Source organism: Grus americana, chromosome 4 (assembly GCF_028858705.1).
Source record: "Grus americana isolate bGruAme1 chromosome 4, bGruAme1.mat, whole genome shotgun sequence".
In the NCBI taxonomy this organism is placed as follows: Eukaryota; Metazoa; Chordata; class Aves; order Gruiformes; family Gruidae; genus Grus; species Grus americana.
In genome coordinates this window covers 78,973,288-79,482,332 of record NC_072855.1, presented here as the reverse complement: position 1 = coordinate 79,482,332, position 509,045 = coordinate 78,973,288, and the positions used below count along the sequence as shown (strand labels likewise).

The following is a 509,045-nucleotide window of genomic DNA, read 5'->3' as shown; positions in this document are numbered from 1 at the left end:
ACCGACTCAAAACCCCACACTACAAGCAAACACCCCCACCTAAAAACCCTCACCCCTCCACTGGGGAAATAATTGCAGAATCCAGCATTTGCAAAACATGGAAACGAGCTTTGTTGTTGTTTTCCCCACGTGGATCTATTAACTGTACTCACAGACCGGCTCAAAGTGCCTTTATTTCTTCCAGCCTACGCGCAGCAGAACGTGGGGCGGTCGTAGGGCGACAGCAGCGGCTGTCGTACCAACACGGCAGTTGTGTACTCCCTCACTCCGATTCACTTAACGAACTTCGGAAGGTTCAGGCCACGTAAAGCGTTGGCCGTAGAGAGGCGGGAGCCGCGTTCACGTGCGGGTGTCAGCGTGGGACGCGATTGCCCGCGGCCGCACTTCACCCGGGTGAACCGCGCTGCGTCGTGTTTGTGCTGTGGCACCCTGTTATCCGGACAGACGGGCTGCGGCACCCACAGCCTGCTTACGAAACTGAAGCTTTGCCAAAAACGTTCCTCCTACCCAGCGTTTTTGAGTCTGTAAGCCAGCTCAAAACCACGGGCGTTATTAGCGGAGCCTCTGTTACCTTCCGCCTCTATTCCCCCACAAACCCCAAAAGATGATAGTTGGGATCTATTTAGCACATTTTAACATCTCTAACGACCCTGGTACTAATTGGAGCCGCGTGCGGAACAGGCGGAGGCACATGGCAGGCGGCTCCTTGCATGGATCAGGTGGTTCCCCTTCAGCAAAAGGGGGGGGAAACCCACCCACGTATCGCCGGAGGCATCTGCCCGCTCAGATTTTTCTTTAGTTGACATACTCCGTAAACCTGAAGTAACAAAGCGGAGCCTCCCGGCAGGACCTGTGGGTGCTTTCCACATCGTGCTACCTAGATCACATTTATTAATGACTCAGAGAATTAAATGAGCCAGCAAAATTCAGACAGGCTGAATTTACAGCTAACAACTCATCGCGCACGCACATAAGCAATGTATTTTGTAGGTACAAGATGCGTGTGCTCCACGTTGATTTCTACTCCATCAAATCAACGTCCTTCTTGCTCAGACTTAAGGTGGGGTTCTTTTGATGACCGGAACCTTATAGCGAACGCTTGCTTGTGTTCGGGGGATGCTGGATCTGTCCTGGTCCCGAGAGAGGACCAGGAATTTGACAGAAAGCGGGTTGGGGCAACAGAGCGCGCTCCGGGCTGTGCGATATCTGCCATCGGGTCCGGAGCGATGCTTCACGCCACCGAATGAGGGTCCATAGCAGCATGCCCCTCCTTCTCAGCACAGAACGGGCTCCCGGTGTGTTTTCATCTCCAGTTGCTCCTTTCACACCACTGAGATGTCACCTGGCCGGTAAAGCTCCATCGATCTGAGGGTGCAACTGGCTGGACGGCCAAGGGACCGTTTGGTCCCGGCTCCAGACAAGGCAGCGAGCGCAAGGAGAAGTTCTTTGTCCCCTCCCAGTTTTTAGAAAAGCCAAAATGGAAACATTAGAATTTTATCCCTGGAGGGAACTGGAAACACGTTTTCAGAGGCGCAATACGGTGCTGTAGGCTTAAGAACAGACGTGCTTGGGGTCGACTTTTAAAATAACCCGTCTGCTATGCAAGCGCCACAGAATTCCGCATTCACACAGGTGCCAGCTCTCAGCGCATCTCTCCTCTGAGCGTTTTACCACGGGGCTTTACCCAGGGTGATTTTTGGAGGCTGAGGACGGACGCTTTTCCTTCCGGACCCGCTCCAGGTTCCACCAGCTCAGAGCAGCCCGTCGGAGCCGTGCAGGGGCTCACCTGGGGTGCTGGTTTAAACATCTCCTGGCCGGGATATTACAGTACCCTCTTCTCCCTACACAGAAGTCGTTACCGATTAATAATGTTAATTGTTTTAGCATCCCTGGTTCTGTCAGGCCCAGCAGTCCTCTCACGGGACCAGGAGAGTTTTAGCATCCCCGTTTCCTCCAGAGCCAGCCCAACGCCCGGGACGCTTACAGCGCCTGGAGATGACCACGCTTTCAGCAGACTTTGGCTGGCCTCGCACCGAGCCAACGTCAAAGCTGGCCGCGCGGGCGGACAGAGGGGTCCCTGGGTGCCACAAACCCGCTTAGCATGGGGAACGAGTCGTTAGCGGGGAGGGGCTGGAAGCAAAGCCAGTGGAAGTACCCTCCCCACGAGGGACACACAGGCAGCTGGCCCAGACCCCTGCGCTCCAATGCGAACGGGAAACTTGCGCTCACCTCAAATAAAACGCACCCAGGAGAGGCCAAAAGCTTCTTTACAGGAAGGAGCCTCAGCCTTTGCTTTTTACGTGCTGGGGGAAAAAATAGAAACATGTAGAGCTACATCTGTCTCTCCGTCTCCTCCTGCGACCTTCCTCCAACGGCGAGCACCGGAAGGTTCCTCCGGAAGGTGAGTCTGACGCCGCTGCCAGGGCTGGTCTTGGTGTGGGGGGACCAGGAAGGACGCAGAGCCGTGAACACGGGTCCGTTCAGGAGCCTGGATACAGCACGAGGGTGAAGACTGGTTTCCTGCCTCCTCACGCCCCCTCTGCCCCTTGAGACGAGATCCTAGCTGCGGGTTTTCCGGGACACCGGGATTAGAGACGGAGTGGTGCCCCGGGGTGCACAGCAAAGATGACAGCACCATGGGAAACAGATCTCACCCACCGCTGCAGCTCTCCCTCTTCTTCATGGGGGAGAGGGATGGCACCTGCAGGAGCAAATAAGTAGTGAGCAAATCAGCATGGAATTGGACCAGGCTGTGCTGCTGGAAGAACTCTCCCTTTCCTATTACACAGCAAAATGCAATCCCTCGGCAGTAGGTGCGCAGTGCCTCGCTCGCACCTTGCCTTCCACAAAAATACTGATAGATCTTGCTGTAAACTACCCAATAATATTTACTTTTCTAAAGCACTCAAAACACGCTTAAGAGAACCTGGCCTGAGAGCATTCCTGATGCTGTGAAGACACTGAGTAAAGCACCTCAGTTTGTCTTTTTTTTGGATAAATGGTTTAAAGAGGAACCAGCATCGTCCTTGCTGAGTGTGATCACTCCTCAGCGTGTAAAATGACTGTGTTGGGTTTGCATGGCAAGGTTTTGGTAGCCGGGGGGGTTCAGGGGTGGCTTCTGTGAGAAGGTGCCAGGAGCTCCCCCTGTGTCTGACAGAGCCAATGCCAGCCGGCTCCAAGAGGGACCCACCGCTGGCCAAGGCCAAGGCAATCAGCGCCTCTGTGATAACATATTGAAGAAGGAAAAACCAGAGAGAGCTTTTTGCAGCCAGAGAGAGGAGTGAGAAGATGTGAGAAACTCTGCAGACACCCAGGTCAGTGCAGAAGGAGGGGCAGGAGGTGCTCCAGGCGCCGGAGCAGAGATCCCCCTGCAGCCCGTGGTGAAGAACATGGTGAAGCAGGCTGTCCCCCTGCAGCCCAGGGAGGGAGGATGATGATGGAGCAGGCTGTCCCCCTGCAGCCCAGGGAGGGAGGATGATGATGGAGCAGGCTGTCCCCCTGCAGCCCATGGAGGAAGGATGAGGGGGTGTAGAGATTCCCCCTGCAGCCCATGGAGGACCCCACGCCGGAGCAGGTGGAGGCACCTGAAGGAGGCTGTGGCCTGTGGGAAGCCCACGCTGGAGCAAGCTCCTGGCAGGACCGGTGGCCCCGTGGAGAGAGGAGCCCACGCCAGGGCAGGTTTGCTGGCAGGACTTGTGACCCCGTGGGGGACCCACGCTGGAGCAGCTGGTGAAGAACTGCAGCCCGTGGGAAGGCCTCACGTTGGAGAAGTTGGTGGAGGACTGTCTCCTGTGAGAGGGCCCCAGGCTGGAGCAGGGAGGAGTGTGAGGAGTCCTCCCCCTGAGGAGGAAGAAGCGGCAGAAACAACGTGTGCTGAACTGACCCCAACCCCCATTCCCCGTCCCCCTGTGCCGCTGGGGGGGGGAGGAGGGAGAGAAATGGGGAGTGAAGTTGGGTCTGGGGGGAAGGGAGGGGTGGGGGGACGGGGTCTGAGATTTGGGTTTATTTCTCATTACTCGACTCTGATTTGATTGGTAATAAATTAGATGAATTTCTAAGTTCAGTCTGTTTTGCCTGTGACAATAATCAGTGAGTGATCTCTCCCTGCCCTTCTCTCGACCTACCACGTTTCGTTACACCTTTCCTCCCCCGTCTAGCGCAGGATGGGCACCGACAGAGCAGCTCTGGGGGGCACCTGGCCCCCAGCCTGGGTCACCCCACCACAATGACGTAAGCAGCCCGCCTGAAAGCGGCGTCGGTGTTCAACGGCCGTTCAACTAACCCAGTAGATACGCTTTCAGTCCTTCAAGGCGATACAGTCTGTGGGAGTTCACTTGGGAAAAAATAACGAGGATTCAAGGTGGGATATTCAAGTCTAGCTTTGCAAATTCATTTTGGCGTCATCGCCCCCATGATGAGCCCCGTCTTGGTCTGCTGGGAGCGGCCCAATGCCTGGGCGCTTGTCTTTTTGGCTGGAAGTTTGCAAGGGCAGCTGAGAACACGACGGGGCAGGAGCAGCGGGAGCTGTTTGCAGCTGAAAACCTGGGGAGCGGAGTTCCCCAATCCCGGCGGTGTTTGTGAGCTCCCTGCCCGCCTCCAGCCCCGTCTGCCCCGTCACAGGGCATGTGCCGTGCCCGCTATTGTTAATGCTCCGGAGTTGGAATCCCATTGCACGAGGGTGCTGGTGCTCATCCGCCAGCCCACGTCCCTCCCTCGCCAGCCCTGGGCCCCGGCACGTGGCTGCCTGCCCCCCCAGGAGAGGGTCCCCCGACAGCCGGGGCGGTGCGGGAGGAAGGGTGCGGGACGGCGGGGTGGGAGCTGCTGCGGGCACGCAGAGGGGGACGGGCAGAGCCGGGGAGCCGGGAGTGGGCTGCAGGGTTTGGGACGGCCGAGCCCCAGCGCCCTGGCCCAGATTCGGTGCCTTGGGGAGAAACAGGGGGGAGGTTTGTCCCCCACCCCACTGTCGGTGGGAGAACTGCGCTGGGGTGGGTTATTGGGGCAAAGCCCCTTGTTCTTCTCCTGTAGCGATGGGTGGGTGGATGGGTGGGTGGGTGGATGGATGGATGGATAGCTGCCCACCCCCTTGCATCACTACCCAACACTGTGATGTCATCACACATCACAACCATCCGCCTTCTATATCTGGGGGAACCGCAGTGGGGCCCCCACAAAGCCAAGGACCAGCAGCAGCAGCAGGCATGGCCAGGTACCAGCGTGGCCGCAGCAGCCACCGCCGGAGCAGCCGCCGGAGGGGACTCCGCACCAGGCAGCGGCGGCAGCTGACCTACAGCCGGAGGAGGCGAGGCCGAGGTGGGATGAAAGCGGGGGGCCATCCCCAGATGCCACGGGGATGTCCCGGGGAGGCGGCGGTGGGCGATGGAGGGGTGGTGAGGCAGGAGGAGCGGGGTGGGGAGACTCATGGGCAGCTCCATTCTCCCCCAGGTCGCCGATCTCCAATGAGGAGGATGAGGAGAAGGAGGAGGGCACCATAATTAGGGCACCTGCATCCCACCACGCAGGGGTGTCCCGGCCATCCACTGCCGCCTGCCCGGGAGGTGACACGCCGTCCCTGGAAGCTGGAGCCGCCTGCCCGAGGACCCCTCCGCCGTCAGCAGCCCAGCCTGCTAATAAACTGCTGAGCCCACGTCCCTGCCTCGCCTGGTCGTTAGCCAGGGGCTCGTCGCCACGGCCTGAGCCCTGGGGTGCTCCTCACCCCCGCCGAGCCCATCTCTATGGGGAACAGCAGCCCCCAAAGTCCTCCCCAAAAGTATCCCAAAGGCCCTTTTGTCCCGGACAGACCCCCCACCCCATGCTCAGCACCGCCGGAGGAATCCAGCATCACCAGTGCCTTTCCCCACGGCGTGCCCTGGGGTTCGGGGGGACACTGCCGCACCCGGAGGTGCCTTTTGGAGAAACCCCTTCAACAAATCTTTAGCGCGGAGGACAGGAGAGGGAGGGGAAAAGAGCCGACCCCCCCCCACCAGTGCACCGCCGGGGCTTGTTCTCCGCTCCCAGGGATGAGCGGGAAGCCTGGGAAGGGCTGCGTGCCCACGAGCGGGGTGCTGAGGGACGGGGCAGAAGCCAAAACCTGCCCCCCTGCAGCTGGGTCCGTCCCGTCACCCCCCAGGCAGCTCTGGCTGAGGCCCAGCTCCGGTTTGCAGCCGCCCCGAGTCTGGGCCCAGACGCTGCCCCGGCCCCGGGGTGAGGAGCTGCGGGGTGGGGGTACACCCCCCCACAGGGCATCACGGCATGGGCACCCCTGACAGCCACAGGGGCCATATAGAGACATATAGAGACATATAGAGACATATAGAGACATATAGATACGGATATGCCCCCACCTCTGCCTTGCTGGCTCCCCGTGCCATGAAGGAACTAAAAGCCGCCCGAGCGGGGCGGCAGCCCGAGGCCCCAGAACCTGCCCCCTCCCCAAAGCAGCCCCGTCCCAGCACCCACAGGGCCGGCGGGGGGGGCCCTGCCGCCTCCCCCAGCACCCGGCCCCCAGAGCCCCGAGGGCCCCGGCTCTGCTGGGGGGTCCCTCAGCACCCCCTGCTCCGGGACGGGGGGCTGCCCAGGGCTGGGGGGGGGGGCAAGTTCTGCCGTGCTGCTGCTGCTCTGCACCTCTGGGAGCTTGGTGCTGCTGGGCTTCCTTTTGTTGGTATTTATTTATTTATTTATTTGGGCAGGGTTGGTTCGGGGGCTGTTTGGTTGTGGGGTTTTGGGGTGGGTTTTTTTTTGTTTGTGGGTTTGTTTTTTTTTTTTTTTCCCCAGGCAGGTGCTTTGCGGGGTCAGTTTTGCTGCTTCAGCAGCTTTTTCCCCACCAGCAGCTGCCCGTGGGGTGGGGTGAGGGGGCTGCTGCTCAGTTTGCTGCTTTTGCACCTCTGCCGCTTATTTTTGTGCTTTTGTTGGTTCATTCTGGTTTTTCTTTTTTCTCTTTGAAGTTTTTTTTCCTGTTTTGTCTTCTTTCCTTTTTGTCTTTTTTCTCCTTTTTCTTTTTATGTTTTCTGTTTGTTCTTTTCCCTCTTTTTAATTTCTCTTTTTTCTCCTTATTTAATGTTTTTTCTCTTTTTATTTAAGGTTTTTCTCTTTATTTAATTTTTTTCCTTTTCCCCTGTCTTTTTTCCTTTTCTTTTTTTCCTTCTTCCCCCTTTTTCCCCTTCTGGTTCCCGGTTCCCCCCGCCCCCCCAGGTGTGGGCTCTCCCCGGGCCATGGGCCAGGACCCGCCCCTGGGGGAGGGGGGGTGGCCGGGGGCGGAGCGGGGGAAGGGGAGGTCACGGCGGCCGTGGGGGCTTTTGGGCCGTGGGGGTGCGGGGAGGGGGTCGGTGCCGGTGCCGGTGCCGGTGCCGCCGCCGCCTTCCCTCGGCCCGGGGCCGCCGGTTCGGCGCAGGGCGCTGCCGGTTTTGCTCCGGGACCCCCCGGCATCGCGCCGAGGAGCCGCGGGACCGGGGGCCTCCGGGGCCGGTTTTGGGGGAGAAGAGCTGGGCGGGATCGCTCCCCGCCCGGGGACGCCTTCGCGCTTTGCCGGTGGCACCGGGAGCCCGCGCGGGGGGGCGGAGCTGTTGGGTCCGGGGGTGCCGGGGGGGGGCTCTCCCCGTGCGGGGGGGCAGCGCTGCAGAACGCGGGCACCTCCCGGGCCTGCCCCGAGCTCTGCGGTCCCTGCAGCAGCCGCCGCCGCCGCCGCCGCCTCTCGGGGCTGGTTTTTAGGCTCTCCCCGCGGGTGGGGGCTGTTCTGAGCCTGCTCGGGGCTCAGCCGGGGCGGGGGGCCGGGGGGGTGCCGGTGCCCGGGACCCGGTGGCTGCGTGGGCCGGGTTTGTCCGTGGCGCTGCTGCCGTGGGCTCTCGGTAACGGCGTCGGAGCGAGTGCAGCTCGTGTCTTTCCAGCCGGGGGGCTTTGCCCGGGGAGCGGCTTTAGGCTCGGCCTAGGGAACGTCCCGGGGCCGTGCGGCGCCGGCAGCAGCCGCTCCGAGGCCGCTCCTAAGCGCTAAAGCCGAGGTTGCTGTTGGGGCTCGGCATCCCCCCGGCCCCGCTGCTCCGTGTGCTCAGCCGCAGGAGCCGGGAGCGGGCGGGAGCAGGGGGGTGCGGGTCAGGGGGCGGGGACGGGACCCAGCGGCTGGGGGGGCCTCTCTGCTCCGGCCGGGCGGAGGGAAAGGCTGGCCACGGGGAGGGCAGGCTTTCTTAGCGCTGCCAGGGACAACGGCCGCTTTCCCGCCCGGCCGGGCCCGACGGAGCGTGCCGAGGCGCTCGGGAACCCCGTGTTGTGCCCCGGGGGGCGCTCGGGTTCCCGGGAGGGAGCGGGCGGGCGGGCGGCGGGACCCGGGGCGGCCCCGTGGGGCGGGGCGCTGGCCATAAAAGGCGCGGGCGGGGCGCGGGGGCGGGGCCTAGCGGCGCAGGCGCAGGGCGGAGCGGTGGCGGCTCTGCCGGAGCGGTGAGTGCGGGTGGCGCGGGGGGCCCGGCCCGGGGCGGCTCTGCCGGGGCTGCCGGCGCCTGCGGGGGCTGCGGGCGGGCGCGGGGCGCCGGGGAATAAAGCCTGGAGGGCCGGAGCCTGGCGCCCCAGCCCCAGCCCCTGCCCCTGGCCTGTTCCCCAGCAGCGCCGGGGCTCCCGGGACCGGCCCCGGCCCCAGCCGCGGGGGGCTCGGCACCCGGGTTTGGGGGCTCCGGGCTCGGGGCGCCGAGCGAAGCCGGGGCCGGGGCTCAGCACGGAGCCCGGGGCGGCGCTTGGCAGGCTCGGCCCGGGCGCAGCGGCCGGTTCCGGGGCTCCGCAGCAGAGACGGGCTGCGGGGGTCGGGGCTCAGGCACACGGAGTCGGGGCACCGGGCCGGGGCCCAGAGACCGGGCCTGCGTTTGGGGGGCGGGGGGGCTCCACCCCAGGGTCGCTGGGGCAGGCTCAGGGCTCAGTCGGTGCTTCCAGGTCCTGCGCACGGGGGCTGGGCACCCGGCTCACGGGGCCGGTGCTGGGGCTCACAGCCAGAGAGCGGGTCAGTCCTGCAGTGGGGGGCTGTGCGTGTCACAGCCAGGGTCCCCCCAGCAGAGTTTGGGCACACCGACAGAGACTGAGCCCTGTGTTTGGGGGGCCTCAAACCAGAGTCCCTAAACCAGTTTTAGTCTCTGTTTGTGTGCACAAAGTCCCGCATTTTGGGGGCCAGAAACCAGGTTCATTGCTCAGAAACAGAGACTAAGTCAGGCCTGCACTGGGGGGGGGCTCAAAACCAGGGTCCCTAAACCAGTTTTTGGGCACACAAATAAAGACCAAGTCCTGTGTTTGGGGGGCCTGAAATGGAGACTCAGTCCTGCGTTTGTGGGGGGGCCTCAAAAACCACGGTCACTAGAACAGTTTTTGCACACACACACACAAATAGAGACCAAGTCCTGTGTTTTGGGGACTTGAAACCAGGCTCATTGCTCAGAAACTAAGTCCTGCATTTGGGGGGGGGGGGGAGGGGCTCAAAACCAGGCTCATTGAGCCAGTGTTAGGGCACACAATGAGAGACTGAGTCCTGTGTATTGGGGGCTTGAATGCACGAAGCCAGGTTTTGGACTCACAGACCCAGTGCTGCGTTTGGAGGGCTTGAAACAGTTGGTCAGTGTTAGAGCTGAGAAAGAGAGCCCAAGCCCTGCCTTTTGCAGCTCAAACCCAGACACTAAAAGTGCTGCATTGAAACAAAACTCCTCTTGCCAGATAGAGGGCTCGGAAATACAGACTAAGTCCTGTGTTCCAATGGCTTGAAACTAGGGCCCCCAAACCAGTTTTTGCACATACAAATAGAGACTAAGTCCTGTGTTTTTTGGGGGGGGGGGCTGAAACCAGGTTTGTTGCTCTGAAACAGAGACTAAGTCAGGCCTGCATTGGGGCTCAAAACCAGGGTCACTAAAAGAGACTAAGTCCTGCATTTGGAGGGGGCTCAGAACCAGAAACCAGTTTTTGGGCACACAAATAGAGACTAAGTAAGTCGTGTGTTTTGGGAGCTCAAAACAAGGCTCATTCAGCCAGTGTTAGGGCACACCAAGAGAGAGACTAAGTGCTGCGTTTTGGGGGACTGAAACCAGGCTCATTTGGCCAGGGTTAGAGCTCAGACAGCCCAAGTGCTGTGTGTTGTGGTACAAAACCAGAGACTAAAAGTGCTGCTTTTTTGGGGGCTGGAAGCAGAAACCAAGCCCTGTGTGTTTGGGCTCACAGAGAGAGAGAGAGAGCAACTGCTGCATTTTGGGGGCCTGAAGCCAGGCTCCCTTGGCCAGGTTTAGTGCTTAGGAACAGAGACCAAGTCCTGCATGTTGGGAGCTGTGGATCCAGAGTCACTGAGGCACTTCTTGGGCTCACACAGAGAGACTGAGTGCTGGATGTGGGGGGCTTGAAACAGAGCCCAAGCCCTGTGCTTGGGAGCTGGTGTTAGAGCTGAGAACCAGAGCCAAGTGCTGCACTGCAGTGCTCAGAAACACAGCCCGGGGGCTGCAGTGTGGGGGCTGGAAACCAGCTCGTGTGGGCAGGGGGAGAGCTGAGACAGAGCCCCGGGGCTGTGTGTGGGGGGCTGGAACCAGAGCCCCCGGGGCCGCCTATGCCCAGAACCAGAGCCCCCGGGCCTGTGCAGCCCCGCCGATATCCCCGTGCCGCCGCCGACCCCTTCCAGCCTTTATTCCTTTATTCGGTCCACCGAGCCGCCGCCTTTACTCCACGACCCAGCACCAGCAGAGCCCCGGCTCCTCCGCGGGGCACCCCCCGGAGCGGACAGCGCGGCACTTGGGCCCCGGCCGCCGGTCCCCGCTCCCCGCCCGAGGCCCGGCCCCGGAGCGCGGCTCCTCCTGCCCGTGGCGCCGGGACGGGGGCGGCGAGGCCGGGCTCGGGCGGTCCCAGCCCCGGCGCTGCCCCAGGCCCCGCACCCCGCCCGCCCGGGGAGAGGCGGACACCGCCCGGGGAGAGGCGGACACCGCCCGGGACTCCCCGCCGGTACCGGCAGGGCCGCTAGCCCAGACCGCGCGCCCGCGAGGCCCGGCCTCGCCCCGCCCCACCTCCCCGCCCCGCCTCACCGCCCCCGAGCTCCGCACACGCCGCAGGAGAAGCCCCGGGGCCGCAGCCCCGCGAACCGAACGGCGCGTCCCGCCCAGCGCCCCCGCTCCAGTACCAGCGTCCGCTGCGATCGGGGCCGGCGCGGTTCTGGCGGCGGAAGAGGCGGCGCGTGCGCGGGGCGGGGCGCGGGGGCGGGAGGGGCGGGGCCGCAGTGCGCGTGCGCGGGGCGGGGCCTGTCCCAGGTGCGAGCGGGCGGGGCCGCAGGGCGCGTGCGCGGGGCGGGGCCTGCCCCAGGTGCGAGCGGGCGGGGCCGCAGGGCGCCTGCGCGGGGCGGGGCCTGTGCCAGGTGCGAGCTGGTGGGGCCGCAGGGCGCCTGCGCGGCGTCCGGCCCAGGTGCGCGGGGCGAGTGGGCGGGTGCCGGGGCGCGTGCGCGGGGCGGGACCGAGCAGATTTGAGCCCCCGCGGCCGCCGTCCCCCTCCCTTTGCTCGTTCTCTGCCGGGGGCGCCGCCCGCCGTCCCGGGGCGGCAGCGGCCGGGCCGGGCTCCCCCGGCGGGGCCCAGGTGAGGCTTGGGGGGGCTCGGCCCGGAGCGGCCGGTGGGGACCAGGCTGCGGCGGGGAAGGGGCCGCGGTACCGCTCGGGGCCGTGGCCCCGGCGCAGGGGGGGGGCTATCGGGGCGGCGGCGGGTGGGGAAGCGGCGGTGGGCGGGCGGCCGCGCTGTGCCGGTGGCCCCGCGGAGGAGCCGTCGGGGCGCCGGGGAATAAAGCCCGGAGGGCCGGAGCCCGGCGCCCCCCTCGTCCCCCGTGCTCGGCCGCGCTCCCCCGGGGCCGGGCCCGCTCGGCGGGTCCCCCCGGCCAGTTCCCAAGCACCGCCCGACACCACCGGGGCTCCCGGGCCTGTCCCGACATCACACGCGGGGCCAGGGGGTGGGTTGGGGGCCTGGAGCCCAGCTCCCGGGGCCGGGGCTCGGCCGTTCCGTTTGGCAGCCCTGAGAAGGGAGCCCGGGCCCCGTGTCCCTGGGGCCGGGGCCGAGAGCAAGTCCTGTGCCTTCGGGCCCAGAAACAGAGCCCCCGTCGGCTGTTTCTGGGCTCGGGGCCCGGGGCTGGAGGGGGGCTGGGGTGGCCGTGGCTGCGGGTGGGGGGAGGCGGGAGGGCGCTGGGCTGTGGGGCTGGGAGGGGGTGGGCAGGGTGCGTGGGCCCCCGCCGGAGGTGGGGGTCCGGTCGCGTTGGTCCCCAAAGTGAGGGAGGTTGGCATGCACCAGGCCGAATTAAACGTCTGAGATAGTCTCTGGGCGAAAAGGCACTTGTCACACCCTCTGCCTTCGTCCAACTCTTTATTCAAGGTACACACGTAATAAACACTGAACACAAACCACTGACTCAACGCGCGCGCAGTTATGACAGGTCATATTCATATCCAAGAGGTGACAGTGATTGATTTACGGCCTGGCCAAAAGCCAGGATCACTGGAACAAGCACGAGCTCTACTGGGCTGGAGCTGGAGGCACAGACACCCCGGAACTGGGAATCAGTTGGAGTGAAGCTGAGGCACCAAATGGAGCTGGAGACCAACTGCACTGGAGAGGAGACGAGCTGGAACCGAAACTGAACTGAAGCTGGACCTGAAACAAACAGAGGTAGAAACAATTAGGTTAAGCTGCAAAAGAGCTGGAGCCATAAACAACCTGGAAGAGAAAGAAAAATGGGCAAAACCAACCTACCTGAAGCTGCAAACGAGCTGGAACCACAACCAACTGGAGCTGAAATGATCAAGAGTCATCCATGGGCTGGAGCTGCAAACGAGCTGGGCCTGAGATGGGAACCACAAATGAGCTGGGGCCAGAACTGAACTGGAGCCGTCCAGGAGCTGGACCTGAAAAAAATGGGTGCAGAAACAATGAGCTGGAGCCATAAATGAGCTGGACCACAAACAGAACAGGGGCAGAAGCAACCTACCTGGAGCTGCAAAAGAGCCAGAGCCATCCATGGGCTGGAGCTGCAAACGAGCTGGTCCTGGGACAGAACCTCAGATGAGCTGGGGCCAAAACTGCACTGGAGCCGTCCAGGAGCTGGACCTGAAAAAAACAGGGGCAGAAACAATGAGCTGGAACTGCAAACAAGCTGGGCCAGAAACAATCAAGGTGGAGTTGCAAATGAGCTAGAGGTGTCCAAGAGCTGGAGCCATCCACAAGCTGGACCTGAAAAAAACTGGGGCAGAAACAACCAACCTGAAGCTACAAACGAGCTGGAGCCAAAACTGACCTGGAGCTGTCCAGGAAACCAACAGGAGCCCGAACCAACACTAAAACAACCACCCACACCCAAGCAGGGGCCCAAACAACCGACCTGTGGCTGTGCAGTCCGGGCAGGCAGAGCTGGGCAGGCGCAGGCAGGGCTGAAAAATGAGCTGGGCCAGGAACAATGAAGGTGAAGCTGCAAATGAGCTGGAGCCAGAACCAGCTGGAGCCGTCCACAAACAGGAGCTGAAACTGTCCAGAGCCGTCCAGGACCTGGACCTGAAAAAAACAGGGGCAGAAACCATGAGCTGAAGCTGCAAACAAGGTGGAACAGAAACAAAAGAGGGACAGAGACAAACAACCTGAAGCTGCAAACAAGGTGGAGCTGAAACGAGCCAGAGTCATCCGTGGGCTGGAGCTGCAAACACGCTGGAGCTCTCCATGAGCTGGACCTGAAACAGGAGCCACAAATGAGCTGGAGCCAAAACTGAACCGGAGCCGTCCAGGAGCTGGACCTGAAACAAATGGGAGGCCAAACCAACAAACCAACCAAATAAACAAAACCAAATGGGGCCCAAACAACCTGCCTGAAACCGCAGCCGAGCTGGAGCTGTGAGGTTCCCCGCAGCGTCCCCGGGCGGGCGCAGGCGGGGCTGTCCCCAGCCAGGACGGGCCATGTGCAGGGCAGGCAGCAGCATCGGCCTCGGCGCAGGCAGCCCGGCTTCTTCCTGGGGCTCCGCACCACACACACGGCTCCCGGCGTGGCTGGGGCTCCTCTGTCCGTCCATCTGCCCATCCCTGTGCAGACAGACATCACACAGTCAGAGACCAAGGGCACAGACCCAGCACCGCACACCTGTGGTGGGAGGGGAGGGACAGATGGGGATGGGACACCAGAAACGTCTCGCTTCTCCCCAGGAGAGCGGGCGAGAGCCAGGATCTGGCTGAAAACCCACTCGCCCTGTGCAGCAGCAGCGGCACAGACCGAGTCCAGCAGCCCCGGGCTGGGGACGGGGCTGGCACCACCCCAGTGCCAGTGGGGTCTGGGCTGGACCCCGACAGCACCCGCTCCCACCTCCCCAAACGCCCCTCGCAGCCATGGCCCCCCGGTCCCACCACCCAGCTCCCCTCGGCCACCGCCTCGGGGCTCTCACCTCACCGGGCACGTCCTCCCCGCTGGTGTCCCCCAGCGCTCGCTGCCTCGGGGCCGTGCTCCTCACCCAGGCACAGGGATGAGCCTTCCCCCCGCGTCGGCACAGCCATGCGGCATCGCCAGTGCCACCAACGCCTCCCAGGGACCGGCATCACCGGGACGGCCATCGCTGCTCCTCCCTGGCCAGGCCGGCTTCACCAACGGGGCTGCAGGAGCTGGTGCGGGTCCCTGAAGCGGCCTCTGCTCCAACTGCAGCGCATTTTGAGCTGAAAAAGAAGTTTTTGGGTAAAACCACAGCTTCAAACAGAGCTCAAAGCCACCCCAAGACCCTGCCATGGGAGCACCCTAACGCTGCCAGCTCCAGTGCTTGGGCATCTGCCTGCGAGGATGACTCTGGGCAGGGCTGAAGGGCTGAACCCCAGTGGAAACCAGTTCCCCCTGGTGCGAGCCCTCCCCGGCTCCGGCAGAGCCAGCGCCATCCCAGAGGTGTTTGTCCCGCCGGCAGCCCGTGCCGACCGAGGGGAGAGGCTGTGACACAAAGTACAGAATTACAGGAGTCAGTAGTTATTCACATGCATGGGGCGTCCCAGCCAAATTGGGGCACCCCAAACGGGGTTCTTGCACCCTTCAAACGTTCAGGTCCAACACGTTGACTAAGCACTGGCACCCACACTACCCATCACTGACCACAGAAAAACTCGGCAAAGCAACTCCGTTTCTGCAGCGTTCTTGCTGCTGCTCTGTTGATCCAGACGCCGTGGGAGTCCGTCTTGCCGGAGTCGCTTCTCTGTGCTGCCAGCCGACGCCGGGAGGGTTTCAAAGGCGTGTCAGAGGGGCTGGGTCCAGCCTTACCTCGGATGCTCAGGGACGTTCTTTGTCCTTCAGGGACAGCTCTGGGCTTCCACGAAGCAAAGTCCTTTGTGCGGGGTCAGGCACATGGGCAGGAAGGGCTCGGAGAGGCACAGGGGACAATAAAACACTCCGTTATCTGGGGGAGGGGGGAAGAAAAGCGTGGTAAAAATCAAGGCACAAATACAAATAACTGCTGTGTAAAATGGAAACTTTAACCTTGACTCCTGATTTTAAACTTTCCACCTTAACCGTAACCCATGGCTAGCAAGCACACACAGGGCACTGGTAAAGAGCGGCTTAAACATAGCAGCTAATAAACTGCCTTAAGCAAAAGGAAACCAAAATGCATTTGATGAGACCCCTCAGAAACTCCCATGGAAAGGCTGTTCCTGTCAGGGTGACCTGAAGAACCGCTGCAGCAGTTCTGGGCCCAGCCCTGCTGCCCCCAGCAGCCCAGGGGACCTGACCCCCCCCTGCCCCCCCCAGCTGCAGCTCTTGGGGTTTTGAAGGAAGAACACAAGCCGTTCTCCAAAGTAACTGCCGACTCCCAGAGCTGAGAACCAGAAGACATTGTGGACAAACCCAGGCAAGAGAAGACAGGTGGAGCCCATCCCAGTGCCTCCAGCTGGGGGGGGGCTCTCCTCCTGCCTCCTGTTACCCTGGTCAGGGCAGTGACCAGCATCTCTGCTTCCCCTCCTTGGGGCACCCCAGGGAATCCCGACAGTCCATCGGCCTCCAGTCCGGAGGTCAGATGCCGAGACCGTGCCCTGGTGTCCAGGGAACGCCCCGCGTGTGCAGCCCAAAGCACCCTGGCCTGGCCGGGGCTGGAAACGGGCGCAGCCCAGAGCAGTCAAGAGAAAACGTCCCACTTGGGGATCTCGGCAAATCCAGCAGCACTTGTGTTACACGGGGACCATAAAACTGCACCACAAGTACATTACCTCTACCAAAAGAGACCTCAGACACGGCTCCCTGCATTGCTGCACAGCCTGCACCCACCCGCCAGCCCTCACGGCAAGGCAGCACCTGCCGTTATGGCCCAAAGCCCCCCGTCCCCTCAGCCCGCACAGGGGGGGATGCCCATCTCCCGGCCGCTTTGGTCCCTGTGGGGACAACCAAAGGCAGCAGCTTTGGGAACAACAAAAGCAGCAGCGGTGCCCAACAGCCTGCCCCGAGAGCCGGGGGTGTGGGTGAAGGTTGGTGTCACAAACCTGGGTCACAGCCTGAAAAGCAGAGGTGCGGCAAACGGGTTTGTCTTGCTGATACGCAGCGTGGAGGGCCCCGTGCCCCAAAGGGGGGCAGGACCTGCCGCCCGCCCCACGGACGAGTTGCTACCAACCCCCAAAACTGCAGTACCGTCCTGGGACGGATGTCACGTCCCCCTGTGCGGCTCGGGGAGCCCAGCAGAACACAGACCGGTGCCAACGGGCAGGCGTAGCGTCTCTCGTGCCGACGTAGGACGGGCGAAGGGCGAGCAGTGCCCCCACACGCGTCACGCCTCGCCCATGGGAGCACCCCGGCTGTACAACCTGTAACACAAGAGGCCCGGAGGAGCAGAGCATCAGCAGAGGGAACTCCTGGGTCACCCCAGCAGGCACAGCCGGCACCAGGAGCAGGGCCAGGCACCCTGCAGCCCGGGAAGCTCCCCGCTACCCAGAGCGGCAGCCGGGACGAGAAGCGGGGCGCAAGCCCCCCTCCACCCCCACGGGGGTGTTGGCAGGGGACGGTCCCCCCCAGCCCCCCCCGGCCTCGCACCCAGGTCGCTCCCGCCGCACCCTCCCCCAAGGCGGCAGCTGTGCAGGGGGACCCCGCACCCCGGCTGAGCCCCACGGGGCTGCTCCGGGACAGAGCCGCCCCCTCCTGCCGCCCCCACAGCCCAGCCGGGCCCCGACACCCCCCACGCCCCAACCCGGGGGGGGGGGCACAACCACCCCCAACCCCGGGCACCCCCTCACAGCCCGCCCGGCCCGGACACCCCCTCCCCGAGCCACGACCGGGCCCCACCCCCCCCCCCCAGCCCCGGCCTGGGGTTCGCCCGGGTACGGCGGGGCCCGCAGGTCACCCGGAGACGGGCCCCGAGGGCCCGGGCACGGCAGGGACCCCCGCCCCGCCCGCCGGGAGCCCCCTCGGCACTCCGGGCCTCCTCCATGGCACTCCGGGAACCCCTCGCCGGTCAGGGACCCCCCACGGCCCTCAGGGACCCCTCACGGCCCTCAGGGACCCCCCACCGCTCTCAGGGACCCCTCACACCACTCAGGGACCCTCCACGCTCGCCAGGACTCCCCCTACGCCACTCGAAACCTCCCCACAGCACTCAGGGACCCCCCCCGGCCCTCAGGGACCCCCCAACCCCACTCGGGGACCCCCCACTCCCCTCAGCCCCCCCGGTACCTGCAGCCGCCGCCCCGTGCCGCGCGCAGCTCCCGCGCCAGGCGGAGGCGCCCCCTGGCGGCGGCGAGCGGTACTGCGCCCCGGGGCCTCTTGAAGCCTCGGGGTTCGCACGCACCTGCCCCGGCGGGGGCGGCCCCGTCCGCGACGACCAATCGGCGGTGCCGTCGCCTCCGGGCAACAGCCAATGGCGAGGCGGGGCGGGAGCAGTGCCCGCCGGCGGTGGCGCCGCCTAGCGGACGAGCAGCGCCCCCACGAGCAGCGCGCGCCCCGGCCCTGCGCACGTGTGTGCGCGAGCAACGCACATGCACACTCAGACACGTGCACACGCACACTCACGCGCAGACACACACACACTCATGCACACACACATGCACACACATGCACAGAGGCACACACACACACACACACACGTACACAGACGCGCACCAATGCATCAATGCACACATGCACACACACGCGCGGCAATGCACCAATGCACACGCGCACCAATGCACCAATGCACACGCGCACACCCCCAGCACGTCCAGCCAAGCAGGGACAGCCAATTTTTTTCGCGGCAGGAATCCCCACGTCAGAGGGTTTCTCCCTCGCACGGCCCAGGCGGGGCTGTGACACGCCCCACGCCGCAGCCCGGGTGTGCGACGACCTCCACAACCCTCGTCCGAGCGTGGGACTGGGGCTGCCGTCCCTCTGCAGCACCCGCAGGGCTGGGGACGGGGCGGGCCTCTGGCACAGCCGGGCACGTTCCCGCCCTGTCCGTCCGTCCGTCCCCACGGGCGGCGTTTCGGATGAGCCCTTTGAACGCCAAGCGCCGCCGGTCGCGTCGAGGGACGGGAGGCGACTCGAGCGGCAAACGGCTCGCGGGCCGAGCCCGTCCCTCGTTCTCCTGCTACCGCGAGGGGACAAACCCGAGACGGACCTCGCCGCGCGCTCGGACCTGGAGACCCGGCTCGCCGAGAGCGCCGTGCGCGGGGACCCCGCGCGCGCGAGAGCACCCGTACCGCACGCGCGAGAGCACCCGTACCACGCGCGCGCCGCTCGCCGCCGTCCCCGCCGCGCGTCCCCACCGAGAAGCCCCCGGGCGTGTCCCCGCGGGAGAGGCCGCTCCCGCCCGGCCCTTGGCTCCCGAGGATGCCGACGGCCTCGCCGTCCCGAGTGCCCCAGCAGGTCCCCGTCGCCCCGACGGCCTCAGCTGGGGCCCCGGCGCCCGCCCCCCCCGCCCCATTGGCCCCAGCTCTGTATTTCAGCTCCGGCCGGGGGGGCTGCTGTTTCCTTGGGGCTGGGGCTGTGCTGGGAGCTCTCTCGTGCCTCGCGAGCTGGGACGGGCTCGTTGCCGTCTGCGTTTGCTGCTGCTGGCGTGGTGTTACGGGGCTGCCTTTGCCTCCTGCCTCGGTACTGGGGGGCTCTGCCTGGCTCTGGGCGGGCTCTGGTTCCCTGCTGCCCCGAGGTGCGAGTTTGTTTGTCCTCCAGATTCACGGAGCTCTGTCTGCGGTACCTGAGGTGGTGGCAGCGTGGGGGTGAACGTTCTGGTGGTGTCACTTCTGCTGCTGGTTTGAGCAAGGCTGGGGCACGTTCTGGTTCCAGCACGCCTGTAACGCTGCCTTAGCGCTTACCCCCCGAGACCCTCGGGCTGGTGCCAGCATTGTGGCAGAGCTCCTGGCCCTCCTGATCTCTGGCCTAGGGCCTAGGCTCTGGTCTAGGCTCTATTTAAGCCTAGCCCAGGTCCAAGGGCAGGTTTGGTGCCGCGTACCCCTGGAGCGGGACCGTGGGGAGCCCCTGCGCGCAGGGATGCTTTTTCCAGGTAAAAAGCACAGGGGCTTCTGGTGATGCCACACATCTGCAAGCCCCCCTTGCACGCTGATTAAATTAGTGCCAGGGCGTGCAAGGCTGCAGTACTGACCCGTTCTTGGATTGGGGGGGTGGCAGTGGCTGCCTCAGACCTAAATGGCTCCGTGGTTCAAAGGCTGGGGGGACACACACGCACCCCCCCCACACCCCCAGCAAGGACCCTGGCTGTGACGGGGGAAGCAGCCGTGTTGCTGCTGGCCGTGCCGATGGAAACGGGCTCCGGGCTCTCACCAAGAGCAGGCTGGGGCTGCGCCGAGCACCCCCGTGGGAGAGGGGCGAGAGGAGAGGGTTGGGGAACTTGCTCTTACCTGGGTGGCCCCAGGAACGGCTGTCCCCTTACAAGGGCTGCAATCCTGTTTGAAGGGTTGCTTGTCAAGAGGTGCTAATTAACGCAGTTGCCCTGCTGAGCGTGGGTAATTTGCATGCCGGGAGTGGGAGCTGTGGCTGTTGGTGTGGCCAAGTGGAGAGGCTTGGAGAGGTGAGGGGGAAGCCAACCCCCTGGGGGCTGGCAGAGGTCCCTCGAGGAGCAACGAGGAGATGGGGAGAAGCTGCAAGTTAATTGAGCTGGGCAAGGGGCTTCCACAGCATTGCTCTACTCATCCTAGGAGCTGTGGTGTGACCTCATCAAGCTGACGCTATGACAACTGACCCTGACCTTGCAGTCCCTCGCTAGGTGAGGGTGTCTGTCCTGCCCTTGCCCCTGAAGAAAGAGGGGGACTGTCTGCAGGGGCTGAGGGACCTCAGGGGTCAAGGTGGGATGAGTCTCAAGGTCATGGCCAACAGGACACCGGTGCCTTGAGCCAGTGACCTGCGGAACACCCTCACCGCCTGCAGACTGGAGGGACTTCAAGTGCAGGGGGTGAGAGTTGCATTAGTTAGGTGGACGTTGAACAGTTGGTAGGGGCTGTTGCCAGCGTTTGATACGCTAATAGACACCTCTCCTGGTTTCAAGGCATTTAATTCCATAATGATAGGTGGCTTTAGACTAAAATCACTTGCCACATGGCATTAAAATCTGAGGACAAGGGTTTTTTGAGAACTTTGGCCTCACCCCGTCCTTGTAGCATGACTGGATCTCAAACCTGTTGACTAATTCTAGCTTTCTGACATGGTACATGAAAGGCGCCAGGAGCACTGCATTGCCGGGAAAGCCCTGTTCTGCCTTGGAAGGAAAACATCAACCCTGCCTTTGGAAGGGAAGAGTTGCTGTACTCTTTGTTTTCAACTGTCACTGAAACTGAAGCCTAAAATCCTCAGGTTTGTGGTGATGGAGACCTTGGAGTGCAGGTGCAAACCAGAATAAACCTTTTCGGAGCTGGAACAGGCACGCATGGATAACTTGCGGTAGGTGCATGCAATGGTAGCTCCTGGTAGCTGCCCTCACAGAGGTCTTGGAGTGGTGGTGACCTGCTGACATGATGCTTCATGCCAACCAGGGCCAAAAGGGATCCTCGGGACAGAGGAGATGACAGCTTACCATGCCACCAGAACTGCTGGGTCCCTCCACGTCGCTGGTGCTGCCTGCCGCTCTCCCCTTCACCCCCGACGGGACGCAGCGTGCCTGGAAAACCGCGGGAAAAGGGGGCGCGGGTGAGTATGTGGGGAACAGCTGGTCTTGGGACAGAACAGCACCTCAAACTCGACAGCTTCAACCCCCCAGGCTATTGAGAGGTAACGTCTCAGTACGACAGGAGTCTGTAAAACTCTGATAGAGGCACCTATCGACGTTTTCCAGGTGAGTGGTGTTAATTGCTCAGTGCTTAATGAAAATCGAGTCGCTGAGGCAGTAAATGGGAATTCCAAAGTCCTAAATGGATTCAAACGATCAGAGCAACTCATGGAACCATTCGTCTTGTTGCACGTCCTCTTTCCCGCCTGACCCCGGGGGCGCTCCGACAGGCCGAGCCAACGGTGCCCGTGTGGGAGCCGGGCTTCTCGCGCTGCTCCGGCTCTGCCCCGGGGTTTGCCGGTCAGGCAGCGCCGGCTCTGCGGCCACCTGGAGCAGCAGGGCGAGGATGGGTGGGAAAGGGGGCTAACCTGCCTCATCCTTTACTTAGGATGCTGGTTCCCCCCCCGCCCCCCCAGCGTTATCCCATCCCAAAGAATGGGACGCTGCCCTGCTTCCTCGCAGGACACGGAGCGGGTCGGTTTGCTGCATCCCTTGGCACCTCGCAGGGGACAAAGCTAACGCGTCTGTGCTCCTGGGCTGAGTTCGGCTCACGGACTCCGCAGCGGTTACAGGATCCTCTGTGCCCCCTGTTTTGGGGGTGTCGGGGGTACAAGCTCCCCGCTGACAGCGCCTGCTTCTCTCTTCCTGGGGACCGAGCTTGCGACGATGGGCTCCTAAAGGTCTGGTGGGGTTTTTTTGGCCAATTTTCTTCTCCACTGTCACTATCTCATGGCTGCCCCACCTTCCAGCTTCTACCTAAGCTATGATTACACTTGCTTCCTCCTCCTACCTGCTCCCCTAATTGCTCTGTTCACTTCCAATACTCCAAATGACGCGGCTGTCATCGCCGCGCGAGTGCTCCGACAGGGAGGGACTCCTCTGCAGAGCGATATCCTGCACGTACCGCCAGCGCCTTCACCTTCGTGCCTGCCACCCAGCCGGTACCGAGGGGCCGGGGATGGTAAAACATCAGCTGCCGTGCTGGGGGGGGGGGGCAGTTTAGGAGGCTCGTCACCCGTTAGTGGGGATTTTAGTGGTGCAGCAAGCCTGGCCGTGGTCACTTTGCCGTTCCTCTAGCTTGGGCTGGTCTGAGCTTTTTCACTGGAGAGCTTCTCCAGCTCCGATGATGTTCAGTGGGGTCCCTGGCCGCTTTCCCACGGTGGGTGGGAAGCTGCTGCTTACACAGGGCTTCTCAGGAGAACTTGTTAAGTAGTTTAACCCTAATGAAAGCTTCTCAAGGGGGGGCCTTGTTTTCCCTCCTGAATTCAAGTCCTGTGTTAAACTGGACAAATCCCAAGGCAAGGTTCGAGGGGGAAGCAGAGGGCACCACGAACGTCGTGCTCAGTGCCCGGCTCACCGGAGCGGTGGACACATTGGATCAGCCAACGTCAGCGAAGGAGAGAAGCTGACAGGTTTGCTGGCTTCCTTTCAAAACCCTGCTCATGCTGCTCTTGCTGTATTAGCTTTTTTTTTTTTTGTTTCTCTACAGTGCTTGCTTTGAGGTTTTACCGCTCAGCCGCCCAGACCCACCTCGTTTAATGAGAAACTCCTCGCTTCTCTGCTGGGCGCGCGTCTGAAGAGCAAAAGGCAGGATGGAGCGAGCACGCTCGGCGTTCTGCACGGCTCTGCCGCGTTCAGCGCTCATCCCTTTCCTGCAGCGAGCCCAGTGCTCTCCTGGCAGCGCTAGACGATGCAGCGGGGTGAACCCTCCGGAGGGAAGATACCCCAAGCATTAACGTCTTCGAACGCGTCCCAGGCGCCAGGTAAATTGCACAGACACAAAAGGGCGTTTCGCCAAGCCCCCTTGTGTTTTCGGTATAACACTACGGCAAGAGGGGGGCGCGTTCGGAAACCTTGGCACGGGGCACGGAGCTTGGGATGAGCTCCGGCTTAGCCTCGGTAGGAGTTACAATAGCTTCCTGTTGGGTATTGTGCAGCCTCTAAAGAGAAGATGGTGTTATAACTTTATTTCAGGCAACAGCTGGCTGAGGTTTTTAGCTAAAATTCGAACCAGCCTGCGACACATCGAACAGAGAGGTTTTAGATTTGGAAGCATAAAGGTGGACTCGGCGTTGAGCTAAAGGAGCGTAGCGACAAGCACGAAGGAAGCAGCCTAAACTCGTGGAGAATTACAGCTTACGTCTGTTGTGTTACAGCTATCACCTATAAAACCGATGCAGAAAACATTTTGTCTGTGTTTCTTTGCTACCACGGCGCTGGGTAACTTCCTTTTTGCCGTGTGACCACGGGCTGGCGCAGCTCCGGCTCAAAGCACCGTTGCCGTACCCGTTCCTGCTGTCGGTCCCCGTTCTCCTGGCGCCCTGCGGCTTCACGGCCGATAAAAAGGCAAAACGAGCACCTGATGGGGTTCCACCCTGCACTCAGCTATTTGCCAAATGGGATAATCTGGATTTTTGAATGTTTCTGGGCCACTTCTAGGAGTCAAGCATGTGCTTCAAAGGATAAAATTCACATGGTGGCAGCTGAAGGTCAGCTCATGGCCGAGGGCAGAAAACACTTAGCTACGGCAGGGTTTTGCGCTGGTAAAAACCCTCCTGGTTTTCGTGCGGCTTTCCCTTCACCGCTCCTTTCTCCTAGCTGAAAGCCTACCCTTTCCATGTGACACTCAGTGCTTATTCCGAGATGAGACGCTCTGGGGCGCTTCGTATAAAATGTCATAGAAATTCTGAAGGATGAAAAAGTAGATAAAATACTCGAAGAGTAACTTCTACTCCTTCGCTTCATAAATACCCTCAGGGTTTGTACTTTGCGGTTTGAGTCTTGTAGTAGCCGTACCGAACGCTTCTCCCGATTGAGGAAAGGGACAGTAAGTGCCAAACGAAGTTAAACCGTACCTTAACCCGGCTCCCAAGCAGCCGATGACGCCGCCGTGCGATCCCGCCGTGCGGGGGGGGGAAAACAGACTGTCCTACCCAGGGCACGGCTCCGGGCGAGCTCCGCGTTGCGAGCGGCGGCTTCTGCGCGTCTGCCTGGCGCGTGTTGGAACCCGGGACGGGGCGTTGGGCTCCGGCCGGAGCCTCGCGGCTCCTCTGGAAGGGAAAGCCAAGGTGAGCCCCGCTTGCCGTGAACTGCGGACGTGCGTCCTTCCCGTCTGACCCCTTGGTGCGTATGATGCTATGATCAAGTATTTCTGATGCTTACAGCGAAACGGGCGAGTGCATTGCTGCATTTCACCTTTTTTTTTTTTTTTTTTTTTTTAGATTGACTGAGCCCTTATTTTACAATATTTCCCCACAGGTCGTACGGTTGAGCCCTCCCATCTTTCCTGTGACTTCCTACAGACTTCCTGCGCTTGCTCCAAACCCGCGCTGAATTAAATCAACCGGAACTTGACGCAACAAGTGACACGAGCCCCGCGTACCGGCCAGCGCGGAGGTACGTCGTGCCTTCCGTGAGCTACCCGTCCTGCTCAGGTGCCCCTCGGTGCCCACTCCACATCTTTGGCCGTGGTGCTGCCACGCAGTCGGCGGTTCCCCGACTCTTTCCCGCCTCGCTGCGCGGTGCACCCTTCTTGACAAGCATTTTGGCTTTAAGCTGGTTTCCAGAGGCAATGGTCTCTTGCCACCCGCGTGCCTGGCTGGCACGGGGACCGCTTTCCCCGCCGCTGCTTCCTCCAGAACCGTCCCTTCTCCTCAAGGAAGGACCTCGCAACCACCTCCCCCTTCTCATGCCGCTTTACAGAGCCTGCTTAATCCTTAAAAACAGCCGCCAATAGCGCTTCCTCGGTCGGGGCTGTTCACCGTTCATCTTTTAACTTTTTTTTTTTTTTTTTTTTAGGCAACAAAAATTTGTTTGCCTTGGTCAATAGCTTTTTCTGCTCCCCTGAGGCGTAGGGTAACCCACGCATTTGTCTCTCCCGTATTTCCAAGACGCTTCCGGAACGAGGTGCCGCTATTTTTGCCAGCCCTCAGTGCTGAGTTTTGCAAGCGGGATTTTCTAACTTTCCAGCAGACCAGCGATGGTGTCATTGTCCGAGGTCTCCAGGAAATCTCTATACTTGCCCCGTTACTGAATACAGAGCTCAGGGCAAGGGAAGAACAAGGTTTTTTAGCACTGACCACGTTAAATCTTCTTTTTCCACAACACCATGCTTCTGTTCTTCACGTCTCTGAAGGTTCCTTATCTCTGTTTCAGCTTCCCAAGCCTCAGAGGATTCTGTGAGGAGATTTGCACCCACATGAAAATCCAGATAACAAAACCGGACGGTTGTGCACAGCTAAGGTGAAGCAGCGTTCGTTGGCTCCAGTGGCTACTAGATTTCCTCCGTGTGGCCACCATAAAAATCGTTGCATTCACTTCATGGTTACCTCGAACTGCTGTTGTAAAAATGAAAAACTGATTTTCCCATCTGCAGTAGCACGAGAATGTCCTGGTTCCGCTGAGAGCCTTTATCGTGTGCATGGGTGCTCTCGCGGGGATTTCAACAGTGCCTGAGCCGCGCGTGATTAAAAAAACCAGGCCGTGGGACGGGGCAGTTTTGCACGGCTAGAAAACTTCTCCCGTTGCTGCTTTGCAGCTTTTCCTCTGGTATATTAACTAAAGGAGGGAGGCTGTGCCCTTATCAGATTACCATGTGGAAGCAAATCACTGTTATTTATCATCTTGGAATAATTTATGCACTGCCTTATTTTTTTTCCCCTTTTCTTAGGTGACTTATGTTTCTGCCTTCTGTACCCCTCTCGATTCTTTAGCACTGGTTTAGCTGAAAACACAAGGCATAGCCTTCATTTTGCTTTCCGGCCGATCCTTTTCCGCTTCAGTATAATAAAAATCCGTGTACCTTTTCCATTGCCTGTAAGCCACGGTGTTTGTAGGGTAAAGCCACTGTGTTTGCTACAGCCGCAAGGTTGCTTTGTCAGAAAAAGGGAGGAAAAGCCAAAGATATGTATAAAAAAAAAAAATAAAATTACAAAGTTATTTCTCCTGCTTTTAGCGTGGTATCACTTGAGTTGTGTTAACGAACAGAGTTGTAAGTGGTGAATTCACTGGAATGCTGCCCTTGCACGGGAACCACTCACCAGGGTTTGTAGCCCTGGAGCCTCCTCTCAGTTCTACCCCGTCCTTGTGAAAAGCCCGTGAATGGCTGCGATGAAATCCGAACCACCGATAGTTCCTTCTCTGCTCTTGCACGCAGGAGCCAAAGAACTTCTCCCGCGGCCCAGCAGGGACCCCCTCAAACCCCCAAACCGCGGAAGGCGAGGAAGGGAAGCCACCTCCATCTCGTGGGCAGGGATGCTTCGTCCCAGCGCCGGTCCTCTCGGTCCTGGGAACGCGGCCTGAGGGCAAAGACGTCTTCCCCGAGCTGGAGCGTCCCGCTTAAAGCATCACCTCTGGGAAGCAAAGGGGTTTGCAAGAGAGTTAGTGTTGGTTTACAATAACGATTTAAAAAAAAAGAATAAGTTTGTGGCTGTCCTATTCGCAGAGAAACGTTGGCGAACGCGAGTTCAGGTGGAACCTTGGAGAAGCCAAACCCAAGGAGCCAAACACAACTTGGGTTCTGTTAGAGGCTGAGAAGGGGCAGAGGGCCTGACTGTTTCCAAACTCCTGGGGCCGGCCGGGTGTAGCGCTCCTCTTCGCAAAAATCTTCAAAGCCGGATGGGGGAGCTACCAGGAGCAGGAGTCTCGCGCTTGCCCTGCGCGGCGCAGAGCCGCCTTTATGCAGGGATTACTCTGGGATCACCCCGTCCCTCGCTTCGCTTGCTCCCAAGGCAGATTAGCGGCACCGTCTTATCCGTTTCTTGCTCTTTCCCTTCCCCTGCGCTAAACCAAGGACGTAATACATTGGCATAAAAATATTTTCAATCATTTTGAAAACAAATAATTGAATAAACCAAAGAAAGATCAAGAAACAGCCTTTCTCCATAAGGACAGCCAAAGAGAACGTACGACTGTTACAGCTAGCTCGTATGTACCGCCTTGGTGCAACACGCACGCAGGCAAGGGAGGACGTTTGCAGCGTGCAAAGGCTGCCTGGTACCTGTGCGAGCGTCCGGGTCGCAGCCCCGACCCCTTTGTGAAGCGCCCGTAGCATCTGGGGCTCTGCCCAAGGGATGCCATGCCGGCCGAACGGGAGGCGGCTGCTCTCCTCTCCTGCGCCTGCAAATGTTGTCTGAGCCGAGGAGAGGATTTCAGGACCGCGCCAGACACTAAAACCAAACCAACCCCCCCACCTAACCCATCTCACTTGAATTCAGGTGCATATAAAGAGAGTTCTGGCCTTCTGGTCCATCTACCTGTAACGAGTTTTGAGCCCAGCCGCGCTAAAGTGCGCCCTTGGATAGGATCGCTGTCTCTCTCATTTGGCACGCACGGGCTCGCATCCACAGCTGGCCTTTACCTAAAGCCACCACTGCCCCGTGATGGCGAGATGCCGCGACGCGCGGCAAGCCAGCTCGTGCCATAGCGTCCCACGCTCCCATTTCACTGCCTGGGGTAGGTTTGATGGCGTTCCAAAAAAAAAAAAAAAACCCACCGGCGATTTTTATGTGGTTCTGGTTGCCTGCTTTTAAGAACGGTGGAGCTGGGCTGGAACTCGCGGGGAAAAGCTCATCCGGTAGGAGAACGGGGAGGTCTTCATCCCAGGGCAGATGATCCCCCCGCTGTGGCCAAGAGGTACCCCATCTCCGTCCCGCCTGCGGCCGCGGACGTACCCAGCGCCCCCCAACCTGCAAACGCGGCGCAGCTTTGGGAGGGCGACGGCCTTCGCCTCGGCTGCGGCTGCGCGCGGTGCGGCGTTGCCTTCCGGTGGGGTGCACCGGGACGTGCCACGGGCACCCTGGTACGTGCTCTGTGAGGACGGGGTGGACGGCGACAGGATGTCGTGAGAAACGCTAAATGATGTGGGATTAGGAGCAACAAAAAAAGAAAAGAAACAGAAGAGCAACCAAAAAAAGCAACCAAAAGGCGGCAAACCAGAGAATTAGCAGCAAGAGGCCAAGTTTCCAACGCAGCGCGTTGAGGAGAGAGGTTCGGAAGGGCAGGAGGCCAACGCGTGCCTGGGGGACGCCCTCCCGCCGAGGGTCGGAAAGGGCCCCCCGCTCGCTCAGCTCCTCCTCGGAGAGGAGCCTGGGGCCGTCAGCTCCCGTCTCAGGCCCGGACTCGGCCAACGGTTTGCGTCCAAAGGCCGACGCGCGTGGCCGCCGATCAGAGCCCCCAAGGGACCCTCGTTGGGACGGTTCCGCCGAGCGGCAAAGCCAGGTGATTTGTTAAGGCGAGGGATACGGAAGGATGGGAAGCGCCGCGGATCAATCCGCTTACGGCGGCACCGCTGACGCACAACTGTCTCGGCAGCACAGCGCTATCCCTGGCATCGCCACCAAAAGGCGTGGTGCTTACCACGAAGGTCTGCAATCTCTTCTCTCTCCCCGGGGGTGTTTCGAGGTTCCGTGTTGAAACTGTTGATCCGTTCAGTCCGCGTTCCTCAGCCAAAGCGGCACCGTCGGACCCCCTCCTTCGGCTGCTTCTCCTGCCAACCTCGCGGGGCTCCGTCCACGCGCTTGCGCGAGAGACAAGCGGGCGCCGGCGGTTTTAACCTCTTACGTTCAATCTTCACGTCTCAGTGAAACCTTGATTTTATTACGTTCCGCCAAGAATTGCGTTCTCTGCGTACGCTCTCGACAGTTCGAAGCCGGGCAAGTAAACCTAAAGTAAGCGTCTAGTTGAATTCCAATTCTTGCAGAGAGCGCTAACACTAACATTTGATAAGCAGGAGCCTAAAAAATTTCTAAGACCCATTTAAGCGCCGCTTGGGACTGCTAAAAAGCTCTGTTAATGCACGGGCAATAGGCGAGCTGCGCGGGTTCAGCGGCTCGCCGCTGGCAACGGGGACGGTTGTGAACTGCGCTGCGTTTCCACTGCTGGCAATACCTGGGGGGGCAGCTTGGCCGGCGGCCCGCGTTTCAGACCGACGAGGAAACGTGGCTGGACAGCCAAGGGACCGTTTGGTCCCGGCTCCAGACAAGGCAGCGAGCGCAAGGAGAAGTTCTTTGTCCCCTCCCGGTTTTTAGAAAAGCCAACATGGAAACATCAGAATTTTATCCCTGGCTTCAACAGTAGGAGAAGTTTTGGAGAGGACACGGGGGAAGCGTTACCTTGGAGGCAAACGACGGGCACGGGAAGGGAGGAGAAAGCGTGGAAGCCACAACCCGAGTAACCAGGGGACAGGAGCTGACTTCTGCCTCAGTTTCCCCTCTGCACAAGGTGGAGATCGTTCACAAGGCTGCTCGTATACTGTTAAAAATCCGCAGAGCCTCGAGTGGAAACTTCCGCAGAAATGATTATTGTTTAGGACTGGGAAGGCAGCCTAGGCAGAAGGAGAGAAGTGAGTTTAAAATGCTTTATACTGGCCTGCTGGAAAGCACTAAGTTATCCCTATCGACCTCCACGCGTCTCTTCCCCGTCGTTCCGCGGCCAGCAGCGGGACAACGCGCAGGGACCGCACCTTCACGCGCCTCCCCTCCTGCCTGATCTCAACGCTTAGGACGCTCGGACCGCGCCGCGGTCTTTGGGGGAGGAACGTCCCGCCGCAGCACCCGCGGTGGCGAGTCCTCTTCTCGTCTGTCGCGTCCAAGGAGCGCGTTGCCCCCGTGGCCAGATGAGAGACAGCTCGTTCCTTCCCAGGGCATCTTTTACACCGCTCTAGAAACAAAGGCTCTGACTGTAGAGCCGCTCCGGCTTTACTCACCCCGGTTATTTGCGGAGAAAGCAGTAAAATAATTTGTCCATCGTTCATACCAGGCACAGACAGAGGCTGTGCCCCGTCCCGCCCCCCGCTACGGGATGCTGCCTTACCTCTCCCAGTCGGAGAATACCAAGGGGAAGGAAAAGAGATAGAAATGTATGCATCCGAGACGCTTAAAGAACTATTCCTTGTCGCTCCCAGCCTTTTTCTCGTTCACCAACGGTCCGTGTTTTGCAATAAAAATAAAGAAACCCGTGCTAATCAGCAGGTCTGAGCAATTAATAATAACAAAAATAAACACAACCCCCTTGCTGGCATCGCAGAACACTTTTGTTGCATAGCCACTAGAGCGCAGCAAATCATCAGTGTTTAAGGGAAAACCCACAGCGAAACGCCCATGAATTGCTGAAGTCAGATACTCCAGTATTGGCAAGACACGTCCCACCCCTTCTTCCCGATTTTAGAACTGGAAGTTCGTTGGTATTCTATCTGCATACACGCGCAGAGGCCTCCCCTGCGACGGCGAAAGCCCGCCAAACCCAAGGTTTCCGTAAGGCTATCGGAATACTTTGGGAATATGTAAATGGATTTGGTGGAACAGCAGGTACCTCCCCTCGCCGGTGCCGTTCCGCAGGTACGGAAGCAGGCGGCTCGTCGCCAGCACCCAGCGCACACACGCCGCGCCGGGGAGCGTGAAAGCGAGTTTTGCACGTGCGCGTGCAACTCTTCCCATCGCTCGCCGACTCCAGGAGTAACAGCCGCAGGATGTAAACACGGCGTGCGGCCAGCGCTCCCACGGACCGGAGCAAAACATCCGCGGTTTTGTTATTTATTTTTTTTTTAATCCACACATGGGTGCCAGCTCTCAGCGCATCTCTCCTCTGCGCCTTTTACCACGGGGCTTTACCCAGGGTGATTTTTGGAGGCTGAGGACGGACGCTTTTCCTTCCGGACCCGCTCCAGGTTCCAGCAGCTCAGAGCAGCCCGTCAGAGCCGTGCAGGGGCTCACCTGGGGTGCTGGTTTAAACATCTCCTGGCCGGGATATTACAGTACCCTCTTCTCCCTACACAGAAGTCGTTACCAATTAATAACGTTGCTGAGGACCGCCGAGGCATTCGGGGTACAACGTGGTCGGTACTCAATAAACCATGATTCTTTTCAGCCTTGTTTCCTTAGGAAACTCGGTAGCGAGGACGTAATTCCACAATCCTCCTTTCAACCAGGCGTTTAGAGCAAGACTCGAGCTCTGCAAAGACGCTTTCTGCTGGCGCTTGCCCTACGGCTTTCCACGACAATGACCGAGTGCTTCACAAAGTCACCAGAACGAGAAGGATGCAGAAAGAAAGCTGGTGGTTAAATTTTGGGAGCCCAGGCTGTGATTCTGCAGGTTTGCTGTTCTTTCATACAGCAATCAACAGGGGAATTCTCAGCGGGGACAGAGGGTACAGCTCGGAATGTCATTTTCCCCAGTTCCATCTTTGGTGGAAATAAATAAATTAATAAAAATCAAGAGTTACCTGACCGCATCCTTTGCTGATAGAAATTCAACCGATGGACCGGACTGCCTCCCAGCAGCCGCTCAACCTGTACGCCGGGACGCGCAGAGCGCTCTTACCAAGCTCACTCGCTGCCACGTTTCGTGCTTCACCTCACCCAGAAATTCTCCTTTTTTTTTTTTCTCTTCTGCTGTACATAGATACATCAGCTCTAAAGTACCACGAGATTATGGGATCACTTTAATAAGTATTTTTAGGTTTTTTGAGCTTGGTTTGCTAGAACAAGAGAGTTTAGTAACCGAGAAGACTGCAAGGAAGGTACCGTGTTTTGTTCAGCGAGGATTTAAGAACTCTCCGGCACAAACTGTTTGAAAATGCAGCTGGGAAAGGGCAGGGATACCAAACAATTTCCTCCTCCTCCTCCCCTGTTCCTTCTCGCAGGTGAAAAGCGTGTGCCCGCCCTTGATGGCCATGGGGGTAGAAAAGCCCAATTAAAATTCCAGCAAAGCTGAGCTACACCTGGGGTGTTTTTCTCTGAGCCTACAGTTAAGGTGAAACTACTGCAAAAACACTCATTAAACTCGGAAAGCGTTTTGCATTGCCCTCCTGAGTTCTTAAACCTATCTGTAAGATGAGAAAAATACTTGTCCGGAAGCAATTTTCATGGGGAAAAGCAAATTAAAGCGCAAATCCAACATCTCTCCTCCGACACCCCCGCACAGAGAGCGAGGCTTTCCCCACCCCTACCCCCCAAACTCCAAACCTAGAGCTTAGCACCCAGTTTTAACAAATACTGTTTATCATCTTCTTCCTTTGCCTTGCGATCTGTGACCCATTGAACACAGTCGGATTCTCCTCAGCTCCGACGCTGGAATTAGACAGACATAATTCAAGCTGTGACACACTTTTTTTTTGCTTACTTACCGTGCGCAGGCAGACGTATTTAGAGCCTTTACATGGTGGAAATCTCAACGAACGAAATCTGGAAGAGTACATCTCAATCACATCCGAGCAAGGTGGTTAAAGACATCAAGAAATTTATTTATTTTTTTTTTAACTAATGAAGCTCAACCGTGATTCCATCTCTCCACGGCGGTACCAGAAGAACCGTGACCGACATCCCACGGCACGGTATCCGTTGCCAGCAGGGAAGGGCGTCAAGCGAACGTCGCGTAACTGGCGCGCGATCGGAAATTCCTTCCCGTACGTTAAGTAAACGATTTCAGCATTTATCGATCCATGAAAAGTCTGGGGGTAGTTCACCTAGCAAGGTCTTTTTCCATAAAGAGTCTGCCAAGGTTTATCCCAGAGTCCGATGACGTACGGAAAGAGATTTTTTCACTCTCTTTTTCCCTCCCCCGCGTAGTCTGAGCGGTATGAAGAAAAGCACATGCGACGTATGGGAACGATCAAGAGCAGACGGGCCACTTACCTAATTTCTTTGAGCTGTGCGAACACTTTCTCCACTCAGCACCTCGTAAGAATGACAGAGCTGAACTGCCCGGTTTATTTGGTGTAGTTAAGGCTCGAGCAATCCTGAAGATCCTGAAAACCTCAGGCGTTACGGTCCTCGCACGTATCCAGTAGAAAGCTCAATAATAATAACAATAATGGTGCTTATAAACAACATTTTCATTAAAAAAGGCATATGAGCAGCGGCGTGTTTGCCATGAAAGGGCACCTCACGCTAAACCTTTGCAAAATAAAGCAGTACCTTGAAATAAGCTGCTCCCGTACTGTGGCTCGAATGTACTCGAAGGCTTCCAAAAACCAAAGCGCATCATTTAGACAAAGTTTTGTGCACGCCACTTGAATGTCAAGTGCAGATGTCGGCTAGGGCAGGAGGCAGCTGCATTTTCCACCTTTAAAAGACTCTTTTTAAACGAAGCGAGCCTCTTCGCCCGCAGCAGAAGAGGTAGAACAAACCGAACCGCGCTCGCTGGTGTGCTACTTCCAGCTCGATTCCCTTGCCGCGTGAGGTTTAAGATTACTGCCCCGTAAGGGCACGCGCAGCCTTTTATCTAAGCTTGTCCAACAAATTAACCTCTGCAGCGAGCCCAGACCACCGCTTTCCCAGCGAGAGTCCAGCTCAGCGGAGTTAACACCTCCCAACGACGCATCCACGGACCTTCCCCCACCCCTGCCAGCATCCCCCCCGGCTCCCACGCCACGCGCTGCCGACAGAAAACACGCCGTCTTCCCTCCCCGCTCCGTCCGGCCCGTACTCCCCACCCGCAAGCAGCTCACGGGAAAACCTGCCCCAGGCTGAAACACATCAGCTCCCACGGCGAATTCCCGAAGGTTTCCTCTCCGCCGCGCTTCCCTCTAGTACTGGCAGCTAAGAAGATCTCAAACTTCTCGGCGAAGAGCCCAGCTTCAACCAGCGCTTGAGGCAGCGGTCACCGGGGCAGGGAAGGAGGAGCAGCCAGCGTCACACCCCGCCTCGCTCCTCCGGATGCAGGCAATCACCAAAAGCAGGGCCAGGCTGGCCGGGGCTCTGAGCAAAGCCAGCGAGTTGAAGGTATCCCCGCTCACCGCAGGAGGGTTGAACTCAATCACTTTTAAAGGTCCCTTCCAACCCAAACCCATTCCGTGGTTCTATGGGAACTTAAGCACAAGTTACGCCGGCTTTTTGAAACGGTAAAGAATAATAATTAAACCCCCCCACCAAATGCACGTATCTATGAAGATATTTCAGCTAACGAAGCCGGAAAACATGGCTGAGCACGTGCTGGGGACAGACTTAGAAACTGCCAATGTCTCGTCTTGCTCAGCAGCGCTGTGTTCTTTGCGCGCCATTTCCAACCGGTGCCACACGACACGTTTACTCTGGCTTTGTGTTTTGCCTTCAAGAGCTTCGGGTGATTCACTCCGACCTTTAGCAAGTTCACCCTTAACTACACCCCCAACTGCTACGGTTTCAGGCGAATCACTAAGCCGTTGACTCGGTCGTGCCATGAGATCACGTCAACCGAACAGCGTCTGGAAAACCAGCGGGCGCAAGAAATTGCTGGGCGAGGCAGAGGAGCGAGCGAGGAGCTGCTAAAAGCCAGGGGCAGTGCCGTGGGGGGGGGGGTGCCTGCCCTTCTCAGGGGTGTAAAGGGGAATTAGGACCTCACAGGTGACCATGGGGAGAACCGGGGACCTCACGGAGAGCAGACGCTTGTGAGGTCATCCTATGCGTGATGCCCTCTAAGGGAATAACAATAACAGTAATCACAACAGCGATAACGATGGTGATGATGCTAATAACAATAGCGCTGGCTCTCGGCCCCGCGCAGCGATGCTGCTGGTGGGGGCGTCAACAGAGAGGCACCGCGTTATCCAAACCTGCTCGGTCATCCAAAGCAGGGTTAGAAAACCGTCAAGTAGGTGAAAAGACAAAGCCCGGCTTCCTGCGGCTCGGCTTTGTCTTCTCAGGAACTTGACAGTTTCCTAAACCCGTTTCCGATGAGCAAGAAGGGTTTGAGAGCCCCCTCCGCTGCGGAGCAGGGGCCGTACGGGACGGTGCTTCCAAGGGCAGCCGGCGGCAGGCGGGCGGGATTTTCCCTGCTGCCATCTCCCCCAAAGCCAGACGGTCTAGAAATACGAGTCCGAACAAATGAGCCATTAGCGCCAGCCGGCCTCTTCCAATTGAGTTATAGCTTTTCTGTATTAGATTGCGGCGTTGCTTAGAGGGCTTTACTGCTGCTCTTAATGTCCCTGGCCCGCTTATTTTATTATCGAAGGGTCACGGCTGAATAGCATACAGCAGTAGGTTCGGGGCATTTACTCCAAATGTGCTGCGGGGCGGGGGAGGGGGGGGGAAGAAAAAAGGAAAAAAAAGACTTTGAACATCTCGGAGCCATTTCTCTGAGGTCTTTGCAGCAGAGAGTTTGAAAGATGTGTTTTACTGGGGCGGCGGCTACGGGCTTGCTTGGCGATTCAAGGCACCAGAGAAGCTGTGTGCGGATTCCGCGCGTTACGTCCTTTCAATATTGAGCAGTGCCCAGGTTCCCTGGCGGAGAGGTGGTATTTCGGTGGGGAACAGCAAGCCCTCTGCGAGGCCAACACTTACAAATACACGTGTCACAGAAGCAGGAAAACGAGCGATCCCGTGGGATGCGGGAATACTTGCGTAGGAGGAGATAGGTAAAACTGCCTGTGGGAATGCGCAGCCGGTTTGAGAGCGACGCCTCTTACTGCACCGAGCCTTTACGCCACTCCTTCTCAGCACCTCTCTAACCCCCCCCTTGCTGGTACAGCACGCGTTTTACCTGTTTGTTACGATTTCTGATACCGCCTCGACTTTTAAATCCATCATTCAGAGAATTTTTCACCTGTAGGTTGCCAGTTGCCGGTACGCGAGGTATTTGCGTGCATACCTTGAGGCGTTAACCTAGCATCATAAAAAAAATAAAATAAAATACAATCCTCTTTGCAGAAGCTACCGAGATCGCAAACATGCTACACTCAAGACGTTAAAGACGGGTGTTACCTTAGGCAGTTTTGGATGGGCTCCAGAAGAAAGCTGCTCTCTCTCTTCATCGGAGGTAACCCATTTCTGGCCCTTGGCTGGTCGTTAAGCTGAGCGGAGGAAGGTCACTGAAAGGAGCCGCTGCAACCCTGCTGCCTGCAGAGAGGTACGGAGTCTTGCACGGACCCTCGAATTAGGAATAGAAACGACCGGCAATGAGAAATCTTTTACCCATCAGCTGACGTTTTTAGGGTATGCGAGCAAGAAGAATGGTCATGCTCGCGAGCCCACTTACAGAGCGAGTCCTACGCTTTCGCCAGCAGCGCCTCTAGGTTCGTTGTACATTCCTGAAATTTGTCTCCTTTGTCTAAATAAAAGCTGGGGGATTTTTATATCCCATGCCCATAAATTGGTTGTGTTATTCGGGAGCTTTCCTCTGCTCGTCGGTCTCTTATGATACCTCAAACGGTGAAGGACAGTCCAAAGAAGATACGTGTTGTAGAAGAGGGTGAGAAAGCCTACACATGGCTGTACTCCCTCTGCGCCGTCACCCGCCGCCAAAGTCACCCTTTATTATTGGACTGCAAAGGAGAAAGAAGGGGAAAACTACAGTCAAAAGAGGAAACGGGAGATGTGAACGCAATATTTTTCTCCCTCGCGCTCCCACCTTATCTCTCCGTAACCACCGTTCCGTTCCCTGGATCCCAACTCGTGCAGCTCAGCCGTAAAAAGCGTTGCCGCCGAGAAACTTCTCACGTGCCGTCCCGGGTTATGAACCATCCCCGTCTCATTCCTTGCTCCTCTGACCTAGGCTGACTCCTGCCAGGAGACGGACTGGCTGGCAGCAGCGAAGCAGAATGAATACTCCCCACAGATACAAATATGCATTTACGGACCTTGTCCTCAGATTCTTCATCGTCGTCGTCGTCACCGCTGACAACGATAAAATGCAATAAATTTGTCGCAGCATTGATGAACGCCCCCCCCCCCCCAAAGGTTTTTTGCATGTGGTGGGACGGCTGATCACGCCAGACTCCTGTCGCAGAGCCTAACGTAAAGTATGCGTTATTTTATGAAAATCAGCAGTTTTGGTCAAATCCATTTGCATATAGCTCAGATGACTGCAGCCATAGAAGCTACCGAGCTTCTACTTGGAAACTGTGAATTATCTACTGAAACTGTGAATTATCTCAAAGAGACTTAGACCCTAACAAGCTCTGGATTGTAAATCCAAACTTGGTTTAGTTTACTTTTCATTTGTATCTTTTAATTTTCTTTGAGGAGCAACAGGAATAGGGTAGGCTTTGATTTTTTTTCATAGCTCCCACAAAGACACACACTCCCCCGAATTAGATGGAAGCGGCGAAGACTTTATTTCACGTCGTGCACGTAAATTCTGCCTCCTGGAAGAAGCACGAAAGCGTAGCAAGAATATATCTAAACTGTGTTATCCAGCCCGCTTTTCCCGAAAGGTAATAAAAGAAAAATCAGCGTTGAGCTCTGCAAGCAGTCACTAACGAAAGGATGAAGGAGAGGAGCTGCCCCTCTCGATCACATTTAATTACAGACCGAGGACACCAGTTACGTGGCTGGTCTCCTCTCTTGCCTTAGCCCCTGGATTGCATCAAGCATTTCCAGGCAGTAAAAAAGAGCTGGTTTTGGAACAGCGGCCAAATAACAGCAATGACCTGGGTAGAAATACGCATTTTTTTTGTGCTCAGGGACCTGGAGCAGGACCCAGAAAATTTGGTGTAATGTCCCAGTACAGGTAGTGGAGCTATCCTGGGCTGGTCATTAAACTTCTGCCTGTGTCAGCCCTTACCTGCAAACAGAATGCTGCCATTATCTGGGTTCCTTTGTCTTGCCTTACCGCAGAGGAATGGTTTTTCACGTCGTGGGAACCGATGACGAGGATGATCCTTCACTGCAGGAGCTCGCTGAATATCTTCAAATCGAAGTGGGTTTTTTTTCTTTTAATTGAAAATTATCAATGTTTTCATTTCAGTGGGAGCCAAGAAGGCTCCTTGAAATGGAAAGCTTGAAAAACTTGATTTACATTATCAAAGAACTTAAAAAAAAGCCACTTCTGCAAAAATAGGTAATGGGCAACCTTTTGTTCTGCTTCAGGCTCTGCGTGCGTGAGTGTGCATTGCACAAGACACTGTGATCCTGGAACCTCGTAACTGCACCTTCCCCATCGATCACCACCATCCCCATCGATCACCACCATCCCCAATCTCCTCCATCTGTCTGACTGCCAGCTCAGAAAGATTCACCCGGCGTCTGCACATCGGGGCGGGTTCTTGTCACTGCCAGCGACAAGAAAATGTAGTCCCTTTGGGGTTGGGGTTTTCTGCTAGGGATTTTTGGTGGGTTGTTTTTCCTTCTCCTTTTTTTAGGATGTACCCAGAAAACACACAGCGAACGTTTTACGGATGTACTGGCTTTGGACTGCCGACGGATGCGGGAAGTTGGTTTTGGCATCCGCCAGCATCGTGGCCTTGGGCAAACTCTACACTGCCAGGGTTTTAGCCCTAAAGCAGGTAGGTGATGCTCGCCTTACCATCGGCGACATAGTAAGGATTAATCAGTAATCTTTTTAAACGGCTCCCCGTCACACGCCAGAGCACGGCACGACTACACCTGGCAGTACTGCCTGTTGTTCCGGCTGCGCCCCAGGAACGGGTCTGACCTCAGGGACACACGCAACAGGTAAGCGGGAAAAACCAAGGAGAATGCAGGGAGTAGGAAAGTTTCGGACATCGACGTAAATGATTCATTGCCAGGAGTGGCGTGCGTTGTCACTGGTTTTAACACGATAAATGCCAGGCGGCGATAGCCTCAGGATTTTTCGCCTTGCACAAACAGATTGCCTGTCACTATTCTGCTTTCCAAACAATTTCCGAATTAATTTAATAAATCTTCTCCCTAATTTACTGAAATGTATTACTTTACGATATTTACTTTTGATGAAAGCTGAAAGAATATCCGTATGTCACTCCAAAAGAATGCGAAGCTCCCTAAGCCTGCCTCCCTTGGCGCAGTATTGATTTGACCTACCAGAAAAAGAAATAAGCCCTTTTAGAACTTGAGCCTGGTTTGGTGAGACAATGGTTTCTTGATTTAAGAGTTTGAAAATAGAGCGGGATGTCAACCAGGATTTTTGTGCATACATACTGGTTTGGGTTGTTTTTTCCCTTTGTAAAGACTCTCTTGGAGCTCGAGTACCCACATGAGAAACGGAACCCATCCACGAAGGTCCACCTTCTCCATAACTGTATTTGCCACGGTGAACAAGGCAGGCAAGTTTTGGCCAAGCCCAGCCTCTGTGCTTTACTCTCTACTAACTTTTCTTCAGGAAAACCCCAGAAAGCACCATTATTAGTTTCAGAGCTGCCGAAGTGTCCGTCTTTACTTCCTCTCTTGTGGGCGTGCAGGAACAGGGAAGAGAAATCTAGAGACTGATGTCTGAAAAAGTGTTTCTCCTTGGTTTTAGATAAGGTATCTGGAGAAAAACATTTACTGGATCTAAGGAGCCCTCCTGAGGGGCCAGGCTGTCGCCCTCTCCACTTGAACGCGGTTCGGCTGAGCTCCTTAGATATTTCTGTTTTCCCCGCGAGAACTGTGACCCAATGGCATTGGCTGTGAACGAACTGAGCGATGGAGAAAAGAGCTGCTGATTTTGGGACTTCTCTTAATTTGAGTTGGTGACTTTCCGTTCCTCCCGGTGGGTAAGAGCTTAATTCAGGCTTGTAGCAGAATTTGGTTGCCTGGGGCTAACCCGTATCTCAAATTAAGAATGTCCAGCTCCTCTTTTTTGAGGCTGGTTTTTTGAAGCCAGTCCAAGAACTCATGTTCCTAGATTAGAAAGTATTGGTGTCCAGTTCCTCCCAAAGAAAAAGCTGTTTTGCTTTTTTTAAATTATTATTATTAAGGGCGCTTTGTAATTATCCAAGTTGCCACAGCTTTACACTGTAATACAGTCTGAGTTTGAAGAAACCTGCTTTAGGCTATTGATCCTTCTCCGCTGCCAGCCAAAACCCGAGGACCTGAGAAAGGGCATGATGGCACAGCACGAGCCATCGGCACGGAACGGCCGATGACGAGGGGCAGGCCAGTTAACGTGTGCTGTGGGGATGACTAGAAAAAACCAGGTGCGGGAAGCAACATCGAGCTTTGCGTGCCAAATTCTTAATCCGCAACTAGAATTAACGTTCTGGTAGGAAACACTAATTGGGATTTTATGGCAGTGAGTAACTGAGGGAGGAATCACTGTTTTCATCAATGTTACGTGAAGACGTGGAAGTGCGCACAGTGAAGTTTCTAAGTTGCTCACTTGCTCTGGACCCTTGGCCACAAACTGGTCTGCTGGTAGACAGGCTGCATTCACAGTTTCTTAAGAAATAATTGCGTATACATCTTCTCCAGTGGTAAAACTGGTTTAAGAATCCTATCCTTTCCCACCCAAAGCTTACTCTGTATAACTCCTTTGTTATGCTGACGCAACCTCATCAGATAACCTTGCAAAACCAGACCAGTAGAATGATACGAGTTAAAACCCATCTTTCTAAAAAAAACCCAAAACCCGAACAACCCAGCTTTTAGCTGTGATCAAAAGTGGGAATAAGTATCTGGGGTGGGGAGAGGAGGCACATTTTGAAATAGCATCATCCTAAAGAAAAGGGAGAAGAATGTAGGACCGCAGTGTGAGCATCGATTTTTGAGTACGCCAGAGACTCTGGAGACCAGACCTCTGAAACAAATGGGGATTCAGCGTTGAGGCGCTTCCAGCCAAGTGAAACGGCAGCCCACTAACCGCATCCCAAGGAAAACCGGCTCCGCTCCAGACGGGCTGTCAGGCAGCCCCTCTAACAGGAATTCCTACGCAAGGAAAAATAGAGGTAAAAGCTACAGCCCTTAGCAACGCCTCTAGAACCTGAGGCAGGAACAGGAGCTACACCCAAGCTCGTCGTCGTAAAACTGCTGCATGACTCTTACAGTGCCTACATTTTGTGAGGTTTGACGTGTCCCAGGCACTTAGGATTTAATTTCAGTGACCAGCAGAGTAGCCGAGCCCTCAGCTCACGCTAAGCCTCTAGCTCAGGCCAGGGAGGAGGCGTTCAGATGCCCATTTTGCCTGGGGAACTTTACCAAATAAACATGTCGAGAGCACTCCAAGCTCCCGACGTTCACGAATCCCCGCTTCAGGGCACTGAGGCATCACCTACGAGCCTCAGAAAACAAACACGGGGTGGGACAAGTAACATCAGCACAGATCATCAGCTGCTTCCTACACCAGCCTCCGGGGCTCCTACCGATTTCGCTTATATCCCATCTCCTAGCCCAGCATGCCGGGATTTCTTTGGGAACCCTGTGGTACAGGGTGTTTGAAGTAGTGGCTGCCCGATTCAGAAAATCACCATGGGAAGCGCACGCGTACATCAACACGTGCTAACAACGGGGCAGTAGGCACTACCACCAGCATTTGAGGTAACGCCGCCAAGTCTACACGGTGTTGACATCTCATCTTGGCAGCTGCTTCGTTCTAGGATAGTCCCCCCTCAGGTGACCTGTGCAAGGGAGGCAACAGCTCCACAGTCCATGAACACGTTCCTTCATCGATGTGTTGGTACACCTACTTCTTCTTCACTGAAACTGGAGGCTCCCGTAATCTTACTATCAGTCCTGGAGCCGAACATTCCTGCTTCTTGCTCTGGTACTTACCCTCTCCTTGGGAGTACTCTCTTCTCCATCCTTACTAAGGGTTCTTCGTTTAGGTACCAAGGTTCGGCAATAACTTTGCTCGTAAAACGAGCCGTGAGGCACACAACCACGGGGCTCTTACCTCCACGAGCAGGCTGGTTGCTTGCTAGTCCCCTAACTACGTGTGCTACTTGGCGATCCGTGACTGCCAGCGCCCTAATCCTGGGCAGCTGTCTTCTCAGAGAGCCAGCACCGAATGCCCGAGAAGGGTGGGGAAAAGAGCAGCGTGGTCTCTCCCTTCCCAGCTCAGGGTTATTTTGTTCACCACGACCTCCCTCTCGATGCGGCGGGCTGTTTATTAATAAACTTTGCTCCTCTCTCCTCCCGGACCGGCTTGCTAGGACACGGGGAAATACCCGACGGCGAGTGGGGAACTCGGCGGAACACGCTGCCGTTTGTTCTGCGCTGACGCGAGGCAGCACCTTTCCGCTACGGGCTGAGCTCAGGGAATGGCAGAAGTGAGTAATTACAAGACCTGGGCCCTCAGCTGGCACGAGGCGTGTCGGATTCCTGATAAATTCGACACCGCAATTTAATGCAGCTTTTCAGAGGATGTTCTGTGGCTACGCAGACTCAGCCCTTGCTATTTTAAGGGAAGCAACCTTGTCCCAACCACTTGCCCCATTGAACTATCTAGCTTTGCCAACTCATTAGAGGCCTTTAGGATGACAAAGGTTACGTGGGCAAAATTCCCAGTTAGTTCGGGAGACGGTCCAGCCCCATAGCTGGGTTCTGGCAACAACTTTAAAGAAAGAATGTGATGTTTGTGAAAATACAGAAATACGGCTTTCCTACGTCTTCACCTTGTAAACCCCGTTTTCTATCAGCTCGCGCTGCTGTTCTACGGCATACGGGCACGCGTGATTGCTGCGGTCTCCTCGTTGGACGCGCACGCCAGCTCGGGAGCAGATCCTGCGACTCGTTCTGCTTAGCCACGGACATCTGTGCAAGAGAGGGAGGAGAAGAGAGGGAAGGCTTCCGCTCTGCTATACGACGGACTGCTGCTGCGCGCGGCATAGGTAGTCCTCAGGACAGCAAGTCTCCCTTCTCGTGGGGATCAAAACCTTCCTCTGCAGATGCGTCAGGTCTCTGCTGTCCCCGCAGGACCCAGACGTGGAGCAGTTGGACCTCGCAGCGCCGAACTTTTAACCCATTCACCCACAGCTCTCTGTATTTTACCAATAATTTGTTAGGAAGAAAGAAGCTGAATCTCCTGAAGCAATTTGCATCAATTCTCCAACTAATACAGTTAATTTTCTGACTAATGGTCTGTTCTGAAGATGAGTTATGTATAAAGTATTACTGTCCAAACTTAAGGAGAAAGAAAAGCCCTGAGAGAACAAAGTAATTCTGTTTTCTGCGAGCGCGCAGTCCTAGGAGATGGACAAAGGATTAATAGCGCACTGAAGAAACCGTGAAGTTAATCTTTGACACAATGAATTCTGGATTTAATATACAGCTCTAGGAGATGGATGTTTATTTTCTTAACTGTGTCCTGGGAGCCCATGTTTAGAAAACGGAATCAATCCGCTTCCTCCAGGTACGTGTCCAACATATAATCAAGACCCAGCACATGGACGTTTTCAGCCTCTGAAATATTCTGTGTTCCCTACATTAAAAAAAAAGCGAGCGCATGAAAGCATCGGGTTCCTCTCTGCTCCGAACAAACGGCATCCTCTCGTGCGGTCCTGCACAGCAAACACCCGTGCAAGGAGCCATGAGGAGGCAGCACATTCAAACATCCGCGCTACGAAAGAACATCCACAACAAGAAAAAAAAGCCACCCCAAAGCCACAAAAACCTCCGCCCCTCTCCCAAATCTTCAACCCGCAAACGTGTTCTCCTCACCCCCCTCCTCGTCGTTAGGCTTCATCCGCTGATCGCTCTCCTGCTCCGCATACCTGACAGCAGCAGCGATGCCACCGCTGTCGAAGAGCTCGCTGCGGGCGCACAGTTAAATGGAAGTCAAACTGATTTCTGGAATAGCGTTTGGTGGATAAAACCCCGAGTAAACAAAGTAGGTAGAAGCGATGTGACAAAATATAAAACCTCCCAACGGACTAAATCGCTTTTGCTTCCTCTGGGGTTTACCGAAACATTCCAAACTTCTGAGCAATACCTTTTTTTTTTTCTTTTTTTGGTGTGTGTTTCCAAATACATAGCAAACCACCACCCCAAAAGGAAGCGCTGAAACTTTCCCCACCCCAGGAACACGCTCTCGCTAATTATTTATGGACTTTAATGCATTTTATGGTCTGCAACGCTAATCATACGATAACGGCTCTCGCAGCATCTTGCGTTACAGGCCGAGCATATGCAACGCAGTGAGGCAGCTACAGAAATGGGCAAACTACCTAAAACGTTTTTAAATATGAACCTATAAATACAAAGCGTGTGCAAAATCTATCCACAAAGTACAGCGTACACGGTGTACAACCGGGGCCTCAGGAAAGGCAGCGAAGAACGAACCCGAAGACAAACCACGAAAGCAAACCCTCGTATTTCCAAGGTCCCTTCCAACCCAAACCGTTCCAGGATTCTGTGATTTTCAGACCGCAAATTCAGCTCGTGAGAAACCGCGTCTGCGTCTCCGGCTTCTTAACTCCAACAGACACCACCCACTTTCCAATGCGAAAATCACAACGGATCGGGAAATTAAAACGCGAGCACAATGTCAGCAGAAATCACAAATTTATTAATCCTTAAATATATCAATCATTTACCATTATGGCAAGAAATATGTACACTGTGTCCCATGGTAAACTGCAGTGTTCCAAAATGACAGGAGTGTATAATTCAATTGTGGTGGAGAGAACAAATCACAATTTCCTCACGTCTTGGCGTGGAAGACAAACTTGGTCTACAGTAATACGTCAACACCACATGCTATGTTAGAAGTATAAAAAAAAAAAAACAAAACCAAACACCCTACACCTAATTTGTTAATTTTAAATACAGTTATGCCACTTATAGCCGCTTCACAAAAAAAAAAAAAGTAAAGAAATTAATGAGAAAAAAACCGAGGCCATTACTTTTTTCACAGATCCCATTGGCAGGTTAATATGGCTCAACACATTTATTGTAGATGCTTATTTTAAATATATATTGTTTAAAATCATGTAGTAATTATCAGAGAAGCTTAAATCCATCTACCATACATCCACTAGTAACAACATCAAAATGTTTAAGAACTGCTTTTGATTAGTAATCAACACAGAAAGGTGAAACGATACAAATTAGGAAGCTTTCCCATTTTAAAAACTTCAGGCTGCCGAGTTGGAAATTTTTCACCGCTAAAAAGGACGTCGACTGAGATACCGTGCACTATACAGCGCTGCAGAAAACAGTTAGCCCTGTTGGTAACAGAACAATTACAAACGAAAAAAAGAAAAGGGGAAAAAAAGGAGAGGGGAAAAAAAGGAGAGGGGAAAAAAAGGAGAGGGGAAAAAAAGGAGAGGGGAAAAAAAGAGAGGGAAAAAAAAGAGAGGGAAAAAAAAGAGAGGGAAAAAAAGAGAGGGAAAAAAAGAGAGGGAAAAAAAGAGAGGGAAAAAAAGAGAGGGAAAAAAAGAGAGGGAAAAAAAGAGAGGGAAAAAAAGAGAGGGAAAAAAAGAGAAAAAAAAGAGAAAAAAACCGATCTCTGTATTTTTTCTATTCAAAATGGAAGGGAATAAACCTAAATGCTCGCAAGGATGCATTTTCACAGCAACGTAAGGGAAGCCAAACCAGTCCCTGTTACAAAGCGTTCCCCGCACAGCGTACAGGCGTTTGCGGCAAGGGACCAGGGGCCACACCAAGTCGGTAACGCTGCAGGACCTGTCGTCCCCGATACCGTACGCTGCGCGGGGATTTTTAGAAACCAAGAGCAGATTGAGGGGGAAGAGGGGGGAGAAACAAATCTGTGGCGAAGCGTTAGAGTCTCACGAGAACACTGGTGTATATCCGCAATATCTTTCCAGAGAAGCAAGAGCAGCAGCGTACAGTAGGTAAGCTCTTCGTACGAAGCTTTTAAGGCCTAGTATTTCTCGAGTGTATTAACCACGCAACTGGTCTATGGCCGAACCAAAATTTTATATTTTTTCAAGCCTCCATATAAAATTTACAGTACACCCTAAAAGTGATAAAAATCTATGTTTCTCTATTCTTCCGTGTTATATCCTCAAAAACTGCCCCCTCAATCATCACTTAGTTCCTTACAGTTTTCAATTTTGCTTCATCATCCAATAGAAATTTTCAGTTAGCACAGTAAGAAAGCAAAGGTAAAGACTCAAAAGCAAAAAAAGAAGCCGCTGGCTCCCCAGAACGCCGACAGTTAATTCTGAAGAGACCAAGCCAGCAAACGATGAGATTTTTCCAGTTTACACAGACTAATAAACTAAGAAGGCTTCAGCTGGTACAAAGCCAAGATATTATCACTTCCACATTTATCAGTGATTTCGTCCATCTACATGCTGTATTAAAAATCTGTTTTTACAGTAACGGAGCTGCCAGCGGAAATCCTAACCATTCCTACCAGAACCAAAGCAAAATCCCGGAACTCAGGGGAAAAGGAGGAGTCAAAAAACAGTTCTTAAAAAAAGAGGGTAAAATGTACTTTTTCTTTTTTTTTCTTTTTTTTTTTTAATAAACACGATAGTTTTTAAAGTTGTCTGTCAAAACTTGGCATAAATGGAGAAAGTGACAAATGTATTCTGTATCTACTGCTGTCCATCAAATCTTTTTTTTTTTTTTTTTTTTTTTGTCTTTTATGCCTTGTTATTCTCTATTTGCATGGAACATCACCTTCATTGAAATGTTAACAGTGTACGGATGGAATATACAGCAACATGGTGCATCACAAACGTGTTACATGAAGAACCTTCACAACTTCATGCACTCAGAAACATGCATGAAGAGAACGGGATGGCCAAGATGGTGCTCAACCAGGTGCGTTGGGTACAGAAAATGCAAGAGCGGCACCGCTGATATTTTTAGCTAGGAGGAAGGAGAGAAAAAAGAAAGATTGCCATTACTGAAGGAACATCACCACCAGATAACAATACATGCTCAAGTGTTAGCCAATACTATTAAAAAAAAATAATCTTCTCAAGATCGTTTAACACAATATTGTGAAGAAAGCCAAGGGGAAAAAAAAAACCCCAAGCCCAACCCCAAATGCTGAGGCAAAGCATCCTTTTATTTTTCAAACCACTTTACAGACATTTTCCATCTGTACGACATGCCAGAGAGGCTGTTAAAATAAAAAAGGAAACTGAGGCGGGAAGCCAAAGCGCCTTAACGGATTTCTTAAAGGAGGGAGGGCAGAATTCAGATGCAAATCTCCGAGTTTAAGTAACTTCCCCAGCACGTACGTTACAGACACTGCCACGGGCTGAGACTCTCATCCAAAAACTGAGCCCACTAACGCGGAAGAACCAGACACCATTTACATGCAAGGCATGCTAGAGCCGTATGCAAAGAGAAAACGAAAGAAAAGGAACGTATAAGCAAGTAGTTAACTAACTCAGCTTATAACATCACGTGTATTACCGTAGCATCTAGGGGCCGAAGTCGCGACTGGGATCCCGCTGTGCTAGGCACTGTACAAACACAGAACAAACTCTTTACTAAAGTCTTCCTGCTGCGTGGTATTTCACTTAGGAAAGTGAAAGGCGGCGTAAGGTGTGATAAGCGAGGGAATCGAAGCCTGGGAGCCTCAGGTCTGACTTTGGGAGCCAGTTTTAGGTCCCACAGCCCTTTGAGTGCCCGTACCACGCAGGCCAACTCTCTGTGCAAATGCAGACAGAGTTCTGCACAAAGACTTTCGCACAAGTTCTTAAGAACAAGGAATACAGAAAACATTGCCTACCGCCAGTCATACCGCTCAGAGAGAAACAACGGACAAGATCGAAACCAAAGCTTCTCTTGTCTGCCTTGCAGCAAAAACTACAAATAAAATTTATTTATAAACTAAATATACATTTGTGCTCGGATTCTTTTCCAAATAAATTACCTGCCGTAAGGAAACATTTCCATATACCTGCAGCTACCCAAGAGCTCAGTTCTGTCCTTAGATTTATGCACACTCCTTACCGGAGCCCTGAAAACAAATAAGCTACTGTGCTCGCAGCAACTGACTCCAATGATCTAGGATATTACGTTCGCAAAAGCAGAGCACAGCTATAATTGCTTTTGCAAGTCTATTAGATTTGAAATTCTTCTTCAGACGTGGTGTGTAAGATACTTTTTTTTATTATGGAAGCGCCATTATTAGCTACTGCGTATTGGTAATGATCAAATAAATAGCTGTCGACTCTGCACATTTCAAATATGAGAAAAGAAAGGAAGTATAATCTAGAACAATATTTTAATGAAATTCCTTCTGTAGTTTTCCAAAATGGAGTTAATTGGTACACTGCTGCCCTGACTGGGACAAGTGAAGGTGAAGTTCAAGGCAGACCAAGAGACGGTCAGGACGGGTTCTAGAAGGTGAGTCCTGGCATGGCGCTACATGGGAATCTACCAGTTAAACTGGAGACGATGGGGATTAAAGAATGAATATGTAAAATAACTAGAAGAAAAATGACAATGCTGGGGCTGAAAGGGGAACTATGAGCCTGGAGGAGACTCACTAGTCTTTGCCAATGACCTGAGCACAAGGAGTAGGACTATCTCATGCAGCATTCTTACACTTAGGTGGAAGGCACTATAAATACAAAGGAAAACAGGGGCGTTGTGCAAGAAGAGCCAAATAACCTTGAGGGCTGGGTAATCCAGCAGTGTTACGTGTAATAACAGCCAGTACAAAGCTGCACGCTCAGCAGAAGTTTCTGTGTACTCCCGGGTTGGAAATGACAGTTGAGGATAAATACACGGCTGTCTTGGATGATCTGCTAATGTGATGTAGATGAGAAGAGCGCAAAAGTCGTGCCAGAACAGAGCAGGTGTGGAGCTCTCAACAGGGAGAAGAATGACACTGTCAAGTTAAACACAGCCCCGACCACAACTGTACGCGGTACTTCAGAAGAACCCAAGCTAATGAAAAGACAAACCTCAAACCAAAAAAGATGGTGAGGAGCTATTAACGTAGCTGGGAAAACGGAGATCCTATCAAGAGAAGCCAACCAAGTTAGCACTGGTTTTGTACCCTACGAAAACAAAAGGTGGGAAGCGATCCAATCAGCCTTCAAATGAGACAGCTCTTCTCTGCATATCTATCCCCAGTATAGGAGAAGTAAGAATAATCAAGGATACGTTGAATACGACTAAAATTTAGACTGGAAAGTATGGTTTCTAGCCGTCAGACCAATGATATTTTAGAACGGTGACATGAGCAAGTCCAAAGAAACCTCTGAATGCAAGATGAGGGTTAGGTAAGGGATTTATGTGCTATTGCTGCCAGTGCCACGCAGGGACTACGTATCTAGGGCCATGCTGCAATCTCAGAGCATCTCTCCTTAAGCCTTAGCCATGCTCTAAGGCTTTGAGCTGCTGCTCCTCCTCTGTCACCTTTTCAGCTTGGACACGCTCTCGCAATCCTGAACTGCCTTCTGTCTGACCCCACAGGCTCAGAACACCCACTGACATAGACACAACCCTGCAGGCTCAAAAAAAAAAAAAAATCACCTCTCGGCTTCTTCTCCTTCCACCCTTAGCAGTCCCATTATCCAGAGTGAGTGTCAAAAATTACCTTTTTTTCTTTAGGATTGCTTCCTCTAAATACGGTTAAGTTAAAAAACCCCACAAAACTGACAGCCCTGCTCCTCCCAACGCGTTCTCAAAAAACAGAGGGGGAAAAAAACCCCAAAGGAAAAGATGAAATAATTCTCTAGTGCAATCCATGTCATTCTGCTATAAACAGTTACTGTCCAGGGCGCACTGGGACAGGTGAACCCCTTTCACTTATGCTTTCTGGCTCTACACATACCCAGGTCACATCCCTTGACAAAACACTCCTCTATGAAAAGATCAAAAATCTACTTAACACTGCATTTCAAGAAAACGTAACTACTCTTTCGATATTACCTGTTTCAACACCGGCAGTGGAGCTGGAATGTGAAAAACAAAGGACGACATGGTTCCTGCTCCCATTGTTTTCACATTTGAAAATAAAGTACAATAGTTATCATTAGCTAACTGAATTATTTTCCTAAATTTAAAAACAAAATAATCCCCGCTGAAGTTTAACACTTCATTCTATCATGTTCCTTTACCAAGTATTATTTCTAATGGGAGAGTGGTGTTTCAAGAAGTAAAATAGGGACACGATGAAGTTCGAAGGATGAAATCTAAGCTCCTATTGTCCATGCCAGGAAATCCAGCTGCTATCCACACAAAGACACCTCGCACAAATGTAATCGTACCCTGTACAGAGGGCTTGCACCTGAGCTAACCTACGCTAAGCCAGAAGTCAGCGAGGCTGGGCTCTGAGGGATGCAGCACCATCGGCTGCAAGCGGGAGAGAAGCAAAGGACCCGAGCAGAACCTCCCGAAGAAGCCGCGACTCTTCATCTTGCTGTTGCCACCCTGAGCGCGCTGTAATTTACACTGCTCCAGATCTGGCTCGAGGAATTCGGGTCTGTGCACGCTGAGCCATGGCGTGACGCCGAGGGTAGGAGGGGGCGAGCAGGGATGCTCGAATGGACAAAAGAGAAACAGGATGACGGGCGAGACCCGAGGCTTACCCCCAGAGACGTCGGAACTATCGGACAGGGACTATGCAGCAGTTAAGCAAAGAGCGTGTGGGCAAAGGAGCTCAGAACGTGAGAGGGACTTGTACGGCTTAATTTACAAAGTAAATATGTAAACTGGCTCAAAATCAACTTGCAGTGAACATAAACTAGGCCTGAGTAAGTAGAGGTGGCTGGAAATCACAACAAATATTACTCAAACTTCTGTTTGTCAGAACAGTGATACTTTTCTTCCTGAAACTTTCTGGTCAGCTCTAACAGCTCCATGTATGCTATTGCTTTTTATTTTTTTCAGGTTTTCCTGAAGCAGGGGGGTTGGAACTAGATGATCTTTAAGGTCCCTTCCAACCCAAACCATTCCATGATTCTATTTCAGGTTTTCGAACCCTATTTTGTGTGACTTGTATCAAGCCTTATCGACATTCCAATATTTTTCTGCTCTTCAGGCTGTCAGTTCAGGGCCTGAACTGGATCAGTTGGGCGTCACAGTTGAAAACAACAACAACAAAAAGCATTACTGAAAAAATACTTGCACCAATACCACGTGCACACTACTGAATATCACACACACTGCATAAATGACCACAAGAAATTACACCATCGAGAGGACGGTTTCGTAGTTTTTAAGGCCAAAAGCAGCTATGAGACTATCTGGTCTGACCCGCGTCATTTAAGCTGGTGGGTCTGAATTGTTCCTTACTTGATAGGTACTGTTGGTGACCCTGAACGGTGAAAATGAACGTTCTGCCATTTCCCATCGCGACGGTGCCAGACCCGCGTTTCCTCTGACTGCATAGTCTTTGGCATCCCGCTTCCATCCATGTACTGCGTGAGCCGGATATACGCAATGCAAGCGGCGTCGTCGCCCACCAGGTGGACATGAGGATTGAGGATAATGGTGTGGATCGGCTTATTACTTTTGGATAAAGCTAGGAAACAAACACACACACACAGAGGATAAATTAGATTTTCTCTACGTAAGCCAAGGTAACTACAAAACAAAAAAATCTCAAGCTTGGTAGATACCAAGTAATAATTATTGTTTACTGATAATCACAACTGACAACTAGCTCAGGTACGTTGTAGAAACGAGCACAGTCACAGCATAAAGTATGTTTTCCCCTTCCCTATAAGGAAGCCAATCAAATGTTTAATAGTACATATCATTTAATCCATGTACGTACATGGATTAAATAAAGTGGGGGCCATCATCTTGAGTTTCCCAAATGAGTTTTCCCAATACTTCAGTTTCACTCTGTGTCTAATGTCTAATGACATTGGTATTTAGTATTTTCCGTTAAAATAATTCAGCGTTTAACTTGCTCTTGTGACATTTTCAGTGCTGATATCTATGAAAACTAAAAAGCAGTGGTAATGAAAGGAAATATGTTAAGGAAAAATATGGAAACTGCTGTTTTGGAGATGGAAGAGATTTTAGGAATACAATAATCCCATTTTATGCTCAGACATTCCTCAGTACTTACTGGATAAACTGGTATCTTCATTTACAATATTTTATTTCCTTTTGAGTCAAGTCTGCTCTAAAACAGTTACCTGCATGATCCTCCAAAACTTTATTAAATCCACTCTATGGGTAATTTTTCTTTCTTACAGCTGAGATGATGCTAACATATCCCTATATATAAGAGAGTGTATTTACACTGATGTTTTCATATGTGCACACACACAGAGGAGTACAAAACAGACAGCTGATCTCAGGAGTACAGATTGAGTACAACATCTTCCCCAACACATCACATACTCACTGTAAGTGCTGCCTGTTGCCTGCAATCACTGTAATCACTCGATTCAGTGATTTTTAAGTATACTCACAGCATGCTTTTCTCTTTTCCCCAATGGAGAAAAAAAAGAAAAAGGATGAGAATTACTATGATTTGTTTGTTTTTTTCTTTTATACATCCTGACTTGCTCTTTCCTGAAACTTCGCTCCGCTATCCAAGGTGCCCTATGTTGGGTGAACGAGTGTCACAAAGAGAGACGGAAAAAACACAGATAGCAGCACTCTGAATGAAAAAAAGAATACTCCCTTCCCCTGCCCAAATCAATTAACTCCCAAATCAAAATGCTAATTAGACCGGAGAAACACAATCCCAAGGAACAGATGAAGATTCGCGTAGATGAATGCGAATATTTACCATTTTCAAAGTAAAACCGGTGAAAGTCCATCCCTTCTACCAGATTACCCAAAGCTTCGGGTTCAAAAGATGTAAGGCCTGGGTCACAGATTTTTCTGCGGAAAAGAGGAAATTTGGTAATAAACACATGCAGTCCTACAACACAACTCTGGAGATATTACTTTTTAAATGTTTCCTTTATCCCCATCTGACAAGTTACCTGTGCCATCACACTGGGAAAGAACGTGAAACCAGAGCTCCATTACTTCTCCCTATTTAACTAAATCAGTAAATTTGGCAGCTTGCTTTAGGTGGACTAGATTTCATATAAATCGTCTTTTGACCGAAAAAACCAGACTGCCAAAGAGGACCCCACAAGTCAATGCTATTAAAAGTAGGAATGTCTACTTCTGACTCCAAAAACTGCCTCTGTGCAATCCAAAGGATAATTTTTATGTCTCACGTCATTACTTAAGCAAGAGTTATTTTTTTTTTTAACCCCAATTTGGAATAAGTTCCCACTTGCCATTTGTACAACAAAGGTTTTAATGTGATCATACCAAACTAAAGCGTGGTGCTGGCAAGCCTTCAAACAGCACGAGCAGTGTCGCTGTTGAACTGCGAGGCTCGTGCTGCAACAGGATAAAATCCACCCGGAGAAACAAAGCAGACCAAAAGAAATGCTGAGAAGGGCTTTCCTCTACTTTTTACATGGTTTTTTTTTGTTTTTTTTTGAGGTAGGAAGAGAAGCAGTGATGGAGTCGTGTCTTTACAGAGAAAAGCTGAGAGAGAAATCGGTTCACGTTCCCCCAGGAAATTCTTGCCTGGTGCTCAGTGGAGGCTGGTGGAACCTTAACTCCACGTGGTCTTCCACGCTAATATCAATCTCTGTGCACGACAAAAATTTTCTGCTAAAAGAGGCTTCTACTGCGTTTTCTGGATTTTAAATCACAAACACGACTTGACTTTGGTAGGCTGCACGTTTTGCATCGGGATTACGATCCTGTCTCGGCAGAGTAGCGCCTTGGATTTACGCTAGCAGCTCCTCTGACGGAGGCTCGGGTGAAGCTGGGGCAAGCAGCAATGAACATGCCTTGTGTTTCTTGGGGACATCTGAGAACAAACTTCAAGAATAGGTGAACCCAAACACACGCTCATATATGAATATGCATATTTACACAGACAGGGTCAAATACATCAACTCTCCTCACTCCCTCCTAAACGAGAAAACTTACGTGTAAGCTTCAAAGTCCCCATTGTTGATAGCTTCAATCAACTGCTCGGTAACCTTGATAATCTCCTGCTTACGAGCTAGAGAGAGATACAAATACAACTCTTAAAACGGAAGGCAAAGCGGAAGGCGAGAGCTGAAAGGCTGTCCGAAGAACAGCCCCAGCAAAGGCATTCTGTCAGTCCTCAGCTGGCGCGAGGGCCGTTTCTCTTCCTCGTCTACGGCCAAAGGACATGATGTTGTATTGCTGCTTTACGCTCTTTGGCCTTCAGTGTACTCCTGTGGTCAGGAGGAAATTAAATATACGTCAAGATCAATTTGCTTTCCTATCGTGCTTCTAATCATCTTTCCTTCACTGAAGGATCTGCCGTTTAAAAACCGAAACAAACCCCAACTCTTAACTTCAAATTAAAGGAAACTGGTTATTGTTTTACGAGCGATGCTCCAATGTTTCATATACACACGGGGCCTTTACCTTTTAAGCATCTAATGCTGATTTTCAGGCATCTCTGTAACACTTGGTGTTCGCTTTGGCCAAATGGGTCCGTTAAAGTAAGGAGGAATTTAGGACTTAAGCCTATGATCGAGATCCTCTGGTGCAAAGCTCGTGGATTCCATACAACGCACATGCATCCACACAGGCCTAATTACAACGCAGCGCCTTTCAGCTCTGACTTCTGTGATCGCACCCGCCCTTCGCTTGTAAAATGCCTAATGCATCTCTAGTACAATAAATCTCAATGAGATCATTCGGCGATATGACACTACCTCTACTACTACTACTAAACGCTAAAGAGTAATGGAAACAACAATCAGAATATGGATTTCTAGTAAAGAATATTCAAACTCGAGCAGTGTTTGCGTATGCTTCAAAGGCGAAACTATGTGAAACAGTTTCTCCTTCGTCTATCAGGCAAGAAATAAGCTCACACTTCAGCATTTGTTAATGCTGATAGGAGTTACACTATAACAGGGAGGAGTAAACAAATTCCTGCACAGTGGTATGGCTGTTACTAATATCCGTTACTCTAGGAGGGCAAAGTTTAAGAGACCTTCCATGAAGATGGAAAATGTTGCTGACTTCACTTTGAAAACTGACTTCTACTTTTAAAAACCTTTTTTTTTTTTTTTTTTTTGAGGAACAGACGTTTATATTTTTGCACTGTACATTTCTCATTTGGTAAAGTTCAACCTCACACTGATGAAGTTCAACCAGAGTGGTTCTGCTCTCAAATACAGAATTTTGTGAGTTTAATGCTAAACAGGCAAGGGACACAGATTTTACGGGTACATTTGCAAGGATTTAACTTACATTCGACTCCTTACCAAACCTCAGAAAAAAATCTATCTGGACGACCAAGCTTGAAATACAAAGCAACACAAGCAACCAGGCTGTAGTCGCTCTCTTGCGTAAGCAACAGTTGTAATTCTCCCGCACACTCCTACACGTTGACTAGGCTATTAGCACACACACACGCAAATATGCTTGGAACGTTAAAACCAAAGTACTCAGCGAGCTCCCATTCTTCTCCAAAAAAGAAAACGTTGGGGAGCATGGGCAGCATGTTAAGTCTCCAATGCTGTACTGCAAGAATCGGCATCGTGGTGTTAAAGAACCTTTTCATTTCTTTTATGCTCCACCATCTCTTTCAGTAAGCGCACACCTAATATATTCAGATAAAAAGCACCAAAAAAACCCCAACAAGGAAAGCAGTGATGGAGAAAAAAGTGGATATAAAGGTCTAGCGAGGCTTTTTGTGAGTAGCTCTTGACTGCTAGACAGCACGATGGGTAAGAATATTTCAAGTATGAATTGCCTTTATTTTTTACTGTGGAAAGTACAAAGAATTTTAATGAAGAGATGTTTTGGCTGCAGATCAGCAATGGCTCCATTGTCAAGTGTTTCAACAGCACAGACCAAACTGTGGACATTGTATGGCATTGTCAGCACGAGCCAAGTGGTAGGATGGTTGAGCGAGAAATAACGGTGCAGTGTTAGAAAAGGCTGCAAAAAGAAATCCAGAATATGCAGACTTCACGCAGAGAGGAAGTCACAAGGTTTGCGTGCAACATCTCACATACATATAACTCAACTGAAGGATTTGATTAAATAACGTGGTAACGCATCCCAATCAGAGTCTAGGAAATTACAGACTATTAAATCAGACAGTGGAAAATGAGGTAAAAAACTCCGATGAGCTGCTACATAATCATCAGATCATGTTATTGGATAACAGTGTAAGCAATGAAAACGTATACAAAGGTACTGCCGTTTCCACGTCCAAGAGACACAAAACCACACGGACACCTAATTTTACTTTCGCTTAGCTAGAGACAATTGGCAACAGTCCCTTTTTCACTAACATCAGTCATTTCTTTCCCAAGTTCTACCCTGAGAAGCCCACGGTTAACTTACACATTCTATATACTCTGACCGGGAACCGCAAACAACAGTGAATATCGGAATATATCCTATTACACGACATTCTGCGACCCAAGCCCAGAGGCTTATTAAGGTGTCTTGTTTTGTTTGAAATGAACGGTGCGTTACCATCAATTTAGTTGGACTGGCATCTGTTCGTGCCTTCAATAGCACGAGTTGAAGGAGTGTGAAGGGCAGAAGTTTCTCTCTGCGACTCTTTGAGATTTTGAGACTTGATTTCAATCTGAATGAGAATGGAAATTTTTGCTAACATATGTTTAAAAAAAATAATGGTTTGGGTCAATCAAAATGTTGCACTTCATTCGTACCTTTGAGGTTGTACTACATTACAAGATATAATCTGACATCGACCCCAGGAGGGAGAAATTAAACCGATTGCCAAATTGCTCTTTTTCCTGTTTTTTCTTCCAAAATAAAATTGCAGTGGGACATTTGTTTACATGAAGTTTTCTGACAGGAGCCACCTAGTATTGCAGAATATGGTTCCGGCAAAGATTCTCCAGACAGTACTAACATCTAGTAGAGCTGTGTCTGCTGACCTGTCCATGGAACATAAAACCCATCCATCAGGAAGCTCTACGGGCCAGCAAAGTAAGTAAATGAGATTAAGGCAGTATCACTGGCTCAAATCAATCACCGTCCAACTCCAGCCCTAGCGTCAGTTCTTCCAGTACTTGTGGAAAGACTTTGCAGCTCACGACGTGCACCGTCAGGAACAGAAAGATGTCAAATCATCTGCCTCCCAACTCATTTCTCCATTTTTCTACAAAATTACAAGCACCGCGTGAAACTGTATATGAAAGCAACTATGCTGCTCTTCCCTTTCAGTAACACACAGATAATTACGCACATATTAGAAAATTAGATTTCTTCCTATTTAGTGATCTGATATGCAATCCCACTGGCAGAAAGTGAATAGTTGCCAAAGACGGAGGTGAAGCATAATTTAGAAGCTGGAGTTCCAGAAACGATTTATTCTGTGTGCAACCTCCTCCCTCGTTCTCAGCCCTTACTCACTTGAGAGCAAGAGTGAACGTTACAAGAAAAAGATGGTCAAGAACACAGCAGTATGAAATATTCTGTAGCATCGGATATCAAAGAATAATTAAAATAATGATTCTTTTGGGGGGATCTTTTTTATCTTAGCAGGGAGACATACAGACCAAAAGTATTCCAGCTGATAAATACATTGTCTAGGAAGCAGGGGGTTAGCCTGGGAGGAAGGAAGAGAATGGAATGGGGAAGAACTGGAATACATCAAGCAGAAAAGCGGAAGGCGACTGGAAGGCGGCGAGAAGGAAAAGGCAGCCGTGACTCGGTGGCCACGTCAGTCAAGTCAAACACTTGGGCTTTTCCTTGGCACCAAGGAAGAACTAGGGAGGGCGCGGAAGATAAACTAAGGTGAAATGGATATGGGTAGGAAGGAGGTCTGGCTATCGCAGACTGCATCTGACAGAAATAACTGGCACTTATTAAAGTGGTAAGAAAATTACCCAATTTTCATTATAAATTTGATGGAGTACACGTAACGTGCTCTTCCAAACCTCCAATTTCTTTTTCCATCTAAACGCACATTACAAACTAGACAGGGACAAGCAGCAAACACACGAGGCATTAGGGAAGAGGCATCTGGCCAGTTCCCATCTGCCAGATAACTGTCATTTACAATCACCATTTTAATTTGATTTTTTTTTTTTAAATCCAATAGTAAACTTTGCTTATATTGAATTCTAGGAGAATTATGCTGTTTGACTTACAGCGGCAATTTTATGCTATTATACTTTTTATTTGGTGTCCTAAATAAGGTACTTCAGCTTTGGTTAAAGCTGGCCAGAGATCCGTACGCTCTCTCCCAGCGCGATGAGACGACCGGACTGAACCAAACCTCGCCGTTTCTTTGGCATTATGAGCTGTCTTAGTGTCTCCCTTTAAAATATCATCACGTGTTCGGAGCGCAATGACTGTACTTAGTCTTCTGGCATGTAAGAGTGTCTGATAAATGACAAAAATACTCTAAGATACAGGAGGAAAACTCAAAAATTGCAATGGGATTCTGATGAAACTGGTTGAGCTACTTTTTATAAGGGGTGCGCTAAAAGCCGATGGAAAAATCAAAGCCTGACCCATCTAGACTGTGCTGAAGTACGACAATTGCTTTCTATGGCAAAAAACTACGTAATCTCTGTAAGCAAAGGATTACTTAGCACAAATGCATTTGGTGTTTTTAAAACAACGGAGGTCTGAGGGAAGAATATTGTTAAAAGAAGTCAAAGAGGCTGAGCAATTTTCTTGAAAAACTAAGAATGAAAAAGGCTGCGGATGGTATTGCAGAGAGCTACCATAAAATGGCAAACTTCCCTGGAAAAAACGGTAGCTTTTCCATTCTTTGCTCAGAATACAGGTGACGTAAATCCATGAAAGAACAGACCACGGACCTACTCTCTAAATATAACCGTTACCCCTGTAGGGACAGTGAGTTAAGGTAATAAGATAGTAGCAGTTCAAAAAAAACACGACCCCTGCTTTGGCAAGCGAGTAGCTCTATGACTAATACAAAGGCAGTTCAAGCAAAAATATTATGAAGAGCAGCTATAAAAAGACCAAATAAGAAGAAAAGAACAAACCAGGACATTTTCTAACACTGGCTGAATTTTTTTCTGCAGCACTGCCGTAGTACATACGTTAACTTTAAATGAGGTATTAGCCTCTAGCTGTATTTCTCTACCTTTTTTCCCCACTCAGCTACAGGGTGCGGATAATCTTACATAACTAAAGAACACCATCAACGCTAACATCTAAAGAACACTAAGTAAGAACACCATTTACTCAAAAAGCAGCTAACACTATAAATACCTTAAACCTACAGGGTGCAGTTGACATCAAGTACCACAGGGGGAACAAAAAAAAAAGTACAAAACAACAGCAAAATCTGGTTTTCTAGGAGGGAACTATGGGCTTTTCTTCCCTTCCTGTAGCCCCAGGCAACATTTGGAAACTCATCTACAAGAATCACACAGAACAACGGATATTTTGGTATTTTAATTGCAGACAGAAGGTGTAGAATAAAAACGAGCTGCAGATATGTGAAAACGCAGCTTTCAGAAATACACGTAACAGAAACGGCATGTTTTGCGAAACACAGAGAAGAACTCTTGGTAACTGACTGACCACCGTATTATCCATGAAGTTCGTCATAATCGACACCAGTATTTTTATTCTGAAAACAGTAATTTAAAACACCTTACACTTCATTCGGATATTGGAGTCTCTTTCTACCGTTATCAATCCTCTAGATGATTGACTATGTAATTACTATACTGGAATGGTTATTAATTACCCCCACTGATCTTACAGAAGTAGGAATACATTTTTTTGATTGTTCTTTGACGTATTTCTTTTAACACAAAATAACCCTAGGAACAGCCTTCATGCTAGCAAAGTTATATAAACCCAATATTTTTGGTCTTTCAGAAAATAGCTTTTCAAATGAGCACGGTGCAGACAGCAACAGGGCCGGTGAAATCCACGGCAAAGCCAAATCGTCTTTCAAGTAACACCCGAATCAGGGAACTGCACGCCCCTTACTACGGCGTGCTCCGAAACAGAGCGCGGTGAAATCCCTGCCAAGCAGGCCAGCACCTCTCCGGAAGAACGAGCTGGCCTGTTTACAGATTAACACATCAACTCAGAGATGATGAAAATTCTGCTTCTTACTTGCTCACGTGTTGTTTCTCATGGAAAAAAACCAAAACCCTTAACAGTCTTCCACTCGGTACTCTTAACTACCTATCTTGGTACACATCAGGCCGGATTAATCTCACAATATTTTGGACATGTATAAGCACAGACAAGTGAGTTAGTTCTCTCAATTCCCCTCCCTTACAGTCAAGCACTTTCAGAGCAGGATTCATCATACCCCAAAATAGATACCCGAGACAAGCGTGACTCATCTGACCTATTTGCGTTGACTAAAGGCAGTCTAGACAACTAGCTCAAATATAGATAACTACATCCTGGGGACTTCTCCTTCAACAAGTTTACCAAAATTTAGTGTACCTAAGACCAGAGCTCACCTCTCACCCCACCGCTTAACCTTAACCTTTGGCGTGAACTGAGACATCCGAGCGTCATTTCGCAGGTAACGTCTGGTTCCTAGCGCCTGCCGATTCCAGAGATTCGCTCTGATTCATCGAATTATGATACGGGTGGGCGGTTTGCAGAATTTCTTTTAGCCTATCGACTGTCTTTCACCGTTCTGAAAGCCTGTAAGCCTACCGCTTGCCTAACGAAAAAGAATTTAATTCGTTAGATATGTAGGCAAATATCTGAAAAATTAACCCAGCACTTTTCCACTGACAAAAAAGATCAAGCAAAATGAATGTATTTCCCATTTAAACCTTCATCATAACGTGATGCTAAGCAGCTCGTGAAATGCCCTACAGAGTTTCTTTTTATTTATAGGAAATTAATTATTTCTAAAGATGCTCTCCCCGTGGAGCTACCGTACAATTATACTAATACTTATACTGTGTGGGAAATGTTTATTTTTTAATGACAAATCACCTACAGACTCAGAGCAAAGCTCTATCATGGTCACTGCACTTACGAGATACTGCACTATGGCTTCTCAACATGATACGGTAATCACGGAATCTGGCTGCTGTCTCAAGAAACGATATTTAAAGTCTCGATAACCGAGGCATTAACAAGCTTTGCCCCTGTGCACATTTTTATTTCAACTGTGCTCCTACCTGATGACTCTACCGCTAGTGTTTTGCAATGGAAAATCAATAACAACCCTCAATTCTACACCTTTTTCCTTTTAAAAAAGCTTTAAAAAGCAATGAGATGTGTTGAGATAACAACAACAACGATCCCCAAACAATAATTCTAAGAAATGTGGTGTTTGCCTATTTTACTTATAGGAAAACTGTGTTACCTTTAAAAATACATTCCTCAATACCTCGAGCACCTAGGGCCGGAATGGAGATGTTTTCTTCTCCAGGACTTTGTGTGATAATCCTCCCTCAACTTGCCTTCTCTCAACACACCACATTGACACCCTCTTTTTCCCATGTGTGTTACAGAGCAGATTAAAACCTACCAAGTTTACCAGCCAAGAAATCGATATTTTTCTTGTTTAGAATTATAATGTATGCCAGTAATTATAATAATTGCTACTTAACAACAGAGAGTGATTCCTATTAAATGTACGTTTCTAAACTCATACTACACCAGAATCGCACACTTTTAAAATTAAGTTGAGGATAGGTGAGGTTACAGGGACTTTACAGTTTCTTTGGTCACTTGACTTGGTTGTTTAACAAAATTAAATATTCCTGTTATTGAAATGAAGTTATTTTGAAACATCAGAATAATTAAAAAAAAAATTTCCTATTAATTCCTCTCTTCTTTAAGGCTCTGTGCAGTTTGTGCTGTCGGTATTTGTAGCTCTAGTTTGATTTCCAGTCGTCTATATATTGGTATATACTATCCTGCTCCTCCCTCGGAATGAAGCTATTCTTCCAACATTACCTGTCAACAGTCGTGACCGGAGACAGCCCATCGTCTCGGGGACCGATTCCCCTCTCACCTGCATCACCTACCAAAAATTCCACTCCAATCTGAAATAAGGTTCAGGCCAGTTACACAGAGCCCGTGCTTCCAGGGCACACCTGGATCTCACCTTTACCGGTGCAAATGCCCACTCTTACTAGCAGGGCAACTACCCCAACGCACCCAGGACGCAGGACGAGAATCCGGCAAGCAGCACCTGCATTCCTAGAAGTCATTCCCCGTTTCACCTCACCAGGTCCCTCCACTCTAAAGAATTTCTGAGTTAATTTATAAACAAGAAATGCATCTACCCAAGCCTTTTATGCTCTACCAGTATACACGCTACTAACACAATGCCTTTTACCTCTCCTGTTTAAACTGCTCAAACAGTGTCCTCACTCTAGAGATTTCCTTTAGAGTTAACTGGTCGCTACTTATCACAGATCTCCTCCTAAGCAAAGCAGGAAACGTTGCAGTCGTCACCAATCAATGCTGCAAGCTAACAGCTGGCACAGCAGCTCTAAGGTTGGTTTATCCATGGTGATGCTGAAGAAAGTAACTCGATGACGTACATAAACGTAACAGGTAATTAATCTGGAGACCATATCCAGGAGCCAAAGCCAGAGGCGAGAGTGAAATCTAAGTTGAAAACTACTGCAAAGATTACCTCTGCAAGACACAACTTTCTGACATACATACCGGCTTATACTGCTGTCACAGCCGATGATAATATCTTCACAATTAATAAAACTTGGCCAAGAAATAAATATCTAAAAAACCATACTCCATAGTTTTGTAAACCCTGAGAAAAGGTCATTCCTAGATCAGACAGATCGCAGTATTGACCTTTTTTTGTGCTACCGTCAGATGATGGGGAGGGAAGAGAAGGAGAGACAAAAGAGATCATCCGAACGGATGAGTCTCTCAACTTACACAGCACAGAGGAAGGAGTGGAGTGGGAGAGCTCAGACTCAAGCGCATGACTCTCTGAGTTTGCATTTTTCGTGGACTTGCCCGCTGAATTGATGGAAAGAAACACAACATATGAACAGACAAAGATGAAGAGGTAGAGGGTGATCAGAATCCTCAACAGGCACCGACAGCAGGAGCGGCCGCTGGGGCACGGCAAGCGTGGTGACCACTGAGATGAAGAAGCAATGGAAGAGGAGGAGTGGTGGGTGGAACGTAACCTCTCCACGTCACCCTCCGTTGTGAGGGCTGTCGGAAGGTCAAGTAGATGTGAAGGAGGAAAAAGAGAAGGCCAAAAGAAAAATAACCATAATTTAATTACAAGCGACAAGAACTTACAAAATCTTTTGAGCAGACAAACAATGTTAACGATGTGCTTTTGGGAGGCAGTGTGGGTGCCAAAGAGCAGCTGTAAAGGTCGTAGCCATAATTGACTCTGTTCAGATGCCAGCGCGGATTTATCCCTCTATCCAGTCCTGAGATACACAGGGTTTTAAGAGAGCTTTTTAAAAAAAAAAAAAAAAAAAAGTCCTTAGAAATTTGAAGGTTTTTCTTCAGGAAAGTATGTTCCAAACAGATTAAATTGGTTTCTTTCTACTGTTAAATCAAATAAAAACAACAGGTCTGAAATGAAATAAATTAGCAAAATATGAGAAAATAAATGCCTCCTGAATGATTAATGTTTTGAAGCGATGTACCTTACAGAAGTATTAAGCAGCACAGATTAGCCAGAATTTACCTAATTTCTAAGTGCCATTTTTTCCATCGGAAATCATCATTCTTACTAGAGCTTTCATTAATTCGTTTCCAGGAACAAAAAAACCCAAAACCAAACCAAACCAAAAAACCATGAGAAATCTAGATTTCCTGACCCAAATTTAACAACTCTGCTTTCTAAAAATCTGTGTGCATTGCTGGCAAAAATAACGATGGTATTCTACAGCATTACTGAGAAAACCAATGTATCAACCTCCTGTCCAAGAGGTGCTGCCACAGAGTCCCAGTCTCATTGCTACGGGAAGGAGAAACCCCACCAGCAACCCCAGAAGGCGGCATTGCCCACGGTCCAGTTTTCAGTATGTTCTTTCTGATCGCTCCCGTCCTTGTACTCGGGAGGGACCACCGTCACGCAGATCAGCCCAGGATCAACGGTTTATGTCAGAACTTTATGTTAGCGAGGAACCTGAACTACAGCTTCATGTCATTTCAGACTCAAATTCTAGATTTTGCTTATTCCTTGAATTGTAAAAGCTCGCTATTGTTTGCCGAGCACTGTTTCTAGTAGAAGTATCTTCCAGCCCTAAAAGATGTAAATCCATACGTAAGCAAGACAAAAAGTTACAGACACTAAAATTTTTCAATAAATAACAATTAAAAGTAAGCCTGATTTTACTGTCTTCAAGTTAAAATACCTGCCTTCAAAAGTGACAAGAGGGTGAGATCCTGACATGAGAGGAGAATGCTGTATGCATTCCCCGACAGATACGAGGTAAGAATCTGTTCCTAAGGACGTGTTTGTGACAGCTGATTTCAGACCTTTTTTTTTTTGTTTTTAATTGCTACCTTTCTTAATGAATCGTAACGTTCGTTATACTTTGCACAGACGTGCATACGCACACACACTCCCACAGGGCTCACAAAAACGCAGCCGTGCTGGAGATGCTATATCCCACACAGACTCACACGATCTGCAGAACTTCAGAGAGTCAAATCAGTAAGAAATAAGAAACCCACTTGATGCAGAGCTGAATGTTTTAAATAGCTGCGGGCGGGCGGTCTGCACAAAGGAAGGAGCCTTGTACCCGTTTGTGCAGTCTCTGCACGGTGCCGGAGGAGCAGGAAGGAGGAATGAAGCGCACAGATCGCACGCCTTTGCAAACAAGAGTCGCTGTCTGCGAGGCGGGGGTCACGCCGCAATACTAGAAAACATACGTTATATGACTTTATGTTACAGAGCGGCATCCCCATTTCCCTTCTCCTTCCCAGGTCGTACTCCGTGCTGCGAAGAAAAGCACAAAGACTTTTAAGGTCCTTTAGCACTTCAGGTGAGAAACATTCCTTCTAGAACGCAAATTTGGTGCGAAGCATCATCCTGAGCATATGCGTAAGGACCCAGACAGTCCGTAATCCCAGAGAATTCTCTCTGCTACCTCTGAAATCCGCTTGTCCTTATCAGCAGCTTATCGCCAGCTGCAGGCAGTAGCTGTTCCTGACAAGAGAAACAGCTTTCTCACTGTTGTCCTACAAAATCTACGGCCAGAAATCAAGTCTGGCGTAGGGGGAAAATTCTCTTTCCTAAGTGCCCTGCCAAAGCATGAAGCTGGAGCTTGTAATAGCTGTCACGGTTGCAGGACTGCTATTCCCTGAATCATTCTAGAAATTAGACCCTAGGGGAACCGTTAAATTTATAATAAAACAATCTGAAAAGCAGCCTCCGGTGGAAGGACTGGAAGTGTGAGAGGAATACTAAGAAGTGAAAAACCAAGCAACCTTGCAAGCAATTAATAACAGGGAGATTACAGTTGATTTTTAAATAAACAGAAAACAAAATCCCTATACGCTGGAATAAAACGCGCACCGGTGTCTGGTGAGCAGGGCGGTGGTACCAGCAAAGAGAAGGACACAACCAGCATCTTGTCTCTCAGACCGCTGCCAGACCCTCTCTTCTGTTTTGGGAATGAAGTCCGGCGCGGCCATCCGATCTGCTCCGAACTGTGATGCTAAGCAATCATTTGAAAGAATGAGGCAAAACGTTTTCATGGCGTTTTTTCTTACAATTGTATTCCTGTGATATAATTCGGTGCGCTAAGCTTCAGATAGAATTTTGTAAAAATCCTACTGCTGTAACATCATGTTGTATCATCACGCAGAGGCCCTGTAATTAAATTATTCATTTAATGAGGTTAGTTGCTAAACCACACATAATGGTTTGAAGGAAGAAATACAAAGTGTTATGAATAAAGGTAAATTACACTGTATTTTCCTCTGCATCAGCTGCAGATACCTGTAACTGTTCTCCAAGCCGTTACTTCGCATTAACTCAATCCGCTCTCGCTGGGTCGTTACTTAAAGCGAGCGGGGACCGGCTGTTAACGCACCCGAGACTTTGTTCAAGTGGAGGCGAAACGATTCCCTGAAACTTTGCGAACGAAGCGCCAACATCAGCGACTTAATTAGAGCGAAGCGCAGCTCACGCAGCACTCCCAGGCACAACGTGCACAACGTACAGCTGCGCGGCAGCACAACCGAGACGCTGGGCTCTGCCACAGCTCCGCTCTCCTGCGCAAGCCGGAGCTAAGCCGCCACGACGTAAACGCCCGACGACCGCGATACGCGGTGCAATGTAAAATCTGCGCTTTCAATGGCGGGCTTGGCGGACAGCCGCTTTCATGCTTACACACTCACCCCGTCGATTCATCGCCCCGGCAGCACCGATCCTGCCATCGAACACGCACGGCACCCGTTCCACCGGTCAGAACGTAGGCGCTAGGTATTTTTGACAGAGTTCTAACCACTCTATGTTTGAATCTCCTCTAAATTCTAAAACTCTCCCATGCTCTTCAGAGGCCAACGAAGCTCTTTAGCACCCTCAAGTCTGTATTTTAGGGCACGGCTTTGCTAATACGTGTTTTTGGCACGACACTGCTTCCAACATAAAGCAAACCTCAGCAAGCAAAACCTTCACTGAGAATTCTCCACATTTCATCTTTACTATCATCTCTGGCTTGTGTTTCGCCTGTGCGTCTAACATCGTTCTTTGAGGCTGAAAAACGATCTTGTCCGTGAACCAGAGATGCACAAACCTAATACTCTTTTTCTTTTAAATCCCTTTGCTTTAAAACACAGTGTTATTAAAGTAAGTATGAGCGACATCACAGTATAATATTTAGAGGGGAAAAAATGGAAGCAAAACCAGTGTCTGTGAAGTTACAGAACTCATTTATAAAAAAAAATTATTGATTTTAGTTTTTTTAAAGAATAAAAGGAGATTAAAATAAGTGCATGGACAGAACAGAAGAGAAACACAAAAAACCACTGGCATCTGAACAGAATGAAAATTAAAACGGTGACATAAAATAAAAAAAAGCAAACCCAAAACACAAATGCATGCTAAAAGTACATAAACTAAGTAATGGTTACAAAGCACTGACTTACACATTTTTAATCTACTACTATTATTACTGGAACTAGTATCTTAGTTAACAAGCAGTAACTTTACATTCTGCATTTTAAAACATCGAGGCAAATGGTGTTTTGGGAAATGAAAACTCAAAGGTAAAGTGGGAAACACAGCAAAAGTAACACAGAAGAGCTTAGAAGTTATTTCTTTCAAATGAGGAAAAGTAGTATTCTCTGTAAGGTTCATTAGGAGTTTCCGTGTTTAATGACCTAAGGAAACCCATTCAGGTAACTCATGGTACTGCTCCTCCAAGCGCCTGAAGCTTAGAATCGTACCTTTCACATCCTCGTCCTCGATGGTTGTGTTGGAGCTCTCGGTCGATTCCTGTTGGGAAGCAAACAGAAGCAGAATGTGGAAAACCAGGCAAGCCTTACCCGCGCGCCTTTGAAGATGACGGTTAGTTACAGGTATCATGCAAAGCCTTGAAGCAGGGTGGGATGTAATTCACAAACAAACGGTCACACACCGATTAAGACATTTCCACCTGGAACGGATGTCAAACATCGCCATTCTCTACGGTAGGGAACACAAATACATTTCCTGCTGCCTAATGCTTTTACTTCACAGGAATGTAAAGGACGCGCTTGTTTTTTTTTTTTTCCTTTAACATCCAACTGTACAAAGTCCATCTGAAATGTTATGTGAACTACCTCAGCCAAGCAGGAGAGCTTGCCATTTTAAGCTCAGTGATTAAACCGACTGCGCGAGGTAAGTCATTCCATTCCAACTTTGAAACGCGCAGAAATCCGCGTGCCACAACGTACAACTGCTTTTCCGCTCGTGTGGCTTACGCAACATATATTACAACAGTCTCCCAGTGATTTTAAGATTATTGGATCAGATTCTGTCATTTTATACTGTTTTTGTCATTTAAAAAAAAAATGTTGTGAAGGAGCTGGAGACTTGATAAATATATGATAACGACTGGGAGAAACGAAGGTATCTTTGGAGGAGCATTCCTCAACCAACCAGTCACGGCGAGGAATGACTCATCTGTCAGACAGTTTATACTGAAGCCACCACACTGTTAAAAAGGCAAGGATACTCTATCTCAGGCTTTCATCGATTACCAGAAACATGAACTATTACGGGCAAATTCAACAGGGCACTGTCAAATCTAACAGGGGTGCAATTTTAGAAAGTCAGAAAGTTTTAAAACTTGATTTATTTTATCCGTATACTTTCTTGAAAAGTAGAATCAATATATATCTATATATATTTAAATTCACAGCTCAATAGCAAAAAGGATTTACTGGCCTATTTTTATCTGAGAGAGAGAAGGTAGGACTGGTATTGTATTTAACTCTTAAAAGAATTTTACAATTAAATAATCAAAGGTAAATTTGACGGTGCCCTTTATTTACTGTGTCCTCACAAGGCTGAGCCGAAGGAACGTTCAAAACGGTTAATGCATTACTCAGACCTCAAAAAAAAACCCAACCCAAAACGTATGTGCATCCATAAATAAAACTACACGAATTAATTCACACACAAACAAAAACCGAACAAGTCACCATGCTTTTCCTGAACTGGCTGGTGTTAGACGTTTCACTCTACACAGATGTATCATGCTCTATCACTTAAAAGATTAGATAAAGCACTTATCAGTAAACAACCCCCCCAACACAAATACGCGTTGTAAACACCATGCACGAGCTCACACGGCAGATGTAGCCTGGAATATTGAAGCACCCGCTCCAGTTGCCATACTACAAGGATCGGTCTTTCAGACAAATTTAGGGGTAAGTCTCTGCATTGAGTGGTTTTTGGGTGGCTGCTGTGACCTCTCGGGACATTGAGTGTCTTAATTGCTATGATTACTTAATAATAATAGGCAAGTAGATGTAGTCACGCCAATATTTTATCTGCATTTTCTGGTCTTTAGTGGACTTCAGCGATAAGGGTTAGACTAGCATTCGAAGACAGGCTGTTTGTTGCTTATGAGTTTCAACTCGGGGAGCCGAACAAGTAGTAACGTGATAAGAAAAGCTCTGCGTTCGACAGCTGCAAGGTACGTGAAGGAACGGGAGGTACAAGCACAGCACACACCATCTGCACTTCCATGCTCGGGGAATGTCTGCATGCGTTATTTTTTCACTCAGATTCAACCCCTCTCATGTGAAATAACCGCCAGTAGTTAAGACTAGGTAAATGAAAAGTCAGTTCTTTAAGTCAAGACTGTAAACAGTGAAATTTCTGCTGAAGAGTAAATTCTTTCCAGGAAACCTAGAAACATGTGTTATATGTAAATGATGGTGTTTCCTGGCCCTTTTCAAGTCCATGCATGAAAAAAACAAAACAAAACAAAACACGTTTTAGGAATCGGCTGCCAAACGCAAACATCACAATACACAAGAAAAAGAAAAGAGCACGAAGAAAACATATAAAAATCAAAAGACCTCTTTGTCACTTGAAATGTTAACTTTTTTTTTTTTTTTGAAACCGCTCAGTGATGTTATGGAAGAAAACCAAAGTCCTGTGCAAAAGACACGTCACAACATGGTGTATAAGCATGCTGAGAAACAGCAGATGGATAAACTGAAACGATGTCTTTATCTACGGCAACAACTGCACGTGAAACTCGTCAGTAGAATCTCACCGTGCTCTGAGAACAGCGGTCTTTGGTTTTACTCGGACTACAGCGTTTTTGGCTGAAACGAGAGAGACGCCGGGCTCCACCAGCCTGGCTGCACAGCGTACCGAACCCTGCTAATTGCTAACGACTCCCCCAAGAGCTTCGGAAGCTCAGCAATCAGCGGGACGCACGGAGCGGATCAACACAGATGAAAACAGGCTCAAGAGACACGGGGTGTAACAAACGCAGGAATGAGATTCTCCTTGATAAACTCCTGGCACGGCCCTATTCGGCTGTGGAACAGTGGATGAAATGTGTGGTGTGGAAAAGCAAGATGGAGTTGATTCTTTCTGAATACCTTATTTCCATCAGGGTTGTGGATTACTGTAGTTTGGGGCTCCTGAGCGAGAACAAAATAAAGAGAAAAAGAGTTCCCATTGGTAAATACATTCTCATTAGCGTGAGGGAGCGCAAGAAGAGCCAGCTCACAAATGCCGAACACTGACAAGAGCTAAAACAAACGTTAACTGTTGCCAGAGGGTGAAACTGGGTGTCTCTCATACAGATTTCCTCACGAGCAAGCCAGCAAAGACGACCGTTTCACCTAATGCAGCAGCATGCACAGACCTTATTCACGACCAGCGCAGGCAGGGCTTTGAAGCTCTGGAGACCGTCAGAGGCTCTCTGCTGCCCACGGGCATAGAAACGCTCTGTGCGCTTTCCTGTCCGAGCCAAGCCAGACAAGGAAATCACCTTTTTTTTTTTTTTTTTAAAGCATGTTTGCTTGTATTAGTATTAAGTGATCAAACAAAAATACAGGTGAGTTAACTACCTCTAAGCGCTACCGTGTTTTGGAAGATGTACATTACTACCAATTGCTGCCCTGGTGGAGCAGCATAAAAGTAAGCGAGAGAGATCTTTGTGTCATTTTGAAGTCTAATTTCCCTCAAATCCTTTTCCCTTAAAAAAAGGATTAAATCATCTTTGAAACGGCAGTCAGCCAGCATACTTTCAGCGCGGACTGTTGTGCACGGCTATATCTGGGAACAGACTGCCATATATACTCATGCGTGAAACCGGTTAACTGGTCCTTAGAAACGACTTAGTAAATGTATGCTTCGGTGCCGGCCGCGCAAAAAAAATCCAAGAGGAAAAATCCCTCCTGATGCATACGGCATCAGCAAACAATACTCACAAAATTAGGTACGTACGCACTGGCATTGATTTCTGTGAGCTCTGTGAGAGATGGAAGTCTAAGAAACAGGAGCTACTAATAAAAGCAAGACTGCAATAGAAACCTCCATGAACAACACTCTGATTAGTAATACGCTCCTAACAGAGCTTACTTAGGAGTAATGGCTCCTGCAGATGTAAATGTAAAAGAAACAAGCAAAAATGCTTAGCACTAGATGCCTCTTGATCCCAGTGAAGACTTGCAAAGTCCTGCGGAGTTTTAGGAAATATGGAATGAAAATCTGAATAAGGTCTATTTTATGGTAGCCTAGCAATAATCCTGTTAGCTCTCCTTGATATCAATAGTGATACTGAGACAAAGCAGAGAAAATAACAGAGCTTTTGGAGGGGTTTTTGGTGTGGTGTGGCTTGGGTTTGGTTTTTTTTTTTTTTTTTTTTTTCTCAACAGGTTAGCGTTAAAAAGACGGAAACAGTCATCAGGCAAAGAGCTAAGAGCAACATAAAGCGCATTCTACTCACTTTCTGGCACAGCATGCAAAAAATTCAACTACAGTTACAAACGCTATGACTCTACCGCATCCAGCTTCCATGTAACATTTTCTATTAATAAACACGCTCTAATGGACTTCCTCACAAAAAAAAAAAGCATAATTCAAACAAAAAGTTTTTCCAAAACCTGTTTTTAGAAAGCAAACAGAGTAAATGCATGAAAAAGGGAAAAAAAAAAAAAAAAGGTAAGAACAAACAGAAGACAGTTAAAAACTTGAAGATAGCATGAGAAGGAAGATTCCAGGTATACCAGCGCCGGGGTAGGAATATTTTCCTTGGGGCTGGTTACCACGTTCGTTTTGTTGTTTATCTGTAGGTATGCAGAAAATAGAAACAGACAGGCCTTAGAACTCGCGGTAGGCACCGTATCTATATCTCTCTGTATAGAACATCTATATACAGATATAGATATCTCTATATAGATATAGATATGGAAATAAAGAATCACAGAAAGATGAACTTGTGAACTTGAAAGAACACTAACAATAGATCCGATAGCTAGCTGCAACTCCTCCAAATGCGCTAGCTACGGGTTTTCAGATGCACTACACGAAGGTCTATATAAGGGAGAGATGACTTCAGCTGTGACACTTAAAAGAACAGAGAGCCTTTAAGTAGCAGCTAATCACATACGAGAAGAATAAAGAATTAACATGGGTTTGAAGAAAGTCCTAAATAGCCATGGCGATTTCTTGACATGCAACAGTATTAAATAATTGCACCCAGTTGTTCTTTATTTCTAATTACCTATCACTACCGTAAATAATATTTGATTATTCATAGCTCTCCAGAAATCCAGGAATTTGTTCTACTGGCTTCTGGGAACAGATTTGAATAAATCTATCTGATTCCAGGTCTGAACAAAGACAACTGATGCTAGAAAGAGCCTGGTGCCCCTTTAGCTTTTTTGGGGTTATTTTAGACACCAATAATTGGCAGCTGTGATTTTTTGCAGTCTCTAGAATCCTGCAGTGACTGTGTAACAGCCTTTCAATTTTGGTACCATAACCTGGAAGTGTAAGGTTTCACACTATAGCATCCGTAGCCTTACTCCACGAATCAGTACGTAGCTGCTTAAGTTTACACGCAGGTCATCATTTAATTCGTAAGCTTAGCACACTACTATACCTTTAAAGACTTTTGGCTTTGACTTATACTAAAGTTTAATTCAAATAAAACTGTTTAGCAATAACTTCAAAGGCATCTGATTCTTTAAATCCATTTTTAAGATTCAGCTTTCATAAATACCGTGGTATGAAAAGAACAGAAATACTAAAAATAATGTACCGAGCCACTTTTTTACATGCACTAAGAAGCACGATAAAAGTATAGTAAAACTAGTTTGAAAGATGTAATTTTTTTTCTTTAACAATAATTAGGAAAAAAATCTTACGTACATTTTGGTCATGTCTAATTTTAACAAGAGCAGTCCAAAGCGGCATGCAGAACTGGGTGTATAGATATGTATTGTCTGGAAAGACTTTGATCCAAAAAAAGAAAAAAAATAAATGTCTACTGAACCTTCTAGTCACAGTACTTAATACTAAATGTGCAAAACGAAGGAAAAAAGTCCAAAATTGTTTCGTTAATGGATTTTTGTAAAAAGGAAACTAACTAGCAATTTGGGGGTCAAAATTTGGTATTTTTTCTTCTAAAAGAAAACCCTTTCTGATCCAGTTAGAAAATGGCGATATGCTAAGTAACATACATGGAAAGGCATGGAAGAAAGAGGACGTCCTGGAATAGTGGACCAAACTGAACCGTGTACGAAACATCTGACTTCTGATTTAAACTTCCCGATGCCTCCATAGTCTCAGACGAAGAATTCAGCTTCTCGGCACGCAGGTGACAGCTCAGTTTTGTCTGCGCCAAGGGCTTTGCTAAATTCGAGCCCTCCAACGTTAGCACCGCTGGGGAAACGCACTGAACTTCACGTCCTCGACAGTTTTTGATGAATATTTTCTTTTGGTACAGGAGGGGCAGCTTGACTTGCTGACTGCAGGAATTAAGCCTGAATCTTACTTAGGATATGTCTAGATTCTGGAAATGTCAACAGGATTTGCATTAATTAATTACAGACTGAAAATTTCCTTATCTTAACCAGCATTTAACTGGCTTGGAAGAATATAAAGCAGTCTCATTAGTTAATGTCAGGGAACATTATTTTGACGCTAAATGTTATTTAGTAATATCTGTGATAGGACCCGTTCTCCCATATAGAATAAAAATAATTTTCTTTGCTTTAAAATCAAAGTTCACAGTGCTCTGCAGCAGGAGGATGAGATGCAGGTGGTTGTTTAACAATGGTCTTTCTACAGGAATTGTCTTTAAGAGAAAATACGAGTCATTATTGAGCCCCGAGTGTTCAGTTTATGCCCCAACTTGGCCTAGTTATTGTCAAATGAATTTCATTTACCTATTCACAATTACAGCCAGAAGTTGCAGGGGTGCCTGAACTCAAGACAGGGGAGAGAATAAATACCTTTGCGCATAAAGACATTCATGGGGAGACATAACCATTAGCAACTATATTTATATATTGACCAACTTGCTCTGATATTTCTGGGACTGCGAGATGGGCAAAACCTGAACTCCTTACTCAGGAAAAAACTTTCTTAAAAAAAAACCCCAACCGCTTAAGTAAATGGAAGTGCTAAGGGAGAACGGTGGAATGGGGAGAACACATACAACGCTGCTTGACGGCATACTAAATCTTCCAAAACGAGAGAAAAATCACATGGCAAGTTGTATAACTACAAGTTCATGTTTTTACGACAGCGTAGTCATCAAGAGACTACGAATAAAAAAAGGCCCCGAGAAAAGGCAGATAAAGCAAAAACATGAGGAAGGAAAGGAAGATTTCGCCAGATTTCATACAGTCCTATTCAGTAGTAGCTTAATACAAAAAGCAAAGCGACACGCCAAACGAATGCTGCTTGTTGCGTACATAACGAAATCAGGTTAATCAAATTTCAAGTCCAATTTTGCCTGAGTAAGGAGAGCAGGCTTGGGTCCATACTCCCTTGGTGACAGTCCTACCAAAATAAACACTATCCATTACAGCTACTGCTGAAAACTGCAGGAAATATATTCAAAACTTCTTGGTAAGAGACCAAGAACACAGCATTCGTAATGTAGAGGGAGAATGTAATTCAAAATACGGTTATTTCTTCTGCGTAAACAGAACTCGGTAAAACCCTTTGGAACGCAGTGAGAAAAGAGCAATAAGCCTGTACGCTTTCTCTCTCTCATGGAACATACACATGTGCTTTTATTAATATGGCCTGGTTTGCATCTATTTTTAACAGCAAAGGGAAATGATTCCAAAGAGAGTAAAATATTTTCACGCGAAACAGTTACTCTGAAGTTGAATTGTGCTTAAGTGGTGAGCTTCTATTTGTTGTGAAGAAGGAAAACTCTTACGCTAATGCATCGCGTGTCAAAAGCCACTCTCTCAGGTCTGACAGCAGCGCGGGACAGACACACACAAACGCTCCAAACAGCCGGGCACGACTGTAGAATCATTATCGGTCTTTTTTTTCTTTTTCCCCAATATATTATAAAAAAATATTTTAAGAAACAAAACCTGTATCTTGGGACTTAATCTCTCACATGGTCCTTCTGTAACAAAAAGTTAAAGCACACTTCACGTTGGGGACACTAGAAATCTCCCCACTGGCGGTACCTGTCCGGTGACCAGCATTTGGATGCTGCTACCACTGATCCTCCGTCACCGAAATTCTACGTTCACCCAAAGAACAGATTATTTACCTGTATAACTACAGGTCTGCTCAGAGCTGACCAGCAATTTTTGCTTTTCAAGGAGAGCTGTGCTTCCCAGTGAAAGGTGTGGATGAGGGATATCGATATATGAGACCTTACCGCTCTCTACAACTACCTCAAAGGAGGTTGTAGTGAGGTGGGTGTCGGTCTCTTCTCCCAAGTAACAAGCGAAAGGACGAGAGGAAATGGCCTCGAGTTGCGTCAGGGGAGGTTTAGACTGGATATCAGGAAGACTTGCTTCACCGTAAGAGTGGTCGGGCATTGGAACAGGCTGCCCAGAGAGGTGGTGGAGTCACCATCCCTGGTGGCGTTCAAAAAACGTGTAGACGTGGCACTTCGGGACATGGTTTAGTAGGCATAGTGGTGGTGGGTTGACGGTTGGAGCTGATGATCTTAGAGGTCTTTTCCAACCTTAAAGATTCTATGATTCTGTATTTGCCTTTGCTCTACCAGCAGCAGCAACAGAAGCTGGCCGGGACATCGCCAACATCTCCAAAGTCAGATTCAAACCCGTAATAAACAGGAATAGAGTAAGTTGCTGTGTGGGATCACAGAGGCTGAAGACTGTAGAGCAGGTTGAGGAGGAGAAGTTATTGAGACTGACTGTTGGTTGGGACATCTTGTGACCGAGCCCTGAGCTGTGAAGAAAGCTGGCTGGGAAATCGTAGTACGGAAAGGCTGCAAAATTGGATTTTTCACTCCTGAGCATTTTGCACGACATCTTGGTCTACAGTGGCTCAACTAAAGCGATACTATGTCACTGCGCAGTGTGGTTTGTGTTACGTTTTGTGATATTAATACTATTAGCTTTTAATATAAGGAGGCTTTAAAAATTAATAGAAGGCTGTTATAAGATTACTATTTTGTTACTATTTTTATTCACTAAGGACAGCTGCATTGGCCAATGTTACATCTACTTTTTTTGTTTTTGTATGTCCCCAGGTTAAAAAAAAAATAAAATAAAAAAAACTTGCTTGAATGAACTGCAGAACAATTCACTGTGGACGGCATATAGCAACTGCAGGCTTAAAATTCACAAGGTGGTACTTTAAAGTCTTGCAGCTTCTCACAGGATGTTAACAAAACTAAACGCAACTGTTTGATTTTCTGAGTGTGAACGTTTCACAGGAGGAAAAAAAAATGAAAATCTGTCGATAAAGATCCTCACCATCATCTGAACACTCGAACTGGACTTCCTTTTCTGAATTGACCAGTCAGAGAGAAAGGAAAAGAAGAAAATGTGACTGGTTGGATTTGAAGTATCAATGCATGGAGTACAGTATATTTCTCTTTGGCTTTTCTTAAGAAAAAGACAGCTTAAGCTGTAGGAAGGGGTGGAAAAATGCTATGGAGTATATAGTATCTCAATAACAGAAATGGCAAAAATAGCCTTCCCCAGATGTAAATTTACTCCCTTTGCTCCACATGACCATGCAGACAAACAGCAGACACATCAAATGTGCTGAAAACCAAAGTATCAAATCCCAACAAGTGTAATTTAGGCAAAATTTTGGCAACAATTGTTTCCAACATTATAATCAAAATTGAGCTATAATACCATCGTGGACCTGTAGGAGGAATGATATTTAAAAAGGAAAAGCTGGTCAGAGTACATGAAATTTATCTATTTCACAATGAAACACGTTAAGGGCTTTCACAGGAGTGACAGAATAGTACTGAACGTGCGCTTCTCCGTATAACTAGGATATCTACTACTTGGCAGTGAGAAGCATGGAAATCGTAGTGTACTCACTTCGTTTTAAGTCAGTCTCATGATTTTTTTTGACAGGCAAAGCGTGCATAGGCGGGAGAACAGGAACAAATATACTATGAATCTGGTATTGAAGTATACAATGTTTTGTTAAAGTAAAAAGTTAAGATTAAATAGGAAATTAAAATTCAGGTCAAAGACACACTTCTGAGTAAACACACAGAGCACAGAAGAATATCTTTTGAATCATATAATGAAAGCTTGAGGCACTTATTTTAGTCTTCAGGAGTCCTCCGAGAAAAGAAATAAAATATTTTTCATTGCCGAGTGATTTATTTTTTTTTTTTCTGGCTGTTTTTCAAAGTATTTATCCAGAACGTTCATTTGTGAAGCATCTCTCCTCCTGCAGGATCTGGTGACATGAGAATAGGAGCTCTAAATCACGTACGAAAGCTGCCAAAATGTTCCCTTCTTAGCAAGGTCTATTAGTCAGGATGAGCTGATTTGTTGAGATAGTCAAACCCCTCAAGTTCTGCCAAATATAGCGAGTACATCTGGCAGAATACACCTCATGTGGAGCCAAGCCTACCAGTAAACGTTTGGTCTTCCATGAATTCTAATGAAAAGTCAAGGGGAAACAGAGAGGCAACAGAGCTGCAGATAAACATCGACACCTAAAAAGCTAACATGCCCACCACCAAACCATTATTTATAAGCTAATTAATAACGTTGAATCATTAATTACACAGTCACCCGCCATTAAAATAGCAAGAAAAGCATTTCCTCCAGTAGTTTTCTATCTTCCACTTATTAAAACGCTTGGTTTTCAAATATTTATTTTGCTTTTTAAGCTTCACTTACTAACTTCACAATCACTGCCAATATACGGTAAGAAGCACTTATTACCAAATTCTACAAAGGAAAGAAATAACATTAATCAATTCTAAAAACTGGCAGAAGTTACAGACAGGTGGTGACTAAGAAAACATATTTTAAAGCACGTATTTAACCTACCTTAACTCCATCCGGCTTTTTCAGTAAACTCTTGGCTGCTGTAAAACGAGACAAATAATTTCAGCATCAGATGGTTACCACTGAGGTCAACCAGCTGCACAGCAAAACCCCATCGCCTCCCAGCTGCAGATACATTTTCAGCTTTTATTTCCTCCTTTTATTGCTCCAAGTATAAGAAATGAAATATTTCAGAAACTAGAGATACACTGGAGATTATCATACATCTCTTTTTCCGTTGATTAAAGCTGTAGGTTAACTGTACTTGTACAAGGAGAGCCCTCCTTGGGTGGCACAGAGGAAATGGAAGCAGGTTGAGTGTAACGGCAGCAGCTTTGGATACTTTCATTTTTTTTCCAACCGCACTATGTTTAGGATTGTTGAAAATTTGATACGACTATGAAAAAAATACTGTTCTGATGGCATGGACTTTGCTCAGGTGTTTGTAGAGCCCACTGGCGTCTTAACGACGTTATTAACATGACCGTGACATATAAGAAACCAGTCTCAGACCCAAAAGGTACCTGCAGAGCGTAGGGGGGTACAATCCTGTCTGTCCCACCTAATGAAAAGTAAACTGGGATTTGAAAAAGCACCTCTGAGCAATGGTTCTTTGGGGATTTCCCACCACGACAGCATCGGGCACCTCATGTGAAAGGTCAGGGGAGTTGCAAGTCAGACGGAGGTACAATCTGGTGGTGAAGGGGGGTTTGGAGGAGTGCTTCCTAGGCGCTAGGAATAACAAACGCTGGACTTTGCCTCCACTCTAATGCAGAAAACCCGGTATTTTCTCAATCACATTGCATACTGATCACGTCTCCTCAAAGCAGCGGAGACTGCCGGGCAAAATTTCAACTTGCCATAACGTTATCTATGTGTCAGGCTTTCAATTCCACCCCTAAAAAGTGGCACCAAGAATGGGGCCAAATCATTCCAAACGACTAAACGTGGAGGGCTGACGTGCAAACGAGCACACCGCAGCTCTGAACCTGAAAGCGTCTGCAGCAGAAACGCAGGCCGGGTGACCTACCAAAATCAAATAAACTATTCACTAAAGCGTAAATGCTGCATGACTCACTGCCAAAGACTTGACGGATAATAAATTACAAAACAAGCCTGGCTTTTTTTGGGGTTTTATTGCTCTTTATGACCCAATCTTCCTAGCAGAAGGTGTATGACGGCTTAGGTTGTAAAAGTGCTGTTCTAAATTCGCTGTTTTGCTTAGAAGTAGGAAACCTTTTTGAAAGGGGAATGCTGCAGCTAAAAAATCTGGCATAATTAAAGGGGGACAGCCCTGACATGGAGCTCCCATCATTACTGACATCCTTCTCTTTCAAACAAACCAAAAAACTCCCCAGTTAGACCCTGCAAGCCTAAGGCTGCTCAAACTAGCTGAGGATATCGGAGTTATTGAGTGTGTGGTTTAAACTTGAAGTTAATTTTTGTATTTGGGGCTTATTCTCTGGCTACAGCTGCGTTAAGTGCTCATTTAGCTCTGGTTCAGGGTACAGAAAATCTAAGATCACATTATTGTGGTGCTTACATTAAAAAACCTGGAAAGTGAAGCCCGGGTGATGTTTATAATTTCATTACTACATCAGCCCTCCAAATGCAGTTTATTAATTATGGACATCAGCCATAAAACTCTCACAAGGCCCATGATTTACAACTAAAATGAACAAAAATAAATTTGCCTGTACTATGCAACAGGACCATCACGTGGTTTTATTTACAGAAACAGGGAAATTAATATTGGAAAGAAATTGTTTTGCATATATTTTTGAGACTGCATCCTCTTGCTGCGTGTGCTTACAGGAGCTGATGCAACATGACCTTAGATCTTGCATTACCGCAAATATTGTGGGCACTCCATTAACTTCAGAAACTCATTTAGGGAAAGCGAAGGGGAGGAGGAGCTATTTCTAAAACCCAAGGCCAAAACCCCTGGAAGTTCATTGCTTCCGAAGCCTGTTTTACACCATTAGCCGTTACAAAAATATGGGAAAACCCATAAATTAGTTCTTACAGGCTGCTGTTCATAACAAACGAGGTCCTTTTGCTAGAGCCGAGCATAAAACTTCCGAGTTCTTTTAATGTTTAATGAACGTTACATGTTAGATGTAAACAATTAAATGAAAGCCGGTAAAATGAGGGCACCAAAAGCAGTAACTGCAAGGATTGTGTTCACGGCATCGCCAGCGTGTCCTTCGAAATGTGCCTACTATGGATTATTATGCAGTATTTTGTGTGATAGGACGTATTCCATACTCAACTGCCTTTGTTGGTTTTGGCTTGGAAATGTATTTTTAATAATATTTTGAGGCATCTTTCCGTACGCACGGATACTGCATACAAATCAACTATTTAAAGAATTTGCAGTAGCAAAGCAATTAGCGTATTTCTAAATTAAGCCCACAACGAGCGATTTCTTGCAACTACAAGCGATAGCTATAAATAAAACCTAAGGCAGCGCGAATAGGCCAGAAAGCAGACTGAAAAGAAGTGGTGTTGTGACAACATGTAGAAATTAAAGTGATTTAGGACAAACAGCAATTTTGATTTAGAAGAGAAAAAAAGATGTTCCTTTCACGTGCTGAGGGTCTTACCTCACAAGAAATATATATTCCACATAAAAGGAAGAAAGAAAAAGGAAAATAAAACACTTTTATAACCACATCGTTATGGACAAATGACCTTCAAAAGCATGCTTTGCAGTGAAATACAATGAATAAACAACTTGAAAAAATAAAATGTCATCAAGGAAAAAACATGGGTCGTTATGGTGTAAAACCAGAGATGATCGGTGAAAAAAAATCCAAAACAAAGCCAAAAAAACCCTGTTTGCTTTTCATGCCGAAGTACTATTTTAAAATTACTTCAGCTTTTTTTGCTTCATGGAACTTGAAAATTGCCCCTTACACAACAGACGGTGACATTATGAGACGTGATGAGAAATGATCTGTTTGTTTGATATTTAATAATAATCCGTTTTTATGAGATACGCGGCCTACAGCATTCCCACCTTTAAAATGAATTGGCTGATACCAGCAATTCGTTAAGCATTAACTCAATGTAATTTACGTAAACGTAGTCTGCTGTGTTATGTGTGTGCATTAAATAGAGGAACTGAGCTAAGAAAGAAACGGTATTGCAAGTATTATGCAAATTGAACAAGTTGTTCTTGCGTTCATGATTATGTCACTTATTTTGGATGATTCAGTGCTTATTAGCATTCAAAACACGCCCAAAGCACTATCATGCTTTTGTCCGTAAATTAATTCACGTTCCACTCCAACAGTTACATCACAGAGTAGGAGGATATGTAAAATTACTGATTTTTAAAGTTGGTGTTCTTTTTCACTATTCAATTGACATCTCGCATGGCAAAACGCAAAATTCCACATCGCATCAAAGTTTTTGCGATACTACTATTGAGGACAATTCTAACTCTACTAACAGCAAACTTTTTTCAGCTTTTGCTATTAAAATTTCTTTCAGGCAAAGAACTAAATTTCACAGCGATATCCCTGGAGATAATTTCATAAAGACGAAACATTTCATGTTGTATCAAGCTAGACGTTAGAAGAGAAGGAAAAGACGGACCCATTTTACTACGTTTCTTGCTCCTTAGGGCAAAGCAATAAAGAATGAATGTGTGGGTTTTATTTTTTTTTTAATACAAGACGCAACAGAATCCTAGAATGAGATTTCAGGTACATAAAAATAAGTTTTTAAATGTTGTTTAGTGATACTTATGGATGTGGAGCTATAGGCATTATTTTCAATTTTCCTCCCCCAAAACAGACAGAGACTGTCTGTCTTTTGACAGATAATGCTAAAAAAGTAAAGAGAAGGAACTCGCATCCTACTGAGAAATGAGACTGTCACCTACAGGAAATGCTATTTGGCCCAAATAATTTAAATTCCCTTGTTTGCTTCTGCAAAGGAAACAGCTTGAGATATATCGTATTTAGATGCTCCTGAATCACAAAGATCTTTCTGTACTAATAAATCCTAATTAGATCTTAGTCATCACAGGCATCAAAACGTAAAGACCATTATTAATCTGGAGCTCAATGAACGTACCTGAGAAATTTCTGGTAGCCAGCATAGTTGTCAAAATGGCCCCCTGCGTACACACACATTTTCTCAAATTAGCATCACACTTGTGTAAAATTCTGAATGCGAACACGACACGACAAAAAGGAAAACGCGGGCGTAAATGACATCAATCACTAAATTAATCCTGCAAGAATGGACTGTCTGTGCATTACCTATCATACGTGATGCCACGAGTGCACAGATTGTAATTTAATCTTAATTGCACACCTATCAGCAATCCTGACAATCCCCAATATTTACCAATTGCGAGTACGTAATGCACAAACCATGAGTATTCACAGGCACGGTAAGCGTCGGCAAAATACGCTACTGAATACGAAACAGACTTTGCTAACGTGCTTAATGCTTTTTCGGGTAGGAAGAGGAGTTTATCAGTAATGTGCTAATTAGAAAAGTTCACATTTGCAATCTCCTGTCTGGTCAGGAGAAAACAAAGGACCATCTAAAGGAATAATCGTAAGGATTTTCCTTCAACGAAATATTTTAATGTGTATAAATGAAGATGATAGTGATCATTTTTCATCCAACCAAATTATGCTAATTTCTAGTCACTTTTGTGAAAAGTTTAAGATCCTCATGCTCAAAGCTGATCATCTATCTAATCGTTGATCTAAGCATAATAGTCAAGAAAAAAATTTGCCTAGCGACCATTTGTTTTACACATGGAATACAAGGCAACGTACTTCCATCTCTCCAAACTTAGCTACTCATCCTTGCGCAAGTTTTCCCTCTTACCTTTAGTTTTCTTCTTGCATTGAACTTCTTCAAGCAATCCACAGTCTCTTGTCTGTGCATCATAGAGGCAACAGTAGAACGTTGCTGGGAGAAGAAAAGAATCATTTTAAGGCACCCAGCCAGCCATCTAGCATTTGATTTACTCTACAACATACAGATTACAACCCACGTGGTCCAAAACTTAGGACTTTAATTTCTACCCTGCCTGCCTATCCCTTTGCGCAGGTTTCTACACATTCGGGAAATTTCCAAATCGACAAACGCAAGGTCTCGTTTTACTCAGCCTTTCCTATGTGTAAAGTCCTCCGGAAAGAAACAGGGACTAAGAAAACCAGAAAATCTTAGAACTTGGGTGACCCAGTATAATAATCAAAGTAATATCCTGAATTATGATTTTGGAAAATATGTTTTAAAACAAGAAAGAAACTTTTCTTTGCCATTAGTGGTATTAGGTGAGGTAGAGCAGCAGGAAATATTTCAGAGTAAAGTCAGTGGTACCTGCATTTCCCCTGTAACTCAATTTGCATCACAATTTTAAAGGCAAGAAAACGCAGCCTGCTGGCATGAATAAAGAGTTGGGAACCAGCTGTATTTCTCACTGTGACTTTCAAAGCATCAGCCCAGACTACCTGCAAAGTCACAGCGTAGAACATACCGAGACTGGAAAGTACTCCTGGATCCAGTAGCAGAGAGGCAGCCTCTGCCGCTTGCAAACTGACTTTCTTAATTTCCTGCCTTTACATTTCATGCTTCTCACAAAGGTTATAGGGAAATGAAGACGTAAAGCATTATCTAATGGAAAAGTACTTTCTTGTACATTTTTTCTTCTCTGATAATTTAAAATAACGTTCTAATTTTGGCGTTGCTGCACCAGAGAGTCAGGCAAAGGAGATCGTTTCTGCAAACAATCTTATCCCAGGCTGAGACCTCACTCTACAATGCTATTGCTTGTATCTGTCCAATGACATTTTTACACTCCCCTAGTTACACGGCTGCAAGAGTCAGGACAAAAATTATCCCCTAAACACCTTCAGTCTATGCTGAAGTAAGCTGCTTTGTCTGCCAAATGGTTCTGTTACATGTGTGGAAATGACTTACGCAGATCCACGGATGCTTTAGTGCTTCTGATGCTGTGATACGTTTTGCTGGGTTGATGGTAAGCATCTTATTGATAAGGTCTTTTGCTTCAGGAGTCACTGTATCCCATTCTGGTGAGGGAAACTTGGAAAAAAAAAAAAACAAACCCAAAACATACATGTACATTATCTAGTACAATCTCTACACAATTTTACCTATGGATTTTTATTGTTATTACTTCTGTCACATTAATTGCTAGCCCAACTGACCAGTTCTAAGGGGAAAAATGCACTTTGCCACAATTAGAAAAGTTTGAATTAGCCGGTTTTATAAATGATGTTTTTCTCTACTATTTTGACTTTTTATTTGCTTCAAATGCACAGCATTCATATATTTACAGTGACATGATGCCAACTGAAATTCCTAGCATAAAAATCTTAACGCTAACTGTATAGTTACAGTATAGAAATCTAACTGGTTATGAATTAACACCTCCCTGCTCAGCAAGATATTTATACATGCACCCAAAGCGTCTGCTCAAATGCAAATGGAATGAAGAAAAAAAATAATTAAATTTGCATAGGATGCTCCCCTGCCAATAAGGTTCATGTTACTAAAGTGACATTTATTATACTGAGTGGCTCAAAGATAACCAATACAAAAACAATTTAGGAATAATTCTCATTTCATTTTTCACTCTAAACCCCTCCTATTTAGAGGTACAATTATAAATAATTGAATAGACAGAGTACGGTACGTACATCATAAGCACCAGCCTTGATCTGCTGGTAAAGCCTGTGCTGGTCTTCATCCCAGAAAGGAGGATATCCCACCAGGAGGATATACAGAATGACACCTGCAGAAAATTCACCGTAGTAAGTGATTTTAAGAAACAAACCCCAGAACTTCATTTTGCACCTGACAACCTTGTAGAACCAATGGTTCCATAGTATGAGGCTTTGGGCAATGTGGTCTAGTGGAGGGTGTCCCTGCCTGCAGTAGGGGGGTTGGAACTAGATGATCTTTCAGGTCCCTTCCAACCCAAACCATTCTATGATTCTATGATTATCCCAGTTACTGAAAAACTCTGCCTATTCATACTGGCGAACATACTCAATTCACAAGATAATCTCCTATGCAGAGTGTGGGCAATAATGAACATCTGATACAACATCAGATCAGCAACACTGAAAATGTCTAGCTAGCTGGAGAAACAACCTTCCATGAGCGTGGACGTTCTAGGAAAATGCATTTTGTTTTACCCCTGGTTTTGTCATGGCTCGCACTGGTGTCTGTAAGATTGTGTTTCTCATGCAAAGAAAAATTGGGCAACTCAATTTATCTGTATAGATATATGGTCAATAGGAAATTAAAAAGTCCATCTGCTAGTCTTACAGAGATGATTCACTATCATTAAAGACCAGTGCTTCCATAAATACAAGCAAATAAGCGTGGGTAGAAGTCAAGTAAGGAAACCATCGGTTGTTCTCAGCTAGGTAGCCGCCACTTGCCAGTCCCTTAAACTACATCGCTTCAAGAACTGGATGATAAAGTGATTGCTCTGTACTCCAGTTCACAAAACATTTAGTTTCACAGTTTAAAACTGCAGCTCTAATATATTGGTCAGATCAGATTTTAGGCTGCTTGTGACCCAAAAGACACAGCTCACAGTATGAACTGTTATGTTTTCGAATGAATTAGGCATCATATGCCTGCAGCTACTTTTTTAATACTTTGTGAAAGTGTGTTGTGCAGACACGGCCAAGGAATGTCGTGGTAACACATCTTCACAAATAATAATAATTAAAAACAAAATCAAGCTGGCAGAATAACACAAGATCTGATGACCTCTTCTAAAAATTAATATTGAATTTTACCAAATACGTATTATCTGATGCAGAATATCATGTATTCTGCATATCATCACTCTCCCTCAAAATACTTTACAGTGGATTGAACATAGTCTTCCAGAATAATTTCTTACCACACGCCCACATATCCACAGGTTTTCCATAAGGATCTTTTCGTAACACTTCTGGAGAAAGGTATCCTGGAGTACCAGCAAAGCCTGTCAAAAAGCAAGGTAAATGTTCTCAGAAGCTGTATGCAAAAATCAAGCGATTCTCACCTCAGCCCACAAGACACAGGACATTATTTCCCAATCCATCAACCACTTAGCGCTTCATTTTGAATTTTTCTTTTTATGGCGAATCACCTAGAAGTAACAACAATGGGAACGCTTACGCGGACTCGACACATCCCTTTCTGCCATGACGCCTGGTGAAGTCAAGAGGAGAGCAAAAAACTGGCTCGTTACCCATCTAGCACTCCGCATTCCGCAGCGGTGTCAAGGATCCGGTGACAGGGGAGCAGGGGAAGACTTCCAGAAAGATTACAAGCTAGCTGATGAAACTTCTTTCGTGACTTCGGCATTACCGTAAGCTGTAGCGAGACGCCCAGTAGTGAGGCGCAAATACATTTGGCCCAGGGTCAAGGTCAAAAAAGTTAGCGGAGTAGTGGGAGCGTGGGAAATATTATCTGAGTGATCCCCTTGGAGATACTAATTGAAAGAGAAAATTCACAGCATGCATGGCAAAGACTGTTACTGCGGTTTTTTTAATCATTAGCCTAACTTAGGCTATTCTAAAATAGCCCCAAACTATAAAAGTTATGGCTGTACACATGACTGGCATGGAATTTCTGGGAGCCCATCAGCTGTGAAGCCTTAACACACACAGAGTATGGGGCAGTAATTAACAGAACCATAGGGCAGCTACGCTACAGTCTTGTAACTACTTAGGGGAGGGCAGATTTCTGAGCTAACACCACGTAGGGCTAGATTTAAGAAAATCTTATGTATAGAGCGATCTCTCATTTAGAGGAAAAAAAAAGAACAAAGTAAGAACACTGTTCAAATTTCTTCACACAGAAGTGGCAACTCAATTCAGCCGGTGCCAGATGGTGGCAAAGTGAATGTTCAGAGATGTTCAGGATGAGCTTTCACAAGAGCACCACTGGCCATTAGTTAGTACGAAGGCCACCAACTTGGGGCTCAGCCTTCGTGCAGCCTTTGCAGTTCGTATTGCACACTGCTACTTCTAACACTATCTTTCCACTGTAGAACTCGCTCCTGGTTTCGGCAGGGACAGAGTTAATTTTCTTCCTAGCAGCTGGTACAATGTTTTGGATTTAGGACGAGAATAATGCTGATAACACGCTGATGGTTTCCGTTGTTGCCAAGCAGTCAAAGACTTTTCAGCTTCTCATACCGGTCTGCCAAGGAGAAGGGTGGGGGTGCCCAAGAAGCTGGGAGGGCACACGGCCAGGACAGCTGAGCAAACTGGCCCAAGGGATATTCCATACCATAGGATGTCATGCTCCGTATATAACCGGGGGGTGGGCCGGGAGGCAGGGGAGCTCGAGATCTTGCTGAGCATTGACTTTGGGTGGTGAGAAATTGTGCTGTGCATCACTCGTTTTGTATATTCTTTCACCATTCTTCTTCTTCTCTTCCTTTTCTGTCCTATTAAAGTGTCTTTATCTCGACCCCCGAGTCTTACCTTTTTCTTTTCAATTCTCTGCCCCATCCCACTGGGTGTGTGCGTGTGAGCCGAGCAGTTGTGGTAGCTGCCTGCTGGGTTAAACCACAACAACTCATTTCTGTGAGGTCATCCTGCTTCTGGAAACCTCCTTGCAGAAGTTCACAAAAAGCATCTCCGAAGTAATCTAGCCTTTAAAATTTCTGTTCTTCATTCTTTATTCATTACCAGTGGTGATGCTTTCTCTTAGGAGAAATGCAAAATGTAGGTATACACGTAGACTGTAATTGATAAAAACTTAATGACCAAAACCATCCTGTACCATATCAGCTAGCACGTCTGTTCTCTCAAGCATCTTTGCCTAAAATTAACGCTTGAGAATTCCGGAAAGGTGAGAATTTGGTGGCTTTCATGAAGGACTACGTGTCATTTCTGAAATACCACACTGGGTTCCCCAAACCTTATGAGAGATGGTGATAATGTATAAAGTGCACAGCCACAGAAAAAGGAAGCCTTTGCGCTGCAGCTGGCAATCATTTTAGAGTGGGAGGAGGAAATGAAGGAACGCATTCTGTATTTTCTACTGAGAACATAGCTAAAACATTTTCATGAAAAATAAGCTTGGTTTTTTGCAGTCTCCTGATAGGAGAGCTATGAATTGTTAAAGAGTACTATCATACAGGAAACACATCTTAAGCTCGTTTGAGAAGCTGAAAAAAAAATATATGTTCTAAGTAGCTTTAAATAGAGTGATGCTTTGTATCTCTTCTTGGCTGTAGTCCTCTACATTAATATGTTTCTTTATTTTAAAGGGGAAGTAAAGTTGCCTTGGCTTTCAAACTTACCGTAGCTCCATAAGCATCGCTACGCATCACTCGAAAATAAACTTTAAAGCACAAATAAATACTAAAATAAAAGCTAACTTTATCTCTTGATGAAGATACAGAATGGGTCTAAACAGAAATAATTGGTACGGTTTTAGTACAGATTCTGAAGCAGTTTAAAGCAGCAAACACAGAAGAGTACACAGTCATGATTTCAGTGAAAAAAAAAAAAACGTACTGAAATTGTTAACTGTTGTTTATGAGGTAATTCTATAACTGGTCAGAGGGATCGCAATATGAGCGTGTCCCTTTCAGAAAACTATTGCTAATAGTAGTAATTACTTTAGCTAAACCAACTTGCAAAGCTGGAAACTGTTTGTGACTGTACAGTGTCCAGAAAAGACTGCATCACCTCGTCCTCCCATCGTTGTACGGTTTCAGTAAGTACCCAGAGGCCCAAGACAAACGCCGTGCTTTGTTGAGTTCAGTGGTGCGTGGGTACGCGAGATGGCATGTTACTCAGCCTAAAGAATTTACCATCTCAAAACCCTCTTATGCAAAGATTATGTATTTTAACTTCCTAAACGGCGAGCGCATCTCTTGAGTCAAACCTGCACTGAAGGCTGACTGTAAGTCCACAACGTAAACTTAAATTAACATAGAGAGATCTACCTTAAACGCTGCTCTAAGATCTGCCCTATGCTATCATCACCTCCCTGCTAGCCTTACGGCCTCTCAGCACCACTCCTACAAGGATTCCAAAATAAAACGGCAGAATAAACCATGTTGGCTTAAACAGAGTAAGTTGTACATCTTTGCTAACATACCTCCCTTGGACTCAAGGATAAAAACTCAAATGAGCAGTCTGGTAAGCAGATACGGAGAAGGTGGCAGCAAGGGGCAAGAGCAAGCTGAGAGTAAGTATAGAGCAGCAGCCTTCTCTCCCTGCACAGCTGGATCCAAAAGGCTACGTGTATACAACCTAAATTTAACGCAACTACCAAGCTAATTCAGCCAAGCTACTCAAATGACTGAAGTGGTGCATATTTTAGTCCTAGTTGCAAAGCTGGGCTTTAAAATGAGATGCACCTAGGACTAAATCTAGCTACCAGGGAGTTAACTGCTGTCCTGCCACTGACTTCAGCAGGGGGCAATGGCTCACCTGCCTGGGTAAGTTGGTGGAGCTCGCTGGACGGTCTCCCAGTACATTAAACACCTGCTAGCAGGGTGGGGAGTTGCAACTAAACCCCGAAACATTTTCTACAGACAGGCGAGGAACAGGTTTGTTTTACCAACACGCAAACCAGGAAAACATCCTGTTGTACCCAAACACACAGAGCTCTACCCAGTTTCCTGCTGAGGCATAGCCACGGTTTAAGCAGAAAAGCGACGATCACACCAGAAGGCTACACCCAAAAAAGAAAAAAAAAAACCCCAAAGACCAAAACCACACACTGTTGCAGAGCTATAATTAGAATCAGAGCACACCATGAGTCACTAAGTGCTGCAGAATCCAGTGGAAAGCAGAAAAAATTTTCTGGAAGGAAGCAAGAAAAAATTCGAAACGTCAAGCACATCGGAGTTCACGGTTTGCCTTGTTAAAGCAGTCCTAAGATGAAGGCAGGCACTCAGACCATTACTGAAAGGTGTTGCAGAAAAAGTTCCAGAAAAGCTACAGAACCCACTAGTCTTAGCGAATACCACAAATTAAAAAAGACAGTCATATTCCACTACTTTCTTTTTAGCACCTTGCTGCCCATTTACCTCTTCCTTCCCTACATGTTTCGAACACGTTCTGTTCAATCTCCTTTCTACCAAGTCCAGGGTGGCAGTCCTCATGACGCTACGTGTCTAACCCAAGCACTTCACAAGAACCAAACGACCAAAAAACAAAGGGCAAGATTTGACAGGGAATTGCAACCTCCTGTGCATCACCTGCATCCATACAGACGTATCATCCAGAGAAATACCCCTGAAGTCAAGGTCATTCTGCTGATTTTTTTCTTGAGATGCTTCCTGTTTACCTGATGTTTTTGTCACCATAACAAATGACTCGTGTGTTGTCTTTTTTTTCTATTCCGCTCCTTTTGTACCGGTCTATTTGTTAATGTGCAAAAGCAATCTCCTCTGTCTTTTGTGGATTATTGAAATCCATTTATATAAAGGCTGGGATTTAAAACAACGGGCTAGCTTATACAGCTGCCAACATATGTCCAACGGTACTGCCTGGGCATCCACATGTAGTTATATCCTAGATTTCAAACACACAATCTCTCAACCTGCACAAAATCCTTTGTGCTTTTATTCTAAGCTTTGACAGCAAGCTCACCATCACTTTGTTCAATTTTAAATTGCACTTGCTAGCTGCTGCAAGTGAGAATAGGTAGCTGCTATAAATATTTTATTCTGTATTTTTTTCCTTCTGGGATTTACAATAAATTTTGTCTTGTACTTCACATCTGTTCCAAGAGGGTGGTATGCGAGACAGACGCATCACGTCTGTACATGTCCTGTTATTTAAAGTGATCGGTATTAAATCTTTGTCACCATTTTCCCTTGAGCATCTGTCAACTGTAGCAAACAATCTGCAATTAGCATTATTTTTTAAAGTAACAAAACCCCAGAAATACTGTAGTGGAACCGGAGAGAAGTGCATCATATTTAACTCCCTCTTCTCACACCCTGAGGTGGAGCACTGTACAGCACACTGAGATACATTCCAGGTACCGATTTTGGAGACTTGTTTTTCCAACATTTCATGAGCAGGTCTGATGCACAGAATATGCTCCCCATGGCTTCCACATTCCCATCCATCTTTGTCACCTTCACCATCAAGCAAGCAATACTCTCGATCGCTTCCAGATGAAGATAATGTTTTCAAAAATCACTGAAGTGGCTGAGAAACTCCAGTCCCGACTTCAGAAGATGTTTGTAAGCAGTGGACAGACAACCCTTTCCAGACTAGTGTGCAAGGGTCCAGATACCTTTAACCACCCTTCACCTTCCTGGGTTTATGCTCTCTGTGATCTACTGCATGAGTTGCTTATATATTAATGATTATACATTTTTAATAAGCCAGCTTATTTTGACCCCAGTGGGTCAAAGAACAGTTTTATCAACACTTTTACTTGCAGGTGTGAAAGGGCCTCTACAGTCTTACTCCTCAGTCACCCAAGAACCTACCTGGAGACCACCCATCTTCCTCCCAGGGTCTACACCCACATTTCCTTCCCCTAGATACACAGGGGAAAGCGGGGGACAACAGGCTTGTGCGCACCTAAGTCAAACTTAGGGGCTGACAAAAGCTAGGGCAAGCCAGGAGTCAGGAAACCCGAGTTTCAAGGTCAAGAAATGTCAATGGCACTTAGACTACCTGCAAAAGGGACATCTGTAAAGCTATATTTACTAAAAGCATGGATTTAAAACCCCTCTTCCTCCATCCTACCCTGTAGCAGTCCTGGCAAAATCCCCGGTATTTACACAGTTGTGCCAACAGAAGAGACTTTTGCCGGTTTATTTTATGTCGTTTGGTAAGGTGATTTACCTTTGTTAGTGACGAGGGGGCTACGAGGCACAGCCGCTTCTTGACTAAGTGAGCTCTGAGATTTGGAAACGTAGCCACAGGTCACTTCTGAAGCATTGGGGGATTTTTGTTTGTTTGTTTGGGGTTTTTGTTGGTTTTGTTTTTTTTTTTAAACAAATAAGGTCTGCTGCCAAGCTCTGTTTAATTTGGTGAGAATTGCAAATAACGTTCTTCCTGGAGAAAAAGGTCTACAGCGTAGTCAGCTGTAGAGACCGAACTATAAAGAAAATACCCCTTAAAGCCACGTATCAAGTAGTCACACAGCTGCATGTTTTACACTCGGGTGAGAGTTGGGCAGTTTGAGAGGCTTAATGGCTACGCTGAATAAATGGTGAGAAAAAAAAATATTTACTTACCAAACCAAGCCTGTTGTTCTCCTTGGACTTCTATAGCCAATCCAAAGTCCGCCAGTTTTACTGCTGCTCCCTTGGATTTGCTAGCTAAAAGTAAGTTCTCAGGCTTTATTCAGAGAGAGAAAAAAATCGAGATGAAAAGATAAGTAAATATATTTTAGAGAGATTTTCGCTTTTTTTTAAGTTAAGGTAGTCTGGAAGAGAATAAATACTTGGAGGAGTGAAAAAGAGAAAAAACCCCATGCATTTTCTCCATGAAATTGCAAAAATTGCCCTTTCCGTTCCTACTTGGAAAGAACCACCAGGCCTGTAAACAGCCTTCATGATCCCCTGAGAGCGAGACTACGGACGGCGTGCAGATCTACGAGAGGAGGAGGAGGTCGGCCAGGACGCTCGTATGGAACTGCGACACCTCTCTGGACAATTCAGAGGCTCCGAAGAGCTCACAACCAGAAAAACGCTGCAGAAAACCCCCAAAAGACACGTATTCTTTGATTATTAGTCTAACCTAGGCAGTTTGCAGGATTAGGCATCTGGAACTGTCAAACATAAATATGTTTTGCATGACAGCTTAACAATAACAGACGTATTATTATATTTGTATTTAGAGGGCAGGTGTATTTACATTGCAAATCTTTCAGCAAAAACCAACATGCCCACGTTTGTGCTTGCAGAGAACCTATTACAAATAACAATATAACTTTGCACAAGTTCCCACTTTGCCTTTTTTTTTTTTTTTTTTTTTAGGGTATGTTGGTCACATCCGAAATCAAATGCTACAGTACATTTGCACAATTAAAAGTAAAGGATTTGAATGTAATCGTGGTGTTCGTTTTACTGTTCGTAATCTATCCTTTTAACTTCATTTAGTAAATACATCAAATTAAAATTGTGCAAAGATAACTTTCTTCTATGAACCTTAACTTTTTTTTTTTTAGAAAAAGCAACTTACAAAATACTGTAGAATTTAATAGATTATTTCAGAGAACTGTGACCTCTATAGTATTTTCTTGCCATTTCTTTCTTTTCTATCTCCGTTATTTTTAAAAAAGGTTTTGTTCTGTGTTTACATAATAACAAAACCCGACTTTCAAGGGTATTGCTGTGACTCTTCCAGAAGCAATTTTTCTAGTGATCCATCCCAAGGGAATTCACTACGTCCAGTCTGGCGCTGGGGACCCAATCCTGCAAACTCTTCAACGCATATTTCATTTTAAACCCAGCGGCAATCATATAAGTTTCCGAGAGACTACTTATGTGATTACACTTAATCCCAGGCAGGTACCGAGCTTGGAAGCAATTAAGATCATAAGCCTCTTGCAGCAAAGGCTATCTTTAATGCATCTCTCAAGTATCCAGCAGAATATGCTTGAGCCTAATTAAGACCTCAACCACACTGATACTTCTATTAATTAACAACACAACTGGCCCTGACAAACTCTTTTCCCTCTCACCAAACTGTAAGGGAACATTTTTTCAGCGATTCACAAACATCGTTGTCTCACTCATCCCTTTGTTGCTACGTCACGGAAAAGACAGTATTAAAAACCCTTCATCAATAGTTACTTGATGAATCTTCTATTTCCACATGTTTTAAAAACTGAGATTAAGGTCTCAGAGTATAACATAATCTCTATATTCACTAAAATTATCAGTCACCACTTCAACGAGATTCTATCAAACACTGACTGAAGAGCTGAGGACCCTTCTCTACGTTCATCAACACTGATGTAAGCAACGTCACGCTGCTTGTCAGAATTTAACTACACTAATTTCAACATATAGTCACATAGTTCTCAAAGGTTTCCTATCGGAGCGAGAGACGTTTACAGTAATTACTTCCTGGAATGCACTTCTTAAATAAACCTCTTAAAGCAATGGATGATCCTATCTGGTTGTGACCTTCAGCAAGCCAAAAGCGGCAAAAGGCCTCACCATCTTGGTTGGGACACAAGTGCTAACCTACCAAGCGTACCACTTCACAATGCGTGAGATTCCATTCAAAGTAGTAGCTTTGTAGTAGTTTTCTGACTGGGTTTTTTTTTTTTTTTTTTAATTCCATGCCGTATCTTTACTCTGCCGATCAAAGTGCTCTGCAGAAATACCGCTGTCAGAGGCGAACGTTTCAACAGAAGCTGAAGCCGACTTCCCGATTTACTCCTATGCCGAAGACAACAGCCTTTTGGGCGACGGTGTGTGGGACTACGCGCTTAAACAAGGCGCAGCTGTCACTTCAGGATGACGAGAGGCGTACGAGATAATTAGCGTGCATTAACTTAGAATGACTGCAATTACTTGGAAAACATTAACAGCCCAGCGTGCGCCACCCAGGACTCGTACTGCGGATTCAATAGTGTCACCTTGTGTTACCGGTAGACCGGCTGCAGTCAAGCATGTAGAATGGCAGGGTTAACTACTAAAATTACTTACAAATAAATTAAGGCGATTTATGCCTTAAGTTTTCCAATGGTCTTTAATTCTTAGAGATCAAGTACTCATGCCTCTGTGTATTTTTCCTTGAACATAACTAGAGTGTCCGCTTTTTGGGGGGAGATGCAAGACCGTCGTAGAGTTTCACAAAAGCAGCACAGCTGCTGACGGCCAAGAACTGGAGTTCCTACGTGAAAGTGCACTTTTACCATCTGTTAAAGACAGACTGCCACTAACAGGTTAATTTTTTTTTCTGGATTGAGAATCCACCACCATTCTGACTTATACCAAGGATTACAAACTGAGCAGCAACAAGCACTTCTGCAGGTCGTAAGAGGCTTCAAAAGCTCCTCTCTGTTTGCTGCTAAATTATGCTAAAAGGAAAATTAAATACAAGATTGTCCAAAATCTCCTCCTCTCGTTGCCCTTCCCACCCCCAAACATGCCATCAAATCCTGGTCTGAGTTATTGGAAAAAAAATCCAGCGAGTTTTGCAGTTTAAGGATCCATGCCAGGCCATAGCCATCTTCTCTACACGTCTTGTAGTTCTGGTCTTGGCATCTTCTTTTCAGTACAGATTGTTCTGCTGGGGTTTCACCACAGTCTGCTGTTTCACTCTTTGGGTTTTTTTTTCCTTTTGCCAAAATAGTAACTGAGGAAGGATGGCTTTCTGCTTCCTCAAGTTTTCACTTTCAGAAATGAAATTGGGTACTACAGCTTGGCAGGAACATTTTTTCTCACACTGTTTTTCCAATTCATCCTGGATTTGCCAGAGTAAGAAATCCACACATGGTTCGGAGCAGGGAACAGCTGGATGTAATTCATTTCCAAAGAAAAAGTTATTTTGTGCGAATGTCTGAAAAGTACTAGAATGCACTCCTTATTCTGTCAGCTTGCATGGCTACAATCCCTTTTTTTCAATTCCTTTTCACGCTAGAAGCACAGTACTGCACGTACGGTGAGGACAGAAATCGCTGGAGCAGCTGGACAAATCTGACATTCTTTCATTTAAACTTGTTCCATGTTATCCGGCTGCCATGCAAGATTTATGGATCGGATAGAGACTTGTCAGTCTCCCGTTGTACAACCGTGACACAGGAAAATCCAGAAGCGCAAAACAGGTGAAGAATTTTGTGTACGTGTCTTTGAAATCCATCCCGCTCCCTGAGCTTTCAGAGCGTAACCCTTTGTGTTCCTACAGGACAACAATAGAGACTTCATAAATTCAGATAATTACTGCAACAGCTGTTTATTTGGGAGTGAAGGATGGCAAGAAAGATGACGGCATTCCGGTTCCAAGGGTATTACTAATGATAACCACTAGAAAACTCCTACCCTGGGAGGAAACTCCTGCTCCCCATAACTCAATCAGAAAGGAAAATAAGAGACAAAGAGGCTGTGGCAGAAGGAACCGATGTGTTTCACCGCCGCAGCCCACACGCTGGCTTTTCTCTCCTGTGTGAAGGACCTGGTATTTCTGACAGCACACTTCCATTTGATTTCAAAATAAAGAATCTTCTTTACTTGAGGACCTTGAAGCCCAAGTGCCCAAATTAAGTCCTCTCCCTCATCCTCAGCTAGTTTACTACCAGTTTTGAGACAAACATGTCTCTCTCAGCTTCCCAGTAAGAGAAAACGATCTTTACTTGTTTCTTTCCATGCTGACAGGCTTTAAAAGCAGCGAGCATTTCTGCTGCAGACATCTCCGGCCATTTGGATATGGACATGGTTAAGAAAGAGGTAACGCTCTTCTCAACACCAGAGTTTTCTTTCTGAAGCTTCTATCCCACCGCTACCATTCATCCGGAAGGAACACGACTCCTCAGGTGATCGTGGTGAGAACACCGTAGAAATTCCCGCTTTCTAAAGACGTTCTGTAGCCCAGTCATCATCTGGAGGAGAGAGAGGTCTTTGTGCCAGCCGGCCTTTCGTCACTACAATGCGTGACATGCAAACGCCAGCGTGCTTCCCAGAAGCGCTCCAAGTTACGCTGATGAGAGGTGCAAAGTTGCCCCCACACCCTGCCCCAAAAGCTCTGGATGACAGAGAGGAAGATCGTGTATTCCTCGAATACACCAAATGCTTGAAAAGCAACTCCTGTCCTCCCCGGCGCTGCCAGCGGACTCTGACGGCCGTCTTCACAGCCCAGATCTGGACAGCTAGGTGTTGGCAAGCCTTTAGCAGATTTTCTCCAGCGAATGCTAGCGGTTCGTTCTTGTGCACGGGTATAAAAAAATAAAGGGAAGGAAAAAAAAATAATAATAAAGAAGAAAACCCTTTACATCTCCCCTGACCAAGGCTCTGTTTCGCTTAGGGTTTGCTGCTCTCCGGAGCGGCTCCAGCTAGGGACGACGGCTCGGCGGGGCAGCAGCAGCACTCACCTTGAGGTCGCGATGGACTACGCCCATCTGATGGCAGTGTAGCACAGCCTCCAGGATCTGCTGAATGCAATGACTGCATGCAAACACCAGGGGCGGGTGTTAGTTCCAAGCGCTCGCTCGCCGCCCGCACGCCCGCAGCCAGGCGCCGGGGCCGGTGGCGGTGGCGGGACCGGGCGGGCGCCGCGTTCCCCGCTCCGCCCCGCTCCGCTCCGAGCACGACGGCCTCAGGCAGGGACCCCGCACGGTGGCGGCGGCGGCAACGGCAAGGGGCCAGCCGCGGAGAGGTGCTTTGGGTCGGCTGCTATTTTTTTTTTTTTTGGTTAATTTTGTATTTTTTTTAATTTTTTTTTTTTTTTAGCGACAATTTTTAAAAGGAAAATTGTCGGGAAATTTTGCCAATAATTCGCTGATGAGGTCGTATTAAATATTTGGCATCCTCTGTACTTTCTTCTCCTTTCCTTACTGAGAGCTCTCGCAGAGGCGTTAGAAATTGCAGCCGCCATTGAGGCAACAAAAAGAAAAAGAACCAAACCAAACCCCACTCCAAGCGAGGCGTTTTAAGTAAATTATTAACTTCTGGCGGTCCAATTGAGCCGGCAGTTAGCATCACTTGCCTGAGGGTTCGTCATACTCTAACGCAGCAGTGTGCGACCGGTTGTTCTGCTACTGCAACCCAGGGTCTCAGAACAGAAGTGGCGTTTAAATCTGCAAGCTGACATACATCACAGCCAAAGTTCACCTCCATGTGCGTACACAGCGATACATGGACAGCCTTAATAGAACACCAGACACGTTGGACAGCATGGGATAAATCCAGCACCTTGGAAGGAGATTGTTTGGGGTTTTTGGGGTTTTTTTGGGCAACCATTCCCCCTTTTGCCATGATGTATATTAGGCCTGTAGACTTGCAAACTGGAAAGAGGCGTCATGCATTATTTGTTCGTCTAGTTGTTTTTGAAGGTGAGTAGGATAGGCAAGGGAACATCGCAGACAACCCACCCTCTGCCCCTACCCAGCGGAAAAAAAAATAAAAAAATACCCCAAAACTCTTATATCCAATTGATGGGCACCAGATACTGACCTTCAGGTCTCTGTGAACTATGCCATTTAGATGACAATGATTAACACTTTCTAGAATCTGCTGTATACAATGACTGCAAAGATACAAGGGCAGAATGGAAGGGAGAACATTTTAAAGGCACATAATCACATTAAATACAAAAGAAAATAAAACTTCAAAAAAAATATAAAGAACAAAAACAATTTTACACCTCCTGACAAACCTTGATTGCACATTGAACTGGAACAATGTTGACTATAGAGATATTTCCAGCTCTAACAGATCCAAAAAAGCAAAGTAAACCAAACCAAAAACCAAACCAAAAAAGACATTTAACACGGAACATATGACACCTATGAGACAGAATCATCAGATTGTATTTTCTTTCAGCAGTATGGAAGATTTTTTCCAGTTTCCAAAAACTGCTATAGGAAAAATCAAGTGGAGGCATTAAAACAATTAGTGATATGTTTTGGGTTTTTTAAAAATTTTTTACAGTGAAGTTAACATTACAACAAGTGCTGAAACAAGAAAATGCTCAAAAATGAAATGATATACAGAAAACAAATGAGACAAAAAAGTCAAAAGCTAAGGAAAAGCAAAACATTTATCATTGTGAATCTAAAGGTTTCTTAGAAGCTCTTAGCAGAATAAAGCCAAGTCATTCAAAAAGGTGGCATGCATTTTCATTTAAAATATCGTCAAGTACTAGTTGAGTTAGGAGTCACTCATGAAATGGAAATCCACATTAAAAATGTAGACCAATGTTTTATTTTGGTGCTTTAAATAATTTAATTAGCACCTAATTTTTCCATGCCCAGGTTTGCAAGTTTTGGCCAGCCTATGATGCCAAAAAGCACAACTATTCATCTTTTAGAGCACTGGAACTTTTTCAGAGGTTTTTCGGCACCACAAGAGCTTGTAATTTATTTTTTTTTTAAAGATATCCTTGTGGCAGAAGTCAGTGACTGTTAAGTAATACACAGTAATCAAGGGCCAAGGATTTGATACTGCTTATCCAAAAGGTTTTGACCATGGAATTCAGAAGGAATGGTCAGAAATCAGTAACTGGAGCCCAAGCCTGAAAACCCTTTCTTATGCCAGTAGTTCACAACTCATGGAACAGGATGGACTGCTTGTATGAGTAAAGACTACTTGCATGAGTAAGGGCTTGGAGGAGCAGACCAGTATTAACAGTCCTAGGATATGCATCTATACAGTCCATTAACTATTTCTACAGGGATACACACACACACACACACGCACTATAGATATAAGTATATACACATACACATGAATATATATATAAATAAATATATAAAAATACAGAGATGCATGATAACTAGGTATTTCACTTATTTGGTCAAGTTTTTACTGAATATATAAAATGCATATATATATATACACATCCTATATATATATGCACAGCCCCTTCTAATATGTCAATTCTAGAACAGAAAAAAATAATTTCAATTTTTTCCTTTAAATCACGAGTATCTTAAAAACACACAATGACACCATATGCTGGCCTTTGGCATCAATGGTAGAAATTTTGCTTGAATCACAGCAGGCAAAAATTAATTCAAAAATTTTTTTGAACATTTATCTCTTCTCCTTCCATCCCACCGAAATCACTAATTTTGTCTTCTCTTCTACAGTGTGTTTTGCTATGTGTTGTTCCACACATAAGTGCTTAAAGTAATGATGTTTCTACCATTCCTACAGAAATTAGTAAGAGCGATAAACAGTGGAAGCTTCCTAATACTCAGAGTAACTTCTTGTTTGTTCGTTATTATCGTACCACTGTTGTTAGGGACACTTAATGCTTTCCGGTCATCTGCCAATTCATTCAAAATGTAAAGTAATAACTGAAAATTATGTGTACTAAATACGTATCAATGGTGGTGGAGCATAGAAAGATGAGGATTCTTTAAATTTACTTTGCGATAAATTTTCTGTGAAGAGCGTAGTGGTAGAACGTATTTTCTTTAAAATAAGTGACCACAATGTTTAAGATTGATAATTATATGAGAATATGTAAGATTTATGATTATAAAATAATATAATAGGGCAAACAGATTCTGAGATGGAAAAATGGCCCTGATATTTTACGTCAGCACGCAAATTATGATAATTGTCAACTTATTCTTCGAGTTTTTCAACAAGCACTTGCAGAAAATTGCTAGAGTTTTCATGTTTGAGCTCAGACTATGAGATGCACAGTATAATTACTTATTGATGAAAGACAACAAAAATGTTTAAATAGAAAAAGGAAATTAGTACTTCTGGACTGAGAACAAAAACAATATTTAATGTAAAATTCTTGCAAGACCAACATACATTCCAAACTTTGATCGGCAAATGCAAGAATCCCTAGATGAGATAGCTGAAACATTACGTCCAGTTTGCAGAGGAGAAAACTGGCTAAGATTGTAACAACTTCACAAGTTTACAAAGATTTTAACAAACTGAGATCCAATTTCAGCTTTTTCTGATCAGCAGCCATCAAGACTTCATACCAGTTGTCCACCACACAGTCACGAGCTCAAAATGCCAAACCGTGCCCATCCAAGTCCAAGAGAACTCCAGGAGAAATCCCAGAGTCTCGCAGACTGTGCTAGTGAAAGTGATGCCAAACACCGTGAGATATTGAAGTAACTATCCTACGATTATTAAAGGCAACGTGAGAAAAACAAATGACTTACCTGGCATCTGCTTCACTATAATATTCTCTTGCAACTATATCTTCAAACAATTCACCTCCAGTGACTCTGTTACAAAAGGCAAGACGGGAAAGGACATTTCAGAAGTGAAAACGTGCATCTTAAATTAATTTGGGAGAAGTCAGAGAGGAATGACTGAAATATTTGTACAGAAATACGTGAGAGGTCTGGACCAGCAAGGTGAAGGAACTGAAGGAGAAGGTTTGTCCATCCAAATCATTACATGAATAAAAACGATGTGGTGGAAGACCAATCGTAACTAGAAAAATCAAAGCAGAGAGCAGCAGCTTCTTGGGCAAGATGCCGTACGTCAGTTAAGGATGTCAAGAGTCAGTAGTAAAACTGCAAGAATAAAGGGAACTGACCAGCAAGGAAAATTGTGGCTGAAGTTCAGGACAGTTCAGGATAAATTGAGAACTGCAAGCTAAGAGAGATGTAAGAAAGGAGACCACAGTAATGCTAAAAAGGGAAAAGGGTCTTTAAAGGTAGGTTCAAACCACAACCGAGGTGCACCCATGTGCCCGAGTGGCTTGCTTTTTGTGCTTTTGCTAGAAAGAGGATTACTGAGCTGGAAGGACATGATCAGTAGAAGCAGAGTACCTTAAACAGTATAATGGCAGGCTTTTTCCCTAGAAAATTTTCAGTTATCTTTGTCGAGAAAGTAGGAATAGTTCAGTGAAAGTGCCACTTAAAATAAGGGACATTAATAGTACAAGGGAAGAACTGTGTGATCCAGAGGACTAGTAACAGAAGCAACCGTGCATGGTCGCATACTTAAGATTTCATTGTACAACCAGTAGTTTCATAGTAGGAAGTGGTTAAAAAGAAATAAAAATGTGTTGTTATAACCCAAAGATGACAGTCCAGAATGAGTCACCAGGAGGATGCTGCCACAAGCTTGGAACGCACTTGGAATAGGGGGACGGCAATGTCCTTACGTACAGCAGTAGAATCCCTCCTCGTATCGCACAGTTCTGGTCTCTCACGTTCAGAAAAGGGAATTGAAACAGCAATATGAGCAGAAAATTGCTACTAGGCTGTCCACTCACTCATCATAGCTACTCAGAGAAGCAAAGTCAGTTTAGCTTGGCAAATCAAATTTTAAGAGGGATGAAAATAAATACTGAAAACAAAGAGCACAGAGGAGAGTTGTAAGGGACAATATTGGTACACTAATAAATAAGTAGACAATACCTGTGAATAAATATAAGGTTAAAATCAGGAGAAGTTTTCTAACAATCATAAAACTGGTGTAATTACACAGTTTTTGGTTAAGTTACTGAGGCAGGTGCTTTATTTTTAAGATGAAGATTGATGAGCTTTTAAATAAAACCATAAAACTTGGCTGCCTGTGTCAACAAGAGAGTGGACGCAAAGAAACAGGAAGACCTCTTTCCTGTACTATACTCTAACATTTCTCCTTTATGGAACAGGCTGGCATGCTTTCACAGCTAAATGCAAATTTTCATAGATTCAGGTGCTGCACTGAACAGCTGAAAACAGCTGGAAACCTTCAAAACGCACACAACGTGGAGTACCCAAGTGCACAGCACCTAAACGCAGCCACGACAGACAGGATGCACGCGTTAGTGCGATTCCTGCTTTCCAAAACTTTGATCCTACTGATATGCCAAGATAAACAATTCCAAATGGGAGATCAATGGTCCTATTTCATTACTGTTTATGAGCGTAGTGAATGTTCATGTAGCACATTATGTTCTCAATAAATTCCCTAATGTAAAAGCTAGAGTGGGCTATGAGATGCTTAAAGATTAAGATGTTTGAAAATCTAGCCTACAATGAATACAATCATTACTGAATACAATTAAGTTTAACAGGATTAAAAAATTAAAAATGAGGATAGTTGGAATCTTCAGAACCATAACATTTATTTGCAAATTGCTGTGCTAAGTTTGTTGTAGATCCCAGTTATTCAGTCACGTGAGACGACAACAGAAATGAGCTGCTCAACCGGCAGCACAGCTCCTTTCTTCAAGAAGGCCAGTTGAAGAACTTCATTTTCATGTTTCCATTTGCATTTGGGCTACATCATCCTTTTTCTGAGGTTACACCTTACTGACTTGGAAAGTAATCACTTTCAGGTAGCAGAATCCTATTCTGTACAAAAGTCTGCAATAAAATCTGGAGGAGGTGAAACAGCTGACTGCCTAATTTGTACTCTCTTTTTGTCTTCTACCTTTCTGCAACTGGCTTTGGTTGCTGTAACACAAAATGTTTGATTGACACATATTTTGACAGTCTTTGATACCTCCTTTTGCATATATATTTGTCTACCACAGTTCTGGTAAAGAGGAGTAATTCTCACTTTCTGATGAATGAAAAAACAAAACATCCTTTGATCTTATTCTTCCCTAAAACACTTATTTTTGATCCAAGCCAAAAAAGAAAAGAAAAAGCTTTTGTCATCAAAGTGCGTTTCAGGGGAGAGAACACCAAGCTGATGCTTGTTCTTCTCACGCACGGAGAAAAGAAGGGGATATGCGTTCTTATTTGCTGACACTAAACATTTGCTTGGCATTCATAACCGCTGTTAAATGACGAAAAAATAAAGGCAAGAACAGAGCAGGTGAATTTCACTGACAACCGAACGAGTAGTCAACAATTCCCACGCTCTGCCACTCTGAAGGATCCATAAGGAATAACTCTCAGAAGACAGCTAAATGGCCATAATGAAGGAAGGTAGCGCAAGGGACTAAGGCCAGAACTCGCCTGCATCTTCTGAGCCTCTGGCTCCGAGGAAATCGTTACAGCCATGACAGTCACCTTTGCTCATTGACTGTGCAGGAGCAACGTGTCCTGGCCACAAAAATGTCAACTGCATCATGGTACAGGACAACCAGCAGGTTGAAGGAAGCAGTTCTTCCCTTGCACTTGGCACTCGTGAGATCCTATCTGGAATACTATGTCCCCTTTTAGGCTTCCCCATACACAAACACCATTGACGTAATGAACTGTGTCTAACAGGGGGCCACCAAGACGGTTAGAGTTGGAGGCGCGTGGAGAGGCTGAAATAATTTGGTTTGGTCACCGTTAAGACGGGAAGGCTCGAGGGACATCTCCTTGCTGTCTACAGCTCTCTAATGGGTGGATACGCAGAGACAGCATGAAGGGCAACAGACAAGCTGAAACACCAGAAATACCAAATAGATATAAGGAGTTGTCTTCCTTTTTCACTATGCACTTGTTGCTCAAAGAAGTTGTGGAATTTCCATCCTTGGAGATGTTCCAACCTTGACAAATCCCTGAGCAACCTGATTCCATTGGACCTTGTTTGAGAAGGGGGTCAGACCAGATAACCTCTAGGGATCCTTACCAACCTACGTTAGTCACCGATTTTATAAATAAAGAACAGAGCAGTTACCAATAAACTTCTTTTTATACTCCATACAGTTTAATACCAAAGTGGCTACAAACCATTCTACTCATTAGATGTCACTTTGCTAGGTGGATTCCCCCGCCCCGTGTCTTCAATTACGAAAACATGATGGCTAGGGAAGGACTTGCGGTATGTATCATAAATACAAACTACACACATAGAAGAGGTCCTCCGTTATGAGGTTCTCCTTGCCTAGCGAAGGCCATGACCTGAAAGAGAAGCGTGATGTGCTCTGGGGAGGATGCATGGCTCTGTGCTACTGCTCCCTCACCAGTGAGAGCACCGAATTGCCTTACACGGAGGAGTGGGCTGAAATCAGAACTCCTGGAGGTTTTGCTGATCAACAGAGACACTTAGGCTGATCTCTGAAATCAAATTACAGAAGGAAATTAAAATAGAGGACTTACCTATACTTTGACTGCTCATGAGCTCTAGTAACTTTCAGGGTACAAATTAAAAGCCACTTGTTCTCACAAATTATTATCGTTCTTTCATAATTTTCTGACAAGCTTACTAAAATGGCAACAAACGGGTTCGTTTAAACAAAAGAAGTACAAGCAGCATGTAGAAACACCAAGGCCCTCTGCACCAGGTATATCTTTCCAAAAAACTGCCGGGAGAGACAAGCAGAAGGATTCCACGTACAAAGGATGCTGTTTCTGTTTACCTCTCGGCAGAGGTACATTAAGAAGCAGTTTTCAGCTGCTTCATTCGACTGACTTTCTACAGTCACTGAAACAAATCACTGCATTTACCGTGTTAGATGCCACATTTTTTTGTTGCAAACATTCGTAACAATACATACAAAAATACTCAACTTCATGTACCATATTTGATTGATTAGGAAAATTTACAAGTATAGGAAGGTATTAAAAGGAACTCCTGAATTTGTGAAGCTAGCTAAAATAGCCTCTGCTGATGATCACACTGGCATTGTTTCCTCCTAGCTTACATTTCTTATTTCTTAAATTGCTTTCATGACGAAGGTGCAAAGAAGCAGCCTTACAAAATTACAGTGGCCATATATTTTTTTTACACTTATCTGTGACCTTTGTCACCTTCCAAAAAAGAAAGGTTCGGGCACTTACCCTAGGTAAACATCATTCTGCAATGAGGCTTTTTTTGGGGGGGTGGTATTTTTGTTTCTTCTACACAGTACAGTCCCTCCACTTGGAATTCAACAGCAATGCCAGAATTCTAAATGTACCAATTGTTGCATCTCATCAAGTGCGTTAGAACGGGAGACATTGAAAAAAAAGAATCTCATTGACTTGCACAAGAGTCTTTGAGTGCTACAGCTGTTTCCATTCAGATACAGCAATTAATACTGACAGAATTGATGGGATTTGAGCTCATCTAACATCATTAATGGTGAAGACAATCTCACATTTGTGCTCAGCAACAGTTTAACATCTTTGTCAGCAACATGGACGGTGGGATAACGTGCACACCAAGCTGTGTCATGCGATCGACACACTGGAGGGAAGGGATGCCATCCAGGGGGACCTTGACAGGCTGGAGAGGTGGGCCCCTGTGAACCGCATGAAGTTCATCAAGGCCAAGTGCAAGGTCCTGCCCATGGGTCAGGGCAATCCCAAGCACAACTGCAGGCTGGGCAGAGAATGGATTGAGAGCAGCCCTGAGGAGAAGGACTTGGGGGTGTTGGTTGGCAAGAAGCTCAACGTGAGCTGGCAATGTGTGCTTGCAGCCCAGAAAGCCAACCGTGTCCTGGTCCTGGCCTGCATCACCAACAGCGTGACCAGCAGGTTGAGGGAGGAGATTTTCCCCCTCTGCTCCGCTCTCATGAGACCCCACCTGGAGCGCTGCATCCAGCTCTGGGGTCCCAAACATAAGAAGGACATGGAGCTGTTGAAGCAAGTCCAGAGGAGGCCACAAAGATGATCAGAGGGCTGGAGCACCTCTCCTAAAGACAGGCTGAGAGAGTTGGGGTTGTTCAGCCTGGAGAAGAGAAGGCTCCGGGGAGACCTTAGAGCACCTTCCAGTACCTAAAGGGGCTACAGGAAAGCTGGAGAGGGACTGTTGACAAGGGCGTGTAGTTACAGGACACAGGGGAACGGATTTTGGCTGAAAGAGGGGAGATTTAGATTAGATCTGAGGAAAAAATTCTTCCCTGTGAGGGTGCTGAGGCCCTGGCACAGGTTGCCCAGAGAAGCCGTGGCTGCCCCTGGCTCCCTGGCAGCGTTCAAGGCCAGGCTGGACGGGGCTTTGGGCAACCTGGGCTAGTGGAGGGTGTCCCTGACCATGGCAGGGGGGTTGGGACTAGGTGGTCTTTAAGGTCCCTTCCAACCCAAACCAGTCTAGGATTCTAGGAAATGGGCTGATGGAGAGACACAAATCCTAACTACAGTTGCCTTAACCAGTAAGGGAAGAGGAGTAAGAAACTTCGTGAAGTCCATTACTAACCTTACTAAGCACATTCATCACTTCGCTGTATCCATTGAGAGAAACATAACAGGAGCAAGTCCTTTGCTTGGGAGAAGTATGACAGAAGGCTATCTTAGTTCATTCTCTAAAAGATGTAGAAGCCACATTGGTGGACCAGTAAGATGCCCCTCTTCCTTGGCAGCGACACCAACGAGACCTTGAAAGTCACTACTTTGTGTAGTCAAGTGCAAAACAATTACCATACTCCAGGACGACACTGCCATGTATATATTTCAGAGATGGGGAGTCAGCAACCAAAGATAAATTAGACGTATATATATGTCAATACTTCAGTGCCTCTGTTTCTCTATATGCAGGGCTTCTTACAGGAACAGCCCAATACCACATTGTATCAGAACGCACATCTTTCATTGTTCGATGTCCAATTTCCACATGGATTTTCAAAGACTTCCACCTTCCCATTTTGACACTAGAACTCTTCACCCAAATGCACACCTGTAACGGAGTACATTAATCAGGGTTTTTTTCTCCAGATAAAAGCGCAGCTATCACTGAGGTATACAAGTGAAGCAACAGGCTTCTCCTTCAGATTGCAGACATCTCAATGACATTAATTCAAAAGAGATTATTAGAAATTCAAAATAGAAAGTGACAATGATTGGTTTTTTCTATTCACAGAAAAAGCACTCTTCCTCTTCACTTTCTTATGTGGGATGCAGTCTAAAAGAAATTTCTAAAGAAACAGTCATACTGAATCCCACACAGTCTGAAAGAAATCATTAAGATAATGACATGATGGTATGTGTGGGTGGAGTGACAGTGTTACACCACAGTCAAGCTCCTGTTGAATAAAAATTAAATAAATAAATGAAAGCATGTACTTGGCCTTCATATTAGAGAAGTCCATATGGTACCTTTTTTTGTGGCAGCTCTTTTAAGTATATTTAAACAAGCCATTAACCCACATGTTTGGAACTGCAGTAAAAGATGAAGTTTCACTAATAAATAGTATTAGTAAGCATTAAAACACTAATTTCTTTGTCTGAATGAAAAATTAACTGTGAACAGCCATCCTTATTAATTAGGCAAAAGTTCTTCAAGAATGCAAGACGTTGCTTTTCCAAAGACAACTACCAGTCAGTGCAGTTGCTACCTCTACCATGTAAACGTTTTCTTTTTTGCAAAATAATTCGTTTTGACAAAACCCCCAAACCACATGATCAAAACCTAAAAAGCTGTGTGTGTAGGTATGGTGAAGCCCTCTTCCTTTGAAGAGGATGAAAACCCAAAGCTTGCGGACCGTTCCAGATGAACGGGCATACGTTTGAGTCCGTTCCTACGTTTGAGTCCGTTCCTACGTTTGTCCTGAATGGGACTGACAGGCAAACAGAGAAGTTCCAGCCAGTGCAGAATGCCTCCTGCAGAATCTAGTTTTCTGCCAAGACAGTATCTTTGGGTTAGGTATTAATTTTTATTGCACAATACAGGCTTCTATTTGTTCTGTTACTATCGAGATACAGATATTGGTATCTACGACTTGGAAGTTGTTCAAATGCCTTCTAGTTCACATTGCAGTCATAAGCTCCTGAGATATGTCTGGCATTATATACTCAGTTTAAGGCAGAAGTGGACTAACTGCAATTACAGTAGGCCATAGTTTCTAAGAGTATAGTAGCACAACAGAAAAAAAAATGCCACCAGTTTATAAAAGGGATATTGTCCCTAGAACTAAGAATTCTGCATGCACTTCTTGGAAATGTTCAGGATTAAGAAGATCTTTCCAAATCCACATAGAAAGATTTCCTTTGTAGCCCTTAAAAAAAAAAAAACTGCGAAACAAACCCCAGTGCATGTCAGAGAACAAGTATGCGTGTTGTGCCCTAGAGCCATTCCCAAGCCAACAGCCAGAGCACTTCTGATTTGTATATATCCCAGGTAAGTTCCTGTTGAGCTCAGTCAGGATTTGAGTACTGAACCCTGAATGCCTTCGCTGCAGACAAGACTATTTAAGATTTCTGTATTGCTAGTCTGAAATCTAGCCTAGAAGAAGCCTTCACAGATTTCTTTAAAGAAATCAGAAAATGAACCAGAATGTAACATGAAGATGAAAGCACATGATTGTGGAAAATCCAGGTTCTAACTTACCTACACTGAATGCAACTATTTCAGTTTGTATGCTTAGAAATGAGCTATTTCACCTTTCTAGAGGAAATAATGCATCCTCTTTCTAAGCAGCAAAATCACATTGGGCCTAAGAAAGCTCTTGAGGGTGGGGGGTGTTGTTTGTCAAATACATAAACTGCCCTGGAAAAATTTGCAGTTGAAATAGCTAATTTTACCGTAATAAGTCAATTGTGCAAGACAGTTCCTAACCATTCACGTTTGCCCATACCCAGAACCAAAAGCAGTAACTTTTCAAGTGAGCGGAAAAGTTTGCCTGTCCCAGGGAAGAATGAAGAACATCAGTGCCTCTTTACGTTAAGGTTCTGAGACACGTAGTTCACGTTGTCACCATCGCTTCTTCCACTGAACAACCTTAGCTAGAAGAAACAAGCTCCACGTACGCACAGTCGCTACTCGGACAACTCACAGCACTGAAATTCCTGAAGCAAAACAGGAAATAAATGGGAAACTTCCTTTCTATACATTGGGCATTTTACATTCTGAACAGTGTCAAAATGAAACATTCTATATATCAGTTAAGACAGGAATTGGGAATAAAATACTAAAGGAGTCCTTCCCTCTAGGAATCTCAGGCTTACCTTTCAATCCAGCAATGGAGATTTTCTGTAGGAAACTAGTTTTCCACTTTTTTTTTTTTTTTAATGTGTCCTTTATGGACAACTGGCTTGCAGCAAATTATTTTTGGAGTCATGTTTGCTTAGGCTTGGCAGGTATCATGCAACTTTTACTTACATACCTACATTTTAAATTAAAATCCACTTCAACAGTGGCCCTACTTATTCAAAGGTTTTACGTGGAATTCTTACAGTGACACTCACAGATCAGTTCCTACACATGCAAATGACCAAATACGTTACTGTTCTTCCAGCTCTGTTTATGTCTATTTGCCCAACTCCTTGCACCACACCACGCATTTATCTCGTGAGCTTGTTTTTACATCCAGAAGTTTGAATGCCGCATCCCCAACATGCTAAACATATGCAAAACACATACTTACAAGTCAAAGACTAAGTAATGGAATCCTTCTTCTGATATGCTGTCATGAAGCCGCACTATTGAAAAGGAGGGAAAAAAAAAAGATAAACACCAGTCATCTTTTTAATGTCTTTAATGTCTGTCTTTGATTTTGGGGGGAGAAGGGAGGACTTGAATTCTACTGTAGGGCTCGTATTGCATCTGCGTGTGTTCTCATTTGTGGTTTTTTAAAAATTCTCTACCCTCAGATCGTCTTTTTCATGAAGTGAGATTAACAATGAAACCAAAAGACCGTACGTGCAGCTCGCCATACGGTTATTTTGAAATGAGCTCTGCTTTTGCTATGCCACAAAAGAACGTTGCGCTCATTTCCTACCACCTCCTGCACGTATGGGCACGTACGCGCACGCTGCACCTTGCCTTTGCCCTTCGCGCCGAATCGTGACTAAACAAGTACTAAAAGCACAGTCAGATTTCATCTTAATAGACTGTATTAATATGATTCAACTCCCTTTTTCCCAGGCAGAACCTCCAATCAATCTTTTAAATACCACACGCAGGAGTCTCCAGTCACTGGACTTTTATTACCTTAAACAGTATTCTTAATGTCATACAACTATTTTCTCAGCAGCAATACATCCCAAAAGTTGTAACCAAAACAAGATGGGGGGGCAAAAAGCCACAATTAACCATAGATTTCAGCAGAATAACAAACTTTAAAGGCTATGTTAACCAATTCCATAATCAGACAATAGATGCTGATTTTGAAAGAGAAGGCATCGTTGCTAACTAAAAGCATTTGAACATACTAAGATAAATGGAAAGCAGAAGTGCACATTCAATTAATAATTCAAGATTCTTTCTTAACTAATAATTGAAAAGGAACTTAAATTAAAAATAAAATGACTGTCTGCAGTCCCTAGAGTAATTTGCCTTTTTTTAGTCTCACCTTCTCCTTATTCTAACTTTTGATTAAATGCCTTCAATTTTAGTTGAGATAAAAGAGTCAAATATTTAAAGTAGTTAACAACTGAGACAGTGCCTAATTTCACTGTAACACGGTCAGCTGCAACAGTATAAAAATACAGTACTTCTTCCTTTGTAAGCCAGCTTTCTGTTCACTGGAAACATAACAACAACAACAACAAAAAATGCTTGTAGGTGAAAAAATATAACCACTTGTATGTGATTTATTTATATTCCCTTAAAAAAACAAACCAAATCAAACTGCTCATTTCCCCCCTATCGAATAAGGACAACTAGATAATAAGCAAATCCGTCCCACACCATTAAGAACAGTCTTCCAGAAGACCAATTCAAGCCCACATCTCTTAGTAAGACTCCATAAGCAAAATAAGAACATAACCACGAAAAAAAGAAAGGATATTATGGGAATACTTGTATCTCTGCAAGACAGAATCCGTAAGATACTTGCACTCATTCGGACCTTGTACCAATCTGCAGGGTATTTTCTTGGTGGGATGTCTGCGCATGGGAGGCCAAAAAAAGATCAGTGTAGGAAGAGAAGAAATTTTGAGAATGGCAAGCTTATTCGTATACCTTTAATTAGCTCAATATAAAGCACAGTATTAAACACTGGCCTTAATCTGAAAGAGTTTTATATTCATTTATGAAAGCTGATAGCTAAAATAAATAAACCTCTCCAACTCCAACACTTGACATGTGCAAAGCTGCTCAGAGAAACGAATTAGATGAAGGAGGAATTCTCTCGCTACGCGTCTGATGCGTGCTGCAATGGCGAAGAGTATGCTGGTTGGAAACCTGCTAAGAGGAATACGGATGAGAAACCACGAGGGAGCTAAAGCCTCTAGAATTGCAAACCGCATCGGTATGAGAAAAAAAGAAAGCTCTGACTGAAAGGCTGGCAGATGTCGGGTAAGGAAGGCATTTCTTTCTCAAAAAAGAAGAAAAAAGAAAATTGGCTGCATCAAACAGCTACCAGCTCCATTTCTGGAAAGATGCAAAAGGATGTGATGTCTAGAAAATACTCATTAGCCTTTCCAGCGCTTGTCAAAGCTGGCAAATTTACAGCATCCTAGCGATTAAAACCCCCGTGTCTTGCTTACGTACACCTATGTATCCGTATCTACAGTTTTCACCAAGAACGCACTAGTCAGCTGCAGAACTTCATTTTGCATTTGAAGAATTCAAATCACATCATGGTAGAGCTATGAATTAAGTCCTGCGGTTTTTCTTAATTACTTTAAGTGAAACGGCAATTTCCAAGGCTAATTTTCCCACAATACATAAAGCTTTGTCAGTAGTTCAATCCAAATCATTATCACTTATAGAAGCAAATAAACAAATCAGGGTACCCTAAAACTGCTTCGTGCTCAATGGTGAGCTGATGAACAAAGTGTAAAAGAAAAGGATTTTCAGATTTCTCCAGATGGTTGCTTTATGTATTAATCATTTTTCATACAATACGTGACATTTAAAAAAAAATATCAAATAAACATGACTTTTTTTACTTAATAATATTTAGCCCGGGGAAACATCTTGTGTTTACACAATACTGAAGAGAAAACCAGCTCTTGGCTGAGTCACTGCCCAGAGCTCGTGATGATTCAGAAAAGCCAAGTAGGTCTAAATCAGAATTTATGGTTTTGGCTGGTTCTATATTCTAGATTTGTCGAAGTTTTTACCAAGTGCAAGCCTTGAGCATAACAGACCAAGGTAGTACACTGCTGCTATAGGAAAACATGCCCTATCTGTAGACATTAGAGGGACACAGAGTTTAGGATATTGGAATAAAATAGTGCAAATATCAAATAGTATGAAATGTAATTGATTAAAAAACTAGAGTACACTGAAAGTGTAGGAACAATTAAGTAAGTAACGACAGCGTAGCAACGGCAAGAAATAGGAATCTTGCAGATCTTTGAACTAGGGCATTTTCAGTGTCTCCTTAGGGAATTCCAGATGCATTATTTATTCGTGTCTTCAGTTACTCATGTCTTTAAGAAAACAATAATAAAAAAAACAACCCACAAAACAAAACACCCCACCCCAACAAACCAAAATCAACTTTCTTTCTGGCTGCATTCTTTGAGTTGAGATTCCAACACCCCCAAATGGCTGGTCTTTAAAGCCAACCAAACGTGAGACGCTCTGCTAGCCTACAACGGTATCCTCACATTTCCAGCTCAGAGACCCCTACGACGTCTGGATTTGAGCACACTACTTTGTACAGTAGGAGCCAAGACGCTACTCACGAATGAACGCTCAGAAATTAGCAATGGCATTTGGTACAGACCCTTGTGTATGTCACAGAGATGCAACATTACAAATTTTGGAGTGCAGCTAGTGCATTTTGCATATGGCTCTCCAAAGTAGTTTTAAAACTTTTAAAGATTTAATACATAGCAAATTATACCTTTTGACAGAAACTGCCTGTTCCTGAAATAGATACCTAACTGAACTGAAAGCATAACACTTCTTTTGGATTCAAAGCAACATTCCTCTCCTTGCTGCTCGCTAACAGCATTATAGTCAGACAGGCAGAAGCCTTCATATTTGATTTCCTGTATCATGTACAGATATCAAGGCCTACCAAATACTTCTGGTGAGGCAGAATATCTGCTGCCAACTGCTTTCAAAGAGCTCAACACGTAAACCAGTCCAGATTTCTGAAACGTCTTTAGAGAATTGAAATAAAGTATTAAATCTCAAAATTTAGAAATGAAATCCGCCTTTAAAATATTACTTTGGTATTAAAACCAGACTGTCTTGGCTTGAGCTTGCGGCTACAAAACAGTCAACAGCCTATATTCATACTCATGCTAACGGCCTATATTCATACACATACTCACTCCGTTTTCATGGTTCACTCCTACTGCTCCAGCGTGGATTTGCAGGCAGCCAGCTGAAGCGAAGGACTGTATTCCTTAATTACCACTGTATTTTTTAAACACAGAATGATATTCTTAGGTGCGTTTATGAGAAAGTCATCTCCTAGGTAAGAATGAAGTCAACATGAACCTACAGTCATTAAGGCACAGTTTAAAACTGTGACCCTGAAGCGACAAAGTCGTAGGAGAATAAGCTGCATTTCATCGCCTTTGGTTCACGGCACTACAAAACCTCATTCTCGCGCTCTTTTTTTTTTTTTTAAATAATCACGTCTACCACTTGTTCTGCTAGGAACATCCGTACTTAAGCCTGCAATAAATACTTCATATTTATACAGACGGAAATGGACACACTATTACAACTATTGCATATATATATATATATATATATGCAATATATATTCTCCCTCTGTCAGAGAAAATACCTTGCCTGCCACGACACAGGACATCAAAACTAGAGCCGAGGGCACAAGTTTTGTCCTGGAGAGAGTCATCTGCCCTAGCCGTTACTAAGCAGACCACCACGGCACGGCGTGAAGGGCCTTCCAGAGCTTCAGTGACTGCGTGAAGCGGGAGGTGCTCTCACTTTGCCACATCCTATTCTAGAAGAGGGCTGCTTTGTTCAGTGGCACCGCAGAACCATAGCTCCCTTCTGAGTAGAAAAGGATTGCGATTTGAGATGATGGATGATGTTTTTTCTCAGCCTGGTGAAGCTATTTCCTTCCTAGCCAAACTCTAGTCTGACCTGTCCATGGGGAAATCTTCAAGGATCGCATTCTTTCTTTTTCTTTCCTCTCAAATGTCTGAATCACAGAAGTGAGACAGGATAAATCTTTCTCTGAATCAGGATCACATGCCCCTGATTGTCTCTGCAAAGGAAAACAGGCTGAGGCAGCCAGGGAAGATCAAAACTGCTTTTTGGCAAGTGCTCATGTTGGCTTCTTCAGTCAGTTCAGATACAGTTTTATTACAGTAAATCTGCTAGGTGAAAATCCCGAATAAGCACGGGCAAAGGAGAAGAATCTGTGGAGAAGACAAGACAGCCCGACAACCCGGAGTAAAGGCTCCATGACAGCACCAGGGCAAGTCCAGCACAGCTCAGGCTTTGCCGCTGCACTCTGCCTGATGCTCAGCTTTTCACCGGGGAAAGACAAGGGATGTCGTGATGACAATTTGAGAAGCTATTCACAAAGTTTAAGAGGTGATTCACTACAAAAAGTATTTGTGTATTCATCGCCAGCATATATAGTTCTTTATGCACACGTATCAGGCAGGATTCAGGCACGCCAACCCAAAAGGCAGCAATTACAAAGATTATTCATCCAATGTAAGAAACCCCATCAGCAACCCACACTGAAATTCCCATTTCTCCAGAGACAAAAAAGCATTCATCACTACAAACAGTTGCATTTATCTTTTTTGAAGAGATTACAGTTAGACCTAACCATTATTAACTGGAGTTGTTCCGTGAGCGCTGTCATGAACAAACACGTCTATGGCGGAAAGGGCCCAGATTCATTATTTTCTCCCTCCTGCCTGCTGTAGCATCGTGGTCATTCTCCTCGGAGGTGGTGTTTAACAACCTTTGACAACAAACTTGTTGCTCTTCAGCAAACCACTTGAAACGCCTGATAGGAATCCACAGAGCGCACAGCTCGCTCTTTTGGAAAAACGGTAGAGTCATAAAAGAGCAGGAATATCCCTTTGGCTTCAGCACTGATTTTCTTCTTTCTTCTGTCCAATCACCACTCTGTGTTAATCATTGCAATAATTGAAGGGAGAACTCCTATTAGCTTTATTAGCTTTATATTTAGCCATTAGCATGGGCAAGCTCCCATCAGACTAAAAAGTAAAATGATCTTTATTTGACTTTTTGTGCTGAACTATAGTATTTTGTGTCTATTCAACAGAAAACAGCTTGATATAATGGCCAAGCAACCTTATTATCTCCCTTCTGAATTTCTGCCTTTAAAGGAAAAAAAGAAAAGAAAATAATAGTATTCCACATACTTTCAATGAAAATCAAATTCTTCCAGGTAAGGAGACAGGTCAAACAGCTGATAAAGTCAGATAAAAATTCTTGAGGATAAAGATATCTAATCGTATCTAAAACTATTGCCTAAAACATTTTTTTTTTTGTGAAACTGCTGAAGTGATAAATTTGGTATCTGAACGAGTTCACATTACAAAGACAAAAGATTCGAAAAGACAGAACTTCAAACAGAAGTTACGGTTCATGGTCGGTACAGCAGCTGCACAAATGTGCGTGGAGGTGTCTCATTAGAAAAGAGTCATTCCATGCAATCCCATTCTTCGTGTTCGTTAATAAAGCATGGAAAGGGCTAACGTAGTTAGCGGTAATGTACTTGAAGACACTCATTTTCCCTTTGGCGCTAAAGAGTAAGATCCATGGACTCCCAGAAGCATCAATCCTGTAACTCTATGAAGCTAGATGTCTCCAATTAGTGCACTGTTAGAAAGTTATAGGGCTCCTTCGTCAATAATACAGGTTTAAAAAGGGTTCGAAAGTCACAAAAGCGATGTTGTATTTGCTGAAATATGTAAATTATCTCTTCAAGTTCTGGCCTTCCTGCAAGAAGAGTGAAATAAAGGGACAGATGTGCTCTCCCTCCATGTTGACTTCCAAAAATGTATTACAGTATTTATGCAGAGCTTATGCAGATCACTCTTATTAGAAAAAAAAAAAAAAACCAACACAAAATCACCACACTTTTAAAAAATTAACTTGATTACTTAATGAAAGGAACTTAATGGAATGACTTAATTTAATCTTGGGTTTTCTATGAATCCGTATCTGCCTGCCACTAGGTAGGGGATAAGCTGTTGCATTTGAAAATAAGGAGGTAAAACAAAATCTGAAAAAACCTCAGTCACTGAAAAGGTATAACCAGATACGGGTTTTGGTAATACCTGAACCACTGATTTTCTGTTTCACAACACTTGTTTATAAGCATTTGCTGCTATCTTGTCTCTGACCAAGAATGCCTTGCGCTCAGCAAAACCGCTCGGCTGGGAGGCAGAAGATCTGCAGTGGCGTAGCACCGCTAGGACTCAGACCTTCCTCCAAAGTCACCCCTTGCCATCCTTCCTGTTCTGCTAAATAAACAAAGGTGGTGAGGGAAGGAAAATAAAGCTACTGTTACAACTCCATCAGAAACTCAGGTGGATGCCAGTGCAGAAGTCATTACAGCAGTGCCAAGAATGGAGACCAAAGTCCAAATTCATCCTATAGCTTTTAGTCTAGATCGCAAGCTAAACAGGATAACACAAAACTGCACATGGGAGCAGAGCTGTGGATGCAAAAGCTTGCAAACCACTGCTCAGGAGGGCTGGTGTTTGCACTGATCGACATCTGCTTCCTTCAAAAAAACCCCATCTTCACTGCAACCTCGTTCTCTGTACCTCAACGCTCCACGTTTTCCCATCACCGTCACTGCTTCCTCTCTTTTGATCCGTGATATAAATAATCTCTGCTGAGCAACTGAACTCCTTAAACCAGTGGTGCATAATAACACAGTCATGACTACAGCCTCCAGACATTAAACTCAATACAAAACAACCCTGCTTAAGCCTGCGCCGTAGTTACTGCTGTGGCTACAGCTCCTGGTTTGCGCAGCTTAGATACTTCTTTGAAAACAACCGGTTCTACGCATCAGTCAAACCCAGTAAGAACACTGGATAAATACTCAGGCACTCAGCACTGAATCTCTCCTACCATTAACAGACCAACGTCCAGCGTCTAAGCGAGGTAGCCGAAAGCTGATCTATGACCACAGAAGAGACGATGCATGGAGTGAAACTCCCTGCGTGGAGCGAAACAGAGTTGGCAGCTGTATGGAGCACAGGTCCCCTGTCATCTGCTGAGCCAGAAGATGAGGGACGCCCAAGTCCCGGAGCAGCGCTTGGCTCTCGCCGTGGGTGATGGGCAATGCTCCTCCGTGTGCAGGGAAGCGTCCTTTTCCCCTTGCTCACCGTTCAGGAGCTCAGAGTCAGAAACTTAGGCAGCGGTGTTAAAGCCGAGATCTCTCCTTACACTTAATACTTCCTCATACACAATACTATTCTTCTGAGACCATGACAGCCTGGGGCTCTCTACAATAAAGCTGCTCAGTTACAGTAGAAAGAACTTTGCAAATATTAGTAAAAGCCATTACCTAACAATCTGAAATATTTAGAGGTTAATCTCGTAAGATTAGTACAGTAGCACTGCTCAAGGGCAGCTGATTTCTGAAAGACATTAAACGTAGAGCATTGCTTTGTGTGTCTAAGAACATAATCCTCCCCCATGCTGTTAAATACACAAGCGCTATACTGCAATACTTACTATCATTAAATGACTTCATGCAAGTCAGCAGCGCTGCGTACGCTATTAACAGGTGTATATTCAGCAACAGTGAAGGAAAACTATATAGCTTCCAAATTCATTCAAAAGATAAACAACTTTTCCTTACAGTGCAAATTCACAGTTATTTAGGGTCAACAACTTGAGAAAAAAATCCTATTAATCTGCATCTGTACTGGTATAAGGAAAAATGACAGGAAAGATAATTAGGCAATTTAATATTTGGAAAGACTACATTTGTCCCCAAGGCACTCTAACAGTAAGTGTAACAGTAAGTATGAACAAAATGCCATATATTTTAAAAATACTCATTTGTGACCAAAACCCTCCCCCATCAAGGCACTCACACAATAAACTTCTATATTCTGATTAAACGCCAGGAATCTTTACATTCCCAGCTTTCAGTAAAACCCCTCAAGTCTAATTGCGCGCTTAGAAGCCAGTTTGCCAAACCATTAACTTTGGTAAAAGATTCTCGCTACACAGAAAATACAAAGTTATTTGCCAAAGCAGATAAAAGACCAAATTTGGAAGTGAGACCAAGTCAGTGCAGATACCGATTGCAAAGCAGACGGCCTGGCATTACCACCTCTTTTGGCATGAGGAGACTCTTGCTCCATTCCTGCCGGATGAAGACCCGACAGTTTAAACAGGTCATGGATACGCTGCAAGATACACCTTGTGGGAAACGTCAGGGAGAGAGAAAACAAGAAAGAATGCTTTAGAAAAAGTATGTTTTGTGATCAGAGGAGGCTCACTGAGCTACTAAATGCCCTAAAAAACCCCAAGCAGCTTCTTCTCAAGTCTTAACCAGGGATGTACAAACGCAGGGAGACCCTCGGGCTGAGGTTCTGCTCTCGCTTCAGGCACTAAATGCTAAAAAACGGAACTTAAAATACAGAATAACAACAGCTCTGACACTTTTTTCTTTAACCAACAGGTTTTTGTTGCACTGTAACACAGAGGTGTGTGTGTGCATTTACACGTGCATGCACGCACAGAAGAGTACTGTGCAATCATATCCTAAATCCTTGAAGTTAGAAGGAACACCTAGAGTTATACACCTTTAATTATTCGTACATGAAAATAGCAAAATCGTATACAGTTTAAAAAAAGAAGAGAGCACGACAATGTACACCTGTATCTTTATGCCTTCATTTAATATATTATCATGTCATTTACTAGAAATCCTGTATTTCAGGTTGAGCTAATTCCTCTTTGCAGTTAAAGCCCTGATTTTGTAAGTTTAACGAGATTTTTTACAACACAACAAAAAGCCTTACGAATGTCATCAGATTAAGCCTTGCGAGGATAGCTGCATGGATTACAAGAAAGTCTGACACAATTTTTTGCTCAGAGCCAAATGATGTCTCAGCTGCCAGTGTTGATGCTTTAAGCATTAACATTTTTTAACCATTTTAGCACTCCTCAGAACGTGTAAGAAGAGGAATAGTGACAATCTGCACAAGAATTTCACAGCGTGTTAACTAATAAAAGGACAAGCTGTAACGTAGAGATGTTATATTAATGTTATATTAATGAAAATCAACAGGTTCGGAAAACCACACAGCATACTTTAATGGCGGGAATGTAATTTGCTTAATTTTTCTAAAAGAAAGGCCTAGTTCTCATGTTAAAATAAGTCACCTTTATAGACCAGCGATGATGAAATCACCACAGTGGCTGGGCAGCTCATCATCGATTGTCAAGATTCGTTATGAAGCGACACGCAGAATTTTAGCAATTCAAGATACTGAAGTGATGGAAAAGATCAAATGAAAACTGGAACGAAATCCGCTCAACGCACAGAATCGAACACCCTAATTAGACAAGCAAAAGAGTCTGTTAATCCCTGCTGGATGGATAACTTTTGGATAGATACTTTTGCCAAATACTTTTTGCTTTCAGCTCGACTCTGGATGCATCACAAGAAAATAAAACCTCCGGCAGAATTGCCCAACTGTCAAAATCAGCCTGTGTCCCTTTTAATATTTCCAGTGCTGGCCAAGGCTGTAACCAGATCTATAGAAATAATACGTAGGACCTACACGTCGACAAAATTGGATCTTGGGGGGTTGTAATCAATGAGCAGGACACAGCCTCCCTTCTTGGCTTTCCTCTCTTAAAACACATTAAACACAGAAATATAAACAATTTGTATAATGACCACTCAGAGAAGTATGTTTGGGTATTTTTTAAATGCTCCCCTTTCATGAGGATGAGGCCCCAAGGTATTTAAAGGCATCAGCTTATGAAAACAAAGTCACTCTACTTCAAATATTTTAAACAAAAAGGAAAGCAGAGAATTGCAATCCTGTACCACAGAAAAGAAATGTCTCCTACTCCGCCAGAACCTCTCATAAAGGAGCAAGGCATGCACCATGCAGCTTTAGACAATGTTTTCAAAGCCATGAGCATTGGATTTAAGGCACCTTTAGTGACAATCCCTTTCAGAAAACCTAGACCAAATTCTTTCAGTCCGTAGCAGCAATTGCTATAGCTAAATTCCAAACCCCAAAGTCAATACCCATTTAAAATACAAACATTAATTTTGTTGAAGGAATTCTTTTCAGATTTTTGACAAAACAGGCATTTTCTGTCTAAAGCAGATATATTATGGAGGAAAAAAAATGAAACTGAAAATTTTTCTGGAACCCATTTAGAAGAGCGTCCCAGTCACTTTGGTGGAACACAATCAATAAACTTTGGTGAAGAAGATGCTTGTAAACGAACTACATTCACGAGGAATTTAATAAATGATCCTGTAACGTGACAAGGAGCAAGCTTTGCTTGCTACGTAATGGAATGCAAATCTTAATTATTAAGGACAGCATTCCCCCCGCTGCGATAAAACTGGCCACAGAAAGTATTCCACTTCATTGTACCAAGGCACCTAACCACTTGAAGAACCTGACTGGAACAAAAATCTGTAACAAATATGCTCAGAGAAATAAAGAAGCACATGTAAACATTTGCAGAAATCCTTTCCATATGGAATGCATCTGTTGGGAGGGAGGGGAGGGAATTTTGCATGCAAACTCATTTTTCCTGTTGTACTTTTATATTCCGCTGGGTTGCCCAGCTAACAGAGCCTTTGCGCTGCTGGCAGCGTCCCTCCCTCTATCACCCCCATCCCGTTTACACAGTTACATGAGGCTGCAGCTCCGCAGTGAGCCAAAGGAGACGACAACTCAGATGTTCGCATCTTTGAAAACTCCCTACAGTCACTCAAAAGAACATATATACAACTGCCCTTTGCCTCGTTATCTTCATCAAAATGGTCTCTTCTCTGATTTCGGTATAAATCAGCTCACAACGACCTGTACGTAGGTTAATAAGTCTATTAAATACACTTCCACAGTAGCTTCTAATTTAAGTGATAATCGTGCACACAAACATGTGGTTTTTATATCATGTTATTCATCCTAGACATAAAAACCTGCTCCACAAATTGGCTTTTTAAAGTAAATAAGGAAGACTAATTATCGCTGTGGAAACAAATCCCTGACACTCGTGATCAAGGAATCCCGGCAGATTTCATTGCCAGCTATAACAAAGAATCAAAACCATATTTCCATGAGGCTAAACTGTGGAAACTTTCCATTACCTACAACACTTCCCAAACCAGAAGAGGCTTTTGGAGAGAAAAACAAAACAAATTTTACTGCTAAAACACGACTTCGAGATGAGGAACCAATGGACAAGCCGTGCACCCCTTGGAATAGGAAGGCCGAGTGCCTAATCCTCGCAAAGAAATGACTTATGAGATTTAGTAAGTTAAGCAGGTAATGGCACAATGTGCGAGGAACGCTCCTCTTGGTCTTGACGTTGTGGGGACGAGGGTACAAAATGCCTCCTAAGCTCTGGCCTTAAATATATATCAATATATTACACACTGTGCATAAAATAGGTTGAATGTAGTTCTTCCAATATATATGTCAAAATTATCGTTGCTGTCATGGCGATCTCCTGAAAATACACAAGTTCAGAAAAAGCTGCTACTGTGCTTTGCTTTTTCACAAAAATTACACTTAAGACCTTGTAAACAATAACAAGCCACAAAGTTCATTTTACCCCAAGCTGGAATAAATAACCTTTAAAATGGAAACTTTAATACTGCTCTTATTACAAAACACAAATGGATTAGAGAGCCAAAAGAGACCTCAGCATTATTTGAGCTTCCCCAGTTTTCCCAGGAGGAGAACAGAGAGAGAAGCAAGGATTTAGTTGGTTTACTGTATTTTCTCTTTTGCCTCTAAAGCTTTACCTTATTTTCAGATGAAGTTGTCTTGGGGAATTCCTGCCATCTCTCTCAGTGGGAAGACGACAACAGAATATACAAAGAAACTTTATTTTTCCCTTATTACTTACTAGAGACCGTAGAGTGAGTATTAGAAATACTGCTTGTTAAGAACTTTGTCTACAAGAGAAAAAAGCTCTAGTTTATGTTATTATGTTGGCATAAACCCAAAGTTTATAGTCTTTTAATTCAGCTTAAAACAAAATATCAGCTAATGTAAACTGAAACAATTTCCCAGTTTACAGAACAGGAGATGGCCACAAAAAAATAGCCACATCAGTTCAAAAATAAATCAGCTTTTGGTTAAGTTGGGACAGCTTTTATATGCAAATAGACCTAAACTTCTGCTCCCTACGTGTTAAGTTTAACAGTAAGCGCCGTTGTGCTGGAAGTGTTACATTAAACGTCCGATCCAGGGCAGCCGTCCCGACACGTCTCACATGAGCGAAGGACCGAACGCAAACAGAACACTCCTGCTTTGTCAGGTTTTGCAATTCTGAGTGTATCTTGCTACATACATTTTCTTGCAGTTTACGCCTGCTTGGCTAAATCTTTCAGTTCTGTGACTGCTTCATCATGTACTTACACATGGCTATACTTCTTCTTTGTAGATGATGAAGCCTGGCTAAATGTTTCTCTAAGACGACCTTTTAATTCACAAAATGTGAATTAAAATAAGGTCTTCCAAGTGAACCAAAGCAAAAGGAAACATCTTTTTGCCCTATTATCATGTCACGTTCTATATTTTGGGGAATGAAGCTATTATTTTCATTATGTTACCCAGTACCACGGCAAATTTAGCCTCTCTGTGCTTTTGTCTGATGGCTTTTTCCAGTATCTGTGCATGAAAGTAAGGCTAAAACCACTTTCGTAGGATCGAGTCCCAAAATTTTGTGTTATCAGCTTTGAGGAAAAAGACCTAAACCATCATCATTCTAATCACATCTCTGTCCTTGGGGTCCCCTCCCACAAACATCAGTCCTGAATGTGAGCAATACACTCAACCCAGAGATCAGCTCCGTGCGTACCGCTGCAGCAACGCACACCATTGTGGTTTGTGGTATATAAAACTCGCGTGTCCCCTTGACTTGAGACTACCCGTTCCTCATGCAAGAACTTCTTTATGGTAGCAACAGGGGAAACGTAGGGACTACGTATTTTCTTCCATCAGCTTCCTGAGGAAGCTGTAACTATTGTGAAAAGAGCGGTTACGTAGGTTTTATTAGGACCCGATTAGTTTCTCACGGCAATACATGGGTTACTATGCGGTGAAAACTCCCTGAACACATGCAGTCAGGGAGCAAAGAGGCTCACGCTGCTTTCCTAAATGTTAAAATAAAACTATACCATTAATTTATCCGGTTTTAACTGAGCATTGTGCTGTGCCAGTACACAAAACGGCGATGGGCTACGGTAGGCGGAGAGCTTGCCTCCTCCGAGCAAGAGTTTCCCACAGAGCCAGTCGCAGAGGAAGGGAGGCTTCTAGCTAACGCTGACTAGTTCAAGATGTTTCCAAAGATTATTGACTTTGCAGAAGGATTTCTGCTGCTAATTCCCCCCTCTCATAGCAGGGCATGATTTAGCACACAACAGTTATCGACAAATATATTTTCATTTGTAATTGTTATAGTTACATGTCTCCCAGGGCATGTCTTTACTGCAAATGGGAACATAGTGTAGAGATATCGAAAACGACTTTAAACAAACTGGTGTGTGCACCTCTATCAGTTTAATTGTATCAGCATGACTGACTTAACCTGCTCTTTGGCAACAGCAAGACCAAGAAGCAAGCCCAGGCGTCTTTACCCTGTGCCACAGGTTACAGTGAAGACGCACTGAAGTCTGTTTCTTGTACTCACTGCAAATCCAAAAAAGCAGACTGTCTGAAAAGTCCTGAGGAAAAAAAATAAAGGTTACTTAACTGGTGTCTTATTTCTTGCTATCTGTATGACGCTGCCGACATGCATATCAAACGTGGTGAACAAAAATTTGCTGTAACCTAGATAACCAAATACTTCTACAATCAATCAGGACAACATATGAGCCGTAGAAGCTTTCAGTAGCTTACCAGAGCGTAAGACTGAGAGATTCAAAGTACTATACCAAGGCAGGGTGTTTCCATAATGATCCCACTCCATCTCTATCCACTGGGCTGGGCTCAGAACCATCTGTATTATTTCCTGAGAGAATGTGGCTTCCCCCTCTATCAATTAACTATCACAGTAAGTCATGCTACCAGAACTGAAGACAACTATAAATTACTATCATTTTCCTAATGTGCAAGTTTACAAGTGAACGATAATCCTAAATGATTGAAAGGGTTTGTTTTACAAAGGGCAGGGAATGCATATTAACTTAATAGATGACAAACTTGAGGCTTATGATGAGAAGCTGCCATTGTCTTTTAATCACAGTCTCACAATAAATGGAAATTAGAGAGTTTGTCCTGTCCCACGGGACCATTTGTAAGATTGTAATTAGCTCAGTGAAAACCCACATAAACTTGGATGGAAGAGAAGCTGCAAGAGAGAGCTGGAAGCCAGTCTGTATTCACAAAACCAGACTGCTCGCCGGAGTTGGAGCATCTCTCTAAATATTCCTCTTACGTAACGCATCCAGTAACGCCCAAAATACATCGAATCCTAGTATCATAGTACGGTTTGGGTTGGAAGGGACCTTAAAGCCCACCTAGTTCCAGCCCCCCTGCCATGGGCAGGGACACCCTCCACCAGCCCAGGCTGCCCAAAGCCCCATCCAACCTGGCCTTGAAATGCAGAGATGAATGCCCCAGGGAGCCAGGGGCAGCCACAGCTTCTCTGGGCAACCTGTGCCAGGGCCTCGCCACCCTCACAGGGAAGAATTTCTGCCTCAGATCTGATCTAAATCTCCCCTCCTTCAGCCTAAAGCCATTCCCCCTTGTCCTACCTCTCCCTGCCAGAAGGTGCTCTAAGGTTGCTGCAGCCTACAGAAGACAGCTGCAAGCCACTCAGCTGCAATGAGGACTTTAAATCATCAACCCCTTCTTTCCCAACAAGACTGCATAGCCAAATTCAACATAATCCTAGCAAGAACACCATCAATATTAGACCAAGTATAAATTGATGGGATACAATTAAGTCTGTCTCAAGGTCACTTGATAAATAAACACATAACAAATAAATTAATTAAAAAGCACTACTTGGATGATACAAATGCTGATAACACGAGTGCTACTCAGCTCTGTGCAGCACAAGAGCAGAAGCTGTGGATTCCATTACAATACGAAACCAGAACATCTTCAATATATAAGTATCAGGAGCAGAATGCCATCCTCGGCCCGGTGTGGCTGTAATGAGAAGTTGGATGTATGTAAAGGAGACAGACATCTAAAGGACAAACTAAAATTAGAAGCACATTCCCCTGGGCAGTCCATGAGAATACTAACACTCTGGTGAAGCCACTAAAAAAAGAACTTCCAGATTTGGAAGGTGACTGGGAGGAGAGAGGTATCGTTAAACCCCTATCAACTGGAAAAAATCCCGGCTCAGCAGTTTTGTAGGAGTAAGAAAGTCTTCAGTGCAGAAATCCGCAAAAACCAGACCAAACTGAGCAATTACAAGATATTTACTCATTGCCAATGACAGGGGTTATTGGTATTTGCAGGGGAAAAGCATTTACTCTGTGCCAGGTTGCAGCATGTGAAAAGCTGTGAGACCAGTCCAGCCAGCATCCTTTGGTACGCCATGCCTCTGACACGCTTCCAGGAACGGAGTAACGCAACAGCCTCCCACTGTGATGAAAAATTAATTTGTGACTTTTAAAAGGCAAACGTTTGAAGGAGCGAGGAAAATCCTAAAAGACACCTGAAATGCTACAAGACAGGGGATGGTTCGGGGGACGGCTGGAACCCGGAACCGATGGGTTCTGTCCCCTCACCCTCGAGCACAAGGGGAGGATTAGCCCGACTGGCACCAGCCACCGGCACACGGCTGCCACGCAGGGGGACGGTACGGGTAACGTCCCAGCAGAACTACCCGCCTGCCAGGCTGAGTCCTGATGAGGACAGACCTGCAGCTATTTTAAAAATAATAATAATTAAAAAAAAATTAAAAAAAAAAAAAACCACTTTGCTGTGCTAAGTAGTTTACGGAACTCCTCTTAGGAACACACAGATGTAGACAAGAAAATCTTCAAAATCTAGAAGTTTTCTGTGACTTTTGTGAGATGTACCGACCAGCAGTTTCTAGCAGGCAGCTGCAGTCATCGCTAAACTCACCACAGATACTACAATCTGAGCACAGAAAGAAACCGTACTGTGGTTTTCCCTCTCTCGTAACTTCTCCAGAACATGACACAGGGCTAATTTGTCCTGCCACTGCTCATAAGGTGCATTTGCATAGAGAGAGAACACACCCTAGGTCTATGTTGCTAAATCAAGAGCCACGGGCTGATGTTCAGCCAGCGTCACAGCAGTACACAGTTTCCCTGTGCTCATTATCTTCCTTGTGAAATTGTACATTTTTAGTAAGAAACCAGATTTTCCTTGGGCTGTTCTCAATATATAATATCCAAGACATTATAAAATCTTTTACTGAACGGGCATTCCATTAGTAGAGATGCAGAAGCTGGAGATGAAATGCAAAAAGCAAGAGGAAAAGGAATGTCTGCACGTGCCATGACATAGACTAGTTCAGTCTATAAAATGTACTTCCAAACGCACGTCTTGCAACCAATTAAAAACTGCATTCCAAAAAGTCAGGCCCTGTTTACAGTTTTTAGTCAAATTACACTTCCATTAAGAATTTCTGTCACAATGTTTAAACACAAAAGCGGATGGTTTTTTTTAAAAAAGAACAAAAACATAACAGGAATGCAGCTGTATTAAAAAAACATCCACTTTTCCTCCCAGCACTCTGTTTGCTGATCAGCAGGGAAGATTTTAGAGAACGAAACACTGCAAACGCCTTCCTCCTTGCTCTAAACTATTTTCTTCTGCAGCATCTTGCCTAGGAAAGCATCCTAAGAGCAGACTAATGCAATGCTCAGATCTAAAACTGTGAGCTTGAAAAGAGACCATACCCTGAATTACCTCCTATCTTGTGCCTTTGATGCAATCCGTGACATTAACTTTTTATGTCAGCACAGTCCAAGTACTTACTAGGACAGCTTAATTTCGTGCTAGCTATTCTTTCTCTCAGGAGCTCTCCAGCAGGCGACGGCCACCGTGGCTGGGTCGGCCGTTGGAAGGGAAAGCTTGACTGCATCTTGCCCCTGCTAAGAGCTACCAGTGGGGAGCCCATCCAGATGGCAGAGACAGTCTTCTCCAGGGTGCAAATGGCAAGACAAGAGGCAACAGACACGCTGGAGAATGGAAAATCCCAGCTAGGCACAAAGACGCTTTTATTTATTTCCTGATGTTGACGGGAAGGTGGTCAAACACTGGAGCAGGGCCCAGAACGGCTGTGCAACCTCCTTCCCTGGAGATTCTCCAAACTCGGCTGGACAAGCCCTGAGTAACCTAATTTTACTGGACATGGCTTGAGCAGGGGGTTGGGACTGGATGACCTCCAGAGATCCCTTCCAACCCGCATGATTCCATCATTTACGATGCTTTTTTTCCAGGGGGCAGGGTATGTAAGTAAAGCAGGACGGCCGGGCAGATGGGAGCAGCCCCAAGGATCGCCTTTCCTAAGGAGCCTCCTGGGCTTGTATCGTCTTTGGAGGAGAAGCAGAGACATTCCTAAACTCCACAGCGAGCTCCCATCCCAAAGCAGCACTCCTCAGTTACGATCGCTTCAGTCAAAACGCAATCCATGGTCCAAAGGCAGGAGCCCTTCCTTTCTCCTCTCGCCGCTCCCAGCTCAGATCCCTAGCTTTCCCCCGTTCCCTCACTCACGTGCTTCCTCCTCGCCGCCGGTCGTGCCACCCTTCCCCCTCTCTCCCCCATCTCTCAATTTATCCTCCTCTGCATCTCCCAGTTTATAATGGAAACGACCATTTTACCACCCATGCAGGAGTTGCACCAATGGCATCCAAACAGTGACACCCATCCACACTACCGAATAAACTGCATCCTTTCCTCAGTTTGGATTTATTTTGTTTTCTTTTCCCCCAGCTCAAGCAAGAGGTTCACTCTATTTTCTTCCAGCATTTAGGTATTGATCCAAGAACCAGTGCAGAATCGATCTATTAAACAGTCAACAACGTTGTCTGCACAAAGCCAGGGGAACAGAACTTACAATATCCCCTAAAAATGCTCTAAAAATGTCTGTGCTAGCTTTACTGAAAGAAAAAGCTTACTTTAGCTTAAGCAGTAGAGATCTATGTTTTTGGAGGAAAGGGTCCAGAGGAAAATTACATATTTGTGGTTTAGCTGGGAGTCATGATGTCTATCCGTATGCATAACACGTGGTTGCAGATTCATAATAAACAAAGCTTTCAAACAAACAAAAAAAAAAGTTCTCAAAGATTCATCTTGTGTGTGTAAAAAGAGAGCAATTCATTTTAATCTAGCTTATTTATATGGTTCTGGAAGCTGGCAATGCAATTATGAAGCTCTCCCTTCCAGAAAGCATATATAGAAAGTAAAACAGAACAAGAGATCAAAATACAAACGGGAAGCGTAGCAGCCATCCTGGTGCTCATCCCCTGCAGCAGCTTCCTCGAGAGAGATGTTTAAATTCCACTTCCCCTTTCTGTGGATCACTTTATTTTACATGTAAAATGACTGGCTACGCAAGCGTAACTGACTTTATGGAAAGAAAAGAGACGTTTAGAAGAATCTGGACACAGTATGAAAAGAGTTTTCATGCATTTAAGAAAACGTTCAAAACGAGCTATAAGCAGGCAAGGAAAATCCTTCAAGGTCTGGTTCACACTTGATTTATACTTTATCATTACCTACTTTGGTGCAAATCATGCATATACTTTCTGAAGCACAAAAATGACAAAAATTGTGTCAAATCTTAGTGAAACCTCATTTCCTCGGTATATTGTGGATGTTGCTACAGTTATCAGGGATATTACAACCAGCAATGCTTCACTTGAGCTAGAATAATCTTGTCCTCCATTAAGAGGAAAGAGAATTAACCTAGCATGGCCAAGACTAGTGTCATTGTCTATACTAAAAGACATTTTTATGCCCAGAAGAGTAAAACCTAAAGATTCAATGCCACTTGTAGCAGAAAAAAGGATTATGCTCTAAACGAAACAGAGACAAAAGCTTTAACACCTAAAAAAGCTGCCTTCACACTCCTTTGCTTTCGCACTCAGACAGACCACGTTATCTGACACTTTATGTTACACGTTGAGAATTACTGACACATTGATTAGCACTGAACAACTTACAGTATTTCAACTGTGCTATTTTTTTTTTTTCTATTTCAGTCACTGTTAGGGCTGCCAGCAGCTCTACAGAAAGCCCTTTCCCCACCAAATTCTTACAACAGCAGAAGTGAAAACTTGCGGTCTCTTCATCTTAAACATCGACCGTGTATGCACAAAACCATCACCAATTAAAAGGAATGGAATGCATAGTAGTAAGAAAAACTGCAGAAAACCCAGTTGCAACAAACCCCACAATGTTCTTGCCCGGTTGAGTCTCGTTACAGTACATTTAATTTTACAACTAGCTCCTGCAAAACCAGCTTCTGTATTCAGCTGTTGCACTTTACTGTTCAGCTACGCGCTGTAGCCACAGCTGAGTTTAAACACCGAATCTGATATTTTTATAAGACTCATTAAATTGGCTTTTACATTAGGTATGAAGTCATGTTATATCACTGGTTTACTTGGTTTCTTGATGGTTTATTTTAATTCTCTCAAGGACTATGGTTTACCTTATTCATCATGGAAATTACAAATTTAATTAATTCAATAGAATGGATGAGATTTAAAATTGTTGAAATGATCAGCTCATCTAAGCAACAAAAATAATTAAAGGAAGCAAGATCTTCTACATGCATGAATCCCACAGATTTATGGTTTCTCTACGAGGTAAACAAAAGCTTGTATATATAAAAACTATATTGTATTTATGTATATAAACAATATGTATTTATATACATATATATTCTCGAGGACCATGTTTATTGAGCATAAATTTATAGAGTTGAGGATTTGTTTGATTTTCACTGCATCAGGCAAGAACTGTGTTATTACCTTTTAAGCCTGTATTAATATATTTTTGATGTAAAGAATGAAACCTGAAATTAAGCTCAGAAGAAATATTGTGCTAAAGAACTAAATCCACCAAACCTGAACAGGCCTGATTTTTATTCCATATTTAGTTTATACAGGAACATAACTAATGGCAGCTGAGCTACTCCCAACTTCGCCACAGAAAGTCAAATAAATTCAGCAAGGATTTACTAAATCCACATTTGCTGTATATTAATAGCGTTTCTCTTCAGATTCTGGTGAATTTATGTGGAGTCCCATGCAAAAACTTGGTGAATATAAACCAAAGGACACAAAACCCCCACATACCTGTAATTACCCTCTGTCCAAAAAGGAGAAGACAATATGAAGTCTTTTATTTTTCCCCCACATGAAGGATTTAACAACTTCTCTGCTCGTGTTTTGCATTGTTTTGGGGAGAGACGAGAAACCCCCAAATGCCGGCTTTTCCTCCTTTCCTCGAGGAGTGAGGGTATGCTCCTGAGTAAGCAAGCTGAACACCACCAGCATGAGGAGTCTGACGAGAAGCCAAAGTTTGGGTGCTACCAATTTCCTCAGCAATTAACGAGAATTGGGTGCTATCCATTTCCTCAGCAATTAACAAGAAGCTCCCAGCTCCCAGTGTGGAAACCAGAGCAGATTGCAAATAGATGCCAACACGTTTATGAAACCAGTTTAGCCATTTGTCTTTTTTTCCTGGCATCCCAGACCGTCCTGCCTCTAGACCTGCTGCAAAGCCACCCTCCCTTGCAAAGATGCTGCTCCACACTCCCACGTGCCGGTTCTTCGCAGAAGAAGGACTTTTCTGCCCTCCAAAGCACGGCGACCCATGGTAGTCGGCGTGACCGAGGCTACGCGAGCAGGTCTGCACACAACTGGCTCAGGCCCATTAGAGCTGTCACGGCACCGTTTCTGCTTGGCAGTCCTACGTACCTCTAAATATCCTGACTTACAAAGCCGTTCAGGGACAAGCTGTCCCGTTGCCAAAAGGACTTCATTTATCACCGGAAGGGGTGCCACATGTCAGTAAAATCTGCTGTGGCCTTTCGGGAAGGGATGAAGATTCATCAGAGTCAGACTTGAGCCTGATGGAGCTGGCTAATGGATCCTGTCTGCTTGCCCTATCTTCTATGTCTATAAAGCTAAGGGAGGCGATGGCAGCAGGCAGGGACCGATGTGCTGTAACGAAACCAGACACGTTAGCATTGCCACGTGAAAACCAGGAGATTCTAGTTATCTACGTGACCCTACTACACGGTACATCCCGTTTTGCTGTGTACGGCTTTTGACAAGTGGGAATGTAAAGATAGCAGAAGCCCTTCCAGTACCTACAGAGAGGGACAGTGTAAGTCTGATTTAGAAAACCACTACCCAAACTCAGCACAAACCCTGCAAGAGCAAACTCAACCTGGAAAAAACACCCCACATTTTTACCAGGTTTGAATCAGCAAGTTTCCAGACTGGGTGAGGACTTGCATCATCAGGCTAATGCAATTTTTATCATCTGTTGGGATCTCATAAACCAAATTACCAAAATCAACATCAAAAGTAATAAGACGGCGCAACAGTGTTACACCATCAAAAATACGCGGATTGCTAGACTAGAAATCGGAGTGCTAAAATACAACTTTAGGCCAAGTATAAGAGAGGACCGAGAAGCCAAAGTTTACCAAAAGAAGATAAAGGCCAGAAAGCAGGGCAATGACAGTGGATTTCTTGGTAAAGAGATGATTATTCTGCTTACAAATTTTCTTTCCAAATTTCTAAATTAAAAAATTGGGAGCATTAGTACACGTGACAGCTGTAAAAGTAATAGTTACACAAGATAACAAATCCTTCACGGGTAGCTGTTCAGTAGAGGAGCTAAGCTTTTAATACAACTTGATATGCAATCTCACAAAGAAAACGGCATGATGTTAGCAAGCTGTACTAAGTAAAAAAGACAACCGATACACACTGAAATACAGCAACATTGAAAATCAGACTAATGTACAAACTACCGCAGCCCCACACGAACTCTTGGAGCTCTGTTACTAAAGGAACTTGAGCTATGTTTGCCTAGAAATTTCCTACCACAACGTAATGGAGGAAGCAGGCCAGATTACTCAAGAAATGCTGGAAAAGCATTTTATTTCTTTTTTTTTTTTTTGCTTGTTTATTAGGATCTTAAGAGGAGAAAAAAAATACTCAGGCTGTGAAGGAACAGAATTTTAGTATCAGTGCAGACAAGGATGTTTACATACTTCTAAAGTACTCCTGAGTAAATAATTTTCTACAAATGAAGAAGAGATGAAACTCCTCCCTCCCATAAACAACAAGTTACATGCTGAAATAGCCTTTGTTTGTAATTTTATGCTTATCCGAAGAATAAACCTACAAGCTGAAATGAACATGTATTTTCTTTTAAACACAAAATTCTTGCTTTCTACTACAGTTGCTTTGATACAAAGAACTGAGGTGAGAAGAGGCAGAAATCCCAACATAAGCAATGAGTATTAAGGAATAATTGTAGGTGAAAAGGATGAGGAAATCCTGTATTTTTTAAACAAACCTTCACATATACACTACTTAAGTGGGAAACGGAGATTTGAAAAAGGAGAACAGGAAATACTAGTTTTAATCCACTTTCCTTTTAGGCATTTTTTCCTATACCATTCCTTAGGCATCACGACTGCATAGCTGGATAGAGAGGAAGAAATCACAGATTTCTTCAAATTAAATAAATGATGCTGAAAAACTGAATTAGTTTTATGCAAAGTGGTGACTGGACAGAGATACTCAGCTTTCAGAGATAATACTTGTGTGTGAAGTGAAAACAACTTCTTCAAGGAAGATTTCCATGACACTTCTGTGCTGGATGTAAACATAACTGGGAAGGACCGTCCAGCTTCCTAAGCACCACAGAAACAGAATCGTTACCTTTCAGTCTTTCTTCAACGACATTCAGCTTTCCAAAAATAATGGCCTGTACATAGTTCTGAATACCAGGAGTATATACATCTTTAGTAATAGATGGTTCTTAGTATAAAGCTTAAAAAAAAAATAAAAATCCACACTTCAAGTGAGAAAACTTCACGCCTCTAAGCAATTCACATGCTTTCACTGCCAAAAACCTAACTCCTGTGTTTAATTTCATCACTATAGTCAAGTTTCTTTTTGCCTTTTTCTTGATAAATAACATTTTCTGGTTATCCTGACAGACCTCCTCAAATCACCCCCTTTACCTAGACCATACTTATTGACATGTGGATGCCAGAGCTCAGCACAGTACTCTAGAAGTGACTTCTGTTGGCAGATGCAAAATAAATACTATTTCCCTCTTTCTGCTCCTTCCATGCATCTGGGAACGGTATTTCCCCTGGGTGTTACAGCATCCCAGTGAGGTTTGTGTTCAAGTAGTTATTTCCTGTCATCACAGGCTTTTCAGCCACTCTTTTCCAAGATGCAGATATTTGAAGACTGACATACTGTTCTCAGATATGTGAGCTCACATCTATCGGCTGTAAGGCTCCACCACATCAAACTGAGAGCACTTCAATTCTTTTCTTTAAATCTGTTGACAAAAATACCAGACGAGACTTTTTCAGAACTCCTCTGCAGATAATCCCATCATATGAGAACTACCATCTTGCGTTTTTATTGTGGTTATCTGTTTTTCTAATATCCCTAGTAAAGAATATGCTTATTTTCCAGAGTAAAAAAAAATTGCACATAATACGGCAGTAGAACAAATGCCTTACAGCAGGCAGCTGACGCTAGTAGCTAGATTCACGACTTCATTAAAAGGATATCAAGTGCACTTGGCAAGATCTATGCCTAAAAACCAGTAATTTGTTGCATCTAAAAAGCATTTTTCAAATGACCGTACACTTCTACAGGCTTACCTATGCATCAATACACGTATCCACATCAAGCAACACACCATCTGTGTATCAAAATGAATTATCAGGGATTTCTTCAATTTGTAAGGATTTGGAAGTGCCAGATAGCTGGATTTTGATTTAGTTAGCTTCCCTTCCTGACACTTGTCCAGTGAGAATAACCATCAGCAATTTAAATTTTTATACATAAATTCACAACTTGATATCCTACCCAAGTTCAGAATCATTCTTTCAGTAGAAATGTCTAATAGGTAATTTAGATGAATAATTAAGCTCCCTCAAGACACACTTAAATCCTTTCTTTCCGAACATTTGGTAGATACGTTGATTCCTGAAATAATAATCTGATGTCATAAATACTTATGAAAAAAAAGGCAGCAGAAAATATATTTATGAGGGGGTTTTTTGTTTAACATTTTGCAGTGACTACTTGGGGAGATTCAAATCAAGAACCGAAATGAAAATATTTTCATGTATGTCTCCTTAATTTCCAAATTTCAGAGGTTTATCCTTTTGAAAGAAAGCATTCTGATTTATTCTTCTCCTGTTTTCCCCCATACGCTGTGCTTTTGCAAATCTATTGTTCAAATTCTACATTTTAAAAAAAATTTAAAACGCTCAAGTCCAATTTTAAGACTCCTCTGCCAATATCAGAGGAATTTCTGAAGTTCAGTGCATATGAATACAGACTAAAATTGAAAGCTTTGTTTAAATGTCATCCTAAGATTTCCTAACTGCATAATGGCACTCATTAAAGAAAACCATCATCAAATCAGATATGAAATGATATAAAAATGGTATTGTTGGGAAGCTAAAAATGGGTATGTCAATTGTTAGGAAGTTTAGTCCCAAATTCTTCCTTATCCTGATGAAATAAATAAATACTAAATATTTTTCTAGTTAGGTACTAACTGGACACCTATCCTAGAAATACAATCCCAGTGATCTGTAAAAGTTTTTGATAATTCTCCATTTTCCTTGGAAAGATCATTGGAAAATAGTTCCAGTGGTTTAGAGTTGTCTTAAACTCCATTTCTCTACAGGAAAAAAAAAAAAATCTTGCTCGTATACACACTATAATGTGTTTACTCACAGGCTGAATTCTAAAAATGTGATTCACCACAGCTGTAGCTGCTTTACTCTGACTGGAGGGCAAGTATTAAAAAGGTAACTAAAAAGAGGTTTTCGCCCCGAAATATCTGATGACAATCTTAAGACCTGAAAGATAAATCACCAAAGAGACCCTACAACACTCTAAAAAGGAGTCCTATTATATATGTATTATTTTAGAAATGAAGTTAACCTCGAACTGACCCCTTTACACTGAGTCACTTTGAGAAGGGAGATTTAATCAAGCTAACCAGGAAGAATAAAGAATAAGCCTGAAAGAAAAGAGAAAGGATTACTGAATTCTAAGCTCAGAAATCTGCCGCCCTGCAATGAACATGTAATTCAAAAAGAGAAGTAATTAAAAAAACTACATTGGAGGAAAATAAAGAAAACCACTGTGATCATCATTGAGAAACTGCCCAATCGATTAAACTAGATCTCTGCTTTCCTGTAAAGATTGCATTTGAACAATTATTTGTTATAACTTTTTCTCAGTTTTCTTAAATTATATATATTTATTGTTAACATAACAAGTTCCTTTTTAAAAAAGTATTTTATTTCCTGGGCTATTAGAAATTAATCAGTGGCAGTAAATTCAGGAAAAAATAGAGAGAGAAAAGCACGAATTTTATATTCATGGACTTGCTAAAATTTTTAAACAGGCATACTCTTTATCATACACATAGCACAAGTAAGACTTGTTTACAAGGGTTAATCTTTACCATTTTGAGACACACACACCACACTATACTCCCTGCTGTTACAGCTCCGTCACCACACTCTGGTATACTTCTCTTTTCGCTAGTAGTGCTTTCTAGCGTGATGGAGTATTATTACCCATTAGAAATGACTCTTTGGAAAAAAAGGATGGTGACAGTGACGCAGTAAGAGGAGATTCAGGAATACTCCGAAACAGGAGAAGAAGAATTTGTCTATAATCCTTTGACTGAACCGTGCACCTTGGCGCAGGTAGCGGTGCACGGAATTTGTGCTTACAGAACCCTACCTGCCCGTCATCGCCTGTTTGCGTTTCAAGTCGTACATTCACAAATACAAACACCGTACGTGGAATAGCTGGCCTGCCGCAGAGGATCTGGACTACATCCTCATACTGCTCCAAGCTACTCAACAAACCGAAGACATGCCATCGCATGAAATCAATTTAGACATTTGTTTCAACCAAGTTGTTCTGCGCACTTCAGCTCTTCTACTCCAGCGGTTTATCACGGGTTTTTAGTCATCTTCCCTGGCTTGTTCAAACTCACAAATACACTCTAGTTACGATGAGGCGCAGGTAGATGACTCTACAGTCAGGACCGTATGTGTAACCACTGCTTTCCATACCCGCAGCAGAGCTGCGCCTCCTCCTCGCAATGAGCTGTGCATTCCCTTGTCTTCATCACTCTACAATGCAAACATTTTGGCCGGGATAAAATAAGGCAGGTAACACTACTCTTCCTCTTTAACCAAATTTGCATACGAAACTTCTAAGCTTCTGAGACTGTGTAAGAGAGCTCTTTCAGACATTTGACATTTCCTTTTGAGCTGTGGTACGTTTTCAATTTATGATTATTATTAAAAGGAAGGAGCTGATTCTTTCCCAGGCATGAAACAATTATGTTAGTCTAAAACTGTCACGAATACCAACATCTGTTAGTTAAAAATGAAAAGGAGAAAAACTAACCAGAAGGAACAGCAAGCAGACTGCCAAGTGCTTTTGGAGTACCAAGCATACGTGCTTATTTAAAACATTCAGTGAGATTATTAGTTTTTCTGACGACAACTTTTAAGAAGGTACAGGGGGATAGAGGAACAAGATGGACAGGAAAATCCCACCCTTCCGCAGAAGTCTCAGGTACAGCAAATAATCTTGTGAGAGACACCCTTGGCATACAATCCAGTGTCTGAAAAACCCAGGTACAACTCCTTAAAGATGAAGGCACTTGTCTGTTTCTACTGTTTCTAAAGCAAGGAAACAGACCCACCTGACCCCCCCCAAAGACCTTTTTTTTTTTTCTTTCCATGAACACTTGAGTAGAAAATGTGCAGTTCTGGAAATAAAAGAAGCAGAGCTTTCTGCATCTACCTATCTTTTCTACAGGAGAACAGAGTCTCAAACACAAAATAATCCAGGATAAAATAAGCATCGCAGTAAAAACAACACTAACTATTGACATTGGTCTGTCTCATTTTGCAACATATGCTGTTAGATGAAATTCTTCTGCAGGTCTCAAAAAGTCATGAGCAGTACTGGAAATAACTCCTCCTACACACTGCTCAAAAAAACCCCAAACACCTGGCATAAATGGCTCCTTGATGGCAGAGCAATAGCTCAAAGAAGATGAGAACAGTACATGTTGCTCTAAGTGATCTATTGGGATACTGCACCCCATAGCAGAATTAGAAATGACCACCACATTATAAAGAAACAGTCTTGCCTAGAGATATTCCCACTTGATTTCTCTGAGCTGCTATTTGTATTTGTTATTTTGTATTTTCCCACAAATTTCTACGGTGGTATCTACTGTAAAAAGCAATTAAATGTTCCTACCAATATTGGGATGCTTCAAGAGGCGACAGATTCTAGCTTCTCTTTCCAGTTTCTGGTGATCTGCAACAAAGGAAAGCAATTGCTTTTAGTATGAAGATTAACGTAGTTCAGCATATTTGCTTTACAGAAGCAAAAAAAAAACCCCAAACCATCATCTGATGTGACCTTTAAAAAATACCTCCTTTATTTAGATACATTAAGATTTTACGTTCAAACTGTTTGCAATATTGAATTAGGTCACTGCATCCAACCACTTCTCTGATGGACTACCAGAGGCAGTTCCGTTAGCAAAACCAAGCTGCCGTTTCATTGGGGAGAACAGGAAATATTCATGCCATGACCTATAATTATCCACGTTACGACAATAAACCACGTTACGACATTCAAAATAAGGACAACCTGAACCTCTAGCGTTGCCTTAAATCCTACCCTGCTTTCATGATACCTAGCGCACCAGGTAGACAGTCCGACGCGTGGCAACCACCCGCTCCCACCGCCATACGATGCTACAAAACTTCCAATAGCTAATGACCAGCAGTTATTATTTTCCCAGCAGGGCTAATCTCTCTCTCAGGCTGATTGTTCATTAACCTGAAGATACCCTGAACATGCAGGTCCATCTGTTGGCTTCTCCTCTCCCGGCTGTTTGATTCTTTTTAACCTTTGGGTAGAGCAGCAGGCTGTAGGTCTGAACTTGTACACCACTGAGCCCTAATGACACTTCTGGAGATAAAATACCACTCCTTGCATCAAGCTCCATTTTACTTAAGCTCCAGTTTTGTTTTGTTGTTTGTTTGTGTCTTTTTTATGAAGAACACTTTTATAATACTTGCTCCAAACACCACCACTTATAGTACTACTTCTGCTGCATTTTGGTTAACATTAAGTAATATAGTACTGGTTTTATATAATACACACGAGACTGTTGAGGGGTGCATAAATTACTTATACTGGAAATACCAGATGGTCTTCAGGTATGTTAAAATGTCTAGTGTCAGGCAGAATAAAACACACACAGGTAATCAGAGCAATAAAATACATCATTTGGAGATAATAAGAATAGCCAGCTACTGCCTACTGTAATCCTGCGATTCCAACAGACTTCTAGTGCATTTATCCTCACTTTCTGCAGCATAAGCTTGATGGCTGCTAAGGACACTAAGCTTTTGTCGAGAGGCAGAAAAGCAGCACAGATTCGATTTTATAATATTAACTAAAAATAATTTTTCAAAATTCAAAGAGAAATAAACTGTAAAATGTTCTTGGAGATGAGGCTTTTCTGCTGTTATTTTAACTAGCTCCGATTCAATATCCAAGGAAATTATAATAACCAGTCCTTCATAGGGACTCAAACTTCAAATGTCACACGAGTAATTTGGGTTGTGCTATCTCTGCAATCCTAATTACCCACGTTATGTTTGAGAACACTCCCAACAACTGAAAGGGGAAATTCTTAACTGTCCTTCCACCCCAGAAAAACAGCAGTCCGCACAGTAAGAAAAATGATATTTGTGACACAAACGCTACGGTGCAGCCCTATCAGAAGGGATACAATGAGAGGGATGCCAAAGTCCTGTCCCAAAGCACCAGCTTTCACACACAAAACCGGCTGGCCTCTCACCAACACAGACCTGAAGTGTAAAGAAAAACACCAAAAAAAAAAAAAAAAAAAAAGGCGGCAGTAGCCATAATCAGATTGCTCAGAAACAATTTTTGCAGAAAAGGTAAGCAGCATTTGCATAGGGCCTTTTCAGGAATTGAGAGGGAATCTAAATCAGAAAACCATTGACTACAAGAATAAAAAGACAGTAGAAATTGTATTTGGTACAAATGTTAAGGAAACATCAAAATATCCTGGACGCAGCTGTCAGTAACACTTAAATGCTATAATAACAAAAAAAAGGAAATATGAGGACATTGATAGAGAAGTACATGATGTAAAACTAAATATAAAGGCACACTATTTACTTTCACATTCTCTGAAAGTAAAAGAGATTACCAAAGTGAAATGATGGTAAAGAAGTAGTAGAGATTAAGGCAAATGCACGGAGTTCTCCTGCTTTAGCAATTCTCTCTATAATAAAGGGAAAAACCAGTTGCAATGCAAGATCTCAGCCTCTACAGGCAGAATTATTGAAAAAATAAATACAGAAACATATAGCAAATACATTTGCTCAGAGAAATCCAAGTATTTGGTTTCTACACTGGAAATCTAACTCAATATGTTGACAAGAAAAAAGATATCAATTTATTAGAAAAATAAGCACTATCCTGCAATACGTTTGAAATAATTAAGCCAGAGTAACAACTTTTGAAGGCAAATAACACGCAGCTTAAGCATGTTTAAATATCAATTAATTAGAACGGAGCTCTTCCGTACATTTTCTCCTCTGTTAGGGATGCTAGTGTCATGTATTTTCATATTTAAAAAATATACAAATAAACACATAAACAGCTAGCAGTTTTCCTTCATACCACTGAAGACACATTTTTTTAATATATTCTTTGCTAAAAGTTTCCAAGACTTTCTGAAGCCCACAGAGATGTACAGCATAACTCGGTTTGTTCTCTCTACAGTAATTGTACTCTTCTAAATAAAGTACATGAACATTAAATTACATGATTTACTATGATGCAACTACAATAAGCATCACAAATTCCCCAAAATACTAACTTTGGAAAATACAACTGTTTGGAATGTAAAAATAATGCTACAACTGAAAAACGGTGCTTTAACCCTTAAATACAACTATCACGTGTCACAATAATTGCATTGTAAGGTTAGCTCTGAAAAGAAAAAGTTGCTGTGGGTGACAACTGTCAGAGTCAGTAATTTAGCATCAGATGTTAAAAGAAAATAAAAAAGCTCAATTCTTACTGCAAAATGTGCAGGTAGTTATATATGTTTATTTTAAATCTATTCTTATAGTTCTTTTAAAGTATAAAAAGCAAACTCCATCTTTAAAATGGTTAGCACTTCCAAGTTTGCAAAACACTATTTAAATCTGGAGGATAAAACAAGAAAGGAAACCTCATTGCTTTTTCTATAATTTGCACTTCCCAATATTTTCAGTCAACTTTAACAGTAAGAACAACTGAATCGGTTCTACCTAAGTTAACAGTTCAGGTGATGTCTATACTCTTTAAAGAAGTACGCAGTCTTCTGCCCAGAGCTATAGCTCTTGTACTAGTCACCACTTGCCAGCTTTGTCAGCTCAACCTTCCTCCCTGTTTACTTCGTTAATTTAAGGGGGGGAAGTACTTTTAAATTTCAGAAGTTCAAAATATTAAAAAAAAAAAAAATCTGCAAGATAAGCTCAAAGTTGTTTTAGAAACTTAAACTCTTCTGCTGAGGTGTTATGTTAAGATTTTTAAATTCAGCTGCAGCAAGTCTGAAACACAAGCAGAGACATCTCCAGTTACAGCATCTCAATGCCCATCAGCTTTGGCTGTAACTCAACCGTGGGTTGACCAATTGCCACATTACCCACAGCACACAGGGAGACGATCCGAAATGCAAACTAAGCCAAGCTTGTTTTAGAAGAAAGATGGAACTACGATCAGTGTCTCAGGGGAAAAAAAAGAATAATAAAAAAATCAAGGGACTACTGGTCGTTTGGCACAAGACGTCTGTCTCCGGTGTGCTACCAGCACTGCTTTCAAGGGCTGCTCTGTGCTACCTCAATCTATATTTACAGGATTAGGCAGCATAGCCAGAAACCTGGAAGGTGTCTGAGAGTCTTCTATGAAGTGCTAAATACATCCTATGCTGACTGTTTAGGAATAACACAGATACAACAATGCACTTCATCTCTGACTTTGAATGTAAACACTTGAAATTTCTTTGCTATTAATTGCTATACCACGGCTTCTGAACTGACACCGTGTATAATTAATTTCTCACATACACTAAACATTTTCATTGGTTGTTTACTATTATCTTACTACACCCACCGAGAGCAGGCGGGTACCACCGGGGTAAGGCAGTCTAGAGTACGAACTCATACCACGTGTGAGGAACACGATACAAGTGCTGCTCCTGCTCCGATGGACAGACAGTAAATTAAACAAGATGGAAAAACCAGACAAGTAAACATTACTTCACCATTTACTAGGTGGAATAAACTCACAAATGACAGAGCGTAAACTAGATGGAGCTCTTTCATTTAACTGAAAACAACTTATCGAGTCTAAACCTGCAAGATTCTGGCAGCGCTTGGCTCCCACTGATGTCACTGAGATTTTAGCATCAACTGTATAAAAAGATAAAGGGTATCTGCACACGTTCACGTACTGAAACACTTTGAAACGACAGCCACTGTAACTGAACAACGTACTTCATTTATTCAACTGCATAAATTCCTCTTGCGTACTGAACATCGTATTGCTAACTCTGATGCTTCAGCTATTATGCGTCTCTGAAAAAAAAATACATTTCCCTCAGAAATTAATATCATTTCTTGGAGACAAAGCTTTGCATCATAAAGCCTGCCAATTAAAAGCGCCCGGTGAACACAGTCGTTACTCACAGCTTACACGTCAAAGCAAGGACATGCCCCGCGTGTCATATGCCCGCAGTGTTCGGTCAGAGGTAGCTGCGCCTGTGGAGGCTGCTTCAGACTGTGCCATACAACAAGAGGGTAATTCACAAAACCATCACGTTCTAGTAAAAGGATAAGTAGCGCACCACGCTGGGATTGTGTTAATATCCAGCTCGCATTTACAGGCACAATAGTGTGCTCAAATAACCAACACTAGAGCATCTTCAGGTATGAAGACAGGCCTAAGAACAATAGCTGTACGGATTAAAAAAGCACGCCAGATATTTTTGTAAATAACAGTAAAACCACCTTACTCAGGTATGCTGCTGGATGCTCTGCAATAGATGAATCATTATTGACTGCATGATAATATCCCGAGATTTTCACCCCAAACTTAACTAGTATATCGACTGGTGCCAATTAGGCGGTATCTGGTATCATGTAAATTATAGTAACGAGCTCTCTGCATCTACCTCATTCAGTTGCTTGTGTCAGAGTAGTTGTTGTTATACCTGTTATAAAAGGAAATGCTAAGTGAATGGAGACACACCAGGCACATTGCAGAAAGAGCATTAAATACTCCTTCAGTCAGGGACTTAAGTGAACAGTAAGGTCCAGAAGATGACACTTGCAAAGAAATAAACTAATACTTAGCATGGTTAGAGGAGTGTCAGAAACCTTCTGAGTACGTCTGCAGTATGTAAGGTTTTTTTGGGGGAAGTGAAATGCAAATTTAACCTCGTGGGGTACCCAAAAAGATGACTCGCCTTTAAAGTCTGCATGCTGCTTCTACATGTTTCAGGAAATACTGCGTTCCTTCCTTCCTCCACTCAGCTTATTTACAGCACACCCAACTGCAACTGCTGTCCATAAATACCTATTTCTGTTACCCTGTTTTCAGCCAGGTTTCAGTTACTGGTGATCTGAAGGTAATGTCAAAGGGCAGGTCAAACCGAAATACTTTGAGCACTCAGCTCCCAGACATCTGAAGCGTAAGAAGGTGTGCCGCTGGACCGAGATTTGATTAGGAAAGAAGTACCCTGCCGTGACGAGCACGGCCAGAGAAATTACCTAGCAGGCAGCAACATCCCGCGAATCCTGGGAGAGTTTGTGACAGCATCTAGCATAAAATGTTTATGCTACAACACCACCAGAGGGAAAGCTCGAGAAAAAAGAAATGTAATAGTGGGTCACTTGCTAAAAACAAAAAGTTAATTCCTGTCATTTTTGATGGTATATAATCCATCAGCTAAAACTGTGATCACCTGTCAGCATGAAAAGGGAAAAATGATGATCAGTAAAAGAAAGGCAACCTATAGAGCCAAACCTATAATAAAAAGGGAACACACAAGTTCACTTATATACTTGCTTCCTTTGCTCTCATTTAATTACCTATACTCAATTATAAAAAGGTCTCCTACACTGTCTACATCAGAAACTGTAAGAAAATTAAATGAAAAATACAAATAAGGAATTCAAAAGCAGCAAAGCAAATGCAGAAGAAGGAATGCTCTATAAAGCCTAGATTATTTCATGAAGGCAAATCTCCGTTTGTGAACAATGACATCTATCGCAGCAACAGCTAGTTATCAAGATTGGAAAAAGATCACTGCCTGTGAAACACTGATGCAATCAGAAAGAAGGGAGCAATGAGAATAATGCAGTTTTATTAACAGAAATAACCTTGCTGCCAGCTACAAACACCTTTAATGTGACACATAGCCAAGAAAAAAAAAATGATCTAATTGATTGATCCATGAAAAACTCAGCCTTTACAGTAACTAATGAAATTCTGTTAAACCTGAAACAAAACAGAATACGGATGTGTAAAATCTGGGGCACCGACAGACTCTATGAATGTAAAGGCTTGAACCAATCCTAATTCATATGATGATATTCCAATAGACCAAAATCTCCTATTACAACTTAGGACATCTGCGTCAGGAAATCAGACTGACTGTATAGTTTATATTAGGTAGGCAAATAAAGTAACAAATTGTTTAAATGGTATCAAAATTTACTTTCTTACGAAAACTTACATACATAGACGATACCTATTTCTTGGATTAAGTCATAATATATTTTATAATTAAAAAGGAATATAATTAATGTCTTCAGCATAAATCTCTTCTACTACAATATCACAATTCTTAATCCAAAGCGCTGATCCTGCATGACCACCCAAACTGAGCTTATCACCATGGCAGAAACGTCTACCGCTCACCATAGGTGAGCTAAAATTCAAACTTCTCCAAAGCAAAGCCTCTTTCTAACAATAATCTGCAGTAACTTTTGCAGTTTTCCTGTTGTTATTTTATGATTAGAGCTTGCAGTCCACAGCAAACAATGCAAGTGCACCTCCTCACTGCTAACTTTTATACCTTTAGCCCCTTTCATTGTCTGTACTTTTTTTTTTCCCCCCAGTATTGTTATTATTCACTGGGAGGTGTGAGAAAATAAACATCATAACTTGCTTAGTCTTTCTAAGGATGGTCTCTACAAGCTGCTTCCTACTCTGTGCAATACAGTTCAACACTTGGCAGGGTTTTTTTGCATGTTTTTCTTTAGACAGCTAAACGAAGAGCAAACAAGAAGCTCTAAGTCCCAAGAGGCTCTTCAGGTTGCACCGCTGCGTACCTTAAAGCCTGCCCCAAACCACCTTGGCCCTGTTACGTTCTCCCAGGGAAATCAGAAGATGACTGCAGAAATCCAGGCAACGGGATGTGCTAGAACACAGCTGTACTTTCTTTCTAGTATCGGTATTATTTTGACTAAAGAAGATTTCCTTTTGCTCGCTCTCCTTCACAGAAAAGCAAAGCTCCTGTTAAAAGGAAACCTTGTGATGAATTGAAATCTCTCTCTTCTCTTCTTGCTTTTTTTGTTTCTATTAGAATTTAAAACTTTATCGCTGCAGAACGTAACCTTTGGGCACCTAAAATCTCACTAGAATAAGCTCCTCTGTCTTAACAAGAGAGATCAAGAGAGTGTTCCCCGAGACAAAAGGTGTTTAAGGTCCTCGAACTGATAGCGAGCCAAGTGTCAGAGCTTTGAGCCTGCTTAGGAGATAAACCCCTTTGCTAGAAGCTTAAGCCCCGCTCCACGAAATTTCTCGGCAGTTCAGTTGCCAGGTAGGACCAAACCACCCAACCCTTTAGCAGTTAGACATACCTAACGCCCGGTAATATTCAGGCAGCTGGCTGTTGAATGGGAATTGTCACGGGCACAGCACAGAGGCGATGCACACCGACACCAAGAAGCGCCAAGAAAAGGCAGACTTGCAGCAGAACTGCCCTCTTCCCGCAGCAATCGTACGTGGGAAGAGCAAGGCAGATCACGCTTCCCGATGGCAAGGCAGGGTCTCCGAACAAAGTTTCCCCTCTCGCTTTTGAGGAACAAAAAGGACTGGCTGGAATCAGGTCTATGGAGGGTGCCACTGCAATACAGTGGCACAGAGGAAGTTAATCGAGCCAAAAAAACCACAGAGCTGCAAAATTTTCTGTGGGGGGAAAAAAAGCATCAAAGAAAGCTTACTTTTCAGTACTACCAAAATGGCAAAGGTGAAGCCTGGGTGACCTGAATCAGCAGCTATACTCTTTCTATACATTGTTCTCTGGCAGTTACGCAAACCAATCCTTTGTAACTCAGTGGGGGAGATACACAGGTTAACAGAGCAATACAACTTCCCCACTACCACCATGATTACACAGAGCACAATGAAGTATTCTAGGTATCACGGAACGTAAATATTTGTGGTTTAAGGGTATATTGTCTAAGAGGAATGGTGTTGCAACAGTGACTTGCTTTAAGTGTAGGAATGCGGTTTATACACAATCTAACTGCATCAGATACGTTTTTCAAACTCTCTCTGAGGAAGTATTAAGGCTCTGGAAGCAGTCCAGTTCCATTTCTTAGAACTGATCATTTCTGCAAGTTGAAGTCTTTGGCGGGGACCAACATTACTACTAAGCCCCTGATCGAGCTGGTTCTTATGAAAAATAATTTACAGACCTTTAGCACTCTGCAACCTAGTCTTTTTCAGCCTGTAAGAGGAAACAAGAAGCACATCTATTCATGTAACAGTCCATCACGCAGCCCTTTGTATTTTCCATTACCGAGTTCACGCTACAGAAATGCTCACAGATAAACCTCACTTACCCCCTCCGCTATTCTTAGAGAAGGTAGATGCTAAGGAATATGGTCCTTCAATTCCAAAATTGCACTTTTTTTCAAAACGAATGCTGTAGCACTCACTGCCTGCTCCTGGGGAAACATTTGAAAACGCAGTCTTTACTTATTCCTCTCTTCCTAGTATTTATAGCTGAGAAAGTGGGACATTCTTATAATAAACACTGAAGACACTGAGAGCACTCATCTGACCCACCCCTCCTAATGTTTCCTGAACAGAAGCACGCGCCAGGTGTTCATTGTTATAAAGACATCTTTTCCATGGATACCCGGGTCCGTAATGGATAAGAGTATGCAACAACAATAGCAGAGCCAGTTCTTTTATTAGGCCTTTGGCGAAAAGCGTCAACAAACCAGAAATCAGGGCACAGAGTACGCCTCCAGTTATTTTTGTGGCTATGTTCGCAGGCACGCTTCTATTCCATCAGGCTTCTGAAGATCAAGGAAAAGCAAAATATATTAATCCAAGATGCTTTGTAAAATAATGAATAAAACCCCCACACCTGTTGGTTTCCAAATTCTGCCCCAGGGCACTAAGAAAACAAAAGGCACATTTGTGCTCAGCTGTGACGCAGTTTTCAGTCAGCTGATGTTCCTGTAGGGCTTTCCTCCACTTCCCCCCCACTTTCTACGTTAATATTTTACCGTTCGTAGTGTGCGCGAATGTGATAAATTGACGTAGAGACTTCATTCCTACCTACAAAGCACAGATTACTGAGTCAGAGATGGTACAAGTGTCTTCAGGCCACTTTATCAAGACATTTTAGCCCTGATTTCTATGACAACGATGACAAAAAAAAAGCGCAGGATATTCCTGCCTTTCTTCTGTTTCTAGCACTGCTGCTGAAATGGAGGAGCATGTGATTTACTTTAAAGTGAGGTGGCAAAAGGAGCACAGAGAACATGAGACATTAATAGCAAAGCACTGAGCCAAGCAGATTTTACTTTTTTATATGATTTGTGTTTAATGATGTCCAAAATGAACAGACCGAAGAGAAAGATTGTAAGAAGGTAGATTGGATTTTACTCAAATGTTGGGAACCTTTAAACAGTTCTTAAAAGCACACATTCACATGGTGCTGAGTTCAAGCTAATTTTTTTTCCCTTTTTATCCTCTAATTTGCTGTGGATTTAAACAGCCAGCTGGCGATTCACTCATTTCACTCTGCTCAGAGGGGTGACTTAGAAAAGCAAGAAGAGCGTTAGTTACAGTCTGAAACTGCTGCATTGTCCCAGCAAGCCACACTGGCACAAGTGAAAACACCTTTAAACAATGGCCCCTAGAGAACAAAAAGTAGTTATTGTTTATATGCATTTTGCCTACTTCTGGGTTAAATACCATCATCAGGTTAGAGGAGATAAATCTCCACCTTTTAAGATAATATATATATGATGGTTTAGATATTATATAAAAATACATGCTCAATTCTACATAGTAATTTTATAGATATATATACATTTTAGATATTATATAAACAGTACATCTACTGAAATTGAGTAACATGCTGTAAAACTTTCCAGTGCCAACATAAACAGAAAGGCCCTGAGAGCCAGTAAGTGCAACTTCCATCACGCAGACCCCTACAACTACTGCCAACAGCCTTCACTTGGCATTTCATTGTTTACTGTGTGTCCCATCACCTCTCCTCCGCATCACCTCTTTTATTCTGATCTCCTGTCCAGTGCTGCACCTTGTACCATCTCCCTAACCTATCTTCACGCAAGACCTACATTTGCCTTAACAGGAAAACCTGAACGCACTTTTCATCCTGAACCTTCTCCTTACCACCTCTTTCTGTCCCTACAGCAGTTTATTTCCCTTTGCGATTCAAACTTGCAAATTCTTGCAACGGGTAGTCAAATCTTCTTCAACCCTTTCTCTTTTTGGACTAGAATTTGCCTTTGGCAACAACTCTAGCTGCCAGACCCGAGTATATTTAAAAGCAGAACAACAAGGCTTCTTTTGAGACTGATTGCTTTAGTTCCCTATTGCCTCAGTTTCCCACACAGCACAGCCTCCCAGAACCCTTCTCTCCGCTCATCCGGCACCTCCAACCAGCAGCTCCCCCCCGCTTTCACCAGGGGACCCTCCTGGAGCCCCTTCATTGACTTGTCACTTTTTGCACGACGTTTATATACGAGGTTTTGAAAGCTCTTCACATTTTATCCCTGCAGCCCTTTGCTCTCCACATTTTCCCCTTCCATCTCTAAACAAACCTTGCATGTTGGGAATTCTTCCTTTACTTCACTGCCCTCCTTTCATTTTTGGTTTTCAATTTTAGACTGTATGCCCTCTACCTCTTTTTTTTTTTTTTAATTTCTGCTGATAAATATCTGAGTGCATACAGTATTTCTCATTTTGTCTTGTTCTGAGCTTCTGAAACTAATACTGAAATCATCTGTCATTGCAAAATGCTGCCAAATCGGCATGTTAGTTCTATCGAGCATCTCTCTGAAAGCCTTTCGACATATCCCCTTGTGCTAATAGGTGTGAAAGCTATATGATGTATTCACAAAAATCACAAATTTGGTTGCCTGACTCAGTCAGAAATGCCTGAAGTAAAAGGCGTTATATGCAGCACAAGGGTGTCAACGTGTACAGCTCACGGAAATGACAGCTTCATCCCACGCAGGGGACACTTCAAACTCAGTGAGCAGCTTAATGACTGGTTGCTTTTAAATGGAACTTGATAAATTTAATAGATTCGTATAACACAGCCATCTGATGTGTTATAGAGGTTTTATTTTCCAGTCCTATGTTCCAACGAGTCAAAACGAAGAGAAGTCGGTCTGCAAAACACCAAGTCCTTGAGTAGTTGCTCCCACGTATTTTTCACATGCCCTGTTTATAACACCAGCCCTGAAAACGAGTGTTATACAACTGCTCCTGAATGAATAGCTCTCAACCATAATTAGGGAATTTTTTTTTTTCCATTCCTTAACCCATTTCCTGCAGAAAGCTGCAGTAAGTCTGCAGGAAACAACAGTATTTGGAAAAAAAAAATTCTTCGGAATTGAAAGTAAGTTCAGAAAAACACATCCTATAAAAGAGACGCCTGGAATTTCAGGCGTGGATTCAGCAGTCTAACGAACACTAAAGCATCGGCTCGCCCTCAAATACTTCACCGGAGAGGGATGGGCTTAAGTACATACTTGAATGCCTTGCTGAGCTCCAGTCCCACAGACCCCAACTTAACCCCATTATATCCGTGAAGAGCATTATAAACTCCAAACAGACTTTTGTGTGACAACTACCATTTTGAAGGCACCTTCGAGTACCTAGGTTTCTAAAATAATGCTGTGAGATATATGAGACAGACTCATTTTCCCTTCAAATGTTGATAAAACAGTATTGCCTAATAGTAAAAAAAAAAAAAAAAAAAAAAAAAAAAAAGCAGCTTTCTACAAACCCAAACCCCACTGTCAGCTACAGCAATATGTAAACTATGGTAGCAAATGATTTTTTAACTTGAAATAAATCGTGACCTACTGACTGACGCTAGCTAATTTTAACATAAATGAGTAATTACTACATGTCAGACACCAAGTCATGATGACTGCCTAGGAGAGCCACTTGGCTTGGACAGACATGAGTAAGTTACTCATTTTGAAGCTGCTGCAAAGAACAACTTCTGAACTCTGACTTTAAGTTCTTCACTTTGGCAATGTTTATTTTTAGAAAGCATATCAATGATCACCATCTTTTGCCTTGATGTCATTTCTAGAACAAGATACTGCATTAATTGTTTGGGAGGGACAAACTTTTCTAATTTTTTTAAGCCGAAGATGACCAGGGAGGATTTCAGTTCACTGATAGCTTAGGGATGCTAGAGTATTCCATATTTAACAGACAAAGGCAGAAGTTCCATTGTGCAGAAAAGGTCAACAACTTATATTTCTAACATTTCCTGTAGTCACTTTACTTTAAAACTAAACAGTACACATGACTTCTTCTACCAGAGACTAAGGGCTTCTTTTTATGCAAATCCACTCGAAATCACTGACATTTATCTTAATAAAAGCTCATGGACTTGAACCCCCTAGGAGGAAACAACTGTAGAACTAGAATCGAGTCCAAAAAGAACAGAAACAATGACTTGGCAGCTATCGTGATGACTCAGAGGAAATTTACTAAGCACATCAAAGCCAAAGCTTCTCATAACAAAAAGAAATGCTAAGAATACATAAGCACATGCCTACATTTTTCTTCAAAAATAACAGTAGGCTGTACTACTACTATAGGGCTAAAGATACTATTGCATTAATAAAAATATCCTAATGACTGAACCTCAGTATTTACCAAATCGTAGGTCGTAAGCAGGTATTTTTTTCTATATGGCCCAGAAAAAGCTAAAACAGTAATAATAATAAACTCAAGGAGAAGTTCCACATTAAATAGTAATTTGATTATCTTCCTTCTATTAACTTATGTTAAAAGAAGTGGTTTATGACTAACCACATTAATTTTTTTCTGCTCTGCCAAGTTGCTAAGTCTTTGCTCATAAGAATAACAAATCTCCTCCTCAAATATCACGCGCAGGGATAGGTTTTAACCATCTGAAGCTTTCTATTGCAGCAATCTTTGGTACCAGGATTCTGATGCCATGACCTCCCAAGCTACATCAGTATGGTCTTATTTTGAAAGTGGATCATCTTGATGTTATTTTTAGAACCACTTTCTTGTAACTCAATTCACTGAGTTTGTAAAAGCAATTTTTTAAAAAACCTATTAATCTTGCAAAAACATTCTACTAAAAGATAGTACCCAAATGGACTTTCTTCCCATTAAAAAATTAATCTTAGAGGATTATTGTTGTTACCATTAAAGCACCACCACAGTAATTTCAGTCAATGCTAACTGGTGAATCCTTTATTGGAAGTTAGTGGTCCAATTTGTATTAATCTACAGTTTTGTCCCTGAGTTTGACTAGATCTCTTCTTCTTTCAGTTTGATTTTCTAAGAACAATGCAAACCCACCCGTAACTGACTGAACCGTGAAAACACAAAAGCCTCTAATATTTGAAACAAAGGACAAATGCCTAAATCCTCCAAGCGTTTTGCCTCCTAATTCCTAATTTCTTATTTCACTAAGACATTCACGCCTAAATAGCTTGCCTGATTCAATAGTTGCCATCATTTCACTCTTTCTACAGACAGTCAATGAAGATGCTCCCAGGCAAGTAAGTCTGAGGCTTTTTTTTTTTTTAATTAATGTGAAGACAGAATGAATAGGATTTTTAAAAACAGCCACAAATAAAAGCAAAAGCAAGCATCACCAGGTATTGAAACTTTTGCTTTTGACAAACTTCTGGGGTTTATTGCATAAACAAGCTCTCTTCCTTAAATGCATACTTTCATTAGCTTCTGCACTCCGTGCCATACATTATATCCAGAAGATAACCAAAGGAACTGTAAGCATATAGAAATGCTGCAGCAGATTAAGCCATCCAGAGCGGCAAGCAGGAGGTCCCATGAGGGAAGCTAACCTCTTTCATGGTCAGCGGCTGCACGGAACCTGCCTAAAGAGACTTCAGCTTTTTCCCTCTATTAGGGCAACTAACATGCGGGTATTTGTGTTAATTCCCAAGCTGCTAGTCTTTTCCCTCGCTACTGAGCTTCTTTATAGAACTGGGTTATCTCTCCATTGGCAAAACCAACAGGGTAAGTAAATCATTCTCTGTCTCAGGAAAATAAAAAGATCCCAGACTTCACGAAGCATGAGAGAGAAACAGAACTGCGAGGAAAGGCTGTCAAAAGGAGGAAAACCCAATAATCCTACCATGTAAAAAGACACTTGACCCATTTTGGTTTCTCACAGTGTCAGGTTCATCCCTGGTACAACTTCAGCATTAAAGATATGATCAATCTTTTAAAACCACAGGCAGCTTTCAGGGATAAACCAAACCCAGTCCACAGGCCATTCCAGATAATGAATGTTTATCCCTTGTTTCTGTAAATAAAGACCCCAGGGAAGATATTCTAATTTTCCAGAGAGTCCAAATGCTGGCACAGTGACTAACATTAGCTATCTGAAAGTGTAAAACCAGAGTATCATTGATATTAGCTGTCTGAAAGGGTAAAATTGAAATACTTTAAATGGTAATCATTGCACAGTATTTGGTATTAGAAAAGACAACAGGAAAGTAATCAACATAGTTGGAAAATTATTGAATTTAATTAGCCTGATGATTTACAGAAAATAAGTATATAAGAATATATTTAAAGCAATATGATTTGTTCGAACTATCCATACTGTCACTTTAAGTCAGGAATTTTATTACTCTGATTAAAGGTATATGTTTGAGGTAGTCTACTGCCAAACCCCCATCACTGATGCAAATGTCTCTGAAAAATCACTGCACAATGCTCCAACAAAAAAAGGCAAACACCCACAACCCCCGCAAAAATGCAGCCCAAACCACACCTAAACAACAACGATAAAAAGTAATTCAGAGTCAAATGGAAGAACTTCAATTCACTCGGCAGAAAAACCTCTCGACTAGATAGAGGTTATTTCCAACAAGAAAAACTGGTGGTTTGTTCAATTCCCGTTCCCTCTAAGTATCAGCCTCTGGTATTGCCGTTGTTTTTTCTAGGAGCTCCTGCATATCTGAAAAGTTATTCACTGGAAATACTTTTAAATTATGAATGTTATATACCGCTATTATTAAACAATCAAGTTTAATGTGGTTTCCATGGTACAGCTGAATATTCTACCTACCATATATGCTTTTCTGCTACTATAGAAAAAACCCTTTTCTTCTGAAACTGAGGTAAGAGAACTGGAGGAAGGAAATGACCCAGCCTCCAGTTGTGTTATTTAATTAAAACTGCCAGTTCTAATTAAATTGCTGGCAAAGTGCTAGGGAAATAGTACCACTGTTATACCAAATTTATAAAACAGAAATTCATGACTCATATACTGTATTTGCCCAGAGCCCTTTCAGCTAATTCCAAGAGCTCACAGCCAGTATGCGTACTGAACAGCTCGCGAGATGGAAAGGCTTTGTAGTTCAGCATAGAAAAAGAACCACAGCACTCTCGCTTTGCTTCTAAAACGTCCATGAGAACTGACACAGAAAGCATTGATAATGCACGACAGCAAATCTCAGCAACTTCTGCTTCTTCCCAATGCAGCTCATCGGTTTCAAAACTGAATCTGCATTTTAGTGCCTTCCACCACCTGTCTCACACCTGGACACATTCCAACTTCAAGGGCAGAAAAACCCATGGCAGTACTTTTTCAGCTGCCTACGGCCTTTGAGAGAACAAGTCCGTGACAGGAAGGTAGCTTTTAAAATAAACTCTTCAGAACAATTCATTAACAGACTCCTTCCACACTGGTGTGGCCACACGCGGAGTGCTGTGTGCAGTTGTGGGCTCCTCAGTGTAAGAGAGCTAAGGAGCTACTAGCAAGGGTCCAGTGAAGGGCCACCAAGATGGACTGGATCATCTCTTCTATGAGGAAAGTGATGCCCAGCTACCAGAATGGTCGAAGGAGGATCTGGGGAACTACAGGCCCGTCAGTCTGACCTCTGTGCCAGGCAAGGTTATGGAGCAGATCGTCTTGAGTGTCATCACGCAGCACTTAGAGGAACCCAGTCAGCATAGGTTTACAAAAGGCAGGTCTTGCTTGACCAACCTGATCTCCTCCTATGACAAGGTGACCCTTAGCGGATGAGGGAAGGGCTGTGGATGTTGTCCACCTGGACTTTAGTAAAGCCTTTGACACTGTTTCCCACAGCATTCTCCTGGACAAACTGGCTGTTTATGACTCAGATGGGTGTATCCTTCGCTGGGTAAAAAAACCTGGCTGGCTGGATGGCTGGTCCCAAAGAGTTGCGGTAAATGGAGTTAAATCCAGCTGGCAGCTGGTCACAAGCACTGCTCCCCTGGGCTCAGTACTGGGGCCAGTTCTGTTTAATATCTTTATCAATGATCTGGACGAGGGGATTGAGGGCACCCTCAGTAAGCTTGCAGGTGACACCAAGTTGGGCAGGAGTGCTGATCTGCTCAAGGGTAGGAAGTCTCTGCGGAGGGGTCCGGACAGGCTTGATCGATCGGCCGAGGCCAACTGTAGGAGGTTCACCAAGGCTCAGTGCTTGGTCCTGCACTTGGGTCACAACAGCCCCATACAATGGTACAGGCTTGGGGAAGAGTAGCTGGAAAGCTGCCCAGCAGAAAAGGATCTGGCCACCTCAATATGAGCCAGTAGTGTGCCCGGGTGGCCAAGAAGGCCCACGGCATCCTGGCTCCTATCAGGAATAGCGTGGCCAGCAGGACCAGGGCAGCGATCATCCCCCTGTACTCGGTTCTGGTGAGGCCACACCTCGAGTACTGCGTTCAGTTTTGGGCCGCTCACTACAAGAAGGACATTGAGGTGCTGGAGTGTGTCCAAAGAAGAGCAACAAAATGGTGAAGGGTCTGGAGCACAAGTCTGAGGAGGAGCAACTGAGGTTGTTTATCCTAGAAAAAAGGAGGCTGAGGGGAGACCTGATTGCTCTCTACAACTACCTGAAAGGAGGTTGTAGCCAGATGGGTGTTGGTCTCTTCTCCCAAGTAAGAAGTGACAGAATGAGAGGAAATGGCCTCAAGTTGTGCCAGCGGAGGCTTAGCTTGGATATTAGGGAAAATTTCTTCACCGAACGGGTTGTCAAGCACTGGAACAGGCTGCCCAGGGAAGTGGCTGAATCACCATCCCTGGAGGTATTTAAAAGACGTGTAGATGTGGTGCTTGGGGACATGGTGTAGTGGTAGACTTGGCAGTGCTAGGTTAATGGTTGGACTGGATGATCTTAAGGGTTTTTTCCAACCTAAATGATTCAATGATAGGCTGATATATCTAGGACTGTTTAGGCTAGAGAAGCAGCAGCAGCTCAGGAATGATTTCTCAATGTGTGAAATATCTGAAGGAAGGTGAAACGAAGAGGGAGCCAAGCTCTTTTCATTGGTGCCTAGTGACAGGCAATAGGCACAAACTGAAACACAGGATGTTCCCTCTGAACAACCGAAAACACTTTTTGACTGTGAGGGTGACTGAGCACAGTTTGTCCAGGGAGGCTGTGGAGTTTCTATCCTTGGAGCTATTCAAAACCCATCTGAATGTGGCCTCGGGCAGCCTGCGCTAGGTGGTCCTGCTTGGGAAAGGGCATTGGACCACATGAACTCCAGAGGTACCTTCCAACCTCAGCCACTCTGTGATTCTGTGAGTCCTCAGTGTGCAGAAAGCCTAAATGCTGGGTATCCCACATCAGCTGACTGTTAGGAACATTTAGCTTCAGTGTCTTCAAATGGAGATCATGACCCTCATCCCTTGAGTGAACAGTTGCAGATGTTTTTCAGAGAGGATTCCAAAGTCTGGATTAACATTAAACCGAGCTCTTCAATACTTGTTTCAAAAGACAACTACCCATTTAATGGCACCGCAGGAACTAATACAGCACATGCATTCCTAAAGCCCTCTCACCTCCTGGTACATCAAGATTCTACTTGTGCAACCTAGTAGATGTTTCCCATGTTAAGAATGCAAAGAAGTTTCCTGCTTCGGTAATTTTTATTTTATTAACACCACCCTGAGTCATCTGCCATGAACTTCCTGCTTTGAGATTTCCAAATTAATTGTGACCACTCCACACCTTTACACATCATACCATCTTCTGATTGCTTAGGTAACTACATGTGAAATAAAGCTACCTGTTAGCTAAACAGGATGCCCATAATGACAAGAATCTGGCTGTCAAGGAGACTAGGATTAGGCTGATAGCAGAAAAACCATTAATTCCTCAGAATTAATGCTGATTTCTGGCACTTACTGTTGCACCTACTGAATACAGCATGCAACAATATCTTCCACAAATACAGCTGACCAGATATTTTCCTCTGGAATCTGCCCCCTTTTTGCTCCTCAGGCAACATGAAGGAGAGAGAGAAAAATTTTCTTTTAAAAAGGGAGGTCTCCGTTTCCATCTTTCCAAATGCTCACTTAAATAAATGTATTGATGATGAGAAAGCATTATATGGAGGAAGCATTAGCATGCTGTGCAGCACCAGTCTAGCCCAGATACACTTTAAGTTAGCTGTCTGTCTCTAAAGCATGCTAGGGCTAAAGCAGCTTTCCCAATTAGCGAGTCCTAAATAGCTTCCTTGCACCACCCTTTCACTTCTGCGTAATGAGTACGACAAACTCCCTTATGCTACGCAGCAGAATTGAGTGATAGTGCCATGGAAAACATTACTCTGAATTGCCTAACTCTCACATTCTTGAAGTCTGATTCATACACTGTATTACTGCTGAACTGCGTGCAAGGTTATTATGCATTGTGTACGGACACAGTTGTCTCTGGTCTTCATCCACCCAGCTCCCATACGTACAATACTGCAAGTGAAATCTGTGCTATGCAAAGTAAATACTAAAAATCCAACTGTGGCTTGGAGGTACGATAAAGAGCCAAAATCCTGATTACCACTGGAAATATTAGTAGCCCAATTATCTCCTCCACAACAGTGTCCATGATATCGGCACATTCCTGAGTTTAGTCCTGAATGAAGACGAACACTCTTCCCAAAGTATTTTTTTTATTATTATTATTATTTTTAAATTAAGACTTTAGAGGAGCTCCTACTCAGAGAAGAGCTAATCGGCACCTCGGTAAACATACCAAGCCAGATACTCACACCCTTCCTTGGCAGAGGGCCGGTCACTGTAGTCATTATTCTGGGAGAACTCTCACTGATGGAACTGGTCCACGGCACGCAAATTATGAGTCATGCTACAAAAACTTGGCTCCTGTAGTTGTTTCCCATCTAATTAAAATTCACTCAAACATCCCACAATCTGGCTTTTACCATAACAATATCAATATCTGTGTCTGCTGCCAAAAGACTGTTCAGCACCACAAACTGGCTCGAGAGGTAGCACATACACATAATACTGAAAGAGATACCAAAACCCCATCTATTTTGTTGCCTCTCTCCTCAAGGGACCCTGTTACAGGCAGCCAGAAATCAAGCTGCTGCTTTTTGCCTTTTTTTTTTTTAAAAGAATCAATTGAAGCAGCAGTAGTACAGTGTAAGAGAAACACATATGTACAAAGTAAACTGTTTCCATATATTATAGGCTAGCCTCAAAGATTTATTGAATGTGGCTTGCCTTCACTTCTTCCTCCCACAGGGTTTGTAAAAACCCTTCTGTTGCCTTTTATTTTTAATTGGATGTTTTGAAGCAATGGTTAGTTCATTTATCTTTATTAGTTTTATTTCTGCTTTAATTCTCTTGAGAATTTCCTGAATTACTTCTTCTGTTCTTAAAATGTACTCCAAAGATACCAGCGAAGATCTGGTGACTCGTGCAACTATTGGGCAGACAGAAATAAGACAGCATACTACTGAGCCCAAACGAGTCACCATGAAGATTCTTCTCTTGCAGAAAAGATTCCTTGGGTTTGTCCCTTCATGCAACCTTGGGGATACAACCAAAGCAAGTGTCACGTAAGACTGTCAGATGGCTGCTAATATGAAGTTACACTTAAAAGTACAGTACTTTGAGGATTCAGACTTGTGCATGCAGTTTCTTCAGCATGCACTAACCACTAAGGAGAGAGATGAAAATACTTGATATTACTGTCTTGGCCTTTTAAGAGGAAAAAAATCCAGTCACCATCAGCGGAAATACAAAAAAGTAAAACCAACAATCCTATTGAGAATAAAAAACTAACCCAATCTTCTTATCTATAACATAATCAAAGTACCAAAGATTTAAAAGCAGAAAAAAACCCTCCTTTATATCACAAATTAATAGAGGTTTCTTTTACAAGCCCATGTGCTCACCGAGACAGTCTTGCCTTTAGTGTTCCGCTATTTCAAATTAATGTTCTGTGCCATCAGAGAATTAACTAAAAAGGTCATTAAAATCCCAATCCAAGAACTTTCCCTGTTCACATTAAAACCACAACCACCCAAAACCCAAAGGCACGGGAGGATGTGCATACCTAAACCGGGAAGGGACACGAGTAGGTGGTTACACCTTTTGCTCCATGCCCACGGTTATGCTCCCAGTCCTTACGCAGGCGAGCGGCAGCTGGAGGTTCAGCAAGCTGGCTGAAGCACCCACCTTCGGTCACTTTTTCAAGTAACTTAGAAATACTCTAGGCTGAGGAGAGAGGAATACTACCTGCTATGGCTTTTCTACCAAAATGTACAGCTTGAGAGAGCTAGCTAAATCACTTAAAGAGGGGGAAAGCTTTTTCTAGCACTAACATAACAAGTTCTGTGGACTGCAGGCACTCGGACACTGTTAATGAGTCTCACGTCTGAGATACAGGCTGAGAGTACACTGGTGTATATACTGCCAGTGCTGAAGGCTATCAAGAAGATACCAACTGGAGAGCACAAGTAGTGACTTTTCTGCTAAACGCCATTCTTTAGACCTTTAAAAACCCAGAGGCGGGACAGTCACTCTATTACTAGCAAGTGTCTCATTCTGGAGCATTAACACTTCTCATGGGCTGTGATGTCCGAATTACGCTATTAATTGAATTCCAAATATTAGCCGCTGCTGTATTTCATTCAAGGTTTTGGGCACAGTTGCCCTCAGTCCTACCCCAGTCTGTTCCCAGTCAAGCTAGCCTTGAAATGGTCAAGGCATGGTCACTTCAACAGAGCTGTGAGAGAAACTATGCCAGCACGCAAAAATATTTAGGTATTGTCACTGTATTAACAGAAACATTAAGACTTCGCCTTCGCAATGGCCACGTAAAAACAGCAGAAATACTTTTGCCAGGCTTTCAGAGATACTGTTCCATTTTCTGTAACTCTCCATTAATCATGACAGGTCAAGAAAATCACAGTCCATATAGAATAAGAGCACAAAGTCTAGTGAAAAGACCACTAAAATTTACTGTGCAGTTTCACAGCAATTCAGGTCTAAGTATGCAGAAGTTAAGCATCAGTCTGTGGGGCTTCAGTGCAAACCCAGTAAACTGCCCTGTATGTTCTACCACAAAGCACTTTGGTTGCAGATTGTACAACAAACTGACTTGCTTTCTGTACCTGTGTGAATAGTCTGATGTCCTATACCAGGAAGGAGTCACAATCAACTTCATGTGTAATTTCTCTAGAAAAAGTTCAGGAAAACATCTCTCTCAAAACGAGAAAGGTATTTCTCATTTGTATCTCGGTTTCTCAAGATAAAATGTGAAAATATTATCATATTACCAGCGACCAGTGAGCTACACAGATAGCAAAGCTCTTATGTGAAGTGACATATTTCAGATACAAGATTTGCATTTTCCTCTTAATTCTCAAGCTGGAACAGGTTTATGTAAAGCAAAGCACAATTCTGTATCCCATTCACAGAGCTTTGGGCCTACATCCACTTTTGAGCATTTAGAAATCTCTGTTCTACGTTTGCAAACAATCCTACACCCAGGGGAAAAAAAATTTAAAAAAAAAAATCACTGTTTCATGAGAGGTACTATATAATCTGCTGTGGATACAGAGGCAAAACAAACTCAGATCTGTCTGAACAAAGTGCTTCAAGGTTCATTAGGAAAGCTACATAAAGACAGTAACAGCAGCACTTGCTTCCTGCTAGTTAAAGGGCTTTTTCAGATTACAATAATAAAGAAGCATATTTTAGCAAAGTACTCTTCTAGACACTGATTTTTCAAAATCTAGTTTCTGTATATAGTCACTGAAAATACTGGTGATAGGAAGGAAAATAACAGATATGAAATTAAGCAGTTAAGACCTTATGCCTACTTTTGACAAAACTGCTCAAAGTATGTTCCATTTTGCAAAAGATATTAGCTCTTTATTCCTCCTCTACTGATAGCAAGGCAAGCTATTTCCTTTATTGTTAAAAAAACCCACCACCAAACAAAAAAAAAAAAAAAACCCCACAAACTACCCAAACCAAACCCATCCTTTTCTACAAGTGACAGCTATTATCTGCGTTTCAATGACAGGAAAAACAAGCTAGATATAAAACCCCAAAAACAAACCCAAAAAACTACCACAGAAGCCATTTTCCACCCAGGCACTAGGGAAAAAAAAAAAAAAAAAAAAAGGCTTTTGCTGCATAGAGGCAATTACTCTCAAGTGAAACAGAATAAGCTATTTGGCTGTAACATCCTTCCTCACCATAGTGGAATTTCCCTGGGAAAAAACCTTTGGTCTATAGTCTTATTTATTTTTTTAGTATGGAATGCCACGCTTTTGGAAAGTAACAGATACAGACATCTAGTAATGTGTACTTTAAAATGATTCATTACAGTAAAAAACCCCAAAATAAAAGCCCACCTTGAAAATGCTCTCCTGTTTAAGTGTGTTTTAAAACGTCACAGAGATACAGGCATGAAGCAGCTAGAGATGTGGAATTTGCAAAGACGAAGTGACTAAGCAAGGGCAAAGTGCAAATTCGAACGTCAGAAGCAGGCAAAAAAAAGCAAAAAGCAAGCCACAGATGTGTTAAGAGCACAGAGAATATGAACAAATCTAAAAAGTGCTTGTCTGAAGTGCTAAAGTAGTAACCACTGAATGGCTTCCACTTCACCTATGCACCTCAAGCTAGAGCAGGCTTAAAAAGAGAGTATTTTCAGGAATTACAGATTCCGCATCCACTGTGAAACTGATTTTTCACTGCGTGAGCTTAAACCCTCGCAACTGCCTGCAGCGACAGAGAGAACTCTGCAGTTACCCAGCACCAGGCTGACAACTTGTCACTAAACCCATTCCACAACTTCAAGTTCACTGATAGCAAATTCCACAAATCCACTTAAGTTGGGCTAAAAGAACAACGTAACTCTGTTTTGACCATCTGGTACAGCAAGTTTTCCAGCTTTAGTAAAATTAGTTTTCTTCTTGGGCCAGCTAATAGTGCTGAACAACCCTTTTGGAGTCAGGCTTCAGTGCTAAGATGATAGCTAAGTCTAACCAGGGAACGCACTTCCTCCCCAGGTATTGCCAAATTAATTATAGAGAATAAAATCCAGATTATTTCTTTAAACTTTAAAACCACTTCGGACAAACAGCTTTTGAGAAGCATTAAGAAGGAACTGCAGAAAGCAACACACACAGACCATTATCACACTCTCCTTCCATGTACAGTATGCAGTGAAATATCTCCACCTCTTCTAATTTTGAAAAGACCTACAACAGCTTCTGACTCAGATCATTGGCAAACGTGAAGACAATATCTAAATCATAATGAATTTGAAGGGAAAACCCTGAGATCATATATATTATGGGCATTTTAAAAAAACCCAAACGGACACGCACATAGACTAACACACAAACATTTCCCTCCACCCTCACAGCACTGGTTTTACAGCATAGTAGATGTACAGAGTAACATACAATCTTACATAAAGAAAAGCCTGGCCATTAAGAATTTAAATAAGCAAGACTCTTCTCTCAGGCAAGTTAATCTATAAAACTCAAGCAAAAACTTAAAATAGAACAACTGCAAAGCAAAATTATTTCAGTGACACAAATGACTGCCTATGGCACTAAGTGGTCCTTTAAAAAATACATTAATTCAAGGGCATTTTCAGCAAGCCTGGTGTAAATGCAGTTTTGGTAATGCTGTGACATTTCTTCCCTACTTTTTTCATTGTTTTGCAATAAAATAAATGCTTTTCCCTAAGCAGCAACTTTTGGTATATATTTTAAAGAAGGTTGTACCTCTCTTAACATTGGAGTTTCCACACTAAAAGCATCTGATTGCAGCATTCATGAATGCCTGAATTCTGCAATAAACCACAGAATTTCCCAACTCCAGTGATTTATAAGCCTGAATTCAGAAACAGTGCTCCGGAAAAGAGCTATTTTACAGCTTCAGGTGTAAGCTAAAAGTGTTTTAAGAAGCTGCCACCCACTACGTGCAGTTTTAGCAACTCATCTTTTAAGATTAAGAGACACATTTATTTTTATCCACTTAGTATCTTCGATAGATTATGAAAATTAGCAGCTTGGCTGTGAGTAGCACATTACTTAAATGTGCAACTGCTTTGTCAAAAAGCAAAACAAAAATGTGTTAATGAGGCTTGTGTTTTCAGTAGCTATATACCCGTAGGAACATTTTAATACACTAAAAAGCTGAAACAGAAGCACTGAAATACTTCAGTAGGACTCATAAGTACTCTCAGCTTGAAGCATCAAGCCAATGAAACGAAAAGAAAATCAAGGGAAACTGATGGTCACAGCCCTTGCTGAGCATGCTGATACAGAAAACACGTACGCTTTCGAGTTGCCAGGGCAGAGACCCAGTATCATTTACGGCAAGGGAAGCTCCAAAATATCTATGATGCTTGAGTCTTATTTCAAAAATAATTGAGTCTTCATGCATTTTACTCTAGAACACAGTATTTCAGGCAAGTTAGATAGTTTGCAAGCGATCTTTGAAACCCAACACCCACCATTTTTGAAGTCACAAGAGAGAGATTTAAGACAAAACTATCACCAACTGCACAAAAATCTTACCAGTTTCAGCATCCCTACATAGCATTGGTTGCCATTATCTCAGGTTACGCCACCCCTCTTGCTCCCTTTCTCCTGCTCCTTCCACCCTTCTGTACGACAACTTGCTCTTACAAGTTTCTCCTCTGCTCTTGCCAAATAAATCTCTAAGTAAGTCCCAAAATCTTCATTCACTAAATCAAGTTTTTTTCCAATCAAGTGTTTTATTACATGATGTCTACCCATCCAAAATTCAGGATGAAAAAGCAGAGGAGGAAGGGAGGCTGCTCTTTTTCCTACTGATTTGGGGGTTCCCCCATGTTCTTTACCATACTCAATGAAAAGAACCATTCAGTGGCAGCTTCCCTCCCCTGCCTCAGCATTTTCTCTCTCATTTGAACACCACGCAGAGTTTAGTCCAGGAGGTAGTTAAAAATACATTACGAAAAGCCTATGATGTACGTTACAGTCAGTGGAGGTTCACAGAACAAATGGAGGTTTGCGGCTTCATCTAGGCACCCTGACACACCATACCTTCACAGTAACTCCTGGCAACGTGCTGAGATGCTCATGTACACAGGGACTCAAAGACAATTCATATTTCTTTTATAAACATGAGAGTAAAAAGAACACATAGCTTCAAATCTCGCAAAGCTCAACTTTCAGTCGCAAGCATAAGCATTTAGAGACAGTTCTTCTCAAGGTAGAGATCTGCCAAGGACAGCGAGTAGTTACAAAAGCACTGTATCTCTACAGAAAGCTCGTACTTGTCAAGTGCCTACTCGTGCATTCCTGTACGCATCTCTTGACTCTCTCACAAATAACGCAAACACAACTTCGAGATTTTCAAACCTGACTATTGCTGACAAACACGTGGAATCTCAACACTGAAGAAAGTCACAGATTTATAAATCTGAATTTGGATTTTAGGGTCTAACCTCTTAATCAAAATTGAAAGCACCAATTAATAAATCCAAGATTTAATGCCAGAAATAAGGCATTCAAGCCAGTAATTATCTGTGTTAAGAATAACCAGGATAGCATTCCACCTAGTAGCATAACAAGGCAGATATTACGGTGCATTGTATTGCTTTGATCCTCCTTCGAGAAGAGCTTTATAAAAATAATGGAACAAAAGAACTTGCATTCCCTTGGCTTCTATATCCATTCAGTCTTTGGAGCAGAATTAACATTTTTCTGAAATGCAATCTCATCCCAGAATTCAAAAATCAAGTTGTATTATCACCAACAACAGAACTTCAGCAAACAAAACTGTGTCTTCATTTATATTTCTGCCTGCAAACAACATTCTCTGTGCAACTGACTCCTTACAATATACGGAATCAGGCCAGTATTTTTCCTGCTGATGTACATAAGCAAATCACAGACTGTAGGTTTTGAATATAGTTCCCTGCAGTAAAAACAGGAACGAAAAGCAGCAGAGAGATATTATCGCCCCTTGAAACAGAATTCTTGATTAACATGCCTTATTCAAAACTGACTAATATTAATCAAATTACTCTCCCCAACTTCAAATATGCTCAGAGTGCGCTACGAACCCCAAATTTCCCTTTGGACGACCTAACTGGTGAACTACTAAAAATAGTTCCTCTCTTTACTTTTTAAATACTAAAAGGTGAGATAAGCTCTAAACAGACACGGTTTTAAACTCAACCTCTTTCAAATTCCCATTTAGAGTACGCCATTTGAAAAATCACCAATCATAGCCGTCTACCCTTACGAAATAATGTTTCTCATCCTGCTGACCACATTAGGTCACCCAAGAGTGATCTGAAGCACTTCCAGGACAAATCACTGCATGGCTAGCTGACTCAACGTACAAAGCTTGGTCACGAGTGCTGATCAAGTGTTACCACGAAACTACATCATGTGCGTCTGCCTTATTCCACATGTTCACCGTGCAGCTGCCTGACCCGGCCGTTCTTCCCTTCCTGAGAATTAATGCTCCCAACCTGTACCGAGTAAACTCCCCGCACCGCACCACAACCGACAGACAACTTCTTATCCAGCCATACTGACAAGGAAAAAGCAGAGGACGCGCGGTCCCTCTCCTGAAGATGGTTTTACTCTCCTACTGCCAGCATCGCTGCTGATCTGTTAACTTAAAAGCTTCAACTGACAGCTGTTGCACTGGCACCTAAAAGTTCAGCCTCACTTTACGGAGCTTCAGGTAATACTTCTGGTAGTTAAGAATGTGTTTTTTAAAGAAAAGATGCACTCCCAATTTCAGGACTCCATCACATAGATAGTGTTATCCACAGATAGTAGCCAAAGGTACTGAGATCCCTATGGATTCTTGCTTCCGCTACTGAGCGTTCTGAAAAAGTGAATTTAATTATGGGGGAAAAGCATCCATATGGATAGTCAGGGATGTGTTTTGGTATTAGGGGAGAGGCAACTGGGATGATTTTGAGAAATCAGACCTAAAATGAAAACCTATTACATTTCAGATTCTATTTGAAGAAATAGAATATTTGAAAATGTTTTTTGTAATAAAAAAAAGCTAGTGACTAAAAACATTTCTAGTTTGGTAGGATTGGTGAGGTCAGAAGACAGGTGACAAAAAAAAGAATCATAGTGCTTATTGGAGATTAATGATCAGCTCTAAGCAATCAAATTCAACCAACAATTATTTATAGACTAATCCAAATGCACGACAGCATTCCTCCATCAGGATGTTGAATTACTTCAGTATGACGTGCCCGATTCCTTTCGGTAAATGTACAATAAACAAAATTTGTCATGCTGTGACATCGACAACAGCTGAATTCTCAAGTACATGCACTCCTGGAATATCTCCCTGTCCAAGGATGCCGCAAAGGCGTGTCACACTTCCAAGTTCTCACGTAGTGAGTAAAACAGCATTTCTCAAAGTTTTTTTATTCATGTCACAAGCTTCTAGGCACCATTGCCCTCGCACAGATCTTCCTCTTGGTTTCCATTCCCCATTCCCATTTCTTGTACTATGGAGGAGAAGGTAGTTTGCAGCAATCACAACTGGTTTCATTTTCAGAATTGAGAGGAACTCAGCTTTTTACCAGCAAGGAAAAGGAAGGGATCCGTTCTCCTCAGCTCCCCTTCTCCCAACCGCCTTTGAATGCGCCTCATGACTGACCCCCTAATCCCAACACACCAGGTGTCTTTAAACCAGAAACCTCCTGTGTCACACTTTCAACTAATAAGCATTTTCTCAAAAAAAACCCAAACTAACACCACCACCAGCAAATTTATGACCAGGTGTGCCCTGAAGGTCTCCAGTTCAAATATGAAATAAGCTTATTTAGCCTGTAAATTGCTGACCACACCTTGCATGCTGTCATTTCACTCAAGTAATAGCATCTCTTCTAGTAATTATTAGACTTCAGTTGCAGAGAGGGGAAAAAGCCCCTTCTGGATTGCCTCGGGGATGATACATCTTGAAAGTCAAGTAATTCAACTGCTAAATATTGGAAGTTCATAGGTTTTTTTAAAAAGTCCCCTTACAAGAAGCAGTTTGATCCAAGTTATCTATTCTGATGATCTTCCTAACTAAATTGCATGTATTTCAAGTGAGGTATATAAAAAACCCCCCAAACTATGCAGATTTATAGTTTCATCAACGAAACGAATGAAAAGTGTGTGTGGCTGTACACACATGTATGTGTATATTGTTTCTCCAGTCCCACTGGCAGGGATTTCCCCTTCACATCTTTGACTAACACTCATTTACAAAGCCACTGCAGAGAAATGACCTGTTTCCTAGGAAGCCTCGCGGCCTGGTACAGCACCTAGGGATAACACCAAGCACAGGAAACCGATGCTACCAAGGCCCACGTTTTTTAAAAGAGACTTTGGTTCAACATCGGCCTGTGTTCCAGAGGATGTCACACAAGAAAAGGACTTCCTCGACGTCAGAGAGGTGAGAGGTAAATTAAACAGCTAACTGGTTAACCATCAGCTATAAATTATGAACAGTTAACTCTTCCATTTATACCTAGAAGCATTAGTACGGAAGATGAGACTGCTTTATGTGATGCCATACTATATAATGTTATTACTAAAAAAGAAATCTCAAGTGCTACAAATTAATTTTAAAGCATTACACTGGAAAAAAAAAGTCATGTACAGCTGACCTCTAGTAAGTACTTTAATCCAAATCTAATTACCTAGGCAATTCCGATTGTAAAATAATACAATAACCTAGTGATGTCTGTTTTCATTTAAAAAGTAGTAAAGCCAACGTTCAACTGGAACTAACCATACTTCTTATTTATGTTAAAATAAGGTAATCAGACAGTAACAAAAGCCACAACAACAACAACAACCAAACCTAGCCAATTATAATTTGGAGTCAGAATTTCACTTAAGGTATGCAGCATTATGTCCTATCAACAAAGTAAAAGAAATACACTAGTAGAAAGGTACAGTCAGCTGATGGGACTGGTTTAAATTTGTTTTATAAATCTAACTAATCAAATTACTCAAATCACTTTACTCTGGCAGAAGATGAAAATGAACTACTAACTGGGGGGAGAGGGGGAACCACTATCCGGAGCTGAAAAGATAAACAACTAGAGCTTAAAAATGAACTTCTCTGCTAACAAAAGCACGATAGACTGAAATGTTGTGCAATGTTGGCAATGGACCACTCTGCAGACAAGGCCCATGGAAAGTAATACGTGGAAACAGGCAATTTTGACCAGAATCAGGCCAACAAGCTTCAACCTACTGAAATTTTCCAGTCAAAAGCTACGAGGAGTCATAAAAAGGTCTCTTTTCTCCCTGCATAAAAGATATGGCTGTTCTAACTGCACATTTCAATTCTTTGTCTGAAGCAGCCACTATCTGACTGACCCACATCCATTTCATTCCTTGGAAAAACCTGCAGAAAAGTTTTGTTTGGCATCTAGCAGTAACATCTCGGTAAGAGAGGCTGAATAGAACCTGACTGTTTATTGCCACCTGTACTAACTGCAAAGGGCCCAAGATCTGCTGTTCCTTTGGGAAGCCCTCTTAAATTCATTCAACTTGTAGGGAATCGACTACTGTATATAAATTTCAATTCTTGTGTAAGCTCTCAGCCACATTGGCTCTATACGTAAGTTTTTACAATTACCATCCTTCTTTTTCCTTTATTTAAATAAAATAAAGTCAAGGTTTTCCAGTTAATTGGGCAACCCTCATGCGAGAGAGTTGTCTGTAACGCACTAATCCCATTGCATTGACCAGTATTTTCCTTATTTACAGAATTAATACTTCTAATTCATCAAGCTAAATGATCCGTGGTTTGATTACACAATGCTGATTTACTCTAAATTATGTATGTAACTAGACATTATTAAACAACTCATTTTCTTCATCATTCTCAACCTACCAGGACACTTGTAAAAGCTGAGACATTTGGGCGCCTTTGGCATCGTGCCAGTGTTTTAACATCTGATGTTTGCTGTACACAAACAGCAGACTAGCACAAAGAAACACAAGTTGACCTTTTGGTCCCGGTGCGAGTGAAACAGCTATACAAAAGCCAAATTAATAGGTTTACACAATGTAACATCATCAAATGAAACAAATGAGTACTTAAAATGTCATTTAATTTAATTATCTAAGTAGTTGATCGGGACAGCATTTTATTCGTGTCCCCACTGGACGTGTTCACAGCTATTTTAAATACAAAACAAGCTTAGAGAAAACACATGGTAGTTATTGTTTGCTTTGACGTTGTTAAGCAACTGGAAGTTTATCAGGTTTCTACAGCCAATTAATTGTCCATCCTAACTTAGCAGAAAGCAAGATCAATGGGTCAGACCCTCAAATAGCTTTAAGCTCTGCACACAAGGCTTTGCTTGCTACTGCCAAAGACAGCTCCGATAGCCCTCACGGGGAAAACGAAACAACAACAACAAACCCCAAACCCACACCTTTATTGAGATTTCCCTCTGCATTTGTACTTTAGTTTTTTCAGGGGAGAAGAAACATGGCTCACCAGGACAATTTAAGCTCTTGGAGGAATCCATCGACAGATCCAGACGCAAAGAGCAACAGCCTGTCTGAATTCGCTATGTCATGCTGTACAAAACCCGGAGTGGAGCACGTGTAGAAGAAATCGCTTTGCCCAACGCCATCATAGCTGGGACTGCTTTATGTTAGCATGCGTAATGAATGCCAGCAATGAGTGATGGCTTTACGAGCTTTATTTTTACTTTGTTAAACTACAGGTGGAGCAGAGCCATCACTATATATAACACATTAGTATAGCTTAGGAAAGCAAAGCAGGAACTAAGGTTGATTTGTTTTAATGGGAACACATTGTACCAACTCCTCAGTCAACGCACACCAGTCCACAGAGCCCATCATTATGATTTGCATAAAAGATTACACTGAATTTGTGCAACGTTTTAAAAAACACATTAAGACTACTTTTTTTTTTTTAAAAATTTAATTAGGTATCCCACTGAGAAAAAAAAAACACCCCTAAATTCCACAGGCTTAACACAATTAAGCTTCTGCACCTAACGGGAACAAACAGCTTGCAAAGTTACACAGGGAACACGGTCTCATCCTGAATACTTCTCATTCCTCCAGATCCTACATAGCTCTTCAGGTAAACTAATATCCTCCAACCCTTTCCAACTTCCAAGCTGTGCTTCTGAACCACTACAGCACTACATGGGATACAACTATACCTCTGTCACTTAGCTAAGTTTCCCAATGTCATGAAACACCCTGAGAAGGCTACAGGATTCAGTGTAGAGAAGGATACCAAAGCTACAAATCAGGTGCAGCATCTAAGAGAGTAACATAAAGTCATTGCTCCGTGGTTAAACTGGTGCAAAATTCATACAAGTTTTCCCCCATCTTTAAGTATTTGTTCAGAGTATAATAATGGGACATAATATCAACTATCTCTCACAGAAGATTCTAAATTCAGCCTTCGCTTCAATAAACACGTGAAATTTAAACACGCTCACCTTTTTCAGATGCACATCTTCCATCCTCCTTATCCCCAATTTTATTTTCTTTGCTATCAAACTACTTCAAGAACTTCAACTTCCAATTTCCCCTCAGCAAAAAGAATTCCAAGCTATCGTCTGACAGTTTGCTTAATGGGCTGGGTACTGTATAGACAGCACTTCTATTTAAAGATACATTTCTAATTGCCCACTCGTATCTCAAGTTAACATATCTGCAGTTAGGGGTCATGTGCCGGTATTTCTGCTTGTAGATCGAATTAGACAGTTCAAAAAGTTTAATGGGATGCAGAAGAACAGATTCCAGACTGAACAAAATTGTCCATTCATCAGTAACAATGAGATTTTACTCCTTTATTTCTTCTATAATGGTTCTAAAAATATGAAACAAAAATCTCAAATTTTAACAGATAAAACTAAAATGTGTATTCTGATGGCAATTACACATTGCACATCCATGCATCTTAAAACTCTCCATCTACTATCTAATTATTTGTGAACTAAGGCTTCAGCACACCAGAGTGATGCTCCACAGGCTTTCAAAACTCTTCTGATATCCCATTAAAGTAGACAGGTCTCATCTGGGAGACCAGGAGAGAGAGAGAGGGAGACACAGTCATCTAAACCACAGAAAGGAGGAAGGGTGTCTTACTGTCATCTTCTATTGAATGATATACAGAAAAGTTTTATTGCAAAAGTCTTAAAAGGAAGTTGAAGTCAACAGCTGAAGAAAAACAAACACCGTGCAGCAGAAGAACCTGAAAGGACTGGCCATGCTACTACTACACAGTAGATAAAACCAACAGCGAAAGAAAGAAGTGATGATCCAAAGGATAAACACCAGGAGAAAAATACTGTCAAAAGCAGATATTTCAAATCTGGACTCAATGAAGACAACTCAAGTATCAAAAGGACTGGGATGCCACCCAAGAATTCAGACCAGGTTGAAACGTGGGGGACTTTTATGCTCAAAAATCCTTCCAGGAGCCGCCAAGAAAAAGTCACTTAAAGAGTGAGTTAACCTTTGCTCAGAAAAGCTTGTCTAACTCACGTTCACCCAGTGTTAAAATTCTTTGGCTCTTCAGATGACTCTAGAGATTAGCACAGCAGTAAACAGCCAGCAGAGCAAACAGGTTGAGAAGCATTTTCATCAAGGCTAGCAGACTCGTTAAGGTAGCTTTGTTGAAAATCACATTATGATCATAGCCAGAGGGGAAAAACACCCAACAAAAACCAACCCGCCTCTAGGCAATAATGATTGTTTTTTAAATTATGAACTCTCATGAATATGTGGATAATTTTGCCTGCATTTGACCAAGGTTTTGGGGAGCTGGAGGGACTTTTTATTCATTTACTTTTTAAATCATCGTATCATCCTGCCATTCAACCTGAACAGTTGCTAGTACTGAATGTGTGCAGTTGTAGTAGGATAAAAATACCTAAAAAATGTAAAGGTGTAAATTTCATTTATTCAAATTATGAAAAAAGGCCTCTGGTAGATAACCTGTAGAAAAAAGCCTACAAAGCTAAATCAATCATTCAGCTATAGCAAATATACTGGCAATTTTCAATCACTAGATATCAGAATGGCACAGTGCAATACTTATACTGAACATTTAAAAATATTTACATTCATTTCAACATAAATATTGAAGAATGCATCACTCCTCTGCTCCGCTTGGTAAGGTTGTTTTATATTTGGCTGGTGTTTCTTTATGACTATAAGCATAACCTGTCCAAGGGGAGGATGGCGAAAAAAATTACTTTAAAAAAATCACTTAGTTTTGGATAAAGAACAGACTAGGCAGAAGTCTTATTCAGTTCCTTCAGGTTAAGTAAAATTTCTTCTTTAATGTCCAAAAGAACATTAATCCAAAAATCAAAATATGTACCAGCTTCTCCTACAAGTTTAAAAGGAGTCAAGAACTCCTTCTGCCTGGACAGAAAAAATGACTGTTCCTCTTCAGAAATATATTCAGTTCCTCCACAATGCACGAGAATACATGAGAACCGTCCACTTTCCGTCATGTGCGGTTCAGCAAGATTTTGTTCACAATTTGGGCAAAAGATATCGAAGTTTCTTGAGGAAGTTTCTGAATTGTCCATTTTTCTCTAGAGGAACCATTATTTTTTTGTTGCGTTTTTGCTTTCCCCCCCTCGTCCAAATCAGAAGAGCTCACTCAGCATGTTTCTTTGCGCTTCCGAAATTTTCAAAACTTTACAAATCTCTTCCCCTCTGGACTGGTTTGGAAAGTGATTCTACTGCACTTAATTACCCCCAAACAAGCTTTTCTGTCTTACCCACATCAAAATTTGTGAGGTTAGCAAGGTACTCAGCCAGAGGTATCTAGCTTCATTTACAAGTATGACACACACAGAATTATTTTATCCAAACTCACTAGTCAGTCTTTGAAATTGTTCTATTTCCCAGTGATGTTCTCTCATTCTAAGAGAAATAACTGAGACCAAGGCTGCTTCTGCAACAGTGAAACGCTTCATCAAGAGACTGCACACTAGAAAGCCTAAAAGCTCCCGAAATTATTTAGGAGGTAGCACCTTTCTTACACTACTGCTTTTAAAACACGTTAAACAGCAATGATGTGTTTGCTTTTGGCAGAAAGACAAGATGTATTTCCTAGTTTTGCCTGAAAGGTAAGAGCAGCTAGGAGGGACTTCTTTAAAATAACCTAATATTAACAGCTTAGCAATTTCTTTAAGAACAGTTTATGCACAGAAATAATAGCTGAAGAACTTCCTCAGACGATTTGTACATCTGTGCAGTAACTAATGATAGCTCACAGGCACACTTAAGTAGGAAAGGAGCAGTAGCCTGAATACTTAATGTGAAAATGACTTTAAGCTACATGAGAGACTTCTCAATGAAAACTGAAGGGATAATTTCTGCTTTTCAGAGACTGTCCTTCTTTTACGCGTGCTTTTTACTGTCCGTCCAGAAAGCATAATTTGATTTTAATGCAAACAGTCACCTTTTCAAAGAGTTTCTCGTGAAGAGATGGTATATATTAACATATACTCAGTAACTATAGCAGAAAAACATCCTTTCCACATTACAATCTGCCTCCTAGAATGAATGTATTCTTGTGAGTAATTCTGTGCAGCACGAGGACACCTTCTATCCTTTGAAGGTTGATTCCATAGTGTCATAAGGAAAGTGAAACATCTAATACGCTTTCACAGCTTTCCAACATCATAAGTAAAAAACACACGCTCTTGTTCCATCCTCGCCCCCTCTATTTGCTCTTTTCTCCTGCTACATTTTCTTTATGTTCACGAGCCACCTCTGTCTCAGGTAGAACGTAGAACTGTAGGAAGAGGGCTGAAAAAAAACCTTAGCAGGGCCATTGCCCACAAGAAACAAACATTCCATAGGACTCTATACGAACATCTTGCAAAATTTAAAGACACCCAATAGCCTGTGAAAGCCTATATAAATATCCATTTCAGCCCTCTAAGGCGGCATATGTCGTTAATGCTGTACCTATAAATATCTTGAGGGAATAGTTGTGAAGGAAAAGGGCTGTGCAGAGCAACTAAGGAGCTTATCAGGCAGAGATAATCCCTTTCAGGAACACGCAAAGACACTGAGAAAGGTGAACAAGCATTACAAGATCTGTATTTCACGGAGAACGTGTGGCACCTCTGTAGCAGCAGATCTGAAAACCAGGAACCATGGCAAGAATCCTACTTCAGACTTTCATTAAGAGGAGCTCAGTTTGGTCATCTGCCCTGCATCACATACCTTCTTCACCCACAGTGATTGCGTCACTCACAAAACTCCCTGCAAACAGCAATGCATCATCCCAGGCAGCAGCACCGCTCACTTCTCGAACGAGTGTTTTGCAGCAGTTAAGCTGCACATTATTCCCCGACTCTCAAGAAAAATTCTGTCAGAAATAACATTGTTTAAAGAACGCTGTAGATGTTTTATGGTCAGATGATCAGTCATTTTAAATACAGTGTGCCAAATCTGAACAAAATTAGGAATAAAAGCAAAACAGCCTTTCACCTTTCATCACCATTGCCCTTCCCCCCCAGTAGAAAAGAAACCACCCTTAATATTTTCAACATTAATTACTCCTAATTTGTCAGAGTTTTTAATATTGATCAAAGCATTTCATCCTCTTAAAATGTTGAATATTGCTCTAGGCTATTTCTAGTCACCTAATGGCATAAAAATGGTTCAATTTAAAGCATGTTTTATTAGGGCATATGAAAATAAAGACTAAGAAGTATCACAGGTTAATGCAGTATTATATGGTCACCAGAAATAGTTCATTTCTGAAGATAAAAAGACGTCTTAATCACTTGGTTTTGAAACACCTTAGACTAAACCAGAAGCCTACATTTCCCTTCTGTGTGTCACTAAAACTCAGAGCTGCTAATCCAAAATGAGACAATCTGTACCACACCTCAGCCCTTTCAAATTTTTCATGGATTTTATGTAACAGTGTTTATAAGTGAAGCTTATGGGGACCATCATGTTTGTGCCATACCAGCAGCAAGAGAAAAAAATATAACTAACCTACGTTAAGATCCGAGGACAGAAATCTCATGTCTCGTCCTTCGTCTCAACTAAAAAGCTATGTGGCAGGTTTGCTCGTAAGGGCCACATTCGAATAAGGTTTTCAGTACTGTTATAAAAAAAGATAGTAGAGATGCTCAGTCCTGTCATTAATAAATATCGCACTAGCTTTCTTTGCCTCTTGATTTTTATAGTAAACATAAAAGAATATCCATCAAGTGTAAATTACCCTGGTTATTGTTCCATGTACTGTAGATGTATATGAAAATATATAAAATGTCACATTTCAAATTAATCAAATGACCAACTAGTATTATCTGCCAAATCTATCACATACTCTTAATTACCTGTGCTACTAACACACATTTGTTTTTATTAGAACTACGCAATCACTGAGCAAACCAAGATGACCACTATTCTGGGTTTCAAATTATGACTTAGCAGAGCATGTAAACACAAGCAGACTTCAGGTACATTTAGTACCATAGATTATTCACAGGCCTCAAGATATAGAATTAATTACCACGGTGAACAAGGATCTAAAGCTTCCTAAATACCACAGTTTCACCACCTTACCGTTTGATTTTTAATGTTATGTAATATGAAATTTCACTAATACTAAAAGCACTATCACCAAAGTCTTTGGTAAAATGACAGTGCATATCTTTTTCTTGAAGTAAGCCTTCTTTCCAAGCTACTACTGAGTATCCCATGCAATACAGAAGATTTCCATATTACTAGTATTCTAGAGGTGGGACAATATTAGCGCTGCTTCTTCACTTCAAAATTCAAACCCCTCATTGGAAAACTCTATGCAAATCATTAATCAAATAGCCCGGTAGCAGGTATCTCAAAAATCTAAACCCAAGTGCAGTTCAAGACTTTTTTAGTCTAAGAATGGCTGGATATAGACCAGATTTGGGTGGAAAAGTGTCACTCGGGACAATTACTTTTAATTTTATTACTACATAAAATAAATCCGATGTCTCATTTCAAATCTACCAACACGACCTCAACAATAAAAAACCCCAACAAAATACTAGTCCTCTGTCTAACAGAGCAGCACGATTTACACTAGAAAAATCTGAGACTGACTCAAAAAAAAAATCCCTGATAAAAAGAAAGCTTCTAGTGGTCACTTGCTGTGTAACGTCATTCCAAATCTGAAAAACGCATGAGTAGTTGTTTGTGTTACAGGGATGTTTTTCGAAAGGAACGGAAACGGCAATTTTACAGACTGTCACCTGTCAGCATTACAGTACGGATTTCACCCACGTGTCCTGACCAATTTCAACTGTCCCTGGATTCAGCCGAAGCTGGGGAAGGGATCGCCCTCAATCCTATGCTTGGTTTGACACAGGATGCAGTGTTACAAACATATAGGCAGAATTAATGACGTTATTTCAATCGTTTGCTCTTTTTTTCTAAAGACAATTCTGAAATCAACCCTCTATACTGCAAATTTTTATAGTCTTCCCAAGAGCAATTATCTGGTTCCTGATTTAATGAAAAAGAGTGAAAAATCTAATATGTTATTTCCTAAAAGAAACATCAGAAATCAAAAGTTAAAGGAAATACTTGGTCTTTTATTGTAATTTCTTTGGCAGAGGGTACAAGACAGCCATCTGCCATTTTAATAGCACTGCCTCCCCATCTGTCCTTGGCACTGTGCAATTCCATAAATCCAACAGTTTCACAAATTATTCTTTAAACTTAATTCTGCTGAGACAACGAATCAGAAAAATGCAGTTCTGCGGAGGAACCGTGCACCATTACCATTACATCAAGCCCAGCCCACCACAAGAGTACAACACAGGCACGGTACTAAGTGTTGGTCACGACACCGGTGATGTATTTATTATAACAAAAAGATCAGATAGAGCAGAGTTCATCATGGATTCCCCTCTGACCCCTCCTTGCTGTGCTCCCAAAGCTTTACAGGTTTTTGCCACGGATTATTATTACTAGGACATTAAAAGAAGTTCTTGCTATGCTGTTGTACACCTTAGCTTTCTAACTACCACCTCCGCGGCAGAGGAAGACCTAAGATTTCAAGAAAACTACAGTTTCTGAATTTTTTTTAATTTTCAACCTGTTGTCAAACTGCTACAATGATTGCCCTTTGCCATTTGTCAAAACACTAAAACTTTCCATTTTACACTTCCTTATTAGTGGGGTGGTTTGGTTTTTTTCCCCTTTGTTGTCAATAAGAAAACCAGTGGTATTCAGGTAATGACAACAGAACAAATGAATAGAGGATTTTTAATTTATTTTTTTTTTTAGTTCAACCTCCGAACACTCTGAAAGGCCTGCAGATTCTTTGACAAGTTATTTAGTCCTACCCAAAAAAAAAAGATAAAAACCCCAAGCTGACAAAGGTTTATGTTTCAACCAAATGCTATGAGCAGGCAATAAAACCCTAACTCATTATTTAGGCCTTTGCACGGTTAACCATGAAGCTAATTTTTTTTTTTTAAATTGCTTTTCCCCTTTTATAATCAACCTTTGCAAATTTCCAAGTCAATTAAAGGAAGAACATTACAAGCACTCAAACCAACTCTGAGAACTTGCTGACAGGTTTGACAACATCGCTCACTCCTGCGCAGCCTTTCATTTTTATATTAGGCAAGAAAGCTTAGTCATTAAGGAAAACTTCAAGTGCATTTGCAATGCTTGTCACTCAACAATCCACCACAGAATATCAATTTATTTAATGAGAATCAGGCTGAGGTAGTGACGGACCATTTTATTGAGCTGTTTCATACAAAGTCTCATGAAAATCTGAAGAAACTTCCCACACTAATAAGGTAAAGGTATCGCTGTCAATATACAATTAAAAGTTAACTACATTGCAAAGTCTTACTCTGCTTTATATTTTGCGATCATTCAAGATAAACCTTTAATAATTCATTACTGAATCCTCTATTAACAGCAGAATTTTTTTCTCAGTGCATTTTTCTTTAGCTCTTATGCTAGAATGACAGCATAACGGCATGCCAGGACAACATTTTCAATTCTTGAAGAGGAAAAACCACCAACAAAAACCAGGTTAAGCGAACATCGCACTTTCCAGATAAGATAACCAGCTTTTCTCCCCCTCCAGATTTTTAATCCTTGAAAATAACCATGACCTTTTCTTTGTTGGTGACTATTATCCAAGCCAACGCTTCCTTTTCTTCAGAACCTCTTCCCCTCTATCTGGCAGGCCTGGTACACCAGGAGATCGTGGCTGGCACCCCACATATTATTTTTACATGATTTTCCATTTTAAAATGGAAATTCAGAAAGCTGAACTAAAATTAAAGCAGCGTGGATTTCTGGTAGGAATGGGTAAGCGTTACCATGAAAGAAAAGCGACCTTCAGAAAACGTTACCACATGCTAAGGATATGTTTGCAGCATTGAAGCAGACTTGAGTTCAAAGAATAAGACTGTAAAGTAAAACCAGAGCAAATTAAGAAGGTTCTGGTATAAGTGTAGAGTTTGCAGTGGTACTAACTGCACATTTCAGGTGCTTAAATGCTGTACATGAAATTATTTTGGTCAAAATGTATGCCAGAATTGAAATACATCCAAAACCTTAAGCACATTCAGTTCAAATACGCATGCATTTTAAAAGAGGATTTTTCTCACATTATAGCTACAGGAACTTCTGTTCCGCTCTTTACGTAACACAGAACAGGGAAACAAGCACATTTCAGGCAAAAGGAACAGTATGAAAGAGACAGTGTTTAAAATAATCAGATTACTTTGTAACAAGGTTATCAGAGCCCCATCTCATACAGATGGGATGTAACAATTTCAATCCAAAAAAAAAAAAAAACACCCAACCACAAACCCCACCAAACCTACACGTGCCAAACCCAGAGGCCTATTTTATAAACCTTCTCAAGCACCAGTCTTGAGAACAACGGTTCTCAAACCACGAGCTATTTAGTACCTTCACAAAACTGGTGAATAAGCGTGCAGGAGAAGGATACACAAATAGCACAGACTGAAACTATCCATATCCTTCTATTATCTCACTCGAAGTTGCTAAGGACACGGGTACTAGACTAAACATCATCAGGTTACAGCAGTTGAAGAAAATTATTGCCCACGAGTGGAATTTCCTGACTCGTATGTAGTTAAGTCTGCCACAGTTGCAAAATACAGCACATTAGCTTAAACATCATCTGCTGAAGTTCTCGGACCAAGTTTCATCGATGGTTTCTTCATACACTCTTTTCTTGGCAAGAAATAATCAGTATGTTGAGAACACCGCGGAGCAGGGGGGAAAATCCTTCGAAGACTTAAGACATCAAATGCAAATGCTTGCATTCTGTGCAGCCCAGTGTGCAAGTCCAGAAGCAGATTTAGTCTGCAAATACCCAAAATTCCCACAGATAATTTTCTATAGCTGGATATCACAATGTCATAAAAGCATTCTGGGTAAAATTAGCAGTTCAACTCCCAAAGGAGCTGACAATCTCTGCTCAATAAGAGAATTGTTGGGGGTTTTACCTCTTATTTTGGACACTTTGAGTACTTCAGATAGTAATACAGATTCAGGTGGGGCAACTTTAGATATCTGAGCTTTCACCCGTTACTAAGATTTTTGAGAGGAACACAATTGTAGCATTAGGTATATACCTCTGTTCGCACTCCCATAATCCTATTTTCTTTATAGAATTTGCACAGTCTTCTGAAAATTTAAGAGATATAAAGAATATACATCTGATTCAATCAACTTCTGCTGCTGAAGTCTGATAATATTAGTATTAACTTGGTAGGATTATAGAATTATATTATTTACTCAAGGAGCCAGTGCTAATTCTAAATTAACATAAACTTGTCTGATACTGCTTGTTTGTAATTTAATACTGGAAACAAGCTATTATTTTTTCCCCCCTTTCTGTACAACTATGTCTTGCAGCTTGTAACACGTCCTACAAGGGAGCATTACTTACTCTCTTTGTAGAGATCTAATTCCATTCCTCCTTCTAAACGAGGAGGATCCAGGACAGAGAAAGAGGCAGGGAGAATCTCAACCAATTATCAAAACACTTGACTGAAAATAATGATTTTGTTGTTGTGCTTTTTAATAAATCTTAATAATGATTGATCAAGTAACAAACCCAGCATCAAGGGACACACTTTTACTTTAGAAAGTCCTATCAGTCAACCAACCTAAATACTTACAAGAGCAAGGAAGCTTAATGCTCCATTCATTTAAACACATACTTCCCATATTTATAAAAACACTACTCAAATTTAAAAAAAAAAAGTTATTCCAAACAGCACGTGGCTTTACGTGAAGTTTTTTGCTTTGCTACGGATAAATATTTTTGTTTGATAACCTGTTTCATATAGTTTTTAATAAAAATGACTATTTTCTGTGGAGGAAAGTAAACGTGACAGATGCAAACCTAAGTACTGATCTCATGAACGCTTACACTTGTTAGCCAATGTCAGTACGTTAGTTATATTTACCGCTAAATACACAACCACTGTTGATTTATGTAAAATCATCTCCTCTACAACATCAGATTGCAGAGACCTGATATAATTATAATGAACTTTTCTGTTCCAAAAGACACATTCACCAACTTCAAGATTTTAAACCTGCCTACTCAGCCGTTATTTCCAGAAGCTCTAGATGCACTTTACCGTGGCATTGGAACTGGCATCAAGCGCCCGGCTCCGATGGGAAGCCAAGGGCAGTGAGGTGCCTCACTCGCCACGTCTCTGCCCATCCCGCAGAGCACCAGCACGCATACCCGGGACAAGCAGCATCCCTGGCCCCCTACCAACAGATTTACTGGTAACTGCCGGAATTCCCTCAGAAATGCTGTAAATTCAAACCAGCCAAGAGAACCACGCACAGCGCAATTCATCTAACTGGAAGTTCACCACATTTTTCCCTGTTCAGGAAGTTTCTCCTGCCCCACTATCATAGCTTTATGAAACACCAGTTGTCTATAGCAGGAGAAACATTAAGGGAAGGGACCTCTAAGGAAAAAAAAAAACCAAACCCACAACAAAACAATAATGGCCATGCGATTCACTCAAAAAAACCCTCAAAATCCATTTCGAGCTAGTTAAGCATTTTCACACACTATATTTTGTTGACTGAACTAGTCAGCAACAATTAGCAACATTTTGGAAGTGTTTTGGTTTATTTAGTGTGTGAATCAATACAACCCTCCTTTAAACAAACAATGAACTAAGCTGCTCCAAGTACATTCGCAGAGTTTTCATGTTCTTCAGCCATTTTGCTCAACAAATGAGCATCTGTGGTTGCAGAAACAAAAGTCAACACTCCACAGAAACTATTCCTAATTCAGCTTCATTTCATGGAGCTATTTTCACAGCAGTTTCCACTCGACCTTGCACAGAGGTGAGAGTAATGGCAGGCTGTAGAAAGCTGCTGTGGCAGAAACCGAACAACACACCTGCGATGGAAAGAACTGGGTTTTGACTTGGGTCTCCAACATGCATGATCTTGAGAGACTGTACCAAAAAAAAAGACAAAGAAAAAGACACCTACCTAGATGCGTATTGATTACTGGTTGGGTACAGTAAATCCTCTAAAACATTACTCTGGGGAATTTTTCCAGGCAGGGATCAATGCCTCCTGCAAGGCCCCGTTGTTTAAGAAAAAAAAAAAAATCTGGAGATTAGTAAAAATGGAGATTACCAAACTAGCTTTGAAATTGGTAGGAAACTGATAAAAGGGGTGACAGGAAATGGAAGTGATGAAAGGGAAAGCTGAAGTGAAATTACTACAGAAGTTCCTTCTGTCTCAGTCTCAGTGTCAAACGAATCTGTAAATAAACACTGGAATTCACCAGACAAATCCTCCCACGCGGACAGAGGCGATTACCAAAGCCACCCATCAAACCTCACCTGACATTGTTTTCTTCTCTGGTCAATTCCAATGCCCCATTGCAAACATCCATAACCATATATATGAAATTAGCTGAAAGTACACATAAGGAAGAACAGCCATAAAAATGGCGAGTCTATCATACAAGAGGAAGCTAAAGGAAGATGGCTGTTAAAAAAAATAATGGAAACGAGAGTATCCTCGGTAAATACACTGATGAAAGATGAAGAACTCTCTGAAGGACAACAAACACTGTCCATGAATATACTTGGGCTGTAAATCAGAAAAATCTTCAAAGTAAAAGAGCGCAGTACTAAATTCTTTCTTTGGTTAAGCCAAAAGAAGTAAGCCCCTCACCTCCCCAGTTAATTTTAAGATACAGCTGGATTACTGCATGAGACTCTTTACTCTGTTGAAGGATTCAACTTCACCTTGGACACGTGATTTTATTTCCCATTCTTCACCTAAGGTCAAGCCCAGGTGATAGATGTTCAAATGGTGTCTTATCCTGTAGAAGTCTGACAGTGGATAAACGTGATTTGAAAGTGGAAGGTATCAGTTTTAGCTAGACTGAATCTGTTACATGAAACAAGAAAACCAAAACAGACCACTGAACACCAAAAAAAAACCCCACTGTAAATTTGACTTTCATTTCAGGTATTGGTAAATGATCAATCCCCACCATTCAAAACTATCTAAGCAAGAAGACTGTTGGGGACAGAGGGGAATCAATCCTATTTAAAGAGGATGGAGAAGAATCAATCCTATCTAAAGGATGAAGGAATTGGGTTTTTTCCAAATATTTTGGACTTTAAGGAATATGAACTTTATTTAGATGTACCAACTTTGTGAGATTTATAGGGCTACAAGAATGTCCTGTCACCAAACTAAAATTAATACAAAAAACACGGACAGAATATTAAACCTCATGATTTTGAGACTTAAAAAAAAAATCTCCACCTATTACAGCTTTGAAACACACCTGAGTCCTTGTCCCCTTACTTCAGCTTTCCTAAAAGCACCTCCAAGAGATGCTGAGCTTACCAGCGTTAGTATACAAGGTTAGCTGCATCATCGATCCGCTCCCCCAAACATCTGTAATAAATATTAACACACATCTCCTAGGAGGGGGGATGGACCGCACATAAGCAACTTCTACTCTTGGAAAATTAATCTTACTAGTAAACATGTTTTGATTAATATGGCATTGAAAGTAATTTATTACTTCATTTAGATAGATAAATCATGTTAACCACAAATAAAAATTTAAAGACACCAATTCTTGCCCTCATTACAAGTAAAATTACTTTAGTTAATAGGAATTTTATCATGGAACATTTTCCTACAGCAAACAAGCTGGCTGGATACAAACAAGTTCTGCTGGATCTTTTTCTGATTCTAACATGTGGCCTTTTTTTTTTTTCTTCCTTCCCCCCCAAAACGCAACAGATATGACAGACCATAAAGTGTCACAGGTATAAAAGAAATGTCAGTCGGTTTTGGAAGCTCTTCCATCCAGCACCAGCAGTACCCATCGTTGTACCCAAAATGTGGGCTTCTCCAGTATTAAAAGACTACTGGGAGGCTTTAATTGAAAGAGTGAGCAACTAGAAATGTCTTTAAAATTTACTATGTATTAAGTGATCAATATCAGCAAGAGCATCATGAAAAGATGCAGAAATTTCACAGAAAAACTCTTCCCCCCACACCCCCCTTTTGGGGTGGTGATAGTAAAAACCCCGAAAAAGTTTCGTTTTGGTTTTTTCCCCCCCATGATCATCAGGGCATTTAGTCCCATACGCATACATCAATGCAATCCTAACCACAATTTCAGAGCTGTCCATGCTGCATAAAGAAAGCAAATACTTAACAATCTACCTTACACCTGAGTTTCATTTTTTAATTCTAAAAGCATTATACATAATATGAAAAGCACCAAGGTGAGCTTTATATTTTTATAGACATAGTGTTTCATAAATAACCAAAAAGTGTAGCTTTAGAAGGTTGCTTTCTGTACTGAAATTTACTTGCATCTTGGAGACACTTAACATTTGTGACATCTTTCTATAAAAAAAGGTGGAATCTGCCCTTCAGTACAAAATCCTCCCTGCAAGGCAGTACCACAGCAACAGAACTCTGTCCATGTTACACGCTGTTTTAACTGAATAAAAAAATATATCTTCACTTACTGAAGGATACGAATAAAACCAGCCAGACAAAAAAAAGCTTTCAAGAGAAATCTTTGAATTTGGTGACTATTTATTCTAATGAGCAAGAGCCTACAAAAACCATTCCGACAAGAACTCTCCCAAACCAAAATCATACCTAAGCACCAGCTTGAACTCTGCTATGCAATACAAATAACTTCAAGATCTCCTTGGACTGATTACATTGCAAACCTATCTCTCCAAGAGGTTAAAATTTAAATAAAAGCTTAGGCTTGGCAAATCCCATCAGATTGTCAAATATGGATATTATGTAGGAACCCCATCTGTTCATGCAGCAACATGAATATGCAACGTGACTGTTGCTGCAACACTTGCATTCACATTGCGGAAAAATTACCAGTAAGCAGTTCCCGACTACAATTAACTTGGGAACAAAGTTCTGCGAACACATGCAATAGATGGCTTGCCACAAAGACGAGCTTCAACTCTGTAAGTTTATGTTTCTTTTCCTCTCACGTGCCGAGATGAGACTTTACAGTAGAGGTGTGTTATCCTTTCCACTTACGACGAGGTTTGCTAATCATCCTTGCTGGGCAAGGTACACTGTTCATCACAGCGCAGGGAAAGGCAAGCGTGCAGAAGATCGCTTTCTGCCCTGTGACCCAGTGCGTTGCCCATAACGCTGTACAAATCAATGAGCAGTTTCACAGGTAAGGACAGCTGCCAGCTGGAGCCCGCAGGGTTGGACAAACTGTTCAGAAGTACTCTGTACCTGCCTGCAGACTATACATGTAACAACTGTGAACTAACTTTACCATCAGGTTTTGATATATTCTTCAATATAGCTTACATCTGTCAAAATTCACGCACAGGCTCGCTCAATCCAGCAAACGTTCAGTTGATACCATCTTTTTTTTTTTTTCCCCTCGCTTCTAGATCAGATTCTAAAGTTTTTAATTCTGCACGTAATAACCTCTGACTAAAGATGGGTTTGGGTCAAGTTCTACATCCAGTGGCATGTAACCACAGCGATGCTTTGCACAGCACTGCCAGCTGTGGGTTGGCAGAGTAAAAGCTGATGCACAATGAAAAGAATCAGCTCCCTACACTTAGGATGGGGGCAGAGGCTGTCCAACTGACAACCCAATCGACTGATTTGAACAAAAGAAAACATGTGGCCAGTCACGGACTTTTTCAACAAGCATCCTCTACGTTCAAGGTGAAAGTGACTGCCAAAACATAAATTAATTCTGGTTTTATGAATGCCAGGCAGTTCTCTTAGAAAGCATCACCAGGATGTTCACTTGCTGTAGCAGTGTATAAATTCTTGGTCAGTTGCAAGAATAAAAAAATGCCTCCCATCACAAAATGAAATGTTCCACCTTGATCAGCAAATATCCATAACATCACATTTCCAATATTAAATAAAAACTACTTTGTTACTTTTGAGAGGTTTTGGGGTTTGCTTTTTGAATTAAGCTTGCGTGTTTTACTCTCCAAGTTTCCTGTGAAATATTTGCTACTTACGAAAGGTCAGGCAGGAATTCACGTAACAGAAGCTACCACAAATCATCAGGTAGGCAAATTTCCTTTCTACCAAATACAAGCAACTTAAATCAACAGTTGCACAGACTTATCTCTAATAGCTTGCTTGGCATATTAACTATCATTACCTAGACTTCAAAACCTAATTACAAAAAATAAATATATGCTGTAGCACAATTTATGCTTCTCAATTGCCACTAAAGAGGCCCTGGATTAGAATAAAAGCTGTATCAGGGCTAAGATATGTTTGCAAATTTGCCTAAGTTCCCCCTCCCTCCCTAGCTTTCCTGACTCTCAGCTATAGCCAGTGCTTCTATCCAGTGGCATCTATGGAAGCAACAGATTCAAGAGAAATTAAGTAAACTCTGAGTTCAGCAGACTATATCCCGCAGCTTCCAATCAGATGCAGCAGGAATTAACAGGGCTGCAAAGCTTTAAAACGAGTTTTCCAATTCAAACAACTGAAACTCAATGCCTTTCAGAACTAGCTGATGACAATCTAGAAAATGACACTGGGTAACAGCACAACTCTCTCCCCTGGAAGAAAATATTAAACCCAGGTCACACAAATTCTCCACTCTCTCTGATACTGTGCACAAGACATTTCTCATAATACTAGGATTAAACAGAGGAGGAGTTTGCACCAACATGCACACAAGCATGTAGACAGAGCTCAAGGCATACAAGGAATAAACAGACAGATTGGATTTCTGTGTCTCTCCAAAACGTAGCAGATGTTTCTTCAAATTCGAGGCATAATTATTTTTAATAAGGAATTAAACAAAAAGAACTATCATCTTTAAGTCAGGTTTTTGTTCCCTATTAACCTTTTCCAATGAACAGATGAAGTTATGTTTTTCACATAATCTTTTAAAAATCCCCACAATACCCTTACAAAGCATTTGACAAACGTGCACTAGATGTATACAAAGGAGGAAGCTGGATCCTGACATATGAAACACCCTGGCCTACATTTCTCGGGAGGTCAAATGAAGGACAGATACATGAAAAGCACTGTTTTGGCAGTATTTACATTTGTGAAGCAAAATATTTAGCTAACTTTTATTTCAATATCTCAGAGCAGGCACTTGCCAATTAAATGAAAAAAAAAAAAAAAAAAAAATAGAGCCTTTCCTATCTTCCAAGCAATAGCCAAAATGGTCACCATCCAAAACCAAAATGACCACCACAAAAACCCAAACCTCGGAATCATAAAAGTGTAAATAGAAGCAGCAGAGATGACTTCACATACCACTAATCATAACCAGAAAAAGTGCATAAATAATTCTTAGTATTTGGACAAACACCTGCCTACATATGGTAGGACTTTTACATTATAATACCATTTATATTTTAGATAAGTTTTAAGACTAAGAGAGGATTTGAAATTGGGTGCAGAATGAACCCTCAGCAATTCAGTCTCAGTTCTTCCGGAAACACGTGTATTTCTACCTTGCTGTCAACGAGGACGGATGCGAGGCACTGAAAAAACCCAGCTGACCTGTGGTTTCCGATTACAATAGCCATAAACCAATGTTTTCTATGTACAGTACTACGAGCAAACAGACAGAACCAATCTCCAATAAAGGTTAAGTGTTTACCATTGTGCTTATTTCCTTGTTTTCGTATTTGAGCAAAAGCTTTCATTTGGAAGTGCAATTTGGATGTAAGTAGTAAAGTGTTTCCAGGGAACACAACTTCTCTCAGACCAGCAGGAAAAGAAGACACCCAGATTTCAGTACATGGATGTGGAAGCCGAGTAAAGGTATTCAGTTCTCATTTTCCCCTGCGCCTAGTTGTCCTTTCTCTCCCAACAGAAGCAATTCTGACAGTGGAGCTGTTCAGATGTGTAGTTAAGTCTTTACTTTGCAGTAAGTGCACACACATCGGTGCCAGGATTTGCAACTTGTGACAGAAAATGGCAGGGAAGCGGTAGCCAAGCAAGTCCCCAAGAATGCCTTTGTTGTTAACATTTCAGTGGAGGAGATCTGAAAGCGGAGAGGGGGTCCAGGCCAAAGTCGTGATGAAACGCAGCGGGAGAAATTGGGAAGCTCCCAAGAGGGATGGATGCATTCAACTGATTGATAAGTTTCAGGCATGCTTATTAATCTTGGACTTTGGACAGAAAAATGTCTCATATACTTCCCCCCGCCCCTCCCCTTTGAGCTTGGTCAAACTCAGATGATGCAAACACCTTTTTAATTCTCCGAGCCTCCCTGAGTTATTTTACATATTGGCTTTTGGTCATGCATTCTTTGTAATCAACGGCTACACTTGCACAAACTTCAACTTCTAGGATAACGTCTAAGCACCGTTTTTAGAGCATTGCTTCAAACAATGAAGCCACACATCAAGGATGTTTCTCTGAAGTGCGTGACAAGAACAGCACCAGAGTATAGAATTCCTTTTCCCCCATCCTCCATGTTAAAATGTGCCACAGTTTTAACTTTTTCTAGCACGTACCTCCCAGTAAGAACATCAGCAACAAGCTTTACTGATGGTAACGAGCAATACATGCATCTTCAAATTCTGATGTAATTTAAGGCCCATCAGTATACGAGCTATAAAGAGAATCTCCCTTTGTAATTTCAGCAACAGTCACAACAGAGAGAGAAAATAAATCCTTCGCAAAAAAACCAGAGGTGGCATTATTGAAACCATGTAATATTTGCTATGGATAATTTAACTATGAACTGCCAGGAAAAATCATTTAAAATCTAGTTTAAACTGTTAGGATAAATTACTACCAACCAGCGCTCATCACGAGGAGTTTGAACGTCCTCATTCTCACCGGTATTTGAAAGCTCTTCAGATTTTCACTGAAACCAAAACATAACAAAAGCTCCAAACCTTCAAAATAGAACACCTAACCAAAAATATGATTTTTAAATAACACTCTTATGAGTGCTCTCTACTACTCTGAGCTTCCTGAATGGACTCAATTTTAACACTGATAGAACCAATAGCCTGCTAAATTACGGTAATTTGCAACTGAAACACTTGCAGATAAATATGCAAGCATATCCATGGTAAATCACAACATCTGCGTCAAACTGAAAAGCATGCCATAACTGAGCTGAAGAGCACAAACGTTAAAAAAGGGCAACCACATGGTAGCAGGTAAACATTATTTTATACCATGGAAGAACATTTTTAAAAACATTCTTAACACATGGAGGAAGGCAAACATTCTGCTTCTGAACAGGTAATTAACCTGAGAAACAGACTACAGTAAGATATTGAAGAAAATAGCTAAAATCCCAAGCTTAATTCTTGTCCTCACAAAGACACAATCTGCTGCTTCACTGGCAACTAAATGCCCTTAAGGACAGTACTCTAGGTGCGGGAATAATTTAATGTGTACCTAAGGACAGAAATTAGCATTAAAAACATATGTGTTATAATAAACTTGCACAGGTAAATGTGTGCTTCAGAGATTAAGATCTTTAGGTAGATTAGGAAGAATTATTTTCTCCTCCGATGGAGTGCAGGAAGCCTTATTAGAGCTTGCCTTCCTGTAAAACATCTGGCACTGACACAGCCTACCTGACTAGAGGAAACGCTGGTCTAGCGACACAACAAAAACTTTATCTCTATGTCATGAAAAATTAAGCTGAAAAATACCACTCTATATACTTCACATTTAATTCATCTCCCTAATGTATTTTCAATCACTTCAGGGATCATGAGGTGCTCTACTTGGGCAGCTTTAGCCACAGAAATACTCTTCCCATAGTGAGATTACTCAATACTGCCACTAAAATACTGTTCCAAAAGTACAATACTGGGGTTTTCAGCCTCCTCACCCATCAGAGCTCGATGCAGGGAAGGGCAATCCCTCTAGTCCCCTCTGGCTATGCCTTGCATCTGCAGTCACAAGCTCATAGGGAATACTCTCTTCTCTGAAGAATAGGAAGATGCTGAAAAAGATTTGGGAAATTTCCTGCCAAGGAGGAAGATAAATAACCAGTGAAGCCTCCAAGGCTTAAAGCTCAAAAGCTCACTGAAGCTCATGGAATGGCTGGTCCCTGAAAGCTATGAGAGCAGCGAACTAAGCAGCGGTAACCCCCAGCTGATTCTTACATTACTCTTAAAAATACCTATGCCCATAAACAAAGCGATTTCATATTTCTGCTCAGCAATCTAAGGACTGGGAGAGGTGTGTCTAGGCAGCATTTACAAGAGAAACTGGGCTGGAACATCATCCGCCTCTCACGGGTGCAATCAAATTGCCATCAAAGGCACGGTGCTTTTGGTCGCTACAGAGAAAACGCCAATATGAGTAACCTGCAAAAATTACACCCAATGAAAATATATTAGTAACTGATCTTTTCAAGTACGATCAGAGAAGCAAACACTCGTCTAATTCCTTTTTTTAAGTCCAAAAACGAGGCCCAAACCTGTTAAGAAAATAGGATCTGTTTATAGGAAATCAATTTGGATCAAAGCCAGAAGACTCTCAAAAGAGAGGATAAAAGATGTACAGATAATGACAAAAAAAAGAAAAGATGATTTGTTAATTATTTGGTATTTGGAACAGACCGGGGGCAGGGGGGGGCGGGGAATGTCAACTCACCTCACAGAAGTTCACTTTTATCTACATTGCTTTCAATACAAGAAAAACACCACGAAGAAGCCCAAACCAACATACTTTAGAAAATCAGTAATGACAAAATCCAACAGTTCATCAGATGAAACAATACAGAACCCAGAACCAGCAAACACACATTCTTCACTTTATTCTTGGCTTTCGGTGTGCTTGTTCACCGTTGCACTTAATTTCAGAGGAGGATGTTACATACCCATTTTTTCCCCCCCTTTTTAAAAATCAGCAGCCAAATCAAATTGTGTAAGCTTGACTAGAACATACTCTATTGATACAAAGGTAGCTGTTGATTTTCTAATAGCATTTTAATACTTCAGCTGACTGAGTAAATATAAAGTCAAAGCTCAGAACTTCTAAGTACAGCTTCAGAGTACTTTAAGAAAAGAATGTATGTCATTCTAATAAGCAAAAGTTTTTGCAATACTGAAGCGATTTCAACTGCAAATATTTGTTATTTCTGTTACTAAAATCAGAAAAACATGGAACTGGAATTGCCACAAAAAGTCAAATATTTAAAACTGTAATTTCTTTTTAAGTGTTTTTATTACATTTTGGACTACAATCTGTAAATAAGAGCACGGCAGATGTAAGTAACTGATCATCAACTTAAAAGCACAAAGGTTAGTTCTGCTAGAACACGGGGCAAGGCTTCCTTCCCCCTCCAAATTAAAACCAAAGCCTACGCCTCTGCACACATGCAATTAGCCTGAGATTTCCCTGTCACTAGGCAAGGAAACAGATGAGAACACACCTTCACCAGAAGGAGGGATGGGGAGCCAAGTATTGTTAGGACTGGGCCGAAGCCAGTTAAAGAACTTTTAATTTCAAAGCAACCTTAAGGAAGTTTTATTTAATCTTGATTCCTCCACATCACATATTGAACCTGCTCTTCTTCAGTCTTGCAAGCCAGAAGGCCCAACATCAACATTGTGCTTAAAAGACTTCCAGAGAGCCAGGCACCGCACAAGGGATACGCGTTTCCAAGCCAAGAACCTCTTAACTCTGCCCACAGATGAAGCTGACCCAAACAACAGTCCTTTGGATTTACGTTATAATCGGTATTTCATGTAAGAAGTACGAAACACAAAAGTGAACGGCTACCTTATCGTGAAGCAATTCAGAGGCAATTAGAATGAAACTTGCAATTTAGATTTGACAAACAGTATCTTAGTTATAAGCTGTATACCTATTATCAGCCAGGAGAAAGTATCACTGTTTGAGGCTTTTTAATGTTCAGTTTTTGCACTGCAAGTGGAATTAAAGAACACCTTTCTGCAATTAAGGAATTGCCTAACAAGAATCTGAAGATTTCTCTAAGAAGCTTGGTCTTCAAAAGCTGTGTAGATTTCAAAAAGCTGAAAACCAGAACAACCACCACAAAAAAATTCCAAGCCAATAAAAAACACCCTCAAATATTTCTGGGATCTCAGAAAACACAGATGGAAACACATTCCCTGCATTCATGAACATGGCATCATCACGTTCTGATTAAAAAAAGGTATTTCACGGTCCAGCTTTGATGCGTAACCCTTTCCTTTATGGGCTTACGTGCTAAACCTGTAGAAAAATCCCTGTGGGAATTTTGCCTCATTCCACGTATGAGCCAAATTCTCCCAAATCTGTGTCTGCTCACTAACAGACCACACCAAGGACCAACTTGGTCCTGTGTGACCTAAGTAGTACAAAATTAAATCTAGTTTCTATTAATTTAGTTCTTATTAATTTACTCTAGCATTTCAAGATTTATCCGTCATACATAAAACCTTCAGCACCTAAGTAACCTGGTGCAGATCTATGAAATCACGCAGAGTGTGGTGGTTTATTTTAAACATCAAAATTCAACAGATCACGTTATTCTGCTAACAAAGGAAAAAAGCAAACCTGTGACAATATTTTATCTCAAGTATTACTGTCTTCTTAACCTCTCTCCCTTTAAACCCATAGCTCCACAAAGGAGTATTTCAAATTTAAGTACCTTTTGAAAAATAAAGGAAAACAAATCTCGCAATGAGAGTACAGACACTAAAATTCAACAAGAGGTAAAAAGTAAATTTCCACACAAGTTTCATCCGCTGAAAATAAGAATATTGACACAATGTTGACAGATCTTTATCAAAGACCAGCACGTTACCAGAACATGCCATAATGTCATATGTAATATTTTACGTGCAAATTTAATGCATTAATCCAAACTGCTGTTTACCTGCAGCGATTCCTTTGCGTGGAAAGCAAAGCAGGCCACAAAGAGGTTTACACTCTGACACTGTTTGCTTATTCCCTGGTGTTTACCACACCACAAATTCATACCAAAACACAGAGAGCGTTAAGGGAGAATAATCCCTAATCCCCGACATCCTTGTAGTTAACAAGCAATTGACAGATCACCTTAAGGCTTGCTTTGGCCAAGAGTAACCTACAGTATGTGTATATTTACCTCAAATGTATCATAAAGAGTATCCACTGATACTGAAAGTATTTAGGAAATACACACATCCCATGGAAAGAATAAACAAGCTGTACAGCAGGTATTACGGTTGGGTTGTAACAGTAAAACAGCTCATCACTTAATCGGAACGACTTGCTTCACAAATGGTTAGCTCATAAAATGGTAATTTTCTTCCTTAACATGATTTTCTTCTCATGACAAAGTTTAGTATGAGGTAGGAGTGCACTTTTTCTCATGCATTTATAGTCAGACAGGCCTTGATGTTCACGTTTAAATGCAATGCAAACACAGAATTCAGTCTAGCTATAATATTTAAAATAAAAGCCATAATGGAAATTTACCATTTCCCAACCTTCCTCCAAAAAAAAAAAAAAAAATCGGCTTGCAAAATATTGCAAGCTGATATTCGAAGTTATTTAGATAGAAAAATGAAAGGGCTGCGTTACATTAAATTGTTTCATATTCGTACATCTTTTCTTGAAATGCTTTACAGCAACCTGAGCCCTCCGTGCAGTCAACCCAAGAAACCCTTAACATTGAAAAAAACCCCAAGGAAATTTTAAAAAGAAATGCATTACGGAATTTATTGAATCATTTAGCTATTTTTATTCCTTTTTTTTAACGCTTACCACAAGAATGCAAAAAATGGGGGGAGGTGAGGGGAAGGAGGCATCATAAATACTAGGTTAAAATATACCCACCCCTAGCCGAGAGCTTTTTGGTGTTGATAATTTTGGCAGCATACTCCTGTCCTGTGGTGATTTTCATGCATCTCCTCACGACGGAGAACGCCCCTCTGCAAACCAAGAAGGAACAAAGTGTCAGCCCGACTGGAACAGGTCGCTGCCATTACCGGCACGGGGCTTTCAGCGGATTTCACGGAGGTGTGATGCCAGCAGAATTAAAATAAAAAAAGGATTTTTTTTAATTTTTTTTCAGCGAGCGCCGGGCAGCATTGATTTTATTCACCGAAGCAGTACGCTCCGGTCAGAAAGGCGGGTACAAGCCAGACGACCGAACCCGTCCCCGCTGGCAGCCGGGCGGAGGGGACGGCACACACCGCGGGGACAGTGTGGCGGTGGCCCGGGCTCTGGCCGTCCCCGTTGCGTGTCGTGCCCCCCCCCCCCACCCCCGGTGACACCGGGCCGCCAACATGGCGATCGCGGCCGAGAGTCGCCGGCCCCGACCTCGCGCCGCCTCCCGCCCCGCCGCTGAGGGGCGCCGCGCGCCGCCGGTCCCTCAAGCCAGGGGAGTCCCCCCCCCCGCCCGCCACCACCACCCCTCAACACCGAACCGTGAGGCAGCCCCCCCACCTTCCGCGTCGGCAGGCCGGGGGCAGCTCCCCGCCGCCCGCCCGCAGCCGTGCATACCCCGGGGGGGGACAGGACGACGGGCGGGCGGGTGCGGAGCCCGGTCCCCCACCTCGCAAATAACGCCCGGGGGTAGGGCTGGAGCCAGGTAACCAGCATCGGTAAGGCGCCCCCCCCTCCCTCCGCCGGGGCTCACGCACCGAGCCCGCACAGCCAGCGGTGCCTCCCCCCCTTCCTTCCCCAGCCCCGAGCCGGCTGCCCCGCGCCGTTCCCCCAACGGCGGGTCGCGCCCGGCGAGCTCCGTCCTTACTTCCCGAGCTCCTCGAAGAGCTGGTACTCGTCGGTGAACCGGGTGCAGGTGGTGGTTGAGGCCATCATGAGGACGGGCGGCCGCCGGTACCTCCGGCGGCCAGGGACGGCGAGGCGGTGACGGCGGAGGGGCTGCGAGGCAAGGCGAGGCGAGGCTCCGCGCCGGCTTCTCCTCCTCCTCCTCCTCCCCGCCGCCGCCTCCTCCCGTGACGGGGCTGTCTCCGCGCCCTCCTCCCGCCAGCTGGCGCGTCCTCCCCGCGCAGGTCTTCGGTCTTCCCCCGCCCTTTCGGGAAACAAATAAATAAATAAGCGTCTCCCTCCCGGGGGAGCCGGCGCCGAAAGGGAAAGCAAAACCGGGGCGGGGGGCGCGGCGCCGCGGGACGAGGGGTCCCTCCGCCTTCCGCTTCCCCCCCGCCCCAACCCCCCCGCGGGGACTGGCAACCAGCGGGGCCGCCGCGCCTCTGCCCCGTCTCCCGGTGCCGTGCCTCCCCCTAGCGACGCCGGCCGCGGCCGCCCCGTCGCGGTTCTTCTCCTTCTTCCCCCCGCCCCGCCCGTCGGGGACGCTGTAGCGAGGGGACCGTCACACGGCGGCGGGGGATCCGCACCGGGACCGCGGCGGCGCGGGGGGGGGGGGGGAGAGCCCGGTCCTGTCCTTTCCTTCCCTTCCCTTCTCCTCCGCACCGCACCGGGGAACGGCGGCGGGAGGCGCTCGCGCCCGGCGCCTCTCGCCCTGAGGAAACGGATGCACCTGCGCCCCGTTCGTTCCTCGGCGACCGCTGACGTCACAAACCGCCCGCCGCGAAGCGCGAGCGCGGCCAGGGGGCCGCCGCGGGGGCGGCAGCGGGCGGAGACGCCCCGCCCCCCCCCTACCCCCCGTCCCGTGGCGTCACAGCGGCCCTGCCCGCGTGCGGGAGAGGAGGGGGACCGCGCGTGCGCGGGGTCGCGTGCGGGGCGACCGTGACCGGTTTCTAGAGGAAGGGCCCGTCCCCGACCCGCCCGGCTTCCCCCGCCCCAGGCCTCGGGTCGCCGCCTCGGCCGCCCCCGCAGCGCGGCTCCGCTGTGCCCGGCCTCCCTCGGCGGGGGGCTGCGGGCGGGAGCTCGTGCGGGGCTCCCTGAGGGAACGGCGGCCTCCCCTCGAGGCGCGGGGGCTTCCCGCAGGTGGTCGCAGGCGGTACCGGAGGGCCGCGCCATGTCATGGCGTGAAGAGCTTCCTAACGAATAACGGCTTCGCCGCGCGCCAGCGGGTGTTTCACGATGACGTTGGCGTCACGCTGAGTGAAGCACGTCACGCATCCCTCGGCTCGTTTCTGTGCCATAACCGGGGCCCGGCAGTCAGACCCCCCCCAGAAAGTTGGCCATAGCTTTAAGGAGACGCTGAGATACGCGCGCTGCGAAGGGAGCACGGCACGCGCCGAACCCAGCGTATAAAAAGAATATATCCCGCAATAAATAGGAATAACGCTGTATTTGCTGCACAGATAGCGAGCGCGTGTGCGATGATGAAGAGAAAACGTACTAGTAAACAGCTGCCTCGGTTCTTTGACCTTGGGCTAATTTCTGTCCCAAACAAGGGCAGGCTTCTCCGTTAAAATAGCACGCAACCGCGTCGTCAAAGACCGCAACTGAACCCAAGATGAGGGGTTACCAGGCCGCCTGAATTGTACTGAAATTCAGGAGGTAATTCTGCGAGATACTTTAAATGGGTGCCTTAGGAATGTAATCGTTTTAATGTTTCTGAAAGCAATACCGAAAACGCTGTTGAAATACATAAAGCGGTTTGCGTGGTGGAATTTTGGGGGGAGGTAAGTGAAAAATGTGTGCGTGTTTAGATTTGGTTTATCCATTATCATCTCCCTTTCGAAAATATTTAAAGCTGAACTAACAGTGGGAGATGAAGAAATGCTAGTTGTTGGAACTGTAACGACTTCCAAACCCAAAACTCGCTATTTCCCCACTCTGAAATTTTTCCTTTAAAAAGCTTTTTGAGCGTGTGTGTGCCACCGCTGCCTTTGTAACTTCTTTCTGGCCCGGGCTTTGGGCAAGTCCTATCATTTTGCTTTTATTATTTTCCGATGAACTAAGCGGCAGCGAGATAAGTAATGAGTTAAATGAACATCTGCGCAGATGTCGGTCTAGCGGTACCGCTAGAGCTCCGCTATAAAAGGAATCACGTGGCTCGAGTCGAAGCATCTAAAGCGTCTGAAATCCTTATTTTGGTACGTGAGAGGACGCGCGTACAAAATACATCCGTTTATTTTAAAGCTCCGGAGTTTCTAGAATCGGGATCTGGAGCTGTGATCTCATAGGAAGAGTTAAAAAACCTGCCAACTCTTCCCAAAACTACCGTGGACGCCTGCGTGCGTACGACGTGGATGCGTAAGCCTCCCTCCGAGGGGCATTTTCCTCTGGCTGAGGCAGCTGCACCTCACCCAAATACACTAAATAGAAGTCTTTGCAACTCGCGAGCAAGTACAAAGCGTTTACTCCGTAAGCTCCTCTCCAGGGAAACGTCATGGGCAGCAGCGCGCGTACGAAAAGACCGGAGGATATTTCAATTTACACCAGCAAATTCAGACTGAAGCAAGAACGAGTCTGTTCGCAGATCAGCGAAGGGAATGCGCGTGAAAAAGCCTTCAGAACGGTAGCAGATTTTTTTAGTTCCCTCTAACAAAAATACAACGTGCCGGTTGTGCATAATTTTGTATATATCTGCATAAATCACGCAATCAGCAGTACTGAAACCCCAGGGTGGTCTGATGATTGTATTTACCGGGGCGGGGGGGGGGCACGTCTGCCGGGTTCCTTATCTATATATGCATAGACATTCAAAAATTAAACACGGTCCCCTGCCCTCTGTCATTCTCTCCTAATAGTATATTCGGACACCAAGTATTTGACCAAAGCATCTGTTAGTACTGTGCCATACATGTACTGTTTAATTAATAAAATGTTCAGAAGAAATTATTAAAGTCAATTCACTTCATTTTCTTGCTGGTTTTTTGTGTTTTTTTTAAAATGACATTATAAGGATGCATGATCCAAAATGAGATTTTCTTTAAAAAAAAAATTCCTTTTTTTTTTTTTCTCCATTTCCCAATCTGTGGGGGGGAAAAAATAAAGTCCAAGAAGAGGCCAAGGCGTTCTAACAGAAATATCAAGTATGAATTTTATTACAGGAGCTAAGGAAGGGAAATAATTGTTTACAAGATCAGTATCATAGGACTTGGACAATTTCCATAAGGAGAGAAACTAGGGAAGCGATGAATGGCTTGGAAACACTTCAGGGTTTTTTTCTTTCTTCTTAAGACAATTATCTCTTAAACGTAGTTCACTCTTGCCCTGAAAGAAAACCGTAATTTGTAGCTGCTGTTTAAGCACTCCAGACGTTCTCCAAATTCTTCCTGAGCAGACCAGCGCGGCCAGAGCAGCAGCCAAGGATCTGGCCCGCTGGGTTAACTTCTCCAAGTTTGAGGTTTCTGTTAAGGCCCCAGAAACAATCAATCTGTGCTGGATCTAGCGGGTGCAGAAAGTCAGATCTCAATAATGAACCAAATAAGAAAAAGAAAAAAAAAAAGCTTAAAAAACATCCCAGAGCAAGTTTCTCTTCTCCAGAAGTTGGGGTTTTAAGAGAGCAATAAGCAGTTCGAGTCCGTAAGAAAGTGAAGAGCTGTTCCACTAAAGTTCCCGCAGGTTAACAAAATGTGCAATGAATTATATATTCAACTTTAGAATCTGAAACAACACTTACTGTGGCAAAGGAAATTGTATTTATTTTAAGAGTTTGCTATTCAGCAAGGTCTTTGCTTTATATGGCTTTATTTTTAGACGGCCGAAGTGAGCTTTTCATTTTATTTCTGAGCTTGCAAATACAGATTTTTCAATTTGCTTACGTTTTGAAGGAGTCAGAGAGCTGTCGAAAGGTCGTTCGAGTAGACTTCTCATTGTGAGGACTGCTGGGAATATTGTATATTTAGTTCGTGAACAAGCGCAACAGCCATTGACAGCCGAGGTCTAGACAGAAAATGGCCTGAAAACCTGAGTAATCTTGGGTTTAAATAAATACTTGTTTTCTGGCCAGACATTTGTGAACAGAAATCCTCGATCCTTCCCCAGGCTGGGCGTATTGTTGCGGCTAAGAGCTGATTGCCTTGGGGCAACTGATGGGAACCATTGAAGCAGTTACGGGTACATTACGGCAATAAAGCTGAAAAACCGTAATTTGATCAACAACAACAACAACAAAAATCCCTATCTTGTCGATTTAAAAATGTGATCCAAATGCCTCCTTCCTGGCACACTGAAAGAATTGTCGTCGTTCCACAGAGGCTCGCATTGCTAACGCACGACAAACATCCCCAAACTGGCCAAGAAGGTGGTTGTGGGCTTGATCTCAGGAGCGTCCGGGAGGGGAAGGAACCCGAGATCTATAGGATAAAGCACCAAAGCTAAACATTTTCTGCTAGCACGATCGGCAGGGAGGGCGGTGGGCAGGAGTACAATGGAAAAGTCAGAGGAGACATGTCAAATTTGGAACAAAAAAGGAAGAGAATGTGCTGCGTGGGAGCGAGAGGAGTGTTAGACAGCAGATGGAGAGGGGAAATTAGACCGATGGACCCGCGGCTGATGGAGTTATGCGTGGCGAGAGATGCGAAGAGAGACGGAGAGTAAATGAGTTTTCTAATAGGAATGGAGAATCACAGAAATATAACGAATGAAGAGGACAGGGAACAAAGGGAGAAAACTTCTTCTAAGAAAAAGGAGTAAGTAAAGGGAAATGGAAAGAAAGGAAAACAGTTGTTAGGGTCAGAAACAAAAATAATCGATGTGAAAGTGGACAGACAAGTGAATAGCTGAAGAGAGAAGGAAAAACGGAGAGAGGTTAATCAAAAGATCAAACAGGAATGTGGAAACAAGGAAGGATGTAAGAACAGGATAAAACCAGCATCAGCTGCGAGAAATCACACAGAACACAATACATGGGTTTGCAGTTGATTGCAGCGGTCTGAAGCGGAGGCAGATTTCAGGTCAGTACTGAACGCGCTGTTGCACCGTGCGCTGCCTCTCTCGCTCGTTTTCTCACCGGAGCTGTTGGACTCTCCTAAAGGAAGCTGCAGAAGCACTGCTAACGTCACTCGGCCAGCGTGCCAGAATCGCTCCTTGTAGCCTATGGTTTCCAAGTGATGGTGGTGGGCTATGGTGCGTCCTAACGTCTTCTGCTGGAGCAGCTCCCTCCCCAGCACCTTCTGATCGGTGCTGACTCCAGAAACTGGTGCCGGTCCCAGACATCCCAGGTCTCCAGTGAGTGGGCAAGAGCCGTGACGGAGCTGCCGAGCAACCTGCCCAAGGGCTTGTTTTCTATCCACGGAGCAGCTCTCTAGCTCAACCCCTTGCTGCAGTTGTCCCACCATGTCCGCATAAGCAGAGAAGTCGATCCTTGAAGGCTCCCCAAAGAAAATTAATTATTTATCCATTATTTACACTCCTGGCAAGCACCTTGCTCCCTGACTACGGCAGCGTGCGCGCTCGCTCTTACTCTCCTGCTGGAGCCCTCTTATGTAGGATTAATTTACTCTCCAGCGAACCGGAAAGATGTTGGCAGAATAACTGATTTGATAGCTCAGTGATTCTGTCACGCTCTTGGTATGCAGGAGACCAAAACTTCTCTCTGCCTAAAAAAGCATTACTCCTGACAGAGTAGGAGGCATTGCTGGCCATTTAACTCCAACTCGGGAAGCACTGCAGGGAGAGCTAGGTGAAAAATTAATGCGGCTTTTTCATCTTTGTGCGTGTGTGCGGCAAGGACAGAAGTAAGGGTTTAGCAAAACTGGGATGTTTTCATTGGTTTGCATTGGAAAGGAAACAGAAATGCTCTAATAAGATGCAAGTTTCATCTCAGGATTTTAAATAAAACATTTTTCTTTTTTTATTTGAAGGTATTTTTAATTAAGAATGTTCCTTTAACATAACGCTTTTGAAGAGAGTGATTTCTTTTTAATGCGCTTTAATTTTGAGCTGAGTAATTTTTTATGAATTCCTAGCAAACAAAATATTACATTATTTACACAGCTCTTCCTACAAGCAAGTAGCAGAGTCAGCAACATTCCCAGAATTACCCCTCTTGCCACTGACTTCCATGACGTGGATTTGAACGATAGATATTATTACAAAAAAGATACTTCAAGCCGTGAATGAATTAGTCAATGGAGCAAGGACTGGAAGGTGAGAAGGAAGAGCAGAACACAGAAAAGTGTGCCGGAGGTTGCTACCTTACATGCTTAATGACTGAAACCATGTCAATGGGATGCTGAATTCAGGAATTCAGAGACCAAACACCACTGCTCTAACAATAACATTTTGAATCCTCAGATCTGACAAAGGGAAGACCAGTGTTCAATGGAAGGTGTCCAGAATGCTTCAGTAAAGGTATTATGAACTTATATAAATGATATTTAGGAGCATTACTGCATAGTTACAATATATTTTTAAAAAAGGGAAGGGGATATTTCTCCTTCTCAACGTTGAGCCATTGACCAGCTGGATTATTATTGGGTTCATCATCGGTTATATTTATACGTAGGCAAGTCACCCTTCCCATCTGAGTTGAATAAGGAGTTATCCCAGTAGCTACCAAAGTTAATGGGATTCTTTCCCTTCTTTTCAGTAGATCACTTGGTGGACATGGTAAAGAGAAGAGCTTGGACAAGTGGAGCTGTAAATATTCGTAAGCAGACAGGCTAGCTCGCGGTCTGCCAAGATTACTGCTGAACCTCAAAAGTCATTTTGTAGAGGAAGACAGAAAAGATTTTTCCAGACTGCATTTTTCTTCTGGGCACCAGAGCCACGAGAGCTCCCAGACTGAATTCTGTAAGACCTCTCTAGGCTGTAAACTGCTTATCTGTCTTTGCTGCATCCCACATCCAGGACTGATATCCCAAATGCTGCCAATAGCTATATATCGGGGCGCGCACCCATACGTACAGTTACGTTGCAGTTAGACGGTACAGTGAGGAACAAGCACGAAAAAGAAGGAAAATGATGAAAAATTTTCCATAAAGCAAAAATATCTTTGATGTTAATTTCAAGAATTAAAATTGAACGATTCCAAGATGCCGCTAAAGTCTGGATTTTCCTCCCCATCAGCTGGCCGACACAGTTTACATTTAATAACTTTAAGACTTTCATTGTTCGGAGTTGCCAACATTAACAAAAAAATCGCTCTGGTCTGAAACATAAATGTGACAAATACAGGCATGACTCTTACAAATTTCTCTGAAACTCATATAGACCCAGACCTCATTAAATTCCTCGCCGCTCTCCTCTGAGAAGAACGGGAAAGAGATTTCCCACGTAGACGAATCAACCGTAGGAAGGGTGCCAGGGAGATACGTCACATTGACAAAGCTCCTTCCGAGGAGAGTAAAGGGAAGAGGAACAACAAAACTCACCTGATCAGGCCCCAGAAACTCAAAGTTACTTTTGGAAAATGGCTTGTGAAATCTTGTCGGTATAAGGGTAGAGATCTGTTGCTGACAACGTTCATGTCTCGCGTAGGAGCAGTTGAACTACTTCAGGGAAACCTCTACTGACAAATATAAGCAGATCAACCGTTTAAGTGCGACACAACTTGAGGGTCATCACAAGCTAACTTGCAGAGTTTCAGGAAACATCAGGCCACCGCAGTGCAGGCAAAAAGCACAGCAATTTTGGAGGTGGTGTGCTGGAGGAGGTGGTGTGCGTGGCAGAAGCCGAATGAGCAGAGAAGGGATGTCCTGACGCGTGAGTGCTGGCTCCGATGGGCTCTTACTGCTCTTCGAGGGTTTCGGTTGTTTGATTGGTTTCCATGGTTGCTTTCCAAATGTTTCTGGAAGTTTTAGCACCAGCCTTGAGCCCCGTATGACTGGATGACTCAGGATAAATATATCTCCCTCCAGAGTTCCCAGGAGTTTGTTACTTTTGGTTCAGCGGTGACAGACGCTCAGAAATACGTGCCTTTCTCTGGCATGGTAAGAGGTCTGATTTTAATGTTACCTTGTCCTATAATTTCAAGATAAATATATGCATCTGGAAAAGCCGGCTATGACAACCTCAATATCATCAAGATTATGAATTAACTGTGATCTCAGCTGACATACTCCATAGAAGCTCACAAGTTTTTACAAATGAAGTAGCAAACACAGGAGTCTGCGTTCGCTCTTCTGCTGTGCTCCCCTTGCATTGAGCAAGCTCCGTAAAGTCATCAGAGAACGCAGGCAACTCCAAAACGCTACAAACCCACCGTGACCACGTGCTGGTCTGAGCAGTCCAGTACCACAGCTCCCACAAGAACTGGAACGGGAAGAGGTGGTGAAAAGTAATGGCAATAATATGATGCCCTTCAGTTCCTCCTAAGTCACCCAAAAGCCTGCTGGAGATTATTGCCGGTTATCACAACGAGGAGCAAACCCTTGGCTGGTCTAACCAGGCACCGAAGGTCAAGTAAGCCAATGCTGAGATTTTAGAAGCAGGGAAACGTTCTCAGAGTGGTGAGAAAAGGGAAATATTTTGATGGCAATGGTTTGGACAGATGGAACCGAAGAGAGGAGGAAAGATTTGGTCAGAAATCAGGAAGATCTGGAAAGAAGCAGTGCATAGGCTGGTGCTGAGACAGTGTTGACTGGGAAGAAGGCTGGCTTTTGAGAAAAACACAGTTGTAAGACTTGTGGAGGCTTTAAATATAAGTAGAGAAGAAATGCGGTAACTGGTTTCATGACCTAGACAGCAGGGAGTGCTAACAGTAAGAGAAAAATGAAGGGAAATAAGAATAAAGTTATGTTCAACATCCAGACAGCTAGCCCGTAGACTAATTTAACTTTGTCAGAATGCCATTTCTTACGTCTTTGCTCAGCGTACTTCAGAATGCTCAGAGCAACAAATATATTCTTATTTACTGGCCAAAAAATTATCAAGTAGGAATGATTAAATGTGCAAATGACTTAAGTGCAAATTATCTAAATCAGCTCACTGGAACAAAACTAACTAAGGGAAGTTTTGGTTTCCTTTCCAAGTGGAGTTACTTTGCAAAATGTAAATCGGTAATACGAGAAACCCCTTTTTCTTTGTTTTTGTTTTAATCATTTGCAAGAGTGCCAGCATTTTCCAACATTTCCTCTACCATGTTATCTCCGGCTCCACAGAACATTTATTGTAGCGCGAAAGATCGTGATAAGGGCACAGCTGTGAATGTGACCGCTGGGTTTCACTTGCGTGTAACGTGATATTTGTTCTCCCTGCTTTTATGGTACAAAAGGCTACTGTAATGATCTTTACTGTTCTCTGTTCAGTGAGCAAATTAAAGATGATCCCGTCGGTTCTCTGACAGACTTTACCGCCTACGTTCTCTTCAGGTGTACGCTGACGTGCAAACCGTTTGCTTCTTGCTTACATCTGGGTTGGTTGAGGGCAAGTGTCTTCTCCAGCTCGGCCCTTCGCCACTCCTTGGCTTGAAATGAAGGGAGACGTTTCACAGTGGGACGTCTGACCAAGCGAGAGCGTTCCCAGGCGAGGGGCAAAATCAGCAATTTCGGTATTTTTTTTCTGCTCACCTTTGCTATTCCGAAGCAGCGTGGACAGCTTACAGGAGCGAAGGCGAGCAGCTCCTTCCCTTGCAGCCATCCAAACGTACTCCGTGCTGAGCAGTTCCCGTGCAGTGGGATGGAGTAAAACGAAGGGTGACCGTAGCCAGGAGACGATGCCGTACATGAGCCTCTGCTACAACCAGAATTAATAGCCAGCTTTATTAGACGCCTGTTTGGAAAGAGCAAATAGTAACTAACTGGCTCTGACGGCTCCTATGGCAGGGCGCAGACGTACCTGCGGAGCACCGAGAAGCTCCGAGGCTGTGGCTCGCCTTGTTGGGGTGGGATGGATACCTCTCATTTCGGAGATTCTAGGCGACACAAGTTGTGGCAAGTAGCTTTGGGAAATGCTGTGTTACCGGAAGGCACTTTAACTCGGCCTGGGTCTTGATCGGCTTTACAGCACTACCTTCCTTTCAATGTATTAGCACTAAAGAACTGGTAGAAATAACCAGAAGGAACCTTTCACGCTCGGAGCACTGGTTTTACTCTTGGAACTGTGAAATATGATGGATGGGCTATTATCGGTTTTATTTCAAGCAAAATTGATGGCCAATACAGGGCATTGAAACCTTCTGAATTAGATTCATCTCCTTAATTGTACCTAAGCTTTGGCTCAAGTAAATATTTTTCCTGTAATTATTATGAAATATAGTGTGATTCATACCCCAAGTAATGATTAGACATATGCAACCTTCTCACTTATGCTTTATGTATACCTTTACTAGTTTTCTTGTCTGTACATCCAGATTTAACACATTCATCACCAGAATTAATCAACTATCCTTTTTTTTTTCCTATTTCTTTTTTTTTTTTTTCCCTGAATACATTTTACCACACGTCATAGTCCTGGTTATTGGCACGGAGCAGTACCAGAAGTGCAACGATAGCCGCAGTCCGTACCGCAGGAGCTTGGTCGTTTAAAATCAATGGGAATTACTCGTGTACAGTCTGGTTTTTACCCTCACTTACGATATGTGAATATTCAACACCTCCTCCACCAGTTGACACAAGCTATAGGTAAGCTGCTTCCTCATCCTGACTTCCATCTAGAGAATCTTTCTGATTTATTAAAAAAAAAAAAAAAAAAGACCTGGTAAAATCCAAAGGAAAACAAAAAATGGTATTTCCTGGATGATACTCTGTAGAGAAGCAGCTTCTTGGTTTCTCCAGTGGAAAACCATCTTTCCTTCAGCTCTTATTTTTCCTTTGTGATTCCACCTTCCCCAGCTAAAATACTCCACAGGGGAAAAAAAAAAAACCCAAACCCACCCCAAACCCAAAAAACCCACCTAAAAAAAGCTTATTCACCCTGGAAGGCTTTTCTGTCCCAGGCTTAGTCACGCTGTGGTCAGGACCTAGCTAAGGGTCTCTTCCTTTGAACGACACTACCAGAAGGCCCAGGAACCGTCTCGGGGTTTTAACGCTCTATAAGCTGGGTTCCCGACATAGCATCAGAGTGATGTCACAAAGAAACTAACTACTACTCCGTGCAAACGAGCCGGCTGACTGCAAAATTATCATTGGAAATTACTGGTCCATTCACTTCTCTCAGGAATTTTGGCCATCAGCAGAAAACGCCAGAAATCAATTAAAATACGGCTGACGCGGGAAATGACGTATATATAAACCCGGCAGGAACTGGTAACAGATATTAATAGACAACAGACGGACAATAATTACATGCACTCGCCAACGAGAGAGCCTGCCGTACCCTGGGGAAACCGGCGATGAGCAGTACGTACGGAGAGCGGGCTGCAGCTAGACGTAGGATCGCTGCAGGTAGGCAACGCAAAGGCTGGAGAAAAAACCCGCCTACATAAGAAAAAAAAAGTGACATCAGACATAGGAAAAAAAACTTCCCACGTTTAAACGTCATTTAAAGGTAACTTTCAAATATTTTTGAGGTATTTAAAATGTAAACAGCATTTAAAGATTTAGACAGCATTTAAAGGATTTTTCAAGGTTTTGAAGTATTGTAGAAGTATAAAGTTATACCAGTATAAATTCAGGATAATCAAGAATGGAGAAGTCATAGGACTGTGAATGAACTTTGTAGGTCGGATGAACTCTGTCCGACAGTGAAAGGGGTGACAGAGTAACTTCGCATCCTATCGGAACCCTTCGGTACTACCACAACAGAAACCCAAAACAGCCTTACTACTCGGAGGAGCCGCTACATCCCTCTTCCTCCTCCTGCAAGTGAGATTACCAAAGAGCAGTGACAATACAGACAAACTACACTACTCATGAGAAGACGCATTTAAGAGAAGACTCATTTCATCTGATGTGTAGTAGGAATAGGAAAGCGTGCTGATATTTTCTTTTGGGAGAAGATTCTGGTATTATTTGCCACGCTGTGATTCCAAAATATTCTAATGAAGTTAATAGTCTGGGGGGAGAGAGAGAGAGAGAGATTTATGCACACACGTATATATGCCTTATAAACGTACGCACGCATATCTCGGATAAGAGATGCTAGGTCTTGATCGTTAACTGGATACATGTGGAAGACATCTGGACCACCCAAATTCCTGCCTGGTTTCTATAACGTTCCTTTCAACGGCGGCTGGATCCTAAGTGATCCCTGTTTTTTAGGCACGCTTGCTGTAATTAGCGCGGTGCTGGGACACGGTGCACCCGATCGCTGTGAGCCCTAACGTACTGTGCTGCATAAATCAGGGGGTTTATCCCCACCTAGACAACGTACAATGACAAGGAGCGGAAAATAACACGGAGTCAGCACGGCTGAGTACAGTATCTGCTGCCAGAGAAAAAGCAATTAAAAAAAAAAGGAAAAAGCGCATAACCCGAAATATCCTACCCGCTGCAAAAGCGCTGCAGATGACAGAGGCAATCCATACGGTGGCATACGTATAGCTGGGATGATATAGGCTGTGGCTGGGTCCTGCCATACCCGCTCAGCGCTGGGGGCTCAGTTCCTTGAGGTGCGGGTCACGGCGCTGCCACCGCACCCCTGCTCGCCTCCCGCGCTGCTGCCAGCGCTCTCGTAGCTTCCCAGCAGGTAAGAGGTGACTCGGTTGGAAGCAAGTGCACGCGTTTCCCTGCAGAAACACGAGGAGGTGCGCTCGTAGACCGACGGCTGAAGGGTCCGTTAGATTGCTCGTGTGAGAATCCCGGGCTCCTTCGTTAAGGAAGCAGCCTTGATTTACCTCGGCGACAAAGAGTTATAGATAACCCTGATCAAACAACAATTGCTGGCACCGTGCACGCTGAGAGGTAATTTCACGGTCAAAGATTAAACCAAGAGGCATTCGAGCTGTGCAGCGTTGACCAAGAATTTTAATCTCTTTAAATATAATTATAGACATATAACTACAAACCTTCTACCTACAGGCCGTGCGTGCTGCCGCATTTGATGCATGGAAAGGAAAATAACCTCACGACTGGAGGACGGTAGCTGGGTTTTGTCAGGGGGAGAAGTTCCCGGTGCCGTACATCGCATTAATGATGCCCAGCCTTCAGAATCACCAAGAACAGAGGCACTGCAAAGGGCCACCCCAGATAAAAGCTCCTCTCCTAATGCAGTGCAATTTTCTCTCCTTCTGTATGGCAGGGAACAAAATGTCATTCCCATTCCTGCTGCTTTTTTTTTTTTTCTTTTAAAGTTGCTTAAAAAATGTCAAAATGTATAGGTACATCTGTATTGTCATTTCCAAAAGCAGAGATCCATGCCTAGTCCTGGTACGTGATTTGTATCAGCGCGCGTCGCAGAGAGAGGTTTTTCTGGTTGTTCTTGCTCCTTAAACTACATTCTGTTCGTACTCATTCAAAGCCCATTTTTTTAAACAGAAAAAAACCCTTTTTGTGATTTCACAAGTCGCAGAAACAGGCCACTTTGACTTTTTTGTCAGGGCAGGTATTAAAGAAAGTTACTTTAAAGTCTCCCTTTGAACAGCAGATCTATTGAATGATTCACTTCCAGCTCATTTCTGCCCGAATTCAGATAAAGGAACAGATTTTCTTTTTCCTTTTTAATCCTATTTGAATTTTGAAAGGTTGGTAATTATTTACTCTTTGTTTCACCTTACTACTGCTAACCCTGGATTTGTTTGGGGGTTTTAACGTTGTTTTTAGAAAACAGGAGGTGTCAGACCCAAACTGGGTTTCGTAACAACGCCGTTACATAACCATCCAATTAGTAGCTCGTTCGCCGCTATTAATAGCGGCTTCCACACCTACGTCGCTCTGCGCGGTGCCACGATATCTGGCAAGAAGAGGCTTCGCGTTAGTTATTCGTTCTCGGAAGAGAACAAACGCACTTCAGGGAGATTCGGGAGATGCAGAGTAACGTGCTGGTTGTTCGCTGCCAGGCCGCTGCCCGCTCAAGTGCTGGTTGCTTTTCCGCGCTTGCATGGGACGTTCGGACCCGCTGGACCGTTGTTGCAACCCTCGTATGTACGTAGATACCGTACGTGCGTCTCATACGGGAGCTGCTGACCGCAGAATCTGATCCAGAGCTTTTTGTAACTTTCTGTACAAAACTTCCTTTTTTTTTTTTTTCCCCCCGCCCCCCAAAGGAGAGACGAGATAATGGTTTCTATTCTTTAAAAAAAGCTGCTTCAAGAGTTGCGGCATGTGAGCTAGTTTGATCTTACATTCCTCTGCTCCTGAATTCCAACCTGGAAGTAATGACTTTGTGACGAGATTTTTCCATGGCCTGATGACAACCTTCTGCTCTTCATCACAGAAATTTCCTTTTAGGTCAGATCTTTCATCTGATATAAAGATGGGTCAAATTCAGACATATACATGCTTCTGAAATAACAACTTCTCCTGAGGTCCATATTGTCCTCTCCTTGGGTATCTCCACTGCTCCTGAAGTTCAGACTGTTTGAGGTTTAGCATCTCTCACGCTCTCCATCTCCCCACTGTATCATGCTCCCCATCGGCTGCTGTCGTCGGGGACGTAACAGCCTCTTCCACTCCTTTTCCCTAGGCGCAAGTTGCCTCAGAATTAAAGATCTACTTACATCAGTACAAAATGAGTTGCATAATTAATGGGCTCGACTGAATATTGATTCAGGTTTCTGTTTCTGCGTTGCTTCTTTCTTGATGTAGTTGTTCTTCAGACCCTCTTTACTTGACCTACAGATACAGGTCCTCCCTAGGGAAAAGACAAAAAAAAAAAAAAAAAAAAGATTTCCAGAGTCACCTACACGAGTTAGTTAAAACACAAAAAGAACCAGCACGTTCTCTCATGGGCATATTGAACCATAGAGGGTAAATCACTAACAATCTTTTTTCTTCAGTCTGTTTCCCATCCTTGTTATTGCTTTCCTCTCTCTTACTGTGAGCTATTTAAAGTTAATAATCAATGTAAAATGTAAAACTGAAATACGAAAATGTGAAACGTGAACTCTTTTTTTTTTGTTTATGTCCCTACACAATCCCTACTGTTCCGCACAAGTACGAACATAAATATTTTTCTTGCATTTTTCTTGCTATCACGACAACGTATTAATTTTGTATGTCCACGTATTAATCATCCATGTCAATGAGAGTCACGAGAGATTTGGCCCCGTCTTACGCATTTATATACCTGCAGAATCCGCAGGAGCCCCAAGCGACTTGCACACAATGACGGTGAATATGTGGTCTCTTCGCCTTGCGCTTGGCTAACTGCGTGAAGGACGTTACCGTTCTTTTGGGCTGCCGGTGGGAAAGCGGAGAAAAAAAAATGATTGGGCTTCAGGTGAGATGACGGCACTTTTTGTACTTTCACCCCGAAGGTACAACGACTCCGAAGGCGTGAAAATGAAGAAATGTACAAATGGCAAGCTGAAAATCTGATAGTGCCATTAATGGAATGGTATCTTTGGGTATCTAACGGAGATAAAGCTTCCTTGTGGCACAAAATTACTTCTCTGCCTACTTACAGACCAGAACTAAATGCTGCTCCGGAGCCTGACTTCTTCCCCACTGACCATATTTCTGACTTCAGAACTAGATAGAAAACAGCGGTCGAGTTTTTCTTTTTTTCTGGAAAAACTTTGGAAGATACTGCCTTGATTTTGACAAGTTTCCTGTAAAAAGGAGGAGAAAGTTAAATTAAAAGCAAAGGAAGATTTGAATAATACTCAGTAAGGCGTTCAGAACTGGAACAGTCTGAACAACTCTGAATTGCGTCTGAGTTTCAAAAGAGACATTGCAGGGATTTCATTAAATTAGGCTGCTGTTCTCCCATTTTGCTGAAAAAAATGAGTGTCATTTTCATGTAGAATACCTAGGTATGATAAACTTTAAAAACGGCCAGCAAAGTACTTGGCATAGAAAAACGGACTTACACCAGCTTCACCTTTGGCGTAGATCTGTCGAGTGGCAGACTTACAGAAAAATGGCCGTGACCCATTTTGTTTCATAGAAAATGTGGATCTGCTGCTCGGATAAAGACTCTTATATTGCCAGAGCGCTCAAAGCTATCCATACCAGAGAAGATTGCTTTATAAGTAAGGATTTGTAGGATCAAACCAGCGTTAAGAGCACACGAAATGCCCTCCTGCGTCCAACCATCGGCCCGTCTCGCCCCGTGTTTCGTCTCTGTGCCGTGCACAGCGCCCAGTGCCGTCCCCAGACCGCACGCACAGCTGCAGTTTATAAGAGTACGTATTATATGTCGCATATATAAATAGTCAAGAGGGGATGGGAAGAAAGCAAGGGGATAAACGTGACATTTTCCCGTTGACAGAGAGCTATATTGTGTCCGGGAAGATGTCTCTCTAAGGGAAAGCATTCGAAGCACTCGCAGAGAGTTGGACTTGATGATCTTAGAGGTCTTGTCCAACCTTGAAGATGCTATGAGTCTAAGAGCTCGTTCCGCAGATTACTGCACCCTTGATACGAAGGTAACTTTAGCCAGTGTCGTAGCTGCCAATTCGGTAAAGCACAGCGGTAGCCCGCAGCAGCCGTCGTGTATTCGCCTATAATTGTCTGGCGTACCTTCCCAGACAACCCCGTTTCTTATTCCCCAGTGGTCTTGTTTGCCAGCCACCACGAACGGTCTTCTCGGTGGAAAGGGCAAGCGATGGGCTGCTCCTCAGCCCCAGCCCCCGCTTCTCTGAGCTGGGGATCCCGCAAATGAGAGAGGCATCACGGAAAGCTTTTGGCCGTCCTGACGCTGGCTTTATCGGCTTTGTGTATGGCACCAACGGTATTTCAGACACAATTAAAAGAAAAAAAAAATCAAACCATTTGAGCTGCTTTTCATCTGACAAACCTACAAGTGAAGGATTAATATGCCCCAAGAGATTCTGAGAGAGAAAAGCTTTGTGTTTGGTTCAACGGCCCTGCCAAAGGGTTTAGGAAAGCTGCTTCCTGAGCGTTAAAGTACAGCCCTCGTCTGCATTTATCATTTAACATCTCTAGAAGCTTGAACAACAAGAGCTTATGAATAAACTCACCCATCTTCCGTAAAATAATAAGTTTGTCCATGATGTAAGACCGCTTCTTTGCTTCAGGACGTGGAGACGGGACTGTAGTTGTTATCGTTTCTTTTATCATCTCGGCTGAAAAATAACAAGACACCTATTTGACCTTGGAACCTCTGACTTGAGGAAAAGATATTTTCTGGATGATTAAAGCAAAATAGTTCTATGCAGTTCTCTGCCCTCCCTACCGTCATTTTCAAGGTTTACTCTTTTTTTTTTTTTTTTCTTTGAGAAGAAAAGATTAAAACCACCAAGGATCCGTAATGGTGCTGGCTTTACCAATTACGCACGTTTTGGGAAGCTCACGGAAACACGACAAGTTTCTGGTGTGAAGAAGAGACATGCTAATAATATGAAGGGGAGGGCTTCGGGTGAGACTGAGACACTTTCTCATAGGTAGGTGTCCTTAACAGGTAGGGTTGAATATCAGTCCCTAATATTTTTCCCAGTACAGTACATTTGCTTTCCCTTTCAGACTTTTTTTCAAAATTTTTTTAAGGTAGATGAGTACATTTAATAACTGAACTACTTGCAAGGGAATTATCTCATGTGGCTCTACAGAAGGAAGGCAAATGCTTTTATGCAAATTTTTAATAAGCAAATGCCATAGTTGAAGTTATGGGCATTAGAGATACTGCTTGTCAGCTGAAATTTTTAATCAAGTTGAAAAGTGTAGTTACCGTAAGCTCGTGAATGGAGGAACACAAACCAGGGAGATTCAAGGCAGAAGTCCCTCCCACTTTTCCTAAAGATTAAACAGGAGGGAAACTGCTCAGCATCTTTAGATGCTCCTAAGCCAACAGCGGCTGCTCTCCTCAAAGGTGTTTTCATCATACCCGAGTAGGTGGGCTTAGTTCAGAGGCGGGTGCGTGAAACGAAATGGTCCGGTTTATGGAGGGAGTCGGGCGCGGAGAGCTATTGATCCCTTCTGGCTTTAATACCCCTGACCAGAGAATGCAAATGTTGCCAGCGGGTACTGAGTTCATCACAGAGCAGCTGGCTTCTTAGGGTGCAGTCCTGCCTGTGATTAATTGCTGCCCTTCCAGCCAAGACTTCTGGAGAGGATATCTGCTGAGAGCTTGGAAACGACCTGGTCGTCACTAAAACCGAAAGAGCTCAGTTAGAAGGATAGTGGTAGGGAATGAATGGGCTCCCGTAGGAAATCCTGGATCAGAGGAAAATAAAAAAAATCCAGTCGATGTGCAATTTGAAGGTATGCAATCTGCAAGGATAATCACGTAGGAAATGGATAACCCCTGCAACAGATCCGAAGCCAAGAGATGATTAGCGTGTTAAGCTTGCGGCCAACGTTTTTAGTTAAAAACTAAAAATAAAATAAAAAAAAAATTAACAAAGAAAAATGTTTTTAAAAAGACAGTGTAAAAAACCTGGGATCTATTTCCTACTGAGCCAGGAAAAGGTTTCGTCTTCCTTGATAAAAAAATAGGAAATGATTAAAGAAACACTGAGAGTACTGCCGTACAGAAAAACACAGTTATAAGGTCATTATCTATTTGTATAAAGGACTATTTTCAGCTTTTATATTCAGTTTTATATTCATTGCAATGATTCAGATAAGTTTTCCCAGCAAAGAATCATCCAAGTATTCTTGATAGAATTTTTCAAATGCATTTTTTGGAGGGGGGGGGGGAAGAGGATTACTTCTAACAACTTTTACACTGAAAAAGCATGAATAAATTGATTATGATCATTTGTAGCGGCCCGAAACAAAAAGCTCGCTTGCCACCTACAATGCACAAATGCACACGACGAGTTACAATGGTACCAAATTAACGGCCTCTGAGAGGGTGAACGGGAAACAGGCTGATGAGAGCAAAGTGTGCGGAGCAAAAGCGCTTGTATTGCATGCCATCGACAACAGTCTGTATTTGCTTTCTGTCCCATCTTTAATGAACTTCGAAATACGGCTTGCTGACCGGAGTATTTGCTAGTTGGTTGCTTTTTGATCCAGACTCATAAAAACGAACGGAATGGACTGATCTATGAAATGACAACATTTGAGGCAACAGGAAACCTCGGCATCAAGTTTATGAGCTACTTGGTTTTCTTGCCAGCTTTCCATATCCGATTCCTTTGCAGGAAAGCCTGCCTAAAGGCCTTGACTTTATTCTAGGCATGCCCCACACATGTAGGAATTACACATGTAGGACCAGAAGGATGCTTCTGGGCCTTTTTAGCCTTTTATAATACGGCCGGGCTTCACTTCTCATCTTGCCCTGCTCATCAGATTAAAATTCTACTCCATGCCAATACAACATTATCGGTTAGAAAACTTTGCTTAATATCCAGCCTACACATATCCATTTTCAGCCTGGAGCCATTTGTTCTGTTCCGATGTCGTCCTTTAATTTCCATTAGGCTTCTCCCCAAATGCCGTTAACGCCACTTCAGTGTTGAGAGTGCAATTGCATCCTCTTTCAGTCTTTGTTTTCAGTCTCTCATCAGAAGATGGGTTTTCCTTTTCCCTGTCATCCTCGAATCTTCCCCTGGCAGCTGCTCAAGTTTGATTTTCTCTTTCTCAACTATGGTAAAGCCAAATTCTACATATTACTCATAATTACACGTCTAAATCTCATTATAATTATTACTTGGGGGGGACATCTCACCAGCCCTTCTCTATTTCTGCTTAAAATATAAAACCACATTTATATCTAGATCTATTTTGACAAATTCCAGCACCACAAATCCCATATAACCATCACCTGAATAAGATAAAGCCAAGCCTAGTTTCAAATAGTTGTTTCCAAGTGATGAAGGAAAATAGATGCTCAGACATCCAACTACAGACAGCCAAGATTCAACGGGGATTTAGTCGAAAAGAGGAGACTCCCCTTTCCCCATGAAAGAAAAGAGTTTGGACTGTGGCATGAGTAGAGTAGAGTAGACCAGATTTTTGATTCATCAAAGTTTTTCCTCTTACCTGTGTTCTCCTTTCACTCGTGAACAGTGACAGACAGAAAGAAATTGTTTCTGTGGGAAACAGTTGTGTTTGTCCCCCGTTTTGTTTAACAAAATACAATCTACATCGTGGTTTTTTTCCACGTAGTGAACTAATAGACCACTTCACTGCATATATATTGCATATATATACACTGATATATATCATACTGAGATATTTCCTAACTAATCCTTTCTTAAAAATAGTCTCAAGTTTCTGCTGTACAGCTTGTAATGAAATACCATGGCCCCAAATCCCACTTTTTTCTGACTTTAACAGCGTATTACTGTATTTCCAGGGGAGATATATATACGAGTTACATATAGTTTGATTGTGCAATAATAGCTGTTCAGGGATTTACAACCCTTGCTATCTCTTTGTTGCAAAGGTACCTGCCAAACACGTGAGCTTTTCTTTCAGGAAAAACAATTAGCCATGCACAATGAAATCATGGATTATTGCTATTTTGGAACTTTTCCAAACTTTTGGCAGAGTTGCTCTGGAGACCCATATAACCTCTTGCTGCAAACCTCTTGATGGTTGGGACCCCATAAATATCAAGGTCAAGAGCAATCTCTGCTTATAATTGTCCAAAGAAATACATTTCTGGCTCCTTTCATGATGTCATTGACCTTGAGAAAAATAATTGCTAAGGTTAAAACATCTCTTGGTGATCTGTCAAGCAGTAAAATTGCTTACTCACAGTCATGACAACCCCCCTGGGGCCGGTATTTGTGACCTGCACGCTGCCTGATTGCGACTATTAGTTTTGGAGGTTGGATGGTTGAGGAAAGATTAAGATAAATTCTCTGCATTGATCTGAGATTGAGAGGAGAAACGCCACTTTTTCATTTGGAGATGGATCAGTGGAAATCATTTTCAAATACTACTGATTATTCATGAGCTGAAAACAATCGCTAATTCCTTGCAGCAGCAGAATTCTCTATTTAAAATGAACATCATTGTTCAGAAATCGCTCCCAAATTACCATCTCATTTGCTTTCCCCAAAAGGTATTAAATGTGATCAGCGTGCTCATAAGGGGAATCAAACAAATGATAGAAAATTAGTCCGTAGCAAACACACTCACTAATAGGAGTTTTGAAGGGAACAAAGAGATGCACCGGGCAGGTTTGCTTTCTGGACTTGGTTTTAGGCTGGGCAGAACGTATCCCAGAAAGCTGACCCGGAGGACTGAAGCGCAGAGATTTATAACATGCAACCACGGACTGCTCAGCATCCCAACCTGAGAGAGTTTAGCGTGCCTTACGATGAACTGAGATTAAGTTTAGATTCTGCAGTAAAAAAATAAACCAGGAGGAGTATGAATGGTCTTCCCTGAACAAGGACATGTGGTCAGTGTGCAGGAGCGTTACGTCTCTGGAGCTAACAGGCAAATCTGGATGGATAATAGTGCACATTGGCATTTACGGCCTCATAATTACCCAATAAAATTTCAGATCGCTCAGAAGAACGTGGAAGAAAAGAATATTTAAAGGATCCTATTAGAAATCCTCCCTGTCCCGCAGGAAAAGGGAAAATCCGCAAGCGCACCACTGGCTGTGTAAAAAGTTTTAAGACATCTTGGATAGTTCTCATGTTATGGTGAACCAAGAATGGAAAAGCAGAAACAGGAAAGAGAAAGCAAAAACCACTTAGCGGGACGCAAGATGAAGAAAAATATCAAGGAATCATTTAGCAAAAGTGAAGACGTACTTTAAATCTCTTGCAGTGGATAAAGAAAAACAATTGGAATTTTGTATTTAGTTACCAAACATCCATTTTAGCTAGCATTACTTGCATCTGGTGGGGGTTTGGGGGTTTGGTTGGTTGGGTTTGTTCTTTACAAATGAAGTATTAAATCACTGGTTGGAGCCAGAATCAAGTTGGTAAAAGGGCAGCGAGATCAGTACCCTATAAAAAAAAAATATAGGTAATCATGTCCGGAGATGACAACAAACTGGACACTTACTGTCTTGAACAAAGCTCTACAAACTGAAGGACAAAGGAATTCATCATTAGTTTCTGCCACAAGAACATCCTTGAGCACTAAGAGTAGGAGTAAGTACCTACCTATAGCTTGATGGCAGCCTCGGGCCCCTGCTGCTGAAACAGCCGTAGGATTTCTACAAATTATAGAAGAGTCCCTGAACTCAAAAAGTCATTTCCAGCACTGAATAACGCTATATTTTAGTTGGTGTTTATGAGACAGTTTTGCGAGCCAAAAACAATTTTATGCAAAATGAAATGTGAAAAAAGAATTGAAATGAAGTGACAGACAATTGAGAACTTAATTCAAAAAACCTTCTAGTAGATGCCCCCAAAACTTAATTAAAAAAAACCTTCTAGTAGGTGCCCCCAAAACCACGAGCTTTGGCCGAAAAAAAAAAAAAAAAATAGAAAAATGCAGGTTAAAAAGGAGCCTGGCTTTGAAAGAAATGAAAGTCACAATAAAGCCAGAAAAATATTGCTGCTTTCATTTCCTTGGAAGTCAGGCTGCTCCTTTAAAGAGCACACCCTGTGTTCCCGAGCACGGGCTAACCCAAGTCACAGAAGGACAAAGCCATAGCAAGAAATACAAGTAAAAAATCGCGCTTTAAAGAAAGGGAAGCAAAGGGCACGAAAACACGCACGCGGCGAGCAGAGCTGAACCACTGAAAGCTTTTACAACATGTTCTCAGCAGTCCGTGGCACTGTCGGACCAGTTTGGGAAGCAGCAACGGGGGTATCGCTCACACCGCCCCAAAAGCGCTTTGTTTCCAGAAATTATGTGTTCCGCAAGATGAGAAGCGGTGAAATATCAAGGGTAGGTAGAACATTAGAAAGCAAAGACCAGCAGCCTTCCTCTTCGGAAAAGTAAAAAAATGAAAACGTCATTTTGAATATAGAACCTTCTAGCCGATTTCAGTAAAAACAGCAGTCCAGTAAAACGGCCCAGTGCCTCCTTCGAGCTTATCAATGTCAACGGCCGGTTCTTGAGTCTGTCTGTGAGTAGAGACACTCCCTCCTCTTCTGGGTTGACGTAAGGGTCTGTCCCTTGGACAGAGTAAAATTCTGCAGTGATGCCACCTTCAAAGCTGTCCTCTCCGGAAGGAACTGCGTGGGATCTTCTGATAGACCGGAGTCTGGAGTACAAGGTCAGCAAGAAAGCAACACACGCAGTGCTTGGCCCCAGCTCCTTCCTCTTGCCCAAGTCAATTATATAGAAACTAAATTGGACTCCTCTGTCCTCCTCGCCTCCTCTCACAGCCTTTCATCTAACAGTGACGTAAAATAAATATTTCCTTCCTCCATCGCTTGCTAATGCTTGTCGGCATTAGCTGAAGTCATCAGCCCAACGCGAGAGTCAACGAGGAGGGAGAAAACCATAGAGCGGGATCGCAAGGCTGCCCATTTCTTCTGAGCTTGATGCTTTATTTCAGCAACTCTGCTGGATCCCACTCTTTCAAACCCTTCCATTGCTTGCCAGCTCAGAGGCTCCAGTTTCAACGTTTTCTTTACGGTAACTCCTAGTCGTGGCAAGCCAAATGTACATATTTTTCAACATAGATAAACCCCCTTCACTCGCATCTGAGGACGAGACTAACGTGTGAGCGCTCAGTACATCCTACTATTAACGCGGATAAAAACGAGGCGGCCAAGTCAATAAATTACATGAGACAGGCTTCTCCCAGCGGATGAGAAGGAAGTGCGTGAATAAAGGTACATATGTTAGGCAAGGCTGAGTCCCTAACAAGACATCTGTGGAAGGGAAGGAGAGGGAGAGAATAAATCTTTTCCTTATTCTCAGTGGAACTGCATTAATCTTGCCTCAATTAGCCTTTTCTTACCTATTGCTTTTCCCCCATGAGCAAGCAAATAAAAACCGTAGTGAGGAAGGAGAGAGGAGAGCCACAGCCAAGGTGGAAAGTAAAAAAAAAAAAAAAAAAAAGAAAATTATTCTTTCGGAGCAAGAGACAGTTCAGCTGGTGTGATCAAGCAAAGCACAGCTCCTCTCTGAACAGTTTATGACTGTACACAACTTACGCACTACAATCTCTCTGCCCAGAGCCAAACAGCTACACCTAATCCTTTACACAGTGTTGTATCCAACGGGAGAAGGAGGGGACTGTCGTGAAGAAGGGACCCCCGCTTGTAGAGCCATTTTCTCTGCCAGTCACCGAGTCCTGCTGCCTTCTTAAGACAGCCCTAAGGGCAAAGATCTATCCGCTTTGGGTGTCTGAGGAAGAAACGTATTCCGTCGTGGCTCACAGCGTACGCACTATGCTCTCTGCAAACATTTCTGCGCGGTGGAATTGTCGCGACAAGCCGCTGACAATTAGCGATCTGCCAAGCTAACGATACCTCTACAGGCATACCCTCTCGTAAGAACACCGAGACACGTTCCTATGTGCCTTAGGTCTGTGGAAGATTTAGAGGGGACCTTCGCAGGCTTCAAAGAGTGACCTTCGGAGCCCGTACTCTTCGACAGCGTCGAGGCACGTTAATAGTCTCTTACGACACAGACTGCAGAAACAGCAACAAAATTGTTCACAGATTTCTTACCCAAATGCTGTTTACGTTTGTTGAAATCACATCCTGCTGCAGTCAATGAGATCCACTCTTTCTATTTCTGCTGGAGAAAAAAAAAAAAGAAGAATATATATATCTCTCTTCATCTGTCCATCCATCTGTCCATCACCTTCTGATATAGCATAGCACCACAAATCCCTATAACCATCATCGGATTAACACAACATTCACACCAGGTAGGACCCAGCTAGTACCTTCCCTTCTCATCGTCATGCATCCCCTGGGAAAGGCAGCGGCCCCGGGCGCAGGCGCACACCCCAAAAAGCCGAAACTCTGGACATTCAGCAAACGTTCTCCAGCCCCGACTGGCCCCTCACCATCTCGGGAAGGCCGGCTGTTTCCTTCTGCCTTGCTTTGCGATCCCGCAGCCCCTCCTCATCGCTCCTCCGCGGTGGTCCCAGTCTTCTCTTCCGTTCTCGTTTCCCTGCTATTGCGTTATATCGGTTATAATCCCCTGCCAGGCAAACCACCCCGGCGCAGAGGAAGTAAGCCCGGCCGCCTGTCAGTTGTACTGCTGCACCACCGTTCTCCTTGCCATGGCATCCTACCGCTTTCCCCACCCAATTTCTTTCTACAACTTAAACTCTTTGAGGCAGGAGCTGTCTCATACTCCGTGTTTTCACGATGCCCAGCACAATAGCGATCTATTTTGTGACCTTTAGATGGTCCTCCTTTTTTTTTTTTTTTTTTTCTTCTTTTTTTTGTCCTTTGCTTACATAATGCATATGATTCATTAATATGAAGTCTCCCGGAACACAGAACATCTGGTTTTGGTTTTTATTTTTTCCTTATTCTGTGAAGTTGTGAAGTCAGCTTTGGGATATTTTGTCTAAATTTAATCCTTAGAAAGTTGATGTAACTAGGATGGGAAATCCTTTCCAATTTCATCTTTCGGGGATAATCCCATGTTGGTATATGCTATTTCCTGATTAGATGTTTGTGTTAGGAGAACATCTTTCTTCTCAGTTGCATCTTTTCGTTTAGTTTTGGAAAAGATAATCCTTGGGTCATTAACACTTTCTATGGCCCTGTTGAGCTTGGCAGAGTTTTCTTTCCTTATATTTCACAGCAATTTCTTCCCCTGTGTATATTCCCTTGGAAGTTTTCCTCCATCTGTTTTGTGTTTTAATGCTTGGATGAAGCTCTGCGTCTTGGGTGATGTGGCTATTTCTGCATAGGGCATTATCTGTTTTGCCTTTAAAAATGTACCAGCTTTGCAAATTAGAGGCTAATGACTTATAGCCCAAATGCTGCTAACTGTCTCATTAACGGTCAAGCAATGACTTTTTTCAAATGTCAGATAACAGATGGTGAAGAGAAATTTTATTTCCTCTTCCTCCAAATCTACCATTTGTGCTAGCAGGGAACAGGTGAGAAGAGGGGAGAGCTGAGCTCATGATTCAGATTTTAAACCTATTTGGTTTTAATCAGCATTTGACTATGGAACTGGTCAGGTTTTAAATGTTAATTGCAATTTTTTCCCCCTATTTTGGTCAAAATTTTATACTCTGAAATCAGATTAAAAACTGACAAGCCATTTACTACTTTATAAAGTTCATCTGCTTGTGTCTTTAAGACGTAGTGATGTCAAAATACAATTGGTAGGTTACTGTAAGTTTTTAATCACGAAAACTAAAGCGAGCTACATTGTAAAAAACGGGTTTGTATTTTTTCTTAGGAAGGAATTGCTATTACTACAATTTCCTTGTAGCAAAGTGCTCTCTTCCAGGAAAATGAGATAAAGACCTGAAGAAAAAGTCTGTGGGATACACTTCATAATCCAGAATTTGATGTATGGTCTAGAAACATTGCCTAATGTTTCAACATTGCATCATGTCAGGGCTAATTGGTACTTACATTACATCTATACAAATGGAGACATATATTTTTGTCTGTCTATCTGTCCCTATTAGATTATTACATTGCTGGTGTTATCCTGGCCATGGGTAATATTTCTGGGCTGAAACTTAAAAAGCTGTTTCCTGTTGCTATAAGCTTCACCACAGCTTTTGTTTTGATATCTGTGTTTTATTCTGAATACATGCAAGGAGTAATAAATACACTGTACTCAGCCGGAGTCAACAGTTTTGTTCTCCGAACGTCTTTCTAAGACTCGGTCCGACTCGATGGTAGGGTTAAATGTGTGTTTCTTCTAACTGAAATTCTTGTCCGCCGTGCAATCTTTATAACAAGCTTTACAATTTTAAGTCTTTATCGAGATCTCCGTTGATGTTTTTAGGAATTTCATTTGAATATATATTGAGCAATTGTGAAATATTGGACATTTATAAATTTTCACCTTGACCATGGAAGTAACTATGTATTTTATTGGGAAGCAAATTAATTGATGATGATGATAACCATAACAACTATGTAATTGATTATATAGCAGAAGACATCTTAACGTATATATCTTGCTATCACAAAATAATTGTCTGTAGACAAAAAGAAGAAGAAAATGACAGAAAAGACCTATTTAAGAAATGCACGTTATTGCTATGCTACGAGTCCCAGGGTTCAAAGAGTACGTGCAATTCCCTGGAGAGATGAGAATCGAGACTGACTGGATTAGTCATCTGCCTTTTCTGATGTATTTCTTGAGTTGTTTTGTTCAGAGAACAAGGAAAATGTTTGTTTTGCTCTTAGCGTTGGAGATTTTTGTGCACGTTCTAATTTTTATAGCAAAACACTCTAGTCACTTCAAATGCACCCACCTTTTGCCTCTTCTCCAGAAACTTCCCTCAGGAGCCATGAAAACATTCTCTCTCATTTTTGAGCAAACCACGGCACTATCTTCCGCCCGCTTCTGTTCCAAACCTTTCCATTAGTGGAATCTGCATCCCTCCTTTGCCGCCTCGATGGAAAAGGACAGGAAAAAGATTTAAAATTTGTTTAAGTCATTTAAATAGCAGCAGCAATTTTTCATCTTCCTCAGCTGCCTCAGCCAAAGCTTATCCTAACGCTCCTCCAAATACTTGTACTCTCCCCTGCATATTTAGCTGACGCTAGCAGACGCTTAGCCTGCGCGCCAGCCCTCCGGGGATGGAGCCATAAACGTCTTCTTCATAACTGCATTGAGTACCATTCCCCTCGCAGCAAAACTTAATGACTTTGCATAGGAATCAAAAAACAAATGAGGCCCCTCGCTAAGGAATTCACGTTAGAGTCTACTTTCTTATCCTTGCTTGAACTCAGCCTTCTGCGACCACTGAAAGGCTTTCTCTCTTTAAAATTCATGTATTCTGTGGACGGTGCTCGTAGCATCCTACTGCCAGGGGTGAAAGGCAACAGGGCAAACCCAAGCCCCGAACAACCATTTTATGTGATCACCTTGTACAGAGCAGATCTGTGACCAGAAAAGACAACGGTTTGCCATTAAACTGAAGGCAGAGAAAAATAAGAGGATTGACTAAAATGCCTAACCCATGTGAGATGAACAGCCTGAACGGACCGCATGCTGTTCTCGTTGAAAGTGAGGGGTTCCGCTTATAGCGGTTGGCACATGGTTGCGTAGGAGTCGTGGTTTATGTGTGCTGTCGGTGTCACGGGTTAGGGCAAAGCTTAAAATGGGCTAGAAAGCAGGGGGTGAATGAAGAGATATGACTTGGGTTTGGTGCGTTTTGGTTTTCTTTCCCCGAAAACTCAGTTTTAGGGCTAATCCTATGGTTTGGGAGAACCTGACTCACGATTTCTGCGTGACTGGGTTAGGCAGGACTCAATGTTTGTTACTGGCGCAACGTTGCTGTGGATGCTGGTAACAGAATGCTGAGCGGTAAAACAAAACCAGCTAAATGATAGGTTCTGAAGATTGAAAATTTACTAAGGAAATTTGACTTGAGGAAAACATAAGAACATATTTTCTATTCATTTTGGTGACACAGATGAATACGGAACCCAGGGGGGAAACAGTTTGTTTTGTAAGGTTTGTTACACTGTTAATTAAAAAAAAAAATCAGATTATAAATACCAGATCCTCACGTAATGTAATTCACTTTCCTTCCGCTGATTGAAGCGAGTATTAAATTGACTTAAAGGCAGCTATGTCAACTGCTATCACCAAGGGCTTTGGTCCTGAATCTGTAAGAACTTGGTTTCTTGAAGTCTTCTATATTTATCGTGCCCATGTTGCACAGAGAAGCTGATCATATCACAGCGAAGCGCAGTCTGCCAGACAAACGAACAAAACCCAAATCCCGCACCACACGACCTCAGCTGAGATCGTTCTGTGTGGGGACACATATGGATATAGACGTACATTATAGATATACACACACCCGCAGAAGTGCATATAAATAAACAAAATTATATAAATAAATGATAAGATTATACGTATAAATACATTCCAATAAAAATTACAAGTTCATTATGATGGCTTGAGCCCCTGCCTTGTCTTTGCTCATTGACGTGCATTCATCCGTTCATCCTTCACGCTGGCTTACCCCTAAAATAACAAGGCCTGTCACCAGAAGGAGAGTAACTTCTCTAAATCTCAAAGTACAGTAATCCAGGATTTAAAAAGTAAAGTGGTACCATTACAGCAGATAATTGTAGCTCCGGAGAAATAGGTCAGAGCTGCAGTTCATCTCAACACTGCCACCAACAAATGAGGTCAGGTCTTGCTTTCTTTTATTGTGCTGGTGCTTTGAAAGAAAAGACCCTTTTTTTTTTTTTTTTTCCCCTGTACTGATAAGAGTACCACACTCCCAAGCAGCAACACTAGAAAAGATAAGAGTAGAAATTAAATCTCTGGTCTGCGCAGCCTTAGGTATCCAGTTCCTCCTCAAAGCGTTTGCGCCGAAGGCTTCCGGTATTTCCCCTTGTGCGTTCCACACGCACAACAAGTAAATCTTTCCACGCCCTTTTAAATATTTCTTATAAAATTACGTACGTGGTTGCAACTGAGTAGCGCACAGCATACATGAAAACATAATAGTGCTTTCCATATATCCTCAGTGTGAAGAAGGATAAACGCAGAGGCTCGCTCATAGTGTTCTCTGCCGCCTCGCGTGCGCGCTCTGCTTATTTATTCAAGAAAAGTTGTCTCTGCAGAGTTACTAAAGGAAATGAAAATAAGAATCCCAGAATTTTCTGTAATTGCTTTTATGGAACCTAGTCGTTCAAGAAGGAATTTTGTGCAGCTGGTAAAGGCGGTGTAACTACAAAAAACCCCCCCAAAAATACAGCCTTCCTAGAAATGCTCTCCCATCCCTCAGGAAACCTCAGGAAACAGGCTGTTGCAACACAGATTTGCACGGTCCCCCGAAGAATACCGTGCTCTCGCAAATCCTCCCCTGAAGAGATTTAGCTTGTCAACAGTTTACACTCAAGTGCAATTAATTCTGATGGCCCCTACACACTCCCCTGATGCTTACAAGTCTAATGTTCGGATTTCGTATCTGTTACCACGTAAGCCTCTCTTCCTGGGTCAGTACTTTGTGAGCTACTATGGCTGTACTTACGTTGTAGCCGTCCTCATCCTCTGTGTAAGTGGTAAGCTCGAAGCACACCGGTCTCTCTGAAGCGGCCAAAATGTAAAGAAACAGCCAATAAATAGTCAGTTCAGGGTTCTGTTGTCAAGTGTTGGAAGCGTGGAAGAAACACGTGGAGCCCTCCTCTGTCCTGCATCGCGAGAGGCAAACTCAGTTTTGATTCCAGCAGCAGAACTGGTGCCTGCTCCTCTTGGTGTGGGTAACAAGACTCGTTTGCAAGAACGCAGGTGAACCACTGCTACAGTCTTGTTTGCCAGCATTTACTAATTCGTGCTTCTTGTTAATGGCAAGTGTTCAGACAGATGTTAGTATTTATGCAATTACTCCTGATTTGTAAAAAACCTGATCAGCTGGTGCTAGGAGTGAGCTGTTAACTCCTTGCTGATTAAAGACTTTTGTCTCACTAGGAACCATGAAAGTTTGCAGTCAAGGGTTTTTTTTTTTTTTAAGTTTCCTGCTTCAATATTCATCTAGATATATACATCAGCTATTAAATATTTACAGAGGAAACCTCTTAAAACAATGAAATATAAATGAGTCATTTGGTGGAGGTAATGCATTTTTCTGCCAAGTTTTACCCAGACCAGTATTTGGGGTTTTTTATGCAGGGGAAGGATAGTCTAATCAATCTGGCAAAGGGGAAACAAGATGAGCATAATTAATTTAACTTCTTCTTCCTATTTTTCAAAGTGACAGATTGATGATGGGTCATGAAAAAAATATCAGGCATTACTGTTTTCTCTCTATTGTAGGCAGATACAGATAACCGGTCCGTAGCCATTCCTGATCTGACACAGGGATCTTTCTACAGAAAGGTACAAAGGCTTCTGGGGGGAAAATAACGATGACATTTAAGAGAGTAAATGTTTACACTTTGCGAGCGTGTCTGTTTTAAAGCAGAAATACAATTTATCGATGAGGCGATACTTCACCGTCTACAAAGATTTCGCAGATCGTGTCTGCATTTCCGAAAGGAGCGCTTGAGCGTGCGGGTCGGCGAAGAGCGTTCTGACGGAAAGGGAAACGCGCAACTGCACAAGTCAGAGCAGGGGAGCAGGCTGCTTTATCCGGTCGCCTTCGGCAATCCGGGAGGAGCTACCAACAAATGACAGCTGTCCCTAGTAACAATCGCGGCATACGGGGCACTTCCCAGATAAAGGCAGACAGGTTAAACCATAACGGTACAGGACAACGAGCACGCGTCGTATTAGGCACGCTTCTTTACATTTACGTTTATTTGGCCCCATTCATGATGCGTTTGAATTGCTGTACTCAGAGAGCAGAATTATTTTCCCTACAGCTTCAAATTTGTTTCTTCTTTTATTTTTTTTTCTCCCCAGACATCCTCCTCTTCCTTCTCTCCTTTCCTTTTCACGTAAATAACGGAAGGACCGCTAACAGCTGCTGAAATTTGCTGCTTTTTTGTAGAGGAGATGAAGTAAAAGCACAAGAAATGCAAAATCACCTCATCAGCCTCTATTGGAAAGAACGCAACTGACTCTCTGCCTGGGATAACGATGAATTTAACACTAAATTACTGGCATTTCAGGCAGGATAGTATTTTTGTAGCCACCACCCCACGGAACGGATGTTTGCTCTTACCATTTGCTGCGTCTCGTGCAGGAGATACAACACCGCCGCCGTGTCCCCTGGTAGGGGAATCAACAGAAAACCTCAGCGGCGGTAGAAGCGGAATAGGTCCATCGCCAGGGTCACACAGGGCTGGAAGGGAAAACATCACAGTTCTTGCAAACGCTGCATGCAGCGCGGTCGTACCGTGCCTCGAGACAACGTTCTCGGCCGCTCTCGTGAGCGAAGACAGATACCCGTACGCGTAAGTCGCAGTAAGAGCAGGATTTAGCTACGTGCTTGATTGAAATGTAGAAACCAGAGCAATAAAGGAGGGTTTAAGCCACCACCTGTATATTCATTCTCTCTCCCTTTCTATAAAGATAATAATTTCATGACATTCCTGGTATTATATACTGTCTTTCACTTACTCTCTTTGCACTACTCTCAACTATAAGTATTTTTGAACGTTTTCTCTATCGCTACAGGCAAAAGTTCCCTTCAGCTCTAGGCTTCAACAGCCCAGCTACCGATAGGAGGAAAACCAGAAAGCCGAGTAACCTTTGGCAGTTTACACGAACTCAATAGCTGTTCCACTGAAATTTGACAGAAAATGTTGCAGTCGCAATATTCGGATCACTGCATGAATTAAACAGGGGTTTGATTCACTTTTCTAGAAATAAAATGTGCAATAATTTCCTAAAAAAGTACAAAGATAGTAAACTGGGGGGGGGGGGGGGTATAGTTTTCTTGTGTTAGTAATAATTTCCCCCACACTGCTTGATCAAATTAAAGGAAATATGAAAGCTTGTGAACAACTATGGTAGTTTCAATTTAGATCACTTCGGTTTGGTGAGCACTTTCAATTCGAAATACAAGCTCAAGTAATTTCTCTCGACCAAACGCAAAAGACTTTCCTTTACAGCTGCCCAGAATAATAAAGGATTTGAGCTCTCTTAACTCTTACAAACTCCAAGGGGGAAATATTACTGCATGCTGAGAGTCGTTATGGTGATTCCAGCCAAGTTTCGGAAAAAAAAAAAAACAAACCAAAAAAACCCCCACTGGTTTTCCTAGTCCTTACTGATCCTTTCTGAGCAACAATGGAGATTTTGGAAGTTTTTGTCGATAAGAGTTTCTTAGCGAAACCGAAGAGATGCCTTTGTGCAAGCGTTCGGGTGACCGTGTCGAACCGCGGCACGTCGTACCTGATCCGGCGTCTGCAGAACTCGTTTGTGGCTCTGTAAGGGGTTTTCATGTTTGCAGGAGGTAAAATGGTTTTCTAAGCCGGCAGGGAGAGCCCGCTGTTGCGCAGTGCTACGGTATTGCTGCAGGAAAGCGGAACGTAACCTCGCAAAGATGTAAAAGTGCATTTTCACCACGGTGTACCCATTAAACAGAAGCCTCATAACATTTTAGTAACGCAGAATCAGAGTTTACAGTCTCTACGTCTCACCTGCCTACAAACTTCTCCGCATTTTGACCGGATAGACTGACCCTTTTCCAAACTTCTCCTTCTCCTACCGAGAACGAGACCGTTGAAAACCATCGCCACCCCCAACTCACAGCTCCCATACCTTCCCTGGAAAAAACGCTCCATTAGATGCCACATACGGAAACACTATTAGAAGACGTTTCCGATATGGGGCGGATACGAGCACTCAGTAACTTCTGCCTACTACACCTCGTTCCCTTGGCCTTTGCACTTCATAATACCAAATCCCGCCTCGCTGCCCGGAGCTCTTGCTGCCTTAAGATGCTGCTCTCACTTGGTACCTGGGTTCTCTTTGCTCCCGCGTTTGCCAAAAGCCTTTGGTTTAAACCCAAAGCGGGCAGTCGCGGTTAGCGACCAACGTGATGAAGAGGAGGTGTGGCTTGCCCAGGTCTGACGCTTGTCTCACCAGCACCTTCCTACTGGTTTTGAAGTCACCGTGACAGAAACGGCGTGTAACAAACCTTGCCTGTAGCTGTCAGGAAATTGCCAGGCACCTTTTTCGCCTCTCTATAATTTTGTACAATCCCTAACATGAGAACCTGTATGCAAATCAAGCGTCATCAATGTAAAGTGACCCAAAATGACACTCGAGCAGTTTCTTACAACAAAAGTGAGTAATCTGGATACGTGTAATAACTTCTGCGGGCACCCTCTACCTCCAGACACCTCCCTCCTTCCGCCGCCTAGGGTTTTCAGTACTCAGACCATTACTGTTCATTTTCTGCGTGGATGATTTATTTTATGTACAAGGAAAACAAAGGAAAAAGAAAAAAAAGTAAAACCCGAGCAAAAGATGAAAGCGTACGTTTCCTCTTTGCGGCGTTATAACCACTCTGGGAGCAAAAAAAGGTTATTAAGTCTCTTTTATCTTGAATATATTTAGTAAATTGTGTCTCTTCCTCATCAGGTAACCGTTTTTCATACTTCACTGATACTACACAACAAGGTTTACGGAAGCCTCTGCAAAACGCGCAGCTCTGAAAAAAGCATTAGCAAGATGAGCAAGAGAACAAAAGCGATGAAGGGGCTATAAAACCTCTGGTATGACCGAGGATAGAAAAGATGGAGGCTTTGCTTTCCGCAGAGAAACCCATGAGATGGCTATGTTAAAGAAAAAATCAAAGAAAGAAGGTGACTCCGAAGCTTCTGTCCCTGCACCTCACCGCCCGGGAACGAGACGACACTCAGTTAAATTAATGGTGTGAAAACCAGGACCGACACCAAAAATACCTCTCCGTAGTAACTGAACTGCGGAACTCAACGCTACCCGAAGTTACCAAACCCAAGGGCTTAGCAAAACTCACAAGGAAGAGCTAGGCGTTTCTAAAGGCATTGTGGTTATTGAGGTTTTTATCGTATTAAACACCGTGCACAGCGATTTAGGCCAACAGGTAACTGTTGCAAATGACAGCGTGGGAAGCTGTAGGTTGGTTCTTGCGTCTCGTTGTGAAGCGCCTGGCACAGGTACTGCAGAAAAAAAGGACAGAATTTGGTTCTGAAGTTAAACGAGTAACAGGAGGGCATAAAGACATCGCACGCTTAATTTTTACCCTGCCACACAGATCTGCTTATTTTCCTTGCCATACCAGTTATGTAAAATGTCCCTACACAGAATACTCCTTTCCTCTTGTAACAGTTTGCCCAATATGGCATAATTCAAAGAGTTCATCCTTATGCATTAAATTAAAAAAAGTGGAAGGAAAGCTACTATTAACAACCAAAGTGGACTGCTGGTGATTTGTGTGTGCGTGCAGTGTACAAGGAACAATATTCTTTGAATGCTGAAATTTTTACAGGACTTTTTTTTCTTTCCATGTGTCAGTTTTACTGCAAACATAGTACGTGCGTGTGACACTTTTTTTGGACGCTAATATAACAACTGGAAAAAATGTATACTCCCTCTTCCCAATGTTTTCCCCAGTGCTCTATATAGCTTGCTATATATTATTTCCTTAATAATGAATACCGTTGTTCTAGCATAGCTATCTTCTGTCATCTGTTTTTACTTAAGTCGTTCTGAAAGACTTGGGGCTTTTTTTTTTGTTTTTTACACCCAATTCGGCTAGTAACTCACAACATGCAGATCAGCTATGTGAGAAAAAGAGAAGGTCATGACAATCAGGAAAGTTTTTTAAGAGGATGATTTACTGCAATCAAGTATTTGTTAATGCTTTCCCCTTCTACGTGATCACTATTTTCTGTTTGCAAGTCATTTGCGGCAAGAAAATTGTATCTCCTATTCCTGTAATACCTTAAGAATGCATTTCGTTATTTTCTTGGGTTTAAGCTATTTGGAAATGTTGTCTCAGAAGTGTATCTGTTGACTTTTATTCCATTTTGACTTACCTGCGCTGTTTGACACAAGCCTTTGACATAGCTATAATTAAATGCTATTAGTTAACCTCTCCCTAAATCGAACTGGAGCTGAGGCATCACAAAACAAAGACAATCTCCGGGATGCCTTTTCGGAGCCGCTGCCGTATCCTCAAAAGTTGGAATAGAACTGTACCAAAAATTATATTTCTAGACATGATTTATTCTTCATGCTGAGGCCAGCTTTTAATTCCTGCACCCTGTGCCAGTTAGACTTTAGCCCATCGACAGTCATTCTTACTTAGAGATTACACTTTACTTACAATAAATTCACCAGCCTAGCATTTGACTGTTTACTGCCTTTTTCTGGCTAGTAGCAGAGCATTCGAATTTATTGAGCCACATCTTTGCGTTTTCACAGAAGCTTTACTCAGCACTTAACTTGCCTACTGAAATCTCTATTATTCCAATATTATCTGTTAGAAAATATTAAGTCAGACTTCTGCATAAAAATTACTGCTAAACTATTTCCCGATACGCCTCGCTATTTACACATATGCGCAATCGCACTGCTCTACAGATATTTTTGTTTAAACCGGAGGAGACCTCTCTGATGAGTTTTCCTAAATGAACACAAGTGGGTTAATCAGTGAGTCCAGGGTCACCCGGTTATTACGGTTGCCAGGATTAGAAAAAAAAAAAAAAGAGATCTGTCAATTCCAATAGAGACTCGAGAAAATTCACTAATACCAATAAGTAAATAACACATCTACAGCCTAAAAGCAAAATAATTCTAAAAGTAATGAACTTAAAAAGCGTTCGTTATATTGTGAACGTGAAGGAAAACTGAGATTAAAACCAAACAGAAGAGCAATTATGCCGGTATCCTTCTCAGTACCTCTTTGGCAATATTACCTTTCCTTTGGTCAGCCCTTCGCAACGCAGCCTTACGGCTCTCCTCCGTCGTGTCCTCTCTGGAGGAATCATCTCCTGATTAAGATGGGGTGGTCAGGGCCCCCTCCGTCTCACTGGCTTTTTAGACGGAGCGTAGAGCTTAAGATGATATTTAAGCTCTTGTACCAGCAACAGACTTCATTTCGTTCCCCGATGAAGCCAATACAACCGCGCAGGAAAGCTTAGCAGCTAAATTAGGCTTACCTGTGAGAGCACTGGAAAGGTTAACTCCCCCGTAAATGCGTACGCTCTCTTCACTTAAATATGCTTTCAGAAATTTAGCCTATAATCGGTTACCAAGAGGACGTCCTCAGAACCCCCTCACGCGCCTGCTGAAACCAGACGCGGTGGCACGAAACAGCGCTGGAAGCGAACGGGAGAGACAGCGCTGCCTTCCTCTTCCCAACACTCGCCGCTCGTCTTCGCTTACAAACGTTGGCCGCTAAGTAAGCGACACACAGCAGAGGCACGTTCGCCCTTCGTAATCCTTCCCCTTCGCTCTCCTGCTCTGCCTGCCGGCCAGCCTGTTGGGCGGTAACGGGGTTATACTGCCTTGCCCTTTTTGGTTTGGGAAACTTTTCTCATGGATTATTATTAATTATTATTATTATTATCAGTGGGTCATGATTGTGGCATAACCTAATTCAACTTTTCTGGGTTATACTGCCTTGCCCCCTTTTCGGTTTGGGAAACTTTTCTCATGGATTATTAGTATTATTATTATTTTTTTCAGTGGGTCGTGATTGCGGCATAACCGAATTCAACTTTTCTGGTCCCAGGTACTTCGACCTCAGCAAGGTCCTGTAGAAGGGAGGAGACGGCGTTCGGATTCGCTTGGAGCGTCCCTGCAGCTGAGAAACGTGGATGGCAGCGTTTCTGGAACAAACTCTCCTGTGAGGCTTCCTGTACTCGCTGCTTGCAGTATTGCCAAGAATATTCCTAAGGCAGCTTTTTCACGGTGACTTGGAATTTCACACTCTAGATGAAAGCAATGCAAAAGCGAAGGAGAAGCAGAGCTAAAAAGAAATAGAGTATTTCAGGTTAGCGATGGTAAAGAATCTTTTCCTTTAAGCTTGCTTATTTCTTGAATTTCTTCTTCCCCTCCCTTCACCAACTAATAATTTCCTACTTCATATTTCCTTCTGATTCCCCTACCAACGGCGGCACAGCAGTTGCTTCTGCTTTATCTGCTATTTACCGGCAACTGCAGCGTGACGTCTCAGACGGCAAGGCGGCCGGCATACAGCCCGTGGATTCCCAACAGCCTCTGGAATACGGGTGCTCGCGGTTGGAAGCAACTGAAGGGGCACGGTAACACAGCTGGCTTATCCGTGTTTCTGAAAAGTACCGTCCCCTCTCAGCCTGGGGAAATTAAGTCCCTTGGGACTTTATCCTCCGTGCGCTTAAGAATTCAACGTCGAGCGCCGTATCGTGTTTTACCTGCGAAACTCGAGGCAGCTCTGCTCCCCGCGACCCGTAGGAAGGGCTGCTGCTCTGTGTCTCTGCAATTGCTCACATGAGAAATATTTCCATCTTCGGCTTCTCCGAGGACATCTGTTTAACTTCTGACTTTTTTTTTTTTTTTTAAAAAAAAACACCTTTTCATCGTCAGCAGCTGAAAAACAAGGAGACGTGTTAGAGCCGGCTCTGGAACTGCCGCTGAACTTCTCTTGCATGCGCTGCGCTCCGTGCCAAAGAGTTACAGCGCTTGGGTCTCACACGCAATATTGTCTGCGGCGTAACCACGAGAACCGCTTCCAAGCCCTCCAGATTTAACGAGCCTGAGCGCACTTCTCACATCCCAGAGCAGCTGGAACCCGAAACGAATACTCAAAGCTTCATTTCCTAAGGACCGTATGTATGGAGAGGGCCCAACGCTAGCGATAAACGCTCAGAAGCCATCCATTTAGTAGGATTTATGAATGGAAAAGTAAAGGTGCCCAAATTCCAGGGTCAGGTTGCTTAATACAACTATTTGTCTTGCTGTGGGAGTAACTCTGCTAGTGTCATATGATAATGCTTGCAAGTCTCTTGGCGTAGCTTTTATTGCCTACATGTCATTTATGGCACTAAACAGACACGTGGGCAGTGATTGAGAATACGTGTTTTCAACAGGCATCTACCGGTGTAAAAATCCAGACGAACGCTTTCGCTGTTTGGAGGTCTTCATTCAAACGCAGATGAAGAACCGGGTGCATTTGTTACGTGTTCAGAGGCTGAGTGCGTAAAGCCATAGCCTTCATTTGCAGGGAAGTGACGAGAACTCTGTAGGTATCTTCCACCTCTTGCTTCCCTAATCCTATTATTCTGCATTTCATAGCCCAGAAACATTAAGGTCCAGCCCTACAATTCTCGGAGCATGTTCCCTTTTGCCAAGAGCTGATATGTTATTCTGCAAGAGGCTGTTTCCAGATATAATACCAGCTTTTCTCTCGTGCTCCTCAGATGCCTGTTCTTTACAGGAGCTGCTGCTAAACTTCTCTGTGAGAACCACAGGAGAGAGAGAAGTCACAGCCGCAGTATTCATGCAGAATACAAAGAGAAATATTGTACTTTTCAGGCAAGAACACAGCTTGGGAGGGAATGAGAATGAATCAGAGTGAATCATTTTCACCCACTGAACATAGTACAGAACGGGAGGAGGGAAAAAACCCACGGGCTGATTTACCCGTGGCAGCGAGTGGTGGGACGACAGAAGGTGGGACGCGGCATCCGAGGTCTGGGTGGTCCGCACCCGGAGAAGTACTGCGCAGATCACGAGGAGAGGCAGAGCGGACGCGATTCAAAGGTGACAGAGAACTGTCGCGATAGTCCAACACTTCCAAAGGGCGCAGGAAGGATTCTCCGCCTTCCACCAAGCATAATTTAAAATAAGGCAATTTGCCCTGTGAGGGCAAAGAGAATATCTGTGCCCCCAAAAGAAGCCCATGTAGGTATATCTACCTATATTCTGTGCGGAAGGGGGGAAAAAAACTATTGCGATGTTACTGTAGAACACCTTCACGCCACTGTAGCAGGGATCGTGGAGATGTATTGGTTTAATTACACATCAACAAATTACGCTGGTAGAAAATGTACATTTAGAACCGGCCTAACAAGTACAGTCTACCTGAGCAGGAGGGAAGAGTGGAGAAATTTCTCTCCTAAAAATTAAAGGTCTTTATTTAATGCAAGTATCCTATGCACGGCTGGTCTGGGTCAACTTCTGCAGAGTGAAAGCTAGCTATACGAAACAAGAAATACCTCTCATTTTCACTTCTTTTTATCTTTATTTTTAAAAAATACTGCTTTTAATCTAAGAATTTTATGAAACCATTTGAAAAAAAGCACGTTTTGATAAAAGTTACTCTGGCCATTCTGGAGAGAAAATCCCTTCAAGAAGATAAAAAGGTCATCTGGCACCCTTCTAAATTGGAAATCCTTTGAAGAGAATGAGCAAAACTCTTTTTCATAAACGGTGCTACGTGTAGGCCGGCGTTGTGACGACACGCACGCGCAGCTGATGATGAGGAGCGATGGGAACTGGAGTTTGCAGCGGTGAAAGTCATGAGGAGAAGACCAGCACGTACCCTAGGATTTCAATTAGGAGTGCCCAAACGCCTCCCCCATCTCAGTGGTTCTTGGATGAAGAAAATAAATGCAGCTGTTTCCGGAGACACAGCAGAAATTTCCGTAACGTCCGTTAACGGTGTTTACCTCTGTCCATTTTTCCCTGACTCGACTCCACGCTGCGTTGCTACAAGTTGGCCTCTGCTCGGGAAGGCAGCTTGGCAGGAAAAAAGACTCCTCTTCTTGCTCAAGGTCTTCTTACTGACTAGTAAGGGCCAAGTTCTCTAACGGAGATGGAAAATGCGCCAAGAAGCGTAACTCGGTTTGTTTTTCTTTTCTTTCTTGGTCATAAAAAACCCCCCCCATTGCTGCCCTGCACCGCAGAAGATGCAAGTTAGGACAGTACTATGATTCAGACTGGGTAGGTGGGACAGAAAAGCATGTGCTGGATGTGCAGGGCATGTTGGCCAACCCAGCTAGAAGAAAGCAAACGGAGAACGGTTTGCTGACAAGGTGAAGGGAAAGGAAGGCGTTCCACCAGAGGAAGGGGAAGGAGAGCTCCCCTTCCCGCTCCTTACAAGATGAAAGCGAAGAGCTCCAGAGAGGATCTTACCAATACTTAGGACTCCCTCGACACCCCAGCCCAGAGCTCTCTGTTTCCTCCTCCCCTCATTTAATTTAAAATAAAAAGAATGACTTCACTCTTCGGAGGTAAAACAATAAAAATCTACAAAGCACTTTAATGACAAATCCTTACTGAGAGGAGTAATTCTTTGTTGGAGACCAGCACCTGGACTACGAGGTTTTTGTGTTTGGTCTCAATCTACGCACACCTTCCTGGGGAACGCATAAAGAATTATAGTAAGAGCTGAGGGCCAGACCATGAAATTAGAAAAAGATGATTAGAAAGAGGGTGCACACTTTTAATGATCTGGGTAATTAAACATTGGAACAATTTAGCCAGATTGGGGCGGATTTTCCATATGGTTTAACATGTTTGTACTTAGACTGCTTCATAACCTGCTCTCCTGTAAGCAAATTTGTAAACACCGTTTGGTAACACAGATTTCTGCTTCAACTTGCAGCAAGTGCAGGAATAGATTTAAAATCATTAACGGAAGGCTAATGAAAAAAAAAAAAAATGTAATCACACTGTCGGCCACCCTGGTAAACCCACCCACCTTTCATACAACACAGGGAGATTTCCAGCAATCTCCAAAAGGGCAGATTGGGTTAGCAAAGAAAGGAAAAATAATATTCCTAAGAGATTTATAATTAAAGCCAAAGATTCATTTCCGTTTGAAACAGATGGTCAGGCAAAGGCATTCTGGATAATTTAGCAAGAGCTTGTGCTTCAACTAGCTAACAAAAGCACCGATTTAATCTTCCATCTAGTTGCACAGGGTAACCTGTTTATTGCGCATTACGGATCAGGAAATATCTGCATTGCCTCAAAACTAACACGCTTACAGGACCACAGTGCAGATCCAGAATTGTGAACAGCGTTACTGCTTTTAATGAAAATAAATTCACGTTGCAAGTGAAGAGAAAGACAAACAAGCCTTACAAAATTCTAGAAAAGAATGAGACTCAGGGCTAACCTAACACGATTATAATGACTGGTAGACACCTCAAATATCACTGAGATGTTGCAGTGGAAGTAGTGTTGGGGAAACGCAGGACGTTTAATAGACAACAAAAAGTAAGTTGGTCTTTGTTTCTTTAAGGTAAGCCAAGGCATCACAACAGGACACAGTTACAGTATTGATACATCTCCACGACAGCACCAGCAGCACGCTGTCCTACCTTGGGAAGTCGTCCGTCTCGGGAGACAAGGCAGAGGAGAGTCACCGAGATGTCTTTTCCTCTGGGAATACCAGAGAGCGTTGGCAACATTACACATACGGCGGGTTTTCTTCCATCTACCCTCCCTGTAATAAACAAACTGCAGTTTTGGTTTAGTGCTGTCACATCTACCTTAGTAATTCAAAGATGCCCATTTAAGCCAGCGAGGCTCCCACCTGGACCTGTAAACAGCTGTGACTACAAACTCTCAAACTATTTTAATTATTAAAGCTGTTTTCCAGCAGCACTGATGCCCTTGCAGTGCAACTCTACTTTAGTTTGTATTTCCAGAAAGTACTCGGTGGGGGAAAAAAAAAAAAAAAAAAATTAATGATCTTTGGGGAAATAATATCACTAGGCAATTACAGACTGAATAAATTCTGGAATTAGAAGACAGTTCTACAAATATATTTGATATCGTCACAGGGAAAATATCATTCATCTTGTCGGATGCAGCAGAAGATGCTAGGATGCAAAGTGTTAAGTCAGCCCGAGCGTTCCCCTCCCAACCGAACCGCGGGCCCAGGTAGCAGCTGATTCTAGAACGTGACCTTCGCCTCCCAGCTCCGTTGGGATGATGGTGAGAACGTCCAAATCTGCTCTTCGTCTCCAAACTCAGTACGCAGCAGCTACGCTAGGCAATCGAGAGGCTCCTACCATTTTACTACTGCAGGCTGATTTAAACACCGCTGCTGCAGAACGCCAGCGGAGCACACCCGGCGCAGCGCTTCAGGGATGGCGGCATCGTGGTTTAAACACCAGGCTCCGACTCAGGACACCGGGGCTTTTGCCAGCCCTCGCAGAAACTGCTCGAAACCAAGAGTGCGCACGGGGGAGGAAAACAGTGGAAGACGTAACTAGGTACGTATACCCCCGTAGTGTTTCAGTGAGGTGGACTGAATTTCAGCATTCAGCAGTGATAAACCAGCGCTCGGAACCAGGAAACCAGAGTGAGGATTTGCCCGCAGCGATGGACGCGGCGTCGCTGGTTTACGGCGCTGATTACTCACCTACGTGATCTTCACCGTGCTCTGTTGGGAAAACGCAACTGCTAAAACACTTTGGTTATGCGTGCCACCCTGAAGGCTGTATCTGAATAAACATCCTGTATCTGACTGAAATACGTGCGAGTTAAAAGGTGCCCACCCTCTGGAATCATGACGTGTGAGAAAGTGACTTTTGAAAACTTATTCCGTAGAGGAGGACACCCACATTTTTCCTGAATTGCACATTCTAGGCATGGCTGCTGTTTTGGGATATAAAATATAATTAGAGAGTTTATTCTGTATCCTCTTTATTTTAAACATTTTCATCTTCTGTTTTGCACTGGGAGCTCTTAGGAAACGGCCGTAGAAGTTGAGACAAAGAATGGAATTGCTGTGCGAAAACATCAAATCCTTTTTCCAGGACAGTTTTGAACCTGATTTTATTATATTCCCCCCCCCCCCCGCCCCGTATAAGAATAAACACCACCTAAGGAGTAAAAGATTGCCTCACAGGAAACAACAAAACGAAACACGGACTCCCCAGCCTGGGCTCCTTGACTGGGAGTGCCATCCTGAGATTGAAGCAGCAGGGGATGCTCTAGGCTCAGTGCAGCCTGCAGGGCAGAGCCTGAACCTTGCGGCTACCTTCCATCGCACGAGGTTTAAGACTTTCAAGCCTCCCGGATGCCAAACTGGTTTGCCGCTTGAACCGAGCAATCAGCAGGTTAAAATACCTCTGATAGTACAAACCAAATCGGACGAGCGACGGCTACCTGATAGGCTGTAGCTGTCAACGAGAGGTCATCATCAAAAGGAGACGGTTTCACGGGAAGCAGTATTGGGTCCGGCCCTTGCACGATGACTGCAGATGAGACTTGCAGGTGACACGATGGCTGCCGGAGCGGTATACGACAAGGGTAGCGCAACCGCCAAGTGATGCAGATTACCTGAAAAATTCATAGAAACATGCAGCATCTTCCACAAAACACGTTTTGCTGAAAGCGGCTGCGGACTGATGCACGGAGTACGTGAACCAAGGAATGCAGGCGTACCAGGAGAATGGCTGGAGTGGTGGGAAACCTGAAATCAGTTCGAGAGTCACAAAGGACATGCGGTTCATTAGAGGCAGAGTACTCCTTTCTTCTCAGGAGGTGACAGTTCTTCCTTTACATAGCTTGAGTGAAACTAATACTGGAATATTGTATTTACTTTTGATGTCCGCGTTTTTTCATAGTCTACTGAAAAATGAGAAGGCGCACAAAAAAGCCTCAGCTCCTGTTCAGGAACTGGAAAAAAGTGCCATACAATGCTTAGACTCTAAGGACCCGATCTGCTCAGCTTCTAAAAAAAAAATTAAAGATTGGAATACAGACGTTCAGTCATAAAAGGAAAACACCAGGTGCCAAAGGACTCCTAGTCTTGGGGATAAAGATAATGTAAGTTTGGAATCTGTAGCCAGACAAAGAAAAAAAAAATCAAATTAGAAAGAAGGCATATATCCTTCTAACTCAGATATTAACTACTGCAAGAGATTTACAATGGGAAGTAATAGATTCTTCATATTTTTTCTGCTTTAAATCAGAAATGGATGCTTTTCTTCACGTTTATTCAAGTAAGAATTATCTTCTGGTTAAACAGAATTTATGAGGTTTGAGTAACGAAGTGGGAATTAAAGAAAAGGAGAGGAAATGGCAACCTGGCAAGCTTGTCTCTTTAGCAAGACACTGCCTATTCAACAAGCCTGCTGTGTACGCGGACAGGACACCGAGAAGAGTTATTCCTTGTTTATGGATTTAGCCGAATAGAGGATTACGTTATAGGAAATGCTTTCCTGCGTACCTCTGAGGAACAGCCATGACTCACATGAGAAAGACATGATTTTAGCTGGACTTCGAGGACTGTCTTGGAGTACAAGTCCTCGTGCTGGTCTGCTGGCGTGGACGAGAAGGAAACGGATGTCAGTGAGATCTCAGCCTGCTGGATCTGCAATAGAGAAAATCTTCCACGGATCTTTATATAACCATCCCACAAGGTTAGTCCGCGCGTGGAAGTACGAGAGTGACTGGACAGGACAGGGACCAGAAAACGGGTACCGTTTCATCGAAACCTGCTCGTTATCTGTGGATAACTACTGGGTCCCGGGATTTTCGCGTGCTAAGGTTTAATGCCTTTCCTGTTAATGTCTCGGTGGCGGGGGGCTGCGGGAGGCTGAGGAGAGCGGCAGGAGTGGATGCGGCACGGCGCGTTCCTCCCGACGCAAACCAGGCACTTCTTGTTCTGCTGCTGCTGCCTTGCTACGCAGCGGGGGTTCCAAGCAGGCTTTCACATCCGATGCCGAAAGCAAAATTAATCATTCAGCCTTTTTCCTTTCTGAGAAGGGCGGGGGGGGGTAATAATAAAAATCTGGCGGCAGTAAAAGTCTGAAAGAAATCATGTTTAAAGACAAAAGGTTGTGAGTTGCTGAAGTCATCTGGGCTGAAGGCCAGGGCTCTGCAAACCCTTCTTTGTGGAGGTTAACGTTTATTAACTGCAGGTACTTTCCTCTGCCGTCCAAATGCAATGGAGATGATGTAAATGTAATTTTCAAATCCTCAACAGCTACACGCACAGTAACAGGAGATCAATTATTTAAGTATATTAGAAATAGGTCTTGCCGAGAGATTGCAATTTGGTCAAGATGAACAACTCCGACCGAAAAGCTCCAATATGCTCTTTATCAACACTACGTATATTCGCTCCGTCCAGAGTGATAAAACATAATGAAATCTGCTAATGAAAACCTGAATAAAACTGGAAGCAATCGCTATAAAAAAGGTATGCTGTCAGAGGAAGACTTAAGAGGGTTGCCCGAAGGTAAGACATCACTAGTTACACCCCTGGCCTTAAAGTTTTGCTAATAGTCACAGCTCTGAAGGTTGGGTTTGGGCTTTTTTTAGAAGAAAACCAGGTGATGATAGATGAAGTATTTCTTTAATGACATTCAGCACACCCTCCCATGACGTTCCTTGTAAGCAACCCGCAATTTCTCCATTCCACGTCTGACACCAGTCACAGCTCGGTGCTCTTCATTTTCTCGTTTCCTTCTCCAGCCATCTTAAAAAATAAAAATGTATCTTGGTTACCTATAAGGAATGAATTAGTCTATCGCATTAGATTTTGGCAAATCTCTCCAAACGTACCGGATTCTGATATTATTAATAATAATGTCCTTTCCCAAACTGCGCTCTATGTACACAAAATGCAGAACCGTTCTTACTTTTACATCGCCTTTGACTTTCTCCTGCTGGCAGCTCGGCGCTGGCTAATCTCAGCTTGCAGAAGCGAAGCCGCGTTTAAAGGAGGAATAAACGCAGCCTTGTCAAGTCGATCTGAAAAGCGATCTTTCTGAGCAAATCTAGGGAATGACAACAAACATCACCGCCTGCACTAATTTTAGGTGATTAAATACTTGACTTTTACTGAGACTCTGATGTTCACAAGGAATTTTAAAAATATATTTTTCAGGCTATGTTGGTGTGACATTTCAGGACCCTGTTCTCCACTCGTTATGGAAATTCACAATAATAGTCATTAATCAGTTCTGTTACTTCGGTTGCAAGCTAAACTGTAGCCCTGATTATAACTGAAACGAACGGAATTTATGAAATAACTTTTAACCATATCATGGAATATACCTTTGTTGCAAGATTAATTCAAATCCAGGCACTTAATTAGATCTTCTTTCATGCTGCTAACTTATATTATATTATATATTGTATTATATTACATTGTATTATATTGTATTGTATTTATATCTATTATTATTAACTTGCTCGGCAGAGGTGAAAACAAGCATAATTCAGGGAAACACAACATTTTTGTATTTTCACCCCAGCCTGCCTTTTACACGACCTCTCCACTTCATCTAGACCTTCACAAACGTTCCCCAGAAATGAAATGAAGTACGTTATTGAGTACTCTGCAGACCAGGAATGGAATGCTGAAATGAAGCTTGTGTTATCTAACCGCTACATTTAATCTTATGCTCTTTTTTTTATCATGGGAACGTGCATTCTCTGCCTGTTATTGGAAACGAGAAAATATAAGACTGAGAGCAGCAAAAGTTACTGCTGACCTGAGAGTGCAGCTCATTATGTCAGTAGTCAACAGGTAGATTGTATATTCCAGCATCTTTCTCTGACCTAACGTTGTCTTTTGGACAAGTGGACCTAACGTTGATAGTCTAATTTATAGTATATGTAGTATGAAGGAAACTAGATTTTACTTGCTTTGCTTGAACATCGTTGATGAATAGTCACTGGGTTTAAGGCAAGATGACAAAAGGACCCTGTGGTTAGTCTGTGAAGGTTACATACTGAAAATTACCAACTATTTTTTTCCAGGACTTGTGTATAATGGACAACAATAATCAGCTAAAGTACAATCTGTTGTTCATAGAGATCTGTATCTGAACAAAAAAAAAAATCATATAAAACATATGGTATGTTATTTTCTTCCTTTCTTTTTCTTTCTTCAGATTTTCTGAACCACCTTTGGAGTAGAAGCTGGTAGATCCAGCACCCCCATTTGCACTGAAGAATGCCACTGGGAGGAAGTCAGTAGTTTAAGGAGAATTCAGACATACTCATTTCTTTTCTCTAATTGCATTACGCAAACTACTCCCACTCTTTGCCATCAACCAATTCTGAAGCTCCTTCAAGTCAAAGAAATTTTAACAGCAAGTCCATTCCTAGTTTATTGCCTAAATGCAGCTGCCCAGTCTCTGACCTCATACGTTCTGATTTTTGCCACCGTCTCACTTTCTGCTGCAGAAAGCTAATGCTCTTTATAAAAGGCAACTTTCAAAACGTGGGTGGCTGTGTAAAAGCGTGAGTGGTGTTTGCTGAATGTGCAGTGCATGCAACGCAGAGCAAGGAAAAGCAGCTTATTCTGTGCAGCGTGATCACAAACCCCTCAGTTTCAATGTTGTCTAGACGATACCTCCGATAACCCATTACGTACAATATCCAACGATGGGAACACGAGTGCTCTTTCGTCAGCTGGAAATCCAATCAGCACCCATTACTTCCAGGGAGAAAGAGAAAGTCGCGGGGTTTAATGGCCTAATTCACTTTCCAAAAAGCCCCATGTCCCAGCAGAGAGAGGAACCTTTTGGATGTCTTCAGACACTAATGACTCCATTAGTTATGATAACTCATATTCCATGACTGAGCTTCACAACCACATGGACTTTCCCTCACATCTTACAACATCACCCATACATAAAGACTGCCATTTCAGATTTACTTACCGTTCTTGGCACTTCCTTGCACCGGTCTTTACCTGTAGCCAGGAGAGCGTTTTGTCTCCAATGTTGTATCAAACTAAGTAACACCACCACCACAATAATAATATTAAGATGATAAAGTCATCTAAACATTAGAAAAGTAATTCAAAGAGCTTTAGAATGAAATTTTGAGAAAACCTGAAAAGGACAACACAAATATTTTTCACACTTACAAGATTTTAAAAAGCAATTCAGCAGGATATTCAGCACGTTCAGGGAGCACAGATCACAAGACAAGGCGTTCTTGCTTCTGGTTTGCTGGGGTTTTTTTCCTTTCTCAAGTTTTTCTTTCTTCCTCTCTTCCCTGTTGTTATCCATCTCGCTCTTCAGGTTGCCTTGGTGCAGAAATGGTGATCCAGGATCACAGCTATTAACAATACATGGAAAAGGAAGAAATATTGTCTCCCTGCTCAGGCGGGTCCTCCCAAAGGTGTGGATGGCACCATCACCAGACCAGAGAGTTAATATCAGACCTGCCTTTTTCTTGTACCCATATAGCATGCGGAGAACAGAAGGCTTGAGCCAACTTAAAAATAATAAGCAAATGCTCCCCGCCTTTCCTCCCCCCACCCAGTCACACTCGCTCCTGTGGCACGTTTATTTAATACACGGGCACGCAAGAACTGATCCGCTGCTCTGCTTTGCACCGATTACTTTCAAGGACTCCCATTTTGCCTGAGAGAGAACAGATATAAATAATTATAGAATAAAGCGTTGTCAGAGAATAATGCTCTCTGGTGGCTTCAGTCCAATAAGAGTCAAAGCAATCGTTAAGACTTTCATGAAAAAGGGCGATCATCGATTCTATGAGGATAACACTTTATTACCGTGCCTCGTTTCTATTATGCCAAAATAAAGTGAAATATCTTAGTCCTTTTTTTTTTTTTTTTAAAATGTATAGTTTAGCTTACATATCTAATTTTGGCCTTTTTTAAATGACCTTGGAAAGTCAGAAACATTATTATTTCTTTCTAATGCTGAACTCAGTGTGCAAGACAGGGGTATTTCAACCACAAACATCATGATTTATGTGGTAACTTGTAAACTAGACAGTATAACGTTTCAAAATCAGTTCCTGCTTCCTTCACTTCTCTCCTCATGTTTATTACTGAAATGTAGATTCCTTCCCCAACCAGAAAAGGTGCATCATAAAAAGTTATAATTTCTACATTTGTCCAACTTGTACATACACCTGTGTATTGATAGCTGATCCAGACTAACTTATAAGGTCTCACTTTTTCTCGAAGACAAAAAAGACATGCATTTTCTCACAGACATGAGTTTATACATCACATCCTGGAGTAAAATATCTCAAGATGTTATTATCATTTCTTTGAAGGACATCAATGGTACATAAAAAAAAAAAGTGAGAAATTAGAGAACATTTCAGTTCCTGATTACTCATTGAATGGTCTGGATCTTAAGTAACGCTGGACAGATTTCTAAGAAAATTAATTAGTCCTCTTAAGGACCACACAATAGGAAAAATAACAGTGACAATATTAAACACTTATGCAGATACGCGTCATCCTTTTATAATACTATTTCTCAGTAACTACACAAGAAGTCCATTTCTATCTTCTCCCCAGTACATTCATTACAAAAGTAACTCTAAAATATGACCAACTTGTTTCTAAGTTTTCATTAATGACAGTTTTATTCTGCTTTATAGCTTAATATATGGAATTTACTAGGGTTTGGCAGTATACGCCTGCAGTTAGTTTCTTTTCTAAAAAGGCCAAGGGTGTTGAAGGCTTGGACGTGATTCAGATTTTAGTGTGCGCTGATTTTACGCATGTTGCATTTTTCAACTGTAAGCCGTTTATATCAAGGTGATTTCTGAGCCAAGTGAGATGCAGCTGAAAAGCGTGCCGAATTTAAATTTCACCAAAATACGTTACAGCTATTGAACAAATGAATCATCAATTTTACTTAACATAATTCATCTTGAAACTTATACGTGCGTATGTATTGCATCAATTATCACGGATCACCAAGAACATGCAGTCAGTACATCCATTAATCATCCACGGAGACACCTTGGAAAAGGGCAAAGTTTCAACCATGTCTCAAGCTATATACATATTAAAAGAAGAAAATCTGTTTCAGAAGCGAAATGTCATGAAATCATCCCTGCACCAAAAATAATAGTAATAAAAAAGCTTACTGGGTTCGTTTAAAATAAACACGGACAGAATTGCTGAGGCAGATTACTTTTATGAATGCCATAAAAATAAACTATTTTAATAGATACATAAATAAAAGGTTTAAAGTAGAATTTTTCCCCCAAACATAAAGATGGCCTAGCTTCTGTACAGAAACTGAACAATATTCACGTGACTACTAAATTAAATAATCACTTTGTTACATTCAAAATAACTGGAGGCAAATACATAATGAAATGATGCACCTGAATCATTCTCCTTTCTCGTCCTAGCAGTGTATACAGTATTTTCTTGTTTTACAGTACTCCGAGGATATGGATCTGTTAAATAAAACTCTGAATGATAGAGTGGAAATAAAATTAAAAATCAAAGGAAAAAAACCCCACAAACCCAACCAACCCTAGCACCCAAAGGGGTACCTTGCATCACCCAGTAATTAAAGTTTTAATGGAAAAGAAATAAGTATTGTGCTGTAAAATAAATTACGTCTTTTACATATTGTTGTATAGTTTTCTTAAAGTGTTTAAACATTACATTCACTTTGGTGATGTTATTGGTCTATGCCTATAATAAATTATACATGGCGTGTGCTAGCTGTTCACGTGTGTTGAATAACAACCACCTCCTGGTTTTACTGCAAATGGGGGGAGCTCAGCACATCTAGGACATTTTTAGAATATTTCTGATTTATGTAAGACAAAGTCTAATTCAAAGCAGCTTTCCTCCTATCGTGCCCCCCTCCCCAGCACCTCTAAAAAGTTACCCTGATGGCTTCGTGGTTTTGCTGTGCTGTATCAAGAATGTCACAGGTTGGTGACTAACGCTTTCTGACCCACAGAGCTTCTCAAGTTTTCTTTTTCCTTTCTCTCTCTGAAACACCTGTCAGTTTGAGAACATCTGCCACTAACATCTCCATACTCTCCAAATATTCCAACTAATTTAGGCAAGGAACCACCATTTGTCCGTGGAAAATGAGTTTACTGAAATCAGGTGTCATTGCCGTTGTTATCTGGAACGTAGCTGCGATGGGTGAGCACCATTCTTCCCGTAGAGGAGAAAGTTTGTCATGAGGATGTTTATGTACACTCAAGGCAGAGGGCTGAGATATCTTGTGCTGGTGAAGTCAGAGAAAAAATTAAAAGATGACAACTTTCATCCATAGTGCAGAGCTAGCATTTCTAGTATATTCTGTCAGAAGTTCAAGAAAGTTGGGCCAAGCTGACTCAGACTTGGCAAAAGAGCGTGCCTAGAGTCTATCCACCAGCAAGACGTGAACGGCAATGTAACGATTGCCCTTTTTTCCGATTCGCTTTTTTCTTGTTCTTGTTCTTCTTTTGCTTATTCGCACCTTTACTTTTATCTGACTTCTTTTTCTTTTCGTCCTCCTTAAACCACGGACCCCAGACTCCTCCATTCAGCTTCGGGTTACTCCGAGGGTCCTTCGGTGGGTATCGAACGGGAACCGCGGTCTTATTGAACTGTGAAAGCCTCCGCAACAACTGCTTCACTACATCTGGGTACCTTGCAGAGAGGTCCACTCGTTCGTACGGATCAGCGGTTATGTTGAAGAGCCACACTGTTTTGCCAGCTGACCAAGAAACGCGTTCGTTGTGCCAGCGGTTGGGGCCCGCGTTACTGAAGGCCTGTGGAGGTACCCAGTCGCTATAGCCTGGATTTCCCGTCAGTAGTTTCCAATGGTTCACTCTGATGGCAGATTGAATCGCAGTGTTCCAGATCCCATAGCCGGCTGCCCAGGATCCATTTTTGGCTTTGGTGTAAATGGGGTCAATGTTGTGCAAGATGTCTACCCGTGGAGAACGCCTGCCTTCGCTAATGGTTTCCCATATATCATAGCCATCCAACTGGATGTCTTCATCGATCTGCCCTTCTGCCAGCGTGATCAAAGTGGGGAACCAGTCCGTGATGTGCACAAGCTCCTTACACACAGACCCTTTGTTTTTCAGAAGGGGGCTATGGACGAACCCAACCGCACGGATACCTCCTTCCCAATAGGTCCCTTTGCTTCCTCGGAGAGGCCAGTTACTTCCTCCGGCCATCGGCTGCCCACCATTATCTGAAGAATATATGATAATGCTATTCTCATAGTAACCGTACTTCTTTAAAGCAAGGGTTACGTTGTTTATGGCTTCATCCAGACAAGCTAGCATCGCGGCGTATCTTCGCCTGTTGATGTTATTTATCGATCGGTAATGTTCAAAATACTTGCCTGGCGCCTGAAGAGGCGAATGAACAGCTTGGTAAGCAATATATAAGAATAGAGGTTTCCTGGGGTTATGAGAAGCTAAGATTTGTTGTACTTTTTGCGTGTACATCTGCGTCGAGTAGATGCCGTTGTCATGATCCCAAGCTGCGTTGTCGTTCTCGTACAGGTCATAGCCACATATCCCAGGGCTGTCACATTTGAAGTGCGTGTAATAGTCGCCGCTGCCTAAGAGCGAGCCGAAGAAAGTGTCAAACCCTCTCTGCGTGGGCATGCATTCTCTGCGGTAAAACCCCAAGTGCCATTTGCCGACCATGTGTGTTGAATAACCAACCTCCTTCAGCTTCTGAGGTAGCGTGACGTTATCCAGAGGTAAGCAGTTAGGCTGGGTTGGCCGTATAATGGAGTGCTGAAGGCCGGTGTGTATCTGGTACCTGGAGGCAGGGAGGAGGAAAGAAACGTTCAGGCCCTTGTGCATGGACACCCGCGCGCATAACCGCAACAGAAAATATTTGCCGTGCACGCAGCGAGTTTCTCTGGAAATATTTTGAAGTGCATATGTCAAAAACTAACGAAGTCATACCATTAAATCTGCTGAAACAGGAGAACGGCACCTGTTTCACTCCACAAGCGTCGAAGAGCAGTTCCCCACCTCCTCTGGCCGGTGGGCAGCCATACTGAACGAGAAGCAGGACACAGCAGCATCACACGCTGCTCTCCCTGCTGACCTCGTTTTTAACGTTCCCATTTCCTTGCAGCTGTGAGCAACGCCAAAGGATCTCAGAGGCCACGCGCTGCCTGGGAACCATCACTTGGGCACGACTATTGTAAAGCTAGCAGTCGAACTCACTAAATCCCTTCCATATTGCACAAACCCTCGAAAGCAGACCCATCGCCTTGTTTTTTCTGAGCGTGAGCAAGTTCTACAGCTCTGACTCGGGACCAGCTCTCGCGGCGTGCGCAATACTGGATGTCCGACGCTCCGATTTCTGGTCATCCATCATGCGATACGCGTACAGACTGTGACTTAGGAGAGATATTAGTAATGCGATAACAACCGAGTCGCTGGTCAGCACACACACAACGGGGCTGGCTCTGCTCTCTCCTGGAACACCGACAGTCCCCTGCTCCGGCGTTTATCTCCTGAGTAAGAGGCGTGAGCACGCGTGGATGGCAAGGACCCCGGCCAAAACTCACAGACGCACACGCAGTTACAGTGAAAGAGGTTTACAAGCGATCGCTCGAAGGGAAGTGATGATTTCATCACTGGATCTCTTGTTCGGCAGTCATTTTCTGTCCTTGTCTAACTGTTCGATGAAATGTTTCCCTCCGTGGGCTGAGTTAGCCAAAATACCTATATATACAGGAGCACAGGTATTTTGAGGTACTTTTTTTCCTCCACAGAAAGCTTTCACGTGTCCCTGTTTCACAATGATTATAGAAGATTACGGGGATAAATACAATTTTTACAATGCCTCATAATTTGCTAGTGGTAAACATATCGACGGCATAGAAATATGCTGGACTTTGAGCGTGTAACAGTGGTTACATATTTAAAGGGCAGGATAATAAATTCTGCAATGCAGTGCAGTCTATGCTTAAAGAATACATATGGCCTCCACATGATGAGAAAATGAATTCAGCATCGGCAGTAGTAAGTATCAAAAAAATCGAGGAGAAATCCATTTATATCGGTTTGACTCTAAAAAATAAAACGTAACAGCACATTGTAAATTAAAGACTTCTCCCCGAGTGTGAGAACAGATTAAATTCCCAGTCCTGACTAGAACAGCTGGGCCCCCCAATACTGTGAATCTTCCGCAAACCTACTTTTGTATTAATTTGCGGTAGTAGGAGTTGGGATTCCTGACACATTCTGCTGGTATTGCCAATCCGATGGGCCTCCTGAGCTATCTAGAAAATTAAAACCATGACGCTGCCCATCCATAAATAATTTACAGTCTGCTTTTATACGATGTCTCCGTGGCCAAGATCTTAGAAGGCAACATAGATGTCTTTAATGCCTGCCAATCTGTAATAATTGTGTAACTCCTATTTTATTCTTGAACTTATTTTCACAGCACCAGAAGCTCTAGTCTCGCTAATTTATTGCAGAAGCTCTGGGCGTTGCTTTATGCTAGCCCGTACCCAGCGCCGCTGCTGCTTTTCTTTGTCTCTCCGGCGCTTTTTCAGAGCATCGTCTCCGTTAGCAGTTGGTGGACCTGGAGCCCTGCCACCCAATTGTCCCCAAACTCACAAGCCGGTGCTGACACCGGAAATATTGCAGCAGTTAAAGCATAACCTCCAAATTACGGATTTCTGGGATCTACGCTTTGCTTTTGTAGAAGGAAAAAAAAAAAAAAAGCGTCACGCGCGCATAAATACCCACATCTTGCCCGTGATTCGAGTATAATATTCTTCTCATTTAAAACAGGAAAAGTACAATAGGGAAAGCAGGCAGACTAACGGCAGTGCCCCACGCTTCGGTTCACTCCGTCTTTGAGAGTCCTCGGGGGAAATACGTTCACAAGACATTTAATTTCCTTTCCCTTCTCTTTGCCTTGCTAAACGCCCGGTAAATTCCCCTTATTTGATCCACCCTGCTATTTTGGTAAATAGCTTCTGGTTTCTTACACCTTGCCAGCCTCCTCTATCTTGAGATCACCTCCCAGTTCCAGCCGGACAGTTTTTCCCCTGATAAGCTAATTTTGCTGGATGTCAGAATTTTCTGACACAGAAGCCGAGCCTGGGCGGGGGGAACGGGCAACAGAGTTTGCAACGCATTGCAAACCAGTTTGCTTCTACACACAGAAAGTACGATATCCCTACAAAGTCAATGCTCATAAAGAATTCATAAAGAACGCATAGATTCCCCAGCTGGGGCTTCTTAATTATATATCCAAGCATGAAATTCCTACACTGTTAATCTGACAAATACTGAAAAAAAAAAAATATCCAGAATTAGCCTCAGTTATACATAGTGTTCTTAGGAAAATATCTGGCATACAGGAATTTCGACTTATTTCAGCGGTCCGCTCGGTAAGTTATTCAACACACTGGCTATAACACAGTCCTGCCTCAATTCTCTGCCTTTTTTCACGAGACTTTGGTGTGCTTCCCACACGCGTGTGTGCGTCTGCTATTTCCGGCATCGCCACGCTTCCGAATATACGTCTATGTGCACCCATACAAACAGCCATGTGGTTTTATATCCATAGATGTAAAAAGGGATCTGCAAAATAATCAGTTTTAAGTAAAAATATTTCAACTGTAGAAACGTTTCAAAGAAATATCAACCTCTAATTATCAGTGCTCTTCACTGTTACAACAACGGTCAAAATTTGTTCGCTCCTGTGCCGTGTGCCTTCCTAATTAACCTAATTGACCCGTTATTGGCCAATATTACATTTGCAGCGGAAGTATTTTGTTTTCAAAGGACTTGCAGACCATTCACGGGAAAACAAAGTAATCTGAGCAAAGGACAGTGATTATATGGAAGTAAATGGCATTAATAGCGATAGGAAAAGTGCCTCAACCTTAGTGTTTTGAAACTGTATTTAGACTGTGCAAGAGAAGAAGAAAAAAGCTGAACAAGGCTTTGAGCACAAAGGAAATCAGAGGCAGATGCTGATTTTGGGGGAGTTCCCTCACGAGCCCACTAACTGCCATGAAATGTCTGTGAAATACTTTCTATAAACGTCTGTGAAATACTTTCTATAGATTTCATTGCTTTCCAACACAAGCCTAGCTAATTCCTTAGAATAAATTGGTTGAATTGAAAGCCAACTGTAGAAAGCAAGTTATGATCACGAATAGTCTGGAATTCGTTATGATAATTACACCACTAGGAAACAGTTCGATATAAGCCAATGCTGACAGGCCACGGAATCTAGTTTTATAGTTTTTCAGACTTTGACCTTTATGGACAGCATTTACATAAAGGTAATAGACTGATAATATTCTGTATAAAGTATAGGGCTTGAAGACTTGAGAATACTTTACAGGCATGTACGGTGCTCTCTTTCTCCCTGTCCCTCCAAGTTTCTAGACCGTGGCTGTTGTCTCTATTAAACACCTGAAATTTGCAGAACAAGGCACTAAGTAAAATTTATGTGAAATGTTCAGCTAATGATACGCATATGGAAAATTAATTCCTCCTCTCTACATGGGGATGGCTCTTCTTTGCGCATTTTCCACTCTTGCTTCTCTTTTACTGGTGGGGAAGTTGTTCAGATGTTTACAGCAAAACCACTGTGATAACTGTTCCAGCTAAGGCAGCCGTTTAACGCTGGTGGACTGTTGCACCACTTTGTTTGCTTGTCTGTAGTGGAAACTTTAAAGCAACGGACTCCCGGAGGGAGTATCTCGATGACTTCATAGGTCCTTTGCTTCTCGGATGCCGAGAGAAATATTTCAGAGGTTTCTTTAAATAAATAAACAAACAAATAAATCCTCCATCCTGAGCCTGAGCTCCTGATGCTGCTTCCCAACATGATCTCCCCTCCTGTTCGTAACCTAGAAAGACACGAAGCTCAGCGGGTGGCTGTTACATCACTCCCACCTTCAGCCTCGAGGTGCAGACACCACGAAGTTGCCAAAGGTCAACTGGACGCTCAAGTGCCAGAGTCTTTCTGGACGTAAATCACCATGGGGACTCTACGGTCAATTTGACCCGAGCTTGAGGAATGCATTAACATTTGGAGGCTTAATTTCCCCCTTCTGATGTCCTTAGCAAAGCTAAATTAGTTTCCCAGCTCTCATCTGGAGAGCGAACCAAAGCAGAGAAGCGGCTCGATGACAGTGGTCTCTACACATTTGCGCTGCTACTCCCTTGAAGCGCAGAGCGAGGCTTCGGGGCAGCGTAGCAGAAGGGATTCTCCTGGCGTGCCACACGTCCCTGCGGTGCTTCTGCAGCCCTCGACGTACGTAGGCTGAGCCATTCTCCTTGGAAAAAAGTTGCCCTGAAGAGTTTTCTACTGAGCGTTTTCCCCCTTAACGTCGGGGTGGGTTCTGCACTGAGAAAGAAGCTGGGATGTTTCTAATTTTGCAACGTGCATGTACAAAACTATTGATTTTAAGCTTTCATAATTTTAAAGTGCTGCGTTAATTGTCTTCAAACTGAGATTCTTTTAGGGCTCGCTGAAGATTAACAAAGAAGCACAGTTGAAGTTTCTAATTTCAGGAACTTTTGCTAGCACAGTTCTAGTTAGTACATGTGGAAAATGTATTTTTATTATGCTTGCATAGCTCAGGATACGACAAAATTTTTTTTCTCAATTTTTAAAATAATAAACTCTAGCCTAGGATTTAGTAAAGAATATTTTAAAGCAAAAAAAAAAAATCATTTGCCGGAAGGAGTTGCAAACAGAGCGACAGCACTGAGGTGCGCGTGCTACTTTAATTAAAGGGATCGTTATTGATGATTATGCATTTCCTTGTCAAAAATAATAAAATACAGCACGTAGATACCCACTTGCCGCCCACAAATCATCAGAAGCAGGACTCAACGACCAGCAAGAGAAACTAGACATAACGTAGCCAGTCCTGCCTTTGCTAATTTCCACTTACCGTGCTTCCACGAGCGCAAAAACAGGCAGCAGGCATCTCGGCAGCAAGTTTAAATGTCTGTTCTAAACGAAACCAGGTTGAGCTAAACTCTGTCAATCCCGTTTCTTCAGTACTGGTGGTCTACGGCAACCGTGTACCATTCCACGCGATACGTTTTCTAAATGCTAGCATAAAAGTTTTGGTTTTCATGCAATACAGTCTTCTCAGGAACAATCCGAAGGAGCCTCGAGCCTATACAAGTTCCAGTCCATCTTTCAAAACCAGCGGCTATGCAGCAGTGCGGGAGAATGTTTTTGGGTTGTGTTTTTTTTCTGCCCTAAGTTCCGGCTACTTGGTTCCAAAGTAAAGTTACAGCTCAGGCTTCGGTTCAACATATAGTTTAAATAGGAATGCGATTTCAGCCAGGTAGTTGGCTGAAACAGGACCAAAGTAAGCAATCGAAGTTTGTGCCGTGAACATGAGTGATGCTATAGGTATGGAAATAACTCTCAAGTCAGCCGTGCAGCATTTTGCCCTGGTTAAAATTCTGAAGAACACCAAGGAGTGAAGGAAATGCCTTCTACATTAGAACACAATGTTTCACGAAATGGACCTTTTTGCTGAACAATGTAAATTAAGGGTAGAAAGGATGTATTGGCTTATGCTGCCTATTTTTCTACCTGCTTAAGACTGTGGGCAAGATATTCTGCATATCTACAATATTATCCCGGCGATTTGAATTAGATGTGAAATACTTTTATTGATACGTGCAAATGGTACTAGGGAGTTACTTCTCCGAGATGGTGGGTGCATGACTTAGAGCAGAAAAGCTCCTTGTAGAAAAAAAGAGGAGCAAAGCACAAGCGAAGCTGAACAGGCACCTCGGAACATTTTCTCTGCTCAAGTCTTCTGTCAATGTTAAACGTATGCCAGAAAAAAAACCCCAAAACCCTCCATGAACCTATCGTTTAACCATTTTTATCTTCTGGCTTACAACTTTAAGATTTTGGCGAGGGGAAGGTGGGTTACCTGGAGAAGCAAATGCAACATTAAAGACTAAAACGTGAACTCTAAACCTTTGCAGACTTTCGCTGTGTCGGCCCACATCAAACAAACCTGAAGTTTTCACACGCAGACGTACACGCATTCATTTCACCTTCAGCCGTATTCCTTGAATTTTTATGTGCTTATAAATCACGGCAGAAAAATATCCACTTCTAAACCAAGTGTTTACATAAAAAGCTTAACTCAAATTATTTACTGTTTTATCACTCTGGCAGTGCTACTGCAAACATTTCACTTGAAAGATTCTGAATTTTGCCCTACTTTCAAGTTTTTGGGGGTGGGGTGTTGGGTTTTGGGGTTTTTGGTTCTGGTTTTTTTTTTTTTTTTAATCAGCTAGGGCTCTTCCATCAAATACAGGAAGAGAAAAACAGTAGCTATTTATTCGTGGACTAATAATGTTACAGTTTTTGTTCCAATTACCTTTTTCCAAGGACCTACAGGAGTTGACATATCCTTCTTTAACCAAAAGCCATTTGGATTTTGATGCATTAACTCAACCCCAAAATAAATTTGGAAATTCTGATCTCATGCAAGCCCTGACATTTGGCCAGTTGAATAACGTCCTCACACCGCTGTGTCGCCTAAAAATAAACATTTATCAATAGCAAGAACCAGAGGGACTTCCAGTGAACATCTTGTGATAGTTCAGAAGTCCGGGTACAGCGACAGACCCTGCTGCTCGAAAGCTGAAGAACCCAAAAGCTGAAGAACCTGAAAGCTGAAGAACCCGAAAACGTTGCTCTTTACGACTCTATATTCTGACCAATTTTGCATCTCAAGGGTATGCACCAGCTCTACTCTCTTTCATCTTCCCAACTCCTGCGGACGCAACTGGCACCCCAGGAGCAAGGCAGAGCCTGGCGAACAGCGGGAAAGGAACCGTCATCTCCAGAGCTGCCAGCTTTAAAGGAAGAACAGCCGACTGCGGAACCAAGCAGGGAGAAAAAAGAAGCAGAAGCCTTTATCTGTTTACTCTCCCTGGTTGCGAGGGCCGGTTAGTGCAGGGAAAAATTTAAAAAAAAAAAAAAATCATATAATGAAACTCAAGCAGAAGTTTCAACTGTAAGTCACCCCGCAAATTAAGTGGTAATTAGCATTTTCATACGCTAATTCCTATCTTTTACGAAACGTCATTGAACTGGCAGCGTGCCTGCCACTAACCTTTCCTGTCCCTGAGACAATCTGTCTGCTCAAATGGGAGGACAAAAAGGGAGCACGTGGGAGTGGGCAGCAGCTGGAATGCAGATGTGTATATCCAGCTATTGTTTTCTTTGCTCCAAGTCTGCTGCAGCTGTGGAAACAGAGCACAACATTTCCAACTTTATCACTGAATGGTATTCATTTAGAGGAAAAAAAAAAGGGGGGGGGGGGAAATGTGCGATTGCATAATCAGCGCTCTCGGTTTCACGTCTACATGTAAGTGACATGGAAGGAAAACAATTTGACTAAATACTTCGCATGCCAACCGCAAATCCAGACATTGCCACCAAATTCTGGGCTCTCGGCAAAACCAGATCCCATCGGATATTACACCTAATCAACATGTTACGAGGCAGAGAAATGCAGGAGCGGACTGGAGCTGCGCTGGCAAGGAGAGAAGTTCTCACAAACTGACTATCCCCGCGCAGTTCTCTGAAGTTAAGGCAAGCGAACGGCAAAGGAAAACCAATTCGTTAGTAAGAGATTAATTTTATTTTTTAGCCCTGCTTCAGGCATTTTTACAGGAGGAAAACCAGAAGAAAACGAGATAAATGGAGTCCAAAAGCCACAAAGCAGCACGCAGAAGAATTCCCCGCCTCGGGTACTTCGGAGAGGGGTCTGCGGACCCTGCCGCAAGCACCGCACGAGGCTGGAGCGAGACCAGCATGTCACAACTGGGACACGGCACACACCAGCTTGTAAAGGTCGTTCTCTGAGCTCTGGGTAACTCCTGAGCGCTGGGAGTGTGTAAAAGTGCCCTTCCTTTTCACCTGTGTGCTCACGGCTGTGCTGGAGAGAACACCACCTCAGGTGCTATGAATATCCCGGACTAGTCATTCTTACAGATAGGGTAAATGTCAACGTGTGTCACTGAAGCATTCTGCCTAAAAGAATACATTAATTGGTAATAACACGGGCATTTTTACATGACCAGAATTAAAAAAAAAAAAAAAAAAAATTTGCCATGTACACGTGTGAAATATTTTTCAGCGAAAAGTCTCAAGGCTGAAACTCGTCATTCTGTGACAGTTTAGGAAAATTAGTTCGCCTTTATATATGAAGAATGTATTCGGTGAATGCACCTGAGGGATGTGAAAGATATTCATTATGTGGTTGCCTTTCACAAGAAGGCATTTTTCATCAATACGACATACTTGATAGCAGTCCGTAAGGTAGCAGCCAAACGGTTGTTTTGTTGCCTTACACTTTAATTAGAGTACCCGTTTTGACCATTTATTACTATTTTTGAATGAGTATTGCCCTTGTGTATTATTCATATATCCAGTACTTAGAGTCTGTATCCATCTACATATTGTAAAATGACCTTGAATTGACAGCAAGGATGACTGAGGACAAAATGACAAGATGTAAAATATAGGTTAACAACCACCATGTCGTGGTTTTATGTGATATCATTTGAGAGAGGTAATTGCTTTATAATTAAAGAACATTATGACATTGAAAAAAAAAATCAGGATTATTTGGAGCTTCAGAGACATCTGAAGTGTTTTATATACCGTCGCACAACATCCAAACTTTGCGAAAGCTATAATTTTCTATTAACCATTGAACAACTACATAAACATACCATTTCTGAGCATGACATTGGAGAATGTCATAGTTTCACCGCTTTACTGAGCTTAAGTGTATCATAGGCCATTAAGTTTCTTTTGAAACCTTAGATTAGCCTTTAAGACTCTAATTTAAAATTAGAGATAATTTATTATTGAGAGTACGCAACTCAAGTGGCAATGGCCACGATCTCTCTTTAGTATTTATAATATTCCTATTATCCTGCTCTAGGATATGTCTCAAGCTCAACTGTCTCAAAGCACCTATTACAGGGAAGAGAGAACAGACTCTAGCCCCCTTAATCAATACGCACCTACTTAAAGAGAAGGATCAATTCCCTCCATTTCAACTGAATACTCTTTTAGATAAATTTCTGCTCAGTGCCATCGAAATACCAAAATGAGTCCCTGAATTAATGCATGAAACCCCTTTTCTAGGGTAGAGATTCACTGTGGACGCTGACTAATTAAGAAATATTCTTGGATGATTCTTTCTGTTCCATCTCAACTTTGCTATTCTATTTGTTCTGCTAAACGCAGTCTCTCGTATGACATTATTGTAAAACACGTGCGTTTGCATCAAAAGGAAATTATTAGCTCCTGCTTCACCTCCCCGGTATCGCACGGCTACTCAACATGGCAGGATATCCACCTAGAGCAATGGGATATGGATGAGCATTTACATTTAAAGCTTAATTACACACTTCTAGACACTTGTAATCGATACTGCTGACATCAGTTGCACATTAAATAAGCTGTCATTTAAAACTGAAAAGGCGAGAGCGCGCAATCCACTTAAGCAACGTAACTTTGAGGTAATCGCGCGCTGCAACGCCCGCCAGACACCTCCTGCCTGAGACCTTGAACACCAGCGTTCTTCTCAGCAAGGCGACGATGCCCTTCGCTGTTGTCTCTGCAGGTATCCCGGGACAGGCACATGGCAGAAATCATTTCATGCCGCTCCAGAACTCAAGCAATTTTCCAAGAAAAGCTACAGCCCTGATAGTACGAACAACAGCTTTATCTGGACTGAAGAAAAAAAACCTGCATATTGACTTTTCAACAACATAGTTTTTTTGGGTTGACATTTACTGGCAACAAGAAGTGACACTGAATCATTAGCAAAAGAAATAAGCTTGACTTAAAACAGAGGGCTGGGAGCCAAGAGACACGCTCTCCTCCGGGTTCGGCATAGCTTTTTTAGCCTGAGCATTGCAACTGATCTCTAACTCTTTTGTCCCGCCAACACCTTGATACCCGTTTCTTAGTCTTTTGCCTTTCTCGTTCCTCTAAGCAGGGATGGTACTCTGTCCCTTGTACAACATCACGCTCCAAACGGGCTTTTTAGCCTGGTAAAAACCATTGGCAGGACACAAAGGAGCCTCACCCTGATGCTAAACCCAGTTTGTAAGTGGATTTGTTAAATCACAGCACTTACACGCATCTACTTACGTACAATGATTACAGCAGTCATGTGAATTCTGCCACGTATTGCTGGCTACTGAACCAGACCCTACTTCCTCGTTAAATTCAGGCTGTTGTTAGTGCTACTGGGTTTTCTTTCCTACTTCCCGATTCACTTGAAAATTATTGTACTAAAATCCATTTTTCAGAACCGACCACAGCACGCAAGTCCATTTTTGATTAAGACAACGGCCGGTGTTGAAGGCACCGCGGGCAATTCCCAAAGAAATAATGGATAAAGACGATGGAGTATTTCATTAACCTGGGTCCCAGATGACAGGTTCCTGATTGACAACACGGGGAAATGAAACATCTTTGTTTATTCACGGGGGAGCTTCGACGTGGAAATGAAATGCTTTCGCTGCCGTTATCTGAGTGGATGTAGATGTAGGAGCGTTTTTGCAGCGGGCGAAGGAAGGAGCAGCGTTTCAGGGCTGCCAGTCGTTGGTGTGACAATTTTTAACTAACGCATCAGAGATGTTGCGTACTGTAGAGCGTGGCATAAAAAGGAAAGCAAGATGTCTGTATTCAAAGCATGTTGCCTTTCTTACTTCAGGGATTTTCAAATTTCTGCGACGCCATAAAAGCGCGAAGACAAATCGAATTCTTCTCCCACGTATTCTTAACCCTTGTGGTCATCGGTTTCTTTCTCTCCTAAAAGCTCCGTATTTTGGAACTGAAAAGGAACCAAACCGCTTCAGCGGGTACCGTGCCCAGCTCAGCGCGAGCCATCCCTTGTAAGAGCAGCAAACACTAAAACACAGACGAGAACGAACTAGAGACCACGAAGGGATGGAGGTCAACGGCACATCTGGTTCTAGGCGCCGTGCGACTGAATAATGAAGTGATTTGGATACATGCTTCTTTATTTCCCCCCTAAATCCGGCTTAGCAAAACAAGTAGCGCTATCTCGGATGTCACCGCTGCGCTCTCTGATCCCTTGTAACGATCGGCAATTGCTCATTTATCCCGCTCCTCCGTTATGTCTTGCTTTCCTGTTTGCGTTGCGGGAGCGTCCGAAAGCTGGCCGGAAACCGCGGCCGCAGCGCAACAGGGCTGGGAACACCATGGAGTATAAGGTGGGGGGTGAACGGAAACAGGTGCCTAACCAGTGTCGGTCCAACAAAAATCTAGAAACCACGACTCTTAACGTGTATGGCAGTTATGTCTAAAACCAGACAAAGCATACGTAAAATATTTGCTATAAAATGTTACTATATTAACAAAACCGTGCCTTAGTTAAGATGTTAGTAGGTGATTTTGATCCCAGGCAAAATACCACTAGAATGACTCACGTAACGGAGCGAGTCGGATAAGCGCGAGGCATAAATCGGACACACACGAAGTTTTGGCAGTACGCGTTCAATATATTAAACAATTAAATGCTAGCACATTCACGGAACCTACGTATCGATGCCATCAACGCTGTACGCCTGCCTTCTGTGGGGCTTTTCCCCCGCTACCTGAAAAGATTTGTTTAATAGAGTGATATTAGCATCACATACCCTGTGATAAGTGATGTAAGGACAGATACCCTCTTGAAAACGTAGATGACTCCTACTGAAGTAGGAGGTGTATTATTCCATATGTATAATATTCTATACTATACCATGAAAGAACTTTGAGGCAAGGAGTAACTTGGCAGAAGTGGATGGGATTGTCAGCCTGATTCAGGCATCAAAACTAAGCGTGACGTTTTCACTGACCTCACAGGGCCCTTGTTCCAATCTCATTTTGGTACTCTGCACCTAGCTGCCCCTTCCATGCTCTAAGGAACTCAAATGGGTCACAACCAGAAGGACACTTGATGGTAACCCATTTTGTCCTACAGTCAAACCAAGGGATGCTCATACGTTCGTATTTCTCTCGTTCAGCTGTACGCTGCTCTCATTCTTGAGTTCGCTACATCCCACCCATGTATATTATACAGAAGGAATGAGCATGAATTACGGTGCTGTGTTACTAATTGATTGCATATTTTGTCATAGCCCATGAATTTCCATCACTAACTTCCACAGCTGAAAGACAAAATCAACATAATACTGTAAATTAAAAACAATTAAGAAAAACTGAAGTAATTTAAATCGTGATCTCTTAAAATGTGAGGCATTTACTTTTCCAAAGATTTCTTTGGGAGCCGTGAGAAATAAAACCCTTTTAAAAAATGAAAAATAAAAAGGCAGAAGTAGTGATTCTTTGAGAAACATTACTTGTTAAGGAGAAAGGGAAACACATTTGGCATTTATCAAAGTGTTTGTTTCATTAAATAGCTATAGAGCTCTGACTCCGGAGGATCCCTTTGTATGGACAGACCTTCCACACCTGCTTAAATTCCTTGGAGATAGAAGAGCTTTCTCGAACGAGATGGATTTAAACAACTGCCTGTTCTTGAACTGATGTTTAAGTGCACCTCCAGTCTTTGCAACATCACAAGAATTTTAGAAACCAGTCTATAAATGTTTTTACAGCTAAGGCACAAATAGGTGCCTAATGGGATTCTCAAAAACATGTCCCTAAATCTCCATGAAATTAATGCAAGTTACAGCAACTAAAAAAAGATCACTGATTCCCAAACTGCATCATTAAGCTTCCTTTGAAAAAAAACTGGTCCTTCAAGATTATTCTGTAACCCTTGCACTCCAGCCAGGGCAGCGGGATTTGTTAAGGTGGGTACAAACTTCGGCATACTTGTGTATGTACGGGGAGGTCTAATATGACATCTAGGTCCTTAGAGTAGCACGGCAGCTTTTTTATTAAGAGAAAATAAGTACACTGCCCAAAATGCTTATTTTGACAAAGGAGATCAGTAAGTTGTTCTCTAGTTTGACTTGTAATCCTCTTGCCCCAGTAGAACAGTGTTTTGGGTGGCTACCAAAACCCTGCCACACAACCCCAAAACAAACCGCGCATCATATAAGTAAATACATGAATGATGTAGCCTTCCCCTCTTTTTTTTTTTTTTTCCCTTTTGCAAAAAGGAAATTAAAAGAGCATAATCCATTTTCTCAGAGTTTCCAAACCAAAATGATCATCATCACAGCAAAGCAACTCCTACACATTTGATGTTCAACCTCAGGGTTTCTCGTTGGAACCAAGCATTCGTTGAAGACGATGACAGTAAGACCATAACCCATCACTCCCTTTCAAGCGCAATTAACTACGTGGAACATTACTCAATCAGCGGCAAATAACTTGTGACTCCCAAATCACTTATGTCCTTTCAAGGTTGTGAAACTATGGGTTTCAGTGGTTAGTTATCGTGGCAATAACGTCAAAATTAACAAAATGCTGTCATGCCAAAGAAATGAAGCATCACCATTTACAGTCTGTTCTTGTTATTGTCTCTCCATGGGGAGAGCAAGATGGGAATTGCGGGGATTGTAAAGGGAAAAGGAGGAAGGAGAAGAAAGAAAAATCAGGCATGCTTCGTATCTGTCATGAAAGACAAGGCAAAACATTTCTTTCCTCTTCAAGAGAGTTAAAGGAGGAGAAAATCAGCACAACTGAACGCACGCACAGTGATCTGCTGACGCTGTATAGTATTGTCTGCGTTACGACTGTACGATAGCACACAGAGCTGATGAGTTGTGACAATACCACAGAGCTATCTTCATTTGAGATGTTAACAAAACTGCTGAATATCAGAACATCGCATCTGCTCGGTTTTGTTCGTGCGAGACTCTTCCACTCACTAAACAAATCTGTCTTCTCAGTGCAGCTCTGATGGGTCACATTGGGTGGAAGCAGCCCAGAAGAAGCCGTAAACCCTTCAGAGAGCCCATCAGCTAACTCGGTAACAAAATCCTTGTTTAGATTTTCCTATTAGTAATAACAATATATAACTCGCTCACACAGCTTTTCCTTTTCAGTCTCAAAGCCTCCCACAAAACGGACAAATCCCTATTTTAAGTGTAGGCACTCCGAGACAGGGAAAAATGAAGCATCTCACAGAAGTAGCCCAGCACCAAAAGCATAACTACAGAAATTCAGATCGTTGGATGCATCACGCTAACTGATTTTCAGTTACAAACTAGATCGAGTTTGTGTCTTCACAATTTTCTCTACAGATTTTTGTCCATCTACGTTAACCAAATCTGAAACTTCCTGCTCGGCATTTCCTTACTACGTACAACTTGAGCTTAATGCGTCATTGCCAACTTGGCAAACAGCGTCTGAGAGCAATGGGTTTATCAAGGACCAATTAACCAGGTTTCTCACATTTTCAACTTGTTCCGTGAACGTGCCCCTGCAGTTTAACCACGCAGCCTAAACGCAGCAGTTCTTCACTGACCGTCCCAGTTGACTTGTTCCTTGGCGAGCCAAGACTCTGGGCTAAACGTGCATTTTGGCTCTGACTTGGGAAAAGGAAGTTTCTTCTCTCTTTCTGATGCAACCTGTTTAGCCACCAGGGAAGCAGTACTGGTGGTCGTTTGGGGAAACCGCATCAATCTCTCCTGGGAAGAATGGCGACTGCCACACCATAGCGGGAAGAAAGGAGGTGACAGAAAGAAGGGAAAAATGGAAAATTCAGAATAACATCATTAGAATCAGAGTGGAACTCAGTGATTTCATCACGGCTTGATCCAGTTATTAACCTTAGCTGAAAATTTAAATTAAGCCTTTCATTACTTTTTATACGCTTTCCTTTACAACTTTCAGTACATTTTAGACATAGAGCCAGCAGTAGGTATTATTATGTAAGTGCAGTATTTTAAAAACAAATACCTACTTAACTAAAATCAAAAGAATTTTGAAAAGCATTTAATCTGGACACGATGATATGTAATAACAGCCTAAACGACACCAGGAGCTAGCTAACAGACAATGTAATTCCTTCTCAGGCTTGTATTGCCTGGAAGTTAAGATATTTTTTCCTGCTTTAGGGATGGGTATTTTGGTGGTTTTGGTTTTTTTTTTTGAATGTCATTCAACTTTAAACCGTCCAGTAATTTTTCTGATGTTGCTTCCCTCCTGCCCCTTTTTCATTTGCAGATTGCATTATTATGCAGAAAAAAAAAATAAAAAAATCTTGCGGCACACTAGTTTTCTGCACTTGGTCATAATGAGCATAGCTTGGAAATGACGCATCAGCCTAGGAACAATAGGACAGCAAAGAACTGGGTTATTATATTTGGAAACGACATACCCCCGGGACAGCTGCAGAAAAGCCATGGCTGGACACACTTTCTCTTGAAATATGTAAGTTAGGTTCAGTTGTGGGATGGGAAAGAAAGTTTTACGCTGGCTCTTCAGTTCTTTGGTGGGTTACATAAGCTCCCTTTCCCTTTGATTTTCATAACAGTGCATAAATATTTTATAAGCGATGGGTCTTTGAACTGCGTTTCTCTGACCCATTGACTGATTCTCATTTGTCTCTGAAACTGTATCTCATACGGTAGGAGAAATTCATCATCCTTGTCTGTCAAAAAAAAACCCCAACAAAAAAACCCCACAACAGTAATTCTGTTGGTTGCCAATGCTACAGGTCAACTCGAAGGACAATTAATTTCCGCTTAACGTTAATATAAAGGTTGTGTGGAGACAACTGTATTCTGATATATCAGAAGCAGTAAAGCTCAAACAGCTTTAAGTCATTCTGTATCTTAAGTTAGCCACTCCCAGAGATACAATTAAAGAAGGAATAAGGGAAGAATATCTTCTCTTTCATTGTGGATGAATGTAAATCCTGATTTCCACCAGAAAAATAAAAATGTGGTTGTGTATGTCTATATATATTATTCCATATCTGGAATTATCGATGACGGATGCGCAGGCTGTTCTGAGGCTATTCCAGGTTAACATTCAGTCCTTCATAAAGTGCACAAGGTTTTGTAGTAGTATGGAAAAATAAATCTCTAATGCAAAGCATTTTATACGGCCCGTCGAAGTATCCCCGTCCAGCATAGCTAAGTAGGTCTGCATTAACCACACTTCCTACAATCCCCCAAATTCTTCCAGTTCAGAAGAAGCCTTTTTGTTTCCCCCTTCACTTTTTCCCATCAGTCTTCATTCTCATTCCTGTGGGGACGAAGGCAAAACCCCCATGCTTGAAATTACAGCCAGTTGCAATTCTAGACTCTAAGCTGCTATGATTGGTTTGACAAGGAAATATCTACTTTTCTTCTGAGATTACCTGCATTCCCTGTACAAGATCTGAAATAGCTGTTCCAACTGCTTCTCGGCTGAACTCAAAATGAAGACCTTAGCTTCACTATGATTTAGAGCACTTGCTTATGAACAAACCTCCTTTTTATTTCATTTGCTCCGGAAAAGTCTCTCATCAGTACTCCTTCTGAGCACATAAATACCCTTTGCATCAGCTACATTTAAGGATTTTACGTGCTGGAATAATAGCGTCACTGGGGTTCCTTACTGGGGTCACTGGGACCAAACTATTAAGAGCTTCCTTTTGCTCTGGTTTATACGGTTTTCTTCTGCATGAATGTCACTGTTGTGCCCGAGTTCACCTACTTAGCTCTCTGCAAGGCTTCCGGAATTTGGTGCATCTTCTACAGGTTTCCCACATTTCAAATAGCCTATCAAGTGAACAGTCAGGATGGATATTCACGTTGCTATCTTACCCACTGCATGTCAGACTTCTCCAGCACGCTAAAAGCACTTTTGAGAAGTCAGAGTAATTCAATCTGCAAGCGAGAACTCACACTATTCCTCTGCAGACTCAGTCTCCAAGTCAAAGAAGAGAGAGCTTTTTTTTTTTTTTTTTGACAGCTACAGGACTTACAAGGGATATTGGACAGACAGGATCAAGTTCCTGCATTCAGGTTCCTGATTCTGATCACACTCTCAAACTCAGGTTCTTTAACATTAGAAGTTAAGAGTTTGTTATGCCTTTTGCCAAAAGAAAGAAAAAGAGGGGAGAGAAAAAGAGGGGAGAGAAAAAGAGGGGAGAGAAAAAGAGGGGAGAGAAAAAGAGGGGAGAGAAAAAGAGGGGAGAGAAAAAACCCCAAACCACCTGAAACTCTTGTTTTCCTCTTGGTCTCATGCATCAGTACAAGGTGGGACACTTTTCAAATCTCAGAAGAATTAAAATGAGAAAAATACCTCTAGCAGTACTACAGGAGAAGGACGTAAACAGAAATGCAAAACAGGAGTTCGACTGAGGAAGGCACAGTTCAGACATTTGTACAACCTCTAACAGAGTTGCAGATATTGCTAGTAAGAAACAGAATCTTGAAGCCAACCAAATAAAAAGCACTGTATTTTGCTCATCCACCTGTTTTTCTTTTGCTTTTCTAGATGAAAAAATATTTTTCTTTTTTGGTAACTTCTCTTGGGATGGAAAAAAAAAAAAAAAATTCTCATTTCTCATTCCCTCCTTGGATCTGCAATTTCCAAGGTGTGTTAATGAGACAGGAAAAATGAAACAGAACAATAATCTCACAATGTTAAAAACTTCAAGTGCATAACTATTACGGAGCTCTTGATTAGCCTATAGATGGAAAAGAAAGATTTAAATTAGCTTGCTGAGCAAGTGGGATCACGTGGAGCATGCTATACCTTTCAATAAAGCCCCCAAATGCATCTACGCAATTTCGTGCTCTCACCAGAAAGAATGATTTCTCCCACTCACTCCCTCAGGAAGGCACTTACGAAATTCCACTTCTCCAGACTCAATAACTCCTACTTCAACATTCTTCCCAATTATGGCCATATTTTCAGCTGCTTGTTTAAAAAAAAAAAGCATTTGATAGCCTTTTATTACCTGCAGATAGTTTATTTTCTAGAAAAGAAACCCCAACAGTGAAACACCTATGCCTGCACACTGCAGTATTCCGTCCTAAAGTAAACTGGCAGCTAAAGAAGCAAAATACGGATTCAGGAAAGGCGGAATCTCTATTGCTTTGACTCAAACTTCCCTCGAGACGTAGGACAAAGGACTCCGACTCTTTAGGGAACAGCAGCGTCCTCTTGAGATCTTGTTCTTTCTACCCTCTCTCAGAGGTTGCCCACCCCAGAGGAAATTCGCCTTGGCCCTCACAGAAACCTAGCTTCAATGAGAGTTTAAGCCAATACCCCAGACCGTGGTCCGAGTTGGCAAAGCCAAAATTACGTTCCCTTTTGCTCCCTCCGGCACCTCTGACTTCGGAAAGGGGACAGATTTGAGCAAGGTAAAAGTATCTCAAGCCACATGGCCAAGCTGAAATCAATTTGCCCATCACAGTTCTTCATTTATCAAACCAGGCTAATAATCCAGTTCTCCTCCTCTCACAGCGTTGTGAAGCCAGCCTCAGCCAACCTCATCCGTGCCTTGAAAGCTGCGGGAAATCCTTTGACAGAAGCGGCCATGGAGGGCCAAAGCTTTAAGACCGAAGTAGCTGCAGTTTCCATGGTTCAGTGACTTTCTCCAAAGTCTGTGATGACAATTACAGATACTGGATTTCTCGTCCTTTATCCCTCTGAAAATGGCTTTCAAAAATTGCTAGGGTGAGTTCCAGGGTGGGAGCGTAGGCTACAGCAAAGAAGGGCAGAAAGAGGGGGAAAGTCAAGCCCATCTTGCCTACTTCTTTCCCTTTTGCCATTCACCCGCGTCGTACCAGGGCTTCTTTTGCCCCGCATGAGCACGGGCAGCACGACGGCGGCAGCATGTTCGCCCTCCTAGAAGGAGTTTTGCTCTTGGCTCAGCCGCAGGTTGTCCTCTTGCTTCGCTGGTTCATGCGTTATCATCCACCTACGCAAATTAAGACATGGCTTCTTTCCTTCCTCGCTTCCTTAAAGACTGAATTGATGAGGTCCAAATTTAGAAGCAAGTGGTATCAGCAAACGCACGCAGCCTGTGAATTTTTTTTATTTTTATTTTTCTTAAAGACTGTGTTCCATACATAGTAAATAGGTTAAATCATCTATTTCGGGGAAGGGAAGCAATCTGTTCCCTCCTGGTCGTGCTTTCTGATGTGCCGATCTCCAGTTGTACCAGGTGAACTCAGAACCCTCAGGTTCTTCACCAGGATCCTCACCCCCAATTTTCAATTTCTTGAACTGAAAATGGGAGGGGACATACAGTTAAGCTGCAGTCAGGTTTTTTGTACGCGTTTCTCTGGTTTTTTGCGTATTACGTGTCTTCAAGTGCCTACCGCTCACCTAAACTGTCTAGGTTTATTTAGGTTTATTTAGATTTATTTAACTAAACAACTAATTTAAGAAAATGCACACTGTTATTTCTAAGCGGTATATCCAATTATAGCTTTAAGGGAATGACATTTTACGTTTAATCAATTATTTCTATTTTATTAAGTCCTATCTTTTTCAGTATTCCATGGCAAAACCGCGCGTGTGTATTAAATAAAATCTTGCGAGTAACGGCTTCGCTGGCTCTTAAATTTAGGTTCATCTAGCTAACATCATCTAGCTAACAAAATAAAATACAGTAATGGAAAAATGATGCTTCCAAAATGCACACCAAATTCTAGGAAGAGTGCAGTCATTAACAAGTAAGAAAATTAGTAAATCATCTAAACCACCGCTCCGGAGATGGATGAAGTTTTATCTCTGGCCAAGGTCGTTTCCTTCCTTTGTTTCCTGCGTGTACCACGCAAGCGATGGACCCGTGTGCTGGACACGAGCAGCATCCCGCGCTGCATCTCTGGCTCTTGACTGGCTTTTTAAGGCTGTCCCGAGCAGTCATGGCGAGCGTAGAAAATGTAGATGTCTCCTATATGATTGTATATCACTTTTTCCCCCCCCTTCTTTCTGCAGGGACAGAGAGGACGTTGCCACGACAGGAGGTGGCGTGGGCTGAGCACGTTGTGTTCCTAGTCGCGGGCATCGCTTGCTCGGTACAGTGGGAACGCAGAGGAAAACGCGAAGCACGTTTTCCCGCAGGAGTTACCTACGTTGACTCAGCGCAAGCCATACACCCAGCACAGGGGTGGGAGATGAAGTACAGTCACTGGTTGTCTTTGGCAAAAGGAATAAAACACACCAAAAAAAAAAAAAAATTGAAAAATTACAATTTTGAACCCCAAGAATCACTAAAATAAGTCCTTGTTTATCCTGCTTTATGTTTTAACAGTCAACATTTCTAGAGTTCATTTCCATGTGATCTCTTTCCTTTGCTAAGGATTCCTAAAAGAAAGGATTGAAATTTATGACGCGAAGTCTGCGGTGTTTGGGCTATTTGCATAAATATTTTAGTATACTTTTAAAGGATGTGAAGTTAAATTTATGCTCTGGGTCTAGTTCATTTAGACTCAGAATTTGAATACTTTCCAATATGAAGTCACCAACTAGTCTGCGCCGGACCACTGTAAACCTGGAGTATTTCCATTCGTGTCAATGCAACTGATGTCAAGTTATTAATTGTGAAGGGCGGCGTATTTTGACGCATTGGAGGTTTTGGGGCGAGACAAATTGACTGCAATTAAAGCATGGTTGTTAAAGCCCAAACTGCTGAAAGATTTCTTTGAAAAGAAAACTATGCAGGAGAAGATTTTTTAGGTTGGATCAGTGTACTCTAGACAGACGCACTTTCTGTATGGCATTAGCAGCTGATAAGCCCAAAGCAGACGGCGGAGGGGAAATATTTTAATTCCATTCCTGCCTGGCCAGCGTTGTACCAGCACCAACTGTTTCAGACACTTTCGCAGCGTGGTAATATTTGCAAGTGTTTCCTTCAAAAACGTGCAGCATTTAATTCCAAGTACGCAGGACTGTTTTGACACAACTTATCAACTGCTACCAAACAGAGCAGATTCAGACCACGCTTGTTCCACTTGCTGAATTCAAAATTTCCCACATGCAAGCCAAGGGAATTAGGCTAGACAAGGATGGGGTTTTTTGTACCTTTTTTTTTTTTTTTTAAAGCCAACTACTATGGCTGTGTACGTTTGTTGCCAGAAGATTCAAAGTTCAAGTGAGGCAGCAAATTTATTTTCCATAGGAGAACGGTGGTAGAGAAAATAAAAAACTTTTATGTCTCCCTTGCTAATCTTTTTCTAGATAGCAAAACTTTACTTGGCATTCAGTATTCCACTATTTTCCCTTTTAAATTGGATGCAAGACAGTTCTGTTAAAAACTACTTCCAATTATGTACGCGATCATTTGGTATCAATCATTTTAAAACTAGAACTCCTCTGCCATAATTTTCATTTGGATGAAGATTCTCAATACAGTAGTTACACTTTACAAAAATTAGGTCAGGCGATAGACTAAGGCGGCCAACAGACATCTATTCTACAGACCGTTCTATCGTCACTGCAGGAAAACGACAGCGTTTCTTTTTAGGAGTAATGTATTTTTCAGCATGGAAGTTTTTCTGCTAGGAAGCCTTTTTAAAAGACTGGGTACTTTCATAGCTCTTATTATTTTGAATAGTGAATGTTTAAAATCGTCAGTGCTCTCTTCTGAAAATTATGAGTAAGACTGACTTTTTACTAAGTTACAGTACTGTGCACAGAATCTGGCCAATTCACAAGGACGTCTTATTAACGTTAAAAGAAAAAAAGACAACAAAACCTGCTGATGTACAAAAAGCAGGAGTCCCTGGCCGAGCGACAGACATCGCCCTCTCCGGTAACACGAGTTTAAATGAAGAAACTGACAATTTCAATTTTTTGTGATATAATCTTGGATGGTTTCAATCTAGTAAGGGAATATTTTCTCCTACCTTCATCATCATAATCCCTGGTTTTTCGGAGAGGAAGAGAAGAAACTCTTACACACAATTAAGAACACGCATGGTTTATTCCCGAAACCAAAATCTAATTCGCTGATAATAAGGGGCAATTCCATTTTGCTGGACATGATTCAAAAGAAAATAAAGGTCATATTTCTAATAAAAACAGGTATTAGCTATAGTAGAGGAAACACCTGGAGCATGCCTGATTGGTCATCTCTAATCTTTAAAAACCTAATGAGGCCCCAACAGTAATTTCGTAGAAAAAACGTCCTTGCTGTTAAACACCATATGTCTACTTCAAAAGACCTGAAAGCTTCAAAAGGTCTTTTAAGAAAATGCCTTCATACGTCAATGTCCCTTAATTCATTAAATTGGTCTTTCCTCAGCAGAGGAACAAAGTAATGAGAATATTAAAGAGTACAAGTCTACTTGTATCGTTGAATACCGGAGCTGTACCTGCATATTAGCTCTCTGGCCCTGCATACGGTTTACGATCACCTTGATCTCCACTACAGACAATTTTTTTGTGAAGAAATATACTCAAGCAACTTTACCTTGAAGGCCTACGAGCCGCAAGGCTCAGCCCCACCTATGGAGAAATTACGGCCTGTAAAAGAGAAATCCTTCCTTGCTCGCTATGGGAAGCGCACAACTGAGATTCAAACCAGGACACCCGCGTCTCCCGGCTTGTCCCAGCCTCGTCCTGCCAGCTTCAGCACACCACCACGGCTACCGAGAAGGTGACTCGTTTTGGTGAAGTGGTCACCTCATTTCTTCAGAGAAGTACAGAAACAAATAAAGATTGAACAATCGAGCTATTCCTATTTAATTTAATACCTGCAGATGACATCCAGTAATCCTCTAGCATAGCAGGATGCATTGACAACGGCATGGTCCATTTGACGTTGTAATGCCAAAACCCGAGATAATTATTCTGTTTGATGAACCAGAAACACAGAGAAGGGAGAGCAGAAACACTTCAAAAGGAAAACAAACGCCCAAGAGTCCAAAAGCCCAAGGCTGAAACGCCTGTATGATTTCCTTAACTAATCCTAAAAATCTGTTTAGCAAATTCAGTTTCAAATTCTAAATGAAGAATTTGGAATAAATATATTTAAGCTACAGCGTTTTTCATTCTTAACGTACACCTGTGAAGAATAAGTAAAAGCAATTGGGTTCATTGCATTTATAGTGATTATTTTCACATGGGTTAGGAATAAATTTGTAAGGTGAAATTTATACGGACTAAATTTCGTTACCTGTGCAGAGCGTGAATTTGCACTAGCAGAACTTCTGCGTTGCCCTTTGGAGAGGAGAGTTCAAATTCAAAGTGAACTTGAGCTACAGGAATAGCCTGAACTAAACAGAAGCCAATTCACTTAGAACAACTGCAAAGGAGCGCTTTTGGGTAGGAATAATCGGCTGCACAAACTTACGTTCTCGCAGAAGAAAAAAAGATCTGGGGCTTACTGATAACGTGAAGGTGAGTCAGCGATGACTTGATGTTGCGGAAAAAAGCATCATCTTACTGGGACGTATAAAAGTGATTGGTTAAGTAAAACGTATGATGTCCTGGTTAAAAAAAAAAGCCCCAAACAAACAAAAAAACACCCCCCAAACCCCAAATAAAACAGCTGACAAAGGTTTTTTCAGGTCTGTTAGAGGAAAAGGAAATGCATTTTCTTCATGTGCAAACATTCAGAGAGGGGACATACCTCAACCTTGGCCATGATCTTGTTTGGTTTGGGGTGGCCCGAGCGGACTTTGACCTGCACTGCGCCAGAACGTGGGTGTTCTAACGGGAACAAAGCCATAAGGATGATCATCTCGGTTTAATTTGCAGATCACAGCTTAACTGGTAAAAATAGTACAAGATCTGTTGTTCTTGTGACGTTTCCTACCCATCAGCAGTGGGGGGGGGGGGGGAAGAGTCATACGCTCTTTGATATACAGATGCTTTGGCCAGATTTTCTGCTGAGGTATATCCATGCCAGTGGAGGAGCTGATGTACTGCCTTCCAATTACTCAACAGCAAAAATATTGTAGAAACTTTAGGATTTAAAACAAAATATCGTGGCAGTACTGGTCAAACTTCAACTGGAACAGTGCGTCCTGTTCTGGGTGTCACTTTTCATGACAAACAGGCCCAAGTATAAAAAGTCCAGAGGAGAACGTTAAGAGTCATCAGAGGTATATAAACCGAGGATTATGTGGAACGATGGAAAGAACTGATTTTACTCGGGCTGGAGAAGGGAAGAGCAGAGACATGATAACAGACTTCAGACGTCTAGGAGATTTATCGCCTTTTTGTGGCAAAGTTAGTTCTTCACTTGGGAACTGTCAAGAGATCGTAGGCTTAAACTGCAGCAAGAAAGATGGGAGTTAGACAATTTAACAGCTGTGTAACTGAAATTATAGCTAGGACTGCCTGGGGAGAGCGTGGAAATCTTTGCTGAAGGTTTTCAGGAACAAGCTATTCCCATATACTTTAATAATATTTTTGTTACAGTTTCCTAAAGTAGGATGGACGAGGTAATTTATTAAGATTTCTTAAATCCCCGTTTTCTAGAGGTGTCTGCATGCATGCAGAGCAGCGAATGCCAGTTTGTCCTCGCCATTCCTAACCCACCAGAAGCAAGCCAGCTTCAGTCCAGGAGCCGTAAAGAAAACCATCCAGAGAGCCGGGGCTGTGCCGAAGCCAGTCGAGTCCAGCTGCGATCCTGTTAAACACAGCCCACTCTGTGCCGAGCAGCAACAGCGACCGGACCCGCAGAGAACAGCTGAGAAAAAACAGCCCGAGCAGCACAGCCTTAAATTTCTTCCTTCAGCACAAAGACGGCGAGTTCCTCCCCGTTACCGGGACACCGGCAGCGCCTGCGGGAGCCGGGTCCGGCAAAGCCCGGCATCGCGCAGAAGGGCTGAGCCCAGCTGTAAAAAAAAATATCTGCTTTTCTGAAATCACCTTGTCGTCGGGTCGGATTGCAAAGCCAAGTGTAACACATCTCCCTCCGCTGCTAAGACAAGCTGGCAGGAGCAGAGAACTAAATTCCAGGACTCGTAGTAAATCAGTGAAGCACAGCTTGGTTTGAATCAGCAATGGTGAACTTAAAAGGTGAATGATCTTGCCTATATATCATATCGCTTCACATATCGTAGCATGTCATATCTGATTAGAAACCCCTGAGCTGTTTCCAAGTGCCTTAGGTTTGTTTTCTTTTCAAACATTCTCAGGATCAGCACACCCTTTGTGAAGTTCCGTCTTCTCCCTGTTAGTATCACCTTTTCGTTTCAAAATACTATGCTGATAGCAAGCTACGGGGTAAAAATCAAGTATTTATGAGAGAATGTCCTTGGACAGCAGGCTTTGAAACTGCTTTAAGATATTTTTCAGAACTGCAAGGAGTATTAACTATGATACTCCTTAAAGTGTATTTACTACTGCGATCAACTATAATTAACCCAGCCTCAAAATACTCCGATAAGGCAAGTATAGATGTTCTTACCTTACAAATACAAAAGCTGCAGGCGTGCATGCCGGTAACAGATTAACACGAACATAAACCCCGATTGTGCCCAAAAGACACGTCAAGCTTGCCATTCAGATGAAAAACACCTGAAAGATTAGAGAACTAAAGGACAGGGTGATACGATTCTGTCTTGTGGAGAAGACTTGGTTTGGCTGCCCCTTAGTGCCAGAGACGGGAGAAGGAGGGAAATGAAGGAAATGGGTTTCAGTCCGGGCAGCCGAATCGATTGGCCTTGGAAGCTGACAGAAGACTCCAAAAGGACAACCTGGTGGTTCCAGGAAAGCCTGGAAGATGTTTGGGAGGTTGCAAAGGTTCACAACTGATTCCGGAACAACCCGGAAGGCTCAGATGTTCTTGGGGGATAGTGTGGAAAAGGCCAAAGAGGCATCCTGAAGGATGGGAGGGAGGACCACCGCCACCACGGACAGGATCATTTGCTGTGCTTCTCCCCTAGAAGGAGAGGAGATCACAGAAGGAATGGACAACTGGGTCAAGTTAATAAACGCCGATTAAATTTCGGAAACCTCCCCCTGCTCCAAACTTGTAACAGCGACGTCGTAAGAAGGTTCATCGATGCAGAAGTGCAAAGTGAAGCTGGGACAAGTTATGCTGCCTACGGCCATAAAGGCAACCCAAGAGAAGATTTAGACCAGGACAGACGTGGTAATCCTTGTAGTAGGCTCTAGCTACTATCCCACTTCTGCCCAGCCCCAGTAAATAACCCTGCCATTGTCCTTCCTGGAAGGACTTTATCCAGCAGAGCTCTGCTGGATACGGCTCCTCGTTTGGGATTTATTCCTCTAGCTGTCAGAAAGCACACACGGTAAGGCTCCAAGAATTTTATTCAGCACATTTTACACACAGGAGGAGCAGTCATATACTTTAAGCACGTAACTAAGGTGGTTCGAGTCACCTCCTCAGAGATGTCCATTTATCTCCACTGACTCTCTCTATATATATACACACACAGACACACACACACGAGTGGCTATAAAGGGTCCCAGCTTTGGTGCTTTCATTTGCACGTAAGCTAGACGCCAGGAGTAGGGTATGTGTAATGGCTTGATTACTCCCTAAAGGGTGAACTTGCACAAAAAACCTGCTTTTCCTGGTGCCAGCCGTATTATTTTTAACCATCGCTGTTTTGCTTACACAAAACTTTGCATTATGGATACCAAAGTTAACGTTCGGCACGAACACGTGAATTTGAAAACATTCAAAATGTTTGTGGGTTTTTTGTTTTCCATTCGTATGTTCCATATAATAATTCAAATCAACGATTCCAACACAGGAAGTTATTCTTAATTTACAATTACTATCAACCTAACTGCATTCAGTGTTAATTTGAAAAAAAAAAAAAAACAAACAAACCCCCTCTTCTCCCAGAAGCGTCCCTACCACCATGCCTACGCTACTCTCATTTTCTGCAACATGCCTACATCACAAGAGAAACACAAACCAGGAAACAGCTTTCTCCTGGTTCAGAGGGAAGGCAGAGGGATTCTTCACCATTCTTCCTCTTACGTGATAGGTGCCTCCACCCTACAAGGAGGGCTTCCAGACACACGGACCTGGGCAAACGGTCCCAAGGTCAGAAAGCAAAATCTTTGTCATCTCACTGCTTACTTTCTTTTGTTTCTTCTGTATGGACTTCTGACCCTAAATACATTTATTATGAGGATCAATCGTTTTCTAAGGAGCAGAAATGCTCCCCAAGCCCCTTCCAAAACCCAACTATGACATGAAATCATTTCACACAGAAATGCGTTATTCTGATATTTTTTTTTCTTTTAAGATGTCTCAGGCTGTGACTTGTTTACTAAAAAAAAAAAACCCAACAAAACCAAAGCAAAATAGCCCACAATCTTAATTTTGCCTTACCTAAGCTGACTCACCATGGTTAATGGTAGCAAAATATATGTTTTTGTTACTGAAGTGAGCAGGTATGACTCAGTTACACAGGGGGAGCACGTTGAATAATAAAGCGCCAAGATGACATGACAGTTTTTCAGATTTCAAAGCGCTGCAAGGACTTGCACAGAAAAGCTACGTCCATACAAACCAACCCATTAAATCAGCTCACTGGTAAAGATCATGCCTAGTTAACGAATGCAGCGTAGGAGACAACAGCTAGAATTCAGACTATTAAACTCCAGTGCACTTCAAGGTCCCATTTAGTAGCAGCAGGCAGAGTATCAAAAGGATGCTGAGTAAAACTCCTAGTAACGACTCAGATAAGAGCCCTGAGGTTAGCGGAGAAGACATCAACACGCTACTTCAGCTACGTTTCCCCAGTGGAAAACAGCCGATGTTTTTGCATGGCAGAAATATAACGTACTGTACGGAAAGCCCTGAGCTCAAAGCAAGGAGAAGCGTTTCTACTGGAAATGTCCATGAAAATATTGGACTTCTCCAAGTGGAGGCTGAAAAGCTTGCTGCTGCTGGGCTCCACTCCGCCGTCAACCCAACCCTGGCCAGATTCGTTCTGCAAAGCCGCATCGCCACCGGAAAAAACAGCCCCAAAATCTCAAATTGGTGCAAGGAACACGAAAACAGAAGCCGGTAACGATGGAAACCCAATATCTAAACCACGTGGTTGTCTCGCGCGGCAAAAACTTACAAAACATTGAAATCGGAGAACCTTAAAGCTCCGAGAGATGCTACGTGCAGTTTCACCGTGGGAAGCACATCACTGCCAGAGGTTATAAAACGAAATCTGTGACAGAGTAAAGACTCAGCAGGGCTCTAACAGTGCCAAACAGCATTACCTAAGCTCTTAATCATCACATAAGACTGCACCACTGACAGCGTATATACCTCGCGCCACCCAGATGGCCAAACATCCTTCAGTTTATCACAGAGGCTCATTCTTTTTCATCTTAAACGAAGCCTTAAAGGTTTTGCAACGTAAGCGGGCCAAAATGGTAGAGTTACAAAATTAAGAACCAAGGAAATGTTATCTTCCTTCTGCACTGTACGCAGGGTCGAATTCTCATCTTCCTACTAAAATGAATCCCGTGTCGCAACAGCGGCAACAACGAAGTTAAGAAGAAAGGCGACAGAAATCAATCTCACCAGTTGTATAGCCGCTTCAGTGAAGGACACACCTGACACGTATAAGTCTGCCTTTCCGTACTCTCTGTACTATCGATACTTTCTATACTCTCTATACTATCTCTCCATAGATCTGGTGGAAGTACAGGCGACTGTTCAGAATTTGAGATGCAATGCTGAATTCAGTGGTGTTATATTCTTACCAGTACGCTGCGTTCTTAACGAAACAAGACTTTAATAGGGCTGTAATTACGACGACTCAGGAGAGCGAGCGTTCAGACTGGTTAAGGTGGCCAGAAACCAATGGGCGAACACTCCAAACACTTTATTTTTTGCCTTGAGTACTTCTGCAGGGGGAGAAACAACACTGAAGTTGCTCCTTCCTCTCCTTCCACCAGGAATTTTATTGTGACAAATTAGAACCAGAAAATAATAATTTAAGTTGGAAGCGACTCGCGGAGGTCCTTTGGCCCAAGCCCCTGTAAAAGCGGGGCTGATCCCAAGCTAAACCCGGATGCTCAGGGCACTCTCCAGCTGACTTTAAATATCCCCAAGAATGCAAACGGCACGACTTCCCCGAGCAGCCTGATCTAGCCTTGATGCAACCTGTGCCCATTGCCTTTCTTCCTTTCCCTGGGCACCTCCGAAAGAAAAATCAGAAGGAATTTGAAATGATGCCAATGAGTACAAAAATCAAAAAACTCCGCCGTAAGAGAAATCAGCAGACGTACTAGAACAGCTTTCTCTGAAGTCTCTTGAAAACAGGACCATGGTAACAGGTAAGGAAGGAGCTGCCACTGTGCTGTGGTTGTTAACGAATTCACTAAACTAATTTCATCAGTTGGCCCTTAAAAAAGAAAAAGAAAAAACCCCACCCACCTATTTTGAAGAGATGAATGGAAATATGAAAAAGTTCACGAAACAGTTTTCCTAACTTTACTAAAATTGATAACCTGGTAAAGCTAGGGAATTCCCTAACGACAGTCTAGTTTCCAGTTTCTTCAATACTTTGCAATATTCTCTTATTTCTAGGAGGAAACAAACAATATAAGAGAGTTTATAAAGTCAGTGTGTCCCTGCTGTGCAATACGAGTTGGCGGGAGGCCCAATTAGACAACCCCCAGAGGTGCCCTCAAACCCAATTTCTATGGTTCTGTGGACTACACCACACGACAACGAAAACTAAGTACATAAAATGTGATGGTAAGTGTTGCTTTGACAAAGTTTATTAAATTCAGAGAGGTGCAATTTGTGAGGTAAGAGCGTATCCATTAGAGTACATTTAGTCTAAAGATGCTACACTGCTTCCCCCTACCCCAAGACTAATTTTCTCCACTCCCTCCAGCTTCACATTTTCCTCAAACTGTAACGTTTCATCAAATTTGTAATTTTCTCGTTCTTCGAAACGGAAGGGAACTCATTTCTTATGAGAGTTTATTATCACAGAGATTGCCTCTGCGCTACTACCTTGGTACCCACTTATGTTCTATAAATGTTAAGAAAAAGTACATAATGTTATCTCATCATGGTATAATATTCTCTATCAGGGAAGAAACTCTTAAAAATGAAGAGAAAGACGGACCGAATCTGAAAACGGGCACAAAAGATTTATCTAGAGAACAGCTAACAGTCTGATAAATGAATGTACTGGAATTAAAACGTACTCCAAAAAGCTGAATTAATATTTCAATTTTTTTTTTTACAGTAAAAACAAAAGCAAAATAAAAGCCAGAGCAATTTAGTTAGAATCCTGCATTTCTCTATAATCACATTAAAACGTCATCAAGAAATAAGGACACTGTTCTGCTTTTAGTGCTAAATATTGGGTATTTTTAATTATTAGAAGAAACGCGTTTGATTCTTTTGACTATTTTAATGTTCAACAATGGGAAATTTTGGGGTTCCGCTGTCCATCCTGGAAACCGCCCGCATGCCGTCACTCCGTGCCGCAACGCAGCAAACGCTTCAGAGGAAGAGAACTTGATAGCAGGACTAAACCGTACGTTGAAATAGCTTTATCACGTGGATCGAGGCACGAAACGGTAGTCGGACCACGCGAGGGGTACGACGGAAGCTGGAAAGGGGTAACCTGGCAAGGCGCGTTGCAAAGTCTGCCCTTCACTTCGCGTCGCCAGCAAACTGAGACGGTGGGGTTCAGCCCTGATTCCGCCGACCTGCGGACGATTGTGACTCTGAACACGGTAAGATTTGCAGGACCTCCTTCTGTGCTGCTTGCAAGGCGGTTTAAAGCTTCCAAAGACCGGGATAACCACTTCCATGCTTACGCTTCTAAATCTTAATGACCAAACACATTTTCACGACTTATTATACGCCTTTCAAAGGAGGCATTGGGCTGCTTTTTCCTCCAACACACGGGATGGGAACGGCCGTTTGGCATCTCAGGTGTAAACCACGATTAGCTCCGTGCTCTTCCTCGCCTTCCTCCCTCCAGGTCGTACGCTTGCTGGTGCCGCTGGTTCGGCAGCCTTCCCCCTTCCTCCCACGGACGAGATGCCGTTCGTCTACGGACCACGACCAACCACCTACAATGACTACGTGCCGTGCCGTCACGGCACACGTCTTCGTTAACCAGGCGTTTAAGCGTGAGAACAGTAAGATATAGCTCTGGTTCCTATACGTTGATTTTCTGGCTCCCTAGGTTAAAATGAAGGCTCTGGGGCCACAGCACACGTACGATATTAATAGCGCCTACTTTAATGCTTCTTATCCAATACGTACTCTTCATACATGCATTGGGGAAGATACTTTTTAATATGCTTCAAATACGAAATTGCTTCATTATCCCAGACTTGTTTTCTAACTCGAGCAATGTTTCTCCACCCCCCACCCCCCCCCCCAACCTGGAGCTTGATACTCTGGTGATAACAGCCTGAATTAATAAGCAGGTGATAGCTGACATGCTAATTAACATATTACAATTGCAGTTGAACTAGAATCACGAAACACGTTTCACTTATTTCTTATTACAAGCCAACAGGTACAGTAAAAGTTCCCTATTTAAATTTTTTCAATTTCATCACAGGCCACAAAAAGTCAAAAGCTATTTTAGTCAAACCTCAGTGGTTAAAACATCTCTTACATTGATATATTTTAAATTTGTTACCCATTAGTGCTATCTTGATTTCCTTCTGAACTCTTTCAGCCTACCGATTTACATTTACAGAGACAAGCTGAGGTCACCAGCCAGATCTACCGGCTTTTAAGTAAAGAAACTAATTAATTGGGCAGCTATTCTCAAAAGACAACTGATACAGAGAAAGCAAACACATCCTACAGAGGATCGCTCGCACAGGCGCAAATCTTCGTTTACCTTCTACTGTTTATATTAATCTAATGAATTAAGGCTGGTGAAGTTACCTCACGCATTCTTCAGCACACATTCCAAAACGAAGCACGCGAACTTCAGGATAGAAAATCTGACTATGAATCAATACAAAACCAGGCAAAAAATACAAGGGAAATAGGAAATCTCCAAAGATTTACGGCAGAATTCATGAGAAAGTGCCAGCTCCTCGCACTGCAAGAAACCGCGCTAGCCTGGAGCAGAACCTGAAAAAAGCGGCGGGAAGTGTCACGCACCAAAGAGGCGTTTGCTCACGTGTGTCAAACGATACTCGACATTAACATTTTAGAGTTTTAATGGAAATCACCAGATTCCACAACAAATTATAAACTTTTCGTATTTAAAAACAAATCAATTCACGCCAATTACTACAACACAAGAAAAAATAAATAAATCTAACTCCCCCAAATTTGAAATGGATTATTGTATTAGTTTGTCAAAAAGAAAAAAAATATCAAAAGATAACCACAAGTTCCATTAATCTAATGGCTTAGTTTTTATCCACTCATCTTTCTCGACGTATGCTTATACTTTTCATTTATCATATTTTATTGTGATTTTTATTTGCCCGTGCATATATTAATGAAATATTACTCCAAGGATATGAAATATTATGCTAAGAATGTCCTCAATTCTATGAGGACTGCTTTGCTAGGCACACATCATGGGAACAACAACAAAAAAAAAAAAAAAGAAAAAGAAAAAGGCACATTTTAAATGGATCCAAGAACGATCAAGCATTTTATGAGTTTAAAGATCTCCACTACCTTCAAACAACATTGTATTCATGTGCGCAGAGGCCTCGCTTCAACAAAACAAATACAAAATTGATTTAAAACCAAAAGTGCAGAACAACTCAAACCAGCACTAAGATACAGGCACTTATGGAAACAACCCCCTGGGTCTGACAGTGTCACCGCCAGAAGCGGCACAAAGAGAAGAAGAGAGTAGAGAGATCTTTCCCTTCTTCTGACCTTCAGCTCATAGACCTGGCAAATCTGTCTATGAAGTGTGAAGTAGTTTAATGAAAACGTGAATTTAATTTGTCCAAATGTTAAGTCCCATCTAACTCGGTTGTCTTGGTCTAAATCCTTTGACATGAAAGTAATTATTTATTTGTTCTCTGTGTATGCGTATACATATATATATACATGGACAATAGCATCGTCACTGAAAGACATAACAAGAACACGGAAAAAGATAGCTCAACGTCTTTGGCAGCAGTCCCACAAATTGTCCTGAAAGAAGTCAGCAGAAATAAATAATTACATACTGCAAGAGTTATGAAGGCCCGGGGGGAAAAAAGCCTTGAAAATTTTCAGAGAAAATGAGGATACGGAAAACAGGAATTTCTAGGAGAAAACTGAACTGAAACTCTTGCACAGGCTATTTTCTCTCAGAATGAACGCTGAAATAATTTCTAGTGTTTAAAAATACTTTATGAACGCTCTCCTTCAAAACGCCTTCTGTAGTTAATATGTACTTGAAACGAGCCACAGATGAATACGAGCTGGAAGAGAAGCCATCCAGTTGAACCCTTTTCCCCAAGACAGATTCAACTACATTATGTCATTCCTGACATATTTGTCTTGTCTGTTCCTAACGACTGCCAATGAGGAAAGTCAGCAGTTTCCCAAAGCCAGCTATTCCAGTGTTTCACAATCTTTAGCACTTGAGAGCTTTCCCTGTTAGCTAACCTGAAGTTTTTTCTCTGCTCCAGGAAGCCCCTCGTTCCTTGTACCATCCATCACGACACAGGAAACGTGTTGTGCCCTTTCTCTTAAAATACCGAGGACTTACCACGTCCCCTCTCATTTTTCTCTTCTTTAGACTAAACAACTCCATTTCTTCCCACCCCTTCTCCGCGGTTATCTTTCCGAGATATCTGATCACCCTTATCTGGACACCATCCAATTTTGCGCATTGCTCTTGGAGAGCGATGCCCAAGTTTGGGCACGAGTTCTCCAGCCGTGGAGCAGCAGGGCTGCTTCACATAGCTTCACGTATCTACTAGGCTCCCCCGTTCACACAAACTGGTACGGCGTTTGCCTTTTTTGTAACAGCACAACACTGCTGACCTTATATTCCATACGAGTCACTATAATTCCGGCTCCTTTTCTAAAGAAATGCTGTCTAAGCAGTTGTTCACCATCCTCTGCTTGTACAGTTATCCCCGCTTCAGCGTAGTATCTCCTATTTATCACTAACGACTTTAATTCCGCTTTCTTTCAGATTATTTCTCTGATTTGTCAAAATGATTTTCAATATCACTGCAGTCCTTTCTATCTTAGTGGCATACTTCATCAGAACTTTTTATTTCATCAGCCCGGTTCTTAATGGACCCACTGATCAGAATTAAACTCGGGACCGATGACTGCCAAGTCTCTTTACTTCAGCGCAGATAAAGTATCAGGCCATCTCTCCAAACTTACGGCTGATATTCTGCAGTCCTTCATAGTTTGTTAACTACAAAATAAGGAATACGTATAACGGAGCATTACATACATTTCCCAGTATTTATTCTCTAGTCTAACCGATTTCTGCTGAATACGCGTTGTAACATGAGATTTCTCTTTGTGCAACTAGATTCCTCATCTTAAACTTATGGGTGCGTGCGGGGAGGTGGACTGCGAGCGCGGAGTCCTCCCCCTTCTCCATCACAAGCGACCGTGACCTCCTTCGGAGGAGGGCTGGTGAGACGTTGCCATTGCTAACGGTGAACTACGTATTGCTGCACAGGGATGCCTACGAGAGAATACATACTAACTAGTTGTATGTATTTATAAATGTGTAATATTTCTGTAATTAGAGATACTTACATTAAAATAACACTTTGATTGTGCCTTCTAATTATACAATCTATTTCTGTCTGCTTTGGATGAGCAAATTCTCAATATTTCATTTTATCCCGGGGCGGGGTGGGGGGGGAAGGATTTATTTCGCCAGACCTTCAACATTTCTCAACATCTTCCATCTCCGCATTCCACCCATCATGCAAAGATCATTCCTGAGATTAGCGTTGGGCTTCCGTGATTGATAAGCGTTCACTGTAAAAGGGAGTTCAGATTCCTCAGTGATCTCCAACCCTAGCTGCACACTGCTTTCTACAGAGAGAGATCCCTACTCTTGCGAGGGTCAGGAACCTTCCTGCGGCCCAAAGGGATTCCAGTGCACATAAGGGTCCCGAGGTTACAAGTCTAATGGTCAGCAGAAAACTGCCCACATAACGCCAAAAAAAAGTTTATGGCATATTATGTCTAGATTTCTTCTCATCAGTCAGCCTTATTTCTCAAATTCCTGTGCTAAATTAAGTTTTGCTCCAGCAACTCCAGCCACGCTGCATAATACCCTCTGCAGAATTGGGTCAGCTACCCCAGGAGATGTACGTCTAAGCTTATAGTCCTTGTGTCTCACCAGCTCAAAGGAATACTCCTCCTTTAAGTCATCATCTTTCAAAATTTCATAAAATACGCTGGGAAACTGTCCACACGCTGACCACGCTTCAGTAATTCTTCATTTATAAAGGAGAGGACTCTTCATGATAATGTAACTTAACAAATTACCTAAATAAGCAATACCGCATGTGACATAAGAAATCCATCTCGTATTCTCTACCTCATCTCAATCCACTCTCGCACACAAGGGAAACTTCACGCACAAATAATCTTAGACGTTCTTAGTACGGTACGTGACCTGTATTGTCCCATAAATCAAGACCTTCTTAAACCTTACTACCAAACTGGTCTGCCAGCTAATTAATGCAATGAAAAGCCACCCAACAGATACAACGGGCAGCTCTGTAAATGCCCGGCCAGCCAGCACAGCATCCTTGTGCCTTCTTAACTCCTCTTCTTAGGGGGAAAAAACGCAAAGTCTGAGCCACTCTCTTTTATGTTCTTCTGTGTAAACGACAAAAACGTACACAACAGAAACGTGTTTGGTTTTCCTTCCTTTCACGGATGAGTTAAAAAGCAGCCTTTTAGATTAGCTGTGTTCTGTTCCACATCCACGTCTCTCTATCTCCAGCGTGGCTGATGGACGCACGCACGCGAGTTCCTAACTCGTGTCTGTGTAAGACAGGTTTCGCCTCAGCACTAGCTTAAAGCTAGGTATCCCGAGCTATTCTGCTTAAATTTAGTTTATTGAGGCATGCCTATTACTTTCAAGGAAAAAAACCAACAAAAAAACCATACTGTATCGCGCAATACAGTTGGTCTGGAAAACAACTTACGCTCATTCACATCCTTTGGGAGGAAAAAACCAAAAAAACCCCCAGCCAAACATGCCTACAATTTATCAGCAGGTCAGTAACCTCCTGAGTACATGCAGGCCACTGCCCTGCTCAAACCAGCACAAAGCAACACCAGGGACGAGCCTCCAAAAAAAAAAAAAAAAAACCAAACAAACCCAAACCCCACTGATTACCAAACATTTCAATCCAGCTGTAGGAGCTGAGGCAGAAGCTGCAGCGGTCCCAGGAGCAGCAGAAGCCAGAGCAAACTCTCTCTCTCCCCCAGGTCCCTTCTGGGATCGCAGCTGTACGGCTGCGGAGCACGGGACGAGCCGCTTCCCGAGAGCCGCCGTGCCTTGCCTTGCCTTGCCTTGCCTCTTGCCTTGCCTCCCCGCGTTGGCCCCAGCGCAGCTGGCTGGCCGAGCACATCACACGTGGCGTTCAGCCCGCTGGCTCACGCTTTCCTGCTCTGTTCCCAAGATTCAGCTCAGCTGCAACCCCTTCCCCACACCCATAAATAAAGCCCGAAATAAAAAAAAGCTGTGGAAGCCTGCCTTGCTATTAGCCTAAAAGTGATAGCTTTTGGTGGGGAACGAGGTAATACTGGGGGAAAGCAAGAGAGCAAAGTAGGCTCAAGCGCAGGACGTGAGAAAGCAAGCAGAGCTAATTCTACCTCTTCCTTTAACGTGTCGCTTCCGACCTCCTTCCCCGCGCTCCTCCACCTCACCAGCGTAGGACAGCTACCGAAAGAAGGGTCTCTTTACTAGCGCGAGCCTTAGAGGGGCTGTCTGGAGACCTGCGAAGAATCTGGAGCATTCAAAGCCTCTAACTTCCACTTGGCAACGCGAGTCAGTGCTCCCTAGCGAGTCTGGTTTACACAAGTCCCCCTGTTCTTCACAGATCCATCGGGTAACGTTCGGAACGTGTTACGCACGGTACGCGTGCGGCACGGAGCATCCGGGTGATCCTTCGGTGGACCAGCAGGCTTTTAGCCTTGAACCACCGCGTTTTGGAATTCAAGAAATAACAGCACTTCTCCCGGACTAGAAGCTTCTGAGTCCTGGCATTTTAATTAAGGTGCCTCTACTAAGAAAGCATGAAAAGCAGTTATCACTAGCGTTTATCTTCAGCCGGGATGGGTAACAGCGTCCTCTGCATCTGCCTGGCTAATACTCTGCCCCAGCCCATTAACCCCTCACCATTCCCTCCCTTATTTCCCAGTCACGCGAGGCAGTTTTCTCTCTGCTGCTCCTTTTCCCAAAGTAGGACAACATGAAAAAATGTTCTTAGGGTTTTAGACCAGCAGACTAAGAAAATAAAAACGAAGTATAAGCAAATTTCTTTTTTCCTATAAAAGGTTCCAAAACCAAAGCAGGCAGATTTGCAGAGCCATTTCCGCCCGAGGAGCCGATGAGAAGAGCAGGGTTCCTCAGAACCCGGCTTACTATTAGGATATATTTATGCACAAACTGCCGCACATTTAACGAAGGATTAAAATACTTAAACTGAGTTGCTGTTATTCTTTACTTTTATTCTTTTTCACGTTTAGACCACCTCTGCAGTCTCCCAGAGCCAAAGCAGCACCCTGGATGCCCTGGAACCCCGTCGTCCCATTCCTGCAGCCGCCGCGTGAGTCATTGTTGTGCAGCGCGGCGTTCCCTTTGTAAAGCGCTGGTTCCCAAACCACCGTCCTCAGAAAGCTGGCCGGCTACGCGCTGCTGGCGCAGGTCCTCGCTTCCAACTGCTGCGCGGCTCTCCAGACAACCAAGACGCATTAAACGCTATCCCGACGCACGTTGCCCTTGTAAGCCGTTCCTTTAGTTGCCGCAGGGCAACTACGTGCTTGCCAATGAGCGAGTAGGTGTCTCGAAGTAACTTCTCTCCTAATGCGCGCTCCACGTAAAGAGGGAAAAAAAGGAAAAAAAAAAAAAACCCACCCAGCCCCCCCACGCGTGGGGAAGTCTTGCTCTAGATAATGTGTCAGCTCTCCATGCAAATCTCCCTGGTCCAGCAAGTAGGCTGGGAACTAGGCCCAGACTAGGAATTATCCCCAGCTCTGCCGTATGGAGATGCAAGACACCAGGCCAGTTGCTTGTTTTATTTACACATGTGTTTCTTTTACCAGCAATATTAGCATTGCCTTATTCCTGTTTATACTGAAGGGAAGGAGAAAATAAACTAAGTAACTTTTTTCCTCTCGTTTTGTTTTGCTCTCTTAAGAGTTCGCTGTTCCTGTCAAAGTGAGTTAAGCTAAACAGAACCAAGGTGGTTTTGTTCCAGGGTGAACGTGTCCACGCTTGGAGTTACCTGGGAACCGTTCCTACAGTTCAAACGCGTCACCCCAACCTTTAATCCTTATTAACCTTCCCGCGTAGGAAGACCCTTAGGTCGGGCAATGGGTTATTTACTTAACAGACCCCAATAAAGCACGATGTACCAGAGATGCCAAGGTACGCGATGCCAACCCACCGCTTTTTTCCATTTTGATGAGGCACCTATTTTAGCGGCTTAAGAAAAAAAAGTTTCTAACCGCTTGCAAAGCGGCAACCGCATCACGACAAGAGCGATCTTGCGGCTCAGGGGATCCTGAAAGAGAGTCCGGATTCCCTGCTCCCGTCCCCGCGTGCCGCACCGGGGAATCATCTCACAACTTCAGTATCACCCTCGGAGAGAACTCGCGTGGAGCCAGCGAGACCCGCGATCCGACGCGCCGGCTGCAACGACCGCGCCGGGGGAAACGTAACGCTTTCAGTTCCCTGCCTGCAAAGCTCTTCCTCCCATAAGTCACACAGAACACCTAAGCTGACGGCTTCCCAGTAACGGCAGCATCGCTTGACTGCTAGCACGTATGTTAGTAACGCAGCAAATGTAAATGTGCTATAGGGGTGGCTCGCGGTGCTGAACCCTTATTGGCTCACCAGCGCGAGCTTTTATTTCGCTATTTCAAACACAGTCGAAAGTCCGTTTATGTTCACGGTTTTTGAGTGAATCAGAGAGGCACCTCTCTGCCTAGAGGATAAAACAGAGGCGTACCTAGCCAGGTTCGACCCGTGCTCTTTTCGACAGGACAGTGTTTAAGCCGGCGAGGTGAATGATGAAGTAGTAGTAAACTTACTTTCCAGTGATAAATTGGCTTCTGGATGGTGTGCACATAGGCTGAACATAATAGTTCTCCAGTTTAACCCCTTCAGCAGCTAGCTTGTCCAGAGTGGGCGTCCTGATCTCGGATCCGTGGTACCCTACGTCTCTGAATCCCTGATCGTCAGCCAGGATGAAGATGATGTGAGGCTGCGAGCTGGGGCCGCCGGCCCCCGGCTCCTCTCCCGGCCCGGTCCTCGTCGCCTCCGTCTCTCCGGGGCCGAGCCCGAGGCTGTCCCAGGACAGGTAGCCGTAGGTGAGGAGGCTCAGGACCGAGAGGCCGGCCAGCACCCCCACGGCCAGCATTTTCCCCTTGCAGAGGCGGTGAGGCCAGCGACACCCACCGCGGGCCATTCACCCCGGCTGGAGCAAGAGCGAGACGGAAGAAAAAAATAATAATAAAAAGAAAAAAAAACCAACCCCAAAACAACAACAAAAACCCCCCAAACCAACAAACCGAAAGGCTCTCCGAGGCGGGGGCAGGGACCGGCAGGGGTCCGGCCGGGCGGGGGAGCGGAGCCCGGCTCACGGCAGCCACCGCCGACTTCAACAACTTCGGCCGCTGCCGCGGGAGGGGCGGCGGGGGCCGCGCTGCCCGGGGCTGGCGCTGGAGCCGGGGCTGGTGCCGGTGCCGGCCGGGTGGGCAGGGCCCCGCCGGGGGTCACAGCATCCTCGGCCCGCCTCCGGCCCGGCGCCGGGGCGCCGCTGCCTGCCTGCCCGTCCCGGGGCCGGTGCCCATGGCGGGCCGAGTCAGGGCGCCCCGGCGCAGCGCCGCCGCGGCCAGCGGGCCGGGCCGGGCCGGGGCTGGACGGGCCGGGCCGGGCCGGGCCGGGCCGCCTCCCCCGCGCCCCTCCGCGCACACCGGCCGCCCGGCGCCCTCCGCCCGCCCCCTCCGGCGCTGCCGGGCCGCTCCCTCCCCTCCCCGCCCCTCTTCTCCTCTCCCCTCCCCCCCCCCGACGGCGGCTCCCGGCGTACGGCCCCGCTGGGGGTGGGGGGGACAGGGGGACCCCGGGAAGCAGCCGGAGCCCCGCTCCCCCCTGCCCGCCCCCTCTGCAAGCCCATCTCCTGCCTGCGCCTTCCCCCCGGCAACTTCTTTCTTCCCTCCCCTCCCCTCCCCTCCCCTCCCCTCCCGGCCTCTCCTCCTCTCTCCCCTCTCCCCGCACCCCCTCCCCTTCCCCGCCCGCCCAGCAGCCCCCGCTCGGATGCCGCTGCTCCCCCCGCTGCTCCCCGCGGTTCGGAGGTGAACACCCCCCCCCCCCCCAATCGCCCCGGGGCAGCGCCTGCTGTCATCCCCCCCCCCCAGGGCAGCCCTTTCCTCCGGAGAGCCGCACGTCTCCTTCCCAAAGCTAGGTGGTCGTTTTGGCCTCCCTCCACCCCCCCCCCCCCCGAAATCTCGATTGTTTTCAGTGTTTCTGAAATCGCCACAAACATCTGGAAGGTATGAATGTACCGGATTTGTTTTCAGCCACAAACCGGTCCCCAAATCCCAAACCTTCCAATTCTGGTAAGGTTGTGGCAAATGCGAGGAATGCGCCTTTTCAAAGTACTATCATTTTTTAAAAATTTGGGTTAAAGTATGAATGTGCTGCAGCTGCAAAATACAACTTCACCCCAGCCCTGAAAGACACTGAAGCAAGCAGAAACTAACGTTCATGCATGATTAGGCTAAACTGAAGTCAATGTGCAGGTTTGACCTGTCTGGCGTGACTCATCAAGACAGGAACAACTTTTACTCAAACTAGATTTTATAAAGCATTAACTCTTGAGCAGCCGCTCGGACCCAGCGGTACCCCTCCTCCTCGTTTCTGAAGAGCTGACGGATCCCAGTACTAAAAGTACAGTAGACTCTTAAAAAGTTTGCTCTGCCCCCCTCCTCCCCCCGCCCCCAGCTCTGAATAATTCCGCCTCAAACAGCCTTCTGTAGAACACAGGAATATTTTTGGATGGGGAGGGAGCAGGGGAGGCTTCTTTTCTCAGGGAGCACAGCTCTTCGCACAGCATGGGCTTCGCTCGGGCGCTGCGTCAAAAACCAAATCAGCTGGGGTAGCTTCTCTGATGAAAAGTTCCTAACGCCTGCACTCTCGTATCAGAACAGAAGAGGTGGCGTGACAATGGTTCCCAGAATTAATATTTTTCTCCCAGGTACACCTTCCAATGGACGCTTCGAAGAAGTTTCCATGCGCTAAATGGATGGAGCGGATGCAAGAAGCGGCTTCGAAGCTGATAGCCATAGCGCGTGCGGGTTAGATGTCAAATGTTGGCTTACACGCTTCCGTTACCTTCAGTAACAATGTCTAATGCAAGCGGCTGCATTTTGCCTGCCTGGATGTCCGCACAAACGTAATTCGGTTTGTAACAGCACTCGGTGTCCTTGTTCAGGAGAGAAAAAAAATAATAAAGTAATATTGGCTTGAGGGAACTTTAATTTGGGTCAAATCTAACTGATTTTGTGCAACCTAATGTGAACAGAAATGTCCCCGCTCTAAAATTTCCACTGAAAAAGAGCTATTCAGAAAAAACCTAAGCCTTGTGCTGCAGTTTCTAATGCTACAGCAGGGAGAACGTGGAAATAAAAGTGGATTTAGTGGTTCTCATGTGCTACCTGAGGCCTTGTCCACACTGGGAAGCCATACTGATAAAATTACGTCTGCATTGTAAAGCCTACAAACTTTAACTCCTGAGGCAGAACATCTTCTGAAATCAGAGGAACTTTACAGCACATTAACTCAAGCTCTTTTCCAAGAAAAAAAAACCCAAAACAAACAAATAAAATAAAACCACAACTCGAAAACCCTCCAAAGCCTTAAACTGAAGAAACCCTTAAATTTTCACATGCTGAAATGGCATTCCCTTTAAAAAAATTCTCTATTCAAATTTTTTACTCCTGCTTTCCCCCCACATTTACGAGACCAAAAGAATGTATATAGAAACCTAAAACTACAAATGGCAAATTGGATTAGTAATGCTATTGTGCCTTTAACCCATCTACTGCAAAATGGCAAACGAGGGACGATGTCCTTTTAACGTAAGCTGCAATAGCACCGTGGGCGCAGACAAACATTGGAGCATCACGCTAAATAGCTGAGCAAATCTATCCGCGTTTCCTAGCAGTTAAATACATTTTTCATTAATTCTTTTGCTTGTTTTGAAAATATCAGACACCGGCTACGACAGTACGCTTGTTAGATAACCCATGCGTTATGATATCCACGTATATGGTTAGTTACAGATAACTGTACGATTCTGCTTCTGTAATCAAAATATTTCCAATGCATCCAAAACACTCAGGTTGGCAGGAGGCTGGCTAAAGGGGATCATTCCCGACTCGGGGAGCAGAACTACAGAATCATCGAAAAGACAGTTTGGAATTAAGATTGTTTGAATAGCGGGGGGGGGGGAAATGTATATATCTATCTCTCATTCCGCAGATGCATCAGAGTTTACCTCCCTAAAGAGCACAGCTATTAGCAGACAGCAGGAGAACGCAGCCTTCGATTTTCCGGCGCGGTGCCCCGTTAGCCATACCAAACCCTGTCAGTCACCACCCAGCTGCAGCTGAAAACATCGAGGGCAATCTCTGTCAGACATCTGTAAACTTGGCTTGCTTGCTTTATGGGCCTGACCAAAACTCAAAACTTCCCTTTTTTTCTTTTTTTTTCTCCCCCCCCCTTTTGTAAAAACAAAAAGTAGGCTTCTGTCAGCAAAACACTCTGCTGACCTTCAAGTACAGAGGCCTGGGAAGATAACGTGCAATGAATAATCCACTTAAGAAAATAAACCGTCGCAAGCGTGGTTCCTGCAGCCCGCTCGGGATGCTCGGTGAGAGGACCAGGAGAGTTGTGAAAGCCGGAGGAAGCGGCTTTCCCTCGGGGAAACCAAACGCAGAACCTCCGTAGGCAGTTAAACGTGAGCGCCGTGAACATGCTCGTTCAAATACGCAGTAGTTAAAATTGCATTTATTATACCATTAGGCAAGGATATATTTTTAGTACAGTCTCTGCGCGCGTTGGGACCGTAAAATTAACTCAATTAAAGGTGTGCAGAGAGGGTGGCTTTGGGTGAAGGCTCGCCGGCAGTTACCTTCAGGCGCAGAAGGGGCTGTTACACGTGCCCGGTTCTTCTCCTCTCAGGCCAGGCTGACACCTCACCTTTCCGTTTCAGAGCCACGCGTGTTTGGCACACAAACGTAAGCCCGAGAAGATAGCGGCTTTCTAAAGCTCAGTGCAACTGAAGAATTAAAGGAGACCGTCCCTTCCAAGCCGACGAGGACAGAGAGCAAAGAGTCGGCCCTGGCGCGGGCAGCAGAGCGTGAGCCGGGTCGGAGGAGGCTCCGTCGGAAGCCTGGCATCTGGGAGGTGCGACTCGGAGGGATGTCCCTGAGTCACGGCTCCGCTCCCATTCCCTCCACGCCACCAAGCCGCTCGCTGCTGCACTGGGCTCAGGTTCAGGGAACGGAGAATCTAAACAGGGTGTGGTTTTTGGGGTTTTTTTTGGGGGGAACCCCTGTTTTAAAATGAGACACACCTTGGAGGATGCAGATAAAAATGTTTTCCAAAAGGGATGATAACATGCGTTATATTTTCCTTCTCTGCCGTGACCAGCCCTGTCTGCCAAGCTGCTTCAGAAATGAGATGCTCCTGCTCCCGGCGCACAGCTCCCGCGCGAGCAGCGTCCCGAGGCTGCAGGACGCAATCTCTCATTCCTTGTGCCAGCACCCATCCCGAGTGGGGATCTCGCTCCGGAGAAGCGGCGATAATAACGGTAAATGAGGTCTTGGGAAGACAGTTTGGAGGAAAAAAAAAAAAAAAAGATTCAAGTGCTAACACTCCAACGATAACATCAGAACTGTTCTTCTAACGCTTAGTCCAGTCTCGGGTAATTCTTACTAGTTGGAGGCTACGTTTCTTCTTGCCTTCGAGTCGAAGCCGTCAGCAAAAGGAAGGTTGCAGTTCGGGATGTGCATCCCAGCGCTCTTCCTGCTTATGCCCGAGGCCAGAAAAAATTGTCCGCCTAAAGAACGGCTTTTTGAACTCTTATTTTTAGCCCAATAGCTACAACTACAGCAAGAGCAAAGCAGGCTTTGGCCTACAGACACGTCAAGAGTCTTCTATTTCCGAGAGCAGGCAACGAAACGAGGCATTTCCTCCCACCCCGGTTCATTTTTGCACACCCCTGTCCTCAGCGCACCTTCCGAGCGGGGAAGGGAAAAAGCGGAACTTCATTCTGCTTTTGCCAGGCGCTCATCGCTGGAAACGGCGTATTCGAAACACGGAGCGAAGCCTGGTGAGTCATGGGACTTACATCATTCCCTTCGCCTTTGTTGGCGGACCCTGGTAATTAATTTACAGATGTGCTACTCATGAATTACCCGATTCCACCCGCGGCTTACTCCCTGGTTTATGATGACATAACCAGAACTTTGCTGTTAACTTATTCTATATTTAACGCAGATTTTCCCCAATCCCCTGCCGTATGTCATAGGCAAAGGTCCAGGTTCTGATCTCAGCTGCCTGCGGTGACGTAAACGCGCAGTCGCTCAACCGACGCCGATAAAGTCACTCTGGAAATTGAGGAGCTGACCTTAGTGATGCCTCTCATGCCAGTCCCTGTAGGCTCTGGGGCTGGTGGTGGCCTTCCTGGAGGGCCCTCCCATCCCCCAGGTACATAAGGTTCACCATCCCAAATGAAAGAGAACGGCGTCTTTAAATTCGTGTAATCCAACCGCAACGACGGCTTCTGGAAACGGCAACGGGACGATACGCTGCCCGGCGTGCCTCCTGAGGAGGAGGGAACACGTTGGCAGATGCCAGGGAAAGTCCTTACTGAAAAGAGGGTCACACAGCTCTCAGTGACATCAGAGGTGGTAGAACCCCTCTCAACATGACGCGGCTGTGCCGCTGCGCGGTAGTTAGATCTGCTTACCGACTGCGAAGCGAAGGAGCTGCGTTCACACCATCAAGTCACCGCTCGGGCTCCTTAGTTCTAACAGCGAAGTAGAATTTCGCTGCCCCAAGGCTGAGGACAAAGCAACGTTCTTCGCACGGGCGCGTTTCCGAACGCCGTGCCAGGCGCCTCTCGGGACTGAAAAGCGAGCGCCCGCTGGGGGCTCTGTCCCAGCCCTGCCTGGCCACAGACCCAACGTGCCGTCGCCAACACGCCGCGGTCCGCGGGAAGCGGCCCTGGGCAGAGCCTCTGACGGCAGCGCTGGTGGTGGGCTTCGCCACAGCAGCACCAGTTCTCGGCGACGGCTGCCCTGCCCCTCGGATCCAACCGCAAACACAAAATCTCCTTTTTTTTTTTTTTTTTTTGATGCTGCAGTGGATGTTTGTGAGGAGCATGGGCATTTTTCTGGCTTGACCGAGTTTCTGGAGAGCCAAAAAATCTGAACAGGTTACAGCTCACGTTTAGAGGCTGCCGTAGCCATCGGCACGTCGCTGCTTTGGCACGCTCCGGTTAAACCACCCCAGAGAGCAGCCACCATCCCCAGCATGGGTTCCTTGCCACAAATACCACAGAAGGAACAGGCTCATTTGTTCCTAGGTCACGGGCTTTGACACACGAGGTCACCCGTCTTGTTTAAAACTTGCCTTAATATCAGCGCAGTGAGAAAGGCCAGAGCAAGGGACCTGGGGCAGGGCACGACATCAGAGCGCAACAGAAATCTAGAAAATTTGAACAGGATGGATCTTTTCAGAGTAACTAAAGTTTTACGGTGGAAGAGAAACCGTTCTCTCTGTAAGGAAAAAAAACTTTTGTAGTTTGTGAGGGATAATACCCCAGCCTGCTGCAAGTGTTTTACCAACTGCCTGTCAGTCACAAAACTACTTTTTTTACATTTTTTTTAAATTTTTTTCCCCAGACAACAGTAAAGCTGAAAATACAGATTGGTCAAAAAAGGATACAACTGCACTAAAATATAATTCTAAGTATTGCTTTCGGCCCCATGAAGTATTTGATTTCATGGTTATGGGTGCGGGGCTGCAACAAAGCTGTCCGTCCCCAGCGCGAGCTTTAGGGGGAGGGATGCTTTTAGCTTGGAACGGTGCGCGGTCTGCAGAAGGAAGAACGCTAATGAAGGGCTTGTAAGGCTGGGGATGCTTTAAATAGTTGTTAAACACTAGAAATGGCATTTGGATGACTCACCGCTGTACAAAATACAAGCTTCAGCTCAGGCGTATAGAACTTTGCACATTGTGACGGCAGAGATTGCTTTGGAAATAAATTTGAATCGTACCTTATAATGATTGGCAATTAAAACAAATCTCAATAAATGTTTCAGAAGGCCCCATAGTTCAACCAGCCGTGCCTGGCCGAAAGGGGGGTTACGACATCGTTATAACAGGCACACACAAATACGTTTGCGTTTCACGTTTAATTCAGAATTTTAAGTCAGAAAAAGTTCCGGGAGGGTCACGCACGAACGGAATGAGAATGGTTCCCGGTGCGTTTGCTAAAGAGGAGGAACGCGATGTGTGTTTGCGTTGCTGCAGCCTGGGAAGGCGAACGACGGCCGGAACGTGAGACATCAGCGGCTGCGATGTTTTAGCGCAACTAGAGCAGGGCGATGGAAACGGTACTTCACAGATGTAGCTTATAAAGTTTCATAAATGATGCAGCATGACGGGATCACTCAGCTGAATTCTAGCAGTCAAGTAAAGCTTATAAAGAAATTTATAAATAGAAAACTCTCGGACATCTGTTACAGATCGCCTGTTGGGCAAGTAGGCTTAGAACTAAAGATGAACACGTTTAAGTTTTATTTCCTTTATGCCTTTGCGGCTCCCAGTATCCCTCCATCATTATCCTTCTTATGCCCTGCTGCTCCCCAAAGAGCACTGCTAATAAAGATTCGGTTGAATATAATAGCGCTGTGTCACACAAAAGCCCCGGTGCAGGACAAATGGTCCAGCGTGGACATTTTATTTGGTGAAAAATTAAAATAATTGCGCCTGAACAGAAACACGGGCTGTTAGAAAATTATTTCGGTGTCATTGAGGAAGCGTGGATGCTTAAGAACTAATCGTACAGTCAAACAAAAAAGCTGCGTTTGATCGGGGAGATTCAAGGTTTGCAAATAAATACTTCGCAAAACATTCACTGCTTACTCGACAGAGGTTGCAGAGTGCAGTTCTGTACCAAGAGAAATGCCGTAAGAAAGGTAACGCACGCTAGGCGGGCATGGGTACGTAAAGAGAGAGGAGTCGGTGACAGAGGTGGCTCAGCCCTGGCGTCGGGCAAAGCCTGCCAAGGTCTGACAGCAGCTACGCCGATGTCTGAGGAGATCCCGAGGCTCCGTGTAACAGCGCGGTCGGAAGATTCTTATTAAACATAGGTCTACTTGAAATTCTGCATTTCATCGTTTGGGGTTTTCCCCCCCCCCCCCTTATTTTTTTTTTCCTATTTTTTTTTTCCTGTGAGAAAACAAAGCAGAAAATGACATTTTAAAGATCCAGTTGGAACTACCGGAGTTGTGCTGGGCCTCGTTTTGTACTATATGGACTGTTTAAACCCCGCAGTTGCGTTGATTTGCATCGGTTCTAGGCTAATACTGGAAAATATGCTGACCGACGAGCCGTACCAAACAGCAGAGCGAAGCATAGTGTTCACATTCCCTTTGTGCTGAGAGAGTATACCGCCAGCCGGTAAATATCTGCAGGGAATTTCAAGTATGCCATTTGCAAAAGCCTAAAGCGATAACAACTCTTCTTTTTTTTTTTTTTTTTTTTTTTAAAAATGGGTGCACCTGCTTCCATAGCGAAGACAGAGCGAGCATATACGGGCAAGTGGCTTCCCAACAATGGTACAGATGAATTTTTATTTTAGCTACGTAGAAGATTAAGCAAGAACTTCTCAGCGAGTACGCTAAAAAAAAGCGTGACGGAACAGTTACGGGGCTCTTGCTCCCAGGATGTATTACTCACATCAACAATACCGGACCAAGTGCTTCCTTTTGTCCACTTCGCAATCCTTTTCGTAGATGTTGGTGCAAGCGGAGGGAAAATCCCACCTTTTTGGCTCCTGGCACTGGGGGAGGGACGCTGCTTGCAGCCACTGAATGAAATGAAGGTAGATGTATTGAACGGGACAATTGCCGTTGTTTTTCTGAGATTTCGTTTGCTTATTTCAACATCAAAGCGTTGACGTCGCTAACTGTAAATTTAGGGAGGAACATCAATAAAGAAAACACAAAGAGATCATAGGTTTTACAGGAAAATGCTCTTGGGTTGCTAATAGCCTTTCTTCCTATCCTTTCTACTGTTTTATCCTTTTCCAGATTTAAAAAAAAAAAAAAAGAAAAAAAAAAAAGAAAACCCCACCAACAAAATCCCCAAACACCCAGTCTTTCCCCCCACCCCAGCACCTCACTCCAACTTTGAGCAGGCCACTTCGTTCAGCTGGTTTCTAGTTCAGAATTATTAACTGCTAGAATATCATTGCTGTAGAAAAGTGTTAGGTAATCTATCATAAAAGTCATCCAAGTACTTCAGCAATAGGAGCTATTATATATATATTATATATATATATTGCTTTTCAGGGCACATGTCCCCTTGTTATATTGCTTATATGTACATATATTATTAATTACTGTTTATTTCATAGCATGAGAGAACGAGTGCGTCCTAGCGATGCTGTTTGGCTTCGTGCAGGTACGTGCTGTAAGAACTGCCATTTGCTTTGTTTGCTGTGAGTTTAATAGTGAGCTTTTCAAAGCAGTCCCAGCTGCACTCAGCGAAGACAGTGAGAATTAGATTTATTTACAGATTTTAAAGCTGGAAGAGCCCACCACGATCCTCTATGTAGTAGCTCATGTAATAGAGACCACAGAACCTCCCTGAATTTATGCTCTTGTGAACGTCTGAGCATACGTTTTAGAAATGAACCCAGGCTTAATTTAGAAGTTATAGAGTATCCATCGTAGGCCTGATGTTCCAGTCGTTAATCAGCGTCGCTCAAACTTCTGTATTTCATTTCCAGTCTGAATTTGATGCTGCCCAGTCCACAAGGCAACTACTTGTATTCTGTTCACAAACTCTGTGCTTACACGCGTAACCAAAACGCACGTTAAGAGGAAAAGTTATGACAGAATATGAGAAGAGGAAAACACGATAGAAGAGGAAAACACGATAGAAGAGGAAAACACGATAGAAGAGGAAAATAAACCAACACGAGGCTTTTAAGGAGAAGCGTGCTATAAATCTGTCTTTGATATTTAAATGAAATAGCACTTCATGAAAGTTTGGTAAATCATCTAAGCACGTCTGAACGCAGTATATTTCAAAGGAAATGTTATTTAGTATGAATTTGAAAAGATATGTTGTTTTGTGGGATGAATTTCCTTGGGTTAGTATTCATTTTTTGTATGAGTTGGGCTCCATCGCTCCTTAGAAAGCTCTTTAGTAGAAAGGACCTTGGCTTTTTTTTGGCCAATTCTTCCACAAGGTTGAACCCCCGCTACCTATCTTTCTTATGCCTACACACTGACCGTGTAGGGCACAGACAGGTGATATAACTGGAGATACATGTGCCTCATATGCAATTCCTTACAGTTGCCGTGCAGATACAGCCTGGGAGCCCCCAATTTATAGACCACTGGGAAGGGACGGGAGTTACCGTTTTATCGAGCTCTTCCCTCGCCTTGTCTTGCTAAGTCTATTGCTTGTGATGAATGATGCTTGCATGTGCCTTTTTTTTCTAGGATCTAGGGCAAAATCACCAATTCTCCAAAATTAATACAACAGCTACACATATAAGTGACATTTAACCGTTTTTACATCGATGCAGATCCAATCCTGGAAACCTTCTTAAAAAAACCCCTTGCGACGCTAAAATTACTTACGGTATTCAGCAGAACTACTGTATATTTTGAGTCATAGAGCATCAGGTGTAGGGATAACTAATTTGGCAGAAAATAAGTGTTGCTTAGGAACCAAAAGGTAATGAAGAAAAAAGAACGCTTTCATCAAATTATACCGCAAAACTTGGCCCGAATAAAATTCAGTGTAACTCCGTATCACGCAGAAACGTAAAATCTGTAGGCAGCAGCCTGTTCCGAATGCTAGGACAATCAAAAATTGCCGATTAAGTTCGATTAGTAATGAAAAAGCATAAGACGTGACCTCTCGGATTCTACGGAGGGCAATACGTTCCAGCCGCAACGCTGTAGAAGAGCACGTCACGCAAATTAGAGCCTCGAGGCACCGTGAGAGTGTCGATAATAGCAATGAGCTTACATTTTGCAAAGGGAGGGAGGGGGGTTCTGTCACTTCCTCTGGGAATTCAGGAGCGTTTGGAAAGCGAGCAATAGTTCCGTACGTTAACGGGGATTTCAGCTGGGCCGGGGCGGCTGCCAGGATTGATGAAAACACGCCATGCCCAAACCGAACGCGTAATAAATGAAGAATTTTCTGAGAACCCTTTACAGCGTTCCGCTTTGGTAATATCACACGTACCGCTGCGTGGATTAATTAACTGCAACCCCAGCATCGTCCCAGGCTCACGGAGGAAGCCGCACCGGTTCTTGCTTCCAAACAGTACCCCCCCCCCCCCCCCAAACTCCTGTCAAGCACGTTTATCGACGCGCATTGGGCCGCCTTTGCAATTCCGCGCCAGCCTTCTGAAACACTGCCGCAGGTTGCCAAACACTGTGGGGCAAAGAGGAAACCTAAACCCTGTTTCAGGAAGATCACCAAAAGAAAGTTTTCCTTTCCTATAAAAACAAACTCGGAAGCATCACCGTGGTCGGTTATCTCGCCCTCTAACCTCAGCGCAGAGCAGGTCTCGCCTATTCTCATTAATTACTCATTCCTTCCCTCCTCTTTCCAAGCAAGCAGCATCGTGCAAGACTCATTTACACACTGGCCGGCTCCTGTGAGAAGACTTTAGACGGACGCAGTCCTGCAGTAAATCCAATAAAATAAAATGCTCTCCCGGGTGGGTTAGCATTTCCTCCGCCGCAGATAGGGAGTAGCTGCAACAAAAGCCTCCCGTCTCCTTGCTTTCCCATCCGGGAGGAATTACTCACCAGATACTTCGCTGCCAGCTCCATCCTACTGACAGCGTCGTTAACCTCAGCTCCACCAGGGACAAATCTTTTTATACACCGAACAGTGATACTTTTATGCTACCTAATGAGTTTTGTGGTGTTACGTAGGGAAGCAAATACCTGTCCCGTGCGGAAAAAGCAATGGGCAGAGCGTTGAGAGCGTACGTTGTTAAAGTCTGTACGTGTTCCTGCGGAGCACCCATTTCCTTTTCTTTCAGGAGTGCTCACAAGATAGATCAGGCATCTCCTATTTCTTTGCAATAGAGTTCACAATAAATGTTTGCGTTCGTGCCACGGGCTGCGGGTGAGTTGAAATTTTGCACCCGTATCCTCGTGTGAGCAGATGTGGGCATACCGACCGCTTCAGGTAGCTTCCCAAACGCGGTCTCGGAAAATATCATTCAACTAAAGACGCGCTGTTGCACGGTGCCCGCGGATACGAGGAATGTATTTTGACTAAGGAATGGCTGATTAGTCCAGAAGAAGTGAAACCCGTTGATATCTATGGACACGGTCCTCTCCCCGGTGAGATGAAGCCCTTGGCACGACGCAAGCCACCGTAGCGTCATGGTTCTGCAGGCATTAGAACAATTGCCATGGCTTAGAAGAACTTTACTGCTTTTGGTTTCCTCCGTTCCCCGGTGACAGGCCTTATAAATGCTGTGAAATCGCCACTATCACCGCATGTAACAGAGGAGAAAGAGGAGGGAAAAACCCTGAGAAGCTGCCATTTCCTCGGTTTCAGTATCAACCAACAAAAGCCTCGAATTATTGGACCTACAGGTCACGTTTCTTCCCTGGGAACAGGCTTTAACTGTACGTATTTGGTAAACTCCGTTCTTAAATCTGAAATAAATTGTAGCTGAAGGTAGGTCAACGTTTGTGTGTACGTATGTACACACTCTCTCTATATATATACACACACACGTTTTTATACAAATATATAACATATGGGTAAAAAAAAAAAAAAGTTGTTTCTGTTGATTTTTGATGCTCTTTATCCCACAGGTTCTTTCGTTCACACTCTAAGACCAATAACTCCCGCTACTATAAAACCTCAGAACTTTGGACACAGTACCAGCAGGTAGGGTCTAAACCTCCACTCCTGCAATTGTCATAAATTAAACACAGAAATTGTATTTTGTGCACTAAAACTGTGTGAAATACAAGAATCAGGAAGGAATGTCTAAGCCTTTTTTTCTGACAGGTAGAAATGTATACCTCGAGTCCATTAAAGGTGTATCCCTCTCTCGGTTTAAGGAAAAGAGATATTAAGACACAAGCTCTCTTTCTATCCCTGCGGAAAATTCCTTCTAACATCGTCTCCAAAGTAAACAATTATAAGCGTATTCACGGATATTATAACATCGCCAAAGCTCTATGCCTTCCGAACGTGGGTCAGGCATCTAATTTTCACGGGATTTTAAAAAAAATGTATTTGTTTAATACATTTTGGATCCTATATGTCTTCTGAAACTCGAGTTTTTAATGCATTGTATTTTCAACTTTTTTAAGGAAAAAAGCTAGAACCCCCCACCTCCCTCACCCCTCTGTCATTTTTACCGTGAATAATTCTCAAGGCGCGTTTCTTTCTTCTCTCACACTCAGGTTTGAGCCCCTGAGTCAATTTTCAGATGGTGCTAAAACTGTCGAAGCCAGTAGCCCAGCGTCTGGCTGTATTTCCCCTTCTGTGTGCGTTCCCTCTCTGTGGGGTTTTGCTAATAGAAATACTTATCAGAGGCAAAATCCAAATAGGATGGCCAGCATTAATGGTAAAAACAGACATCTGTTTTCCAGAGAAGCAAAATGTTAGGTTTAGAATAATCAAGGAAGAAGTAGGTGACCTGTGACTGAGCTAAAGAAGGTAAACCACAAACGTACGGTTTTATTATGATTGATTATGGGTTCATGATTAATTGAATGCATAGATTAAAATTAGTTCTTAGAATTATTCTTTGCATGCTCAAACTCATCGGTAACAGTCAGGGTGTGTATACAAGCAAACCACACCAGCCGCTTACTGAAAAGCAGAGCGGCCCGTGTTTGTTGAATATACAGGCTGCCGCCGACCAAAGACTGGCTTGGCAGCCGTATAAATGAGACGTGACAACGGAATTGCCCGTTATGTCAGAAACCTGGAGCCAAAAAAACCTAGGAGGTCTCCTCCAGAACGCAACCACCTCCTGCTCCTCTCTCGTCTGATTTTAACCGTACTGATGAAGACGTTCGTTTCAATCGCCTGGTTTACAGCAAACCAGACTCATCTCTTGGTTAGAGCAGACCTCTCATGATTAACAAGAAATATCAAACCCTCGGTTCTCTTCTTAGATGGCTCATTGCAAATCCACCAAATATCCCACGGTTGCAGGCCCTCACTCCACGGATGCGGTAACTTGGATATGCTTGGTGGCACGAAACGGGAAACTTGGTTGCTTTCCATATTTTATGACGAATGCTGCGGACGTATTAACTCTCGAGGGGAAGGTATTGTGCCGATCAGCCTTTGATCTGGGCTCCTGATCCAAGTCTACTGTTTCCAATGTACAGCATAATACTCAGGAAAAGAGTCCCTTGGGTAAAATTTTGGGGGTAAAAAGATTTAAGTGTGCAAGGTTGGATCTAGCTCCTAGTAACAAGTAATATACTGCCAGCGGAGACTCTTATATCACTTACCATATAGCTGCTGAAGGCGTGCGTGTCTGACTCCTGTGATTTCCAAGCTACAGGGCTTTCTCTTCATCTGTCGGTCGCCAATGGTTTCCCCAGACCGCCGAGAATTCCGATATATCACACACAGAGCGAGCTGTCTGCTCGGGGATACGCAAGAAAATTCAGCCTGAGTTAGCTGCAGCTGGGAATGCTAAAATGGATTAAACTCCCCGTGAGGTCACTTATAGCCAAAATGACCTTAATTTGATTTAGATCGCTCCAGGACTGTTTAGATGTAGAGGGACACCTGAAAACTGCCAAGACACCCTCGTGTAACTCACTTGTAATTGTTTGCGCTGGAGAGCCCGTCTCTGCTTTTTCTCCTATGTGATCGGTTAACATAAGTCAAACAGATTATGCTGACCCGGCGAGCTGGACGAGTTTAACGAGAAAACAATTATAGGTAGGTTTTTTAATTAGAAGCGACGGATTTTGCTGCCACAAATCCTCTTTGAGTCATTTCTATACCTTGTAAAGAGCCGTTAGTCACCAATTAGGCTCCTGGGTCCCTGCAATTTGCCTGCCACAATTAGGAAGTGCAAATCCAGAGCAGCTGCGATACAGAAAGCCAGGCGCTGGGGACACGGAGGGCTTGCTTTGGCAGAGGGTTTGGGGTGGAGGGGACCGTTGAAGGTTTGGTCTGACAATACGTGCCAGTGAGATTCCGGAAGGCTTCCTCACGCATCGTTCGTCTGGGGGCCAGCCTCACGAATAGTTGTGTCCCAGTGCACGGGACAAGCGGTGGGAACGCCTGTTTTCAGGGACACCCCGCCACCCCAGTTTATCACGGGCTGTAGAACGGTATCAGCTAGAAAGGTGACTTTCTGCACCGAGACCGAGGTTATCCCACTGGCTTTCATAACGCTCGGGGCAGGCTCACGCATCCACGTTATGTAGCATTTCGGAGAACCCAGTGAGGTCATTAGAACAGATTTAAGAAAACCAAATATGTTTCATATTTATGATCTTTTTTCCACATTTTGCATTTGAAGTGGTGGTGTTCAATGATTATTTTTTTTTTGCCAGCTGTTCGCCTTTAGGAAAGGTAAACTATAAAACCAGGCTCAAACCGTAGATGGTTTTGTAATCATAGAAAGTTAAGGGCAGCAGCTAGGGACAGTAGCCCTCAATAAAACTGAACGAGTTAAAAGTGAAACCGGCACCGGTGTTTTCTCTGTTAATATGATTAGCCCCCTTTGGAAATTACTGCATGACACATTGTGCTTCAAGCAATCTGTCTCCTTTTTTGTTATTGCACCGATGGTAGAGATTTGCCTACGGCCGTATTTATTTGTTTTAGACATTCTTCAGGAAGAAAATGTAACTGAACACTGATGCAAATTGCTGTGGTATCGTGCACTGAACTGATTTTAGTAGATGTACGAATATTGCTGTTTCTATGGTAATCGAGCACCGGTTTCTGGATACGAAAACTAAATTCACGTAGGCAAATCGAAGCACAAACACATTCACACACGCTTGCTGAATGCTTTTGGAATCAGTTCAGGATGATTTATTTTCCAAGAGTAAATTTCCTGCACGTGTAGCATTCCCTAAACACTGTGAGCACTATGTACAACACTCTGCAGGCTGACCTACACCCTTGGAAGTTTTTTATGCCAGGATAGAAGAAAGTCAGCCAAAAGGTTAAAATTTGGGGGGGAAAAACCCCACCCAGATTCCTGCTTTTAAGCATTGATATTCCTCTTTGTAGAGAGGGGAAAATAAAACAAGCGTGCATATAAATAACTGCTTATTAGCAGCAAATAAGCAATTTGAAGTGGAAAAACCTAGGAAATCCATTTAAGCGAGGTCTAAGAGAAACCTGCTCGCAGAACACCGCGCCTAACACCAGTCACGTAGTTTTTGATGCTCTCTCTCGAGTGACAAAACCTGGGTGATAAGTACCATTATATAGAAGAGAGGCGAGATTTTGCCAACACGTTTTTTTTTTGACTGACCCGTGCAACGCCAAACGGTGGGGATGCACTAGAGAGGGTTCTTCTGCCCAGAGGAACTAGATTTTCCCTACGCTGGAAGTGGAAGAAAAGCTCCACAACAGGGTATGGAAACCGGTTAAGTCCGAAGCCGGCTCCTTACTGAACTTAAGCAATTTGATGTCTGTTCTTGCGTTTCTCCAGCAGCAGCAGCGTTTTGTATCCACACCATGCATTATACGGCTTATGATTGGGACGCATCACAGATCTATTACCTAGTCTGACAAACTAATTATTTGGGAATTACTGCGGTAATGTGAGCAGAATTTGCTTTATTGCCGCAGCATATTTGAGCTGGCAAATGTATTATGATTAGATCTAATTCTGCAAAGACAAACCACTTTACAGTCCTCATTACCGTAGGTTGTAAATGCTATACGTGCAATTCTGTAGAAATTCTTACAGGCGTGGAAGAAACCCATCACAGCTTATATGGAATATACCACACAAATGCAACCTCTTCGGCGTACCATCTACAACGAGGGAAGCAGAAGCACCGGTGCAACCAGAAAACACCTTTCTGATTTGCAGAAACGTAGCAAGTTCACCTAATTCGGTACATGTGCAACCCGAGGGTGAGTCTGCCAGCGTAATATGGATTTTCACAAGATACGAGTGCTGCCTCAAGGCGTTTGGAAACACCTTCTCCCTGCTGGCTCCTCACGGTTCCCGGGAGAGCAATGCAACGGGATCGGCGTTCCGCACCATCTCCTGGGCCGTACGCTGACTGTGACCCTGATCCTGCAAACGCTTGCATGCGCGCTCAAAATTTCTACCAGAAACAGTCCCGCTACCCGTGGGGGGCAAGTAAAACACGCACACGGTTTTTGGCGGAAGGGGAAATCGTGCCTCTTTAGGGTTACCACCTCATCGCCGACGGGCTGGAAACGCGTCGGGTCCTTCGACGTTTTACAGTGCAGAAGAATGTGAGGTAAAAACAGATTGCAGGATCTGGATTTGAATCAGAAAAAAATAATACCAGCCACAATGCTCTGACTCAGCAATAAAGATCTCTCAGAAAAAGGTTTAACGAAGAGGAAAACAAGTAATAGGAGAAAAGATCCGACTAGTACTGCCTAATTAAGACAGACCGGGTCACGCTTTCCTCTGGTTCCTTATGGGCGCGACGTATGCCACAGGCAGAAGTAAATACAGGATAATCACTGGCCTGATTCCTCCTTCTCTTTTCTGGCAGACCCAAACCGTTGCAGCGAGATCTCTTGCTGCTTTTCCAAACACAGTCACGGCCTTGGAGACCATATCTGGCAAAGGTGAGAAAGAAAGGAATGTAAAACAAAGTGCAAAGGGAGTGGTTTATTTGTCAAGCAGTCGTGTTTCTCCCCCTTTCTTTTCTCCTTTTACAGTCTCTCTAAAGGATGAACAAAAGGATGTGGCCAAAAAACTGGGCTGGGTTTAGGGCTTCGCTTCTGAGCTCCAGCACAGATTTCTTGTAGGATGGCGAGCCATTAGAAATCACAACAGTACGAGCTAGGGTCACCATGGGAATCATTCTGTTCACACAGATACTGTTAAACCCCGCCCCCACCAAACGTATGGAAGAAATCTTAGGTATTTCCTGGTTTTGAAATATTTTAAGAATGAGGTAACGATTGGAAGTAAGTAGTGGCATCCTGTAAGAAGAAAGAGCAAATTTGGCATGCTTTCTGGTGCTCAAATGTGATACGGGGCAAATGGGTGTGCAAACCAAAAGCAAGAAAAAAAAATGGCAGAGTTTCTCTAGTAAGAAGTTATGTTCGTGGACTAAAAGAGTAACTTGGGAACCGGACAAAATTTATGGAAAATATGTGGCTAATGAGAGAAAAGAGCCTTGAGAATGTTCAGATGCTAAGAAAGTATTATGGCAAAGATAAAAAAAAAAACCCAGGTGTAATGACTATGTAAGGAAAAAAGTAAATTATAACGGAAAGGAAATTTTGAATTGATACAGTTCAATTTCTAGAAACAATAAGAGCTTTCTAGTTTGCCAGATTGATTAGTAAATGAATATAGACTTGCAGAGTATTCCAGGCCTCTAGAGAAAAATTGGTGGTAGTGGCTGGTACTGCCATTTCTTAAAAAACATTTGGAGATTCGGCTGGAAACACAAATAATTGCTTTCCATTTTCAAGGGTGAGCAAAAGAAAGCGGGACAGACGGCATTCATAGATGGCAGGCGCTACCCCCACTGTGTCACGCATTTAACGTATATTTAATACGCTGCGTGGGAGCCAGCGGGTTACAGCGAGCCTTGCCAACTTGCAATTTGCCATGGGTGGGCTACGGCATGGGGATCACCGACCGAGAAGAGATTTTTGTTTTGAAGAAGGATCATTTCTTTTTTTTTTAATCAGAGGTGCTGTAGTACTCTGCAACAGCCACAGAGCCCCGGCACCGTTCTGAATCTGCGACGTCCTTCCCGAGAGGTGTTTTCTGAACCCTCTCTGCCATTTGGGAAAAGGGATCTCTGGCACCTAGGGCACAATTGCCCTTTCCTTTGAACAGGCTTATTAGTGATCACATCTTTTTTTTTTTTTGAGGGCGGGGGAAAAAAGAAAATAAAAAAAATAAAGAAAAGACTAGGTGATTCAACCAGTTGCACTCTGTACGTTTAAAACTACGCCTGAGCTGGTATTAAAGTTTCAAAGCACGCGTAAGGAGGGAGTCCGAGGGAACCGCTGGAAAGCGAATACGTGAACGGATGAAAATTTGGGAGGAAGAGAAACTATTAAATATCTGACACTCACAAAGTACGGAGATGAATGCCGCGCGTATTCCGTTACGCACAACCTTATTAAACCGAGTATCCGAAGGGTCTTACTCACTTTGCAAAGCAGCGATTGGAGACGTTCCTCCCCGGATTTCTTTCGTTCCAGACCACCTGGTAAACGTGGGTGAGACAGCGCGGGAGTGAGAAGGCAGACGCGGATACTGATTACTACACTGCGTTAACCTGAGCTGCAATTACCGGGATTTGCAATTGCTAAGGAAACGCGGTGGTGTTTTTTGCTAGGACTGGGAAGAGAACCGACAGCAAGAAGAGAACCCGAGGGGCAGATCTGGTTGCTTATCTAAATCGATGCAGTGTTTTAGAGGAATCTTTTATGCAACAAATGACAAGAATTTTTTACCCTCTGAGGAGAAAAAGAACGAATGTAGAACTCCCATTAAAAAGAAAAATAATCAAAGATGCTGTTATTTTTAATATTAATGAATTAGGTTTTCACTGCGTCTTTCCTATTCTGAAACAATTTTCAAAACAAGGTACAGAATACTCCGTATGTTATGAATTAATTTTTTCAATGAAATACCACAGCCGTTAAAAAAATCAAGACCAACATCTTCCCCAAATGAGAATACATAGACATTAACGTGGAGGGAGGGGAGGGGGATAAGGGGAAAAAAAATAAAATAAAGAAGCTTTGAGCTCAAGGACTGTTACGTAGCTTTGTAGCTCCCAGACCTTATTTAAGTGCAGGTCACCGAGATGCCTGTGGTTCCTTTGGAAGGAAAGGATCTGGAGAAAACCACCTGGTGGTGTGGGCAAGAGACCCTTCCCTCCTCCTGCGCTCGCTTGCCTTTCGATTACGCAGCGGCTTGGCTGCTCGTGCAGAGGAGGGGACGCAATCCAGGTAGCCCACGTCTTCTTCCAGCCCCACCGCTCCTGGATCATGCCAGAATAAATACATCCCTCTTTCCAGGTGCATTTGAAAAGAAATTATTGCAGTGGCCGTGATGTAAGCAAGGCCATTAGGCTTAACCTGCTGGGTTTACTCCACAGCATTATCGTCACAACCTGCTCCAGGTTGCACCACAAAGGAGGTGCCTACGTCCTTTTTTCCACCAGTCCTTTGCAGACCACGTAGCAAATATACTGATATTTCTTTCACTTTATAGGAGAACCTTTTAGTAACTTCCCAAACGCTTGTGTAATCCTGTTTAAAAATGATCACCGCAGACATGAAAAGATAATTTGTCCTCTTATTGCCCTGTTCTGCTTCAAAAAAAAAGGGTAAAACATGAAAACACAATTTATTACCAGACTCTGAAGCTCCCCCCCGTGTAGGATGGCATGAACCTGGTCCAACGGAACTGGTGTCCCTTGTTGCCTTTCCTATCTGCCGTAGGACAGCAGCTCCTTGCCGTTTTCCAAGCCCACAACCCCTGGCTGCTGGAGGATCCTGCGAAGGCTGTTTCACTCGAGAGGAATTCCGCTGGGATTCGACACTGCTCTGAATTTTCCTGGGGTCCAAACTACCTTCTGTGCCGGAGTTATGGTATTAGATGATACCGTCCAACATCAACCGCCCAGAAGTCTAACCTGGACATATCTGTGGATTTCATTTGCGAGTTGCCATTGATCACATGAAGTTGAAAACCTTGAATTATTTCATCTCCGCTCACAGCCCCCCCCCCCCGCCCCCCCCCCCAAATCTTTGGGCAAAAAAAAAATCAATGTTTTATCGTCATTCTAGTATCTACCACAAAGAGGAATGGAAATGAAGCAGCAAATTCAAAGAAAATATTCAGTTCCTACACGAAGACAAGCTTTGGCACGTCCTAAGACAGAGAAGACTGGTTTTATTGTGGGTTGTTGGGGTTTTTTGGGGTTTTTTAAAGAACAACGACAGCTAAGTTCAATGACAGAACGCGGTATAAAAACTCCCCTGATGAACTGGCAGGCAGCTTCGAGAACAATCTCATTTACAGAGCAAACCGGCACGCGTAGCCCCAGGTTGCATTTTCACGTTACAAAGGGTTTGGTGACAATTCCCAGCTTTCCTCCCAGCACTTGGTTTTGACTTCGGGTTCCGGGGCGCGTTGCCTGCGACAGTTCGAAAGGTTGGGCCTGTGAATTGTCTTAGAGAAGTTTTGGAGGAAAGAAAATACAGATTTATTTTTTTATTATTTTTTTTTAAAGTCACACCTATATCAGAAAAAGAGCCTGCAGACAAATTAGATTGCGTTGGCCCAAGTTAGGAGCAGCGAGCCGCAGTGCCGAGGGCACGGTGCCACGACGTCCCATCGCCGCCAAATTCTGGGCATGGGTGAAACAGGGACCTCAGCTAATAGAAATCAATGTGTGTAAATTCAGCTGTCAGCCACTGAAATGTCTGCACCTCTTTTCTCGGATAGCACCGTAATTTAATTAAGTGTTGATGTGTTTTGGGTGGGAGCCCCTCGGCAGCACTGCTTCTGAATAAGCCATTTCATTTTAAAAAGGGTATGGGAACAGAGGCCTCTCCCTCATTAGAGAAATATTTTAGAAGTGAATTTGCATTCCAATTATCATTGTTTTCATAGCAGTTGGATTTAAACTCAAAGGAAAAAAAAAAAAGATTACCTCACAAATTATATTCCTGTAACTCATTAAGGGTGACCACAAAATCAGTGGAAAAACTATTACCAAATCTCCCGATATTGTGGGATCATTAATTTGTTTTGTCTCTGCTTTCTGGGTTTATAGAAGGGCAAACGTGCCTTGGTCTTTGCTTGCTACATACTAGATGGTCCCCGGTTGGCAGAGGGAGGACAGTAAACTGTTGCTATAGGATATGTCCATTTTTTCCAGTTAAAATTTTGTGGTTTACATCTCAGCAAGCCTCTGGAGCAGATTAAAAAAATGAGTGTGAACAAATCAAGACACAGATTTACAGCTGCTTCGTTATATGTTTCCTCCTCCGAAAAAAAAGAGAAATGACCCCCGTCTCCTCCTTGCATGTATCTTGGAGTCTTTATGGTATCGAACGAAGGCCAGACGGACATACGGCAGTCGGACTTCTTCTGGATGAGGTCATTTTGAAGCGAGGTCTTTTTCCTCCCTCTACAGACATTTACATGCTGTCCTCAGAATTTGGCCATGACATTCCAGATAAAATTATCACTTTCTTAGTCCTTAGTATCTTCTCAATTTTCTTTTTTTTTTTTTTGTTTTTGTTTTTTAAACCAGCGCTGGGAGGATAGCCATATCGCTGCAGAATAGCTAACAGATTTCTTGGGTTCTAGCCAAAACGCTGTTTTGTCACTGCATTTTCGCTATGTTTTGGATTCATTTCGCCCCTTGAACTGCCAACGTAGTTGGAGTTGTGAGGGTGGCCTCCAGCCAGGGTCAACCCACCACATGGAGTCATTTTTATAAGACTATAAAATGACTTCTATAGTACAGTTATTCCTAGTTTTTAGAAAAACTCAGGCAGCTCTTTTTGGAAAGAAGAATTAAAGCAGTATTGCAGGAAGTCAGTTTAAAAATTAAGCGTACTCCCTAACAATAAAAAAAAGATAGCATCGACACAGGTTCCTCAGCCATATATCATGTAAGCCTTGCTTTGGATAGGCTGCTCTCAAAGACGACGACACGTTGGTCTATGTGATCTACAGCAAGTGGCGATGAAACCCCGTATTTACAGCGATCGTACTGGCATGTGTTTTGTGGTGCATCCGAGCTGTACCGAAAATACCAGGCATTGCGTACAGGGAACGAGGAACCGTAAGAAATAGGTTTTTGTGCAAGCACTAATTACAAAGATTGGATTAGACCGAGAATTGGCAAGCAAAAAGAGACTATCAGCAAAGAGGAAGTTATTCTGATTAAGAAAAGAGTGAAAGGGTAGGAGACCAATCCACTAATAACATACCTTAAATAGTTTCTTTTCTCTCATTAGAAGACATTCTCTGTTTTCACATTTCTGTAAACAGAAGTGAATAGTCGATGCAGACAAAAAAATCCAACCTCAAACATTTAACTTATTTATTGTTACTCTTAGTTTAAAAAAAAAAAAACAAAAAACAAAACCCAAAAACTAACCCAACCCAACCCCCCACAAATTCAAGTGATGAGCAATAAAATGCATTATTACTTAAATCCAGCTTATCTTTTTAGCTCATGAAAACGTCTACTGAGTTGGACGTTAGCTGACATTGGTGGGGGAAAGGTGGTCGGCAGGGGTGGTTACAGCAAGGGGTGAAGACCAGAGACAGGGACCCCGCTCTGAGGGCAGTGTCGTCCGTGAATTCAGAGGAGTCACGTAGCTCTCGCTACCTTCTCACCTGCCCCACAGGTGCTGTGAGGCTCAGACGGTCTTCGTGAGAAACACTGAGATTTTCGGCTGAAAGGCACTACTAAAAATATTTTTGTTTCCGTGGTAACAGAGCGCGCAATACAATAGTACGGCTCTTTGCAGGATATTGCCAAAAGATCAGAGATGAGAGACTCTGACTTCAGCCGCGACAGAACAAAGGACCCACAAAATCCATTGCTATTTATATAACCATATCTCCCTCCGGGCTGTACCTCTGTGCAAATCTCTTCATCCTTTCGGCGCAAAATTCCACGGACAAACTTCCCGTGACCAAAGAGTAACAGTAGCGACAGTACCTAATACAGCACATAGAAGTCTTGTGCTTCCACAGGTTTCAGACTAGACACCAAAATGCTAATTCGTTAATTTTAAGATGACTCCAAGCACCTTTAGAGCCGTATCAACATTTAAACTTTGAATGATACCAATATATTGAAACTATAGAGAGGCTGCCCTGGCTTAGTTCAATAACGGTATCGTTATGATTGCTCGGGGTAAAAGATTTTCATAAATACGTGCCCACAGATAGGCTTCGAAATTCATAACCTGCCTCCTAAATAAAAGCTGAATATTGCAGAGCTGCTGAACACTCTGTAGCCCTTAGGGCTGTAGAGTGGGATTTACTGGGAATTACTTGGAGAAAAGCCGTTATTGGAATCGGGGCATTATGATGACAGCTTGAATGGATATTAGACCTAGCTTTCAATCCCATTCTGGAAACTCTTTGCATGAAAACTAGAAACAAACTAGGAAAATCTATCATCCTAGCCTTTAGGAGAGCTGTGCTTCCTCATTATCTCTGTCTAACTTGAATAAACTTAGGTTTTGATATATCGTTTCTGAGTGAATAGCCTGGCTGGAAGAAAATTCAAGGAAGCTGGCTTCCTGTCCTTCCCTCCAAGTTATCCAATTTTCATCTCTGAAATTGGTCAATCTGCCAAGGCTTCATATGAAAATGAAGGCAAAATACAACTAAATGAGGAGATTTCGTGGGAGTTTATCTTTTTTTAATGATTAAAACAAGAGTCCATTTGAATTAAAGAGCATCCACTGTTTATTCTTTGTGCGGAGTGGCTACGTGCAGGAAGAGATTCGGTTTACATTATTGTTAGTCTGGCTGGAATTGAGTAACTGTGGGTCAGTGTGACTTGTTCAGCTATTCAAGAAATAACATTCAGCAAAATCTTTCTACAGATATCTAATTGGCCTCTCATGCTAATGGAATTAAATCAGCTTCAAACACTCGTCTAGTTGCCAAATGATTTGAAGTACAGTAGAACACAGAGATATTGCCAGGGAGAAGATGCAGATTAGCAAAAGAAACATAAAACTTCAAGATTAAAAATAGCAGAAGCATTGTACTGAAAAGAATAGTTTCCAATTAAGAAGTGAGGCTTTATCACTTACCAGCTGATACTTAAAATGACACAAAAGCTCTATGGCTATACTGACACAGAGAGAGGTTAATGCTAGTTGTTCCCTGCGAAGAATCTAAGTCCAATTATTTTGCCTATTTTGTCAGGTCAAAAGTTCTGGAATTCCGTATCCAAAATTCAGAGCCAAAGTCCACAACTGAGTTCTCGAACAGAAACGGGTGCGTTCTCAAAACAATCTAGTAATTCTGTGATTTCAGGAAAAGTTTTCTTTGCAAAACCAACCAACCAACCAGAACATCCAGGTGTGAAACAGCAAAGCAGGTGAGGAAAGACCCGAAATCGATGGGCGCGTGAGGAACGTAAGATTTTGTCATTAAAACCCAGTGGCGGTGTAAAGGCGTATATCTCTACAAAAGAGGAATTCCATGGCGACGCTAAGTGCATACCTGCAATCTACCATTAACATACATTTTCCGGTCTTGCAAAATACGATTTCTATTAGTTGTCCCGGTGTAGTTGTGAGTAATTTCCATTCAACCAAAGCGCTTAACCATGTGATTTCAATGGGATGTAAGCACATACTTAAAGTTAAGCCCATGTAAGTCCTTTGGTGGAAAGGGATAAACTTACGCATATGCTTAAACGCTTATTGAATTGCAACCTACGCTCCTTTGGCTCTTCGCCGATTCTGCGGGGCAACTTCACGCTTTGTTTCCTTCTTCCACGAGTGATTGGGTGTTTACCTGGGTAAAACACCTCTCCACTTAACAGGGATACACCAACATTGGGTATAAAAAAAAAAAAAGAGTAAAATAATAAAGGTCATGTTTTAAGAACTCGACACCACCTAACCCAGGCGAAGTTCAATACGGAAGAATATTTTTTCTCCGTAAACAAGGAATATCATTGCTCACATTTTGCCGGGAAGTACGCCTTCCCCTTTCTTCTGTTTCCTTCCACATCAATCACCAGTTATTTTTCTGCCTGAGAACAGAGAAGTCCTCCCTCAACATCTGACCTACATTGGTTTTTGATTTCCTGGAGCAAGCACTGGTCAGCACGCTGAGACGTATCGCTCCTGACCTTCACGCCTTACTCATTCTGGCGAAGGAATTATCGCATGAAATTTGGCAGCAGACTAGGTTGCAATAAAAGCTCTTGACCGTCAAAACAAAGGAGTCAGTTAAATTATTCCTGTCGCACTTCTCTGTGGCATTTAACTGTCAAAGCTAGAACTGCACACCCAGAATCTGGAACTGTTTTATTTAAAAATAGCATAGGAATAGAAGTGAATAAGAAATTAATGTACATTCTTAATGTAAATAGGCAAAAGGAAAGAAAGCATTTTTTAAATTGTTGTGTGAGGATCAACACAGTAAAAATAAAAACCAGAAGAACACGATACTTTAGAAAAATATTGACAATCTCAATTTGAGCAATTGCAGCAAACGGCGCTAAAACCACTCAGCATCTCTGAACATTGGTCTTGCGAGCATATAAAGAGCATATAAGTGTAGCTTGACAGGTTGTTCAAGGACTTAAGAAACACAAAGGCAATCAAATGCAGGGTGTTTTAATATTTTTATTAAAAGAAACACATCCCATGGTAAGACTTAATTTGCCACTTTCCAGTTTAGATTGAATTTTTATAGCTGAATTTGAATCTCTTCAAAATAAGGGTTTATATAATGGAAAGGCTGACACAACCTTGACTTCAGTGATGAGAACCATACCATCATATTTTCCTCTCTTGCTGGAGAAATTAGGAATGGTTTCAAGTAAAATTGTGGTAAAGAAAAGATGAAAATGGTCAGTAGCTCTTTTGATGCATCTTGAAGAACAAACGCTCGAGTGGCAAATGAGATTATAAAACAGGATATAGAATAGCACATAAAGGTAGATGTTTGCCAGCATCATGGGAAATAGCAGGAAAAAAATTTGCTTTTCCCTGAGGCAGAGCTTCTTCGGACATGCATTTGGAAGGAATATTAACTCGAAAGCAGTAAAGCTACGCTGAAGAAAAGTACTAACAGGCGATGGTCATGCGAGAAAAAGAGGAAATGTCCTCTTTCAATCATCTTTTGAGCAAGATGCTGTGTGATATCAACCAGAAATCAGTTCCCTGGGAATTCTGATTATTACTCTCAGGATGTCAGCAAACACCTCTAGGCTTCCCTGCAATGGCTTGCAAAAATAAGAACACTCCAGTACTTCAGCAGCTGTGTTTCTGCAATATCTTAGGAAAATCAGGTATTGCTTCTGAGCTTTCATTTTCTAGTATGTGCTCACAAACCTTTTATTTTCTTACGAAACACAGTGTGACGAACATTTTGGAGTGGTTCTTTTAAAAAAAAAAAATGAACAAAACCCACAAAACAAAAAAACAATCCACAACTGGTTTTTTTTTTTTTAAACCGTTCTTTATGTTCACTATTGTCTTAGGGTCCTTGAAGAAATGACTGGGTCAGGTGGTGAGTGAGAAATTCCTCCTTACACGGGTGGGCTACCTCAGCAGGCTTGGGAGGAAAGGCATCAAGAAGCCACAAGGTACATGACACACAACTGGAAGCAAAGAAGCAACAGAAAATCTCTGGAAGGACTTGATCTAGTGTTGTTTCTGAGTAGGTTTGGTTTTTTTTTTCCTTCTGTTTTCTTCTGTTGTAGTTTCCGAGTCCACCGAAATCAAGTCTACAAGCTGGGACCTGTCGGGTAAGGCGTGGTGGGCAGGGAGAGACTTGTGTACAAACTATTCTTGTTTCTGTTGAGTTCACATTCAGGATCTGTTTAAAATGACTCCTATTTTTATTTCTAATAAATCTTTTTGGTTTTGGCCTGTAAAATCATCTTCGTTTCCTTGTAGGGAATTCACTATGGCAGAGAGTCCAGGATGCTCCACTGCAGAATTCTGGCTGACTTTGGATACTCAGAGTCTCGGTCTGATAGATTTACTTGTCACAGTGTCACAATAAGAATAAAAAGAAATCTATACAAACATAGAGATTTTCATTGTTACCATGTTCCCCGAATCCACAACGGTGTTGATCTTCAAAAAAGCAACTGAGTGACTGAATGGAAATTGAGGGTTGGTTTTTTGGAAATTCAGGATAAGAGTTAAGCAAATAAACAAATGCTGAAGACCGGAATATTTAAACTGGTGCCAAAATAAACCCAGACAAATACGGTAGTAATTCAGGCTCGGGAATTGTATATACAAGAGTGTTCACAAATGTTTTTTACTCTTAAAACAACAACAACAGCAAGTTACCACAAGCACTGCATGACTTATCTCATAGTTAATTCTTTAAATTAGCAAGAGTATAAACCGTGGCTGTGTGATGTTGATGGGATTATACGACACATTCACAGCACATTCTGTAAGTGTATCAGAAACACAGCTAACCAGAAATTTTCTAAAAAGCTACCTTTGCTTCAGAGGCCAGACCTCCTCTTGTTCCATTCCCTGATCTCTTTGGTAACTCCGAAATAATTTAAGAACAAACCCAAACTGTTTAAAACATCCATTTCCAAGATTAAATAGGACAGTTCTTATAAAAGTATTCTAATTTTTTTATTTTGTAAATACAGTACTTTAAAGAAGGCTTCTGCACATAGCAGCTCAGAAATGAACAGGTCGCTGAGGGGAAGGGCCAGGGTACGAGGTGAAATAATTCCAAAATGAAATAAAATGGGTTGGACAAACTTGAAAATCAAAGCTCGGGTAAATCCTGCTTCTGTAAGTCCATGTAACTTCACTGAAGTCACTGGAGGTGCGCTTGGTTTTGCCATCGTATGACTGACACTCTTCCAAACCCTCCTGGCGAGGAAACTCTCCCCAAACCCTGAACGTACCCAGAAACCGTTTGACGTTCTGCACATTTGTACTCCCGAGTTTTACCAAGGAACTACATTTGAATGTTCATTGTTGAAAGCCTCTCTCTTTTTTTTAGATATCTGGCTGGAGGTCCCTTTCGTATTCTACCTTTTCGGCTTGTTTGGAGCCGAGCGTGGAGGAGTAGACCACGTGGGAATGGCAATATGAGCAAATGTACAAGTTGCGGGAGACTGCCGTGCTTTATTACAAATAAAAAACCACTCGAGCTGGGACAAGGTGAAATATAAACCAATCTAAACAATCACGAAAAGCAATTTTTTCTCATATTCACAACCTGTATTACCTTTTTCCACTTTTTTTTTTTTTTTTAAATTTTTCTGCACTTTCTAGGTCTGGTCATGTCTGGAAGCAAAAGAGTGACTTTTGCCAAAAAACCTGTTGTCACAGGATTTCCAGTACATTTTGGCAGGCGCAAAAGATAGTTCGCTGCATGTGAATATCTGTCCGTTTATCCAGTTAAAGTGAAAAGTCTAAGCCTTTAGAGATTCCTCCAGCACAAGTAAGAATATGAGCCTAAAGCAATTTCCTTCCTTTTATGGAAGAGTCGGGGTCACCTTCGAGTTAAGCAGAATCCAAAAGGATTTTCAGCAGAGGTTTATTTCTTGTAATTTCTAGTTCTTTTGTTCCCTTTCTGTGATTTAATGGTCACAAAAGTAGCTATAGTTTACTGCAGCATGAGGATGCCGTCAAATATAAGAACCTATGTTAATAATGCTGATAATCAAAATGGCCTGATCTTGCTTTTTATTTGAGGTTTCTGAGAAAATCAGTCTTATACATCCTCTCCAAGAACTGACATTCATTAATCGTAGTAATGCTTATTTTTCTAAAGACCAAACATCTCATACTGCTTTCTAATATATGTACAATTTCCTTACGTTTTTAAGACCAGCATAATGCACTCAGTTTTCTGTTCTGTGTTATTGCTATAGGCTGGATTAGCACCTGCAGACAGAAATACTCTTGAAAAAATGCCAAGATGAGTGAAAAATGTAGAGTAGTGTAACAAAATACATAGTTTTCTGGGAAAACCACCAAACCTACAGATCTCACTTCACTTTAAATCATTTATAAAACATCCTTTCAAAGGGGATTCTCCAGGCCATTGTTTACTCTGGGGTTTCTTTGTTTGTTTTTAATTTTATTTCCAGTGGCACAGAAATCCTTCAGAAATGTCCTATAAAGTTATAGCAGGTGGTTGTCTTCCTGAAAAATAAATCTATATGAGATACATGTTTTTTCGAGTTTCAGTATCTCTCTCCTACCGGAAAGTGTGCTTTAGTAACCTCATAAAATACTCACAAAAGTAATCAATTTGCTGAGATGATCTTATACTGAAAAATAAATGACTCAATGTTGTTGTCCTTGCTTCCAGTTGCTAGGAAGCTGGATTTTAGATATAATTTCTGGTTTTAGGTTTAATGCTTCACTGACCGCTTAACTCAAAAGAAAGTTCTTAAATATATTGTTAAGGGAAGAGGTGAAGTGCAAGAGGAATATATATGGTCTACTTCATTGTTAAACAGAGCCTCATTTACCCCCAAGAATATCACACCCTATTTATTATTAGAACTATAGGTATACGTATTATATAAAGTTCATCCATACTTTTAAGATGTGCATACAAAAAAAACATTACGGGAGACAGATGAGTGTGTTTCAGACTTCGTAAGCAATAAGTATGTTCATGTTTACAGCAGCAGAAAATGCTGGTCCACTCGTACCACTGAGATACAAAAATGCCACGTCTTTTAAAATGCATGTTGATAAAAAAATGTGATTCATAACATTTCCTGTTCTCAGATTACTTCCTAATATTAGCCATTTTTAATTCACAGCCTGTCCTAGACAGTGTATACACTAACTGTGAGTTTTATTGTGAAGCGTAATTTCTGTGCGCGATAGATTGTTTTTTCATTTCTTAAAGCAAGTCTTATAATAAAGTGCATTTAAATGAACCTGACATGTTTTTACTGGCCTTTTTTGGTGGCACCCAGTTATGGTCATTGCCTGTAATGTAGCACTGTTTCAAGTACTACTTCCAGTATACGTAAAATAATTTGATAGACGTAAATGTAAGTCCTGGAGGGTGCGTCACAAAGTATAAACGTTGCATTTATAAACTACTAAGTACAGATTGCTTGGGATAACTTACATGGAATTATACCACAGGGCAAACAGAATCATTTCACAACAGTGGTTAGAGCAAGAAATAGCTTGTGTGCACCGTAAGCGTGTGGAAAATTAAGAGACGGAGCTGAACGAACCTTTCAACGCGGTCCTGAAAGTGGGCCACACTTTGCAAGCGTCAAAAATCTCTTGGCGTTCTAGAGCATGACGTTTTTGACTCCTCTGTGCTCAATCTGCCAGTCACCAAACCTGAGAATGCAACCTGAGCCCAAGAGCCTTACGGCTCTTTGCACGCTCACCGCAACCGAAACACGGTTTTACCTTCATGGGAAACCTCAAGTAAGAAATCTATGTGAAGAGCTACACTCGCGCTCGTCAACTACAATGTTCCTACCTGCAAGCGTCCATCTCCTTGGGGCCATTTGGGGTGCAGCCTCCACTTACGTTCATTCACACATGCAATACTTTCAGAGCTGGCCTAAACTTTTGCTGCTTTTTTCCCTAAGTCTACCGAGATGCTTCTCATCAAACACCATTTTCTCTGTATTCCAGCCTCCCTGGGCTCTGTTTTGTGCCTCCCTTTTCCAGCCCTGCCTTCTCCTTTCAGGCCTCCAGTCCATTCCTGCAGACCCCGCGCAGGTCACCCGTTTCCATCAGGCCATCGGCAACACGCACCCCCTCAGTGGCAGAAGCACATACCTTCAACCAAAAGGAAAAAAAAAACCCAAAACAAACAGTGTTTTGCAAGTTATTAGGGAAGAATTGAATTGTTCTGAAAGATTCCAGAAGTACCCTGGTAACTAAGTGACTGGGTTAACGAACTAATAAAAATAACAGGGACCAATGTTGGCAATGGGATCCTTTCTGAAGGCAACCAGTTGCTCAGTAAAAGAGCCTCTCGTTCTGAGACGTGAGTTCCTAAAAAACCCTGGGTTCCAAAATCCGATGACGTTAACGCCAGCGTGGCAGCTCTCCTGCCCTGAAGTTGGCTCTCCGGTGAAACGCTACGTAAAATGCCACCAGTATTTACTGGCTGCGAGCCAAAGCAGATTGTCAGCCCCGTGTAATCTTCTGAAAATTATAGTGAATTTGTAAGTAAATCTAAACCCACCCTTCCCTCGTGGCATCAGCTGGGTGCGGGCTTTTCTATTCAGACCTGAGCTTTGCCGCTGTGCATCCAGCAGAGTTTTTGTTAAAAGGAAGAAAAGAAAATGGGTGTAACTTCTTTGGCATTTGCCATCTGTCTGGGTGGGAAAAATCTGAGGACAAAGCTTGGAGAGTTGTGTGACCTTAGGGAAGGTCTCTGAAATGGCTGAGGCAGTCTGACATCATCTGCCACCACAGATGGCGGCGTTCACGCTGCTGCACGGTCCCACCTTCTCCTGGGCTAGTTCTTCACCGGTCAGCTTGGACGAACGTGACGGTGCGAGGTAAAGAGCAAGGGTGTACAGTGGTGAGGGGAAGGCCTGAGGGGAAATTCCCCTTTCGGCGGCGATGATCAGTGAGATGAGCTCACCATCCACCTACAGAATTTCTGCCTTAGTTGAAATAATTCAGAGGAATGCCTACATGCCTCTCAGAATCCATACCGAGAGCCTTAGGACCTTTCCTATTTCCCGAAGAGCCATTTTAGGAAAGCATTAAGCACAGCTGAAATCAGAAGAAAATCTGCCTCAGAAACACAGAAGACTCCGATGCACATACAGCCATGGAAACCACCCATAAAAAAGTGAATCGACTGACATACCTGTTTAATAAAACATCTCCGGCTCCAGTGTTCAACTAGTTTATGATAGCTGCCTGGTTTGTGAGGTAACTGCCTAGTCCTACACCTCCTCACTGGGATCCTTCTCTACTGTAGGAGGTTCAGAACATCTGTACCCATTCAAAGGAATTTTGTTTTATTTCAGTAGCAGGACATTCGGTTGTTCTGGATAGGAAACCAATGTTAGATATTCACTCCTGGCCAGGAAACATCAATTCAGGGGGAGGAACCTGGGGTAAGAATAAACAATGATGTTTAATCTACCTCCTTCTACATCCTCTTATTTACAGATTTTATTTTTGCCTTTTGCTTGATTTACACAAAATGGCGTGTGGTGGTTGGTGTTATATTTTTACCAAGTGCATATTCCTTAATCCTCCAACGGTAATCACATTACTCTGAAATTTTTGGAAAGTCTAGTAGTAGACCAGATACAAACCAGATACTTCACTAGTCAAAATAACTATTGACTTCAGTAAATACATTGCAATACCAGTACCAAAAAGTAAAGGCCGTTCCCTTCAGCGAAGACATCGCATGTTGGTTTAGCTCATATTTGAGCAATTGTTTTGAAATTCTCCTTCCCCCAGGAATTGAGGCTACTCTCATTTCCTAGGGGTCCAAGGACTGTTACCCAGCAGAGCATGGTGCTAGCCAAAATGAAGTACCTAGATGGTTTGTGAATAAAGACGTGGCATGTTTGGAAGAATCTAGCTTTTGAAATACTTAATAATAGACCACAAGGCATCCATCCTGCTTTTGCAGACCGATTTTTTACAGCAATTTGTTCACTTTGTAATCATATTCCGGTTCCGGTGAACCAAAGAAGAAATTGTCCCAGGTTGTTATTGAGCAATTTGAGCACAAAACATATTGCCAGGTCTGTAGGGCGAAATATGCGGCAAGACTCTCCAGGGTAAAATGGAAGCTGGTGTCTGATTCCTGTGTTAACAGGATGGCTTGCTGCTGTGTCGAATGCAAAAAGTTTAGTTATTTCTGTATTTGAAAAGCAATGCTTGACATTTAATTAACACAGAGCATTTTCACCACACGGTAAATCCACAGGCATTGAGATTCTTGCAGTGGCAAGAACGGGACGTGCTTTGAGTAATGGCTTTGGAAAAAGGGAAAGAGAGAGCCAGAACTTAATGGCAGGAATATTTTTGGAATGTTCACGGTGGCAAGACAGTCAAGAGAAAACAAACCACACTTTTCACACATTATTAAGGTTTCCACTTTGTCATAGCAAATTGGATTTGCTGGAATTTGGAGCAACTGGGCCTAACCACTGGGAGATTTTCAAAAGAGTAAATAACATGTTTGACTCAAAATCAGCAGCAGGAGCATAGGAAAGTGATGTTGTCTCCAATACTGAATTCATGAGGTAGAAGCATTTTGCTACAAACTCATAATGGCATCGTTTGCATTAGAAAATATGACAAGCTCTGACAAGCAAGTAAGTTCAAGCACAAAAATGTCAGATCCCTATATCCAGATTTGTTTCACCAATTATATATTCGTGAGCACAGTATAGTCCTCGGCAGAAATATGTCAGAAGATTAGCAAAAGATGGCATTTGCTTGAATCATCTATGCCAAATAACGTTGTTTCTGGTTCTGTTAGACTGAGAGACTCTTCTGCAACTTTTTGAAAGATTCTGAAGCTCAAACATATTAATAGATTCAAAATACATTTTTCAAAAAAAGGATCCTTTTTTCTTTCAAATCATCCCTGTTATGTACTCATTCTCAAACAAATATTTCATCAAACAAAAATAAACTGTTTATGCCTACCTGCTGCCCACGGATATCTGACAGTCAGGCATTTACTTTTAGTTAAAGTTAAGAATTTTGACAAAAGCATTGTTAGAAGCAACGAACAATGCAAGATAAATTTCGAGATTTACTGTAATGAATATTTATGAAGTCTTTCTCAAAGTATTTGCCCTGTTCTTTACATATTTTTAAATACGATGTTTTTTGCTGAGAAGTTTGTGTTGTTCGTATCATGGAACTTTGATGAAATCATGTTTCTCGCAACCCTAGCTATTTTCCTGTTCAGGAGGCAAGCAGCTGAGTTGTTTTTAAAAGAAAGACATTGGAGACGTAATCCAGCTTGGGCATTTCTGTGGAAGGGACGTTTCACTAGCAAATTTTTTACTTTCCTTTCTGAGACAGCATTCAGTTAAATGCATCGCTATAGCGCTGATATTAAGCGACCTTTCCTTTATTACCAGCGGCAAGAAAAAGCAGCATCTTACATACATCAGAATGCACCGTGAGGAAGCAGAAGAAAAACTACCATTTGGGTGTTGAATGGTGGCAGGGAAAGAAAAACAAAGAAGTATGGGGCAAACAGTGCAGGAAAAAAAAATCATAAGGGAGATTAACAAGTTTTGTGAGACCTTGTAAGGCCACTGACTTTTAAAGAGAATGGTTTTAGATTATAATCCTGCCTTAACTTTAGATGACAGAATACGTGATATCAGGAGAGATTTTCAGTGTCAGAAAATGGTCCCAAATGCTCTTCCATCCGAGTCCGATATAGCCTCAAATAGGTGGTCCTGCAGGGTAAACGGTACGGAGAAAGACACCCTGGGAATGGGCCAATTCTGGGAATTTCTACATCGGCAATGCCGGTAAGAACACTATGAAGAAATCTAACGTGTCTACATGTCTGCTAGAACCAGCTGAATATTCGCTTTTGTGTTGTTTGGGGTTTTTTTTTTAAATGAAAATATGCAGCTTGTGGAACCAGAATTAGAATAGTTAAGGACGGAAGGCACCTGTGGAGAGCAGAGCTAGCTTCTCACAAATTCAAATATGTGTTTACTGTGGAAAAAACCCAAAACGCTGGGAGACAGTAAGTCATTGGAAATAATTCTACAACAAAATTATACAGGGAAGAAGAATTATAAACTAAAACTGTAGCTCCGACCAGCAATACTTGATAGCTCCTCTCGGAATCAAGTTACAGAGGTTAGCACCGGCGTACGTGTTTCCCCCCATCTCCTGAACTGCAGGATGTACGTATCTATTTTTAGGTAGACGAAGATGGTCCCCCTCGTGATGCTGGGCTATGTACATGGCGGACTGGCAAGCAGAAGGAGAGACCTTGGCTGAGACTGCCGGGGCAGTTGGTCTCCCCAGAGACATACGTACCTCCTCACAGAGTGTACGTACAACCAAATTGAAATAAAACAATAAATAAAAAATGTGGTAATAGCTATGAGGTAAAATTACTTGTAAACTTCTACCTACTGCTTTTTTTAAAAAATCTAGGATAATCCCTCATGCTGTAGAAATTACAATGATGTTTTTTATTGCTAGATGAGCAGCTTTGCATCTGGCTGGATTTAATTATATTTTACATCCATCCACCCAGCTTCCCAAAGTCCAGATTGCACCATACGCCTGCCCTGTCCCTGTCGTTGTCTTCCATTCCACGAGTCTTTATGTCATTGGCCCATTTTATCACCAACGACTCGGTGTCTGCTTCCAAATCGCTGCTGAGAGCATCACTTTGCCTGGAGACCGTCTCTTCTCCGTAACCCACACTTTGCATCTTACCCTTAAACAAACAACTACCTTGCTTGAGTAGTTAAGTTGGAAGCTCTTCCTTGTCATTGTATTTGTTGATTAGAACCAGGTTTCATTCGCATTTCTGTAAGACAGAAGACTGCTTCAACAGCTTTAAAGGCTGCCAAAAACATAAAAGCCAGCGAAGAAAATGAGCCCTCAGGGATAAAATGATTCAGCGCCTATAAAGGTACCAAGTTCTGTTACCCAGCTGGATTCCTTCCATAGAATCCTGCTCCGTAAAGCCTCTTACGCCGTTGGGTGAGACCTCGTTATCTGGGAGATCACCGGGCTGTTTCACAAGGAGAGGGAGAGCTTGGGGCCACCGGCTGTGTGAGACGAGAGCTTCATTTCAGAACTGCCAGGCCAAATGGCTTCCACTTCTTACGTTATCCAACTGTGACAAATATTAGCATGTGTGCTAGGAAGAACAACAGGCTAAATAAATAATGATAATAAAAAAAAGAGTTGTCTTTCAAGCTTAGGGTTTTTATCTGGTATTTGCATTTAGCAGTTACAACAGACAGGGTACCTACTAGGAGAAACTTTCTCATTAAAAGCCAGCACTGAAAGCAAAGCTTGAGCAAATGGAGTAAACGATTTGCCTAAGTGTTGCCAGCCACTCTGTGCAATACAGTGTGTTTGTAGGGTTGAGACAAACGGAGGGGAAAAGAAAGGGAATATTCTTAATAGTGTTGTAAATACCTGTGCTACACCAAAGCACCCTCAGCAGCTTAGGCAGAGGTTCATAAAACATGAAGGTAGAAAAGTCCTGCCTTCTGCCAGATCGGGTTTGGCATTAAAAATAATTTGCTGGTCATATAAAGAGATTACCTCACTCATCCTTGAAATACAGCAATCTCTGGACTGAATGGAGGCAGCCCTTCATAACACACTGGTACTCAGGAAGGAAGGAAAGATTCACCTAGGAGGAAAAATCACTGGTTAGCTCCTCTGCTCCTCCGTCCATGATTTATTTTAGGCTCTGTATTATGTCAGTATACCTCCACAGATCACAAAGGAGGTAGATTCCAGATAAATATGCATATTATAACTGATACAGTTCAACATACATATTTTATCAGTGCTGCCCACTACCAGGGTCTAGGTTGCACATTGAAAAGTGACAGGCTTAGTGAAAGATCAGAGATGGAAAGCAGCTAGGGAACAGAGAGGCACCTATCTTCCACTCCTCTCTACACGTAGGGAAGTGTTGTCACTGCCTGGGTAAGTACCAAGAGATCAGAAAAGTACGTGTAAAGATCTTACTGCTCCATGTGGGAAATTATATTAATTACAAATGTTAAGAGGAGAGGAAAAAAAAAAAAAATAGGTCTTGTAAAGCGAAAATCTGTTTTGGAAAGACTACTTCTCTGAATAAAAACATGTCCATAACCCAATGTTTACCTTTCGCCTTTGCTCATTTGAACTGACCCATCAGTTGGATTCAAACCATCTGATGGGTTCAAAACCCATCTCCAAACTTGCTCGGGAAAACAATGAAAGTTCTGTGGCCACCTTTGTTCTCGCTCCCTGAAGATTACTCATCAGCTTTCGTAAGCAAAAACTCTCAGCTCAATGTCACTCCCGGGGAAGACTAACCTCTAATCTGCAAAGGAAACGAGCACGGCGGGTAGCAAGCTGTGGCATGCATTCACCACGCGTGCGTACGGCATTAACGTGCGCCGAGAATGATTCCGTGGAGCGCCGTTCGCTTCATGCCACAGCGTGACTAAAATACGCACGTAAGATTTTAATACGCGGTAATTCCACGCAGTAGACCTGCACCCTCGGTTACCGTGCGCGTGCTTTCTTGGATGAACAAACCGTGGTAGGAAAGCCTCTGGCTGTAAAATTATAGGCTGTTGCTCTCCCCAGGTGAGAGTAGAACCAAGCTTAGCCACGGCGGCGGCTGTAATTTCTGTTACGAACAGCGTCTGGCTTCCTTGGGGTGACCTTGCCTGTGGTCAGGCTGAGCAGGCCACCAAACCAGCAAATGTTTCACTCCTGTGCTACAATCTCTAGCTGGGCTAGCAATCTCGTTATGGAGCGTTTGAATAATTAGCCAAATCAGCAGCGTAGATTGGGGGTAAGGCAAAGTAGATAATGATTTCTGAGGATGGTGCATAGGTAGGAACAATACCCCAAAATTTTCTCCAGTTGCTCACTAACACAGATTCATTGCCCGTATCATAATTACGTTTATGCTACAACTCTTTGCATTCGATTTTTTTGATTGAAGTCACTGAGAAATTATTCAGAACATATAAACTTATGTATCTTGTATCTGGTTCCTCACAAGAATGTCAAATATTTCGAAAAGTTCTGATTTCTCATAATTATTATCTCCTTGATGGGTTTTCAATCCTTACTTTTCCCTCTGGCACGAGTGTGGGAGGTTGCCAAAAGGATGAATTTTGACAGCTATGGCTCTTTATATTTATGAAAACTAGCTATGCAAAACAAATCTTTTTTGTTTTTTAAATTGTAATGAATATCTAGAAATGCAAATGAGCATGTGGGTACTGTGCCACTGGAACAGAAAGAACAAGATGTTCTTTCATTTAGAGTTGAGAAGACACTGCCTACCTGGCAATAGGAATCAGCACATAAACAAGTAGCAGTTTCCTTCATGATTACAGAGGCCATAAAATAAGCAAACTCCAAATCTTTATACTCCCAAAACATTGCAGGCACAACACAACATCTCACTGAAAAGCCGTTCCACTTTGTGTTTGTCCTTTCTAGTTCAGGGAGCAATGCACTTCTAACATGCCTGTTACCCTTATAAACCAACTGCTATATTTGAAGAATACCTTCTTGAAATCTTCTTCATATGAGCATCATATGCACACATCAAACTGCACAGATTTTAGAGATCTGACGACACACATTTCATTGTATCGTTTCCCATGAAGAAACCCCCCCACGTTGTTCTAAAGCCTAAAGCCGGATCAGACACCAATAGCACGTCTGCAACGACAAAGTCACGCTCAAGGGACTCATGATGCCACAGGAGTTCTGCCAGGCACAAGGAAAGGAAACACAAAGACCGCAGAACGAAGAGCAATAAAAATAAGTTAAGCCAATGTAGAGTAAGGAGAAGATAAAAAGACTATTTAGCTGGTTCTGCCAGCAAGTGAGAACACCCTATTAAAGGGTTGTTAGAGCTCAGGCGTACCATCTCTGCTTTGTACGTGGATGTGGTGGTTGCCCTTCGGACATCGGTAAGGTGGGGGAAGCTGCTGTTCAGGATTGATGTCCCAGTTACGTGGAGCACAAGGCTCTAACTTGTACACAGGATTCCAGCCTTCTCTTATTTTTAATTCTGTAGTGTCCCACTGGACAGAAGATGTATTTTCTCCTTTAAAAAGCCTTAAAATCTACACCATATCAGCCTCAATTCTTAATTCTATTTCTCTTTCTTTTACATTTAAAAGCTTTGGAAGGCCACCCAATACTTTTGTCAGGGTACATAGAGACAGCTACATTTTCTTTTTTCCTCTACACTGGTGCAAATAAAAAGCAGCGCTATTTAAGACACGCATAAATAAGAGGAGAAACAAACAGAACTTTCAAATAAAAATGAATGGCATACTTTATTAGGAAAAAGAACCCCAAATCTCAGGGACTGTGGCCAAAAGAAAGAGATGAATCAAAGCCAGCATGAATTTATTAGGGAGAAATAATGCCAAGCCAATTCAATTTACTTGTAGAGCAAAGTAACAAGTCCTGTAGAAAGAGAAAAAATTGCAAAAGCTTTCAACATTTTTTTGAACTGGTATTCTTACGAACAAATAGAAAGGGCCTGAACTAGAGAGCTAACACAGGGTGGGTGGAGGGGCTGTTAGAAAATCTTCCATAGAATTGTTATCGACGGTTCATTATCGAAAGGGCAGTTTGCATCAAGTGAGCTCCAAAGGAACCAACGCTGGCTCTGGTGCTATTCAGTACTTCTGTGATGACTTGTACGATGGGACAGAGCATACGCTTATGATGACGACGTCAAACTGGGGTGACCGAAGTATGTTGAGAGGACAGAATTAGAACACAAGTGAAAGGGCTTACCCTCCTTTTCTCTGTGGTTCAGCAGGGGCCAGTGCAAGAGACTCTATTTAGAAATCTTTACCCTAAAAATACAGGATAGAGAAATGAAAAAGATCTGGGATCATGAAGAGGACGCAAGTTATTCTTGAATTTAAAACCAGTATTATCATATTCATGAGATATATAGAAAAATCTTTGAATTTAACACTGATTAGACCTCCACTAGAGCACTACGATCAGCTTGGATTCTGCATTTCAATAAAAACTTGGAATAATTGGATAAAGTTCAGAGGAAATCAGCAAAAATTGTATCAGGTCTGGAAGACATGGCTCACAAGGAAAGAATAATGAAAGTGCTGTAAAACGGAAGAGAGTGATTCTCTTTCTTCACAATATGTTGGGTAGACAAGCTAAAAAAGGATTGAATTGGATCAGGGAAGATTTATGAAAATCCTTACATTGTAAAAAGCCCTGCAATGGCAAGATTGGTTTAGGAGGTTTAGAAATATCTCCCCTGGAAAACTAAGAAAGAGCTGGACAGCTGTGTCAGGAATGACAAATACATTTGGTACATCCTTGGGGAGGAAAGGCAATGGACTAAACGATCTCTTGAAGTTGCTTCCAGCCTTGTGATTCTCTGATTTCATGGTACATTCCTTATACCATAGAGCTATGTGTTCAACTTTTTACTGTTCAGAGCAGTTCTCTCAGGAATTATATAATTTTCTTTTATTATTTACTCTTATTATAGTCCATTCACTTCACATTCGGTATAAATATTGTAACATTGCACTCTCCTACTTGAGTTCTTTTGCTTTCATTGAAACTTTTCCTGCGTAAAATACCCTTTTCAATAAAGCATGGCAGCAATAATAAACGACCCACAGCAAGAGGAGAGCTGGAATGGGAATCATGTAACAGGAGGAATTCTCCTGTTTCATAGACATTCAATTAATTTATTTCCGAGAGGAGAACTCCGTTTCCCTCTCACCAGTGCAAGCCCTGGGCCTGTCCCTACAGCTGTGGTTCAGGAAACACTCTCATAGTCCAGACTCAAATAAATACTTCACAATTTCCTACTGACACTTCCTCTACGGTTAAAGCGGTGCCTCTGCCAAATGGGTAAAAGTCACAGAGTTCAGATTAAATTTCGCTGTATCCATCACCAACGGAGAAGCGGAGTTTCAACATTGCGGGGTGTTTATGGAAACTAAAAAAAAAATAAAATCAAAAAATCTTAGTGAGACATAGTGGCTGCAAGCCTAAGAGGTGACACCACTTTTTGAAACCCAACCACCACCCACTGCTGATTCACCCCTAGCTATTACCGTTTCTTTCTAGCCTGCGTACGATTAATAACACAGCATTCGTCTCTGCCAAATGTTCTTGGCGTTTCGCTCTGCACCTCATTTCTGAGGTGCCTCCTGTTCCCTCCTTTCACCACGCAAGTCTCAGGCCAAACCGAAAACTCTTGATGAGCACGATCTCTTAAAACTTAGATCACGTAAGGATCAAATTTCGAAATGTTTGCACACAGCATAATTTTTGCCACATCTTAAACAGGTTGAATCTTTTAACGGAGGAACGCTGCACACTAAAAAAGAGCAAGTCCTCTAATCTTGAACTTTTGGAATTATAACACCTTCAGTTCAGGGAATGGAAAGCACTTTACTAATACTTATGAATGAAGACTCATTACTGTTTTTGCGTTTTCCCCATGCACAGATCACTGACAAGAGAAAAAAAACCCACAAGAGGAGGTAAGTGATTTTTCAGAGTAACAGAATGCGCTTATGGGAACACTTGGTTTTAACCGCTCTTCGCCCAGACTCTGCTGTTACTGCTGCAGCCCTCGCTAAACACATCCCTGGGATTCTCAAAATATCTTTAGCACGTAAATCCTTTTACATTTAACGCTTTTTATGCAGGGGTCATTTCCTTTCGCTGAAATACCACATATGCATATTTGTCTAGGTCACTTTATCTCAGCCTGTTCCTTCTTTCTTGGAGTAGGTTTTCAAGGAGAAACCTTTAACAGTCCCCGCTGCAGAACGCCCCTTCCTAAGGAGCTGGAAGCTCTGGTTTTCCATTGTCTTTCTGAACAAGTTCTTTCCTTCCAAATCCAATTTGGTTTCTTGCTTCTTTAAAAAACACGCAGATAAAATACCACTTTTATTACAATGATGCCAACATTTGCAAAAGAAACTGGTAAATTTTTTTTTTTTTTTCTGTCCTAAGCGAGCTTAGAGGGAAGAAAAATTTTTCAGGGGTTTCAGAAAACTAAAAGTATAGTGTCGGATGGGAGATCCACCTGGAATCATCTGCTTTTTGGTCTGGTTCGACAAAGCATTTCGAAACACAGTAAGGAATGTTAGAGGCTTCGGTAATTCAAGTCCCATTGCTGCAAGACCTGAATTTTAGGCAAGCTCAGAGCAGAGTTCAGAGTCCTGAACTGCGTACTTGTATTCCCTTCTACCGAGCGCGCGGAGGTAAGGGCTGCCAAAGGCTGCCACCATGTCGGCTAACAAGACACCAAAGGTAGTAACCAAAGGGCTTCTACCTTGTAAAAAACATAGGTGTCCTACGGTAGGCTGACTTCTCCTTCCATTTCAGTTTCACAGCCTTGAAAGGACTTGCTGAGCAAGTTTGGGCTTTTTCTCCCCAAAATGGTGAAGGATCTAGCCCCCCTTTTTTTTTTAAAGGTAAGAGAAGTGACTGGTTTTATCTCTTAACAGAATTGTCAGAGCTTTTACTCAGATGCTGGAAAGAACACTTGAATTTTACGATAAACCCTTTATCATATCTCAGCCAGGCTAAGAACTCGTCAGTAGGTTCCTGTTGAAGTTCCATTTTGAGACTACAGAGTAACAGCTTATTACAATTAACACGCAATACACCAGTTAAAGGTTCAGGTGCTTTTAGAGCAGCGTGGCAGAAAAGCAGAAGGATTTTAATCTATTTTAGGACTTGATACCCTAAGTGGGAACCGGACAGACCTCAGGTGCACGGGCCTTCTATACATCTGCCCTAAAATCCTCTCCTTGCAGGAGCAATTCCTTTTGTGTTTCTACACAAAGATGCTCTCAATTCAGAAATCGGGTAATCTCAAAACCAGATGAAATAAACGTACGAGGAGTGAGAAATCCATGCCTGATCTGGAAAACGAACCGAGACAGAGAAGCGATGAAGATGTTTGTCTGCTTCCTCTATCAGGAGAGGTTCTGCGAGTCTGACATTTTGCCATCCACGGGGAGAAAGACTGAGATCTCCGTGTAAGCTTAGATCTTGTGATTTTCATCAACTAAATCTATGGTGCTTCTCTGATGCATTCAGAAGTGGATGTCGGCTTTGGTATGTTTTTAAAAATCAGTGAAGTGGGAAGTTCAAAGAAGCTTCCGACCACGCTGTGCTTTAGAACATTTAAGAAAACCTAATAGACCATTGAGTCATTATCCTGATATTTATAACATTAAAAATAATAACATCCTGAGGGATGAGAGAATACAGAGAGCATGCACAGTCATCCTGTAACCAGCACGGCTTCAGCAGAGGAAGATGCTGTTAAAATAATCTTCCTGATTACATTCAAGAAAGGACATAAATTGCAGGACGCATTGCGTACTTCACTTAGCCTTTTGGGAAACTGCTGATAAATTTCACGTGACAAGCTCCTGGTAAAATGTTAGCAAGAGAATCCAAAATAAGATAAAGAGTTCCAATGAAAATCCCAATTATACGCAAACATCTAGTGAATGCTAGAATCTCAGAATTATCAGATTCACTAAGGACTAAGAAAAAGCAAGTAAACAGCAGTAAGTGGAAAATCTGTGCAGGTTTATTTAGATAACCCGTGGTGATGGAGTTTCTAATGTATCTGTGTCAAATTGCTTCTCAGAGCAGTCAGTATGGTCCTACTGGTTCTTCGTACTCAACTTTGTATTTAATTATCTCCTAACTGGACAGTAAAATTCGTTGTAAATGTCTTTCTCTTTGAAGTCTCTACACCGTGTAACATAACTGATCCTGATCTATGGCCAGAGCTCCTAGGGGCTAGGAATGCAAATCTCTAATAATAGAAGACTGTCTCAATCAGATTTAGGAAATGCATATTATTGCAATATTCAATAGTTTCCATCACTAAAGCTGTTCTGAGACTCTCATAATAATCCTGCAGGTGCTTTTCTTTTTAATTATATCCGGTCGCCTAACTAGTAGCTCATTAGCCGCACACATGCCATGTCTTTGCTCAGCGACTGCAGTTCAGTTCTTGCCCCTTCTCCTGAACAGATGTGGCACGAAAGGACTCTTAAAGAAATATTAGTACCAGCACAGGTTCCCAGGCACTCTGTGAGGCACTGGAGAAGCAGCCCCAAGAGTTCCTGCCACACAGCTCTGTTCTCTTGCCAGGTCTTCCGCACAGACCTGCTCCTGCCGGTATCACACACGAGGACTCGTTATGTTAAGTGCCCCGAGCTTGGAAAGGAGAGCACAGCCAAAAGTTCTTGAAAATCCTCTGTTCCAAGCATTTTAATTTGTGTGCCATTTCCAAAACGTTGAATTTAATTTATATGTCACTGTGCTAATATCTTCATACATAGTTACTGGTGATGCTGACGTTCTCAGTAAAGAGGAGGACTGGAGCTAGCATGGGTCATTGGCGTTATCTTGGATCCTCTTCCCCAGGGTAGCCAGGTGTTTCCATATTTCCAACATCTTTCCACTGCAGGCTGCAGAGGTTCAGTATAATGACATTGAAGAAAGGAGGAGAAGAACAGGAATCTTCATGTTTTTAAAAGCTAATTTTTGATTGCAGGTAGAGGGAACGTTAACATGATTGAGCTGAAGTACTCTATTTTCTTTGCTTCTTTTTCTACACAGCAGGAGGTAGCTTCGCCAGTACTGACAGCTCTGCGAGCTATCCTCCGAACCAGTATCACGGGCAAAAAGCACAGTCCAGCCTCCCACCAGCCAGAAAAATACCGGAGCCCTCCAGTGGCCAGAACTGCTTTAAACCAAGGGATCAGTGACTGTGTCAGGATTTATCTCCCCCGTACAGAACTGTCATGGAAAGATGCACTATTTTTATCTATTCTGACGCTGTTGATGGATGGAGTCCCTGGCAGGAGTCAAAAGGCTGCTGTTTTCTTGGGACTTCTCCTTGGCTTTGAAACTTTCTTGTCCTGCTTTCAAATAACCCGAATCTTTTTCCTAACTCTGCGTGCTGGAATGTATTGCTTTAGCTGGGTTTTTGGCAAATGAGAAAAGAGAATTATTTGCTGATTGTTTCAATAAAAAGTAAATGACACTGGCAGAAAGCTTGAGTACGTTCAGTAGGATTTTAAGTTTGCAAACTAAGCATTGATCGAGGTGAACATGTACCCTTGTACTCAGCAAACTGCCCTCTGGTGACTCCGAATTTACTGTGTACTCACTTCTTCATGATATAAATTCAATTCTGCTTCCACCGGAACGCAAAGAATACTTTTATTCCATAGATTAAGGGAACAGGTCTATAAAGAAGACTGAACGCTTCACAGTGTTCCAAAAGACCTCTGTGGCTCTCCAGGGGTCGTCATCCCCCTGACCTTTAATAACACATAACCGTTACCTCGAGGAGGATTACGGGTCTCTTTTGACGTTCCTTTGCACGTTGAATTGCGCTCTCCTCTGCAGCACCCTCGGTTATTTCACCAAAAAAAACCTCATGAAGCAAGGCCCCACCTTTTACAAGACTATACTCGCTGAGACAACACACCCAGAGCGTGGAGATGAAAAGAATCAAGCTTCATCAGATCTTATCAAGACACAGTATCATCTCAGGCACGATGAAACAAATGGGGAACTGTCACTTGTTGCAATAAAAGTGAAATTGGTTCCCCCTTCTAGAGCTTCAAGGAAGAAAAAAAAAGCCTGTACTAAGAGAAAGCAAATCTAATTCCTGCCAACCAGCTCTTTATCTAATGTTATTTTTGGCAATTACATGCCTAATAATGAGGGACATAATTGCTGCCCAGAGTTTTGGTATGAGAGTGACCAAACTCTAAGGTTCCTGTATTTCTTTTACAAAGACATGAAAATCAAAGGCAAGGTATCACATTTCAAACAGCCTTCAGCTGCTAATGATTTACTTATCTATATATTTTTTAGGACTTATGGAAAAACAGAAGCTAATATTATGTTATTTTTATCCACACTTCACTGTTGTATTACTTTAAAAAAAAAACCACCCACAAACAAACCAACACCCCACAAATAGATGATGGATTGTATGGCTATGAATATCTGTACTCTTACCAGAACCATATCTAGACAGTTAACTCCTTCAGAGGAATTGACTGACTTGGACAACTTCACGTGTGGCTGTAGAGAGGCAGTCGCACCTTTCCACCTAACGATGCGTTACAACCGCAGTGTCACAGCTGCCTGCGATACCCTTCCACCTCCTCAGCAGGCTTCGGACCAGATTCTCAGCTGATGGTGATTTTTCACCACTTTACTAAGCTGCAGACCAAAATCCGTGTCTCCTGTTTAACAGGAGATGAAGAATAACACACCATTCCCCTAGATAAACATCAGACGGGATCCAGTTCTATTCCTGGTTACGTTACTCTGACTCCACCGAGCTCAGACGGGGTTTATGGGGCTTCACCGTGTACGCACAGGGTCAACCTCCACCCACAGCAAAGAGTTGCCCTCACAATTCAGCAGAGGGTTGGAATCTATGATCTGTAACATTTGCGTGAGTCTTATTTGACAGGCTGTTTTCTGTTACCCAGCTAGCCCAGAAATCGTCTGAGAGGGCCGAGGTACGCCATTCAAACGATAGACTTTCTTTCACCTACATACAGTCACGCAAAGGCATTAACATCAGTATTTTGGAAAAGTTTTAGTAATTACAGTTGTTAAGTAAATACATTTTAAACCCAGAAAACTATTTCCATGCTTTTGATACAAACGTAATTTATCAGTTTCTTTTAGCTGAGAAAGATGAACGGATCGCTTCCGTTCTCCCGGCTTCAAATCCTAATTCAGCCTCATGAAAATCACTGATTTTACACCCAGGCTGAATTTGCTCTTTCATAATTCAAGACTGCAGAGGAAGGCTAGAGAGATATAAAAGGTATTTTTGCTCACAACAATCCACATCCTCTGCCCTCTTTTTCTTGTTAATTAGTATTTTATGAGATACTAATTTATTATTCTTGGTCCAAATTACACATTGATATAACCACGACGACTTGGAAGAACGGTCTCTGCTATACAAGGACTGACTTAAATATTTTTACTCTTTGAAATAATTTTTAAGTCCTCATTTCACAAAACCAAGGAAATATTATTTCTATTTCAATAACACATCTTCTAGGTCTGCAGAGGAATATGTCTGCGTTATAAATAAGCTACAGCTCTTTTCTACTTTATAGTACGCAAAGATTAGCTTTTTCCAGAGATCACTTGCTAGGAAGTAAATATACTGGTGCCCTGCTGGTAAGTCCATTATTCCTTTATGACTGCAAATAAAGCCTGTTCCCCCCCTCTAGATACCTTTGACAAGCTCTTGAAAATATGCTTCACGCAGACGCTGCCAGCGAGTCGCTTGTAGTATTGCCCTAACCACCGTTGAAATGCCTATACTTTTAAAAGTATTCCCAGCATCTCAGATCATCTCTGCTCTTCACTGCCTGCAGACCAGGAATAAAAATTTGATGGAGGGTTAACAAACCCGGCCAGCTGTCACCCAACAACGAGAAGTGAGTTTCAAAGGCGCGTGGCCCTTTCCAACAATCAAATTTTAAATGAAACCTCTCCGAGGATCACAACTGTGACGGCAGTTCATGCTACGTGTCGCTAGTCTGTAACCCTGGGCAGTGGCGGGTTCTCCTCCAGAGTTATGGACTCTGGCACGGACCTGTGGAATTCCCTTCCACCGCCCCAGGTGCAATTGGGAAAGAGATGGACAAAGTTTGCCAAGAGTCCAAGAAACGTCAAGACAGCAGGTGGCTTTTGACAGCAACTCCGCAGGGATATCTCTGTTTGATACAGGACCAGATCTGCTACGTCTGGAATTTGTCAGAAGACAACAGAGATATTCTGAAAGAAAAGCAGGATATACCTTTTTAAAGGTAGAATAATAAATAATTTTATTTCATTTAATTAAGGGCTGCAAAAGCACTAAGCTTATTGTTCCTACCACTGCCGATATAGGGGGTGTCCAGTGCACTACAACAGCTGTCTCTTAAATCTTATTTGAGTTCATTAACTGGTGCATTCCACGATACGAGCTCTGAACTCATGCACTGAAGAGGCCAGGTGGAGTACAGAAGGAGGGCTGCTACCTGCTGGCACTGAGGTTTTCCAAAGGTGGTAAAATTCACTCTGCAACCACAGCTGCTGCAGAACAGTTCCTGAGATATAATCTCTGTCCTTCAGAATAACTGCAACTGGAACTCATAGAGAGAGACGCGAATGTAAGGACGGCAGAAAAAGCAATAGATCAGCGATTCTGACAATGGTAAAGCACCCACTGGAAGATAAAGAGGCTGATCCTCTCTCACTCCCAACTCCCCTATAACTAGAGCTCTGCCATACAGTGCCTAAAAGCCTGAAGTGCCCATTGCGATGCTTGTGGGCCAAGAAGATCCTGTGATTTTCGGAAAACTAGCACTGTAGAGCACACCATAGAGGTTTGCTGCACACGCCAGTGGCCACCGTGGGGCTTTTTTGCTAAGGGAGTAGCCTAAAATGCAGTTCCCATGCGAGGCATTGAGCTGACCGGATAATCCAACTTCCCAGGAAAGGCAGTGAGTCAGCCAGAGGGACTGCGGGAGGTACGTGGCCCATGGAGAGCCTGTGGTCTGGCTGAGCGTCCTGGACAAGCCCACACCGTTCTGCAAAGGAAAGGTTTGGCTTCCGGAGGCCGCTGTCATCCGTGGCTCCTAGATTCTTTCCATCTGAATGCTCTCAGGAGTACAAAACTGAGGGAGCTCCGATACACAAAGGTGTTAGCAGAGCCGGTAGTGTAGGCATCCTAAATATGGGAGTCTTCATTGGCAAGGCAGCCGTTAACCACAGCTCCCAGCGACATCAGCCACGCCTGAGGCTTCTCTGAAAACGTGATTTTTAGTTTCCAGGTCTTTGAGTAGCGTCCATATGCTGTGAATGAGAGGGGAGGTGTAAGTAAACACAGTGATTTTTCACTTTTTTAACACAGAAAAGCACTGCACACCAAGAAACGTCCTCTTTGTGTTTGTTCAGACAGGTTGCTAACGTCTACATTGCAAGATTCCAGAGATAAAAGAATCTCCTTCATGCGTGCACGCGTGGGAAGGAAAAGGGCTGGCATGACGTGAATTTTGACTCTGTTGAAAGCACAGCCGTACGTGAGTAACTTCCTACCATGCTCAGCTGCAACGAGGAAGCACTGCTTGAGAGAAGAAACGGGAGAATCTCTGTGACTGCTGCCTGTTCCCCTCCGTGCCTTTTGATATTTAGCAAGTCCTTTCCCCACGTTCTTATTGGTTGAGTTGGAGTGATCTGTTCTCCAAAGGGGTGGGAAAGGACGACTCTTTATTTTAAACATATGGTGAAAACGCTGAATGTAACGTTGGGAATTTGCAGCTGGGAAGCGGATAGCAAAAGGGATGTGAATTTTTTTTAAAAACTCCAACAATTAAATCGTAGCTCAAAAAGGGGAGGGGGTAAGCAATACGGGAAATCTTTGCAGCTGGGATAGGTCATGAAGATAGAATGGATTTGTACGTTCGGTTTATTTATTATTCCAAAATAAACTGAAAACAAGGCTCAGAAGTGCAAATCTGCAGCTGAGAAGCGGAAGGGTGGGCAATGGTTGCACAGAACATTTTTTAAAGATTAGTCACTTTAATATGCCCATATATATCTTCAAAAAATGGACCAGATTCTCAGTGGGTGTAAAAGACAGCAGTTCATAGAACTAATTTATTTATACTAGCAGAGAATCTAGGTAATGTTTCTGCTCCTGGCAAACACCGAAGTATAAAAACTTCCCAGAAACACACACATAGAGCAGCAAAGCGGGGAAGAACAGACCTTGCAAAAAGTGCTTCTCTTACTGCTAAAAATACATAACATGTCTTCTTTTTAGTTCAAAAAGATTTTGCTCTAGAGGTCTGCTTTCCCCAAGCTGTGCAGCTCACTTTAGTGGCTCCCGCATGTCACAACACTAAATATTTGTGCCAGTCTGCCCATTCGTAATAGGAGGTATTTGTTTGTTTGTTTTCAAAGCAGTCACCAAGGTGACACCTATCCAGAAATATTCAGCAGTAGTGAGAAAAGAAAACCAGCTCTGATACTCATATATATACCGGGTTCAACTTTTGGAGACTAACTCCTATCCAGAACGTCTCTGTGAGTACTTAATGTGTATTTTCCATTGCAAAGTGGAGACACCCTCACGGTAACCCCAGCTACGCTTGTCTATCCTGTACTGGCAGGTCATACGTCCTTCTGCCGTGTTTTTCTCTGTTCTGTGACCTCCCCCTATTTGAAATGCGCCGCTACACATTATCGTAACGAGAAAAAAGACCTATGTCTAAGGTTGCACTAAACGCAAAAAATTAAACTAAAAAGCCACATAGCAATTATCTCTTTCGTTTTCTCTTATGGCGGCCGTGTCGAATAATTCCAAGGAAGGGTTGAAGTTCAAACTGACAAGCCATCGTTAACACAGAGCTGTGTTGAGGCCCCGTAGAAGGGGCAAGATGTTCTTTTAAAATGCTTTGGTATGCCAAGAAATTTCTAGACATTTTACAAACCAGATGCCGTTAACTTTAGCTTAGAACAGATGACTTTCTTAGCAACCGAAAGGAGGACAAAGCAAAGGAGGCTGATATTTTGATACACAGTGGAAAGGTTAGCAATTTCCTTAGCGTCACAAGACGCGGTGTTTCAGAGAGGCCGCCTGAAATACCCGAGGCAGGAACTGCTGCGGCAGTCGATGCTGCTGTGGCGGTGCTAAGGCGTGCAGGGTGAACCCAGCCCCAGCTTTGCCATTCCCAAAAGCACGGTGCTCCCTTCTGCTAAGAAATCTGTGATCGGCTGTGGGCTCAGTACGTGGCGCGCATGCCAGATGACTCCAATTAGAATTAAGAGGCGGTGTCAGATTTTGTTAGAAGTAAAAAGATTCAACTTTGAATGTTTTCCAGCAACCACTTCCCCCCCCGCCCCCTTCTTCTGGGAAAAAGAACACCGAGAGGCGTAACTGGTGGGTTACTTGTTTCGTGTGCTACCTGACATCTTAGCTAACAATAACAGGAAGAAATCCTGGAGATTAAAGCCATAGCACTAAGTAACAGAAAAAACAGATAATTCTCAGAAAGTATTCCACTATTTCCCTGAATGAATATTCCTTGGATAAGTACCTTTCCTTAAGAGAAAAAAAAATTGTTACATCATTGTAAAGGACAACTAATATTGTGCAGTGGTACGAAGTATTCTTTTTACAGGACTTGGAACTTTTGTGCCAATATCTACCAAATAAAGCATCACACACCACATGATGACTCAAATTCACTTCCTATTTACAGCCATGCAACAATCAACCCGAATCCTTCTCAAGCATGAAGAATTAAATACAAGTTCAAAATAAATCTACTCTTAAATAAAGATATGAGATTACGAACCTGCTTGAAAATCTGCATTATAACCCGAGAGAAAGATTCTCCTAAATAACTCTTACATGGTATTTGGACAGCTGTTTAATAACAGCATAAAAGTCCGGCTAGTTGAGTTATATTATAGTTTCTACTTGCGCTTCCAGCTGGCTGACGCCTGGTCTCAGGGGAACGGAGACAGGAGCCAAAGATACACATTGCTCTGTGCAAGAATCACAGAAAGGAAAGGCTGAGAGCCAAATCATCCCCTCTGCTTCTAGGTGCCTTGGGCTGGAATTGGCTCAAAGACTGACCAGACCTGGCCTGGAATTCTACAAACAAATGTAGACGCAGATGTCATACTCCTACGCATGTGGTCCAAAGACCACTGCGATTTCTTGGTGGCTCTTAGGTCTTACACGCTGATGGATGGCCAACCTCCCTCCGGGGATGAGGCCCTTCATCAGAGGGGGTTTGACCTCTCTGTGGAAAACTGACTTTGACCTCCTCATAGGAAACCTGGACCCTGAGCCTATAATAGGAAAATGTTGTGATATATCAAAGGTCATTCACCTTTAGATATACATAAAGGAAAAATACATAACATCATAGGGCTGGGTTAAACCATCTGAAAAGGAAAGTTCAATTCATAGAGCTGTTGGAAAAACAGCATTGGAAGCATGTTTTATTTGAATATGCAGATCTTCTGAAGTCAAACCTTTGTGAAAACACATGGATTTCATCATCTTTTTGTTTCAAGAGAAAGCAGAAAAAAAGTTGATATGCATGTCACTACAAGAACAAAACATTTTTATGTTTAAAATACTAAACATTTTTTCTTCATGAAGAATTCTGAAGTGCTAGCATTTTGTTCCACACTCTAATGTAGCCAGACTTCAAAATTTCTAAATCTTCCACTAAAAGAAACCCTGTCTTTGCACAGTTCCAAAATCTAAGGTGCCAGTTCCTTAAACATTTTACGGTCTATGTCCTGCCACCATAATGGAGGAGAAACAAGATAGACTGTAAGAATGCCTCATGCCTTATTTCTTGGCCCAGCCTTGCAGCGTATACTGGCTTTCATTTCTAATAATAGTGCTGCCATGTGACAGAATTCAATATCTGTTCAATCCCTCCGCTTCTTTTAGACGTAATCCTTGCAATATTGAAGACGCACAGAGACAATGAACAGAAGCAGCACAGGGCAAAACCTTTATTTGACTCAACTAGACTACGCGTACGTTTTAATTACACATGTTAGCAGTAATGGGATATTAAACCTCAAATTTTTTTTGTGCTAACCATGGATAAGGGTCTGTGTAGAGATTAAGGCTGTCTAGCAGCTGATATCTCAGTACAGCAGCTCTGTACGTGAAACTTTTCTTTCCCCTTTGCTCACCATACTGATTTATTCAGAATTCTGTCTGAATGCATTTACCTGATGTTGAGTCTCTGCATGATGCCTTCATCTTTAATGAATGTCCTACAGGACCTGCTTTCCTGTCTTCTCATCGCCTAGAAAGGGGTTTCCAGTTGAGTGAGAAAACAGGTCAGATAAGCATTTAATATAAATCAGGTGTGATTTTATGTGCTTCATATGGAAAGCTTCTCATTGATTTGACCATGCGTCAGATCAGGCCTTGGAATATTTTTTCCTGCAGAAGCCACGTACCTGGGTATGAGGCACTTATTGTGCTGCCCAGACTGCAATGGCACTTCTCAGAAATAGTTGTTGCCCAGGAATCGGTCTAGGTGAATTCATGCTATGCGATGTGTTCGTATCGTAACCGACTGCCTACATTGCCACGTTTGTATGGAATTCTTTCTGTTCATTTGTAGGCAAATTCTGACTAGCATTTTGCAGGTGCAATTATTGGATTCATCACAATTTAGAAAAAAGTCATGGTTCTTTTTGTAATTTTTTGTTCCTTCAAAACTTTTTCTTACTGTTAATGGAAGGATTTTACAACCTACTCAATTGCTCCCACAAGCAATTTTTATTTAACTAAACTGTTTCTAAGTATCTACATTTCAAAGTCCGATTTTGCATATTTACTTCGAGGGAAGTAAATTTACTTGAAGATTAGTTTTAGTGCTGAAAAAACTTAACAGAACTGAAAGCACAAGGCACCCGCAGGGATGGCACATGGATCTGAGGATATTAATACATGCCTAATTTTTACAATATATGTCATGTTCTTTAGGAAAGACACAGAGAAACGCTCCAAGTTGGGATGCAGCCAAAACACGCATCCCTATCTAGTGGTCAGTCCGGTCATTTAGATATAGGCACAGGACAATTTACTGCAACTTCAAAAAAGTTACTCCTCAGTTTAGTTCATTCTATCAATATACAACGCCCTGGATAGTAGCTATATGATTATCCTTTATCATAATTAATTTTACTCTGTTAGCAAAAAACCCCATCAGTGAAATATCACCTTGCAAGATTAAGAAAGAAACTAAAGCTTGATTTCATTTCCTTCATGAAGGCAAATTATTCTCATAGTTTTCCTGTGAAGCAGGCTCTGTGAGTGTCCTTGGTTTGCACAGATCCCCATCACCCTCAGCATAATTCCCTGGTGATACGCAATCGGTGTTTAATACGTGAAGCTACATCTCATGCTTGTCTGCTTTTAGACAATCTACTTCCTACGTTTATCTGCACCTGAAGAGAAATACTCTTCCTTCTCTTACCTACACAAAAGAAAGAGAAATAAGAGAAAATGGAAGTTAGGTGCTAGGTATAAAATGATACCATAAGTATTTAAAATCGAACCGTTGAAAGCTGCCAGCTTCCTCACCCAGCAGAAAGCATTAATTATGGTGGGAATCACCAAGCAAAATTCTATGCTGAGTTAAGCAAGACATCAGAATACCAAAGTGATCTCTTCTGCCCTTAAAATCCATAATTCCATATAAGCCCTCCATTTTCTGCTCACATTCCACACTTGTAATAATGCTAGCTGAGGCGGCATGAAACCCAACGATTAAAACGGAAGACAACTATAACTGTAGTGGTTTCGAAGTTTCAATAGTATACAAGGAAAAAAACCCAAATGAACCAACAAACTAACAAGCAGTATAGGCCTGCCTAGCAGCTGGCTTATAGAGCACTTTTAGGAGATTAAGCTTGTTTTGTGTTTTCCTGGGGGTTAAGGTAGCATCTTTCTGAGCAGCGTGTCAATGAGTGTAACAAGCAGCAACAGGGTAGCTGAAACAAGATTGATACTGAGATCATAGATAAGAGCCATTGTAGATTTTACAGTGAGCGTCCTACGTGACTTTGGAGTACGCAACATCGAGGACACATCGATTTTGGATTTACAGGAGGGCAAATAAACAACCAAGGCGGTATAAAAAGATGAGGATGGTTGTGCCATTTTCTTTCCTTCATAACTCCACCAAAAAACCCTGACAACATTAAAGATCACATAGCAATAACAAAATAAGAAAGCAAACAGAATAAAAATCTTTCTTAGAGAAGAAAGGCAAAAAACTACCCACCGTTTGGGTTAGGATTACAGAAGGAAAATGAAGGACAAACCTAATTTGTTTGCAGTGCAGTTCACAAACAAATTTGCAAGCATCTGCTGATTCATACGAGCCGGGTGGCTGAATGCAGTGCACCTGAAACATTATGCAATGGACGTCTACGCCGCTCCTTTCTTTTGATGTAGGCCTTTGGCAGAAGGTCTCATGCTTAAAAGCACCTGCAGAGCGCACACGCGCACCTGGTGTTCCAGCAGCGCAGGCCTGTTCTGAACCATTTTCCACTCTAGTCTTCTAGTCTCCGCACGCCAGTTTCTCTTTCAGTATCTTCCTTCTCATAACACTGAGGAATAGGTAAGAGGAACCCAATTTCACAAGTCGCAACCTGTCTTCTGCTCATACCTGTAGAGAAGGGAGTTCTGAAGGAGCACAACAGCCCTTGGTGCAGGTTTTCATCTCTTGGTGCAGGTAGTTCATCTCTTTTTTCAGTGTTTTTTGCTACGTTGGTGCAAAAGCACAAAGAACATCATTATTATGAGCACTGTGCTGATAAATGGTTCCTAAACAAGTGAAATGCTATCATGACAGACCCTTCAGATGATAAAGTGGGAAACCAGAAAACTACGTCTAAGGCAGCCTTACTGGGAAAGCTCAGTTACTGCCCTGCAAATCCTTTGGCACGTTAGGTACGAACTGGTGGGGGGAAATGAATCCGTCTCACAAGGAACTGCAGCAGTTTGCTGAAGACCGAGAGAAAAACATAGCTAGAGGATACCAACGTAGACCGAGTGTCTCATGGTTCTCCTACTTTTGTGTAAGTAACGGCTGTGAAACTACTTGCCTTTGTCAAAGACCATGACTGGCCAGGAGCTCACATTTATTGAAAAGGGGACATTGCAACTCCTCCATAATTTCCCCCCCCTGCACTCTGGGTTGTTTACAGCATCGGCATCATCTTTTTGGTGAGCTGATACCCGTGGAAAACGCAACCCTGATTTTTGGCCTGTGGTTTTATCGCTGTTTCACTCCAAATCAAATGCAGCAGTCAAAACCTGACACTTTCCTGGTAATTTTTAGACATAAATCAGGTAGGAAAAAAGTTTTTAATAGTACAATTTTTTGTTTGCAGCTTATTCACCAAATGTTTCTGGTATCAAGGCAGCAGCTTCATATTTTTGATAAACACATTGTGCTAAAGAGCAAGAATATGTGTGAGGGTGGAGAAGTGCAACGAAACCCCAAACCACCCGACACTCCAATGAGACTGATACTGAACTATTCCTGAGGAAAGAAGGAAGAGAAGGTGCAAATTGGGGAAGCTGCTTGGATGTAATGCAAGAGAAATATGGTGCCTGGACAGTATTCCCTCATTTCCAGTTCTCCTAACAGTAATACATGCAGAGCTATTCCTTTTGAATGGCAGCAGGGATGAAATCAATAAAATTATATAGAAGTTAGATTCCATAATCCTGTAACATTTATTAGAACATGCTCATTTTCTGTAGAAGTCGCAAACCACCATACCGATGTTAGCACAGGATGATTTATCCGTACAGAATTCCCTAGGACCTCTCTGAGGCTGTTTTATCTGATGGAACCTCCAAATTCCCCATTTTACGAACCCTGGAGAATGACAGAAACACAACGCTATCAGTGTGCCAACTCCTGCTCCCATTGCAAAATAATTTCTTGGCATACGACCAACTGGTGTTCCTTCACAAAGCCTGCTCGAGTTCTGCTGCGGTTATCTATTTTGATCATCAAGGTAGATTTATCCTGAAAATGGATGGAGTGCTGCTTTTTTAGGTCTGTTTCAGGCCAACATCTCAATGTTTGGTCTGTGTTTAATGCAGCTAGAATGATTTCCCCTCTGATCTATATGACTCTGCTATACTACAGAGACCTGAGACACGAAAAGAAAAGCACCTCCTGACCAAAATTCACAGAGAATTTGAGGGTCTGGGGTTGGAGAAATGAATTTGGGACTGACCACTGTATCTTTAAGAACGCTCTCTCAGTGCGCAGACATCCTGTGCAACTCAGCACACTTCATTTCTGTTCAGAAAAGCAGAAAGGAGGAAAGGTTAGAATTGAAATAAAGTCCTTGAGCTTAATAAAATTTGCAAGATCAGTTGAACTCTTCTGCTTGCTAAAAAGCATCTGCCTATTTCAGCAGTCTTTAAAGTCTATTTTTGCAGCATTTGAAATAACATGAGAATAAGACAGTTGATGCTACAATTTCAAAAGCAATCCGACTGCAAGCTTGGCATTAATTGTTGCAGCATTCCTTGCTGCTGTTGAAAGGAGCTACACCAGGAGTTACACTTACACAAGTTACTACCAAATGACCAAATCACACTAAAACAAAATAGGAATGCAAAGAAATGCTGAGCTTCACAACTCTAGTCTCCGCTAGGAAGTGAATAATTTTGTATTTTAAGGAGCTGGGTTCAATCCCATGAGTCTGGCGAGGGCCAGTATCTGGCTGCAGGAAGGCAAGGTACAAGTGAACACCGGGCTTTACTCTTCAGTTCAGCAAGAGACTGACAAGTCCATTTTTTTAATTGAGTCATCTAAAACATTTGGCTTCCAGGTATTTAAATTGAAAGCCGTTCTTTAAACAAACGGCTGAACAAGATTGTTTGATGAAATATGAAAGTGAAGTCTCTTGGTCAAAAAAAAAAAAAAAAACAGGACTTGGGTGTAGTGTCCAAGCCCTAGGTCCAGATCCACACACGGTCTGCGTCCCAGTGCCACGCTGAAGCAAGGCTCAGCACGCGGTTTCCTTCTCTAGCTGGTCTAAACGTGGTTTAGTTTTCATGGGAAGGAACCCCAAGCCTCTAGGGCTGAAGATAGCCACGGTGTATGCTTCAGCGACATCCCCAGCGTAAGGGATAAAGCAAGCGCAACCTTGGGTAAAAGTACCAGAGTACTCCCGCCTAACGGTTTCCACATGCCAGCTTATCGCAGATGCTTAACTTTCAAACACATGAAAAGATACAAAACCCCACAAATAGAGTTAATGGGGAAGAGATGGTTTTACGTGTGGTAATTGGAGTAGCATTATGACACTGTGATGAAGCTGAGGTCTCCTACTTAAATAATATCCTCCTTTTTTCTGATGGAGTTGTATTGTTCAGAGGAATTGAACTTTGGTTGACATATGGCATGAATTTTGCTATTTCATAATGTTTTTTATAATTCAAAGCACTCTAGTACTCTAGTCACTTTTATTTAGCAAACATCCTCTATATGCCCTAGCCGACACTTTGCTGGCTCCTTTGTTCTCTCAGTGCTATTATTCCCAGCCCAGCTTAAATGGATGCTTTATAGTGTTTATCCTAACTTCTCTATTTATTAAGCAGAAAACTATTTAGGAGTTAAAAATCAGAATACATTAGTTTTTATTTTTTTTGAGTTGCATTCTGCTTTTGAAAAATATCTGAAGATCTGCTTTGATGGAAGGCATTCTGCCTTCACCAGACAGAATCAGTTTACATAGAACCAAAGGTGCTTGAAGGTGGGGGCATTTGACTACTATAGAAATTGGCAGATAATAATGACTTTCACCAAAGATTTGTCAAATTCAAGGTGGTACTTGTTAAAGTTTGTTGTTCCTGTGAGCCTTCTAGAATAACAGAGTACCTAGCTATCAAAAAACCCACACATCATCTCTTTCCATCTACTTGGGCTCTTCAAATTTAGGGGAAAATATAATCAAAACATTTATCACTCCTGTGGTCAGAATTTTTTCCTTTCATACTTCTAACACATCAGTGTTTCTTGTCTTTAAGTCAAGAAATCGTAGTATGTAATAACCAACACTTGTCAATTATTTATACCAAATAGTAACCTGTTACTATAATTTAAGGAGAAAGTTGAATTCATCTTGCTTCATTACTGGCTCCTGAGCAATCTTGCCTTACAGTGCTAATATGGTAGCTATAACTAATTCCCTTGATGTCAATAAAGAATTCTACCTGTGACTCTATTGGGTTCAGGATTTCACTTAATGTTTTTAAACCAAAGTCTACACAAGGAAAAGAAAAATGTGCAGAGCAAAATTTATTCTAGCTGGGTTCACTGTATACTGGTGTATGTTTATATTGGATTTAAGGCTGAAGCGCTGACAAAATAGTATGAAAATAGCCATGCTGGTGTAGTGGAGAAAAAAGAAATTTGTGATGTCTGTAGTTCAGGAAAGAACTGACAGCTGTCAGTATGAATTTTTCTTGTCATTAATAAAATAAAGATTGGTTTCTGTGGTGGGAAGCAAAAATAGGTTTCATTCTAGAAAAAGCTCTGATTCATATTTATCTGGGGAGAGGAAGCAGAGGAGAAGTTTCTGGGTTTTTTTCCCTACACCCTCAGGAGTAGCAGTTTCTGGTCTGTTCTTGCCTTCAAATCTCTCCTTCCTCTCCTCATTCAAATTCTGAACAGTTAGATGTTTTTCTCTTTGAACTACAACTCCCACGTTTGTGAAGAAAAGCTTTCAGGGACATCGCTCTAGAAAGGAGTCCTCCAGTCTGTAACACAACTCAGGAGAGGTTTTTGCCTGCTCTCTAGAGACGGTTTGCACAGCCATACGCCATTCTCCTGCAGTCGGAGGCAGCCATCCCTACAGAACAGGCAAAAACTTCTCTTTTAGTGCCTATCACAGACTTCTGACCTTCAGCGAAAAAAAGACCAGAGGCCATAAAAACTAAAATGTTCCCATCAAGATGGAAACCAGAGATCAAGGGCATTGCCCACGTACCTGCGACGTCACGGTTGTTTTAAGGATTTAGCTGGATTAGAGTAGTAAACTAAGCTGAAAAACCCATTCTTCAATATTTTCTACTAAATATACCTAAATAACTATAATAGAGGGGAAAATTCATGTGTAAGAATGAGTTAGCTGGTTGCTGTCAACTTAAAGCTTGACCAGAACCAGATTAAACACTCTCCGTTCAGCTACGCGCACCTTAGTGCCAGACCTTGTTGGACCAATGAAACCTTTATTGGGTAAAGGGCTCCTCTAAGGAGCTGTTTGCACCAACCGCTAGCGCAAACCATCCTTATCTGCTCAATTTATGAGCCCATTTGAAAAGCTCCTGCAAAACCCAGTGCATTCTCAATATTCAATTTGAAATGCTCATAACTCAGTCCAGTGAAAACCAATTTTCTCTAGAGAACTCAAAAGCCTTTCTTCTTGGTGAGAGCAATTTCCAAGCCATATTTCAAGTTTCAACTCCCAGCGGTATTGGCTGTAAAAGTGTTTAAAAAGAAGTCTGTCTCTCTATAAATATAAATGCATATAAATTCTATACATATATATTTTACTTTGGTATAGAGATTTTTTTTTTTTTCCTCTCAGTTTCAGCAGATTCAGGAACAGCTGAATTGCCTTCACCCAAGACCTTCCAGGCAAAATAAAGATACAATCCCTTTCAGGAAGAGACAGGGTGGAATATTTGAGAATCAAAGGTGAAACTTCAAAAAGCGATTAAACCTGAGACACAGAAATTGAGGTCTTAATTATAGTTGTTTGTCCTCCTTTTTCTGTGGCATAACCAAAAGCTCTCCCCTTCCAACACTTGTGGCCAGGTGCTATGTAAACATGTCAATGTTTAGGAGCTTATCCACATTCATATAGGCCAAAAATACTCTTCCATAAATACGTGATAAATAGCATGTCATATTTACGTTACGCTATATGCACCTGCAGCCTGCAGTGTGCATATTAACTAATCTGTAATCTACATCTAGTCTCAAGTACACAATGTGGCGTACATAATCCACGTTGAAAATAGACGGGTTTGCGCAGCCAAATTAAATTTGCTCTTTTGTCTCATTTTTGTCCCCTGTGATCAAGAATCAATGGAACTACAGTGAGTTAGTGCAACACAGATATGAAGGTCTGTGACAAAACCTGTCACTTCCCACCCCATCTTCCTCTTAGGATTTAGAGAAGAGTTTTGATGGGCAGAGAATAAGGCCAGGAACAAAGTTAAGAACGAACCCTTTCTGCCAGCTCCTGAGAATCCTCACAGAATTGAGTCTCCGGCCTACTCCAACCCTCAAAAGTGATAATAGCAAATCCATAAAATTCTAGCTGTGTTGTTTGCAACCCACGTTTTTTCTTGGCAAATACGGGGTTTTGTCATTTGCTTGCTACAACAGCAGCTTGCGGAGAGCACCCCACAGATATTAATTTCACCTCAGTTTTCTCTGGGAATTAAATAATACTTCCATTTTACTTACTGACAGCAAAAACAGAACGGTCACGTTGAGGTCAGGATTGTAAAAATTACCAGACTGAGCATGTTAATAAATGGCCATCCAGTTTGTCACAATTTGACCCTGAGAGTCCCCTAATTGTCAATAAACAGTAAGGCCCAGAAATATATTGAGAGTAACACACCTCTGCACACGAGGGTCAAACCAGCCGTCTGATCAGCTGAAGAGGAACGAGTACTGTTGAAAGCGGGCTCTAATAGTCGTTTGCCGGTGACAACCCCGGGTGACGGATGTGCAGATGGACCTGGAACTTATTTTGTCTGCCTTTGGGTACAGGTCGTTCTGCAGGTGAGAACAGCTGCTGGGCCACGCTCACGTGCGACAGCATACGGCAGCCGATCCATAAAATCAGGGGATCGCTTACTAATGTACGACTGGGTCCTTCGGAATCCTACGCTGAGCTCGAGACTCACTCGTACTAGTCACTCTGCAGGAAGACACATACTACGAAATAATTCTTCCTCAGTGACAATCTCAATATACACAGCTAACGGTGAGAGAAGACACAGAAATGAAACTGAAATCCAAATAAGTCATCCACCTCGATGTAATTCAACAGTTCAGCCACAAATAAAATTCAAGCCTCCAGGCTAATTTTCCTGTATTCCAAATCAACATAACGTTATTTCTCCCTTGTTATTTGTATAGCAAACTTTCGGTTTCTTCTTAAACGTTACACTTTTTGTTGACAGACTATCAAATGCTTTCACGTCTTATGCTTCTGTTTGCCTCCTTTCATTTCCAATGTGCGCTTTTATTTGTTCACTGTCGAGTGGTAATGGGTACAGACAGAGGCAGCCAACTGATTTTAAAAAATATTTTGCTTCATTTATGGAAAGGTTAGAGCGCTCAACTCCATTGCTCATCTTATTGTAATAACCAAGATCAGATGGAGAGATCAGACCCCACGCAGATGAATCCTGGCATTTAGATACTGCACTAGAGTAGGAAGAAAAGTAATTTTATTGTCTCTGAACATTTTGGAGACTGTTTTTTCTACTTTTAGCGTGTACAGAAAGTTGAAAATCTCAAAAACTGTTGCAAGCTGAATTCTCACACACACTTTTTGAACTCAACCATCATAAACATACCACTGTTTTCGTTAAAATTACCTAAAATTTCAAAACAAGAACTTAGTAAAAAAAAAATCCAAAACGCACCCCACATCGTCTTTCCTACTGGAGATTGCAAACACTTTGTTCTGACAAACTCAAAATCTTGTGATTACAAAATCTTTTTTCCCTTTTCTTTCCACTCCCTTTCCTTTAGTTTTAGTTTCAACAAATTTACATTTGATATCAAAAGACACCTAGGCAACTCTTGGCCAGTTCAAAACGAAGACTCCAAGTGCCGGAGGCCAGCAGGCCCTGTGGCTTCACTGGGGATGGCGGTGCTATTTCCACATACGTTACTAACTACATAAAGTCAGGCTTAGTCCTACGTATACGAGCGATTTCTGTTTACCTTTGAGTCCTCTGTCTTACCTGCAACATGTATTCCCAGACAAGACTGTGTATTCTATTTTACAGAGTCTTCACACGTTTTCTTACTAGCGGAAAGGATATAAGCCACTCTTCCAATAAGACCAGCAAACAAAAGTGCTAATAATGTTTTCTAATTAATGGTGAGCCAGCGGTAACATACCCAAAAAGTTTCTGATGAAGCCTTGAAATGAAACAAATCTATTAAAATATATTGCACAACCTCAAGGAAGGTGGAGCAATAATGGCAAAACGCCAGCTCTCAATAGCAGCCACATCCATTAAATACATTATTACATCACTCGTAGGGTTCTGTTAGCCGTTCCACTTTACTAGTCAAAAGGTGTTGGAAAGAACCCAACGCTGCGCCCATTTTTCTCAAAGTGCACCTTGACAAGCCAGCGACATCGCGGTTCCAATTAAATTAAGCACCTACACGCGAGAACTGCTGCAACGTCGTCCCCAAATCAGTCGTGCCCCTGTGGCACTTCATAGACATTCTGCGATGCAGCTTCTCAACTTGCAATGCATTTTTGATGCACGGGCACAAAGTCCACCTGCAGCTTTCCTTGCTCTGCCAATTTAACGGGTCCTTCACGTTATTTCAGAGTCTTTTGTGTATAACAACAACTGCCGCATGCAAACGCTCGGTTACTAAGTCATGATTTTACACCTGATAAACCATGGCAAGTGTTCAGGAGCTCGCCCCCCCCCCATAAGGTGTAATAAAGGAACAGCTTGGTTTACTTATTCTTATAACCTCCTACAGGGTCTGTGGTCACTTTGACAGCTTATGAAGTATTAGCCTGAGCCAAGTACATCACCACTCAAAGATGTTTGAGAAAAGTCATTTATCAGAAATACAATAAACCCCAACTGGGAATAAGAAGGATGTCATTGTCTCAAAGGTCATTATAATTTGGAAGTTAAAATTTAGATTTTTAGCACAAGTAGAATGCACATTGAATCAAATTATTTTTGGTGTGAGTGAACATCAATCATTCAGTTTGAATGGAGTTTTATCAAATTATATCAACAAATTATTTAGCCATCAGCATTAAGCCCTCATAGGTTTCAAAATTGCTCACAGTTAAAAGAAAGCGTTGGAATATTTGCTTTGGTCATCGTATCATTTGGGAACCTCGCAATGGGTCTTGGTCTCTTGGATGTAAGACCACGCAAGCACCAACTGCATACACTAGCATTTCTTTCAGACAGCAGACTAAAGACAGACTTTACTGAAAAATATACATCGCAGCTGTAAAATCTTGCATTACAGCCGAAAATGAGTATTTCTCAAAGACCTAACTTTAGCACACCAAAATGAACAGAATTAGTGCTTCTGTCTGTAATAGCATCAAAGGATTAATTCTGCCAGTGTAACACTTATCCTTTCTTACAGACTGGAATAACAAACTTCTGCATTTAGACTGACAGCATTTTACAGATATTAACTTTCTAGAAAAAGATTTAAAACGTCTCAGGAACTTTTTGTTCTTTTCAGTTCTGCTTTTCTTTTATCCTTCTGATTACTTGTGAAGTTTTCCAATGTTTTCTGTTTTAATACTTGCTCAGAATGTATTCAACCAGAATACATTACAATGCGCATGCAAATCAGTATAAAACTGTTATACAGACATGAAAACACTTTCTGTACGCTACAGACAATCAATTATGTATGATTCAGCTTCGATTAAAAAGAAAAGGGATACTGCAGGCATGATGATGTCATGTTTCTTGCTACAGCTGAGGCTTGCTGGTATTCCCATCTACAAATTACCAGGCGATGGTTGCGGGATGACATCAGCGATGCGCTCTCACACAGGGCAAGCTCACTTGCATGTAATTTTTTTCTCCCCAGAAAGATACCACCAATGCGATTATCTTAGCTAGAAATAAATGTGTCATAGCGCAGCTGGACTTAAATGCGGATGAAGGAGATAAAGATCTGCAGAACGCCGCAAGAGCTAGAGATAGGGATTTGAGGCGACTGGAAAAAGTAGAACAGAACAGTTTGTTAAAACTAACGAGAGTCAATAAAGCAACTGCTGCAGAAACACGTGCTTCTCTTTCCAAAGCATGTGCCGGAAAATTGTTCTTCTCCCAAATACTGCTGTACACCATGGTTGATAAATAATCATCCTTTTTTTTAGATGGCAACTATTATATATACAGCTAAGCCGGAAAATTATCTAGGTGATGCTTTCAAAGGCAGATTTTATCCACCTTGCTTAAACTATTTTCAGGCAAGTTCCTGCTTTCGTGTGCAACAAAGTGGGCAGCAATTTTTTGAACATTGATTTTACAGAGGTAACTCCTTTTTGCTTCCAAAGCTGTGAAGTTTCCATGTCTGCATATAAGCAACAATGAAAGTAGATGCCCAGGCAAGTGAGGACTGCGCTGTTTTGGGGTTTTTTTGGTTGTGGTTTTTTTCTTTTTTTAACAGCAACCCTACACATACAACAAGATGATCTTACAAATTTTATCTCATTTGAAACGTAATACAGGCATTTAAAAATATCCATAAATCCCTCTGAACATACAGAAGTCCACGAAAAAATGGAAAAGTATCTTGACCTATTCTGGACAGGTGTCTCTTGAAAATGTCTCCAAAGATTGGTAAGCAAGCCTTGTTTATCCAACAGTGGCACCGATGATATCTGAGCTTTAGGAATGGTATTTGCTGGCGTAACTCTCGCGTATTGTCTGAATGGCACTATCGCTCTGCAACAAACACTGAACCAGACTGACATTTCAAATCTCGGTAACTTGGAATGAATTACGGCATACAATTAGTCATGACTTACCGTAGGAACGCAGGGCTTACTGCAGACTGATTTTGATGGCTTGTTAAAACCGATGGGTGAACGTGTCAAGTATTTTCTGCTATACTTGACAATAAGATGAGATCTACAGCACTGGAAATTACATCCCTTTATAGTCTTTTGAGTGTATTTCTCACCAAAGAGTAGTTTCAACTCTCAGTAGAGCCGGTAGCCTAGTGTAAATCATAGATGAGTTCTCACTGACCTGATCATACTGTTTCAAACCGACAAGCCATGGCTGAAAAACCCTTCTCTTCGGTCACTTGTTAAGGAGAGATTAATGTAACTGACATTTGTGAGAGCAAAGATAAAACTGAAAGTCAAGAGAAAGAGATCAAAACATGCATCAGCAACCCACACGATGACAAACGTATTTTCTTCTTCCGTACTGCTTCATTCTCTGTCCAGAACTACAGATTTACATGAGATTTTGTCTATAGCCTCATAAACAGAGGGGAAGCAGGACCTCTAACAAATCCTTTAATTTTATGTGTTCCGAGTGGGCACTTTCTGCTAGAAAAGACAGGATAGGAGAGAGAGAGTTGTACAGAAAGAGCAATTAAATTTCTCAGAATGAGTTTTGATACCCAAAGCTGCTACTAACTTGTAGGGGACTGACAGCAAAGAAGAGAGAATTAGCAGCAATTTTTTTAAAAGAAAAATCACTGCATAGCCTAGTAAAATATTCTGTTAGTGTATTATTTTAAAAACAGGATTGACAAACCTAAGTAGTCTATAGCAACACAAATCAATCAGCAGAAAAGATTGAAGCTCAAGTTTAGCAGAAAATGCAAATGCTATTTCTACCCTGAATACATTTTGAAGTGTTTCCACTTATTAGTGAAAACTGTGGCATCAAGCAGCGTGCTTGCTGCTGAATAAAACGCAAAAGTTGCGGTCCGTGACATTGAGGAGCATATAACCTAAAGGCCAGCTCTTGTAAGCAGAACACAAGTATTTTTTTTTTTATAGGCTGAATATAAAACTGGTTTTGAGTTCCACAGAACTATTCACTTGCATGAAGTTGGCATGCTATAAACGCTTTTAGAATGAATACCTGTTCCCACTGAAGTCAGCAGCAACGTCGCCGCTGACGTCAGTGAGATTAGGTCTAGAACTTGAAAGTTTCCCTGCAACGTACGTACCTGCTCTTCTGCCGTCTTGTAGGTGCCCAGCTCAAATATTACTGCGCTTAAGAGAACACAGGAGCGTTTTAAAAACCTCTTATTTTCAAGTTGGTATCCTTGAATGCACAAAGTATTTTGTATCCTTTATGTTTATAAAATCACTAAACAGAGATGTTCCAGAAATTTAATAAATCATAAATTAGTTCTATTTTATTAACAGATTAGATGAATTAATTAAAAAACCCTAAGCTTTTAGAAATGCAGATATATTTTGCATAATCCCCTTGGATGTGCTTTTAGCAAATTAATAAATGAACATTTATGGTTTCCCTTCCGCTGTACCTCACAACTAATGTGCTTATCTGTAAAAGACAGCAGTGGGAAAGTATAATTATCCGTAATAGCAATACGTGGAGAACAAGATACACGGAGAAGCTAAGTGCCTGCTTGCAAACTCTGCTGCAGATGAAGCCGAGTTCAGTATTTCTGAGCTACAAACCAGCCAGACATAAAAACCGCTTCCAGAGAGGGAATTATACGTTTCCCCAGAATTACATCGCTGGAGAGCACATCGTATCTGGAGCAGAATGCCAGGTTAATACAATTAGAATAATCATAGCACGGCCAAAAGCCCATGCTTTTGGGCTAAGCCTGGAGCAAGCTTAGGTCTCTGCAGAAGAGCACAAAAATACAGCCTAGGTTTACAGTCGGAGCAAATCACTGACCCAGGTCTCCCGGATCCCAAACTCATAGCATAAATCTTAAAACAACCTTTCTTACCAATAATTTTATAGAGAGTTTAAAGATTTACATCTCATTTGATTTTGGGTAGGTAAGGGTACTTACTGCACTTGGAACTTTTGCCTAGTGCCACTGCAGAAATTGGTATTAACCCGTGCTAGTCAAAAGCAGGATCCAGTAGGGAACACTTTGATCCTGATATCTTTTTCTTTTAATACTATTTATTTTTAATTGATGGCTTTTGAACATTACAACAAGCCATAAAAACCATCTTTCATATTTTTAATAAACCTAATACAAATATAAACTATTGCACTTGTATCTTGAGACGCCCGATCTCATGCACAGAGCTTTTAAGTACAATTTGTTTGGCTTAATGAGATCTCTGCTGAGGAATAAGCTGAGGAGCTCCTAATGTACCATTTTACTAAACGATCTTTTTTTTTTTTAAAACTACAGAAAGAAACAAATCAGATTTCTATTTCCTTTGGCAAGCTTTGAGCATCTACCCTTTCATCATTCTTTTTTCTTCATCTCTTCCTAGCTCTCCCCCCCCGTGGCGCCATGAAAACCTTTCATGTCCCAGAGCTGTACCATATCAGACACCATATAATCCATACTACTAGCAAATTAATTCAGTAGGCAAACTGTACTGCAGTGCCATGTAAAAATAGAGAGTATCCATTTTTTTGTACAGCATTGCCAAAAAGATTCTAAAAAGGCGTAATTACAAATCGTGATAGACATCTCAACATTCATTTTTAGTTCACATGGCTCCCTTTGGTTATCCTAGTGATATGCGTTAAATGCATATATCTCCTCTTCCTTTTTACGCTTTTTCCCAAGCCATTTCTACAGAAAAGCAAATCCTCATATTGATAATGAAACCTATTGCTGGACTGTGACAAGAAAAATCAATGCTTTACGGAGAAAAAGGACACGCATATGCGTTGACATGTATGTCAAGACTATACATTTACCGGCATACCTCCCGGGCAACGCTACAGCTTCTAGGTTTACAGGTTAGCTACAAACGCTGTTCTGATCCTGCTGACGTGGGCCAGCATCGGCCTCAAGATGGAGAGAAGCCCAGCCATTTGAGGAAAGATTTCAGTACAGGCATTGTCATCTCAACCTTAAATGTATACATATGAATAAAAGCTGAGTCATACAGGATTGGTTTGAGGTATTTGTTGTTTTTATTCTAGGCGCAGCTCACCAGTAGAGGGATAAAACCGCTGAAAACAAACAGTATTAATAATGTCTGTTAATATAGATCCTTCCCTACTTTTCATCCTTCATTATCAGCGACTTCCGAGTAGTTAAATGTCCTTTGCATTGACAATAAATCTCCCCGTTACCTAGAAAAAGCCCAAGGGAGCAGATATATCTTATTCTGTATCCTGAAACTGGTCACACTGTGACAAACCCCAACAGTGCCCGTGGGGAAATCTAAATCAGAGGCCCTTCCTCTGCCAGTATCTAGCCATTCGGCAATGCCAAGAACACACCTCGGGGGAGTGACCGCAGAAAAACGATCTGCGCGTCGTTTATCACTAACGAGATATAACAGGACAAGCATTTTCAAAGATAAGCTATACTGTCAGGCACGTTTGTAATGTTATAGGCCAGAAATGCCTGACGCTTCCCTCAAGGTAAAAACTCTCCCTCTGCTGATCACAAACCACTTTTGCACTCTAAGCCTTCCACCGTAACCATGTTTTCTGCTATTAGGTCATCCAAAACCTTTCCAGAGATCCTCACAGTCTAATCTGGCAATGGCACAACCTCTCTAGCATGAAGCGTTCCTTCCTATTGCTTAAAGTACTTGGGCTTCTTCCTGAGCGCTGTGTGTCGTGCTTTGCCTGTGACGGAGCTCAGCTGGATGAAAGCAGCAAGGCATGCAAGCGTCGCAGCCCGAGTTTTGACACAGTCTTCCAAATCTTCATTTGAAAAAGTAAATATCAGCACTCTCTGCAGAAAAGACACATTCCACATACTTTTCCTTTTAGAGATACAATTTAAAAGTTCTGACTTTTCATCCATATTCATAATCTGCATGAGATGGATCTCCTGTTAGGATACGACCCCGTGTGCAGCACACTTCTACGTGCTTTTAAACACGACAAAAAGAATCTGACTTGAGATTCAAAAATTCTCATCTTGATTCAGTAAAAGGAATCAAGAAGATGACTCAAGGAGAGGATTCTGTTTGGGAGCTAGACGTGCCCAGAGACTTGTAAGCGGTTCTTTAGTACAACTCCACATCCGCTCTTCGGTTGGAGATAAAACAAAATTTCCATTGGCAAGATCAGACTGTGAATTTCAGACATGGGTTGAAATATTACAAATTCTGAATGGATTTGGACTGAGAATCTAATTGGAAACTTTCTATATAATGGATTCATCCAGCTTTCTCCTTATTGTCAGTTTGGCAGCAATAATCCATTAAGGATCGTTTTCTATGACTCAGTGACCATTTTTGTTTGCCTTGTGAAAGCTGCGTATCACTGGTTTTCAGTAAAAACCTTTCCCTTTCTTAGGAAGTGCTACTTAGAATTCAAATGTAAAAAGCTTCTGTGATGTTTTTGCGTAGACGTGATTATACATCCGGTGTAGGAGCGACTGAACGCTAAGAAACACCGGATTTTTTTCTTTCAGCACAAATTTAGCTCTGTCAGTAACAGCACAGAATTTCTCTCACAGATGTTTTATATTGTTTGATATGGAAAAATACATCCAAGATTATAGCTTACGTTTTTAGCAAGGTATTTGTGAACTCCTGAATATGATGTCAGGAGACTCTCAGCAGCGACCGGTACATCCGGCTATACTCAGTATGAACTAATACCTCTTTAGCCAAAGAAAATAAAAACAAGTCTGCTTAGAGAACCATGCCTCTTCTTCAAAAAGGCATCACATACTCTTACTAAAAGATCCAATAATCAATTAAGAAAAGATTTGGTTTTTACATTTATGGACGGCTCCTAAATAATGCATCCAAAGCGTGACACAATTTGTTAAATTGCTTTACCTGCGGATTGATAGATGACAGCATTAGCATCAGACGGCAACAGCTGGCCGATGCCAATAAATCCCACGTGAATTCCTGCCATTCTCCAGGGAACGGTAGCATTAAAATCCCCAAAAAAAGATTAGGCAAAAGAGCTGACCCAAAGAACTGAAGATTCAACAATTGATGGAAAGCTGCACATTTGCTTATAAGTCCGGCACGGTTGAATTTGTCCTGCTTTATCCCATGGCTAACAAAAATCTGAAGAGCTTAAGAGGCAACGCTGAAAAGTATTTCACTTGCAAAATACTAGCGTAAGCAGCCATACACTGGCAAAACCATTCGCTGGGGAAAGACAACAGGCATGCTGGCAGCGTACGCCCACCAAACAAACAAACCAAACCAAGCCAAGCCAATCCTTTCATGTTAGTTTTTAAAGAAAGAAGAATATTTTATGTGAATTTAGTCTCCTAAAAGATTCTAGAAAACTCTTTCTGCAAATAATTTCAAATAATGGATTCTTCTGAAAATACCTGTCCAGGGACGATCAGCAGGCATTTTTGTTTCTAACTTTCTTCCTATGATACCCCTCCCTTCTTTCCTGCTCCCCCCATTTTTTTGGGGCTGTATCCAATTTCAGGAAAAAAAATAACCTTAATTTTGGGGTCGAAACAAAGTTTGTGCATTTTATAATGAAGACGGTTTGCAAACGTGGCGTAAAGAAGTTGACAGTAGGAGACAGACATTAAATTCCCTTTTACTGCTTTACACCTGAAAAGCACAGCTTTTACAGCTTTGTGGCTATAGTTCAAACGACAATAGCCAGAAAACATCCTGTTTCAAGGTTATGAGAGATAAGGATTGCTAGGAACGTAGACAGTCACGGAGAGCGAGATGCTTCAAACACAGCCTTCTCCTGCGCGCGGCAGGAACGCAACCACTGCCGGCACGGTGATTTTGGAAAGCTGCAGCATGCTCGGGAACGGAGTGGACTTTTTCCTTGGCTGCCCCTATGAGCAGTAGAGAACATTCCATCGGCTACAGCAGCTGCGTCGGCGGCGTGGGTACTGTTGACCATGTCACCATTTGCATTAACGGCTTCCGAACAGCAGCAGTATTTGACGTTAGCGCTACCATATCCTAAATATATTGCTACCTTTTGGCGTTTCCCTTCCTTTTCTCTTTTACATTTTGATACGGGGGGGGCAATTCTTAAGTTAGCTGTGAAATTCAGTTTACACCTAGCAGCCTACGATTTACAGCCACTGCAGTTTTCTGCGTTAGTTGCTGACAAGCCCATGAATCAACATGGATCAAATAGTTTTATTTGGCTTAACGTGCCAACGCTCCCCGCACTAATTCCATTTAGCAGCCCTCCGTTGTTACACACAAAGCTTCGAGTAGATTTGTTTCACTTTTTAAACTTGTCGTAGTTTGAAACGTGAGACGTAAAAATATAAAGAGGATGATTCTGGCACTAAGGGGGGAGAGAAATGGCAGCACTGCCTACTGCCTGGGGCACGCGCTGCTCGGCACACACCTCCTGACGGCTGACGTTCCGTACTCGCAAGCTGACATCTGACGGCGCTATCCCCAGTCACGTGCTGGCCACGCGCCTCAACTGGCACGTCCCTGCAACCCAAACTTCATTTTCATTCCGAATCTTCCCAAAGAGTCGTTTTTATTCTTGGTTTTTTTCAGGCTTCAGTTAATTCCTCGATTAATGGGCCTTGGAATTATAAAAATACATCTATTTTAGCGTTTATTGATGAGAGTCAGTGAAGTCATTTCGGTCTAATTGTTACACTTTGAAAAGCTAATTATGATCACGTGCAGCAGAAACATTTCTCAGCTTTGTTAGCCTGGATAGGAAAAGACAGAAAAGATCTACTGCTTTACGTGACCTCTTGTATCCAGACAAACAAAAAATACAGTCTTTGCTTAACATTCAGCACAGATTTCAAGATTGCTGCTTCAGACCTGAGGAAAATAGAGCTACTAGAGGTAAAATTTGATTTAGTTCATAAATGTTAGCTAATATATGGAGTTTGACTAATTACAGAAATAAAGCAGAATACGGTCGTGCTAATTTTCCTAGCAATATAGCTATTTGAAAACATAAGCAGGCAGTTCTAAAGTGCCCTACAGACACACGAATGCTTCCAAAATAACGTTAGTTTTAATTATGACACACAAGGGAAATACAGGAGAATTGGAAAGAGAGAGAAAAGATTTTAGTCGCCACATCTCCTACGCAGACTGAAATGAAGGGCTCAAAGCGCAGGGTTTAATCAGGAGAATTACTAACTAAAGGCAACTGAAGCAGCCAGCCACGTCTACAGCTTCCCCACTCCCCGCCACGTACGTACAGATTTGCTGTATCTGAAGCTGAAAGAAATTCTAGAAATAGATAAAAATGGAAAAAAAAAAATCTTTTCTCCTTCTTTAGGCAGTATCTCTAAGTACAATACCTTGATTTTTCCCAGAACAGGTTTCACTTGTGGATTTTGTTTGCTTTGTTTTTAAATTCTTCTTGCTCCATTAAAGAAACGTTTTGTTTCAGACTTTTTATGTACACGCACATGCACAGTGGCACTGTACGATAAAGTATACTTTCTATTCTGGTGTTCTGTAAGCGTGAAAATACCTCCGATACAATTACAGGGACAGTCGCTAAGTCCAGAGAAACTAGCACCATATACTTTTGATTGTCATTCTTTGCTCAAATAAACTTCAAACTTAGTAGTTATTTGAAATAATCTGAAATAGACTTCATATTGATTTTATATTGCGCTTTTTTTAAAAAATTAAAATGATATCTGGTTTCTAGGAATGTTACTTTACCTTTATATTACGTTATTAACTTTTATGAACAATCTTGTAGTTACACATAAAGACACCAAGTTAGTTTTGGAAGAACCACTTCCTCAGGTTCCTCCATCCAATATTATTTATTTTCTCTTTTATGCAAGCCAATATCAATCATTCTAGTATTTAAACAGGACTAGCAGCCTTAAAATACCTGTGTTGGCTCATGTTCATATCTAAAGATTGCTCTGAAACATTCTAAGTGTTCCAAGACCTATTCAAATAAACGTTAACAGCACAGATCTGCAGCCCATTGCTTCAAAACTCACGGATACGAGTTGTCTAGATTTAAGATCATCGAATTAAAAACCAGAATAATCCTTTTTTTCCCCTCATAATGCCTCCCATAATACAGCCTGAAACATCATTCCGCTTTCCTAAAAAGCGGGTTTAATACCTTCAACCCCAAGTTTCTAGAACATTTCCCACTATTTAAACTTTTGGGCTTAAATAGGACACTACGCGTTGATGGATTCCTGAACGTTCTCGCTATCATATACGCGTAGTGCTACTGCACAGCAAAGTTGGCTAAAGTGCTTTCCTTCAGAACGCTTCCCTGGTTGCTGGGTTTGCAAATTTTTTCAGCTTAAAATGCCACCTCAAATTTCTGAGCTTCAATAGCTGTTACATTGGATGGTTAAATATTTATGCACTACTTAAATCACTAAGAACTACAAAGGAGTCTTTCGACTTTTATTTTGCACTAACATTTCCTTTCTCACCTTTTTCTTCTCAGTTGTAGATGGATTTTTTTATTTTGTTTTTAAGAAAAATACATGGCTTTATAAGTCTCGAGTCAATAACAAACCAAATTTGATTTTTTTAAAAAAATATTTAAAACTGTTGTTCCTGAAGAGAACCAAGATAATGATTTTCTGATTTTATATCAGAGGAAGTCTCTATTACAAATAATTTGTTTGAATTTATGTATTGGGATGGGATTTTTCTAAGTGAGAAATTCTATGGAGATTGTCATCTAAGTAAGAAAAGAGTCTGAGAAGGGAACGTGTCTTTTAATACCACAGGTGAGGTGCTGGGGTTTTTAAATTACAATTTACAATTTTAAATGTCCTCAGACAATGGAAAGCCTACAGAAGAAGTAGAAGCCTAATAGATGCTTGTGATTCTATGCTAGATTAATGGTGTTATCAACCTAACAGTATTTGTGCTTTTCAAGATCTCACTGTAAAACTTTAGTGTGTTTTGCTGAACGCTATTTTATTCAGATTCCTTCCTTTCCATTTCACTCAGTAAAATAATTTCCATAATGGATTTTCAAATAAAGGGAAGTAGGGGATGTTGAATTTCAGTTGAAAGTGCAAGAATTTGTAATATTGAGGAAGTTTACATTACTGGCTTGGCCGTATACGCAGTACGTCAGTGAGAACTGCATTTTTACAATAAAATTCTGCCTCTAGAAAGACGCGACATGTAGAGACAAAAACCTATACAAATTTTAAAAAATTTTAAGTTTATCTTTTGTAAGGGATAGGACTTCATCTCTTCCCATCATATATTTTCTAATCATGTTTGTATAATATAGCATAGCGTAAGCTCTTGGTGCTTATCCATAAACAATGGATAATTAAAGAACATCCATAATCAGGACCCAACAATTATATTATGATTTCAGTAGTTACCTGGAAACCGCCCTAGAAAACATCTGTGCAGAAACACAGCGAAGGCGGCACGTAGAAATTATATTTCCTTCCCCCTTCGTGAGACCCCTTATCAGCACCTCATCTCTTTTCCAGCACGTGATAAAGTACCATTAGCAGAAGCGCAATCCTGTTCGACAGGACCGGGGAATTTCTCTGGATTCCCAGCTCAGACCGCATACATCTATCGGCTCTACCGCGAGCCTGCCTGATTCTGTTCTGCCCGACTCGAGACGCTGGCACCGAGCTACGCCAGCCGTGCAGCACCGCATCGGGCTGAATTACCGGACGGTCACCAGGCAAATACTGCGCGGGGGCACCGTTTCTCGGGGAATAGCTAGGAAATACATCTAAGTCATTTGCAGCTTGTTTGGTTGGCGGGCATTATTTTGAAATGGCGCTTCACAAGGGCAGGTCTGACCTTAAACTATCTGTTTTTACAACTGGATGGCAATTACTTTTTTTTTTTTCTCCCCCCCAGTGCACTGGTGAAAAGGCTGAGCCAAACAATAGCTTAAATCAGATGAAGCAGCTTCACTTCGCTGGAGGCTGTATCTGAAAACAGGGACAAGCGCGCTGGGGCTACACCCCCCTTCCTTCTCGGGGAAGCCTGGGTTTTCCGAGCGGCAACTCTGAGCAACGCAACCACGCGCTCGAGAAAAAAGCGGTGTGCTAAGCCAAAAAGCCTGCATGATTATCGACGTGATCAAGCGCTGTCCATAAATCTGGCTTCCTGATTACTTCTAAAATATTCCGGTCAGCCAAGAAGCATCAAACACTTCCTCAGGGACACGGAGGTCCTGGAGACACGACTGAAGCGTTGCTGCCCACGGACTGCTCGTTGCTATAATAATCCCTCAAACTCAGCGATTTCAGCACATTTTTCAAAAGTCAGTAAGCATGCCAACACATTTCAGTGGTTCAAGGCTATTTCCTTTGCCCACAATTCAAGTTAATCGAGACCAAAAGTTTATGCCCAAATAAAACGTGCGACTGCAGAGTTGTAAGCAACACCACACATGCCTGGAGACCTGGCTCCGCTTTCAGCAACAAAAAGCAGGGCAGCAAAGCAGCAGTGGAAATTGGAGGCAAATATTTGACTTTATGCACGTAAACCTGAGGCTATGTTTATGACAAATTACTTTTCCTGGAAATAATTTATTAGAAATCACACCAGACACAAAACGTAACTGGGGAAACAGGTACAGCCTTGCACCGCTGACATTGATACAGGGGTGCCACTGCCTGCTGCTGTCCTACAAAGGACTGATGGTATGGAAAAGCTCGATTTGAAGTATTTAGTATTTTCTTCTACAAGCTATTTTAGCTGGAGACACCCAAACTTACAGCTTTTAGGGATGGGTATTTTGGGGATTTGTTTGGATGGGTTTCCGATTGTGGTTTTTTTGCTTTGGGTTTTTGTCCTGTCTTTCAACTGAAAATATTTCCATGTTAAAGAACTTCTTTTGTTGATAGAATTGATGTATACACAAGTGCTGAAATAACACGAGAAGTACAAACCACATGTAACAATTATATATAACCTACTCAAACAATGATGTAAAGTCACAAAAGCAGTGGGACACCTCTGCAGGGTTTGTAAAATAGACTTGAATGAGTTTTGAAGCTACTGCTCCCATTTGAATAAAATTTTGCTGGAGAATGAAGGAGAGGCTCTAAGTTGCACGTGATTCCTCTGTCTTCATATAATCTTTCAATCCAGCTGCCTCATCAAACCAAGGACAACTATTTTCCAAACCGTTGATGGTGCTACACTCACAAGCGTTTGCATTGCAACGCAACTCAGCGCACTTCCGTCCAGAAGAAGATATTTACCAAAGGCTAAGATTTTAAAGCTCCATCGTCCTGGGTTTTGGCTGGGATAGAGTTGATTTGCACAAGAAGGTGGGAGGGGGCACAGGCAGGACAGGCGACCCGAACCAGCCCAAGGGATATTCCGTGCCCTATGATGTCGTGCTCAGTATATGAGGGGGGAGCTGGCCGGGCAGGAGGGATCGCTGCTCAGGGACGGGCTGCGCATCAGCTTCTGTGCGGTGAGCAGATCGACTTGTGCATCACCCGCGCTGTCTAATCTTTTGTTAGCATTGTTATTTTCCTCTCCCTTTGCTGTCCCAGGACACCGTCCTTACCCCAACCCACGCGTTTTACCTCTGTCTTCCCATTCTCCTCCCCATCCCACTGTGGGGGGAAGAGCGAGCTGCCGCGTGGTGCTCAGCTGCCCGCTGGGACCAAACCACACCAACCTTCCACATCCCTGCTTCAGGGCAAGTTGTTCTTGCTTATCGAGCTCACAATACAGAATTTACTGTGTAAATAAATACATGAGAAGACGGACAGAAGGGCACACAATATACAAGCAAAACAATGGAGTTGCATTCTTATGTTTTCCTTGTTGCGCTTGCTTTTGTTTCCCCTCCTCCCTCTTTTTTTTGGTCTCTGATCCAGGCCTTTGCTTTTCCCTTTTTAGAAACATTGGACCCAATTTGGGATGTACAAAGACAGACAACTAAAATGATTAGTCAGTCGTAAAATGCCTCGAGAGGCATCTATCTATCTGCCTATCTGAAAAGCTGCACCTCAGACTGTCGGGGATGCCGTTTTCATCACATCCTCCCATTTATTTCCCCCCTTTATACAGAATAACAAAAGCAAATGTAATATATTCAGAGTAATCATTATTATTGTGGCACCAGCTTTCTCACGAACAAGGACAGCTGGGTTATGTTACACAGCTCGGTTTTTTCCAGGTATATAGAAGCTCATTGGGTCTGAATGCAGAATAACAACTCCGATAGCACAAAAGCACCTTAACAGCTTTTCTCTTTCCGAGACAGATCTTTCTTGTTTCTATAGAAAATGGAAGTACGTCTCAATTTTGTATAATCACTCTCGTACCTCAGGTGAACAGATAGAACACTTCTGCTTTTCTTCGGTCTATTGTTACTGCCGCATTACATCTCTGAAATCGGATTAATCAGGCTAATAAGAATTTTTCAGGGAGTACGTGTATTTTTATGAATCCTTCTCTGGCTCCATGGCTAAGTGAACTAAATAGATGGCAGTCTGCACAGCCTGCAGGCGTGCAGCACGAGCACCGAGCCTGTCATCGTGGCTGATGTAGCACGGCAGAACAGGAGCTCCGAGGCTTTTAGCAGCAATTTCTGTATAATGCCAAACAGCGGAAAATATAGCGTTATTCAAAGCGTTCCTTTGATAGTAGAAGGAATAATTAATGCAAGCGGTTATTATGGAAGAACGCAGCCAACCTCATTTGCATCGACAGTGCTCTGCCAAACTCTTTACATTTGTGGTACATCGTAATTTCCAGGCCATTTTAGAGTCCCTTTGCATGAGCAGTGTGAAGGGCATAAGAATAAATAAAAAAATGAGAAAGCCTGAAATATAAATTAATTTTAATGTGAGGAGTTAGACTTTTGTAGGGACATGAAGTTTCACATTGAGCACGAAAACATTAAAAGAAATCGAAACCCCTGAAATTTTGATCGCTATGTAAACCCGTCTCGCAGATAAGGACTCAAAATAGTTGGTGCTAAAGCTACTGAAGATTTGTCCAAAACATAATGAAAAACATTTCATCAACTTTCACTTTCTTGGAACTGTGTGATCAAAGTGAGTTAAATTATTAATCCTGCTTTTGTAAGAAAATGTGCGAGACATCTGCTAGCAGCACATAAAAAAAAATACAGCTTCCTTTTTTCCTACCGGCTAATCTAAGAGGAGATACTGAAGTCTAGTTCAAAACCCAGTAAGATTAGTAGAGTCAGTCCTATTAGCTTCAGTGGATTTTTTTTTAATCAGACCCCTAATATGTCAGAGGTTCGAAAGACAGCTAGGATGCTTAAGTCTTCTTTGGGTGGGGTTTTTTTTTTTCTTTTTCTTTTTTTTTTTTTTCTGGTGAGATATACCAGCCGCCCTCCTTTCTCTGCAGCGATCAAATGCAAAATGAAGACTTGCAGTGCTACCAGAATGAGACAAAGAGAAACAGCTGAAGAATACAGAAGCAAACAGAATTTTCTCTAAAGACACAAACAAGAACTTTGACAATAACTTCCAAATATCTACATTATAAATCTCCTATTCTGCAATGCCCAGAAGATGCACATTTGGGCAAGGTATACTGGCAGAACTGGCCTTTACGGACCACATAATAGTATCATCTATGGGCTTCACCTAACAATCTCAAATTCTGGCCATTTTCAAGTCTGTTTTCCCTCTAACCCTCGGAAGTCATTACAGTGGAAAATAGAGCTGATTCACTGCTATTGTAGATAGGAATTCAACTTGAAATAAAAATCTGCCGATTTATATCTGCTCTCAACCTATATAGCGGAGTACCATTGACATATATGGTTACATATGTTTAATTCTTTCAAAGCCCCGTCAGATTAAATACCTGGGGTACATCCTATTGAATGGCATTCTGTGTGCGTTAGACTGATGGCAAAAGGACAGCTTGAACTGGGTATAGAGGCTTGAGTCTACCAGCAAGCAATGGGAAATAATCAATTAAATGATGATCTTACATTTTACTATAGCTGCCAGCTAAAAGGTTCATAACAAGAATTGTTCCTCTGCTGGCAAACAGAAGAAAAACCACTATGCACCCGCCCAGAATTACCTGCCAGAAGACTGCACCCTGAAATATCGTCTCTTATGGTTTCTCATTCCTTTTCCTCCATCCTTAAGATAAAGGAACGTTTGGGGTATATCTTCTCCTACTTATTAACACTGGAGCAAATAAATTTGCTAAGGTTGATATGTGCAGGCAGATACAAAAGTGTTCTTGAAAGATATAATACGGGCATCTATGTCAACGTTAAACATGCAGTGTTTTTTTCGCAACAATTTCATGTCATTTCTTCTCAGATCAAGCATTCCAAGCTGCCCTTTTAAATTTTCTGTTTACTGAAGTATTCCAAGTAGATTTCTGGGAGAAAGTGAAAGAGAAGCAATCTATTTACAAGCGGCAGGTCTATGCTGAAGACCTTAAAAAAAAAAAAAAAAAAAGAAAACCCACATACTTGGGAAATAACCTTTCACTAAATTCAATAGTTATTTTTCCCCCACACCTTTCTTTCTGCAGAGGTCCATTTAGGATCAAAATCCCTTGGTAGCAGAAGATGAGATTAAGTACTGACAGCTCAAGCTATGATAATAATAATTAATGTGACTGAATAAAAAGGAAAAATGGATGTCTAATTACTCCCTATAACCTGTGTTTCTATATTGAGTCGAACATAGCTCATGACTCAGAATCATTTGCAGGGTTTCTGCAGTTTGGTGGTGTTTGGTGTTTTGTGGGTTTTTTTTTTTTTTCTCCCTTTAAACTGAAGAGAAATAAGCAATTCCTCCTTACCATCTACAAAATCACTAGTAATCCCCAGTCCTCAACAAATATTCAGGGTAAAGATCTGAGAGGCAATGACACAAAGAACGTGAGGAACTTCAGCCGCTTCGTAGGAATTCATATAGAAATGGCATTTTTTTAAATGCTGAGTTGAGGATGCAAGGCTGGAGTTTTGACAGGGTGAAGAAAATAATCATGAACGTGAAGCTGTGGAAAAGGGAACGTGTAAAGAGTCTCTGAGAAAAGAAATCACCACCTAAACCCAGGCAAGGTCGATGGTGCTAACCGCAATTACAAGATGCTAATTTTTTTGGTTGATTTCAATTAGCTTTACAAGTTGGAATTTCTGATTTTAATTTTTTTTTTTTTTTTTGTTCATAAAATGATTAACTGGCTTCACTAGACTGCTTGGAAGACTAGCAAAGGTGCATAAAATTAAGACATCCCTCAGGACCAAAGGCATACATAGGAAGTAGTCAGATGCCAAAAGTGCTAGCATCAGTATTGTACACGGAGTGACCTTGAACACGGAGAAAGCACAAATGCAGAAAGCCTTGTCTTTCCCAGACTGAAAATTACTACCAGTTTCAGTCATGCATACAGTTTTAATAGACAAATGCCTTTTTCCCAGTCACTTATAAATATAACCCTTCTTCATATAGATACTTTTGTCTTCTGGGAAAAAAAAAAAAGGAACTGCGGAAATGTCATTTTTCAAACACAATTTCAACACTCAGATGTGATTTTCAGAAGACTGGGTTGAATATTGGTCAGGAACTAGAAAATCAGCTCTTCAAAGAGCATCCAGGCCAGCTGGGGAGCAGAGCAAAAACAAATTCATTGTGCAAGAAATAATAATTTTCAGAAGCTGATCCTGTGCGCTGGGATCAAAGGGGCCGGTAAATTATGACCATTCCATAGCAGTGAAATATATTAGTAATGTCATATAATGCAATGACGTTTATGAGGTTTTTATTGTGCCAGCAGATCTCTCTGCATCCCAAACACCGAATCCTGATCCAAAAAGAAATTGATATTAATGATTTTTCTTTAGAGACACTGTTACGCTTAGGTAAGATTCCAGCACACCTATCTGAATAATCGCATTTAATCTATATGGCCACAAACCTCTATTACTCTGGGAAAGACCTGACATGGTTTTGGGTGCTAGATAAATTATAGCCCTAAATAACGTCCACACAGTCCCCTCTGATTACAATTTTGAGCTTTCCAAACGCGAGATAAAGGCAAAGGCACATTTATTGATGCTGTTTGCCTGGACTGTAAGCCACCAGGTTTTCAGGCTGAGAAGCCACAGAGCACCTATAAAGCTCTTTCTTTCAGGAATGGATGGAACATTCCTCCCTGACGTGAAGTGAATTCACAAGTGAGCTATCTTTCTAGACCTCTTGCTTCCCACTGTTCTTTTGGCTGTCGCTTACAGTCACCTAACAAAGTGAAGGAGTGAAACTATACTCCACGCAATTAATACGTCACAATATTTTTTTGTAATACACAACGCAATTACAGCGAGCAAAACCATATTGCGAGGTGGCAAACACAGCAGAGGGAAACGTTTAGAAAGCTCGAGGGCTTGCAGGGTGGAATTTTGCTGTTGATTAGAGATCGGGGGGACAAGTGGCCGGAGAGCTTGTGCAAACTGGGCTTGGCTATAGCAGGAAAGGGAAGTTCAGGCAACTATGAGGAGGTAAACCTCTCCTCTTAACACAGCACATCACAAAGGGATTTTTAATACTGGGCACAGAAAAGCTAAGCTTCCCTGCCTGGATAATAAAGCTTAAAAGAAAAAATAATCCACAAAAGCAACAACCTCCAGTGATCTTCTTTAAAGCTGTTGATATCTTCTGCATAAGAGGACATTAACCTCTGACTTCATATTTTGCAAGCTGAGTTTAAGAAACGATTCATACCGCACACCACCATCTAACCCGACGAGGCTGAATCTGTACAGCCTGATTAACTGCTGAGATTCCCGAGGATTTCGGAAAGTGAAACAAAATACCGTGAGGGATTTGAGTCCTACAAAAATGCTATACTTTTTGGCTTTTCATCTTGATTCGGGATTTTCTTCTCTTTCAAGCTGCAACAGTTCACTACCAGGCATTCAGGTTTCCCAGTCAACTCCGTATGCAGAAGGTCATGTGGACCTGATTATCGTGAACAGGTACAATAATCAAACCCACTATCTGAAACCAAGCAGCAGCTGCCAGGTATTTTAATTGCCTCCCAGGTCTTTTTTTTCCCCCCTTTCCTAAACACATTTTCTTCTCCCAAACCATAGTCTGGAAAAATAACAGACGCGAAGCACTCAGAAGCGGGTAATTGGGGGTATGAACGCTGACCAAAGAGGGTAACGCGATAAAACATTTAGCCAACTCATGAGCTTTACAGGACTCAACCTTCATTGGCATTTGTCCCAAATTTTCCTCACTTAAAGGAGGAATCTTATTCACTCTGTCTCATTACAGTTACTTAACGTACATTGGAGAAAAAGAAAAGATGCTGAATAAAAAGCTTATTCCAATAGCCTTCGAACTGAACGGGGAAAAAATAAAATCACATTTCTTTTGGGGTGCTTGAATCAGAGTTTACATCAACTCACATATATATTAGAATAAAAACAACACGCAAGTTTGCTATCAACTCCAGCAACGGCACGTATACATTCTGGACAACTTCATTCGCTGTTTTATTGGTGTAAATCTAGAGTAATTGCACAAATGCTAAAGTACCAGTAGAGTCTGGTCTCTCAGACCAGAACAGTGAAGATTTACGAAGCGCATTTCTTCTGCTTATCCAAACGGCAGCTAAATCTCCTCGCTCTCATAGTCCTGTCACGTGCATTTATGAGATTTGGTAGTAAAACATCAAGCAGAAACCCAGATAGGTGTGACTCCTGACATAGGTGATCTCCTGGCTATGGCACGTGCAAGATTTAAAGCAATTATGTCTTTGGAAGTGAGCACAACAAATCTGGTACTACCTTGGGAAACTCTGCATGGGTAAGGTACTTGAGGAACGGGATGCTGTCTTTTTCCATCACAGACAGGTTTTGGAACCAGCTTGTATTTGATTAGTAGATGTTTTTATTTTCTCTCAATTTCAGTCCTGCAATTTTTATTCCTGTTACGCAGTTGCAACCCTTAATTTATTTCTTGTACCCGATAGAACTGTTCTGGGGTCAGTGATATATTAACGGTGGTTCCGCAAACACTTCCAGCAGCAAACCATGAACGAGCCGTGCCTTCTTCTTACCAGGGCAAACAGGAAACTAAAAGAAAGGGAACTCTAAACAGGCTGCGGTTGGTGGTGATGTCCAAGATGAAGCTGAGACAAGACAGCTTTCTGTGAACAACTCCCTACGTGCAGAGTGTGTAAAACCATGCAGACATAAGAAGAAATAGTTATAAACTGATCGTTATTACATTTAGGGCAGAAATTAATAATTTCAAATTTTCTAAAGACGTGAAATTCTGTGTTAAGCTTTCAAGGATTCATAGGAGTTTGGGGGACAGAGCAGCCAGTCAGCTGAAGTACGGATCTTGCCCAGCTGTACAGACAGGATGACGTAGCCATGTTGCACATAATAAGGTAGCGTCAACTTCTTAGCTCAGAGCACCAACAGGGATCTTCCTATCTTACATTTCTCAGTTAGTTGAATCAATCACGGAAAAAAAAACCTATTTGAGGAACGTCTGTCATTTTAAAAATTGCTACAAGACTTGATTTTGGTAAACAAATCTAATTATCTTCTAATAAATATGCTGAAGGTCTTCTACAAAGTTTAGCATTTTCTTTAAACCTCCAGCTAGTAAAGCGAGTAGCCATAAGAATATTTTTATAATGTTTATCATAACAGGAATTGATATATTTAATAGCAAATAGTTTTGCATGAACAAATGGTAGTTTGGTGAAGGAGTAAAACATAAAACTCTATTTTATCAATTAAAATGCTCATTTATCCGTTCTAAACCCACCCCAATTCTATAACACAGTAACCTAACCAAGTGAAGGATGATGTGGCTGTATCCATGTTGCTGGAGTGTCACCTACTGGACACTGCTGGTACCCTCGGATCAGCTGGACCTGCCTAACCGAAAAGCCAGGGTCAATAAGGAAAAAAAAAATCTCTGCTAATTTCTTATCTTCATGATAATAATAGAGCACTGTTGAATTTTGAAGGGGAGGGGGAGGAATCTGAGCTCACATACCAACTCCTGCACCAGTGACTTCACCTTTAATTTTCAATCCTTCAACATGCCAGCTCGATTTTATCATGGGACAAGTTACTTGGTAGCTGATTATCTTCTAGAACCTGACAGCTTTCATTAAATATTTGACAGCAGCCTTCCAAATTGGCTTCTCTCCCTCTAGGTTCTTTAGCTTTTATATAATTTTAGATTATCAAAGATATTTAGCAGGTGCTAAATAATCCTCATTTCTGCTTTTTAAAGCCTAATACAAAAATGTTCGTCTGCAGCAAATTAAGTAAGGAAATTAGAAAAAAGAATAGAGGAAGTGCAAAGATGAATCATTTGAACGGCAGTAGGTTTCTCTCAAGAGCATATTAAAATGAAAGTATTAGGCATTTATTTTGACAAGAATAATTTTCAGGGCTTTAATCATTTACATATCTATTTCACAAGGGCTTAGCTCAACAACTGTAAAATGCTGACACCTTCAGGTGGAAGAGCTATTGGAGTACATAAATAATATGATAGGCTGAATATAAAACATTCAAATTAGAAATAATTCTGGAAACAGGAGAAGTTTTCCTTTGAAGATTTTAATTTGGCTCTTTTCTCTTTGAATGAATTATGTATAACTACATAGGCATTTTCAAAGTGTTAACACAGATATGAAAATGCCTGCAGCCTTTCCAATACGTGAGGTGAGTAATGTTTTAAATAGATGTAAAAAGACATGAAGGTTCTTCACAAAATATCCTAGAAAGTGTCAATAAAATCAGCAGCTCTTTATGAAAAGATATTTCAAAGGATTTACTTTTCATGGGAAAGCCAACTTTTTTCTCCTCAACTTATAACGTTAGCGCAAGTGAACAAAGGCTAGTTTTCCTTCCATTTCTTGTTTCTAGCAGGCCCTTTTAATCATGTGCACTCTCAACAGTTGGATGCATGCGACCAAAGTCAAGTAAACAGACTAATTCTGGATTTACAGTCCTAACAACGCAATTAAAATACGGCTTTGCGGTCTCGGTCTTCTCTTCAGTTTCGTAGCCTTAGGTGGAGTTCAAGGGCAGAAGGGATCGCTACCCCTTTATTCGTACATCCTCTAAACTACTGCCCGCTTTTCACAGATCTGATCAACTGCGATGTCATACCGAGGTACTCTCACCGGCTCTCGTCGTCTAGAATGAGTGCGGAACGATACCCAACTCCTGTAGCAAAAATCCACGTGGGCTAATTTAGCCTTAAGAGGAGCTACAGCAGAATGTGAATAAACTCTGCAATCCTTGCCTACTTGGAAAATTTATCTTTCGTCTCCAAATCTGTACCTGTCCAGAGCACTAATTTTAGTATATCCGAGGATCTGTTAACATAGACTTTTGACACTTGGCCTCAGTACACAGGTGCTTATCTGACATTTCAGGCAGAAGTCATTAGGGAAAAGAATATATTTTTCCATAATAAGGACTTTTGGTGAATTTTATTCTGGATTTGAAGGCCATAATTATATAGGAAAGCAAATAAGTGATATTTCTCGGATGTCTCAGTAATAGGCAATTCAAGAAAAGTTACCCTATTTGAGAAATTCAAGACAAGTTAACCTACAAGGTTAAAGTCTTCCCTAAAGTCCTTGCAAGTTTAAGCATTTTTAATATTTAATCTGTTTATCTATAACCGAAAATATTAGCACAAACAATTTTTATTAAACCACAACAAGCAAGCGCTCATCTCTCTGAGTAAAACTACCACAAACACAGGAACATATGGACACAGATAGCGCAGATGTCTGGTTAAACAGAACCCTGTTAGCGAGGAACTCGGTTAGATATTCTCCTTATCTGGAATCAGTTCAATGGCAAGTATCATTTTGACTCCTCAGTAAGAGTGACAGAAGAGGAATAAAACGGGCAGCAGAATATCAAAAAGGAAGAAAACGCAGAGCATCGACTGCGCCAGGCACGGGGTACCGGCTGGAGGAGCTCACCTTTGCAGAGCACCGTTTCCGTGCCACAGCAGCCGCGGCGACACGATGGGGCTTGCTTGAGCAAACACCACTCGGATGAATAAACCTCTTTAAACTTTTAACAGGCATTGTTTTCCCCCTGCAGAGGAATCAAGCAGCCTATTGGTTTTCTTGTCTAGATGATGTGATTCCTCTCAAGGAATTACAAGGTCAGGGAAGCACAGGCTCGGACCATCCTGTAAGACCTCGCTCAGCAGGCCAAAGGCTCGCTGCTGACCACTGGCTTCAACTTATCACTGACAGGAGAACACAACATTTCTAATCACATAGCCTACGAGCTTCAGTGTTCCAGGAAAGCTCTGATTTCACACACTAAAGCTAAACGACCATGAAGACAACACGTGAAGATTAGTCTGCTTATTTTTCAAAAGAAAACTACATGATAACCACTCACCATATGGAACCAGCGCCCCTACGTTTCTTCTCACACATCTTTTCTCAAATGTCTTCCTTCCACTTCTAAATGTGCAAGACGAGGAAAGGAAAAAACCCAAAACACTTTCACATCTGGAGCTAGTTGTACACAGTCAAACATTTCAATGCTCCGTTACGCTGTTAGTTAATTGTTCAAACTATTGCAAGATTACTGGTGTTACTTAGGATTTTGAAGAAGTTCAAATAAAGTCAAGTGTGAACTGCGACTGTTTGCAAAGCTCATTTCTACAGCACTATGATTGCTTTGTAATCATTAATGTTATTAATCCTATATTTGTAAGAGCATACAAATTGAAGAGTTGACCATATAATTCACTTTACCATATTAAAAAAAAAAAAAAAAGATGGAGTTGAAATGGGCATGCTAAAGACAGAGAAGGAACTTAAATATAAACATTCTTGGTAATGTATGCAATGCAGTCAATAGTATTCCTGGGCCTTCTGCAAAGATGCATCCTACCTAACCCCAAGGCTGCAGCAACCATGAAGACTGATAGGTTATTAAATGCCAACTACACTCAGAGGATAATAGTTAGCGTAAGTTGTAATTTCACTGAAATCCTCAGGCAGTTACTTATGTGATTGTAAAATTTAGTCATAAATTAAGATGAATTTCAAGTACCAGTGCAGGTCATCTAGCGTCCAAACTCACAGAAAATCACAGTACAAAGTTAAGGAAAAAGGTTGTTTATGTGCTCAGACACTTGAATTATTTGAAAACAATTTAAAAATTTGCATGAATGCCTGAACTGTAAAAAAAAAAAAATCAGGTTTAGACGAGGAGGCTCAACTATTATGTAAATACAAAAAACCCATCAATGCCTATGGATTTCTTATCAAAGTACTGTACAGTCTGACTCACTGTTCTCTGTACTGCACAAACACCGGACACTAAGACGTGACTGACTTCCTCTCTCTAGAACATACTACTTTTGCTCTCTAGAGGTCCTCCACGAATTGTAATTGCCTTTACTTTAAGGTTCTGTGCGGATTTATGCTGATGAGCAGCATCCGAAGACCTGCAACTTCATGCCTCTGTATCCATAACATAAGATACCATCTCTCTTTCTGCGTTCACCCAAACAATTACTCATCATACCTGCATTTCAATGTCACCAATTGTAAGAATACGGTGGCAATGACCATCATGGTTCATCACATGTATGTCCCAAACCAGCAGTTATCACTAATACAGAAGACAGCTTATTGAACTCCATTTCCACAGTGGAAGATGCTTTCTGGTCCTGCCCCGCAACTTCATTTTCGGCAATGACAGCACACAGCAGCCCCTGCTTGTATCAGCCTGAAAGTATGACTCTCTATTTGAGAAGCAAGGGTGCCCGTGGAAACCGCTGAATAAAGACTGCAACACTCTGGTACATCTGCTCTGTTACATCTGTTGAGGAAAAGTCACTTAAAAAATGAAGTTTTTCTGAATGAATCACAGCAGGAGTACTCAGGGGTACATACAGCAAAGACAGAAGGAAAGAGTGCAGTACAGAAATTTGTCCTCCCAATAAAGACTGTAAAGCAGGATACGGGAAATGCTGCAAAGTTCCCATAGGTTATTATCTGATGACCGCAGTCATTTGGTCATCAGCAGATGACAAACAAATGAAATCCCTTTTTTTGCCTTTTGTATTTCATGGAGTGTTCTCCTTTCGTGTTTACTGTAGTGCTATCTAAACAAAGTCTTATCGCTCTCTAAGATTTCTTATGATTTCCTTTCCTTTCTTAGGTTCAGATGTCAAGAGTCACTCTTCTCACCCATGTTTGGGATGTATCGATCAAACCTCATCTCAAGATCGCTGAACATCTATGCTGTCTCTATAATCACCAACTCTGATACCATGGGAATTGATAGTAAACCACCTACTTTGGTAGGACATTTTCCATCAAAGCGCAAGTATCCAGAGAAATATCATAGGTATCCTTCTTGTTAAGGAACTGGTTTAACTTTCTTGGGCTTGTTGTAAACGTTCTGTTCTTCACCATCACTAAGTAGAAATAAGTGGAATGGAATAATCATTTTAAAGCAGATGCACAGCTCCATGAACTTAAATCTGCTCATTTAACCTTCATACGTACAACGAGATGGGGAGAAAAGGCTCGATGTGCATGGGCATTTCTGAACTCAGAAAGCGCAATAATAATTTAAAGTAACATTTTTTCACTCTAATTTTCTGGAGTTTGAAGTTCTAGTCTCATAATCCCCAAGAGTCCTCTTCCTTCCTCATTGGTAGACTTCCTTGCATAGCAGGAGTCCCACTTCAGATCTTTGAGTGCCAGTTCTGACAAGCCATCAGAGCTACTCTTCAGCAGCATAACATTTCTGCCCTGGAGTAACGGCATGGGATCTCTTCCCTGCCATCAAATTGAGAAATGGGAATCTTGGAAGAGCAGTAAGTTCTGCCCTGGTCAGCTGGCAAACTTTCCCTACGGCACTGCTTCTTGGGTGGTGGGGCAGATATTCCTCCAGCCTGTGTTTGCTAATAGCTATGATAATTACAGCTTGTTGCTCTCTGCACAAGGGTAACCTAACTTGATCAGACTGTCAATTACTCTTATCCCCAATCTCATCTTTCACACCTATAATGTCTCACACTCATACATCATTTCTAATTAGATGGGAGGTATCTGAAGGCAGGAACCGTGTCTCTCCACCTACAAGAGCCTGCACGCTAGGGGCTCAGTTCTGATTTTTGGGCGTCACTGCAATAGGAATGATAACATAGGCTTCTAATTAACCTACAAAACATACCCTCTGTTTAATAGAAATGTTAATGAAATGTTTACCGGCTGTCACACAGCTCAGCATAAAGAGCTTTGTTTTATTTTTTAAGCAGATAACCATCAGATTCTCATGACTTTCACTTTCAAGGGATACATAAAATATTTAATACAGGACTGAAAAAGCCATAAAAATTTTTCAAATAATGGAAGCTATATCCAAACTTTGTTTCCTTTTCTATTCAATTACTAAATTGACCTCAACTCGTACACTGGAAGATTCTAGTCATAAGAGTGATTACTACAGGAGAGTTCAGTATAATATAAAGTACAGGTTTTGTACCAAATATCTTAATGAAAGTGTTAATATCAGGACTCAGTTCTGCGTTGCATCCTCACTATGACCCTTCTGAAAGAGTAGCTTTATTGGCAGTTTTTCCCTCCCTCTTCACATATACCACGTAGAGAAAAAAAAAACCAACCAACACAACAACATCAAAACAATTCCACCAAGGTCAGGATTGTTTTCATCTCATTTATTCAGGATTTCTTTCCCTTTTTCCCCATCAAGTTAACTTTCAGATTGATCAAGAAAATTAGCTGACCTGGCTTTTTCTGAAGCTGTTGTATTGACAAAAGCACCAATGTATATTCATATAAAATCGTGAATATACAAATATGACAGATACACATGCAATACGAATACACAAAGTGTTGACTGAGACCCGTGAAAACTTGTTCTGACTATTCAGTGCTAATGATAGCATCGAGAGGCTGAAACATTAGCCCCTTGCAAACACTGCAGTCTGTGAGGGCTGCGTTCCGTCTTCAGCAAGGTTTCTCAAACTGCTCCAAGTCACCACTTGCAGCGTGGCTGGCAGATGAGGGAAGGCGCAAAGGACGAAGAAGTGCAGCAGGCACCACGTGAAAATATACCTAGAGTGCTGGACTGGCTGTCTCTTGGAAGTCTATTCATACTGAAAGGACATCTTAATTGTCGATTAGTTTGTGTGTGCTTATTGGGTTATCTTAGCAAAACACCGCAAGTCTGAAACGCCAGTCTCAGAAGTGGGCACAAAGCAAACTGTTAGGATATACAAACTTCCGTACCGCACCGGTAATGATTCTTGGCTTATTTTCCTTCCTCTTTTCTTATAGACATGATGTACTGACAGATCTCCAAGCTGTTTCGAAAGCAAGAAACCTCTCTTTCCATCTCTTGGCTCTCTCACATGACCAGAATTACCTTAAAGTTCATTTTGAAATGCGGAGGATTTTGCTACGTCTCTCTTCAGAGGCTGGCCCATGCTGTTATATGTTACAGTATTCTGCAGCAAGAGGTCACTGGGAGTTAGTTATCCTAAATAAATACCGTGAAACCTGTTCTAACAACTATTCAACGTGTGCAGCAAGCTACCTAAAAGCAACTATGACAAAGAATTCTAACAAATTTCTCACGTGCTCTTGAGAGAAAGAGAGCTTCACCGTCACTGAAAATTAATTTTCAAGGACACACCTCTCTTACCTAATCAGTGTACAAAGGAGCCAGCACCTCGTTCTATATTCTTTTGAAGTTAATTATCCTTACTACTTCTGAGAGCAAAAGTTTACTCTACTAGAAAGCTTCTGTTACCCTCAAGTATTTTGACTTGCTCCATTATGTCTGGATTAGAGAGTATCTAAAACATTCCAAGAAACAGACTGTAAAATAGAACCAGTTGTTCTCACAAATAAGAGAATATTTCTTTTATGTAGCATGGGGGTGTGGAATATTTGTGATGTTGACATTTGTGACTTTGTAAAATCCAAAATGTATACTTTGTACCATGCTAGCCTACTCAGCCAGAATTCTCTGTACATACTTGACTATTCACAAGGAGATATAAAAGGAGCAATCAGATTTCAGAACTGAAAATTTAAAGCAGGGTAGGGCAGCTAAATCCATATCTGCTACACGAGTAGCCCGAGTAATGCGATTGTACAAGAGAGGTGCAGAAATAATAGTTGATGTAGGATAATTGAAGTGTTTTTCCATTAATTACTTAGGAGGACCAGACTGAACTTTTATTACAAGTTTTAATAAGATTTATTTTTATAATCTGGTCGAGGAGCGGGATAAGGACTTGATGAAACTTTTAAGAGGTCCAATACGGGTCTTACTGCTGCTGGTATTTTATGCATGGATCTTTATACTCTTGAAGAAGCACTCTGAAGTGTTGGCTTACACTACTCCCTGGCACGCTGGGGACAGAAATACAGCCAAAATTCTGTGTGCCCCAACCCTGCCTAACACAAAGGGAGTGGAGGGGAGAGAGGGAGACAGCTCTTCCCTCAACGCGACACAAGGAAGCCTAAGTATTAGAGCAAACAGGTGTTGTATTTTTGCTGTCTGATGGGTTAAAAGAAAGGAAATTCAATTAAGCTTTGATGCCAGAATGTACCAGGATTTCTCTGAACTTTAATTTTAAAGTCTCATAAAGATACTAATTACTTTTTTCCAAACATTATCTTGTCTTCCACAAAATGTAAAGTAGAATAGAAACATCCATAGAGACACTTACTCCATCATGCCTATTTTGAGGTGAATGCATACGCTTAGATTTTGAGTACCAATTGAATTTCTCATATTGGCACAAATTATGATACACTGAATTTCCTTTTGTCATCCTCGTTTACAAATCAATACTTTGATTAATAGGAAATACTATGCAAAAAGTGTTACAGACAAGTTTCATTTTGAATCTAGTTTTACCCATCAGTTGAAGTCAACAAGTATTGTAGAATGGCTAATTAAAAGACAAAACCCTTTAGCCATCCCCCATTATAGCCATTACAGAAAAATAAGAAGTCGATGCAATATTTTATAACAAGTATGCATTGTAATTAAAACTTATATGGCTTTATGTACACATTAAATTTCTTCCTCCTCTTGCGCTCTATAAAATAGTCACATTTGTAAACTTATTTCCTACATTACCTTCTACAATTGGACAACATACAGCCCATCCCTATCTAAATACACATCATCATGATATTGAAAAAATAATCAAATTGTTTCTCCTTTGCGCATCACAACTGACAACAACAGGGATCATTCTTGGTCTTTTAAATGAAATCTGGTTAGCATATAACCACACATGACTTTTTTTTTTTACAATAATTTGACAAAACTATTGAATTTTTTCTTACATTTTTTGTTGCTAGATTGCTTAGTTAACTTCTCAAATTGAAAAATCAAAGGAGAAAGATCTGATTTAAATATTCTCCAGTAGGTCAAACTTGGGAGCTATTCTAATGCATGGCAATGTCTCCTTAAATTAAGGTAAAAGATTCCGATCCTTCTCTAATACGGCCACATTGGCACTGCAGACTGTATCCTCAGGACAAGAGCGTGTTTTCCTTCTGTGTTTGCACATTAAATAAAATACTTGTATTGAAGCAGTCACCAGCAACACTTACTGTAGGTGGTGGTGACAGTGCTCTGTAAAGATTGACATAATATTTGTGGCCTCTTGGAAGTGCAGGGCATATATTCATTAACAGTTGTAAAGCATTTTTAGACCTAGAGACGCTAGCATACTACTGCTAGGCACAAAGGTAAAAAGATGTAAATACGGAAGAAATCTCCTAGGAAATAAAGCAAAGAAAATCAACAGAGAGATGGGGGAGGGGGAAATCCCTTTTCTTGATTCCCTCCAGTATTTTGGAATGAATAGTTTGAAAGAATTGGAACATCAAATTACAACAACACTAGTGAAAACTTTTAACGCTCCATCAGCGCAATGGTACCATGATACAAGTAGAACATAGTAAATGTAGAATCTATAAAGCAGAATATTTCAGTGATAACATCAAAGGAAATCAGGGAAACACAGTAAATCTAATTTAACTTAACTCAGGCTTTGATGTAATGCTCTATTACAAATAATTATGCTAGAGAAAGATTACAACAAGAAATATTGGGTGAGCAGTAACTGGCTAAAGGAAAGATAATCACAGGAGATGTTGAAAGTAGAAGTGGCAATGGGATGACTATTGATGTTCTCCTATGAACTGTCTCACTTCAGATTTTCATTAATGAACATGCCAAATTAAAATTGTACCAATAAAGCAAATCAACAATATGAAGACACAATGTGTTTCTCCTGACATCCGTTACAGTAAACGCCAGAGAAACACTATTTAAACTTCTGAGCATTGTTAAAGCAATAGCAAGAGGGTGTAAACTAGCCACAAGTAAATTCAAGCTAGAATGCAAGACAAGGAGACTAACCAACACTTTCTTTCATGTTCAACTTTATAAAGCAGCTGTTGCATGTTATAGATTCAAGAGAATTATAGAAGTAAGTCCAAATAATCAAGCCTTTCCCCTTCCTTCGAAGTAGGATCAAGTATTTTAATGCCATCTTGGAATAAGCATTGTCTAATTATTTCTGAAACATCTAAGAAAGAGGTTTCTGTGACCTTCCTATAGATTCCAAAAGCACTTTATTTCTATAGCTCAGTATCCCTGAGATATCCGAGATGCTTTCCTAGCATTTGACATTTCTTTTGATATTTTCCTACAATCCCCAGAATTTTAAAAAAGTCTTTATGCATTAATTTCCTACTTCTGCTACTAAAGCACATGAGGTAGCATTAGTTTAAGGTTTGCTTGTTTTGGTTTCTTTTTATATAATATTTGTATCCCTAGGGCAGGACGAAACGGAAGGAGAGGTGGAAGAGGGTGCTGCAGGATTCAGCTACAACACTGCACAACAAGCGCAGCAACTTTGAGAACTGAAACTTCAAGTAGCTAAACTGCTCATCAGCAGGACTACACCCCCTCTATAAAGATTTAAGCAAACGAAGGATGCTGTTACTGAAATCAGATTCAATTTCCTACAAAACAAATACCAACACCTAACATTTGCTAAGATACAATTATAGCTACGCTGTTCTGAAACTTACAGTACTGAGTTTATAAATTTTTTTCCCCCTAATAAAAATGGTTACATTGTTTTCTCCAGAAATGGAAAAGAGTAGAAGTTTTTGACAATAAATTATTTTGAACACTACGTTGTACAACATATAACGGAGTTTTGCTTCCCAAGCCATTAATTCAGAAAAATGAAAGACAAACCCCCAGTCTTCACTGACATGACAACCCGTGGATAAGGATTACAGATTACCAACGCGCAGAATATTTTCCAAGATTCAGCCTAAATAGGGGGCAGGAAGCAGATAAATAGTTGGGCATTGAAATTCAGATAGAATGAAGCTTAGTTAACAGAAGCTTAAAAACGTTCAGTGCTCTCACACCTACCGTTAACAACGGCAGACCGCATCCTGGACAACACTGAGCCTGCTCCTCTAGGTGAAGCAACGTAGGATGCTTAGCATGTCTTAAAAATAAGGAGGGAATTTTTCCAATTGCTACAACCTCTGTGCAAATCGAGCTCTTCCTAACTTCTGTTCTGACACTTCTCAAATCTCCTGTACTTTCCTGATGAACAGCCCCCCCTCTTAAAACAAAATTACAGAAACAGTTGTGATTTCTTTCTTTACGTTCTAAATTCACATCCCAGCTACAGGACTATGAAAATGCTGATTATGACAAACACACATATGGAAGCATACACTTTCCACCAGCAGAACATAAATCACATAATGTTTAACCGGTTTGTGTTTTGCTTACCCTTTCCTAAAAAAAGAAAAGCTTCTCAACAGTTCTGATAAGTTGACAGAACTATACCTTATATGATTCAAAGGTGTACACAAAAGTTACGGTTAGGAAAATCCTAAGATTCACAAAATATGAATATTCCATTTAGTCCATGGGGTACGGAACTCATGGCAAGTCTAGAATTAGGTAGTTATACCTGCCGCCCCAGGTAATCTGGGATATAGCCCATTTACGTATTGAAGGCATATAAAAAGAAAGATTTTTATATTTGTTTCTTCCCTGAGAAAGCACTACAGGGAGAAAGCAGTAAAGCTGCTAGACGAACACAATTTTAGTTATAACTGCAACATCATTTCTGAAACTCTTATGGATCTTAAAGCCATTTCTGAAGAACGCGTGTGCATTTCAGACAACACGCGCATGCTCTTATATATGTTAGAGTGGCAGATCATACTTAAAAAGCAAACTTGTAAATGTTTAAGGTCTCTGTTCAAACTTGTTCTTAAATACTGTGTAACCTGGCATTTATTCAACAATGTTACTAGAGATTAATACGATAGTCACACATTCTTCTTGTTTCTGGAAATACAAGCAAAGAGATCCAAAATAAGCAAGTAAACAGATGAAAAAGAAAGGAGTACACAGAAATAGCTTCCCCATGTTTTCATGATTTTTCCTTAGCAGTGTAGGATCTAATCTTCCTTCACTAGCAGTAGCTTCAGGAATAATGAATGGCTATTCCCTGGGGTATAGCTGCAGGTCAATGTTTTCCCTCCCACATAGCAGTGCCTTTGGGATGGCTTATTATGCATGTTGTACCACATTGATCATGTCACCTTATTAGCTCCTTTTACCCTTCTCCCACATGTACATAAATCAATCTTCATTCTTGGGTGGACAGAGATTTGCCCCTATTCTCTCTCGTGCTGCTTTATGACACATTGCCTTCTGCTCTGACATCTGCCAATGTCAACAACCTCCTTTCTGACACCCCACCCATTACTTGTCCATCTGCATCCCAGTCTGCTGTACAGATGAGCACACCCACAGAGCACGTACAAATTTCTGGCACTTCCAGCAGCTTTCTTCCAGAAGGAAAACACATCCATGTTAAGGCTTCATTGGAAGATCTCTTAGTCAATAAGACAGGCTGCAATAAACATATGGTAATTTGTTTTGGTGAGTTGTGACGTGTTTGAGGGACATCATTCCTTCTCTATGACACCATCTAGATTAGGGAATTCGGGAGCACTTGCGGATTCCGGATACACACCCTGACAGCATCCCAACATCGTGTTGCAATCTGACCTCGTTACGTATTCTGTGGTGTGACCTCTGCGCAAAACAAACGAACGAACAATGCTCCAGACACGTAAGGTGACAGAAGACCCAGTGCACTCAGGCAAGCGTCTGATCTGGATGACCTGGGAGGCAGAGCATGGGGGTTCACCAGACAGCGCCCCATTAGGTAGAGGCTGATACAGAACCACCAGCACTACCCTGCAGGTTGCAGCCAGTGGGGGGAAAAAAAATAAAAGATTGAGAGCACCAATACTGTTACATGTTCATTTTAATTCTTATTTGGATGTCCATCCTGGGTGATAGTTGGGTTGTGATTCAGACACGCCCTACTTAAATCTAAAGTTATTTTTTGGCATTTTCAGAAGTATTTGCGGTAAAATTGACTTCCCAACTTGGAGAGACAGCGTGCTGCATTACAAACCATTTAGCATAACCACCACGGTGTTTTATTGCGACCCACTGTTTGCTCTAGTGTCAGCACACTTGTATTTATTGCCTTAACATGTATTTTACTATGGGGTTTGCTATTAGAAGTTGCATTGTTTCTCTCACGAAGCAGCAAAACCAGCGGCTGATCCGACTGGCTAGCAAGGCAATACAAAACACTACAGATCAGAATAAATACCCGATTTCCATATTGTATTTGCCCCGATCAAAATTACTAATGGAGCTGTCTTTGAACCCAGAGCAAATCATTGCTAGTTAAGCCTTGGCCCTTGTTCGAAAATGCAGCAGAGTATCAGAATATGAGTAGTACGACAGAAGCCACAATTTAGTTTACGACACTGCTGGGTCCTTGTGTCACTCTTCAGGGTCCCTAAACGGCATGCTGAGGAACATCACCCACTATTTTCTCTACCTCTTTCTACCCGTCCTTCACGTATTTTTTAAGGCACAGGCAGCGTCAGTCAAAGGACTGAAGTAATAAATTTGCTAAGTGGGTTAATAAAAGGAAGAAGAGGGCAGACGCTGCCAGCCCCGGGAGACAGTGACAGCTAAGGTGACAGCTAAGGTTGTTTCCAGCCATGCAGGGACTATGCAGCTGCAGAAACAAACTGCTCTGCCTCACCGCAGCCAAGTATGCAAACAGGCAGATGTCCTGAGGGACCTTTCGACTTGTTACAGGGCTGCGTACGTACACACTGCCGAGGTAAGGTTTTTTCCAGGGAAACAGGCTGGAATACCTCTCTCTTCCCCTTGGCCTCTCTTTCCCCCCTAGTTATGCAGTTAGGGTCTCTTGCTGTGCTTATCACCTCCGTTTTTTTTTAAATACTCCAGTCTTCAAGAAGCAAATGGAATCTAATAAATGCATGATTAAATCAGGTCTTCAGAATATTTCACCCTGCTGACAGAACAACAATTTATCACGATACAGACAACAGAACAACATAGAAGGACTACAAAAAATAAAAACAAATCCTCAGATGACCGTGTGGCCTACACACATTTTTCTGAGTTCACTTGCTCCCGTCTGGACATCGGCATAGACTTGTTTTCCAGGACACCTACTCATTTTTTTTGTACAGTGGAATGAAACAATTAGCTGAAACTCCACGATATGTAACATTTGTTTTAGTAAACAGAAGAAATCTTTCATAAACTGTTATTACTGAATAGCATAGAGCTTTACTCCTACAACCACAGTCAATACTTTTTCTTTCTTTCTTTCCCCCTTTTTTATTTTAAAGTTAAGAGAAATGCCTTCAGCCTACTTGCTGCAGTGGGCAGCTGTTTCTGGCAACTAAAGCTACTAAGAGGCATCTTAAACTGCGTTAAAGAACACAATCACAAACACTTGTTATGGCTCAATATTCGGTCAAAATATCAAACAGCATATATGTTGACGGTCATAAAAGAAACTACCAAGTTTTGAAAATATAATCACTTCCTTTATAAAAAGACAAACTGTGCCTAATTATGTGAGTTATCTCCAAGACAGACTTTGTGTATTCTTTGGAAGATGAAGAGGCAGGGGAGGTCTGCGTACATTCCTGTAAAACCCACACCGACTGTCTGGGAGGGAATGTGCCTTGCTAAGACATTCTTTAGGCTTCTGAGAGTCAGCATCGTCTACAGCCTACTGCAATAAACTGCAGAAGAACGACCGGCATCTAAGCAGAAGCCTCTGCGTGTGTCCGCCCATTGGCGCACGCGTGTGTGCAGAAATGCAAATGCAGTCAGCCTGAAGTTGTTTGAGATCCTGCCCTGAGTTGCCCAAATATTCAGGACCGATTTCATTTTCCTAGGGATAGAATCAGACGCTGTGTGGAAGCAGAAGGACAGCAATGAGGATGGTTCCTCCACATCCACAGCGGGCTCATTACGCCCTCAAATAGGTTATGGGAGCCTGAATTCAGAGACTATCACTTTCTGAGGGAATATAAACCCACTCCTCAGGGCAAGAATGATCTCAACACCTTTCCTCAAAGGTATTTAATTTGGTAATGATATTATTGAGACCACTAACCAACTTTTAAAATTAGAACCCGCTTGACTGTTTCGATTCTGCAGCAACCTGGCAAGATCCGCATAACCGAGTGTGCCACGGGACCTTGGAGCTGCTCGTAACCTAGACCCAGCGCGGGTGATTCGTGTCATTTCACATTAAGCGCAAGCACTGGTTTGTGCTCAAGGAAATGGTTTCTACAGAAAGAAGATAGTGGTGCAGTGTGAATGCCAAAAAGAGTTCCGTCCTTTTCTCAGGAACATTATTTCCTTGTTAAAGGAGATTCTGAAGCCACAATAAGCCTTCTCTAATACGCATGGAAACAGATAACACACAAACAGAAAGAAAATCAATTCTTTCTCACAAGCACTTAATTTACATCCCATTAGGATCTGCATACTCTTGAGAAGTTTGTGCTTATGCATAGGCTACCTTACTGATAAACACTCAGCAAAACAAAAAAAAAAAAGCCCAGTCAGAGCGTGAAGGGTCTCCTTGCTACTACAGCCGCTCAGGGAACCCAGCAAGTGAACCCCCCTAAAGTAAGAGCACGGGAGACTGATTTCAGCAACCTTTTTTCAAAAGCCCAGGAAACCTCTCAGCACAGCAGACTTGACAGACTGTTGTGAATGACAGTATCTGATCCACGTAGGGCATCAAGTTTATCATACCTGTGTTGTACAACTCCTCTGCTCCCACTATTTTTGGCTGACAGGTAGATGTGAGTCCCCAAACTTGTCACAATTGTTGATGGTAGTCAATGAGCTAGGAGGAAAGGAATTTGCAACAAATTTGTTTGCTGAACACAAGACCTTGATCATGACCTAAGTCAGCTCTGAAGGGTTCAGACTGAGAATACAACTATGGGATATTGAAAATTGTCCTACATTTTATTTGGTGTAAGTATACAAATATGATTTAGCCGTAGCCTTGCCAACTGATTTCTAAGTGTTTATCCCTTTTCAACATTGTCATCTTCACATTTGCTTTGACATACAATTTAGAGTTTCATCATCAAATTCTGACACTGTACTTTCCATTTTGTAAAACCTCAGAAAACAAGACGTGCCGTCCTGGAAAAGTAAGGAGGACTTCAAGCTGAGTGATGAATAAGTTCGTCACTAGGTACATCCTCCCTATAAACGTTTGCAAACGTACATCATCAAGCATGTCAGCACGGGTGAAGAACTGTAAACAGAAGAACTGTGATTTGCCTGTCTGTAAATGAAAAGCACCAATTCGTTTCCCCCATCACCTCATGCCCCCGGTGATGGCCCTCACAGGCAGCCCAAACTGAGGTTCAGGCAAGCTCAGCTGTGCGCGTACTCTGTGCCCCATCTTCTTCCTTGAGGCACTGTTCAGCTGAAATCAAGTAGGCCTATCCTAACCAGTGATTATTTCAGCTCTAGCGCCTTGCACAACCCTAGCTTTGCCTCTCCCATTTTCCCAAGGTAACTCTTCTCCTTTGCTGCGCTCCCATGGAGGACTGCCCGCCACCTCTCCTCCGACTCCTGTTCTCCGGTCTTGCAGTTTTATGGCTCTCTAATGGCATCCATCCTTATTTTTTATCCTTGTCCAGCACGCAGGATCAAGCTGGTGTGGTATGGTTTTCCCTGCTTCTCTAACATACCATTTTTCCAAAAGCCTCAGGCTGTCCCTTTGACACTCCGTTAGTTGATTTGCTCCCACCTCAGCACTGCTATATATGCATTACAGCATTCTCTCAAACATTCCCAGAGAACATTACCTATTTTAGTGACTGAAGTCTGCTGATTTTAATGATCTGATCAGTAGTTTTTAATTGTTCTGCATTATTAAGGGTAAGTTAGCCGTTAAGGCTCCATACTACCCACAACACCCTTTCCTCTCACAAAGGATGGACTGTGCTAGTGCTCGACTGCGTCTGACTTTAATCAGTAACTCTGCAGCAGTGCTTACGTTTCAGAGATCTCTCTTGCTGATACACAAGAAGCGGTCACAGATTTGCATAATGTATTCCATCAAGTTCAACTGTTACACAATAGTGTAACAGAATACAATGTAGGGTAGTAATACGGGGATACAAAAGAGAGCCACATACCACTTGGAGGAACAATTCCAATTATTTTGGTAGCAAAAAAAGAATTGTGTATGCATGTTTTCAGGTGATGATTGTATAAAGCTAACAATAGGAGTCACAATTTAATTACATAATAAACACTAGGTAGCCATGCAGAATCTGAATAAAATCTGTCTCAAATACTTTTGAAGGTCAGGTTGATGCAAGGGGCATTTGTTGTCTCAGTCACGTTTAGGGATGAGAGCAATCTTTCAGCACTATAAGTATATTAAATACTTAAATAGGAGAGGAAGGAAGTATAAAGACTTCTTGTATTTAAGACCCCCACACAAAAAAAACCTCAGTTTGGGTCTGCAATACGGTTCTACCCTAACGCAGGTCTTATCTAGTTACATGGCTGATTGAAGAACACAGATTTCTGCATCCCTCTTTCCTCGTGACTCAAAGGAAGTCCTCTAAGCTACCAAAGGCACTCTCTTCCCCGTGCAATCACCCGGTTCAAAGCAGCACAGGATACAGCGTGTGGAGTCTGGCTTCGCCTTGTCCTGACGGCAGAGTCAGCTTACTAGTGCAACAGGTCCCGCTTCCAGGCTGAAGCTCGCATGCACCTAGCTGGCATGCAAGACCAGCTTCGTTCCTCTGCAGCTGGTGTAGACATGCCCTGTGCTACCTTCATCCATTGCTACACTCTTCTGACTTCCAAATTTCATCCCTGTTTTCTCTTCATTGGCATGCAGCATCACTTTTATTTCCTTAAGCCACTGAATGTTTTTCTTTTTTTTAATGAAATTGTGTTTAATTCAAAGGGAATCAAAGCAAATCAAGAGGGAAATGATACAGTTCCTATAGTCTAATATCTTAGCAGGTAAATGTTCATGTAAACTCAGGCACGCACCTTCCATGGAAAACCAAAGTTGTGAATGTGGCCAACTCCACAATGCTCCTTATTAACTCTTGGCATCTCAGAATCTGTTGGACATAATTCTTACTCTAATTTTTATTCCTTCCCACCCCTTATTCATGGGTCAGGAGGAGGAGAAGGTACAGTATGACCTCCCACATAGCACCAGCTACAGAATCTTGTACGACAACATCAAACTACGTGTGTAGTTCAAACATATCTTACAGATTGACATAATCAGCAAATTCCAAAGATATAAGAGAAAACCCATCCATGTACTCTGTCAGTGGTAAAATTCAGCTGCAGTTAAAATACAGCGCTTTATTTATACTTGGAATCTCTAACATTATGAATTGATTAGTCATACTAGTTTATCTTTTGTTCTCTCTGGAGAAACCACACTGGGATACGATTCCTGTACTTTCATAGCAAGTGTTTGGAGGATGCTCATAGCTAAGACAGATGAACCTGTTTGAGTTTGTTCTGTGTACAAACTTCAGAACAGAAAGTCGCCATTCAAATCTCTACCTATAAAAGAAAAGCTGCTTTATTGCCTTTAAATAAAATCTTAAGCTTTGTATATTTAATAATTTTAAATTTATTAGTTGGGATTTGGAACACCACACGGCACACAAGCCCATAGGGAACAGCAGCAGTGGACAGGACGGGGACAACAATCACTAAGTGTCACCCATGATGATGGGACACACCCTATAAAGAAAATTTTCCTTAGCAAAACCTCATGAAAGATAATCTTACCTCAGAAACAATAACAAATCCCTGTGACATACCCACTCAATTTCCTTTTGTTTCTCCATTCGGAAAAGAGAGCTTTTGGCACTAGGTTCCTGCCATTAATTGTGCCAAAGCATCAGCAAGAAAGTGAATGACGTTGATAATAACAGAGAAAGATCTCAGCAGCTTCAAGTTTTTCTTCTACTTTTGGACTTCCTGCTATTTTTCATGAACTCTCCCATTTTCTTGCACTTTCCTTAACATACTAATGCTAGAGTAGAACAGTTACGTACCCAAGATTAGACATGCATTACTGCCAGAAAGTAGTTAAAGGAATGTTAACTTTGCAAAGTCAAAGATGAATTATAGAGCACTGAAGATAATTTTGCTCCCTTGTATGCAGACACTACAGTACAGTCTTCAGTTACAGGCAGAAACCGACTCCCGGGGTTCTCAGTTCCAGATACAATCAGTGCCACAATCACCTCTACCTATTAGGAGATGGAATTGCAAGAAAGAGTTTCTTAATGATTGCAATCCTGGGCTGTGGCATATACAGCACACAATCTTAGCAGAGTTTAGCTTCCAAACTCCTACAAGTCTCTATGAAGCACATAAAGATCTGTCATGTTTCTGAAATAGATATATTTTTCCAATAAACTATTCCCCTATCAAATGCCAAATTCCCGCTTTTCAGAATAGAGGTAGTAAAGCTTGACTGACCCCTAACATTTTGTTCTTTTACATTGCCGAAGTAGTGTATTCTTCCTGATCTCTTTTTTTCAAATGGCCTACATATCATAGCCAAAATTATAACATCACTAGCCACAGGCAGGCAAAAATACATAGAAAATTTCAGATCAAGCTGTTGAAAAGAGGAAATATTGTGATGTGCTACAAGACAGCATTTTAGGATGCAAAGTACCAAGCACTTCTAACAATAGATGGCACTACCACTTTTTTCTGTAATTAATACTTGTGATATACATATATTTATGATTACACTATGCAGGACAAAGATCTAGATTTTTCATACACAGAGCATTTTTTCTTGCAACACAGGACAACTGCACCATCTTCGATAAAGGATTACACAGAGTTTACTTAAACACAGCTTAAAAGAAGAGAATGGAGAAAGCCATTTTATGGAATAAAATTCTTTTTTTTTTTTGAAACCAAATCTATACTGAACAGCATAAACCAGAAGCGGACAGAAAACACAGACCACTTCCAAAAGCAAAGCACACAGAATGCAAAAGAGATAGTGAAAACATTTGACTGGGGTTGAACCGAAAAGGAGCTTGTCTTAAGTTACAGCATTCATCGGAGCGATTAAGCAACCTTCCCGGCACAAGCCCAGACTGAAGACCCACCTGACATGAAGTTGGAAGGTTGTGCCTCAGCCACGACTCACATTTCCTGTTCTGCTGAAAGCAGCACCCAAAAGCATGCATTCCTCTCTGCTGAAGTTATAGCCAGAAGTTGGCAACGCTTTGGTGAATGTATCTAGAAATATAACTAACAGACTCATTAAAGAGGTATGGAAGAATTGCAAGTTGCAAGAGGTTTTGGGAAATAAGCTATATTAAGCACCAGAGAGCACTTCCTGGTGGTAGTGCAGAATGGCACAGTACGGAGGAGACCCAGTATTTGTAACAGGTTTGCAGTGGGTATCACGACACCGATAATGCCATTAACATTTGATTTCAGATTAAATTCACAAAATTAATCAAGATTTCCAAAATACCCTGAATCACATTTCATTTTCCATTGGTCCTTTACAAAAATAATTGCACGTTCCTCATGTCCTAAAATGCCACCACCCTGATGTTCTCAGTTTTGCCTGATGCTGTTTCACAGGATAATTTCTTGTATTCCCCCTGCTCATGCGTTTTTAACAATACCTGACATGTCCTGCCACTGGTTTGTTCCCCCCCCCCCCCCCCCCCCCAAATTAGGATTGCATGTTAATTTGAAAAAAGAGATGTCACCAAGTTATACCCACTGGCAAGCACTTCTTTCTAAATTATTTTAATATGTACCATATATTTCTACAGAACCATAGCTCTATCACAGTACATTTTCTCTCCAGAGGTACGTTGCATTTGAGGAGCTAGTTGGCAAGTCTGAAAGCAGACCATACCCACAGCACAAACAGTCTTTCAAACCAATGATGAGACATCTTACAGTGAAGAAAGCAATGCTCGTTACAGAAATATTCACAGTTACAATTGTAATTGTATGTATTGCAATTCATAGGGATGTGCCTGTAACTACTCTTTCCATCAGGTCAGTATTTTTATTTTTTTTTTTATGAGCAAACTGATCAGCCTTTTTATATTTATGATTTCCGCTGCTTTGGGATCATTCCAGCTAGGTATCATCTCCCCTGCGATGGGAGGCAACAGTCATTTTGCCTTCCTACTAAAGCCACCCCTCTTCTCCTCCTGTTCTTCCTATTCTGTAATGACAACTACTCCCAGACTTGGCTGCTCTCACTGGAGTCCTGCCAGTTCAATCCCAGGCACAGAGGACTCTCTGGAAGGCAGGTATTTCCAAGGTAACATTCAGCAGACAAAAAAGGAGGTGCCCCTAAGCTGCTTCTGATTACAAGTCAATGAAAGGAGCTCTAACGGTAGTAGCAGAGGTCACGACATTAAGAGGATCCCTACCATCACTGTAGTTTTGTGATCAGTGCCATCACGGAGCACAAGACAGACGCGAGGGTCAGTTATTCACACAGCTGTCAAGGTAACAGCCAAAACCCACGTCTGTTCAGAAACCCTCTAGTGCCCTTGTGTCTAAAGAGAAGATTTCAAAAGGGCTTCAATCGCTGTGTTTCCACAGTCGTGCAAACTGCTGTGAAGGAAGGTCAGCAGCCAGCTTGGAAACGCTGCTACAGGGAGGTGTGCCAGATAGCGTGTTGTGCTCTATTTGCAATTACATGGAGAAAGGAGTTAAAAGGTATTTTACCTCTCTTCTGTTCAGATCGTCTGCCTGCTACCAGGCTGTATGGATCAAACTCTGGCTGTCTCCTTACCACTTAACCCCTTTCTTCTCATCGCTACACTCACAACGGGATCTAGAGACTCCCAGCTTAAAAAATTATTTTCCTGCTCTATCAAATCAACAGCCATTGGTGATCTTTAACATCTCTAGCCACTTTCATTCTCTAAGGTGAATTTTGTTCATTCTCCTGCAGACTGCCTCTTCAAGCTCTTTCCCAAATATTGGCATTATGAAGGTGGCAGAAATCAAATATGTTACGTGATGGACAGATCTATTGCATTATCCAGTGCAGAAGAGTACTAGGAAGCCTCCTCTGATTTACAGTTTCATCTTCAACTAAATGTCAACAAGATTAATGAAAAAATAAACCAGTAAGAACAAAAGAACTAGTCAGGACAGGTGAATGAATTTTTACCCCAAAATTACATCATCAGTTGGGGTTACTCCATTTCTAAGCCGCTAACTTACACCAAAGTAGTCACAAAAAGCACAGCCTTGAAAATTACTCTGCAAACAGAGCCAGCAAGTTGCCATCATCTTCTTCACATTACTAGGTATCAAAACCTCTATAAAACGGCAGCACCACGCCTGCTTGCTGCAACTTCAAGCATGCAGACTTTTTGTTTGCATTCACAGCTAGAAACAAACACCAGCAATATCTCTTCACCTTTGCCAAGTATTTGTTTGAAAGTAACCAGATGAAAGGCAAGGAACCATAGAGTTTGGCAGCTTAACTACCAGATCCAAACTCTTATTGTGTCCCACTGCAGAGAAAAAGGAAAAAAAAAACCATAGAGTTACGTAGGAAAATATTGGTCCCTGTGACAGTGGCTTACAATTCTGAAAAATTATTCAGCGGATGCCCAGAAATGTGTGGATATGTAAGAAAAGCAAAGTCTCAAGGTAGTGTGACAAAATAGCAGGGATAAACTTCAAAGTAATCTCAGAGTTCTGCAAGAAGAAAAAATAATCCAAGTTACCTCGTGTTCAAACTCAGGTACAGCCTACAGACAGAACACTGCCTGCTATTTCACAAAGCAAAATATACTTGCATTTCATTTGTTCCACTGCATCATTTTATGACAGAAACAGGACTCCAGTCAAGACAACCACACACGTCACATTTACAACTTGGAACCCGTTAGCAACGTTATATGGTATATGCGTATAGTAATAATTTCAGTTCAAGATTTTCTCTGCCCCTCTCTCATACACACACACGGAAAAAAGCATGTACAAAAGCAACATGCACTTTAACTCGTAGGTCGTGTGAGTGATGGCCAGAGCGAGTCACGCTATTCTCATTCTTGCATCAATTTCACCGACTAAAGTCTGAGGTACAGACCAAATCCTATCAGAGAGTAGTAAATGGAAATGCGCGCTGTCATAGAAAAGTTACTCAGGTGCCACACTGCTCTTTAAAACTGTGCCACAGTACTCACGCCGAAGGGAATGCGTTAACCCCCCTGGAGATAAGCTGGCTGCCCCGCAGAATGGGAAATGTCAAATTAGGTTTAGGTAAACACTGTCAATATATACATCTCTTAATGACAGTATCCTATGCATTCCACAACGTTTAGTGCATTAAAGGAGAGCCAAGAAAGAAGCTATAAGGAGATGACTTGCACTGTTGTTAACACTTAAGTAACAAGAACACTTAGCGTAAGGGACCAGCGCGAGGAGTACGTCAATCTGCAGCATTACATACGCATCTCGCTGACGTATAGCTGGTGCATTCGCCGCCGCACACCGCCAATCTCAACAGCGCTCCTTTTCATACTTATAAGAAATGTCCAATTGATAAACTCAATTTTAAACAACAAACTGTTAAGTGCCCCTGCTGAAGCGTTCCTTACAACACGTAGTATTGATTTCATGCATATAATACACAGATTACATAATCACACCAGACTGTCATTGTTACTTACCACTCAGCAATACCCACTTAGTGGAAGCTGTTACTCTACTTGATAACTATAGCCTATTAAAAGACAGATGATTATTTACAAAGGAAGTTACACCCCATTTTGCTCTGCTGCATAGGGAACATTCATTGCCCATCACTCAGGAATTGTGCAAAACAAATGTTTACCTGTCAAACTTGCATTCCCTGTTTCTAGAGAAGACACCCCATAGCAGTGTTACCTCTCATTACATTGCAAAACATTAATCCCAGAATTGCCTTTCACCTATAAGAAGGTGCATCCATCAAAGATTTTACTTCTGCTTTTTTCCTTCCTATATTTAAGTTCACATTTATAATTTGGGATTTGCAGTAAGTTATGAATGAAACCATTTTCAATCCAACTCAGCTGGAAAACAGCTGTAGATGAAATTCAGCAGATGGGCTTGGACCAGACAGGGATTTAACACAATCAGCTTCTGAAATGTAAGCTGTCATGCTTTTATTTGCAGTCACTGATGGCATCGGAACCGGATTGTGCGTTTCTGCAGTTGCGGTAGAGAAGGGACTTGCGTGTGCATAGGTTTAAATTTTATATACAACACAAAACAGAACATCAGCAATTAAACACAATGACGCAGTCATAGAAGGAATAGCCTTATCAATAAAAAATTAAATGAAAGACAAGGATAAAAGAAAAAAACAATGCTGTATCATTGTATGTTAAATCTGGGGTTTTTTCCCCCCCTTCTCTTGAGGGCTTGGATGATCTGTGCTATTTTAATGCTCAGGCTATCGTTTTTCCAGAAGGTCTTGAATGAACACTGAAGGACAAAGGTATCATTCTGAAGGGCGTCACTGTTTGCAGTGAGGTAGCTCCAAGATCTTTATTGTGTTGATTCAGTGCCTCTTCAGATCAGGTGAATAATAGGAAGTGCATCTGTCAGCAGCTTCACAACTTCATCTTTACTGCATGTTCCTATGCCAAAGGAAGGAGGTCAACGGCGTCTTAGTGGAACCAGCCCATCGACGGCCTGTATCCTCACCACCAAGGGTACAACCAGAACAGGATATACTATTTAATGAGCTACAAAATCTCTCATACCCACCCAAATATACCTACTGAAGTCTGCTTTAACTTCCTTAATGTTGCCTTTGAAAGACAACTGGAAGGGAATGTACTTCCTGACATCCAGCTGCTTTATTGTTTAGATGACCCAGATTGTGTTTTGAAACACGTTTGCTCAGCTGAGCTTCTCAACTGGCTTCTTTGCGGAAAAAGAATTATGCAAAGCACTAACACTGATTAGAAGATGCCTCCTTTCATTTCTGAATTCAGAGAAGTCCTACGACATTAAGAAAAACTGGTCAGAAAGATCAAAGGAGAAGGGAAGGCAATTAGCAGATTGGCACTTATCTCTCTTCAAAAGAAACAGTTTTGCAGCTTTTGTTGATAAGTACAAACTACCACCATATTTTAAGGGGTTCTTAGCACACTATGGTAAATCACAGGGGCATCAGTTTAAGGCTTGTGAAAGATGTCTGCTTATTTTAAAATCTGAATTGGTGAGAAATATTTGCCCATTATGGTGAGGGGAAAAAACTCAATATTCTAATTAACAGTTAGAGATAAAGAAAAAAACATAAAAGAAAGGAGAGTGCAGACTGTAGAGAGTAAAAGTTTGTGAAGTTGACACTTAACAAAAGGACACCCTAGATATTAACTGCTACTTTTCAATGAAGCTCAAGAAAACAGTGAACCCTACATCCCCTTGCAGTACAGATAAATAAGTTTCACATTGAAGGTCCCAGTTCTGACTGAAGATACAAATGGGTACGAGTTAGACAAGAAGAGCTTACCTAATTTTACACATTCTATAAAGCAGCAAAAGCTCTCCCAGTCATCATTTAAAGAGAGAAAAGGCTGCAAAGACACACCTTGACTAAACACAGGTATTACAGAATGATAAACCAGAACAGATGCACAACCAGAAACAGTCAATGAAAAAAATAAATCTTGTTTGAGACATCAAGCACCAAATTGTGGACAATGCTCACTGGGGTGTAAAGCAAACCAAGACACTATTGCGTACCGTACAGAGGAAGTTTTATGTGGATGCATGAAATAGCATGCAATCAGGAACATGACATTAGAGTTACTGCTTGCGTTCTTGCTGAGATTTCTCCTCGGCACTGTTATATGAATAACGATACCACAGCCAGGAGATAGTCTTGGGTGAGTTTTGTTTATCCTCAAAAGACTCAAGAATATCTTCAGCCAAGCTAAAATACAGGTGATTCAGTAAGACCAAACATGCAACCCCTTACTAGCTCTCTATATAAGTTTTGAGATAAGACATTTAGAGTCCCTAATTATCCTATTGAGGTTTGTCTCCAAAAGGGGACTTGTGGATATACTGGATCAAAGAGTAATAAGGAAACAAGTGAAATTGCTGCAGTTCCATTATGCAAGACTGGAAAGGGCAACATGGAAGGCTGTTCTGGCTTTCAGTTTAACACAGAACTGCGCTTTGAAATAGAAAAACAGATGGAGTTTATGATACTAGGTGAGATAGAGAAAACAGGAATTATTTGGTATGTTGTATTACTGAAAGTGCTGTCAACACAAAGCTGTAGTTAATAGATGTCAACTGGTAACTTCCAGAGTTCTGAATACATCTATACCTAAACCTCAGAAAAAGCAGACTCCAAGGGATGTGGGAGATGCACTGCAAGTGTTTCATCCAGGGCTTCTCAAAACCCAAACCAAACACAAACCCCAATCCAACCCAAAAACCCACAAGAAAAACCCCCCAAAACCCCACTAACCCAACCAAATAGAAAATCCACATGGTTTCAGGCAAATTGCTGTTTTATTCATCCAGCTGTCATTCAGGGCATGGTTTGTCCGTATTTATTTGTATAGACTTTTAATGTGCCGTGAGGCAAGGCAGCTTTTCAGTTGGGTCTCCGTGTTGCAGGGAACAGCAGTATGTGCAGTGACTTGACAAAAAGCGCTGCTGCACCCAGAAGGATCACAGATTTAACATTCTCTCCTCAGATACCTGTGTCATACAGAGACCAGCACCGATAGCAAACCATTTTGGCTCATACGTGACAGACTACTGTGGGACAGGTGAGGTACCAGTGCAAAATTTTTGGACAGTAAAGGTATCATTTGTGAGAATGGAAAAAAGAGGACATGCAATTTGATGTCTTCACCTTAGGAACAGCCACCACCCTCTGCTGCAAGAGAATTACGTCCAAGGGTGGGAAGCGGCCCACTCATCGATGTCTGAGCTGACTCAGGCTACTGAAGTTTACTCCACCCTAACATAGTGGCTGTAGCGATCGTAGCCTGATCCATCCCTTTGGGTGTTCTCTTTGCTCCTATTCTTCCCCTAAGCTATCACCATTCTGTCCAAAAAAATCTGATGCACAGCTGCAAAATACTTAATTTTATTTAATTAAAAAGTCAAAACCAGGCTCATTTTAGAGGAACAATGTATCTTGTCACCAAACAACATCATGTAATGCGTTTCCAGCAGTGCTTCTGTCCTCTGGCATACACAACAATCAAGGAAAGCATATACAGACATAAATTAAGGACTGCTCCAACTCAGCACTACGTAGTCCCAACACAAGCACGTTATCTCATAGCACTGAAAGCAAACAGGTGACATTCTGAGGAGTTTGAGCATTAAATACAGGATCTGTATCATGTTGAATACAAAATCCCTTCACTAAACAATAACAACCTCGACCACAACTGTACTGGTAAATTTCGTGAACAACAGTAGCTAGAATACTTCAAGTACTGTCATGAAGTATCAATAAGAGCATAGCTGAAAAGCCACCCAGAATTTCCAGTTTAGGAAGAAGATCTACAAGATCTCCATCTCTTCAGTTAAGTGGGTTTCCCAGCGATTATCACTATAACTTGACAGTTTGGCTGTGGATGCTTGTGCGAGGATGATTAATTTTGAGTTGGCTTTGGCTGTTTTAAAAAGGGACAGGAAGTAAATGTTTTCTCCTGCTCCACACACACGGCAGGGACAGCCACAGAATTATTGTCGAGAAGCCCCCTCCAGATCTGCTTCGCTCTACCTTAGAGCCCCTATCTGATAGAAGTCTCCAGGTTGCCTACTCTGCTTCCCTACCCCAATCCACGTCACTACAAGCAACACTAATTAAGAGATGACATTAGGGCTGATTTTCAAGTTTTCTTGAAGATTTTCAGCTATTTCACTCAGCAGGAACTGAAGAAAGCTTCTCTAGCTACTCCCCCCACAGAGACAAGGCGACACAGGCTGATTTGGGGGCTGGAGGACACCCTAAATGACTGGTCAGCCCGAGGAAGTCTTGTGCTTTGACATTTGACCCTAAACAACTACAGTTACAGAGCCTCCAAAGACGAAATATTTTCGGCTTTTGGGCTTGTAATCGCTGCTAATTGGCAAGAACAATATTCAGATCAAATCAGTTTCTTTTGTTTCTTTCTGCCGTTTGAAGATGCTAAGCATTCTCCTGGAAAGTAAAATACTACATCAGAAAAATGGTAGGCAGTACCTGAATGGAGATGTACCAGCAACGAGCTCTAAATTCACCACAGCATCCAAAACTGTCAGGCTGCGAATTTTAAAGAACAGAGGGTTCAAGAGAGACATGGAAAAGTCAGGATAGCATAGAGATCATTCTCATGATAAGCACCAAATAAGTCAAGATTTTGTACTGGGCTATCCTATTTGACATAGGAAATCCAACAATAAATACATTTGTGGACAACTGGTCTATATGCAGCCATTAACGCAGTTTCATTTCAAGTGTTATCTTCTAGCTACGAGTGAATTTAGAACAACGTTGGGTTTGGAGGCCCACACCGGGAGAACTGCCTAGATATGAAAGCTCAAATAGGCAATAAAAAATTTAGTATCCCACTTACATTGTAGGTCCTGCACACCTACAGGATCCATATAATTTGCATCTGTTGCTGATAGTGGTCTTTTCAGTTTAGGTATCTAGTTTAAGGATCAGTAGACAATTAACAATTGATAACCAGCTCAAATAGCTCACTTGATAGCTCTGTCTCTGAGGCATACTCCCACACTGTCGGTGTCTCAGTTCACTCTTAGCTACACTGAACAATAACTCTAAATCAAAACAGAGGCAGCTGCACTAACAATGTCAAAAAAAGGCTTCAATGCTGCCTTAAGTAAAATTTAAGTATCAGCATTTATTGGCTACATTTCCTTTCAGATTGAAGTCTTATAACATGCTCTTGGAAAGAAATTATTAAAAGTAGGTAATAGTGTTCCATAATGCTTGTGAATTAGCTGCTTAAGTGGATTTTAATAATTGAGAATGGAAAATTTTATTGTTGTGTGCTAGAACCTTGTCAGGAAGAAATGTTGGGGAGCTGAAATTTCCTTTAGGTTGGCATTTTATTCTCATTTCAGTAGGATTAGAGGGAGTTCTGGCCCTTTGGTTTCTTCTAATTAAATTATTTAAGCTATCTAATAGGCTTCTTAATTTTTCAAGAGCAATACAAACGGTAAGAAGCAACTTGGTTAAAAAAAAAAGGACAGGCTGGTTGCTACATAAATTACACTGGGCACAAATCAAAAGGCAATATGCACATCCGTCAGAGTCACAGTCGAGGAAACAGTAGACGGCACTGTGTGTGCCAAGCAGCTTGGAGCTCACGGCATCTACTACATATGCCTCTTCCTTCCTACTTGATGGAACCTGTGTTCCTCCGTCATTAGAACAATGCAGATAATGTCCGTGTAACCTCAGCGTCATGTTTCCAGAGAAAATTTTAAGAACCAGTTCTCCCAACTGAAAATAGTAAAGCACATGAATTGTTCCCTGGTGTGTAATTTTTTTTCTCTTCACTCATCATCATTTTAACTTTTGTTAATACACATTTCCAGTCTTTCTAGTTTTTACATCTGTCTGGGGTTTTGCCAGTTCCTATCCCATGATTCTTCCCCAGAAGACTCAAAATACAGTTTTTTGTTGCTGGACCCAGCCCTACCAGCTGCAAAACACACCCACAAAACCAAACACGAAAACCCTGAACTATTCGGTAGAACCAGAAGTCAGTTACGATGCAGGTAAGAAAATTAAATTGCAACTGATATCGGTGATCATGAAGAACAAAAAATGCAATTGAAACAATACAACCTGGTCTGATTTAAAATTCCTCTAAACACATACCAGCTTTGCATCTCCCATTCATTTTCCTTTCTGCAAGCCACACATTCTCCTATGAATCTATTTCATGAGGCAAGAATCATCCCTTTTAGAAAAGAAATTAAAAAAAAATTGCTTGGATTAGCCAGGCCTTACTGACCTTCCTTCATGAATAAACAATGAGCTTTTCCAGAACTGTGAGAGAAATTCATTATATACAATGAATGTGTTTCTTTGTTGTCAGACAAAAAAAGAAATCCAGTGCAGTATCAAAGCACTTTGTTCTGTGCTACTTTCACTTAGCACACTTTCTAAATCTTGAACTTCTGGAGGGAGGAATTAACCCTCCCCGGCAAAGGGCTCTGAACACTCATCACTGCAAGTCTCAAAAATTACACTGGGATGGACACGTAGCACATTTGCCCTGCTGAAGCTCTTGATACTGGGGTGGATTTAATTAAAATACGAATATATTCATTTGTTTTTCCCCTTTTAGCTTTGGAGCTTTAAAACAAAGCTCAGAGACTTCCTGCTCCCCCCCCCCAACTGAATAAAAGGGGGAGTCATTAAAACTACAGTAATTCCAGTCAAATGCTTTAACAATAAGAAAATCGCAATTCACACTTTTTTCCTAGAAGCTAACATCTTTCATTAAAGTGTTCTTTTCCTGCTTTCAAAATATTTTTAGGCAATAATAGATTTCCACCCAACCGATTTAGTATTGGTAAAATAATTTGAACTGTGCATTTATAACCAATGCTGTGATAAAGAGTGATTCTCCACGTTACAGGGACAAAGATTCATGTTCTACACATGACAGTTCTTCAGCTAATGAGCTATTTTTGGACTATGCAGGTCAAAGTTACAGTACGAATAAGGGAGGAAACAGAAGGCAATCTACTGAAATACAATTGATTAGAAATCAATTAAATCAGATTAGAATTACAGACAGCATGTATTCTACCAGAAAAGCCACACATCAGGAAACCTACCCCTCTTACTCCTACATAATACCAACTTTTATGGGGGAAAACCCAGGTAGCTTTACCACTTTTATCTTCCTCTTTTCCAGGGCCATTCGCTATCCAGGCCTCTTCCTGGAATCCCCTTTTCTCCCTATAAGACCTGAAGTTCATGACTATTGGCTCCTTTCAGGTCAGTGACTTGTATTACTTAGTATGCCTCCATAATGAAGGCAAGCAGTTACCTTTTTTTTTTAGTATGGAATCAAGCCCTTTTCTAAGGGCTACGTACAGAAATATATTACAAATGAACATGGTTGTCCTGTGATTGTCATGGCTTTAATGCTCCTTTGGAAGAAAGTTACTAGAGCTCTTCAGATGATGCTTGTGCCAGCAACACAAATAATTTCCAAATGCACTTTAGGATGTAACAGTGTGCCTCTCGGGCACATTAAAAGTTAAAGCTGCTCGCTTTTAATGAAAGAACACCAACTAAAGGCAGAGTGAACTGATTACTACTCCTTTCTCTGTATCGGTTTGCATGGGCAGCGGTTGTGTTCAGCTCAGCTATTCTTCTGAGCTACAGAAGTCTCATTGCTGGTTCTACTGACCATGATCCATGAAGAACAAATCTTTGGTTTGGGCCACTGTCTGGTTTTATTGATTCAACAGTTATAAACTGCATTGACGAATCATCTTTAACTGTGAATACAGCTGAGAACTATTCAACTCCCCATTACATAGCAGCAGCCGTATCAGCAATAGGCTGAGTATTAGTAGGGATCATGGCTGGGAATTCTGGGCTGATGTGATGCTGAGCACACCTGAGCTGGAATCAATTAATACTTACAGTATAACAGCATTGTTGCTAGAAAACACTTCCATATTTTTAATTGTTGATATGGCCTCCACATGATCAGTAAAATATGAATTAGCTTCGATTGAACATGAATCAGGAGAATGCAATGAGCTTGCATGACAGCTCTACTAATTTAAGAATTCAAGATAAAAGCCAATCCTGTCTTAAACTGATGCAACAAGAAGATTCAACACAAGTTTAGATCCAACCTAGGCCTCTGCACAAGCTGATGGCACTGTATCACATTAAGTCCCCTAGTCCCACACCAAATTAGAGCAAACAAAAGGTCAAGTCCTAATGATTAAAAAAACCAACAAAAGCCAAACCAAAAACCCCCAAACTACGCAATAACCTATACATCTATTTAGGGTGGCAGATGAAATATTGTGAGGTTGTATTTTTGTTTACCAACTTATACCTTAAAAAAAACCTCTGCATGCTTCTATCTACGGTTGTTTGTTTTTAAGTGTGTGATGCCACGAGGATTATCCTTTTACTTGCAGAAATATAAACTATCCATCTTAATTTCCTTCAGGTTTTTTTAGAACCTACATGCCATTTTCTATACTATGTATTATTAGCTATAATGTGTATACAGACAGATAAGTACTTGTGTATTGAATAGTACTTACATAGCCTCTTCTGAATGATAGTCATTTTCCTACCCCAGGAGCAAAAGTACTAAAAATGACAAGGTGTTATTTTTAACTACGTAGGTAACTCCTATTCCCAGCAACCTCAATTGCAGCTGAGTTAGGCTGGAACAGATTGAACTTTAGAAACATAGCTACTGCCTAATAACACTAATGCATGTTTTCTGGGGAGTGCTGACAGCACAGCTAGTTCTTTGGGTCTTTATTTTTTGCTTCTGCACCTGCCTGAAAAGATAATCTACACATAATACAAGGACATCATTGGTTATCTGCATGTTAGGGCATTACTTGCCTAATAGCCAGAAAATCTGAGAAGATGCCACTTTTTTCCACTTTCACAGGCTATATAGGTTTCAGCTGGACACTCTCTCTAAGGATTGAGAGGTATGGAGACATAATATTTCCATGGGAGGGTATAGCAGTGTTAGCTCTGCAATGAAAGCATTTTTTTAAAGAGACAAAGAGCTGCATCTGCTATTACAACAATGAGAGCATTAATAAGATGCAAGCCTATGAAACATGCTACAGAAAAAGATTAATACCCAAAAGGGTATTAAAAATAATTAAGGCATTTTAGAAAAGTTTACCTTGATAAAGTATTCTGTACACTTACAGCTCGATCCTACTGCCTCAATCCTCTAAGTCTTGTAAACAAACTAAGCCAGCTTATTCCTCAAATAACATTTTTGTTTAAAACTGAAATGAAGACATAAATCAAACCTTTGCTTTTCTAAGGCTAAGTAGTTATGCATAATTTGCTGTCATCTGCATTTTCAGCCACCTTCCAGAACCAAAATAATAATGCTTTGCTAAGATACATAATCACAGTGGTGAAGAAATGCTTCCGACTATTTTAGGGTTTAAATTTTTCTTATTAAAAAGTAACACTGCCCATTTAATTACAGGGAAAACAATTTCCATTTAATTGTTACCTTGTGACTTTGCCTGTCCTTAATACTACATAATTGTGATTAATGCATAAATTATCTGTATCAGCAGTAATCACTGACGTAGTTGCATTTAATTATTTCTGCAATTTTGACCTATCCCAAGTACCTCGTATTGGTCTATGGCAAAATTTATAATTAAACCAGAGAAAATCCTATTTCAGAAAGCAGCCCACAGGCGGGATGGAGTAGCCTAAGAGATGGTTGGAATCATAGAATCCCAGACTGGTTTGGGTCAGAAGGGACCTTTAAGCCCATCCAGTCCCAACCCCCCTGCCATGGGCAGGGACACCCTCCACTAGCCCAGGTTGCCCAAAGCCCCATCCAACCTGGCCTTGAACACTGCCAGGGAGCCAGGGGCAGCCACAGCTTCTCTGGGCAACCTGGGCCAGGGCCTCAGCACCCTCACAGGGAAGGATTTCTGCCTCATGTCTCATCTAAACCTACCCTCTTTCAGTTCAGAAGTTTTGCCCCTTGCCCTGTCCCTACACGCCCTGGTAAAAAGTCTCTCTCTGTCTTTTTTTGTAAGTCTCCTCTTACATATTGAAAAGCAGTGATAAGGTCCTTAACTCTGCATTCTGCTTTAGACCCCATCTATTACTATTTTTCACAGTATGTACTTTGACTTCCCCCCATTCCCACAGTCAGTCTCTACATGCACTGGAAGTGCTGGTGTTCGCTCCCCAGTGAGGAAGGAAAAAGGAAAGATCCCTTTTGTACACAAACATGACTTTGTGCATTGTACAACTTTACAGTAAATTTACAAATGTAACCATAGCTGTCAAAAACTAATGCGAACTTTTTTTTGTGTCTCAGTCATACATCATTCTCTATTTTGAGTCTAGCAGCACTATTTTCAGCATTTCTGATACACAAATTTACATGTTACACTGCCTAGTGAGTAGCACTGAGTGCAGAAAAGGGACTATAGTTTTAATCTAGGCAGAAGTAGAATTGATGGATAGAAGCGCTGTATTGTCAGAAGTGATTTAGCTGCAAAAAATTTGAATACTTCTAAAATTCTTGCATCCTTTCATTATTTTCGAAACATCACCACATCCCTGTTACTGAGCTTTGGAAGATTCTGTTTCATTATTTTTGAAAGGATTTTAAGACAACAAGCATTTTAAAAATACATTTTTTTAAAGTTTTCTGAATACTATTCATATAGACAATACAGAAAAGCTTGCCAACACATTATAATTCCCTGGAAGAAAAAAAAACCCCTAAACGAAATGCTGCTGTGAGTCCTTGAGAGGACTGACCTACAGTCTGGTGCAACGCTGTGAGCAATCATGCTACTCAAGCTGTTCAAATTAGGCTCTTCCTGCTGTGACAGCAGTTCCAGGGTGCATTCATGACTGAACTTTAAAAAAACCCCCAACAACATTCATTCTGAATGTGGACTATTTGGAAACAACTAGGACTTAAGAATTGAGCATGCATCATTTTTCCACTATCTACACATGATCAGTTGTGCTCAGAACAAGTGTGTAGCTATATCTATAATTTTCTATTAACTTGACTAACACTGTTTTTAAAATAACTGTGCGATATTAAGGAAACTTTCTGGACCCTAAATTAAGGTGAGTAGGTCAGAAGTTGACCAGCTCACACTAGAGGAAAAATAAAGCACCTTTTAATAGTCCCATCTGGGATCAGACAGCAATTTCTCACATATTCCACTTAAGTCCATTCTATTTCCCCCCACTAATCTGCAATAAGATACGATACCTCAGATAAGGCCCAAACTTATCCCAATGGAAGCAAAAAGTGGAATGGTGACACACATATAGGTTGGTTTTGTAGGATCGTTGTGTAACATCTGGTAGACGCATCCCAGAGCTGGAACAGACCTCTGAAAGGACAAAATTCTGACCAGAATAGGACACAACAGGAACCAAAGCATAATTTGCCCAAACATTTGGATATCCAGCTCTCTGAAACCAGCGGATAGTATAGCTGTGATTCAATTAGGCATCCTAAAACTGTTTTGCGAGTTCCTGCTCAACTCCGGATTTCACTGTGGAAAAGTACACACCTCTTCTAGGTCTTGTGCAATCTGCCAGTCCTACATGAACGGCTAATATCTTAGGCGATCTCACATGGTAATAAATACCTGGTTTTAAGCACTCAATCACATTACTGATATATCTCTCAATACTCTTAATTTCTTTGTCAATCTGACTTGCTATCTGCCTTTTTACTGGCACACCCCACCCCCCCGCCCTGTAGTAATTTTTAATCTGTGCAGCAGCACGATAAAGCCATGAGGATGGCCTGTGCTTCCTTTACCTCTGCAGTAACCTTCCCTTTCAGGCAATTCTCCCAGAATTTTTTTTTTTTTTTTTAACACAAGTCTCATTCAACTCCTGATTCTTTTTTTTTTTTTTTTTTTTGTTTTTTTTTTAGAGCAGTCAAAAATCCAACGGGCATCTTTAACCATCCCGGACCTACTAACTAAACATAACATAACTAAAGCACAATCTATAAATTTGTTAAACGTCCTCACATTAAACCTTTCCACCTGAAACAGCAGTTTTGACATTCAAACCTGAAATCTACTGTTTGATTTGGCACAAGATGACATGACTAGTCCAGTATTACATGAGTGAGTTTCATGCTGAAGTCCTTGGACTAAACACAGGTGGAAAAGCTGCAGCTGTCCTAGCAGTCATGCTTCTGCTGATTACAATCAACTACATCCGTGATTTTCAGCAGGCTACTTGTCCAAACAACAGCTAACATCTGCCTACCCTCTTTGCAGCACTAGTAATTTTTTTTTTTTTTTTTTTAACTGAAACAGAGTTTCTGTCACCATGAATTCAATTTTGGTTGGAGACTGTCAGGTTCGCTGAAACTGAATGTACTAGACAGCTGCGACTGTAGAAATAAAGAAAATGACACTGTCGTACAAACATTTTTCAAATGAGAAACACCCATATTCTGGATAAATACATAGAAATGTGTATATTGGTCAAAAAATTACAAGTCTAGCATCAGATCAGAGACACATAGCTGCCATACACACAAGCACGAGTTGTACTTTGGATTTTGACTGATAAATTAACCTCTACTAATGATTGTCAACTGTACAGCAAGTTACTCATTAAAACAGGATCTTGTATGTTGGAATATCGTCTCTACTCATTCATTTCTATGCACTAAGGTAAGTGCAAATGCAAACATCCTAAACTTACTCAGTACAGAAAAAAGTATCCAACAGAAAACTAGCAAAGTTGAAACAGTTCTAGTTCTGCCATGATTAATCTTTAGAATGATCTTCCTCATTTCTTCTCAACCCCCTCACCCTCCTCCCAAAAAAATAAATCAAGGAAACAATCCCTTAAGTTTTCAAATGAAAGCTATGCAGTCCACCATAAAGGAAAAAACCACCTTGGTATAGCTCCCCTGTCTGAAGTACTGCATCACTAAAACCCATACATTCGTACCATCTAGTTTTGTTTGGGGTTTTTTTCCTGATAGTACAACTTCACTCTTAAGCTAAACAACTGGCTTTCCCTTGCGGAAGAAAGCTGCAGACAAACCCACCCTCCCCATCAGGAAGAGGTCGCCTTTGATCTACCCAGACCAGGAGCGCAGCAGCGTTTCACGCTTTCTCACACAAAACCATACGCCTCTGGAGGCTTATTGCTGTTGCTCCAGCGGATCTGGAAACGCTACAGAAGATCACATAGGCAGGCCCTACAGACATAGCTTGCCTAGGGCTACAGGCATGCCCTACGTCAGTTCTGGCAGCTCAGGTGAATGCATCAATGCATTAAAGCTGCAGTTTGTATGCCCTGGAGTCCTGCGATGATGTTTTCTGCTCCAAACAGACAGGAGAATACAAGTGCCCTTTGTTCACACATAAGAAATGAAGTTGGTTTTCTCGGCCCCCGCTCCCCAACACTATTGTACCTCTGGAATCAGCCTCGCCTTGGCGTGTTTCTGATTAACAATAAAGGCAAGAATAATAAAGTACACTCAGACAGTGACAGGTGAGGCCTAGCTTCACTCAGCAATATTCTGGCACGTGGAGTTTAAAACAGCTTGTGGTCCCAGGAAGGGTCTGTTTTTGAAAAAACAGACTCTGAGCATATTCGCAGGCAGTAAGAGACCCAAATCAGATGGCCTGGAAAGCTGGAAGTTCCCTTTCATTCCTGCTTAATTTCTTATGTAATTCTGCCTCTTCCTTGTTAATGGTTTTTCCACCCAAGACAATACCTAGAAAGGGTATTGTGCAACAGCTTGGGACTCACGGGACCCCATTAGCACCTTCCTGGCTGCTGTGGGCCTTCAGGAGAGCGTACATCCCTTGACAGACTTTGTACAAATCTTCTAACAGGAGTGGGAGATTAAGAAATTGCTTATACAACATAAACAGTATTTTCCGTTTGCATGGGAACAAGACACAAAGTGAAAGGTATCAAACGTTTAAGTACACTTTATTCTACTAGATGTGACTGTCCTGCTCAGATTGACACAATTATTTTTTTAATCTTTTTAGGACCACATCAAAGAATTAAAAAAAGAAAACCCTCAGCACTTACAGGTGTAACACCAAAATGGTGGAAGCCAAGAGCACATTAAACTTTTCAACCAAACTATATTGAATTGAAAGGCATTCAGTATGTCATTAATTTACTTCTGAGCAAGTCAGAGGGGATTACAGTGCCCGATTCCACCATCTGTACACAATATCTTACTCATAGCTTAGTCCCTATAGCATGTTGTTTCAGTTCTAACCAACCACACTTTACCAACACCCCAGAGAGCTTACACTGCCCCACTCACTGAGAAATACCTTTGTGTAATAACAATCCCATGAAAGACAAACTTTGGCTTTGTTTTTATGGATGTAAATCTATCAGACCAGATTCTCAGCTGCTGTGAAATCTTTGCTCTTCAGGGCTTGTTCCCGCTATGACACACCTGGTTATCAGGCGTTAGACAAAGGACCATAGACAAGCGAGACGACTTCTGGCCAAACCCAGAACCCTTAATCCCGTGAGAAAGTCTTCATGCATATATATATGTATACACACACACCCCTATATGTGATTCTGTGAAGAAGTTAACATGATGCATGACAGGATTTGCAAGGTAACCAGGTCAGGCTGTCAATTACTTTGTAGAGAGGAATGCAAAAGAAGTAGGAGCATGGCCAAGCTCCAAGTCACTAACTTTAAGGGTACAGCACTTCTTTTTAAAAATGTGAGTGGAAGTAACAATGTTTTATTACCGATATCTACTTTTTAATCTTTGAAGCAGATTTCCAAACAGTGGCATCTCAAAAACTCCCAGAATTAGATCTGAAAGGGGAAGAAAGCCCTGCAACACAGAGCTGAAATACAGTTTGTTAACAATGAAGTGTAAAAGATAAGAGCACATCCCCTGGGGACTTATTCATCTGTATAGTGGCAACACCCATGAAAGCACAGTTTATGAACAGTCAAATTCAGTCTGCACCTTTGAAACTATTGTTTTATTTGCTTACTTCCAACAGCTGAAAATCCTGGGTAGGGCGAGGTCACTAAGCTATTCAGAGGGCTGTATTAAAAACCAAGTCTCCTAAAAATGCTGTAACATTTATAGATAGAGCACTAGAAGCCTTGCTGAGTTAAACAGACATCACTTTTCTTTACCACCTCTTTCCTCCTCTGCTTACCTATCTTTAGCATTAAGGATTCGTCTTAGTTCTAGCTTAAGCCACAGATACCAGACTCAACCTCCGACTTCTCTTCAGGAGCCATTAAGGAACACAACAGCCCGCTGACTTCGATGTCCTCTCTCTGCTTGGTCCACTAGACAGCGTGGCAGCAGAGGAAATAACAGGCTCCGATGTTGGCTATGCAGAGTCTTTGGAAGGAGGCGGCATTATTCCGGTGGCAATTCTGAATGTGCAGAGGATGTGCTCAGCCTTGCAAAGGCAGGGTCCAAAACCTCAAGTATTGCACGGCAGTAGCAAAAAAATCTTTTTTGTGTAAAGGAACAGAATATTCAACCATCAGATGTCAGAAGAAAATGGTGAACTAAGTGTCCTTAGACAGTCAGGTTGTCTGAATTGATTATAAATGTTAGAATATCTCCTGTTATTCTAAGCCACATTTTCATGATTTTTAAATAACATTTTTTATGATTTGGAGGACTCCTCACCAAATCTAGATCTATTCCCAGGCTAGGACTTTTACTTCAAAACTTACTCCCCAAGCCTGTTATTCTTTTAAGAGGAACAGAGGCAAGTTATCAAACTTTGCTGTAAACACATATAATACCTTAATTACCAAGGGATCTGGTCATAAAGCACTCATGAGAATCTAATTTATTGGGGAGAGATAGAAGATGTTTTGCTTGTTTGTTTTAAAGTCACCTGACATGAAAACTATTTTACAATTTTAACAGTCATTCTGTTTTACAAAGAATCTTTACTGCGTGTATATTCCTTTGGTGCATCCAGAGTATTTGAATCTACAGTACTGGAATTTGGATAAATTTTTTTTAGAAATCTTTGACAGTTGTAACAGTTCTGTTAAAGTCAGAGTTGGGAGAGAGGTTCAATAGGTGGCTAGAGGTAGAATACACCGTTCTCTGGTGCAGCATTACCATCGACTTCTGCAAAGTTTTGCAGCAGAATATAAGGAACTAACTTCACTCAGTGCCCTCGAAAAGGGAAAAAGGAATGGGGCAGTGAGAGCACCTTGAGCTTTTTGCTACTTTGGAGCACAGAGAATCATTTGGACTTTTATCTGTTTCTATATAGACAGAGATACAAGAGATAATATTGAAGTGTCAACATTCTTAGCTACTTCTCCCTACTGCAGAGTTAACTGAAAAACAGTTAATGTGAGGCCAGAGAGACAGAGCTGTAAAATCGCACAGCATAGGTCTAAAGAAATCTAAGTTTTAAAGACTATTTGACACCTTTCCCTCTGATCTTTTGCCGGTAAAAACCAACTCTGATTTGCATCTAGACCAAACCTACTTATGTTCTTGTGTGGGCTGAACACCACTAGAGTAAAGCCAGGTAGACAGCTACTAAATATCCTGCAAGAAGGGGAATTTGTTCTAGTTAAAAAAAAAAAAAAAAAAAAAGGACTGAGCGCATCAGGACCCGAGTTCTGCTGTCAAAAATCTCTTCACAAACAAAATTCCCCATAGCATAGCTAACAAGCCGTCACTGCCAAAGCTGCCAGTGGTTTAAGTTGCTCCACTCCTACCCCCATCATTTAGCTTACACTGGAGTCTCCCTGGTTAGCTCTGAGAAACAAGACGAATTTGTAATAAAGTATTTAATCTCACTGTTCTGATTGCTCGTCCTCTCACTAAGTGTTCCTGAACAAATTTTGAGGAAGCTGCTAAATATCTTGTCCATATTCACATTCATTTGTAAGTCTTCTTCAGGGTTGCTAGTTCACAGCTGTTCAAGAACAATTTTATTAGACCAGCTGAATGAGATCTCATACTTTTCTAAGGTTTTTGGTTTGTTTCTTTTTTTTTTTTTTAAAGTGCCTTTTCTCCCATAATATCACAATGAAATACCACTATATATCCTCTCTTTCTGAAGAGACACAGAAGCACCATCAGTACGGGGTCTGCACGAGCGTGAAGTGCTTCCTTTAATGAACATTCTTTGAACTTCCCAAGTTTGTTATATGTAACAGAAGTCTACTACATAAGCAGCAACGTGAGCATGAAATCATGAAACCAGGCACCCAAGGCAGCAGTACCACAATACTCTTTGTACAAACAACTGCACTAATGAAAACTAAACAATAGTCTTCGTTATCTACAAACAGCCTGGCTAAATAGTGCTTTCTGGGGTTTTCCTAATCATAACAATAATACCTATTATTTCCCACGGATATGAATAAAGTTCACCTTTCCTTTACTGATTAATATATTTAACAAGTTGGTTTTTTATTTAGTACTGTTGCAATCACCATAAAACAGATTTGGAAGAACCAATATAAAAAATCATTTCATAAAATATTGGGAAAAGCAATCCAGAAAACCCACTGCAATTATCTGCATGACCTTATTAATGAAATAACAACAACTATATAGCCAAACCTGCAGAAGATGTCTCTGCAAAATAAGAAATCTGACAAAACCATGGCTTTAGAAGAAAGGTTGAGAGCATTCTCTTGAAAGGTAAAAAATTTGTATAGACTGACTTGAACGGAAAGGTTGAGGGTATCCTAGGAGTGCATGCTTGTGACTTGTATTAAAAACCAGTGTGTCACCTACTATGTTACATACCTTATTTGGATGCTGTCACAAATCAGAGCAGCAAGTATATAACTAATACAGTGCCAAGGGAATAAAGATTTATACAAGCGATTTTTGTTATTTCATGGCATTATTACTTACCAATCTTATAGCCACATCTTTAAGACCTCAAAGATAGAAAAAACCCCTTTAAAGGTCCCTTTCAACCCAAACTATTCTATGATTCTATGAAATGTTACTAAGTATATTTACAAACAAAAATATACTTAGAGTTGTATTCTTTACCTAACCTTTCATTGAACAGGCATAAACACCACACACTTATTCTCTACAGCCATAACTAGGGTGAAGTCAAGGGTTCTCAAAGTCCTGCTTGGGAGGAACAGGACTGTGTAAATGTAAAGTGGGCCTTTAATAGCTCATATGACTGGTTAATGAGTGACATTACAATAACTCTGCTGTTTGTAAAACCTTGAAAAGTGTAACTTCCGGGTGTCTAATATGGAGCACACTGTGTTTAACAACATAGTGAAGTCCGAGACAGGGAAGAGATACAGCAAAAGGCTTTTAAGTTAATCTAAAAAATCCCATTACAACAGAAAAATAAAAATAGTATAAAATGGATGGATGTTTAGATTACAATTGCACATTGGATTATTACATTCTTATTCTTTAGAGGTCTAGACAATGCATATAATTTCTATCATCAGGAAGAACAGTTCGAATTCTCACTGCAAGTTAATGGAAGAGAAAGCTTACAGAGCTCCACGGACAAAAGCAACTAAGGAGTTACTTGCATTGCCCTGACATCAGCCCTCTTCATCAAAAGGGCAATTTCTTTTCTTCGTGAGATAAGCATCACCAAAAGAGTGGTCTTCTGTAAATATACAGAGTAACTTTGGAACCACCCCCACTTTGCCATGTTTAAAATACAAAACAAAAAAAAAAAGGTGAAATAAAGTTGTATCTTGATTTTGGACTAGATTTTCCCAACAACACTTTCAAGCTCTTATGTAGTCAAGAAAACGAACAGCCAGGTTCTGGAAACTCAGGATTCCGCACTTCAAAAATTAAGAGGCTAACCTATACAGCTGGACAAACTATTGACTTACACACAGATTCAGAAAGGTGAGATAATTTAACCATAAGTTCCTAGTACTATTTTAACTACGCATAATGGCTAAGTCACACTTCCCTATGCTAATGCATCGATTTAGTATAGCTATGTCAGAGAGTCAGATCTTAAAGCATTAACGCATAACTAATTTGGTCCTGCAATGTCACAGTTCATGAATCATTAACAGAATCCCAGAAGGGCTGAGGTTGGAAGGGACCTCAGAAAGTTATGCTCTGATGCCTTCTGAGGGCACTTGGGTGCTGTCCCAGGCTCTTGCAGATCCAACACTCCGACATCGTAGACTTCACAGCCTCTCTGGGCAACCTCAGTGCTCAGTCACCCTCACAGTAAAAAAAAAAAGTGTTCCCTGATGTTGAGAGGGAACCTCCTCTGTTTCTGTTTGCACCCATCACCTCTGGTCCTGGCACCACAGAAGAGAGCCTGGTTGTGCCTTCTCTGCACCCTCCCTGCAGGTATCTGTACACATTGATGAGACCTCCCCTGAGCCTTCTCTTCTCTGGGCTGAAGAGTCCCAGCTCTCTCAGCCTGTCCTTACAGGAGAGATGGTGCAGTTCCTTGATCATCTCTGGGGCCCTTTGCTGCACTCGCTCCAGTATGTCCATGTGTATCATACTGAGGAGCCCACAGCTGGACACAGTGCCCCAGGTGTGGCCTCACCAGTGCTTAACACACTAGAAAAAACAGCTACAAGGTCAGTAGCGGCTCCATACAGGAAATGTGCAAATCAAAGTCTATGTTTCTTAAAGCATTCCAGCACAGAGAGGGTTTTCTAATACCATAGAAGATGACCATTGTCTGACTTCACTTAAAGGATCTTTGACCACATTGCCGACCCAAACTTTAAATATGGTTAAAACAAATTGTTCTTTAATTGTTTAGGTCAACAGAGAAAGTCTGAGCTATAACATTAAACAAAGTTTCTTCCCAGTAATAAAACTTCTAAACCCCTGGATTTTTAGTTTTGGTCACCTTATATTTAAAACAAATAAATGTCATTTAGTAGTCAGAATATGAAGTAGTTGCATATCTAGAACTATCTTCTAATGTTGGAAGCAGATATTGAAAAGGTCAGTTCAATAAGGTTTACATAGACTTTGATTGTCTAGGGATCTCATCTTGATGCCACACACTGACAAGAATAACTATTCAATGCACAGATGATGATACAATCTCTACTTTTGAAAGGAACCCTTTGCATTTTTCTCCTCAATACCTTTCCTGAATGACATTGCCAAGTTGATGGCACTCCATCCCAACCCTGCTAAAGAGAAGATTTAAAATTAGTAGTTGTTATCTTCTGTGCTCAGAGATGGGTGGATAACGTTTAGGGAAGAAATAACTGGTTTTATGTAATTTCAAAGGCACTCAGTTGAGATAGCAAAAAGATCAAGTAATCTGAATGAGGTCACAAAAAAATTGAACTAGATCTCCTGACCTGGAGTCTTTTGAACTTAAGCTATGAGTTTGTTGATTTTACTGGCTATTTACATACACAAAAGCAATGTACACAAAAGCGTGCAGAGTTCGCAATAGAGATTATGCATGATAATGTATTTCTGATAGAAGCTACGTTAAGACTTTCCTAAGTTATGATTACATTGCAGTATTTCTTTTTTTTTTTTTTGGGGGGGGGGGGGGAGTTGATAAGTACAATTCTTATGTGAAATACTTTCCAAAATATATTGCTGGAGCAGTTTCTAAAATTATTTCATAGACTACAGTTTTGCAGAGAGGTGAACCAAAAAGCCCATATAAAACTAGTAAGGCTAATTCAGCATTGTGAACAAGGTACTCATGACACAGGATTTCAGTTTCACTTGAAAAATTCCGATACGGATCATATACTTCTCTTACAAAAGATTGCAATGACTAAGCAAATGGCAGGGAAGACAGTCTCCGCTACAGCTAGCCTGATTTATCACGTTACTCTAATTACCTTGACTTGCTCATTGTTAGGATCACTTTTCTGTTGTGGAAACTTCAGGCAGTCTCAAGCTCGGCAGGCTTTAGTAAGTACGTGAGTACTAACTCAATACATAATTAAACTTCCATGTCCAAGTCTTTTTAAAAAGATTTGTAGCAAAACACGACATCAGTGATATACACTGGGCACGTGCAATGTTATGGATTCTCACTCATATTATACCCATATTAATTTCTTATGGATCAAGCCACTTTGCCTTATAGAAGTTCTATAGGATTCTCGTAAACCACCATTTATTTTCAGATTTCTCCTAAGTCAGTAAGAATAAAAAAAAATTTACAGAATTCAACAATAACTCAGTAACTAAAAACCTTTGTTCGCTGACTTCCTTGTAGCCCAATCATTTGAAGGTTGCGCTCACCTATTGTTTTACTTCTATTTACAGAACTGCATTCGCTCAGCTGTTTCATGTTCTTGCATGGAGGCAAAGCAGCCTTTTAGCCAACTTGTCTACCTGGTTAAGGTGGATCCACAACAGCTTTGCTTCACAGGACTGAAAGACGACAGGTAGAGAAAATGGGTTGATTCACCTGATCTTATCATATTTGTCATCAGCTATACCTCTGAAGCTCCATTTCATGTAAAACGCTATTAAGGATGTCACATTTCCCATATGATTTAAAGTGCCTCCTACCCCAATATTTTGTTCTGTAATGTTTTTATTATATGCGTATGTTCAGCACACAACAGTTTTTGAGATACATTCACTTATTAACAGGTAAGATATGACTTACTGCTTATTCATACTCATCCCGTGATAAGCCTTAGCATGCATCTGAGCTTCGTGTAGCTTTCACAGACAGTCAATAAATCTGTGCTATTCCACTGACAGAGAAGCTTAACAGTTTGACCTCGCACACACATTGAAATAAAGTCCAAGAGTAATTTTATCTGACCCAAAATCTGTAAAGCTATACAATAAAAGGACAGGGCACTCATGTTCCAAGCCAAAATTCAGACAGTGCTCACTTCTAATATATCGCTTTTGGAACACTCTACTTCAGAGGTCCCCAGTTCACTACTTATATCTTGAAAAGATGTATCGGAAGGGACAGACAGCAGCCAACTTCCTGTGTCAAGGAAGATGCTATTCTTCCCAGGGAAAATGTACTAGGAAATAATATTTTTTGAGAACTTCCCATGACTAGATTACTTAAATTACTGTGATGGACCCGTGATGTTCTGCGGCATTTGTATTTTCATTTTGATGCATAATCTATATGTCCCTCCCGCTCCCCAGAAAGCCATTCTCTGCTGGAAAGAAATTACGTGGGTGTTATTAAGCTTCCCCCCCCAAGTACTTGTGCAAACAATAGCGAACCTTTGACTACTACTGCTCTCCAAGTCCTCACAATACTGTGGCACACGCACAAATGACTTCCGAAGATTACCCCATGAATCCAGCGATCCACGCGTAGGCAAAAGCTAATGCCTCTTAAAGTGAAGATGCTTTAGTTAGATAGATAGATCCGTGCACTGACATACAAAGGCCTGTCTGGGGGAGAATCCAGCCCAGCCACTGTAAATAGATTAGGATTGCGTTGATTGCCAAGGCAAATACCAGGCCATGATACAATCCGGTGATTTTTGCCTAAGAATCTGCATGTCAAGCATGAGGATTAAGGAGGGAATTGTCTTCACCAAGCATTTGTTATTATACCATTAATTAGAAGAATTGAAATGGTTGTTCAGATCTTCCTTGGGATTCAAAGCGAGTTTCTCTGTACAGATGACTGGCAGACTAGATGACTTGGAGGGTTATTTAAAACCCAGAGAAAGTTACGTGGTACCCAGTGCCCGATGTCCTTGAATATTGTACAGGAAATCTGAATGCTCAGCATGGCTCACATCACATGAGCTTGTTACTGTAAGATTCCTTACACAGTATCACCCATCAACAACCCTTTCCTTCCCCTGCCAAGTCTAAGAGTTAATGTTTAAAAGCAGAAAGTTTGCCCCTGTGCAGAGAACCAGAGTTAAGCTCATATTTAAGCCTCACCAAATTCCTTTTGGTACCTCACAAAGATAAATTCCCTATCGGTTTCATGGTTCTATGTTTATATTCTCATCTTCATTTCGCCAGAATGTTACCGAATGAAGGGGAGAGCGAGATTGAACATTTGGGTCCAGATCCATCTCTCAGTTAGGATTTTCTTCTTAAATAAATGTATATCTATTAATACTTACACATATATATTTCTAATTTGCAACTGACAGAGGAATCTTAAATAACACAAGTTAAAATGGAATCAAGTAAAACCAAAATAGACAGAACTGGAAAATGAGTAAATTAAAAAACAGACCAAGTAAAAAGCATGTAGCAGAGAGATATCTTGAATATGACAAAGAAAAATTGCATAGGAATAGATAACACCACCCATGGACAGTGCTTAACATTTGAGAGTTCTGCTTGCTAGGTGTCTGTAAACACATTTCAGTGTTTCCCTCACAGCTGATCTGCCTTGAAGGAAAAGAACTGAAGCTATTTTCCTCATTTATACCAAGATATTACCCACAACTCTGACTGAAGTGATTCTGAAAAAGAACAGGAAAAATCATAAACTTGCATATGTGTATATAAACACACACACGCAGGCATCTCATGCCAAGGACACAATGACCAATAAACCCATTTCAGTGTTCTGCTCCCGAAATTACTACAAGGAGGGAAGTGCCTTCCTGCAAACTTATCCAAGCTCATCCTGACCCAAATCCTTAGGTTGAACCTAGTAAAATTTCTCAAGTAGCACTTGCTTTGTCTCTAATAATTGCCACGAACTTCTAAGGCAGTGCCTCATATGGCTAATAGGCTCTTTGGAGCAAGAAATGCAGGTACTTGTCCAAAGAGCTATGCCAATTAAAGATAAATTCACAACAAATTTGGATAGTAATTCTGCTGCTGTGATGGGCTAAGGACACAAGAGAGGTAAGGTCTTCTGTTAGGCAAAGCTGTCACCTGTGTGACTTCACACAGACTGGAAAATACCGGAATAAGGTGATTGAGCATCTAAAAGTCTCTTTCCTAATGTGAAGCTTTATAATGGGGCCACATGCGAGTTCTGCCCTGTATGTAAAGAGGACTATTAATCTACCTAGGACATGTCCCATCCTCATTAGAATAAATCTAGATGCCACTATATGTAAATGTTTTGCAAGTTAGGAAATGAAACAATTTGCATACAGTGACACATGTGGAAAATCTCATGTATCTGATAAGGTATTCAGGTACAGAAGCAGAAACTAAAACTATTGCAGGAACTTGCAACTGAGAAGATATTTTTATTCCCATATAATTTCTTCCAGCACAAACCCTGCTTTTCTTGCCACACAAGTGTTTTCAGTGCATTATGTGGCAGCTAAATCTGAGATATTTCTGGAGGTTCATCCATTTTTTGAATGGAGATGTGTAGATATATTGCATAACAACTCCCTCTTTCTCTCAGAAATATCAATAAATGTTTTTTTTTTTTATATCAGTCTGAACAAAACCATCACTAAAGTCACGTTTGGGAAGATCTTTGCCAATAAGCCTGCTCTTCTGACTAGCTAGGCCGATCACTTTTAGATCAGTGGAGACATCAACATTTCTTTTAGCCTAGCCACATTATAGTAGCATCAGACCCATGGGCACGTGTCACATCCTTCCATTCCAATGTAAGATTAGCAGCATTATGGAAAATAAGAAAACAACAGCTTAATCTGACAGCCATTACACAGAACAATCCAAGAAAGGACAAACAGAAAAAGAAAGCATCAATACAACTATGATTGGGAAGTTAGGTTATTCGTCAACCACCACACCACAAGCATCAGGTATTGCAAACACTACCTCAGAGACAAAAATCAACCCAACCAAAACAAGAAATTGCACAAAATTGACTGACTTGAACACATACAGAAGTGAAGAGAGCAAGTCACTACTGCACCTTTACCTTGTTGACAACACAAGGCCTTAAACAAACTACTTGCTTTTCTTTAGTCTGTAACCTGATCAGAATCTGCAACTATATGAAATGTTAGCTAGAACAAATAATTCTGCTTTATAGAGAGTCAGTTTCTGTCTCTGTGTTTGTTTTTTCTTGCTTGTTTATGGTTTTTTTGGGGGGTGGTTTGTTTGGGTTGCAGTTTGTTTGTGGTATTTTTGGGGGATTTGTTGTTTTGTGGTGGGTTGGGGTGTTTTTGTTTGTTGTGGTTTTGGTGGCATACAAAGAGCAGGATACCAGTACAGCTCCTTGATTTTCAGGGCTAATCAGCCTTGCTGCAGGCCCCAAACGAGCTCAAACTTGACAAGGTAAATATAATCCTTAAACCACAAGGGATTAGTCTACAACAGGGACATCAAAACATTACCTGTAACTTCCCATCTCATATAGCTGGTATATAAATTAATTCTTTTTCTAGCATATTATTTGACATTGCAACACTACATAACACTGGCCTTTAGATGCAAATCTTAAGGTTAGCTCTGTATTCTACGTTCCAACCTTTAGCATTCATTGTTTCTAATGATGTGACTATTTACTAAAGGCTCCACCTACTAGGAACTTGCAGTTTTGGAGTAGGAATTAGTATTGGTTTTTGGCAAGGTTCACGTACTTACATTTTACTTGCCTTGTTCCTGCCTCAGCAGTGTTCTAGCTATAATGCCTTTCCACAACAGGTTTTGCTTACTGCACTTTCAGCTTCCCTGTTTCAGTCTATAGATTTTCCATTCTGTGTTTGCATGAAAGGATGCAATGCAATGTAATTTATGTTGCTAATGCCATCAGTCAAATAGCGGTGGTGCTATGCGTTGCACCCACAAAAAACCCCAAACAAACCAAGGACGGTTGTTTCATCTTTATTATGGATCCTATCCTCTGTCTACAGCCAAAACAGTTGCTCTCTCTTGCTTAAGTATGTCTTTGAAAAGTTGTCAATCTAAAACATTTTGGCTCTGCCAAGTGGAACATTTTCCTGAAGAGTAAATCACATCACCTACAGCACCAAGAAACAGAGTTGGTTGTTTTCTGAGCCAAAGTAAATTTCCTGGATAGCTGTACTTTCTGGTAACTGTATGTCAATGATCAAGAACCATCCTCTGAGGACTGTGCTTGGCAGACCATTACTGAAAGGACGCAGGAACTAACATAAATGTAGTCTGGCTGAATTTTGTTGCCTAAGTCTACTGGAAGAGGAAAATGTGTCGTGTTATATAGTTCCTCTCTACAATATGCACAACGTACATTATCAGTTTGCCAAAATTTCAATAGACCTTTAAGGTCACTCCCCACCCCCACCCCCCCCCCCCATATCATAGCTACACCAGAAGCTAAAAGCTTTAATACCCTTCTTCTCAAAGAATTGCGATGCTATTGTCAGTGGAAGTGGCAAATCCTCTATGCTAGGCAAAGCCCCCATATTTCCAGATTAATAATGAAACCTTCTCCTTTCCATTGCGTGGCTATCCAAAGACCTGTTAGATTGGATAGGTGTCATACTGCAACAAATATATATATAATCTTCTATGTTAATACTGTTGCAAAGTTTGCTCAGAACCATAGGGAACTTACATGGTAGAATTTTGAAGCCAATATCAGAATACAACATAAATACGTATATACAAGAATAGTCACCGAGGATGGTTAGAGATGCTCAGAAGGTTTAATGCAAAACAGATTTTTCAGCAGAAAAATGTTAATGCATTTTAAACAAAGTATTTTATGATAACGTACTAATATTTTAAAAATTATTTTGAGATGTAGAAGGAACGGAAGTTTGTGTGACTTGCCAGAGGGCAAACTGAGCACAGATTTTCATTCACGCTTATACCTACAGCCTGGGACCAGAGAGTTTACAGGTTTTTGCCTCTGTAGTAAGGAGCCTTAAAGACCCTAGTCCAAGAGTAATTGTCTATTTTCATACAGAGTCCTTTTGAAAATCCCCCGTTAGACAAACAACATTAATGATCAATAATGTAAGAATTAGTTAAAATTCCATTTCCTGCACTTAGAAAGTTTAGTGACCTAGCGAAACACACAATATAAAGTGGAGTCAGCTACTATTATGCAGAGATTTGTTTGGAGCACCCCTAACATTGACTGTATTTAATTGCAGTAGGCACCATAGCTCCTCACTAGACACGCAAGATATAGAAGTACTACTATCTGCAAATATTTCTGGCTAAGTAGAAGCCGAACACTTGCTCTACAAGAGTCTCATCACTGACACTCAAGAAACAGATAGCAATGCGTTCTCGCTGTTTGCACTACTTGCTGAACTCCAGATACATGGTTTGATCAACATAAGCTATAATCGCATATTATACATCAAAAGTCACAGGTAACATAAGTTTCATTTCACGTGCCTTTACTATGCAACTTAGAAGCATTTCTGCAACTCCTGCCTACAATTCACAATTGCAGTTCACTGCACAATCACCACATTAATCACCACACTTGCACACCGTTTCACAGATGCCTTAAGATTTGTGTGATAATCCACACCTAATTATAATCTGGAGTTAAGTTTTTGAGGGTTATTTCTAATCAACACTTACAGTGCATCATGGGTTGCAAAAGGATTTGGGAGTCACCATCAGTATCATGTCCTTACTCGTCACATATTGTTAAGACACTGTTTCATTATTTGCTTTGCTGACTTGACCTGACTTATTCAAACACCTTTTGCCTCTGCCCCGTTTGCCCTGGCAAGAAAGGAGGGATCCCTTCAGATGGCTAAGCCCAGACTTAAGATCTGGTGATAGCTCAAGGTTTCATGCTGTGAGGATACACTGTCTTTTATGACTTAAACATTTATGAGACTTTTATCCCACAGCAGACAGAAATTGGCCTGTAAGTAATGTTTCTCTTGCTATGTATTTTAAAGACAAGTACCTGCACCTTACTCAAAGGGAAGGAGGTTCCTACAGCTGTCTTTCATCCTTTTTCACATCTGTGCCTGGAAGATATAGGGCAATACAATTTTACAGTACTATGGCAGAACTCAGCAAAGCCTTTATGCTAACAGTGAATCCTATGCCTAACAACGTATACATATATATCTGTGTGTTATACCTCTGTTGTAACAAATAGCTGCGATAGGTAAGCATAAAACCGAGGAGTGTTTTGGCTCCCTACATTTTAGATGTATTGCCTGCAGGACAATAAGAACACTGCAACTTTTTTTTTTTTTCGCTGCTGATTCTTCATTATACCAAAAGTATGGTATCGATTCAAAACTGAATGCAGGTTAGGCTGAAAATACTTCTAGAAGGAACAACATTAAAGATCTTAATCTTATAATTATGTGCCATTTCCCTGGGTCAAAAAAGGCAGGATTTCAAGTCCCTTCCTATTTAAAGAAGCTCAAGCTCATGTTTTTCTCTCCAAATGCTCAAAAAAAAAAAAGCAGGTCATACCATAGTGTAGGACAAGTCTTTCACGCTTTATCTGTTAAAATGTTGCACTTATGTAGGTATTTGCATACTCACTGATCATCAGAAAAAACACTTTTTCCTTGATATTTTTAATGAAATTGAAAGACACCTCTGGTACTCTATAATATGGTGATGATGAGAAGGGAAGGTAGTGTTATTCTGGGAAGGGGAGAGAGAGGGATTTTCAACAACCCATTAGTCAGAGGAAGTATTTGATCCAGGCAAGACAGCAAGGTGTGACACCATCTGTTCATCACTGTGGTTGTCAATAATAATGAATTTTAGCTGTTCATAAACATGTCTTCTGTTTTGTAAGAAAAAAGTTAATATTTTCTATTGAAGCAGTCAAAATAAAATATTGTTCATTTCACTGGGCTACATGTATCTATGTTTTGCTCAGTGACCAGAACCAATCACTTATTTGTGCAGACATAATGATGTTCATACTGTTGAAACCAGGCCGTCATATGGATGCAATAAAGCAACTATTGCCAACCGTGTCATGAACACGTGCGGGTCATTTCACAAATTCTTTGATGGCTTGTCCTGACTTCTCAACAAACTCTCCACATATAAACACTGTTGTATTCAGCTGCTTTTAATTCACTGACTTCACCTTCATATTCTCCATGATTTATCATTCATGGAGTTCCGTACTTTCCGGTTCTTGGTCATTTCTATCTCTCTAGCCTATGGCACTTGTTGCTTTTACAATAGATGGCAGAAGCTGTGTCTCCCTGCAACCGGCATCCTTATCCTTATTTCACATCCTGCTTCTCAACTGTGCACACATTGTTCCTTTGAAGCCACTCCTCTGGTATGTGTCTTTTTGCTGGGGAGATTGCAATATCCTTGCATCTTATTTACTACTTTGTTGTACCAAAAATACACATAAATCACTTTTCCTCACAAAATCCAAACAGCTGAGAGAACGGAAGCTTGCCTCCATCTAGCCCTGCTACAGACTGATCTGCCTCTAGATCAAATAGATGGTTCCACTGGCACAATACCACCTAACTGTAATACGGCAATCATCTTTTATATTTATCATAGAATCACGGCTCACTTTGTGATCATTCCATCTGACTTAAGCCTCCAGCAAAAATAAGCAACACGGAGGTGGGATGCAGCCAGTTAGTCTCCAAGTGTGAACTAGGCTGGAGAGGAATGGGGAAATGTTCTTGAACCTTATTTTTACCAAAGGAAAAACAAGACAGACAGATGTACCACAGAAAGCACGTGCTGAAGCCGAAACAAACCCTGTTCCTAAATCGCCTTGTGAGTTTTTACCACTAGATGGTGCTTTCAAAAGGAATCAAAAGTCAAAATACCAGTTAAGGTCAACAAGCCAGTACAGAGAAGAAAACTACAACAAATCCAACTAGAAGCATATCCCGTATGCCATTAAACTACCAGTCCTAAAATTCTGCTACGACTAGGCCACATTGTGGTTCTGTGACAGAGAGGAAGCCTTAACACACACCATCATCACAACCGGGACATGACCGACAATAATGAATTAATAAATATTCGTGGCTCTTAATTGCTTCCAACAAACAATACTGGGGCATGGAGAGAAGAAAATAAGCTAGAGTGGCCTGTGGGCAGGCAGATGTCATTTTGAGACCATAGATGTATTACACTGAAAGTGACCTAAAGCCATCTCAGTTGCCACCTGTCATGTTCCCTCCAAGCGTAACACTGGATCACTGCGCTCAGTGGTCTGGGAAAAGAGGAAGGAGCTGGTGTTCGTCCTTCTGAAGAGACACAAATTAAGAGAGCTTTACTGGTTATTTCCATCATTTAGAACCTCATCAAATAAACAGCATGAAGAGCTTGGCAATTACCTTTTGAATGATGTTGCATTATGTTTTAAAAACATCTAACATTGCTGTACAGACATACAACTCATGTGGTTGGAAGCTTCAAGTCATATTGTTTTGCCTTGTGCTTTAGTCAGGTAATGAATAGAACACGGCACAGAAAAATATATACATTTTAATTTCAGCCTTTGCACTCTCTTACTGTTTGTTTAAGCCTGTCCCACTGAGACTCCTTGCACTATACGCCCCTGGTTGCATTCCATCTGAAACAAAGGCATATTTCAGGGAAGTACCTCTCACAAAGAGGTATTGATGAACCAGAAATCAGAGTCTGGACAAATGACCATTTTTCTATAAACACAGCTCTATTGTTTCAGCTTTTCTTCTCCCAGGGAATAAATATTTCATTACTCAAAGCAGTGGCTGAAAAGCAAACGACTCCTCCCTCTTCTACCAATAATCTTCCCCCACTACTCTAGAGAAATGAAACTCAATGGTTTCTATGACTCCTCTCTTGCAATATTTATATTAATTTTTTTTACTCTTATCTTGTCCACAAATAAGTTATTGTCGAGTTCCCTGTTCCTCTGTGAGGTAGATCCATGAAAACCCAAGCCTGTTCAGATGTATACAGTGATTTCTGTGACCATTTGCCCACAGGACTTCCAGTTTGCTCTTTGCGTTTGCCTGATCTATACTTAACTTTTGGTCACATCCTGCTACTACCAATGCCTTCATTTTCACTAATCCTTTCTCCTGTTTGGTTTTTATTCCATCCCTCAAACTGCCTTCTCTGCAATGAGTTCCTTCATGAGTGCTTTCTCAGCTATTTTACAGATAAAAAAAAATCAAAGGTAAGAACCACTTCTGTCTTCCCTCCAGCCTTCACAGATTTCAAGATCTGATCTGAGTCAAGAACATAGGATTGAAATTCAGTCTCCAAACACTGTCCTTCCAGGAATCACTGTTTCTGTTCCACATAAACCCCTCTGCACACAGATTTACAAAATAAGACCAAGATTTGAGTAGGTGTGGAGAGATATTTGCATGCTATCACGCAAAATCCACACTCAGGCAAAGATAGAAAGAATGTAGATGAATAGCTTCTCTAATGCCATGTACCTCAAGGGATGGCTGAGGGGAGACCTTATTGCTGCCTTCAGCTATCTAATGGATAGCATAAAGAAGGAGCCAGGCTCTTTTTGGAAGTGCACAGTGACGGTATGAAAGGCACTGCGCACAAAGGCCAACGCAGGAAAATCTGATTAGACACCCAGAAAAAACACCTGTTTCCATGAGGGGTGTTGAACACTGGAGAAGGTTGCCCAGGCAGGCTGTGCAATCTCCATCCTTGGAGATGTTCAACATTCAAGCGGTCAGGTCCTAAGCACCCAGAACTAGTATGGTCTGCTCTGGGTAAGGGTGGGACTAGACCTCCAGACATACCTTCAACCTAAATTATTTTATGATTCCCCTGTTCAAGGATCTCTCTGGCTATAGCTATGCTAGATACACAATCTCCAGAACTTTATTCCAAAACTTCTGCAGGGGCAGAAGACCCCTCTTCTGCAGAAGGAAGATTCATTAAGGCTTCCAAATATTCAAATCTAGATGTGACACAGTCCTGTAATGGATTTTCATACACTTCTCCATTCACAGCACACGGTCAAAAAAATCTCAGTTTATAATCATGTCGGGTGGTGAATGAGACATGGACCAAACCCAGCTCTCACCACAAAGAAAAAGTTACATTAACTGCACATTGATCAAGCTTTGCTATGCCTTACCAATAAAAGAACCAACCTTCCAAAATTGCTGGTAGAATACAGTGTAGAAGGAGAGATTATTCATTAAATGACAGATTTTTCTTCCCTAAACATACACTTTCCATTGGCTGGTGCTCAGTCATTCCTACTAGATTGATGGGATAATGGGACTAATGAAAATGTAACAGGTCACTGCTCCAAACATCTTGATCCTCTTGCATATATTTAACACAGTCTTGGAATGAAACTAAGAAGATTCAATTTCCCTTAGCAAAATGGTCAATATATTATTCAAGGTTCCCAAGAGGGCTTTAATATAAACCTACATGGTGAGAGACACTTAACAGCTACAGTTAAATCACTGAAGGTACAGTAAAGGACAAGGCCCTGCAGAAGATCATTTATATGAGGAGGAAGACACAGGAAACATATCACTATGTGATAGCATCAACACAGGACTGCAGAGGAGCTAGAAGACTTCCGTACCAAGAAATGGTGCATCTGCTCTGCCCTCCATCACAAGATAGGGTCAACAGCAATTATCCATCCATGCTACTATTCCTGTCTAATTTGGATTTCCCTGGTAGTTCATAAGCACAGATGTGGTTACACAATAATTGACTGTTTCTAAGCAGAGATGTCAGTGTTGAGTAGAAAATAAATTCTTCTCTTGTTCCTCATTTCATTTCAAGCAAAACAAAATAGAGCTCAGATGTCCTGGGTCTAGATCTTAAAGGACTGCAGATGTAAAATGTAAGCCTTCACCGCATTCAAATTAATACATCTAGTTCATCTTATTCTCTAAGTAGGGAACAGAAAATGTATGTTTGTGACTCCTTTAGAAGAAAAAAAAAATATAAACTACATTACTCTTGCAAGTTTACCAAAAAGAAAATTCAGCTAACTTTAACACAGCATCTGGCTAGGTTTCTTGATTATGAGATTACAACAACATTTACCTGTAAAGTTATAGGAAAACAACTGCCATTTCAAGAAAACCTTCAGTATTAATCAGTGTAGGAGATGTAGAGTCATGCTTATTAAAAGTGATTAATCAAATAGGTCATAAATAGAAGCAAAATACAAGCTAAATAGTTCCATATCCAGACAGCTACATTTGAGAATGTATTAATGGAAAGGCAATGAAAAGAAAACAAAGAGGATTAATACAAGATAAATTTCCCCTCCAGGAAGAGAAAGGAAGATACATGGAAAATAAAAGCAGACAGAATGCTTATGTGAAAAGGAGGGATAATACATTTCAATAATGCAAAATATTAGTTATTTTCCGCAATTGTTTAAATCCAGTTTTCTAGAGTTAGTTTGTATAGAATATCAGCATCAGTGACACATACATTCTACTGATTTAAAAAGTATTGCCTTGCTCTATTTGATACTCTTAATAAAACCTTTTGACATTCAGAATTACATTAACTATTGAATGTATAAAATAAGTTCAAAGGTTAGTACATGGGATATTCATAAAGAAAACTATGGACAAATATACATACAATGACTCATTTGAGACCTTTGGCCTGAAAAAAATAAAGGTAATTATGCCATCAGTGGGGAAAAGACCCCAAACTACAAGGCAGATTTCTAGTATCTACACATGTTAGGCATGTAACTAAAAGTTTCAATTCTCTTTACAGCTTGTCAGAGTTCTGATTTAAGACTATTCTTTTCTCTCTTTTTGAGAGAAATGGAAATGGATTCTTGATCATCTTATAAGTTTCTTTTCCATCCTTCTCCTGGTATTTCATTTGCCTCCTAAAAATAAAGGAAGAAGGCTGCACTGAAAACTAAATTGAAAGCAGTTTGGAGAGAAAAGGAGTTTCCATTTGCTCTCTGTTCCAAAGCAGATTCCCTGCCCCAAATTAATCATTCTATACATTCAGGCCTACAAGCTTTCTGGTTGCTTTATGCCCAGGGATAGCATAAAATAGGTAGGAGGACAGGGAAAAACCTAGCATTTTAGGAAATGGTACCAGATACACTCTTAAAAACAGATAAAGTAGTACAGAATTAATATTTGAATAATTACACACTGTATTTGTAAGAAATTGTAACGCCACTTGTACAGAAGGGGCAATGTAAAATTAGACAACAGGTACTCCAAAAAGGGTAGTTACAAAAACAAGAGACAGCCTTAGTTGCAAATAGCTGTGGTCTCTAAAGCAGATTTTGATGGTGGAATGGCAGAGTATGGACACATTTCTCGGATGTGAATGGAAGAAGTGACACCTACTCTGACGCCTGGAGCGTGTAGATGTGACGAAGAAAAAGGGGTTGGTAGTTGGTGCAAGATGAAAAAAGGCTTCTGCAACATTCAGAAGAGAGCTTGACAGAATGTTTTTATTACCAGGGCTGCTGAAAAGCAAGGGAGATGGCAAACAGTTCATAAGGAGTACAGAAATGCACAAAGGTGAAATAAGGACAAGGAAATTCTGTGAAGATGCCTACTACTGTAGAAACTGAAGAACAAAGAAGAATAACTTGCTGAAAAGACTACTTCTCTAGACCAAAGACAAAAAAAAAAGTGTTCTGATTTTTAAAATGGTGGATGGTGGTGATTTCAGTATGACATTCTAAAAGCATGTCATAATGTCTGCAGACTGAATGACAGATCTACAAGTGAGGAATTTGTTTAGAATATCTTGCATGAGGATGTGGCAGTGGCTACCCAAACATTGGGAAACAACTTCTTGGTATGTGGTAGGTATAGAGTGATTTTGGCATGCTTCCCATCACACCCAATGCAAGAGTTATAACCAGATTAACAGGCATTGCTAGGGAAGGCCCACAGCTGTCGCAAGGAATTTAATACTAGAAGTACTGACTTACCCAAGTACTGCAGAGTTGTTAAGATATGCTCATGGCACTTGAAACACCACATTCCCTCCATGCTCTGTTGAATTACATCAGTGGCCATGTTTTATTACTTTAGCAGTTTTGATTAATCATGCTGTTGGGTTATTTTGTTTCATATCAGTTGCTGGAAATCACTGTCCCCTACCTCTCCAAGCTTTGTGTATAAACAAGACAGCATATTTATATTAAATGATCACCTGGCACTGGGGCTTGGCCTCAGGATTTTTGCCCTGTATCCCTTGCAAATATCCTAAAAAGAAGGCTGAAGAGTCCCCTTCTGGGTGTTTTGGGTTTGTTTTCTTTTTCCCTCTCTCAGGTCTTGTAAGTTTCTAATCAGCAATTTAGGATTGAAAGGGACCTCATGGGCTGAGACTATTATCCTACTATCGCAGGAACTCAGTCCTACAACATCAGACATCTAAGGAAAGAAGGACATGAGTTCATTTCTGCAGACCCTAACACTGCTTAGCAAACTTTTTCAGACTACTGCTTAGTGTCATCTTTGACTACAAGAACAAAACAACAACACAAGCCCAGTATGGCCTATTCACCTTATTCCCCTTACCTCTGACAAGAGGGGGGGGGGGGGGGAAGAAAAAAGAAGGAAAAAGATAACTACCCACCTGCATGAGACAGAGAGGAAATGCAGAACTCCATTTACAGGAGATTAATAACTATTTGTTTTGTCAAGCTTTTGCCACTCTATGATTGGGGCTATGAATACTCTCCTAACAACCATTTATAAAACAGAAAACTGAACACACACACATACACACACCATACCACACCCCGTCAATTATCCCAGTATCGAATGGCCAGCTAGATCTCAGTTCAGCTAACTACTTCCTTGATTCCCTATTGAGGTTCTACATGTTAACTCTGTTCATTACTCTTGCCTTTCAGATGAGGTAAGGAGAACAAACAAGATGCACAGAGCATTTTGGGTTTGGTGGTTTTTTTAGTAGGTGTGGTAGGACTGTGCTTTTATTATGAGCAATGTCGCAAGAACCAAATATAATAAAACACTGTTGGAGTAATACACTGGTTTGGTTTGTTGCCTTTTTTTTTCTTTTTCTTTCAAACAATAACATGCTCTAGTAGAGTATCCAAGCACTATTATTTATGGTCATACACTACTAACCTTTCCTGCTTATGCAGGAAAACTATATAAACCACAGCTTACCATCACATATTATTCAAGCTATAACTGTATCTGCAAACCTAATCAGTACTTCCTAAAGTCACTTATCAAGGAAACATAAAACCAAAGTACATTCAGGCATCTCGTTGGATTGAATTACTCTCTCTACAGTCAGATTTTGAACTTGGCATTTGTTACAATATGTAGGTAATACAGACCAGAAGAATGTCAGTGGTTCTGATAAAGCAACTTGCATTGCTTAGGTATAAAATTATATATAATAATATATATACACACACTGCAAGCTTTGCCAAGTATTTAAAAGATTTTTTTTTTTCCTTCTGAAAGGCAACTTTATTGTAGTAGCATTTTGTAATTGCTTCTTCACATCTAACAAACTAATCAGATTAAGCAAGCCCCATCAGGTGACAGACTCTGAATACCTTTCGATACTTTAAAATGACAAAAAGACTTACCACCAGTATCTGTTATGCATTTCCTACCTCAAGTTTAAAGAGACACAATTGTAGCCCTTACTTTCTTTTAAGAGGAATAAGAATGGCTATAAATAGCATTATTTGCACACAGTTTAGAAACCTGCAAAATAACAAGTTACATTTGTAAATAATAAAACATTTTTCATTACAACTAAAAATACAATCTTTTAAGCAAGTTAAATCCACCGAGATGGTTTGTGAGTTTATATGAATCAGCTTGCTCAGAAAGGTAACAGTCATCTGGCATTTGAACCTTCACCTGAATGATACCAATGGCTTTTCGGTTTTTGCCTCTAATTTCAACTCCCAAAGAATTAAAGAAGATAGCATAACTCAAAAGGCAAAGTTTACGGATAGAAACAATAATAAGTAAAACTTCATGCATGATTTTTCATGTGCAGATTTTTTATATACTTAATGACTTTTCTTCCAAAATTGAATTTGAAACAAACAGTTTTGTCTAAATGTGAACGCAACATCCACCTTGCTATTTCTACATTTCTTTTTTAAAAGCACGATGAGGAAAGGGTTGTTACACAATTCAAGAAGTGACCAAGCGTGCAACGCCAGAAGAGTAGTGTTAGAACATGACAATGACACAAAGAGTTGCACAGGTTTTGAACTAACTTCAGTGAGTCATAGCTAAGTATAGAACAAGCAAATGAACAAAAAGTCACCAGAATAAGTAACTTAAACCCTACTCAATCCACAAACATCTACACCACCCCTAGCATTTCTTGGCTGCTTATTACATTTCAACCAAACATCTAAACTACCTTAAGACTTTGAAGTGCTCAGACACAAAATTAGCTTAATTTTCCAGAACCAAGTTTTGTAAAGACACACACACCTCCACTTACTAACAGGAAGAAAAACAAAAAAAAAGTCTTTAGATTTTCCAAGTACAATCTCATATGCAGCACTCTGGGTACATTAGTACAAAACTAACAAAAAAAAAAAAAAAAGAACTCAATTCAGGAATTTGTATGCTCTCTAGTTGAGAGTTCCCAACACAAGAAATACCATACAGGTAAATGAAGTCCCTCTAAGCTGCTCTTTGGTTTCTGATAGTGGGGAAAAGAAAACACCCTTTGGAGAGAACACAGCCACTTCCTACAATCAATTCCCCCATTACTCACCCGAAATGTCCAGTCATTGTATTTAGACAGCTACAGGGTAAACCCCTGCCTTTGATGAGCATTCACAGAGTTGTTACCCACAACGCTTCCTAGTCCTTTCTGAACCTGCCAAAACAGCCTGCATCTATAACTTCCTGTAGTAATGGAAACAATCAAGGTCAGCTGCTTTTCCATCTCTTTAATCTGTTTTGCTACTTGCTGCAGTTAGTATCACCTGGTTCTTGGATTACAGGGTCTAGTGAATAACAGCTGTGTACCTATTGTCTCTACTCCTTCACGGTGTTGCAAATCTTAACCATATCCTCTCTCAGCTTTTTCCTTTCCACACGGAAGAGCTCCAGCTTCTTTAGTCTCTACTCATAAGGCAGCTGCTCAATCCCTTTAAACACTTTAAGTGCTCTTCCCTGTACCTTCTCTAACCCCAGCACGTCCTTTTAACAAGGCACAGTGAAGTGGTATTAATGGTTTTAACGCTTTTCTACATGCAAATGTTCCGAACCTGTGGTTGACAAACATCCAGGACAAAAACCTTCTCAGAAAGTTAACAGTACCACCAGACAGGGAATAATAAGACCTCACTTAAGTTTGTTTAGAAATGATTCCTTCTTCCTTTGTTAAAATTTTTGCTGAAGGAAATAGAACATGCTGGTTTTTAAGCACACAGGCTGTGCTGAGAGAACAACTTTTCTTCTAAGAGAAAAACTGATTATGATGCCCGCCCCATGTTCTGCTGCTACCCAGATACAACATCAGTTAACTAGAAATTACCATTTCACACTTACTAGAGCCAAAAACCATAGTGTAATCACACAGTAGTTAGCTTCTGTTGGGAACCATCATTCACAGCTGCAATACACAGTTATGGGAGTCACCTATATAGGTAGAATAAACACCACTTTGTGTTAGGTATGTGAGATAATAAGGCCAATAGCTGCCTACAGCAAAGGCAGACTCTTCTGTACACCTTTATTGTGTTTGTGGGCTCTGTGAACAGGGTCACAAGACATAGCAAGCAGACCTGGAAGAAATGGTTTTCTGGTAATACCGCAGTTAAATTAGGTAATATACATTTCAGGTGATTAGTTACATCTGGCAAATTGGTAAGGCAATAGAACTAAAAATCTTATTTAAACAAATTAGTTTGGCTGCTTATGACCTCATACCAATTAACAAGCAAAATAAGCTAACCCTGTCTTAGATGAGTTACAAGGAAGATTATATTTCTACTTTGCTCTGTAGAAACTACATGTATAGTCAAACTAATCAAGTCACTAGGCAAAAAACACTCAAAGAACAGTATGTGAATCATCATGATCCAGAAAACCACTGCAGAAATTAGTCTTTCTTTTGCCAACAGACCAGTGCAAATCAGGAGAGAAGCACAAGGGACATAATCTCCAATTTAACTTACATACAACGTCCGGTCCAATCAACCAGATGTGAAGAAACACAAATCTGGAATTAACAGTGTAAAATTTCTATATTCTTACAATAAAAACTCTAGTGGGAAGAAAACACAACAGGAAACGGTGCTGTCCAGCTGCTGCTCTCTTGCTTTCATCCAACAGAGTCAAGTTCTGAATCCCTCAGAGAAATATTTTCATGTCAAGATGCATTTCTTGTTCCGCAGTTGGTAAAAATAACTTTGATGACATCAGTGTCCAACTTAAAAGCAAATGAAATAAATTACTCTCTTGAAAAATAATATGAAGGTGTCCCTTTGGACAGCAATAGGTTATTCAAAAACACTTCTAAAGTGTTTATTAGCCCTGTAAAACTTAAATGAAAATTAAAAGTGCTTCATATTTATAGCATTTTGTGACTTTTCATTATTTTATTTGAATCTGATTTATCATGATTTGGAATTCCAAGATTCCAAAATTTTTGCAACACAGAATTTCTGTGTTATATTCTGGAATTTACTGGAGATCAAAAATTCCATGTTTCAGTATTGGGCTGTATAGCTTATATACCTTAGTTTTATAATAATAGCTTAATTAATAATTGATACCATATATTTACTGTCTCCACAGCTGGGTCGTTGTAAGTATGCAGCAAGTAAGAAATACAACAAACAGTTAAACCCAGAAAAAAACCCCAACTACTTTGCATTATGCACATTTTTTATTCTGAAAACAATCTACAGTTTGCTTGCATCTCTTTAATGATAAAAGAAGTATATGAACATCACTATATTGTTTATCAAAATAACAAGTCGGGCAATAAAAGATTGGAGCTGTCATGTTATACGCATATCCGGAGTTTGAAATAAAAACAATTTTACAATAGCACGTAACGATAACAGGCAAAGACAGGACAATATCCCGTACTCTGAGTTGAAATATTCATACCAAAGAAGGATCACTACATCATGTTACAATAAATGCACGATGTTATGAGGATCATTAACTCTTAATGCATTAATTTTCAATAAAATGTTTTAGCTGACCTATGCCGGTCTGCTGAGGATAGAAAACTAGGCGGGCAGAACATTGATAAAACCAAGCAACTCTGACTTGCTGACAGGAGTGGTAGGAGGTGTGGAGATGAATAAAAAAGCTCCTAGAAGTAACATTCTCTCCTGAGTTAGTATTAAATAGTATACAGGAATTAAATTCAAAATACTACCATCACTGTGAGACATTTTCAGTACAACATTCCAGGAAAAGACTTTTTTTATCAAGGGCTGATAAGTAATTTTAATAAAATTCCCCAGGTAATTGCACCAATGGCTACCTTTCAGTATTGCTACTTCCACAGCAAGAACAGCTTTATTAAAGCTTCTACCCAAGAAACAAAAAGAATACTCATAGACATGCAGAATGTATCTCAGGGAAGTCTGAACAAAATTTACACTTGCTTCAAATCTAGACTGAAGGTAGTTCAGATACGCAGAGGAGCTGAATTTACTCAACTATTACCTACTGTCTTCAATTGACATTACAGTTTGAAATTTATTTTGCCTGGAAGTAACTAAAACTTTGAACACAATAGTGGTTCTCTATGCTTGATTCTGGGACGTTTAACTTCAGAACCTCATTTTTAGGAGCTCAATACTTACCTCAAAGCCAAAGGCCACTATTAGCTTGTAGGATTTGAGTATCACCTGCTAAAGGCTAACACCTGATTTAAAGTTAACTAGATGTCAAATGGGGCGTGAGATTTGAGAAACTTTAATAATTTGTTTTATATGTGAGAAACAGAAGAGCTTTATAATGAGTATCATGAGAAGTTTTATGTACCTAATAAATTGGATTAATTTGAATGAAAGTAAAGTTTCATTTTCTTCTGCAAGCCATTTGTACTAGAATAGAGATCAATTTAAAGCTTATGTTGGTTTTTTTCATGCATTTCATTAACTTTCTTGGTTTGTCTGATGAAACTTAAACCTTCACTTTTATTAAAGGAGTAACTTGATCTGTCAAATCAGAAAGACTGAAACTTCTTTTCCTTCAAAGTTCATTACAAAACCTTCAATGAATGAAGCATTTACCTTAGTGGGTCCATAAAACACTTTTGAACTCATAACTTAAAGCAAGGAGAGGAAAGTTTGGATTTTAAAAAGTGCATGGCAGGCAGGGGGCAAATTTTGTTCTTTCAAAGAACTTTATTGTCTGTCAACTGTGAAATTACACTTATTATATAGTAAGTGAATAACAGGGAAAAAAACCAACACACACACCCCCACCCCCCAAACCACACACACACACACACACAAACCTAATTGCAGAATTACCGTTAGTATTTAAATTTTGTCAGGTGATGGCTTGGAAAACTACTGGTAGGTCTTTCTCAGGATGATGGAGGATAGTAGCATTATATCTCTTTTAATCAGCCTTTCCCAAGTAGGGACTAAAGTCATAGGGAGCTGAGAGCCCTTTCCTGTAGAAGGAGAAGAAAAAAAAGAAAATGACCATGTATCACTCGAGTAGCCAGGATCAATTAGGCAACTGCGCCTAGCTTTAATGAAGGTAGGTGGGTCGGGGGGAGTGGGCGGGGAAAGGCTTTGGGGTTTTTAACCGAAGCTAGTTAGTAACGAAAAAGGAGGACTGAGGTTAGGGCACGGCTCTGTCGAGCTGCCTCTCACAGTTACAGCGGGTGGAGATGAAGATTCCGCAGGGGTATCAGCTTGCGCCTCGTAAATCCTCCACGCTGTAGCGCGCACTTGAAGGCACGAATGGCAGCGTGCTCGGCTGCCGGCGAGCATGAGAGGAGCCCGCGAAGCCACGAGGAACCAGGTCGAGGGCAGGGAGCTCCGCGGGGGCAGGGCATCCCCCCGCCCGCTGCGGGCGGGCCCGGCGGTACCTCCTGCGGCCTGGCCGCCGCGCCCGGGCTGATTGGCGGAGGGCGGCCCCGGTCCCACCCGCCAGAGGCGGGCACAGGGGACCTGTCCTGGGAGCTGGGGCAGTGCGTGGGGCGGGAGGGCGCCCGGGGACCCGGAGGGCGGCTCTCCGCAGCGGCGAAGGGGAAGGGGTGAGGGGAGTCTTTCCTCGTGTAGCCGAGGGTACCCCGGTGGCAGCATCTTCGAGGGGGTCGACGGCAGCGCCGGTGTATGCGTCCGGCGGGCGGTGGGGTGCCGGGGCGGCAGGGCGGCGGAGCGGAGCGAGGGCAGAGGAAAGTGATGAGAAGTTGAGGGAGGACGGAGCGAGGGTGCCCTTTCCTCTCCTCGGCCCGCACCGCAGGGGCAGCCCAGCCCCGCAGCAGGTGCAGCAAAGCCTGGGCACAGGGGACAGGCGGGCCCGGCGCTCCCGGCGCCGCAGCGGAGGGGCTCCGGCGGGAGCAGGGCCTCAGGCCGGGCCGGACGGAGCCGCGCAGCCCCCGCGCCCGTTCGACTGAAGGAAAAGAGCGGCAAGCGGAGCTCCGAGCAGCGGCTCGCGGCTCGCTCCGGTCTTCGGCTCGTTACCAGAGGCAGCGACGCGGAGAAACGGCCCTGAAGGGAGAGCGGTGAGGGAGCTCGGCAATACCCCCGGGGGCAGCGGGAGGGGGCTCGGGGAGGGCGAGGCAGTCCCGGCGCCCCTCTCTGAGGCGGCGGCGCGGGCGGAGGGTCCCTGCCCGGGCGCTGCGGGCGGGGAGGAGAAAGACTCTCACCTTTCTGCTTTTTTTCAGTGCCCCCTCTCCTCCTGCTTTCCTTCCTCCCTCCCTCTCGTAACGCAAGAGGAAACCCTGGGCTCCTTGCATCACCCCGCGGCGGAGGGTCTGGAGAGGGTGCGGTGGGGCGGGATGAGGGAGAACGGGGGCGGGGGGAGAGAGAGCCGTGGACTGACTAGAAAGAAGCCGCAGGGGAACGGGAGGCCGTGGCGATGCGGTGTCCCTGAGCAGGGGGAGCGGCGCGGAGGGGACGGTGTGACCTGGGAGTGGGGGGGGAGAAGCGCCGTGTCCTTGCGGGGGTGCTGAGGGGCGTCATTTCTGGACGAAGAAAGGACACCCCGCTCGCCGCCCTTACCCTGAGGTGAGCCTGGGCTGCCGCTGCTGCGGGGAGAGCAGGGGTTTGGGGACGGCAGGGAGCGCGACCGTCCCTAGGAGAGGATTTTTTCGCGCCGGGCACGGCACCTGTGTGGTACGGCCTCTCGGGGCGGGCGGGAGTCAGGCGGTCCCTCCGGCCGGCCGCCCTGCGCCTCAGGCGCCGCAGCGGGGAGCGGCACCGGGTCGCCTCGCGCCAGCGCTGGAGGCCCGGCAGGTGCCCGCGCTGCGCCTTGAGGAAGTTGAGCGGCGCGAGACGTGTGAGGAGGAGGGAGGAGGACGGGGCCCGCAGCGCTGCCGCCTCAGGGGCGAGCGCTCGCTCGCGGTGTTCCTCAGCAGAGAGCGGGCAGGCGCCTCCGAGAAGTTCGGGGGATGAGGCAAGCGGTAACAGTACGTGTCGGGACAGGAGCGGGGCCGGCGGGGTGTGCGTGGCGACCGCTGCAGCGGCGAGGGGGCCGCTGCCTTTCTGTCACCGGCTCTGGCTTAGTTCAGCCTTGGCGTTTCGCTGTGCCCCTTCCACGTTAACTAACTGGAGCGGCCGCTCGGCCCGCGGTATTGCCGTGAGGGGCTGTCGCCGACAGCCATCCCGAAGTTATGTAAGTCGGGCAGCCACGCTTGCTTGTGGACGCCTTGTCAATATTTTTTTTGTTAGCCTGCTGCGAACTCGGAGGTGTAACGTGAGGGACCCCCGTGTGAGTATGTGGCCTGGGACGCGTGGTGCTGTGCCTTCCGTGAATGTCAGCCGAGTTTCGGTCAAAGCTGCCTTGCCTTTGAAGGAAGAACATTGCGTAATTGCTGCCGAGTTTCCCCTGTGGGGTTAAAAAGGGGGAAAAGGGTTAAGCATACACTTTGAAGGGGATACGTCAATAAAGTTGCGGTATTTAAACGGATATTAAATGGTATCTTGTCTTTTATGACTTGTTTACATCCTCGTTTTAGTCCTGGCTATGGAACAATAGGAAATCATTAAAAATACGCAGCCCATTTTGCATGCTCATCAGAGTTGCCTGGGGATGAACAGCAGTGGGTAACTTCAGTAGCAGAGATCCTTGAAGGTCTTGTCCCCCCACCCTCCCCAGCAAACACCTTGCAAGTATTTTTGTTTTTCATGTTATGACTAGTTGACTTAGTTTTGGGAATAATTCACGTAATATCATTTGTTTCTACACATTTATTTGAAAAATTGTCTTGGTTACATTTCCTATCTGAAGCTGCCTGTCTGGTTTTCCAAGCAATTATCACACAAGGTCACTTACGTATTTTAGCTGAGCTAGTTTTATAGCACCAACACAACACAGTATGCAATTAACCTTTACTTCACTTTTCCTTGTTTTTGTTCTTTTGTTTCGGTCATTGATCCAGGCTGAACACTGGATACTGCAGTGACTGTTTTTTTCAAAACTACTAACCAGCTCACAGTAGAGTCTTACACGCTTTCAGACAGCTTTCATGCTATTGTGAAAATACTTTTGTTGAGATACAAGGAAATGAGTACTAAATGCTTGCAGTTTACTTTTGACTTTTGGGCAACATTTGCCATCAACACAAGCTCTTTGGGGGAAGCAAAGACAATAAAATCATTTACTTGTTGTCCTATGTGTCTATTAAGTATAAAGACTCTAAGGTGAGAATAGTGTTTGAGTATTTTGTAAATGCCCTTTACGTTTTTATATTCTTGGAGTTCTCTAAGCAGTTGGGTTGTTCTGAAGCAGGATTTGGATGGAGAAACCTATGGGACTAACCAGGGCTCAAGGACAGGGCATCTGGGACGATCCCCATGTCTTCCTTCTGTGCAGGGTGGTGTCACCAGAGCCCTCTCCTTGCCTGGGTGAGTGGAGCGCAGGGCAGCTGACTCACTAAGGAAGCGTAACAAACCGGTGGATTGGTTTTATATGCTGGTGGCAACTTCCGCTTAGTGAATGATTACTAGCTGTTGTGGTTCCTTGGCAGTCATTGCAGCTACAGTTTGGGCTTGGCCTCTGATCAAGGTGGGAATCTGTCATAACTCCAGATTGGTACCCTGTGATAAACTTAGCTGGTTTAGTTATCATTTAGAGAAATTGAAGGCAGTCAGAACTACCATGTTCATGAAATTTTAATGCCGTAGTTATCATATCTAAAACACTTTAGAGGTTGTTAGCCAAATCAGCCCTTTGGAGCGATAACTGCGTTAGTCGGGTCACTTGGAGGAACTGTGTCGGGTTAGTAAATGAATGCCAGCGGTGCTGTGGATTGTGACAACATGATTTAATTAGTTTGTAAAGAAAAAGCCTGTCATAACTCTCTGCCGTAGATAATTTGCTACGGACTGACCTGGTTGATTTCTAGCAACATGTTTTATTTCCAGGAATGGGGGGGGGGAAATCACATTTATCAGGGTCTTCTCTGTGTGGTAGGTGTGCTACTATATGTGCAGACGCTGGGTGAGAAGGTACTGTGGTAAGCCTTGTCATCCATAAAACAATGCCACTGAGCATAGGTTTGTTTATGGCCTTTTCTGTACCTGTTGAGACTTGTACAGAGGATGTGTTTTGCTGCAACACTCCTTCTACCACTTCAAAAATATTTTGCAATTAATTATACTAATAGCTGTAACAACAATGCTTATCCTGACTTGATTATTTTCTAATTGACCTTGCTGGGCATGAACTACATTATTTCTGACTTGAACTGCTGAGTATTTTATTGCCCGTGCCTGCTTTCCACTTTGGGCTCTCATATTGAAGAGTATTCAAGAGGTGATTACTAAATGAAATACCTTTTCTCTCCAGATCTTAACTGTTAACAGAAACGCTTTTATTTCTATTTCAGTATTAGAGTGGTACTTGAATAGGATTGTTTGAGAAATGCTGGTGCTTTAGAAGCAGTTGAAATCTTTCACCTGCTTTTATTGGGATTTTTATTCTTCAAGACATTTTCAGCATGGGTTTATCTTTTTTGTTTGTTTTGTTTTGGAAAGTATCTTTGGGCTGAAAATTGACATTCTGATACAGTTCAAAGTGTTTGTGAATAGGCATTGTAGAGGGCTCTTCCTGTTTTCCAGGAAGTAAAATACACTGGAACCATTTAATATAATTCTCTGTCCTGAAATGTGTGGGGTTTTTTCCATTTGTTCCCCCAGGACAACTATGCTTGGAGTGGATTTCCAAGACTTGTGACAAAAAAATTCTTGAATCCTTTGATGAAGCGGCTCTAGTGTTTTATGACATTTGGGGTGTATATATCTTAAATGCTCAGTGTGTGAGGTCCTGTTAATACTCCTTGTAGGGAAGAAGTCTTTAAATTTTCTGCAGCTTTGTAAAGAAAGCCTCTTAGGAATGGATTACCACTATTTTTCATTGCAAGTCCCTTAAAATATTATTCTTCACAATGTTTTATCATCTAATAGGAGAAGAATTTTCAGCTCTCCTTTTTGCTATTACGTGATCACAATATGCTACTGTTGAATTATTTTTTTATTTTGCTGATTACATGAAAGATTTTTGTGCTACAGGTCTTGACTTGGAGCCAGCATGTTGGAGTACTAGTGAGTCCTTTCTTTTGGAATTTTTTGAAATTGTTAGCTTTTAACTTAGAATTCTGCGTGTGTTCTTAATTCTTAAATACGGGAAGAGTTGATATTACCTCTGGTTTCATGGAGTAACTTAATTGTTTAGCTGTTAGAAACGGTATACCTAATTGACTGTACCTGGGACTAAGGGACACTTACTATATACCTGCTAAGTCTTGAACTCTTTGATCAGTAGATCATTTTTTAGCTGCTAGTCCAGTTCAAAAAGTTTTTTCATATGTGAAGAAGTGATGGTAAATGGAAAAAATACTACCAAACTTTGCATTTTTACAAACTGTAAATGTAACAGTTATGACTTAAGGACCTTGAAAGACAATGTAGAGAACTGTTTTCTAAATTTTACAGTTCAGAGTTGCAGAAAGAAGTTATAACCTGAGTTGTTAGGATAATTTTTCTTAGGTAGCACAGTCGTCATGCACGCGATTTGATTTGTGTAGGGGATCAAGTATAGCTTCTTAGCTCTATGCTGTTCGTTCCTCCTATGAATGGATGGTTCAGCTTCACGAGAGAAGTGACTTAAGACTACTTTTCCTTCCTACTCAATAACCGAAGGAAGAGTTAATGGGGAATCTTGAGTCAGCTTCAGATTCTGAATTGAGTTGGAAATGAGCCTTGATGGCCTGGTGAAACATTATGCTTTTTAAAAAAATCAAAGCAAAAGATCATGAAGGTTATTTCTCAGTGTATTTAAGGGGATAAAAAAAGTGGAAGACCTTCTGAGTTCCCTAGTTTAAGGTACTATATTCCATTAGACAAAGTGTTTTCACCCATACGTCAACACTAGTCTTTAAAAAAGTTACTTCGTACACTGTTGCACATGAGGATTGAGTACATAGCATTGAGCACATAGCAGTGGCGCAATCTTCAGACCTTAAATTCTGAAATTCAAGGCCTCAGTTGTAAAGATACTGATTAAAATGCAATTACATATGCTGAATTCGGTGATTTTTCTTTTCCTCTCCTACCGTTCCCAAGTTGGAAGTTATTTGACTTAAGTCAAATGAATAAGGTTTTGTAATTTAATGCCAAGAATACCGATTCATAAATTAAAGGTATTTTAAAAAGAATTGGAAAAACTTTCAACAAAAGTACTAGCATGAAAAAAAACCACAACCCAATACTCATGTGTTCTTACTTACTTGCCCTTAACTTTCTTCTCAGATCATTGTTGTTCTCCCAATTCAACGTTTAAAATGAGAAATTCTCAAATTTGGAGAGAAGTTGGGTATTTCCTAGTTGACGCTACGAACAGGATCAAAGATGCATATCTCTCAGAATGAAATCTGGGTTAGGAACAGGAATTTTGGCCTGAATACTCCTTTAAACATTTGAATAATTGATGCACAGCTTGCTTTTGAGGTAAAGCTGTCACCTAGCAGCGTAGCGGGATGTGCTTTCTGCAATGGGCTGTGCCTGGAGAGGGAAATCCGCTCTTTGAATGCGGTTGTATGTCTCTCCCCTTGACTATGCCTGTCCTTCAACCAACTGAGAATGCAGGTTTAGTTATTAACTTGAATCTGGTTTGTTTCATGGAAAATAATGTGTTCTCTCCTCCCACTGCAGTTTGTTTAAATATTTTTGTTTGAGATGAAACATGGGAAATAGACATAGGAATAACAATGCAAAGGTAGGAGATGTTCTGCTGAATACATGAACGTTTCTGCTGGAAATTCTGTAATGAAATATTCTTTCAAGTGAGTGCTTAATTTGGTTTCTTCCTTCTCACTTTAACAGCTGCTACAGAGCTGCAGTTGTAGTCTGTTGTATCTGTTTCAGATGAATAAGAGTTAATGCTTTTTTTTAAATGGGATTCTCATTAGAGAATGTGGATGCTGTATGCAAGTAGTTAAAAGTTTATTTTGTAAGTTTGCTTGGGAAGCCAGTTCTGTCAACTTATAAGAAACAGGTGCTGAAAAGTATGCTTTTTTAATAGCATGGGTGTGCTGAGATCTTGAACTTGGACCTTGGTAGCAATGTCTTTCTCAAGAGCATTCTTGACTAGGAGGTTGCCATCAGCGAAGAGCTTGCGGATAAGGTTTGTCATGGGCAGCACTCAGGATAGAGCAATTCCTGCCCCTGCAGGAATTACCCTTGGGGTGTGAAAGGGTTAACCAACTCTGGTGCCTACAGAGTCAGTAGGTCATAAATGTTGGCTAGAAGGGTCTCTGGAGGGTCTTCTACCAATTTCCACTCAATATAGAACTGTTGGCAACATAGATCAGGTCAGCTGTGGCGCTCTTTTGTCCAAGTTCTGGATACCTCCAAGGAAATTTCTGTGTATTTTAAAATCTTTATACAGCTACTGAAAAGAAAGCCCAGTCTTTTACCCTTACAAGGTGCAGATTACACTCCAGTAGAAGGTCCCTGAGTTGGTTTCTGTCCCCTCTCACTCTGGTAGGTGATGTGGTCTTGCTCTTAAAATCAGTTTGAGGATTAAACTATGTGGGGAGAAAAGCTGTTACATGCAAGACTTTTTATCCTTATTCTATCAACTGAGTTCTATAGGAGGTAGTTCAAAGCAGACACTACAAAACACAAATCTGAAACCAAAAGACAATAATTTCCTTTAAAAAACCTTGAAAAAAATTTCAAAATGAAACGTAATGATGAACAGCCTGAACAAGCTGAATGTTGTTGGGAGTATGTGTTGTTGCTGCATACAGTTGTAGGGAATTTATTTTAAATGAGTTGAATAAGAGCAAAGTATTATTAAATCAAGTATTTAAACTTTATTCAAAGTTGTATTTCCCATTGTAGAAACAAGCCTCCTATAGTTTCCCTTGTGATTCTGTTTGTGTGGCTTGTTAAAATGTAGTTATTTGCTATAGGATGAAGTCAGAAACTGAACAAAGAAATAATTGAGTGCTTCTAGGTGTCATGTGATGGCGTGACCAGGGAGAGCTTGTACCAAGCTGAAGCTAGCTGTAGTGAAAAGAAGCATCCCCTCAATCAATTATTAAAGATAAAGTAAAATAGCAGTAAAATGTGTTTAAGTTTAAAATTGATGTTGTTTCAGATCCTGAAGCTCATTTACGTACATGCTTGTATGATGGTAGCCTATAACTAGAGGCTGCATTTGTTGCACCAACGTACTAAGCTTGCTCCACAGTTGTGCTCTGCAATTTCTTCCAGCCCCTTCTTTGGAGAGTAATTTTATCAAAGGAGAATCTGTCACTGATGCAAATATTTAAAATCAGGCAGGGTTGTGGGGTTTTTCCTTTTTTTTTTTTACTTCATTCAGCCAGTATTTCAACTGGTCTTTTGATACCAGTGTGAAAGAAAAGGCTTCCTGGGCAGCTTTGACCCCTCAGTGGAGGCATCTTTGTCTCCATCAGCTGCTGTGGCACTCGTCCTCTCTGCAGGTAGAAGTCTTTCTTCTTTTTCTTTCTGCACTTATTCCTGTAGCTCTTGACTGTGCAGCATGAAAGATACCGTGAGAGCCTCTTCAGAGCAATGCAGTGCCACACAGCAGGAGCAGAGCCAATGGTTTGTGAGCCAGTCAATAACATCTTAAACAGCACTGGTGTCTCTAGGAATTGTGAAGTAACCTCTCAGCTTCTCTGTTAATACTCCCACCCCCTCATGTCACAACATTATTTCTGGTTGCTTGCTTTCTGGTGCAAAATGGACAGAGAAGGTTGTGAAACATCGCTTTCAGATCTTGGTACTTGGAGGAGAGGTCTCCAGAAGTTGAGAGGACTCTGTCAAGGGACTTGTATCTTGGTGCTAAAATCCTGTGTCTTCTGCGAATTCACAATATCTGTGAGGAAGATGTGTAACTTGTCAGAAAATATTCTCACGTTGTTTGAGATAAGCTAGACAGATTTCTCTGCAAGGAATACGTGTCTCAAATAGATGGCTTTGTCTACGTAGTCAACATTTATCTTTCCAAGGTGCTGGGGGTGAAGTAACCGTGGGCACAAGGAGAAGACCTGTGTAACAGGCTGTGCCAATGTGGAGAAATCTGAGTTGCTTGCACGTTGAGTCAGGTTGCCTTGGGTTGAAGGTGCATAGGTTTTGGAGCAGGCTCTTCACTTCTCGGGTTTCTGCAGTGTGCTTCCTTTCTGTCCTGAGGTCCAGGATGGCACAGCGGCTCCGTTGCAGCACGGTGTGCTTACATGGTCAGCTTTGCTCTGGTGCAGGGCCTGAAATAAGAAGCAGAGCTCGACCTCAGCTGACGCTGATGTGTCTTGGTGCCATCTTCCCCCCCTCTCCCTGTTCTGCAGCTGCGGAGGTGCTGGGGCCAGGAGCCTGTTCTGGTCCTGCTTTGGACCTAGGTCAGCAGCGGAAAGGATGGGGGTTTTCTTCATGTGGTGCTTCTAGGCCTGGCTAAGCCTTGCAGAAGAATTTGCAACAGTGTGTGGTTTGACCAAAACATTGTCAGGTAGATGAGTATTTGCAAATGCTAATCCCCGCTACGTAGGGTGGAAGGCTTATAGATTATATGGATCTTAAAATACCCTGTTTGAATTGCCCAGTGCGCAGCAGGACAAAAGAGAACTTGCTGCTCTTGCCCTTTTGACTTGGGTTATTAACATATATTCTTGAGGTATTTTGAATTAACTAGCTTGTCTGGTAGGCCTATGAACATTAGTGTTTCATTGGATGTAAAACTTTATGATGATGCAGTTAGCCGGACTGAATTTTGACAATGGATACTGGTACAATAGTGACATCCAATAAAGTATATATTTTTAACTGAATACTGTCTGCTCAGTTCTAGAGCATATAGAGTGTTAAGAAATGTAAGTTATGTGAAGGGGAATGTGCCTTTTCCCTGTTCTAACATACTTCATGTTATGAAAACATTTAATCTAGACTTTAATCCTTTAACATCAGGTAAATATCTTCTTGACTGATGCTGTCAATACTGCAGTATTATCATCCTGAAGTATGTGGGCTTTGCCATGGATTATAAGTGACTTCATTTAAAAGATTGAATATATTACTGTTAATAACTTCAGAAATCTTGTACAAATTTAGACTCTATTCATGGAATAAAGGCAAACTTTGTAAATCTTTATTTTTAGATATAATCAATCTTTTCAGAAGTTTAGGATTGTTTTCCATAACCATGAGGACTCATTTAATGTCATTCTTTCAGAAAACCAGTGGCAAAGTGCTAGCAAGAATGTTGTACCTTGGTCACTTGGTACAAATTCATCTTAATGGGACATCATGCCTTGCATAAGAGTTCTATTCCCAAAGATCTATCTGCTAGCATATCTACTGAAAATATTTTGTGTACTGGCTGTAAAACCTGTATTTGAAGGAGAAGTACCCCTTCTCTTCTACCTTGCTACCTTTTGAGCAAGGATTTTTAAAATTGTTTTTCTACAACTCTTGACTACAAAAGCTTAGGCAAAAATCCTTCAGTGTTTGTTAAAACCTGTTACACAAATAAGAAGTTGTTACTGAAAGGGGTTTCGTAAATTGCATATCCTTTTGACTCCCTTTGCTGTTTGCATAACTGGCACAGTAAGTCTCTGACAGATGATTACAGCAACATTGTAATGCCTATAAATCTTCTTTTTTATCTGTAGATGGGACATTCTTGTACTCACTGAAATCCTTCAGGCATTGGATAGAAGGATGTAGTTAAAAAACTGTACAAAGTAAATGCAAAAGCCTGCCCTTGTTTATGTGCACATGATTTCTTCCTAATAACTTCCATTAATTTCTTAATTTGGTTGAAATAGGAGCCTGTAGTTACAAGCTAAATCTTACCACTTATCTTAAAACATTGCAACACAAAATAACGATCATAGCATGTGCTACCTCAGCAATTAGTAACAAGATGTGTGATAGGAAAAAACCCAAGAAGGTAAGTCCAAAGGTTGTGCCATACCTGTTATCAGAGTCTCCTCCTAGATAATGTAATGGCTTTCTGCTCCAAGGCTCTCTGCATTCATGCTTTTCTGATGCTTTCATCTGTTTTACAGCACGTGGGTTGCTTAGTAGCAACTGCTTCCTAATCTTTAACTGCAGTTTGCTGCCTGAAGTCAGCTTACGGGGCTGACTTACTTTAATGCTCCTAAAGGATTATGGCCTAGTATTTCCTGTTACCCATGGAATATGTACAGTACAGCAAGCAGTATTATAGATTAAGAACATGTCTTACAATTGCCAGCTTAAAGGGTTTAGGAGTCAAGTTGTACTTTTAGCTGGAAGAATGTAGTCTTTTACTGTTGTCTGTTATGCCACTAATTAAAATCTTCCTGTGTCTGTGATAATTTGATCATCCTCTGAGATTTGCTGTTACACATAATTTGATCAGTGCATTTCCTCACTTAGGCAGCCCTTCCTTACTCTAGTGCTTGGCCAAGAAAGGTATTAAATCTTAAAGGAAATGTTTTGAGGGGAACTTGAAATATTATTTGTGTTGTGTCAAGAGATGTCTTGGAGGATGTCACAAGTAGAAAGATCGATCTCTTTTCTGTTCACTCTTCCCCAATTTTGAATCTATGCACTGTATTCATGCTTGTGTGTATGTAGGTATTTTTGTCTCTAATATCAGCTGCTTGTGTCTGGCTGATACAGTTAAGATTTGGTTTGGGTGCATGTATTATTATCACTGAATCATCCTGTAAGCAGTGTTAGAGAACCTTTTATTTGTCTTGGAATATTTTCTTCCTCTTTCAGCTTTATACTTCAGTATAAAGTGCTTTTTGTTTAGTTGTTCCTTGCTATCTTAGGCTTGATAAAATGCTTTGCCTATAGGGCCTTTGGTCATGCAACTAGTGTTGTAGGGCTTGGTTCTGTGTTTAACTGAAACGTTTACAAGCCTGTGAAGGCTGGATACCATGCTTTATCTGTAAAACTGTGTTTAATAACAGCTAAAGCAAACAGATTTGCACATGGGGATTTTGAGTAGGCAGGGCAGAACTGGGGCTCCAATTAATCGGGTAACACAGGTAATGCATCAGGTAACAATCTGAAATCTGTGCTCACTTCTTTCTCCTCTTTAATGCTTCCTTTTTATTAAGAGTGGCAGTAAACCATAGCCAGTAGCTGCTTGTGTGCTTTTCAGAGGGAGTTTGTAGTGCTTTCGGTAAACCGGTTGTCTTTCATTCACAACCTAGCTCAGCACTTTTTTACCATACTTTTGACCATGTGCCTCTTTACAGCTACAATACATACAGTGCCTTTATTTCTTTTAAGATAGTATCTGTTTACTTGTGGTAAATGCTGCTGTTGGGTATAGTAAGGTGAGATTGGCTGCTGAGGTGACACTGCACTGCTTATGGTTCTGGTTTTTTTGACCTTGACAGAGATACGAGCAGGTGGCCTAACTGACTTGGGGAACAAAAAGCAACCGGCTCTGTGGCAGCCTGGGCTGGAGCCCACTCTGGGCAGTTGCAAGATCCACTCTCCCTATGTGGAAACTACATCAGATTTGCACCTTGTATTAAAAATTTAGTTGCTGATAAAATATACCTTCTTTTGTCCAAAAAAGTTTTCCTGTTTTTTCTACCTTTTGTTCCAATGCTTCTGTGGTTCTATGAACTGGCCTAGATGACTAATGTGAAATTTTGGAGAGTTTACAGCTCTAAAAGCAGGGGTTTTATTCTCCCTTCTAAAATACTTCATTTTGTGTAGTGAACTGATAGAAAAGAGGGTGATACGGGTGAGCAAGATTAAGTAATGAACGTGCACGTTACCAGAACTTTGGCAGTCTGTAGTATGCATGGTTTGCTGAAATGCGTACAGCTCTAAAATTTCCTACCTTTTTGATAATTATACTCCTGTGATGCACATCGTTAGCTTTCCATTTCAGCATAGTTGCTTCACTGCTACTTGGCACCCATGCTTGGGTTTGCAGAGGTGGAAGTCTGGTTGGTAAGCCTGCTCCTTTTAATGTGCAGTGGTATCTGTTAAATTGTAATGAGTAATTTGAACTCTTTGGGTAAGGTGAGAGCTAGAAATATTGCTGCTTTGCTGTCAGTACAGCACTGCTCTTTGATATGAAGGACACTGTTCTATGCATAGGTCCTGGGCTTCTGACCAAACTGCCCAGGTAAGCTTAACAAACCTTAGCAAATCTAAAGAAAGGCTGAAAGGAAGGGAAGAACTTTAAAAAGCTAACATAGCATCACTGAAGTCAATCTCCGTAACACCTTATTTGTTGCTTTAGAAGTCAGGAGTGCTACGTGTTACTAGTGAATATCATTATGGTATGTGTGTGTAAGAACTGTTTACTTTCTGGAGTAGTGATAAATATTTGTGCAGTTTGAATTCAAGCTGTGCTGCATATGGAGGTACTTGAGAGCCTCTTTTGCTTCTAGATCTCATTACAATGGAGGAAAACGCTGACAATGGTATTGCTGGCTTGAAAATGGTTATTTCTGAGATTCAGAAGTAGTAGGTAGGCAGCCAGTGGTATAAAGCAGAAAGAACTAAACATGCCTGGAAGTTCTAATTACGGAGTGATTAGCAGATTATTAAGGATTGGCAGTAAATCTAATATTTGGTATGTATTCCAGTACTGTAATTGACTGTTAAATTATTAATTGGAACAATTTAAAAACCTTTTTTAAGATTGAAACATAACTGTAGTATTAGTTCAGTTTTATATTATTAATTTGAACATTCAGACTTTTTAATTTAATTTACATTTATATAAATGTCACTCAGTTTCTTTCTACACTTTCAAGTATCAGCCCTTTGAACAATGGGGAGAAGGATCCTCCCCCTTATTTTTTTAGCTCTGAAAATTGCCAGTCTCTGTATAGTCATACTTCATTTTCCAGATCCTGTTTGGTCTTTCTGGGTGAATGGAAAAATACTACTTTAAAAAAATATATATAAATCAGGATTTAGAACTGTTTTGGTCAGCTGAAAACATCCCTCCAGCAGTCTTCTGTGGATGTGCTTGGTTTTCTGTAACACTTCAAAAGTCGTACTTTCTCTTTCATTTAAAACAAACCACATGTAGGTCATTAACTTCATGAGAAGCCATTGGAATAGGTTTAATGTTTAACCTCTTGGTATTTATTTAATATTTAACTTCTTCTTGCAGCACTCCAATGGGTGAACTCTTTGCAGTCCACAGTTGGTTTCACTCATATAAAGCCACTCTGCATCTTTTTTTTTCTTGGCCCTACTACTGCTTTTAGGGCTTTTTGGCTGAAAGTAGTAATGGCTTCAATTCAGTGATAATTTTTGGGGAGTGTTTGGTGGTGGTTTTTTGTTTTAGAAAATCTGGATTTGTCTTTTCACTTTGTATTATAAAAGGAAGCTATATACAAGCTCAGACAGCAAACCCATCTTATTTAAGAGGCAAATCCTAAGCAGAAGGACTTAAGATAGTTAACACACAACCATTTTCTACCTGTCTTGGAGAAGTGTCGTCCTCTGGCTTTGGGTTTTCTTTTCCTCCTTTCTGTCAGGATACCTGATGGTTTTTTTCATGCTCCTGGTACTCAAAAACAGAAAGCAATTGCATCGGATGTTGATTCTTTTTACTTATGTTTGGCAAATGATTTATTCTGGAAGTTCACTGCTGGAATATGGCTGGAAGTTAGTGGGAAGAGTCCCTGTGCTCTGCTTTTGGATTAGCTGGCTTCCAGCTGAGTACCACCTCATAATTTCCCTGACCCCTGTAAAGCCCCCTCTGCCTGGGCACTGCTCACTTGTTTTGGAGATGAGCTGAATCCGAAATTCCTGCTAAAATTGGCAAACCTCCACAGCACTCCCTGTCTCGGCGGAAATACTAATGTGCTGGAGGAGTTAATTGCTGAAGATAGTTGGAGTAAAGGGGCATCCAGGGCTGAGCTTGCCTAGTCGTGTGTTGTAGCCCTGCTGATGGCACTGAGCACCTGCCTCTCCCCCTCCCAGTTTGCCAAATGGGAATTATGCTTGTGGTTAATTGACTTAAAGTGCTGTTACATGTTGCCCTCCTGCTTCTATCTGGCCAGAGAATGAAATTATAAGGCTTCATCCCACAGTTCCTGCCAAAAGTTCAATATAAGGTCAATGTTGTTTTTCCTAGTAAAAATGTCACTTGATCAGCATTTCTCTAATAGCATCATGTGTTTAATATCTCTATAGCTTGGCAGGTCCTATACATATATTTTCCTGTCCCTGTGGAAGATGCTTGCATTGAAAAGGGGAGTTGCCTAATACATTTTTGAGAAGTGATTATTTTTATCAGTGCTGAAGATACTGCAAGCTACAGACTTCTGGCAAAGCGTGTTGTGTCATCTCTTGATGGCGAGAGAGAGGAGAGAAACTGGGTGAATTGTTGGTAGTTAACTGACAGATTTTTCATGTTAGGTAGTGCTTTATAGTACCCTCATGAAGAGTAAAATACCAACGTGGTTCCTGTTTAAAGCGTTGCTGCTGGGTGAGGATAGGAAGCGGTGGGGTGGTACTGTCATCATCCCTGGGAAGTACAGCCATAGTTCCCATGGCTTTTGGTTGCGTGTGCGTAACCCCGGCTGTGGAAAATAAGCCTTAGGGCTAAGGATTGTATCTTCCTGCTCTGTGCTCTGGGCCTGTATTGGGTCAGGAGATCAAAGTATAGCCTGGCATGCTGGCATCTGGCAGCCTTAGGCTCCTGGTACCTTTGATTTATACCGCTGATAGAAACCTTAACTGTTTCTGAGTTTCCCAATCCTACACCTCCATTCATGGTTTTGTAATACTGCTGTTGTTGATGGGAGTAGTAACTTAATACCATGGGAATGCTTATAGCATGGGGAGATGTAATCAGTGTTTTTTCCAAGTTTGATTAATCATTTTTCTTGGATATTTCATTGATGAACCATTATTTACTTATTTTTTTCAAACCACACTTACCTAAGAGTGTTATCTTCTAGTGGGGCCCTGTTGAAGGTAGCTGAGCGTGGCTTGTTGGTACCGATATTGAACGCTATGCCAAGCCTGTGTGCTTCTGCACTTCACAGCCCTTTCCTGTAGCTGGAAACCTGTGAGTGGGAGCAAAGTGGGATGGTGAGTGGGGCTTAGTCCTTTAACAGGAGCTCCTGGGAGGGCAGCTGAGCTCTCTGGGGTGCTGTGGCTTTCTAGGAAGCCTCCAGTGAAAGCAAAGGCCTTGACTAAAAAGGCAATTTGATACTGTAAACTCTCTGGCAGGTCAGACCTCATGCTGGGAGGTAAGCTGTTTCTTGTGTACTAAGAATGCTTTTTCCAACTTCATTGGAGAGTGAATAGGATTGCTGTTTAGTTGATTGAACTGCTACTACTATTTGCTGAGGGTAAGATGTTACAGGGTAGTCTCCAATGCCTTAATTGAAACAGCTTAAAAAACAAATCAGTCTCAGCACCATTGTCATCGACATCAGGAGTATAGTGAAGATCTCCTACGCTACTGGTAATATTTGCAGCAAGTAATTTCCTCCATCTTCCCCTGAAGTGTCACCTCTGTACAACTGAGCTTTGTGGTTAGAAACAGTAAAGCCTCCAAATACTTCCCAGAATGCTATGTCAGCCTGTGAATGTGGTGGTGATGGTGTGGAGATCTCATTCTCCATGTTTCAGTTCGTCATTATTTGCCCATGGGAACCATAAGGTTTTATTCTGCATCTTCATGCTGTGGGCTTTGTCTTAAGAAAGAAAAAAAAACAGAACCCACAAAAAAGTGTATCTGCCCAAATGAATCTTTTTGTGCATATATATGTGTGTGTATGCACACATGACTGCTGGTGAGAAGTCATTTAAAATTGGTAGAGTTGTCTAAGTGATGGTCAGTAAACTCTTAGGCAGTAGGTAACACTTTCTGGAGACAAGTGTGGAGGAAGCTTCAAATCCAGTAAGAAAATTTTCATGTGAGAAACTTGATTTCAATAGTCAATGTACCTTGCAGTGATTTTCCAACTTTACTTGGGCTTGGTGCATGCTTATTAATGTTTCAAAGTCGAGCCACTTGCAGAAGCTGGAGTAGGAGAAAATTTGGACATCTTTCAGAAAGTTTGGTATTATATAGTAGCAATACAAGTATAAGATGCTCTGTTGGTGAGCTGGTAACCCATATAACTTTAAAGAAAAATCTTAGTCCTCAGCAATCTGTTGTAAGAGGGTTGTAAGACTACACTGTAAGGAGACAAGAAGGACTGAGTAGCAGTGCTAGCTGTTTCTGTTGTGCTTTTTTTATAAAGGACACTGCAACAGACTCAGGTTTCCATGTGGTTTGGCTTGGCAGGAGAAGAGAGCAGATTGTTTGGTTTGGCTTGCGCTTGTTTCTCTGTCCTAGGAGGATTAAAGTGACTGAGGAGCTTTCTGACATGCCCTCTCCCTGCTTCTAATGCACTCTGCTTTCGTCTGGTGCATACCATGTTTTATAGGCTTTACTCACCAAAACACGGCAGGGGGAAAGGTATTTTCCCTTTCCCTGGCAGCCTGCTACTGTCAGGAACTGTGTGCGTTTAGGACGGCTGTGGGGTTTTCGGCTAATGCTCGAGTGCATGCTCAAGTGCTGACTTAAGTAGGTTCAGAATCAAGGACTTCTAGAAGTGCTTCAGTGGAAGCTGCAATGTTCACATAAATAGTGCAAACTCCTGTTACTTTACTTGTTCTCCTACACAAAGTATAATTTTGGAAAGCTCAAAGTAGTTCAGTTGGTTTTTATTTGATGGTAGCATCTCCCTGCCAGATTTTGACTTTCTGCTTCTGTATGTCTGATCGGTGTTGATACTAAAGAAAAACATTGCATGAATTTGTCCTTTCAGGATGAAAAAAAAAATCTTTATCTTCTCTATTCCCATTGGCTGATATGAACACTAAATGGCAGAAAATGTTATTCTTAAATCAGAATAGAGAGTTGTAACTTGCAGGGAGCACAGCTTGAAAGCTGTGGGTGACTATCAGACAAGACGTTGTGGTAGAAATGCTCATAACCATGCTAACAGTAGCGTGAAGCTTTCAAACTACTAAATTAAAATAGACATACTAGAAGTTCCAGTTGAGGGGGCAACGCTGAATTGTAATTGTAAGAGTCATCTTCTATCCCATGTGCTTAAAATCACCAGTGTGTTTTTTAGGTCTCATGTAAATAAATACAGGATTTTAGCCTTTGGGTCTTTGAACTTAGGATCTTTCTTATTCAGCTAATATATTACAATGACAACAATGCAGCTGTGCTTTTAGATATAATCCCAAAAGTAGCAGGATCTAGCTTTCAGAGCTGATTTCAAGATCTTCCAGCTGTTGGATGGCATATATAATTTGGAAGCGGTGGACGCGGTATCCCCATGGAGGGTACCAACCTCATTGTCTCAGTTGGTTTTCCTGCCATGTAGTGCAGGTGTCATATCGGTATCTATGTTGGAAGAATTCTCTTGTCTACCCTTAATGCCAGATGGAAAGGGAGGGTGGGGAAGAGACAGATCTCACTAGAAACTGAGCACTACTAAATGCACTCTGAAGCAGCGTGGCTCTCTTGGTCCCCGTGACCACTGCAAAGATATCTTCAGAATAGGGAGATGTAATTAGCTTTTGTGTGACAGCCACATAATAACTTTTTTAAATTCCCAGGTAGCATACAAGCCTGTTTTCCGTTGATGTAATGCTTTTCTTTCTCATTTCAGCTATGAAGCCGTACGCGCCAGCTTTCATTCTCCTGTGGAGCGCTGTCGGGATAGCGAGGGCTGCCAAAATCGTTGTTGTGCCGCCAATTATGTTTGAAAGCCATCTTTATATTTTCAAGACTCTGGCCTCAGCCTTGCATGACCAAGGGCACCAGACAGTGTTTCTCCTCTCTGAGGGCAGAGAGATTCCTCCCTCTAATCACTATAGACTCCAGCGCTACCCAGGGATCTTTAACAGCAGCACCTCAGATGATTTTCTCCAGTCCAAGATGAGGAGTATCTTCTCTGGGAGACTGACAGCCCTCGAACTGTTTGATATCCTGGACCACTATTCCAAGAACTGCGACATGATCGTTGGCAACCAAAACCTCCTGCGTGCTCTGAAACAGGAAAAATTTGACCTGCTCCTTGTAGATCCCAATGAGATGTGTGGATTTGTTATAGCTCATCTTCTAGGGGTTAAATATGCCGTCTTTTCCACTGGCCTCTGGTACCCAGCAGAAGTGGGTGCTCCAGCTCCCCTGTCTTATGTTCCAGAATTTAACTCGCTGCTCACAGATCGCATGAACCTATTTGAGAGGATTAAGAATACTGTGGTTTATCTTATTTCAAGATTTGGAGTCAGTTTTTTGGTTCTGCCAAAATATGAAAGGATAATGCAGAAATACAAGGTTCTGCCAGAACGGTCCATGTATGACTTGGTTCATGGATCCAGCCTGTGGATGCTTTGTACTGATATAGCACTGGAGTTTCCAAGACCTACGCTACCCAACGTTGTTTATGTGGGAGGAATCCTAACCAAACCGGCTAGCCCTCTGCCAGAAGTAAGGTTTGCTGAGCTTTACAGTAATTTCTGTGCTATGTGGTTGACCTTGTGTCATGAGAGGCAGTTTTTAAGCAGTGAATTTCAAATGGGATCTAGTTGTTGCTTGTTAATCTATTTTTGTTGTTTCTTGGTCAAATATACCCTTGAAGTCACTGGAAGGAGCTTGGGGTGGTGCTGAGGGAAACTATCGGACACAAACTCATCAAAATGAGTCTCTTGTGGTTGCGGGAAATATTTTGCCTTTGAGTAAGGTGTTTAGTGATACAGTAAAGGAAAAAACAGTGCATGCTTCTAACCAAGCATGGGTTAAAACAGGGAGAAGGGATGAATACTGCTTATGCTTAAAGAAGCCTGCTGATAGGTTATACGCTAATTCCATCGTATTTAGTGTTTTTATGGAGAGTTTGCTTCCCTTGGTTTGGTAGGTTAAAATGCCTTTAAAACTAGGTGTGTGTATAAACATAAAGAAACTGTGTATAGGCTAAGAAGTAGAGATTATGTGAGTTGACATAAATGGTACCACTGTTGTACTCAGGTATGAATTTTTACTATATGCTCACTGGCCATCAGGTACTGAACTTCAGCCTGAAATAGTGATAGTGACTGGATTGATTCCAGAAATCTGGGCTGCACAGATAATAATTAAGTTGGATTACTTCAGTGTACCACGTGATCTGTGATACCTGATACCCAAGAATGCCTCTGTTCCGCAACACAATGGTGAGTGACAGGCAGAACAAAATTTCACAGAAAACCATGTCACTTGAACTTCTATTTATGTACACATACACACATAGATCTTGACTTGGAGATAATTACTAATGGACACTTCTGGCTGGGTGCTAAATGGCAGGTAGACCTGCGGTGCTCAGCAATTTGCTTCTAAAAATGCCTTGTTCAGCCTTTGCTTTTTTCATGAAAACTGCCAGGCCTGCTTCACCTGTTTTAGCCTGAAAATTTGTTATGGAAGGCTGAGGTTTTTTTGGTTGTTTTTTTGGTTTTTTATTCATTGCACTGTTGGTAGTGTCTTGACTTAGCAGTACCTTTTCACCAACTCAGAAAACATGAGACAACTCTGACTTGGATTGCAGGATGGGGAGCACTGAACCAATTCCCTCATCTCTTTTCCCTTATCTCTTTTCCCTCCCTCAAATGCATCTGGGCCGAATGAGAGCAGGCACTTGAATCGTACTGTGAATGTGCTATTGGTTACATCCCAACATATACTGTTCTGTTCTCCGAGATATCGTCAGAGGTGACCATAGCAGTGCTGCTTCTAGCTGCTTCTTCCTATGTGTACATTAATGTGTTTGTGTTTAGAAAGTCTCAGGCTGCAGAGATATCCTGAGGAAGCAGACTAAAAGTAGCTCTGTGCTGTCTAAAAGTTCAGCCCTAGTCTCTCCAGGAAAACCTTGCTGGCTGGATTGAGTTTCAGCTCTTAATTTTCCAAACTGATGTTTTCGTCTGTGAGAAGAAAAATGTCTTTGCATGATTAATATGGGCACGATGTCAACGTTGTCTATTTCTTGTCTCTGTAGATTGGTCTTGAGGGTATAAAATTGTCCCCAAAGCAGATACTTTCTTTGGTATAAAATGGGGTGGAAGACAATGAAAGGAGCAGTTTTCTTTCAGTGTTTTGCTATAGGGATGTGTATGTGTAGATATAGAGATACATATTTGTACACAGTGATATAAATATCTATTTGGAGCCTTTTGAGACTATATTTGTGTACTTTCTAAATTTACTCTGGAACAACAGATGTTAATGTGTTACGATATCTTACAATGCAAGAAGGTGGAACAGTAAAATGTTTAATACAACCAGACTGACAGTGACCTTGAAATAGACCTGTAGGTAGAGTACATGCTGGCAAATACTTACTCCAGTGGGGGGGGGGAAAACCAAACCCTGTAATTGTGAACTGAGACATTATTTACCTTCAGTTTTATCAGGTAATTCATTCTTACAATGTTCAAAGCGTGGGATTTGATTGAATGCGAGAGACACAAAGTGAGTGTGTGCATCTTTTATCACATAAATCGTCCATGCCTAAACTGTTACACGTAATCCACTGTGGTATGTATTGTAGGTAAATTATTCAGCAATCAGTTTGTTTTTACTGAAGTTAAATAAAATTCGTAAGTGTTGCTTTATCCTGGCAGATTAAAATTGCATAGCTAGTGCTGTGACTGTTTTCAGCTATTGCTGCATCTCTAAGGCAGGAGCCTTTGCTAATTTATTTTCTGCAGCATTTAGCTTGGCGCATTAAGGTAAGTCAGAAGCAGAGCTGGTTCCTGTTTTTGTGCTGGGCTGGAAATGGTGATGCTTGAGGAGCTGTCTCAAACAAAAGTGATATTCCTGCACAGAGATGATAATCAGAAAAGAGGGGCATGTGGCTGGAGATCACAGCTTTAGCAGGCAAATTCAAGCTATTATTACAAGCCATTCAGGTCTCTTACATTCTCCAAAACTGCTTATAAGTAGCCTAGTCCACTTTTTCTGGTGGAGAAGCACTAGGAAAAAAATCCTTGATGTATTCAAGTCTGAAATATGTGCTCAACACACAATACCCAGGCAGCTCAGCAGTGGCACTGCTGCCTTGTAGGCGCAGAGTTTATTTTTTGGAGAGAGGGTGAAAAAGGGAAAAAGTAGTTCGTTCAATCAAATCAGAATTCCTACGCATAACTGAAAAGCTCCAGTTTTCTGCAATAAGTAACATCTTAAGAAAAGGCAGAGTAATAACAAATCAAAGAGGAGTCAAAGATCAAGGCCTTTTAAACTGTAATGGGATGGCTGTTTAATTCTAGGGGATGTGGTTGCTCAGAGTTTGCACCTGTGTCTTCCTTAAACTTTCTTTAAAGAAAAGTTAGAAAAACACAGCTTTAAAGGTAGCACATAGCAGGAGGTGCTGAATATCCATGTCATACAACAGTGCATGGGTGAGGGGGAAACAAACCTGACTCTTGCTTTGCTCTGTCCTTACTCCATCTACATTAATATTTTGGTTCAGGGCAATGGAAGGGTTTTGTAAATCCACCAATCATCCCCACTTACTGCATGTGGCTTCCCTTTGTGGAGTATTTTTGGTGCAGGTAAAGTAGGTTTATTTTGGAAGATGTTAAGCTGGAAGCTTTATTTCACCTGTGAACCAAATGCTTGCTGGTGTCTGATAGGAGACATAAGGGTCTGTAGCAATCTTCAGCAATTTGGAGGGCTTTGAGTGATGTGCTTCATGGGGGCATGCTCGTATTGGGGACCACAGTAGATGTAGGTGAAGTCAAGCTGCTGCCGGAGCGTGCACGGTGCTCAGGTAGGGGCAGGCTGCAGTCCCTGCGGGCTCTGTATGTTACCTGTGCATCTTGTGTGTCATCTGTGAGGGGAACTGGCCTTACCTGGGTGTACCCTTACTGCCTGGCACAGATCGGCAACCAGCAGTAGCTGATCACGCAGTTAGCTCGTGTGGTGGGCGTGATTTGTAGCTGCTGCTGAGCTCGATAGCAATTACGGCCGCGGCACGCAGCACCTGGCTGTGGCACACAAACTGTAAATGTGTCTTTGGGTTGCAGCCTGCCCAGATGCCTCAGGAAGCCTTCGCCAGGCTCCAGTCCTCCTTTTTGTTCTCCCTCTAAGTCAGTGCCCTGATATCCGTCTGTGCTTGGCACAGCGTCCCTCGGTGCGGTTGCAGGGATCGGCGTGCTGAGGAGCGGGAGCCAAGAGCCAATGAGGAGAGCAGCGGGTCCTTTGGAGGTCACCATTCTGCGGTGCCTTGCAGCATGGCATGGGCAGCCAGGAACTTTCTCTGCAGCGAAGCAGAGTTTGTCTTGCCCTTTGCAGAGAGGCAGTATGTCCGATGGTGACTGAAATGCCCGATGATGGCACGTTTCCTCCTGTACTCTTCCCTGCTGCAGGTGGATGAAGCTGAGCATAACTCGTATTGCTGTGTTTCATTGTGGTGGAAGGGCTGATCGTGGCTTTGCAAAGCTCAGCGTAGGCATAGACACCATGCACTTAGGAGTTGTCTTCTGTGGTAGCTAGCGTCCTATTTTTGCTGGTCAAAGTGTGTGGATTTAGAAGGTTCTCCTTGCATAAATAGTGTGCTCTGTAAAAGGAGAAGGTTACTGTGGCTGCACCCATTACCCATAAGTGTCAAATAGTCTTACATACATGTGAGACAGTGTCCAGAGTTTGTATAGTTAACTCCAGAAAGAGCATATTTTTGAATTGCATAGAGGACAGTGTGAGCAGAATTAGCCTTAAAAGATCAGAAGTTAGAGATGGACCGAATATCAAGCCTTTAAGGTCATTGCTGACTTAAGCTATAAAGTGTATGGTGTTACCTGGCAGTATTTTCCAGATAACTGGCAGTGACTGTTAGGCAGAGGAGCCTTTTACCTTCCTCTTTCTTTTTTATTACACATTGCCAGAGGGATCTTCTGAAGCTGAATGAAGCTGGCTTTTTAAAGTAACGCACATTAAGAAACAATGGGGAAACCTCTGCTATGGTATTTCTTAGCTTATGACTAGTTTAATATGTAGTTAGGCATTAATCAGCCTGATAAGATACGTCCTTGGATCAGGGTAGAAACTTGAAGAGTGCTGTGAGCAGCCGCCTCAGGAAATACCTGGTCTCTGGTGGGGAGGGGATGGAGGACACTGGAAAGGAGCAGATGTCTTCCCTGCAAGAAAAGCAGCCGAACAGTGTTTCAAAAGGACTCCTTTCTGTCAACTACTTGATGATGTAGGTGTGTTTGGATGTAGGTTGGATGCTGTGGGTTGGATCCATTTGTACTTGAGATAATCTGTGTCAGTGTTTACAAAAAATCACAAACTAAAATGATGCAACCGGATAGTTTGTAAGTTGAGCTGCTGTTTTCACATCTGCACAGTTTTTAAAATTTCATAACTAATAACTACGTTTGTGTAACACAAGGCTTTTTTCAATGCTGATCTTGAGGTACTTTGGACTGAATGCCATTTCTTGTTGATAGGAAAAGAGAAACAAATGACAGTTTTTTGTGTTTTTCTTCTTCTGTATCTGAGTAAGCTAAACATGCCACAAAAGGTGTTCACGTTTCAGAAGTAGAAGCTGTCCTTTCAGCCATAGCTGTCAACAAATAGTAATTACAGTAACTTGTTCCACCCTGTAGGTCTCTTATCTAATTTTGTTATATAGATCTAGATCAATGTAACAAATTGGTGGCTTCGAAATATCTTCACTACAAAGCTGGTTTTTTCCTGAGTGTTGCTGACAGTTGTATGTTTACTAGGTGTGTGTTAGCTGATATGGGTACTTATGTTTAAAATTAGGTGCAAGGAAAAGAGACTTTTTATTCCTTAGATCAGATTTTTCTCCTTCATTCAAATTCAAGGACACTGCCTATAAGGTTTTGCAGACCGTAGCAATAGACTTTTGCACGTGGCATAGCATCATCTTTTTTTAGTCTGGGGAATAGTTTTTTAGAACTACTTTTGACAATAAATTTCTGGTGATGTGAAGCAATTCTAGAGCAGTTTTAAAATGCATGCAATTGTCAGCTGAGGCGGCAAAAAGTCTTTTAAGGATGATAGAGATTATAGGGCACTGTGTGAATTTGGTGCTGAACCGTATGATCATGTGTTTTGTCTCTGAAATATCTTTCCACATAAAGCTTCCTCCCTACCACCAATTGATCTTTTGCTGCACAAGTAAGCCTTGCCTGAGCTGTTCAGGTACCCGCAGTTGTAAAACTATGGTAGCCTCCAGCCTCAGATACTCCAGTACAGCCAGATTGATGAACCATGTCTATTCCTGCTGTACTGCTGCATTTTACATTCAGGAAGGTATGGGAGTCAGCATCTACCTGCATGGTGTAAGACACAGGGAAGAGGATGCAGGGCTGATTTCAGAGGTCAGTTAAGTATCCCCAGTAAAACTTGGCCAGGAAGGCAGGCCCTCCACATGTACATGCTAGATGTAAGCTGGCATCCAGTGATCTGATGAACAAACACCAAATGATTGTGTATTGGGGGTGGAAAATGCAAGGTTCAGACCTTGGATGTTGCATAGGTCAAATTATGAAAGTTAAAAGTGACAGCAGTTATTTTACTATATGTATAATTTACAAAAAAACCAAACAGGCTAATGAAGCTATTACAAACAGTTTTTTCTGGTTTTAAGTATTCCAAGTCATCATTTTCCTATTGAAACATAGGAATCAACAAGATTTATTTTGGTAATGCGCAGTGCTTTAACTGTGAGTTTCATGTGCAAGTTTTTAAGACTGACCTGTATGTAGGACAAATAATGAACTAGTGTTTTTTCCATGGTCTCCTTCTCTAGCATACTGTAGGATAATTTCTAACATTATGTGGAGAAACAGAAGATAAGGACTTAGTTCCAAAGGCATACTTTTTTCTGTAGTATTTAGAATGTGCTTGAGTTTGAACGCCATGTTTGTATAGTTTGGGACATGGGGATGTGTTCAAAGCTGACATTTAAGAGCAGTAAAGGTAATATATCAATATACATTATTGATTTTAAAAAAGTTTGTAATCAAGCCAACTTTTCTTTTCAGATGTCCTAGTTGTTTAAAGGTTATTTATAGTGGATAATTTGTTCGGCTAATAATCTGCTTGGGCATTTATATCCGGTGGCTGGGTTAGTGTTAGACAGCACCCGTTGTTGGGGGTGGTGAGGTGTCTGCGGCAGGGGCCTCTGGGAGAGGATGGAGGCTTCTGAGGAAGAACCGAACGTGACGGATGGGGAGGAGAAGGGATAGTCCCACGCCTGGCTCCCTGCCCCAGTGTTAGTGGCTGAGAGCAGGCGGTATGTAACCTCTTCGTGGTGCGGCTTCAAGCACTTCTTACCTATCCTTGTGAAGTGTGCTGGGAAAATCAAAAATGCCTCTGTAGCTTCTCTGCCTAAAAAAGCTTGTCTTCCAAATAATGTCATTCTCACTAAAAACTTTCTTTCAAGGGAATGATAGTTTCAGGGAGTCAGTTTGTGTTTGGCTGAAACCTGGCGTAATTGTGTTTTTTCAGTGCATCCCAACCTGGTGGGTGAGTAATGGGGAATTGCTCAGCGAGTGCTGCTGTGTTGCTTGGTTTCTCTTCATGCTTTCTGTGGAAGGGTGAGGGGGACACCCACAAGTAGAGTGGGGCTCTCCTGAGAGTTGGAGGGTAAATCTGATCACCCCAACCAAGTGCAGAACGGAAGAGGAGATTAAGGAGGTCTTACTGAAGGATGTGAGATCGTATCACTTAAATGTAGACTCAGAAGCCAGCTGATCTTAAGCTTCTTAAAGAAGGGGTGATGACTGATGGCTGTTTAAAATACATAAATATTATATAAAAATATATGGGTATTATGTGTGTGTGTGTATATGTATGTATATATATTTATAAATATCAAAAAGAGGGAAGGGGGGAGGTAAGCTGTAGGGAAAAAGAAAAGCTATTTCATCTGAAGAGGAAATCAAGAGGAACTTGCCATTATTAAATCAAAGCTGCAGGTTAGAATTATCTCCTACCATCCACAGAGCACAGGTGACATAGTAGAACAAAGAAAAACAAAATTTTCTACCTAAATTAGTTTACAACGTGGATTTATGGATGGGGCTGTATGACAGTGTCTATAACGCAGAGGTCTGTGTTTAAAATCCAGCTTCTCAAATTTCTTACTGTATTCACTACAATTTAATTTGACCCAATATTCTATAGATGGAATAAGTAAAAACACTTTCCCTACTTAAAACTGTTTCTTCTTAACTGTTACTTGTACAGCTTCTATACTACGTACGCAGCTACTGCAAATGTAGGAGGATTGGCAAAACCTTGGTTTGCATTTGTTTAATAATGATAAACCTTTCTGTGTATGCTTAGAAGTTATGCAACAGGGCTTCGTGCTTAGGAAAGTGCATGGTTTTTGGTTTTGTTTTTTTTTTTAACAGAATATTGCCTGTGGGATAACATCAACAAGGTTTTAATTTGAATCCCGGATTTGAGGATACTTCTGCCAGTCTATGCAGTGATTTTAATAACCTCTCTTGAAGGGCAAGCTTCTTATTTTCCACTACCTTCCATTCATTTGCAAGACAAGGTTGCTTTCCCAGGGTGCTTGCCAAAGGTCCAGTGAGTAATGGATTTTTGACGGAGGGTATTGCATCAGGGAAGTACTTGCGCGGCAGTTTTCTGGTTGACCTCTAGTTTTAGGTAGACTGTGTTCTCGGAGGCTTCATTGGATATGCCTGTAACTCTAGAGAGGGCTGAGATACGGGAGAAAAGACAAAAGCTTGCGGTACTGTTTCTTGCCTGCGTTTTGAGTCTGGATTTCATTCCTCTTTAAAGTTAAATGGACTTAAAATGTTCTGTCAGTATTGGAGGTGAAATGGGAAAGGCAGTAGAGGTCAGGGACAAGAAAATGCAATGCTTTAGACATTAAAAAGCTTCATAAGGCTTAAAGACTTTTTTCCCCAAGGCATTTTGGTAAGCCAAATATGGAGTGTATATATATGCCAAATAATTAGTGAGAAACATAAAGGGAAAAAGTCTGTATTTCAACAGGACTGAATCGGTGTCTAATATTATTGCAGAAGCACTTCACCAACAGCATTGTTGTATTAATATGTGATGATGGCACGCTTAGCAGTGGTTGGGGTCCTAATAGAAAACCGTTCAGATCTTAGTTTCTTTCCCAATGGAGAGTGTTAGCGTGGCTTTCAGCAGCAAGAGAACAGAGGAATTTAGTCTAATGCCATAATCTGAGTATGCGTTTTTAATGTCTGGAAAGTATTGGGTTTGGAATTATTTTAGCCTGTGCTAATATGAACTACAAAATGTGAAGAAATAATGTGAATATTAACTGCATGGACTTTGTGTATGGTAGATCTCATTGAAGATGCTGATAAATCTCATTCTATTATAGTATGTGGTGCCAGCCAGCCAACACCAGTATATTGAGGGAAGACAAGATATGAAGCTTAAGGCTTGACAAATACCTTACCTTTTCTGTTTCATTTTTGGAAGTTTTAAGTTGATTTCAGACAGCAGAATAAATGGAGAGGAGAGGGAGCGAGACCAGGAAAAATATGTTTAGTTACAGTTTTGCAACAGAGAGGAGGTCAATGACCAACAGCAGCTTACACCTGAGGAAAATTAAGTTGTGATTAATCCAGAGGGAAATGGTGGGGTGGGGAAGGAATCTTGTCCTGGTTGGGAGCAGTGTGGCTGCTGTTAATTGAACTGACTGAGCCTGATGATGTGAAAAGGAACAAACCCTGACAAAATGGGATGAACTTGTTTGCCTTGTGGCCATCACTTTTGAAAGGCAGGAATTTAGTGGAAAAATAACCTTCAGAGGGTGACAGCCGCGCTAGCTGATGCGGAGATGTTCGGCTGAGCCAGCAGAAGGCGGCTGGATGGGTTGAGTCAGGGAGGTGAGAGCTGTCCTCCGCTCAGTGCGGTCGGGTGTTTGCTGTGGTGTCCCCTGTCCTTTGCTTGCTAGAGCAAATACAAACCCCCCTGTTTCTGGTTGTAAACCAATTTAAAAAGTAGTGGCAAGTAAATAAAGCGTACTTTGCCTAAAGTGATGGTGTTTCTCGGGGTTTGCTGTAGCCTGACAAGTTGTTTTATAACTTTGAGATTCTATGATAGGACCTTGTTTGTTCAGTGATAGTAAAGATTGTGTAATGGTGTTTATATGACCTTTAACTGCCTGTGCTGACATGTTGTTGTTAGTAAAATTTGAAATGAGGTTAAAAATATATTAATATAGCATTTAAATATTTCACTTGAGGAGTCCTACTTAGAAGATGCCAGAAAAGTTAGGACACTAATAAAAATGGTCTGTGTACCTTTCTGTTTGTTTATCAGTGAGTATCTCCTTTCTAAAGATCACTTCATGTGGCTGCTTATTTATTTATTTTGAAATAGATCTGGTTTTGTCTACTCCTAAGCAGCATTTTGTAGTAGAAGTTGCATAGTATGCTTGTGCTCTCCATTGGGGAATGGTGGTTTGCAACCATATTCAAAGAACAGACATTTGTGCTATTACACATTTGAATCGAGCAGCTGAAACAGGGAAAGCTTCGGATATTAAACCCGGTTATGTTTGTATTTGTGTACTTTGTTTATCTGAAACAAAGCTCAGTATTAGGCACCACTGGTTACTGCCAGCTGGGTCCTCACTCTATAGTCACAGCTGTGCATTTAGCATCGAAGCCTGCTAAGAATAGCTAATTAGAAAATCAAATGGAACAAAGCTCACATAGTAGGGTTGGCACAAAGCATTCCTGTCTGAGAATGGTAAAAAGATTTATTTTATTTTATTTCTCCCCTTCCCCACCCCCCTCATGCCTATAGTACAGCATAGATTAATAAGTGCTTATTCTCCCTGTGCAAGCACAGGGAGAACCTCAGTGAAAGACCAGTACATACTCAAAAACCTTCACTCTTCAGTAACGTGGTGTCACACAGAAATCATTACTCATAGGCAGCCAAACGCAGAAAAGAAAACGAGGCAAGGTCATGGTGTCTGCTCCTGTGCAAAGCTCTGACTGCCATAAATATTACCCATGAAAAAGCAGAAGCCTGCTTAGGCAGCCTATGGCCACTGTATGAGACAAACTCAAGGCAGTGTTTTAAAAGAAAATGTGCAACTTCCGAGAGGGATGAAATGGCCCCGGGGCCAGTCTGCTACTACGTGAAAGCTCCCTGCCTAGGGAAGGAAGGGAACAGTAGTGTTGGACCTCCTCTGCCTGGCCTGTGCAAGTGCCATTCCTCTCTGTAAGACCTGTAAGCATGTTCGATTATCACTTACTAAAAGGGTTTAGAAAGCGCATCAGGTGTAGAATATGGTCAAAGATGAATCGGTACCTCCTTTGGGACCTGTGTGCCAGGATTTGTCAGTCAATGTGAGTGAAACTAGAGATTTGAATGAACAGGAGCTTCACAAGAAAGTTTATTATTTCAGTCTTTCTTCTACTGTTTTGCCCAAAGAACGTGCATTTGCACAGAAGTTAACAGGAAAACAGGTAGAGGCAAGGAGAGGTGTAGTGTGTCTAGCTGCAGGCGCTCAGATTTGGACAAGCCTCTCCACTGACGGAGACAGCCGGGAGAAAACAGCCTGCCTCGCTCAAGTCATTTTTGCAAATGCCTCTCCAATCCCAGACTCTTCAGGTATGTTTGAGTGTCTTACAATTTCTGGAAAATCCCAGTATGCACCTGTGTATCCAGTTTAATATGTCATCAATGTCAGCTTGTTTTCAGTGTGAACTTAAAGAATAATTACACTCTTAAGTTTTAATTTCAAATATTAAGTATTTTTCCTTATATGGAAAAAAGCACTCAATTTACGGCGAACTTGAACATCGCTTAAACTGGGCAAAAGGAAGTTGCTTTACTGCTGCAAGCAAGGAGCTGTAAAATGCTGCCTGAACAGGGAATGCCGCTTATAATGAAGGCAGCTCTAATGACTCATCCTGACTCAGTGCGTTTTCATACAGCGCGTAATTAGATTGGGAAGACGGAATGTGCTGGAGGTCAAAAGTGTAAGTGGATTTGAGGAAAAGAAAGGGCTGAATTTATAGGGGGTGAGCCTAGGTGTCCGAAACTCCTTAGCATACAGTGTTGGAGTGGTGGTTTCACTGAGTGGTACTTGGGGTGTTAGAGCTAATATGGCCTTAATGAATGGAAGAGTAGGGAGGTGACTAAAGGTTCTAGTGGCTAGATAGCCTGAAATTATAGGCGAACTGAATTGTCCTGTTGCATCAGTGTGTTCTCTTCCAGGATTCAGGTTTTGAGAGAGTGACTCAAAGCTTGTATTTTGCACTGCTTGACCTGCATCCCAGTTGTTGTGGTGTGCTTCCTCAGGTAAACACTAGGAATGTGTATGTGTGACTTAAGTGACATATGTAGCCATAGCAATAATGCTGGTGAAGTATTCAGTCTTTCATGTGCCAGGATCCTAGCCTGCTTTTATCTGCTGCGAGTATCACTTCTATACCTTGTATGCCACAAAGAACAGGCAAAGTAAAAGAAAGTACTGAGCCTTTGTGCCACAGCCCAGGTAATTGTACCAGGACACTCAGATCTATCTTGAAACCAAAGACCTATGAAGGCCACTCACTTGGATTGTTTCACTGGATCTTCAGTTCAGAAGGTCTGTACTAAAAAAACTGTCAGGAGAAATAATTGTAAGAAGTTAAAAGAACCTGAGAATGGACTCTTCCAGGTCACAAACTTGGGGAGCTCCCCAAGGAGGCAGTGTAAGTCCCCTCATTCTTCATTTCCTGATTTTTTTTTTACCCAACTCTTGCATTTTTAGCAATGCTTAGTGATCCCATTTAATTAAGGCTGTGTTATGCCAGGAATTACACAGATGTACGTAAGAAGAACCCTTGTCCTGACAGAGCTGTAGTTCGTTTTCTGCAGGCTATGCATGGTACTGGTCTCCAGCACCCCTGTGGGGAAACAGATTGGAAAGGGGCTCCAGATCAGAAGGTAGGCAAGCAATTCCTCTTACTACCAGCACAATGTAAAGCTTAAGTAAAATTAGGACAAATCTGAGTGAGGGGGGAAAAAAAGAACCTTTTGGTTCATGTCAAAATACAGTAAGCTGAGTTGAAACTCTTCTGCATCTTCTTGAGGTTGGCACATTTTGACCCTGGCTGTGTGAGGAATTGGAATCATACTCTTTTTTTGTTTAGCATTTTAAAAGAAACCTCAAGGATGACTTCAGGTTCCTTGGCCAGGCACTATCCAGCTCAGGATTGCCATGGTAGCTGTGTAGGCTGTTCTGTCTGAGCAAAGTTTCTGCCTGTTGCACTTGTATTAATCATTATGTAGCTCTTGGATCAGAGCTGATTTGCACTTGACCAACTCGAAGCATGGCAAACCTCATTTCACTTGTCTTTTCATTGTGTGGACCTGTCTGTAGGGGAAGCATGCCTGATTTCTGAAGTTAATTAAAATCTTTCTGTACAAACTTTGGTTGCTTCGATCCCAGTTCAAAAGCTTGTGAGTGTGCATTTGCGTGTTGCCAGGCTTCGGAAGCGGGTCACGAGAGGGAGCACTTAGATAATAAGCTTCAGTTTATACAAAATAAACCAGTTTGTATTCTGTTAATTTTTATTTTTTTATGTAATCCCATTTAATATGCCACCTTTTGAGCCTGACGGCAGGATCTTGTCTTGCCTGTCGAGATTAAGTTCCCCTTTGTATGTGTTGTACTCCACTGAAGCAGTAGGATTGCCTTCAAAGGGAAGGGTTACAAAGGTTTGGCTATGAAGTCATCCATAATAACATGAAGCAGGTTGCTTTGCTGTTGCACAACAATAAAATGCAAAAGCCTGTCTGTAAGGTTACTCCGACTCCATGGTATGTAGTAAAGTTCCTTTCTTTTCCTCGACATGAAATTCAAAGTACTCGATAGCTGATTGTTATTATACACGGGGCTTTTTGAATGCTATTTTAGAAATTCCATTGTAAGGAAATATTTTGTACCTCCTCTATGTTTACATAACAATGTATAATTCTTATTATGTGAATACATCAGAGTTGTCAAGTCTCACAGAATTTCTAATTAAGCACAGAGGAGCAGTAGCCTTGGGAGCCGTTCCTCAGCTAGAACAGACTGATCTCCAGCAGCAGAAACCACGTGTCTGACCAAGCATAAGTAGTCACAGGTAGGACTTCCTGATGCTGAATGAGAAATATTTGAGCAGTAGTGCCACTGCCCTGTTTTTGTCCTTATTAAAAAGCAGCCATGCCTCCAGCTGGATTTTGTGCCACTGAGCACAACCGTTTGGGCCTCATGGTTTAGCCAGTTTTCAGTCTTCACCTCACTGTCTGTTTTGTGTAGCCAGTACCTCATCGGTTTGTCTGTGAGGCAGTGCTGAAAGCCCTACTCGGGTCAAGGTAAATAACATCCACTGCTCTCACCTTGTTCACCGAGCCTGTCTTCTCACTGTAGAAGGCTATCGCATTGATCAAGCTGACTTCCCTCCGTAAATCTATGCTGAGTGCCCCATTCGTGGTTGTCTGTAATATATTTGGAAATGACCTCCAGGATTATTTGTTCCATCACCTGCCAAGGATGAAGGTGAGGCTGAGCAGCCCGCTCCCTGGATCCTCCTTCACAAAAATGCAAGTGACACTTGTTTTTTCTCCCCCCTCCCAGTCCATGGGAATCTCTTCCGATTGCCTTGACCTTTCAAAGATAATCAAGAGTGGCCTTGCAGCGACACCAGCCAGCTTCTGGTCACCTACTGGCACTTCTGGGTGCATCCCATCAGGTCCCATATACCTGTGTATGTCTAGTTCATTTAAAAGTAGCCTAGCCTGGTGTTCCACTGGGGATGGTCTTCCCTGCTCCAGACTTTCCCCCTGCTCTGGAGGGACCTGGGATTGCTGAAGGCCAGCATTACCAGTAAAGGCTGAGATAAGGAGAGCATGAAGTACCTTGGCTTTTACCATACTCTTTGTCACCAGGTCCCTTGTCCCATTTGGCAGTGGTCTTCCTTTAGCTGCCCATGTACCTTGTTGCCCTTCATGTCCCCTTTGCTGGCTCAGCTGCAAATGGGTTTTGGCATTTGCTTAACTTCCTGCTCATAGGCATGGACCATGCTTGAGCTTGGAGGAGGGATGCTTGAATCTGAACCCCTTTTCTCTCTGGGGCTGTATCCCATGGGATTCTTTCAAGCAGATTTCTGAATTCAGAGGTTGGAGTCAGTTTTCTTGAAGTCCAGGAGATGCTGCTGTTGTCTGTCTTGTCCTCTCAGTAGTCTGAACTCTTCCATCTCATGGTCACTGCAGCCAAGGCTGCCCCTGACCTTTGCATCCCAGACAAGCTCTTCCTTCTTTATGTATCAGGTCCAGCAAAGTGTCTCCTCTTGTGGACATGTTGAGCACCTGTGTCAAGGAGCCGCCATCAAGAAGGCGTTCCAGCACCCTCCAGGTTGCTGCCCCTTCAGCAGGTATCAGGGTGGGTGAGTGCTCTATGAAGACCAGAGCCTAGGAATGTTGGGCTTCCTCCAGTTGTCAGAAGAAAACCACCTTGTAACAGGTGACTTCAGCTCTCAAATATAACCTGATGGAATGTCACAAATGAGCAGAGCGCTGTCTCTTACAGCATGGTACCTGATTGCCTTTCAGAATGTTTTGTCCTAGAGCCCACAAAAGGTTATTTTCTATTTAGCTTTAAACAACAGGTAGGAAAGTTCAAGGTGTAACTAGTTGAACTACTAAGTAAAAATGACTATAATTACATTTGCAGCATGCCTTAGGTCCTTAAGTAAGATTCAAGGACAAACTTTAAATCACAAAACCACTTGGAAACTTTCATGTCAGAAGTTCAGCCCATAATAAATGATTCAGCTTTGAGGCAGGTCACAGACACTTACCCTCCTTTCCCTTCTTCCCCCTCCCTCCACAGATGTAGAAAAAGTGGAAAAGAAAGTGGGCTGGAAAAGGATTAAGAAAAATGAAAACATGTGGATTCTAGAGGAAATGGAAATCCCTTTTTCACTGCATAGTGAAGACTAGTGTCCAACCCCCAGCGTAGTGCGCAGGTCTTCGTTATGCCTACTGGTTTCTGTGGTAGTTTTTTGTGGTTTTGTGCTCAGATGCGATAGCACAGCATTACTCTATTACTGTCTGGCCTGCTATTTATTACCAGGACAAGAGGCGCATTGTGAGCAGGGCTCTTAATTTTCCTTTTGCTCATTTCCTATTGCTGTACTGGTGTGAGCAAGCTTATGCTTAAATTTGGTGAGATAGGAATTAAACCATATCCTGGGAAATACAAGATACTCTTCATCAGACTGACATATCTGTATGTCAGTGGTGTAATTTCTTAGTTCCCATGCCAACAGTTGCGTTAGAAAAAATAGAATTTAAATCTCTTTCCAAAAGAAAAGGGTACATTGAAGCTTTTACCTTTTTTCCCTATCATTCCCCCCCTCCCCCTGCCAAAGCTAAATGTCATTGTTTGTGAGACTTGTTTAGCTGGCAGCTTTGCGCTCTTGTGTAGGGTAGGATGTTTTTTCCTCCCACCCTGCAGAGCCCTGGTGACGGTTGGTAGTGATGTCTGCTGGCTTGCCTTGTCATTGGTGACACAAACCCCATTTCCACCAAATCAGCCCTGGGGGCTTGGATGTTGTGGTCTCCTTTGCAACTGTACTGTGACTTGCCTGAAGCATCAGCTGTGAAGGAATTACCTGTGGCTGGATCCAAGGTTTTTAGTCCAATGAAACCCTAGACCAGCCGTGGCTGTGCATAGGGCGCTCCCGCCGGTGACCATGAGTGGGCTGAGGGTCTCTTGGTGAGACCCCAAAGCCCTGTGCAGCAGAAGGCAGGGGATCCGCCCTGTTGCGGAAGCAGCATTGCAGGGTGCCTTGCTGTAAAAGCTGCTGCCTCTGACCTTGAATCTCACGGCGTGGCCATCAGGTTACCCTCAGGAGATTGATGGTTCTGCTTTCGGAGTGCTTCTAAGCACTGCTTTTGGCATTGTTGTCATCCTTGCCTGAGTTGAGGCAGCCCTTGAATCAAGAAGGTCAGCAAAAATTGCATTGCAAGAGACCATTTCAGAGTAATTGCAGGAGGAGGACGAGCGTAAGGACGTAAAGGGCTCCAGCCTTTATTGCTCTTGTGTGTATTTAATTTAATACTGGTAACTTGCCACGGAAGAGGCACGCAGTTAAGTCTAAGTAGGATAAAGTACATAGGCCCAAGCAAGAGGGACATCCACCCTGTACTTGCCCTACAGATACAGTATTGTTCTCTGCTCCTTGAGATACTGGAGCAGTGGAAACTGAAAGTGTTTTTTGAAGCTCTGGCTTCTTTCAAGTTGTGTTTATTATTTTTTTATAAAAATAATAGAAACAACCCTTTTGAAGTACTCTCACTTTCTTCAAGGCTAGAAATAACACAGTTGAGTCCCAGACTTTGCCCATGTGTTTCCTGTGCTGTACTTCCAGGCTGATACTATGAGAGAGATCTATTTATATTTTGCTAAGTTAAAATATCATATGTTAACATGTGAATGTAGGTCAACTGATCAGTTAAGAAAGGACAAATTGTCTTATCAAGCTGGTTGTTGCTATGGAAGCTAAAACAAACCTGGAAGAATTTTGCTCTTCATAGCTTGTACTGTGGATTCTGAATCATCCAGCCATTGTACTCAGTGATTTCCAAAATGTTTATGACTTCTGAAACTTGGCTTGTGAAGTAACGTAGGGACCAACAACCGTGCTTCCTAAGCAATGTTGATTTAATCTGTTCCTGTGGTTTACCTGTGCTTCTACAGTGCTCAGTATAAATTTTCACTTTAACAGGATCTCCAAACGTGGGTGAATGGTGCTAATGAAAATGGCTTTGTCCTCGTCTCGTTCGGAGCTGGTGTGAAATACCTGTCAGAAGATATAGCAAATAAGTTAGCACATGCTCTGGCAAGACTGCCTCAGAGAGTTATTTGGAGGTAAGTGCAATGATAGATGTACTTGGGGTGGTTTGAAGCATGCTGATTTCCCATTGTGCCATCTTGATCTCGAGTTGCAGAAGCTGAAATTGAGACAGTCTGAGGGCCTGACTCTTTTCAAAGATGCTCTTCGTAGAAATGTTGCGGTCCCCTGATAATAAGGAGGGAGCAATGGTTTTGTGGCAGAATAAGGCATAGGTTATCCTCCTATGCTGAGTTTATATCCTAGAAGGATTGGGGACAGTGAAAAGAGTCTGAGGTTATAACATTTGTGACATACTGTCATCATTTCTGATAAAGAAGCCACCCTAGGGAGCAAGAATGACATCCAGCTGATTTAATTCTAGGTTTTCTTTCTTTTTCTTTTTTCTTGCTTTTTTGGGCCCCTTTTCCTCTTATCTGTAAACAGACTTGTATAATTGTTTTTGTCACTCTGAGAAATTGGAGGAAGAAAAATCTGCGGGAGTGAAAATCAGTAGTGAGTTTCTCAGCTCTGAAAACATCTTGAGTGGTGCTCTCAACTCCCTGTAAAAACCCAAGAACTGTTTCATTAGCTTTGCTTCACATGGAGTGTTGCTCTGGAATATAATTCAGGGGAGTTCACGTGAACTGTTAGCTTCCAAATTATCAGTGTCTTAGAACTTAAAACTGCTGCTCTTGCTGCATTTCTGGAGTTGTATTAGCAACCTATTTAGTGGCCTGATGCCCGCTGTCTCTTAGGGACCATTTTTGCTGCCGTGTGTAATTCAAATAGCAAACCCCACTAATGAATAGAAAAATGGAAATTCCTCAGGCTATGACACAGAGTCTTTGGTAGTTGTAGTAAAGATCTCCTCAGTTTTGTTTGGGGATAGAGCTGCTATATGTTTGTTTCTTTCGAAGCCTGCAAAGCTGCTTGGCTTGTAACTAATTGTTAGTCCCACTTGATCTTACTGCTTTGCTTTTTGTTTTATTTTTAATCATGTTTTCCCTGGAATATTTTTCTGTAGGAAGTATCCACTTTCCATAGTAAATAAATCAATTTTAATGGATTTTTCTCGGGGATAGCTCTTCTAGTGCAAAAGCAACAATTTTGGTTGAAGCTGCCTTCTGTTAAAATTTTCCTCGCTAGTATTTCCTTACCAATGCTTTTTTATGTTTTGTTTTGTTCTGGTTTTATCTGCAATCTATTATCTGCTGAATGGCTTTTTGGGTAAGGGAACCCACTTGCTGTATCTCTGTCGTGACTTGTGGGATGGGAAGATGTCCCTGGGACTAGATGTAAGCCATGGTCTTTGGGAGAGCTGAGCAAGTGGCTTTCAGGCACCTAAGTGGCAATTTGAAATCCATAATTAAATACCTAAGTATGGAATTGACTCCAACTTTACTTTTGATTTTTTTTTTTATTCTTCAGATCATTGACCTATGGTCTGTGTTGGATGCAAGTGATTTTTGTACTAGATGTTTCTACAAGTGAGAGAGGTAGTACTGCTTGGCAGTCTTGGGTCACCATGCCAGATCAAGGAAATCTTTGTAGATTGTCATACACTTCTGATTATGGAATACTAGTTAGAGCCCAAACCAGTAACATAGTTTATTTGCTTTTATAAACATAGCCTTTTTTAACACACAGAATGTACAAGCCAATTGTAAAGATACATGGCATATTAAATTGGGAATATGTAGATGATTCTGTATGAAGTTAACAGTTATGGAGCTCTCTAACCAGATATTTTTTCAGTCATTTGGAGCTGTCACAAACTAGCTCTATCTTCTAGTAGTCACTAGTAATTTTTCCCCCTCTTTATTTTCTGTTTAGAATATATTTAATTTTCTGTATTAATTGTATATAACATCAGTACATAAATCAGTTTGTATTTTGAGCCTGTATTTAATGGGCTAAACTTTTCCAGCAACCTTAGGTGAGCAAGATGTTGCCATTGGGTTTCAGGCATTCGAGCAAGTAAGAAAAATACACTTGTCAGTCTGATCCCAGACTCTTCATCTTCTTACCTTTTATAAGCTGAGCTGTCAGCCTTTCCCTTCTTGGTATTTCCTGGTATTATAACTCTTTTTAAAATATGACACTGTCAATTATGAAGAGCTACAAGAAACTGTCCAACTGAAAGCGAACACCTCTGATGGTAAGGATTATTATTTGTGTGCTGATGGGATGTTCTTGGTGGAGCTACTTACCTAGTACCAGCTAGAGTTTTCAGTTAGGCAGTGGCTGCGGAACCATAGAGAGGTTATAACTGTGACTGGCAGGAGGTTTTATAAGAGTTGCATAGGCTTTGAGAAGGAACTACGCTGCCATTATGTTAATAGAGCACATTGCATTTCAAGCCAGACTGCAAGGAAACTGAATGATGAAAACATGAAGTTGGAAGCTATTAGCTATTTACAGCATTTTGGTTGAGCCTATTTTGTTTTCTTGTAACAGAGTAAACAGTATCCCCATGTAATTGGAAATATGCTTAGGGCTCATGGATCACTTGGTTTGATGCACTGGTTTGAGTTTATTGATTTTGGAAGTCTCTAACTCGGCTTCTATTTGATTTTCATTCTTTTAGGTTTTCAGGAAACAAACCGAGGAATTTAGGCAACAATACGAAGCTTATAGAATGGTTACCGCAAAATGACCTCCTTGGTGAGTATCTATTTTGATCATATATCGTTTATTCTTGCTCAAGTTCAGGTTGCTCTTCCAACAATATTCTACTGAATTAGCAGTCATTATAAAGCTAGGATAACTTCTGTAATGGCAGTCATAGAACAAGGATATAGCATTAGTCAGAATTTCAGAGATGATGAAATCAAATGCCTTTTGTTAATTATCTTTCCCTAGTACTAACTCAGTTTTTTTCTTAAGTTGATAGGGTGGAAGGACATAGTTATTCCAAAGGCTATTTGGCTTAAATGGGAAAAATTTTTTGACAAATGTATTCTTCTATACCATGGAAGCCTTGCAGTTGGGGTAGGGGGGGAGCATATTAAATAAGTAGAAATTTTCTTGGATCTGCTATTTTAGGGAATTAATGACTGTAACAATTTCTCTGTTCTGAAAAAGCATGGTATGGTGTTTGCTGGTCTCTGTGGAAGAGTCATAAAACTGAGCATTCAGAAATTGTTCACATTGCATCAAAGCAAGTCTTAGGGATCTGTACGTACTGCTGTATGTACACACCTTTATTTTTTTTATCCAAAGAGAGCTTTAACAGAACTTGGGCAGAACTTAAACCTTTATGTTTAACCTGAGGTACTCTGGATTCTCAGGTGCAGAGATGAAACTCGATATTGTTCCATCTTTTGGTAAATATTATGTTAGAATCTATGCCTTTTTCCCCCCTTCCTTCCCTGTCGAAGGGTAGCTGAACACATTGCGGATCTGAGGGGCCACAGAATAGTTATGCTTTTCTCTGGGATACCCGGATGTTTGTGTGTTTACAAAACAGCTCCAGTGCTATGATGGGCGCTGATGAATGCGCCGAGCATGTCCGTGCATCAGTGTGTGCGCGTCAGCTGGAGTGTTTATCATAATGTAGTGATTAGGCAAATGACTTTTAAACCAGGTAGATTTGTTTTGGATAGTAAATTGCTCCGAGGCAGTCTCATTTTTCCATTACATAGGGTTGTTATCATTGTCAGATCTTGCTAGCCTGAAGTAAGGCATGTGAAGCTTTAGAGAGAATGTAACATCATTTGTCCGGTTATTAAATAGCTTGTATTTCATATGAATAATGAGGAAAAAAAGCTCTCTCCCTGGATTATTTGTACTGCTAAACTGGTTAGTCACCAGCTGCAGCTACTCAGGAGTAAACGTGTATTAATTACTCCATTAATTTTACACAACTCATACATGAGAATTTCCTTTGCGTTGGCCGTTCCTTCTCTCGTAGTGTATAAGGAAATCATCTAATGCATGTGAAACTTCAGCAGAGTGAGTTTGAGGAGAGCTTCAGAACAAGTTGCATTCATTTTTGCCTTCCTGAATTGCAGCCATAGAATCACGATGACAAATGTGTTGTGCCCAGTTGCTTCAATAACTCTACATTAAGGAGATATAAATGTTTTGGGGTTGTGTTCTTGGGGTTTGTTTTAGTGCTTTAATCTTCATGCCTCTTCTGTTTTCAGGTCACTCTAACATTAAAGCTTTTCTTAGTCACGGAGGTTTGAACAGCATTTTTGAAACCATGTACCATGGTGTCCCGGTGGTGGGGATTCCCCTTTTTGGAGACCATTATGATACTATGACTCGTGTGCAGGCCAAAGGCATGGGAATACTGTTGAACTGGAAGACTGTCACCGAGAGCGAATTGTATGAAGCCCTAGTAAAAGTTATTAATGATCCCAGGTATGGAATGAGCGATTGTTTCTTGCTTTTATTTTAAGTTGTGGTTATGAGATAAATATCCATATACAGAACCTTTGTGCAAGGGAAGAAACCCGGCATATTGGGATTTATTTGTGTGCAAGTCTTTGGTTGTCCCGTTTCACAAGACTACCCAAGTGATCAGGTTTCTGTGCAGATGCTAAGCTTGTTGCTCAGCATACCAAAACTCAATTGTCTCATTTGCTTTTTGCCACAGTTGCCATGTGAAGGGCAGCAAGGTTATAGAAACAAACCTGTCCTGACTTACTCCTTGTTGCAGACCTGTGTCTCTTTCGTGTGTCTTGATTACTCTGTATTTAGCAGTCTGACTGTTGTGCTGCCTAAGGGGCCTGGAGCAAAATACAGCTATATGGTTGTAGGGTGGCGTGTTTGGGTTGTAGCTAAAAATATGAATGTAGTCAAAAAGAGGGATGCTGTTCTGAAGTCCTGTGATTTCATTTAAAAAAAATCAAAATTATTTTCCTGTTCTGGACAGAAATTATATTCCTGCCCCTAAGAGAGGTATTAGTGTTTATCTCAATGACAAAATCCTAACAAATTATTATGAATATGAGGACCCCAGTCTCTTCTCTGTAATTTTGTTACTCAGGTGGAGTAAGAAAGAGCCCATGAACTGGGTTTTGTAACTCTAATTCCAGCAACTGAATTTGCTCAGGGGTATTGAAGTGCGAGGAGAGAGTCACTTTACAAGTTTGATCCCAAATCTGTTTTGAACATCTGTGATGTTCAGACTATCTCCAGATAAAAAATAATGACGTATTAGCTGGTGGTTTATCATGTCGGACTAACCGTAGTTTTGGGGTGCGGTGCTGACAGCACGTCTTGTTTTCACGGGAGCAAAATCTTTTTGCAGCTCTTGCCTTGGGAAAGGAGAAACCTGTCAGGAGCAAGCAGCAGAACCGCAGCAAAGGGCAATGTCACTAAAGAGATCTCAATAACATCAGTTGCATCACCTTTCCCTTGTGCAATTATCCTTAGTAGAAAGGCAAGTCCTGCATAAATAACCTGTTGGCCCTGCAGCTGCGAGGAGTGGGGAGAGAAGCAATTTGACATGATCTACTGCTGAGGATGGCAGCCTATTGAGAAAAAATAAAAAGTTTGAGCCTGAACTCTGGACCCAAGTGGAAATAGTCTATTGTGCAATCAGGATGGAGTTTTTTGCTTTGTTTTGTGTTTCTCTAGTAATTCAGTTACACAATAACATAAAAGTGAGTGGTGTGTTAGGGTATGTTGCCGCTTTACAGTGGGAAGGGCAAATGTGTCTCACTCAATAGGAGTCATTTTGGATTAGATAAGATTTGCCTCTGGCAGCAGGTCAGCTTGGCGCTCCGTAGTTTTGCTGGAGGGTGGATTTCTGCCTTGAGTCAGACACTGGTCTGTCTGCTTTTCTAGTCTTTTTTCATCAATGAGCAGTACAGGCTGATTTAAAGACACATTATCTGCCGCGTCTAGCCCTCTGTATGCTGGTGGTTGCGAGAGTCCCGCGGTAACACGCTGTTTGATCTGAAGAGGCTTAAGCATATTTACCTGTTTGCAGGCTTACATTGCTCAGAGCGCTGATGATGACTTTTCCTTTCTTCCCTTTTCTTTTTCTTCCCCGCAGCTACCGACAGCGGGCCCAGAGGCTGTCTGAGATTCACAAAGACCAACCCGGTCATCCTGTTAACCGGACTGTATACTGGATTAATTACATCCTCCGTCACAACGGAGCCCAACATCTACGTGCCGCTGTTTACAGCATCTCTTTATATCAGTATTTCTTACTGGATATTGCCTTTGTTGTACTAGTGGGTGCTGCCTTACTTTATTATAGTTTGGCCAGGATAACAAAATTTATCCACAAACAAAGCAAACATCTTTGGTCAAATGATGAACATAGCGCTGTTAATGGACATTACCAGAATGGGATACCAAATGGCAAGTATAGAAGAAATGGCCACATTAAGCATGAAAAAAAGGTGAAATGAGCCAAGTGCCCCTTGTAAAGTAGTAATGAATCAGATCAGTAATTGAATTTTATCGCTGTAACTTAGTCTAACAACTACTTAAAACCTCAATAAGCAGTTCTAACACTCCCCTTCAGTATATAATATTATGTCACAAAATTCTATGGAACTAAGAAAAGTCTTTAAAAAAAAAAAGCACAACCTAAAATGGAAAATATTTTATTCTTAATACTGATGCAGAGAGGTTATTTTGGCACTGAAGTTTTTAGAAGCCTTAATTCTCTGAAGTTATACAGTGATCGTATTTATGAATTTTCAGTTTTTAAAAGCTGAATGTGTGTGTCCCAAATGAGGAAAGGTTTCTTTTAATTTGCAGAGTTTTTTCCTTTTTTATTATTTTAATATATCCATCTTTTAGCTGAAACTTTAGTGCTAGCTCCATGTTTCCTTTGTTGAAGGTTCATGTTGTATAAGAATGCTGTTCAAAAAAAAAATTTCCCAGTCTTTGCAAGAAATAGCAAGCTGCAGACTGAGAACAGAGACATGAAAAAAACCAAGCAAACTTGAAATGAGCACTGAAGAAAAATGGCGAAAATATGTACTCTTTTACTGATAAGCTGCATGACTCTTCTGCTCACTACCAGTACTTTGGAGAAAAGGGTCTTGAGCAAGTTACAATATATCTTAATTTTTAAGTTAGGCAAAATTTTATTTGTTGCCTTTCTCTGCACATGTAAGTTATGCCATGAAAATATTAGGGAGTTCTATTTCAGTTTAAAATGTGGCTGTGTGGGAAGTAGATTTGCATAATTAAGAAAAATAAATGAAACCACCACCAACAAACAAAATGTAGCCCTGTGCTTAACGCAGAAGGCTTTGTAATGGCCCAGAGCTGTGCAGAATCAAACCGCTATTTGGGGTTTGTTTAAAAAAAAAAAAAAGCAACAACCACCCCTTGTTCCCCAAAGTTGAATGTCTTTCCTATTAATTCTCATTAAGTTCTTTCTAAATCGCAGTGTTGTAGATGTTCTCTTTCAATGGTTGTATCTGGAAAAAATATTACCTTCTATTAGTCTGGGCCACGCAATCCATGTTTCGCATAGTTGCCAATACCACTTCTCCGATGTGGGATGGGAGGCTGCTCTCCGGGTGGGTGACCAGCCTTCCTTCCGAGGTCCGACGGGACGCGTGGGGTGAAGCCTGGCCACCCGAGCGCGAGGTTTGCGGAGGCGGTCGTGTCCCCCTTCCCCTGCTACGGCCCCTCTCTGCAACAATCTCTTTCAATCATTGTCGCCGACGTGGGACGCTGGCGGTGGTGCGTGCCGAGGGCGGGGATGCAGGGCGCTGGGCGTAAAATCATAACTGCCCTGCGGAACCAGAGTTGGCAACTATGAGTTTATTTCTGTGTCATTCTGTTTACTTGGAATTTGCACTACACATGTTGTGAGTGTATGCTTTATTTATTTGTAGTTTGAAATCCCATGCCTGAAGGAGAAAGGAAAGAAACCCATTTACCTAGTGTTGTTCACTAACATGGGAAGAGTTGTGATGATTACAGGATGCTGAGATCATCTTCATACACAGTGATGCAATATTTCACTATCATTCCATCAGGAGCCTCTATCCTATAGCAATAAATAACAGTACAGTTATGTTTCTAATATACAGTACAGCTTCTTGTACTGCTTTCTGAATACTTGAAGAAAATGGTATTATAAATAAGCCTATTAGCTATACCTTTTTACAATCTTGCAGTTCCTGGCAACTAAAGGAGCACACAGAGGCGATGAATGGTGGGATGGTGATAAGACTTCGAGTGTATGAATGACTTGGTTTAAATGGTTTTTTTTGGCATTGAAGAAGGTACAAAAGCACTGACCGGATGATTAAGCATAATTTAATCTCCACTGTGATAAAACTTAAGCAATAAACATGGATTTAATAGAGAAATTCTGTTGTGGGAAGCATATTTTTATTCAAACGAACGCTGTTTATTTTAAAGTACGCAGTGTGTGTGAGTGTATATAAATGGATGCTGATTAGGATACACAAATTCTTTCTTCTCATTATACACTGTGGTGCATGATACCTACTTGAAATCAAAAATAATGTTTTGTGAATGTATATCCATTGCCTGTAGGAGCATTGAATCAATTGAAAGATGGAATGCTTAACCTGATTTTAAGGCAGTTAATTTTTTTAAAGTTCCTGGTAAAGTGCGGGTTTTTTCTGTATGCGGCGTTATACCTGTTTTCTAAGAAAACAAAACCGAAAGCTTTTTGGCAGTCATGTTAGATGAGATGAGTTTTGAATAGTCTCTTTAAATATGAATGTGCTTCAGGTCTGTTGCAAAACCAGGAAGTTGCTGCATTATTGTATTACTAAACTTTTAGATGGGTCTGATCCACCTAGAGAAATATCTGTGGTGTTCAAAGTTACTTTCCGTAAGTTCAGATATGATCTGATACTGTGGTTATTTTTCATTTCAGCTCCCTGCAGTATCACGGGAACCTTTATTAAATGAAATAGGTGGGTAATGGTGTGGGGGAACACTTCCACAAGACACATCTGACAGGAGGAGGGTAAAACCGCTGCAAACCCAGTCACCTCTTAGCTGTTCCGGGGGCGGGCGGGCGTGCAGAAGTCCCTCGACAGCACAGCACGGTAACCTGCAGCCCTCGTGGCTTTCTAAACAGGCTTTGCTGCTCTCAAATATCTGTGTGTGAGGAAAAACCAGTAATTGGAGCAACCGAGAAACTATTTGGTGGGCAATGCTAGCAGACAAGAAATAGCCGCAATAAGATGTATAGAGGACAGGTGCCACTTGCGTAGAGATTTTCCAAGAAGCTTGAGACACTTGGGCGTTTGCCATAAATCTTGGTACTCTGCTTTGTGATTTTCTTAGAATAGCTCAAGGAGTCGAGAAGAAAGCAGCCATAAAAACAAGGCAATTTAATTATCACCTACAGAAATAGGTTCTGGAGATGGTTATCAAGTATTCAGAGTTTAAGGAAATCAATGAATGTGCTAGCAGTTTTTTCTTACTCCCCAGGATTTGAATACTATTCTGTGTTAATCTTTTTGATGTTCTTGAAAGATAGCACTTTTTATGAAGCTGATTGTGTTCTGATTTTATTCTATGACATGGTAAGTATGCAGTGTTTGCTGTAGTTAGCCTGATCTGTACACCTGTAGTGAAGAGGCACAATTAAAATACTAGTGTGTGCATACATTTAAGCAAAACTTAGCCCTGTCATTTCCAGGGTGCTAAATTTTCCCCCTTAATTTGTGTGGGTACCTACAAGTGGGTTTATTTGCCTGTGAAATCTAAAAACGTGTGCATCTGTATTCGTAAGAAACAGAAGGTGGCTGTTTGATTCCTTCTGAAGCTAAGCCGTGTTTCATATGCTTGGGTGATTTCTAAGACAACATCAGTACTTTTAATCAATTTTGGGGTTTTTGATGTCTTGACATGACTCCTGTCTTCCTTGCTGTACAATACTAGGGATGGCTAGTGACCAGCAAATGAGGCGTGATTATTCTTTCAAGTGACATAATTTTCAGCATTAAAGATACTGTACTCTTTCCTGCAATGAGATCACATAACACGTTCCTTTGAGATGTGTTTCTGTTTTGGAGGCTGGGGGAAACGTGTGTTTAAAGATGGGATATAACAAATCCAATATTATACAAGAAACTGCCCGTATTGTTTTCGCTTGTGTATTGGTATAAACAGTGGCAATGCTTGCAAAAGAGTGGGCTGTTGTGCTATGAAATACTTTCATTTCTGGTTCCCTGGGATGGTAATACTCTCATCTCAAAAAAGAAGGCAACACCTCTTAGGAGAAGGTTCAGTTGCGTATATATGAGAGAAGAGTCTCTGAAGTCTTGTTGCTGCTCTTTATGTTAAAGGTGTAGGTGTGCTACAGAACAAAGGTGAAAGCAGCCCTATTGCCCTCAACAGCCTTGGGGGCTTTTTAGCAGATCCTGATTAGGATGAAGGTCTCATGAGGATGAAGAGGAATTTTCCTTGGAAATTTCGTGTTTGCCTTCTGTGAATTGTTTTATTACAGAGCTGTAAAGAAAACCAAATAATACATTTATTTTCTTATTCTGGTCCAGCAGCACTGGTAGGAGAGAGGTGGCTCTAGTCAGGAAAATCATAACTCCTTTTCATTTGGATAATTATAACATTTTACTCAGAATGCAGAAATTCCTTTAGTTGAAGGTGTTTTTAAAAGACATATTTAAAAAACACATGTGTAACTCCAGACTGCATACTGAATCACAGTACAAAGTCTGAGGCTTTAATCACCTGTTTGATCAATACTGTTTATTATGCATTGAACAGAAGACAGTCTTAAAAGAAACAGGATTAATCTGCCAAGACAGCCTTCTGCTATTGTTTGGTAAATACTGCAGACCAGTTGATGCTTATTTATCCTAAGGAAAATTGTATCTTTCAGTAGTACAAAACTGATTTATCTAGGGTTGTGGGTGTATGTGGTCTTTTAAACAAACAACAACCAATGCTAAATTTTATTTTATTGTAAAATAGCAAAAAAGGGAGCATGTCATGTGTCTCTGTCTTGCTCTTCTCAGTTACTCTGTAATGAAACAAAAATTGGTTAGAAAAGATTGTATTTCACATAGGTTGAGGGGATGGAAGCTTAAATAATAGGAAAATTTCAAAGTATTTGCTGGAAGTTACTAGTGTCTTCACGAGTTCCTTGTGGCCAAGGATACATTAGGTTTATATTATTTAAGCATTATATAGGAGGTAGAAAAACGGAGAGATGAGGAATACCAAAACTTTCTTGGGATGTCATTGTGAGCCAATTCAGGAATTCTTCCGTAGAAGAACAGTGCTGTACGCTTCAGCATGAATTGGGGAAATCCGCATTGAAGGATCTCTTGAGTAAAGTGTGTCAGATTGGTGTTCGAACCACAAACAGCAGCCTTCAATGAGATTAGAAGTGCTGTTGTGAAAGTACTGGTCTATGAAAAATACAGACAAAAGCATCAGCTTACAAACAGAGTATAATTGCGCTGTGTGGAGCATTAATTGGCTTTTTAATGTTAGTGTGATTATATGTTAATGAAATAATTGTATGCCTAGGTGCAAGAACTGAGGCTGATGAGGAGTGATTACTAAAGCAAGAAACAATATAGGCTGTAATTTTTGTGGATGAGCACGAAGGCTTTTGGCAGTCAAATAGTCTAATGCACACCCCGTGGTATTTTTAAACCAGATGTTTTTCACACCTCTACCCGGGTGCTCGGGGCCCTCTTCTATCTAATGCCTGGTTTACGAGGCCATAGTCAACTTGTCATAAAATGAGTGTTGATGTAGCGTCTTCATCTTGCTGTTAAGACTTGTCCAATTCTTTCATTGAAGATGTCCTGCTGTCTATTGAGTCTGCTGCGTAACTGCCACCTTAATTCTTAACGATTTGCCTCAAACTCTGTGTTGGGTATCTCTTACTTCTACAGGATGTGGTCAACATTCAGCAGTCAAAAGCATTGACTGACTGCCCAGTCCTTGTTCCCAGGGTTACTTCATCCCACCCTATGCACAAACAACTAAAAACCCCCTCTTATTAAGGGTCTGCCTTCTTCAGGGCAATTCTTTAGAGCAGGTTTTGGAGACCTTTGATAACAGTGCTTGATAGAGAAGAAATAATTTTGGATGCTCGTCTATAACAAGGGCTTTGCATAAGGGTACTCAAACACCAGTTCACATATGCAGATGCTTGATCATCGGCTTTGGCAAGCTTAGATTCTCTTGTAGATACACAGTTCAGAGTGGCTTTTTTGTGTTGCTTCTTGTAGTTTTAGTGAATGTTACTAAACCAGTTTTAAATGTTAAAATATCTATACAGACAAACCCTTGGGAGCAAATGTCCCAGCTATGCTGCAGCCGTAGTCACAGGCGTGGGATTCCTGTTGACTTTCTTTTTTCCTGTTCTGGATAGGGAGAGAGAACTGTGTCAAAATTCGCTATACATTCAGGTGGCTTCAAATCTTCATAGAGACATTTTTATTCCAAACTAAGAGACTGGAATACATCTTGCAATTGGTACGTCTGTTCCAATAGTGATGACACAGGAATCGGAGCTACTCTGGTGTGCGTCCATTCTTGTCTTGCTTGTGATTGATTACTGCATGACGAACAAATTTTATCAGTTTTATATCATTCCTTATCTGAGTTCCATGGAAAGAAACATTTTACTACACGCCTGCATATTTAAGAATTGTCTAGGATAAACAAAAGGTCAAAATTTTATTATCTATGTTTCTAGTCTTTTTATGAAATAAAATCTTGCCAGATGTTATAAAACTGTGATGTTACTTATAAGGACTTTGAGGACATGTGGCTAAATACATAAATATAGGTAGTTTCCTCCTTCACAGAAAAATCTTTTACCGTGGAAAACAAATCAGTGAAGCTGAGATTAGGAAACCATGGAGGGGTGTGGGTGCAAGTGAAATGTGTCTTTTGAAATCAAGAGGAAGTCCTTGTCCCCTCTGCCTGATACACGTTGCACTGATGGCTGTGCAGTGTTGTAATTAACTTGGGGGAGATACAAGCAGTATTTTATGTATTTGTCTGTGCTGGTGTTACAGGAAAGTGCAGAATTACATCAGTTGTTCAAAACCAGAAGGGGCAAAAGTGATGTAGGAACTGCTGACCCTGCTCTCTAATTTTGGCAGGAAGGTGAAGTAGGGGAGAGGAAACTTTGAGTAAGAGGCTAGTTTGAGATGAGCTGCAAGCAGCCAGTGTAAGAGTGTTCGGCATCCTCTTGGATATCTTAATGCATGTATCAGCCCAGTGCTCAGGGGTTAAACTAGGACAAGATGAGAAGTTTCTCTGGTTCCTTGGGTTTTGGCCACTCTGGACAAGGAGAGGAAAGGAAATGAATTGGCCCAAGGAAAAACGAGAGGGAGAAAAAAAGATGGGTGTTGCACCAGCATGAAGCTGGAATAACCGCTGCCTCAACAGAATTGTAATGTGATGAATCTGATGTAATGAAAGGATCTGAAATAATAGTAGATGAAAGCAAAATTGAGCTTGCCCGTGTGCCTTTCCCAATGAAAAGGAACTCAAAATTAAAGAGCAGTACATTTAAAACTGGCTCATGAAAATAACATACGCAATTAATCTGAGCTGTTGCCATGTGTCCAGCTCTGGAGCCCTCAGCACAGGAAAGATGTGGACCTGTTGGAGCGAGTCCAGAGGAGGCAACAAAAATGCTCAGAGGGCTGGAGCACCTCTCCTAAAGACAGGCTGAGAGAGTTGAGGTTGTTGAGCCTGGAGAAGGGGAAGGCTTGGGGAGACCTTATAGTGGCCTTTTAATACTTAAAGGGTGCTTGTAAGAAAGGTGGGGACAGAGTTCTTAGCACGGTCTGTAGTGACAGGACAAGGGGTAGTGGTTTTAAACTAAGAGGGTAGATTTAGATTAGATGTAAGGAAAAAAATTTTACAATGAGAGTGATGAGATGCTGGCACAGGTTGCCCAGAGAGGTGGTAGATGCCCCCCTCCCTGGAAGCATTCAAGGTCAGGTTGGATGGGGCTCTGAGCAACCTGATGGAGTTGAAGAGGTCCCTGCTCATTGTGATGGGGGTTGACTAGATCTTTAATGGTCCCTTCCAACCCAAACCATTCTATGATTTCATACAAGGCTTCAACCAATAATCAACAATCAGAATGGTTTGGGTTGAAGGGACAACCCTTGATTGTTGCAGATGCCTGAATGTTGCAGATCCATGATGCAAGATTTAATCTCTGGCTGAGGTTAAAAGGTTGCAGACCTTATCTGCTCAAGACGTGAGGAAAGACATAGCTAAGCAGGACTGGGAAGCAAGTTTCCCCTTTGTTACTGCCCAGCTTTGTCCTTTTCTGGTATTGCTTGCTTGGAGAGAAACCACTCGGCTTGGTTTTTAAGTTTCAGTGCTGTGCTGTTGTGTTGGGCTTTAAAGATCATTAATCAGATTTCATGTGGGAAGTTTGGACTAAATATTAAACCCCCATAAAGTGAGGAAAGGGGTGCTGGATCTCCACTTTGGATGTTTCTATAATTTTTTGTTATTTGTATTTCTTACGGGGTGGCTGAAGCTTATATCGTCATTTCCAAAGTTCATTGGGGAAAGACGCACCAAATGCCTCTGGCAGCTTCATAGGAAGAAAATGTTCCCATTCAAAACACAAATAACTTCTTGAAACTAAGCAGATACGCGATAGTCTCAGATACAGGCCTTGAATAAATTCCCTTCCTCAACTCCTGTGAGATTTAGAGTAAGGAAAAAATTTTCAGCTCCAGGAGGCACCCACTGAGAAAACTCGTTATAAAGACAACAAATACACCTAGAAAAAAGAGCTCTATAAGGAATTAAAACATTTGCCTATACTTATTAGAGGTTCTTGTCTTTGTGCTTTGCTTTTCTAGTTTTAACGTTTATGCCTCTCTTTCTATATGTTTCTGTATCTTCCCTTTTTTAGTGCAGCAACCTTTTTCACTAGAGTTTTAGCGTGTATCGTTCTTGTGCGTTTCAAGTGTTGATTTGCCACTCTTTGGCAAAGCCTTTTGGCATTTACCAGCCCTCCTGGTACTGCTTTCCTGGATAAGCTCTTGGTGGTACCATTAACTATGCCAGAAGCTGTCCTGATACCTCCATCCCAATTCTGCTTGTATGGAAAGATTAGGTAGCTCCTGTGTACCCCTTAAATCCTGGCTGGGCTGTGGTGGCTTTCTGGTGGAGGGGGACTGTTGGCCCAGGGAATGTTTCCAAGCTGAGATCTAAGAGCGTAGATTTGGTTGTTTAGTTTCATTACAGATGTCACCTTTCAATGCTGTGAGCCTCGCCTGTGAGCTTCCTGATGAAAGACGTGTTTATTTCCCTCTTCCTTTCTGTTGGTTTTGGCTCTGCGGCTTCTGTCTGACAGTCCAGAAGAAGGCGTGATGTTGGGTCTTTCAGTGACGCTGAAAAAAGCATGAAAACAAGAAGATGCATGAATTAAAAATCTGCATTACTTTACTGGAAAAAGATAAATGTTATAGTGGGGTTTTATTAGATAAAATCACAAAGAACTTGTAGTCTGATCACAGGATACAGCTAAGGCAATGATTTTTGCTGGATCCTATCACTTGTTACTTAAGTGTAAGAGCTTTTTATGTTTTTTTTAAGGCCTCCTTGCCACTGGTCACTGATTCTGCAGTGAACTGCAGCGTATTGCCTCCTCATTTGTGCAGATGCATCTTTTTTGTGGAGCTGCACCATAAACAAAACCAGAGAGAAGATCCAGGTTAAAAATAACCCTGCGGAAATAAAACCTAGGTCATTCCTTGTTTCTTTTTCAGAGCAGCCTTACAAAAGCAGATGGAGCAATGAAGAAGGAATGGGTAAGGAATGACAAGTAATGAGGGGCAGGGACCATATGACTCCGTGCTTTTGCCAAAAAGGTGAACGAATCCACAGCTCTGTGTGGCACTTAGGAGTCCTGAAAGACTTGTCAGCTTCCTTAATTTTTTTTTCTTTGATTTTTGGATGTATTCAGTGGACATAAAAGGAAGAGCACCGCACTGGTGGTCTAGTCCCACCACAGTGGGCTTGGCCAGCAGCCCCTCCAGAACTACTGCTCTTTCATCAGCCTGGAGACCAAAGGTCCCTTATGTGGGAAATGGACCCAAGCATTGTAATCCAGAGGGGAGGATGATCCACCTGGATCACAATCATAGTTCACCCTATCTGCTTTTGCCTGTCAGGAAAGTTATTTGGGTGGATGTAGCCTGTATAACTTGTTGTTCTGCAAGCTATTTTGAAGGGGCTTCAGAGCTGGGGGAGCTGGGACAGGGCAGTGGTGGTGGCAGGAGGCAGCTGAAGCTCCCTAACAAGCCTGTTGTCTCAGGAGCAAGAGGAAAGGCAAGGACTTTCTGCTGGATTGGTCTTCTGGGGGGAAGCCTGTCTCTCGTTTGGGTATAGACCCGAGCAATTTCACCAGGTCTGTTCTTATGGACAACTTCTGGGCAGTCTTGCTTTCCTGAGTGTGGGAAAAGGACTACACTGTTGGGAAAGTTTGATGCTTCTAGTTGTGTAATGTAAGCCAACACATGTCCAGCTGTGTGGCTTCCCATGTTGAGGGCACGCTTTGATAGGTGTGCAATGCTGCTGTTGCTGTAAGAGAAGCCCAGAGATAATTCTTGAGGGGTGAGGGAGGAAAAGCAAGCACGTTGGCCTTCTTTCTCTATTTTTCCATCATGTGGTGTGAGTAACATGTTTGTGAAAGCTCATGGGACCTCAAGGCCAGGGTTGTCCCGCCATGGCACTGGGTGTCTTTCTAGTCTGTCTGCCTTATGGTCCCACTATGTCCTGGAACCCTTTTTCAGATCAATGCTGTGAAATGCCAATGTGGGAAAAAGCATGCGGAGAGGTTACACGTGTGGGAAAGGGGGATAAAGGGTGCTGCCTTCATCTGGTAGGTTGTGAAACGAGGTGTTGAATACCGAACATGCCTTTTGTGCTGCTTGGGTTTTGTGGTTCGATTGCTACAGCGTATGCTTGAGGCTCTGCTTAACAAACTTAAAACCAGTTCAGTAGCTGAGGAAGTGCTTGGCGAAAATCCAGCTCCCCAAGAATAGCTATTAGCAGAGATGCACAAGATGTTATCTTCAGATTTGCTGGAATTACTGGAGGAAGGAGCTGTCGGGAAACGAGCCTTGACATCCTCGGTGAACAGAGGCGGAGGGGGCTGCGTGGTCCAGGGGCAATGGTTGGGGAGTTACGGTATCTCAGGTATTTACGGGAGTTGAGGTTGCTGAGGTCTCAAAGCTCTTCTGCAGAGCTCAGCCTGCAAGATAGTTGCTTTTAAAGCTGAAGAAGTCACGTCTGACCAGCTGTTTGGGGTCAAGATTGCCATGTCTTGCACAACTGCTGCATGTCGCCTGCATGACGTCTGCATGGTGCTCTTTGCTCTAGGCATTGCCAACACCCTTGATCTGGGGGTGGTGTGATGACCATGGGTCTGTCCTGTCCCTCTGCGCAGCTCAGGCCGGGACGAGCCACAGGAGAAGTTGGGCTATCCCTGGCCACGAGAGCACCTGAGGTAGGAGCTGGCTGTGAACTTGCAACCGAGCATTTTGTGAAAGGGGAAAAAGCAAATTTGTTGACACTGAAGGCATCAATTTTGGGAAAGGAGAGGCCAGTTCCTGGCTTGTTCAGTTTAGCCCAAAGACAAAGGCTCGGAGGGGCTAAGATTATACAGCAGCATAACAGAAGAAAGGATGTGGGAGGGTGTTTTAGCCAAAGAATGATGTCATGACAAAACCAGACGGGCAGAAGTTGTCCAGGAGAATATTTAGGCTGGTAATTTTCTGATTTTTATCATGCAGGTCCAGAAAGGTCTTTTAAATAGAGTTATGGGAGGAAAATGCTTCCTGGTTTCACCCTGGAGCTTGATAAACTTGCAGCCTGCACCTTCTGCCACGCACATGGATTGAAACAACTCTTTCTGCTTCTTGATTTCTAGGCATTCCTGGATTTGGAAATAAGTTGGCAGAAAGTTTTCAGTGCTGAAACAGGCTGTTCCCATCTGCAGAACCTTTGCTTGTCTCTGCTATCTGTTTCAAAGGACAGCTTTCCTCAGAAATGCATGCTATTTTGCTTTAAAAAGACATTTTAAAAGGCCTAAACAAAACATACTGATCAGCCCGAGGCGATGTTTTTCTTTGAACTCCCAGTTTGTGGCATTTTTTGAGATTTGTTCTTTATTAGAAATAAGCTGCTTTTTTTTTTTAGAGGAGAAGGAACAACAAACGTGTGTGCGCATCCGCATCCCTGTGCGTGTCTGCATCCCTGTCCTCTGTGGGGCGGCTGGAAGCACCAGCATCCCGCGGGGGCTTTCCTCGCAGCAGGACTGCTTTCCCCGCAGGCAGCCTGTTAGAAACCCGCAGCTTTTTCCCCCCTCCATCCCTCTGTTCCCGCAAACCCACACCCCCCCCCCCGCCCCGTACCGCCGGCCGTGGCCGGGGCTGCGCTGCCACCTGGCGTCGCGGTCGCGGGAGGGAGCCGGGAAGGGGGGGGTCCCCATGTTCCGGGTACTCCTTAGGAAAAGTGCTTTTTCTTCTGCCTCTCCCGGCAATATTAACCTAACCCCCCCCCCCAAACAAACAAATAACCCCCCAAAAACACAACGAAAAAAAATGGAAGCAGAATGAAATTGTTACATCTCCCTGAGAGCTGGACCTGCCTCATTTGGAGGAGGTTATTAGACATTGTTGTTTTCTTTAATATTATGATTAGTTTGTTGGGATTTGAGCCCTTCTGCAGTATGCTATCCCTTTCCTGATCCCCACAGTTTGCCTAAGGTCCTAGACCCTTCACAAACATCCTGGCTGCCTCCCTGCCTCTCCCAGCCACAGACGGAGGTGCCACAGGTTTTAGGGGGGTCCAAACTTGGGGTCTCTGTGGGGTCTGCTTCAGTTCTGCTGTCAACAGATGTAACGTCCCTGCGGTTGGTGTAAGGGGCAGTGCTTCATCCTCCTGCTTTGGGCCACTAATGTCTTCTAGAGAGTCGATATGCTTCTGGAAATGTACATAAAATGAAATATGGACAATGCAAATCATATCTGTAAGTAATAAAGTGGAGCCCCCCATGTCCATGTGTTACCTTTCTACCAAAGGATCGCTGCGGTACAGGAGATTTGCTTTCTTACATATTTACATCAGCAGGGTCGTGCAGGTCTCTGAGGGCAGAGTTGGGCCTTTGCTGTCAGAGGCAAAAATCACAGCTGTTAATAAGCCTGATTTGGGAGCTGAAGGCTGGTGAAAGGTAAGGATAATATTTATTTTTCCTCAGAAGAGTATGAAATTACTGTTTTACAAGAAATCTGTCTGGCAAATGCTAGCTGCTGGTTTTGGGTCTTGCTGGTTTCTGGGATGGTGCCATGTCTCCGGAGAGAAGGTGCCTTTTCCCTCAGATGAAATCCTGGTAGAGTAATCAGTGCTCAGGGGGAACCTCCAGCACAGAGGGATGAATCACAACCATCTTTCTGAAGCATACACAGGATCGCTCCTGTTTCCAGTCTGCTTCATCTGAAACAATCAGCCTGCATCAGCCCGTGGCACCTCGTGACAGCAACCGCTGACCTGTGGGGTACCTGGTTATGGCTTTGAACGGGAGCTACTGCTGCTGAGGTGGAAGTTTGGGCACTAAATAACACTGATTCCAGCTCCGGGGGCGGGGGGGAAGCATTACTCCTTCTTCCAGCCCTGTCCAGGCTTTTCTTCCCAGTGCACTGGGGATATGTTCAGAGATGCTGTTTTGCAAAAAGCCGGATAATACTGAGTGTCTGTAACCAAATACAAGGCGGCAATTCAGTGAGATGTTTCTGTTGATGCCATAAAACACAATAGCACAATTGAAGTGGAGCAGCCGAATCTCGGGGATGAAATTGCAGCCTGTGTATTGTGCTGAGGATGGGGCCTTGTTTTGCTAAGCTACTGCAGCTCTGCAGCATTTTCGCTTTTGGATCTGAAGAACAGAAAATCTGGATGTAAATGCAGCTGTGAAAGGAGTTACTGATGGCAGAGAACTGTGACATAAAAACATAGCTAGGGTGTGCGGGCAGACATTTATTTTGGCCGGGGGAATCACGTCCATGCATGCGAGCATGAACCCAAGTTACCAGTTTCTCTAATCGACCGGGGAAGTCAGCCTTCAGAAATAAAGGCAAGGAGCAATGTGTGGTGCTGTTTCCTTTGGCAGGGTTGATTTTTTTTTTTTCAGGTATGCAAGGTTGTGCCTTGCCCCTTAGTTATGCTGCATCCTCACTCTCAAAGCAGGTGTGCATGTTTTTAAATTCTATTGCCACCCCCTTTTTTTACTGAGGAATTCCTCACCTTCCTGGGTGTGAGAAATGAGCACAGATTCTCAATGTATTTTCTCTTGCTGTCAGATGCAAACATAGCGTGGATTGTATCGAGTAGGTTGTATAATCAGGTACCAAGTGCTAAAGACCAGTTGCTGTTTCCAGACTTCAGTATATTCTTTTCCTCTGCCCTTACTGAGGGAAGATGCAAATGAGTCATGGAGCGGAAGTCACCGAATATTGCGAATAATATTTTGATCCTGATAAATTAACATACTAACCTCCTCAAGGCAACTTCGAAGGTTGTTCAGAGCATCGGTGTCATTGTTGAATTGGTTTTTCTATGACATTCATCTTCAACCCGAATGGATTCTGCAATAGATTAAGGAAAGAAAAAGAGAGTTATTACTTCAAAGGCTGAAGAGGAAATCTGCTTGGCTGGACCTTGCTTGTTACAAAGTACCTGGGAATGTTTTGTTTCTTAGGGATGCTCTCTTAAAGATCTGTTATTTTACACCAAGACAAAACAGCTGCTGTAGTTTAGTGAATGTAGTGTAAAGCCAAACGAAGCTGGTGAAATACAGGCAGGGTTTGCTCCTTCTCTGAAGGCTGTATCCCGAATGTTTGCAGAGCCAGGATGCTCCTCGGGTGGTTTGGGACAGCAGCCTGCGCTCCAGGCCTGCATCTCAACAGCCAGGGCTTTGTGAGATCCTCTTTTTGAGAAAACTGGGGAAAATCTTCCACGATTAAACATTCTTCTGAGATTTCAGATGCATTTAAATCCAGAAAGCAGGGGGAAGGTACTCCAGGTTTTGTAGCTTAAGTGGCACCTCAGGTCTTTTATCAGCAGAGATGAATCAGACCACCACAAGTGAAGGGTTTTAATTCCAATGTCTTATTTCGATTTAACCCATATACAAACCATCGTGCTGTATCAGTGCAGTTTATTCTGAGATGATTTATGTGGCAGATACAATTCCCCCCAGGACACATTTCCTCCTGATTTTGTTTGTAAATATGTGGCTTTGTTCTAACGATGCTTTTTGCTTCAAGCTTCATTAATACGGTGGGATATTTACCTGTACCAGACCGTGCTACTTGCTTGTATCTAGGAAAATTATTGGTGATATAGGTTTTTAAAACTTTTGATAAATTTTGCCATGTCAGTTGGCATTTTAATAGGCTCTGGCCTACAGTTTAATCTGTAAAAATGTGTGCTAAGTGATTGATGAGTATAAATTGCTGAACAATATAGGCCTGTGAGCTGGAGGATGCAGGAGAGAGACATTTCTGTCTTCCATATTGAGGAACTGGACTGTGAAATTAAGCACATGGTTTTGCAATTTTGTTATTTTGCCTTTCACTTCTTGGAGTTCCGTTGCTGTGGACGTATTCAATTTATGAAGACACCCAAAGAGATGAAAAAAATCCCCTGTGACAAAGACAAAAAGCAAAGAGAAAAGCTACAGGAAGGAGGCGAAAGAGTGCAGGGGACTGGTGTGGCTTTAGAAAAGCCCTCGAGAAATCCAGATGTTATCCAAATGACATCTAGGATATTGCATCTTTTTCAGTTTCAGGAAGGATAAATATATGAAATATCCTGCTCTTTAATACAAGGCGGAAAACGGTCCATGACACATGCCCTCCCTGCCTTGCCCAGGCACACTGGTGGCACCCCCTCCCCATGGACGGTGAGTTTCAAGTCTTTTCATTATTGTCTTATGTTAACGTTAAAACAATCTCTTGGGTTTTTGTGATCATTTTGCAAAAAAACCAAGAGAAAACTAATCCTGCTCTGCAGTGCTCATGATCTATAGGTTGGATAACAGATAAATCAAGACCCAAAGTTTTAAGTGAAGGAAGGCAAGGGGATAGCTTGGGCAGGATGACGCTGGATAGGGATGAAGTAGATAGGTCACGGTTTGGAGAAGTCAGTCATGTATATTAAAATAATTATGGTGTTTTCTGTGCTCTTGGTATATGCAGAAAGCTAAATCCAGGCCTTGCAAAATTTCTGATTAACAGTAGTTGTCTGTCACCGAAGCTGTGGGAAACAGAATAGGAAGCAGAGCTATGCCAGAGGATCCTGCTCATGCTGTGTCCATCAATCCGTGCATTGACATCTTCCTAGGCATCACGCTGCATGTGCCCCAGTGTTTTTGCCCCCACCTGATGGTCCCCCGACAGTTGTTTAGTTCCTGCTTGCATCTATTGGTATTTTTTTCTAGAGTAGTAGAACTTCCACTGATCCCATTGGATTGTTTGTGAAGAAATGCTCCTTGTGATTTCTAACCTGCAAATGGCTCTTGCAAATGGCCCTTTCTTCTTCTCTGTGCCCTTTTTTTGAGACTTTCTGAAGAGCTCCTCGCCTCCCCCTGCTCAGGAGACACAAGCATGGCCTGGGGGGACACCTGAGCCGATGTGGGAGGACAAAGTTTTCTGGGCATTGTCTATTGTACCTTCTCAGATGCTTCAGATTTGCTGAAAATCTGATTTTTCAGCAAAATTTCCTTTCCCCGTATAGGAAAACATGACTTTCACAGGCTTTGCACTCTGGTTTAGCATTAGCATTATCGCAAAGTAAATGAGATGTATAATAAACAGCAATGCATAGAGGCTTTTCTGGTGATTACTCTAAGCCAGGAAAATGGCCTTTCTTAAGTTGCTTGGCTGAAATCTTGATGGCTTAAATAATTTTACTGGCCAAAGGTTTTGAGAAAAATATTTTGTCAAATTCCTGATTATAACAAAGAAGTAGAATAGACTGTGCTCCTCAATTACAGAGTATTTTCAATCACTGTTCTCCTACAAAAGGAGTCCTTAGAAAGACAGTTAACATATAACTAAATCCAAATATAAACCAGAGATCTCATGTTGCTTGTGAAATGGGAGCTGTGGTGTTCACGGCTGAGGCACAAGAGGGAATGCAAAAGTTTCGACATGGAAGATGGTTTTGGTAACATCCCCATTTACAAAGTGTTCTGCCACTTTTTGGAGATGGACCAAATAGATTATAAAGAAAAGGTTCATTTACTCTGGATGGATGGCGCTTTCTGAAATAAAATGTCATCAGATAGATTTTTATCTGACACAGAAGCTACCTTGTAGACAAGGTCTTCATGATGGATGAATCTGGAGCTCCGAGCCTGAGCAATTTGGCAGGTCTCCCAGGATGACCGGAATTTCACAGGTTGTAGCTATTTTCTCGGTGCTTTAGCACATCCCACAGCCACTGGGTGACTATCTGTGCAACACGAGTGTGCTCCAGGGGTCTGGTGGCCTCACAGTCTGTTTGGAGCAGTTTTTAGTGAGGATAGGTAAAAACATGGGCAGATGCATATTCCTCTCCTCTGCTATCTCCTCCTTCAGATTCCTGGCACCACCAGTTAAGGATGGCAGAGCTCGAGACCAGTTAGAAAAGAGTCTAGAACATGTGTTCCCAACTCTACTGCAGGTTTCTGTGCATTTAAACCCTTAGCAGAAGTCATTCAGCCTCCCCAAGCAGGGAGGATCGATCCAGCACGCTAGCAGTCCCACAGCCTTCATGGGGAATATTTACATGCCAGAGCTCACGTTTGCATTTTTTCTTCCTAGAAATAGGGTCTAAGTGCTCGTTCTTGTAGGATCAAGCCCTGATTTAAGGGAGCTCTGCCACTGCGGCTAGCCTAGGGTATTTAAACTTTTCAGCAATAACGGGGTCACCTTTGACCCTCCTTTGAGGGTCACCAGAGTTGTGTTGTGGTACTTCCTTAATAATGTCATCTTCAGGTATGTTTTGGAGGAAAGCACAAAAGGTATGTGTGCCAGTGAGCCTGCCAGGCACCTAGGGATCAAACGGTGAGGGAAAATAGGATGGAAATAGGTAGGGGGTCGATGTAGTGGTGAAGAGTAAACTTAAAGATGGTGGGACAGGGGAAAGCTTCCTTAGGACTAAGATTTATGTGAGTTCTTAATTTCTTTTTCTCAAAAGCCTGTAGCATTGGTCACTGCTGGGATTTATACTGTGGAGTAGCTGATTGCTAGTAGGGATGGACATCTGGTGAGTGAGTGCAGTGAGTAGCTTTATTCGCAGAGAAATTAAGTGTACAAAAACATGAGTCAAAATTTATAAATAAACGAGGACAAACATGCTAAATGCATTGACCTGTGCTTCACGGTTCATTCCCCAGCCTGCCACCGTCTTCTGGAGTGTCATAGCGTATGTCCTGCTCCCCTGCAAAATAGAGACGTTTCTGATATGGATAATAAACCCATATGGAAGATCTGGGGATTTGCTGTCAGTCAGAAGGAGGGCAATGCCAATACTGGCTAGTGAAAGCTGTGCCTTTCATCTGATTCTTGATTCCCCAGAGGCAGCTGACAGAATCGGGATGGAAAGACGACAGTCTTCGTTATTGCGAAGGGCTACCGCTACGCAGCATGCCAGGAAAATGAGAAATGCAAAATGAACAAGAGAGTCTGCAGGACACTTCCTCCTGCTCTCACTTGATAGTATGTTTACTTGTCAAGAGCCCCACAGGTGGTATAATGTAACCCTGTCAAATTATTCTTCTGCAATAACCAGGGGACATGGAAGCAAGACTGCTGTAATTGCAAAAATCACTTCACGTGGCAAAAGCCTCCCTAATACTCGCAGAAGCGAGCACCAAGCACCCACAGGGTTACCATGTCTGCTGGAGTGAATCGGTGATGATAGCTTAGAGGAAACAAATATTCCTTTCCTTACACATGTGTTATGCTCGTTAGCTAGTTCAGGTGGAAGACTCCTGGTTAAGGATGCTCGCTGCCAGCTCAGGGTCGAACGTCTTGATGTCTTTCTTGGAGAACTCCGAAAAACAAATGTTAGGCTTTTCACTTTTTTCCGTGTTTCTGCAAAGTGGGAACAGTGTGGTGAACCTGTGAATTTACCAGCGTGGAGGGTGCTATCTCATTTGTACGGAGCATATGGGACATGGGCTGACTGGACCCAGGGCTGAGACTTCTGACAAAGAAGAGGAAGCTCTGAAGAGAGATACCATTATCATTTTTAAAAGCGGCTGCACAATTGGAGAAAAGGTAACATTTTTTGATTCCTAATGGATTGCCAAATCACTATCTCTACAAACAAACATTTACAGAGACTATTAGTTTACAAATGATTACAAAATGCGTAGTAATTGCAAAAGAAAGTGTATAAATATTTGCAACATTAATTCCCAGTGTAGCAGATGCAAAAATTCCTGTTTAAATGTTCCTTCGTTGCTCACTAAATATGTAGAGAACATATTGAAATCTAGTGATAAAAAGAGCTTAACACAGGTTACTCTTTTTTTTTTTTCCCTTTACTTTGCCTGTGTGCCATGAAGATGAAATCAGAGTCAATCTGTACATTTGAATGCAATCCCAAAGACCCATAATACCGAGTAGGCTTAGGTTTGCACTACAGAAAATATGCTTGCAACCACACATTTTGACCAAATTGTCTGACTTTTGCTAGTGGAAAGAATGAATAACCTTGTTTATTCATTATCGGAAGCACATTCACATGATGGAGGCCTTCGTAATAAATCACACCGGTAGCTATACGGTATTTAAATTCTCCTTGTAAATACCACGTTACATTAGTTCATCTTGTCAATCTTTGAATTGCCATCTAGAAAATGAGCGAGCCAGGGAGGAGCGATGGTGCCGTGCGAGCCGAGATGGCCAGCAGCGCTCCTGGGTGCCTGCAGAAACCTCGCCATCAATAGACAGTAGACGTGCTTAGGGAAACAAATCCCCTTGTCATCAAGTAATTTGTGGGAATTAGGGAATTAAACCCTTTTGCGAATTAGTTGCGCACAAAAAAAACCAACAACCCCTGGCTGCCGTGGCCCAGAGGAGCCACCGCTTTTGAAACTGCTTGTTTTCTCCTGTTGGACCCTTGCTCTGAAGATGTCCCGTGGTGGATGAACCACAGCTGATCGGGTGCTGCAGAAGCTTTGGGGCCCCTTGGCAGGGTTACCTGAAATCGTTGTGAGCCATTGAAATTGCAGTGCGTTTATTCCATTGGAGCTTATTTCATCATTCTGTGGAAAATGCAGTGATACAATGCCTTCAGGTTTTTGGGATCATCTGTATAGATTTAGTACTCTAACAGAAGAAGAGTGAAAAGAAAGCAAGCACAAGCATTGTCTAAACCTAGGAAGGTTTCCTGTGGTCCTTCGCAAGCAGGCCACCTGCTGTAGCACTAACTCATTTCAAATATCAGTCCCCTTCACAACAACAACCGGTATTTCTCCTAGGTGGCTGTGAAAGGCAACACGTGGCAATAAACCCCACGCTCTGCCTTGCTACGTAGCCCAGAGCCCGCTGGGATCAGTCCTCTGGGAGAACTCTCCATGAGGACCCTAACCCCTGGGGAGGCCGAGCGGTGGTCCCGCCGACTTGTCCGAAAGCACTGGGTAAAAAGGGATCACGGGCAGCAGGAAATCCTGTCTCCTCTTGCAGGAGACAACCCAGGTCCTCCCTGCAGCTGTTATTTGGGCAATGCTCCGTGGCCCCGGGGGAGCAAGTAGGTCCCAAGCTAGTCATCAGTTTGCAAGGAGCTACTTTGGAGAAAAGAACAGGCGTTTGCTCGGTGTTTCTTGACCTTGACAGGTGTTTAAGAAAAAACAGTCAAATCCTGTCTGGTGAGTCTCAAAATTACTGTCCTGCATGAGGCTGTCATCACCCCACGGCTGGAGGTCCTTTTTGCGGTAATAGGATTGAAATTGCATCTGTACTAATGACTAAACCAGAGCAGGGCTTCGGTTGCTCGGGGGACTCTCCCTCAGGAGACTGGGACCTGACACGGCCGTGGGTTTTGTACCTGCAGGGATTTTCTCTATAAACGTAGCGAAGGAGCAAAGCGTGTTAAACCTGCCGGCTCGTAATTCTGAGCGCCTGGTGCTGCTCCCCTTGGGATTTCATGGTTCTGTAAAGCCTTCAGTTATCCTGCAGATAGCCTCAGGTTAGTTCCAGTTCATCCCTTGCTATGAATCATCCTAACGAAGATGGAAAACAAAAGCTACAGGAGCAAAGGAGGCAAAGGACGGCGCGCTTCTCCTGAGAAAGAAGTTCAAGATGGATCTTAAGCTAATGGAGAAGTTCACACAAGGGTTGGGTATCTCGTCACCCAATTATACCTCAGTGTAAGACCACTTTCTATTGGGAGAGTAATTTTATCAGTGCAGGCACTAAAACCTCTTATATAAAATAATAACTGCTTTCATATTTCTCAGGCACTTACATCTGTTGCAGAAGTCTTCATTCTATGGAAAAAAATTGTAGCGTGCAAAAGTCATCTCTTCATCTTTACCTGGTGACTGAAGTTTTCAGGTTTGGCTCCCTCACTTGCTATTTACTTCCACATCCTCCTGGAGGGGCTGTTTTATCTGTAAAGGGAAAAATATTCAACGTGTTTCAAAGAACCTCCATCAAATTAGAAGCTGATTGGGAAGTGTTCCCACAAATGTTCCTTGGAATTCATAAAAACTGGACATCAAAAATTATGAAATTATTTAAGGTTTTATTTTCTGCAGCTAGAACAACATAAGATAAATCAGAGAAACGACATAATGTTTTCCAAGTGTCTGGATCCAAAGCTTTTGCAATTTTGTGCGCATCTGTATACCAGAGACCGCATCTATTTCCCTTTCATTCATATGCAGATTTCTCTTGCAATACGCCGGGAAACTAACACATCTGATATTTAGCGGGTAAACATTTACAGAACAAAGTATTATAGCTCCCAAAATAATTTAAAAATTGGCCTAGCTGCAAATTACATTGAACGATGATCATCTGGGGGCCCAATCGGATGTAATTAACGTACGCCGAAGTCAGCAGAGCTGCGGGCGAGGGTGCCAGGAGGCTGGGGACGATGAGCAGCCCCTCAGAAGGGGGGAAGGGGAGACTTGGGGTCAGCTTCCATCTGAAAGCCCCCTTTGTCTCTCCTAGCAGACCTCCCTCTGAGCCTCTTGCAAGCCTGTTGCTGGCGTGCCTGCTAATGACCACTAATTGCTGCAGTAGATCCTGGTCTCCAACCAAAACAGGTGGGAAGGGGCATGGCTCAGCTTCTCCCCCAGTGACACTTACTGATGGGGGATTTTCAAGTGGCTTTAAGCCAATTTCATTGAAGGGTAATGTTTTTTTTTTTTTCTCCTGTGTGTGCTGGGGTAGTGGTTCACCTAGGATTAATGAGTTCCACATCCCGGTGCCGTGGGGTAGCGGGTGGATTTCCCACTCAGGAAAGGGTTGTTTGACAAGCTGGACGTTGCAAAATAGGTAAGAAACAAAGCATTTGGAAGTGACAATAACAGGTCAAACCAAGGTAACCAGCTTTACTCAGGGATCTCTCGTAACATTTACCCATCTCATAGTATTCAGGCATCCAGCAGCTATGCTGCATGGATGTGAGGGTCTTCTGCTATTACCTTAACATAGCGATGGCGGGCTGTTGTCCATCACAAGATACCTTTGCTCCACCTCGAGAGTTTAGGGTTTGGTTTTAGTTGTTGATTTGCTGGAACGTTGTTCAGTTATGTTCGGACCTTCGTAACTTCTCCCCTGCTGAAGTGTTACTGTGAAATGTGTACAGTCCTTTTCTGTGGTTGGATCTGTTGGAGGAGGCTTGGGAAAACAAGAAGCTCTGAATAATTTAAATCAGGGTTGTGAAATCCCCCAAACTAAGGAAACCCAGTTAGAAATTAAGAAACCTCTTTTTAAGGAAGTGTTTTATGAGGTGGCAGAATATTTATGACTCTGGCTGATGCTGAGCCGTTCTCCCAAGCAATGGCAAAGGCAGATGGTTGGTTGCATCAGGATGGAAAAAGGGAGCCCTGGGGCTGCGCGGACAGTTCTGCTTTGGCTATAAATCTCTCGGTGCTTGTCTTCGTGCTATCACTCCTATAATTCACATGGACTGCTAAACTGTCAGCACATTTCTTCCTGTTAATAAGAAGTCTAAACCAGGTTTTATTTTTCATTTATGAGCATGGAAGATTTCAGGTGATGCTAAGAAAACAGGTCATGATATTTTTCTCAGAGGATGCCGCCAGGCGTTGTAATTTTGTATTACAAAGATACATAAAGGAAGAGAGAGAATTAATTACCAGGAAAATAAATGTGCAAATGCCAATTATTTTTCAGAAAATCACCTTTATTTTCCATAAGAGATCATGATTCAGGTAGACATTTAACCATCTGCCCAAAACTTAAGGTCAGGAATATTCCACTGTCACATATTCTCTTGCTTTAACCTAAGCATGTCCTTAATAACCTAAGTGCCTTGCTTTGGAAAATAGAGATAAAACTTGTATGGCTGACTGCGTAGAGAAAAAAAAGAGTCAGTTGGAAAACGTATGACCAAAGTCAAACTGCTCAGGTTGAAGACCCAGCGACCCTCAAGAGAAAATGTGCCCATGGAAAACTCTTCTCCCCATGAAGCCTTGAGGAGAGGAAGCTCCAATGGAGGCTCGTGGACAGAAGACAATCAGCTCGCAGCAGGCAAAGAGGGAGACGTGGCATCTCCCCAGCGCCCGTGTCTTTGCTCCGTACGCACCGTTGCCGCAGACGAGAATTAATACGGGGAGTTGGGAGGTGTGTGAGATTAATAATTTGACCGCAGAGGAAAGGAGAGAAAAAAAAAAAAAAAGGAACAATAAGAGTTCTTTGCTCATGGCAATTTTATTGGCCACTTATTACATTACATCCATTGTATGATTTGAAAGAGTTCCTCCTTTTATCTCGACAGCCCTCGGGACTGAAACAGTAATAAAACTCTGTTGACAAGTGCCACAAAGGTGACTTTGTTTTCAGAGCCCCTCTTAAATTTCTGCTTGATCAGAGAACAAATAATCCCAATGAAGTTCTCACCGGGCAGTTTTAGGAAGAGGAGGAGTGTTGTAAATGCTCATTTTAGTTTTGGCCAACTCTACTGGAAGACAAAAGAGGTGCTTTAATAGCAGATTATGCGTATATGCTAAGCCTGCAAAAGCCAGAAGTTGAGGCGGGGAGGGTGATGTCCTGACGACAGCTTCATACGGATGACTCAGAGGCTCAGTCTGTTTAACCAGCGCTGCTGAAAGCCCCAGTTATTTATGCTTCTTTGGACAAACAACATCAAATTCCTACCCGGGCAAGACGCAGGGCTGGGTCGGGGGTCTGCCCTGCTGACTCCTCTGCTCCGGGTGTGTAAGGGCTGTCCGAGGCTCGCAGCCGGAGAGGCGGGAGCAACCAACCCGTGATAAAGAGAAACGGCACCGTCTGATCTCTCCGTAGCGCTGACGACAAAAGGCATTGCGATAGCACTAAAAATGCAATCTTCATGGATATTTCTGGGTCTTAGCAGGATTTCAGGGGGCTGTCTGTAGTAGTCCTCTTTTCTTCCCACCTTGCTCCTCTTATCTCAGTTGATAAGCCTGGGGTGGGGGATGTTGCCACCCAGGCAATAGCTCAGCTCTGCGCAGGAAAAGGCTGGGGAGAGGTGCTGCGGCCGTGCCCTCGTCCTTCCCCGTCGCTGGAGCGGGGAAGCCTTGCAGGGGGCAGGAATACGGCAAACCAAAGCAGGCAGCGTGGCACACGTATTGCAGATATTGGAAGTGACATCTGATAATTTGGGGATTTAAGAATCACAGTATCATCATACTGATAAACCGCTAATTGAGTGCCTGTCACCGAGGTGAGTAAGGAGAGCAGAATGAGGGTCACCACATCCTGACACTGTCTATATAAACATTCTCTATGTACCTGTACTGAGTCACTGGATAGTTTATCACATTTTTTTGACTCAGTACAAGACATTTTATAATGAGAACAGCAGGCAGCCCTACAAAAGCAAAGCCTCCTACCTGGCAGCACCTAATTAATACATAAAAAATAAAGTCAGGTTCTCTCTGTGGCAGCTTATGAGTATTCCAGGCATTGCAATGTCATATACTTTATGACAGCTTTGAGCTTAAGGAATAATAATAATAAAAAATCTATATTCAAGAATTTAGTTCTGAGCATTTAGAGATGATAAACTCTGAGGGTCGGATTTTCTGCTGCCTTGCACCTTGTGCGGTGTCTGTGGGAAGCAGAGGTGCTCTCGATCTCTGCCCGTCCGGCACAACAGTGTTTGCTGCCTGCGGAGGGAAATGCCGATCCCCAAAACGGACCTGATTCCAATTTCAAATGAATCCGTGTAAGAGCAAAGTAGCTTCTGCAAAATTGATAAACACGGGTCAGAGGAAGACCAGAAGGACCCACTTCTGCAGCTTTATGCGACACGATGGGATGCCACCGATGGGAAGAGCCTGCCGTCCGGCTCCGGCAGCAGCTCATCAGTATTCTGCTCCTGGCAATGATCTAAACACCAGCAGATTTCTTAGTTCAGTGACTTCCCGAACTGCTGCTGGAAAGCTCCCGGGAGAAGCCCCAGCCTGACCTTGTGCAATCTCTTTCTGCCAGGGAAAATGGTCTGTCAGTCGCCCGTTCTCACAGCGCGTCGGTGACAGGACAGGGATCGAGGCTGACGCACACGGGAGTCTGTTGTGAATCAGCAGATAAGAACGGCTTAAATTTAACTGTTATTTATGCTTTAAACATTGAGTGACTTTTTTTTTTTTTTCTCCTTAACGTTCTCAGAGCGGCGGTTTGGCGGGGGGTTTGGACAGTGCCGTCTCTTCCCTGCCCGTGGCTATGGTGGGTGACCAGCATTTTCAGGCTGGGTAGGCAGAGATGGAAATTGTTTACAGCTAAGCACAGAAGAGGGTTTGCAGGTTTTGGAAACTTCATTAGGTGCCGTGGCTCCTCGGTGCCTCTGAGAAATGGGGCTCCTTGAACGCAGAGTGTATGGCTCAGCACTACCAAGTGCCCACATTCGCAACTACTGGTAACGATCGTGCGGTCGTCAGATCAATTAATCCAGCTGATAGGTGGCACCGGGTGGAGATGCAAAGTCCTGCCGTCCTGCTGCACAGCCACCCGGTGCCACGGGCACAGACCTTTTTTTTTTCTTCTGAATTCATTCTTAATGCTGCTTTTAGATATCAACCGGTCACATCTGAACCGCGTGCCTGGATGTCAGAGTGCTCCTTCCCTGTGCCGGGCGTCTGCCAGCGCCTGTGTAACCTCTCTCCTCCCGCAGAAAACACAGCACCCGGGTGGGCTTTGAGCAAATGTAAATCCTGTATTTCCACACGCGTGCTTTGTACATCAGCCAGCCCCTGCGCAGCTAGAAGTACTGGTGAAGAGTGGCTGTTTTCCCAAATTTTCCCGAAATGGTCGCTATCCTTGGCACTGTAAGGTGTGTGGGGAGAGGAGAGTCCGTCCTGCATATTATCCAAGACTCTTTTTTTGATTGCAGCTCATATCCACGATAATTCTCTGAATTTCTTCCAGAATTTTTTTTTCCAAGCGCTTTGAAGCCATATATCCATTTTATAGACAAGAAGGCTCAGCCCAGGAAGCATCGCTCAGTGGTGCAGATAAGAAAGAAGACCCCAGGGTCTGCTGCCCATTTCCTCCGTATTTGCACAGGAAAGGGCAACGCCTGAACAGATGACCCCGATGTAAAGCGTGTGTTAATAGCTGGGGGTTTGTTAATGGCTGGATATGATCCTCCAAATTAAACCAAGCCCAAACTTGTGGCAAGTCAGTATTAAACTCAAGGAGATGCTCTATTATACTAATCGGGATTGCGTGGCCCGATCAGGAATTTTCGGATGCAAAGCTTTAGGAAATGAGTGCATTGAAGTCTTGATGTGTGATTCCCCATGTAAATGTTTTGAGGTAAGGGCTAGCTCTTCTCCTCGTAAGTGCTCTGAGTTATATATTTATTTATTAACCACAAACCACCAGTGAAACGAGGCAAGATTTTGCTGCTTTATTTGTGGGTAGATAATGAGTACATAGGTACATTTATAGTCCTCAGGATGTATATTAAGATTCATTAACTATCTTGAAGTTCACCAATTTAATGCCATATCATCCAGGAACAGCCTTTCATTAAATAAGTTTCAAGATTTTACGGCCTTCCTACTTGTGGAATTTTTTTTAAAGGGCATAAAAAAAGGTAGCTATCTTCTCTAGCATCGCCCTGGAGGATTGACCTTCCTACCAAGAGAGCAATCTTTCAGTAGGAAATGTTGGGGCACTTTTTTTTTTTTTTTGACCTTCCAGTTGGTTTTGCTGAGCACATCCACACAGTCTCAAAGCAGGAACAGATTGTTGCTATTAACCTTATGATGAAACTTGATATTAACATATGTATAAGTAGTATAGACATGATTAACAGATGTTATAAGTCTGTAGCGGCTGTGCAGCCTGGAGTACGTGTATATTCTAGGTGGGTAGGTGATTTTGAATGGTGGGTATCATGAAGTGCCAGGAACTTTCAGTCACCTTTTTGAACTTATTTGACTCTCTAGGCTATTACTCATTTAAAACCTGTTGATTATATGCTGAATCTTTCTATACCATACAGTATAGATAGCATAGCGGGAGCAACGCTTGTCTGTACCGGTTTTGATGGAGGAGAAAGTAAAGGTGCGGACGCAGCATCACCTCCTGCACCTGTCAAGGTCTCACGATGGAGCTGTTCCTCCCTCCGCACCCGGGATGCCTCTCCCAGCACCGGGGATCCGTTTTGGCTCGAACAGACCAAACCCTGCATCGTGCCGGTTTTGTTACCAGCGCCCGTTCCTGCTACCGGGAACTTTGCCCGCTGCTGAGAGCGCTTACGGCGGGGACAGTGGGAGGAGATGGGTAGGACAAAAAGACCGTTTTGATGTACGAGATGATGACCCCTGCTGAGAGCCCAACAAGTCTGGAGCCCCGCTTCAAGAGGGAAGGTTTAAAGCAGCGTGGCGATATTAAGGAGTGCTTAATGAAAACACCCGTTGCTTGGTGCTCTGTATAGGTGAAAATTGCAAGTCGGGCTGGAGTTAGAGGAGTAAATGCGTTAAAGTCGCTTAGTTGCTTCTTTCGTGTTTGTGCGGACTCTTCCCTAGCAGTAGTTTCTCATCGGTTTGGATTTGTGTTTGTACCGTGGTAATTTCTGGGAAATGAGTTTTCTCTGCTGGAAGCGAAGTTCCTTGCTCCTGTACTGTTTCCCCGCTGAGGCAGCAATACCTCTTCCCGTGGAAAGTGCTTGAGGAGCGCAAACTGTGTGTTCAGGTATCGGGGCAGCTGGCGTACTGAATTAAGACCACAAGACACTGATTTTCTTGACTTTTAGCCCTTGTCCTGTCCCATTTCCCCATCCAGAAAATGGCAATAGAGTACATCTGGACTCTGCCTGTACTCAGTGGTGATGGATGTCCTCCAAGGTCATGGGGTTGGGTCTCCTGGCCTGGAGATGCAGCTGGGTGGTGATGGGTGCTGCTCGCCCTCGCACGCGCTCCTGTGCTTCTCCCCAGGGGGTTTGTTTTACCCTGAGCTTTGCAGGGGCAGCTGGAGTAAGTACCCGAGTATGCTCCGATGTAGGTAGTCTCAAGGACTACGGTAATGCCAGTTGCTTTAGAAATGCCGGGTTTAAACAGATTATTATTATTATTACCCGATGTTCTTTCCTCAGTATTTAGGATGGAATTGCTGTCCTGGATAGTCACGGGGACCCTGGTCCTGATATTTATTTTGAAACTATCCTCAGTGGGTTTTTTGTGACTTTTATAACTCGGCGCAGATTGCCTGGCCCAGGGGAAGTGGATTTATCAAGGCTTTTGCTTCATCGTCCAGTGCATGCTGGTTTGTTGGTTTGCACCCGCGTGCAATTTATCAAAGGCTCTTTTAAACGAAGGCGAAGGTGTGAAAGGCAGAAGCTGTTTAGCACCTTTGGGATATAATCGGAGGGGTGTCAGACACCTAACGATAACGCATGCTTCCCGTTGCTCCCTGCGATTCGCAGTGCAAACGAACAGCGCGAGGGCGGTTTTCTAGAGCGAGCTGAAAATGCGTGAATTCGCTCCGTGCTTTTTCCAGTCCGAGCAGCGAGTGCGGTGTCTGGACACGAATCGGGCACGAGGACTAAGAGCATTGCTGCCCCGTGTTCTTGTATTTCCCCAAATCCAGGTCGGTCATGTTTATGCTCGCCCATCCCTAGGTCCGTGCTTCCACCGGGAGATTCCTGCGGGAGGTGGCTGGACCATGGGAGCGTGGCCTGAAGGTCACGGCCGGGATACAGGATGCCAGAGGAAAGGATGGAAATCCAGCAGTCTTCCTTAATTGGAAGTCTTGTAAAACCAGAAACGCACTTCTGAAGTGACAGAAATTCTAGTTATTAGCATGCTAAACATTTAATTTATATATTTGTTTATTCCGCATATATGCGCTGTACGTTAAAAAATAGCGGAAGGTACCAAGTCCAAGGTGGGAGGTGAAGACATTCAGCTTTAAGATTGATCGAGCAGTTGTAGTTTGGTTTCCTTACTAGTATATATTAGGTTGCAATTATGTAATTAAAGGTTTCGTTGCGTGCAATGTGCTCAGAAGGGAGAAGGGCCCATGAGTGAGTATGAATTTGCTACAAAGAGTAATTGAATTTACTACAAACGATTTTCCCAGAGATGTCCCTGTGGTGTATATACTGAAATACACCACGCCGCGGCGACGGAAGCACCACGACAGGTTGTGAACTCCCTCGCAAGCGATGCTTGCTGTATGCGCTGTATGCACTGACTACTTTTGTTTGACAATGATTATTATTATTCACAAGTGATAAGAAATCGAGACTCGAAATGAGTTGATTCATTCTGAGAATCGAAGAGGGATTTCGTTTGTCAGTGAGCTTCGCTTCGTGTAGCTCACAGCCCAAAATGCAGCCGCGGGTTCTCAGTGACATTTCGCAAAAATGTTGTATATATTAAGGATTTTAAGAATTCAGTCTTCTCATTAATAGAGTTATCTACCTTGGGCGATGGGGTCTGTGACCCTGTTATTTCGGCCGCCGTAAAACTCGTATCAGAGACAGCTCCTGTCCCCAGAACTCCTAGGCAGATGTGCAATGAGGGAGAGAGGAGCAAAACATGAAGCGAC

General features: G+C 42.9%; 4 protein-coding genes and 2 long non-coding RNA genes across 34 annotated transcripts; 2 read left to right on the top strand and 4 right to left on the bottom strand.

Annotated features, from left to right (window-relative positions):
• Nucleotides 1–12,316: 12,316 nt before the first annotated feature.
• LOC129206275 (uncharacterized) lies at nt 12,317–14,127 on the bottom strand. Of its 3 annotated transcripts, none has more exons than XM_054825205.1 (6): nt 13,821–14,127; nt 13,596–13,685; nt 13,343–13,512; nt 12,953–13,071; nt 12,734–12,869; nt 12,317–12,623 (listed from the first exon to the last, which is right to left on the bottom strand). In XM_054825205.1, the coding sequence occupies exons 1-6, from the start codon at nt 14,045–14,047 to the stop codon at nt 12,481–12,483; spliced, it is 885 nt and encodes a 294-aa protein (XP_054681180.1). In that variant the 5' UTR covers nt 14,048–14,127; the 3' UTR covers nt 12,317–12,480. The 3 variants fall into 3 exon arrangements, with proteins under 3 accessions (XP_054681180.1, XP_054681182.1, XP_054681183.1); XM_054825207.1 differs by having other exon boundaries at nt 12,317–12,594; nt 12,717–12,869; nt 13,821–14,126; XM_054825208.1 differs by having other exon boundaries at nt 12,317–12,618; nt 12,718–12,869; nt 13,821–14,124.
• Nucleotides 14,128–18,635: 4,508 nt separating this feature from the next.
• On the top strand, nt 18,636–23,432 carry LOC129206276 (uncharacterized). 2 transcript variants are annotated; one of them, XR_008577078.1, is made up of 4 exons: nt 18,636–20,821; nt 20,914–21,067; nt 22,636–22,909; nt 23,121–23,432. It is a non-coding gene; the product is annotated as an uncharacterized LOC129206276 (long non-coding RNA). The 2 variants fall into 2 exon arrangements; XR_008577077.1 differs by having other exon boundaries at nt 18,636–21,067.
• A 20,805-nt stretch (nt 23,433–44,237) lies between these two features.
• Nucleotides 44,238–194,371, bottom strand: CAMK2D (calcium/calmodulin dependent protein kinase II delta). 21 transcript variants are annotated; one of them, XM_054825709.1, is made up of 23 exons: nt 194,148–194,369; nt 193,538–193,819; nt 192,619–192,713; nt 137,590–137,649; nt 109,378–109,432; nt 100,376–100,441; nt 96,611–96,683; nt 91,803–91,905; nt 85,485–85,568; nt 84,262–84,356; nt 83,522–83,644; nt 82,424–82,507; nt 81,653–81,695; nt 77,570–77,607; nt 76,013–76,045; nt 71,312–71,371; nt 69,677–69,718; nt 67,019–67,067; nt 53,600–53,675; nt 52,386–52,480; nt 50,930–51,158; nt 47,090–47,139; nt 44,238–46,534 (listed from the first exon to the last, which is right to left on the bottom strand). In XM_054825709.1, exons 2-22 carry the CDS (start codon nt 193,603–193,605, stop codon nt 47,133–47,135), a joined length of 1,578 nt encoding a protein of 525 aa, XP_054681684.1. In that variant the 5' UTR covers nt 193,606–193,819; nt 194,148–194,369; the 3' UTR covers nt 44,238–46,534; nt 47,090–47,132. The 21 variants fall into 21 exon arrangements, with proteins under 21 accessions (XP_054681684.1, XP_054681685.1, XP_054681683.1 ...); XM_054825710.1 differs by having other exon boundaries at nt 77,570–77,604; XM_054825708.1 differs by lacking the exon at nt 96,611–96,683 and adding an exon at nt 97,692–97,764 and having other exon boundaries at nt 194,148–194,368.
• Nucleotides 194,372–196,676: 2,305 nt separating this feature from the next.
• On the bottom strand, nt 196,677–235,626 carry LOC129206116 (uncharacterized). The gene is made up of 20 exons (XR_008577002.1): nt 235,304–235,626; nt 231,147–231,563; nt 230,153–230,964; nt 227,986–228,148; nt 226,395–226,514; nt 225,220–225,339; nt 222,096–223,643; nt 220,843–220,982; nt 218,446–218,555; nt 218,102–218,168; nt 210,572–210,676; nt 209,051–209,197; nt 208,714–208,823; nt 208,145–208,278; nt 205,975–206,215; nt 204,834–205,542; nt 203,386–203,461; nt 203,118–203,283; nt 198,617–203,014; nt 196,677–197,960 (listed from the first exon to the last, which is right to left on the bottom strand). It is a non-coding gene; the product is annotated as an uncharacterized LOC129206116 (long non-coding RNA).
• Nucleotides 235,627–243,431: 7,805 nt separating this feature from the next.
• Nucleotides 243,432–286,708, bottom strand: ARSJ (arylsulfatase family member J). Of its 2 annotated transcripts, XM_054824830.1 has the most exons (3): nt 286,295–286,708; nt 285,815–286,200; nt 243,432–246,474 (listed from the first exon to the last, which is right to left on the bottom strand). In XM_054824830.1, the coding sequence occupies exons 2-3, from the start codon at nt 286,189–286,191 to the stop codon at nt 245,073–245,075; spliced, it is 1,779 nt and encodes a 592-aa protein (XP_054680805.1). In that variant the 5' UTR covers nt 286,192–286,200; nt 286,295–286,708; the 3' UTR covers nt 243,432–245,072. The 2 variants fall into 2 exon arrangements, with proteins under 2 accessions (XP_054680805.1, XP_054680804.1); XM_054824829.1 differs by having other exon boundaries at nt 285,815–286,708.
• Nucleotides 286,709–436,403: 149,695 nt separating this feature from the next.
• On the top strand, nt 436,404–481,106 carry UGT8 (UDP glycosyltransferase 8). Of its 5 annotated transcripts, none has more exons than XM_054825453.1 (6): nt 436,404–436,934; nt 454,566–455,389; nt 472,702–472,844; nt 475,397–475,473; nt 476,958–477,177; nt 478,820–481,106. In XM_054825453.1, the coding sequence occupies exons 2-6, from the start codon at nt 454,568–454,570 to the stop codon at nt 479,181–479,183; spliced, it is 1,626 nt and encodes a 541-aa protein (XP_054681428.1). In that variant the 5' UTR covers nt 436,404–436,934; nt 454,566–454,567; the 3' UTR covers nt 479,184–481,106. The 5 variants fall into 5 exon arrangements, with proteins under 5 accessions (XP_054681428.1, XP_054681430.1, XP_054681431.1 ...); XM_054825455.1 differs by having other exon boundaries at nt 436,426–436,463; XM_054825456.1 differs by lacking the exon at nt 436,404–436,934 and adding an exon at nt 437,176–437,195.
• Nucleotides 481,107–509,045: the final 27,939 nt, after the last annotated feature.

Coding starts and splice junctions, on each gene's coding strand:
- ARSJ (XM_054824829.1), bottom strand. CDS start 286,191: ATGGCCCGCGGTGGGTGTCGCTGGCCTCACCGCCTCTGCAAGGGGAAA. Junction 246,475..285,814: donor AGCCAATTTATCACTGGAAA/GTAAGTTTACTA, acceptor CCCTGCCTCCAG/GTACCAGATACACACCGGCC.
- LOC129206275 (XM_054825205.1), bottom strand. CDS start 14,047: ATGTCTGTCTGCACAGGGATGGGCAGATGGACGGACAGAGGAGCCCCA. Junction 12,870..12,952: donor TGGCTCTTTTGCAGCTCCAG/GTAGGTTGCTTC, acceptor CATTTTTTTCAG/GTCCAGCTCCTGGACGGCTC. Junction 12,624..12,733: donor CAGTTGGTTGTGGTTCCAGC/TCGTTTGCAGCT, acceptor ACCTCTGTTTGT/TTCAGGTCCAGCTTCAGTTC.
- UGT8 (XM_054825453.1), top strand. CDS start 454,568: ATGAAGCCGTACGCGCCAGCTTTCATTCTCCTGTGGAGCGCTGTCGGG. Junction 455,390..472,701: donor CGGCTAGCCCTCTGCCAGAA/GTAAGGTTTGCT, acceptor TCACTTTAACAG/GATCTCCAAACGTGGGTGAA. Junction 475,474..476,957: donor ACCGCAAAATGACCTCCTTG/GTGAGTATCTAT, acceptor TTCTGTTTTCAG/GTCACTCTAACATTAAAGCT.
- CAMK2D (XM_054825709.1), bottom strand. CDS start 193,605: ATGATGGCCTCAACCACCACCTGCACCCGGTTCACCGACGAGTACCAG. Junction 85,569..91,802: donor AGAACAACAGGCTTGGTTTG/GTAAGTAAATAT, acceptor GCTTTTTGACAG/GCTTTGCTGGTACTCCAGGA. Junction 77,608..81,652: donor GGCTACCAGAAATTTCTCAG/GTACGTTCATTG, acceptor CTCGTTTTACAG/CAGCCAAGAGTTTACTGAAA.